The sequence below is a fragment of the Aedes aegypti genome, chromosome 1 (assembly GCF_002204515.2).
Source record: "Aedes aegypti strain LVP_AGWG chromosome 1, AaegL5.0 Primary Assembly, whole genome shotgun sequence".
NCBI classification, from domain to species: Eukaryota; Metazoa; Arthropoda; class Insecta; order Diptera; family Culicidae; genus Aedes; species Aedes aegypti.
In genome coordinates, this window is record NC_035107.1 from 237,249,069 (window position 1) to 237,825,784 (window position 576,716).

At 37.9% G+C, this 576,716-nt stretch overlaps 5 protein-coding genes and 2 long non-coding RNA genes across 8 annotated transcripts in view; 5 read left to right on the forward strand and 2 right to left on the reverse strand.

Annotated features, from left to right (window-relative positions):
* Positions 1-36,892: 36,892 nt before the first annotated feature.
* Positions 36,893-367,258, forward strand: LOC5564678 (alpha-mannosidase 2). Its single transcript, XM_021837318.1, has 9 exons — positions 36,893-36,991; positions 125,673-125,689; positions 206,186-206,241; positions 282,487-282,995; positions 334,784-335,114; positions 360,778-360,870; positions 361,111-361,305; positions 361,363-361,474; positions 361,533-367,258. The coding sequence occupies exons 4-9, from the start codon at positions 282,817-282,819 to the stop codon at positions 364,301-364,303; spliced, it is 3,681 nt and encodes a 1,226-aa protein (XP_021693010.1). The 5' UTR covers positions 36,893-36,991; positions 125,673-125,689; positions 206,186-206,241; positions 282,487-282,816; the 3' UTR covers positions 364,304-367,258.
* LOC110674035 lies at positions 342,407-343,205 on the forward strand. Its single transcript, XR_002498589.1, has 3 exons — positions 342,407-342,454; positions 342,577-342,674; positions 342,747-343,205. It is a non-coding gene; the product is annotated as an uncharacterized LOC110674035 (long non-coding RNA).
* A 6,600-nt stretch (positions 367,259-373,858) lies between the features above and the next one.
* On the forward strand, positions 373,859-392,673 carry LOC5578532 (electron transfer flavoprotein subunit alpha, mitochondrial). Its single transcript, XM_001663874.2, has 3 exons — positions 373,859-374,049; positions 374,329-374,734; positions 391,941-392,673. Exons 1-3 carry the CDS (start codon positions 374,008-374,010, stop codon positions 392,480-392,482), a joined length of 990 nt encoding a protein of 329 aa, XP_001663924.1. The 5' UTR covers positions 373,859-374,007; the 3' UTR covers positions 392,483-392,673.
* On the reverse strand, positions 392,604-394,266 carry LOC110674037 (putative inner dynein arm light chain, axonemal). Its single transcript, XM_021837320.1, has 2 exons — positions 392,978-394,266; positions 392,604-392,751 (listed from the first exon to the last, which is right to left on the reverse strand). Exons 1-2 carry the CDS (start codon positions 393,689-393,691, stop codon positions 392,716-392,718), a joined length of 750 nt encoding a protein of 249 aa, XP_021693012.1. The 5' UTR covers positions 393,692-394,266; the 3' UTR covers positions 392,604-392,715.
* A 12,726-nt stretch (positions 394,267-406,992) lies between these two features.
* Positions 406,993-576,716, reverse strand: part of LOC5578530 (intron-binding protein aquarius) — a 303,684-nt gene continuing 133,960 nt past the window's right edge. Inside the window, exons 3-5 of the mRNA XM_021837321.1 lie at positions 431,140-431,680; positions 430,132-431,080; positions 406,993-409,322 (exon numbers count right to left, since the gene is read on the reverse strand). Coding sequence (XP_021693013.1) covers positions 407,135-409,322; positions 430,132-431,080; positions 431,140-431,680 — 3,678 coding nt within the window. The 3' untranslated portion in view covers positions 406,993-407,134. The remainder of the gene's footprint in view (positions 409,323-430,131; positions 431,081-431,139; positions 431,681-576,716) is intronic.
* LOC5578529 lies at positions 441,423-442,416 on the forward strand. Its single transcript, XR_002498592.1, has 2 exons — positions 441,423-441,884; positions 442,044-442,416. It is a non-coding gene; the product is annotated as an uncharacterized LOC5578529 (long non-coding RNA).
* LOC23687580 (probable G-protein coupled receptor Mth-like 1) lies at positions 461,580-570,523 on the forward strand. Of its 2 annotated transcripts, none has more exons than XM_021837323.1 (9): positions 461,580-461,953; positions 544,078-544,739; positions 544,809-545,110; positions 560,477-560,555; positions 560,978-561,123; positions 568,626-568,770; positions 568,892-568,996; positions 569,855-570,027; positions 570,096-570,523. In XM_021837323.1, exons 2-9 carry the CDS (start codon positions 544,417-544,419, stop codon positions 570,131-570,133), a joined length of 1,311 nt encoding a protein of 436 aa, XP_021693015.1. In that variant the 5' UTR covers positions 461,580-461,953; positions 544,078-544,416; the 3' UTR covers positions 570,134-570,523. The 2 variants fall into 2 exon arrangements, with proteins under 2 accessions (XP_021693015.1, XP_021693016.1); XM_021837324.1 differs by having other exon boundaries at positions 461,580-462,231; positions 570,096-570,485.

Here is a 576,716-nt window from a genome sequence, read left to right on the forward strand (position 1 = left end):
TATTTTTTTCGGGTTCGGGTTCGGGTCGGGTTTGGAGGCTACAAAATTATCGGGTACGGGTCGGGTTCGGGCTTACAAAAAGTCGGGTTTGAGTCGGGTTTAGGACGGGTTTGGTGAGAATTGTGAACAGAGTAACAACCTAAAAGCTTCTCTAAGTATCAGAAACGATGAATTTACCATGATTTCAAACTCGGGTTTTATTCGGGTTTGTCTTACAAAAAAAAATTCGGGTTTCGGGTCGGGTTCGGGTTCACACAGCAAACATTTTTCGGGTTCGGGTCGGGTCCGGGTTTGCTTTTCAATTATTCTCTCGGGTTCGGGTCGGGTCCGGGTTTGAAGAAATAAAATAAGTCGGGTACGGGTCGGGTTCGGGTTTGAAAAATGTGAAACCCGACCATCTCTACATCGTACCCTCCTGCTGTGAGTACACATTTTTTTCTGTTTTCAGTACTACTTTTTATGCCTATTGATCCTTTTACGATCCTTGTTTGGACCCGTGCCTTCAATTTTTCGTTGGACCCGTTTGCGAAAGCTTGCGGTGGTAATCCTTCTTGGACACCGTCTTGGAAAAAAAAACCTCTGAGAACGGCTCGTCTCCTTTCGTTTATTCACTTAATATGTTGCAACTATTAACAAAAGGAAGGGTGAATTTCGTGTCAAGAATGGAAGAATGGACGTTTCTTCGAAATGCGCGCTTTCTTCCAAGAGTGAAATGGATAATGTTGACAATTTCATCGAAATGAACTATCAGTTCGATGCTCTAGACAAACTTTCCGAACACCAAATCAAAGCAGTCTCTAGCCCAGGCTCTTTGATTCAAGTGAGGAAGCGAAAAATGCCGCCAATCGTGGTCAGTTGTTCCGAATTTGGGAGATTTAGGCAGGAGATCTTGAACTCCATTAGGGGAATCAAGGTCTCCTTCCAAATCGTAAAGAAAGGAGACTGTCGCGTTTTGCCGGAAACTCTTAAAGATCGCGAACTTCTTCTCAAACATCTTGAAGAGAAGAAGCACTTATTTTTTTACTTATGACGACAAAACTGAACGTTTGTTCAAAGTCGTCTTAAGGTCTCTCAAGTGACTATAAGTCACCAAGAGAGATTAAAAATGGAAATAATGATTTGCTTGGATTTAACCTAGTCGAAGTAATAATTATGAAAAAGAAGAACCCAAACTGGAATTGTTCGGAAAGGGATTTTTAAAAAATATTATTTAGTTCACTTTAACAAAAAAGATCTAAATAATATTGAAGCTTTCGAAAAAGTTAGACTTATGTTCGATGTCCGTGTGACATGGGAACATTTCCAGAAACCTGGAGGAAATTACAGTCGAAGCTTGTTATAACGACATCGCAAGGGACCGTCGTATTAAGGAAAAGTCGTTATAGAGAATGGTAATAATATTAAAATATTTTTCAAGGAACCGAAAAAAGTCGCTATAGAGAGCATTTGTCGCTATAATAGTTGTCGTTATAACGAGCTTCCACTGTACCAGAACCCCACTCAGTGCCGTCGGTGCCAAAAGCGGGGTCATGGTGCAAAAAATTGCCGCATGGATTTTAAATGCATGATTTGCAGAGGTTCTTCTCACGCTAAGGACGTCTGTCCAGTGAAGGAAGATACCGATAAGTTCTTATGTGCCAATTGCAAGGGCAATCATAAGTCCAATTTTTGGGCTTGCCCTTCGCGAAGGAGAGTCGTTGAGGCTCGTGCCAGGCAGATGAACGATAATGTCCGATACGATAACGGTCGTTCCCAGATTTCTCCTTGTAGAATATCGAACAATGCTCATTTATCAGTTAATTATCGCTTGATTAAGAATCATACCCATCAGGAAGATTATGATCATGCTCATTCACAAACTAATTTTAATCCGTCGGGTAGCCGTTCGAATATTTTAATTTTGAATGTATCTACCCACGGAAAATCCTTTGCCGATATCGTAGCAGGCAATTTGAACTCCTCCCCTTTACATACTACGAGTACCCGTTCTAATTGTTTCATATCAAATGGCCACAGGAGACTTCTACTCCGCCTCTTCGTCTACCGAAAATTCTAACGGGAAATCATCAGATAATGTACCCACTTCAAATGATATGTCTGCCTCTGATTTTAATTTTCTAACTGAACAATTGAATCTAATGATTGATGCAATGATCAAAGCCACCACTATGACTGAAGCAGTCCAAGTTGGTGTAAAGTTTACTAATCAAATTGCTATTGGATTACGTTTTTGAAATGGATCCAATAAATAATAATTTAAATATTTTTAATTGGAATGCTTGTTACATGAATTGCAAAGAGGACGAGCTATTTAATTTTCTTACAGCTAATAACGTGTATATAGTAGTTATTACTGAAACATAATTGAAACATGAATCTAAACTCAAAAGAGATCCTATCTTTTTTGTTTATCGTAATGATCGACTTGATGGGACATGTGGGGGAGTTGCAATCATCATTCATAGGCGTATAAAACATCAACTGTTTTCGTCATTTGAAACTAAAGTTTTTGAAACTTTAGGTGTTTCTGTTGGATCGAAGCTTGGTAAACATTCTGTCATAGCTGCCTACTTGCCTTTTCAATGCTCTGGACAGCAAGTTAATTTGCTCAAAACTGACTTGCGAAAATTGACTCGCAATAAGTCAAAATTTTTTGTGCCGCTGGGAGCACTGGAGCATTATAGCTACTGTTGACAGCGGTCGACAATACGATTGATAGGAGATGAAGGGAAAGAAACAAAAAGGAAAACATCGTTCTTTAGAAGATAGAAAGAATACTTATAACCAGTGTGAATTGATTTCTAATATTGAACCTAGTGTTGCTTATTTAAATTATACTAATTACAGTACCTAGAAGAGGTTAGAACTATGTAAAATCATGCAGTCTAAAATAATGATCGATATTGTTGCGAAGGAGAGTATGGAAGACTTTGGAACTATAAGGATGCACCGAAAGTGTAAGAAACATATTTATAAAATGGAATTGCTTAGATAATAATAAAAATCTTCTTGCAGTTTAAAGCTGCACTAATCAGTGAAACAATTGTTCAACGTGTTGCTCACAACCCGGTGTCCGAATCCTGTATACTTCTTTTCCGCGGCAACAAACATTTAAAACTTTCGCGATTATGGACGATATACGGGCACTGGGGGATAGCGGGAGGCAGCGTCATTCATTCGCGCCCCGAATTACCTCGCGATCCTATATCCCGAAGCAAATTTTCTCGTATTGCCCTACGACTGCAGCAACTGGATGAAATGCGCGCCATTGAGCTGCGCCAGATAGAAGCTGAGAAACGAGCGCTGGTATTAGAGCGTAATGCCATGCAAGCAAAATACACACTGCTTCGAGAACAAAGCAAGAGAAAAACTGTTCTACGCAATAGAGGTGATGTCAATAAACCATCAACTGACCATAGTTCTGTACGAACTGCTGGCTTCCCGATCGCAAAACGGGAGTCAGTGAAACCATCAAAAGAGTGGCAGGCGCCATCGGCTACAGTTGCCGAGCAATCGCGAATATCTGCCGGGATTCAGCAGCGGATCCACAGCGCGTTTCCCAAAATCATTCTAAGAGAGCATAACCTGGAACCGAATAAACATAAATTCCAACCCAAGGCGACACTTACGCCGCTACCAAGTTTCTCCAAAGGATTGGAGTGTAGTGTGACTCGTGAAGTAAAACCGGATGCGAATGCTGAATTGGCAAAAGTGGATGCCGACATTTTTCGTGGATCGTATCATATCATCGACCAGCGGGCACCAATCGTCACACTACTGAGAAATTATCTGCGCGAGGACCGTATGGAATGGACTACCTCGCATAACTTGTTGTTCGAAGAAAATCGAACGATAACCTGCTATAGTGAGGGACGTATGGCGACTTGGGCGCAGCGGGTAATAATGAGCACGCGGAAAACATCGAAGTTCAATGAGGGAGTCCTGTACGAGAATCAATTAGTAATTAGCGATAGTATTCCTTTGGATCCAGACACTGGTCAGAAGATTGATGATTACGGAGGAATTAGTGCCACGCAGTGTAAAACAAAATTCGGCAGGGTTACGTCAAATCGTTCAAGTAAGCTCGTCGAACAAGCTGCACCGAGGTTCGATATGTGTCCAGGGTCTTTAGCAGCATATCAGAACCTAAAGTTGAGATTCGAAACTGGAATCAGCAAATGCACCCAATCCAAGTGGAAAGAAATTACGCCGAAAATTTCCGAGCCGTGTAAAGCCGGTAAACTTCTCATTTTTGTTCCACGGACGATAGTCAATATTGTATTACACGTTTTCGAACATAGCACAAGTGTAAAACTGCAATCGCAAACCAACTTGTCTTGCAGCTTGATGCGCCTATTGTCGGATATCAACCAGCGCTTCGGATTCCATCAGCCGACATCATTGATGCCAGACAGTAACAAGGTTCAAATGACGTGCAGCGATATCTTCAGATGTTTTCTCTTGGGTATTTTCAATAGCGAAAACCTCACAGCAGCGGAACTATACGAAACAGCGTTCGAAGCCAGGATAACCGATCTTATAACTGTGACTGGAACCACAACCATCATCAATTGAGCTTCACATATGGAGCGGATCGTTTGGGATCGTTCATCAATAAACCAACGAATTTGCGAACGCGTGATCATAGAGAACGGGCATTGTTTCGAAACCGCGAGAGGAAGTCCATCTACCAAATGTGGGTGAAAAACCAAAAGGAGCGAGTGCGGACCAACCAGAGGCGAAGTTGGAATAGGCAAGTTAAGGGGTCTTCACATGATGAGCCAAAAATGCTGGCATACGTATGTCGAATTGATGGTCAGTGAATGTGAGAGGAAATAGAATTCAGTCAAGATAGTAAGTATATGGTTGCGACAACTTTGAAAATAATAATTTGGTAAAACTGGTCCGGTGGCCAGTCTTACGGGGGGGAGTATGTTGCCGCTGGGAGCACTGGAGCATTATAGCTACTGTTGACAGCGGTCGACAATACGATTGATAGGAGATGAAGGGAAAGAAACAAAAAGGAAAACATCGTTCTTTAGAAGATAGAAAGAATACTTATAACCAGTGTGAATTGATTTCTAATATTAAACCTAGTGTTGCTTATTTAAATTATACTAATTACAGTACCTAGAAGAGGTTAGAACTATGTAAAATCATGCAGCCTAAAATAATGATCGATATTGTTGCGAAGGAAAGTATGGAAGACTTTGGAACTATAAGGATGCACCGAAAGTGTAAGAAACATATTTATAAAATGGAATTGCTTAGATAATAATAAAAATCTTCTTGCAGTTTAAAGCTGCACTAATCAGTGAAACAATTGTTCAACGTGTTGCTCACAACCCGGTGTCCGAATCCTGTATACTTCTTTTCCGCGGCAACAGTGACTTTAATGCCAAACATCGGTCATGGAATAATTCTCAAAGTAATTCCAACGGCAGAATTTAATTTGATGAGTGCTCTTCAGGATATTACTCAATTCAATACCCTGATAGCCCTACATGTTTTTCCTCTTCTAGAAATCCTTCTACGATTGATTTGGTCTGCACCTACTCTAGTCATCTTTGTAGCCAACTGATTACTCATGCTGATTTTGATTCTGATCATGTCCCTGTTACATTTCAAATATCCCATGAAGCGATTTTCAATCCTATCAGCTCCACTTTCAATTATTATCGAGCCGACTGGAATATATATAAAACGCATATTGACTCTACTCTTGATGTTAACATTTCTTTACAAACAAAACTTGATATTGACAATGCTCTTGAAACTTTAACAAATTCCATTGTTGAAGCCAGGAGCATTGCAATTCCAAAATGTGAAGTAAAATTTTAATCCGTGATTATAGACGATGATCCTAAACTCTTGATCCGTCTTAAAACGTGAGGAGAAGGCAATTTCAACGCACTCGCGATCCTGGTATGAAAATTATATGGCAGGATTTGCAGAAAGAAATCAAGAAACATTTTTCACAATTAAGAAACAACAATTTTGAAAATAATATTTCTCAATTGGACCCTGGCTCTAAGCTCTCTTGGAAGTTATCTAAAATTTAGAAAAAACCTCAGAAACCAATACCGGCATTGAAAGAGGAAAACAAATTATTACTAATTGCGAAAAAGCTCAAAAACTTGCTATGCAGTTTGAAACCGTGCACAATTTTAATTCAGGTCTCTGGACTTGCAAATCAAGTTATTCAGGATTTCGAAAGCGTTCTCAATCAACAGAACCTTTTCGAAAATTCCTGTCAGACTGATTAGAAATAGGTGAGAACTATTATTTAAATACCGTAAAACGGGGTAAATTTGATAATGCGGGTACTTTGATAATTCGAGACTCTCAACATACTAAACGAAATAACAAAGTTCCTGTTAATCTGTTAAGCAAAACGAATGCAAAAGTAAAGAGTATTAGTATGACACTTCATGTTAAAGCTATTTTCGTTGGAATCAAGTACATTTGAGGATTTATATGCATATATGGAAAATTTATAAGATTTTAGCAATTTTGAAATGCTCTCAAACAATCTGTTCTACGATCTCTATTTGATGAAGTCATAATGAATTCGTCACTTATACTTGATAGCCTAGTTATATTAGAACTCGAATTCGGTCTCAAAACTCTTAGCGAATACTATTTTTACAAACTGGGACCATTTTTGTAATCTAAGTCAGATATTTCCATATAGCGTTAAACGCCTAAAGATATGCAACGCCCTACAAATGTTCTGTTATTCATTCAATTTTGTTCGCGTGATGCTCCATTATCAAAGTTACCCCAAAACAGAAAACCGACTTTCGATTATATGAAAAATTATATATCCATTAAGAATAAATCTTTTGGAAATCTATCAACTGGAATTGATAGTTAGGATACCAGTATTTGTTTTGAAAATATGAATTAAAATTCTTTGAAACAGCATGCATAAATATTCAAGTTTTCTTCGAAAAAACTATCAAAGTTACCCCGTTTTACGGTATTCAAAAATACGAAAGCTTCTTGCGATTATGAAATGTTTTACATTTTCATCAATAAACTTTCGTAGAGTAGCTTATCATTCTTGGTTGATATATTGAACAAATGATTTTAGTTGCAATATTATCCTATAAAATGTAAAAAATGCCAAGGTTCTACGAATTTAAAACCGGACTAAAATCCTGCAGAAGCGTAACGTTAAATCCCCCTAGAGCGTTACGTAATTTGTGGTTGCTGCCTAATGAAGTACAGTCAAACCTCCATGAGTCGATATCTGAAGGGACCATCGACTCCTGGAAATATCGAGTCGTGGAAACAAATGCCTTGGAAAGCTGTTTGAGGGGACCATCATAGTAACCATGAAATTTCGCTTTTGGTATGGTTCCATGAATCGATATCGAGTCATGGAATATCGACTCATGGAGGTTTCACTGTATATAAAAGCAATTCTCGCTGAAACCAGGCCGCCATCGGCTTCGATCGTTAGAAGTCCAATTTTATGTCACTGATCGCTAGTATATGCAAAAACTAAAGGGTGATTCTTTCAGTTTTCTCAAATTAGTGAACCCATCGTACGCCAGCTAGCTAAACAGTATGCAACATTTTTTTTTTTTTTTTGATAAATCTTCGGTATTTCTTCATGTGATACGTCTCATATTTCCCTTGGGACACATATCGAACTAAGTGGCATCGTATAGAGGAAGGATATAACTTTAAAAAAAATTTGCGGTTATATTGAATTTCGCCATCTTGAGTTTTGTAAGAAAAATCGGTTTTCACCATTAGCACACCGCTCGCTTAGAATACTGAGGTCACAATCATAAAGCTGAGAGAAAACTGAGCAAGAAAGGCTATAAAAACTCGGTAAAGAATGGTATTTAGCATATGAAATGAATGGTTTTCTAAATTATGTTCTACGATTTTGACGTATATGGCGAGTGCAGTCAATGAAATCATTTTTTGTACAACAGAGAAACAATTTTTCAATCGTTTGCGTTTAATTTGAGTCGAGCAAAAAACTTATTATGCTACTTAAAATCAAGATGGCGTCAAAATCCAAGATGACCGCCAGATTTTTTCACTTAAATTAATACTCTTGTTCTTCACTCGACTCGAAGGAATCACCATTGATTGAAAAATTGTTTCATTGTTGTTCAAAAAAGGATGATTTCATTAATCGCCATATACGTCAAAATTTTGAACATGATTTAGAAAACCGTTCATTTCATAGGGTAAATACCATTGCTTACCTAGTTTTTGTAGCCTATCTCACGCAGTTTTTTCTCAGCTTTCGGATGGTGACATCAGAATTCTAAACGAGCGGTGCTACTTCTTCTTTCTGGCATTACGTCCCCACTGAGACAGAGCCTGCTTCTCAGCAGTGTTCTTATGAGCACTTCCATAGTTATTAACTGAGAGCCTACTATGCCATCGACCATTTTTGCATGTATATATCTCGTGTGGCAGGCACGAAGATACTCTATGCCCTGGGAAGTCGAGAAAATTTCCAACCCGAAAAGATCCTGGGACCGGTGGGATTCGAACCCACAGCTTGGTCTTGCTGAATAGCTGCGCGTTTACCGCTACGGCTATCTGGGCCCCACACGGGTAGAAATCAGAATCCAAAAACAAGATTATGACTCATGATATCATGATTCTAGTGTGTTTTCATCTTATAAAAATACACCATGATTTGGACTCATGATATCATGAGCCAGATTGCCGTAACGCAACACACGCGTTAGGTTTTTGTTGCTGATTGCTCGGAATCATGATTCAAATGCCAAAAATGCTGAGTCGCGCATCCGTTTATGATCGACAAAATAAAAAAAAAGTTAAAAATAGCATACATTGAGATTCGAGCCAAGAACCTTCCGATTGTAAGCCACGTATTCTACCACTCAACCGCTTCGTCATCTTGAATTAGGAGTGATCAATACGAATGAGATGAAGCAAAGTGCGCCGCTTAGTGTTTTCACACTGGATGTTACGCTTATGAGGAATCATGATTATGACTCCAGGAACCATGATTTGTGATCCTGATATTATGACCTAACCAATTTATGAATTTCATGATTTGTAAATCATGGTGTGGGGATCAGATTGTGCAGTGCAGTGCACCAGAGCGGTGCGCTAATGGTGAAAACACGGTTTTCCCAACAAAATTCAAAATGGCCGCCAAAATTCCTTCAGTCTCAAATGAAAGCTATATCTTTCCTCTATACGACGCCACTTAGATTGCTATGTATTCCATGGGAAATACCTAAGATTTATCGAAAAATGGGCTTTTTTTCAAATTGTTTAGCTAGGGGTCCACCTATTTGAGATAACCGAAAGGAGCACCCTTTCGTTTTTGCATATACTAGCGATCAATGACATAAAATTGAAGTTCTAACGATGGGTGCCGACGGCGGCCTAGTTTCAGCGAGAATTGCTCATAAATTAAGTACAATACTGTTATAGGGTGTTCTAGAAAGTATGAGCACGACTTTGACAACGAGAATTAAAGTAATTTTTCAAACAAACTAATATTCATTTATTTTTGTATTTTTCCTTGAGGCATTTTTAATACTGACTGTGAAAATTTTGTTCTATTAAATAACTTGTTACAATGAAATTTTTGATTTAAAAAAAAATCATTTCTTCTCTAGCCAGCACAGACCCTACTTTTGTGTTTTGTTGGAACTTAACAAGTAATAACTGTTTTTATCAAAATCCTTCGATGTAGTGAGTTCAAGTTCATTGTATCCAAGATGTTCCCCAAGAATTTTTGTTTAAAATTTTCTATAGCTTTGCTAGAAAATATTTGATAAAATGCTAGAATTCCAAAATATCGCTCGTTTTTATCTCATCATTGGATAATTTCACGAAATCATAGTTTTTCTAGTATTTCCAATATAAATAAAAATATTTCATTTCAAATTTAATTATGTCAATTATCTATACTTTTGGATAGGCTACAAAAAATTGAGGTTCTTAGATGTTTTAATGAGTTTACAAGGACTTGGTTTTGACCCTTCTAAAAATTGACCACAGCTGAAATAGGTTTTTTTTTGTTTCTATTGAAATTTCATATACTTAAGTTTATAAGGCTAATACAAATATTAATTTTCTTTTTCCCCCCCCCTTCATAAATCCGAAAATTTTGAAGGGGAGAAAAAAACATTCATCATTTTTTTGACATCAATTAGTTTTTTTTATTTTAAAGTAAAAATAAACAAGTAAAATAATGATTCAGAGGACGATTGAAAAAAGTTTCACAACTATCATTAAAAATAAAAATTCGAAGAAATAACTTTTTTTCATTTTTAGTTTTTTGTTCCTTATTTATTTTTATCCCCCCCCCCCCCCTCGTAACACCATCAATAAACAGTAAGCAAAAAAATTGCTCAAAATTCAAATTCTGTTCTTGATAAGTGCGAGAATGAAATGTGTGAAAATCAGATTTTTATCTGCACTAGTCTCGAAATGACAGTATGGTGCCCATACTTTCAGGGACACCCTATAAGCATGTTCAACTGGTTTCAATGACGCAAAGCACTAACATGCCGCAAGAGTTTTACAAAAGTAACTTACGTTTCATAGACTCAAGCGCTATAAGGCATTGCGGAGCCAATTTCATCATGTTACCAAATTAGTTTCTGTTGCACAATATTCTGGATAGTTTGTTAAGTCCATGTACTCACGATTCAAATTTTCTTACATGTAACTCATTGGTACATGTTGTGAATAAAAAAATAAGAATACTCCCAGGCTTGAGTTTTCTGTTATAGGTAGCAATCCGTCATACTTGGTTAAGTTTTTCAGTGTTAGTATTATATGGAAGAAAATTAAATTAACGACGGAGAAAGCAGCGATACAAAATGGAAGAAAATAATGCAAAGTGTAGACCATCTGAAATAATTTTGATTCATTGAATTCCAAATTGTAGCCTTCACAGAGCTGAATTTTATAATGTATGCATTCATCAACTTTGAAAAGTTTGTGATGCTCCCAGCACAGCAGCTGATGAGTTTTGACTTCACAGGCAAAGTTTGTCATGTTATTGTAGACAGACCACCATATAAGACGAATTCCATCCAGAATGAGTCGAAAAAAATAAAAATCGTGCTCGATAGTCTTCGGTTTGGATTAAATTTTGCACATGTTTTTGGTATGCAAGAATAAGTGTTTTCCATAGAAAAATTGATCATTTTGACTCACGTGTAACTTTTGAAAATGGCCTAGAAATTTTTGCATGCAACTTGTTTGAAAAATTCTAACTCCGAAACGGTTGATTTTAGAGAAAAATGTTTTATGAAGAAGTTGTAGTGAACCGTTTGGACTATAAATATGCACTGAAAAAATATTTTATATATTTTCATAAAAAATTCAAAAATAAAACTTAAGTTTTAAATTACACAAAACAGATGTTTGGAACTAAGTTCTAAGCCAAAATGATTACATGAATACTTTCTTTAGAAGTAGCCATTTTCGAATTATATCGAGATTAATGCAAAAATATTGTTTAAATATTAAAATAGGCCATTTTCTTTTTTCTGATATTAACAATTCTGGGGAGCACCGTTTAAAAAGCATTCGACTGTGTTGGGTATGAGGCCAATCCGTCAAATCATACATTTCAGTTCAATTGTCTAAACTTCAAGTCTGAAAGACTTTTTTTAAGAGCTGGTGTTTCTCAAGGCCTTTTAGGACATTATACAATATTTTTACATCTGACTTAACTGAGTTACTTCAGGGATGTCAAAATCTTTGTTTGCGGATAACACAGACCTCTTCGCCATCTGCGTGTCATCTGTAGTAGATTGCAAAAAAGTTTGGATGTATTTTATGCTTTTAAAATGAAAACTTTCTCATAATGCAGCCAAAACTCAACTGATAATATTCCCACATTAACCATCAGCTCTTTAACGGTTGTCCATTCATACACACTTAAATTATTTTACGGATTCCTGTAAAATCTCAACAGCTGAACAGTTCGGTGAAATAAATTAACGGAGTACAGTAATTTTGTACAGTATTCGGTGAAAAAACACCGGAATCCGTCAAATTTCGACGGAATTTTATTTCACCGAAACGTTCAGCTGTTGAGATTACGGTGAAATTCACCGTAAGAGCTTAGTGAGTAACGTAAAACAATTTTGGTAGTTTTTAGACCTCCCTCCCATCGTATTTTTTTATAAAAAAAAAATCCAAAATGATTTGTATGGCGCATAAGAAATCTGAAACTTTTCCGTCATGCACCTTTACGTACTTAAAGGACGACCTTTTATTTGAATCCTTGAAGTAGACATATTTTCACGATGATAGGGGTTCCAATACATTGGTCAGATAAAGTTAAATATCTAATGCTCATGCTAGATAAAAATTTAACTATCGAAAATCACATTGAGGACAGTTAAGCCAGATGTGACAAATTTGTAAAATGTTTTCTTAAGAACAAGCTATTGATCTTCAAACAAATTTTCAGGTCAGCCATGTTGTATGCTGTACCAATATGGACTAGATGTTGTAATACCAGGAAGAAAGCTCTGCAGAGGATTAATAAAAATGTCAAATTGAAAATAAAATAATTAAATATTTTCGACAAAAAATCTTCTATGTATGCCACGATAAATGAGTTATATATTTTGGTTAAGTTAGGATAAGTTAAATGAAAGCGTTTTTAACTCTTATTAACACCTGTAAAAAATCTGAACTGCTACGGCAAATGAAATGTTATTAAAAGTTTAATTTTCTACCAAATAAGGATGGTAGTGTGAATGCCTAGATATAAGAACGAATGTAATGTTTGAAATGATACTGATGAAGAAATAAAAAAAGAAATTCTTATGACATTATTTTTGATTGGAATTTTTTCCAATCCAATCCAATCTGAATTTTTACACCCAATTAGCCACTTTAACAATTCCCTACAAGTGTAATAAATACCCAGACTACTGGCCAATTGAGAGCGAGTAATAACTCAATAGAGTGAAAGATACCTTCCCCGTGCCCCCACTGAGCCAAGACATCTACCAAGACCAATAGATTTGATTAGCGTAGGAAAAAAGAACCAGCACGAACCTACTCCGACAAAGCAGCTGCAATCGACCACGTAAATCTCTGTTTCATGTTATTCATGGTGGAACAATGATGGCTTTCGCTCGTGGCAACGAGCGAAAGGGAAACAAAAGAACCCACTGAGTTCCTCGTCAGGGTGAAACGCATTTCAGTAATTAGCACCTGTTAAGTGGCTGTTAATGTGTTGTGGACTACTGTTGGCTGCTGCCGCCATACAGCCAATTGAGCGGGGAGCTTGTTTGAAGAAAACTAATGAGGCAGAGGCTGCTGTTCTGTTTCGGTGCCGACCGGCTTTTTCAATGGAAATCAAAATTTGTTCGAGTTTCCAATGGATTTTCTCAACATATTTTTCGGCTGCACAGTTATTGGTTTATGCCATGCAAAATGAATGACAGTCAGTTTAATTTATTTCATGGAAACTTTGCACCATTCTTCATAATACGAGCATCTCATCATTCCAAGTAAATGTTTTTGAATTCACTTTTACTTCAGCTTAGATTAGCCAAGATAAATTTCTTTCCACCAGATAAATGTTTTATTCAAAAGATGTTAACAACAGTCAGGTCAATATCGTCCGCAAACTCAAGGATAATATACGAACGTGTGTTGGTATACCTTTTCTGTACGAGCCAGATCTCTAAATATATAGCGCCAACAAGTGCAATGTTGAACAATAAATTCGAAAATGCGTCTCTTTGTTTCATCATTATCAGTATTAACTTCGTCTGCAATCCAAACACCTAATTTTGAACCATCCAACGTTGCTCGTAGCAGTCTAATTTGTACGCCTAATTCACTAGCCGAATCCCTCTGTAATTGACGCACTCCAGTCTGAAACCTTTCTCGAACCGTTTGATTATATACTCGTGGATAAAGTCTCACCAACTGTTGACATCTCCAGAAACGTTGATTCTTCCCACATGCTCGTCTAACCAATGGCGGTACTGTGCAGCTACCCCATCCGTCGGCAAGCGTTGGATATGGAAATGTGTCTTCCATATAGGGGAACTTACGTATTGCAGCTGAACTTTTAAGAGGGCAATTTTACGCAACAATAGAGCACAACGATTAGCAGCAGACACCTTAACTACACTTGAGCACTCTTCATTTGTTAATTATAATACACAAAACTCTATTTTATTCCCTTAATCTTCTATTTTTCCTCACCAAAGTCACGAGGCACTTGTTCTTTTATCGGCAATGCAATTACTATTGTCGGCAACAAAAATGTTCACTTCGGCAATCCAAAACTGCGCTAAAACTAGTTTATGTATTGGTAACATTTCGTATTTGTTGACAAATCCTGAAACTTAACGTCACTCATTATGTTCTACTCGTTGAAAGGGCCAATGCAGAAAAATACAGACTACACTGAGAAAAGAATTGCAGTTATAAAAAGAATAGCAGAGAGTCAAGTTGAATACACAACGCCATTAAATTTTTGCAGACTATGGCACCGTCCACAAATTTCGTAACGCTCTAGGGGGATGGGAAGTAGGCTCAAACGTTGCGGCTCAAACACAAAATTTATTTTTTTCATGCAAAGACCGTTGCGGAGGGGGTTATGGTCGAAAATTGTACATTTTAACGTTATATCATAAATGGACGCTGCCTAATTTCGTTTTCATTTATTTTATCGAATATTTTTTATATTCAATTCAGTGAAGTCACCATAACTCCCGTAATTTCGAACCAATTTTGAAACTTTCAGCACCATTATCTTAAACACTAAATTTATGAAAACTTTGTAGAATATCAAATTTGTGTAAAATCAAAACTAGTTTCAATAAAATTGTTTTCATACTTTTCATAAGCCACATTTAACTAAAAAAATTATTTGACCAAGTTATTCAACAAAAACTGCACAAAACCATGATAACGAAAAACGCCAGTTTTTTTAATTAATTTATGTCAGTTAAACAATATTTTTAAAACTGAAACTGGTTTTCCTCATCTGTTAAACCTTTGAAAGGGACTTGTCAACAATTTTTTAATAATTTTGAAACAATAATATTTTTCCTCATGTTAAAAAATATATGCCCTATTTAACTCGTCATTAAAACAAAATGCGTTATAAACACAAGTTTTATAGGGAAAATGTATTTTTTGGCAAAAAAACATAAATAATCAAAATAAATTCGATTTTTTTTTTCAAAAAATCATGCTTTTGGATAGTTTTTGTTACAAAACTAAGCCAAAACCATTTTTTAGAAAAATGTGTTGTATGAACAGGATGGTAACTTGCTTCAAAAACATGTACATACTAATATTTGAAATAGGTTGAGTATTTATGAAGTTATGGTCAAACAAATATGAATTTTCCAGTAAAATGAAGAAAAATTTCGAGAAAACTACTTTTAACAAATACTTGTTTCGATTTAAGACAAATTTGATGTTGTACAAAGTTTTAATAAAATTAATTTTGAAAATAATGATGCCAAAAGTTTTAAAATTGGTAAGAAATAACCGAAGTTATGGTGACTTCACTGAAGGCCATTTTTTATAACTTGAAAATTCAGCGTCAAGTCGCATGCACCACCCCTAAATTGTTAATAGGATAAGAAATAGACTTTAAGTAAAGTACATAATATTAAGTTTTCAGTCTGTGTGATCTATAGTTAAAGACGGCGAATAAATAAATAAATAAATCTTAATATGTTTGGCTCAAAGTTTGAGGTTTCTCTTCTTATATGATTTGAATTCATAGGAGCACACGAGTTTTAGGTTTTGAGAACTATTGGAAAATAAGCCGCACCCTAGTGTCTATGCGCAAAAAATCGCTAAAAGGTAACGCGAAATTGAAAATCCTACAGGCTATTTTTACATTTTTTTTACGTTCATATTATTTTCAGTGTATGAGAAAATCAGAATAGGCCCTTTGCAAATCATTGCACTTATGACTTGACACAAAAACATCATCCTCTGATTGCCTGTACAACAACAGGAGTGTTGCCAAAATAGTTAACCTATTGAAGGACGTATATTTTATATGTTTCTCAGTATATTGATGATTATGCACTACAATTTTCAAATAAGAAAGTATTAAAAGGCTCAATTGTTACCAATGCATGCTTTGTTGCCAGTTTGCAATAAATTAATTAGTCATGTTCGTTTTTTTTTCTGTCAATTTAAATCGTGAATAATATTGCGCAGTTCCTACCTTATTGGACCCCGCACTTCAGAAGTGCAGGCGGGTTCATAAGTGCGGAAACGTCAAACCCTTTGTTTTCGCCGTTGGCGGGCAAGAAAAGGTAGTGAATCGGTTTCGCGCCAACGAAAATTGTTTACGTTTTAGCAAAAGCATGTGCTCTCAGCAGGGTTGCTATTTTGTTTGTTTTATTTGTTTCACTAAAACTTGCTTGTAAAACATTTGTAAAAGTATGTCAGCCACTTGAAATAGGCTTGTTCGATTATAATCAATTGTGACAATGATGCAGTCAAGTGCAAATCTGCATTTGGATAGAAAAAAACAGTGTAATTTGTCGCGTAAATGTACATTTGAAGAACTTTGGGTATGAATTCATTTGTATGGAAACATATTTGGAACCACTGCTTGGTGACCTTCGAAGTGCGATACACAACTTTCCCAATAATCCATTTATCAAAGCAAAGCACAATAAATATACCGCAATTTATTATGGTTTTCTGGCAACCTGGTCCCGTAATAAAAAGTGATTGCCGAGGAAATCAAAGTGCATTAATTTTAATTTGTGATTTAAAGCATAAAAATTAAGAGCAGCCAAATAATAAATTTTCAATCATTTGTAGCGCAGTAAACAAAAAGCTACATAACATCATGAATAAGGAGTCACCTGTTGGAAGGGCTTCTACCATCCTAACAAACAGTCTGTATTGCTGTTCTCAGTCAATTGAAAATTCCGCAACACTACGCAGTTATCCGAAAAAGAAGTTAACATTGATCATTAATTTCATACGTATATGAACCGTCAAGCAAAACTTTTATTTACCCAAACATATGGTATAAAAAGAATGGAATCCTGAAAACTTCAACCTAAAAACCAAATGCGTTTACTTGTTTTAATTATGAATCGTGGTTTACGGCCAACCAGCCGAGTGGAAGTTTAACAACTACCGAAAAGCTAAACATTACATATAATTTGCAATTGGATTAGATGGACAAATTGATGTGAAGATTTGCGAAAAAGTTACACGTCTTCTCAGTGAGAATCGAACTCACGACTCCCCGATCTCTAGTTGGGGCGCGTTAACCACTACGCCATGAGAGGACTCATGAACGCAGAAGTTAACCTGAATTCGATTTCAGCTCAATAATCACGTGGTCCTCTTTCGCAAAGTGCACCTCTTTCGGAAGAATTAGATGCCCATCCAAACACAACGCTTTCCATATATATCCAATGCCTAGCCCGAGAGCGCATTGTTTTTTAGGTATAGGAATAGCACACTACACTAGCCAGCAACTGCGCTGGCTGAGGTTTCTATTGTGTGGGCTTCCAATGGGTCGCGACGTTCTCAAACGACCGGTTACGGAACATGAGTCCGTTGCTCGATAAATACTTGTTTTAATTATGAATCGTGGTTTACGTTTTTTAATTATGAATCGTTTGTTTAGCTTTTCGGTAGTTGTTAAACTTCCACTCGGCTGGTTGGCCGTAAACCACGATTCATAATTAAAACAAGTATTTATCGAGCAACGGACTCATGTTCCGTAACCGGTCGTTTGAGAACGTCGCGACCCATTGGAAGCCCACACAATAGAAACCTCAGCCAGCGCAGTTGCTGGCTAGTGTAGTGTGCTATTCCTATACCTAAAAAACAATGCGCTCTCGGGCTAGGCATTGGATATATATAGAAAGCGTTGTGTTTGGATGGGCATCTAATTCTTCCGAAAGAGGTGCACTTTGCGAAAGAGGACCACGTGATTATTGAGCTGAAATCGAATTCAGGTTAACTTCTGCGTTCATGAGTCCTCTCATGGCGTAGTGGTTAACGCGCCCCAACTAGAGATCGGGGAGTCGTGAGTTCGATTCTCACTGAGAAGACGTGTAACTTTTTCGCAAATCTTCACATCAATTTGTCCATCTAATCCAATTGCAAATTATATGTAATGTTTAGCTTTTCGGTAGTTGTTAAACTTCCACTCGGCTGGTTGGCCGTAAACCACGATTCATAATTAAAACAAGTATTTATCGAGCAACGGACTCATGTTCCGTAACCGGTCGTTTGAGAACGTCGCGACCCATTGGAAGCCCACACAATAGAAACCTCAGCCAGCGCAGTTGCTGGCTAGTGTAGTGTGCTATTCCTATACCTAAAAAACAATGCGCTCTCGGGCTAGGCATTGGATATATATAGAAAGCGTTGTGTTTGGATGGGCATCTAATTCTTCCGAAAGAGGTGCACTTTGCGAAAGAGGACCACGTGATTATTGAGCTGAAATCGAATTCAGGTTAACTTCTGCGTTCATGAGTCCTCTCATGGCGTAGTGGTTAACGCGCCCCAACTAGAGATCGGGGAGTCGTGAGTTCGATTCTCACTGAGAAGACGTGTAACTTTTTCGCAAATCTTCACATCAATTTGTCCATCTAATCCAATTGCAAATTATATGTAATGTTTAGCTTTTCGGTAGTTGTCAAATGCGTTTGTTTAAAATCGATACACCCTCAAAAACTATAATTTGTTCTTCATTATAATCCCCCATTTATAGGAAATTGATAATTACTCCGATAATAAGCTCATTCATGGCCTCCAAAGCAAATGTTTCACTTATTTATAGCATCCTCTCCACCTGTTCATGATAAATTTCCCTGGAATGAAATCTACACGTGCCTCTAATGCCTCTGCCTCACCAACTCGGAGAGCTGCTGAACTTCCCGAAGCACGATGAACCATGTCCAGAATGCATCCATCCATCCATCCAACCAGCCGCCTCCGCTGGTCCATCCAACGGCAACCGATTGAGAAATTAAATATTGCAGCAATGCGAAAAATTATTCCAACACCTCAGCTTCGGCAAGCATCCTCACCTCACCCACTGAAACCATCTGCAGCATAGAGAGATATAGAGAGGATAGACCCAGGGGACGGTGGCTCATAATGCCAACTTAAGCTAAATCGTATATCAAAGAGATATACCAAAGTTTAACAAGACACTTTCAACACAACACAGTTGTTTGCAAAATTTCAAACAGTTTATTGGACGTAATAGATTGATTTCATTGAATCATTCAGAAACACTACTAGTCCAAAATGTCCAATTTTACCCCACGAGTGCATTTTGAGCCTCCTTCCCCTACACATGAACGAATACCGACCATTCCACAACCCCGGTGCTGCTGCGCTTCCACACTGTTCGATGTTGCAGCTCTTGATGACTAGATGCTATTCAATTAGCATAAACGTTTTGCTGAGCTGCACGAGCCATCCGTCAGAAGATCCAAACGGCTCGTCAGATGTAGCAACATCACCTACACCTACGTGGCGGAGGGATGAGGGAGGGGGGCGGAAGAAGTTTCTCCATCCGGCATTATCATTGGAGCGTACTTTCATCATACATATGTGTCGACCGGCTGCCGGTGTGTGAGTGTTTATCTGAATGGAATTTATTATGCTTTGTCGTGGCTTGGTGTGAGGGGTGGATTGAGGGGGTTGGGTGCCATTTTAAGCGCTTGGTTAGAATTATGTTTCACATCAGTGACGAGACGAATGAACCTTTTGTACTACACTGAAACATCTGTTTACGTAATAGGTTGAAGGTACGTATATAGATTATTACGTAAATTGAATCATTACGTTAAGAGAATTTTCGTGACATAAATAAACTATCGTCCTCGAAATTCCAATCCGCTTTATATATCTGATTATCTTAATTGCAAGGAGCTTATGAGTTCAAAATGTAAATAGTGTTTACGTAAATGAAGGTTTCAGTGTACATACGTATGCTACTTTTCACTTTGCTTGTATGCGAATGAACATAATTACCTTTGGCATTTGAACGAGACATATTTTCCGACACTGGTGAAAAGCAAAACTACGCAGCGCTCTCGCCGTCGACGTTCGGTAGATGTGAGCACAACTGTGTTAGGAAACCCCATTCGGGGAGCCCAAAACTGCGGCCTTGCTGCGGAAAACTTTTACCCGCAGCTTAAACGGATTACCGCGGTGCGCGAAGAAGTAACTATCTACAACCCAATTAGTCTTGTTTCGTGTGACTCGTGTGAGAGAGGGCTGAGACAGGGGGTGAAGAATTACTGTTATTCACACAAACTTGTGTCATTTCGACGAAAGTTCTGTCTGTAGCAATGCCCCAGCATTAGCTGACAAGGCAACAGATACATAAGTTCCGTGACAATAAGGCCGTGTGCCTCTCAACTATTCGGTGCATGATATTCACGCGGCTTGAGGCGTTGTGGTTTCAACAAGGCACGTAGTCTCATCTCAAGAGAAGGTGAATACTTCTGTGTTGTGCTCTTGAGTTGAGTTTTCCAGAGAATACGGAAAGGTGTTATTATTTCTTTCCCCCATTAAAAGGGAACGAACTACACGGGTGAGCGATAAAGCAGTAGTGATAGTGCACATCAGAAACAAGGCGCAATGTCAAGCGAAATGATCTCGGAAGATCTTTTTGACGTTTTACAGTCTTGACAACGAAAGGAAGTAAAGTATGTCATACTCCATTCTGACGAGGCAATTAGTAGATTCATGTGACGTGTTGCTCTTTGCGTTGGATGAGTCGTGTGATAAGGCCTGGTAGTTGAATTACAGTAATTTATGAAACCAACATTTTATCTTAACTGTTGATATCAACATAGACCCTTGATGAAAATGTCTTTTAAATACCGCAGTTCTTTCTTACAATATTCAAATCGTGTTGTTTCGAAGACGTCATTAGAATCAAATGATTAACCATTTTATTCACGTCCTTCCTCTTTCCACATAATTCTACATCCCCATCAAACACTACCTCAGCACCAACACTACTTGCCCTACCTCTATATCTACCTGCATTCCATGTAATTCGTATTGGTAGAATTATCGATCAGACCTTTCCCTGCTGGCTCACTCTATAGAGGCACGAAAGCCTTCTGAGATCGATTCCAATGAGCTCAATGTTGAACCACATACGACCGAGTGATTCTGCATGCTAGATTTCCTAATCGTACCCTCCAGTGCAATATTGAACAGTAAAATCGAAAATACAACTTCCTGGTACAATCCGTATAACGTCACAAACGAGGTTGACATCTCGTCTGCAATTCAAACATCTGATTTCGAACCATCTAGCGTTGCACGGATCAGCCTAATCGGTTTCGCCGGAAAACCATGTTCAGACATTATCTGCTACAGTTTATTTCATTCCAATGAATCGTACGCTACTCGAAAATCAATAAACAGTTAATGTTTCTACTGCAAGTTATACTCCCGCAATCTAAGATTATTTGCAAAGTGTGCTTTTGATCCGTTGTCGCGTGGCTTTTATATAAACCAGCCTGTTGCTCGCCAACGAAATATATTGTTCAGTCTCAGTTTATAAAATAGGATGCGCTACGTAGTTTGTACACTAAATTCAGCATCGTAACTGCTCTGTAATTAGTTAACTTATGTCTGTACTCTTTCATATTGAATGGACTATGAGGCCATCCAACCAACCGGAATACATTTTAACCTTGTTTTTCGCTCTCTTTTTCAACTGATCAAAATTTCTGTAAGTCTTAATTACGTCTCCAATATCTTTTTTTTACAATCAATATGATAAAAATAGAGTTTAGCCAAATACTGGTAATTGTGGTGATGGTTTAAAGGTGACCCAACGATGATTTAAGCTAATACGATAGAAATTTTATGTTGGTACAGATATATCATCATTTACAGACTCATGCTTAACAAATTAGCAAATTGATTTGATCAGTAACCTTTTGAAAAAAGCTTAAACACTTGAACAGTTTTAATAATAAATCTTTTCGATAATGTACGACGCGCGAAGGAACATGACAAAGGGAAAAGAAATGTCATAACAAGGTACCCAGTCAACATTTTGATTGGTATATTTTTTGCTATGCATCATTATATATGAATCAAATCACTCGTATAAAATGCATGAAAACGCTACATACCAAAGTGGAGGCCATATACGCACTTCCCACGACTATTTCAGACTTCCCATGATCAGCAATACGATGTCACAAAATTCCGATAAAAATAAAAATAAAGTTTCGAGCGAGATTCTAATATCGAACCTTTGAATCCCTAACCCGGTACCATACCACTACACTACAGACCGCTTTATGAATGAGGTGTGATTGTTTGCTAATATCAAAGGAAATTTGCTATACAGCACACACGCTTTGTTATTTTTTGAAGACCACCGCCAGATGATACCAACCTCGGGTGGCAAATTTTGCTAAGTTATTGCGATTTCATTTGCTGCTAGTCTTCATTGATATATGATCTGTCAGTTTATACAAATTGACGCGATTCTAGATAATACTATTTACGGCATGGTTTGTTGTTTTTTTTTACAAGGGGGAAATCTGCAAACAAATCCCCAGAGAAGGTAACTCAGGGAATACGGGGATGACGCACCAACGACGACCCGCTAAAACCAGCCTATGCACTGTGCTTGAGCAATTCTTTTAGAATTGCTCAAGTGATGAACAGTGCATCGACATTACCCTTGGCCTCAGACCCTTATCTCCCCGGAACCACCTTACGGTATTTCTTCGGGGAGGGGCCTGTGCATATAGCACAACACGTGTAGCAGAAGTAGCCTAGGCAAACTGCTTCTCCTAGCCGACTTAAACAATGTTACAAGGGACCAGCCTCGGCAGGGCTAATCCTCTTCAGCCAACTCTTGGTCGGCGCGCCATAGGCGCTGCAATTCTAACATAATGTGAGTGACAACCGTAGTTACTGCATTCCAGCACTCGGCATCCGCACACATTCTCTCTATAATATTGTCGGCGGACGTGTCCCCTCCGCATGTATTGAGCATGCGACCTCTCACAACAATGAAACGGGGGCAATCGAACACGACATGCTCCGCTGTTTCCTCCACACCAGCACAATTGGGGCACGAAGGAGATTCTGAGTGCCCGAACCTATGCAGGTACTGTCTATAGCAACCATGTCCTGACAGAAACTGCGTCAGGTGGAAGTTCACTTCCCCATGGTTTCTACCATACCAATCTGACACATTTGGTATTAGCCGATGAGTCCATCTACCCTTAGTGGAGTTATCCCATTCCTGCTGCCAGCTTCTAAGCGTTTCCTCTTTACACGTGTCGCGGACTCCTCTGGTACCCCTTTGGTTGAAGCATTGAACATCTTCCTTGATTATGAGCCCGATGGGCGTCATCCCGGCTATGATGCACACGGCCTCTTTAGATACCGTCCGGTATGCACTTGCTACTCTTAAGCACATTATCCCCCAGCAAACCAGAGATCATATAAGGATGTAAATTTCAAATTGTATAATTGTGCATTTTACGTTGGAGTTGGATATGACGCAAAATTGAATTAATTGAAATTGTTTATGGAGTCAGTAATTTGATCTGATTTAAATTTGCATCTTAACAAATTCCAACTTCATATAACAAAATATGTAACTTCAAATTGCCATTCCCTTGTGATTTCTATTTCACTTGATATGATTCTATTATAATCTTGAATGAGAGATTAGATATGAGTTCATCTGATGTAAATATAAAATCATACTACGGAAGAGTGCAGATCGCTGGATGCATCTCAATAACCAAGCATAAACCGATCAAGCGGTACACATGAATAAATTTATACTGGATATTTAAATATAAATGTTTATCACAAACCCAATGACATCACTTTACATAAGATTTCTGCTTATTTTCTTCCTTAATCACTTCACTATGAGGTGGATGTACTGGGTCAGCGTCTGGGGTCATAAATTGGTCCGCATTTACTCTCCTGACTCACGGTGATATTACAGTTACATACCTACGTTTACTTGATGAAAATCACAAATGAAAAGCTGCTTCAGCGATTTACTGATTAATTATTACTACTTTTAGTGTAAAACTTGAATACCGATGGTCACAATTTTGCAGCATGTCTCAAGATTTTTCATTTATGTTTCTTTGCTATGTTTGTAAAAATCAAATCATACAAAGTGCAATACACTGTCATACGCGTTAGTCATACTAAACGCCAACTCAATTCATTTGGAGTTGTATTGGCCATGATTAATTGCCTAAAATATATGTACCGTAATTTCGGGTGAAATTGATCATTTTTCACGGTTTTTCTAAACTGTTTTTTATAATGTTAACAACGCCAAACAACTAAATGCAGGAAAACAAGTACGAAGGTGAGCCTCATCGACTTATGTAACAAAATTTTCTAACAAATGTCATTTTAGTGTTAACAAATATCTCTAAAACAAAAAATCAGAGGATCTCATTTCGGGGTGAAATTGATCACTTGTCAATGCCATTATTGTTAGTTTTCAAAACAACTCTACATGATAAATTTGAGCACCCTGAATCCGAATATGTTTGTCAAATTCTTAACAATGAAATATTAATATAAATAACGAACAGTTAAATTTCAAAAATAGCGCGGAAAACGCCTAAATGTATGCAATTTCCTAAAGATTTCAATGATATCTAACAGAAATTCAATTATTTCAATCATATGAGCTAATTGGTACAAGTTTTGGTGATGAAATCTGGTTTAGGGTTATATCTCAAAGATCCTCACAAACTTTCAGGTTTATATCATGTTCAAATCCTTGCTTATGAATAGAAGTTCATAGGTGTTTGTCAATACTGCACCGTGCATGATTTTGAAATTTCACATCATTTTCATAGTAATAAACATTCTTTAACGCAAAAAACTTCATAACACACAATTCGACTATAGTTACGACAAGCAACGTTCATTTACTGCAGCTTACATTGATATTTGTGCTCCATTGCGAATAAATAAAATCGTGTGATACGATGATCAATTTCACCCTTCTGATCAATTACACCCGATTTTACGGTACGGTTAAAAAGTGCAATACGCCCCCCTAAGGAGAAAAGTGTTCTATCACAGTAGCAAATACATTACATCTAAAATCTGATATGTTGGGTGTTGTTTATTTAGTTATTGCTCTGCATGCAACTTTTTCGTGCCATGTAGCTACTGAAAAGGGTACAAGATGCTTTTTGTAAACGATTCAAATCATGACGTTTCAAAACAAACCGTGCAGTATACCCCTCCCATAGAAACAAGTTGCACAGCGTTGTAGAAATGTTCTCAAATAGAATTCCACCACCTGCTAAGCTTAAATGAATCCATAAGCAGTCGTCTTCCGGTAAAAGCTTTCTTAAAAATTACAATAATAAAGCATAGAAATCATTCACAATAAGGCTTGCTTATCGGACGGATCATATTTACGTGTAAAAAGCCTCAATCCTGTGGGAATGAAGTTGAGCGTGTTGATCCGTTCGGGCATATTACTCCGAATTACCCTATGCGAATAAAGGCATTTTCAACAATTTGGTGTTACCGAATTGCGAACTCTGTTACGTGAACAAAATTTTTGGCTGGGTGATAATAATAATTACTAATGTATCATTATTGTAGCTAACCGATGTATTTACGATATGTATCGATGAAAACTTCTCTTGAACATGGGTGGCAGTATAAATTGGGTAGACGTACATACCTGCAGATGAGCTACATTATTGGATTTATATTTGCCAGATTTCCGTGTCATTCAACAGTGGCTGAACGGAACAGTGGTAGCCAATATGATTACCGATCTGAAGATCATTGCGTGAAGACTTGCATCTACTCGTTTTGCCTTTTTTATTTTTTGTTTGTTAAAACCAAGTCATATAAAGTGCAAAATACTATTCTATACAAAATTATAGAAAGCACCAAACGAACTCGTCTGAAGTTGTATTTCCCACACTACATTTTCTGGAATGTACGTATATGGCCTCCAATTATGTCCACATAGAGGGAATCTGTGCATTTTAAACAATCTTTTATTTCCGAACAAGCGTTCACTTTACTGATTTGAATCTCAGTTATGTGAACAAATTTGTTGGCTGGGCCTGTACGTGCTTTCCAACCGCTTTAGGTTTCTGTTCGTTCTAAGCACTTTTGACCAGATTGGTCCTCCATACCTTAGTATGGATAGCGCCACGCTTGCCAGTTGCTTGCGTTTGCTGGAAATTACAGCAGAGCTGTTTGACATCATCCTCGAAAGCGCCGCTATAGCCGTAGATGCCCTTTTACAGGCATAATCAACGTGGCTAGCGAAGCTCAGCTTGTCATCGATCATTACCCCAAGATGCCTAAGGGATCGCTTGGACTCTATGGTACAATCACCTACCGAGATAAGCGCCCTTTGCTCGGACTTGCGGTTGTTGACCACCACCACCTCAGTCTTGTGACGGGCCAGTCCTAGTTTCCTAGACTTCATCCATTCCTCAACTAGGGAAATAGAGTGCGCTGCTTTCAACTCTACTTCCTCCATCGATTCACCATAGACCACTAGGGTGATATCGTCGGCGAAGCCAACAATCTTAACACCCGTCGGAAGGGGCAGGCTCAGTACGTCATCGTACATCGCATTCCATAACAGCGGGCCCAGGATTGAACCTTGAGGAACTCCCGCGGTAATTCGAACGCTTTTCTGCCCCTCCTCTGTGTCATACAGTAGAATCCTACCATCAAAATAGCTTTCTAGAAGCTTACACAACTGCACCGGTACCTTGAGGCGGTGAAGCGCGTTTGCTATTGCTTCCCAGCTTGCGCTGTTGAACGCATTCTTCACGTCCAGAGTGACAACCGCGCAGTAACGGATGCCGCTCCTTTTATGCTCGATTGCTACTTCAGCTGTCTGAACGACCGACTGGATGGCGTCCAGTGTAGATTTACCTTTTCTGAATCCAAACTGGTTGTTGGACAGACCGTCCGCACTCTCCGTATACGGTACTAGTCTGTTGAGAATCAACCTCTCCAATAACTTGCCCGTCGTATCCAGTAGACAGATAGGTCTATACGCCGACGGGTCACCTGGTGGTTTCCCCGCCTTTGGTAGTAGCACCAATTTCTGTCGCTTCCATACATCCGGGAAGATTCCTTGATCAAGGCAGCGTTGCATCGTGGTTCTGAACATGTCTGGATCCACGTTCACTGTCGCTTTTAAGGCAACATTCGGGATACCATCGGGTCCCGGTGCCTTGGTTGACGCGAATGATTTCACGACTTCTGCCAGCTCTTCGTTCGTCACTCTCGCCACTTCTTCTCCTTCATCTGCCGCATACGGCGCTGAGGGCCATGGGCTTATGGGATGGTGCGGGAAGAGTACATCGATTATCGATCGCAGCAACTCGGGCGACTTCTCTTGGGGCGCTATGGCTCCTTTAGTCTTAGCCATTACCACTCTGTAGGCGTCACCCCATGGACTAGAATTGGCACTCTCGCATAGACTTTCAAAGCATGCCCGTTTTTGACTCTTGATTTCCTTTTTGAGAGTCAACTTTGCCTCTCTGAATGCTGCACCGCGTCCCTCTCTTTGTGCTTCTGTGCGTGCGCGTTGCATTCTTCGTCTAGCCCGAAGGCAGATTGCTCGAAGATTTGCAATTGATTCGCACCACCAATACACCGGCGGCCTGTTCTCTCTAGGAGGGGCTTTCCTCGGCATGGAAGCATCACACGCTCGTGATATCACAGCAGCTAGTTCTTCACCGTTTAGGTCCAGAGTGTTCCGTTCGCACCTCAGGGCTTCAGTGAATACTTCGCCGTCGAAGCGCGCTGTTTTCCATCTTCGTGCTTGGGTCGAGTTACATCGCGCTGCCTTCCGCCCGCCTGGTATTATACTATAGCTAATCGATTGATGATCGCTATGAGTATAACCGTCATCAACGCGCCAGTTCATGGTACATAAAAGGTTAGGACTACAAAACGTCACGTCGATAATCGGTTCTGCACCATTTCTGCGGAAGGTACTCACTGTACCCACATTTGCCAGCTCTACATTTAATGCGGCCAGCGATTCCAACAATAGCTCTCACTACTGGCCGCCGATTAGCTAGTTCGGCTATCATCCTGTCGACCATGTGGGAAAATTCCTCAATCGACCACCTTGGGAGCGCGTAACAACTGCAATAGAACACGCCGTTGATTTTTGCTATCACAAAACCGTCATTTGAGGTAGAGACTACTTCTTGGATTGGGTATCGTCCTGTCGTCCCTATAGCTGCTAGCTGTTGAGACCTATCCGTCACCCAGTTCCCGTTGTTGGCTGGTATGCGGTATGGGTCCGATAGTAACACCACCTCAGTCTTGGTTTACGAGACTGATTGCCAAAGCAGCTGCTGGGCTGCATCACAGTGGTTTAAATTTAACTGTGTTACTTCCGTTTTGGCTGCTTTGATACTCCGCTTGTGCTCGGACATTTGGGTCCGCCCGTTAAGTGTCCGCTGTCTGCTCTGTCGACACATATTAGGCGATTTGCTTACAATCGCTTACCCTATGGCCTTCAGTGCCGCATTTTCTGCGCATCTTACTTCTGTCGGGACCATTGCAATTCCACGACTTATGGCCCTTCGCGAAACACTTGAAGCAAACTTCAGGAGGCTGTTGTATGCTCAGCCGGCAAACCGACCAGCCTACCTTGAGTATGCCCAAGTTCTTCGCTTTGTTGGCCTCTGCGACCGGCAGCCTGATCGCCGCCACCTGGGTGCCCTGCAGGCCCTTTCTAAGGTGGATGGCCTTAATGGCTACGTCGATGTCACACTGCTCTTTAAGAGCAGCCGAGACTTCCGCTGCGTCGGTGACCTCATCCAGATTTTTACACTGGAGAGTCGCTTCAGCAGTAAGGGATCTTACATCAACCTCGTCGCCAAGTACTTCTAGTGCCAGTTGCTTATAGACTGCACCCTTTTCCTTGGCGTCCTTCTTTAAGACTAGGATCATTTCGCCAATCCTAGTTCGCCTTATGCTCCGCACGTCTGCACCCAATGGCGATAGCTTCTCTGTGCTTCGCATCGCCTTCAGAACCTCGGCGTATTTTGCTTCCTCAGTTTTGATAACGAGGGCTTCGCCTAAATTCCTACGTTTCGCTGTTTTTGGTTTAGCGCTCTCCTTGGGCTCCGTTTTCGGTTTCCTCTGTTTTTTTCTTATTTCCAACTCGTATCCACGGGTTGCTGTTGCCTTGCGCCCGTGGTTCCTGTGGATGCACTGCCTGGTTCGGGTCAACCCGTGGCTCCTTTTTCTTGGCTTTCTTGGCCTTAGGCTTGGTGTTGGCCTCTCCTTTGTTGCCATGTCCTCTTGATCGCGGGGCTTTGCTCGTGCCAGCTTTTCCGCTCTGGAGTACGCCGCGTAGGTCACTTTTCCCTTAGCAACCATACGTCTTTTCGCCACGTATTCATCCCCGGAAGCTTCCCTCTTCCGCATCGCGTATTGAATAATATCATCAGATATATTCGCGTTGCCTGTGAAGGAAAACACTTCGGTCTGACACGACCTAGTGTCTTTTTGGCCTTCTACCTTGCCAAGTTGTTCCTTGGCTTTCTCGTAGTCCTGCTTTGCAGCTAGGACTGATTGTCGCAATTTCAGTAGACTTGTTTTCAAGTCTTTGCTGAATTGCTTTTGCTCTTAACAAACTCGATGATGACATCAAGTTGCTCAGCAGCTACCTGCATTTCAGGGAGGTACTCCCTATTGCGATCCATGGCCTCGATTAGTCCCGGGCCATCGGTCACCTCACATGTTGCACTGGAGCGGCCAGTGCCTGCCGTCGTCACAGTATCTAGGCTTTGCCCACACTGGTTTGTTGTCAACAAAGTTTATCAACAATGAATCGTAGTGGAGAGTTATATACAATTTGTGTTGACATTTATGCGTTTTGATTTGGCATATAGTGCGATTCTGATTTTTGACGTACACTCCCGTGCAAAAGTTTGGGTTCACCCCCTCAAAAACATACAAAAGTGTTCTGTCCATATCTCTGTGATTACAAGTCCAATTCAAACTCTTTAAGCCGCATTCGAAAAGCAAAGAGTTATTCTTACTTCGTATGTATTTTTCCAAAAACATATTCTTAATTTTGTATACTAAATTTATACTTGAAGTTGTAACATTTTTCAAAAAACACACTGAAAAATCATATCTAATTTCCTCAGCATTGGATCGACCAAAATTTTAAATCAAAGTGTCATTAGAATCGTAATCTTATATTCTTTGATGAGACACCACAAAATTTTGGCGGAAAAATCTGGAAAGTATTCAAAATCAATGAAACAATCAGTCAAGTCATCGTGCAAAAGTTTGGGTTCACCCCTCAGTATGATGCAAATCGTGCAAAAGTTTGGGTTCATCTGAGCCACACGCACATCATTTTTGTCAATATCTCTGCCATTTTTCAATCGATTTTAATAGTTCAAAGCTTTTTTGAGCGCAAATAATGGCGCGTACATGATTGGTTTGAGATTTCACAGATTTAAGTAAGTTAAGGTATATTATACAAATATACTCAATTTCATTATCACAAGATTTGAAAATTTTCACACTACCGGCTAAAAAGTTAAGCACCAGGTGAAATCGCTCAAAATATTAGTAGTTTTAATAGTTTAAATATCTGCTGTATTTTGACTTTTTGAATTTTTCTTTACTTATCGTTTCAACCATTTCCACCCAAGCTTTAAATGTATAAACATTTCATTTTTTTACAAAATTGTTGCTGAACAAAAATTTACAAAAGAAAAACTACTATTATTTTGATCGATTTCACCTGATGCTTAACTTTTTAGCCGGTAGTGTGAAAATTTTCAAATCTTGTGATAATGAAATTGAGTATATTTGTAGTTCACTGCCAAAATTTCATGCCGATTGCTCATATGGAAACAAAGTTATAGCATGCGTAAGACTGCGTAACTGAAAAGCATATATGATGTTCCGGGGATTTTTGTAAAGAATTCCTCCTGAGCTTTCCTCGAGAATCCCTTCTTGGGCTCTTGCAAGAATTTCTCCAGCGATCCCTATAAGAACTCATAAAATAATTTCTTGTAAAATCCTTAATTGAATGGTAGAATCTCTGGAATAATTCGTTATAGAATTCCTGGAGCGATCCCTGGAGGAAATCTTAGAAATAAATCCTAGAGGAATCTTGAGAGGACTACCAGCGGAATGTCTGGAGAATTCACTGTGGAAATATTTGAAGTAATCCTTGAAGAAATGTTACTTAGAGAAACCTCTGACATTCTGCAAAAATCTCTGTAGAGATCTTCTTGGAGGAATCCTTAGGGGAATCTCTTATTTTTTATTAGAGGAATGTCAGGAGAAATCGCTTGAAGAATCTTTGGAAGAATCGCTGGAGAAGTGCTTGAAGTAATCTATGCAATAATTCCTGGAAAAGTTCCCTGAGGATGGATTAGTTCCCGGAGAAATCTATCTGGAGTGAATTCTACAGAGTTTTTGTAATTCCCTCACAGGTCTTTTTTTGTTGAATTCTTCTACGATCTGATTTTAAAATTGTTTTCGGTATTTCTCAAGTAATTATTTTTGGATTTGGCGGAATAATAGTCTGATTTTTTTTTCTGAAGGATAATTTTGAATTTTCTCAAGAGGATTTTTTAAAAACACTTCAGAGTACTTTTTAATAATGCGTCCCAATGAAGCTATTTTTGGAATTCCTCCAGCTGTTCTTTCTAGTATTAGTTCATAAAATATTTCCAACATTCGTTCGAGTTAATGTATGAATTCCTCTACGGTCATTTATTCAATTGTTCCAGAAATCTACTGAAGGTCTCCTCGAAGTTCTACATGAGTCTAATTAGATTCTTCTTATCCTTTATTATAGAATTCTACGAGAAATTTGGATTTTTTCATTGGTGTTTGCGAAATTGCTTTTCAAGATAATCTGACGAAGTTTTTCTGAGTTCTTCCTGCCAATATTGTTATCATACAAAACCTTTATGCAAATTCTTGTTGAAATTTCTGCAGAAGCTGATTCTAAAGAAATGTCCAGAAGTTAACGGAGAAGAATGTTTTATGTTGGCGTTACTATCCTGTTAATTGATTAACTCAATTGATTTTACAGTGATACATCCATGAGTCGATGTTCCATTACTCGATATTGACTCATGGGACCATAGTAAAAACAAACATACATGGTTACTATGATGGTCCCTAGAAGCAGTTATCCAAAAGAATGATGTTCCATGACTCGATATTTCCATGAGTCGATGGTCCCTTCAATATCAACTCATGGAGGTTTCACTGTACTATAAACTTTTAATTATCTCAATAATAATATTGAGAATTATCACTATCCGAACACATTCACATCTTTATACTTCAAGTCTTGCTCGCAAATCTACTCACTCTAATTTGCGAAGAATAGTGTAGGTGATTAGATAATCACAACTCAAGCAGAAGATTACGTTCAAATTAAAGTTTATGACGTGCACTTTTTTAAGTGGGGGTAAGAAAATGTAGGAAGTTTCTTATGAAATGTGCTCAAGAGTTTCTTTCGGAATTCTATCTCTTATTTCTTCTAGGGATACGCCACAGATTTTTTTCGGGGACATCCTTATAAATTATTTCCTAGGAGAGACACCCCCAGTACTGCTCAAGGCGTAAGTTTATCAATTTATTTATTTATCCAATGATTTTAAAAATTACTCCTTAAATTACTGTTAAGGTCTTTTTGGAGTTTCTCACGAATTTCTTTCAGCAATTTATTTCTTTGTTTTCATTAAAAATTAGCCAAGTGGTGGTCGAGTTCTAAACTAAATTGTGTCTTATGTGGAAGTCCTTATCCTCCTGAGCAACTTTGCCGACGACAGCATCCTTCTATGTACTCGCAATCTCGTGTTATCGCATAATTAGCCCTTACCGAAAGTCCATATCGATGCTAGTGCCACGCGGTGGTCGAGTTCTGAGCTAAATTGTATCTCATGTGGAAGTCCTTATCCTCCTGAGCAACTTTGCCGAAGACAGCATCTTTCTATGTGTTCGCATTCTTGTATTATCGCACAATTAGCCCCTACCGGAAGGCCACATCAACTTTAGCGTCACGCGGTGGTCGAGTTCTGAACTAAATTGTACCTTATGTGGAAGTGCTTGTCCTCCTGAGCAACTTTGCCGAAGACAGCATCCTTCTATGTGCTCGCAATCTCGAGTTATCGCATAATTAGCCCCTACCGGAGGTTCATATCGACGCTAACGCCATGCAGCGGTCGAGTTCTGAACTAAATTGTGTCTTATGTGGAAGTGCTTGTCCTCCTGAGCAACTTTGCCGAAGACAGCATCCTTCTATGTGCTCGCAATCTCGAGTTATCGCATAATTAGCCCTACCGAAAGTCCATATCGACGCTAGCGCCACGCAGTGGTCGAGTTCTAAACTAAATTGTATCTCATGAGGAAGTGCTTATCCTCCTGAGCAACTTTGCCGAAGACAGCATCCTTCTATGTGTTCGCATTCTCGAGTTATCGCATAATTAGCCTCTACCGGAAGTTCGTATCGACACTAGCGCCACGCGGTGGTCGAGTTCTGAACTAAATTGTATCCCATGTGGAAGTTCTTGGTCCCCGAAGCAAGTTTGCTGAAGACAGTACATTCCTATATGGCCTGCATCTTATACAATTTGGTGATGACTGCAGATTTCTGGACTGAGTGTACTGAAATTCCACGTGGCCAACATGATCCCCTTCGTAGCCGATTCCCGGTGGCCACTGGATCCGGAACCGGTTTTTCAGGTAGTGATTAGAATCTTGAGGAGTATATCTTTCGAATGCGGCATAAATTTCATTATTAGGTTGATATTTCGCTGATTTATAGGGGTATACATTTCTGGGTCATAATGACCCCAGTATCTTATTAAGTTGTTTTTTTGTGGCGCCATCTTAGAATCACATTAAGAAAAAATTTAGTTGGTCTTGCGCTTCGTTTCCACAAAATATTAAAAGTCAGGGAATTTCAGAAAGATCCGTTTGATAACAACAGAGATATTGCAGGTTGAAATTCGATTTTGGGTCATTATGACCCCAGTATCTAACTAAGGTTAATTCACTGCTATCTGCATGGATTTATCTTGAATGCTTTCAAATAATGTTTCAACAATTGCCCTAAGATTGGCAAGTTTGCAAGGCTGTCTTCCAAGATTTTTATTTTTCTATCAACTCGTTCATTGATTTTCAAGTAGATCCTGAAAGACTTCTGGGTTTCAAAAACAATGAGAGGCTATGCATAAACCACGTTATTAAAGTTTTGAGTTTTACGAACCCATTCCCATTTTTAACCATACATTTTGGTCCATACAAACGCGGTCTCCCTAATAGCCATGTGAACTTTGGAATTTCATATCCTACAGTGCGTTAAATTGCACCTGATCTACAAAAAATAAGGTCAAAGAACTCCAGGGAGTAGATACATTTTGAAAATTTTAATTGTTATCCTTCAGCGTGATAAGATATACCTGCTTTACGTAAAACAAGGTAAAAGGTCAAATTACTCCAGGGCGTGGATACAGCTTGGAATTTTCAATTGATATCGAACAGGGCATTAAGATGCAGTTTATTTATATAACACGAGGGCAAATTAATCCTGGATGTTAGTGCAGTTCAGAATTTTCAATTGATGTCCTAGAGGGCGTTAAGATGCACCTGATCTACGTGAGACAATGTCAAATTACTCCAGGAAATTTGTATTGATGTCATACAGAGCATTGAGATGTACCTGATTTACAAAGGATAAAGTCAAAGATAATTTTCGCTTCGGATCCGGGCGGATCAAGTGCGCATCGATTTGGCGAGCGTGGGGCAGAACCGAGGATGGAGAGATGTGGCCACGAACCGGGTATTGTGGCGTGAAATTGTTGATTCAGTGTTAACTGTTTAGATGTAAACAAATAAATAAATGAAACGAAGGTCAAATTACTCTATGGCGTTGATAGAACTAGGAAATTTCGATTGATTTTAACCGGGCGTTATTATGCTCCACATCTCGCAAATGTTAATGTGGATTAAAGTTTAATTTCTTCCTGGTGTTACATAAGCTTGAGATTTTTTTTTTGATGTCCTACAGGGCGTTGCGTATTGTATTGAGATCTTGAAGTAGTACAAGGTGTTGATACGGCTTGAAATTTACAATTGATATCCTACAGGGCGTAAAAATGCATCTGATCGATATAGGATAAGGTCAAATTAATCCTAGGACCCGTGTCGATAAAATTGTTTATTGTAACTTGTTTAGCATTGTTCTGACGCAAAAGTCAGTGTTGCTCAGACTCATTTCCCCGAAAATAACATTTTCCGAACTACTAAGCCACGAACTACTACAACCATGCTCTATCCTCCTAAGATAGAAAAGCAGATGGTTAAGCTTGAGTACTGCACACAAAATCGATCAATTTTGATCCCAGAGAATAGAAACTTGAATTGCGGCCCACCGAGATCGAAACTGTCGGATCCCATGTGCAACACTCAAGCCCAACCACCTCCCCCTCCATCTCAGGAATACAACGCACAGTTATAACAGTTCATGGCTTCACAATGCGAATTTCGGGCAAAAGTATGGAATATCATTTTGATTCAAATGCCAAACACCGTGTTCATTCTGTTTCATATTCCGAACACCTTGATTCAAATTCCGAACAGCACGAATAAATCGTATTCAAATGGAGAATTTCGCAAAACAAAATATCTGAGCTCGTTTTACTGGTCTCGAGCTAGAGAATCATCACTACTCCTAAGGTATAAAATAGATTGGAAGACGTTTAAATTGAATTGCAATTGGCTACCATTCCCTTGTAATTTGATGACATATTTCAGCGAAATATTTCAACTTAATCGCCATACAGAATTTGAGTGTTCGGAATATGAGTCTGTTCGGAATTTGAGACAAAACGGTACAGCTTAGAACTTACAATCGATACAGGGGATTAGTTTTATTCGTAGTCGACTAAGGACTCAGTTTCCATCTGCTGAAAAAATGAACTTTCTGCATTAAAAAAGCAACTTACCAGCTTCTTTGAGTAGAATTTGAATAAGAACTAAAGCATTCAAAGTCTGCATGTATCTACAAAACATAACAGAGGATTACAGCTTAAGCTATGTTACTTCACCAAGCTCAACAAACAAGACCTCAAAGCAATGTTCTCCACTGCAAGAGGAACAACGGTCATTACACGGCTGTCAACTCAACCAAGTCACGAGCCGCCGATTTCCCACGTTCTGTTCATCAAACCCGATGCTATTCACTCACAGTCAGTGGTGAAGTGAGAAACCGTTCTGCTAAATCAACCACCATTCCCACACTGCCCTGCGCTGCGCTGCACTGACAGTGACGATTCTGTTTGGTTTTTAGTAAGTGCTTCATTCGAACGCAGCTACACCAATTACCCCCGTGTTTTGACATCGTTCATAGCATCGTTGTTAAAGCTCTGACACAAGTAAGGGAAGATGGAGTAATATGCGTCCCCTAAGGAAAACAAAGTTATTCAAATTGTTTTTACAGGGAAGTTGCATAAATAAGTTCGCAATTACCATAAACAGTCATTGGAATTGATAGAAAAAACAGGCGTTGAAATTGATCGAAAAATCATATGAAAATATCGAATTCCGTGGCTACAAAGCAAAGCCTTGCTGAAGGTTTCTGGGTTCGATTCCCGGTCGACCCAGAATCTTTTCGTAATGGAAGTTTTCTTGACTTCTGAATTATCTGAATGACTTGAATGTTCATTGAACATTGAGCTGCGAAGCAGGTTCTGTCCCAGTTAGGACGTAATGCCAAGAAGAAGAAGAAGATCATTCATATTTGAGATAATCCAGTAACGCATTTAACTCCTACTTCCCCTATTGATATTCCTTGTTTCGCTTTCATTTCAGACACTACACCGCCTCGCCATTGCATTTTGGACCGTGGAAAGCCGGATCGGGGATCTAATCTTGATGTAGCCGATTACCTCCACACCGTACCCACAAAAAGGTAAGAGTCAAAGACTTTCGCCCCCAGTCAGTAGTGCAGTGCAGGGCAGAGACCGTTCTAAGAACATTTGATTCGTAGAACAAGGGTTCCAACGGGACGACGACGACGACGACCGAGAAAAATGCAAAGTAATAAGATTGTCTGGGAAAAGCGAACCAATGTTGGCGACTTAATAGCGAAGGAAGTCCTTCGGAACGAGACCTTTCCCCCTCCCTTAGCCCACGACCGAATTCTCTAGCAAGTAGGTTGGTACATACTTGACCAGTTGATTACAACAAAATTGTAACAGGTTTTGTTACTCAGTTAACTCAATAATTTTTGGCTTAATTTACTACTATTAACAGAACAGAAAATAATATAAGATTTTCTCTACATTCTACAATCTTAAAACAATATATGTATTTTTTATCTTTATTTTCTTGTAATTGTTTATTAGTATTATTCCAAATATAATATCGATTGTGCGATATTTGCCAGAAAACCATTCGCCAGAAAACTATTCGCCAGAATGACATCTGCCAGAAAACCATTCGCCAGAATGTACCATTTACCAGAAAACCGTTTGCCAGAATGTACCATTCACCAGAAAGTACCATTCCCCAGAATTATTTTTCTTGTCGATTTTGATCAATTAATGCATGGCGAAATATCTCGGAATCCAAAGATGGCCGTCACAATATTCGACATGTGCCACTTTTCACATCTTCAAGAGCACTAAATTGAACTAATAGTACGGTATCAATCTCGTTCTTCTCATTTAAAGCTTTTTGCTAGTGCACAGAGCGGAGACAATATAACACTGTTATTCTTCATCTCTTGCGAAATTTTTTCTTATGAAGTTTTGATACAATATTCTAAGCTGTTTTACCTGGTTTTAACTAAAAAAAGGCATTTTCTCTCACCTCACCGCGAGCTGTTATTTATCAGAATATTGTATTGTACAGAATTTCTCGTACAACTACCTCATATTTTTTACCTTTCAATGGGCAGTTTATTGGGGTTGTACTACTTTTCCCCAATATCGACACCCCGAATGTCTTTTCCAGAACACCAGTTCTGCAAATGCCCTGAATTCCCCGTTCTCTCAAGTGGCCTATTTTCTCGAAAATGTTTTGGCACTTAAAATTATCATAACTTATAATATATTTTAGGGTGATGAACGGTTCATATGATATCCTCCCTTCTTTTTTCATCAGCGGTTCTTTAAAGTTTCTCCGAACTTTATCTACTTCTTTTCTTTATCGTTCTTTCTAGTTCACCACTCTGTATCTGAAGATTGTTTCTTATTCATTTCGAACTGCATTTATTTTGGGGTCGTCCATAAACCTCGTGGATGTTCAAGGAGGGGTAGAAGGGGTGGTTTTATTCTAATACCACGATCCATACAAATTTCGGGTCATTACGGTGAATAGATTGCGGGGAAAAGTGTCATTTAGATAACTGGCGTTCGGGGAAATGATATTTAAGGGAACTACATTCGGGTAAAAATAAACCAAAAGATTTTTTGTGATTGTGGTCACCTAAATTTCAGTACATGAAAAAATATTCAAAAATGAGCATTGCCTATCGCTACTTGATATGGTTTGGGGCAAAAAAGAATTCTCCATTCTTCATATATAGGATGTTCTTATTGATTTTACAATTGTCTTATATGTCTGAAAGCTCATGAAAGTTGATATAGTAAATGTAACTTTGGTTTACAAGTGGAGCCATTAATTACTTCATCAAACATACGGCACAAATAGTTGCAACGTATATAGAAATCTTGTAAATATCCAATGAACTAGCTCTTAAGAAGCAACAAAACTTTAAAGAACAGCTTATGATGAAAAGAAGGGAGAACCACTTGTGAAATATTCCACACAATAATTCCCTGTAAACTTAATAATACAGTAATGTACCGATTTTGTCAGCCCCATGTTGCATTTAGGGTTGACAAAATCGGGATAAATTTTTTCGACTTGTTTCAAGTTTTGTTTTAACTTAAGCACTTAAATTTATGATATTGTTAATATAAACATTGTTCTTTTACTTCCATTTTCTATGTACCGTAATCAAAGGTAACATTGATAAGCTTCTTGGATAATTATTAAGAATTTCAAATTTCAAAAATTCGATCTTTAGATGATTGTATAGACGTCGCCAAGGTCATAATTGACTTTATGCACTCAATATTGCCTATATATACGTATTTAGTCTAATTAAAATAAGTATAAATTTTAGGCTGACAAAATCGGGAAAAAAGGATGCTTAAATCGGGGGTAGACAAAATCGGGTCAAAAAGGGTGCTTAAATCGGGGGTAGAAAAAATCGGGAGCTGACAAAATCGGGCCATTACTGTATAAAAAAAAAAAAAAGAAACTGAAAAATTCAGAAAGAAAAACGTATGAAATTTACTAATTATAAAATAACAAAATCTCATGTTATAACATCTGTATAACAAAAGTAGCAACGTTTATTGAAATCTCGTAAATACTCAATGAAATAGTCCATAAGAAGCAACGAAACATTGAAAAAACAGCTTTTGTTGCAAAGAAGGACGAATCTCTTGTGAAGTGTTCCAAACCAAAATACCATTTTACAGGGACAACATTTATTAAGAAAAAAATCTTACTTTATTATCTGTCATGCTGACATGCTGAATATCAAATCTTTACATCAGTAAGCAGTATCTTTCATACATAGTGGAGTATTTGTTAATGACTGCAATTGTTATTCTATTGTATGTTTTCTTCATTATAGTTCCAAGGTCCCTCAGTCACTAATTCAAATGTGATAGTGTCCAAGAGAATCTTTACTTTTTTGAGTATACTAACAAAAATAATCTCACACATTTTTTTAACGCTCTGGCTCGATTATTTCTGCTACAATAGCAAACTTGATTTATCTTAAAAAAAAAATTTAGGGGAATGGTCCATTCTGGGGAATGGTACATTCTGGCGAAAGGTTTTCTGGCGAATGGTACTTTCTGGCAAATGGTTTTCTGGCGAATGGTACTTTCTGGCGGATGTCATTCTGGCGAATAGTTTTCTGGCGAATGGTTTTCTGGCAAATATCGTACAATCATAATATTTATTTCTTATATCTAGGTGTTCTGAGTTAGCAACACTATCATCCTAATTTGGTTAAACTAAATTAAGCATTTATTAACATTTTGTTAACAACATATTACATTTTATTTGCAGTAGCAGTTCAAAATTTTTACAGTTGATTTGATTTCACTAACTCATACGAAAAAAAAAAACGCTTTTAATTTACTTAACCTAAACATACAACGATTTTTGTCTTAAATTACTAATTATTTTATTTGTCATTTGTTCCAATGTTTCAACATTGGATATTCTATGTTACTCACTAGTACTATACCAGGGAGGAAGCTTCAGAATCATTTTCAAAATTTTATTTTGATTCCTAAGCAGAGCTTTCTTCCTGGTATTAAAGCAGCTACTTCATTTTGGTACATTGCCGGCATGAAACGAAGCTTCGATTTTCTGTTAATAATTGGATACAAACATTTTATAGATTTCTTACATTTGGCTTGAATGCCCCCAAAATAATTTTTGAAAATTGATTTTTTATGTAGCATGAGCCCTAGATACTTAACTTCATTTGACCAACTTATTGGAACCCTTCTCATAGTAACCACATGTCTACTAGAAGGTTTCAAATAAAGTGCTTTTTTATGTAGGAATATAATAAGTTGAGTTTTGGAAGAAAAATATAAAGAAAAATCTTTAATTTTCGCAAACATGAAGAAAAAACATCCATTTTTTTCAATCGTAGAGGCCTGTGCAATGGGCAAACAAAGATTTTTGACAAGGATGGTAAGTCAGGTAAGTCAGAAGTGAAAATATTGTATAATGTTGGTCTCAAAATTCTGTCTTGAGGAACACCAGCTCTTACAGGAAGTCTCTCAGACTTGGAGTTCTGATAATTAATCTGAAGTGTACGATTTGACAGATAACTTTGAATTATTCTAACAATGTATGTTGGAAAATTAAAGTTTTTTTTTTAAATTTTACGATCAAACCTTCATGCCAAACACTGCCGAATGTTTTTTCTATGCCTAGAAGAGCAAGACCAGTACAATAGCCTTCAGATTTGTTGGAACAAGTTAAAATTTCTTTCATCAGCTCAGAGTGTTTCTATCAAAAATAAAACAAAATTTCTAAATTTGGGTTACAATATTGTTGTAATCCACTGGTCGGGCAGTTGTTCACCGGTTGTCATCGTGCTCCGTTGGCATCCGTCGTCTTCGTCGGTTGGTTGCTCGGTTTCGGTGCAGTGCAATTTTAATTTGTTTCTTGGAACGTCCAACAGAATCACCAAATACCTACTTGCCAAGCATGCTTGTTGTCGGGTGCCTGCCGTTCCTCAAAGTATTTGCTCTTTAGGATGTCTCATTCAGGACGTTTTTTTTTCTGTATTGCTTCGGTAGGTCCCTCTTTTTCAGAATGGGTGTTTGAATAAATTTTGCTCCATTTGAGTCGGGTAAAGTGCCTTTCACGGTGGGTTTTGTAAGGATTCAGTGTAATCGTTTTTCTTTTTTGTAGAGGAATTCAAATTGAAGAACAGAGTCATGCTTGACAATACTCGCATATGAATGAGTGCTGTCATTTAGAGGAGACTGGCAATGACTTCAAACCTTCTTGGATTTGGCTCTACATGATAGAAGTAAGTAAGCTCGCTTATGACTTCTAGTTAATACTTACGGTGAAGATGAACTGAAGCCACAATTCAGATTTTCAAAAACACGTATTTGGAAACCAGACAATTGTTTTAACTGAAGATTTTGACAATCTCGTTGAGAGAAGAGCGCATTTTGAAAAACTGATTTTGATTTTTACTTTTGAAACTTAGATGTGTTGTTTTTCTTATCTTAATCAACCTCTTCAAGCAAACTATATGATATGTATCTGAGACATCGTCCTCTAAACAAATATTTGCTGTTTCATTCAACCAAACTTCTTTTGAAATTTGTATAGAAAACAATAGTTGTTGTTTCACCTTTTTTAATTTCCTTGCAATATTTTACTACTAGCAAAAATCCTCTTCTTTCTTGAAAAAAAAAATCTACCTATTTTCAGGAATCCTACTACGCATCATAAAATATAATCTCTCAACAGAGATCAACTTCACCCCATTTTACGTTACCAGGAAACATTAAATTACAAGCAGTTTAAGTACTACAGTTTAAGCTCACTAATCAAACGTAAATGGTCATAGCTCATCCCAGCTCGAAACACACATCGATCAACGATTTTCAAGAAACCTATTCAAGCTTTTACTCTGTTGTTCAGTTTAATATTTTTAAATCCTTCCGAATCCCGACAGACCAATTTCCCTGTTTCCCCATCGACAGTTTCGATCCCTATCAGCTTTACAATGTTGAGTAAGGTAAGCACTCCCACACAATCTCATCTGCATCTCTCAACCGCCAACTCATCCAATTCAAATTCATAACGTTTCTTCCCTCCCCATTCATCCCCATTTACTCCATATCCTGTGCGCCTTTGCCAGTTTCGTGAAATTATATGAATCAGCAATTTCCATACAGATGCAAGGCATGCATACGATCTCGAGAGCTTCATGTTTTACTCCGTAGGCTTGTGCTTGACACATATTACAGTCAGAACTTTTTAGCTAGGTTTGAAATGGATTTACAACGTGTTAAAGAATGATAACTTCACGGCATAATATGTATAATTACCAAGTAAGACTTAAAAAGTCCGAAAATTAAGCCCTTTCGTAAGTTACATAATTTGGAGAATTGACTGTAGCTGCCCATCGAATCGAGTGGGGCTTTGAAGATCAACAGCCAGACCCCAATCTCAACAGCTCAAGTTCTAGACGACGACGGAGGTGGTGGAGATGAAATTTCCCATTTTCCTTATGAGGCGTTGCCTTGCTTTGATGTCGTGGCCACTGGCGAAGGCGTTCAGTTGGTATGACTTGAAATGTTCAATGAACTAGAACCACTTATACAGTTATAAGGCAGGACAGTAGCAGCTGTAGCGTCTTGATGCCCTGACGTGGGTGTAGCCAGGATTATCGTAAGCTTCCGGGAAGAACTCTAAAGATTTCTCTGTACATTCCCCTAAGAGATTTTGGGAGGCATCTTGCAACAAAACCAATCAGAACTTTATCATGATCTCACCGTAGATTCATTAATTATATATATTTTACTAAGTTCTTAGGTTTTTTGCTTTAAATAATGAAATATTAAGGAACAAAACATTGATCAAAAAACCCGCTGTTTAGTTTCTCTTTATATTCTTCAACAAAACTATATGACGGGATTGGTGGTCTCATGGCTACCGCTTTTACTTCATATGCAGAAGGTTATGAGTTCAATCCCAGGCCTGCCCCTTTCATCGTACTTTGTAGTTGTATCTTTCACTTACTTCTATCTGCAACTATCAATCTACTATCACATTCACACTATTCGTTCATAGCAAACGCTAGAACCAGAGACGGACAAGAAACCGGTTCCCTACGCTTCTATTCTTCCATAATTGCCTTTCCTTACGCCTGATAAATAGGTAGTCTGCTAACCAAAGAGCAAAACCTCTCTGCCATACCTTTTCCCCAACCCATACACTCCCGTATGAACTGGCGTAGATGCAGTCGGACTCCACGGTCTACAGTGGGCCAGTATAAATGCAAAATCATTTCCTTCCACTTCCTCATTGGTCTGCATTCTGACGTGGCAGGCGTCATTGTTGCCTAAAAATAGAAGATGAATCGTTTAAGATTATAAAAAATCCTTAGAATGTTTGAATTTGAAATTGAAACTGTTATAGAAATTTTTAGAGTGATTCTTGAAAAAAAGGATAGTTGGATGAAATGTAGACAATTTAGAAGACTTCCCTTCTTTTTTGAGGATTACAAAAAAAAAAGAAATATTAAACAATATTTGTATGTTGAGAAAGTACAATTAAAATCTAATATATATCTTATCTTGTGACAGATAGGCCTATTTCGTCTGCAATTTACTGACTTTTTCAGTGTCCAGAACTTACTAGTGAATTTTAGTATTTTATGTTCGGAAAGTGTAAGAATTTAATCGTTTTTTAGAAGAAATCTTTACACATGAGATTTTCTTAACGGCTTTCAATCGCAACAGCAATCATAAATCAAATATTTCTACTGCGCTCAAAGTTTTGATTGTATTTTCACTCTTTCTCAAGGGTTAGGTAATTAAGAAATATTGAGAATACAATTGAAACGTAAGGCGTAGTCGCTAGAGTTCAGTATTTGGTCTAAAATTTCATAATCGGAAGGTTACAAAATATTCTATCGGTGAAATTTTTCCCATACATTTAGTATTGGCTGAAATGTGTAGGAAAACGTGATTTCCATTGATTTTCATAGTTTGTATAGGAAAAAATAGCTAAAAAGTGGAAAAATTCAAAATTACACCGATGGAATATTTTAAAACCCTCCGATTATGAGAATATAACCCTAAATTACTAAACTCTAGCGAAAAAAATCCGAGGTACATTCGTTTTGCATAATCTGCTGATTTAGACAAAGCGTGCGTAGTAGAAATATTTGAGTTCTGATTGCCGATGAGAATGAAGGCCGCTAAGAAAATCCCCTGTGCAACTTTCAATAGTCGAAAGCATCCAAAGAAATCCTTACAGAAGTTATATTTTCCTGAACAAGAAGATTAGGAGAAATCCATGCAGTATTTTCTTGTGGAATTCTTGAGCTGTCCTGGGATTTCCTGAAATAAATCTTGCAAGAAATTCTTGCAATAATTTTTGAAACAAAACTTGTGGAATTTACGAAAAATATACAAAAAAGTTTCTTCAGAAATTTTATACATACTTATATATTTTTGGATTGATCTTCAGACGTAGTCTTGGATAAATTTCTGTAATAAGTATTGAAGAAGAATACCTGGACCAGTTCATAGGAATGTGCTATAAGTATATTCTTCTTTCTACCCTTACGTCCCCGCAGCTTCTCGGCTTACTGTTTTATAAGCACTCCCATAGTCATTAAACGTCATATGTAAAGTACTGCAAAGCTACTTCAAGAACCGGGTACTGGATTATGACACAAACCTGGGATGGATGTCAACCACGGTGACGGCCGGAGTTCCCCAGGGATATATACTTGATCCAACACTGTGGAGTATCATGTACGATGGAGTGGTAACATTGACACTGTCGAATGTAGTGGAGATCGTCGGCTTCGCAGATGACGTCTTTCTTGCGATAACTGGCGAGTCTGTGGATGCGGTGGAGATGCTGACGGCGGAATCGCTGGACATCATTGAATCGAGGACGGCTGGAGTCAAGTTGCAGTTGGCTCATCATAAAACGGAGGTGGTACTGGTAAGCAACTGCAAGGCGGTTCAGCAGTTTGAGATCAACGTGGGAGGAAAAGCAATCTCATTGAAGAGCTCTCTGAAGCACCTTGGGGTAATGGTCGACCAAAAGCTTCACTTCAACAGCCGCGTAGGCTATTCCTGCGAAAAGACAGCGAAAGCAGCTAACACTGCAGCTGGGATCATGCCCAACATTGGAGGACCAAGCAGCAGTACGATGCGTCTTCTAACGACCGAATCGTCATCCATATTGAACAGCGGAGTTCCGGCTTGTGTTGCAGAAACCGCAAGCGTCCTAAATTTGTACATCATTGTGCAGAATATGTGCTAGCATAAACGCGCTTGGAATATGGTGAACAGAGCGATAACACAGATACAATGCTGGTTATACAGCTAATTTCAGCTGGATAAACTGTTATTCAGCTACCAATGTTACCTGGAGATGGCGTGAAGGCCAGTGAGCTCCGGGCCACGATCAAAGTAGGCTAGAATTTCAGTCGGGGGCAAGACCAAGTAGAGCGGGTGATCCGTAGTATCGGTAAGACGTCGTCGGGGCACCGGCAAACCGAAAGTCATCCTCCAAGTGGGATTGCAGAATCGACCCTGGCACTTGGCCGACTAACGTCGATTCAGAGTAGGCTGTGTCCACCCCCGGGGTCTAGCTGAGTATTTAATTCACGAAACAGCACCGGCAAATGGTCGTTGGAGCGCCGGGAAGCCGGAAACTTCATTCTACCGGAACCACAGGACCAACCTCGGTATCTGCCCGGATAGTATCGGTTCGGGAGAATCATCCACCACCGAGGAAATCTTCGTTGGAGTAGGATAGATCCACTGCCGGGAACTACTCTGAGTACCCGAGCAAAGTCCAACATCAAAATGAAAGCAAGTTGAAAACATATATTGTTTTCAGCATCAAGTTGATATCATAATTTGATATCAATTTATCAATGAAATATTCGATATCATATTTTGTTTTCGTTTTGCTATCATTTTAAATTTTTGTTTATATTTTTTTTTATTTAATTATAAATTTATTCGTGCTTCATGTTTAAATACTATGAGAATATAAAAATAAAGCATTTATCTAGTCGCAGCCACATTTCAATATCAATCAAAAATATGTATATCTCAATGAGTTCTCAATTTGCTCTCAATGATAGCAGAAACTGTTTTCAATTTGCTTTCACTGACAGCAAAAAGAGTTTTCAATTTGATATCATGGGAACATTTTTCTGCTCTCAGTTTTGATATTTTAACCGTTAAAACGACCAAAATGACAACAAACTGAGTTATCAAAATCCGCGACATCACAACATCAAAATTAGTTTTCAATATGATCTCAAGCTTTGCTCGGGTAGTACGTAATGTATCACCACCACAGCATCCATATGGTCAATTTGGAGAGCTCTAAAAGCAGCAGCGGAGAGCAAGTCGTCGTAGAGTAGCAAAATGCTCATGAGCTTCCAGTAGAAGGTGAACAGTGCTCTAACGTGAGGCCAGCCCAAGAGTATATTGGACAAAACAAGTAGTTGCAGAGACACCATAGAAATGATGTAGTGAATAACGTTTTTGTCGACTAGAGACTGAGACTGACGAAGTGCATGAGCACAGTCCTCTTCCCATTGAAGTGTAGTGTAGTTGTAGTCCCAGGGGACATAACATAACTAGGTATCTGAATTATTCAACTTCATTCTTATTTTCCTGTGTATATAGTTTCTGGGGATTCCTGCAATCTTCTTGGATCAATACCAGAAAGAAACATTAGATAAATCACAAGGAGTTATGCTTACAGCTCGTTGGTAATATTTAATTTCAAAATTTGTCAGATAAATTGCAAGGGATTCACTTGTAATGACTAAAATAATTCCTGAAAGAATACCTAGAGTTATTTGTACACAAACACCTGAAAAAAAACTTTCGAACGGATTTCTTTGGGTACTAAGAACAGTTCATTTTATAAAGTGGACACTTTGTTTATGCTATATCTTTTTTATTTATTAATAAAATCGTAATCAGTTTTCTGTGTATCGTTGACCTATTATTCTAAAATGCTATGAAAATATAAAATCTTTGAAAATGCTTTTGGTTGAAGAGCTAAATAGTTTTTCCAAAAAGTCTTAAAAAAAGCTGTCCGTCAATGTTTAACATTATTTTTCGCAAAACAAAAATCCTTATTTTTATGAACAAATTGTATGTTTGTATCCTTTACTATTCTACTAAAGGTATAGCTTTAAAAATATCAATTATATTCCACCATTCTATGACACTAGGTAACTTTAGTGATTTACACATTTATGGTCAAATTTGCTGATACACCATCCTTTCACTCCCAGCAAAAGAGAAAAGTAAAAAGCGTGTTCAAAACTAGTTTGGATTACTAAAGAAACTATATTAGTATAAACGAAAGCTAAATCGTGAGATTAAACTACAGTCTTAAGTATAAATTTTACTGTTTATGGTAGTTTTACTAAAAAGTCTCATACTTTTAAAATCATGTACGCATATTTATCGATCTACAGCAAATTGTAAACAGTTTTCTCCGAATTTTCCAATTGGTATTCTCAGAATAACATATTATGAAAATAATATGTGGAAAATAAAATCGATTTTATTACAGCAGTGTTGCCAATTTTGATGATTGTCAATGTACTTTGATAGGTCTTCTAAGAATAAAAGAATTGTGTTTCTGTTGTGCTTTGAATGTGACGTGGGGACTTACTAAGTAATTCTATGAAGGCGTAAGTTATTTTTCATATTAATACTATATTAGGACTTCCGTCAGGACGTACTTTTACACAAAAAATTCTACTCATATCAATTCCCATCAAATTTAAAAAAATTCTTTAAAAATATACGGGAAAATTGGTTTTATTATATCTGTAAAATTGTTGCTCCAAAAATAACTTGATTTTTTCCATCAGGCTTCTGATTGATGATGCTTTCGAAGAACAAGTCTTTTTTGAAAATAGAAAATATAAATTATCGAATTTTCCAGCCAATTTCTTACAATCATTGATTTTGATAACCTCAAAAAATCGACCGATCTAATCGTTGTTCCATATTCGTGTGAAATTTATTTATTTTGGAGAATTTTTATTATCACAACATTGTACAATACTAGTCGAACGAAGTGCAAAAAACCGATTGAAATTTCATTGATTAATAAGAAAGATACAGCATGCACAAGGTGTCCACTTTATAAAATGAACAGTCCTTATTAGAGATTGCTGAAAAACAAATTCATGAATTACTACAGTCTGAAACAATTCTAGGTAGGTGTTTTCTCAAATAATCTCAAGTTTTTTTTTTCTTAATTCGTTTATTTGGAAGGCTCAGGTGCCGTAGGGCATAACAGAGCCAAAATCTTTTCTTTTTTACATTGTTTACATTTGAAATATTGTATTTATTTTAAAAACTATGTTAGTTTGGGGAAGTTTTAAGGTTAGTGAATACATTATACAACAGGAAAGGAAAGGATTTTTCGGGATTTCTTAAGCTATTAAGATTACTATGTTGATGGGACAGGATATCCAGATCTGTAACGAAATTAAACAGAAACGGTTTGTGGGAGACACGACGAGAAGAGGACAATTTGAAGGGGAAAAAGAAAGACAGGGAACGAACACAATCAAACTCGGATATTGATACGCTTCAAAAACAGATAGATTAAATTCATATACTATAAATCAAGGCCCGCCAACACTTCCCTGACAGGTTTCTGCTGCTTTCCTTGGATCCGGAGAGTTTCAGTCAGTTCAGATCTGATGCCATGATGCTCACCGCATCCCCATACGACATGTTCGATATCCTGGTAAGCCACGCCGCAAACACAGAGATTGCTTTCTGAGAGCCCAAAACGGTGGGTAAGCGCATTTAATGAATAGTGATTGGACATAAGCCGACACATGACACGAATGAAATCACGGCTCATGCCCAACCATGTTTTTTTCGACACCTGTGGAAGTATGGAATGCAGCCATCTACTCATTTCTCCGCCTCTCCATTTCTGTTGCCAGCTGATCAAGGTCTCACGACGGACCAATGCAAAAAAATCATTGAAGGCAATTTGACGCTCGTAAACATCGCCTTCTTAAGCGCCTACTTTAGCCAGAGAGTCCGCTTTCTCATTGCCCGGAATGGAGCAATGGGAAGGGACCCAAGCTAGGGTAATAGTGTAAGAGCGATTTGACAAAGCATTCAAAGCTTGGCGTATTCTATTCAGGAAGTACGCTGAGTGCTTCACCGGCTTCATTGATCGAACAGCCTCTTGAGAGCTTAGACTGTCGGAAAAAATGAAGAAGTGCTCGGGTGGGAGAGAACTGATGTACTCTAAGGTGTAATGTATAGCTGCTAGCTCAGCAACATATACAGAACATGGCTTTTGAAGCATGAAGGAGGCGCTATGAAAAACGTTATAAACACCGAAACCAGTGATATCATCCATTTTTGACCCATCAGTGAAGAACTGTCGGTTCTCGCTGACATGCCCGAATTTACTTGCAAACATGGGAGGGATAAACTTTGAACGAAAGTGATCTGGTATACCATGTATATCTTGCTTCATGGACTAATCAAATACTACAGAGGAAAAGTCGAAATCTAGGAAGTTGTCACGATTGGTGTTAACCGAAGATGGGCTAACCTCCAGCGTCATGTACCAGTAGTACACACTCATGAAACGAGTTTGAGGGTTATGTTCAAGCAGCTTTTCGAAGTTTTCAATAACCAATGGATTGAGAATCTCGCAACGGATGAGGAACCTGAGTGTTAACTCCGCGAAACGATCTGTCAGGGGCTGTACTCCTGCAAGTACCTCTAAACTCATTGTGTGAGTCGACTTCATGCAGCCTAGTGCGATGCGAAGACAGCGGTACTGAATCCGCTGAATCTTCAGCATATGTGTTTTCGCCGCGGATTGAAAACAAAAGCTACCGTACTCTAAGACCGACAAGATGGTTGTTTGGTACAGCTTGATCAGATCTTCCGGATGGGCTCCCCACCATGTTCCGGTTATAGTTCGCATGAAGTTGATTCGTTTTTGGCATTTCTGTGTCAGATACATAATGTGTTTCCCCAGGTGCATTTGGCGTCGAACCAGACCCCGAGATATTTAGAAGACAAACTATGAGTGATTGTCTTACCCATGAGTGTAAGCGGAAACTTGGCAGGGTTGTGTTTCTTTGAAAAGACAAGCATCTCAGTTTTCTCCGCAGAGAATTCGATACCCAGCTTTAAGGCCCAAGTAGACAAATTGTCCAGAGTATCTTGTAAGGGTCCTTGTAGTTCCGCTGCTGTTGGTCCTGTGACAGAAACAACACAGTCGTCTGCAAGCTGTCTTAACGAGCAAATTTCCATGAGACAGTCATCAATGTTTCTCACATAAAAATTATAAAGAAGGGGACTCAGACATGATCCCTGGGGGAGACCCATGTAGCTAAATCGTGAAACTGACAAGTTGCCATGAGTAAAACTCATATGCTTCTCGGACAACAAATTGTACAAAAAATTGTTCAAAATTGATGAAAGGCCACTTGCGTGGAGTTTGTCGGAAAGGACATCAACACAAACTGAGTCCAAAGCACCCTTAATATCCAAAAACACTAAACTCATCTGCTCCTTTTTGGCAAAGGCAAGTTGAATTTCAGAAGAAAGCAGCGCAAGACAGTCGTTCGTTCCTTTGGCTCTGCGAAAACCAAACTGCGTATCTGACAGCAGGCCATTCGATTCAACCCATTTATCCAGTCGAAAGAGAATCATCTTCTCTAACAACTAGCGAATACACGACAACATCGCAATTGGACGGTACGAATTATAGTTCGACACGGGTTTCCCGGGTTTTTGGATGACTATTACTCTCACCTGCCTCCAGTCATCCGAAACAATGTTACACTCCAGAAAGTGATTAAACAAGTTCAATAGGCGCCCCTTTGCGACGCCAGGAAGGCCCTTAAGCAAATTGAACTTGATTCGATCCATTCCTGGAGCGGAATTGTTACATGAAAGGAGAGCAAGTGAGAATTCAACCATCGAAAACGGTCTATCCATGGCGTCCCTATCCAACGGAAATTCTCGACGCACGTGATCAACCGGAACGGAATCCGGACAAACTTTCTTAGCGAAATCGATAATCCACCGAGGAGAGCTCTCTCGATCCTCATTAACTGACGATGTATTACGCATTCTTCTTCCGACGGTCCAAAGCGTTCTCAACGAGGTCTCACGCGATAATCCTTCCACAAAATGACGCCAATAACCGCCTTTCTTCGCTTTAACCAAGCTTTTTAACTTGCGTTCAAGGGAAGAATAGCGCTCATAGTTGTCAATTGAACCACGTTTCCGAAAGTCTTTAAACGCGGCGGATTTCTCGCGATAGAGTTCCTTACACTCGTCATCCCACCATGGATTGGGAGGCTTTTTACAAACCGACGGACCTGGCACAGGACGGCGTTGTGCTTGAAGCGCGCTGTTGAGAATCAACTCGGATAAAAATCGATACTCTTCCAACGCAGGAAGTACTTCTACTACTTGTTCTCCATCAATGATCGCATCCACGTACTTTCCCCAGTCTATGTGCTTTGTGAGGTCGTATGCAAGATCGATGGATGAAGACTGTTGTGTTCCATTGGAAATTGTAACTACGATCGGCAAGTGATCGCTACCATGAGGATCCTGGATTACCCTCCATGAACAATCCAGCGATAACGAGCTTGAACATATTGAGAGGTCTAAACGGCTATCCCTAGGACTTCCATCTTGAGCTGGAGGTGCCACTCGTGTAACTTCCCCAGTGTTGAGAATTGTCATATTGAAGTCGTCGCAGAGGTCATATATAAATAATCTCAAGTTGATTAAAAATCTTCTTACTGTTTAGTGGAGCACCTAGAAGTAAATGAAAACCCGAATTCAGAACTATACCATTTAAGTCCAACTGTAGTTTATAACCTTTGGCAAATACGCATATTTTGACCTCAACTGAACGGCAGTCTTCAGTGTCGTGTACTACACTCGACTCAATATTACCTGATTAGGTTTGAATTCACTTAATGTCAAGTTGCTTACCAGAAGTAGTTTTGAAGAAATATTTCAATAAGGTGCTAAAAATTACCTACGGCCAAAGATGTGTACCTAAATATTGTTTCTAATTCTTTGTTTAGTAATTGAAGTGTTTTCTGAACAATTATTGTTCGCTTTAATATGATGAACCCTAGAAGAATTTCAATGTTGTTTTTGAAATACATACAAAAACTTGTCGATGAATATCTGAAGACATATATGAAAATTCACGGAGGACTTCCCTGGATATTTTCGCTAAAACCTGTGGATATATTAGAATTTCGCTTACAAGATCCTGAGAAACAGAAACCTGGGTAAATTGATAGAGAATTATTATTGGATTCTATCGTGGTGATTTTCCGAACAAACTCTATGGAGAGATCATTGGCAAAAACCTAGAACTTTCTGTGCATACCATGCATTATCGAAATATCTACGCATTTTTCAATATTTCACAGAGGAGGTGCCCTCATAATCCCCTCTGTCCACGACATAAAAATTAACAAGGCAGGCTCTTTAATGATGTAAATATTAAGTTTAATTGTAAACATGTGACGTTACCCGAGCAGAAGAAAATAACTTCTGAATACCAAACTAAGGTATTCCATGCCAGATAATTTTCAATACTTACAACCTGAATGAGGTATGAATGAGCCCTGCATAAGAGGTAAAATACCTCAAATAATATCTCAAGCATATTCTACGAACACCAAACTGATAATTAGATCAGGTATTGTAATACCTCAATAATACTTGATGGATTTTCATATTAAAGTGAAATTTTTCAATAGTAGTTCAATACCTCCAGTAGACCTCAATAGCTGTTTAATACCTCAATGAAGTATTTTTAATTGTTTTGAAGATTTTTTCAATACCATTCTAATACCAAATTGAGGTATTGACAACTGAACAATACCTAATTTTGGTATGATACCAAAATATGGTATGCATAAGTTATTGGAGAGTTATTTGTTCCTACTCTGGTACTCCTATCGTATCATATACCTTCCGGTCCACTAGATCATTTTTTTTTTTTGATAATTTGTTCGAGGTGGATAGGAATGGGGCCCAGATAGCCGTAGCGGTAAACGCGCAGCTATTCAGCATGACCATGCTGAGGGTCGTGGGTTCAAATCCCACTGGTCGAGGATCTTTTCGTAAAGGAAATTTTCTCGATTCCCAGGGCATACAAGTATCTTCGTACCTGCCACACGATATACATATGCAAAAATGGTCAATCGGCAAAGAAAGCTCTCAGTTAATAACTGTGGAAGTGGTCATAAGAACACTAATCTGAGATGCAGGCTATGTCCCAGTTGAGACGTAACGCCAGAAAGAAGAAGAAGAAGAAGGAATGACGTCCTCAAGTAGCCGTCATTTTTGGGAATATATCACCTTCTTAATATAGTATACCGTGCCTTCTGGCTACACCCATGTGCCCTGTTGTAGTGCCACTGTCTTGTCTCCCCACACTGTTGTGGGTGCCGGTAAGACGTTCCATTTGTTCTCAAGTAGGATTCCATTTAGATTATCATGGTAATCATCATCCATGTGTATGGGTGTGCATACGAAGGTATCTAACGCAGTCATGTGTGTCATGTATTTGCAAGGATCTAAGAAGACTCGTTTCCTCGGAAGCCATGTAATATCAAACTCATGAGCAGAAACATATTATCTCGCTTCGGATGAACGGGCGAATGGTTCCCGAAAGAGCAATGTCCTGTTCTTCGATCTGTTCTGCCGAGAATGGATTCCTATGTCTTGGAAATGCGAACTTCTCGCCATCCTAACTCAGAACTCGGCTTTGAGTGGGGTGAGTGGTACAAAATGATATGCAAATTAAGATGTTCGAGCAGAAATGCGAACATGAGAAAATCCAATCCGATCGACACGGACCGTGATGGTCGGGTTTCGTTATGACGGAGAATGTGTTTTTTTTTTTATTTTCGGGTGTGGGATTTGTACTTTGCTGCTGCTGCTACCACACTGATACAACATAAAAGCAATAAAATATGCACCTACCAAAGCGATTAAATTGGAGTGTGGAGTCACGGTTGAGCAGTACGTGTGAACTGCTGCATTCTTATGGTTGAGTAGAAGTTATGTTCGATTTATTTCTTATTGACCTCTACTCAATTGCAATTTGACTTTACTCACGCGAAAATGGACCTATTCAATTGAGATGGTGCACTATTTCAAATGAATTTCATCAATCAAATTATTATGAAAACATAATCTTATTAGGTGATTTCAACACGAACTTAATGAAGAACTGTCAGAGAACAAATCGTTTTAATGATGTGTTAACTAATTTCGGACTTTTTTGCGTTAACAACGAACCCACTCACTTTTATAATGGTGGGAGCTCCTTGATTGATTTGCTGTTAACGAACGATTCCAATTTTGTACTAAACTTCAATCAGGTAGCAGCTCCTGGGTTTTCCCAACATGACATATTTTTCTCATCGCTTAACATTACTCGTACGCCATCCGATAGAACAAGGATGTTTAGAGATTACAACCGAATTGATTATACTTGTCTAAGACAAAGCTTGGAATGTATCGATTGGTCGTTACTCTATAGTATTACTGAGGCCGATACAGCTCTCGATTTCTTCAATAGGATAATAATTGAACTTTACGAAAATGTTGTTCCACTGCGCATATCTAGACCAAAATCAAATGCACCTTGGTTCACCAACGATATTCTTAATGCTATGGTAGTAAGGGATGTAGCATATCGTCAATGGGTCTGCAGTAAGAGTGATGCTGATCGCAATCAGTACAAAAGGCTTCGAAATAGGGTCACTTGCTTGATTAATAAGGCTAAATCTGATTATCTTTCAATAAACATAGAATCATCATCTTCTAACAAGGAAACATGGCGAAGATTAAAGAAGCTAAATGTTACTGCTTCAAATAACGAGGTGGAATTTTGTAATACTAGTGATGAAATCAATTCTTTCTTTAGTGGTAATTTTACACGTGAATCAGATTACCATTCTGTATCCCCAATAAACGTCGATGGATTCAAGTTCACCTCATGTAGTGAGTTAGAAGTTACATCGGCAATCTTTTCTATTTCATCGAATGCAGTTGGATTGGATGGTGTGTCTTTGAGATTCATAAAAATGGTTTTACCTTATGTCGTTACCCCTATCACGTATCTTTTCAACTTGTTTATTTCTACATCAAAGTTTCCTCGAGCATGGAAAGCTGCAAAGGTCTTGCCAATTCGTAAAAAACCAAAGAGTAACAGGTTGGACAATCTTCGTCCAATAAGCATTCTGAGCTCGCTTTCTAAGGCTTTTGAAAAGATTTTAAAAATTCAAATACAAGGCTTTGTTCAACGATTTGAACTTCTTAGTCCGCACCAATCCGGATTTAGAGCAGAGCGAAGCACAACTACCGCACTACTCAAGGTTCATGATGATATTCATCAAACCATTGATAAGAAAGGTGTAGCTTTTTTACTTCTTATTGATTTTTCAAAAGCTTTTGATCGAGTACCACATGTTAAGCTTTTGAATAAGCTGTCGACTCAATTTTACTTTCATCGTAATGCTGTAACATTAATCAAATCATATTTGAATCTACGTACGCAAGTGGTAGATGCTAACGGTGAACTCTCTAATCCAATCACTATTCTTTCAGGTGTACCTCAGGGGTCCGTCTTGGGTCCCTTGCTTTTCTCTTTATTTATTAACGATCTGCCATCCGTTCTGAAGTTCTGTCTAATACACATGTTTGCAGATGATGTGCAACTTTATTTCTGCACGGCTAATACCAATTTAGAAAGCGTAGCAGTACTAATAAATTCTGATCTTAAGCGGGTTCAAGAATGGTCTGAAAAAAATCTTCTTCCAATAAATCCATCAAAGACGAAAGTCATGTTTATTTCTAGGCAACTAAGGGTATGCGATATGGATTTTTTCTATGTCGATACGAAACGAAACGATACGCGGAATATCTTGCTCTGATAATGACGAAACGAAACGAAATTTAAAAATGTTTCGTGTAACTCGATACAAAATCAAATATCTCACGGATTTTTCGAAACGAAACGAAATTTTTGAATTTGTTTCGCGGAATACATGTTTAAGTTTTTTTTTCTTGTCATAAGCTGGAAATTTGACACTAGGCATAAAAAACGTCTTTTTAAACACTCTACCATATGGAAACCTTAGCGTTGCTAAGCGGAATCCTTACATGTTTTGGTAAGACTTTTTTCTGTTTGTTTGAAATCTTCTTAATAACTTTATAAGGTTTCATTTCAATATATCTGACACTCACACAAGGCAATGAGTGGTGTTACAACTAAGAAGAGGGTTGAAAAGCACTTACAAACATTTAAAACAATCTCAAAAATATTGAGAATAGCCCAAAATTAATTTGATTTTTAGAAATTCTTTACAATTTTTTAATCATGTGGATTGGATGTTATGCTAATATATACCATAAAACATGGAATAATGATTTTCATTTTTTTTTGCTGTACTCTATGCTTTGTGGCTTGAATGAATGTGATTGAACCAAACAGCACTCCGCTTTGAAAATTTATCCCATTGCAATGGTTACTACCAGAAAGCAAGTAATTTGATTGATTTTCAACGCGAGCTATTGTCAGATTCTCCAGTCTTGTGCACTTGAAAATTTTAAGTTCGGCTTAGTTTTATAATCACCTTAAGATGTGCGAAAATCGAAAAAAAAATTGTTGCGCTTTTCCATTGTGAAATAACCTAGGTTCCCCACCAAACTTGAATCTAAATCCGGAACCAATTTTGATGTGCATGCAAATTTATAACTGATTTGTGGTTTTTACTAAAACAAATCATCAAAATCGATCGAAAGATGGCGAATCTAGAGAATTTTGTAATGATATATTATCAATATTCGCCTTTTTTTTAATTGGGGGTCGTGAGGAAATTATGTCACGCTATAAGTGGAGAGAGGGAGTTGGTGGTGTGGTACAGCGTGAATAAACCTAGATTCATTTTTCGATATAAAATAATGTGTGCATCTTCTTTGTTTAAGGTGAATATAAATCGAAGGCATACCTCAGAATTTCAATAGCACAAATCTAACGTACCCGACAGCAGTTCAAGCTGAACACTTGATCGATTGGCCATCGAGTAACTAAACGATAGAGTTTTCAGCTTGAATGGACGTCTGGTTCTTTAGATTTGTGCTCTTGAAGATTTGAGGTGTGGCTTTGGATCACCCAAATCAACGCGATTTTTACGGCAACAGCGACAAACAGTCGCTGCGGTTTCGCTGCTGCATGTAGAATTTCATGACACAACAAGGAAATCGCGGAGAGCCTTTACTCATTGATGCGTGCTATTAGTTTTCTCTTCTATTCTCCCGCTGTTCTTATGCAGAGTTAAAAGTGACGTCATAGCGGGAAAGCAAGAGAGAGAACTAATGCGCGCATCAATAATCTGCACCACCTGAGCAAATCCAGATCATCAGGGACTCACGCTCCGCAGCTTTTTTGACATTTGTGTACAAACAATTTTTGCGATATATTAACGGATTTGCTCAAAAGGACACGTAATGTTCCCCGGAGGGAACCGTGGTTTTGCTCTCTTCATTCTTGTGGAAGATAACATTGCGGTAGTTCATCAAACGCAAATGCTCCTTTCCTGGGCTATTCGCCGCGAGGAATTTAGGGCAAATGGGCGTTTTTGGAAACTTTACAACGGCAGTGCAGTTTATCATATCCTGCGGACCAGTCAATACTACAGTCATCCCACAGTTATGAATAGCACACAGATATGGATCAAAGTTGGATTAAACAGAGATTATCTCATCAAATACTTAGAGTAGCAATTACGCAGAACCCATTTTACCTACGCGAACCATAAATCTATACAGCATCGCAATCAACAATAACATGCTTAAGGTGTTTATAGAACGAAGCCACACCTCAAATTTTCAAGAACACAAGATTTGAGAACCGAACAGCGCTCTGCAGTTGAAAATCTATCCCATTGGTCACCACCAGCAAGCAAGCATTTTGATTAATTTTCAAAGGAAACTGTTGTCAGATTTTCTCGTCTTGTGCACTTGAAAATTCGAAGTTTGGCTTCGTTTTATAATCACCTTAAACACATTTGTTCCATTCATAGGAAATTAAATGTCATACATATGCCTAGAAGCGTTGATTCATATTTGTGGGGTATAGAAACCCATACCACAGTTAAGAATCTAAAATAAAAGACGATTCCTAAAGAAACGCCAAAACGTATGCTTTCACTAGCACACCATTCGTTTGCCTCGCAGATAATTTGCTGTTATAGTGTTCTGATCCATGATATGTGTCGATTTGATCCATAATACGGACCCATTTTTGACTGTAGCTAGGAGTAGAAGCGAACGCTTTGCTTTTTTTTCGTTCGAAATTAAACTCGAATTTCGCGAAATTTCGTTTTATTCCATTTGTTTTCAATTTTCCGTGGAAATATTTTAACAATTTGGCGAAACGAAACGAAATAGCAAATACAAATTTCGCCTGTGCGAGTTCCGTGGAATTCCGCGGAATTTCGTTTCGAAGCGTATTTGGCGGAATCTTTCGGTATTTCGCATACCCTTATAGGCAACAGGCTCGTTCACTTTTACCTAATTTGTTGATCAACGATGAAATCATACAATATGCCGAAAAAGCTTCTAACCTAGGAGTGATATTCCAAAATAATCTTGAATGGAATGTCCAAGTGAACTCACAATGCGGGAAAATTTACGCAGGTCTTCGTCACTTAAAACTTACAGCTTCTATGGTTGCCGTTTCTACTAAACTACGATTGTTCAAATCGCTTTTGTTGCCTCATTTTTCGTATGGTTTAGAATTGATTTTAAATTCATCGGCTTCAGATTATGACCGTTTAAGAGTTGCTTTGAACCACTGTGTACGCTGGATATTTAATCTTAACAGATATTCTAGAGTAACGCACTTACAACGACAACTTCTGGGGTGTTCCTTTTACAATTTCTTCAAATTACGTTGCTACACAACATTGTTTAAGATAATAAATCATGGGCCAAAATATCTTGCTGATAAGCTGCAACCTTTCAGAAGCATCCGAGTACGACACTTTGTGTTATTGCAGCATAACTCGTCGCACTACGGTAATACTTTCTTTGTACGTGCAATTATACTATGGAATCAACTTCCTAATGAAATTAAAGTTACGCGTTCAGCAACAAGTTTCCGTCGTAAATGTTTAAGCTGGCTTAATGGGGGAAATTAGAGTGAACGATGCAGCAAGTCAACGAAAAAGAGAAAAGTTAATGTTTGTATTGTTTGAATTTATTGAATTTGTAAAGAATGGAAGTGGTAAATTTGGAGAACAGAGATATTACCGATTGTAGTAAATTTATAAGGGAAATACCCTTACGCTACAAGTATTTTCATTAATAAATAAAATAAATAAATAAATTTATTGCAAAAATAAAATCGAATATAAAAATAATATTCTAAACTTGATGATTGTATTGTACATAAATACGCTTTTTAACAATTGCAAAGGAAATCCCATTAGAGTTTGGGGAGGGAATCCCTTTGAGAATGCTAGAGGGTATCCCTTTCAGGGTTCGAGAAGGAAACCAGATTACAGAATGAATCCTTTTATAATTCAAGAGGAAATTTTTTCCAGGATAGTAGAGAGAATCCTTTACAGGATTCCAGATGGAATGCCTTGTAGGATTATAGAAAGAATCCCTTTCAGATTACGGACCCATCCCTTTCAGGATTTCCAAAGGAATCCCATTAAGGATTTCCGAAGGAATCCCACTCCAAAAAGAATCCCTTTCAGGATTCCAAAAAGAATCCCTTTCAGGATTCCGGAGGGAATCTCTTCCAGTATTCCAAATGAAATCCCTTTCAGGATTTCAAAAGGAATACCTTCCAGGATTCTAAATGAAAAGAAATTCCAGAAAGCATTCCTGGGTGAATCCTTTTCAGTAATTCCTTAGAGAAACGCTTTCAGGATTCCAGAGGGAATCCCTTTAAGGATTGCAGAGAGAATCCCTCTCAAGATTTCGGAGAGAATCTCTCTCATGATTCCAGAGAAAATCCATCTCAGGATTCAAGGGAGAATCCGTTTCAAGATTTCAGAGGGAGTCCGTTTCAGGATTCCAGAGAGAATCCGTTTAAGGATTTCAAAGGAACCGCCTTTGAGGTTTCCAGAGGGAATCTTTCTCAGGATTCCAGAGGGAATCACTATCAGGATCCTAGAAAATCCTATTTTTCCAGGTTTCTAGATGAAATCCTTTTAAGGATCACAGAGTAATTTTTTTTAGGATTCTAGAGGGAAATCCTTTCAGGATTCCACTTTCAGGATTCCAGAGGAAATCCCTTACAGGATTCCAGAGGAAATCCCTTTCAGGATTCCAGAGGAAATCCCTCTCAGGATTCCAGAGGGAATCCCTTTCAGGATTTCAAAAGAAATACCTTCCAGGATTCCAAATAGAATCCCTTTCAGGATTCCAAAATAAATTCCAGAAAGTATTCTTGGGTGAATCCTATTCAGGAATCCTGAGAGAATCGCTTTCAGGGTTCCAGAAGGAATTCCTTTGAGGATTTTAGAGGGAATCCCTATCAGGATTCCAGAGGGAATCCCTTTCAGGATTCTAGAGAGAATCCCTATTAGGATTTCGGAGAGAATCTCTCTCATGATTCCAGAGAAAATCCTTCTCAGGATTCAAGGGAGAATCCGTTTCAAGATTTCAGAGGGAGTCCGTTTCAGGATTCCAGAGGGAATCCGTTTAAGGATTTCAAAGGAACCGCCTTTGAGGTGTCCGGAGGGAATCTCTCTCAGGATTCCAGAGGGAATTACTTTCAGGATTCCAGAAGGAATCACTTTCAGGATCCTATAAGATCCTATTTTTCCAGGTTTCTAGAGGAAAGCCTTTTAAGGATCACAGAGTATTTTTTTTTTTTAGGATTCCAGATGGAAATCCTTTCAGGATTCCAAATGGAATCCCTTTCAGTACTCCAGAGGGAATCTCTTTCAGGATTCCAGAGGGAATCCTTTTCAGGATTCCAGAGAAAATTCTTTCAGGATTCCAACGAGAATCCCTTTCATGATTCCAGAGGGAATTCCTTTCATGATTCTAGAAGGACTCTCTTTCAGGATTCCAGAGGAAATCCCTTTCTGGATTCCAGAAAGGAATCTCTCTTATGGTTCCAGAGGGAATCACTTTCAGGATCCTAGAAGATCCTATTTTTCCAGGTTTGTAGAGGAAATCATTTGAAAAATTACAGAGTGAATCCTTTTCAGGATTCCAGAGGGAAATCCATTCAGGATTCCAGAGGGAATCGCTTACAGGATTCCAGAGGAAATCCCTTTCAAGATTTCAGAGGGAATCCCTTTCAGGATTCCAGAGGGAACCTCTCTCAGGGACTTATGTGGAATTGTCATTGGAGGGAAGGTTGTGCATTTTTAACGTGGTACTCAAATTGTGAAAAAAATGTGGAAATATCAAAGTAAAATCGACGAAAAATACATATCCGAAAGCAGAAAAGAGCAAAGTCGCGAGTGCAAGTTAGATTTCAGCTGGAAAATGGGTTAAAAGTTAATAATTTAGAATTCAAAAAAGTGGAATTGCTGTGAAAAAAAAAAAATGATTGGCGACAGCATGCGCGGGGGAAGCGATTAGTGTATGAGTGAACGCGGTCTCAGTAGTAGTGGTAGTGAAAGGTAGGACGGGTGGATGTGGTGTGGTGAAAGAGGTGAACGTGTGGAGAATTTTCGCTTGCGAGTCTTACCCACACCAACTGATTAAAGTGATCTTTCGGAAGCGGGAAGGAGAAGCGGGTATGAGCAAGATGACGATACGATTAGAAAACTGGGCATGTACAGTGGTGTTCAATTGGATTGTTGCAAATTTAATACAGTGCCCGTTCGATTTTTGGCAACTCTACCGTTTGATCTTCATTTGGAGAAGCCCAGCAAGCGGGTACAGTTTTCGCATAGCAGAAGTGTTTTTTTTTTTTGGCTTTCGGTTCGTCGGAATGAAAGTTTTTTTTTCGGTTTTCGGGCAGTGCAGTTTGAGAAGCCCAACAAGTGGATTTGATTTTCGTATCGCTTTATCGGAAGAGTGGAAGTTTGTTTTTTTTTCTCGGTTTTTGAACAGTTTCGCATAAATGATACTTTATAGCTAACGGTGAAATAGTTCGACGACATCGTTGCGACGACCAGCTTCAAAATACAACAAGGATAAAAAAAACCGGTGAGATCTTTCCATGATGACTTGTGTTATTTGATTATATTTCCAATGTTATATGCATTTTGGGTTGGGTGGGACCATCAGGGCACCCGATTGAAGCGAGATGGATAGGAAGAGTGAAACTGTCAACTTCCTATCGCTAACATTTCGTGGAAAAAGGGCGGGCTCTTCTTCCCATCTATTGGGTCTTTCTGACAAGCAAGGGCTTGATTGTACGACTGTTCGTGTGAACTTACTTTTGGAAGGAGATTCTTTTTCCTTGCGGGTTTCGCGTAAGTGTCTCTGCTTACGGGTCCGCCATTCGTTTTTGGCCCTTCAGACAGGAGTATGATTGAATACGAATAGTCATACAATCTTGAACAAATTGTTTTGTTAGAATAGGCCATTGCTACCGGTGGATACCTTGCTACAATAGATGGCAGCCTATATCATCATCATCATCCAGAGGGAACCTCTCTCAGGATTCCAGAGGGAATTTCTTTCATGATTCCAATGGGAATCTCTCTCAGGATTCCAGAGGCAATTCTTTTCAGAATTCCAGAAAAAATCCCTTTCGAGATTCCAACGAGAATCCCTTTCATGATTCCAGAAGGAATCCTTTTCAGGATTCCAAAGGAAATCCCTTTCAAGATTCCAGAGGGAATCTCTCTCAAGATTCCAGAGGGAATCCCTTTCAGGATCCTAGAGGGATTACCTAACATTATTTCAGAGGTAATCCTTTTCAGGATTTAATAGGAATAACATATCAAGATTCCAAAGGGGATCTCCCTCAGGACTCCGGAGGGAATACATTTCAGGATTCCAGTGGAAATTCCTTTCACATTCAGGATCATAAAAGATCCTATTTTTCTAGGTTTCTAGATGAAATCCTTTTAAGGATCACAGGGTAAATCCTTTTCAGGATTCCCGAGATAAATCATTTCAGGATTCCAGAGGGAATCCCTTTCAGGATTCCAGACGAAATCCCTCTCAGGATTGCAGAGGGAATACTCCCAGCATTTCAGAAGGGGTCCTACCAGGATTCCAGAAGGAATCCTTCCAGAGGCAATCTCTTTCAGAACTGTAAAGGGAGTCCCAGAAATCCTATAAGGATTCCAAAAGACATTCCTCTAAGTATTCCAGATTGAATCGCTTTCAAGATTCCAATAAATTCATGAAAAAGGAAATTTCCATGGAGGGATTCCAAAAAGACCCCTTTCTAAGAATTCCGAAATGGGGTGCTTTCTAAGGATTCTACTAGATAATTAGTCGGTGTTCAGACAGACCGGACTAAATGAAATATTGGCCTTGCAATGACAAGTCAAAGACCACATAAATTTCGATTTATCCGAAATATTCTCTCCTAGAATCCCGTACAGGAAGTCTTTATAAGAATTTTTAAAAGGTTTCGTTTCTACGGCTTCAAAGAATCTTTTATAACGATTCTGACATGTAATCCTTTCGGAAGATTCTGAGCAGAAAGTCTTTCAGAGGATCCTTAAAATTAATCTCTCCAGGAAGATTGTGGAAAGAAGTTTATTCTGTTTTGTTTTTTTTTTTTGTTTATCCGAGGATTCAACAAATAAAATCCTAGCTGTGATTTCAAAAGGGAATCTTTTTTTAGAAATCCAAAAGGGAATCTTTTCTAAGGACTCCGAATGGAAAACCTATTGCAGGATTCCGAAAGACAATTCCTTTTAAGGATTCCAAAAGGAAATTCTTTCTTGGGATTTCAAAAAGGTGCTCTTTTTTAAGGATTCCAAAATGGAATCCTTTTTAAGAATTCAGAAAAAGAATCCTGACGAAATATTTCGGAAGGGAATCCTTTCTTAGGCTTGTAATACTGAATTCTTTCTAAAGATTCCAAAAAGGAATCCTTTCAAAGTGATTCGAAAAATAAATGCTTTCCTAATTCCGAAAGACAAGTCTTTCTCAGGATTCCGAAGAGGAATACATTCTCAGGATTCTGAAAAAGAGTCCTTCCTAAGATTCCAGAAGAGAATCTCTATTAAGAATTCTGGAAGGGGAATCTTACAAAGGATTCCAAAAAGGGATTCATTTTAAGGATCCCGAAAAAGAATTTTATTCAAGGATACTGAAAGGGAATCCTTACTAAGTATTCCAAAATGGGAACTTTATTAAACATTCTGTAAGGGAATTCTGTATGAAGAATCCAGAAGGGAATACTTCCTGTTCCTGTTTAAGGATCCCAAAAGATTCTTTTGAAAGCTATTTTTATTAAGTGGGAAGAGAAATGATTTTAGCATTTCCAAAGATTCTAGAAGGAAATTCGACGATTTTTTTTTCTTCGACTAAGATTCCAAATATCAAACTCTTTCAAGAGTCAAGATTTTCGAAAGAAAATCCTTTTCAGGTTTTCTGAAGGTAATCCTTTTCAAAAATCGTTTCAAAAATTCCGGATGAAAAATTGACCGAATTGCTTGTCACAGTGCTTTTTTCTATGGGTGAAACTGTTCTGTCCTAGTGATGATGAAAACTTCAGTCACACTGCCCCACTAACCCAGCCATCTACAGTTTTATTCAACGTTAATTTCGAAAATTTATTTGCCTCGTAAATTTTGCATTAAATCAAACTACAACAAATTACAACTCTCACCGCAGCATACCCTTGTCGTCAGATTTCCAGCGCAAACCCCCGACGCTGATTAATTATTCATCGTAAAGGCTTTTCGGAAAACATCGACATCGAACAATGTGGCAGCTGTCGCTGATGACTGCTTTTCGTGGCCATAATCCAATTCAATCAATTTCAACGTTTTGTAAATTGTGTCATTAGCTACACGACAAACGCCGCCGTTGATGGCAGGTGGCGCTTCGGGGCGGAGCAAAGTGGGTGATAAAATTTGTTACTTGCATAATTGAATTTCCGGTGGAGTCAAGTTTTTGGGGAAATAGGATTTTATCGATGGAAATATGTTCACGGCGGAGTGGGTTTCCATTTAGATGGAAATAAAATCATCGAAATGGGAAAGTTTCACAGTCAATTAGGTAAACTGCGGAAATATCGCGTGTGGCGACTTGTTAGTGCGGTTTACACTGCAATGACTGAGTGATGAGCGTCACTATACAGTTGTTAACACTTACTGCATGTGGAACACATTGACCAGCAGTGATGGCAGATCTGCGGATATCTCCGCAGCTCTACAGAATCAGATACTTTTTACGGATCTACTAATTCCGTAGATAAAGTCTAGTGCTGTTATAATTCTCATGTGCATCCATGATGCTGATTTAGGGCTTATTATTAATGCTTGCTGCTATAAAGTCTTCGTCGGAACTCCTGAAAAAAATTCAGACATAGTTATTGGAGGACTCCTTGGAAAATCTCTGAGAAAATCTTGGAAAATTTATGGGTGAAATGTTTGAATCTTGATCAATCCTCCGAAGTAATTCAGAATTCATAAACTGGAAATCTGGCATCACTGTTGGTAAGTATTACTTTTGACGGTCGGTCAAACGCCACTGGAAACCCATTCTGTTGGCATTTATTGTTCATCGTCGAAGGCGGTCTATTTGAATCAATTACCTGTCTACAACCTATAGAGAGCCGGCCATGGTGCCGGCCGGTATATAAATTTGGGTTTCGGCAGTTTCGCACCACGGTTTGGATGAATGTGTGCGAGAAGGGTCTTTTCACGCCGACTGGTTTTGATTTATGGTCCGGACCGCATATTCATGAATTGTGAATAATGGCTCATTTTTCGCCAGTTAAATTCGTATAATGGACTCACTTGGGTATAAAGCTATCGGAAAATATGGACACCGACAAGAAGCTTATCAGAGTTGGACATGACGTTAATGGTTGTGCTGATTGCCGAGTCGTTTTCGTTGTCAGCTATTGTTTTGTTACAATTAACTAAATTAAATCAAAGGTTTAAATTTCAGATGTTTTGGTCAAAGCCCACTTTTGGGAATTAAATTGCCACACGAAACACCTATTCATTAATTTCCGAAGGGAATTCCTCCTAGGATCCCTAAGAATATTGCTTTAAGTTCCAAGGTTTCCGAAGAAAATCCCATCATGGTGTTACCGTACGGTAACCTTTTTGTTAACCTTTACGTTACCGGCCTCCGACAAGGCATTTTCAAATGGCTGCCATTTCGTCAATTTCCATTCGATTTTTTTGAAACCACTGTCAGTTTACTTTAAAAAGGTTTCAGTTATTTGTCATAAATGGAGAATGCTGGATTCGGAACCATGCCGGAGATATTCCGGATTGTACTGGGGTCACGAGGGTGCCAAATTCTGGAAATGTGATTATTTTTTTATTTATTTCAGCTACAACACTAAAGTTTTTATGTAAAACGTGAGATAATGGTAGATTGTCATCATTTCAACATAATTTGAATAAGTGGACCGTTCCGGAACATCGTAGCCGGTTCCGCCAGGGCCAGTTTGGGGACATTTCCGTTTTATGTCCAAAACATACCGTGCGACGTCTCAATCTTCATGAATTCGGGAGAACATGTCAATAGAGGAAGAATAAACTAAATTTCAATAGATTTGGCCACTCCAGAGCACCTGACACAGGTTCCGCCAGGGCCTCTTTGAGGACATTTCCGTTTTTTGTCGAAAACATACCGTGCGACGTATCAATCTTCGTGAATTCTAGACAACATGTCAATAAAAGAAGAAAAACTCCGGAAAAAACAGATGTGGCCACTCCAGATCCTGGCACAGGTTCCACGAGGGCCTCTTTGGGGACATTTCCGTTTTATGTCCAAAACATACCGTGCGACGTCTCAATCTTCTTGAATTCAGAAGAACATGTCAATAAAGGAAGAATAAACTAAATATCCATAGATTTGGCTACTCTAGAGCACCTGACACAGGTTCCGCCAGGGCCTCTTTGAGGACATTTCCGTTTTTTGTCGGAAACATACCGTGCGACGTATCAATTTTCGTGAATTCGAGAGAACTTGTCAATAAAAGAAGAAAAAGCTCGGTACGAACAGATGTGGCCACTCCAGACTTCAAGGCACAGGTTCCACGATGGTTTCTTGGGAAACATTTCCATTTTGTATCCAAAAACATACCGTGCGACATCTCAATCTTAATGAATTTTCAAAAACTTGTCAATAAATGAAAAATTACATGGTAATAAAAGATTTGGCCACGCCAGAGCTTCTGGCACAGGTTCCATAAGGTCTTCTTAGGGGATATTTCTACTTTTGTCTCAATCTTTGTCAATTGTAAAAAAACATGTCAATAAAGGAAGAATCAACTTATTAACATGTGATGTGGCCACTCCATAGCTCCAAGCACAGGTTCTACCAGGGCCTCCTTGGAGATATTTCTGTTTTATATACATAACAAACCGTGTGACGTGCCAATCTTCGTGAATTCGAAAGAACATGTCAATTAATGAAGTATGAACTCGGTATCAACTAGTTAGGTCACCCCTAAGCACCTGGTACTGGTTCCGCCAAGGCTTCTTAGGGGACATTTCAGTTTCATGTCCAAAACCTATTGTGCAACGTTTCAATCTTCATGATTTCGACAGAACATGTCAATTAATCAGTGATGGTGTTGCGACTGGGAGGATAATTGTAATTTTATGGCTTTCTCAGTCTAATAAATTAGCCGTTTTAATTTATTAGACTGAGAAAGCCATAAAATTACATGTCAATTAATGAGGAATAGACTCTGTGTTTCCACTCCTGAGCACCACGTAAGGGTTCCAGAAAGGCCTATTTTATGACATTACCGATATTTGAATATGTCAATAAATGAAAAATGCCCTCGCTGCCAACAGATCTGGCTACTCCAAAGCACAAGAAATAGGTTTCGCCGAAAACCTTTTTTGAAAATTTTCCGTTATTTGAACAAAACATGATGTGCCACGGGTAAAGCATAATGAAAATTCTGAAAAGTATTCAAATAAATCTAGGATAAAATACATACAAACTGATGTGGCTTCTCTGTCAGTCTTAGGCAGGATCTTTCTGAACGTATGTTTTCCACGATTTTTGGAAAACCTGTTATGCAGATCTTCATGAATACGCCATGGCAGGAATGCACTGTGCAACTAGATAAAACTCAGCAGAAAGCTGAGAAGAAAACTAACAAGGAATCCACCAGAACTTTGTTTCGAACATCATCAGAATTCCAACAAGAATCCTAAAAAGGTTTTGGCTAGAATGTTACCAAGAATCTATTGTAAACTTCGAAGAAAATTTTCTATTAATTACTCAATAAATTTGTTGATAAAAACTTAAAAGGAATTCGCTTTGAAACTCCTCATGAATACTCTATAAAAACATTCTTATGATTTATGAAATCCCTTTGGCTTACTGACCTTTGGCATATTTACTGCCAATAATTGTTTTGACGGTATAAAAAAGAACAACCCATTGCCCGTTCAAAGAAGTGTGAATTCGACCAAACGTCAGTTCCGTCAATCGTATTGCTTACTAATGCATGGAGGAATTCCACTTGCAACAGAATAAAAATTTTGCTTAGAATATGTTAAGGATTTCATCAGAAATTAAACAATAATCTAGTCAGCAATTATCTAATTTGGAACCCTTTCGAGATTTCATCTATTACCCGCAAAGAGATTTCCTTTTCCTACAGATTAGTGTTCGGTCCATGGATTGTGTCGTTTGCCCCTACGAGGGAGAGCGATGCAATAAAAATCAGACGTGTCACGTTTGCGCAGTGCGACGAAAAAGTGGTGTAATCCAGTCATAAATATTTGGTGCATCGATTGTATTGCTTGCATCCGCTGGAGCGATGGGACCGGCAACACCCACTAACCCAATGTACTTTTCAAGACAATTGTGGAAATGCAGAGGTATATTCTTTGAACTCTCGATTCGTGCTCTTTGAGAATGGTTCGCTAATCCCAAGCCCCATTCATTAAATCTCTGTGCACCTTCGACTGCTCTGGTCAATCACGGAGTGCAACTATGAAGCGGTCATCTATGCTTGAGCTCATGCTCATTAACCGCAAAGGTTTTACTTACAAATTCTTCATGCATTTTTCTTTTTTTCAATTTTTGATGCTTGAAACTTAATAAGCCAGTTTATTCGCCCAAATTCATATTGTAGGTATTGCTCTGGAGTGGACAAATCTTCTTTTATTGACAAGTTCTTTCGAATTCACGAAGATTGATACGTCGCACGGTATGTTTCCGACAACAAACGGAAATGTGCTCAAAGAGGGCCTGGCGGAACCTGTGTCAGGTGCTGTGGAGTGGCCACATCTATGGATATTTAGTTTATTCTTCCTTTATTGACATGTTCTCCCACATTCAAGAAGATTGAGACGTCGCACAGTATGCTTTGTACATAAAACGAAAATGTCCCTAAAGAGGCCCTCGTGGAACCTGTGTCAGGAGATCTGGAGTGGCCACATCTGTTTTTAGCGGGTTTTTTCTTCTTTTATTGACATGTTCTCTTGAATTCAAGAAGATTGAGACGTCGCACGGTATGTTTTCGACAAAAAAACGGAAATGTCCTCAAAGAGGCCCTGGCGGAACCTGTGTCAGGTGCTCTGGAGTGGCCAAATCTATTGAAATTTAGTTTTTTCTTCCTTTATTGACATGTTCTCCCGAATTCATGAAGATTGAGACGTCGCACGGTATGTTTTGGACATGAAACGGAAATGTGCCCAAACTGGCCCTGGCGGAACCGACTACGATGTTCTGGAACGGTCCACTTATTCAAATTATGTTGAATTGATGACAATCTACCATTATCTCACGTTTTACATAAAAACTTTAGTGTTGTAGCTGAAATAAATAAAAAAATAATCACATTTCCCGAATTTGGCACCCTTGTGACCCCAGTACAATCCGGAATATCTCCGGCATGGTTCCGAATTCAGCATTCTCCATTTATGACAAATAACTGAAACCTTTTTAAAGTAAACTGACAGTGGTTTCAAAAAAATCGAATGGGAATTGACGAAATGGCAGCTATTTGAAAATGCCTTGTCAGAGGCCGGTAACGTAAAGGTTAAAATTGATGTGGGTCTGTAGGGTGATAGACGATGTAAAGCTAGTTAACGTGCAAATTGAACGGTTCGGGCGGCTGGCTAGCTAACGCTCCAAACGCAGTTTAACTAATGGGTGGTTGCGTAACAGTGGCTGCACCAACAGAACGGATGGGGGAAAACGCAGCAACAATACGGGGAAAATGTATGTGTTGAGGCTGCTAAGATGCGATAGAGCTGAGAAGTGGCAGTTGAGAGAAGACCCCCACACGGGAAAGACATGCGATTTGGAGAAGTTCTACAGATTTAACTCGTGGCAAGTGATAGCAGCTCGTGGTCGCCAAGCTACTGGGTGAAACTTTGGTCGACCGTATTAAGGTACCGCGGGGCAAGTGGGAACTAAAAAAACGGTAGTTCAATCAAATGGTTCAATACAATTTTCAAATGTTAATATTTTTCAAATCCAACAGCACAATCACATTTTGGCAACATATATTTGCTGGTGTGTGCATGAAACCGATCGAATAATTTCGAAATTGTGGAAACCTTGGAGGAAAGTTTTAGAATGAGCCATTTGACGCAGTTACCTCGCTAAACGGGGCAAGTGGGACACATCCCGTTTCATGCGTCCATCCACATCAGTAAGTCAACCATTACAATAAAAGGATTGATGAATCATATATTTTTAATTTCGAGTACATTTTTGATGTACATAAGGGATCAACCATAAAATACGTAACGCTTTAGGAAGAAAACGTTTATTTAATAGTATGTCACCTCGCATTTAATATTAACTTCAAATACCTCAATAAAAGCGTAAAGAGGAATTAAACATGTTCAAAATATATCATTCATAAGTTATTAATTACAAATTAGCACATAAACCTTCAATAATTGCCGAAATTATAAATATGTTTTGTTATAACTTATATGCATAGTAGAAAACCGCTTAATAGGGTGGAATTGTTTTCCGTCACTACTAAATTCGGTAGAAATAACAAATAAAGTTCAAATAAGATAGAAAAATGATCTTTCTCATGATGCATTTCAAATTTCATCTCTGTGTTTGTTCAATTTTAAAGTCGTATTCCAAAAATAAAAAATCAATAAAAAATATATGGAAGAATTATACATTGCTTCTCCTTTTTATGCAATTAAGTAATTTTAGATTTATCTTTTTTGATAAAAATCATTTGTTTGAATGTTTTAGTGCTACTCTCTAGGAACATGTATGAAACGTCTACGAAAAGTTTTGATTTTGGTTTTTGTTTTGATAGTTCCCACTTACCCCGGGTACAAAGATATTTTGGGGTTATGTTAGATCATCGAAAATTTCATATGAAATGAAAACAAAATACTGATTTATCGTAAGCAGCTTGTAACAATAATTGAAGTTGTAGCTTGCTGATGGAAATTCGATTTATAACACATTTATGTTTTGCGAGACAATGCAAGACGTGAAACGTGTAGCGAATTATCATGCAAGTTGAAAATGGCGCTGAATTGACAACTGTTACATGAACCCTATGGTAATAAAAATAACAATATGTTTTGTACTTAACACAATCCTTCTTCAACTTTCTAGAAGAATACCCCCATGAAAAACTTTTCCTAAGTGAGCTATGACGAAACGTCCCACTTACCCCAGATTCTCACTTGCCCCGGGGTACCTTATATCTGAGTCGCCAACCAGTAAGCAGAACCAAAATCGGGGTTGGTACCCCACACACCATAACCGAGCATATCGCCTAGTGACATCCTGGGAGCACGGTGCTCTAACCCCAGCAGCGGAGTGCCAAGTCCTGTTCTTGAGGCCCATCAATCCAGCACTGCCTCGGAGTCACCACGTTGAACGGTAAACCCACTGCGATCCTCAAGTAATCCTCAGCTGTCGTCAGGCCCGCCGACCGGCCCCTCGTTTTCGGCTACTGTCGACACTCGCCTGGAGATCGGTCGCCGGAGACTGCTTCGCCCTCCTTTAACGAGCACGCTAACCTGTCCGGCAGCGGAGACGATCCCGGGAGTTACCGCATGCAGCCACCCTTTGGCATTAGCCAAACGTGTCGACGATATCCCATCGCGTCAGCATCCCTTCGTGCAGTCCGCCACATAGAGCCCGCCATACTCTGCGTGGAGCAAACGGGGTCACGGTGCTCCAATTACCGTTATTATCAAATAAAATATACCATTCAAACGGCAGTCAGCAGTTGATTCCTGACGTTATTCTGCACCTCTGGGCCGATTTTGAAAAAAATCCTTATTCAGAATTTTGAGTTACGCCCTTTTGAAGTTTATATGATAGAAATCACATAAAATATGCCATTTTTACTTGTTTAAACAAAGAGATTATACAAAAATAAGTAGTTTTGATTTTTTATCTGGTTTTAGATATTGAAAAACACATTTTCCTAAAAATAATCTAGACCGACATTTGAAAAGGGCCAATGCTATGTTTAGTTATTACTTAAATTGTCCAAAGCATTCAAATATGAATGAATAATTCTTGGACAGGATATGCAGATACGCCCTTTTGAAGTGTTTGGAATAATATTGCATGGTGAATTTCGTTTCATCTATAATCAACGGTTAGGTGCATACATAATCATTACACCTTTGCGGTTGTTCTTATTTCACTAAATTTAGCAAGTTGCATAAAATTTACATATACACATATTGTCTAGATTGACATTAGAAAAGGGCCAAAGTATAATTGAAATATATACACATCAATATAGCTGAACATCAAAATTGATTGCAACATTCGAACATAACATATCTGTATCTACATAATTCTATATTCTATATTCCATTCAATTCTATTTAATTCTTTTCTATTCTAATCTGTTCTATTCTATTCAATTCTACTCTACTTAAATTTATTCTATTCTGATCCACCCTACTTGTTCTTATACATATTTTTACAAATACCAATGTTGTAATCAACAACTGCGCGCAAAAGAATTGAACGGTACACTTTCGATGTTTGTTCGACTTTATAGCGCTGACAGGTCTGTGAAACAGCGCTATGCACAGACTCCGACGCCAGCTCATAATGTTAGCCTAGTCTTCGACCAGTCGCATTGCAGAAGCCTTTTACATGAAACTTGGTGATATGATATTTCGAAGATTTTTTCAGACCCTTCTCTTCCCAGATCTCGACAAACTTGTTCAAATTATCATTAAAACAAGGATCCAGCTCAAATGAAAAGCATTTAATACAAAATGCTTAAGTTTCTTAAAATACATAAAAAAACTATCATATATAAGTTGAAACCCTTATTTGGACTTACTGTGAAATAATAATTCAAATCTTTATTAGGAGTCAGAATCTGTGCAGAGCAATTTTTTACAGAGCTGCGAGCGCTAAAAAGCCGTACAAATATCGAAAGTGTATCATTCGAATCTTTTGTGCGCAGTTGTTAATTAATACAGTGTCCATTTGTAAAAATATCTATAAGAACAAGAAGGGTGGATCAGAGTAGAATAAATTTAAGTAGAGCATAATTGAATAGAATAGAACAGATTAGAGTAGGAAATAATTAAATAGATTGGAATAGAATACAGACGTATGATAAAATTACAGATAAGTGATGTTCGAGTGTTTTGGTCAAATTAGAACAATAATTGTTCAGCTATATTGAAATGTGTATATTTCCATTAAACTTTGGTCCTTTTTCAATGTCAGTATAGACAATATGTGTACGTGTAAATTTGGAATCGTTCAAATATTACGTAACGAGGGGGTTCGGTAGTGTTACGGTTCATACATTTTCCATACAAAAGCTGTAACGTGGGGGAGGAAAGGGGGTCTCAAATTGGAAAATTCTGCGTTACATTTTTTCTACGCAACTTGCTAAATTGAATGAAATAAGAATAACCGCAAAAGTGTAATGATTATGTATGCACCTAGCTAACCGTTGATTATAGATGGAGCATAATCCACCATATTCCATATTCCATATTCTTTCCATACATTTCAAAAGGGCGCATCTGCATATCCTATCCAAGAATTTTTCATACAAATTTGAATGCTTTGGACAATTTCCGAAAGTCACTACCAGGCGTTAATTTGAAAGATATCATTGGCATTCATGTATTGGCTTATTAGTAATAACTAAACATAGCATTGGCTCTTTTCAAATGTCGGTCGAGAAAAATTTTAGAAAAATGTTTTTTTTTTTAATATCTAAAACCATATTAAAAATTTAAAGTACAGAAATCAACTGCCGACTGCCGTTTGGATGATATATTTTATTTGATAATTACGGTAATTGGAGCACCGTGGGGGTGAATCCTCGCCGTCGTAGTCGCCGTCCAGCACCGAAAGTGATCAATAAATTGATGTATGTTGAATTCCATTCCATTTCTGTAGGACTCCCACATCCGAAACTCTCCCCTACTGAACACGCCCTGGGACCCGGGAGACAGAAGACGGCCTTTGGTGCCCACCTCGGAAGCGGCCGTTGGCTCAAGACCAGCTGCTTGGGGCTTAGGCCAGTCCTCTTCTGGGACTGAGCATTTCTCCCGGGGTCAACTCGTTTCAATGGTTTTTGAAGAAAGACCCTTCCATGTATTCTTAAGAGAATTCCTTCAAGATTTCCTAAGGGAACATTCCTAAGTATTCTGATTCTTACACTTTTTTTGCAAGGTATAGGGTGCAATTTATGACTAATTAATGTAAATTAATATCTAATGCAGCAATGATGTTCAACATTATATTTGATTTTCCATCAAATATTTCATAATAATTTCATTATAATGGAAAAATCACTGTAGTTGAGATATATTCGGATTTCCTGTTCTGTTTCGAACAGTTTTTTTCCTTTAAGAATTTAGAAGGAGTTTCCAGATTTTTAAGGATTCCCGAGGATATCCCTTTCATGGTTTTCTAACTGAATCCTTTCTAAGTTTAAACAAAAGTGGGCTTCGTGTATGGGTACGATTCCAACTTCAGTTCGGAAAACTTTTCGTCAGAAACGTATTTCGACTGTGTCACTGGGCGTTACATGCTGGTCCGTTGTTTAATGTGGTGCTTCTTTCAAAGGGAAAATAGTCCACTGAAACCATTAACTTGTTGGTGTCTTTTGTTTGTAAAAGGTTTCCAAAAAAGAATCCTCTTCATCATTTTGAAAAAAAATCCCTTTTAGGTGCATGTATAGACAAAAATCAGCAAATACAAAAAACAATCTTTGAAACAGTCACATGTACGTTATTGAGTGTATTAATGAATATTATGGCTTTTCACTATTAACTATCATTTTTACGAAAAACTATTAAAACAATCATGCGATCACTGTCCACATTCTATCGTATATTCCGAACACTTTGGCTCGAATTTTAAACAGCATAAATCATCAGTATTCTAATAGATAATTTCGCAACTCAGACCTCAACTGAAAGAGGCATTACAACTTCCAGTGTCTGAAATAGCTTTAAAGACGGTTAAATTGAGATCCCGAGCAGAAGAAAATAACTACTGAATACCAAATTGAGGTATTCCATACCAGATAATTTCCAATACTACATACCTGAATGAGGTATGAATTAGCTCTGCATAAGAGGTAAAATACCTCAAATAATATCTCAAGCATATTCTACGAACACCAAACTGATAACTAGATCAGGTATTGTAATATCTCAATAATACTTGATGGATTTTCATATAAAAAAGAAATTTTTCAATTGTAGTTCAATACCTCCAGCAGACCTCAATAGCTGTTTAATACCTCAATGAAGTATTTTTAATTGTTTTAAAGATTTTTTTCAATACCATTATAATACCAAATTGAGGTATTGACAACTGAATAATACCTAATTTTGGTATGATACCAAAAAATGGTATGCATAAGCTATTGGGGAGTTATTTGTTCCTCCTCGGGATGCAATTGACGAGTTTACCCGATATACACGGCGTGTGTTTTACGGGTTTTTAATAATTTGAAGGTTAATAGGTCTCCATGAGACATGAAAAAGTGCCCATGGAATATAGAGTAGCAAATCACTGCTAAGTGAGTTATTCATGTTTTAAAGATTGTCTACCTGGTCATCTTTGAAACATTATATCAAATCAAATTTGCGTCATTCATTGAATCTCAGCGAATGAATCGAAAGCTTATCTGTCTTAATTTATTGGACGTGAATTTTGTAGAAAATGATTCAAAGGCTCAAATTACGAAAAGTTTGCAAAAAGTGACGAAAAAAATCAACATTTTTCAAGGTATTTTCATGAAATTTATCAGAATCATCCTGATTAATGTTAAAAAAATTCTTCTACAAAATATGCATTAACTTGTTAGCTATCAAAGTGGCTTTGAGGGCAATAGTGTGTTTTTCGTAGATTCGTCACAATATCACAATGAAAATTGTGCTTCAAACTGCAAAAACAATTAAAAAAAACTGCCGGTTGCACTATTCGTTAGTCCGTTCGTTGGTTGATGCCTCGGCGTGTGAATGAAGTGCACGGTGACGACAGGTGTCGGTCGTGTGGAAGCGGAGGGAAAATTAATTTGCTTGCAGCGTTTGGTTTGCACACAGTCGCGTAAATAGATTTAGTGCGCGCGCCACACTCAACCATCGTAGTAGCGAAAGAGTGTTTATAAAGACTGATCCTTTAAAATTCCTCGCATTCGTAGCTGAGCTATAACGCCGTGCAGGTGGGGATTACGTACATACGCGTGCAACGAGAACTCAATTTATGCTTTTTTCGCTTATGACGTTGCACTTTTGATACATTTTGAAGGGTTTTAGGTCGTCTATGAATTACATAGGGTTGGACAGGGGAGAGTAGAATTTATGACGTGCCATGCACAGCACGAACGAGGCGAATTCAAAAAGCATTCAAAAAGCACGAACGATATGAATCAAAAAGCAGACGTTTTAACAAAACTTGAGATGGCTTAAGACAGTTCAATCAAACCATTTTGTTTTTGTTTTATTCAGCAAAATAATAGAATCACTGCATAAAATGTAGAGTTTTTTTTTTAATTGAGACTTTGGTAGTTAAGTAGGTACCTTGTGCAATCACAACAAATAAAAGCCACAATTTGTGGTCAGTACTTCTTTTGGATAAAATAAACTTGCAATGTTTATAATACAAAATAAAATACTTACAAAAATCAGATAAGAAAAATTTCAACCTTTTTATTTGACTTTTCAAACAATGTATGATAGATTGAACGGAGATGGCACAATTTTATCAAGTAGGTTGATGCGGTTCTTGCGCAATAAAAATACAATTAAAATAAACCTTTTGTTATGCTCTAAACCAAATAGAAATCAGATCAGTTAGGGTGCCGGTGCCATTAGTGGACTACCTAAGCTATAAAAAATCATAACAAAATAACGAAAAGCCTTAGCAGAGATCTTTTGGCGTCAACAGAAAGATTTCAACCTCTACTATATGGGAAAAATATAAAAAGAGTGATAAAACTAATTTTTTAACATAAAATCGCTTGAGCCACTATTGGTACACGTGTTCCAGTAGTTGCGCTAGTGCTCCAGTAGTAGACGTTTGGGAATTATACAAGGAATTTTAAACAAAAAGGCAAATTTTTACACAGGTTTAACATTTTTCCCTTCGAACAGCAACTAATATCTTTCGAATGAAGCATTAAGAACATCTCTGGGACTTTTCTTCATTTTTATACATCCATTTTAAAATCTGCTTCCATCCGTTGATCCACTACTGGAACACGACGGCAACTATTGGTGCAAGGGAGCAAATTTTTTGCGTAAACTTAATTATTTATATGACTTTTTGATGAAATAAAAAGCTGAAATTAGGCAAATCGACTAAACTAGAGGCGATCTATCCACCAAAAATAGCACATGTCGTTTTTATCGAAAAAATGTACGTTTTATTCCATAGTCCAATCTACTGGTACATTACAACCATTGGTACCGGCACCCTACTATTCAAATATTTTTTGTCTAAAATAACAATTTTCTTTTCTCACTGTTAAGTTACTGAGCTTTATTTTTTTAGCTTAGCTTAGCTTAGACTGACTACACATATCAATGGTTGCTATTCCGTGATTGACCGAAATCAGTGAAAATGCACAAAGAATCAACTAGAAGTTCGGCTGGGATTGGCCATAATCTTCTTCAATGTGCATAATTCAGTGCCTCTACTTATACAGGGTCAATAACTGCGCCGGCCACGTCCTTGCAGTCAGGTGGGATTGGGGGAAGGAATGTTAGTGTGTAACCTTTGCTATTTGGAGACCGTGTTTGCCTCTGCATCTCCACAAAGGTTACTGGGAGGGATGTTTGTTAATGGGGAGGATCGTTGGGTCAAAGGATTCACTTTGATAAGCGATTAGACCATGATTAATAATGATTTGTGAGATATATACATGCTTATTTGTAAATATAATATTTCCATTTGATATGAACAATTTCTATGTAGTGGAAAATTATGCCGACACTTGAGGTGACGAACCATTCAAAGTTTGTTGAAGATATACCTAAATGTAACATTCCTACAGCTGTCAGGACGAAAGCATGTGTTATTACATTTTACTTATTTGAAAAGAAACAAAAAAACTCGATTGGTTGGAACATCATAGAACACTCTTATTCTTATGCCGACACTTACAGTGGCGAACTATCCAAAGTTTGTTGAATAAAGTGAACCTTTCGCAAGTCTACACTTGTAGTGTCGAACCATTCAAAGTTTTTTTTTTAATTACAAAAATAAAGGTAAAAAGGGGTGTTCTGAAAATAAAAAAAAATGTGAAACATAAATAATTCATGAATCAGAGTTTGTGTCGACACTCACAGTGACGAACAATTCATAGTTTGTTGAAAATTCTTATTTACGTCCCACAATTGTAACGATTAAATGTGCAGTCATACATATTTTATAGATTAGAAATAATAGCATGAAACGAGCTCACCAATTGATCCTTTATCCTTCACTGTGCAGCCACAATCACTCTCAGCCTCACTCGTTTGCTCGGCTATATAAAAGCACTCAGAAAAAAATAGGCGCGCGACCCGAAAAGGAAAAAAAAACTTGGCTTTCTTGACGTACTGCCCAGCAGCAAGCGTCAAGGTCAAAGGATCAAAAAGAACTAACCGATCACGCCACTTTTTCACTTACTAGACCGACGCGCGACATGTTTGATCCTGCCCTCGTCGCTGGCCCCCGTAGGAGCAAGCGTCAAGGTCGAAAGATCAGACAGAACTCTGTTAAGTTACTGAGCTTTATTTGTTTTATTAAAAACTAAAATTATATTATTTTTTTAACATTTTTCTTGTTAATTTTTCATATTTTAAGTAGTTTCATATTAAAACCATGCTCCAAGAAGGGGAAGGGGGTTATCCCTTAACCACACCCCCTCCCACAGATCACTTGGAAACTAGTGTTTTCTATTTTGTAGATAATATGATCTTAATTTTCTTTCTGGCGTTATGTCCCAACTGAGTCAGAGCCCTGCGCCTCAGCTTAGGGTTCTTATGAGCACATACATAGTTATTAACTGAAAGCTTTTCTCAGCCAAAGTTGCCGTTTGCTGTTAAATTTTAAAAGTTTTATATGGACCCCTCACAGCTCTGAAGTTCTGTGGAAAATTACCATTTAGCTTATTGATAGTCGCAAAGTACCACAATATTAATTCATTTTAAAAGCCTAATTTAGTACTTTGCCATACCGTATCTGTCAAAAGATACAAACTCTAATGGAATTAAATAATTTAGAACTATATTCTGGATTTTCTTTTATTTATAGGTATTCCAATCAACAGCCCTAAGATTTATTACCACAATACTCTTAATTACTGCATACAGATGAATATATTAATATAGAAAATATTCAGGATTATTTCTTGCAATTTCCAAGTCGTTCATTGGTCAATGACCAATTAACTATGCTACGAATTTTAATATGAAAATAACTGATTCCTGGTCCTCTACAACCAAAACTATGGAATAACTTAATCGAGTATAACTTTTCTTTGAAAATCATCCAAGAATGTCTCCACAAATTCCATCAGAAATTCCATTAGGATTTCTTCCAGTTAATGTTCCCAGGAATATCCCAGGGATACCTTCAGACTGAGACCGCTCGAAGAATCTTTTGTTGTCCAATATCAGGCAGTTTTCCTTGAGGGCTGCTCGACAACGATCTGGTAATTACATCTTGCTAATGACCTTAGATAAATCCCTGGTGTATAACCAGAAAACTCACCATCTATTTACTCATTTGTTTAGATTGCAGACGAGGTGTCAATGTTGTTTGTGAAGTTAGATGGAAGCAAGGAGACGCACTTTGGAATTCACTGTTCAACATTGCACTCCAGGGTGCTATTAGGAGATCAGGCGTGCAGAGAAATGACGCTGTCATGACACGGTCACATATGCTCATTGGGCTTGCTGACTATACATATAGGCTTTATTGGAATTCGTTGAGGAATACCTCCAAAAATTCCTTTAGGAATATTTTTAGGGATTCTCCCTGTTAATCCTTTAAGAATTGTTTTATGAAATTTTCCAGGGTCAGAAATTCTTTGGTAAATTCTTGCAAAAGTTTAGTCAGAGATTTCCTCAGAAATAGAAAAGGACTCCTCTAGAAACTCCTTTACAGTTTTTTTTCGGATTTCTCATAGTACACCTTTAATTCTCTTAAGAATTTCATTTGGGATTTTTTTTTCAGATTTTGCTCCAATGATTTTTACAGGATTTCTTGCAGAAGTTTCTCCAAAGATTCAATCAGGAATACCTCCTTGAATGCCTACTGACAGGAATTTCTAAGAATACATCTAGAGCTCCCTTCAAGAATTTCTTAAATTACATTCCTTCAAAATTTTCTCAAGAAAAACCACCAAAACTACCTACAGAAGTTTCTCCAAAGATTCCTCCAAAAATACCTCCAAGGTTTCCTCCATGGATAACACGAGAAATAACTTTAAAAATTCTACTATGAATACCTTCAGGGTTTCCTTAGAAATAATTTCAGGGTTCCTTCCAAGAATACCTCCAGATATATCTCCAGGAAAACTTCAGGCATTCCTAGAAGAGTATCTTCTAGAATTCCTCCATAAATTACTGCTCAGATTCCGCTTAGAATCTTAAGATTCCTCCTGAAATTTCACCATGGGTTCCTCCTGGATAAACTTCAGGATTATTTTATCAATTTCTCCGGTGATTTGTACAGGAGCTGTCCAGGAGCTGTCCAAAAATTTTCCAGTAACTCCTCCAGTGCTTCTTTCGGAGATTCTTGCAGAATTTTCTCCAGAAATACTTTCAGGTTTTCTTCCAGGAATATCTATAGCGATTTTCAGGAATACCATCAGGGTTTTCTCTAGTAATCAATTATGTCTCCATAGATTTTTTCAGGAGTACCACCAGTGTTTTCTCTAGGAATATCTTCAAGGAGTCTGTTATTTATAACCCCATGGATCCCTCCTGGAAAACGTTCAAAGATTTCTTCAGAAATGTCTCTAAAGATACCTCCATGAATATCTCAAAAGATTGCTCCATGTAAACCAAGAAGATTTCCTTCTGGAATTCTGATTAAACTTATTCAGGAATTCTTCGGTAACTCCTCCAGGCATTCCTCTAAGGAGTTTTCCAAGGGTTCCTCCAAGAATTCCTTTAGAGTTTCATACAACAATGTTCATTGGAATCTCGCCAAAGGATTCATCTCGGAGCTCCTCCATTGGCTACTCCAGGAATTCATCCAGAGTTTCTTCCTGTTTTTAAGAATACTTTCCCTTGGAACTTCAAAGATGCCTTCAGGAGACCTTCTTAGAATTATTTTGGGATATTTTTCATGATCTTCTTAAGAATTCTTTTGGAGATTTCTACAGTGATCCCTCCAGGAATTATTCCAAGGAATCTTCCAGAAGTGTCTTCACGAATATTTTCAAAGATTCTTCCCTACATACCCCCAAACAATCCTTCAATAAAATTTCTGAGGTTTTCTTCAATGATAACCAGAAACTTCTCTAGCAATTTTTCGTTGAATTTCTCCAGAAGCTCTCTAGATTTCTCTAGAAACCTAAAATTTCAAAAATATCTCCTCCAAAGATTTCTCTATGAATTTCTCTAACTCTAGATCAAAACTCCTTTAAGCATTTTTTTTTCAAATCCAACGAATTAGTGCTGGTGAATTATTTTCAAGAATTTCTTGAGGAAATTTGCATTGGAGGATTTCAAACATAATGTAATTTTTAGATTTCTGGAAGACAATTCAACCGATTTGTATGATTTTTTTTCAGAGATGCTCATAGCACCTGACATTGTATAGCCCATTTTTTTTTTTTTTTTGATAAATTAACTACAAAGAAAATGGCGGCCAAATTTAGTATGGGAAGTATCGGTCCCTCATGGAATTTCGAATTATCCTTAAAATCAGATAACCATTGGTCAATATCTACAGATTCTAAAAATAGAAGAGTTTTTTAAGAACATGGAGGGTTAAGAGAGCAATTAAGTAAATAGCGGTTCACTGTAGAAATGTACAAAACGCCTCATTTTAGAGAACGGATTCGAATCACTCATGTTAATGAACCGGATCTTTTGAACGGTTCAGTGTCTCAGCGGCTCGCAAATGATCAATTCACTCCCTGTTGTGCGACATGCGTCATACCTTTCGTATCTTTCGCTATCTCATTCGTCATTCCCAGAAACTCACGATATTCGGCTGATTTCCCCTACCCAAACCAAAAGGAAGAAGAAAAATGTTTTTTACCATACAAGTGAGCACTTCTTCTCTCTGGTATGATACACAAATTCTCGAAAACTTATTCAAACAGACTCAAGTCAGAAAATTAAACAAACTTACTTTATCAATCTTATGTGTTTCACAGACGTAATTCTACACGTTCCGCTCTAAACCAACTTGATGTTTCACTTTAAGAACGTTTATTTTCAGGATTTACAAAACGGCGTAAGTAAGATTTTCAACTTTAGCAACCATTACTTTCACCGCCGCTCCATTGCATGGAAAGCAAAAGAGACTTTACCACGATTAAAAACAAAACACTACTTGAGTCGATTTGACACTGGTACAACAACGTCGTAAGTAACTAAACGAAGCGGCTTATCATTTTGTCATACAATTTTTGTGGGAAACGATAGAAACTATCTAGTATTTTAAGGCGAGCTGATTGCATGCAAAATTTTAGCAATGAACACGGCGAAAAAAATCTTGAGAGGGAATTCATTTTAAAACAGTTTTAGAGGACAGGTTGCGATTCTTCTTAATTTATTTTCTCAAAACCGTATAAAAGTTACTAACGTCTATTTGAAAAAGTAATCAAGAAATATGTCACGCTAAATTTCAACACCTCCCCCCTTTGTCACGTTTCTTGTATTAGTCCTTCGCAAATTTTGCAACGCTTGTTTTATGACTAACAATAACAATATAAAATTGGCTCCGTAATGCCTTATATCGCTTGAGCTCATGAAAAATCAGTCAATTGTGAAAGACTTTGACGCCATGTAAGTGCAATGTGCCATTGAAAACATTTAAACATGTTTACCGGTATCAGAATGCCAAATTAATCTATTTGGAATTGGTGATTTTAATAGCTACACTTCAAGAAGGGCGTAACTCAAAATTTCTACGATCTTATTCAAAACTTCGCCCAGAGGTTACAAATACCAAATTTTTATGGTTTATTTCTTATGATAATCACGGCCAATAAAAATCCGTTGAAATATCTCAGATTTCCTTTGAATTTGTGGACTTATACAATCAAAAGGGCGTAACTTCAAAACGGGCTCTACGATTTCTTTGAAATTTTGCCCAGACATGCAGCTTAGCTATAGAAAACGACTGGTGAGCACAGATTTGATGTAGATTTTTGTTTGTATCAAAACAAAAAATAATTTGTATGTATGCGTAAGAAATCTCAGACCCCCCACTCCACCCATAACCCTTAATGAACGGACCCAAAGCTCGTGACAAGCGTTATAAGACATCCGAGAAACAAATGAAGGAGAGTAGGGGAAAAATCCGTTCGTTATTTTTTCGGGTCACTTTTGGTCTGATCCGTGCTGATCAAATGAACCGACTCTTGCAAAACTAGAGCAACGGATCACTCGTTCTTTTGAGTGATCTGGATCTTTCTAACGGTTCCGATTATTTTTACCCATCTCTAGTTCAGTGGTGGTTGAGGCAATAAATATTAGGAAAACCATTCAATTTCGGTTCCAACAAACGGTATGTTTTCAAAATATAACGATTTCGTGTTCCCATTGCTGGGCCGTGACACAACTCGAACATACTGTATTTACAAACAAAGTAAAAAAATATATTGATTGGTAATGGATCACTTGCTAATAGTTCACGGGTCGCCTAGTGCACCGGGGAACACGACCTGAAGGCCACTAGTTTATTTTTTTATTATTTATTAAAGACGCTTTAACCACTCTTGATCATTCTCATCTGCATGTCGAAAGCACTTCCTATTTAGAACATTGTCGTCAAGCTTCAGTAGGACGCACTAAAATTTTCCTTTGCTTTACATATAATGCTATGTTACGGAGCACTGGGTTCGAAACGAGTAAAAGATTCAATAAAGTTTGGCAAAATTTTCATCGAAACTGTACGATATCAAAATTCAAGTATGTGAGTATATTTATGGAACATTCTGGGTTCCAGTTTGGATGAAACACCAGGAAAAAGAAATCACTTGACGCCAGCGCAATTTCCATCCATTTATTTCCACGAAAAACAACGAATTGAAACAACAATCACCCCACGCCCAGTCCACTTTTTTGTTAACTTCATAACGACAGAACGCGATTCCAACGTGACACTTTTGCCAGAATCGACAGTTCGCAAGACTCCACAGTCTGCACACCCATACCGCGCCGCAAACTTAGCACCAAGACACTATCCAACTTCCAAGAACCATATCCCACCACCCATTTCGAAGAAAAGCAGCATCGCTAATGTTTTGTAAATAAGTACGCTGTTCGCATAGGAAAAATTGCGTCCGATAACCGCGGCGACGACGACAGCTAGAAGCAGCAGCAGCAGCGACAGCAAGCCATTGACTTTTTTTTAATGGCCCTGGCGGCGTCCTAGTGCCACCCAACGACCCGCCATTACCGCCCGCCGTCAATGAAGGAAAAATTGTGAAAAGCAAGTTCCACCGCGCCATCTGGCTGCACAAGGTCGGTACCGAAGAAACAATTCTTGTAAGCTAGCCGCTTAACAGACTGGTTCAAAGTTATAAAGTTTTGATTTTTACTCAGCTGATTGGGATGCTATAAAATACTTAACAAAAGTTAAAGTTCCACCAAATTAAACCGGTCTAACGCTCTGTGTTCTATGAGAAAAACATTATTGTAGGGATATTTTATCCGAAACCATGAAAGCGATTTTCATTCGCCGTTACACCGAACGGTGTGTTTGCACCTTCTCACCTTCGTTTTCGTGAAAGTGGCACAAACCCCGAGAACAAAGCCCTCGACGTTCTTTTGGACGTGGCACTTCCATTTTTCTACACCCTTAATCTTTGTGCTGCCACATTTTGTTTCGGTATCAATTTTGAACGGCGACGCCGTAATTGTCACCAGTCTCTTGCTAGCTGGGTGCTGTCTATAAGCTTGCGAAAGCTGAGCTTTTTTCCTCTCTATTCTATGGAAGAAAAACGATGCCTGCATTAATTTACACAACATAGATAGTACTGACAATGGATGTTGTCAAAAAAGATGGTGCACGATAAATTTTCGACGGATACCGGTTGCAGTAACTATTTATTCTAACCCTGCTAATCCATGTAAAATTGATGTTACGGCAGATGACATACACTGAGCTCTCCGTTTATAATTCCATTGGTCCACTTCTCTTTTTTGGATACTTAATGCTTCGATTGTATCGACTCTCATATCCTTACCGCAATACCCTTTCCATGACTACTGTGGAAATGCAGAGGTTTACTCGGTCTTCAGTAACAAAAGTTGTCTAATAGACATTTCTTCCGATTTCTTATACCTAGGTGTTCTGTGTTAATCAACACTATCATCCTAATTTGGTAAAACTAAATTAGGCTTTTATTAATATTTTGTTAACAACATATTACAATTCATTTGCTGTAGCAGTTCAGAATTTCAATAAGTGATTTCACCAGCTTCTCAGTCAACATTTTGGTTGGTATAACTTTTGTTATACATCATTCTATATGAATCAATTCAGTCGTATAGAATGCATGAAAAGGCTATATACATACCAAAGTGGAGGCTATATGCGTACTTGGCACGACTTTTTCAGGCTTTCTGCGATCAGATATACGATGCCATAAAATTTAGATGAAAATAAAAACAAAAGTTTCCAGCGAGCCTCAAACGCGGGATCTCCGGATTAGGAATCGGACTCCTCACCACTGTACCACCAAGGGATACATAACCAATGTGTGATTATTTGCCAATATTAATACATGTTTCATGTACAGCGACACATACTGTGTTGTTCTTTGAGGCCCATCGCCAGCAGATGCCAAATTTGGGTGGCAATTCTTGCTAAGTTATTGCGATTTCATACGATGCTTTCTAGATTGATATATGATCTGTCAGTTTGCACAACTTAACGCGATTCTATGTTGCACTATTTACGACATGTTTTGTTGTCAACACAGATTGTCGTTATTGAATCGTATTGGGGATTTATATACAACTTGTTTTGACATTGGTAACGCTTTATCTGGCATCTTGTGCGATTCTGATTGATGACATACAAATATGTGATTTCGGACTCACATTCTTATACGATACGTGGTTCACTGAGTTATAAGAGAAAAAAAAATTGCTCTCAATTTACATAACCTATCTTAACCCAAAAATATAACGCAACAATCGTGGCATCGGAAGATTGCACCGATTGTTGTCTAAAAATATTAAAAAACACCAATGACAAAAAATTATGACTTATGCGAGTCAATTTTCGCATATCAGTTTGAAGAAAATTAGCTTACCTACTACTCAGTGCCCATAGAAAAAGGCAAATAGGCAGTTATTAAAGTATATTCACCAAGTTATGCTTCAACAGAAACACCTAAAGTTTCAAAAACTTTGGTTTCAAATGACGAAAAAAAGTTGATAATAAATCTTCGAGCTGTTTAGTAGAATACCTATAAGTAGATGAAAAACCGAATTTAGTACTATACCATTTAATTCCACTAGAGTTTGTATCCTTTGACAGATACGCGTATTTCGACCTCAACTGTAAGGCCGTCTTCAGTGTCGTGTACTAGACTCGACTCGGTCAGTCATGGAATAACAACTACGAATTCTTGGCCATCAATAGTCATGCTCAGATCAGTTTACATTAGTACTTTTACTGTTCTGACATGAAATAATTCCGCTGAGAGCACCGTTTTACACCTCACAAAAAAGTGAACAAATTTAACCCACTTAGTCTTGATGATTCTTCTGGGACAATATGTTTCATATTGTTCGCAAATTAAACGGTCGGCACCAGACCAACATCAGCGGCAATTTTTCTTCCCTCAGAAACGAGCCGAGAAAACATAACCTCTCAAACACGACACTCGCAACTTACACTAGTAGCCGTCATGCGAACAGAAAAAAGTACTTAGCAATGGTACCAAGTACCTTTGCTAATTGTTGCTGCTTTCCCTCAGCGGCGCACAATATTGGAACGGCACAGTCAAACAACATCAGTTGTTCATTCTGTGCTCAACTCCTGGCCCAACGTCACTCATTCCCCAACGTCAACGGTGGTGGTTGTCTCATCTTTGTTGTGAACCAATGTGCGAACGAGAGCCACTCCTGTGACTGCAGCATTCTGACTGTCCTCTAGAAATTTTAAACGTTCCTTCGAGGATTTATGCACTTCTGGAGAGATGGCGATTCGGGTGCCAGGCCCACCGGAAAAGGGTTGAATCGAAGACCTTTTTGCGATACGCTTGTGTAAAATTACAAATAAATTTTACAAAACCTGCAATGAGGTCAATTTTACTTTACGGTCAACAACCCTTTCTTTGTTAACAAGTATGTGTGTACACATTTGAAAAAGTAAAATGAAAATATGTGTTAGTGAAAACTTGTAGCTAAATCGAACGTTCCACTGTAATCGCACTATTTGTAACAGTTTGAAAACCATTTAAATTGTGTTGTGCAATATCGATAGACCATAAAACAAAATATTAGAATCATACAGCAAAAGCTTGGCATAGCCCAGTAAAGTTACTATAAAAAAATTATTTTTCCCATGCTGTTTTACAGTATTTGTATGGTGTTCGAACCACTCTATGTAATGTGAATACGTATGTTTTTGAATTGTATTTTTATTACTATTTCTGCTAATCAATAAATGGTACGATAATAATTTCTCATTGTTCTAAGATACATTAACAATACTGTTGGAGTTGTTGAATGACTATTTGCTCTATTATTATACAAAAATAGCTAACCTTTTGAGATAACAAATCGGTGAAACATGTTGTGATTTGAATTAATAGTTTCTTACTGGTGGAATTTTTGTTTAATAGAATATACATAATGCGCCAAAATCTCAAAAATGTCATTTTTGAAATTGAAATAATTTTTACGGAAGCTAGAGTATAGAACGTAACGATGTGCAAGACCCTTCTTTGACAGAGGGTAATGTGTAGTTCAAAAAACGCCTCAATTTTTTTCTCGACTACGTTGTGGTTCCGGTTGTAGATTTTGTACATACTGAATAAAGGGGTGAAGATTTAAACAGTGATGGTCCGTTTGACTGGCGATTTTGCCTTGACCTGTTAGAGGCTCTGAATCAATCAATAAATCAAATCTACAAGAGAGCCCAGTTATTATAGGTCGGTGTGATATGTGATTGTAAAAGAATTTACATTTGCTTCTGGTTGTGTTTATCATGACTTTTTTCTGGAATTATAGTTTTACATATTGGAATAATTTCAGAGATAATGCTTATTTTTATTTCCGAGATCAACTCATGATTTTTCAAGGATATTTGCCATGATTCACTTTTTTATCTTCCTTTTTCTTGTTTACGGAGAATCCAACTTTCGATCGAACCCTATTTTTTCGCATCCATGGCCCATTTGATTTAGCTGGCGTAAACGAGAATGCAAATCGGTTTTCGATCGAAATCGCATTCGAATGTAAAGAAGAATTGCACATTGCATGGTGACGTTATCAGAGAATCGCTCTCTTTCTCTTCTTTGAGAAATCTGTAAACAACGGTGACAGTACCTGTCAAAGTTGACAGCAACTGACACTATTGTTTTCATGTTTTGTTAAAGAGCGATATGAAATGAACTATTGGGGTGTATATTAGAGTGGTTCAAAAAATCGTTTTAACTCCACACCGCTCATTCGATTCAAGATAAAATTCTGAGTGTCCTCCCAAAATTTGAGCTCATTCGGATGAAAATTCAAACTGCACAAGCCCTTCAAAGTTTATATGGGAATTACTATGGGAAAAGCAAGCAAATCATTCAATCGATCATACCGTTTGCCCATGAGCTCTTGCGTATTAGAGCTATGTTGATAATGTAAGATACATTCATCAGCTACTACTTTGCCGAAGACCGCTCTCAAATCGGACGTCTCAGTAATTAGTTATTGATATTTATGTGAGTTGTAAAACTTCGGCTATAATAATTGGGCTGATCTGCGGGCATCACCGGATATATGCAGTAAAACATAGTAGCCATGATTTATGTGTGCTATCTTTCGCGCCAGATGCAGCAATGTTGCCTGTTCAGAAGTTAAATGAGCACTGCTGAAGAATTTGTGACTGGATATAAATCAATAACTAAATACTGAGGCGTCCGATTTGAAAAAGGTTTTCTGCAAAGTTGTAGCTGATGAATGTATCTACCAGTATCAACGTAGCTCTAATCGCCAAGACCACATGGGCAAACAGTATGACCGATTGAATGAATTGCTTGCTTTTCCCATAGTAATTCCCATATAAACTTTAAATGGCTTGTGCAGTAGACTGATGCAAATTTTAAAGTTTTTGCTCTCCTATGCTTAAACGATGTCGATTATGATGAAAACAATCCTCCAAAAATTTGAAGCGATTCGGAAGAAATTTGGTTGTGCACACGCTATTTAAAGTTTATATGGAAACTACTATGGGAAAGGCAAACCTTTTGTATTCAGTCCTCTATCTGCTCGTCATAATAATCTATGGAAAAGTGAACACACTCATCTCATGTGAAAACTTCCCAGCTACAACTTTGCCGAAGATCACATTTTGATAGGACGTAAGGATAATTTGTTATTATTGATAACAAAGTCTAAATCATGCTGAGATGATCATTCAATTACATTCAGAGCAACACTGCTTTTTTTCTGTAGAACATAGTAGCCTGGATTACTTTCCCGCCAGGAGCACCACTGTTGCCTGCCGAATAGTTGGTGGAGCATGCTACATGCAAACCAACTTTATGATGATGAATAACAATTTATCCTGACGTCCAATCAAAAAGTGGTCTTCGGCAAAGTTGTAGCTGGGAGAATTTCACATTAGAAGAATTTGTTCACTTTTCCATAAAATATTATGACGAAGAGATAGAGAGCTGAACACAAAAGATTGGCGTTTTCCATAGTAATCTCCATATAAACTTCAAATGGCGTGTGCACAGTCAAATTTCTCTCGAATCACTTCAAACTTTGGGAGGATGCTATTTACCATAATAAAAATCGTTTAAGCATAGGGAAGCAAACATTTCAAAATTTGCATCACTCTATTGTGCAGTCTCAGCTTTCATCCGAATGAGCTCAAACTTTGGGAGGACACTCAGAATTTGAATTAAAATCGAATGAGCGGTGTGGAGCAAAAACAATTTTTTGAACCACTCTAGTGTATATCCTATGAGTAATTCTTAGGTTCAGGGGTTTTCAGGCATTTCACCTCGTGTAGCACTTTTAAAAATTAAATTGTTGCGTGGAGCTCCAGTCCATTAGGGTTCATTCAAAAAAAAATATAACGTTGAATGGAGTGGATGGGTGTCATCATCGATTCTACCCCATTACCCCGAATCCCATTACCCCGAATTCCAAAACCCCGAACGACTCATCACCCCGAATGACATTACCCCGAATTTCAAAATCATTGGGAAATGTCATCAATATCATCATGTGAAGATAATTGTGAATTCGGGGAAATAGCATTCGGGGTGATGGAATTCGGGGTTATGGTGCATTCGGGGTAATGGAATTCGGGGTGATGGGATTCGGGGAAATGGCATTCGGGGTAATGGGGTAGAATCGTCATCATCATGTTACGGCTCAGAAAAAATGCAGAACAATCACACAAAAACCGTTACGCACCCCTTCGTATCTAAAATGACCATTTTCAGCAATATAAAACATGTGAAAGAATCCTTATCGCGACTGCTTAAGAAATCCGTAATTTTTTACATGTGTGGATTCAACTATTCTAACGAAAATTGAGAAGTAAGTTTTGCGTTAGTTACGACTACGTATCGACCAAATATTTTGAAATAATATAAAACAAATGGCTGTCGTTTAGAAATTTTATGAGCTTAGTTTTCAAATCTTACAACGGATAGAATGATTTGTGATGTGATGTGATATAAAGCCACCACCAGTGCAGGACTTGCCATGTCGTACGGTTCCTCTTAATAGCAAGATCAAGGTGCTGGACTATAAAATACTCTCTAATCGGTTGTATGAAGGGCCAAAATGGAGTGTGGACCCATAAGTACTTAGACCTATGCGCAATCCACTTCAGGGGTAGAGAATCTCCTTCCAACCGACTGATCATATTATATGATTCAGCAACTCGCAATACATATTAAGATTTCTACAACGGATAGAATGATTTGTGACGACAAACTCATAATTTTGCTTGAACTCTCGTGAAACATTATAAGGTACCGTGGGGTAAGTGAATACCGAAAAATCAATAGTTAACTTCATCTTTATGTAAAACTAAGGTGAATAATGATATTGTATCTTTTTTTTTCTGTGGATAACAAATGTGGACTAATGTACTTTAAATCGTCAGCTGTTTCGATTTTCCTGATTATTATGTATTGAGTGTGAGTGGTTTTAAATTTGCGCAAAATGATCCACTTGCCCCACCATGGTAGGGTAAGTGAATCACCAACGAAAAAAAGCTATTCTCAAAACAAATGTGATGTAATAATGTATAGTAAGAATGATATTGCTCTCATTATTATTAGTTATTAGTGTAATGTTACATATTTTGAAAGTTTTAATATAAAAATATACATTTGTCATAATATTATGAATTTTTTTATGCATTAGTTTCGATTCAAACAATTATTACTAATTTTATGATTAGTGATTCGAATAAAAAAAGCATTGTCAAGAGAATATTTTAAAGATATTTCATCCATATAATATACATAAGTTAAACAGATGTATTGTAGGATTATTCCTAATGATGTTTTCGAAAGACACTTATGGGTTAAAAATATTAGATTACGTTTATTTTTGTTGAACAAAGTGAAATGATTTTATTATATTTGTGAATATATTTGTATAATCTGCCTAGAACAATTGATATGGTCAAATAACGTAAGATAATATGCTTTCAATTGGAGAATTTGTATTTTGCTCTTTTGGAATATAGCTCAGATGAACCACGAAGAATTATGAATTATTTTTGCAATATATTTTTTTATATGTTGTACACCAGAGAAAACGTGAAATAGATTCTAGATGGATTAATCAAAATTTTCTCTGGACAGTTTGACAAATATTTGTTAGGGATGGGAGAAAGTTAAGAGAAAAAAAAAAGCATTTGACTATATTCAAATTTATTCAAATTCGCATAAGCAGTCTGCCAATATTCGATAATACTGCTTGATCCACTTACCCTGTCCTATTGAAAAGTAGGGGGAAGTGTACCGTGTCCAATGTACCTGTAATTATTCATGAAATTCACATACTTTTCATTGTGATTTATTAAACTAGAACTAAAACGTTATCCATGTGTTGAAAAAACTACTAGTATTCGATTTAAGGCCGATATAAGATGGATTTTTGATTAACAGAAAACAATTTTGAAATGAATAAATTTTTTGCAGTTAACAAGTTCGATTGTGTTAGTGCACGTGTAGTACCAGTTTTGCAGTCGTATCAGGGTGAACGTGCGAATATAACCTAAAACGAAGCAGTGGCGCAAAAACATTTGAAATATTGATGTATTTATACTTTATATGGAAAAATGATCCAATTACCCCACTGTACCTTACATGGAGCGCTTGTATTTCAAACAACTATCTTCCACAAAAAAAATGACACAATGTTCAAAATCGAAGATGCCTAAACGACTTAAGGCATCCTCATGATTCTATGAGAAAAGCCCACTCAGATACATCGATTGATGAATTGATTTGTAAACTATCTTAAAATATTTGTTTATTCGTCGCTTTAAATATCTAATTAAGTTGTAGTTAACCTCTTAATTCACAAATTAGGCTGTTTTATCATCAACCGTAACATTCTAAAATCAAGTTAAAATGAAACCACCTCTCAAACTTCCAAAAACGGGTTCTAGAGAACTAATCATTTTTCTGAACTTTAAAGTTGATCATTATTAGCGTAGTAACCCATCGATCTATTTTTCAGCTTGAATTTTTGATGTATTTTTAAAATAACTAATAGTTTATTTTCAAACCAAAGTTTAGACATGTAAGAAAATCAATAGATTTTTTTTAAATGCCATTGGGCACAAGCCAGGTTTTTGCGGGACACCAAGTGCTGCAGGGAGCATGATCAGAAAACCACTGCTTTAGATATTGATCGTAATAAGTGACCTGAGATTATGCCATGTATCAGTCCATGAATTTGCCCGCAGAGCCTTTTCCTCAGGAATATCTTAGGAGATCCCTAATGAAATGAATCCAAATATTTATCTAAAAAAAATCATCGGAACTACATCGTATTGACGAACTGAAAACTGTTCGTCCAGACAACCTAGTGTTCATCCTCGCACCATGATCTACTTCAATGGATCAATGCACGAGTTCACTAATTTGACGTTTGAGCGGTGCCGAATTCACTCGTTGTCATGGTCACATAAATAACACGGCACCGCTAAAACGTCAAATAGTGAACCCGTGCATAGGTCCATTGCAATTCGTAAACAAACTGTGCACGATAAACACAGGGTTGCCACATATACAGATTTATCTGTATTTTACAGATTTTCGCGAACATTTTATGACCAAAAACCTGTATATACAGATTACAGATATTTTGTAATAATACAGATATACAGATTCTGTATACACAATTTTGCCAAAATTATACAGATTTATACAGATTTTTGAGCTAATATGAAAATAAATATTATAGAAATCCCTAAAATTCAAGCTGAGTTGTAGTCTGTTGTGACTTTACTGCATTTAAGTTACAAATGATTAGTATTCGCTTAAATTTCTTGGTAAATATCATGATTATATCAATTTTTAGGTACACAGATTTAAAATACAGATATTTTTCTCTAGAATACAGAAGTACAGATATTCCAAGGAAAAAATACAGATTTTAATGTGGCAACCCTGTATAAACAGCAGCTACTAAAATTGACTTTAAAAAGTGATCTGTCATTATGTTATCCGTCTTTTAACATGCAAAATGTTATTTTTATGATTGTCATTGATTATTTGGCGATATGATGATGGAAAAAAATCTAAAAAATATACTGTCGTTCTCAGAAAACGTGAAGTTATCATGTGGAAACAAAATTCGATAACTTTTGGAAATCTTCAAAAACCAAATTCATTCCGAATATGGGCCTGTGCTATCCACACTCAATAGAGACACCAGAAATATAATTCTTTAATACCTCTGATCAGATGTTCACTATTGCGCAGCAGCACTATCACGGGACCCAGATAGCGGTGAATGCAAAGCTATTCAGTAAAATCAAGCTGAGAGTCATTGGTTCTAATTACACCGGTCAAGAATTTTTCCGGGTTTGAAGTTTTCTCAACCTCCCAGGCTCCAGAGCAGTAGGGCTCAAAGCCTAACGATGCGACACTTTTTAAGATGGTTTGAAAATAAGTTTATCATTTTATCAATGTTTTAAATATTGAACCAATACACTTCGAAAAAAATTAATATTACACAAGATGTAAGTTTTATGAATAGCCTAATATTCGAAGTAATAAATGAAGTGTAGCAAAATTAATAGTATTTCTACCTGAGACACATTTTATTTTGTAAAATTTCTTCCAATATAACAGAAAATTTGTGTAATCCAATCAGTATTTATATCAATGTGACGGAAAAGCACATAATTTTTGCCTTCAATTAACGTCATTTTGTGTAACTATACAGTATTTTTTCTAAATATTTATTGATGATATGATGATGATGATATAGGCTGCCATCTATTGTAGCAAGGTATCCACCGGTAGCAATGGCCTATTCTAACAAAACAATTTGTTCAAGATTGTATGACTATTCGTATTCAATCATACTCCTGTCTGAAGGGCCAAAAACGAATGGCGGACCCGTAAGCAGAGACACTTACGCGAAACCCGCAAGGAAAAAGAATCTCCTTCCAAAAGTAAGTTCACACGAACAGTCGTACAATCAAGCCCTTGCTTGTCAGAAAGACCCAATAGATGGGAAGAAGAGCCCGCCCTTTTTCCACGAAATGTTAGCGATAGGAAGTTGACAGTTTCACTCTTCCTATCCATCTCGCTTCAATCGGGTGCCCTGATGGTCCCACCCAACCCAAAATGCATATAACATTGGAAATATAATCAAATAACACAAGTCATCATGGAAAGATCTCACCGGTTTTTTTTATCCTTGTTGTATTTTGAAGCTGGTCGTCGCAACGATGTCGTCGAACTATTTCACCGTTAGCTATAAAGTATCATTTATGCGAAACTGTTCAAAAACCGAGAAAAAAAAACAAACTTCCACTCTTCCGATAAAGCGATACGAAAATCAAATCCACTTGTTGGGCTTCTCAAACTGCACTGCCCGAAAACCGAAAAAAAAAACTTTCATTCCGACGAACCGAAAGCCAAAAAAAAAAACACTTCTGCTATGCGAAAACTGTACCCGCTTGCTGGGCTTCTCCAAATGAAGATCAAACGGTAGAGTTGCCAAAAATCGAACGGGCACTGTATTAAATTTGCAACAATCCAATTGAACACCACTGTACATGCCCAGTTTTCTAATCGTATCGTCATCTTGCTCATACCCGCTTCTCCTTCCCGCTTCCGAAAGATCACTTTAATCAGTTGGTGTGGGTAAGACTCGCAAGCGAAAATTCTCCACACGTTCACCTCTTTCACCACACCACATCCACCCGTCCTACCTTTCACTACCACTACTACTGAGACCGCGTTCACTCATACACTAATCGCTTCCCCCGCGCATGCTGTCGCCAATCAATTTTTTTTTTTCACAGCAATTCCACTTTTTTGAATTCTAAATTATTAACTTTTAACCCATTTTCCAGCTGAAATCTAACTTGCACTCGCGACTTTGCTCTTTTCTGCTTTCGGATATGTATTTTTCGTCGATTTTACTTTGATATTTCCACATTTTTTTCACAATTTGAGTACCACGTTAAAAATGCACAACCTTCCCTCCAATGACAATTCCACATGTATTTTTTCTAAATATTTATTAACCCGTAACCGTGCATCAAATAGAAAAAGATAAATTGCTGGCATTAAAGGATTTTTGTCGATTTGTCTTCGTCTTATTTCTAATGAAATTGTATAGATTTCTAGTTTTTCAAGGGTCTTCAGAATTTTTGGTAATATCCATCGATTCGAAGTTATTCCAGGGTATCACTGGGTCATATCAAGTCAAAATAACCACAACTTCCGTTTTCGTAAACTCGGTAAAAACCTGACTCAATAGAGTAACGACTGTTCACATCGTTCTGAAATGCTAGCAGTTGACGCCAGCAGCGGAAAGTACAAACAACAACCTTTCGAATATTCAGTTTCCAACTCTGACCGCCGTGCCCTGACACTGATGTTTGTATTTCAGTCATTAATCGCGCTATGCTTGGGGATTGTTCAAATATTACGTAACGCAATAGGGGAAGGGAGGGTGCTTAGTGTTATGGTCCATACCTGAGGGGTGCGAACTGGATATCAACAAGCAGCCAGGCTGCTGTCATGCTCAAATTTTCATCAAAATGATCCGAGTATGCCTAGAAGTTTTATACATTTTTGTGAACAAACAATGAACTGTTGGGAAACATTTTACTTGGTCTTATTGATACGTAATATTTTCAAAACTTTTGTGGAATATATTTATACTAACATGCAGTGAGAAACTATCTGTTTCAGTCGATTCATTAGATTTATTCTCCTCATCAAATTGCAGAAGCTTAGTGTGAAGGAAAAATTTTAAGTGTGCACTTTGAAGAGGGTTTCCTGTGATTCAGGCTATCAAACAACGGTTAGCACTGGTGGAAAATTTTTTGTTCAAATTGAATGGCCAACATTTTCGAGCACCCCCCCCCCCCTTAGGTCCATACAAAAATTTTAAATTTTTCATGCAGTACTTGTTACATGGGGGATGAAGGACTTTACGTAATACATGAATCTTTCCTTGGTTCTCATATTTCTCAAACTTCCAACACAAGCGCATAGAAGAATGGTAGTAGAGAACTGTCAAAACATATGGAAAATAATTAAAAACGTTAATAACTTGCCATTCGAAATATGAATCAAAAAAGTAGTGATTAGAAATCGTAATTAGAAGCGTAATGTGAATATATAAATTTTTGTGATTCATCTTCCGTAGTGCTTTCTTTGTTTTACGATTTCTTTTTTTTTTTTTCAATGAAAAACAGTCATTTTTTGTCAATTAAGTTCTGAATATCACCCTATTCAACTTGTTTTTATAGTGTATGCTAAGGATGTCATGAAAGAAGTAAATTCTACAATGGCATAAGTTTTGTCCTTGGGAATTGTCCCGGTTCTTTATGAGACTTGTGTGGAACCAATCAATCCCGAATCCACAAACTACATCCCTGCCCTTAACCAGAAACGATACAGTCAGCAACCGTGTCACGTGAGCCGAAATTCCGATTGTGACGATTCAAGCAAAGGGAAATGCCTCAAATGAAGTTTGGCTGCATCTCTGCTTCTGCTGCTGCTGCATCCAAAGCAGATCGACCGAATGGCCAAAGACAATTCGTTTAAATTAGTGCTCCCATTTGTAGTGCAGTCGCATCGCACATTCGGATCTCTTTCACTCCGTGCCTACCCAACCAATTTGACGAATTAGACGACGCACCCGCAGGGATTGATGGGATGCGATGGGAGTATCTACCCGACTTGAAATGCATAACACTTTTGTATCACAAATTGTGATTTAGATTAACGCTTAATTTATTTTGATATTTAGTGGTCTGGTATGTTGCATCAAAATTATAACATCATATGTTATATTATATTTAGAAAAACTGAATAAATTTTACAAAAGCATTACCAAATTAGTTATAAGGTATATTATATCTAGTTTATAACATTTTTTTATAAATTCTTCCTAAAATGATTTGATTGAATCTCATTTTGATATTATTTCGATAGAAAAGTTATGATTTTTTTTAATCAGAGGAATCAATTGTTAATTTAACTTCTAATTAGCTAATTTTATAACACATTCTGTTATAAATGGCTTTGAGTTAAATACCGCAGGCTGTTATTACTTTACACACTAATGATCGGGCACCGGGACATCAAAGGGAGACCCAAAATTGACAGCTAAATCACCCATGGCTGCCGGATGGATGAAGCTGCCACCGGTTCAAAGTCAATTCGGGGTTGGATTTTGTTGATGCTTCCCGTTCATCTTGGTCGTTTGAAAAATTCACTGCGACAAGTTCGGCTTCTTGGGAAAAATGCGAATGGCATTCGCGCTCGATGACGAAGACAAGTCGGACACCCGTCGAAAGGCCCCGGCCGTGTCTCTTTTTTAATTTAAACATGAAAGCGAAATTTGTCATACGAGGTCGGGTGGAACTTGTGCACGAATGTGGCTTCCTTTGAGACATTTTGATTACTCGCAACATCGATCGGAATTTGGCTTGTTCGCATTTGGGAACGTTGGAAACAGAGTTTAAATGGTACACATTTTGCCGGAGGAATCGATTCTGTGGAAAAGTTCCATTCATTTTTGGACGTGCATTTGGATCATTTGAATTCGAAGCCACTGACTCATAATTGGGCTCCTTTTCAGAGAAGGCCACTTATCGATGTTATAGATTTGTTGCAACCGACAGCATTGAAGTGGTAGCTGTCTAAACTGGGCTCACCTTCAATCTACATCTTCTGATAAATCTGCACATACCTATCGACACTCTAGTTGCTTGAGGATGGTTCTAGTGAAGTGGTCTACATGCTTCGATGTTCGTGATAAGAGGGCACTCGTATCCTTTTTGCTGATGTGAAGCATCCTTGGTGAATGTTGCTCGAGCCATTGGCGCTCCATAAGATGATTTTGCATGGGTAGAATTTAAAATCTCAAAATCATGACATCATATCCAGTGTGTTTTCATCTTATGAAAATGAAGTATAATTTAAAATTATGATATCATTGATTTTAGTTGCTTTAACAGAACATAAGAATTATGTTTTTGTTGCTGATTACTCGGTATTCATATATTTACAAATTGGAAACAAAAAGAAAAATTGCAGAACGTGAATCAGAAATCTTTGAAATAATCAATGGTTTCATGTCTCGATGGCTATCAAACCATAAACTTATAAAGGTTGATTTTCTGAATTGTTCTTTCACTACCATATTTGGAATGTTTTAAGAATTCAGATGGTTTCAAGAACGACAGTGACTAATGTAGGGTAAATGATGGCTTCGGCACCCTGAGGGTATTTTCGGCAACACTAACTTATCGTCCTTGTTAGAATTTATCTACGGAACAAGGGTTACCTTCAATGTACTCAACATGTTCCTTGAACTATAATCTTCCATATAAATCACATTCTTGACGAAAATATTATATAACATGGGTTTTATTATTAAATGAAATAAATGCTTACGAAATCATCGTCATTCGTGAGCTGCCGAACAGAACAACACAAGAACAGCTTAGGAAAAACTCACCACTTCGAAAGGTCCAATTCTCCGCTCCAATGCCAATTTTTTCACAAAATCTACGCACCGATCACTTATGCACAATTAAACTTTTGATTGGTCTATAAAGCACTCGAAAATACTTAATTTTTATGCTTCAAATCACAAGTAAAAATTAATGAACTTTGTTTTCCTCGGCAATCACTTTTTATTACTGCACCAGGTTGCCAGAAAACCATATTCAATTGCGGTGTAATTATTATTCACGATTTAAATTCACGGAAAAGATCGAACACAGCTAATAAATTTATTGGAATTATGCAACAAAGCATGCATGGGTAATAATTGAGTCTTTCAATGCCTTCCTTATCTGAAGATTGTAGCGCATAAACTTCAAAATTCTGAGAAACATATAAAATATACGTCTTTTAATAGGTTAACTATTTTGGCAACACTCCTGTTGTTCTACAGGCAATCAGTGGATGATGTAATTGTGTCAAATCAAAAGTGAGTAGATTTGAAAAGGGTCTATTCTGATTTTCTCATACACTGATAAGAATATGAACCTTAAAAATTACAGGCAAGGTTTGGATTTTGATCCGAATTAGCTGATCGAACCATATTTGGAGAGTGATATCCAAAAACAAAAACAAAAATCCTGGGACATCGCAATCGGATTTTTTTTAATACACCCCAACCTCTTTTTACGACCGTTATCAAGGGGTCGTAAAAAAATCTGGGTAATAATTATGTTTTTGAAAAATGCAACGTCTATATGCGGAAATACTGATTCGGGATATTCGGCAAAGTTGAAGCATGGGTAGAGAACTTTCCAAAATGGCCGTTCAAGTTTTCATATTTTGGTAATAGATGGCAACACTGCTCGATTGTTATCAAAAGAGACAATTTTATGGGGGTGTGATATGCAAATACCAAAAAAATTCAAAGATGACGGTACCGAATGTTGACCAAAGTTGAAGAAAGTGTTGCGTGCTATACAGTCGGCCGAATCACAAATGTTCATGTGGCTGGCTGTTCAAGAAGAATAAAGAAAAGATCAAAACCATAAAACTTGAGCGGAACAGAAAAATAGAATGCTTAGCAACATAGCAATACCCTTTAACTGTAATCCAGTTTTTCATGAAGGGTTCAAAATTTTGTCGTACCGGCGTCACCGGCAGTACAAGTGTGCATGCAACTTTTGTTTTGCGGATATCTCAGGATCCTGACCATTTAGAAAGATGGCGTCTTTGGCAAAGTTGTTCATTAGCTCGAGCGCTATCATTATTAAAGCTATGAGATTCAAAATTTTGCCACCAGGAGGCGCTAGTGAGCGTAGAATTTTTGTTTTGCGGATATCTCAGGATCCTGACCACTTAGAAAGATTGCGTCTTCGGCAAAGTTATTCAGTAGCTCAAGGACTATCATTATTCTGGCCAAGAGATTCGAGATTTGGCCACCAGGCGGCGCTAGTGAGCGTAGAATTTTTGTTTTGCGGATATCTCAGGATCCTGACCACTTAGAAAAATAACGCCTTCGGCGAAGTTGTTCAGAAGCTCAAGCGCTATCATTATAAAAGCTATACGATTCAAAATTTTGCCTCCTGGCGGCGCTAGTGAGCATGAAACTTTTGTTTTGCGGGATCCTGACTACATAGACATGGCGTCTTGGGCAAAGTTGAGCTTCTCAGCAAGTTTATCGAAGACGCCATCTTTCTAGGTAGTCAGGATCCTGATATATCCGCAAAACAAAAGTTTCATGCTCACTTGTGCCGCCTGGTGGCAAAATTATGAATCTCATAGCTTTTATTATGATAGTCCTTGAGCTACTGAACAACATTGCAGAAGGCGCCATATTTCTAAGTGGCCAGGATCCTAAGATAACCGCAAAACAAATGTTTCATGCTCACTAGCATCACCTAGTGGTAGAATTCCGCAATTCAGTGATGGTGGTGCTAGCCCTTGAACTACTGAACAATTTTGCTGAACATCATGATCCTCTATTTTGAATACTTTGTAAGATATTGGTCATTTATAAAAACGGTCGTTAATCTGAATTTCGGTCGTTAAAAAGTGGTCGTAAAACAAACCGTCGGTAAAAAAACGGTCGTAAAAAGAAGTTGGACTGTAATACCATTCATTCTCTCGGTAATAACTTGGTGATAGAGTGTTCAAGAGCAGCAACCTTTACAGACCAAAACCATATCGAACCATTCAGCTTGTCAGTGAATAGTTCAATTCACGGTGAAATTCTTGACATTAAAAAAATGAAAACAACTATGCAAGTACCATCGTTGGGGGTGAGATTTGGCCAAAAAAGCGTAAGTTCTCATTTATTTTTAAATAACTTTCACAATTTGACTTCATATGTTCGGTTAAATATGAGAATACGTTGCAAATGCTGAACAAATAATTGAAATCTGATTATTTTCCTTTCAATAGGAATCATTTGAAAATTGGCCCAAACTCACCCCTTCGAGAAGGTGACATTGGGCCAAACAAACTACACTCAGGAAAACGAACTATCGATAAACATAGGAACCCCATATGAAAATTTTCCACAAGAAATCGGATTGAAATTCATAAATTTACGTCATTGAACCGCAATTTGAAAACAAAAATAGTTTTCGCGGCAACCTGGAATCGAACCAAGGACCTTGCTTAGTTTTGTAACAAAAACTACCCAAAAACATGATTTTTTAAAGAAAAAATCGAATTTCTTTGGATTATTTAAGTTTTTTTTGCCGAATATTACATGTTTCATATAAAACTTATGTTTCTAAAGCATTTTGTTTGAATTACAAGTTGAATAGTGTATTGTTTTAACATGTGCAAATATATCATTGTTTCAAAATTATTTAAAAAATGTTGCCAAGTCCTATTCAAAGGTTTAACAAATAAGGAAAACCAATTCCAGCTTTAAGAATATTGTTTAACTGATAAAAATTAAAATGTTGAATAACTTGGTCAAAACAGTAAAATGCGGTGTATGCAAAGTTTAAACACAATTAAATAAGCTTCAAAACCAAAGACAAATTAAAGACCCCCATGTCCCTTGCAGTCACCCAAAATTTTATGGCACATGGCAAAATCTAGAATGCCGTGAAAAGTGTACTGCGATCTGTCAAACTTGGGTACCTTTTGTACTACCGAGGGACCGAATGCAGTACTAGAAGTGGTACCCAATCTGAAGCCGAGTGTGACGGACCTGTTCAAAACCATACAAAAAGATTTGGAATCGGTTGAGTATTCATGAAGGTATGGTCAAACAAAGATATTTTTTCAGTAAAATAAAAAAAATGGAGTAAACTACTTTTTTTTGAAACTAGTTTTGATTTTACACAAATTTGATGTTCTACAAAGTTTTCAAATAAAATAATTTTTAAGAAAATGGTGCTGAAATTACCGAGGTTATGGTGACTTCACTGAAGGCCATTTTTTGTAACTTGAAAATTCACCTCCAAGACGCTTGCACCTCGAAATTTTAATATTTTTGGCTCAAACTTCGAGGTTTCTGTACTAATATGATTCGAATTCAGAAGAGTACACGAATTTTTGGTTTTGAGAACTTTTGAAAAATAAGCCGCACCCTAAATAGACTGTAGTGCATGTGCGAGTAGCAAATAGGAGCATGCATGTAACTCATTCAAACGCAACTCTGAAATTCAAGTAATCCGATAATCGCGTTCCGTGGATTTTTCTTGCAGAGTACAATATTATGAATCAATTAACCATGACGTCACGCTGCAACTTCTAGGTTGGATTCGCACCTGCTGCAAGTTTATTACCATGACATGGCAATTTTTAAAGCCGAAATGCTGCCATAGTGAGATTGAATACAAAATTTATTCGATAAAATAAATGAAAATGAAATTAGGCAGTGTCCATTTATGACATAACGTTAAAATGTACAATTTTCGACCATTCCCCCTCCGCAACGGTCTTTGCATGAAAAAAAAATTGTGTTTGAGCTGCAACGTTTGAGCCTACTCCCCCTCCCCCTAGAGCGTTACGTCTGCATAAATTTAGTGGCGTTGTGTATTCAATTTGAATCTCCGCTATTTTATTTTTAACTGCAATTCTTTTCTCAGTGTAGTCTGTATTTTTCTGCATTGGCCCTTTCAACGAGTAGAACATAATGAGTGACGTTTAATTTCAGGAATTGTCAACAAATACGAAATGTTACCAATACATAAACTAGTTTTTGCGCAGTTTTGGATTGCCGAAGTGAACATTTTTGTTGCCGACAATAGTAATTGCATTGCCGATAAAAGAACAAGTGCCTCGTGACTTTGGTGAGGAAAAATAGAAGATTAAGAGAACAAAATAGTGTTTAATGTATAACAATCAATAAACGAAGAGTGCTCAAGTGTAGTTCAGGTGTCTCCTGCTAATTGTTGTGCTCCATTGTTGCGTAAAATTGCCTTCTTAAAAGTTCAGCTGCTTAGGCTGCCGACAATACGTAAGTTCCCCTAGTTTGAAAGTCAATTTTTACTCTAAAATATCCACCAGATATGTTATTTTTTTTTAAATCCCAAATATATTTTGGTGTTACTGTATATTTCCATCGCAAACGAAGTTCCACAGTTACGAGATCAAAAATTCATTGGAACAAACCAGAAAGCCACTTAACTTTCAGCTCCGATCCGGAACTGCATGACAACTGCAAATCCCCCGGACTTGCAAGGAGCTTGCAAATCAAATCCAACCGAGGGCTCTGAATCACATTGAAGGATTAAAATTTCCATTTCCCCTTGCATCCCTGCCGCTTCTCCCACCGTGGTGAGGATGTGGTGTAAAGATTCACCTGCTGAGAACCCAAACAGTTGCACAATCCCGATAAACTTGTCCGTTGCCGACACAAACGGTTGTTGTTGGTTTGATCGGTTGGTATAGCTGGTGTGGCACCGTTTGACCAACTTCCGATTCCTTCCTCAAAGTACGTTTCTAACGGCGCACAGTGGTTGCAACTAAAACAAATTTTGGTCGTTCCAACAAATCTGAAGGCTATTCTATTGGTCTTGCTCTTCTAGACATAGAAAAGGCATTCAACAGTGTTTGGCATGAAGGCTGGATTGGAAAATTAAAAACTTTAATTTTCCAACATACATTGGGCGGTATGAATAAAATGTAGTAAAGTTCAGTTTACTACATTCTCGGTAGTAAACGCTACATGTGGAACACGAGTGGAACATGTTTGTGTCATTTCCCTTTTTGACACCTCTCGAACATACTACAAACAACGCGTTGCTATGAATAAAGGCAGCATTTACTACAAAGCTACTGGTAGTTAGCTTCAGAGGCAAGCCTCGTAGGATAAATTTACGACTCGTGCTGTAAAAATCACCATTTTGCAACTTGTTCCGTAAACTACTATTTGAGTAAAAATCATGGGGAAACGATATGAGTTTTGATATTTCGGAAGGTATTTTGAGTTTTGCTTAGGAATTCTGAGATTACGAAAACATTCGCCCCGCCAATTTTGAGATTCTGGTAAGATTACCGGCTGTAGAAATTTGTCATATCCGTGTGAATTCTGGCATTACGATAATTATGTTATTTTCTAGGAATTTTGGGATGTCGGTAGGAATTCAGATATTTATAACGTAATTATGAATTTTACGTGTAAATTCTGACATTTCAGATTCTCAGATTTCCTTTGGAATTCTATAGGGATGTGGGATTTTTAACCCTCTAATACCCAACCCCGCCTTTAGACGGGGTACACTTTGGAATTTTGTGTATATTTTCGTAGCTCGGAAATCAAAATTATTTTATTTTTGGCTTAAATCTTGACTCATAACACGCATATAAGAAAAGTTTTTTATGACTTTTGAAACTTTTTTGTATTTTTAAAAATTGTTTGAAAAATTGTATTCTTATATAATCTATAAATTCCCGGGGTTAATTTAACGTGTAATATAAAAAAATCGTACCTTTTATATTTTTATACGATCGACCTATCACAAAAAAGAGCCAGGAGGTATCAAAATAATTTCAAACCTGTTTTTCCGTTAGTTACACGGAAAATAAAATACGCTCCGAAAAAAAATAAAAATGTAATATTTTTAAAAGTACCACAAAAAGTTAAATTTTTATTATTGCCAAAAATCAACAACCAGAAAAGGCTTCAAGAAAAAATGAAAAAAGTTAGGGATGTTCAAAAATAGAAATTATAAAAACCAAAAACCAAAATTCAAAAATTTGTGAATAACAATAAATAATTGCCCAGAACGTGTTTAGATAATTTTAGATAACGAAAAATAATATTTAAATCGAAAATAAAAAATTGGGTATTAGAGGGTTAATTGCGGAAATATGAGAAATCTGTTAAAAACTCTAGAATTGGGGTGGGAATGGGATTCCGGTTATTAATCTCTTGGAGTTCTGTGGGTATCTTTGAGACGGTAGTTCTGTAAGAATCTATGAGATTTCGGTGGGATTCCTGAGAACTATTGTGTGAATATTTGGAATTCTGAAAATCCAGCCTTGTAATTATTTTAAAAATGTTTAAGATTGGAATTTCAAAGCAAAGCTTCAATATAAACCTTTTAAATGACGGTAAATATTTTCTAGATTTCAATGGGATTTTTTGTGAAATCGATAAGAATTTTAAGAATTTCAAAAGGAACCTCATTGAATTTTAACGACTACCAACGGAGTCACTACAATTACCATAAAAATCTCTACATTCTAAATTCTATAAATTCCAAGGATACTATCAGAAACCCCACCGAAATAACGAGAATATCACAGAAACACTTAGAATTTCCGGAATTCAACATGCTGTTTAGAAAACACACGGGGAGCATCAAAATTCTAACGCAATTTCACCAGAATCTCTGTACTGGTGCTGGGAAATATGTGGTTCCTAATTTGATAGCTTTAATATCAAGATCTCTTCATAGATTTTTAGCAAAAATTAAAAAAAAAATCGTCAATCACTGGCGTTGGCGAAGGCCGAAAACCACCCAGAAAATTCTTTGATCTACCATCATCATAAAATCATACACATAAAGAGAACACCAGACTAATCGCAAAATTACACTACAAATATTGTCAAATTACAGCACCTTCATGATTTTGTGCAAATTGTCGCGTAATATATTCGATTCCATGCATTTTCTTCATATGCATGATTGTATTAATTTTAAGCGCCACTCTGAATAGATTTTTCTTTACATGCAGAATCACTCTGCACTCTGAATGGAATTTTCTCAACGTGCAGCATCAGTCACTGCTCATGTTCGAAAGCAGTAGGTACTACACTCAGAAATAAAAATAGTCACAGAATTACTAAAGTTTATGCATCAATGACTATTTTCTATCGGCCTCTCTTTCATTCTGCTGTGAACTTTCACACTAACTGTCATCAGTTGGATTGACAAATAGGAATAAAATTCCCTGCAGAATGACAGAGAGGCAGATAGAAAATAGTCATAAATTACTAAAATTTAGTCATTCTGTGACTACCCGTGTTTCTGAGTGTACATGTTCGAAAGGATTTTTATTCATACCAAAAGTGTAGTAAACTTTGTGGATTTTGTTTTTAAGAAGATGCTACATGTAGTGAAGTTCAATGCTTTTTATTCATATCTCCCATTGTTAGAATGATCCAAAAATATCTGTCTAATCGTACACTTCAGGTTAATTATCAGAATTCCAAATCTGACCAAGTCAACTCAAATAGCAACTGTGCAACGTGAATTTTGTTCAAGTTTATATTTTTTGCTAATCAATAAAAGCAAAATGAGTTATATGTGCAATTATGTGACATGAATAAGGCATCTGGAAATGTACTCAAAATTGTGAACATTTGTAACTTCAAACTTTGAGCGTTATTTTCCCAATGCCTACTTTTTCCATATGGGACAGTTATGCCTTTATGGGCAGTAGAGAAGGCCCTATATTTTGGAGCCATTTTCTGTATCTCAAAATTCAAAGCGATGACAGTAGGAATCCTCGCTTAAACTACATCAGACATCTCGTCAGATATTCATTCATCAGTTAAGTCCAGGAAATCCTTCAACAATCCATAGATGTTAAAAATCATGCAAGGAAATGCTGTTTGGATTCTTTGAATAATAATGTTTCAAAGAATATGCTTAGTCTGACAAAGAAGCTCCCGTTAAAGTTCCTTTGAGATCCCGTGATAATTTGCTAAGGATTTCGCTGGAAATTTACGAAGAATCATACAAAAAACACAATCAAAGTTGTGAGGAGAAATCTGGTTAAAATCTTTTCTGAAACCCGACAGGTTTTTCAACACGATTCTGAGGGAAATTCAGTAAAAAAAATTAACAGCAATTCATGGAGTGCGAGATTCTCGGCGATCGCGCTCCCCTGGTTGATATTTTTTTAGTTTTAGAGAGATCGAAAGAGCTAAACAAAAAACTCTAAAATTGCAAATTGTACTTTTTGGGAACATCTTCAATTATGGCAGCAATCGTACACACTTTCTCATTTGATATTGCTTTGTGTTCCAAAATATGGCAAAGTAATGAGAGAATCCCTCATTGCAATGCATCAAAATATTGCACACAGATAGGAAATGATTTTATATTCCCATGATTACTACCATCTGTGATGAAACCAATAGTTGGAGTTTCGGAGAGCTCTTTCATTCTGCTAGCAATAGAATTCTGTGGAAATATACCAAAGATGATAGCTTATGTTCTAATACGAGCCTAACTAGAATCATAACAACACCAGAATCGTCAAACATCGACTAAACCTGAAGGTGTTGTGATACGATATGAAACGCATTCCAAACTTTCCATGTTGCTGAAATCGATTTATAAACCACAAAACTCATCATGGATTTCAGGATAGATGCCAATTGAACATTTTTGCTGTTTTTTGGCACTTATTAGGATAGCTTTTGCTTATTCGAAATATCTTTGACATTCCAAGGTATTCGCCAACCAAGAAAAAGCAGGACAAAGCTTGAAATATGAAAAATAAATCAGGACGCCTCAAAAGAATCTCAAAATCAGGACATGTCCTGCTAAATCAGGACGGATGGTAACCCTATTCAAGAGTTGTTTCCAGAAATTTCCTCATGGTTTCCTTAAAATTTGTATTAGGAAACTTCAACAACAATTAAAATGACAAAATTCTTTCAGAGATTGTTTATAGAATTCTTTCAGTGGACACAACGGCACCTAAAATTTATGTCAAAATGGACTGGTTCATATGATATTTAAAAATTCATACGCAATGATACGACGGATCAAATTTCATGATTTTTTATTCAAATGTACAAGAAAATCAAGACGACTAGCAGCTAGATTTAGCCGAAATATTCCGTACTCGGTTCCTGTAGGGTGTGAATATTTTCAAACCATCTTATAATAGAAAAAAAAGACAGCCCAAAATTCTTGATTTTTGTCCAGATCTAAAAAGACGCCATGGCCAATATCACATATAACATTTTTAAAGATTCCTCTAGAGATGCCTACCGGGATTTCTTCAGCAAACTATCGAAATTCCTACAGGAATACTTTTAGAGAAACCTCCAGGAATTCCTCGAGAGATTTTTACAACAACATCTTCAAAAGTTTCTCCAGAGATTACTTTAGAAAAATCTCTACAGAGGATCCTGCAAAAAATGTTCAAATGAATATTTTCAGGAATCCTTCCAAAGAATCCAATTGATTTCCTCAAGAAAAACTTACAGGGATTTGGTATTTTTTTCTGGAAAAATTTCCCTGTATAAAATGGTTGTAATTCCTGTAGTGGTTTCCCTGGAGGTTTCTCAGGGAATTTTCCTGAAATTTACTCTTCTGGAGTCCTTTAAAGAATTCGTAAAGTGATTCCTAGTAGGATACCTAGAAGTAATAAGTATCTTTGGAGGAATCTATAGAGGAATTTCCGGAGAATTCCTCAGACGAGTTCCTTGAAAAATTCTTGGAGACATCTCGGCAAGAATCTATATAGTGGTTTTCCTGGAAGGGACCTTGGAGGAGTTGCTTGAGATTTTCTGAAGCAATCTTTAAAAAAATGCAATAAGAAATTGCTTCACGAATCCCTGAAAGAATCTCTGGAGTAATCCCTTTAGGATTCATTGGATATGTTCCAGGAGGAATCCAAGCAAAAATTTTACTGGAAGCATTTTTATAGGAAATCTTTAAGAAGAAATACCTGGACAAATCCGTGAAAAAGTTCATGGAAGAACTTTGAAGATATTTGATATTTGAAGATATAATCTCATTAAAAATATTACTGAAGGATTCTAATGAGAAAGAACTGGATGTATTATTGTTGTAACTCTTTAAGAAACTCGTTGCGAAATTTCTAAAAAATCCCTGTTGAGATTTTTCTGGAGAAATCACTGGAATATCTTTTGGAGAAATCCCTGGAAGAATCCCTGGAGGAACTCCAGTCAGAATTTCTTGAGGAATTGCTGAAGATACTCTTAGAGCCCTATCTGATCCGATCAAAAAAAATCTGGTTGCGATCTAAACTTCTTCGTGAAGGAATCTCTGACAAAATTGTTGTATAGTCACTGTTATGTTAAAGATTATCTTGGATAAATTTGTGGTAAAATCCATGCAAAATTTCTGACCAGCTTTGGGCCACTGTGCGCCATTGTCATCGTTCGGAAGAGAAGATTTGTATGAGTGGCTTCCGCCGCCTTCACAATCCGTCGTCTTCGTTTGACTGCGATTTGAATTTTGTATTGGATGACGACTGACTACTATGGCGACGGACGGAAGCAGAACCAGAGTGCACTATAACTACAGTCAGTAGGTACACGTGCAAGCACGTGTGTGCACTCGACTGTGTGTGCGCCTACGGATGGGCAAGCACCATTCAAAACGAAATTACAACGTGAGGGATTTGCTGCATGAATTTTCAATGATGGATTTTATTTACCGATCTACAAGTTTGATTGATTAAAATTGCATAGAAACAGGTATGAGCGAACTGCATCAGCCACCGAGAGCCGAGGATTGCAGATTCCCATATACCAACTTTATGAATATGGATCCCGAGCTGCTGACAAAAGGGGGACTAGGGGGTTTGAACAGAAGAAGGATTAAAAATACACACAGGTTTTGAAATGGATGGAACCATGCATAGAAAGTACACCCGGGCACTTCCAGTTGGTTTAGCCTGGATACTAGTGGCTTGTCTGGAACGAAAAGGCGAGAGTGATTTATCTGTACTGCATCGTCAATCATCATTTTTACACGTTCGGTATTTGTAACTTTGGAGAAGAGTGCTTAAATGTGCTGCAGACAAAATATGTACTTTTGAAGTGTTGCATACATGTTTCAGCCCTTTTCTTCTAATTGTCGCTCCGAATGCATAAATAAAACATGATATCCTACTGGAACCGGTTATGATTAGGAATAAGATGGCTTTCAGTTCAATCCAGAGCATAAAGCATATTTGTGCTTCTCTTACGAAATAAAAATGCGAAAACGGTGAACAGAAAAAGACAGCTCTCAACTAAGGGTATGCGAAATACCGAAAGATTCCGTCAAATACGCTTCGAAACGAAATTCCGCGGAATTCCACGGAACTCGCACAGGCGAAATTTGTATTTGCTATTTCGTTTCGTTTCGCCAAATTGTTAAAATATTTCCACGGAAAATTGAAAACAAATGGAATAAAACGAAATTTCGCGAAATTCGAGTTTAATTTCGAACGAAAAAAAAGCAAAGCGTTCGCTTCTACTCCTAGCTACAGTCAAAAATGGGTCCGTATTATGGATCAAATCGACACATATCATGGATCAGAACACTATAACAGCAAATTATCTGCGAGGCAAACGAATGGTGTGCTAGTGAAAGCATACGTTTTGGCGTTTCTTTAGGAATCGTCTTTTATTTTAGATTCTTAACTGTGGTATGGGTTTCTATACCCCACAAATATGAATCAACGCTTCTAGGCATATGTATGACATTTAATTTCCTATGAATGGAACAAATGTGTTTAAGGTGATTATAAAACGAAGCCAAACTTCGAATTTTCAAGTGCACAAGACGAGAAAATCTGACAACAGTTTCCTTTGAAAATTAATCAAAATGCTTGCTTGCTGGTGGTGACCAATGGGATAGATTTTCAACTGCAGAGCGCTGTTCGGTTCTCAAATCTTGTGTTCTTGAAAATTTGAGGTGTGGCTTCGTTCTATAAACACCTTAAGCATGTTATTGTTGATTGCGATGCTGTATAGATTTATGGTTCGCGTAGGTAAAATGGGTTCTGCGTAATTGCTACTCTAAGTATTTGATGAGATAATCTCTGTTTAATCCAACTTTGATCCATATCTGTGTGCTATTCATAACTGTGGGATGACTGTAGTATTGACTGGTCCGCAGGATATGATAAACTGCACTGCCGTTGTAAAGTTTCCAAAAACGCCCATTTGCCCTAAATTCCTCGCGGCGAATAGCCCAGGAAAGGAGCATTTGCGTTTGATGAACTACCGCAATGTTATCTTCCACAAGAATGAAGAGAGCAAAACCACGGTTCCCTCCGGGGAACATTACGTGTCCTTTTGAGCAAATCCGTTAATATATCGCAAAAATTGTTTGTACACAAATGTCAAAAAAGCTGCGGAGCGTGAGTCCCTGATGATCTGGATTTGCTCAGGTGGTGCAGATTATTGATGCGCGCATTAGTTCTCTCTCTTGCTTTCCCGCTATGACGTCACTTTTAACTCTGCATAAGAACAGCGGGAGAATAGAAGAGAAAACTAATAGCACGCATCAATGAGTAAAGGCTCTCCGCGATTTCCTTGTTGTGTCATGAAATTCTACATGCAGCAGCGAAACCGCAGCGACTGTTTGTCGCTGTTGCCGTAAAAATCGCGTTGATTTGGGTGATCCAAAGCCACACCTCAAATCTTCAAGAGCACAAATCTAAAGAACCAGACGTCCATTCAAGCTGAAAACTCTATCGTTTAGTTACTCGATGGCCAATCGATCAAGTGTTCAGCTTGAACTGCTGTCGGGTACGTTAGATTTGTGCTATTGAAATTCTGAGGTATGCCTTCGATTTATATTCACCTTAAACAAAGAAGATGCACACATTATTTTATATCGAAAAATGAATCTAGGTTTATTCACGCTGTACCACACCACCAACTCCCTCTCTCCACTTATAGCGTGACATAATTTCCTCACGACCCCCAATTAAAAAAAAGGCGAATATTGATAATATATCATTACAAAATTCTCTAGATTCGCCATCTTTCGATCGATTTTGATGATTTGTTTTAGTAAAAACCACAAATCAGTTATAAATTTGCATGCACATCAAAATTGGTTCCGGATTTAGATTCAAGTTTGGTGGGGAACCTAGGTTATTTCACAATGGAAAAGCGCAACAATTTTTTTTTCGATTTTCGCACATCTTAAGGTGATTATAAAACTAAGCCGAACTTAAAATTTTCAAGTGCACAAGACTGGAGAATCTGACAATAGCTCGCGTTGAAAATCAATCAAATTACTTGCTTTCTGGTAGTAACCATTGCAATGGGATAAATTTTCAAAGCGGAGTGCTGTTTGGTTCAATCACATTCATTCAAGCCACAAAGCATAGAGTACAGCAAAAAAAAAATGAAAATCATTATTCCATGTTTTATGGTATATATTAGCATAACATCCAATCCACATGATTAAAAAATTGTAAAGAATTTCTAAAAATCAAATTAATTTTGGGCTATTCTCAATATTTTTGAGATTGTTTTAAATGTTTGTAAGTGCTTTTCAACCCTCTTCTTAGTTGTAACACCACTCATTGCCTTGTGTGAGTGTCAGATATATTGAAATGAAACCTTATAAAGTTATTAAGAAGATTTCAAACAAACAGAAAAAAGTCTTACCAAAACATGTAAGGATTCCGCTTAGCAACGCTAAGGTTTCCATATGGTAGAGTGTTTAAAAAGACGTTTTTTATGCCTAGTGTCAAATTTCCAGCTTATGACAAGAAAAAAAAACTTAAACATGTATTCCGCGAAACAAATTCAAAAATTTCGTTTCGTTTCGAAAAATCCGTGAGATATTTGATTTTGTATCGAGTTACACGAAACATTTTTAAATTTCGTTTCGTTTCGTCATTATCAGAGCAAGATATTCCGCGTATCGTTTCGTTTCGTATCGACATAGAAAAAATCCATATCGCATACCCTTACTCTCAACCAAAGATTGTTGAAGTGTGTATGATTATGAGCATGAGCATTGATGATCATACAATGGGTTACATGCATGCCCTGATTCGCTACTCGCCACATAGTAACGCACTTGCGCAACGCGGAAAATATTTGTATAACGAATTATTTCTCAAAATTATAAACTATTTTCGAAAAAATATTTGGTACCGGTTTAGCTCAATAATTATGGCTTTCACGTCTACAATTTTTCGATTGATGCTTTTATTTACGAGATATTTGCTGTTAGATGCCTTTCCCCATACAAAATGAAATGAGAAAACTTCTGCTGATCATCTGTGGACATGAGCAAAGCAGGTAATCTATTCATTGTTGCTATTCCGTGATTGACAAGAATAAACGAAATTGCACAGAATTAACAGACGGATCTTGAGAGTAGCTCACTATCTTCATTGTATTCTAAATATTATGAAGTCAATAACGATGCCGGCCACGCTCTTACGGCCATCGGGTAAGTGTGACAATGTGACATTAATACCTGATTGTTTAAGTATGTATGTATGCATGGTTAGGCCATGGCATACCATTAGTACCTCGCGTACCTGTAGGAATAAAAAAGACCCCTTTGTGTGGTTCTTAGCCTCTTGCCCAGCAACTCTTATCCCTTCATCCTCGTAGCACTGGTCGGGGTACGAGTCCCCTTTGGGAAGATCGGGTAACCAATCCTGGTGGGAACTTTGGTCGTCTGCTGACAGGCCCCCCCCCTTTCTCTTTGCTTTTGCTTCTGCAAACCTGGAGCGGCTCACAACCCCCATGTCAAGGGCGGCTGACCAGAGAAGCTAAACTGCGCACTATAGTCCACCAAACATTTAGGGGGAAAGGTCCTCCGGAAATCTAGGGAGTTGATGTCAGGCCCTGCAAAATTGAACCCTACTAGGCGATGTTGAAAATTTGCGTTCATTGTACAGAACAAGCTAGTTTTAAAGGTACTTGACCAATTGAGCGACAGCCGGTAGTCTAACGATTAACCACCACGCTGATACTGTATACGATAAACGAGGTTTACCCTCTATTGTTGCACATAGTAAAGGAACGTAAGTACTGGAAAGTTTTTTTGTCAATAGTAAGAGTCATGTAAATTGATAGAGAAGATTTTTCTTCACGATAGAAAAATTGTTATGTATATTTATTATAAGCATTAAAAATTCTGGTGGCAGGAGAAGGGGTTCAGGACGATTCTGGAGGGGGACGGCTTCCCTGCCGCCACTGTTCCTACGCCAATAACCGCAGTTCTTTAACATAAACGTGTCCATAAACGACGTGGTCATCCTTTGAATTTTCAGACCCCCTTTCCCCATTGTGAGCTTTTAACAAGCTTGGTGACAAGATTCGAAATATGCAAAGCAAGAAACAAATAGGGTTCCAAATTGATTCAGGTATCGTGCTTTGTTTATCCTACATGATTTTGTGTTATTGTGAGCACAGAGGGATGAAATAAACTAACTAATAATAGTTATCAATCACTAATATTTCTTAAAATTGTCAATACCTGTTCTAAAAAAATTCGGATGTTTTGCATAATTTGATACTTCTGTAATCTCTCTCGTAATATCAACGATTCTATACACACTAACACCATAAAGTATTGTAGAAACTACAGAAACTATTATTGACTCTGTATTTAAATTGAAATCAGATCCAATTGATGAGTTCTACTTTCTCTGCCTTGAGATCGGTGGTATCGGTGCTTTCACCACGATCCCCTAATTTTAAAACCGAAAAATCGAGGCTTATATCTTTGGATCTATTAGGATGAACACTAACCCCAAGAAGATACGGATACGGATAGCGTATCATTAGTACACAACCCGACATCGATTTAAACTCTCTCGCAGCAACGAATAATCATTCTCAAATAGCGCTAAAACCAACTACCCTGTGAACACAAACTTGTATACGATGGCGCATAAGAGTACAATAGTGGAGGTGGAGGCTATATGCAATAGAGCTGCATGCAGAGATTGAATTCCGAAAAAATAAGGGTATCTCTTACTCATCGCTCTCAGTAACAATCATGATCCTCAATACATCAAGAGAGTCTGTATATCGTCTACTGCTACAGCTTTGATTATATCGGAGGGATCACAGTGCATGATAAAACTCATCTGAACAACCTCCAAACGAGTTGGGGGAGCACTATTGCTACAGGATGCTCGGGGAATGTTTATCATGTCAGTAAAGTAAAACACTTACCTCTAATGATGGTAAATATGCGAGAAAATGGGTTTTATTATCGCTCTCTCTTTGGGGCTCTCCTTCGCTGCTGCTATTAATCAAGCTTGTTACAATATGCGAAACATTGCTGATCATGAACTAATACAGAAACCATGTTTTTCTTCGCTTGCTTCGAATTGAGAATGAATTCTGCAATTCTACATGTAAAATGTGCGTATATCTCATTTACCTTAGTAATCTTATATCCTGTCATATACGATCGTGTAATTGTTAGGTACCTTTTTTCTATATTGTTGGATACTGCACTCGAGTGAGTGCCCTGTTAGACGACGAATTAGTAGATGTTTCGAGTAGGTCCATATTAGACATTTTTTGAACACGTTCTGAAGTAAACACATAACAATTGCGCGCAGCTAACACGAAGTTTCCACAGCTTTATTAAGTTTGGAAAAATATCCTCACCCTTTGGTTGTTCTTTTCTTGGCAGTCAGAATCTTTAGGTCGGTACTCGCATCGATCTTACTAGGTATGTCAATAATTGGTAAAACTTTTCACACACGTTCAGAAATATTAATCGAACTGTCACAGCAGAAGTTTCGGTAAAAAAAAATCCCATTGCTTGGAATCAAACAAACACATCAAATTAGCGGTAGACAAAAGGCATTGACTTGGAGGGACTACTATACAAATATCAACATATGTTTCCTAAAAATAAGAATACAGTCAACTCTCCTTACTTGATACTCTGTATCTCGATATTTCCTATAACTTTGATCCCTCTGTAAGTCGAAACCTATCTAACTCGATGTTTGCACAAAACAAAAATATAATAAAATTTTATCAAAGTATGATTTTCATGCCTCATTATGATATAATTATTGTTAGGTAACTTTATCCCAAAAAAATTAAAACATAATATGTAATAGAGCGGTTCCACAGAAAATGACGACTTTTTTCCCAAATTTCATTTTTATATTTTTTGATTTGGATGAAATTTTGCACATGTTTTCTTTATGCCCAAAAATGCCTTTTTACATCATCGGTTCGCCAGTTTGACTCTACCCTTACTTTTGAGAAGGGCCTAAGAAAAAATTCCTTAATAATTAAAAAAAAAATATAACTTAGAAACGGTTTGTCCGATCAGTTTGGTGTCTTCCGCAAAGTTTTAGGTTATTGTTGGGACTATCTGGAAGAAAATAAACACCGTAATTTTTTATATATCGCAAATAAAGCTTAAAAATCAATTTTCTCAAAAACCGTATTTTTGATTTTTTTTTTTTATTTTTTTATATGTTAAAGTAGACAAAAAATGAAGTCTTTTGCACAGTGGGCCAAGATGGAGAAATCATGGACAAAACTTTTTGAAAATGGTAATAATGAACTTTTTAAATGTTTTTCAACTCAATTTTATGAAAGTACGCAAAATTTACAACAAAAAAGGTACACGGGAAAATCAGGCTAACTTTTACCGCTTCAAAGATACAGCGATTTTAATACAAAATTATTATATAATTTTCAATTTTCGATCATTTTCGAATGTTTTTCGAGGCTCATAAGCCTAGAAATTTGTTCGGTGTATGAAAGAGCAGATAATTTTTGACTAAAATGTTTGAAAAAATATTGATTTGGTAATTTTTCATGGTATGAGGCGAAATATAAAATGTGCCCTGTAAAAATTATTTATTTATTTTTTAACGAAACACAACTTCAACATTGTGATATTTTGATATGTAATTATCAAGAAAATATGGAACAAAATGTTAAAAGTTAAGAAATAACAAAATAACGAATATAAAGCAATCAATACGTGAAATGCATTTACAGGGGATAGGCAAAATGATTGAGATAGGCAAAATTTTGCCCAAATTCAAATGCTTATAACTTTATGAAAAATGGATGAAATTTGATGCATCTGGAAGCAGTCGACGGCAAAATTGGTACAGTTTTAAGAACTTTCTTGGTCATGCATCTTGGCCAATGGACACCGGAGATGTTCCGGATTTTCTGAGGTCATGTCCAAATGTCATTTTTTCTGTCGCTTGTATTTTTGTGCGGTGTAAAGTTCGATAGATGTTTGCAATTTTCCTAGAAACTAGAACTAATAGGAAGTTGAATGCCACCGGACGCATTAAGATTGGTTGGAAATCTTCAGAAATATGTCGATTTCCGTAAAACTGGTTCCGGAAAGCATGGTCAGTCATGTTTGTATTTCCAATCATGTAAATATTATCCGGAGCTATATCCAAGTGGACATCAACCTTAAAAATGATGTTTCCTGCAGCGTATTCAGAACCATTAGATGCACAGACCACTCTATAGAAGGTTCCAGGTACCCCGGGGGAAGTGGTCAATTAGGAACATATCCGGAACCATATCAATATGGGCACAAACTTCATGATTTTCAAAGGTTATGCTTTCCGAAGCATTTCCAGCATCACCGGCTGCCATGACCACTTTATAGTAGGTTCCAGGTGCCCCGGGGGATGTGGCCAATTCAAAACATGCCCGAAAACACATCAATATGGGTATAAACATCAAGATTTTTGAAGGTGATGCTAATAGAAGTATTTACAGCGCAACTTATTTATACGACCACTGTATAGTAGGTTCCATGGGCCCTGGGGGATGAGGTCATGTTTCGAATTGGCCACATCTCAAGGAGCCCCTGGAATCTACTATAGAGGGGTTATTACATCTTGTGGTTCTGAAAATGCTCGCCAAATCACATGGATCTTACTGTTTATGATAGAATGTGATTCTAAACAGATGAACGGACATGTTCCGAATTGGCCACATCCCCCGGGGCACATGGAACCTACTATAAAGTGGTCATGGCAGCCGGTGATACTGGAAATGCTTCGGAAAGCATAACCTTTGAAAATCATGAAGTTTGTGCCCATATTGATATGGTTCCGGATATGTTCCTAATTGACCACTTCCCCCGGGGTACCTGGAACCTTCTATAGAGTGGTCTGTGCATCTAATGGTTCTGAATACGCTGCAGGAAACATCATTTTTAAGGTTGATGTCCACTTGGATATAGCTCCGGATAATATTTACATGATTGGAAATACAAACATGACTGACCATGCTTTCCGGAACCAGTTTTACGGAAATGGTCATATTTCTGAAGATTTCCAACCAATCTTAATGCGTCCGGTGGCATTCAACTTCCTATTAGCTCTAGTTTCTAGGAAAATTGCAAACATCTATCGAACTTTACACCGCACAAAAATACAAGCGACAGAAAAAATGACATTTGGACATGACCTCAGAAAATCCGGAACATCTCCGGTGTACATTGGCCAATATGCATGGCCAAGGAGGTTCCTAAAACTGTACCAATTTTGCCGTCGACTGCTTCCAGATGCATCAAATTTCATCCATTTTTCTTAAAGTTATAAGCATTTGAATTTGGGCAAAATTTTGCCTATCGCAATCATTTTGCCTATCCCCTGTATATCGATGTAAGATAATGAAATATTATCATTCGAAAACAAAAGCTTTATGAGTAGAGGAGTAACGTGCCCAGTTGTCTCACACAAATATACCTGATGTTTTCTTAAAGTACAGCACGTTGGTATATTTTTGTGGTCGGACAGAAACGTACCTAATAGTTGATTCAAGTAATCATGTTGGTATAATAAAGAGTTGTTGCAGCAAAGACACAAGCAAGTGATAAACAAGCAAGTGATAATCAAGTGAAAAGTAAAAGATAGCTTAGAACAATGAAGTATAAAATGAACACCATCAACAAAGGTTGTGTAAATGTGTTTTCAAAAAAGTGTTCAAAAAGTTACCGAAATCTCACGGAAAGTAATATTGCCAAATTAGTTGAACTAGGATTTGCAGATGAAAATCAGCTTAATAAACAATTTAAAATTTGCTATTCGTGTCGTTTACAATTCGCCAAAAGAACAGCATTATCAAGCAGTGATGACTTATCAAGTAGTGAAGAGGAAGATGTTTGCATGGAAGAGGAAACAATAGAAGCATCAGCAACTTCAATACAGTCAACAGATTCCAATATGAATATTCCTAGTCAGGAGTCATTGGAAGCAACGTCAGCAACTTCAATAGAATCAACGAACTCCAACTTGAATGTTTCTAGGAGACGTTCACAAAACAGAAGGAGGAGTTTGTTTCCTATTTCATTCAAAAGTTAGAAAAATTGATACCACATGATTTAATTAAAAAGAGCAGTCTACATTTTTGAAATATAAAAAAAAAATAACTTGCAGGAAAGAGAATTTGTAGCTATATGTGATTTTTCAGAAAATTCACTTTTGTACTTCAGGATGAAGTTCAAAGTCATCGCTGGAATGCGCAGCAAGCAACTATTCATCCATTTGCGATTTATTTTAAGGAAAATTGCATGCTCAATCATTTAAGCTTTGTAGTGATTTCCGAATTCTTAACACTTAACACTTAAATTTGAACAAAATTTATTTCATGTCCGATGGAGCTGCATCACAATATAAAAATAGAAAGAACTTTTCTAGTCTTTGCCAATTTAAGAAAAACTATGATATAGATGTTGAATGGCATTTTTTTGCAACATCGCATGGCAAAGGGCCCCGCGATGCATTAGCGGAAACAATAAAACGCATGGCTAGTCTAGCTAAAGAACGTGAACATCCCATCAAAAATGCCAAGGAATTATTTGATTGGGCTCAAAAGCGAAAGGAGGAGCAACTAACACTAATTTTCTTTTCTTATGAAACTACAACAGAGTATGAACATATCAAGGAGACGCTTAATGAACAATATTCGAAAGCAATAACTACTCAGGGAACACAAAAATACCATTCATTTATTCCAGTTTCCGTAGATAAAATAGAAGTTAGGCAATTTCCAAACTGTAATGATAGTAAAAAAAATTGTAAACATTATGAAAAAGTAAGATATCTGTATCAAAATAGGACGCTCCATCATTGTATAAGAACATGAAATAAAATGCTTTCAGAAAAAAAATTCTTTATTTTATCAGCTCGAAAAACATCCGAAAACAACCAAAAGTTGTGAATTTACAGTAAATTTAATTTTAAAATCGCTGTATCTCGAAAACGGTAGCAATTAGCAAAATTTTCTCATATACCTTTTTGTTGCAAATTTTGCGTACTTTCATAAAATCGGGTCGAAAAGCATTCAAAAAGTTCATTTAGACCATACTAAAAAATCAACCTTTTTGTTAAAAATCATAACTTTTTGTCCATGATTTCTCCATCTTGACCCACTGTACAAAAGACTCCATTTTTTGTCTACTTTAAAATATAAAAAAAATCAAAAAAAACGATTTTTGAGGTAATGGATTTTTAAGCTTTTTTTTCGAAATAAAAAACAAATTACAACATTTTTTTTACAGTGTATATTTTTTTCCAGATAATTCCAAAAATAACCTAAAACTTTGCGCAAGACACTAAACCGACCAGACAAATAGTTTCTGAGTTTTAATTTTTTTGAAAATTGTTAAGGATTTTTTTCTAAGGCCCTTCTCAAAAGTAACGCTAGGGTAAAAATGGCGAACCGATGATGCAAATAGGCATTTTTGGGTATAAAGAAAGCATATGCCAAATTTCAGCCAAATCAAAAAATACTAAAGTAAACCGAAATTCGAATTCAAATGGAACCGCTTAATATTGATAAAAATTATTACTATTTGTTTTTTTTAACACATTTTATAATAAAATAAATATTTTGCATTTCAAAAAAATATTCCAAATCCAAATATTCATTTTTTATAGACATACAATTATTTATATGTTTATATGTTTTTTTTAATCCAGATCATTTCAATCAACTTGAATTTTTGACTTTTTTTTAAACAATCCAAGCGGTAACATATTATCTTAATATAATTATTGACTTATTGCAAGTGATTAAAAATTGACTTGTTGCGACATAAGCACAACTTTAAATTGCTTATTTTACATAACAACATATATTTTTCTGTCTATTGCTCTAATAACATAGTTTTCTTAGAATGTTCATATAATTGATCAAATGACTCGTAACTGAATGTATTATCCCGTATACTGGAGGCCAGCAGGCATGGACCGAGTTTATTGGCTTAACATTATGGCGCAGGTAATGTTTTGAAAGACGTAGCGTTATCAAAAGAGAAGAGAAAAGCATTTGTAATGCTAATATGATGCATAAACACATTTCTGTTGCTCATTTAGGGCTATCTTTTCGTGCTTAAGGTTACGATGCATTCGTTCAGTAATTTTAAGTCTCTTAAAGTTGTGCAGATACTTGTCCAAGTGCAACATCTTTCAATAGCTGAAGAGTATGTAACGGATACCAACAGCGTTATGGTGATTAATATCAATCTATTCTATTTCTGGCATCGAAAATTCATTGAAATTGTATCAACCTTCTATTTCCATATTTGTTAGTCAGAGGCATCCTGCTTAGTTCCACTCTCACTCTGCCGATCCAATTCAAACCCGAATCGAACAAACCCGAATCATACATACAAAAGGCACACTGTAGCAAATTTCAAAACCCAAGGCGGCTTTTCACCTTCCATCCGTACGAAATACGCCAACGCCATTACTGACTACTGGCTCCGTGGCATCTCATCCTCTATAGCTACACTGTAAAACATGCGGCCCTTCGAACGAACAAAATTAGTAATAATTTCGGGAAGAACGTGTGTTTTCATGTCATGAAAGTACACTATGACCAAAAGTCATTAAACTGTGCATTGTTTTACGGTAACGCTAGCTGTAGGTTACGTTGTCAATTTTAGTAATGGAAAATGTTATGGATTCATGAAGCATCTATTCTGTAATCATGAGAAAAATAAATAAAAAAGAAATAAGCACTTTTCAAAGATTCAGAAACCTGTAATTTATGATTCCAATTTTGAATGTGGCAATACGGTAATAAAATTATAATACAAATGTCCAGGATCATGAATATAGTTCCTGAAAAGCGGCAAGTTGAGCCATGAAATTATGAAACAAGATCTGGAAGCATGAACACAATTCATGAAAACATATTTATGTGCCATTTGTTTCGATTTGTGTCTTTCCATATTTAAATAATAAATTCATGAACAAGGGTCGTGGTTTCATGACTCGATGCCTTGATTGCATGAAACATAAAGCTTTTGTTCAACTTTTCGTTCATGAATCTGACTACGGATTTTCTTCCGTGCAGAGCAAACCCTCCGATGCGATCCATCATCGCACATCACACAAAGATTGTAGTATGCAAATTTCGGTGCACGGTACTCCAAAGGATACCGAAGGCACCGGATGGTGGTTTCATCGTCATCATCATCATCGCCATCGTCGTCACCATTGCCATTATCGCTCTGTGAAAGCCCTTACCAACGGAATGCAAAGCCTATGGGGAAGAGACTTAGTTGGTGCGATTTTTTCCAGCACAGTCAGCCAATTTAGAGCGAGTGCACAAAACGACCAGATGGATCCCCAAACACTACTGGACTGGCTGGGCGCATCACAACGTGGTAATTAAAAGCGAGTGGTACGATCAGTTCCTCGGCGGAATGAACGTTTTTGCGGAGTTTGGCTTTTTGTGAAGTACTATCGCAAGTAAAACTGTGAATAAAATCGAGTGCCATTAAGGTGCTACAACGTTAAGTTAGTCCTTTCAGGATAAGTTTTTTTTTAAACAGAAGTTTAGCGTTCAGATTTGAGTTATTTCTGTTTAGAGTTATCATAAAAGCTACTGCAAAAGCAAAATATATGTTTAAAAAATGGGATTTCCTAATGTGGAGCCATTCAAAGCTTGTTTAACCCTCTAATATCCAAATTTTTATTTTCAATCTAAATATCATTTTTAGTTATCTAAAATCGTTCTAAACACGTTTTGGATAATGATTTATTTTTATTCACATATCTATGGATTTCGGTTTTTGATTTTTATAATTTTTTTTTTTGAACATCCCTACCCTTTTTCATTTTTTCTTGAAGCCTCTTCCAGTTACTGATTTTTGGCAATAATAAAAATTTAAATTTTTACGCTTATTTTAAAAATATTAAATTTTAAATATTTTTCTGGAAATATTTTTATTTTCCGTGTATTTAACGCAAAAACAGGTTTAAAATTATTTGAATACCACCAAGCTTTTCTTTTGTGATAGGTTGATCGTAGAAAAATATAAAAGGTACGATTTTTTATATCACACGTTAAATGAACCCCGGGTATTTGTAGGTTATATAAGAATACAATTTTTTAAACAATTTTCAAAAATACAAAAAAGTTTCAAAAGTTATAAAAAACTTTTTTTATATGCGTGTTATGAGTCAAGGTTTTAGCCAAAAAGAAAATCATTTTGATTTCCGAGCTACGAAAAAATACACAAAATTTCAAAGTGTACCCCGTCTAAAGGCGGGGTTGGGTATTAGAGGGTTATGTAATGTTATATTTAAAACAGGAGTAAGTTTTTATGTCGATACTTGTGTGACGAACCATTCAAAGTTTGTTTGAAAATTACAAATACGTAACGTTGCCATTATAAACATATGTTATCCTAAGTATGAAACGAGCTCACCTGTTAGCAATCCGTCATCGATTGAACAAAAATATCTTTAGAATTACCCATCGGTCCTCAAAGGGCTATTTTGGAGGAATCGACTTGACAAACTCGGAGGAAGTTGCAGCACATCACGTATAAATGCCACCAGTGGACATTAATTGTATTGCCTTTCGATATTGATTTGCTTTGAATAAGCCGGACCCTATCTAATTATTGTCTCTTTCTCTTGCATTTCAGGATCGCCCGAGTAGAAGGTAGGTGGTTTTCCCGGGAACAATATTGCGCACCGGAGAGTACGATAAATGGGGCTGTAACAAATTGATTTCCAACTCAATCGGTTTACCTTTCTAGAGGAGAATGATGAATAAATTTATGCGGAAAGGGCTTTGAGTGGGCTTGCATTCATTGATGGAAGCCATAATTTGCAATCTCTGTCAATCAATTACCATAACAAAGACAGTTTTATGACTATGATTATTGATACAATGTACTTCAATATGGTTACGCATCGCACGAAGGTCTCTGGTTAATTTGGTGAGCAAGATGTAGAATTGCCTATCCGGAAATGGAATGTTCGATATCCGATGCAGTCTTGGATCTTTTGGCAGGAAAATTAACATAATAGTTGATACACTACATAAGGAAAAGCAATTTTATATTTCAAATCAAAATTTTCAAAACTTTCACATGACAATTTAGGCTTATTTTAGTGAGTATAACCTATTAGTACAAAATCTCTCTCAGCTATACCAGAAATATGTAGTTTCTGGTATCTCTATAAGAAATTTTGTAATTTCTGGAAACATTCGAAAAGATACTCCTGGAAACATATTTAAGAGACATCCTTCAAAAAATCCTATCAATTTACTGCAGAACATTATAGCACAATATATGAGAATATTTTAAGCAAATGCCTGAAAAAAACCTTTGGTGATTATTGGGCCAAATCGAGAAGTACTTTGAAAAATCCCTGACGGTATTTCTTGGGGAAATTTTTGAAGCTTGATACAATTTGAAAGCGTGGTGGGAACCCCTGTAATGGGAAAACCTATAGGGCAGGGGTTACCAACACACTTTTTCAGGGTCGTTCACAATAGTTTTCTCCCGGACAATCTTACCTTTTATACTTGGTGACAAAGCGGACAATACAATAACAAAATGGCGGAAACAAGATTTTCTTTAAACAAAGTAAACTGAAACAATAGTTAGGGTTTAGCAGGCCTTACATTTTATTTAAAAAGAAATTGTTATTTAATATTCGTGCACTAATTTTTCATAATTTTTATTTTCGGAACTTTTACAGATTTATGAGCTCACCGTTGCGGCCGTTTGATGCGATGGTCGACATGCTGGAACCTCGTTGGGGGGGGGTACTCTTCTCCTCGCTGGATCGTCTGCTTCTTTCTTCTACTTGTTCTTGATCTTCTTCTGTTTCAATTCTTCTTGCTTCTGTTCCCACACTTGACAAGGGAATTTTCACTTCACTGACGGTTTGGCCAATGTAACGGAGGCCACAGTTCCGAGTCCGGGGAGTGGTACCAATCGCGCGCGCACTTTACTATGTGGTCTTTATCAAGCGAGCTTGCACCATTTTGAGCAGGACAGTATCAGTCTTTACGTAATACCACTTTCACTATTCCTGTCCGCTCGACCACTATTGTTTCCTGCAGTTAACATTCATTGTCCATTGTCTTTCACCACTTGCTCGCTTGATTTTTTTTTGTTGTACGTTACTGATCAACGTGATTTTAACGCGGTTGAGATTAACGTTTCTAACAGGTGCACATTCCTCAACCGTTCGTGGTGATTTTCACTATTGATCCGCACTAATTTAGCTTTAAGGTATTTTTTAATGTTGTGGTATTTTAGCTGATTTATTTAACACCTTTTTTTCGTGAGTTCTAAATTTTATCCACTGACTCTCACGCGGAACAACTACGGTTAGTTTAATTTGTGAACTAAACCGCGAACCGTCACTGTCTTCACTCCTCCGGACTTTGTTCAATATAAGAGAGCTCACCCTATTTCGAGTGCGCTATTTATAGTTCATGACGATCTTCCATTTCATGGTCAAGGTCTAGACGATCATGATGACGATGACAAACGTGGACACGAAGAAGGACGAACGATGACAGTTGATCGGCAAAAACTTACACTCTAAAAGGGGCTTGGTTGATATCCTATACTAAATTACACACTTACTCCGACAAAACTGGCTGCATGCTTTGCCTTAACAAAATTCAAATTCCCTGCTACTTGTTTCCGCATAATTTAATAATCAAATATATGAATGTAAATAAATATTCTGAATAAATAAATAAATGAATATATTCGTGTAAATAAGCAATCTGAGTAAATGAATAATCTGTGTAAATAAATAATCTGTGTAAATAAATAATCTATGTAAATAATAATGTAAATATATATTCAAAATAATGTAAATAATCTAATTAATGAATGAATAAATAAATAAATAAATAAATAAATAAATAAATAAATAAATAGGTAAATAAATAAATAAATAAATAAATAAATCTAAACTACGATCGGAGTAAGGTAAAAAACAAAAATAAATATTTTTCTGAAAGACATCAACCAAAAGACTACTAAATACGAAATAAACGTCACTCAAACACTAATTGAAGCGGAGACAGACATTTATTTCACATTTAGACATTTAAATTTTTAAGACAGCACAAAACATATATTACATCATATTGTTGCTAAACCTCTAACTTGCCTTCTCACCAAGTATTTTATTGTGACCCGAAATCAACGGTCACAATCTTCCCGGAGTCGGGGTAAAAAAAACAAAGTGTTTTTTTTTTCTCAACCTGGGCTGCCAACCTTCGATGCGACTACTGCTCCATTAGTTCCTGTTACAATTCGTTGAATGATTTTTCATGGAAACCAGAGGAGCTCTTTCCAACTAATTGTAAGAATCTAATGGAGTGAGCCTGTCCATCAGATGCGACTACTGCTCCACCAGTTTCAGTTACAATTCGTTGGATGATTTTTCGTAGTAACCAGAGGAGCTCTTTCCAACGAATTGTAAGAATCTAGTGGAGTGAGCCTGTCCACCTTCTGTTTCGAGCAGTTTCCAGGGAACGGTCAAAGTCGGTGGGATAGTGGATTGCCAAATTTTTCATTGCTAGGATCGTGGAGTTTGCGAATGTTAGATTGTTCATGGTGCGTCAGAATAAACTACATGTATAGGCCATCATTTCAGTTGTTGAGTTCAATTATAGGTTAGAAATTCTCCCCTCAACCGTTTTGTGGTTGATTTTAAATTATCATCTTAGAGACCAAACTATCTGCATCGTCTCTTTCAACTACAACTGTCACAAGATTCGCCTTGGACAACAGAACACTTATTATACTACCACATTCAACCTTTTTCAATCATTCTAACCCATTCATAAACCCCCAAATCATTCACACTCACATTCATTCACTCCATTTTACACGAACATTCTTCTTATCAATGCTAGATCTACGAGCTAAAGTTCATTAATGGTAGGGCGCCCTATAACTAATTTCGTCATATTATCACTCTCCTAGGACAGAGTGACTATGACTTTTAGTTAAAATTAATTGAATAACATCCACTCATTTCGTTATTTCATTGAACTCGCTTGCTTTTGCAAGAGAAAAATTAGAAATCCCGTTGAATGGTGCTATTCTAATTTCCGTGTATCCATTCGGCACTCCGACATGGATGTGGCTGCGTGCTTTAATTTCGCACACCCCTAGTAGGTAGTTGTTTTGGTTTTTTTTATAACTGTCAATGAACTCAACGACTACGATGACGGCACAATATAAACAAGGAACTGATGACGAGACAGTGGTTCTGCTTGGTTTTCAACTATTTCGGGTAAGTATGTTACTAATAATTTTGTTGTTTTCATATAATTTCAGGTGATCTAGGCGGGAATACGATGGACAAATAACAGGCTACCTATTTTGGACGATTTGCTGAGCGACAGACCGGAAAACATATATGCCAATGTCTAATGTTTAAGTGCCGACAATGACGATAGAAAAACCTAAAATAAAGCGACTCAACATGAATGAAGTGATTTTACTAGTGAACCAAAGAAAGACTAATCGTGATGGAACTGTGAATGGCTGACACTGTCTACCCTGGCTTAAGATGTGCAGCTGGCCATACACCGAGGTTTTTTCCACTCATATCCTCCAGCTCATATGACGACGTACCGATTTTCGCTTTGACACGACAAGGAAGGAATTGAGGGCCGTATTTTGCGTTGTAGTTTTCGGCTGCATTGGACAACTTCATGTTTCTTTTGTAGACTAGCTGACCTGCAACAAATGGTTTGGAATACTGTCGATGACGTAGGTTGTAGTGATGAAGAGATTTTTCGTGCGCTTTTTCTAGATTCTTGCTGACAAGCTCATAAATTCGAGAGAACATTATTTTCCTTCGGTCGTTTTGCTCTTCAGCTGTAAGGTTTTCTGCGTGACGTGTAAGTTTGTGATCTGTCCCTGATTCAGAAAGCTCATGCCCGTGAGTTACAAAATACGGCGTGAAACCGGTAGAGGCATGCAAGCTTGTATTGAGAAGCATTTCTATTTCAGCAGTTCGAGTGTCCCAGAGTCTTTGATCCTCCTTGACGTACGTTCGAATGGCAGCACTGATCGTACGGTTGACCCTTTCCACAGGATTGGCCTGGGAATGGTATCTTGAATTGAGCCAATGTGTTATTTGAAACTTGTTCAGCATTTCCTTAAATTCTTTGGACGTAAAACAGCTACCATTATCGGTAATGATCACTTCGGGTGCTGAGTTTCGGAGGAACCATTGCTCTTTCAGGATGGAACAGAGACTCGAACTGCTGATGCTTCGTACTGGTTGAAGTAAAACCCACTTGGAGAAGTAGTCAACTACAACCAGTAGGAATTGGTTTCCTCTGCGACTACGTGGGAGTGGTCCAACGTAGTCGGCTGAAATAATTTGCCATGGACGAGCAGCGATTCTCATATTGCCCATTTCAGGAACTACTGGTCGCGAGGCCGGCTTGACTTCCTTACACGTAGTACATTGCTGAACGTAGTGTCGGATTTCTCCAGCCATTTTCGGCCAGTAGTACCGCTGTCGAATTCGCGAAAGTGTCCTCTCGTAGCCAGGATGAAGGCAGGAATCATGGCATTCATGGAGAATACCGGCAATCTCCGATTTTTGAGGGACAGCTTTCCACTCATAACTCGAGTCCGCTGGGGAATCAGAGGCGGAAATGAACTTGAAAAGACGACCATTTTCCACCCTGAAGTCTACGTACTCATCTGGCTGACTCAATACCTTGCTGACCATAGTGGAATACCAGGAATCTGATGAGTCTACGGCAGCTACCACACTCCTGGATAGAGCGTCGGCGACAACATTATCTTTGCCCTTACGATGGACCACGGTCATATCGAATTGTTGCAAATTTAATGACCATCGACTGCATCTAGATCCTACTTTCCACTTGGTCTTCAAGATATGAGTCAGCGCAGAAGAGTCAGTAACCAGGGTGAAATGGTAACCTTCTATATACCCCCGGAAGGCGTCAATGGCCAGAATAGCAGCCAGCGCTTCCTTCTCTGCAGCGTGATAGTTTTTCTGAGGCGTGGTGAGTTTGTGCGAGAAGTACGCTATCACTCGCTCTCCTTCCTCATGCTGCTGCGTCAAGATACCCGCTACCGCGACGTCACTTGCATCGGTTTGAATTTGAAATTCCCTCGTAAAGTCAGGGCTTCCCAGTATGGGAGAAGAGATTAAAAGCTCTTTGATCCTGTAGAAGGACTCTTCTGCAGAATCATTCCAGTGGATCACCTTGGATTGGGTTTTTAGGAGATCGCTCAACGGAGCAGTCACTCCGCTAAAGTCTGCTATGAATCTCCGGTAATAGTTCACCATTCCTAGGAATCTCCGGAGTTTCGTTATTGTTGTTGGCCGCTCGTATTCTACGATTGGGCGTATTTTATCGGGATTTGTCCGCAGACCGTTTGTGCTCAACAGATATCCTAGGAATGGGACCTCAAAAACTACGAAGCGGGACTTCTCCAGATTGATGCTTAGGTTTGCTTGGCTTAGACGACGCGCAATTTCAGTGAGGAGCTGCACATGATGCTCGAACGTTTCTGTCACCACGACGATGTCGTCGAGGTATACAAAAACGTACGGTTCCAGTACACCATGACCTAAAACAGAATCCATCAGCCGAGCCAGTGTGGCAGGACTGTTTATGAGGCCGAAAGGCATCCTGGTGTACTGGAACAACCCTTTGCCCTGCACACTGAACGCTGTGTACTTCCTCGATTGTGGATCTAGAGGGACTTGCAAGAAAGCCTCTGAAAGGTCGATTGTGGAAAGAAATTTAGCTTTCGGAAGTTGACCTAAGATGCGTCCAGGGTGAGGCAAAGGGTAAGCATCACGCACAGTTCGCTCATTGATTTTGCGCGCGTCTAAGCACAACCTCACCTTATTTGGTTTAATTACTGGAACGCAGTTCAAGGACCAATCCGAGCTACTCCTCTCGATTATCCCCAAGTCCAACAGCCTTTGGAGTTCTATGGCAACCATTTCTTGCGTTTTGGGCGACATACAATACGGAAACTGCCGGACAGGTGGCTGATTCCTCCACTCCTCTTTCAGAATCTTGTGTTCGGCTAAAGGGGTTAGTGTGAGACTACCCTCTCGAGCTGGAAGAAATTTCGTTTTAACCTCCTCAATCAGCCTAATCTGCTCTTCTGTTAAGACGGATTCATTTGACGATTCTTCTAGCGTGGAAACAATTGCCTCTTGCCCATTCGAAAGCATGGTAGGTTGGATATTGAACTTTCGCCAAAAATCCATACCACATAAGCAATCGATGGAGAGGTTTGCCACTACTAGAGTAGGAATTACTCGTACCTTCCCTTGAACAAAGAATGGGAGGTGAGCTTGCCCAAGAATCTTTAATTGGTCCCCGCTAGCAGAACGCAGTGAAATACTTCGTGGAGGTTGATGTAGACGCGTGGAATTCAGTTTTGAGTAGATTTTCGCACTGATTATCGTGTGATTACTCCCACTATCTAGCAGAGCGTGAATGGGAAAGCCATAAATTTTGACTGGTAAATATGGGCGATTGTCATTTTCATAAGGATAGGTAATATGGTACACTTCAGATGAATCTGCGTATAGATTGGATGGAACGAACTCCCAAAAGGGTGGTGGAGTTCGTTGAGAACTAGAAGTAGTTGAGTTTACGCTTGATGGTTTTGCGGACGGCGATTTTCGTTCGCATGTTTCCCGTTTTTTATACAAAAAGGGCAGAAATCAGTGGGAAAACCGTGTAATCCACACGTGCTACAGAATGTTCCACGGGGCTGTCTACACATAACAGTGTGATGCCCAAATCTCCCACAGTTGTAACAGGTGTTGTTAGGGGGAGGAGTGTGATTATTAACCACCTCTTCTAGGGTAAGCGCTGGACGAGATTGACTGCCAGATGGTCCTGCTGCAGACGAATTGTACAACGGATCATTCGACGAAGTCCGTGCCTGCGCATTTGAAGGCTCTGAACGAGAATCTGAACGTTGATTGTTAGGAGGGATTTGTTTGTTGTTCGCATTTTGTGGGGGATTTGGTGAAGTTCGGATATTTCGATTTGGATGGTACTGCGGAGACGACCCTACGCTAGCTGTTTGACTAGATTCATGAGCATCAGACTGGCCACTGGGATTTTTCTGTTTTTTCTTCGCCGTTGGTTCTTTGCTACTAATCGCTTGGACCGTTTTATCCGTTCCAAAGACCTTGTTGTAGGCGGAAAAATTCAAAGCGTCGAGTTTTTGGCCAGCCGCTACTAGTGTTTCCAAATCAGCTATCGGGAGGAAAGTCATTTGGCGCTTGTAATCAAGACGCATGTTTTGTTGGAGAATTTGCATTTTCTCCAGATCTGGGATCTGGGTACTCATGGTACGAAACAACTTCTCCATCTCGAAGAAGAACTCGTGAAACGACTCATACTTTTGTTGACGCCTCTGGTAGATTTTCATTTTTATCAGGGCGTCTAAATCGGGGTGCATGTACGTTCTACGGAGTTCGAAGACAAGGTGCTGCCAATTCATTAACCTGCCAGTCGAACGTTGTGACATGTACCACTTCAACGCCGATCCAGAGAACAAATGCACCGCCGACTCAAATAACTCTCTATCCGAAACATGCTCCGCTTGAGATAATGCCTGAACATGCTCCAGGAACTCATTCAGTTTCAGACCTTGATCATCTCCGCTGTACTTTGCGATATTCCACTTGGAAACAGGCAGAGTATGGCGAGTTTGATAAGGCGCTGCATATTGATTATAAGGGTAAGGATTTGCAAAGGATTGATAAGGCATTTGATTGGGAACAGATTGTTGGATGGGTGGTGTTGGTACGGTTGGATGTTGAGAGAATGGATCTACTACTGGTCTGCTAAAATGTGGATTATTAGAAGTAATAGGGAAAGTCGTATTCAAATTAGGGTTACTATGAATGCTACTGAATCGGTTTTCTAAGGAACCTGTTCCCTGGGATTGTTTGAATGGATTTTGGGATGGGAGAGGATTTTGAGGTTGGGAGTGGGACCAAGGAAAGGTATTGAAGTTATGGTTCGGATTAAAGTAATTTAGTCGGGGTGGTTCCTGGGGCGGAACAATTTCATCAGAAGTTTGAGTGCCCACATCTTTTCCTTTCCTGCGTTGCAACTCAAATTCTAAATCCATTATTCTGTTTTGCAGAGAATGAATCCAATCGAGGTCGTCCTGACTTAAAACAGTCATTCTAGGCGGCGGTGTGACATCCAACTCTACCCGTTCATGATTGACATTTGCTTGGCTTGTTCCTGGCTCATTATTTTCTGGGTTTGCAGTCAAGGATTCATTTAGGGGTGACTTGTTCAGCTCTGGTTCCAAAATACCTACTATATCTACCAACACGTTTTGCAAATTGCTATGGAGATTAGGTGAATCTTTGGCCGAAGTTAAGATCACTATAATACGAGCTCCTAAATGTAGTAGACGAGCACTGTAAAGTTTCCTTTCATCCTCGCTATTTATTAAATCCCACTTAGCCTTGAATTCGGAAAGTTTTTGCAAAGATGTTTGAATTTCGTGTTTTACATCGCCTTTCAAAATACCCTTCAAACTATTAGCAGAACACTGTTTCTCGTTTTTAAGACTATCGCGTAGCCATTTTCTTTTCTGGGATAAACTCAAATTCGCATCTATCACTATCGATCGCGATTCCAGCTCCCAATCTAACTCATCGACTTCGAGAAAATCTACTCTCATGCCATAATACCATTTGATAATGAGCTCACTAGCTTGATCGAATGTTGGACGAGCTAAAGCCATTTTAGCTTTTTATTTAAATAAGAAAAGGAATTTTGCAATAAATATTTACAAAATATGTAAATAAATCTCAGATAAATAAGTAAATAAATATTGTAAATAAATCTATCTAATAAATAAACACATTAAGAGACAATACAAGTAAATAAATCTCTTAATAAGTAAATAAATATTGTAAATAAATCTATCTAATAAACAAATACATTAAGAGACAATACAAATAAATAAATCTCCTAATAAATGAATTATGAATATGCCAAATAGCACACTGTAATAAATAAATAATTAAACACTACAATAAATAAATAAATAAATTACATCTGAATAAATATATCACAGGAAACATAAAAGAAAATAAATAAATAAAGCTATCACAGTTTCCTTGAATAATTTAATTCGAAAAAAAATAAATCTTTCACAATTGTTCACAAGAAATAAGAAAAATAAGCATCCATTGCTAATTGAATACATGCAACATCGAACATTTGAAATTGACGAAGTTTCAGTGTGAGCTCGAAAATAATAAAGTGGTTCGAATTTCAGATTTGTAATTCAATTCAACATCTGAAATGAATGGCATTTATGTAGTGGGTTATCATCACTCGCAACAATCCGCAATTTGCTTTTTCCACAATTTTCACAATAATTAATAAGGGTCCACTATTTCCACTCAACGACCTCGCGATTATTGAAATTAATTTAATTAATTGAAATTCTCCGGGAGACCGATTAAAAAAGGGTTTTACTTCAGGCCGTGAAGTAAAACACTTTTTTTTTATTATTAAAACTTTTACGTTGGGCGCCAATTGATACAATTTGAAAGCGTGGTGGGAACCCCTGTAATGGGGAAACCTATAGGGCAGGGGTTACCAACACACTTTTTCAGGGTCGTTCACAATAGTTTTCTCCCGGACAATCTTACCTTTTATACTTGGTGACAAAGCGGACAATACAATAACAAAATGGCGGAAACAAGATTTTCTTTAAACAAAGTAAACTGAAACAATAGTTAGGGTTTAGCAGGCCTTACATTTTATTTAAAAAGAAATTGTTATTTAATATTCGTGCACTAATTTTTCATAATCTTTATTTTCGGAACTTTTACAGATTTATGAGCTCACCGTTGCGGCCGTTTGATGCGATGGTCGACATGCTGGAACCTCGTTGGGGGGGGGTACTCTTCTCCTCGCTGGATCGTCTGCTTCTTTCTTCTACTTATTCTTGATCTTCTTCTGTTTCAATTCTTCTTGCTTCTGTTCCCACACTTGACAAGGGAATTTTCACTTCACTGACGGTTTGGCCAATGTAACGGAGGCCACAGTTCCGAGTCCGGGGAGTGGTACCAATCGCGCGCGCACTTTACTATGTGGTCTTTATCAAGCGAGCTTGCACCATTTTGAGCAGGACAGTATCAGTCTTTACGTAATACCACTTTCACTATTCCTGTCCGCTCGACCACTATTGTTTCCTGCAGTTAACATTCATTGTCCATTGTCTTTCACCACTTGCTCGCTTGATTTTTTTTTGTTGTACGTTACTGATCAACGTGATTTTAACGCGGTTGAGATTAACGTTTCTAACAGGTGCACATTCCTCAACCGTTCGTGGTGATTTTCACTATTGATCCGCACTAATTTAGCTTTAAGGTATTTTTTAATGTTGTGGTATTTTAGCTGATTTATTTAACACCTTTTTTTCGTGAGTTCTAAATTTTATCCACTGACTCTCACGCGGAACAACTACGGTTAGTTTAATTTGTGAACTAAACCGCGAACCGTCACTGTCTTCACTCCTCCGGACTTTGTTCAATATAAGAGAGCTCACCCTATTTCGAGTGCGCTATTTATAGTTCATGACGATCTTCCATTTCATGGTCAAGGTCTAGACGATCATGATGACGATGACAAACGTGGACACGAAGAAGGACGAACGATGACAGTTGATCGGCAAAAACTTACACTCTAAAAGGGGCTTGGTTGATATCCTATACTAAATTACACACTTACTCCGACAAAACTGGCTGCATGCTTTGCCTTAACAAAATTCAAATTCCCTGCTACTTGTTTCCGCATAATTTAATAATCAAATATATGAATGTAAATAAATATTCTGAATAAATAAATAAATGAATATATTCGTGTAAATAAGCAATCTGAGTAAATGAATAATCTGTGTAAATAAATAATCTGTGTAAATAAATAATCTATGTAAATAATAATGTAAATATATATTCAAAATAATGTAAATAATCTAATTAATGAATGAATAAATAAATAAATAAATAAATAAATAAATAAATAAATAAATAGGTAAATAAATAAATAAATAAATAAATAAATCTAAACTACGATCGGAGTAAGGTAAAAAACAAAAATAAATATTTTTCTGAAAGACATCAACCAAAAGACTACTAAATACGAAATAAACGTCACTCAAACACTAATTGAAGCGGAGACAGACATTTATTTCACATTTAGACATTTAAATTTTTAAGACAGCACAAAACATATATTACATCATATTGTTGCTAAACCTCTAACTTGCCTTCTCACCAAGTATTTTATTGTGACCCGAAATCAACGGTCACAAGCTGTCTTAAACGAATTTCCTGGTCGACACGTTGAATGATTCCTAAAGTAATACGTCAAAAATTACCCTCCATTAGAATTTTACATTCCTTCCCTTCAGGTGAAACATATCGAAAACCAAACATGGCTGTCACAATGCCCAAATATTCATAAATAATGGATGAACGAAGTTGATCTTCTTATGTCAAACTTTCTACTATAGTGCACAAGGCTAATTTAATTTCGTTTCACGAGATTTGTGTATTCAAAATTCTTAAATTCCAAGCTGTTTCACCGACTAGTCTGCACACGCAGCACCGGCAGCACTGACAGACATTATAACCTTGTAGTTAATCGTCAATTCACCGTCCTTACACATCATCTAGTCCTGTACCACGTGCAAAGGCAGACATCAAACTCATCATCATTGCCGTCGTCTTCCCTGTCATCGATCGTGTCGTTTCCGCTATTTTTATCCAAACCATCCCTCACCGCGTGTCTTTACGACCGTCTGTGTCCAAACTGACTAATAGAGTAAAGTGGGGCAAAAGTTGCAATTTAAGATATCTAGCTCAATCCCATATAAATAGTATGAATATAATCCTTTTCGAATTCTTTTAAAATTAGACCCTTACACTTTAAAAATTATGGAAGTCGATTTAAAAATGTAAATATTATGGCTAATTTTCATGATAAATGATAAATTTTAATATTCAATAAAATTTACATCGCATAGAACAAAATAGAAATAAAAAACAATTCGATTTTTATATTAGGACTAGTGGCCCCGGCAAACTTTGTCTTGCCATCAAGTAGGCTGCTGAAAAACGCCATGATACGTCCCGTGCAAAATGACACTCCCGTCCACTCCCTTTTTCCCGACATTCCCGTTCAATATCCTTTGCATTTTATATACACAAACACGTCGGAACACTTCAAGAACAAAACTGTGGAAGAATTTTCATTATCCGATTCCCCGTTCTCAAGCCATTTCGTGACATACAAACCAGGTCCGTCGCACTCGGGCTCAGATTGGGTACCACTTCTAGTACTGCATTTGGTCCCTCGGTAGTGTAAAAGGTACCCAAGTTTGACACATCGCAGTACACTTTTCACGGCATTCTAGATTACCTTATGAGCCATACAATTTTGGGCATTTGCAAGGGACATGAAGGTCTTTAATTTGTCTTTGTACAAACACCATTCAATTTTTATTTATATAGATGAACTTAGGCCTTGCATAAATGAATGAAAACCGTTTTTGACCCAAAGTGCAGAAAAAGTTCGAATCAGTGGGGCAAAAGCTTGAACTATTTGTTATCTAACGGAATAAAATGACAATTACCTCAAAACCAATCTGCCCAACAAATGAATAAAAGTTAAAAGTGCTGCAATATCGGTAACTATTGACGCATTTCCTTAGTTTTATTTCCTGTGATGAATGCATAGTTTTTTTTGCAACATTGGAATATATGGAATTGTCCACCATTGCAATTATTGCGGTAGGTCATTTTGTAAGATTAGATAAAAATGACCCAAATTTTCTTTTTCGTCAACATTCACCCTACTAGTTGGAATAAATCTGCCTCCAATTCAAATGTTTCATAGAACATAATTAGACAATGATACCAGCATTGGTCTTGGATAACTGTACAGTTCTCTGTCGGACCTCCATGGAACTGGTCCAAAATAGGATAAATTTATTGTTCTTATAAACTGTAAAATTTCAGAATCAAACTTCTTCAGTCTTAAAAACCAAAGCAGACCTGATCGAGCAAATCATTTGAAGGGTACTGGCCACCCAGAAACAGAAAAACCAATTGACAATATTCCTTGAATTCAAGGCCTTCCATTAACCACGTGGTCATCTATGGGGGAGGGTTTGGGGGGGTACTTCTGGCAAATGACCACGATCCATACAAATTTTAATGTAGTTTCACGGACAAAAGACCACAATATGAAGGGAGAGGGTTTATGGACAGCCCCTTCGGAATCACTTCAATTTGTAAAAAAACACCTTTGAAGGGCTATTCTTATAGCACCGGCTATTCTTATAGCAGGAGCAAGCTAACCGGGCTGTCAAAAAATATCGTCGGCAACGATATTTGGGACCAATAGGAGTACAGGTCTGGCTCATGGTATGTAAAGATCAGATGTGATGACGACAAGCATGTCAAAAAAATTGTTCGCAGCTAGCCAAACATGACGTCATCTTCGGCTAATTCGTGAATTTTCGGCTTGTCGAAGTTGGCATTGCACAACTACCACTTTACAATTGACGTTATCATAAATACCAATCTGATGCTTCGACCACACCTCTAAATACCCCACATCGATTTGTGTCTCTCCGGTGGCAGGATATTCTTTGTCATGTGTATGTAGTTGTGAGATCTCTGTGCATTACCATGGTAATTGCAATAAAAAGCAGAGGTGAAAGATTTGCTTTTGTTGGTGGAAAAATGAAATCCATCCAAGTAGGGTGCTCTTGAAGGATGTTTCAAGTAGTGATTTTGATTTTTTTTTTTGGGAATCAGGCTTATTCCAGAAGCAAATTTCTAGGCAAATTTTGAATACTTCTATTTAATTTTTGAATATATGTATCACCCGTACTGGAAAATTAGGTTGTTGAAGGATTTCATGAATAAACAGTGAATTGCTTGGATGAATGCTGTAAATTGTTTGACAATATGTAGATGATGTGGAATGTTTTGAAATTAGCTGCGGGGTTATCAATTGTGCCAACCCTTTGGCTTTTGTTCGATCGTCTCGATCTCTGGTAATGCTTTAAAAAAAAAGTGAGAGATTTAAGTACCTCCAGGAGGAAAGTTAAGTTCCTCCGAGTTTCTGTAAGTATTCGTTCAGAAGTAATCTTAAAAATTCCTTAAGGAGTTATCTTAGGAATTCCTCCTGAAATTTCTCGTGAAATTCCTCCAGCAATTTATAAGGAATTCCTCCAGAGATTATTGAAGGATTTTTCCAGTAATTTTTAAAGTAAAACTTCCAAGGATTTCTTTTCATTTCAGGAATTCTTTCAGGAATTCATCCAGGAATTTCTTCAAGAATTCCTCCAAAAGTTCCTTCAAGAATTTCTCCAGTAGTTCCTTCAAGAATTCGTCCAGGAGAGCCCGCAGAAATTCCTCCAAACATTTCCTAAGAGTTCCTTCAGGAATTCCTCCAGGAGTTCTGTAAAGAATTCTTCCAAGGATTCGTCCAGGAATTTTTCCTGGGATTTCTTCAGAATTTTCTCCAGCAATTACTCCAGGAGTTCCTTTATGGATTCCTCCAGGAGATCCTTATGGGATTTCTCGTGGAATTCCTTCAGGAATTATTTCAGGCGTTCCTTCAAAAATACCTCTAGAGATTAATTCCATTGATTCGTCTTAGCATTCTTTCAGAAGTTTCTTCAGGGATTCTTTCAGAAGCCCCTCAGGGACTTCACCAGGGATTCCTCCAGGGATTACTCCAGGAGTTCCTCCTCCAGAGATTTTATCGGGGGCTCCTTTATAGATTTCTCCAAGGAATTTCGCTAGAGATGCTTAAGCAGTTCTTCCAGGAGTTCCTCTGGGATGCCTTCATAAGTTCATCCAGAGATTTTATCAGGGGCTTCTTTATGGATTTCTCCTGGAGTTCTTTCATGGATTCCTTCAGGAGTTCTTCCAGGAGCTCCTTCAGGGATTCCTTCAGAAGTTCCTTTAGGAATTTCGCCTGGAGTTCCTTCAGAAATATCACTAGGAGTTCTTTCAAGGATTTGCCTTAGAATTCTTCCAGCAATTTCTTCAGAGATTGCTCCAGGAGCTCCGTCTGGGATTTCACCAGAATTTCCTCCTGGGATTGCTCCACGAGTTCCTCCAGGGATTTTCTCAAGAGTTTCTCCAGGGATTCCTCCAAGAGTTCCTTAAAGGATTACTCCAGGAGTTCCGTTAAAGATTCCTAAGCAGTTCTTCCAAGAGTTCTTCCTGGTATCTCTTAAAAGTTTCTCCAGGAATTATCTCAAGAGTTCCTTCATGGATTACTTCAGGACTTCTTTTATGGATTCCTCCAGAAGTTCCTTCAGAGATTTCTCGTGGGGTTTCTTCAGGAATTATTCCAATCGTTCATTAAAAAACACCTCCAAGAGTTCTTTCATTGATTTGTCTTAGCATTCTTCCAGAAGTTTCTTCAGGTATTCTCCTTCAGGAACTTCACCAGCATTTCCTCCAGGGGTGCCTCCAGGTATTCCTCCAGGAATTGCTTCAAATATACCTCCAGAAGCTCCTTCTTCACCAAGGAGTTCCTCTAGTAGTTTCTCCAGGAGTTCCACTGGAGATACTTAAGCATTACTTCCAGGAGTTTCTTCTGGGATGCCTTCAAGAATTCCACCAGGGATTTTCTCAGGCGTTCCTTTATGGATTTCTCCAGCGTTCCTTTAAGGATTCTTTCAGGAATTCTTCCAAAAACCTTTTCAGGGATTCCTTCAGAAGTTTCTTTAGGAATATCTCCAGGAGTTCCTTCAGAAATACCTCCAGGAATTCCTTCAGAGATTTCATCAGGAGCTCCTTCAGGGACTTCACCAGGATTTCCTCCTGGGATTCCTCCATGAGTTCCTCCAGAGATTCCTCCACGGATTTTCTCAGGAGTTCCTTCAGGCATTCCCCCAAGAGTTCCTCAAAGGATTACTCCAGAAGTTCCGTTAAAGATTCCTATGCAATTCTCTCAGGAGTTCATCCTGGTATCTCTTAAAAGATTCCTTCGCGAGTTCCTCCAGGGTTTTTTTTTCTCATGGGTTTCTTCATGGATTACTTCATAAGTTTCTTTATGAATTCCCCCAGGTGTTCCTTCAGGGATTTCTAGTGAAGTTTCTTCAGGAATTATTCCAGGCCTTTCTTCAAAAATATCTTCAAGAGTTTTTTCATTGATTCGTCTCAGCATTCTTCCAAAAGTTCCTCCAGAAGATCCTTCATTGACTTCACCGGGATGTCTTTCAGGGTTTCCTCCACGAGTTCCTTCAGAAATTACTCCAGGAGTTTCTCCAGGGATTATTCCAGGAGTTTCTCCTGATATTCACCCACAAATTTCTCCAAATATTCCTCCAAGGATATCTCTAGGAAATCCTCTAGGGAATTTATCCGGAGTACTTCCAGGGATTCTCCAAAGAGTTCCTCCAGAAAATCCTCCAGGAATTTTTCCAGGGATTCCTCCAAGAGTTTTTCGAAGGAATTCCGCTGAAGATTCCTTAAGAGTACTTCTAGGAGTTCCTGCTGGTATACCTTAAGGGATTCCTTCACGTGTTCCTCGAGGGATTTTCTCAGGAGTTCATTTATGGATTACTTCGAGAGTTCCTTCATGAATTGCTCCAAGAGTTCCTTCAGGGATTTCTCGTGGAGTTTCTTCAGGAATTATTCCAGGCGTTCCTTCAAAATACCTCCAGGAGTTTTTTTTTCCAGGAGTCCTCTAGAAGTTTCTCCAGATATTCCTCCAGGAGTTCCGCTAGGGATTATTGAGCAGTTCTTCCAGAAGTTCCTTCTGGGATGCCTTCATGAGTTTCTCCAAGGATTTTCTCAGGAGTTCCTTTATGGATTTCTCCAGGAGTTGCTTCATGGATTCCTTCAGGAGTTCTTCCAGCAGCTCCTTCAGGGATTCCTTCAGAAGTTTCTTTAGGAATTACTCCAGGAGTTCTTTCAGAAATATCTCCTGGAGTTCCTTCAAGGATTCGTCTTATAATTCTTCCAGCAATTCCATCAGACATTTCTTCTACAGTTTCTTCAGGGACTTCACCAAGATTTTCTCCTTGGATTCCTCCCTAAGTTCCTCCAGTGATTCATCCAAGGATTTTCTCAAGAGATTCTCTAGGGATTCCTCCAAGGTTTCCTCAAAGGATTACTCCAGGAATTTCGTTAAAGATTCCTAAGGAGTTCTTCCAGGAGTTCCTCCTGGTTACTCTTAAAGGATTCCTTCACGAGTTCCTTCAGGGATTTTCTCAGGAATTCCTTTATGGATTACTTTGTGAGTTGCTTTACGAATCATCGTGGAGTTTCTTCAGGAATTATTCCAGGCGTTCCTTCAAAAATGCCACTAGGAGTTTTTTCAGGAATTAATCTTAGCATTCTTCCAGAAGTTTCTTCAGAGATTCTTCCAGAAGCTCCTTCACCAGGATGTCCTTCAGGGATTCTTCCAGGATTTTCTCCAGGGTTTACTCCTGTTTTTTATTTTGTATTCATTCAGGAATTTCTCCAAATATTCCTCCAAGGATGCCTCCAGGAGTTCCTCTAGGATTTTTTTAGGAGTACTTTCCCCAAAAAGTTCCTCCAGGAGTTTCTCCAGGGGTTCCTCCAAAAGTTCTTCGAAGGATTCCTTCAGGAGTTTTGCTAAAGATTCCTTAAGAGTTCATCCAGGAGTTCCTCTTGGTATCCCATAAGGCATTTTTTCACGAGTTCCTCCAGTGATTTTCTCAGGAGCTGCTTATAGATTTCTCCAGGTGTTCCTTTATGGATTCCTCCAGGAGTTATTTCCGGAGTTCCTTCAGGAATTCCACCAGAACTTCCTTCAGGGATGGCTCCAGGTGTTCCTCCAAGCGGTTCTCCGAGAAATTCTCCAGATATTTCTCTTGGAATTTCTCTAAGGTATCCTGGAGGATTACTTAATGGAATCCTTGGTAAAAATCATGAAAGACACCCTAACGCAAACTTTTGCATTCTCCGAGGTTAATCTGGAGAAATTTCAGGATGAATCCCTGAAGGAATTGTTCTAGGAATCCCTGTAGGAATGAGTGGAAAAACCCAAAACGAATTACTGAAAAACATTAAAAGGAATTGCTATAGGATCTTCTGAAGGAATCCTTGGAAAAAATTATGAAGGAATCCCTGGAAAGGATTCGGAAAAATACACCTGGACAAACTACTAGAAAAATATCTAGAGCAATTATTGGAAGAATTTCCGTATGAATCCAGTTTGGAGGGATTCCTTGATCCTGGAATGTCTTGGAAGAATCCCTGGAAGAAATCTAGGAGAAATCCCTGGAGAAGGAAATCCTAAAAGTACATGCTACAGGGTTTTGTGTAGGAATTTCTGGAGGAGGAAATCTCTGGAGAATATCCTGAAGGTATCTTTGAAGGAATTTCAATAAGCTTACCTTGGGAAATTACTTAAGTTCTGCGAAAATCCCTGGAATAATTCCTGGAGAATTTTAAGGAGGTACCTCTAGAAACAATCCTTGAAGGAATTCTCTTAGAAATCATTGAATGAATTCCCGTGGTAATCATTGAAGAAATTCTCGTTAAAATTCCTGGAGGAATCCCGGAGGAATACACCAAAAGTTTTCAGAAAATATCCCTGTATGAATTCCTCGATGGACTCCTAGAAGAATACTCAAAGAATTTCCCATTAGAAAATTCTGAACAAATATCTGTAGAAATCAGTTTGGAAATCTCTGAATTGAGTCCCATTATAAATGCTTGAAAGAGTTCTTAAGAAAATATTTAAACTTTCAGAATTGTCTTTGTTTCGAAAAAAAATGTTCAATTTCTTCCAAAATAATCAAATATTTTGACCATGAATTCCTCTTAGTACACATCTACAATTATTCTAAGGATTTAACATGATATTGTGGAAGTATTACGCCAAGTATAATATTTAAATTGCATCCTAGATTACCCAGAATACCACAAGAAATTTCTTCGCGAATGATTTTAAGAATTAGTCGATCATTTTCACCTGATATTTCTCAAGGCATGCATCATAAATATTATGATGATAATATAGTAACAGTAATAATAGTATGAGAGTTTCAATATGCTATTCCATACATACGATGGGCGGAAATATTCTTTCAGTAGGTCATACAAAAAAATAAAGATAATAATAATATATGCCTAAACTCATGTACCTCAAGCATAATTACAAAAGGCCTAAAAACGCCCTTACATTAAAAATAAAATCAGATTGTTTTATGTTCTTTCACACAATAAAAGTTCGACCGAAAATAACAACTTCCACGCCAAAACCAAAAACTAGTCATAACTTTTCCAAACCTCAATCAATTTCTAAAATATTTGGAGTAAATTCCTCTTACTTGGACAGCATTCAAACTACCATGATATTCAAAACGTTTGTCTTGAATTGAGCTAATGTTATCAAAAAGAAAGTTTTGCCCTACTCGATCTTTTGTCCCACTTTACTCCAACGAATGGTTATAATTAAAAATGGGTAAATATTCTGACACAAAGTTTGTTTGGTAAAATTGTAGCCAAACATTTGAAGTTCATTTCTTTACAACTGTATACATTTATCAGAAAATTTTGATCACTTCACTAAGATCGAACTTTTGCCCCACCTTACCCTAGGAGGAAGGCTAATCATTGCGTGCTAGCTCGCTGAAACCTGGCAGACCTTCCTGCACTTTAATCCAACCGCCAGCATTCGGGTTGGTTTCAGCTTAGCCTAAGCGGTCGCCCGATTTACGTCATATCCATTTCGTGGCGATTGGCAACCTGCATAAAGTAGGTTAGCGTCCGCCGTCGACTGGAGCGTCAACAATTTCGGTCCCGGAGAAGGTGTGGGTGGATTCCCCGGTATTAATCGGTTGTTTGTGCTGGTCTGGCATCGATTAGTGCGGGGATCTAATTTGGAGCGTTATAATAATGATGATAATGACAACGCAGTTTCGAGGGGCGCTCGGCTGGGCTGAGGGTGCGATTAGGGAAAGAAACGAACGTAGGGATACATAATGTGATGGATGAGCGATTAATGTTGTACGTGTTTGGAATACTGTTTCTCTGTTGATTTATTGAGCTGGTAAATAGCCTGGAGTTGGTTGCAGTAGGACAATGTTTCTCAATTTTTTTGGGAATATCGCCCCTGGAAAACTTCAAAATCTGAATCTCCTGGTATTTTAATCACCATCTTTTATTTTCGGCGTTACGTCCCAACAAGGACAAATTTATCATGTAAGAGCGTTTCCACTGAGAGCTTTCTTTGCCTACTGACCATTTTTGCATGTGCATATCTTGTTGCAGGTGCGAATATACTCTATGCCCTGTGAATTTGAGAAACTTTTCAACCCGAAAAGAACCGATGGGATTCGAACCCAAGATCCAAAGCTTGCTCTTGCTGAATATCTGCGCGTTTATCGCCACGGCTAACTGGGCCCCTCAGCACATATTCGCGATATCTGCTCAAAAGATCAAGGAAAAATATGTTTTTAATTTAAATGTATTAAAAAGTAATAAGTTATTCAGCACGACCAAGCTGAGGGTCGTGGGTTCGAATCCCACCGGTCGAGGATCTTTTCGGGTTGGAAATTTTCTCGACTTCCCAGGGCATAGAGTATCTTCGTACCTGCCACACGATATACACATGCAAAAATGGTCATTGGCATAGTAAGCTCTCAGTTAATAACTGTGGAAGTGCTCATAAGAACACTAAGCTGAGAAGCAGGCTCTGTCCCAGTGGGGACGTAACGCCAGAAAGAAGAAGAAAAAGTAATAATTTGTCTTTGCTTCTTGACTGTGTCTTTGAATTCTTCAATTTCTAAGAAAAGGCCCAAGGGAGTGATTTCTTCCGCTTTGGAAATCACTGCACTAGAAGGTTGGAGTGAGACAGGGAAATAACGCAGTTCAAATTAACTTTAATACAGGAATCGAACGTTGGCTGGTTCTCCGCACAAATTTTGAACATCCTTCATCAAGAACGGCTAACGACTTTCCTAGTACATCTCGAAGAAAACTTAAATACAAACTCTTTTATCAATGTGTCAATCTTTGTAACCATCAGAAACCCTATTCGCTACACAGAATTCACACTGAAATCCTTCAGTAACTTCACAATAGCTGATTCCAGGTAAAACACTAACCGCTCGTCCGGGGCAAACTGCCATAGATTTCAGCGGCCCTTTCGGGATGCCTATCGGATCGGACGGATTTCGCCCGTCGTCGAACATATCGTCATCAATTTTCGTTATTTTTCAATCTAGAAAAACGTGCTATCGCAAACGAATTGGGTTTTATGCAAACAAGAAAGGCGCGCGCGTCGTCGTCGTCCGGCAAACAGCCCTCTCACTACAGTATGACCCGTAGAAAAATGCGAAAATCGTCGTATCATGTTAATGGTAGTTTTTTTTATGAAAAATGAAACCGTATCATACCTACACTCTGTCTTTCATTTTGGACATAATTCATATGAGATAGGTGAGATTTTTCACATGCATCGTCTCGAACATAACCCCATGTAAAATTATAGAAGGAATTAATATCTGAAGCATTGGAGACATTTACGTTCGTACCATTGTCGCATTTTTAAGGGCCATACTGTACTGCAAGCTAGAAATTCGTGGATGCTGCGACAGGTCCAGGGTCGAGATTCTCCAGAATAGCAAAACAGTTCGCTGCTGCTGCCCTAGGACGGGACATGAAACATGTCGGAATGAATCCTTTGCACTTTTCGTTTTTCTCTCACGTTTGGATTGAATCGGACGTGAGACGATAACAACGACAAAACTAGCTCGAGAAAAGGACAGATGAAGTGTTGCGCTCTGTGGGAGTGACTATGTTTTTAGCAATCGAATCGACTGTAGTAATTTATCCTGCAGTGTTTGCTGGGATTTTGTCAAGGGATCACGTTTTTTGTTGTGTCCCACTACTTTGGAAATAAGAAATTGAATGGGTGACTATTAATGGTCGTTTTTTCTGTTAAAGACGGTTAGAGCCATTATAGAGTTTTATACAACTTTAAACGATTTTTCAACCTCCCATTAGTATAGCTTCTTCTTCCTTTTCTAGGCATTACACCCCCACTGGAACAAAGCCTGCTTCTCAGGTGTTCAATTAGCACTTTCACTGTTATTAACTGAGAGCTATCATTGCCAATTTGCCATGTTCGCATTCGTATATCGTTTTGCAAGTACGATCATACTCTATGCCCAGGGAAGTCAAGGAAATTTCCATTACGAAAAGATCCTGAACTGAGCGGGAATCGAACCCAGACACCTTCTGCATTGCTTTGCTTTGTAGCCGTGGACTCTAACCACTCGGCTAAGGAAGGCCCCTTTGAGTATGGCTCTAAACATCAACCTCCAGATAATAGCCAAGTATGTTACAAACAAACTTTTGTATGTGGAGAAACTCCGATAAATATTATGTAGAGCTTGTCCTCTTGAGATTTTCAGAAGATAAATTTTGGAAGCATTAGAAGAAAAATTTTGATATTCAGCTTTTTTTTGCAGTCTACCACAGATGACACGCTTCTTTTCTTTTTTTGGCACTACGTCCCCACTGAGATGAAGCCTGCGTCTCAGCTCAGTGTTCATTTCCACAGTTCTCAACTGAGAGCTTTCAATGACAAAGTATTAACGTTCTTATTGTTTTATCGTGTGGCTCGCATCATGATACTCTATGCTCCGGAAAGTCAAGGAAATATTTCAGCATGACTTTGATTGTAGCCACAGACTTAATCATCCTTAGCCACCGCATGTTTCCTTCATAGACGAAGAGGTCTTTCGACATCCCTGAGCTAATCAGTAATAGGAATCATATGTGAAAATATTGTATAATATTGGTCTCATAATGTTGCTTTGTGGAACATCAGCGCTTACATGAAATCCTCAAGATTTAGAGCTCAGTTGAATAACCTCAACTGTGCGATTTGAGTGGTAACTCCAAATGATTTTAAAAATGCCAAACACTATTGAGTGCTTTTCCTATATCTTTAAGAACAAGACCTGTTGTATTACCATAGGATTCGTCAGAACGAAGCAAGTTTGTAACTCGTAAAAGTTGATAAGTGGTCGAACAGCCATGATGGAATTCGAGCTGTTCAAGGCCAAAAATGGACCAATGCACGAGTTCATCATTTGATGTTTGCGGTGCCGTGTTATTTATGTGGACATGGTAACAAATGAATATACCACCGCTCAAAAGTCAAACTAGTGAACTCGTGTATTGATCCATTGACGTGTACTATTATTCCGATCAAATGAACTTTAAAATACGCTTTCCACAAATGTTCCCATTTTTTGTACAGCATGGGGGATAGTACACAAATTATGTCAGGCTAAATTTCAACTTTTTTGACCCCCTTCCTTTGTCACACATTTTGTATTAATCTTCCTTTGTCACACATTTTGTATTAATCTTGCACCGACCCCTTTCCTCGCCTCCATGGAGCGTGACATAATTTGTGCATAACCCCTGGAAGGTAAGCAATAATTCTTCAATGTATTATCCAATAAGCATAAGCTACTTTCTGGAAGCTTCTTGATGAGTAAATCAAAAAATCAAATACAAATACAAATATATTTGAATATTTGTAATAGTTATTCTCCTTTCTTCTAAATTCGCCCACAGACATAACTGTAATCTTTATCTTTATTGAGAATGTTTTTGTAGTCCAACCCAGCAAAAACTTAATTGTAATATTAGGATATCTAAAATCCTAGAGCTAGAACTCAGTTTTGATAATTTCTTTTAAAAAAACATAGTTTTTGAATACACATAACATGTTCTTCCATTAGAGGGGCTTGGTGAGCTAAATGCTACCACTTATGCTTGATAAGCAGAAGATCATGGGTTCAATCCAATGCCCCGTCCGTAGGTGGTCTTTTTTATTTTCAGACCCTCCTCTCCCCTCGTGAGAATTTGTCCATACACAAATTTTGGAATTATCAATCATTGGCCAGAATTTGAAGAATAAAAAAAGCAAAAACTGCTTTAAGATGATTATAGAACGAAGCCACACCCAAGCATGAGAAACACTCACTCCATCAAGTTCCCCTCGCTCACTTCCATATGCAGTCAAAAGCGAGGTTACCGATTCTTCAACCAAGCTGAGTGTTTCAACTTCCAAGGCGCTTTCTACTATTTCGCCGAGCGACAAGTTAGGCAAAAACGGCAACAAATAATTCACTAGCGACTCCGTGTGCCGAAAGGCACCCGATTGCAGTAGCGAATGATAAGCTACATTCCCGTTCCGCTCTAATGTCATTCGTGTTTGAGTGCTCACTGACTGGAAATACGCACAACGGAATGATTCAGTGAACGCGAAATGTACGGATGAATGTATTCAGTGTTGCAATGGTGAGCGCATTCTTAATAATCACAATTTTGTGTTACCTGATAGCTGTTTCTAAAATCGGTTTTAATTTTCATTGAGGATAAACGTTCATTTTCAGAGAAAAAATATGTTCTTTTTGTGAACGAGTTGCTGATTGCAAAGAAATTTGCAAACCTTCAGACGTTTAATGTAGTGTTTTGGTACCGGGAGTAACGGTACCGAAAGTACCGTTAATACTGTTTTTTTTTGTACTGAAATGCCGGTACTTAACCCGTAGGCTACGGGGCTGACATACAAAACTCAAATTGCTCGTATTTGAGCATAACTCAATATTTTCCAATTTCAATACACTTGATTTCGAACCATCCAGTGTAGCATGTATCAGCCTGGCACACTTCATTCTATGCCCTTTCTTGTGGGTTGGGCGTATGAGGCCATCCAACCAGCCGGTGGGCAATTCTTCGTCGTCCCATATCTTCAGAAGTACTCGGTGGATCGACAGATAAAGCTGTTCACTTCCTTGCTTGAGAAGCTCGACCGGGATCTCGTCCTTCTCAGCAGCCTTACAGTTCTTCAGCTCGCTGAAGGCCTTTTTAACCTCTCCTATGGTCGGTGGGTCCACAGCTTGATCGTCACAATCAATGTTCATCCTGTTCCTCACTACATTTCCATTTTCACCGTTCAACAATTGCTGAAAGTGCTCCTTCCACATGGCAGCCACCGCCGTTTTATCGGTCAGCAAATTCAGCAAGAGTTTTGAGTGACTGTGGTATGGAGTAGTAGTAATATTCTTGCTCGCGATGCTAATTGCTTGAAATCGTGAAAAACGCTCTAAATATCCTACTAGTGAAGTTAGATACTCACGTCATATTATATACCACAAAGGGAAAGCGGTGCACCTAGCCAAAATTCTTATATCTCTGTGATATTGGCTGGAAAATAATCGTCAGAATCACTGTAGTTATCGTCGACGCCATTACGCTGCTACTTGTTTCGATATCCAACCGAGGAGAACTGCTGAGTTCCAAATGATGTCGAGGAGAGATACAACAGTGTCCAAGCGCGTGGGCAACGTGAAGATTGGTGAGGTGTACAACGACGATACCGACGAAATGACTATCTCCCAATTAGCTAGCTCAATATCGGAGCAGCTAACCAACACCAAGAGAGAAATATCGCAACAACTGTATGATGAGGTTCGTGGTCTTAAAAAAACCATCAAAACTGATTTGGAAGAAATGCGCTCTGCACTGGAGAAATCGGTATCCGAGCTAAGCCGCTGTGTTGATCTAAACAAGGAGAGCATACAACACAATGCCCATGCTATATCACGTTCTCATCTACGAAATGATCTCGTTATCAGCGGAGTACCATTCGTGCAGGGAGAGAACCTTCGCGAGTACTTTGAGAAGTGGTGCCAAGCATTGGGATTTAACAACAATGATCATCCTAGTGTGGATATCCGTCGGCTGTACAAATCAGTTATGGTTCCCGGAAAAAGCTATATGATACTGGTCCAATTTGCGATCACAAACCATCGCAAAGATTTTTACTTCAAGTATTTACAATCAAGATCGTTTACATTGGATCAACTAGGATTCTCTTCGAGGGACAGGATTTTTGTCAACGAAAACCTGACCGTCACTGCTAGATCTATCAAAAGCAAGGCTCTCTTGGCCAAGAAGAATGGGAAGCTGTATTCGGTCATCACGCGAGATGGGATTATCTACGTCAAGAAGACCTCAGAGAGTGAGAGCCGCCGGGTGGAAACCGAAGATGAACTACTGAAGATCACACAAACATGCTAGACCTTTCCTAATAAGCCATCTCTTTCCTTGTTGATACCATCCTTGAATTATCCCATATACCCCTAAAAGTCAAGATTAAATAAAAAACTGCCTTTCCTGCGAAGTGGCCTCTGTCCTTCCAATCCTTCCTGACTATAGTCCATGTATCCACTCCTAAAAGTTGTTGCTGTTGGGTTGGATCGGAAAGGATGACATCATTGCTGTTGCTGCTGCTGCTTTGTGTGCAATTCGTAATATGAAATTTAATGAATGGAAGAACCATACCGTACGTTTGTGCAAAATTATACTCTTGTTGAAAATTGTTTGCATTGTAAATTCACTAGATTAGTTGCATTTCAAGTCTATTGGCATCGCGAAAACGAAAATGGAAATTAATATGTTTAATTTAGTAGACTGTAGTTATATGATTCTTGACCAGTTGATTGCTTTGCATTGCTCATTGAACACAATTATCAGAGATAATGGCTAGTATGATCCTAAACAACGCCTCAACAAATATATGTTTGCCGGGAGCTGTTGTCAAGGCAGCTCTCATTCCCGAAAAGCTCTCTATTTGTTGCTTAAACATGCAGAGTATGTGTGCTAGACAAATGACAAAATTTGAAGAGTTTAGTCAGATTTTGAATATCTCAGAGGTTGACGTTGCATGTGTTTGCGAAACCTGGCTGAATGAAACGAAATCAAGTGACATGATCAAAGTTGAAGGTTATCACACTTTGAGAAGTGATAGAGTGGGGAAAATCGGTGGAGGACTCCTAATTTACGTGAAGAAATCTTTAAAATACAAGCTTTTAGAATGTTCCTTTGTAGAGACCCGCAGGAAAACTATAGAATTCATGTTTGTTGAACTTTCCACCGCAAGTGATAAAATATTATTAGGTCTGTTCTACAACCACCCCGACTTGGACTGTTCCGATCTTATTAGTGACAAAATGATCGAATATGGCACTCACTATAATAATTTGATTCTGATAGGAGATTTCAATACAAATATTATGAAAGCAAGTCTCAAATCAAATCGCTTCAAAGATACCCTTATGTCTCTTTCACTATTTAACGTTGGACTGGAACCTACCTTTTTTCACCCCACTGGTGCTTCCCAACTAGATCTTATGTTAACAGACAACGTAGAAAACGTTCTTAGGTTCAATCAAATCAGTGTTCCCAATATATCCCATCACGATCTTATCTTCGCTTCGCTTGACTTCGATACTACGAAGACCAATAATGATGTTTTTTATAGAGACTATAAGGCACTTGATCCGGAAATTGTTCTCAACAAATTTAACGAATCTGACTGGGAGCGGTTTTATTCAATCACTAATCCTGATGTATTAATTGATATGTTTAACAATACTTTGAATTCAATCCATGAAGAATGTGTTCCTCTACGTAAAGTTAGAAAATCCAGGAATAAGGTTAACCCTTGGTTCAACAGTCAAATCCAAATAGCTTCCATAGATCGAGATCGAGCTTATAAAAAATGGAAGCATTCTGCTGATTCAGATGATTTTGCACGCTATAAAATACTTAGAAATTTATCAAATCGACTAGTGACTCAAGCAAAGCGAAGTTATTATAATGCGCAATTTAGTGGAGAGATGACAACAAAAGACTTCTGGCACAGAATTCGTCATACAGGATTAGGTAAGCCAAATTCCAACATAGAAAGCGATTTTAATGCAGATGAAATTAATGCTTCATTTCAAAGGCATTTTACATCGCAGATACGCACTATTACGCATGATCCCAGAAATAACAATGACAGACGTTTTGCCTTCCAGCCGGTGCGAATTTTCGAGATTATTAATGCAGTACATGAAGTAAAATCAAATGCGATTGGGCTTGATAATGTTCCAATAAAACTGATAAAGAGTCTACTACCATTGTTGTTGGCACCCCTTTCACATATTTTCAATAATATCATTGAATCCTGCGTTTACCCTCAAGTGTGGAAACTAACAAAAATAATCCCATTCAGGAAAAAATCTAACGTTTGTTCATTGAACAACTTACGACCCATAAGTATAATAAGCGCGATATCAAAAGCATTTGAACGAATTCTGAAAAACCAGATATGCTGCTTTATTCACGAAAATAACATGCTATCATCTTTGCAATCTGGTTACCGTAGTGGTCATAGTACCAAAACTGCGATGTTGAAAGTTTGTGACGATATAGGCGTCGTATTAGATAGAGATAGTAAAGTTGTTCTTGTACTTTTAGACTTTTCGAAAGCATTTGATACGATCTCGCACTCTATTATGTGTCACAAATTAGAAAATCTTTTCAACTTTAGCAGAAATGCAGTAATTTTAATACATTCTTATCTCAATAATCGCCAACAAGCTGTTTTCTGTAACAATACTCTTTCCAGTTTCCTTCCCATTTCCTCTGGTGTTCCCCAAGGGTCTGTTCTTGGCCCTATTCTTTTTAGTCTTTATATTAATGATTTGCCAAACGTTGTAAAATATTGCTCTCTTCACCTTTTTGCAGATGACGTTCAATTATATTTAGACTGCACCAAGAAAAGTATTGAAGAAATCACAAGACTGGTAAATTTTGACCTCGAAGCAATTCGATTTTGGTCACTAGAAAATACCCTCAAACTAAACGCGACAAAAACTTATGGTATAATGATCAGTCGAGAAACCAATGTAGAAAAACCTTTACTGAGAATCGACAATGAAAGCATCGAATTCGTAGATTCGGCATACGTTCTAGGGTTCACGATACAGAATAATCTCAAGTGGGATAAATATGTTTTGAAGCAATGTGGTACAATTTACACTTACCTTCGAGTATTGTATGCAAACGGAAATTTGTTAAATCGCTCTACCAAAATAAAACTATTCAAAAGCTTTATCTTGCCTCATTTCATATCGAGCGATTTCTTAATCGGCTCTACCTCTGTTCATGTTCAGAGTAGAATGAGAATAGCTTTGAATTCTTGTATTCGCTTTGTTTTTAATCTCCGTAGATTAGATCCTGTTTCGCACCTGCAACCTATGCTTCTGGGATACTCGTTTCAAAATTTTATAAAAGCTCGCTGCTGCATATTATTGCATAAAATAAGCACAACCAAAATGCCTGGATATCTCTATGATAAACTCCGACCATTTCATAGTCCAAGAGCAAAACAATTTATCATTCCTACGCACTTTTCCTCCGCTTATGGCAAAACATTTTTTGTTAGAGGTGTTGTTCTGTGGAATTCATTACCGAACTACATGAAAAATCAGCAATCTGTGTTCAAAAAGCAATGTCAGGAGTATTTTAATTAGTCAAGAATCAAAATTGTGTATTTTATTGTATTTTTGTTTATGTTCTTTGATGAGATGTTTAAAAATCCATGCCAGTATGCTGTGTAGCATTTAAAAAGACATTAGTCTTAAGCTATCGGAGAAATAAAAATCAAATCAAATCAAATCAAAAATTCCCTTCTCGATTATTGCACACGGCGGTTACTGGTACGGTATTGTGCAGCGCACCATTGAACGTTGCATAGAATCTCCGCATATCATTCTGGTTCATGCTTTCTTGAGCTTCAGCTACCACAATTTCTTCATACTGCCCTTTCTTCCTGCGGTGGATTCGCTTTTCTTCGGCTCTCGCTGCCCTGTACCGCTTTCTGTTTGGTCGGGTACCGGCCACAAGCAAACGGCTTCTGGCGACATTCTTCATGTCTGTCATTCTCTGGCACTCTTCATCTAACCAGTCGTTTCGTCTTCGTCGTTGACCAGTGCCAATCACTTCCCGTGCCGTTGTTGTCACAGCTTCGTGGATAGGGTCCCACAGGCTGTTGACATCTCCAGCAACGTTGATTCTTCCCAACTGCTCGTCAAGCTGCTGGCTGTGCAGCTACCCCATCCGTTGACAAACATTGGATATTGAAGCGCAGCGTTCTGTTTGTCTGGAACTCGTGACGCTGAATAAACGCGCCCGCATTCCAGTTACAACGAGTCGATCCGAGATGATCCGAGTCGATATTGGGGCCTCGGAAGGTCCTGATACCCATGACATCTGAGAAATGTCGCTCATCAATCAGCACGTTGTCTATTTGGGAGCCGGCTATATTTTCGTGCGAAGTAGGTACTGCTGATTGTCATCCCTCTAGCAGCAGCGAAAGTTACTAGCCGCAGGCCATTATCATTTGTAACGTAATGGAGGCTTTCCGTTCCAATGACGGGTCGGAAGAAATCTTCTTTCCCAATCTGCGCATTTGCGTCACCGATGACTATCTTGATATCGTGTTTTGGGTACTCTCCGTAGGCCTTATCCAGGCTCTCATAGAACTCATCCTTCATGTCATCGGGCTTATCGTTCGTTGGCGCATATATGCTGATCAGGCTGTAGTTGAAGAACTTGCCCTTCATTCTCAATACACAGATTCGGTCGCTTACCGGTTTTTACCGAATAATTCGCTTCATCTGCTTCGCAATCACTATGAAGCCAACTCCACGTTCTGCTCTGTCGCCACCGCTTTAGTAGATGTTGTACTTCAATTAAGTGTTGGTGATGGGGTCGACCGCTCGGAATTCACGTTCTCCACTTCTCGACCAGCGTATTTCCTGGATAGCTACCACGTTGACGCCGACATTCCGCAGTTCACGAGCCAGGAGCCCAACACGCGCGGGTTCATTCAAAGTTCTCAAGTTCCAAGATCCAATATTCCAATCGTTGTCCTTTATTTGTTGCCGGGTCTGTTGCCGTAAAATCAATCCCCTTGTTCTAATTTTGCCTTTCTTGGTTGGTGAAGAGTCTTCGATAGGCCACCTAACCAGGTTTGGCCTACCTACATCGTGCTAGAGGGGCTACCTCCTCGGTGCTGACACGATACAGCATTGTCCGCTTTTGATGTTAAATAACCAAAATCATGCACTTGGTTCAGCAAAGCCCCGACTATCTGTTCTACAGCTTTAGGTAGTTTTAAAATCACCCGAGAGCAGAAAGGTTTGTGTACGTACAATGTGAGGGTACGATGCGCACAGCTAATTAATGATAAAGACTTCTTCTATGCATTCAGTAACAATTCCATGGTACTTGAAAGTTATTTGAAAGTACTGCATTCTTTTCGTTATGAAAAACAAAATTCTCACTTCTATTTCATTCAAAGCCATCATGCAAACGCTCACCCGTCCTATGGAAACTAAGACATTTTCCTTGGATGGGTGTAAGAAAAATTTCCTCAACCTTCCTCATTTTCCGTCATTCTACCAAAGAAGGCAGAAACCAATCTAGTAGCATGACTTGTAAGTCTCTCGTTCCACAGCAAAACACCAACATCGTGAGGGTAGGTATGCATGTTCTAGACAGGGCCTCCGTTTGATCAAAGGGCTCACGCACTGCAAGTGAAAGCTCGTCGGAGTTAAGGCTCCCACCGTCGTCTCCAAAGCAAAATGACATCAATGAATGCTTACAGATTTACATCTCGGAAGGAGTCCTCTTTGGTGCCCCCACCTGAAGGAAGCAATCGAAACGACGCGACGCCTCTTCCGAGATTGTTTACCACTGTGGGATTAGAAGTCTCTATGGAAAAGGCAATTGAACTGTGACTAATTTAAATTAGCTTATCTGTCCAATGATGCCTCACTAGTGGCTGGTGTGAGTTTCAGTATCTTTCACCGTCCGTTCTCAAAGGGCCCACTGTGTTGGTTTGTAATAAGAGATACTGTTTGCAAATGAGAATACCCATTTCCTGACGCTTACGTTGCTAAATTCGTAATCTATGTTTTGTCCTTTGGGACATTACTTCCATTCCGAGGGAGGATAAAACTGTTGAAAAGGGGATCTTCAGTTTTACAAAAGCAAACATAACCTCCCCTAGGTTGTCCATTGCACTCTTAAAAACAGGATTCAATGGGAAAATGGAGCAAGAAGGGGGAAGGGGACCGAAATTTGGGTGAAGGACATTAACATTCTGGGCACGTCGTGTCGCTGTCACCGTAGACATGTGGCTGGAGGTGTTGGTTTTTTGGGTTTTCATTTGTTAATCCACACGCCGCATGTAGTATGTCCGCGAACAAGGGGGAATTACGTGGTAGCAGCAAAAAAAAACTGTGGTAGATTAAAACAAACTGTACGACTGTCGGGAAACAGTAATGTGCATTGGTCTCGTGTAAACGTTTGCTTGCATTATTACTTCGGGTAGTTTTTTTTTTAGCAATGAGAATATCACGTTTCTCGACCGTTTTGAATGGATGAGCAACATTTAAACGGTCTATGATATCTTAATTGATGTTGAAGTGCTCAGAAAAAACATACATGAACAAAAAAGAAGAAAACAAAACTACGAATAGAAGACAGCAAAAAACTAAAAAGCGACAGAAGACAAGAAGGCAAGAAGAGACAAGAAGAGACAAGAAGTGACCAGAAGAGACGAGAAAAGACAAGAAGAGACAAGATGAGACAAGATGAGACAAGAGGGGACAAGAAGAGACCAGAAAAGACAAGAAAAGACAAGAAGAGACAAGAAGATACAAGAAGAGACCAGAAGGGACAATAAAAGATAAAACGAGACAAGAAGAGACAAAATGAGACAAGAGGCGACAAGAAGAGACCAGAAGAGACAAGAAGAGACAAGATGAGACAAGAAGAGACCAGAAGAGACCAGAAGAGACAAGAAGAGACCAGAAGAGACAAGGAGACAAAAATGTTTTAGTTACGAAGCTCTAAGATTGTACGAAGAAGCTATTTGAGCTTATGTGAAAATGTTTATAAAACCTGTTTGAAAATATTTTTCAGTTTTTATTAACTGCTTCTTCAAGTATTGTGAAGGAACTATTCAAGTAGAGTAGCTTCTGTGAAGTAGCAAGTGAATCAACTGTCACCCAACAAGCAGCAACAAAGACATTGTCATCTCCTATTCTTGTTGCAACAATTTTATTCCACAACATCAGTTTATCATCACTTGAACAGAATATGTCAATGATCTATCACCACGTACGCTGCGATTTTCTGGGCTTCGCTTTGCAATTTTCGAGAACTTGCTCCGTGTTGGTAAACATTGACACATTATTGAGCAGCATCCATCAAACAAATTTGATTTAGTGTTTAAAATAATTGATCAATCGCGAGTTGAAAAGGTTGTGACAATGTTGCGCCTTATGATTGTCATGACAATTTTGATTTTATCCCTATCTGCGAAAATTAGGACAAACGGTTGTGAGTGAGCTGGTTTTTTTTTTTGTTTGTTTTTCGTCTGTTTCATGACAGTTTGATTCGCTGAAAGTAGCATTTTTTCTGTAATTGAAGAAAAAAATACAGAAAAAGTTTTTGAAAAATGTGTCCTTACTTTTCACTTGCCCCAAAAGTGGGGCAAGTGAAAAGTTTACCGTTTTGAACAATAAATTCAAAAACAAACAGTTATATTCACGATTTATATTCGCTTTAACACTTGTTAAGGCTTCCCAATGAACAATAACATAAGTAACATGTAAACAAAGAAAATGTTATTCTTTTCACTTCAATTTTCTTCTGTTCAGTTATGTTAGTTGAAATGATTCGGCAACATTATAACTGCAACATTTCCAATGTTAGGTCTTATATTATAGGACAGCAATTGCATTTCTGCTCTGTAGAATTTCCACCGCTCGTTATTTGTTTTTGAGAAAGTCGGATATGACGTCGGATAACTCTTCGGGAGAAATCAAACGGAATCCTTCAATAACGTACTAAATACGTATAAATAAATTTTAGGGTCTTTTTTATGTGGATAGACCTATACCCCATTTTTATGTTTTGAACTAGGTTTACATAGACATTCTACGAGATTTCCGTGTGTTCTCTAATATTGCAACTTTTCAGTCAACGTCTTCCTTTTAATTGGCTGCCCGAAGTAGACATATTGATATTGTAATGTTTGGCAACATCTTTTAGAGAATTTCCATGATTTCTAATAGCTTTTAACGCTTGAGTATAGTGTTTCTTGAATTATCAGCACGTTATGTTTTTCTATGATAATTGCGAACCATGTTTACTTATGGCTACTTAAAGAGAAAACACAAATTCAATCTCTAATGATAAACTTTTCACTTGCCCCACCTGATAAGAAAATTGACGGTGTTTAAATTTAATTATTTTTAGGTCTACGTCGAATTAATTCTAAAACTTTTTTTATTGCAGTTTGAAACTGTCACAGAGGACAACTAAGAAGTGGTACAGAAAATTATTTTCCGCAACTTTTTTCCACTGAAAATATTAAAATAAGATTGTACGCCGCTAACTTGTTACGGAGTAGCAGTTAACAGTATTTTTTCGTAGAGCTTTTTTCAAACTTCTGTGGAGAATCTTTCCAAGCTTATGTGCTGAAGTTTTCATTTCTATTTTGACGAGTATAATGAGGCTACTTTGAAGAATTTTCTTTAACTTCAATGAATCATCTTTTCAAGGTGCTGCGAAGAAGCCAGCATGCTACAGGGAAGAAGCTTTAGAGACATTTATACGAATCTGTTTAAATCCTGGAAGCTGCGAAGCTTCCAGGAAAACAAAATAAGCTTTCAAAGTTGTGCTACTTGGATTTGATCGATGTTTTCAATTGAATACGCATCATTATCGACTTTTTTAATCAATGTTAATTGCTTTCCATATTAATTGCTCGATTTTTTAAGCATTCTGCCGATTTTGATGGACATTTTTAAATATTTTCCATTTTTATCGATTTTGATCGATTTTTTCAATATCTGCATATAAATCGATTTAGATACAAATTCGATCGATGTTTTCAATTGAATACGCATTATTTTCGACTTTTTCTTCAATGTAGATCGGTTTTCATGTTGATTGCTCGATATTTTAAGCCTTTCTGTCGATTATGATAGTTTTTTCAATATTTGTCAGTTTTTTTTATTTGATCGTTTATTAACAATTTTTATTACATTGCAGTCGATTTCAACAGAGATTTAATCAATGTTTTAAATCAAATACGCATTTTTATTGACTTTTTCATCAATTTTGATCGACTTTTATGTTAATTCTTCGATATTTTAAAGCTTTCTGTCGGTTTTGATCGACTTTTTTCAATATTTCAGTCAGTTTTATTGAATTTGATCGATAATTTTCAATTTTAATTATATTGCAGTTGACTTCAACGCAAATTTTATCGATGTTTTAAATCAAATACGCATTTTATCGCATTTTAGTCGATTTTGATAGCTTTTCATGTTAATTGCTCGGCTTTTCAAGCTTTCTATCGATTTTGATCGACTTTTTCCAATATTTGTCAGTTTTATCGATTGCTTTGAATTTTAAGTTTTAGTCAATTATAATACAAATCTATTTTTTCAATTGAATACGCATTATTATCGACTTTTTCTTCAATGCTGATCGATTTTCATGTTAAATGCCCAATATTTCTAAACTTTCTGTTTTTAACGACTTTTTTTTCAATATTTGTCAGTTTTATCCATTTTTATCGATTATTTTCAATTTAACTGACATTTAAGTCGATTTCAACTTAAATTTGATCGATGTTTTTATTAATTTTACCTTTTCGCCAATTTTGATCGATTTTAATGTTAATGCTTCGAAATTTTTTTAGCTTTATCTCGATTTCGATCGACTTTTTACAATATTTCAGTCAGTTTTTCGTTTTTGATCGATTATTTTGAATTTTAAGGACTGTTCATTTTATAAAGTGGACACCTTGTGCATGCTGTATCTTTTTAATTTATCAATGAAATTTCAATCGTTTTTTGCACATCGTTCGACTAGTATTGTACAATGTTGTAATAATAAAAAATCTCCAAAATAATGAAATTTCACACGAATATGGAGCAACGATTAAAACGGTCAATTTTTTAAGGTAATCAAAATCAATGATTGTTAGATATTGGCTGGAAAATTTGATAATTTATATTTTTTATTTTCAAAAATAGCTTGTTTTTCGAAAACATCATCAGTCAGAAGCCTGATGGAAAAAAATCAAGTTATTTTGGAGAAAAAATTTTACAGATATATAATCATTTTTCCCGTAAGTTTTTGAAGAAAAATAATTTAAATTTGAAGGAAATTGATATGAGTAGAATTTTTTGGTTAGAAGTACGTCCTGATGAAAGTGCTATTATTGTATTAATATGAAAAATAACTTACGCCTTCATAGAGTTACTTATAAGGTCTTCACGTCATATTTAAAGCACAATAGAAACACAATTGCTTTATTCTTAGAAGACCTATCAAAGTACATTGACTATCATAAAAATTCGCAACACTGCTGTAATAAAATCGATTTTATTTTTCATATATTATTTTCATAATATGTTATTCTGAGATTACCAATTGAAAAATTCGGAAAAAAAAAACCGTCCACAATTTGCTGTAGATCAGTAAATATGCGTACATGATTTTAAAAGTATGAGACTTTTTAGTAAAACTACCATAAACAGTAAAATTTATACTTAAAACTGTGGTTTAAGCTTACGATTTAGCTCTCGTTTATACAAATATAGTTTCTTTAGTAATTCAAACAAGTTTTGAACAGGCTTTTTACATTTCTCTTTTGCTGGGAGTGAAAGGATGGTTTATCAGCAAATTTGGCCATAAATGGATAAATCACTAAAGTTACCTTATGTCAGAGAATGGTGGAAAATAATTGATGTTTTTAAAGCTATACCTTTAGTAGAATAGTAAAGGATACAAACATACAATTTGTTCATAAAAATTAATATTTTTGTTTTGCGAAAAATAATGCTAAACTTTTACGAACAGCTTTTCTTGGGAGTTTTTGGAAAAACTGTTTAGCTCTATAATCAAAATCATTTTCTAAGATCTTACAATTTCATAGCATTGTTGAATAATGGTTGAACGATACACTGTAAACCGATTACGATTTTATCAATAAATAAAAAGATATAGCATAAACAAAGTGTCCACTTTATAAAATAAACAGTCCTTAATTATATTGCAGTCGATTTAACGCAAACTTGATCGATGTTTTAAATGAAATAAGCATTTTTATCGATTTTTCCCTCAATTTTGATCGACTTCTATGTTATTGCTTTAATATTTTTCAAATTTCTGTCGTTTTTGATCGTTTTTTTATAATTGTTAGTTTTATCGATTTCATTGAATAATAACTGCATTCTAGTTGATTTAAGCATAGATGACCGTACAATTCGTAGTTGCTACTCCGTGATTGACCAGAACAATCGAAGTTGCACAGGGAATTAATGAATGGGGCTTGGAATTAGCTTACCATTCTTCAATGTGCACAATTCGAGAGCTCAAATTTAAAAGTCAATAACGGCGCCGGCCACGTCCTTACGGTCATCGGGGAAGGGAAGGAATGTTAGTGTGACTACCGTTGTTACTAGAGACCGAGATCACCTCTGCATCTCCACGGTTGTCATGGAGAGGATATTGGGTTAGTGGGATAAGGTAAAGATCTGGGAGTCACCAATGTTTGGTGATGCGATCCATGATATAATCACACCTAACCGGATTCGCAAAATAATTCGATAATCTTATTAAACGCCGAACAAGTGTTCGTCACTCGCCCACGCAAGAGCAAGCGACGCGATCAATAGATCAAACACTACTAGCGATCCGCGGCGCTTTTTCATTTCTCTGAGCGAACGACGCGCGACAAGTTTGATCCTGCCCCCATCGCCCGCCCCCGCAGGAGCAAGCGTCAAGGTCGAAGGATCAAACACTACTAACGAACCGATCACTTTTTCACCGCTTCACTACCGACGCGCGACATGTTTGATCCTGCCCTCATCACCCGCCCCCGCAGGAGCAAGCGTCAAGGTCGAAGGATCAAACACTACTAACGAATAACTGCATTCTAGTTGATTTAGATACAAATTCGATAAATGTTTCCAATTGAATACGCATTATTATCGAGACTTCAATGCTCATCAATTTTCATGTTAATACTTCGATATATTTAAGCTTTCTGTCGATTTTGTTCGACTTTTTTTCAATATTTGTCAGTTTTACCGATTTTGATCGATTATTTTCAATTTTAATTACATTACAGTCGATTTCAATGCAAATTTGATCGATGTTATCAATTGAATATGCATTATTATCGACTTTTTCTTCAATATTGATCGATTTTTATGTTAATTGCTCGATAATTTTAAGCTTTCTGTCGATTTTATCGACTTTTTTTTTCAATAATTGTCAGTTTTATCGATCTTGGTAGATAATTTTCAATTTTAATTATATTGCAGTCGATTTTAACGCGAATTTGATCGATGTTTTAAATCAAATAAGCATTTTTATCGACTTTTTCGTTAATTTTAATCGACTTTTATGTTAATGCTACGATATTTTTCAGTTTTCTGTCGATTTTAAGGTCGACTTTTTTTCAATATTTGTCAGTTTTATCGAAATGGATCGATTATTTTCAATTTTAATTACATTTCAGTCGATAAGTTTACATATTTCAGAATGGTGGACGAACTGTTCATCTGATATGAACGTTTCTTCATGTTATTGGCGGTTCTTTGAAGTTTCACTTCCTTGGCATTTTTAACTCTGTGTGTATAGTAAAGAATGAGCAAATAATGAGCAAATCATTCGGGGAAGAAGGTCATTCGGTGAACTAGGTTGTCCATTTTACCTCGATTGTAGGTTCTCCAAATGTCCTCGAACACCAGTTCTCAGAATACTCCGTTTCACCGAAAAGTTTTTAGCACTCAATAGTTGGAATTACATAATGTAATAAGGTGGTGAAATAACCGGTCATCTGATATGCATCCTTCTTTATTTGATTGGCGATATTTTTGGTTCACCACCCTCTAACTGAAGACTATTCTGGCAGCATGGGAAATGACATTCGTGGAAACGACATTCGAGAAAAAAATAACACCATCATCGTGAAATCATTATAATTGAATTAACACTCTGATTCGAACCTTCTTTGCACAATCTCTAATAAAGAGAATCGAAAGAGTTTTCAAAATCTCCTTATAATCGAACTGTTAACTCAAAACTTCGAATTCCAATAAGCTATGACAAGGCTGTTTGATCAGGAGTAAGGGACAGAATGTAAAAACAAGTATGGAAGGTATAGAAAGGACTTATACAGAAAGGAGAGAATTAAATGGAAGGACCAAAGGCCGATTTCTTTACCTTCGCTTAGGCCGTAAGCCACGTTTATCCATACGATTGAACCAGGTTTAAGGCCTAAGCAGTGGTGAAGAAACCGCTTATAAATCGACCAAAGCTACAGAAAAAAAAAACAGAGAGGACAGTCAACAAGACAGATGAGAAAGGACATAATGAACAAAAAGCAAAAACGATAGAATCAAATGAAAAGAAAGAAACAACAGACAAAAAATGAGGTAACAAAAAAAACCCAGAATCACAACAACAAACAGCGTCAACAGGAAGGACAGAAAATACAGCAAAGACAAAAAGGAAAGGGCAAGAAGGACAAAAAGAAAAGAAAGGGAGAAATACACTCAGAGAGGACTGAAAGTACAGAGAAGGCAGAACGGACGGACAGGAAAAAAGGCAGAATAGGCAGTAAAAATTTTAAGAAAACGAGATACAGGACTGAAAGAAATGAGAAACATGACAGAAAGAGAAGCGCGGACATAAATGGAGTACAGAATTGATAGACGACACAGAAGAGGTAGTAAGGGCAGAGAAGATAAATGGAAAGAAAGAACAGTATGAAGATAGAGGACTGAAAATATCGAAAGGTTCGAAATGACAAAAAAAAAATCTAAAAAAACATTCAGGGAAGAGTGGACAGTACTATCAGAAAGGACAGAAAAGACACGAGGGACAGAAATGAATGCAGAGAGTATTGATTACGGGAAGGAAAACACAGAAAGAATATAAAAGGCAGAATTAAGAGAAAGAATATGGAGCCCAGAAAAGACAGAGAGAAGACAGAAAGAGACAAGACAAAGGAAGACAAGAAGGACAAAAATGAAAGACATGACAAAAAGGAAAGAAAGGACAGCTAGGATAAAAAGAGCATAAATAAATAAAAGAACAGATAATACAAACAGAACAAATAGCACTGAATGGACATATATAGGGCAAAGGGGCACAATGAACTAAACGAATAGAAGAGACAGAAAATACAGGTAGGGTAGGTTTTTTAAAATATCAGAAGGCCTGAAAAGTAGAAAACCAAACGAGCATCAGAACAACTTAAATCGAAAAGCATTGCAACCAAAAGCAACTATAGGCATCGCCCTAGTTCAAAAGCAATGTAAAGAAAATGAACCTCCTTCCGAGATGGAACTTGTATCAACTCCTACCCACAAACGCCGGTTGACATTAATTTACTTGACACAAATAACACAAACTGAATTATCTTCCAAAGATTTCAAACTTCTGTGAGTTTGCTCTCCCTCCTCTCATGGTTCAAAGTTCACTTCAGTATCAAGCCTTCCGGGAACAACGCAGCACGTGCTTCCAAACGACGATCTACCGTCATCCCGCGTGTAAAGCCTCTAAAAGTAAACTTTCACTCCATCCAGCCGGGTTTGTAAAGAGCGCACATGACAGCCTTATAAACTACGTGTGGGAGTGAGAAAAGGCAGAACTTTAATTGAATTTCTCTTGCCAGCTGTAATTTGTGCGATAGTCGCGCACCAATGGAAACTTTAAATACTTTAGAGGATCCGTTTTTCAACCCATCTAGAATGACACTCCATTTCGAGTGGAATCCCACCTTTAAAAAATCATCAGTTTTTTTTTTCGACTTCTGTCAGGCTCCATTCAAGCAGAAGCCAAACATCGGATCATTCCTCCTGAGAGCAGTCAGTAGAGCAAAAAAAATCACTCCAATGATATCAGCTAACAGCGAGAGCTACGCTGGTAGAGGTCGAAAAACTAAATTGATTTTAATGGCCATCCCCATCCACATGGTGCTTTTATTTGAACCACCCGAGTGGAAAAAAGGAGCAGCAGCAGAAGCCATCAGCCAAAGGTCAGGCCCAGACCCGAGCCATGGCGTGGGCAATAAAAGTCAGCCCAAATTTAGATTTAAACCAATTCGAAAAACTGCAAAATGCATTAATGTCGGTCGGCTTTGCACCGGCATCTGACCTCTCTCTGTGTGTCTCTCTCTTAGTGGAAGAAGGCTCAGGGGATATGGATATCTATTAGGGTGCGGCTTATTTTCCAAAATTTTTTAAAACCAAAAGTTCATGCGCTTTTCTTAATTCGAATCACATAAAATAGAAACCTCAAAGCTAGAGCAAAAAATATTAGGATTAATAAGTGCCACAATTGATTTTTAATTATAATACATCCAGTGAAATTTACATGACTTTGATATTTTCTAGGTACAAATTTTGAATATTTTAACCGGGCATGGAAGAATTCGTTCTCAAGTGATTTCGAAGCACGATCAAAGCAAGCGAAGAAAAACATCGCATCTGTATCGGTACACGATCGACATTGTTTCGCAAACTGCAACAAGCCTCATAGGTAAATAGCACGAAAGAGAGCCCCAAAACAGAGAGCCACGGTGTATTATATTGAGAAGATGATATATTCCGAAAACTGACAGCTACTTGATGACGTGATTCATTTCCATCTTGAACAAATTAAAAAAAAATGAAATAGTGGTTGGATCGTATATGGTACGATAGGATTGACGTTTACAACCAAATTCGATGTTTAAACCAGTAAAGAGCCTGCATTGTTAATTTTTATGCCGTACAGAGAGCGATGATGTAACCATGATGATATAACTAGCATGGAAAACAATTCCCGAACTCATAGACGACAACAATATCAAGCCATTCGAGGGATTTAGGTTTTGCTTAAAACTGGTAACTGGTGGATTAACATGTGTACGATGTTTTCGGTATGATAGAATAAGTATTTTCCATAGATGAATCGATCTTTTTGACTAATATCTCACTACATATTTCCGCTCTCTGCAACACAGTTATGAATCGTGTTTTGGTTATCTTTTCGGAACTAGAATTTTATTCTTGAGTCAAAATGATCGATTTATCTATGGAAAACATTAATTCTACCAGACTGAAAAAATGTATGAAATTTAATCGAAATGGAAGGTTATCGAGCTCGATGTTTAATTTTTTCGACTAATTCTGGATGGAATTCGTTTAGGGCAGTTTGACAAGCTTCTGTGACATTTTTTTCAGCTTATGTGGGAAACCGTTCATGCTACTGTACAGAAACTGTTAAAGTTCCTACTGTAAATAAGTTCTATTTCTCCTATGAGGAAACCTTTCAAACTCCTGTAGAAAAAAATTTCAAACTTACATAATGAAGCTTCTAAAGTTGCATTTAAGTATTTTTGTAAAATCTACATCTGGATATTCTAAAACAAATTATAAAAGCTCTAATCGGGATGTTATTCAAGCTCTTGTGTAGAAGCTTTCACCTATTTTCAAACTTTTTAGTAGAAGGTTGACAAGCTTTTCAATCTTTTATGAATAAGTTTCAAAAACTCCGGAAGAATATTTCACAGTTCAAGAAAAAAGCTTTTCCATTTTTATGGGGACACCTTAGATATTCTGTAAGAAACTTTCCAAGATTTCTGGAAGCAGATTTCCGTGTAAGCTCTCAAGCTTCTAGGGGGAAGTTATTTTAGCATCAACAAAAAAAATCCACATAAGTCAGATAAAGCTTATCAAGACGCCATGAAGAACTTTTCCAACAAATTTGGAGAAGCTTCAAACAAAGAGCTCTTCAAAATTCCTTCAAGAAGCTTTTCAAGCTTCCAGGAACAGGTTTATCGAACCTTTTTAAAAAACCTTCCCAATCTTATATGGAGAAGCTTCCCGAGCTTACAGGAAAAAGCTTTCAAAGCTTCCAGAAGGCAGCTTTTAGATGTGTTTCAAGTTTTCAAAACTACAATTTTCAAGCTTTCAGATATAAGCTTTTGAAACCTCAAGAAAAAAAATGTTTTGCTTCTAGGAAGATTTTTTTATCACTTCCAGGAGGAAGTTTTCAAAACATTGAAAAGAGGATTCGAGCTTCCAGGAAGAAGATTTAAAGATGATGCTTTTAAAGTTTCCAAACAAAAACTTTCCAAGCATCTACCCAGACAACCAGAAGTTGCATAAAAGTTCACGTAATAACTCGTTCATTCATACAAATAACATCAAACCCGCTAAACACGGTGGATAAAGTCATCAGATTGATGAGTTTCCTCGCATAAAACGCTGTTTTTCTGAGTTCATTTGTACATTTTGTTTCGTCACGTACACTCGTACCAATTAAGTCGAATCAATCCGTAGCAGCTGTCAAATCAAAATTTGTTAGAGAAACTTTAAAGTAGATGGAGTACCGTGTACCTTTTAATTCCGCTCCTAAATGCTTATCTTTGACAGATACGCGTATTTCGACTACCACTTGCAGTCTGTATATATATTATATATATATAAATATATATATATATATATATATATATATATATATATATATATATATATATATATATATATGTATATATATATATATATATATATATATATATATATATATATATATATATATATATATATATATATATATATATATATATATATATATATATTTATATTATATTTGAATGGTTTCCCACAGAAAATAAAAATGTCGCAGAAGCTTATCAAGCTTGAAGCTTGAAAAGCTACGTTATATTGGAACCTTTACAGCTTCTTCACAGAAGGTTGAGTGACTTCCCTAGTAAGCATAAGCACTAATAATTAGATTTATATCAGCAACATAGATATATATATATATATATATATATATATATATATATATATATATATATATATATATATATATATATATATATATATATATATATATATATATATATATATATATATATATATATATATATATATATATATATATATATATATATATATATATATATATATATATATATATATATATATGTATACATATATATATATATATATATATGCTGATTTAAATCTAATTATTAGTGCTTATGCTTACTAGGGAAGTCACTCAACCTTCTGTGAAGAAGCTGTAAAGGTTCCAATATAACGTAGCTTTTCAAGCTTCAAGCTTGATAAGCTTCTGCGACATTTTTATTTTCTGTGGGAAACCATTCATGCCAATGTGCAGAAGCTATTTAAGTTTCCGTGGACAGGTTCTATACTTATTCCATGAATAATCTTTTCGGACTACGGAGCTATTGAAGATTATCGACTGGAACTCGAGCTTACTGGCTTCCTCAGTCTAGGGTTTATCAGTAGGGCTGGTTTTAATTACTCAACATTTCGGCCAGATTGATTTGGCCATACGAGAAACGGTAAACTGCTTTTTCAAGATAAAGGCCAAATAAACTGGCCGAAACGTCGGGAAAACCAAATCTAGCCGTTTTGATAACCCTAAACTAAGGAAGCTAATCCGATAGTAAACTTTTCAAACTCCTGTAGAACTTTTCAAACTTTTGTGCGGAAAATTCTCAAGTTTCATTTCAGTTGCCTGTAAAATTTCCACAAGCTTTTGTTGACCAGAGCTGAAAGTTTCTTCGTACCGCCCAGTAGGCTTTGGAGTAAGCCTTGGAGAATCCCTACACAAAATGTAAGCTTTTCGCAAATATTATTCCATACAAACATGTCGCAACTCTAAATTGGTTGGCCCGTTCTAGAGCCAATTCGTGACATACAAACACCATTCCATTTTTATTTATATAGAAGATAGATAGATACAAGCTATTTTCGCGAAGCTTTTCAAGCTTCTGAACAGAAACTTTTCAAACTTTTGTGTAGAAGTTTTGCAAACAACCGTGAAGAAGCTTTTTTATATTCTATGAACGATTTTCTAAAACTTCCCGGAAAAATATTTCAAAATTCAAGAAAGTAGCTTTCATTTTTTTATGGAGACACTTTGTAAAAAACTTCTCAAGCTTTCAACAAAGCTTTCGACAAAGATCTCTTCACACGATCTGAACCAAAGTTCTGATCATCATATCGATATTTTGATGGGCTTGATATACAAGTTGATCTGAAGATAATATCAAATTTTATTCCTGAAACTTCTTAGGAGGAGCTGATATTGGTTAGATCTTACAAAAGCTAAAACTGATATGCAAGTGGTATTCCAGTTCATGAACGTAATCAGAGAAAGCAGGAAGAAGCCTTTAATAAAACTCCCCCCCCCCCCCCCCCCGCTTGGCCGACAGAAAAAAAATATCTTAATGCATATTTTGTTACTTCCAAAAATATTCCATTAGAAATTTCAACTGATAACTCACTTCAGATTCATAAACTCCTTCAAGGATATCTCCCTTTCCCCTTTCCCTAATAATTTCTCTGAAAATCCCAAATAAATACAACTTTCAACTAACCAAAAAAATGTTTATGGTACCTTTTAGAGCTCCTTGAAGAACTCGATCAGATATTCTTACAAACATTTATCTTATTTTTGTTTTCCATTTTTTTTTAAGATTTTACACCATACTTAATCCTTTATGATTATTCTGAGCAGTTCAACTAGAAGCTGTTTAGATTGTCGAAGGATTCCTGCAGGAATTATGCTGAACAGTTTCCAAGGATTCGATAATTTTTTTACAAAATTTTAAACACCGCATGACTTTATCATAATTAGCTTTTATAGGCTTTTATCGGTGAAAGCGATACTACTCAAAGTGGAAGGGGGCAAGGAAAGTAATGAAAGAATATGAGGGATAGAATCGCAAGCGAGCGACGACGCAATTTTCCAGGCCGATGTTCTTTCGGATTCATTAGATGAATACTTGGGAGATGCCTGGAGAAATTCAAAGCTTTTAGAAAAAACCATGCAAGCTTCTAGAGAAAAGTTTTACAAACATCTAGAATGAAGCTATGCAAGCTTCTAAAGAGAAGCTTTTCCAATTTCTAAAGATATGCTTTTTAAGTTTCTAGAGATAAGCTTTACAAGCTTCTAGAGAGTAGCTCTTAAGCTGCTAGGAGGCTGCTCTCCAAGTTTCTGCAAGCCTTCCAAGCGTCATAACTGTTCATAATTTACTAAATACAAGTTTTGCAAGCTTCTAGGAAAAAAGATTCAAGCATCTATAAAAAAACTTTTCAATTTTCTAGAATAAAATTTTGTTTGGCACAAAACAAAGTGTCTCAAGCTTCTAGAACGAAGCTTTTCCAACTAAAAAAAAAACATTGTTGACCTCAAGAGCGCTGTCGAAATTAGTAAAACAAGTTTGCTTTTTAATGTTTCCTTATCTTATGAAAAAAATAATAATTTATATGATTACAACTTCATAAAAACTGAATCGATACCAAAAATTTTAACTGGCTCTTGAGTAAAATTTAATTCATTCTAAACAGCGTGAACAAAACATATAGTAAAAAGAAAAAAATACAAAGACAAAAAAAACATGAAGTTTTGCTCGCCCAGGACATCTTTCTCTACGTAGTGTTTAACTTGACGGACGATGATTCAAACAGACTTTCACTACAGATGATCGATTTATTGCCACCGAGAGGCATCGTGCCTACTCTGTGGGGAAACGTTACAGACTACAAACTTTCATGCTAGTTGGATGCGCCTTATATGGGGCGGTCCATTAATTACGTAAGACAATTTTCGGGATTTTTCAACCCCCCCTCCCCCCATGATAAGATTTTTTGTATGAAAATCCAAAATAAATTGTATGGCACGTAAGAAATCTCAAACCCCCCCCCTCCCCCCATAACCCCTTACCTAATTAATGGACAGTCCCTATAGGCACACAGTACGGACATACAATCATTCACTTAGCGCGCACGCTACGTTCAACAGATTGGCGCGCAATAGGTTTAGCGCCAACTAGAGAAGCTGCACGCTAGATGGTAGTGAATATTGCACTGCTGTGAATGGCACAATAGGTAGCGTTGTCCCTCTCTTCATACACGCTTTAATTTAGCGGCAACCAGCGATGACGCGTCTGAAATGAGCGCGAACATTTTTTTTTGTTTCGAAGAAGTCATTTCTTAAAGGTAAACGTTACAATTAGAGAAGTAGAGGTAATCCTAATCGTTAAACCGTTAAAAATATCTTTACAACGATTTACAGTTATTTTTTCAATAAAACTATTCTTTATTATTACAAAAATATATCATTGTATCAAATCAAACTTTTACCAATCGCATGTTTTAATGTTTAAAGCGGTTAGGTAATCATGAATTAATGGTCAAAGAAAGCTCATTTTTTTCTTGAAATGAGGAAAAATTGGGAGATAATTACTTTTAACTAATACGGAGCAATTCTCGCTGAAACCAGGCCGCCATCGGCACCCATTGTTAGAATTCCAATTTCATGTCACTGATTGCTAGTATATGTTTAAACTAAAGGGTGGTCCTTTCGGTTTTCTCAAATTGGTGGACCCCTCGTATCTAGCTGTCATAAATAGTTTGCGAAATAAACAATTTTTGATAAATCTTAGATATTTCTTCACGTGATATGTCTCATATTTCCCTTGGATTACATAGTAAACTTAGTGGCATCGTATAGAGAAAGGATATAGCTTTCAGCCGAGTCTAAAAAATATCTGGCGGCCATTTTAAATTTGGCCGCCATCTTTAATTATGTTGGAAAACCGTTTTTTACCATTAGCGCACATCAGAAAGCTGATAAAAAACTGAGTAAGATAGGCTACACAAACTGAGTGAGTAATAGTATTTACCCAATGAAATGAACGATTTTCTAGATCATGTTCTACGTTTTTGACGTATATGGCGAGTGCAATCAATAAAAATATTATTTGTTGTACAACAATGAAACAAATTTGGTGTTGGTGTTTCGAGAGAAGAATAAGAGCAATAATTAAGTTAAAAAATCTGTCTCGTTTTAAACAAATTCGATGAGCTTGAGTTTGATTGGCCACCTTTGGTTGCTACTCCACTATCGCCAGATCAGCTACACTTACACATGGAACCAACCAGATGGCTGCTTGGGACTAATCCTCTATTTTTAAGCAACAATGACTTTTGCCACGTCAGAATGCAGAATGCAGAATGCACTTAAAACGGCCCTCAGTATACCGGATATATCCCTGCATATACGCCAGTTTATGATGGAAAACTTTCGAAAAATAAACCGCACCCTAGTATCCTCGAATTGGTGGTCCTTTCGACCGTCGATATCTGTGCTGCGCTTGATCGAGGAAAAAAAATGATTGCACACACGATATGCGAACAGATAGAACTGGAATGGTTCATAAAATCCGTCTTTTCGCTTCACATGATAAAGCGATATTTTTCAATACATAATGGATAATTCATTGGTGGCGAATGCTTTTACAAAACATACAATAAGGATATATGCGATATGATTTTTTTTTTCATGTTGATACAAGACGAAACTTCCGGAATATTCTCAATGGGATACGAAGATGTTAATCAAAGGTTTTTAGAGGTTAACAAAAGATATTCAATAAGGTTTCTGAGGCATCCAAAGGATTAACAAAAGGTCATCAGAAGCTTCCGAAAGACTACCAGGGGTTCTCAAAGTGACCCTCTTTTCATTCTAATAAGGTTCATAGAGGTTCTCAGGGGTTTCCAAAAGGTTCAAGAAAGCTTTCAGGTGTTTCCTAAGAGTTTTAGAAAGATTCTCGAGGATTCTAAAGATTTTCATTATGATAAAAATTAATTTCATTACGATTCCGCGGAATTTTGTTTCAAATGCTATGGAATCATATAATATCGCATACCATCGCATAACATACAGAGTGCTAAAAAAATAGGACCAAAGTGGCAGGAAGCAGCAGTGGTCAGGGAAAACTTTATCTTCGTGCTTCGTCTCACCCTCCAAGTAATATCGAGTGAGCTTTGCAATTCGACACCGAAAACGGCACCATTTTCAACACTCTGACTTTTCCGAATCACTCCACACACCAGTCTTTATCGAAATCGCACAGGTAAATTTCCTGGGGTTGATATTAAAAATTTAAGCTACATCTTATTCGGTACGAGGTCCACGCCTCGAACTCGAATTGGTCCCTCGTTTCGTACCTCATTTGGACTGTTCTAATGGTCTGACGAATCTATCGCCACAATTTAGGCTACGAACTGAAACAGGAAACACGGACTTTCCTGAAACATATGTACATTCCACTCTGCCTCCCCGTTTCAGGGTTCTGTCTTATCGGGGTTGGAATAAAAATCTGATTAATAATGGATGAATATCACGTAACAGTAGAACCAGTGGAAGCAGTGCAAAATCAAAGTTTTACTGCCATACTCGTATGAAAGTGAGTCAAAGATTGTTCTCGTATGTTCGAACGATGCCCGAAGTTGGGAAAAGATAGTTCGTAGAATGTGAAATTTACGATGCGGGTCGAGTTCATGGGAATCTTACTTCATATGTATTGCTCAACGGAGTACGTTATGTTTTGAAGTAACTTTTATGCAACATTAATGTTGCTTAAAATTTTCTGAGAAATTCAATTTTGATTTGTCTTGAATAACACTTTATTTCAAGCTTAATCAATCCTTCAAGCCTTTAAGCCTGAAAAGACATTGAGAACAGAGAAGAAAGAAAATACTGGGAAACACAGAAATGACAGAAAGGACAGAAAAGATAGAAAAGATCGAAAGGAAAGAAAGAACAGAAAGGATAGAAAGGACATAAAGGACAGAAAGGACAGAAAGTACAGAAGGGACTGAAAGGACAGAAAGAGCAGAAAGGACAGAAAGGATCGAAAGGACTGAGAGGACAGAAAGGACAGAAAAGACTGAAAGGGCTGAATGGACAGAGAGGACAGAAAGGATAGAAAGAACTGAAAGAACAGAAACGACAGAAAGGACAGAAATGACAGAAAGGACAGAAAGGACATAAAGGACAGACAGAACAGAAAGAACAGAAAGGAAAGAAAGAACAGAGGGGACTGAAAGGACAGAAAGAACAAAAAAGGACAGAAAGGGCTGAGAGAACAGAAAGGACAGAGAGGGCAGAAAGAACAGAAAGGACAGAAAGAACAGAAAGAAGAGAAAGGTCTGAAAGAACAGAAAGGACAGAAAAGACAGAAATGACAGAAAGGACAGAAAGGGCAGAAATGACAGAAAGGACTGAAAAGACAAAAAGAACAGAAAGGATAGAAAGCACAGAAAGGACAGAAACAACAGAAAAAGCAGTAAGAAAAAAGGCACAGAAAATACAAAAAGGACAGAAAAGACAAAAAGGACTGAAAGAACAGAAATAATAGAAAGGCAGAAAGGACTGAAAGAAAAGAAAGGGCAAAATATGCAGAAAGGACAGAAAGGACAGAAAGTACAGAAAGGGCAGAGAGAATAGAAAATACAGAAAGGACAGAAAATACCAAAAGGACTGAGATCACAGAAAGGACAGAAAGACAGAAAGGAATTAAAGGACATAGATGACAGAAAAGACAGATTAGACAAAAAGAACAGAAAGGATAGAAAGAACATAAAGGACAGAAGCGATAGAAAGGATTGAGAGAAGAGAAAAGGCAAATAGACAGAAACAACAGAAAGAACAGAGAGGACAGAAAGAGTAGAAAGAATAGGAAAGATAGAAATGACAGAAGGGACAGAAAGGACAGAAAGTTTAAAAAGGATAGGAGCAATTCTCGCTGAAACCAGGCCGCCATCGGCACCCATCATTAGAATTCCAATTTTATGTCACTGATCGCTAGTTTTCGATAAAACTTAAGGGTGGTCCTTTCTGTTTTCTCAAATTGGTGGACCCCTCGTACGCCAGCTAGCTGAACAGTTTGCGAAAAAGCCCATTTTTTGATGAATCTTGGGTATTTCTTCACGGGATATGTCTCATATTTCGCTTGGAACACATAGCAAACTGAGTGGCATCGTAAAGAGAAAGGATATAGCTTTCATTTAAACTTGAAAAAAATTTGGCGGCCATCTTGAATTTTGTTTCAAAAATCGATTTTTCACCATTAGCGCACCGCTAGTCTTGAATTCTGAGATCACCATCAGAAAGCTGAGGAAAAATTGCGTAAGATAGGCTACAGAAACTAGGTGAGCAATGGTATTTACCCTATCAATTGAACGATTTTCTAAATCATGTTATATGATTTTGATGTATATGGCGAGTGCAATCAATACAAACATCATTTTTGTACAACAAAGAAACAAGTTTTCAACCTTTGGTGTTTTATTCGAGTCGAGTAAAGAATAAGAATATTATTTTTAGTGAAAAAATCTGGCGGCCATCTTGGACCTTGATAGCACTCAGCATGTCGAATTTAGAGGCTACCAATAAAAAAAGGTTACGTATACTCTTCTCCTTATTATTCTTCATTTACTGACGTTACGTCCCTACTGGAACCGAGCCTGATACTAAGCTTTATTAGTTATAAATCCAGGTTATTAAACAGTAATTTTCTGTTTTAATGCGATTTCTGACAACAGAATAATTCTTCGACATATCCTTGAATTCAGTAATCATGAATAAATAAATTCAATAAATGAAAACCGTCAAAAAACATTGATTGTATTAAACAAACATTTTTTACCCTATGCATTGTTGTTCATTGTATGAAGTTTATAGATTGCGTGTCGGGACATTAGTAAGCCTTGTGGTAATATCTGTAGTTCTAACGTAAAACATTGACAAAAGTGCATTGATTTATAATGAAAGTCTTAAATTTTGAAGCAAAAAACATCCTTGATTTTCTAAGTCATAAAGTATCGTTTTTAGTACCGCCCAACATGCATGTGAAAAATCGCGAAATTGAATTATGAGAAGCAGGTTTTGTTCTAATGTGGACGTAATGCCGAAACGCAGGTGTATAATTTCGAGGTTAGAAAAACTGGCGGCCATCTTGGCTTTCGACGCCATCTTGGTTTTTAGAAGTTGCATGATTTTTTACCATCTCAGTGCTCATCATGTTGAATTATAAGGCCTCCGTTAAAAAAAAACAATCAGATTCTATCTATCTTATCTCAGCTGTTCAACTGATTGTTCATTTGTATCAATGGTTTTAGACCAAATAATAATGACCAAGAAATAATGCTATTTTACAACTCGAAGATATGCAGAAGAATCATTCAGGTAGCAAGATGGCGTCAACATCCAAGATGGCCGCCAGATTTTTTCACTCATATTAATACTCCTATTCTTCATCTGTCTCAAATAATACACCAACGATTGAAAACTTGTTTCTTTGTTGTACAAAAAATATGTTTGAATTGATTGCACTCGCCATATACGTCAAAATAGTAGAACATGATTTAGAAAATCGTTCATATCATAGCCTATCTTACGCAATTTTTCCTCAGCTTTCTGATGGTGATCTCAGAATTCAAAACTAGCGGTGCGCTAATGGTGAAAAATCGATTTTTCTAACAAAATTCAAGATGCCAAATTTTTTTCAAGTTTAAATGAAAGCTATATCCTTTCTCTATACAATGCCTTTCAGTTTGCTATGTGTTCCAAGCGAAATATGAGACATATCCCGTGAAGAAATACCCAAGATTTATCAAAATATGGGCTTTTTCGCAAACTGTTCAGCTAGCTGGCATACGAGGGGTCCACCAATTTGAGAAAACAGAAAGGACCACCCTTAAGTTTTATCGAAAACTAGCGATCAGTGACGTAAGATTGGAATTCTAACGATGGATGCCGATGGCGGCCTGGTTTCAGCGAGAATTGCTCATAGAAAGGACAGAAGGGACAAAGAGGACCTAAAAGACAGAAATAACAGAAACGATAGAAAGGACAGGAAGGACACAAAACATAGAAAGGACAGAAAGGACAGAAATTACAGAAAGAACAGAAAGGACAGAGAGGATCTTCAATCATCTGTCTTTCGACGTTTTGTCCTACCGTCATTTTACGCATTATGTCATAGATCTTCAAGATATAACTGAGTATGATGTGACTTCGTAACTGACAAACGTCTAATGTCCTCTTAAAACTTTGTCTTGTTTCGCATAGCTCATCAAATGTTTTCGCTAAAACGCGTAATAAATCCTGTCTAAAACACCTCACTCCATCTCGCGTCTTGATCTACCCAAAATCAACTTCCCCATGTCTAATACCTACTCGCTTGAACTTGCCTCGATCGACACCCACTCCCCACGTTGGGTCATTAATTTCTTCGCTGACGAAGGCAATAGACGCCGCCGCGCGCCGCCTAGTCGAGAATAGCGACGATGGACATGGACGCTGCCAAAGACGATGGCTAAGACGCCACGGCCGATTGTAACGCACAGTAGACTAGATGAAAACAAATCATGGCAATACTACGACCATAATAAGTGTTGAGGAATAAGCTTTAGAGTTAGATTCACTGACACAATTTTTGGTTTGCATAGAACGAAACATTAACAAACTTTTTGATATTCTACTTTTTTTATCTTCTTTTTATTTGTGAAAAGGTTTAGGCAAACTTAAGCAAAAGGATTATTCGATATTCTAATCGATTTCTTTGATATAAAACAACATTTAAACAAGTTATCTCCGCGAGGAGGAGCCAGGAACGATTTTCATGATACGAAGAAGCTAACCTCTTATTATTTGACATCCTTACAATAATAGATGTTTATTTTAACAAGCTTTTGAATAAAACTGGACCTCCGTGCGCCGAATCTGCCATTAAGTAATAAATCGACTTTTGGCACTCACGTGAGCGCTTCGGGAGTGTATTCCTAAATAAAATATGACAACGTGTTGGTACCATCGCCGTCGACGCTTCGCTCTGTGACGACATTCCATCACCCTGACCGTCATCGCGCGGCACAGTTTTTACACCGTAAATTGACGAAGCAACAAAAAAAAAGCGGAAAACAAACTTTTCCGATTACTACCTACAACTTCATTTCGGGTGGTGGTAGTGCTATACTGTACTGTTACTAGCGTAAACTGCCGGAAATATCCGTTCGACGGATGAGGAGCGAATCAACAGCATTGACGTAGCCAGAAGGGGCAGAGTCCTTATCGTTTAATCCACACATTTGCTTCAAGATTTTTTGCCAACTAGTTCCAAAAAAATCAGATGATAATTAGCAATGGATTCTTCAATAAATCAATCAATATTTTCGGGAATACTGTTATTCCCAAAAACCAAAGATTTCTATAAAAAAATACGTATTTGTCTGTCACAATTGGCTCCTCTGTGTAATGCGTTGCATATTCTTCAGAATATTAAATTGAACTCGCCCAGGAATTATGGTAGAATTTTAACGAGGGATTTATTAAGATTTTCAGAGGAAACCTTTCAAGATAGTTTTCAATTTTTTGAATATTTTTTTAGCATCATTTCTAACATAACTTCATTTTCTTATAACTAAGTGTTGTGTGTAAGGAAATTATATTATCCCGATGAGGTAAACTAAATTTAGCTATTTTAAACAAAAAGTTCTGTAAGTATAAAGAGAATTCATTCATTTTTTCCAAGTATGAAGAAATAATACATACAAACAGGCTCCGTTTTCTACGTTCTTCTTTCTTGTAGAGGAACAACATTTAGAGTTTTGAATTCAGACATATCCTGAAGAGCACTCATCGAAAAAAAAAAAAGATAATAATATCCTTCCGTTGGAATTGTTTTGAGAATTGTTCCACGGGCGGTGTTTGCCATTAAAGCCTTCAATCACAAAAAGTTTAGACACAAAAAAATGTTGCGGATGGCGTCGGAAACTATCTAAACCCTGGCTACGCCCATGCCCAACACCCAACATCGAGCACGAGAGCATTAACACACTCTTGGGGAATTGTTGTTAAATTTTCGATGAAGGAAATAAACATCAACAGCAGCGCGTGCGAGGGGTCGGTAAAAATAACCTGACAGACTTTCGCTTGGTCCCATCCAACCAAACTTGACTTCAGCGTATACCGCATCATACCCAACAGCCACTGCGGTACGATATATGGCACAAGTGTGTGTGTATTTTGTCAGAGGAGGCCATAGTTTACCTCACAGGAGAGTAATTGGAGCTTTCCTGTAAGTGTTGTTTTTACCGACCGGAAGCGTGAACACGTGTTCACGATTCCATGGTGGGTGGAGTGGAGGTGTAGCGACGTGATTGTTCAGCTGGTTGGGATCCCGTCGCTTTTTGACGTTTCCCTGCTAGATTCTTCACGTCTCAATTGATGAATTGACGTGGAAATCGAATCAACGAAAGGATTCTCTGTTCCTTAAACGCTTTTATTGATTTATGATTAATTTTTGAAGCACCAAATTTGTATCGTGGCACGTGAGCTATGAACAATCTTTATCGTATGGTACGATATAGAGAAGAACTTGATCGGTTGAGAACAGAAGACACATAATAAATATATATTTCTTCTTCAAGATCAGGGGTATCCCAAATGTTGCCACAAAAACGGAAATAAACGCAAATTCAAATATGTTCTGAATCGCGATAAAACGCTGCATAGATCATTGAATGATACGGATGTATGGAAGCGACAGAAATTGGTGTAACATCCAAAGACGGGGAAACCACCCATCGGCATAAAGACCTATCTATCTACTAGATACGACGGGTCAGTTGTTGGAGAGGTGGATCCTCAACAGGCTAATACCGTATACGGAGGGTATGGACAGCCTGTCCAACAAACGTTCAATCCTGGGACCATTGTGACCGCTGATACTTCCGACGGGTGTTAAGGCCGCACGGGGCGTCAATATAATCAGAATCTATGGCAAAAGGTCGAAAGACAAAAGGTCGAAAGGACAAAAGATCGAAGAACAAAAAAGAAGGGACAAAAGGTCGAAAATATTTTTTCAAAGAAGTAAAAATCTCTCACCAAGCAAATTATTTTCGACTTTTTGTCCTAACGACCTTTTGTCCTTTCGACCTTTTTTCTTTCGACCTTTTGTCCTTTCGACGTTTTTAATTTCGACCTTTTGTCCATAAACCATATAATCAACCTACCTATTTGAAGAAAAAATCTCAAGTACCACTCCATATATCAATATGAAAAATTTATCATATAATTCTACTACACTACACATGCACAACCCATTAAATTTTCAGTTTTGATGAAAATTGTTAGAGTGAGACAAAAGATAGGGAAAATAACACGGTCTCCCGTGTTGCCTTAAGATTGTTGGCTTCACCGACGACATAATCCTAGTAGTCTCTGCCGAATCAATGGACCGATGCACGAGTTCAATAATTTGACGTTTGAGCGGTGCCGAATTCATTGGTTTCCATGGTCACATAAATAACACGGCACCGCCCAAACGTCAAACAATGAACTCGTGCATTGGTCCATGGAGGAAGTAGAGTTGACAGCAGCGCACTCTGTCTGCATAGTTGAGGAATGGATGAGGTCTAGGAAATTGGTTAGTGATGTTCAACAGCCGCAAGTCTGAGTGATGAGCATTATCTGCCTAGGTGATTGCACCATAGAGTCCAAGCGATACCTTAGACATCTTGGGGTAATGATGCTGCAGTTGTTATTCAACGCTACCAATGGTCCGAGGTAGACAAATTCTTCCACCATCTTGAACTCATCTCCGTTAATCATCACGCGTCTGCCAATGCAAACTCTATCGTGCTCCGTTTCTCCAGTCACCAGATATTTCATCTCTGACGTATTTACCTTCAATGCAGCCAGTTCTGCTTCATGTTTCAGCATGGCATACTGTTCAGCAACCACCTGGAACGTTCTTCCGGCAATGTCCACGTGTTCAGCAATGTTGAAGCCCGCCCATTTCATAACACCTTCTAGCGCAATATTGAACAGAAGGCAGGAAAGACCATCGTTTTGTCAAAGTCCTTTGCGTGTTTCTAACGGGTCCGATAACGCACCCGATATCTTTACACAACACTGCACACTATCCGTCGTTGCCTCGATCAGTCTAGTCAGTTTCCGCTCCAACACCATCCTTCTCAGCTGCTTTGATGTTCTTGAGCTACTTCACATATTGTGGAAGTTGACACGTCTCCCTTATCCGTCGTACTAATGAAGCAATTCCTCCTGCTGCCTAGGTCTTCCTTCTCTGCACCATTCAGGTGTTCATCGTATTGCTGCTTGCATCTTTCAATCGACTTACGTTCGTCCGTCAAGACACCTCCATCCTTATTCCGGCACATTTTGGCTCGCAGCACAAAGCATTTGCGGGATGCATTGCGTTTCTTGAGCACGATACAACTGCTTCATATCTTCACACTCAAAATTTTCCAGGCGGCGCTTTTCATCCCGTAATAGATGGGTTTACTGTCTTCGCTTCTGTTTGTATCGTGCTGGAAGTAGGTACTACGTATGGCCATGCACTTTCAACTACGGTCGCTCCTCGAGCATCATGCGCCAGAGAAAACCATAACCGTCCATGACAAGCGAACGCCATGGATGACCAACGAAATCGAAGAAGCTTTCAAGACCAGAGATTTGGCTTACTTATTGTATGCTATTAATCCTAACAGGAAGAAGGAGGATCCACAGTGAAACGACTATCAGCAGAACTGGCGGAAAGTATTACGATCCCAATCTACCGCACAACTGCTTTAGAATAATCTTCGCCGAGAGGGAGTCCATAACAACAGTCGAATGGTTGCAACAATGGTGATTTAGAGGTGGACGGGATGAATGAGTTCTTCGCCGAAGGGCATCGCCAACTTGGAAACCGCCCCAGGCAGCCGCAACATGAAGTCAATGCTCCGTTCGATTTCCAAGCTATGAGAACGAAGTTATCAGACTGAGTTATTGACGGCTTCAGAAGTATGCGACTATTATCGGCAAACGACAAATGTTCTGTCAGCTTCCCACTGACAAGATTTCCGAGACTGAACCAAAAGGTCATCAAACGTTTTGAAAGCACACTTCATGAAGAAATTTAAAAAAAATAAGTAGCTTCCTAATGATTACACTACAATGTACCTAAAACCGAGTTCATTGTATGTAGTCACGCTCCCTCTGGTTGGATTTACGTGTGTCCAGCGCCCAGCCAAACCATATCGCTGCCTCTATCCTGTCCAGGGCAATCGTGTTCCGATTTCGTGTATTTACCGACCATTCACGTGTCTCAGGTGACCATAAATAACATAACTATCAATTTTCCTACAGCAACTTTCCCGAGTCGATGGCTGCGCTTGGACCCATCCGGGAAAACTTCCGCCCACTTCCAGGCGCGCAGCGAAGGGCCGAGAGAGCCACGAAACCAAAATCAAAGTGGCAACCTTGTGTTCCATCCCGAGCAGGAGAAAATTGCTGCGGAATATCAAATCGATTTTCTCCATATCAAGTAATATTCACTATCTAAATGAGATATTAAAAAGTTCTGTATAAGAGAGGTTTTTGATTGTCTCCAACATTTGTTTTAAATGCCAAAATAATTCCATATGGAAGTTTAGTCAATACCTGAACTGAGTCATACTTGTTAATGGTATAATACCAAAATTTAGTATGCTATAGGTAGGTGTTAGTTATGCGTTCCTACTCGGGATCCTCCCTAGCGTGCAGGAGCGCTAGATTCCGGCAGCTTCTGCTTCGTCGGCAATGGCACATGACGGACGGGAAAGCCAATCCATTTCGACTGTTTTCTGGAGGAACAAGAAAATAAATCAGCGCCTAATTGAGCAAAACGAAACACTATCTGCTTGCAGTCTTTCGCTTGCTTTTTCTCTCTCACATCCTTTTGCCATCGGCATCCGGATAGATCAGTGGTTTCCAATCTTTTTAGAGTTGCGGTTCCTGTGGGAATCTGGAAACGTTCAATGTCAAATTTAAGAAATTGTTGGATATACCTGAATTTGCCTTCCTTTTCCGAGTGGTTAGAGTCCGCGGCTACAAAGCAAAGCCATACTGAAGATGATATATGAATGCGAAAATGGCAACTTTGGCAAAGTAAGCTCTCAGTTAATAACTGTGGAAGTGCTCATAAGACTACTAAGCTGAGAAGCAGGCTCTGTCCCTGTGAGAACGTAATACCAAGAAGAAGAAGAAGAAGACCCGAATTTGTACGGCATGGGATGTGAATGGCACGGGTCAATAGCGAAGGCGAAACAACTCACTGGTTCGATGAAGAGTGCCAAAGAGTGACATACGTGAAGAATGTCGCCAGAAGCCGTATGCGACAGAACAGAGAGTGGTACAGGGTAGCAAGAGCTGAAGAAAAGCGAATCCACCGCACGAAAAAAGTGTGGTAGCTGAAGCTCAAGAAAGCATGAATCGGAGGTTTAAAAGGCCGGTAAAAGGTAAACTGATAGAAATGTAAGGCTGCTGGAAAGGTGGAGATCGTGGTCGAGCTTCTCAAGCATGGAAGTAAGCGGATGTACCAAGGTATTTAAAAGGGAGGTAATCCAATATGCCAGATTTACCATTCCGCCATTTTAAAATACCAATTGACACCTAGCAAGTTTGTTTTGTTCATTAACCCGTATAGGCCTGAGTGAAAGCAAAAATATTGAAGCTCTCACCGCTCAGAGAATTCTTAACGAATTTAAATGATTTTTTGTCAGTTCACTGGCCCTCATATCTAGTTCCGGAATCCGAAAATAGACATAAGTAGGATTAATCAAATGCAAAACTCATAATTATCCAATTCAATCTTTTCTCAAAAGGTTTACACTGATGCAATTTTTTTAAAATTCCGTCATGTAGTGGCTACATTATCGATTCCGGAAGTTATCTGTGACTTGAAATTTGCCTACCTCCAGGGACACAAACGCACAGTACCCTTCTCACCCGATCTGACCCAGTGATCCACCGGAATAACTCTGACCACAGGAATATTTCTGCGTTCCTCTGTTCACTTCTAGAAACTAGATATGTGTGCCAGTATACTGACAAAAAATCATTTGAATCCATAAAGAATTCGCTGAGCGGTGAGGGTTTTAGAATTTTTGCTTTCATCCAGGCCTATACGGGTTAACTATCACTACATAGACCCGCAACTAGCAAACGGATATGAAAATCGCCCTGTATAGAACATTGATACTTCCGGTGGCTCTCTATGGGTTTTCAAAGTTAGATGGCTGATAAATGTGTAAAATGATGTGAACCGATTTTATATAGTATTCAAGATTATTCTAACAGCCATAAATTAATTTGATAAGGGTTAATTTTCATAGCGTTGAGTTACTTTTTGACCATAGAACACTTTTTTCATTTCCAATAATCCATCTCAGATTCCATCGCAATAATAGTGTGTAGTAGTTCCTCGGACCCATGAAAAATCGTCACGGCCTCCTAGGGGTCCGCCAACCGCCGGTTGGAAACCACTGGTACACATCGACTAACAGTTCGAATTCAAGGTGCACTTCTGCACGATTCGATTTGGATATTCTTTAAACGTTTTTCACCCCAGCCGTCCCACCTCGAATACTGCAAAACGGAGCACTTCGTACGATTTGAACGGTGAATCTGTGTCGAACTATAAATCTGGCAACCGGTGTAGTAGCAGTTGATGCCGTCGTCGCCAGGAACCAGGAACATCAATCTATGAATACTTTTCGTCGCATTTATCCAACGAATCGGTCTTTTCGGGAGACTTGTTTGGCCGGAAAATTGATGTGATTTTCAATTTTAATTTTGAGCTTTGATCGAACGTAGGAAGGGTGGTGGAATGTTGGGTCACGAGCTTGACGTGTGGCCTATTTCTGCCGGTTTTTGGTGCGTACGTGTCTGAGACGTATTGTCGTCGTTGTAGGCTGGTGGGGTGAATAATTGCTTGTGATGCCGTTTTATGGGAGTGGGGATTTTGAATGTAGCTTTAGCATACTTAAGCAAGAATGATTACGTTGCTACATGTGGAGGAAAGCCACATTGGTAAGACCCTTAATGTGAAATGGATGTGGAAATCTAGCCTTTTTCGAAGCTTGTACTGAGCAGTGAAAGTTGAATTTAATCTCGTTTTGAAATATTGGAACATTATTGAAATCCAAAAAGCTTTCCATTTTGAGAGATATATTCCATTTTATCAGTTTACGAGTTATATAAATCTTGCATGCTAATCCTATGGAAGTAGATAAATTTATGAAGGGGTTGACCTCCGTCCGTCAAGTAAATGTTATTTAACAATGGTTAGCCAACCGTAACAAAACATGAAGAAAGAGCTCTAATAGAAACCTATGGCTGAAGCAGTCCAAGTTGATGTACTAATAAAATTGCTATTGGATTACGTTTCACCAATAATATCATATACTTTTATAATCATTTTGAATTGGAATGATCGTTCTTCGAATGGTAAAGAAATTGTTGTTATGAGCACGTTCACAGTTATTAACTGAGAGCTTTCTTTGTTAAAGAGATCCTGAAATAACCGGGAATCGAACCCAGACACCTTCATCATGGCTTTGCTTTGTAGTCGCGGACTCTAACCACTTAGCTAAGGAAGGCCTCCAGCATTTCTACCCCTTATACTTTTTATGTATATTAAAGCTCCTTCATGAATCATATTTTCAGTAGATATTTGAATCCACCACATCATCTCATCACTCTCTACCAACTCCCAATTTGGGCACACAACCTTGGCAAACAATATCTCATTCTTCAAACCAGCAGAACTGTTCTCCCTTAGCACACGTAATCTGCCAAGTAACATATTCAATTTCAAAACTTTCGCAGAAAACTTATCACGTAGCTATACCTGTAATCTTCTTCGAGTCAAAACGATATCATTTCCTGTCTGCATTCTATCCTCAGCAAGACGAACATCTATTCTATAGTTCTTGGCTTGGCAACTTCATCTTTCCCACGGAGGAGGAGCTGGATCCATCTTCCCGAAAACCACTCTTCACAGCACACACGCTCTGCTCTATTATAAGGCACATCACATCGTTTACATCACATTAACATCATTTTCATCATCATAACAATCACAATATTCCGACTCCACGCCCCACCCCGTACCATATCAACTCCACCTTCGTGAGAGTCTTCCGTTTTGCCAACACCGAAAAATGCTTACTTCGTCCAAGTCGGAACTCAACGGCGATGATGGTTTTGATGTTGATGATGATGAAGCTTTTCCACGCAAATCCAGAACGGTATGGAAATGTGGAAAAGCTCCATCGCAACGCAACGGAGCAGCAGAGGTACCTCATTTTCTCGTTCGTAGAAGATTGATTCTCGCTCAAATTCGCTACGGGAGCTTTTAAGCAGGGCTCGGCAGGATCCTTGATTTGCATGGATAAAATGGGAAATCGTTCATTCGAGATGAGATTGGAATCTCTATCTGCTTGAAATGAGCTTTTGCTCTTTGTGTTTTGAAAATACTTTGTTGAACACCTCTAGATTCGAACTAAGTAGTTGGAACTTATGGTGGCGTAGTGTAAATAAGCTAGGAAAAGTATGGTGCTTAACATTTCAATATCTCTATCGAAGACGTCTTCACTGGCGTCCTCCCCATAGATTCCATCTCTGGAATAAGGATCCAATGGTCAACAACGTATTTAGCCACACTCAAGGATGTAAACAAGGAAGGGGGACTGATGGCGTTGCTTTTGCCAATGAAAAATATATGAAATCCACTGCCCTGAATAATATAGAAACTATCTAACCCTTTTTTTCAAGACTGATTAAATGCTGTAAAACATGTATGTCATGAGAAAATCCTTGAAGATTTCTTGAAAAATTCTTGGATTTTCCTAAATGTAATGTAAGGGAATCTGGGGTAATATGTACCCCTGATGAAAAACGACCCACGGTGCTTGCGATGTAATTTTCAACATTGTTTCATCAGGGGCTGATAGTAAGGAACCCCAAAATACGATTTGACAAAAAAAAAATCCGTGGAAAATGTATTTTTGACGTAGAAGTACGTCTTTCTTCTCTATACAGGAGTGAAATTGGAATTTCAAAACCAAGAGCGTTACGTTGGCATGAAATATTTTAAACGTTTATAACTTTTCGCTGGCTTAACGAAATTTCTTGATTAGCACCTTAATAGAAAGATAAGACATCAAAGCTTCATGTCGTTTACTTACTGAATCCCACATACCTGTCCAAATAGTTTAATAACTGTTTTAAATGAGAACGTTGATTTCAAGCAAATCTATAAATAGGGGTGGCTAGAGAAAAATTGACGTCATTTACTTTTCACTCTCCGATTGGCTCGCATCTCAGCAGGCGACAGATCGGCTTGCTCTTGCCGGGCGTGCTTCTCAGGCACAGACATTGATAGCGAAGGACGCCCCCGTTTGTCTTGCTTCGCTCAAATCAAACTGTCGAGCGAGCGAGAGAAGATGCCGTCCGAAGCCAAAGTCATCACCGCTGCCGCCGCCTAGAAGAAGAAGAGGAAGCAGTCCACAGGTGAATTTGCGGTCGAACTGTGAACACGGTCGGGCGAGTCATTCTCGCTTTGTGCTTCACCGCTTGTTTGCGTTCACCCAGCCATCGTCATCGCCGCCGCAAATTTCATCGGCCGAGGAGCATAAAATCATCATTGGTGGTCAAGAAGCAATCCCGTTAGGAGCAAATACCAGAAGCCCCCTGAGTTTTGCTGGTCCGAGCAGTGTTATTTATCCGTAACAACATCGAAGCCCAGATAGCCGTAGCGGTAAACGCGCAGCTATTCAGCAAGACCAAGCTGAGGGTCGTGGGTTCGAATCCCACCGGTCGAGGATCTTTTCGGGTTGGAAATTTTCTCGACTTCCCAGGGCATAGAGTATCTTCGTCTGCCACACGATATACACATGCAAAAATGGTCATTGGCAAAGTAAGCTCTCAGTTAATAACTGTGGAAGTACTCATAAGAACACTAAGCTGAGAAGCAGGCTTTGTCCCAGTGGGGACGTAACGCCAGAAAGAAGAAGAACATCGAAGCTAAATAAGCCATCGGTTCTTTTCAGAGCCATCAAATTTGTGGAAAAGAGTTGAAAGAGAAATATTTCCGACTTTATTTATAACTTCTAATATTCCTAAATCAATTTCACGGCTTCATACAAAATTTCATTTGTCATGAATAATTTATGACTCAACCATTTGAGATTGATTTTCGCGGTCGCTGCTGCAGTGCCATCGGGGTGAGTGCTCAACATTTCACAACGATTGTAAAATAGAGTGGAATTCCAACAGTGCCTTTTATGTTCCATATTTTATGGGAACACTTTGATTAGCAAAATTATCCCATGTAACAAAATTGCGACATTTTTAGAATGCTTTTGAAAAGAGATTCTCATTGAACAATTGTAATAATTTTGGCACCCATTGATCAGAAATTTACCGTCATAATAAAGAAAACTATTAATTATCAATAGCTCGTATTGAATATTTAGAGAATGCCAATCATTCCAACAATTCATGTTCGACCAATTTCTCACGTATTAGTATTCTCCGCAATTTTCATGTAATTTCAAGCCCAACACATTATTGGCACATACCCATTTCCCAGATTGGTCGATCAGAAAGCGAAGAGCACAAAAGGGAGGAGCATCATCTGCTATTCCAAGGTTATAAAACATGCTGCCTTCGTTGGATTCAGTTTCATTCCAATTCCGCTTTCGAGCTGGTAAGAGCTCCTCCGAACTTGCTTAGCGAGAAGTACCTCGCTGCTAGAAGCCTGCTGAGCTGTTAATCCAGAATCTGGTTTGTGAAATTTCTCAAGATTTCAAGATTGAGCTACGTTTCCAGATTTCAACTAAATCCCTGTGATCCGCTACCCTGTTGCTGTTGTGCACTCACTTGAACTTATTCACATCTTCTTATTCTTCTTCTTCTTGGTATTAACGTTCTCACTGGGACAGAGCCTGCTTCTCAGCTTAGTGTTCTTATGACACTTCCACAGTTATTAACTGAGAGCTTTCTTTGCCAAAGTTTCCATTTTTGCATTCGTATATCGTGTGGCAGGTACGATTATATTCTATGCCCAGGGAAGTCAAGAAAATTTCCATTACGAAACGATCCTGGACCGACCGGGAATCGAACCCAGACACCTTCAGCATGGCTTTGCTTTTTAGCCGGGGACAAAAACCACTCGGCTAAGGAAGGCCCCAATTTATTCACATGCATTTGCAACTTTTTCGATTTTCCATACAAAATGACCAACTTTGGTAAGTTAGATCTCAGTTATTTATGGAAATATTTTCGAATAAAACATATAAAAAATATTTTCACAGAACATCAGATGTAACTTGACTTTTAACATATATTTTTGAATAATTTTTCCAATCACAAGTTTATAAGTAATAACGGTTTGACTAAACTGTAATTTTCGACGAAATATTCAAAACATTTTATCTTAAAATCTGATGGCCTTACACAAAAACTGTCTTTAGCAAACTTATTTATCTCGTCAAAATCTACAACTTTGCTAAAGATACCATGAACCTATTCCTTCAATATGTTTAGTTATGTCAATTATAAAAAATCGTCAACAAATTCACTTTAGTCAAACCGTTACTGCTTTTCAACGTGCGATTGGAAAAATCACTCAAAAATATATGTTAAAATTTAAGTTATGTCTGATATTCTGTGAAAATTTCATTCCAATCGGTCCATAAATAACTGAGATATAGTTTATCAAAGTTGGTCATTTTGCATGAAAAATCAAAAGAGTTGCAGTTTTTTTTTCTCAGCGACGAATCACACCATCAACGAAAATAGCGCGAAAGCAATAACCAATCGCGTGCGAGTAGCGAACGGAGTGACGAAACAACCAAGCGAGAACCCCACCACCCGCCATCGGTGAAAGAAGCTCGAGCAAATAAAACCACTGGTTTTTCTGCTCCCAGCTCATTCACAAATCGAACGGCATAACGAACGGATCAAGCAGCGGAGCAGCAAAAAAGAGCGCGTGAAAGCCACAGCAGTGTGCGAGTAACGAACGGAACCAGAGAGCAATGAAGCGAAAGCAACAACTGAAAATCATTCAGTAGACGGATTAGTAGTCAGCGCCAACCGGCGACCTGTTGGAAAGTAACGCCAGCGAAATATACACCATCTGCCTCTCCTTACCATTCATATTCTTGTACTTGATGAATTCAATGAAATGGTTTGGTTTGGCGATGGAGCAAAGAGTTATTTAGGATGATTTTACTTAAAAAAGAGTTGTTGATAAATATTCCAATCAATAAGAGTTGTTTTGAAAAAGTTCACTTTAGCAGAATTTTCCTCGGAAAATTTCTGCTTTACCAAAGAGTTGTTAATGAAATTCCTGCAGCAAAGGGTCGAGTTTCTCCCCACGAATATTTCCAGCCAGGACCAGTCATGGCTCCCGCTCCCAAAATTCTCGAGTACGGAAATTGGAAAATGTATTAAAATTGCGACAGATTTTAAATACTGTTCAATAAACTGTTTCTTGACCAATTGTAATGAGCAACTATTGATCTGAATTGATTTTTCTACATGTTGTCTATTGCGTTAATCTGAGAAATAGGCTATATGAAATTGATGTCTTGGCAAGGGATGTACAAGATGAGCACTATGCTGTTATTTCATCCCGACGGCACTGCAGCAGCGTTCTCGGAACATCCTCAAATTGTCGTATTGTCGATTTTTCGTGATAAATCAGATATTGTATGATGCTACGAGATGAATTAAGAGATTATAGCAAGTATGTGGTAAGCACATTAAGAAATATTACTACACACTCAATATGTTCGGTAAAAATAACTGGGTTTTTGAACTACCGAAAAAGTCAGTAAACTAAAAATAAATGTCAGAAATCGAAAAACAGAGATTTTTCACTGAAATTTTGCTGAGAGCATTCTTGATATATCATATATTGATAAAAAATAAAACATGGTGAAATTTGCTTTTCAATTACGCGTGGCGACAGTTTTCACTTTACTGACTTTTTCGGTAGTTCCAAAACCCAGTAAAATTTTACCGACCCCAGTAATTTAATCTAAGTGTGTAGCTATACTGTGTTTATCACGAGAAGTCTTACTAGCTCGAAAGTGTAAATGAAATGAACCGAATCCTGTTGAGGGATTTTAATCCGAAGGTCATTCGTCCCTTAAATGAACCGAATCTGTCGAAGATAGTATGTTTTACATAATTTGAATTGCAGACGATGCTCCTCCCTTTCGTATTCTTCGCCTTCTTCTGATTGACCAATCTAGGATAAGGTACATGAAGTGGATCTCTTGGTTAGGGATTTACATATCTTGGAAAATTCACATGCGCGTTCGTATGGACAGTAAAATTATCAACATTATTTTAATAGCTTACAATAAATTAAAATCACGCATGTTTTGCTTTCGTGCAAATTTTAAATATTTCTGATCAATGTTCAATGTGTTCTGATTTATATACTATGACATTTGCAATAGACTAACATGTAGAAAAATTTCAGATCAACAGTTGCTCATTACAATTGGTCAGGAAACAGTTTATTGAACAGTATTTAAAATCTGTCGCAATTTTAATACATTTTCCAATTTCCATACTCGAGACTTTAGGAAGTGTTCCCCCATTATATGATAAATCAACGATGCTGTTAGAAATACCATACAATGCTGAGTAGTATGATGTTATTGAAGATTAACAGCTCGGCAGATTTCTAGCAGCGAGGTACTTCTCGCTGAGCAAGTTCGGAGGAGCTCTTACCAGCTCGAAAGCGGAATTGGAATGAAACTGAATCCAACGAAGGAAGTATGTTTTATAACCTCAGAATAGCAGATGATGCTCCTCCCTTTTGTGCTCTTCGCTTTCTGATCGACCAATCTGGGAAATGGGTATGTGCCAATAATATGTTGTTCTTAGAATTACTTGAAAATTGCGGAGAATGCTAATGCGTGAGAAATTGGTCGAACATGAATTGCTGGAAGGGTTGACATTAACTAAATATTCAATACGAGCTATTGATAATCAATAGTTTTCTTTATTATGAAGGTAAATTTCTGATCCATGGGTGCCAAAATTATTACAATTGTTCAATGAGAATCTCTTTTCAAAAGCATTCTTAATATGTCGCAATTTTGTTACATGTGATAATTTTGCTAATCAAAGTGTTCCCATAAAATATGGAACATCAAAGACGCTGTTGGAAATGCCACTCTATCTTACAATTGTTGTGGAATGTTGAGCACTCACCCCGACGGCACTGTAGCAGCGTCCGCGATTACAGTCTTAAAATGTTTAGTCATAAATTATTCATGACAAATGAAATTTTGTATGAAGCTGTGAAATTGATTTAGGAATATAAGAAGTCATATATAAAGTCGGAAATATTTCTCTTTTAACTCTTTTAACTCTAACTTCTAATTTGATGGCCCTGAAAAGAACCGATGGCTTTTTTAGCTTCGATGTTGTTACGGATAAATAACACTGCTCGGACCAGCAAAACTCAGGGGGCTTCTGGTATTTGCTCCTAACGGGATTGCTTCTTGACCACCAATGATTATTTTATCACGAGTCGAAATTTTGAAGCGCGGGTCAACAGCTCCTCGGCCGATGAAATTTGCGGCGGCGATGACGATTTCTGGGTGAACGCAAACAAGCGGTGAAGCACAAAGCGAGAATGACTCGCCCGACAGTGTTCACAGTTCGACCGCAAATTTTCCTGTGGACTGCTCTTCTTCTTCTTCTTCTTGGCGGAGGCAGCGGTGATGACTTTGGCTTCGGACGGCATCTTCTCTCGCTCGCTCGACAGTTTGATTTGAGCGAAGGAAGACAAACGGGGAGGTCCTTCGCTATCGATGTCTGTGCCTGAGAAGCACGCCCGGTTAGAGCAAGACGATCTGTTGCCTGCTGAGATGCGATCCTAGCGGAGAATGGAAAGCAAATGACGTCAATTTTTCTCTAGCACCCCTATTTATAAATTTGCTTGAAATCAACGTTCTCTTTTAAAACAGTTATTAAACTATTTGGACAGGTATGTGGGATTCAGTAAGTAAACGACATGACCCTTTGATGTCTTGTCTTTTAATTGAGGTGCCATTCAAGGAATTTCGTCAAACCAGCAAACAGTTATAAGAGTTCAAAATATTTCATGCCAACGTAAGGCTCTTGGTTTTGAAATTCCAATTTCACTCCTGTATAGAGAATTTTTATGTTACTTTCAAACTTTCAAACATAATCAAATGCAAACGCATTCAGTTCCCGATGGTTAGTGCCTGTGCTTTTACTGCTCATAAGTCGCAAGGTGGAACTTTCGTGTACGACTATGACAAAAGCCAGGATCAGCAATTGGTATATGTTGGTTTGTCGCGGGTTACTTCACTGCAAGGACTATTTTTGACAAACTCTTCCAATTTTTTTAAGTTCCTTTATGCCAAAGGCAGCAATTCTCCCAAGAGGGTTGACTTGAGGAATGAGCTGCAGCGCTTAGGCAATCATCGATTTGATACGAACTGCGTGAAATACTGGATCATAGCGGCCAAGCCTGCATATTGTATCAATGTACAGAGCCTAAATGCTCATGTAATGAGACTGCTACAGATCAAAGCACTGGACCGATTCTATCGATTCTCACGATCGAAGCACCCGAGCTATCAAACATCTAATCTACTGGAGGAGTTTGGCGAACTACAGCTGGAGCCAGAAACCGATCACCCAACCAAGCAACACAAGGAAGCAACGACCAAACAAACAAATTCAATCATCTGGCATTATTCCTGGAACACCGAACACTGATTCTCGGAACCACAGAACGACAAATGGTTCTTTTCAGGACTACCAAAATGAGTCCAAAAAGAGTTAACTTCTGAAAACTTCATCCGATCAATAACAACACAAAACTAATACACTTACAAATTCATACACATGACAAATCAAATTATTAATCATCGTAGTTCTACGTCAACCCCGCGGTAATGTAATAGACATTACCCACCCCAAATTTTTTTTTCCAAAATATTCATAGAAACCCCAAAAGGTAGTTTTGCCCCTATTTGTCAAATATCTTACTGGATATCTTTCAAAGGTTTCATCAACAATCCATAATGGAAGCAAAACAACAAGTAATATCAAAATGTAGTCAACTTTCCATAACTCGATATTGAAGGGACCATCCAGCTACGGAGGTGTCTACTTAAAGAACACGAAACAAGTCCAATTGCGATCCAAGGAACCATCGAGTTAACCATGAATACCAACTTTTATTATGATTCTCTAACTCGACATCGAGATACGGATCATTGAGTTAGGATGAGTTAACTGTACAACCACCCAGGAATTCTTCGAAAGGTTTGCCAAGATATATCTCCATAAATTCTTCTAGGAGTTCCACGAAACAATTCTCTTGATATTCCTGCAGTATTCTCCTGCTATTATTCCAAGGTTTTCTCCAGTTAAGGTTTTTGTTCTACAAATTCCCTTAGAAATCCTTAGAAATTCCGCTCTGATTTATGAGCCCCACTGTTTAAATAGAATATTTTCAAAATAAGTCAAAGTCAAAGTTCCTCAAAGGTTCTTCAAGCAATCAATCGAGGAAATCCTGAACAACATACTACAAAAAAAACAAAAAATCTTTCCATAGTTTGTCCAATGTATTGAATCTTTTTTTTTATACATATGAGGACTATTTCAACATATCTTTTAAATATTCGTTAAATAATTCGTCGTCTTCAGAAATTCGTCTACACATTCTTCATTTTTTTGTACATTTATTTTTGACTTTATTTAGACAGTCATTCTCTTAGAAATCATATTCGAATTTTTATATGAATCTTTTCTAAACATTTTTGGAGAATTTTTCACGAAAATCATTGTTTTTGTTCTGATAATATCCTAATAATTGCCCAAGAATTCTTGCTATGATTCCTCTAGAAACATGTTAAGTCACAGTTTCTTCTTCAAATATCGCATCTTGAAGTCTTCTAAGAAATACTTGACCCATTAAGGGATAAGAGTTAAGAATATTTGGAGAATTCAATAAAAATATATCCAGGATTTTATCGAGAGATCATCGCAAAGAGTATTTTCGTATAATAATTCGTCTTATAATAATGTACGTATTCTGTCACAAACTTGCCAGAAATTTTTCAAAAATGTGTTCAATGACTCTTCTGTAATACCTGTTTTTCATGAACATGAACTTTTAATGAACTTGATGGATCCGGATCCCACCGAAATAATTAGAACCTGACATAACTTAAACTAGACCACACAAAACTTGTGAGTTCTTCAAGAGGAAAAAAACGTACAAAATATCTTAACGCAATATTGTGTAGCATTTTACAAGACTTCAAGGGAAAAATATAAGAAAAAATATTTTTCAGCTTTTCGGTCAAGTTCTTCAACTTTTTACAGAAGTCTACTAATAAAATCTTGCACAGTACCATTGACTACCTTATCTGTTACTTTTTCAAGACATTGTCAAAATCACTCAGTTTTTCTATTATTTTAACTTTTTTTTATTGGATTTACGCTTCATTATTGTCCAAATTTTGGATATATGGATAATTTGGTGGACTGATAATTTTACTAAAATAGTAATTATTGTGCTTATTACATGCACTATACCACATCATTCTATGACGTCTGTAATGGCAGCTGGCTTAGCAGGGTCAGATCTTCACGGGCAAGGATGGAAAAAAATCGTCTCCAGCGCTCTTGCAGCAGCATGATTTGAAAACATCACCACGCGCGCATTGTACCGACATAAGGAGCATCCGATGCAATGTTTGTCGTGGGACAAAGGGTTTATCGGATGTTGTTACAAGTAGTGATCAACTTTAATCATGGCGCATTCGCGCTATTATTTTTCGTTAAAACCATGCCCGAATGATTTTAGAATCGCAAACACTATATCCGAATGGAAATCAACAGATAATAATTGAACAATCCTCAGAATGATAAAACTATGGCTCGCGAACACTTAATCGCTAGCCCACACGCAGAACGATGCATTAATCGTGGAACGTAGTTTGTTGTGATATCCTAACGACAAAAGGTTAATCGTTGTTGCTATGATCTCACATTTCCATTCTTGTTCACGGGACCTTTGTTCGATTGAATGAATGGGAAAATTCTGTTCTAAAGACACTTTGCCCATTGTTTTGTTCCAGTGATAAAACCAATTATGTTTTTCTTACATAGTCGCAGATAACTTGCCGATCTGGGAGCCCAGATAGCCGTAGTGGTAAACGCGCAGCTATTCAGCAAGACCAAGCTGAGGGTCGTGGGTTCGAATCCCATCGGTCGAGGATCTTTTCGGGTTGGAAATTTTCTCGACTTCCCAGGGCATAGAGTATCTTCGTACCTGCCACACGATATACACATGCAAAAATGGTCATTGGCATAGTAAGCTCTCAGTTAATAACTGTGAAAGTGCTCATAAGAACACTAAACTGAGAAGCAGGCTCTGTCCCAGTGGGGACGTAACGCCAGAAAGAAGAAGAAGCTTGCCAAATCATCAATTTATAAGTGAATTTCACGGTGCTCCCCTGACCGTTATTTTCAGAAAAAAAATCTCCATCAAATCTGTGCTCACCAGGGCCCGTTTTGAAGTTAGGCCCTTTTGATTGTATCGATCCAAAAATTCAAAGGAAATCTGAGCTATTGGAACGGGTTTTCATTGGCCGTTGTTATCAGAGAAAATACACCGTCAATATTCATATATATTATATATTATTTGATTATTTGTAACTTATGAGTGAAGTATTGGAACGGGTTGTATGAGAAGCATTACAGCATTATTAATATATTTTGCTCGAGTTTAGTTAAACTTCTATGCAGTGCATTGAAATTTCAGCAAACATTACCATAATTTTACACGATTTGCATATGATGACGATCAGCACCGCGCGTGAGCTTCGCTGCAGCTGTCAGCCATGTTTGAAAGTGTGTAGGAAAACAAAAAAAAACAGTTTTGGAAGTGTTTTCTAAATTTATGTTGTATTTTGGTGGTTTTAAATAAAAATTCAATAGTTCAACAGAGTGTGGCAGTGGATTTATCAGCTGAGCATATACGGAGCGCAGGAGACGCATAGGTTCAGTGCGAATGGAGCTGTTATGCATCTGCCTCCCGGATAGCGCATCGGAAACATTTAGTTCCTAAGACATCGATGGTCAATTAAAAGATTCAATGAATAAAATTATGAGTTAAACACGACGTATTTCTGCTTTACTTATGAAAGAATTTCAAAATACGAATGATATGGTTGTCCTCAGGTACGTAACAAATAAGCATCGGCTGTTCCACTTTGTTTTCCCCGTTGGTTGATTGTTTTTCGTTTCGGACATCATAACCCAGACACAATGACACATCGTCATGTAAATTTACACGAAGATTAAAACTCACATTCACAATCAAATCAAAACTTGTAAATTTAAACGTAGGCAGAATTTTATGCTATTCTTGGCATTCCCTTCATGTGCATTAGAAATAGTTGAAATTTACATGCATTTTTAATACTGTGTACGCTTTTTTGGAGGTGTAACCATAAAAAACACTTATTTAAAATAGATTAATTATGTATTCTAAAACAGTCCATGTTTCCAGTTCAGTTCAAAAACTTTCAATGAAACATTAACCACAAAAGTATTTCGCAATTAACAGATTTTCCATAAGCTCAAGCGTCATAAGGCATTACGGAGCCGATTTCATCGTGTAACAAAATTAGTTTTTTTAGCACAATATTTTGTTGAGTTGGTATCGAAAAGTAAGTATACGCCAAAGAATACTTTCAGGCTTGAGTTTTATGTTATAGACTTGGTTAAGTTTGTATTGCATGGAAGAAAATGAAATTAACGACGTAGAATGCAGTGATACAAATCAATAGAAAATAATGCAAAGTATAGAACATTCATATATTTTTTTGTTTAATTGAACTCAAAATTTTAGCACCTACACAGCTTAATTTTACATTTCATTACTTTCATAACAAAAACAGCTTAATTTTAGAATGTTCGTCTTTGTCAGCTTGGAAAAGTTTGTGTAGCTCCTAAAGTATGTTTTTTTTTCGTTTGCCTTCACTGGTAATAGCAGCTAGTGAGTTTTAAATTCATAGGCAAAGTATGTGACCAAATAAAATGAAAGTTTACAGAGAAATCTTCAGTTTGTGTAGGATTCACACCAAGTTATAGTACCATACCATGCCATCTGGTAATTTACAGGACTACAAAACAATTTTCTATTTTCCGGCCACCAAAACTAGAAATTACACATTATCTATGAACAACTCTGTATTTACCATATTTTATAATCCTTTTTAATACTATTCCTTTAACCCAGAATTCCATTACCACTAATACCATAAATTTGATGACCATAACATCGAGTGCTAGTTCCTAGAATGACATGACCTCGAATTCCATTATCACGGGGCAATGTCATTCTATGTAACTATATATTCGAGGCAATAGCAATCAGCGTAATGGTGCGTCCAGGGTGATGGAATTCAGGCCAATGCATTCGGAAAAGGAAATTTGGGGTTATTGGGTAGAATCTTCGTAAGACAGTTTTGATGTGAGTATTGACTTTAAAAATTACATGTAAAACTGACCTCTGCAATTATTATGAAATAAAATAAAAATGGATGTTGCTTACTCTTCTTAGGCACATTCCAAGTATTGAGGGTTCCTCTTCATGAGTTAGCTCGAGATTCATACAATTCTTTCATTATTTTGTTTATCCAGGGCTCTTACGTGTTGGTGTGATCGAAAAGAACGGAAACCCTTAGCTAAATGCAATAATGTATGCTATACAGTAATTGATGTTTAAGTTCTGAGGCAGTACAAAGTTTACTGGAACATCCGAGGAGGCAGCAAGTTATATTATATATAATTATATTTTATAAGGAATAATAATAACAATAATAGTAAAAAATTATCTCCGTAATGCCTTATAGCGCTTGAGCCTATAGAAAATCAGGTAATTGTGAAAGTCTTTTGCAGTATGTAAGTGCAATATTGCATTGAAAACATTTGAACATGGTTAACTGTTTTGGAATGCATAATTAATCCATTTAAAATTAGTGTTTTTATATCGTTACACCTCCAAAAGGGCGTAACTCAAAATTTCATCAATCTTCTCATTCAAAACTCCACTCATAAGCTACAAATAACCAAATAAGCAAACTTTGAATAAAATATTGATGATATATTTCTTCTGATAATCACGGCCAATTAAACCCCGTTTAAATAGCCCAGACATCCAGCATAGCTATAGAAAACGATTGGTGAGCATAGATTTGATGGAGATTTTTTTCTGATAATAACGGTCAGGAGAGCACCGTGCGAATTTATCTTCAAAAACTTATTTAAACTTACACTGTACATCCTCCTGCATGGTAAAATTATTGATTCGGAATTTATCTTATGACCAACCTTCTGACTGTGTCAGATATTCAACGTTATTGTGCACAATTCCGTCATGACTTTCTCGATCAACTTTGATAACTTTTGCAAATATGTATCAATCTTCAAGAAATTTTTACCACTGTTATTCCTGATCCAAAGGCTGTAATAAGTTTCTCGCTATGCCAATTAGAAGCACCACAGTATTTAAAAGGTAGCACCCAAATACTAAGTGGAACAGACAGAATGATCAAAGCGACGTTGTTGCGAGTGATGTGCATAGTTCGAGTATTAGGGACACTCTCAAGCCCGGAATTAATATCAATCGTGTCTGGTTCTCCTAGGTCAAGCATAGATTATCAACAGATGAGCTCATTTCATGCTTATGTTAACACATTTTCATCGTGGTAGCGTTATATAATTTTAAAGAAAAACTTTGGATGGTTTGTCACTAGAGGTGTCGGCACAAACCCTTGTTCTTGTGTTCCTTCCTCCTTCCTTTCTGGCATTACGTCCCCACTGGGACAGAGCCTGCTTCTCAGCTTAGTGTTCTTATGAGCACTTCCACAGTTATTAACTGAGAGCTTACTGTGCCAATGACCATTTTTGCATGCGTATATCGTGTGGCAGGTACGAAGATACTCTATGCCCTGGGAAGTCGAGAAAATTTCCAACCCGAAAAGATCCTCGACCGGTGGGATTCGAACCCACGACCCTCAGCTTGGTCTTGCTGAATAGCTGCGCGTTTACCGCTACGGCTATCTGGGCCCCTTGTTCTTGTGTTATACAATTTCAATAAACACATATCTTGCTTTTTCGTCATCACTCAAAAACCTTTATATCGTTCGATATAATGAATGTCGATTAGTTTTAAGTGAGAGATGTAATTTTCGTCCTTATCCATCGTATCACCGACCAAAGGTGACTTCCAGATCTTTTTCCTTCCTCACTAATTAATACCTTTCCCGTGATAATCGTGTAAACGCAGATGTATTCTCGGTCCCTAGAAGCAACAATCATTCCTTTCCCATCCCAACTAACTGTAAGGACTTTGCCGGCACCGTTATTGATCAATAATATGAGATCTGCTAAGATGTGCGCTCCGAGAATTATCCGTTAATTATTTATTTGGATAAAAGTGCAATTCTTATCTGTTCCGAGCAATCACGAAGTAGCAACCATTGCCATGTACTGTCAGTGTATGCTATGCTCTGCTATGCCAACATGAACTTTTAATGAACTTGATTCATGTCATTGGCTACTTCAAATATATTTTTTTGATTCTAAAGCTAATGGTCAAGAAATTATCTAAAGTGAGCTTCATTTGAATTGACATTTCACTTCAACTGCGTACTGCGATCAAAGAAAAATGCATTTCTTGAGCATTTCTTGCAAGAAATTTCCCACGCATCGAGATAGACGATTACTTATCTGTTGAAGTGTATACTTCGCTTAAATGATTGTCTGATATTATTGTCTGACATTCGCCGTCTCGGTTTTATCACGCTAATTTTTCTTCAAAATCTGTTATCTGGAACTTTCCTACACCTTCCAAATGGAATGCTTTTATATTGTAGCAAGCAAAATGAGACAAAAGATTTTGCGTCGCCTGTTCCGTTACCAGGCTGAAAAAACAGATGGCTTAAGCACCACCTCCGAAGAGGACCGTCTGTCGGTCTTTGTTTTCCCGACAAGTAACCTAACCTCAGAGCGAGTTTATTTTATAAGAGTCTGAATAGCCACACAGGAAACGATATAGAAAACTCAAATGGTATGGTGGATGGAAATTTCTCAGATGCAGGATGATTGAGGGCATATCGCGCCAGCTAATGAAGGAAACGATTTTAGGTGCGAAATACTTTATTATAAACTCTTTTTAAATCATGATCAGAAAGACAAACATGTTTTCCATCAAATAGTAAAAACAGCCATCCATTTTCATTTTTCTTAAGTAACATATCAATTTGCAAAAACAATCATACTAATCGGCATTTTTATTTTTTGCGGGATAACACGAGCCACCTGAAAATCGACGTTAGCTGTGCTGTAAACGTACGCACACATTTGAGGGAATTAATTGTGAATTGAGGTTTTTGCAGAACTATTGGAAATATATTTTGTTTATATTTTTCTGGAACATATTTTATTTTCCGTGTTACTTATGAAAAAGTCGATGTGAAATTATTTTAATTCCACCAGGCTCTTTTTGTGTGATAGGTTGATTGTAGAAAAATACAAAATTTACAATTTTTTGTACAAAACCTTCAATTAGACCCAGGCATTTGTTGGTTATTAAAAACACAATTTTCCAAGCGTTTTTTTAAACACAAAAATGATTCGAATGTCGTTTAAAACTTTCTGAATATATGTGTTATGGCCCAAGGTTTAGGCCAAAAATAAAATCATTTTGATTTCCAAGCTAAGAATAAATACACAAAATTCTAAAAGGTACCCAGTCTAAAGGCGGGATTGGGTATTAGAGGATTAATAGACCTCAAGGTACTTCTTGGCACGAAACAGGAAGCGATAAAACTGAAACGACACTGTACTTTTCAATGCATATCGATTTCAGTTTTAAATACCAAAATTTTCTCTGATTGAATTTTTTTATGTTTATTGGGCCCTGATAAAATTGCGGATTTAATTCTATGACAAAAATATCATTGAAAAATCTTCAGCGACCTGTTAGGGAATTTCTGTAGAAATGCTTTAAAGAACTTTGAGGGAAAGTTGCAAGTCTAAAAAGACTTCCAGGACAAATCTTTGGAAAAGATCAATATATAAACTTGGTTAGAATTTTTTGGGGACTTTCTGGCAAAAAGTAACCCGCTGTTCATATATTTCAAAAGAGTTTCCAAAACTATTAATTAGAAAATTGTAGGATAAATTACTAATGGAATTATGGTGATCTCAACGCGAGGGTTGAATTTTTCATGTAACTCCTGGTGTTTGTTCTGGAAAAAAAAATCAAGAAGCTAACGAGAAAACGCTTAAACAATCCTAATTGGTGTTCTAAGAGATTTAATAATTCTTGTTTTATAATTATTCTTGGATGCATTTCAATAAGATTATTCAATTATAATTCAAAGAAATTCCTCATGAAAAATTTTCAATGAGGATTTATTGGTAGAATACAGTAGATAATTCTTGCTAAAATCCCAGAACAATTATCAGGAATAATGCCTGGGAATCAGTTTGAAGTCGTTCTTCACTCCCCTTATGGAAAACCTGACTTCGCCAATGGTCACACGTACATAGCTTCGTATCTTCATTACATATTCCTTCTGTTCTGTACGACACGCCGTCGTCACAACGTCCTTTACAACATTACGACGTAATGATGAAGATGTCGATGACAACAACTGGACTTGCACGTACATTCCAGCAAGCTACACTGGAAGATAACAGCACCGCATTCCAAATGGGTCATTTGAAAATTTATTATGTGGATTTCAATCAGAATAATTTTAATTCGCCTTCATTACTGATGGAATATGAATGTAAGTGTATCAGAGAAAAAACTAAGTAAGCATTAACATCTTTTCGAAACGGAGTACTTTTTTCTTCCAGTGCATCGGTGGAATAATAAATGCTCGAGAAAATAACATCGTCAAAAGTTTAGAAAACTTATTGCTAAGGCATGCAATCTGCTGGAGAGTCTGCCTCCGTGCCAGTGTCTGTGACTTTCGGTGTGCATGTTTATAGCCATATACCTTCGACGGGTTGTTCAAGGCAGTACCGTAAAGTTTTGTTCTTCTGAAACGATGGGCGGATTAGCAGGAACTGGGCTGAAGTTTTCCGTCTCCAACCGCAGGAGAAATACTTAGTTGTTTCGGTTTACGGACAGAACAACCACAACTTACGTCATGAGTGCCGTCACCGGAGAATGAAGTTTTGCTGCCTGTGTCTAGTAAAGTTTAAATATGGTATGTTGGCATTTATTTGATTGGGACTTTCAATGCCAAGTATATATACTATAATATACGTCATGTTCAATTGTTGCTTTGACATAAAACCGGATACACACCATCGATGCTGGACCGGGGTGAGACATTTCTCATAAGGACATTTGGCATAATGGCATAATGGAAGTTTTTTCCTCTGAATGTGTTTTCTCTCGACTGAATAATGATTATATCCATTCCAAGCCTTCCTGATTCTTAATCCATCTGCCTACGACAGATGCTATAATTCCCAGACCACGAAGCAATTCAAAGGCAGCCAGCTATAATGATATCCTCCGTACTTCACCATTGTAATTGTCACTTCTTAGAACACAATTTTAATGAAACTTCCAACTGTGGCATCACTCTTCCGTTCGCTCTCGTCCCTCAGTTTTCAGACAATAAACCCGTTCAAGCACCTAGATCCAGGGAGATGGATACTACCATTTCAAATCCAGGCGAAATAAAGAAAAACCTCCCAAGAATAATTATCTCCTCGCTGTCGTCTTGACTCAATACAATCTCTAGCTCTAGTTTCTTTCAGAATTGTCCTTGTGACTTGATTATCTCGGAATGTCCGCCACTCCTCACTCCCCCAAAGCCCCATTCGCACCCTGTGTCCCACCAAACCATCGCCAGACATAAACGTAAATTTTCATTTAGGAGATACACTCTCGTGCAAAAGTTGGGTTCACCCCAAAAAATAACATACAAAATTGTTGTCTATATCTCTGGAATTAAACGTCTAATTGAAATTCTTTATGTTTCATCAGAAAGGCAATGAAGTAATCTAACAAGTAAACAAGAAAACATTTTTTTAATTTTGTTTACTTGTTTATTATTTGAAACCGTGAAAAATGACAAAAATGTCGTTCATTTTTCACGATGACCTCAAACTTTTGCACGGCAGTGTACTTTACAGCCGAGAAAATCCTAGCCTAGAGTGCTCAGCCTGACAAAATTAATTCAAATTAACAGCACTCCCATTTCCATTAGAAAACCGTTAAAGAAATAGTCCCACATTGCCATCGCAAGTCTCGGAAAACTAACGCAACCTTTCCGTTTTATCTCCCGTTCTCTATTTTCAGAACACTTGAACGTGGCCAGCAGCAGCAGCTTAGACGTCGCCATCATCTATTCGAAGGTAAATTGCCACCAGCGCCACAATAATTCGCAAAAATAGCACCCAACACTAGAATTCCGTCTCAGGACGGAGATCTCACATTCATTGACGTCACACAATGGTAAATTGCAGCCGCTTGGGATTGCATCCCGCCGCTTTCCTTCCGCCTATCACAACCCAGCTGACCTTTTTTCCGCATAATGATAAATATTGCTCGCATATTCATCAGCCCTACGAGACACAGTGTTTTGGGTCGTTGATTTCACAATCAAAATAGAATAACTTCAAAAGTACTGAATTTGGATATCTGGCGTTTTCGAAGCGTTTTTTTTTTTTGTATAAAGAAGCGCTCATTCGATATGATGAGCTTGATGATCAATCCACTTAAGGGGGCAGGATCCGTCATTGATTTCAAAATTTTCAAAAGCAGTTTTTTCGTTCAAAATTAAGAAAAATTACAGAAAAATGTGTTTACTGTATTCTATTTTCCAACCGAAATAAAGTGAACACATTTCCATGGAATGATTTTTAGTTTTGAACAGAAAAACTGCTTTTGAAGTTTCGATGATGACGATGATTACGATGACGGAGCGTTGAACGTTAAAAGTAGCACGGCATAGCATAGCATAGACTGACTGTACATGTATTGCATTTTGATCCAAATGAATAAGGGATGAAAATTTCCGCTTATTCTCGAAGTGTACATTTTAGCAGAACTCTTACTATTAGCGACGCCGGCCAAGTCCTTGTAGTCAATTAAGATTTGCTTCTAGTAACCGCCGAGAATACCTCTGCATCTCAATAATCATCACAGGAAGGGTATTTAATACTGAGGGATGAAAAAGATCTGGGAATCACCTTTGGTTCGTGATGCGATCCGTGGATAAGGAGAGAAAATACGACTCTTATCTGAAACTAGTTTTGCATTTTCGTCTCGCGGTGAAATGATATTTTAAGAAGATTAAGAAATACGTCGACATTCATAATGTCGAACTTTTCGAAGGTTACTTTTAGTAATTATTAAAGAAAAAAGATATATGTACGTTAAAATTATATAAAACAGGACTAAGGGTTTCTTGACACTTTAAGTAACGAACCATCTATAATATGTTTGAAAATTACAAAAACCTAACGTTGTTACGATATAAATCTGTTATCATGAGCATGGAACGACCTCACCAGTTGGTAATCCATCATCGACTGAACACGAATATCTTTACGTACTCGCACAACGCGAACTGGACACGGTTGATCTCTACTCACTGCCCAGCAAACACGTAAACCGAGATAAATAATCTATTTTTTTTTAAATTTTGAAACAATGAGGCCATTTGGATTGCAACAAAATTGTGTCAGAATTATTTCAAAATTCGTTACAAATAACAAATTTTGGTTCAGTTTTGCTAAAAACAATCTGAGTAGGTGGAAGAAACTACAACACGATTTAAACAAAATCTGTTGCGAGCATGACTATGGATAACCACTTCGTAGTTGCACTCCGTGATTGACCAGTATAATCTAAGTTGCACGGAGATTTGAAGAATGAGGCTTTAAAAGAGCTAACCATTCTCAATGTGCACAAATCGATACGGCGCCGGCCACGCCCAATGCGGTCAGCGGGGAAGGGAAGGAATGTTAGTTTAGACAACCATTGCACACTGGGCCAGAAGCAGAATTTATCCAGACAAAACCTCTAGCGCTTCAAAAGTGCATTTTTTCGGATTGGTGTCAAAGGAGACTTATCTTGAATTTGTTTGTTCTTCAATTTGATGATAAAAGTTAGTAGGAAATTTCGCCGCATAGGTGGCGCTGCGACTCAATTTTTTTTGTTTTGTGTCCTAGAGCTTTCGCGTCTTTGGCAATGTTTTAGAACGTGTAAAAATACGACAAGTTGTCGAAGACATCAATGTGCTAGGACTTCAAATTATAAATTTTCATTTATTCATTTATTTAGTTAACATCTACACAGATAACACTGAACCAACAATTTCACGCCACAATACTTGGTTCGTAGCCGCAACTCACCATCCTCGGTTCTGCCCCACGCTCGCCAAATCGATACGCACTTGATCCGCCCACCTAGCTCGCTGAGCTCCACGCCTTCTTGTTCCAACCGGAACCGAAGCGAATACCATCTTTGCAGGGTTGCTGTCCGGCATTCTTACAACATGCCCTGCCCATCGTATCCTTCCAGCTTTGGCCACCTTTTGGATACTGGGTTCGCCGTAGAGTTGGGCGAGCTCGTGGTTCATCCTTCGCCGCCACACACCGTTCTCCTGCACACCGCCGAAGATCGTCCTAAGCACCCGACGTTCGAAGACTCCAAGTGCTTGCAGGTCCTCCTCGAGCATCGTCCACGTTTCATGCCCGTAGAGGACTACCGGCCTTATGAGCGTTTTGTACATGGTACATTTGGTGCGGGCGTGAATCTTTTTTGACCGCAGCTTCTTCTGGAGGCCACAGTAGGCCCGACTTCCACTGATGATGCGCCTCCGTATTTCACGGCTAACGTTGTTGTCAGCCGTCAGCAAGGATCCAAGGTAGACGAACTCGTCGACCACCTCGAACGTATCCCCGTCTATCGTAACACTGCTACCTAGGCGAGCCCTGTCGCGCTCGGCCCCACCAGCTAGCATGTACTTTGTCTTGGCCGCATTCACCACCAGTCCAACTTTTGCTGCCTCGCGTTTCAGGCGGGTGTACAGGTCTGCCACCTTTTCAAATGTTCGGCCGACGATGTCCATATCATCCGTGAAGCAAACAAATTGACTGGATCTAGTAAAAATCGTACCCCGGCTGTTAAGCCCGGCTCTCCGCATAACACCTTCTAGCGCAATATTGAACAACAGGCACGAAAGTCCATCACCTTGTCGTAGTCCCCGGTGGGATCCAAACGAACTGGAGTGTTCGCCTGAAACCTTCACATAATTTTGCACACCTTCCATCGTCGCTCTTATCAGTCTCGTGAGCTTCCCGGGAAAGCTGTGCTCGTCCATGATTTTCCATAGCTCTACGCGGTCGATACTGTCGTATGCCGCCTTGAAATCGATGAAAAGGTGATGCGTTGGGACCTGGTATTCACGAAATTTTTGGAGGATTTGCCGTACAGTAAAGATCTGGTCCGTTGTCGATAGGCCGTCAACGAAGCCGGCTTAATAACTTCCCACAAACTCGTTTACTACGGGTGAAAAACGACGGAAGATGATCTGGGATAATACTTTGTAGGCCGCATTTAGAATGGTGATCGCTCGAAAGTTCTCGCAATCTAACTTGTCGCCTTTCTTGTATATGGGGCAGATTACCCCTTCCTTCCACTCCTCCGGTAGCTGTTCTGTTTCCCAGATTGTGCCTATCAGCCGGTGCAGACAAATGGCCAGCCTCTCCGGACCCATCTTTATGAGTTCAGCTCCGATACCGTCCTTACCAGCAGCTTTATTGTTCTTGAGCTGGTGAATGGCATCCTTAACCTCGCTCAAATTGGGGGCTGGTTGGTTTCCATCTTCCGCAGTACTGACGAAGGCATTTCCTCCGTTGTCCCGTTCTTCATTGCCTGTGCTCTCACCACCATTCAGGTGCTCGTCGAAGTGCTGCTTCCACCTTTCGATCACCTCACGCTCGTCCGTCAGAATGCTCCCATCCTTATCCCTGCACATCACGGCTCGCGGCACGAAGCCGTTACGGGATGCGTTGAGCTTCTGATAACCCTTACGCGTTTCATGAGACCGGCACAGCTGTTCCATCTCCTCGCACTCCATCTCCTCCAGGCGGCGTTTTTTCTCCCGAAAGAGGCGGGTCTGCTGTTGCCGTTTCCGTTTATAGCGTTCCACGTTCTGCCGGGTCCCTTGCTGCAGCATGACCGCCCGCGCTGCATTCTTCTCCTTCAAAACCTCCTAACACTCCTCGTCGAACCAATCGTTCCGTCGACTCCGTCCCACGTACCCGACGTTGCTCTCAGCTGCATCGTTGATGGCTGCTTTTACTGTTCTCCAGCAGTCCTCAAGAGGGGCTTCGTCCAGCTCACCCTCTTCCGGTAATGCAGCATCGAGTTGCTGCGTGTATGCCGCTGCGACATCCGGTTGCTTGAGCCGCTCTAGGTTATACCGGGGCGGCCGTCGGTACCGTACGTTGTTAACGACGGAGAGTTTTGGGAGCAGTTTGACCATCACCAGATAGTGGTCGGAGTGGATGTTAGCGCCACGATAGGTCCTGACGTCGATAATGTCGGAGAAGTGCCGACCATCAATCAGAACGTGGTCAGTTTGTGATTATGTCTGCTGTGGTGATCTCCAGGTGTATCGGTACGGAAGGCTGTGCTGGAAGTAGGTGCTACGAATGGCCATATTTTTGGAGGCGGCAAAATCAATTAGTCGTAGGCCGTTTTCGTTCGTCAGCCGGTGGGCGCTGAACTTTCCAATCGTCGGTCTGAATTCCTCCTCCTGGCCAACCTGAGCGTTTAGATCTCCTATGATGATTTTGACGTCGTGGCTTGGGCAGCTGTCGTACTCGCGTTCGAGCTGCGCGTAAAAAGCGTCTTTATCATCATCAGTGCTTCCAGAGTGAGGGCTGTGCACGTTTATTATGCTGAAGTTGAAGAAACGGCCTTTGATCCTCAACTTGCACATTCTCTCATTGATCGGCCACCACCCGATCACGCGCCTCTGCATATCACCCATCACTATAAAAGCTGTTCCCAGCTCATGTGTATTGCCGCCGCTCTGGTAGATGGTATGGTTACCTCTAAACGTTCGCACCATTGATCCCTTCCAACACACTTCCTGCAACGCTACGATGCCGAATCCACGGTCCTTCAGCACGTCAGCGAGTATGCGTGTGCTCCCGATGAAGTTGAGAGATTTACAGTTCCACGTACAGAGCTTCCAATCGCTAGTCCCTTTACGTCGCTGTGATCTTCGCCGATTGTCCCGGTTCGTATTCTCTCGTTGATTATTCGTTGCTTGATTTTTTTACGGCTGGCTTGCAGGGTCTGACACCAACCCCCTAGATTTCCGGAGGACCATTCCCCCTAAATGTTCGGAGGACCATAGTGCACAGTTTAGCTTAGAGTCCTTCTCTGGCACTCGGACGATGATCAGCCGCCCCTGACATGGGGAACAGACGCTGTTGTGAGCCGCTCCTAACATGGAGTACAGACGCTCAAGGTTTGCAGAAGCAAAAGCTAACAAATCTTAACTGACGCAATGTGTCAAAAATTTTGTAGTATTATTATTTAAATAAGTGCATTATATTTATATGAAGAGATGGTTATTTTGAATTTAAATATCTCAAATATATCAAAATATACATCTGGCAAACTTTGGCATTTGGTAGATGAAATATAGCGTATTTGGGAACATTAATAAGTTTTGCATAAACTTGCAACTTTTTGAGTAAAGTTATGTTAAAAATTATGATATTTTTACTATAATTTGTTCAAAAATTCAAATATTTATATAAAAATAAGATTTTTTTTCATACTGTGCATGCATGTTATCGAAATTAAGCGATGCATGGTTTTAAAATGAACCATTTTACGATTTTGAAGTACAAAGTAGAAAAAACGTAAAATTTAAGTGATTTACACATATTTTACCATAACTTTGTTATTTGAAGTCCTAGAATTTTGCTGTCTTCAAAAACTTGTCGTATTTTTACACGTTCTAAAACATTGCCGAATATGCGAAAGCTCTAGGACGCAAAACAAAAAGGTTTGCGTCGCAGCGCCCCCTATGCGGCAAAATTTCCAACTAACTTTTGTCATCAAATTGAAGAACAAACAAATTCAAGATAAGTCTCCTTTGACACCAGCCCGAAAAAATGCACTCCTAAAGCGCTAGAAGTTTTGTCTGGCTAAATTCTGCTCCTGGCCCAGTGTGCATTCTATCAATTGTTTTAGCAACGCAACTAATTAGAGATATTGGTCGGAAGCTATTGGATTAACAAGTGTTTTCGCTAGATTTTGAAATCTGAATTATGATAGTCGCTTCCCAAACAGAAGGAATATTCCCACTTTCCCAAATACGATTAAAGGGCTTTAGTAGAACCATTTTTCTATAAAATGAGAGATGTTTTATCATTAGATTCCCAATATTATCGGCTTCAACTGATGTTCCATTCGCGCTTTCTAAAGTTTGCAACAATTCGTGATCAGAAAATTTCTAATCTATCGGGGGTCCATCCGACAAAAATGAAAGGTAGGCTTCTTCTCGTGCTTGCTTTTTTAAAGAAAATCTTCTGGGTATGCTTCCGTAGAACAAGTGCCTGCAAAGTCGCCAAGTAATCCGCTACAACGGCGTCTTTGGATCGTTGTTGTATTCTCCATCAATAGTGAGACCTGGGACTCTACTTCGTCGTTTCCCGGATAACTTGTTGAAACTTTGCCACAATTGTGAGGTGCTGGATTTCTCTGTGAAAATTTCTCGAAAACTAGACCACGACTTCTTTTTTGCTTCTTAGATCAACTTTCTTTCTTCATGTTTAATTGCATTGAAATGTTGCTTCGCTTCTTCTTTATCTGGATCATCATGTTTGAGCCTCCTGAGAAAGTATTCGATATCAGGGTATGAAAATCCTTTATACTCTAAATACAATTGGTCATGATTTTAACGAAAACTTGGGAAGCATTCTCGAAAAAACAAACGATGATCTCAGCCTAGAATACTGCCGCATCCACGACATAAATCTCGCATTGAGTCAGTAACGGCAGAATTTTGGGCAGGATTTTTGTTGAACCTTGAATTCTTCAGACCTTAGAACAGGCTTTGAAAATTAATCTTGACCGAAATTCTGCCGGAATCCTAGAAACAATTCATGCTCTCAAAAATCTTACGCCAGACTATCACAAAGCCCGGGATATGATTGCCAAATAACCCTATAAAGATTTCAAATGACCGCTATGCGTTTTCATAAAAACATTCTTGGTAGTTTTGTTTCATAAAACCTTGCACATGATTCCGAGTAATGATTTTTAAATGAATCCAGAACTGGATTCTAACGTAGTCGTGAGCACAATTCTTACAGAATCCTAAGATAATAACAGAATCCCGGAGAGAAATCTTTCCGGGTAGGCCTTTCGTATGATTTTCATTAAAAATTTGCCTCGGTATCTTGACCCACGGTTCAAAAAGGTTGGGCAGGTCTGCTCTAAAACTTTGCCAAATACTCAAAGTCTCTAATTTCAAATAGATTGATCAACACCATAATACCAAAATGACTAAAGATGCGCCATTTTATATCAAGAAACTTCATCGTAGACACCAAATATCTAAAAACAATTATTTAAATAGCTATTTTATTTAGATCGTGAGAGTGTTGATTTAAAACATTGTGCCAAACGTGCCGGGTCTCATCACCGGTAGCGCGCACGTTCGGGGTGCAGCTAGCGGCGTCTTTGGGCCGATGCCAAATCGAAAATTTGTTGATTCCCTTCGCGGTTGTTCGGTCGGTCGGACGGTTTGCCGCCACAGGCCAGTCGTATCGGTTGGACATCTGCACCCCACACCTGATGGCGGCGGTCGATGTCGGCCACATCGGAGTGTGAACGTGGTCGGTTGCTAGGGCGGGCGGCGCGGTACAAGACAGTTTAACAGATGGATTGTGGTCTGGCCGCCGGCACTGACCACGGATGGCGGCGTTGCGGTATAAGGGAGACACGTCGCGTTGACATCTTCTGCATTTGATGGTCGTAGGACAAACAACAACACAGCGAGACTTTGTGCGGTATGCCGCCAATGGCCGCCAATGACGTCAGAAGATCAATTGCTGATCGCTAAGTGGATTGGCAGTTGGATGTGATGTGGAAATCATCAGGGGAGCATTGGAATTCTAGAGCAACATTTCAAGAACATTGGAGACGATTTCAGAATTAGATCGATGTACCCAGGGCATTCAGAAAATCTAAAATGTGTCCTAAGAACAAGCTTTTGATCTTTAAGGTGCAAGTAAAAATGGAGCAAATGTCAAAACTGAAAAAGCAGTTTTCTCTTTTGATATCGACAAATCAAAGAAAATAAAAACACACAGCCCTTTTATTTGCCAAATATAACAGCTGTGTGTTTTTATTTTCTACGATTTCTTGGTTAAGAAGGAGAAAACTGCTTTTTCAGTTTTGACATTTGCTCCATTTTTACTTGGGCCTTAAGGAATCAACTTTTAATATGGCACTAAAACTTCAAAGGCACCAATCTCGCAACGAAACCATCCCACAACAGTGCACTTTTTATTTTGGCTTTGTGCACTAGCAGAAAGCTTAAAATAAGAAGATCAGGAACGTTTGCCAACTATTTCTCCAGTTTTGTGCCTTTGAAAATGTGAGTAGGGGGAGAAGTCGGCCAATGTGCCGGCCATCTTTTGATTTCGAGATGTTTCACCTTAAACAAATTTTCAGGCCAGCCATGTTGTGTTTAAGCTGTACCAATATCGACTAGCTGTTGTAATACCAGGAAAAAAGCTCTGCAGATGATTCAAATTATAATTTTGAAAATGATTCTGAAGCTCCCTCCCTGGTATAGAACTAATGAGTTACATATAATTTCCAATTTCCTATGCTTCAAATAGGGACAAATGTCGAATAAATTTTTTAATAATTTTAGACAAACATTGTTGCAATCTTCTATTGCCACGATAAATGCGTTATATGTCTAGGTTAAGTCAGGTTAAGATAAATGAAAGCATTATTTTTCTCATCAGCAGGTGAAATCAACCCACCTGTAAAATTTCTGAACTGCTACGGCAAATTAAATATAATATGTTATTAACAAAATGTTAATAAAAGTTTGATTTAGTTTTACCAAATTAGGAGGATAGTAGATTTCAACACAGAAAACATAGATATAAGAAATTAATGTATTGTTTAAAATGATTCTTATTAATAAATAAACAAAAACATTGTCTGTAACCAATTTTTGAACTATCTGAAGTTCAAAAATAGATGTAATCAAAACATTTATGTCAATATGATGAAATTATTCATGAATTGATTGGATTGATAGAAAAAGGACAATAGCAATCATATTTCAAACGAACAGTATCGAAAATAAACCTGGCATATTTCACTATTGTGATTCATGTCACCCAACATTATCGGATATTACCTCAACATCAATGTCATGCACACCTATTTCATTGAATAAATATCCATTTCCAAACAGACATACGCGTTAAAACCATCATTAGTAACCAACATTCAGCTGAATCCTGAACGAATACAAACTATCACCCCAGCAACTTAATGAAACATCTCGCCTAACAACATCAACCCCCGACCCTCCTTCGTAATCCGATGTATAATTGACAGGACTCCCCCAAACCGATGGAGCTGATGAAATATGCAACACCCGGTGACGATTATGCCGGAGCATACGTTTGTTGTACACGCATGGCCACTTGTGAGCTCTCGGAAAATTAGTATATGGATTATCACGAAAAATGATTGGTTCACCAGAAGCCGGGGTCGCACAATCCAATTAATCAACGAGAGCAGCCCCACGGTGTGTCCGAAACCGTTTTTGTCTCTAGTTTTTATGCTACGACAGTTTGCTATGATACAGCGTAACAAAAATTACATTTTTGCATGTCTCAAGGATTCAACTATTTGTCTCTTGTAGATTTAGGGTTGCTGAATCTGATGCCATTCTCAGAAATATTTCAATACGTCGCAATTTTTTACTACAAGTCGCCAAAGTTGTATAAAACAGGGGTTTCATTGATGTTTACATAAAATTTAGAATATGATTTATCAAACTTTTTTGTGATTTAATTCTCCAAGCAACTAGGATTTCTCATGTCCATAATTTAGTTGAAATTGGACGATTTATTTTAAATTTATTTGATTTTTTAACATGCTGCCGTCTCTATACAAAATTCTTCGTTTCTCTTATATGGTAGAGTACAATACTTTTCTAAACCATCAAAAAATAACTTTTGAGTGTCGAAAGTATTACGCACTTTGTTGATAAGTCTTGTTAAACACATGAAGCTTGAATTCTGCGGCAATTTGAGCAAATAAATTGCCATACAATCTGGTGAACTTGGTTGGTGAATATCGAATGTGAAACTGATGATTAGTCTTGGAATTGCAAATGATGCAGCATACTACATTTTTTCAAATATGCAAAAATCTTTGAAAAAGACTCAAATCTTCAAATGTTTATAACTTCAATTTCTCTCAATGAAACATTGTCAAATCCAGAACAGGAAACCATATCTTCCGAATGATAAGTGCAGAATATATGGTCCTTTTTTCAATATTAACGATTTCACACCCACCGTGTACCAGGATTGATCGGCTTTGGCCCGTCTATGCTGGGCCCGGTTGCCCATGCACACAATTTTCGAAGAAGATTAATTACCACTGATCCGCAATGGGTGGGTCGAAACCAGCAAGCATGTTGTCACCACTCACCAGCCTTGTGTTCCCGCTGCCAAAGTTGCTGTAGTGCTGCTAATTGATTAGTGCAAAAGTGTAAATAACTTGAGCTGATGGTTCGACCGGGTTCGACTCGGATGGATGATCTGACGCTCAGATGGGAGCTGCTGCAGCCGGCCGAGCATACAAACGCAAATACCACACGGTTGATTGATTCGCATTAGCGGCCTGCACTTGCCATGCCACTCCGCAAATAGTCCTAGTGGCTACCCAACTGGCACTGCTGCGTTTGCTCGCGAACAAGATAAAATGTATCGGTTGGACGGTCCCATAGTGGTTCAAGGGTGGGAAATACCTCAAACCAGGCGTGTTGGTGGCGAAATGGCCCTGTAAACGATGGATTATGAATTGGTGAGCTCGTTTCATGCTTCCCACTAACAAAAACTCCTTCCTGTGACAACCATGAATATGCAGAGTGACGACTTCCTTCGGAAGGGAAGTAAAGCCGTTGGTCCCGAGATGAACTAGCCCAGGGCTAAAAATCTCGTTAATAAAGATAGAAAAAAAAAAATATGCAGAGGTATACTCGGTCTTTAGGAACAATGGATATCACACTAACATTCCTTCCCTTCCTCCGATGACTGTACCCAGTCAACATTTTGGTTGGTATATTTTTTGCTATACATCATTCTATATGAATTAAATCACTCGTATAAAATGCATGAAAACGCTATATACACACCAAAGTGGAGGCCATATACGCACTTCCCACGACTTTTTCAGACTTTTCATGGTCAGCAATACGATGCCACAAAATTCCAATAAAAAAAAAAAAAGTTTCCATCGAGACTCGATCACCGGACCTTTGGATTCCTAACCTGGTACCATACCACTACACTACAGATCGCTTCATGAATGAGGTGTGATTATTTGCCAATACGAAAGGAAGTTTGCTATACAGTACATACGCTTTGTTGTTCTTTGAAGCCCACCGCCCGAAGATACCAACCTCGGGTCGGGTGGCAAATTTTGCAAAGTTATTGCGATTCCATTTCTTGCTAGTCTGCATTGATATATGATCTGTCAGTTTATATAACTTGACACGATTCTAGATTATACTATTTACGGCATGGTTTGTTGTCAACAAAGTTTGTCGACAATGAATCGTAGTGAAGAATTATACACAATTTGTGTTAACATTTATTCGTTTGGGTTTGGCATATTGTGCGATTCTGATTTTTGACGTATGAATATGAGATTTTTGGCGCACATTCTAATACGATACGTGGTTCACTGGGTAAGGACGTGGCCAGCGTTGTTTATAATGTTTGGAATTCTCGAAAATGTGCTCTGAAGATGATAAGCTCCGTCTATTGGTTTTTAGTACAATTTTGATTATTCTAGTCAATCACGGAGTAGCAACTACGAATTGTACGGTCATCAATGCTCATGCTCAAATACAAAGTATAAAATATATTCATTGAATGTTGAGTTTAATACAAAAACAAAAACAAATTGAGTTAAGTTGAGAGGATTCTTCCAGGACTTCACTAAAGATTTCTTCAGGAATTTCATTTCCAGAGATATCTCCAAAAATTAATGCTGAAATGCTTCCAGGAATTTATCAAAATGATCCTCTTGGAATGATTCATCGAAAACAAATTGCTGTTATTCCTCCAGGAGTTCTTTCAGAGAAGTATCCCGAGATACTATTGCGGATTACTCCAAAACTTACTCCTACGATACCTTCGGGGATTCCACCAAAGATTTCTCCAGGCATTTCTGAAGACCTTCCTCTAGATTTCTTTCCACAGATCTTCTACGGACTCCTCTAGAAAGTTCTCCTAGAATCCCCTACATTTTTACAGGAATTACTTCTGAGATAACTTCAGGAACAAAACTAAAAAAATACGAGTCATCAAAATAAACGTTAGTTTCAAGTACCAATCTCTTGAGGGACGTCCATAAAGTACATCGCATTGTTGGGAGGGAAGGGACATTCGACAAAGCGGAAAAAATAGGCTTCCACATAAAAAATGTGACTTTAGAGTAGAGATGTAATGGGAAATAATCAATGTTTGCAATTTGAATGTACAGTCGACTCTCCATATCTCGATATTCAAGGCACCATCGACTTATAGAATTATTGAGTTATAGAATATAACGACACAAAAATCCCAAAATCTAAGGAACAAATTCCTGTTTTTCCAATTCACTTATGTAAGAAAGCAATATTATTTTGTTGAAAGTATTTTACGTAGTCCCCGGCGGGATCCAAACAAACTGGAATGTTCGTCAGAAATCATCACACAATTTTGCACACCTGCATCGTCGCTCTTATCAGTCTCTTGAACTTATTTGATGTTGTTTAAATGCTCAAAAAATCACGTTATTTTACTGATTTTTTTTTTATTTTCATATTCTTCAACTGTCCCAATGCGGCGTCTAATTTGGGGCCCTTTAAAATAGGAATAATATAAAATTGGCATTTGACTAATCAAGTAACAGATGTCATAATATCTCTTCTACCAACATTGACATTGGCGTAGGAACAGGGGGGGGGGGGGGGGCAGGGGGGCCTGGCCCCCTCCAGAATCATCCAGCCGCCCCCCCCCCCCCCCAGAAAATTTTGATGATAATAAAATTTTAACAAAAACTATTTAACATGAAGCGAAATCTTCTGATTCAATGTACATGACTCTTGTTATTGAGAAAAATCTCTTCTATAGTAACGTTATTTTATGTTGAACATCTATAGTGATGAAACCTCGCTTGTCTTATACAACATCAGCGTGGCGGTTCTGACTTCGGTGAATCGCGCGACAACCGAAATCTTAACCGTCCGGCCGTCGATTGAATGGTTCTTCTTCTTTCTGGCGTTACGTTCCAATTGGGACAAAGCCTGCTTCTCAGATTAGTGTTCTTATGAGCACTTCCACAGTTATTAACTGAGAGCTTTCTTTGCCGCTTGACCATTTATGCATGTGTATATCGTGTGGCAGGTACGAAGATACTCTTATGCCCTGGGAATCGAGAAAATTTCCTTTACGTAAAGATCCTCGACCAGCGGGATTCGAACCCACGACCCTCAGCATGGTCATGCTGAATAGCTGCGCGTTTACCGCTACGGCTATCTGGGCCCCGATTGAATGGTTATTTGTTAGAAATAGCTTCTTGTTGTTTGCGATAAGCGCCATTTTTCGACATTTCCTTTGCAAAAAAAAATCGTGGTACAAAAAAGGCAATAACCGAGAAATTGGATTCCCAAAATTCGTTTTTTTTTTCTGAATAATCCAAATAAATGCTGTTTCAGCAAAAAGCAGCATATTCACTGCATTATAATTTCTCATGTTTTTGGGGGATACCCTGCTCAAGGTAAAATCAAAAAAAAAAATTGGAAAAATATACAAAATTAATAAAGGAATTTCTCAGACAGTACATAGCGGGAATTTTTGTCGAAAAATAAGGCTTGACTTTTAAAAAATGTCGGCACGGCCGAGTTTTCTAAAATATTCCAAAAAACTTCTGGACATTCTTTATGAAATTTAGTATGATGAAATTCTTGAAATATTGAAAGATGGCTTCAGAAATTTTGAAAATCTCTTGAAAATCAGTCGAGTAATATTGTGGAACTTGTTCATACTTTCAAAGCAATTTCCTCCTGATGGACATTCGTTCTATGTCTACTATTTATTAGAAAACTGATTCCGGAATATAATTCCGGATTTACAAAAAAAATGTTACCCAATCTTTAAAAAGTTCAGCATTCCTCTAAAATAAATTGATTCTGTCAAATCTTATACTGAGATATTTCGCTGGAAGTTATATGTATGTCGATATATGTATATCGAAAGCCCTTGAGAAATATTTCTAAAATACATAAAAAAAATTGCGTCAAAAATTCTCTTATGTTTTCCTATTTAGAAATTTTGCTTCAAGTCCCCGGATTATTCAAGAATTGAAAAGAAAATTGTTTTTGGAATATCTCTTGCCTGCGAATCTTCGCAGGAAATTGGTTGAAAAACTCCAGGAAATTTTTGCTTCCAAAATATGCATAGCGGTAAAGAAATCTGTAGAGAACCATGTAGCGAAATAACAGGGAAGGGAGTGAGGATTAATTAAGATATTCATAAAGACATTTGTATTGATCTTCCTTTAAAAAAACTTCTTCAGAAATAATTTTACTATTTTTTGGTAGAATCCATATTTTTGGTTTGCATTTTTCAGCGATACGAGGGATTAGGAGGCTTTTTGGCAGAATTCCAGAAAACCAGAAGTCAAGGAAGGATAGATTTCAAAGACAATTTCCAAAGAAGATTCTGATGGAACTTCTTGAGAAATTTGTTTTATTTGTAAATTCTTTAGAGAGGTTGCAACTATCCTGTAATTTTTCATGTTATAAATAATAAGGACTGTTCATTTTATAAAGAGGACGCTTTGTTTATGCTATATCTTTTTAATTTATTGATAGAATCGAAATCAGTTTTCTGTGCATCGTTCAACTATTATTCTATAATGCTATGAACATAAAAAATTTCTTAGAAAATGCTTTTGGTTGATGAGCTAAATAGTTTTTCCAAAAACTCATGAGAAAAGCTGTTCGTCAAAGTTTAACATTATTATTCGCAAAACAAAAATCCTAATTTGTATGAACACATTGTATGTTTGTATTCTTTACTATCCCACTGAAGGTATAGCTTTAAAAAAATCAATTATATTCCACCATTCTCTGACATTAGGTAACTTTAGTGATTTACCCATTTATGGCCAAATTTGCTGATACACCATCCTTTCACTCCCAGCAAAAGAGAAAAGTAGAAAGCGTGTTCAAAACTAGTTTGGCTTACTAAAGAAACTATATTTGTGCATACGAGAGCTAAATCGTGCGTTTAACCATAGTATTAAGTACAAATTTTACTGTTTATGATAGTTTTACTAAAAAGTATCATACTTTTAAAATCGTGTACGCATATTTATCGATCTACAGCGAATTGTAAATGGTTTTCTACAAATATTTCAATTGGTAATATCAGAATAACATAATATGAAAATAATATGTGCAAAACTAAATCGATTTTTTTACAGCAGTGTTGCCAATTTTGATGATTGTCATTGTAATTTGAAAGGTCTTCTATGAATAAAGCAATTGTGTTTCTAATGTTCTTTAAATGTGACGTAGGGACTAGATAAGTAACTTTATGAAAGCGTAAGTTGTTTTTCATATTAATACTATATTAGGACTTCCATCAGGACATACCTTTAACCAAAAAATTCTACTCATATCGGTTCCCTTCAAATTCTAAATTTTTTTCTCTGAAAAATATAGGAGAAAAATGATTTTATTCTATCTGTAAAATTGTTGTTCCAAAAATAGCTTGATATTTTCCATCAGGTTTCTGATTGATAATACTTTCGAAGAACAAGCCTTTTTTGAAAATAAAAAATATAAATTGTCGATTTTTCCAAACAATCATTAATTTTAATAACCTCCAAAAATCGACCGTTCTAATCGTTGTGCCATATTCGTGTGAAATTCAATTATTTTGGAGAATTTTTATCATCACAACATTGTACAATACTAGTCGAACGATGTGCAGAAAACCGCTTGAAATTCCATTGATAAATTAAAAAGATACAGCATGCACAAGATGTCCACTTTATAAAATGAACAGTCCTTAACTTAATTTCCATTGTACCATTGCCCATATATTGTTCTACCTGCTTCAACAATTTTGAAGTTGTTTCTCCTTCCTTCCCATGACGCTTTAAGGAACTTCGTACAAAAATCTTTCCGCACTGCAAAAACCAACATTTCAAAGAATCTATAAAAAGGTAAATTATGAAAGTTTATAAAATGCAGAATTCTTATACGTATGGTTTTGGATTTCTCAAAACCCATCGGGAATTCCTCAACTAATTTTCAAAGTAATGTAGAGTTTACCCAAAGATTTAAGTTCATTAAAAACTTACATTACGAATTTTACAACAATATGTCTTCCGTAATGTTCTTAAAAAAAATACCGGCAATATTTACGCGTTAAATTTCTACAGTACCACAAAATAATCGATAATACACCCTTTTAAAAAGTTTGCTCGGAATTTCTAAAGTTAGGAAAATGGGCTCAACATTAATATGTTCAACATAGTATCATGAACCTGTCGAGTTCATACAAAATGTTATGTATTCTACAAAACTTCTCACCTATATAACTGCCTATACATATGTAACAAATACTTTCAGTTGAAACTCCATCCATTTTAACACCAATCTTTTTCTGTTATAGAAGACGAAGGAAAAAGAGCAAGAATTGTTGTAGTAAATCCCGCATGGACATTTTTTCTCTGAAATACAATGTCAACAAATTTCAGAAATTCCACGATATATTACTTGAATTTCACGACAGGACGGTAGTAATTTATCGCGAATTATTTTTAAGCTGCAATTATTAAAAAAAATACCAAAAAAGTTCTTTCATTTTTTTTTTGTATGTTTATTTCTTATGGAGTGATTCGTAGGAGGAGTTTGTAAAGCAATCACTGAAAAAAATTAATATGGATAGCGGATACATTTTTAAATGTTATTTATGGAAAAATCCTGAGATTACCATTTGAAAAAAATTGGAGTTATTTCTAGAGCCCAAAGAAATACTTGATGGAACTGTAACTTTGACGAAAACATTCTTTGAAAATTCCCATTTGGTAAAGAAAATGTAAAGAAAAAAATCTCTGGAAAATACTTGGAAGAATCTCTGGTAATTTTTTCGGAAGAATCTGAGGGAAACAATAATATAATTCTTTAAGAAATTCCTGAACTAATTTGAGTATTTTCGCGGAAGAGTGAAAGAACAGTTGAACGTATTCCGCTAGGAACTTCCTAGGAATGTTTGAGTTGAAATTTTTGAAAAAATAAAAAAAAAATATTGAGGGGGTGTGATCTTGAAGACATTTTTGGTTTGACTCCTAGATTTTTTGTACTATTTTTTTGAAAAATTCTAAGTAATTTCTAACAATCCTGAACAAATTATAAATGAACTGCTGGAGGATTCTTCGAACTTACAATTGGAATGTATATGTAATAAGTACGTAGAGGACTTTCAAAGAGAAATCATTAAAAGAATTTCTAATGCATTCTCTGGCGGAATTCTTCAAGAGATTTTTTTAATCCAATTTGTTCGAGAAATTTTCTGGTGAGATCAGAAAGCCTGAAAATGATTTTCAGTGAAAACTATTAAATAAGTTCTTTAAGAAACAACTGAAAACTACGAAAACAATTCATGAACAAATCTACGTAGGAATTCTCAGAGAAATCTCTTCAAAGCACATGTTTAAGTACTTGCGAAATTCGTGGAAGAATCACAAAGGACATACCTTGTAAGTTTTTTTTCTAGAAATCTTGACTGGATTACAAAAAGAATGAATCTTTTCCGTTGTGAAAATTGAAAATAACAAATATCACTTATGTGCCGTGAAATGAAACGAAATATTGCAATTTCGGAGAAAACTTTTCGTTTTACGGTTCAACGGAAAGCTACCGCAGTTGTCACATCACTGATTTGCACTGGTGAATCATCAGTAGGCTTCAATGATACCTTGGATACCGTCTTGATGATTGTTGTTTGTTGGTGTTTTTCATAGCACTTCCTTTTCAAGCATACTATGATTGAATATTGTTTGCTTCAATGATAGAATGATTTCGAAGCCTGCGGTAGAACCTTGACAGCTGCGGTAGAACTCGGCGGCTACCGCAAAACGTAAAATTTTCTTAACAACCGTAATAACAAATAAATAAAAATCCGTTGAAATTACGAAATTTGTGAAAATCCTACTTATTGATGTTGACAGTACTTTTGAAAAACAAGTATTTGCTAGGCCCCCCCCCTAGGCCCCCTCCACAAAAAATCCTAGCTACGCCAATGAACATTGAGATTTGTGATTTAAAATAACGAAACATTTGTTCACCTAATGTTTGTATTGGGAATCAATGGAGGGGATTAATGAATAGCAATCCACCGCTAAGATCACTTCAGGACTGGTAGCGGCTTAGTATGTTAAAATATGTACTCTAGAGTCCTCATGCTTGAAAAACATGATCAAAAACAGACTGAACAGAAACCACGTTTTAGTAAGGATTTCTCAAATAATCTTACCAGATATTTCTCAAAAGTCTTTCTAAAAATTTCTGTTGGAATTTCTCGTGACGTCATGTAACATAAGCATTTAGTATAAATATTTAATGATTTTCTGAGGATGTAATTCAGGTATTTGCATGAAGCTTTCTTAAGTAATTATTTATTAGAAGAATTCTTAAGGAATTCATTTGGGCGATTTTATTCCCAGATTTTCAGGAAACCTCGAAGAAATCATCCAGTTTTTTTTTTTTCTAAGATACCCTCAAAAATTCCTCCAGGGATTTCTCCAATAAATTGTTTCTGGCGGAAGCTTGGAACTCATCCTGCGATTTTTCTATAAAATTCACAACCCAGACAACCAGAAGTCACATAAAAGTTCACGCAATAACTCGTTTATTCATACAAATTACATCAAACCCCCAAAACACGGTAGATGAAATCGTCAGATTGATAAGTTTCCTCGCATAAAACGCGGTTTTTCTGAGTTCATTTGTACATTTTGTTTCGTCCTGTACACTTGCACAAAGTAAATCGAATCAATCCGTAGTAGCTGTCAAATCAACATTTGTTGTCATAAGATAAATCGCATAAGATCACAGGTTAGTTCGGTAGAAAGTTTATACACTCGCATTGTATGCTATTATTCATCACATAATATATGCTCGTATATCGCCTTTCGCGACATCTTATAAGTGAAATTTTGCACATGCAAAGCCTCCAGGTGAATTTGTTATGCACCCGATTCTGTTTTTGCACGGATTTTTTTTACACGGCTGTGCAAATAAAGTTTCCATACATTTTTTTCCGCCAAAACCTTATTTTTGCATGAAACGTCGAGAAATGGTGTTACTTTGTTTACACGGTTTTTGAAATTTTGAACTAAAAACTTTTTTTGCACGGTACGCATCCCCCGTGCAAAAACAGAATCGGGTGTATGTACATTTTGGTTGTCTGGAAAATAACTTTGAAGATCCTTTCAGGGATTTTTTTTTTCAAATATCCTCTTATTTTTGTTCAGAATTTCTATAATATTACAACAAGCGCTTTATTCAAAAATACCTTGGTTTTCCTTTAAGAAGTTCTTCCAAAAAATGTGAAAAAAAATCTCAAACAACTCTACTAGGGTTTCTCTAAGAACATCCTAAAGGAGATTCCAAAGGAAATATTTCAGAAATAATTGCAGGGAATCCCTGAAAAATAAATCTGGGGGATATTTTTATTTTGTAACATTTTAACTTAATTTATTTTAGACAGCTGCTACGGATTGATTTAATTTGCCTTTTTTTTAAATTTCTTTATTAGTATCATTCCAAACATTACATTCATTTCTTATATCTAGGTGTTCTGTGTTATTAGACAACACTATCATCCTAATTTGGTAAAACAAATTTAAGATTTCATTAACATTTTATTAACAACATAATTTGCCTTGTTTTTTTTTGTGTATTTCTTTCACTACTGGACTGCGAAGTGTGGTTTTATAAGTGCGAAAATACGAATAACAGTGCGGGATTGCATCGAATCATGTTGGTGTCTTCAGAGCACTTATTCTTTGGACTGCGATGCATAACCCCGCTGAAGACACCGACTTTTTTTATTAGCGTTTCCGCACTTGTAATTTTTCGCACCGATACACATCTAAGTTTTCATCACAACTGAATTTCTACTGGTATGAGACATTTTCACCATGATTTTGGGCCCCTAAGAACCAAAGGGCCCGGTGCGGACCGCACCCATCGCGCCCCTTAGATACGCTGCTGTTTAAAAGAAATATCGAGTTATGGAAAGAAATTTACCTCTCACGTAGTATTCTACAAAACTTCTTCATCGTTCGTCTCTAGGAATTAGAGATGGGCAAAAGGAATCGGAGCCCTTCAAAATCCGGATCACTCACAAGAACGAGTGATCCGTGGTTCTTTTTTGGCGAGAGTCAGTTTGTTTCATGACCATGGATCAGACAAGTGAACAGGAAAAAAACAAACCAACTCTTATCTCTCTCTTAAAAAACAAACCAACTCTTCATCTGGGAATTCCTACAGCGGTTTTATTCAAAAACAGTAGCAAGCCGTTAGACCAAATGCCGTTTGGCCGAACTTTGTTAGGCCGAATGCCGTTGGGCTGAAATTGTTTTAAGGCCGAAATAACATTTGACCCCTTCACTACAATTCAAATGACTTACACATTCGTCAGTGTTTATTTTTTCGTTCTTTTATAAAAGGCAGTTCTTTCTAATGGGTTCCTAGGTAATTCAAATTATCCTGACCTAACAACTAACACCTCATTCAACCTGAAATTTATTCGGCGATTCCTAGATAACGCAAATTATCCTGCCCTACTCTTGTTAGTTACCCATTTGACCATAAACTCAATTCGGCCTTACGTCCAATAGAACTATCGGTCATTTTTGGCTACATGACCGTTTCAGCCTAACGCAGTGTTTGGATTTCTATCCGAATAAGCCGATCGAACCATATTCAGAAAATGTAACAGTTCATGAACCATAACAGTTCGTGGCACATTGCAATCGGAGAGCCTATGAATGTTTATATTCATTCTCTTGTTTGTTACGTGGCGAGAGAGCCTTCAAGAGCAGACTACAACGGTATCGAGCCTTCCGGGTGACTTATGTTTTGCATAAAATTAGTAATACCTTTTAATATTTCTGGCAATGCAACTTTTCAACAACTTAATTTTATTCTATTGGATCATCGAACACATAGCACACAAAATGGAAAATATTCGCCTCTGTTCCTTGAACAGAATGAGAGTCTGTCAGCGAATATAACACATAGGGACACACATTGATCGGCGCCAAACAGTGGGTGGTGTGTGTCTGTCCTTTTTCCTTTTGTGGCTCGTTATATTCCACGAACGATAAATGTCATGCGTGTTGTGTGAATGCTAGCGGATAAATAAAAATTTAAAATTTAACTCGTTTGTCAATAATCGTTGAATTTCCGAAAGCCTAGCATAACGGCATTTAGCCCAGCGAGATAAAACCATGTCCTAAAACGAGAGTCTTCCGAAAATTCCACCTCAGATCAACCTGGAAATTTACAGTGGTTGCTTCACAAACCTATTGCTCCATAAATGCTTCGAGGAGCTGCTCTAGGGATAGCTAAATTTCTCCGAAGATGTGTGTAGATAATCTTTTAAAGATTTACCCAGCAGATATACTGTCACGGATTTATCCAAGAATTCCTCTAGAAATTCGCCCACGGATTCATCTAGAGATTTCTCCGAGAATTCTGAAAGGAATTCATCCAAAAGCTCCGCCCGATTTTCCTTCCAGAGCCCCTCCAATGATTCCTCCAGGCATTTCGATTTCAACATGATTTTTTTCAGTTATTCCTCTTTGAATTCATCAAAGGACTTCTCCCGTTATTTCGTCTGGTACTTCTTCAGGAAATTTTTCAAAATTTTCATCAGATACTCCTCCATGATCTTTTCTTAATAATTTTCAGGGTTTCCTTTAGAAATTTTTCTGAGATTTCTTCTAGAATTTGTTATTTTTAGGTTTTTACAGTTTGTTTTTTATTCTCTAAATGATTTTTCCATAAATTCTTCTCAGATTGCTATTCCGATGAATTTTCGAAAATTCTTCCATTATTTTTGAATGGTGAAGAAGACGAGCTGTTCAATTTCTAACAGCTAATAACATGCATACAGCAGTTATTACTGAAACTTATTTATGACCTGGATCCAAATTCAAAAGAGATCCTAACTTTTTTGTTTATCGTATTAATCGACTTAATGAGGCATGTGGGGTAGTTGCAATCATCATTAATAGGCTCATAAAACATAAACTTTTTTCGTCATTTGAAACCAAAGTTTTTGAAACTTTGGATGTTTCTGTTGAAATACAGCTTAGTAAATATACTGTCATAGGTGCCTATTCCCCTTTTCAATGCACAGGGCAGCAAGCTAATTTGCTTAAAAATGATCTGCGGAAGTTGGCTAGTAATGACTCAAAAACTTTTGTCATTGATGACTTTAATTCAAAACATCGCTCATGGAATAGTTCACTAAGTAATTCCAACGGAAGAACTTTATATGATGAGTGCTCTTCACGATATTTGTCAATACAATACCCTGAAAGCCATATTTATTTTTCCTCTTCTAGAAACCCATCTATGATTGATTTGGTCTCAACTGACTCCAGTCAGCTTTGTAGCCAACTAGTTACGTACGCTGATTTTGATTCTGATCATGTCCCTGTTACGTTTCAAATATCCCATGAAGCAATTCTCAATCCTATCAGCTCCACTTTCAATTATTTTCAAGCCGACTGAAATACATATGAAACATACATCGATAGTAATCTTGATTTTAACATTTCTTTGCAAACAAAGCATGATATTTACAGCTCTCTCGAAACTTAATCTAATTCGATTGTTGAAACAAGAGGCATTGCAATTCCAAAATGTGAAGTAAAATTCGAATCCATGATTATAGTCAAGAATCCTAAATAATTGATCCGTCTTGAAACGCGAGGATAAGGCAAGTTCAACGTACTCGCGATCCTCCTATGAAAATTATATGGCAGGATCTGTCAAAAGAAATCGAAAACCGGTTTTCTCAATTAAAAAACAAAAAATTAACACTAAAAAAATAAACCCCCAAAATTTGAAAATTCCTAAGAAGCCAATTGAAGCGTTATAAAAAGAAACAAATTATAACTAATTAATTGCGAAAAAGCTCAAAAACGTGCAATGCAGTTTGAAAGCGCGCACATTTTTTATTTAGGACGCACCAGTCCAGTTGAAAATCACATTTTACAGGATTTGGAAAACATTCTCAATCAAGAGAACTTTCGACAATACCTGGGAGATTGATTTGTAAGTAGTGAGAATTATTATAAGAAAAATCAATAATACAAAAGCCCCTAGCGATGATGGATTCTTCTACATCTGCATCAAGAAATTTCCGGAAAATAGCTTATCATTCATTATTATTATTCATTTGTGGTTTTATCTGACATTTACTCCAGATCGAACCACTCTGCATCCGTTGCCAACCAACCAACAAACCAAATATTTGACTTACAGCGCTACTGTTTGATTAAAATGAAAGAATGATCGGAAATCGGACACAGAGGCAGTAGCCCGGAGGTCATAATTTGTTTGCCCGTTTTCAATTGATCCGTTAATTAACGCGTTAAATGATGCGGCTGTATCTTCAATTGTGGAGCAAAACTGTCGGTTTATGAGCGACAGACTGACACACACATGGCCATTGAGTGCGAATGAATTGATTCAACTCAATTGTACCGAGAGTTGTTTATCCGATCCATTACGGTGGGCTTCCTAAAATTGAATGTTGGTGTTATATGGATATAAGCAATTGAGTCTATGTACCTACAGAATGCATAGGCATGAGAATTGAACATATTGCACAATTTTGCTGATTTCACAGCTTTAAAACATAGAATAGTTTATTCAGACAGAACTTGGTAATATGTCCTATATCGCTAAATACTATCGGTTTCTCTTAGCCTTGTAGTTACGTCCGCAAATTTCAAGCATTATGTCTGGGTTCTATTCCTGAGCGGATTAGACTCTTTTTGTAATGGAATGGATTGGAATTTCCTTGACTTTTCTTGATATTTATGATAATGGCAATTTAGACAAAAAAAACAAAAACAAAAGAAAACCTCTCAATAAATAACTGTGGAAGTTTGCTCATAGGTCACTAAGCTCAGAAGCAGAGTGATTTAATTTATAGCTTATGTTTTGTTTAAACTTGGAACTTGGTTTAAACAAATGGAACGATTTAAGCTTCAGTCATTTGTGAATACAACACCGTGCAATTGATAATGAAACTGCAACTGTTCCCATTTTTTAAATGGAAATTCAACAATTAGTTACAGTTTCAATGGATTAATCCTTCTCTACCACTGTCCACCGCATCACATCCCAAACTGCATCCCTTCGGTTCGACAAAAGGCTCCCCTACACGAGCTCTGTTAGAACAAACGATTTTAAATGCGATTACCATTCCATTTGAAATGGGACAACCGCTTCAAATGAAATACATCTCATTCCGATAATTAAAACCCATTTCATTGGTGTCACTTTTTCGATTACCGGTAGAATGAATCCCAGGACGGGGTACAAAACCGACCAGGAAAAACCCTTCGTCAAAGGGATTCTGCTCCGATTCGAAGGCGAACTAATGAAACAGAAACCACCATCGGGGCTCTTAATCGAAGTAATGTGACAGACGCCTAGGTCTGGGGTTGACGTTGAGACAGAGATGCTGGAGAATTTGCAGATGCCTCAATTTAGATAAGAGTCGACTGTTCCGGTATTTTGTTAATTGTCGGAATGAGCTCATTGCTTCGACCACTTCAATCGAAAGAAATCTGATCTGATTTGGAAGTTTTAAAACGTCCGGGGAATCAATTACGATTTAATAGCTCGTAGGCTTGGCGACTGAAATTGACAGCTAGTCACCAGAAGTCGTTTTAACGATCGGTTGCCATCAAGATAATTGCAATCCCTCGTGCCAACGTGAAGCTCACTTTTATGGGCTCCATTTGGATATGATTTATGTGGACTGGGTACGCATTTCGGGAGTAATTTTAATGCTTTAATTAAACACCACGAGATAATTTACGGCATGATATTATGAAAATCGTGATAAGGATGACAGTCGTACGGTTTCCCTATGACGTGAATGTTCTTCTTCTTATTATTATTATTCTTATTTATGACGTTACGTTTGTTATCCATCTTGGGACAGAACCTGCTTCTAAACTAAGTGTTACACGAGCATTTTCTTAGCTATAAAAACTGAAGGCGTTCTTTGCCAAATGATAATTTTATTTAATTTTTTTCCGAATACGATTAGGGTAGAAACACCGGTTTTGGCCATACGCCAGGTTTAGCCATACTGAATTAAACACCGTTTAACATAGCCAATCAGCATGAAACCATTTGTGTTTAGTAGATCACGTTCACAAGATAGAGCAACATTCATTTTTACTCGTACAATTTGATTAAAAACATAAGGAAAACAATTGATTTTCCTTACAATATTAGCTCCCATACACCTAATTTGACCAGAGTACTCCTAATTTGGCCACTCTCATGCGAAATCAATGTGATTGGCCAATTTAGGACCCAAATTTACATATCTGGCCGTAACTGGTTCTGGTGACCTATATTGACCAACGAGATTTTCAAAGCGAAAAAATAGATTTAGCTCAGTTTCGATATTTTACATACATAATAAAGATTGGAAACTTGCATTTGACGTATTTGTAGCAGAAGAGATATTCACGAGTTTGTTTGCTATTATTTAACTTAATATAGGATTAAAGCCCTGCAAACATGTACAAAAATCTCCAACGAAAATATCTTAAAAAGGATTTGTTTCTCCAGCAATATTCTTCATCAAGGTTTGAAGAATGAGTTTTCAATATGGGAAGATAAGTATCTACTTATATTATAGTACTTGCGAAACGTTTCTCAAAATTTCTCCATAGTAATTTCCATATAAACCTACATTGTCTTTGGGCCACCTTCAAATCATCACCTATAAAGCTGAACATTTCACAGAACACTATTTTTATGGTAAGGATGGTAAGGAGCATATGGGAGATTGGGTTTTTTAACATTTTTAAAATTTAAATCGCCCTACTGTATATGCGGCGGATTTGCTGTTTCCGTTTCAGTCTTTATCGTTCCATGTTTTGCCGCGTACCATGCTGCAGCATTGCAACCCGCACTGCATTCTTCTCCTTCAAAACCTCCTAGCACTCCTTAATTAAAGCTTCCCCATCGTACTGAAATCTGATGCATGATCAAAATTATCAAAAAAAAAGGCAAACTTTCTCCATCAAGCAATCAAAGCGCAATAGCACCCCTCGACCATCGGAACTTATTACAGAAACTATCACAATTTGAACCAAAATCATTCGTCAATTCAGTCGGACACCTCCATTTTTCAGCACCCTCTTGTCAATCTCAACATTCAATTCCGTCATTTTCGGAACCACGCTCACGCAACAGTGCTCCCTCACCCATCCGTCATCGACCGATTTATTGATTTAATATAAATTCACCCTTAGGACCCAACAACTGTAAGGACGACAACGACCGCGGCACGAAATGAGATTCTCAAATTGTGCCTCAGCCCACACCTCACCGACAAAGATCCTGTTCACATCGGATCGTAACATGGAGTAGCCAGAGATGGGACAGAGAAGGGTGTTGCCCCTCCCCCCTTTGGCATCATTACTTTATATTCGATTATACGAATTTGTGGACCCCTTGTGGGTCCATGTACCACCGGTTGTGAAGCCCTGCAACCCCTAGAAAATCGAAGATATCTCCGAGAGGTATCCATGAAGAATTATTTTGGAGATTGATCCAGAGACTCCACTATTTTTGTAGTACAGAGTTTCAGAGAAATTTCGATATATTTTCAAAGTATTCCTACAATACTTTTTATAGGATTCAATCAAGATTTTTTTTCTAAGGACACATTCAAAGATTTATCTAGACAAGCCTCAAATAAATTTCATCTTGAAGCGTAATTTTTTTAAAGTATTCTTTCCAAAAGCCACAACAGAAATGTTTCAAAAAAATTGCCTGGATTATTCTTAGGTTTTTATTTTCTTTGGATGTTAATACGAATTTCCATTGAATATTTTTTCAAATTATTGGATTCATTGTACCTAAAAATTCCCATAGTGGATCCTCTAGCAATTTTTCTAGGAGATACTAAACGATTCAAGAGGTCTTTGATCTTTGCTTATTTCTGAAGTTTTCCTAAGAAATCCTTATATGCTCATCAAAAAACTATAACGGTTAATTCAGTAATTTACTTTGATTATTTTTAATCCTCATTTTCTTATTTAAATGCTCCAGGAAACAATTTAGTTATTTATTCAGAAGAACATCTTCTAAGAGTTCTTCAGAGGATATATCAGGAAAATACCTATACATTAAATTCCCAAAAACATTAATATTTGAATTTCATCAATATTTACATCAGAAATTACTATGAAACGTCAAGAAGAAATGGATGATTTTTGAGAAATTTCATGTAGAATTCTCTAATTTAACTTTTGATACAAATTCTGTAGGTATGGCTACCCTTCCAAATGCATTACGAATTTTTCATGATTTTTCATCCATGAAATCAAACATAAAATTCTTCTTCTTAATTCTGACGTTATGTCCCAACCGGGATTTAGTGTGCTTCTCAACCTAGTGTTCTTATCAGAACATCTACAGTTGTTTACTGAGAGCTTCCTTTGCTGATTGACCATTTTTGCATGTGTTTATCGTGCGACAGGTTCGAAGATACTTTATGATCTAGTAAGTCGGAAACATTTCCTATCCAAAATAATTTTCCGTTGGGATTCGAACCCATGACCCTCAGCTTGGTCTTTCAGCTGTGCGTTTACCGATACGGCTATATGGGCCCCCAAGCATTGAATTATCATACTCGAATACCATAACAGTTACGCCCAAATTAGAGAAAAATAATATAAGGAATCGACATCATTCAGCAGGTCATAATTAATGTCTTTTTTTTCATGAATAAGTCAAACGACATTTTATCGTTGAAGAATTATAATTTGGCGCAACTGCCAGATATGCCTTCAATAATTCTTCTCGCAATATCTCCTGAGACTTTTCAAGAGATTTCTCCAGTTCTGATAGGGCTCTAGAAATACCTTAGCAATTCCTCCAGAGATTCGACGAAGAATTCCCTCAAGAATTCTTGCAAGAAAATATCTACAGGCATTCCTTTAAAGATTTCGCAAGGAGTTCCTACAGGAATGTCTGCAGTGTTTTTTCATAGATTGCTCCAGTAAAATATTTACTGGAATTCTTCAAGGATTTTTTCCAATAATTCCTTCAGGATCTGTTTTGAAGATTCTTCCAACAATACACCAAAATTTCTCCGGAAATTTCTCCTGGGATTTTCCAAGCGATTTCTTATGGTATTCTTTTAATGATTTCGCTAGAAAACTTCCATTACTTCTCCAAGGATTCCTCCAGAAAAATCTCTATAAGCATTTTTGCACAGATATCTTCAAGGCTTTCTTCAGGAGTTACACTAGGAAAAGCTCTTCAAGGTTTACTCCAGATATTTCTCCAGAAATTCCTACGAGCCTCCACTACATACAAAGATATCCCCGAGTAGTCCTCTCTTGATTCGTCTAGGAATTATTCCGTAGATTTCTTCCTGGATTCCTCCACGGATCGCATCAGATATTCTACCAGGAATTCTTCCAGCTATTCTTCAAGGAATTTTTCAAGATTTTTCTCCAGAAATTCTCCCAGAGTTACCACCGGGCAAATCGCCACTCCAAGAATTTCTCCACATTATTTTCCAGGGATTCGTTCCTTCAAAAATTGTCTGAGGATTCCTCCAAGATTCTCTCATGAATTCCTGCAGGCATTTAATCAAAAATTATTCTTAGAATTCCTCCAGGGATCACATCAGGAAAATATCTACAAAATTCCTCCAGTAAAATCTCACCATATTTTTTTTTTTTTTTTTGAAAATGTATTTCTCTAGAAATTTCTCCATGGATTCCTCCAATGATTATTCCAGGGATTTCTACAGAAAAATCTCTACAAGGTCATTTTCCAGGGGTTTCTCAACGAATTCTACTAGCTTTTGTAGAAGCATCAAATAAGCTTAAAGCTTCAACGTGTCTAGGACCTGATGGAATTCCCTCCCTGTTTTTGAAGAACTGCATTGACTGCTTACTCGTTCCCCTGCGAACAATTTCAACAAATCTCTATCTTCTGGAGTGTGCTGAAAGCATGCGCCTAAGATCACAAACAGATGTTCTATATTTGGACCTAACTGCAGCATTCGGCAAAATCAATCATGAAATCGCGGTAGCGAAGCTCGAAAGGTTTGGTGTTCACGGTGCACTTTTAAGCTGGTTTAAGTCTTATCTTAATGGGCATCGTTCACAAGTCGTCATTGCACGGGTAAAAATGCGGCACTCTAAAACAGGAGAAAGAGTGATGATTTCGGGAGGAAAGTGTGTTTTCATGTTATGAAAATACACCATGACCAAAAGTCATGAAATCATGAAGCATTTTACCGTAACGCCGGCTGTACGTTACGTTTTCAATTTTTAGCAAAGAAAAATGGCAATTTAAATTCTCAAATCATGAAGCATGTATGCTGGAACCATGAATAAAATTCATGGAAACATAAGCACTATTCGTACCTGCCACACGATATACGCATGCAAAAATGGCCATTGGCATAGTAAGCACTCAGTTAATAACTGTGGAAGTGCTCATAAGAACACTAAGCTGAGAAGCAGGCTCTGTCCCAGTAGGGACGTAACGCCATAAAGAAGAAGAAGAAGAAGAAGATAAGCACTATTCATGGATTTAGTCAACTGTCATTTATTATTCCAATTTTGGTGCTGAAAAGTGGCAAGTTGAGTCATGAAATCATGAAGCAGGAACCCTGAATCATGAACTCAGTTCATGAAAACGAAACATTATACGTCAATTTAGATCCCAGTTTATATTTGCCATTGGTAAACAAATAAAATAAAGATTAAAATTGTTACTGCTTTTGTGCTGATAGTTTCGTAATAAACCGTGAAAACATTCTACAAATGTTAACCTAACGAGTGTGACATCTTTAGCAGGAACGCGAACATTCGGTGGTTAGGTTTGTACCAAAATGTTGTTTTGAGCATCAATTGAATTGGTGAATGGTCCCTGGGCTGGTGGATTGCATGAGTCATAGAACACTCCTTAACAACTTTGCGGATGTAGAAAGTGGAACTGGATAATCCGGCTGCCGAAGGCCTTTGGTGACCTGCTCTTTTATAGGATGTGGGGTAAGCATCACTTCCGAACAGTTAAAATCGCCGACGAGCTTGTCAAGCAAAATCTTCACTCGAAGTCAAACATTGCCCGGTTCTGCAAAATCAGGATTAAGTAAGTACATTGATACATTGAAACAATGTGGGAACTCACCAGAATTTCACCAAGAATGTCCTCGATATGATGACAAGATTCCGAAGAATTTAAACTTTTTCGAAACATTTTTATAATTTCACTAGAAAAGATCACCGATCACCATGATACATGTTGACTAAGGTGAAAAAAGTGACAGTTAGATTTGTGTAACGCCCTGAGCATACGAATTCTTGCATAAAAGTCACGATTTCATGACTTTTAGTCATGATATCATGCAACATAAAATTTTATGAAATCATTACTTTTTGTTCATGAATCCGGCAACGCATTTTTTTCCGTGTGGTGAGTCTAAATCAGCATATTTTCCGATTCCATCTGGTATTCCACAAGGCAGTCATCTTGGACTGTTGATATTCCTGTTGTATTTCAATGACGTCAACACCGTTCTTGATGGACCAAAACTCTCTTTCGCTGATGACTTCAAGCTGTATTTTAAAATCAATTCTGACGCCGATGCCTGGTTTTTGCAACAGCAGTTAGACGCTTTCGCTCAATGGTGTCACAGTAATCGTATGGCCGTAAACTCAGGGAAATGCTCAATTATCACCTTTTCCCGTTTGAAAAACCCGAAATTGTACAACAACACCTTCTCTGGCGTCATTCTGGAAAGAGTTGATCGAATCAAGGATCTTGGAGTGATACTTGACTGTCAGCTGACTTTTAGACATCACTTGTCGTACATGTTGCACAAAGCTTCAGCATCCCTTGGATTTATTTTTCGAGTGACCAAGACGTTCACTGACATGCACTGTTTGAAGGCGCTCTACTGTGCATTGGTTCGTTCAATTTTGGAGTATTGCTCAACTATATGGAGTCCATACTATCAAAATGGAGCTGAAAGGATAGAGTCTGTCCAAAGACGTTTCGTTCGATTCGCTCTTAGCCGGTTGTTGTGGCGCGACCCATTTCACCTCCCGAGCTATGAAAGCCGATGTCGCCTAATTGGCTTAGACACTCTCAGAACACGCAGAGATGTTGCCAAGGCCTTTCTGGTTGCTGACGTTTTGCAGGGCCGAGTCGATTGCTCGGAAATCCTACAGCAGGTTAATTTATACGTACGACCAAGAGCTTTGCGTATCACCTCAATGCTTCGGCCGCAAACCCAACGCACCAATTACGGAGTTAACTGCGCCATAACCGGTCTACAAAGGACGTTCAACAGAGTAGATGCAGAATTCGATTTTAACGTGTCACGTGACGTGCTTCGCGGTAGATTTTTTAATGTTTTCAGATAGTTTTTAAGTGTTGTGACTTTTTAATATTTTTTGTTTGTAATCTGTGTATTATAACCAATTATTAATAACCATCATTGGGGCTCAATAGCCTGTTGATGAAGAAGAAATAAATTAAATTAAATTAAAATTAAATTAAATTAAATTTTGCCTTCTCTATATTCATTCGTTCTGGGATGCCTTCAGGGATTCCAGAGATGCCTTCAGGAGTCCTTCAATCATAAACTTAGATAATCCTTCAGAGATTCCTACAAGAGTTTCTCAAAAGACTACTATAGAGATTTCTCTAGGAAAATCTCTACAGGGATTCTTGCAGATTTCTTCGGATTTTTCAGGAATTTCTTCAAGAATTGCTTCAGAAATTTTTCTGCATAGTTTCCTCTACAAATTGTTCCAGGGATGTGCTGGTAGAGAAACGACTGCATATTTTAATAAAATATGCTTTATGTCTACGCAGTCTATATCAAAAAAAATCCGTTGAATAAATAAAGACTGCGTAGCCAAAAAGCATATTTTATGTTCTAGGGATTTCTTAAGGAATGCTACCAGAGATTTGCTCGACAATTCCTCCATAGGTTCCTGCAAGATTTTCTCCCGGGATCCTGAAAGGAATTCAACCAGGGATTACTCAAGATTTTTCCCCAGAGGCTTCTCCAGGGATTGCTGCAGGAACTTATCCAAGGATAAAAAAAAACTTCCTCAGGAAAGGAATTCCTGGAGAAATCTCTTCAAAAATCGCGGAGGAAACCCTGGAGGAATTCTTATTATTTCCGACGATATCCCTGCAAAAATTCCAAAAGAAACTCTGGGAGGAATCCCCGCAGGATTTGGATTCCAAAAACGCATCTCTGGAAAAAAAAATCAAAAGAAATCCTTGAAGCATTACTTGGAAAAATCATTAGAATAATCCATGTAGCAATTTTTCTGGAGTAATCCCTGGAAGAATTCCTGAAAGAAATTCTTGAAGAATTGCAAAACGAATTAATCTGCAGAAGAGTTCCTAGAGGAAATCTCAGCAATATTTCCGAAAATAATCTCGAGAAGACTACCTGAGGAAATTCTGGAGAAATATCTCAAGTAATCCTTGAAGAAAAATGAAGAATCGTTGGAGAAATTCCTGGAGAATTTCTAGTAAAGATTTTACTGGAGGAATCACTGGAGGCACTCCGGCAGAAACTCCCGGTGAAATCGCTTGAAGAATTCCTGTAGAAATATCCCTGCAAAAATTCATGGAATAATCCTTGGATGAATCCCTGGAAGAGCTCCTGGCCAACTTCCAAATTCAAATTCCTGAATTGCTGAAGAATCGAGCAGGTAGAGGAAAGAGCTGCCGTTGGTCCAATCCATATCCATATAGCCGTAGTCCATTGGGGTGCAGTGGTTCATTTTGTCATGTTTCCGTGTCGTGTGAGGCAACAGCCTACAATGAGGGTCAGTTCATTGTTAGTATTCAAAGCTTTCAATAAAAATCCATTCAAAAAAATTTGAAATCATTTAAGTGATCCGGAAGATGTATCTAGAGAGAGATATTTTGGAAAAAAAATCCTGAAAATAATTAAATTGTAACTATGAAATAACCAGTAGAATGCTGTTCCTGAAGAATTTCAACAAGAGAAACCTAAAATCATCTTTTAAGAGTTACCTAGAAGAGTCATATAAGTGAAAGAATGCTTCACACAGTTTAAAAAATCGAGACAATTCCACAAAGCACTTTTTGAAGAAATCCTCGCTACCATCCCTTAAAGAAATAAATCATTGATTCCCAGCAAAACCTCTGATGAAATACTAATACAAGTTTTGTCTTAGAAGCGTCTTAAATTCCTCAAGGAAATCCTGAAGAAATTCTTGGAGAAGTCCATACAGGAGATTTAAGATTAAATCCTGAAGAATTCCTGACGGATTCCTGGAGGAATCATTCAAAAAATTCTGTGAAGAAAGCCTGTAGAAATTCTGGAGTTATTGTTAGATTGAATGCTGGAGGACTTTTCCTTGGATTGATTTCGAGCCACTGGAAATCCTGGCTACGTCCATGGATAGTAGCCCTTTTGTTCGTGCAAATCGCAATACGGTAACCCAAATTGCGTGCTTCTGACAGTTCTGAACTATTGCTCCCGGTGCCTATAAGCTATTTATTTGTATCCAGCCAGCCAGCCATCCAGTGGACGTGTTGGACGTCGTGCTTCCTCAACGATGACGTCCCAACGTATGCTATTTCAATTCACGTGCTAATTCGTGTCTATCCGGACTGGAATGGAAATGCCTAAACGAGCGTACATTCAGTACACCCGCGCCAGCAATGTTCTATAGTGGGGTGGAAAATTGTCTGGTGAAATTATTTAGACGTCGCTGCTGTCGTCCTTCCCGTTGTGATTGTATAGACTGACAAATTCCCACGTCTGGCAGTGACGAGTTTCATGGCGAAAGTCGCTTTGGGCGCGATGAAGACTTCAGCACAGTCCAATTCAACCTCCTCCTCCTCGGAAGCGATGCGAGAACACACGTTATCATCGGGCCCCTTAGGCACGATTCAATTAAAATTTATAGAAAAATCAATTTTTAAAAACGTGCACTCACTTGACGGGGGAACGGCGGTTGCCATGCTGCAAACAGCACGATAATTGAATGGCTTATTTGCGCTACTTTTCAATTATTGTTTCCGTACTGGTGGATGAGCTTCACAGCACTGACACGCTCTGCGATTGGGTCAGATGCCAATTTGAGCGAGGTCATGTACGATTAGGAATTTGCCATTTGCAGTGTTCATTTAGATTTGGATTGGATTTGGATTGGATTGGATTTGGATTGGATTTGGATTGGATTTGGATTGGATTTGGATTGGATTTGGATTGGATTTGGATTGGATTTGGATTGGATTTGGATTGGATTTGGATTGGATTTGGATTGGATTTGGATTGGATTTGGATTGGATTTGGATTGGATTTGGATTGGATTTGGATTGGATTTGGATTGGATTTGGATTGGATTTGGATTGGATTTGGATTGGATTTGGATTGGATTTGGATTGGATTTGGATTGGATTTGGATTGGATTTGGATTGGATTTGGATTGGATTTGGATTGGATTTGGATTGGATTTGGATTGGATTTGGATTGGATTTGGATTGGATTTGGATTGGATTTGGATTGGATTTGGATTGGATTTGGATTGGATTTGGATTGGATTTGGATTGGATTTGGATTGGATTTGGATTGGATTTGGATTGGATTTGGATTGGATTTGGATTGGATTTGGATTGGATTTGGATTGGATTTGGATTGGATTTGGATTGGATTTGGATTGGATTTGGATTGGATTTGGATTGGATTTGGATTGGATTTGGATTGGATTTGGATTGGATTTGGATTGGATTTGGATTGGATTTGGATTGGATTGGATTTGGATTGGATTTGGATTGGATTTGGATTGGATTTGGATTGGATTTGGATTGGATTTGGATTGGATTTGGATTGGATTTGGATTGGATTTGGATTGGATTTGGATTGGATTTGGATTGGATTTGGATTGGATTTGGATTGGATTTGGATTGGATTTGGATTGGATTTGGATTGGATTTGGATTGGATTTGGATTGGATTTGGATTGGATTTGGATTGGATTTGGATTGGATTTGGATTGGATTTGGATTGGATTTGGATTGGATTTGGATTGGATTTGGATTGGATTTGGATTGGATTTGGATTGGATTTGGATTGGATTTGGATTGGATTTGGATTGGATTTGGATTGGATTTGGATTGGATTGGATTGATTGGATTGGATTGGATTTGGATTGGATTTGGATTGGATTTGGATTGGATTTGGATTGGATTTGGATTGGATTTGGATTGGATTTGGATTGGATTTGGATTGGATTTGGATTGGATTTGGATTGGATTGGATTGGATTGGATTTGGATTGGATTTGGATTGGATTTGGATTGGATTTGGATTGGATTTGGATTGGATTTGGATTGGATTTGGATTGGATTTGGATTGGATTTGGATTGGATTTGGATTGGATTTGGATTGGATTTGGATTGGATTTGGATTGGATTTGGATTGGATTTGGATTGGATTTGGATTGGATTTGGATTGGATTTGGATTGGATTTGGATTGGATTTGGATTGGATTTGGATTGGATTTGGAAAAAAATGAGACATTCGGAATTGTGCTGTTCTGTTTTTTTAAGAAAAAGAGAAGAAGATAGAGCAGTCAAAAAGTAGGATTCAAATCTTGCTCCTAGAAATACATAAACTTCTTGAATTTGATTTTCCCTCTCCACAGTCAACGCTACTCTGAGCCGGAAATCACATTGCGTAAATTATTAGTGAATGCTTTTCGTGAAGATGCCACGACAATGGCTTCGTACTAAAATTGAATATCAACTATACAGAGAAGCAACGTATGCTCATGCCGCCATTAATATGGGAATTGTTACCGTTTCGCGCTAGCAACAAATCCGGATATGCTTCAATCTTCGTTCGAATACTGAATGCTGCTTATTTGCCATTCGCGGACTCAGCGAACCGTGCTTTGGTTATGGCCAATGACGACAATGGCGACACTGAATGTGGCCAAAGTGCCGGTAATTTTCCCAATCGTGCAGAAACGGTCTGACCGCATACAACCGATTGTGTTACTTTTCCCCGAATGTCGGTTCCCCGAATGCCAGTTCCCCGAATGACCCGTTTCCCCGAATGCCATTTCCCGAATGACCCGTTTCCCCGAAAAGTGGAGCAGTTCAAATAGGTGCTGGAATAGTTTTCAGTGGCTAGGTGGTGAATAGAAAGAACGATAAGCAATCAAAAGAAGGAGGTATTTGATCATTTTCGGGGTTATACACATGTTGCCAAAAATGCTGAGGACGGTAAAACTCGTAAGAACCGCCAACCAAATAAAGAAGGCTGCATATTAGATGACCAGTACGTTCACCACCCTGAAATGTATAAATATATGACAATTATGAGTTCCAAAAACTTTTCGGGGAAATGGGTTATTCGGGGAAACGGGATGTTCGGGGAAATGGCATTCGGGGAACTGGCGTTCGGGGAAACGACATTCGGGGAACCGACATTCGGAGAAAAGTAGCACAACCCATACAACCAGTTGGGTAGCCTTCAGAATGCTTGCTTATGGCCGTAGCTTGGTGCCTTCACGTTATTGCTAAATTTATTCATACACTTCAACTGCATTGAAGTTTGTGATAGTTTCAATTTGAACAGGATATAATTTAATTTTTTCTCATATCCAAGGTTTCACGTATAAGATGTCATCAAATGTCTCTATATTCTACTTCATTACCTCGAACGCTGTTACCCCAACACGGTGCTCTACAGACAGTTGCTATCAGAAAAAAATCTCCGTAAAATCTGTGTCCATCTTTCAAAAAGTTGTGTCTAGTTTGGACTCTACTTAGGTCATTGTGAAAGCAAAAAGAAGAGAAGATGTCCTTCGTAGAACTTTTGATTATGGAAATCTTGGCTAGGCTTATGGAAATGCACCTATTTAGTGTGTATGTAAATAGAATGCATCGCACTTAACCTCGATTTCTGACCCTACATGAAATTAACCATAAACATCTCCATTTCGTAAAACATTGTAAGGCAGGTTATCGATCAAATATCTTTTAAGAATATTTCAATATTTTGTTAGCGTTCAGAACTGCTTATCCTAAAATCTTCACAATCATTTAATGATTACAATAAATTCTGCTGATTCCTGATTGGTTGCTGAAAAAAGACTGACGAGTATTCAGTCCATTTTTCTGAATTATAATTGCAAAATTATATCCTTCCCAAGTATACTTCCACATCCCATTCTAAGCTCCGCACCGGGGAAGGACCTTTTCGCCCAACCATTGTCGACATTGCAATTCAACCGCAAAGTAAGTAAACACAGTCAACCGCAATTTCCGCACAGTACGATGACAGACTTCATCCCATCCCAACCCGGGACATCCACCTTCCGACTCGGGGAGTGTATTTCATCTAATTAGCAGACCGATACGGAATGGTAACGGAAGGGATTCGTTTACCGGGGTCTTCAGGCAATTAAAACCTCTTCCAAACCAGAGCCCGATCTCGGCCTACGCTTTTGGTTGGGCTGTTAAGGTTAATGATATTCAAAATTATAGTCATCAGAACCTTTTACCGGGGGACGGAATCGGAGACCGTGTATAAGGAAGGGTTGTTGTTTGTACTTGCCTCGCCTCGTTATGACGGCCGTCACCACATCAGTAGCGAACGACATTCCATTATGGTTGTCTTTCGGTAGCAGTCACCGTAATTGAAGAACAGTTGGGAAAAATAATCTGTACCTTTTTTCGGAATGAACGTACTAAGCATGATGATTTCGTGATCAGATTTGCCGTTTGTGAAATTTTGAGGTGATCTTAGATCTCGTTCAAGGATTTAGATGTCGTCATGTTAGCTATTAAGATGTAGTCCGCGGCTACAAAGCAAAGCCCTGCTGAAGGTGTCTGGGTTCGATTCCCGGTCGGTCCAGGATCTTTTCGTTATCAAAATTTTCTTGACTTCCCTGGGCATAGAGTACCTGCCAAACAATATACGAATGCGAAAATGGCAACTTTGGCAGAGGAAGCTCTCAGTTAATAACTGTGGTAGTGCACATAAGAACACTAATCTGAGAAGCAGGCTCTGCCCCAGTGAGGACGTAATGCCAAGAAGAAGAAGAAGATATTTTCCATAATCGGGATTATAAATTACACATGAAAATTTCATTGGTTATTTTTCTAATTGCTGTTGATTTGTCATATAGGCCACTATCGCGAATCTCTCTCGATTTACTTACTATTTCGATCATTCCAGATCATACACGAAGAAAACGAAAAACCCATATTTGAGTATTTTAAAGTTTTTTTTTATTATTTTCCTCTCCTATTTCATTCGCTACTTCTATTGTTGTCAGAGAGCGAAGAGCAAAACAATCGAACCTTAGTGCGTTACCTCAAATTTGAGAAAGGTTATGTTATTTTATACGATTTGTAGTGTAAATTTGCGATAAATCCGACATTCATTTTATGTGTATGTGAATTCTATAATGATTTGACATTAAAGTTTTTTCTGGGAATTTTGAAATTTTAGCTAGAAATCTGTATTATGTTGTATGATTACAACAACATAAAATTATAGAATTACTAGATATTTTAGATTTCAATACAGAGTCTGATGTAAATTCGAAAAACTCATAGATTCTTACAGAAATACCTTCTCAAAGATACCAAAATATTGTTAAACGATCCATAACCGAACCTATCGCGGCGCAAACATCAATTCGGACCACTACCTTGTGACGGTTAGAGTGCGCCAACGACTCTCCGTTGTGAACAACATTCGGTACCGACGCCCGCCCCGGTACAATCTGGAACGACTCAAGCAACCCGAAGTCACAACTGAATACGCGCAAAGCCTTGAAGCAGCGTTGCCGGAAGAGGCAGAGCTCACCAAAGCCCACCGAAGGACTGCTGGAGTAGTCTCAAAGCAACCATTAACAAACGCAGCGGAAGGTGCCATTGGGTTCGTGGAAGGAAATCGACGGAACGGTTGGTTCGACGAGGAGTGTCAGACAATTTTGGACGAGAAGAATGCATCGCGGGCGATGATGCTGCAGCAAGGCACCCGTCAAAACGTGGAACGATACAAACAGAAGCGAAGACAGCAAACCCATCTATTCCGCATAGCATAGCATAGCATAGACTAGAGACGTTCCGATACTTCCGATATATCGGAATATCGATATTTTGCTTTCGATATTCGATATTTTGGTATCGATATTTCCTTTTCAATATATCGATGATATCGATATTTCTTTCCGATATATCGTAAACCAATATTTGGATAACAATTGTTGGTTTTTTTTTCGAAATACAAATACATTTTAAAACATTGAAAGTAGTTCACATAACAATTTCTATATAAAAGCTACATTAGAGCTGCATGGATTACGTAGTCATTTTTTCGGATTTCCAGAACCTCGCCCCCTTCCCTCTCGTGGTCTTTTGTTTCTACAACTTTCTATGAATCGTGCTATTTGACCAGAACTTTTCTACGTTCTGGCGTTACGTTAACGCTGGGACAGAACACATTTATTAACTGCGAGCTTTATTTGCCAATTGAACATTCTGTATATTTTGTGCCAGGTACGAAGATACTCTACGCCCTGGTAAGTCGACAAAATTTCCAACGAATAGATCATACATCGGCGGGATTCAAACCCATGACCCTCAGCTTGGTCTTGCTGACTTGCTACGTGTTTCCGTTACGTGTTTACTCTCCTCCGCTCATTATCGACCTCCTATGGACTATCTCAGAGAAGATGTTCATGTCACTATCTATTAAGATACCGGTAATATAGAGAATTCTGAGAATTGTTTACGAATCGTAGGAAACTCAACATCCATTTATGAATTTTGCACTCTTCAAAAATATCATATGATATTGCGATATATCGATATTTTGAATCAAAATATCGGTGGTATCGATACTTTGATTCGATAATCATATCGAACAGAATATCGATAATTCGCAATATCGGAACGTCCCTAGCATAGACTGACTGTACATGTCAATGGTTGCTACTCCGTGATTGATCGGAACTGGTAAGAATTGCACTACGATCCAAATGAATAAGGGATGGGAGTTTCCGCTTACTCTCGAAGTGCAATTTTAGCAGATCTAATATTATTGATCAATAACGGCGCCGGCCAAGTCCTTACAGTCAGTTGGGATGGGGAAGGAATGTTAGGGTGTAATGATTGTTGCTTCTAGAGACCGAGAATACCTCTGCATCTCCACAATCACCACGGGAAGGGTGTTTATTAGTGAGGGAGGAAAAGATCTGGGAGTCACCTCTGGTCGGTGATGCGATCCATGGACAAGGGGGAAATATACGACTTGTATTTAAAGCTAGTTTTGTATTTTTGTCTCGAGAAGTTTTTGGAAAAAATACGTCAACAATTCAAAAGACGTTTTTATTAATGACGAAAACTGAAAATTACATGTATATATTTTAACATGAAACAGGAATAATTCCGACACTTGTAGTGACGAACCATACATAGTTTGTTTGAAAATTACATATGAGTATTACTGTGCATTTTGTCTCGATATGGAAGAAGTTTTAGAAAATACGTCAACATTCACAATGTCGAACAATTCAAAAGATAATTTTTAATAATGTCAAAAAGAGAAAAATATATGTATATTCAAATTGTATCAGAAAAAAGCATAATGCCGACACCTATAGTGACAAATCATACAGAGTTTGTTTTAATATTACGTAAAAGTTACGCTTTCAAGAAAATATGTGTTATAATAAGCATGAAACGAACTCACCAGTTGGTAATCCATTCTCGACTGAACACAAAACTGACACTGACAGCAAAACTTCTTGGCGTCCCGAAAATAAACCGTCTTGCTTGGGCCTTCCCAAATACGTACCCAGCAAGACGCTCCAAAACAGGGGGAAAAAAAATCTCCGACGACGAAAACACGCGCGAAACCGTCAGCAAAATCTATCGGACGACGCAAAACCGAACTGTCCTGCTTGGGCTTCACAAAGCACTACCCAGCAAGACGCTCCAAAACAGGGGGGAAAAAAATCTCCGGCAACGAAGACGCGCGAATCCGTCAGCAAAATCAATCGGACGACGCAAAACCGAACTGTCCTGCTTGGGCTTCACGAATCACTACCCAGCAAGACGCTCCAAAACAGGGGAAAAAAAATTCTCCGGCAACGAAAACGCGCGAATCCGTCAGCAAAATCAATCGGACGACGCAAAACCGAACTGTCCTGCTTGGGCTTCACGAAGCACTACCCAGCAAGACGCTCCAAAACAGGGGAAAAAAAATCTCCGGCAACGAAAACGCGCGAATCCGTCAGCAAAATCAATCGGACGACGCAAAACCGAACTGTCCTGCTTGGGCTTCACGAAGCACTACCCAGCAAGACGCTCCAAAACAGGGGGGAAAAAAATCTCCGGCAACGAAGACGCGCGAATCCGTCAGCAAAATCAATCGGACGACGCAAAACCGAACTGTCCTGCTTGGGCTTCACAAAGCACTACCCAGCAAGACGCTCCAAAACAGGGGGGAAAAAAATCTCCGGCAACGAAGACGCGCGAATCCGTCAGCAAAATCAATCGGACGACGCAAAACCGAACTGTCCTGCTTGGGCTTCACGAATCACTACCCAGCAAGACGCTCCAAAACAGGGAAAAAAAAATTCTCCGGCATCGAAAATACGCGCGAATCCGTCAGCAAAATCAATCGGACGACGCAAAACCGAACTGTTCTGCTTGGGCTTCACGAAGCACTACCTGTTCAGAGTCAATTGTGTTTAAGGCAAAAAACTATTTCCCCTTCGATACTTCTAGTTTTCTAGGATTGTTGACCACAAACTGATAGTACACTGTCGATTTGATGAATATACAAGTGATTTTTCTATCAAAACCATAAGAAACTTTACACTTTGTTCGGTAACTCGCGAGTAAATGTTCGCGAACTTTTTTTTCTATCTATCCGAAGACAGCAAACCCATCTATTCCGGGGTAAAAAGCCTGTAAGAGTTGGAGTGCGAAGAGATGGAGCAGCTGTATCGTTCTCAAGAAACACGTAAGTTCTACAAGAAACTCAATGCATCCCGCAAAGGCTTTGTGCCGCGAGCCGAAATGTGCCGGGATAAGGATGGAGGTATCTTGACGGACGAACCTGAGCAGCACTACGATGATCACCTAAACGGCGCAGAGGAGGAAGATAAGGACAGCAGGTGGAATGGCTTCATCAGTACGGCGGATGAGAGAGACGTGCCAACTCCCACAATAGGCGAAGTTAAGGGTGCTATCAAACAGCTCAAGAACAACAAAGCAGCTGGAAAGGATGGTATTGGTGCGGAACTTATTAAAATGGACCCGGACAGGTTGGCCACTTGTCTGCACCGATTGATAGCCAGGATTTGGAATGCAGAACAGCTACCGGAGGAGTGGAAGGAGGGAATAATATACCCAATATACAAAAAGGGTGACAAGTAAGAATGTGAGAACTATCGAGCAATCACCATTCTTAACGCAGCCTATAAAGTGCTTTCCCAGATCATCTTCCGCCGTCTTTTGCCACTGGCAAGCAGATTTGTGGGAAGTTATCAAGCCTGTTTTGTGGACGGGCGATCGACGACAGACCAAATCTTTATGTTGCGGCAGATCCTCCAAAAGTGTCGCGAATATCAAGTCCCTACGCACCACCTATTCATCGATTTCAAAGCGGCCTATGATACCATCGACCGCGAAGAGCTATGGAAGATTATGGACGATAATGGTTTTCCCGGGAAACTGACTAGACTGATCAAAGCAACGATGGATAGTGTACAGTGCTGTGTGAAGATATCGGGTGCTTTATCGGACCCGTTTGAAACACGCAAAGGACTTCGACAAGACGATGGTCTTTCCTGCCTCCTGTTCAATATTGCGCTAGAAGACTTCAACATGCGGGGCACGATCTTCAATAAATCCAGCCAGTTCATCTGCTTTGCTGAGGACGTGAATATTGTCGGAAGAACGTTTCAGGTGGTTTCTGAACAGTATACCAGGCTGAAACGTGAAGCAGATCGGGTTGGATTGAAGGTAAATACGTCGAAGACGAAATATCTGCTGGCTGGAGGAACCGAGCGCGATAGAGCTCGCATTGGCGAACGCGTGATGATCGAAAGGGGATGAGTTCGAGGTGGTGGACGAATTTGTCTACCTCGGATCATTGATAACGTCGGATAACAACTGCAGCAGAGAAATCCGAAGACGTTTCATTGCCGGAAGTCGTGCTTACTACGGACTCCACAAGACCTTGCGGTCTGGTAAACTTCACTTCCGTACTAAGTGTACCATGTACAAGACGCTGATAAGACCGGTAGTCCTCTACGGGCATGAGACGTAGACAATGCTCGAAGAGGACCTGCATGCGCTAGGAGTTTTTGAACGACTTGTGCTTTGGACGATCTTCTGCGGAGTATGTGAGAACGGCGTATGGAGGAGAAGGATAAACCACGAGCTTGCGCAACTCTACGGTGAACCCAGTATCCAGAAAGTCGCCAAAGCTGGAAGGGTACGATGGGCGGGACACGTTGTGAGAATGCCGGACAACAATCCCGCAAAAATGGTGTTCACCTCAAATCCGGCCGGTACAAGACGAAGTGGAGCGCAATGAGCTAGGTGGTTTGACCAAGTGGAGCAGGATCTTGGAAGTGTGGGGCGATCGAGAAATTGGAGGATAGCAGCCATGGACCGAGTTAGTTGGCGTAACATTGTGGCGCAGGTCATGTCTTGAAGGACGTTGAGCCAGCAAAAGTAAAAGTAATAACCGAATCAAATATCTTTTTTTTTTTCAATATATTTACAAGAATGTCTAACGGAATCCCAGAATTTCTTCACATATTCCGAACTTCCATAGGAAACCATAAGTCTCACGTAAAGTTCACTATTACTTTATAAATACCTGAATTCCCACAGTCATCTAAGGATTCCTAAGAAACAACATAATTATCGTAATACCAAAATTCACGCGAAAATTTAAAATTTCTACGGTAATCTTACCGGAATATCAAAATTATTTTTGAAATCTTAATTTTTTTACGGAAATCTCAAAATATCTTTCGAAATATCAAAGCTGAAATTATTTTCCCATGACCTTTATTCAAATTTTAGTTATTCCATTAAATTCAACAATCTCAAAGCTCTCAAAGCCTCTGAAGCTAACTACCAAGAGCTTTGTAGTAAATGCTACTTTTATTCGTACCACCGCGTTATTTGTAGTATATTCGAGAAGTGTAGTGAAGTGAAATGACACAAACATGTTCCATTCATGTTCCTATGCTATTATGCTGTATTTTACTACCGATAATGTAGTCAACTCAACATTTTATTCATACCGCCCAATGTTGTATGTTGTAACACGAACATGACTTCCTCATTGCTAAAAATGTAATATTACATGTTATATAATAAACCACAGTAAAAAAATCTACAACCTTATATCGCAATATTAAAAATGTAAACGTCCTTCATAGGGTGCAGAACCACTTGGGCACTTCCATGATTCACCTTAGCATGGGGGTTGTTCTCGACCGAATTATCTGATACTTTGCAAGAAGAAGCGCTTCAGTACGACGCATGTTGTGGACAAATATGAGCTCTGTAGCTTTCAAAAAACCCCACTGCCGAAGTGAATCAAAAGCGGCAAGAATAGGATCCGGGTCCCCATTTCATTTTTTTTACTCTGTACAAAAAAAACATCGGAATAATTTCAATTGAATTTGATTATTCCACAAGAAAAAGCTCAACACAAATATAACGCATGGTCGTCTGGCTCACGCTTTAACAGCTCTTACTGCATGATTGGCTTACACTTTGACAGCAATGTCAGTTTCCGCGAATCTCTCTTATAAATGATCGCTAGTGTAATTATTCCATACCGGATCATATCCGCGGGAACATGCTTGTTCTATGTACGAGCAGTAGATTATAAAGGACAAGCTGTTCAATTTCAATCAGTTGGTACTTTGAAACCAGGATCAAAAGAGATAAACTTGCTATCATCATTCAATATCAGCTTTTTGTTATTTGGAATCAACCAACGGCTGTCGGTCCCTTAGAAGTACATAGTGAAAAAAAAAATCTTTTGGAGTTTCGCCATTTTTTAAACATTGTGTGTTACTACTACAATACGAATTTTCATAGCTCAAATGTTACATTTCAAATAATCTACGACGGGACTCTCCATCCTATCAGTTCTACTTTCAACAAAAAATGATTGATTGGAATACATTTAAAACATACATCGATATTATTCTTGACATATTTTTGCAAACGAAATTTGACACAAGCAATGATCTTAAAATATTAACAAAGTCAATTGAACGTGGGATTTTTCTACGCTAAAGATCAGTATTCGCTCGGTCAATGTTTCCATCGATCGAAAGGTTTCAAATCATTCAAGTTTTTTTACATTTTTATGAGCAGAAATGGGTCAAAATACGGATTTTCCTTAGATTTTATAATGAATAATAGCCAATAGGTGAAACAATCAAAGCATTATCGATAGAATATTTAAATTTTTCGATTATGAAAATATGGACTGTGTTCTCCAGCAAGAAAATAAAAAATGATTCAATTTTTTGATCTTCAAAGCTGCCTCTCATTATAGAGTACTAATAAAATACCCAGAATAACCAATGATAAAACAACATAACACATTTGGAATAAAATAAGTAATATTTTCATGGAAAAGTCGTTGTAATCATACATTGCCACGATAACAGCTTCAAGTACTGAGGTTATTATAGGTAATGTTTATAAAAAAGCATTTTGTTATAAGTAGTTGTTACGACAAATTAATGTAATACACTCCCGTACAAAAGTTTGGGTTCAGCCCCTTAAATACATACACAAGTTTTTTGTGGCTTATTTTGAAAGCAATGAGTAAACCTTACATTGTAGGTATTTAGACAAAAAACTTTTTTTAAATATTGTATAAAAGTTCTGAGCAATTCAACTGCCATTCGCATAAGGTGATGTTACAAAACACGTGAACAAATTGAAACAGGTGATAGAAACGTGAAAGAGAAGCAAAGCTGAACCTGGAAGAGGGTAGAAAGTGATAGATGGGAGAATGATTTAAAATTTTACCTACAGTATTCCAATATGGGTAGAATCGATCAATTCTTTGAACGTTGGTCGCTTTTGATCGGTTTCCCAGTGCGAATGCGAAACTCCAGAGTGGTAGTGTGAATAATTGTGGTTTCTGCAAGTGAATAGTGAACCGTGAATAATCATTTGATAGTGATCAATGGAATAACCAAGTAAATCATTTGGGGTTAATTAAATGTAATGTGTTTCTATATTGAAGAAGTGCTGACAAATTAGGAAAAAATCATTATTTTTCCGTCCAACCTGGTTATTTTTTTTGTGACTAGCAGTTTAGGTAAGTCAAACGCTTAATCATTTTTTTGGTTAAAAACAATGATGAAGTTGAAAAATTCTTGAATTTATTTTCAAATTTATCTATCTGTTATCTAGTGAGTGGAGCAAAGTGATGAACTATCATAAGAAAATGCTGAATTTTTGAGAGAATTGAAAATTTGTGGAAATAATTATGTAAATTTTCTCTAATAACGGTCAGTGATTGCAGAATTTGCAATCATGTTGATGGCTAGGAATGGTCAAAGCAAGCGAAATGAAAATCCTATCTGTATGGACACGCTAAACTTCATCCGCTCAGAAATGAGTGCCGAGTACACAAAATCGGCCTCTCTTCATGCAGCACAGATTCTATGGAAAGGGGGCTGTACACAGTTTTGTGCAAACGGTGGTAAACAAACCGAATGAGAAAAATGCGCACAGAGGAGGAACGCTTGGAATGCGGAATTTGCTTCCATGTTTGTTTTGCTTCTGAAAACATTAAAAAAACATTCCGATTTTAATTTTTTTCAGAGATTTTTTCATTCGAATAGCCGAAGCGGAAGCAAATGTGTGGGCTGTGGGCTTCGTGGCCGTGCGGTTAGTGTTACCAAGCATTTAGCCGCATCGTGTCAAGGAGTGTGGGTTCGATTCCCGCTTCAGTCCGGAAAACTTTTCGTCAGGAAAGTATTTCGACTGTGCCACTGGGCGTTGCATGCTAGTCCGTTGTCTAGTGTGGTGCTTCCTTCAAAGGGCAAATCGTCCACTGGAAAGCATTAACGTGTCGGTGTCTGTCTTTAAAAAAAAAATGGGGGAAAAACTTTCTCATTTGCGACCATCTTCCGGCTTTTCGCTTGAAAAAATCCCTGAAAACTCCCCATCTTACCAACGGCCAACTGTTTGCTGCCGCGCGGGAGATGACTGACAGTTCCTTTTCCATCGATCCGCGCACAGCCAATGGCCAACACATCGGTTACACATAACATGAGTGCGACTTACACAGAATTTTCACTCAGCCAGAGAGTCCTGCATTGTTTGCCTCATTCTGTGTAGTTTTAACACATGCGCTGCGTTGAGCAGGCTTAGCGTGTTGCTAGTACCGTTTTGTCTCAAATTCCGAACAGACTCATATTCCGAACACTCGGTTTTTGTATGGCGATTTGGTTGAAATGTTTCGCTGAAATATGTCACCAAATAACAAGGAAATGGCAGTCACTTGCAATTCAACTTTAACGTCTCCAATATAATTTATACCGCGGGAGTAGTGATGATTCTCTAGTTTCAGACCAGAAGAACAAGCTTAGTTAAATTAATTTGCGAAATTATTCATTTGAATACGATTTATTCGTGCTGTTCGGAATTTGAATCAAGGTGTTCGGAATATGGGACAGAATGAAAACAGTGTTCGGCATTTGAATCAAAATGTTGTTCCATACTTTAACGTTAAAACAATACTAAAACTAATTAAATCAACATTATTATCTGTACACCCGACAGCTAACAGTTAAGCTTTGCAAGGAAATCAAAATTTACACAAATATCTGCCAATTTATGCCAATCAGATGCATTTGAAGTCACTGTTGGCCTTAAGTGTTCGGAATATGAGTCAAAACGGTATTTTCCTGCAGAGCTGCTCAAACGATATTGTATAAATTACGTCAAATGACAAACTGAATTATGAAATAGTTGTAAGGAAAACCAAAATTCTATTGTTTATCTAATGATACACTTTGTAAACTGCCAAAACAACAAATATACATGCATTGAATTGAATTGAATTTTCTCTCCGTATGTCGATATGACCAATATCGAAGGTTACTAGACTTTGGGGAAATGCAAATTTGGGATTCAAAACAAATTAGGAGCGCAAAATGACGTCTGTTTGTGTATTACTATCTTGGCAACGGAGTGTTTTTCAATCTAATCGAGATGTGGAGAGGCAACTGTATCCTATACCGTGCGAAATCGAAATCCGTACACGTAAGACATAAATCTGAATCCGACCACTTCATACAAAACGCCTATTATAATTGTATGAAATGTACGGATTTTGAGCCTTCATCACTGAAATCTTGTTTTTGGGTAAAAAAATAAAAAAAAAAGATGCACAGTAACCCACGAAAGCTGATAGCAATACTATATCCCCAAGTAAAAAAAATGTTCAGAAAAATTTAATGTGGGTGGTATCAGTCTTTCAATGTGTAGCTAGGATGATAAACAGGCTCTCATAGATCATTTGGATTGTTAAAGCAAAAAATTACAAGTGTTCTCAATTTTACAATTTTCTCCGTTTTTAATCCATAACTTTTAATGTACAGTACACATTAAGGAGGAAAACAACAGAAACATTATTGCATCTAAATCATCATGTCGAAATGCAGCAGACAGCATATATGCATATACAAGATACTCTATAACTTGGGAAGAAATGTTCCTCAATTAAGAATAATTCCAATCCTTAATAAGCCACTCGAAACTTCATTTCATATTTAAAATTCAATCAAACTTCTGGCTTTTAAAATCGAGCACAAAGTATCAACAGTAATTTAGAGATCAATGCATACTGACACATCTGGTTCTCCATCCCATGGATACCACTCCCTAATTGATATTGAATACGACTCATCAGTTCGGAAAACATCGACATTTGCTTCATATTGCGTAGGCCTTTCATCTACACCGGGCTTAAAAATTGCAACCGATATCGTTGCACATTGCATGCGAATCCATTTTAAATCCTGATCCAGCAACAAAAACGATTCGAGCAAATGATTGCCTGCTGTATGGGATTGCCACTGAGCCAGCCGCACTGCAGTTTGTGCTTCCTCTTTTAATGATCCGGCGGCATGCAATCCGTCCACCGGCCGTTAGTTCTGGTTCTATCCTCATTAGGGTGAGAAGTAGTGACTATTTTCTTCAGATCCAGACATTTCTTTCGAAGATATTTGAAGGAATTTTGCAAGAAACTTATAAGATTTTTTCCATAAGCATAATGTGGACAATACCCACTGGACATTCAAATCTTCTTCATATTGTTAAAGTTTTTTATGCTAGCTTACGAGGAACAACATTTTTTTTCAAGAACATTTTTCAAAGATTGCAGCATAAGCTTCTTTGCTAATTTTTCCAGTAATTTTTCAAAATTCCTTCAAATTATTCATAGATTAATCACGAACAAAATTGCTCGCGTCTTAATCAATTTCTTTAAATATTCGTCAAAATATTAATCCCTAAAGAGATTACAGCAAGAATGCTGCTAATTTTTTTAACGGTTCCCGAAAAAGTGTATAAAAGGGTTCCTACAAAAGTTCGTTCGTGGAGTTTGATAAGTATAGTCATAGGCAAGACTTGTTTTTCTTGTTAGTCATATTCAATAAAACGAATTACCCACCCTTATGATCATCCGCACTGAAGTTTTGTGTTCCCATGGAGTCACCCTTTCCTTCTCCCCTCCTCTTCTCTGAAAGAGTGTCCGCATCACATGGAACCCATTTGGCGGCGTGATACAGCAATTATCAATTTGTCAATCGCATCGAAACACTCCAATAAACATGTAACCTCATGTTGTCTGGCTCAAGTGTGGGCCGTGAGACGCAGAGCACGGTTGCAAACACTTCAAGATTCCGAGATTTGCTCGGTTTTGGTTCAGCATCGGTTTGTCACAGACAAACGGAAGTAAAACTGACGGAATTTCCGTCGACCATGCTTTGAACGATAATTTCAAATTTATGATGCTTAATACCTCACAATCAGAGGCGCGCGCATCGATTGCTTTCATCTTTGACGTTTCACACTAGTCTAGTGTCTTCTGCAGGCCTTGTTGCACACAGCGTAAGGTACCGCGGGGCAAGTGGGAACTAAAAAAACGATAGTTCAAACAAATTGTTCAATAAAATTTTCAAATGTCAATATTTTTCAAATCCAACAATACAATCACGTTTTGGCAACATATTTGCTGGTGTGTGCATGAAACTAATCGAATAATTTCGAAATTGTGAAAACCTTGGAAGAAAGTTTTAGAATGAGCCAATGGACGCAGTTACCTCGCTAAGCGGGGCAAGTGGGACACATCCAGTTTCATGCGTCAATCCACATCAGTAAGTCAACCATTACAATAATAGGATTGATAAGTCATAGATTTTTAATTTTAAGTACATATTTGATGTACATAAGAGATCAACCATAAAATACGTTACGTTTTAGGAAGAAACCCTTTATTTAATAGTATGTCACCTCACATTTAATATTAACTGAAAATTCCTCAATAAAAGCGTAAAGAGGAATTAAACATGTTCAAAATATATCATTTATAAGTTGTTAATTAAAATGTAGCGCATAAACAATCAATAATTGACGAAATTATAAATATGTTTTGTTATTATTTATATGCATGGCAGAAAACCACCTTATGGGATGAAATTGTTTTCCATCACTACTTAATTTGGTAGAAATAACAAATAAAGTTCAAATAACATAGAAAAGTAATCGTTCTCATGATGCATTTCAAATTTCAGCTGTGTGTTTGTTCAATTTTGCAGTCGTATTTCAAAAATAAAAAAAATAATTAAAAAATAAAGAATAATAACACTTTTCTTCTCCCTCTTATGCAATTACGTAATTTGAGGTTGATCTTTTTTGATAAAAATCATTTGTTTGCATGTTTTAGTGCTACTCTCTAGCAAAATGTATGAATCGTGTACGAAAAGTTTTGATTCTGGTTTTTGTTTTGATAGGTCGCACTTACCCCAGCTACAAATATATTTTGGGGTAAGATAGACCATCGAAAATTTCATATTAAATGAAAACAAAATACTGGTTTATCGTTAGCAGCTTGTAATAATACTAAAAATTATAGCTTACTGATGGAAATTCGATTTAAAATACAATTATTTTTTGCGAGTCAATGTAAGACGTGAAACGTGTCACAATTTGTCATGCAAGTTGAAAATGGCGCTGAACTGACAACTGTTACATGAACCACATGGTAATAAAAATAACAATATTTTTTGTACTAAATACATTCCTTGTCATTGTATCTTCAACTTTCTAGAAGAATACCCCCATGAAAAACTTTTCCTGGTTGAGCTATGACGAAACGCCCCACTTACCCCGGATTCTCACTTGCCCCGGGTTACCTTAACAAAAATGACATTTTAGCATCAAATATACTATGAACTTTTTTGATAAGTAGTTTTCAACACATAACGTTTGAGTTCTGTGGTAAGTTAAGCAAATGAATTACCATACAAGCTGATAAACTTGCATGCAAGTTGGCTGAAATCGTTAAAAAATTATTATCAACAGCCAAAACTAGACGTGCTAAGGTATTCTTGTAAACGACCAATGGATTCAACAACCCTAAAATAACAAGATTGTTGTGTGAAGTAGGCGAAGAATTTTAAAGGAAATTGTTCTAAGTATTACGTCTGTTTGTATCTGGATGCACTTAGATTTGCGGGCTCCTGCTGCTGCAGTTGGTTTGCGTGATCGGAAGCATTTAAACTTTGAACACCGTGCTCGATTGCAAGCCACCCACATCTATCGGTTTACGGTGGCGTCTGAAACAATCTGGATCGGTAAAAGGGAACAACGATTGAATTGCATGTTGGGGTTATTGTTATTACAATTACCTACATATTATTATAGTAATTATTATTGAAAAGCATTAGTTGATTGTAAGTAAGAGCTTAGTTTTTAGTGATTTATCCCGAAAATAATTTGTATGCGTAGGAAAATTGAATTCAATACCAAAGCTGCAAATTGTATAATATATAAAAATATTAAACAAGCTTATCTGAAAAAAAAACAATATTTCAATTTTATTGTTCACATTTTATTCACATTTTATCATTCACATGAAAAACGAGTTTGAAAACTTCAAAATCCATTTTCTCAATGCCTACTTTTTACAGATGAGACTGACTTGCGATTCACGGCAGTATATACCATAAACATATGTTCTGAAACAAAAGCAACATTGATGAACATTTCTATTATTTCCAATAAACCCGGTGCCCAGGAAAGTTAAGGAAATTTTAATTACGTAAAAATCCTGAACCGGGAATCGAACTCAGAAACCTTTAGCATGCCTTTGTTTGGTAGCTGCAAACGTCACCATTAGTCTAAAAAAGGCCCCTTTCTCTAATGACCTATTGTCCCGTAATTGGTATCTATTGAGGACTATTCATGAAAACACATAATGACAACAGAGAAGGGTACGCCTTAATGGAAGGAAATTGCACTTATGACATGTATACAGTTCTATTGTCAGCTAAATTGATGCTGTCAATTCAGATCAGAAGTTCATCGGAATTTCAGATAAAAGATCCTATTTGCCATTCAAACGGACGTTCACAATTGAACATAAATTGAGCTAAATTAACCTACATACGGCTACCCAGTTTTTAATATCTAATCTTCATCACGACCGAGCTAAACAATATTTTCCAATCATGTTATTGGTGACATTTGCGAAAAATTCGACCAACTCTCGATAAAATGTCATTCTACCCCTTACCAAGCAGAACCAAATTAGTTCCAATTTCCGACCCACACAAGCAGCGATTTGTTACCCATTCTAATGAAAACGACCTACACCAAGGACATCGAACCGAAAATGGAAAACCGATTATGTGTGCTATACTGCAAATGTAGTCTCGCGAAAGGTAAACGTCCCACTTCATAAATGATTATGCATTTTCATGGTTTCCCACACGCAACATTGGAACGTTATGAATATGTCACGTTGCCGACGAAGCCACCCGGTAAACCCCGTATTTTATCGCTCCGCCAAACGGAATAAGACCACGAATGATCCGATGGCTCCGAGCTACTCTATAAATACTTCCGTGCAAAATTTTTGGGACACCGCCTGAAAATATACTTTGCTTGAAAAAAATATTCAGGACTTCCTACAAAAAAAAGATTAAATGATTCTTCCAGGTTCTAAGGATTCTTTCTAATATTCCACAAGATTCAAATCTCAAAATATCTTTCGAAATATCACAGCTGAAATTATTTTCCCATGACCTTTATTCAAATTTTAGTTATTCCATTAAATTCAACAATCTCAAAGCTCTCAAAGCCTCTGAAGCTAACTACCAATAGCTTTGTAGTAAATGCTACTTTTATTCGTACCACCGCGTTATTTGTAGTATATTCGAGAAGTGTAGTGAAGTGAAATGACACAAACATGTTCCATTCATGTTCCTATGCTATTATGCTGTATTTTACTACCGATAATGTAGTCAACTCAACATTTTATTCATACCGCCCAATGTTGTATGTTGTAACACGAACATGACTTCCTCATTGCTAAAAATGTAATATTACATGTTATATAATAAACCACAGTAAAAAAATCTACAACCTTATATCGCAATATTAAAAATGTAAACGTCCTTCATAGGGTGCAGAACCACTTGGGCACTTCCATGATTCACCTTAGCATGGGGGTTGTTCTCGACCGAATTATCTGATACTTTGCAAGAAGAAGCGCTTCAGTACGACGCATGTTGTGGACAAATATGAGCTCTGTAGCTTTCAAAAAACCCCACTGCCGAAGTGAATCAAAAGCGGCAAGAATAGGATCCGGGTCCCCATTTCATTTTTTTTACTCTGTACAAAAAAAACATCGGAATAATTTCAATTGAATTTGATTATTCCACAAGAAAAAGCTCAACACAAATATAACGCATGGTCGTCTGGCTCACGCTTTAACAGCTCTTACTGCATGATTGGCTTACACTTTGACAGCAATGTCAGTTTCCGCGAATCTCTCTTATAAATGATCGCTAGTGTAATTATTCCATACCGGATCATATCCGCGGGAACATGCTTGTTCTATGTACGAGCAGTAGATTATAAAGGACAAGCTGTTCAATTTCAATCAGTTGGTACTTTGAAACCAGGATCAAAAGAGATAAACTTGCTATCATCATTCAATATCAGCTTTTTGTTATTTGGAATCAACCAACGGCTGTCGGTCCCTTAGAAGTACATAGTGAAAAAAAAAATCTTTTGGAGTTTCGCCATTTTTTAAACATTGTGTGTTACTACTACAATACGAATTTTCATAGCTCAAATGTTACATTTCAAATAATCTACGACGGGACTCTCCATCCTATCAGTTCTACTTTCAACAAAAAATGATTGATTGGAATACATTTAAAACATACATCGATATTATTCTTGACATATTTTTGCAAACGAAATTTGACACAAGCAATGATCTTAAAATATTAACAAAGTCAATTGAACGTGGGATTTTTCTACGCTAAAGATCAGTATTCGCTCGGTCAATGTTTCCATCGATCGAAAGGTTTCAAATCATTCAAGTTTTTTTACATTTTTATGAGCAGAAATGGGTCAAAATACGGATTTTCCTTAGATTTTATAATGAATAATAGCCAATAGGTGAAACAATCAAAGCATTATCGATAGAATATTTAAATTTTTCGATTATGAAAATATGGACTGTGTTCTCCAGCAAGAAAATAAAAAATGATTCAATTTTTTGATCTTCAAAGCTGCCTCTCATTATAGAGTACTAATAAAATACCCAGAATAACCAATGATAAAACAACATAACACATTTGGAATAAAATAAGTAATATTTTCATGGAAAAGTCGTTGTAATCATACATTGCCACGATAACAGCTTCAAGTACTGAGGTTATTATAGGTAATGTTTATAAAAAAGCATTTTGTTATAAGTAGTTGTTACGACAAATTAATGTAATACACTCCCGTACAAAAGTTTGGGTTCAGCCCCTTAAATACATACACAAGTTTTTTGTGGCTTATTTTGAAAGCAATGAGTAAACCTTACATTGTAGGTATTTAGACAAAAAACTTTTTTTAAATATTGTATAAAAGTTCTGAGCAATTCAACTGCCATTCGCATAAGGTGATGTTACAAAACACGTGAACAAATTGAAACAGGTGATAGAAACGTGAAAGAGAAGCAAAGCTGAACCTGGAAGAGGGTAGAAAGTGATAGATGGGAGAATGATTTAAAATTTTACCTACAGTATTCCAATATGGGTAGAATCGATCAATTCTTTGAACGTTGGTCGCTTTTGATCGGTTTCCCAGTGCGAATGTGAAACTCCAGAGTGGTAGTGTGAATAATTGTGGTTTCTGCAAGTGAATAGTGAACCGTGAATAATCATTTGATAGTGATCAATGGAATAACCAAGTAAATCATTTGGGGTTAATTAAATGTAATGTGTTTCTATATTGAAGAAGTGCTGACAAATTAGGAAAAAATCATTATTTTTCCGTCCAACCAGGTTATTTTTTTTGTGACTAGCAGTTTAGGTAAGTCAAACGCTTAATCATTTTTTTGGTTAAAAACAATGATGAAGTTGAAAAATTCTTGAATTTATTTTCAAATTTATCTATCTGTTATCTAGTGAGTGGAGCAAAGTGATGAACTATCATAAGAAAATGCTGAATTTTTGAGAGAATTGAAAATTTGTGGAAATAATTATGTAAATTTTCTCTAATAACGGTCAGTGATTGCAGAATTTGCAATCATGTTGATGGCTAGGAATGGTCAAAGCAAGCGAAATGAAAATCCTATCTGTATGGACACGCTAAACTTCATCCGCTCAGAAATGAGTGCCGAGTACACAAAATCGGCCTCTCTTCATGCAGCACAGATTCTATGGAAAGGGGGCTGTACACAGTTTTGTGCAAACGGTGGTAAACAAACCGAATGAGAAAAATGCGCACAGAGGAGGAACGCTTGGAATGCGGAATTTGCTTCCATGTTTGTTTTGCTTCTGAAAACATTAAAAAAACATTCCGATTTTAAATTTTTTCAGAGATTTTTTCATTCGAATAGCCGAAGCGGAAGCAAATGTGTGGGCTGTGGGCTTCGTGGCCGTGCGGTTAGTGTTACCAAGCATTTAGCCGCATCGTGTCAAGGAGTGTGGGTTCGATTCCCGCTTCAGTCCGGAAAACTTTTCGTCAGGAAAGTATTTCGACTGTGCCACTGGGCGTTGCATGCTAGTCCGTTGTCTAGTGTGGTGCTTCCTTCAAAGGGCAAATCGTCCACTGGAAAGCATTAACGTGTCGGTGTCTGTCTTTAAAAAAAAAATGGGGGAAAAACTTTCTCATTTGCGACCATCTTCCGGCTTTTCGCTTGAAAAAATCCCTGAAAACTCCCCATCTTACCAACGGCCAACTGTTTGCTGCCGCGCGGGAGATGACTGACAGTTCCTTTTCCATCGATCCGCGCACAGCCAATGGCCAACACATCGGTTACACATAACATGAGTGCGACTTACACAGAATTTTCACTCAGCCAGAGAGTCCTGCATTGTTTGCCTCATTCTGTGTAGTTTTAACACATGCGCTGCGTTGAGCAGGCTTAGCGTGTTGCTAGTACCGTTTTGTCTCAAATTCCGAACAGACTCATATTCCGAACACTCGGTTTTTGTATGGCGATTTGGTTGAAATGTTTCGCTGAAATATGTCACCAAATAACAAGGAAATGGCAGTCACTTGCAATTCAACTTTAACGTCTCCAATATAATTTATACCGCGGGAGTAGTGATGATTCTCTAGTTTCAGACCAGAAGAACAAGCTTAGTTAAATTAATTTGCGAAATTATTCATTTGAATACGATTTATTCGTGCTGTTCGGAATTTGAATCAAGGTGTTCGGAATATGGGACAGAATGAAAACAGTGTTCGGCATTTGAATCAAAATGTTGTTCCATACTTTAACGTTAAAACAATACTAAAACTAATTAAATCAACATTATTATCTGTACACCCGACAGCTAACAGTTAAGCTTTGCAAGGAAATCAAAATTTACACAAATATCTGCCAATTTATGCCAATCAGATGCATTTGAAGTCACTGTTGGCCTTAAGTGTTCGGAATATGAGTCAAAACGGTATTTTCCTGCAGAGCTGCTCAAACGATATTGTATAAATTACGTCAAATGACAAACTGAATTATGAAATAGTTGTAAGGAAAACCAAAATTCTATTGTTTATCTAATGATACACTTTGTAAACTGCCAAAACAACAAATATACATGCATTGAATTGAATTGAATTTTCTCTCCGTATGTCGATATGACCAATATCGAAGGTTACTAGACTTTGGGGAAATGCAAATTTGGGATTCAAAACAAATTAGGAGCGCAAAATGACGTCTGTTTGTGTATTACTATCTTGGCAACGGAGTGTTTTTCAATCTAATCGAGATGTGGAGAGGCAACTGTATCCTATACCGTGCGAAATCGAAATCCGTACACGTAAGACATAAATCTGAATCCGACCACTTCATACAAAACGCCTATTATAATTGTATGAAATGTACGGATTTTGAGCCTTCATCACTGAAATCTTGTTTTTGGGTAAAAAAATAAAAAAAAAAGATGCACAGTAACCCACGAAAGCTGATAGCAATACTATATCCCCAAGTAAAAAAAATGTTCAGAAAAATTTAATGTGGGTGGTATCAGTCTTTCAATGTGTAGCTAGGATGATAAACAGGCTCTCATAGATCATTTGGATTGTTAAAGCAAAAAATTACAAGTGTTCTCAATTTTACAATTTTCTCCGTTTTTAATCCATAACTTTTAATGTACAGTACACATTAAGGAGGAAAACAACAGAAACATTATTGCATCTAAATCATCATGTCGAAATGCAGCAGACAGCATATATGCATATACAAGATACTCTATAACTTGGGAAGAAATGTTCCTCAATTAAGAATAATTCCAATCCTTAATAAGCCACTCGAAACTTCATTTCATATTTAAAATTCAATCAAACTTCTGGCTTTTAAAATCGAGCACAAAGTATCAACAGTAATTTAGAGATCAATGCATACTGACACATCTGGTTCTCCATCCCATGGATACCACTCCCTAATTGATATTGAATACGACTCATCAGTTCGGAAAACATCGACATTTGCTTCATATTGCGTAGGCCTTTCATCTACACCGGGCTTAAAAATTGCAACCGATATCGTTGCACATTGCATGCGAATCCATTTTAAATCCTGATCCAGCAACAAAAACGATTCGAGCAAATGATTGCCTGCTGTATGGGATTGCCACTGAGCCAGCCGCACTGCAGTTTGTGCTTCCTCTTTTAATGATCCGGCGGCATGCAATCCGTCCACCGGCCGTTAGTTCTGGTTCTATCCTCATTAGGGTGAGAAGTAGTGACTATTTTCTTCAGATCCAGACATTTCTTTCGAAGATATTTGAAGGAATTTTGCAAGAAACTTATAAGATTTTTTCCATAAGCATAATGTGGACAATACCCACTGGACATTCAAATCTTCTTCATATTGTTAAAGTTTTTTATGCTAGCTTACGAGGAACAACATTTTTTTTCAAGAACATTTTTCAAAGATTGCAGCATAAGCTTCTTTGCTAATTTTTCCAGTAATTTTTCAAAATTCCTTCAAATTATTCATAGATTAATCACGAACAAAATTGCTCGCGTCTTAATCAATTTCTTTAAATATTCGTCAAAATATTAATCCCTAAAGAGATTACAGCAAGAATGCTGCTAATTTTTTTAACGGTTCCCGAAAAAGTGTATAAAAGGGTTCCTACAAAAGTTCGTTCGTGGAGTTTGATAAGTATAGTCATAGGCAAGACTTGTTTTTCTTGTTAGTCATATTCAATAAAACGAATTACCCACCCTTATGATCATCCGCACTGAAGTTTTGTGTTCCCATGGAGTCACCCTTTCCTTCTCCCCTCCTCTTCTCTGAAAGAGTGTCCGCATCACATGGAACCCATTTGGCGGCGTGATACAGCAATTATCAATTTGTCAATCGCATCGAAACACTCCAATAAACATGTAACCTCATGTTGTCTGGCTCAAGTGTGGGCCGTGAGACGCAGAGCACGGTTGCAAACACTTCAAGATTCCGAGATTTGCTCGGTTTTGGTTCAGCATCGGTTTGTCACAGACAAACGGAAGTAAAACTGACGGAATTTCCGTCGACCATGCTTTGAACGATAATTTCAAATTTATGATGCTTAATACCTCACAATCAGAGGCGCGCGCATCGATTGCTTTCATCTTTGACGTTTCACACTAGTCTAGTGTCTTCTGCAGGCCTTGTTGCACACAGCGTAAGGTACCGCGGGGCAAGTGGGAACTAAAAAAACGATAGTTCAAACAAATTGTTCAATAAAATTTTCAAATGTCAATATTTTTCAAATCCAACAATACAATCACGTTTTGGCAACATATTTGCTGGTGTGTGCATGAAACTAATCGAATAATTTCGAAATTGTGAAAACCTTGGAAGAAAGTTTTAGAATGAGCCAATGGACGCAGTTACCTCGCTAAGCGGGGCAAGTGGGACACATCCAGTTTCATGCGTCAATCCACATCAGTAAGTCAACCATTACAATAATAGGATTGATAAGTCATAGATTTTTAATTTTAAGTACATATTTGATGTACATAAGAGATCAACCATAAAATACGTTACGTTTTAGGAAGAAACCCTTTATTTAATAGTATGTCACCTCACATTTAATATTAACTGAAAATTCCTCAATAAAAGCGTAAAGAGGAATTAAACATGTTCAAAATATATCATTTATAAGTTGTTAATTAAAATGTAGCGCATAAACAATCAATAATTGACGAAATTATAAATATGTTTTGTTATTATTTATATGCATGGCAGAAAACCACCTTATGGGATGAAATTGTTTTCCATCACTACTTAATTTGGTAGAAATAACAAATAAAGTTCAAATAACATAGAAAAGTAATCGTTCTCATGATGCATTTCAAATTTCAGCTGTGTGTTTGTTCAATTTTGCAGTCGTATTTCAAAAATAAAAAAAATAATTAAAAAATAAAGAATAATAACACTTTTCTTCTCCCTCTTATGCAATTACGTAATTTGAGGTTGATCTTTTTTGATAAAAATCATTTGTTTGCATGTTTTAGTGCTACTCTCTAGCAAAATGTATGAATCGTGTACGAAAAGTTTTGATTCTGGTTTTTGTTTTGATAGGTCGCACTTACCCCAGCTACAAATATATTTTGGGGTAAGATAGACCATCGAAAATTTCATATTAAATGAAAACAAAATACTGGTTTATCGTTAGCAGCTTGTAATAATACTAAAAATTATAGCTTACTGATGGAAATTCGATTTAAAATACAATTATTTTTTGCGAGTCAATGTAAGACGTGAAACGTGTCACAATTTGTCATGCAAGTTGAAAATGGCGCTGAACTGACAACTGTTACATGAACCACATGGTAATAAAAATAACAATATTTTTTGTACTAAATACATTCCTTGTCATTGTATCTTCAACTTTCTAGAAGAATACCCCCATGAAAAACTTTTCCTGGTTGAGCTATGACGAAACGCCCCACTTACCCCGGATTCTCACTTGCCCCGGGTTACCTTAACAAAAATGACATTTTAGCATCAAATATACTATGAACTTTTTTGATAAGTAGTTTTCAACACATAACGTTTGAGTTCTGTGGTAAGTTAAGCAAATGAATTACCATACAAGCTGATAAACTTGCATGCAAGTTGGCTGAAATCGTTAAAAAATTATTATCAACAGCCAAAACTAGACGTGCTAAGGTATTCTTGTAAACGACCAATGGATTCAACAACCCTAAAATAACAAGATTGTTGTGTGAAGTAGGCGAAGAATTTTAAAGGAAATTGTTCTAAGTATTACGTCTGTTTGTATCTGGATGCACTTAGATTTGCGGGCTCCTGCTGCTGCAGTTGGTTTGCGTGATCGGAAGCATTTAAACTTTGAACACCGTGCTCGATTGCAAGCCACCCACATCTATCGGTTTACGGTGGCGTCTGAAACAATCTGGATCGGTAAAAGGGAACAACGATTGAATTGCATGTTGGGGTTATTGTTATTACAATTACCTACATATTATTATAGTAATTATTATTGAAAAGCATTAGTTGATTGTAAGTAAGAGCTTAGTTTTTAGTGATTTATCCCGAAAATAATTTGTATGCGTAGGAAAATTGAATTCAATACCAAAGCTGCAAATTGTATAATATATAAAAATATTAAACAAGCTTATCTGAAAAAAAAAACAATATTTCAATTTTATTGTTCACATTTTATTCACATTTTATCATTCACATGAAAAACGAGTTTGAAAACTTCAAAATCCATTTTCTCAATGCCTACTTTTTACAGATGAGACTGACTTGCGATTCACGGCAGTATATACCATAAACATATGTTCTGAAACAAAAGCAACATTGATGAACATTTCTATTATTTCCAATAAACCCGGTGCCCAGGAAAGTTAAGGAAATTTTAATTACGTAAAAATCCTGAACCGGGAATCGAACTCAGAAACCTTTAGCATGCCTTTGTTTGGTAGCTGCAAACGTCACCATTAGTCTAAAAAAGGCCCCTTTCTCTAATGACCTATTGTCCCGTAATTGGTATCTATTGAGGACTATTCATGAAAACACATAATGACAACAGAGAAGGGTACGCCTTAATGGAAGGAAATTGCACTTATGACATGTATACAGTTCTATTGTCAGCTAAATTGATGCTGTCAATTCAGATCAGAAGTTCATCGGAATTTCAGATAAAAGATCCTATTTGCCATTCAAACGGACGTTCACAATTGAACATAAATTGAGCTAAATTAACCTACATACGGCTACCCAGTTTTTAATATCTAATCTTCATCACGACCGAGCTAAACAATATTTTCCAATCATGTTATTGGTGACATTTGCGAAAAATTCGACCAACTCTCGATAAAATGTCATTCTACCCCTTACCAAGCAGAACCAAATTAGTTCCAATTTCCGACCCACACAAGCAGCGATTTGTTACCCATTCTAATGAAAACGACCTACACCAAGGACATCGAACCGAAAATGGAAAACCGATTATGTGTGCTATACTGCAAATGTAGTCTCGCGAAAGGTAAACGTCCCACTTCATAAATGATTATGCATTTTCATGGTTTCCCACACGCAACATTGGAACGTTATGAATATGTCACGTTGCCGACGAAGCCACCCGGTAAACCCCGTATTTTATCGCTCCGCCAAACGGAATAAGACCACGAATGATCCGATGGCTCCGAGCTACTCTATAAATACTTCCGTGCAAAATTTTTGGGACACCGCCTGAAAATATACTTTGCTTGAAAAAAATATTCAGGACTTCCTACAAAAAAAAGATTAAATGATTCTTCCAGGTTCTAAGGATTCTTTCTAATATTCCACAAGATTTTCACTAGCAATTGAATCCAATGAGGAAAATGATTTAAGCGATTTCTCAGAGATGTTTTGAGTAGATCTTTCTGTCGTTTTTTCACAGAAAAACCTTTAAGTGCTAAAATTCCTCTATAAATCAAAACTTTCTCAAAAATAAATTTCTCAAGAAAATTAGAAATATAAAACATCCCTATTCAATTTCTAGCGGGATACGTTGAACTGTTTTTAAATGTTCTGCCACGAAAATACTCTAAATATTCCCGACCAATTTGTTCAGAGATTTCTTCAAAGAATTATATTATTGTTTCCCCCGGAATGGCGTCCTAGGTATCCTCCGAAAAAATTATAAGATATTATTTTTTCTTTCTCTTCCAGGATTTTTTTCATCAGTTTTACTAAAGGATTTTGCAATTCATTCTTGATTTTCTCGAAAAATGTATCCAAATTCCTTCAGCTATTGTTTTAGGTTTTAGAACACTTTTCTCATTTCCAGGATTCTTCCAATAAAAAAAAAACATTCCGAAATCTTTTCACTCTCCATTTTTTATTCAAAAACTACTCCAGGAATACCTTAACATTTTTTTCTGGGGATTTCTTTATAAATAACACTACAAATCACTTCATATCCATTTTATATCAGATTTCACGAGTAACAGATCAGCCATTCCATGAAAACCCGATCTAGTGGGTCTCCGAATTCCGTGCAAATTTGCTATTTTGTTCCTTATCCGAAATAAGGATACACGGCCTTTTGGATTTTTTGATAAGGGTGACCATTTCCGAAATAGGGTGACCAGAAAAATCGCAATTTTGCAAAATTTTTATTTTTAAAAAAATTATAACTTTTGAACCGTTTGACCGATTTTCAATCTTTTTGGACGAAATGAAAGCTAAAGATTTTGAATTTTCGGGAACAATATAAAATTTCACAAAAATTGTGTTTTCTACATGAAAAAACTCAATAGTTTCCGTTTTTTTCGTGTTTTGAAGGCCTTGGGACCAAAGGAACTATTGCTGCTCTCATTTTTTCTTAAAAGTTCAGAAAATTTTACGTAAACTGTCAAATTTTCAGCGATGTATGTTTTTTAGCTTTTGAGATATATTTTTTTGAAAATAAAAATCAGTCATTTTTCATCGGCACACACTGTAGATCTCAGCGCATTAGATTTGTAATGTTTGAAAAAATCATAACTTTTGAACAGCTCAACTGATTTCCAATCTTTTTTTATGAAATGAGAGCTTAAGGTCTCAACTTTTCAGAAAAAATAGAAAAAAATAGAAAACTTTGAAAAAAAAAATTCACATTAAAATATATGAAAATTTCAAAAAAAAACTAGAATTTTTTATATTTTTTCTCGTTTAAACATATTTTTATCAGATTTTTCAATTTTGTCTGAATAGTTGAAATTTTAAGCTTTTATTCCATACAAAAAGATTGGAAATCGGTTAAGCTGTTCAAAAGTTACGATTCCTTACGATATATCCCACAGCAAAACTCAAGAGATTTTCGTGGAATTTACTACAAACATTACTTCTCCTTTATCTTCGTTTTTGGCGTTAAACGGATGTAATTTTTACTGAAGGTATTTGAATCTAAAATCTTAGAAAATATTCCACATAAACTCCGAAATTTAATGATACTATGGCAAACAGATTGATGTAGAAACTAACTTGCATAAATTTCCAACAAACTTTTTTAAGGGAACTGTTGTTATTGCCGTATTGTGAGATTTTACTAAATTTATGTCTTGGAGGGAATGTTTTGGTTACCATGAATATTTGTTGAGGAATTCCAGATAAATTTTCAGACATCGAGAACCATACGTATGAAACTACTGCACTCCTACCTTTTTCATTAGATTCGTTAAAGTTCTGCTTTTAGGAGTATGAAAAAAAGCTTCTCAAGAAAGCATCAAGCGTAAAATTGAGAAACAACAAAATTTTGAAACACATAGGCATCAAAATATAAGTGATTATAAATCTTTTCTTAGCAGTGAATTGTTACAGGATGATAAAAAAAAACTCTCTAATAAATTAAAAAAAAAAAACAATTTTCTCAAGAAGTTTCATCAGAATCTTCTTTAAAAATTATCCTTGCAATCCTGCAAAATTTCTTTCCCGACTTTCGGATTTCCTAGCATTCTATTAAATAGAACTCTAAAGAATTATTTAAGGAAGATCCCTTCAACTAGCCAGTTATTTTGCTAAATGAATGCTTCTCTACAAATTTCTTTCTTGCTACTTTGATCTCAAAAACAAAAAATGTTCCTGTTGTTTATTTTACAAAATTTTCTTTGAAGATTCATAAATGAGGGACATTTCAATAACATTTTTCGTAGGTAGTTCGTGAATAATCCACAAATTTGAAGCAAAATTTACAGAAAAAATAAACCATTGATGAATCTCTGACTCAATTTGTGATATATTTTGGAAATGTTTCTGAGAGCCTTTTGATGTACTTCGCGAAACAATTTGTAATATTTTGTTATGAAAACTCTTTCTGTGAATTCATAAAAAAAAATACCTAGTAAAACTATCAGCAAAATATCTCAGCATAAGATTTGACAGAATCAATAATTTTTTGGAGGAATTGTTAATGGAAACTTTGAACTATTGAAAGGTTTAGTTAAATTTGTATTGTTGATTATATGAACAAATGTGACAATATGATTTGATTAATCTCAAAAAGATTTGTAGTAAAAGCTTTAGTCACCCTCCGATTCCATGATATATTTGATTGTACTAAATTCTTCAAAGAAAATCAAAGCGTGGCTTCAAAAACTTTGCTACAAATCTGTTGGAAATAAGTCAAATATGTTTTTCATTGGAAAAGTGTTGATTACAATTTACGTAATAACTAATTTTTAAAAATAGGGGAACATGGTCTAATTCGGACCTAATAACAGTTTTTTGACCATATATTTTCAGCACAATGAAAATCATGAAAAGTTTTATGTTTTCGTGAAAGACTGATTCAACGAGCACACTTTTCGCACCGAGAGTTTTGTGATATTTCCTACCAGGACATGACTAAAAATGTTTGAACAAAACTCTCCAGAAGGTCCGAATCGGACCAACGCTGTTCCAATTCGGACTCCTCATGTTCTAATTCGTTTTAAATAATCGTTTTTTGCTATTATAGTAATAGAATATAACTCCGATTGGTTTGGTTTCAAAGCTTATTGAACTTCTTCTGTAAGCGAAAGCTTAAAAAATGAACTCAATACGTTACAAACTTCAATTTAATTGGACTCACAACTAGCTCAAGTAAAATGTGAATTTCATGAGCATGAGCATGAGCATGATTGACCGCCCGCAGTTGCGACTCCGTTATTGCAAGAACAGCTGTACTTACACAGGGAACCAACAGATACTACTCGGGATCAGTAGCATCCTCAATGTATAAGTACTGGTGCTCTCATTATTACAATACCGGCGCCGGCTGCGTCCGAATGCAGGTCAATTTGGGAATGGGAGGGAAATGTTGACGTGTTACTTGTTTTACAGAAGCCGAGGAGTCCTCTGCACTTCCAAAAGAAAACACTGGGAGTTTGGATATAGGAAAGGATTCGTTTTGGTAAACGATATATATATATATATATATATATATATATATATATATATATATATATATATATATATATATATATATATATATATATATATATATATATATATATATATATATATAATTCGAAATGAATACGTGAGCATATACACGAATGACCGACACTGATAGTACGGTTACTACGCAAACCGGACACGATACTGATTTCGTTGCGCGCTCGACAGCAGCATACAACAGGTTCAACGTTTCAAACTCTACTGACGCGTTTTTTTTTTTACTCCGGCGCATTTCGTTTTTTCTCTTCCGCGAAACGCAAACCGGACACAATGGATCCGGATTCCGTCGCTCGCCCACAAGGAGCATGCAACAGATTCAACGGATCCAACACTACTCTCAAGTAAAATGTGAATTTCATTGAAAAAGACTGAGTGAAATCTGATTCTGATTCAAAAATGGGTACAGTCAACTCACCCTAATTCAATTTTGAAAGGATTATAAAGTATAGGAGATATCGAGATAAAACAAAAATTTAGCAGCTTTTTGTTATTTTGAAAAAGTACATTCGTAAAGGTCATTTTAGCATTGAATGTATGTAGCACAATACCAACACATTGAAAGACCGGGTTAAAAAATTCGCATCGCATGCTTGAGAAATTGAAACAGACAGCATTGAGGAATCGGGAAATCAAGTTAGAGAAGTATCGATTTACATATAGGGGTCAAACTATGCTATATTGAAAAGATTGCGCGTTCTTCCGAGCTAGGAAACAAAATATACAGAATATCGGGTAAGGGAAAATTAACTGTATTGTTCTCAGCACTCGTAAACGTTATTTTGAATCGTATTGTCAAACTATTTTGTTTACAGTTTGGTTGTGGTATTGATGGAGATGCTTTTTTTATTCACATATATATTGGTGATCTGCCGCATTTCTTATATTTTTTAGACTTTTCCTTGACCGCAACAAGAAACAAAGGCTCCGTCGAATAATATTACAACTTCTATGACTTCCCACTAACTCGAGAAAACTTTCACGGGCTGGAGCGCTTGGGAAAGACTGAGGCCCGTATTGAACCATATCAAAAGGTCCGGATTGTACTAACACGCATTTTGTAATTTTCGAACTAGTTGAGCACAAACAGTGCATAGGCATATTTAAGCCATATGGTCAGATAAGAGCTTAGGCTTGGGGTATTCGATTAAAAAATAACACAGAAAGATTGGAGAATTATTGTCGTCAACAGAAGCTTGGGAATAATGCCAACCGACTGTACACTAGAGCACTTCAAATCAACAAACTAATATAAAAATCAAACTAAACAACTGAAAAGCGTCAAATTTATTGTGTTAGATCCTAGCCAGAAAATGAGTAGAAAAATGGTACACACGATCTTAACAGCAGCGCTAGTAGTGAGAGATGCTTGATGGTCCGAATTGGACCTGGTTCCCCTAAATTTAAAAAATTGAAGCAATATCAAAGAATATTTTATTGTTGTAATAAAAAACTGTGATCATTTTGTAAAACTTTTTCACACCAGGTTTCTACAAATGTGGGATGAAACTATTCTATTCAAACTTAAATCTTTACAATCCTCTATTGCCAAGATAAATGCTTTACTTAAGGAGTGTATCGAAAAGTAGTCGCAAACATTCAAAACAGTCTCAAAAATATTGGGTTGAACCTACAAACAATTTTTTGATCAGAAATGCTTTACAAAGTAATTTTGTGCAAGATTTTATTTTCTATGCTTTATAAACCTTGTTGTATTTATATTAAGACTGCATATTATTCAATATTTTTTTAGTTGCTTCAATATTTGATTACATGATGAAGATTTGTGTGAAAAAAGCTTTTAAAAAGATGAACTATGCTCTGAGATATACCGTTTTGAATGTTTGCGACTACTTTTCGATACACTCCTTATATATTTTGGTGAAGTTAGGTTAAGTGTATTGGAAAGCGATTAATATTCGTAACTACTGTTCATGAAATTCGTCATTGTTCGGGCTCTAATGATTCCGTAGCGATAATAAATCAAAACGCGCGCAATTTTACTTATTTCCCGTACATTTGGCTCGATCGATTCGTGTGGTATCAAGCGGCAGCGGTTAGATCTCAACTGCCTGATTGTTGTGTGAGCATGCCTATTGCTGTTCCGTTATTCTTTTGTGTTGTGTTTTTGTGGATCGTGTGTTTCCAGTACTTGTGTATGAATCATAAAAATTCATTGTTAAATTACGTAGGGTCGGTGTTCCCTTAGTAGACAGTCCCCTATAGTCGCACTAGTGGCTTTTCACGGCAGTTAGGCTATAAATTGTTGCAAAATATTTTTTGACATGAAGGTCAGCATCTATTTATCTAAGTACCATTGATGCACAGCTCGATTTTGTTCAAAAAATGATCGAAATAAATAGTTTTGCTTAAAATTTTAGCCCCCTTGCACCTATAGTAAACTTATTGTTCCTATAGTAGCACTACTAAAAGAAAGTATTTTTTATTAAACAAAACAGTTGATGAATTAAGAACTTTTTTACATGAAACGAAAGCTCTTGATCCACACTTTAAAGGAAAAATATAAAAGTTTTGTAAAAATATGGTTTTGATTTGTATTTTGACTACGCCGTGAAGCTAGTGCACTTATAGGAACAGAAATTAGAAATAGTGCTACTATAGGCACAAGCGATAATAAATACAAAAATATGGATTATCTAAGTTTTCATATTTTTTCCACAAAGCCAAGATAAAAAGCTTTCAGATGATGTAAAAGTTATGTCGCTAGCTTTATTTTTTGATTTTATACGAATAATTGTTCCTAGCTATGCGGCTAGGAAAATATAATGTGTTGTAAACAAAATGTTAATAATAGCTTATATAAGTGAAATAAAAAAAATATCAATAAATGCATCGCTTTTGACACGATACATACATACATCATACTGAGGGATGACCCCAAGCTTGTTCACGATTACTTGTTTGACTGTTTCATTGATTCAGAGCCCTTCCAAAAATATAAATTACCATTCTAATGCGGTTATTATCGATGAGTAAATTTGAAAAAAAAAACGTCACAATTTCAGATAACTAAAGTTTTAAAGTAAACAAAATAAAGAAAACAAAATTTTTGGTCAAATTTCTATGAAGTAAGATTAACTCATTGTCATTCGAATAAGCCATTACTTGTTTCAATTAGTCGTGTAATTAAAGACATATGGGCAAAACACCTCTGTATGTTTTAAGGGATGACCTTAAACTTTTGTACGGGAGTGTCTATAGGGTCCACGCCATTGTCTAGCACTCTGGAAGTGGGCTGCAGGTTTTGTTTTTATTTTGAGGTTTTCGGTGAAATTTATTATTGCTCACGGATACCTACACTGTAGTAGCTGCCATTGATACCATTGAAATAGAACAAACAACGGCACACCAAGACCACCACCAGCATCGTGTGATAGACCAGAGATGATGGTGGTGTTTTGATTCATGATTGTTGTTCGGTGGCTTCCCGTCCAATATGGGACCCAACCACATTGCCCCAGTCTGGACGGGACCTGGCGTGGTTTGGTTATCATCGGGCGGAAAGTGGAAACCGATAAAAATTGAGTTACTATATTTGTTAGCGGCATCGGTGCCAGAAGCAGACGGCGATATTTATGAGGGGGCTTTATCATGGACCTTTAGAAACGGAAAAAAAGCGGCGAAAATGGAAACAAATCCTGGCCACTTGTTGACTTATGATTTCAGTATCGTGAGACACGATCACTGTGTCAGGAGGTACTTTATTACACGTGAAAATAATGGCGAGGAGAACTGCAAGATAAAATATTATGGAAAAATAGAACACACACTCTTTAATCTTCTTCCTTTAGGCGTCACGCCCCAAAAGGGACAGAGCCCGCTTTTCTGCTTAGTGTTATAATGCACACTCCCACAGTTATTAACTGATAGTTTTTTTTTTTGCCAAACGTCAATTTTTGCATTCGTATATCGTGCAAAAAGCATGAAGATACTCCATACCCTGGAAATCAAGAGATTTTAGTTTAAAAAAGATCCCTGACCGACGTAATTTCAACCCACGGCCCTTAGCTTGGCCTTGTTGAATAGCTGCGCATTTACCGCTACGGCTGTCTGGGCCATGATCCACATATAGGTAGTACAGAGATTAGTTTATGGAAATTTATTGTAAACTGAATACCCTACTATGCAGAATTCTAAGATAGAGATCTGACAGAAATCGTCATGGGACTACTCTAGAAACAGAGACCGTAGTTCAGTAAAATGAGAAAATTATAACTGAACCTCAAAAGTTTTCAATCAAAAGCAGAATGTTTTTTTTTTTTTTTTTTTTTTTTTTTTTTTTTTTTTTTTTTTTTTTTTTTTTTTTTTTTTTAATTTCTTTATTAGTATCATTCCAAACATTACATTCATTATTTCTTATATCTAGGTGTTCTGTGTTATTAGACAACACTATCATCCTAATTTGGTAAAACAAATCTAAGATTTTATTAACATTTTGTTAACAACATATTACATTTCATTTGCCGTTGCAGTTCAGATTTTTACAGGTGAGTTGATTTCACCTGCTTATAAGAGAAAAAAAAAAGTTTTTAATATACTTAACCTAACTTAACCTAAACATATAACGCATTAATCGTGGCAATAGAAGATTGTAACGATTTTTGCCTGAAATTATTGATTATTTTATTTGACATTTGTTCCAATGTTTCAACATTGGATATCCTATGTAACTCATTGGTACTATACCAGGGAGGAAGCCTCAGAATCATTTTCAAAATTTTATTTTGAATTCTCTGCAGAGCTTTCTTCCTGGTATTACAACAGCTAGTCCATATTGGTACAGCATACAACATGGCTGGCCTGAAAATTTGTTTGAATATCAAAAGCTTGTTCTTAAGACAAAGTTTTGATTTTCTATTAATAAGGGGATAGAGACATTTTACATATTTGTTACATTTGGCTTGAATGCCCTCAATGTGATTTTTGAAAGTTAAATTCTTATCTAGCATGAGTCCTAGATACTTAACTTCATCTGACCAATTTATTGGAACCCCTCTCATCGTGACAACATGTCTACTTGAAGGTTTCAAATAAAGAGCTTTTGGTTTATGTGGGAATATTATTAGTTGAGTTTTGGAAGCATTAGGAGAAATCTTCCATTTTTGCAAGTATGAAGAAAAAATATCCAAACTTTTTTGCAATCGACTACAGATGACACGCAGGCTTCGTCCTTTGGCGGAGAGGCCTGTGTCATCCGCAAACAAAGATTTTTGACATCCCTGAGGTAACTCAGGTAAGTCAGATGTGAAAATATTGTATAATATTGGTCCCAAAATGCTGCCTTGGGGAACACCAGCTCTTACAGGAAGTCTTTCAGATCTGGAGATCTGATAATTAACCTGAAGTGTACGATTTGACAGATAACTTTGAATTATTCTAACAATGTATGTTGGAAAATTAAAATTTTTCAATTTTACAATCAAACCTTCATGCCAAACACTGTCGAATGCTTTTTCTATGTCTAGAAGAGCAAGACCAGTAGAGTAGCCTTCAGATTTGTTGGAACGGATCAAATTTGTTACACGTAAAAGTTGATGAGTGGTCGAATGTCCATGGCGGAATCCGAACTGTTCATTGGCAAAAATTGAATTTTCGTTGATGTGGGCCATCATTCTGTTCAAAATAACCTTTTCAAAAAGTTTACTGATAGAGGAAAGCAAACTGATTGGACGATAGCTAGAAGCTTCTGCAGGATTTTTGTCTGGTTTTAAAATTGGAACAACCTTAGCATTTTTCCATTTGTCAGGAAAATATGCTAATTGAAAACATTTGTTAAATATATCAACTAAAAATGATAAGCTACTTTCTGGAAGTTTCTTGATGAGGATGTAGAAAATTCCATCATCGCCAGGAGCTTTCATATTTTTGAATTTTTTAATAATAGTTCTCACTTCTTCCAAATCAGTCTCCCAGGCATTTTCGAAAACGTTCTCTTGATTGAGAATATTTTCGAACTCCTGAGTAACTTCATTTTCAATTGGACTAGTAAGTCCTAAATTAAAATTGTGCGCACTTTCAAACTGCATAGCAAGTTTTTGAGCTTTTTCGCAATTAGTTAGTAATAATTTGTTTACCTCTTTCAATGCCGGTATAGGCTTCTGAGGTTTTTTCAAGATTTTAGATAATTTCCAAAAGGGCTTAGAGCCGGGGTCCAATTGAGAAATTTTATTTTCAAAATTTTTGTTTCTTAAATCTGCAAAACGTTTCTTGATTTCTTTCTGCAAATCCAGCCATATAATTTTCATAGCAGGATCACGAGTGCGTTGAAATTGCCTTCTCCTCACGTTTTTAAGACGGATCAAGAGTTTAAGATCATCGTCTATAATCACGGATTCAAATTTTACTTCACATTTTGGAATTGCAATGTTTCTGGCTTCAACAATGGAATTTGTTAAAGTTTCAAGAGCATTGTCAATATCAAGTTTAGTTTCTAAAGAAATGTTAACATCAAGATTAGAGTCAACATACGTTTCATATATATTCCAGTCGGCTCGTAAATAATTGAAAGTGGAGCTGATAGGATTGAGAATCGCTTCATGCGATATTTGAAATGTAACAGGGACATGATCAGAATCAAAATCAGCATGAGTAAAAAGCAGAATGTTCGGTAAGGTACCGCGGGGCAAGTGGGTAAATGGGGTAAGTGAAAACAATTGATATATTTTACTGAATATGTGAATTAACGTTTTAAACTCATGCGTAAACCTTTGAGGTCATTGAGAACATTACGATAGGTAAGAGATTTCTGAGATTTTTCAGCCATTATTGCATAATAGAGTGAAAAATTGTTAACCTGTCAACTGTTACTCCGTAACAAGTTGGCGGCGTACAATCTTATTTTAATATTTTCAGTGGAAAAAAGTTGCGGAAAATAATTTCCTGTACCACTTCTTAGTTGTCCTCTGTGACAGTTTCAAACCGCAATAAAAAAAGTTTTAGTATTGATTCGATGTAGACCTAAAAATAACTAAATTTAAACACCGTCAATTTTCTTATCAGGTGGGGCAAGTGAAAAGTTTATCATTAGAGATTGAATTTGTGTTTTCTCTTCAAGCAGCCATAAGTAAACATGGTTCGCAATTATCATAGAAAAAAATAACGTGCTGATAATTCAAGAAACACTACAGTGGCCGAAATTCCTATAAGCGCACACGCATTTTTCAACATTTGCGACTAGTTATTACATAAAACATTGACGATCTGTTACTAAAATGATATTTACTATATTTCCACTTGGTTGTATGAAAGACAGTCAAAATTAATAATTTTTCGATTTTGTGAATTAAAAATATCATTTTTTGGCCAGGAAATTCCTATAAGCGCACAGTGTCCAAGCTAACGCCATTTGTGTTTGCTTCACTCACACTACAAAAACTTGTCATTTTCTTTTGCTGCCGATGTAAACGGATGCGTGCGGAAAGTTTTGCGATTCGTGCACAGTGTTGTTTGTTGACAGTTTTCAAGATGCCGAAAGGAAAGTTCTTGGACGAAACGGAGCGAAGATTAATCCTTGAATTGAAGGATGTTGGCCAAAGTAACCGTGCAATCGCCAAGAGGATCGGTAGAGGAGAGACGGTCGTGCGAAATTTCCTGAAGAAAGGTGAGAATTACGGCATCCGGAAGAAAAACAAGGGCAACTCCAAGATCACCAACCGTGAGAGGAACCGAATTATCCAGCTTGGTGAAGCCGGGGAGCTGGATTCATCCGGTATTAAGAAGGAATTGGGTCTTTCCATCACAACAAGGCGAGTATCTCAAATACTACGTGGATCTGGACACATGGTGTACACGAAAAAGGCCAAAAAACCCAACCTTACTCCGAGGCATGTTCAGGCAAGACTGGATTTTGCCAGAAACCATATGTCTTGGAAGCGGGAATGGAACAACGTGATTTTTTCCGACGAGAAGAAGTTTAATCTTGATGGTCCTGACTGCTGCGCGTATTATTGGCACGATCTTCGGAAGGATCCGCAAGTGAAGCTGAGCAGAAATTTCGGTGGAGGAAGTTTGATGGTCTGGGCTGCATTTTCACGTAGAGGTAAAACCCCGATTGCAACAATTACTACCAGAATGAAGTCCGAAAACTATGTTGAGCTTCTGGACAGTGTTTTGATCCCATTTACGGAGGATGTGATGGAAAACGAATTTGTTTTTCAACAAGATAACGCTGCGATCCATGTCAGCAAGGCCTCCAAACAATGGTTTTTGGAGCGGGACATCCCAGTTATGGATTGGCCAGCGCGGAGTCCGGACCTAAACCCAATCGAAAATCTTTGGGGAATCCTCGCAAGACGGGTTTACAGTGGAGGACGGCATATCGGATCAGTTCGAGAGCTGGAAGCAGCTAATAGAGAGGAGTGGCGTAAAATTCCTTTGACAATGCTGCAGAACCTCGTCGATTCAATGCCGAAACGAATTTATGAAACAATTCTGAAAAATGGTAAACAAACCAAGTACTAAAGTTGTTGTGTTCTTGTGATATGATTTTTTATGATCTGAAAATAAAGGTGCGCTTATAAGAATTTCCATACTCAAATCCCGTTTTTTCCTCTTCATTCCAAACTGTTTGAAAGAAAAGTCTTAGTAGTTGGTAGAAATATCATATTATCCGAATACCTAAAAGCAGAGATGATTTATTGAAGTATTGGACTTTCATACTACATGTGCCGGTGAAAAATGGTCATGCGCTTATAGGAATTTCGGGCACTGTATACTCAAGCGTTAAAAGCTATTAGAAATCATGGAAATTCTCTAAAAGATGTTGCCAAACATTACAATATCAATATGTCTACTTCGGGCAGCCAATTAAAAGGAAGACGTTGACTGAAAAGTTGCAATATTAGAGAACACACGGAAATCTCGTGGAATGTCTATGTAAAGCTAGTCAAAACATAAAAATGGGATATAGGTCTATCCACATAAAAAAGACCCTAAATACGTTATTGAAGGATTCCGTTTGATTTCTCCCGAAGAGTTATCCAACGTCATATCCGACTTTCTCAAAAACAAATAACGAGCGGTGGAAATTCTACAAAGCAGAAATGCAATTGCTGTCCTATAATGTAAGAACTAACATTGGAAATGTTGCAGTTATAATGTTGTCGAATCATTTCAACTAACATAACTGAACAGAAGAAAATTGAAGTGATAAGAATAACATTTTCTTTGTTTACATGTTACTTATGTTATTGTTCATTGGGAAGCCTTATCAAGTGTTAAAGCTAATAGGAATCGTGAATATAACTGTTTGTTTTTGAAATTATTGTTCAAAACGGTAAACTTTTCACTTGCCCCACTTTTGGGGCAAGTGAAAAGTAAGGAGACATTTTTCAAAAACTTTTTCTGTATTTTTTTCTTCAATTTTTCATAAAAATCAATTTCAGCATGCTGCTTATATATGGTGGGAGTCAAGCTAAAAAATATACACAACCTCATTTGTTTCAATTTAAAGTCTCTAGAATTGGAAGAATCTCAACTATGCGAATTCCATTACCCACTTGCCCCACGGTACCTTATTTTAAAAAATGGCACAATTCGGACCCAGTATAAAAAAAAATGCCGAACAAGCAAATCGTGATTGAGTGTGTAGGTTTGCAGTTTTATTTTAGAGCCCACAAATGTTCTTAAAATATGCCACTCTCATTCAATAAAAAATGAAGTCACTTATCTTTACCTTTCTATTTTCTCTTCTCTATTTCCAGAACAAAAATCCTAGAAAATGTAATTTTCATTCCACCGGCAAGACCAAAGTGAATTAAACTGAACTCCCCCGGATGTGAAGTCCTGTTTTAGCTTGTTGTGTGAGTGTTTGTGTGTCAGAAGACAGAGGAAAAATCATAAAGTGTCACATTCTACCGTGAGTGAAACGTGAAAGCCGCATCGGCACCCATAAATGAGTGAATATCGCGCGCCGAAAGTTTAGGGTGGAAAATTGCACCGAGTTGGTGGGGTGCTGCTTCCTGTTTATTGCCCCATAATCAAGTGCCGAGGGAGCAGAAGCAGAAAAAAGGTGCCTGCAGCGCCGCAGCATCATGACCGTGAAAATTTTCCGCCGGGGTTCGGCCCGCTGCATAGGGCTCCTGTCGGCTTTCGTAACCATTTTGCTGTGCTTGTACTACATCTCGATGGGACAGCCATCAAACACGCCAACGACGACCGCCACTTCCGGTGGCTCCTCGCTCCACAAGGATGCTGCCCTGCACCAGAAACGGTAAGTAAGAGGATGTTAAAAGTAACTTTCTCATGTTGAACAACGGTGCAACTTTACGACGACGGTCCTTTCCGGATGTGTTGCGCGAAAGAGTGGGAGGGATGCGATGGTTCAGGTCATAACCATATGGTTCGTATTTTACGGAGGTGGATGGCATAGCGCCTTTTATAATGTACTAGTCCGCCGAAACGGCTCATCCGAAATGTACAGACACCCACAGGTTGATCCGTTGGAACTGTCTAAATCTATTCACCTATGAGTAACTCTCACTATTATCAGCACATATCGTTAGAATTCCAATTTTTGTCACTGTTCAGTAGAATATGCTAAAACTAGAGGAGGGTTGTTTTTGTTAACTCAAATTAGCGGACCCTTCGTTAGCCAGCTTGCTGAATAGTTGGCGATAGTCATTTCTTTTATAAATCTCAGGTATTTCTTCACGTGATATGTCTCACATTTCGCTTGTAACACATAGCAAATTTAGAGGCATCGTATAGAGGATGAAGGCGAGAAGTATGGCAATACTTGCCCTAACTGAATATTTGCAGCATTATACAAAAGTATCAATGCCAACACCAAGTGTGCATTTAATTGCAGTATGGGAAGAAATTAATATTTATAAAAATTACCAAGAACACAAAAATGCTTATGTGAGGCTGAATTTTGTTACAGATAATTCGTATATCAGGTGAATGGTCTGAAAATAATTCTGATAGAAATTTCATTGCTATTGTAGTAGCGAAGCTCATTTTTTTATTTATATTATTCCAAACATTACATTCATTTCTAATATCTAAGAGTTCTGTGTTATTGGACAACACTATCATCCTAATTTGGTAAAACAAATTTAAGATTTTATGACCATTTTTTTACCAACATATTACATTTCATTTGCGTAGCAGTTCAGATTTTTTATAGGTGAGTTGATTTTCCCTGCTTAGAAAAAAAAACAGGTTTTCAATTTGCTTAACCTAACTTAACCTTAATATATAACGCATAAATCGTGGCAATAGAAGATTGAAACGATTTTCGCCTGAAATTATTAATTATTTTATTTGACATTTGTTCCAATGTTTCAACATTGGATATTCTATGTAACTCATTGGTACTATACCGTGAAGAAAGCATCAGAATCATTTTCAAAATTTTATTTTAAATTCCCTGCAGAGCTTCCTTTCTGGCATTAAAACAGCTAGTCTATATTAGTACAGCATACAACATGGCTGGCCTTTTTTTTTATAAAATTTATTGTCTAGTGTAAAAACTCAATTACATATTATTACATTGTTTATAGAATTCATAATCATCGACTGTTTTGTTTGCATTATTTTCAGTTAAAGAATTAAACAGAATAGATAAAGTTTTTAGCAAAAATGTTCGAAACGACTTGCTGACATTGTTGAAAACGGGAAACATCCAGCCTTCAAAGCTGAGGCCTCGCAAACGATGGTTCGCTTGTACAAACAGATTTCGTTGATGCACCCAGATGTGATTGTTTTTACTACATGTAAAGATATGATGCACGATCGTTACAGGTTCTGCAAGACAGTTATTGCAAAACGGATCCATGCGCCTGATCCGTCTGAATAGTGTTTCAATGTTTAACACTTTCCCATGTACTATCGCATACCATGTTGACCGATGAGATGATTTCAAGTACTTGGAGTGTACGTTTTTGAAAATTTTTATCCAATAACGGTTAGGGGTTTTCCCGAATTATCTTTGGAGCTTTCATACGACTTAGAAAGAATTGATAAACTTCACTTGGTGTAGAGTTTCTTGATATGTTTCGGGGAGAAAAGCCTTTTCTTGCACTACTGTTTAAACGTGCTCATATCGCCGAGGAACTTGTATGATGTTGGGAGGATTTGCATTACTTTCAAGAAACGACCATAAAAAGGGTAGATCACGAGCAACATGCATCATCCTGTTAACCAGTAACGCTTTAGCCTTGATTGATGGTGAATGCAAGTTGAGACCACCTTTTGGTTTCGGTAGAATGAGAGTTTCAAACGCTATTCTTGCCCATGGCTTACCATACCAAAGAAATGAACCTATTCGTGAAATGAATTTACCAGCAAACTTTTTTGGTAATGGTAAAAAGGATGCAGTATACCACAACTTGGATGATGCGAAGTCGGAATCATCTCTTGCAAGATGTTCAACTGCCGATCGTTGTTCATCCAAAGACATTTCTGAAACCCGTTGAGAACATTGGTCCAATTTTCATGCAGAAGAACATCGAAATCCTCATGAAACGCAATTCCCAAAATTTTTACCGAATTCCTGATCTGCAGCCATTTACAGACTTGCGACTGTCAACGGTGTTACACCTATCATTATTGCACTCATTATTTTCATCGTGTTGAGCATTGCTCCCGATTCAAGTCCGAAAGTATTGAAAGTTTCGATCACTGCAGAAAGTTCTAATTCACTCTCGATGAACATAGAAATGTCGTCTGCATATGCATTCAGTATCGCTCGTTGAAATGTCACCGTAAGTCTATCCAGCAGCGCACAGTGGTTCCATTTGTTCTACGAAGCGGTCATAAATCATTTTACTCAATATCCGGTGGCAAATATCATAAGAAATTGCCAAATTAATTATTTTTGACTGTTTAAACTCCGTCGAGGTTGATGTCGTAATTAATATCACTTCAAAAATTCTGATTAGGATGCGGAGATCATAATGCAAAGGCTCTGTTATATGAATGATTATATGTGCATAAAAACGACTTTGCAATTATCTCTCCTTTCGTGTCTAAAATTAACTAAAGTATTTAATATCTTGAACAAGACCATGAAATCTATACATTGAAAGCAATATATCAGGATTTTTTTTTTCAACTTGAGCAGATTCCCTGCTCAGAGTTACTTCATTTGCTCAAAAGCCTACTCTTTAGTATGTGGATATAAAAAAAAAACTATTGAACACTTTTCTGAGTGCCGGAGATGTATATCTATATAAATAAAAATGGAATGGTGTTTGTATGTCACGAAATGGGTAGAGAACGGTCCAACGGATTGTCACAATTCTTTCACTGTTGCATTCGCCAAGGGTTCCGACGTGTTCGTGCGTAGAAAAAGTTTAGGTAAGTCTTAGAAACGGGAGGAAACTAATGTGCCATTTTTCAACAGATGGCAAGACGAAGTTTGCCGGGACCACTAGTCCAAATAAATACTTGAAATATTTATCAATTAATAAAGCCAATTTCACATCAAATCTCTACCAAAACCAAATAACGAACATGTCACCTAATGTAATTAACCTTATGTTATGTTTTGAATGTCAAATACTTACAACTAAGAAATAATTAATGAATTATTTGTTCATGTTCATGCAGCAACATAATATCTTTTTTTTTATTTTTATTGTCTACTAGTGGTCCCGGCAAACTTCGTCTTGCCATCAAGTAGGCTGTTGAAAACGCCATTGATCATCCCATACAAAAAGACAGTTTCGTTCGCGCTCGTTTTTCAACTTTCCCGGAGAATATCCTGGGATTTTTGATATACACAAACACGTCGGAACCCTTGACGAACAAAATGGAGAAAAAATCATTTAAATCCGTTGACCCGTTCTCGAGCCATTTCGTGACATACAAACACCATTTCATTTTTATTTATATAGATTATTATTTTAAAGATACTGAAATTTTGTTGAAGATCTGGTTTGATATACAGAATAAATAACATTTTCATGTTGTTCCTCCCACGCTTTTTTTTTACCTATTAGAATGGCTGTTGTACCATTACTAATATATTAGGAGTTTATTGTCTCAGCGCCCTCACTAAAACTACTCATTAAATCAAAGTTCAATGTTGCAAGTAATAGTATTGAAAATTTTATTATTTTGTGCATTCATTCCAATTAGCTACAATAATACTGGTATGTAATAAATATTATGAATATTTTTATCATTGCCTTAATTGGTAAAAACTAACGACTTTGAAGGTACCGTCGTTGGGGGTGACAATGGGTCAAAAAAGCATATGTATGATTTGTTTATTGAATAACTATCGCAATTTAGCTCCAATAAACTTCAAATTTGATGTGTATGTATTTTGATGGTATATTAACTACTGTTCAAAAAATTATTGAAAAAAAAAATATTCACAGCAGCACTACAAGTGAATGAAAAATGAACCAATCTCACCCCATAGAGGGGGTAACATTGGGTCACTGGAATTGAAATAACTTGTTTTTGAGAATATTATTGCAAAACCATTCACAGCTGAAAAATATTGATGAAATACGATGCAAACAAGACGAAAAGATATCTAAGATGTTTCACAAGTATGATAAACCCACTTAAAAGAACGATTTTACCAAAAATTTGAAGAGCTATGAGAAAATATATGAGACCCAACATTTATCGTCAAGTTTACATAAATATTCCTGTTTTGTTTCCCTCAAATTATCTTCAAAGTCTCATCCTCATTGCCATAAAGCCTATTCAGCTTTCCCAGAGGTGTACTGAAACAGTGATTATTTTAAACCTTCGCAAATAGTTATATTACGGTGCGACATTACTCGATCAATACATTTCAGGCAGATGTTGACGTCATAATCCCGGTATTCCATCGATCCAACTCATTCGTACTTTCGTGAGATGTTTCTATTATATGAAAACACTAATAAATAATTTAAAAAAAAATCCATTTGATAAAATTTTACGATGGTGTTGCGCACGAAACACAGTTGCTGGTTTGAGAAGTTGTCAAAATGCGTTGCATATTCAATGCACGGAATCCTCAAGTAGACTTGTTTGATGTTCAGAGATGCTGTATTTAGAAAAAATAAACACATCTTAATGAGGAATGAGAACACCCGGCACCGTAAAATTTCAAAAAAGTCGTCTTGCAATTTCATTTACTATCGTTCTTGCTTGACCCAATCTCACCCCCATTGTCAATGTTTTAGACATCGTACCGAAAAAAATGAAATTTTTGTAGAAAAATCAATTTGATTCCGGAAAATACTTGTGAAGTGTAATGAAAGGACTTTCAACCTTCTACTAATACAACTATAGAGGTTAAAGTACATGCGTTATACTTTGCACAGGAGAAATTTAATGTTGTAAATTTTATCTAGTTTCAACATACAAGTTTATTGATATAGTAAACAAAAACTATTAATTCTAAAAATGTATATTGTGATGAATTATGTGTAATAATGTGTTCCCTAACATATGAATGATTAATTCTAGTGATATCAACGTTATTAGCTGAAATATTTCGTAAATCATAATTTTCCGTTTTGACCCAATCTCACCCCCTAGACCCATTGTCACCCCCATCGACGGTACGCTGCTAATTTATTTGCAAATATTCGCAGCTAGAACCTTTACAGGTTCATTTTCCTACTCAAACATGATCATGTGATGGCAGAAGTTTGATTAAATGTGATTAAGAACATATTCAAAAACGTACTTGAAAAAAGTGATGTAGTTACCAAGTGAGTATATTTTTATCCTCATTACTCACATCAATACTGACTCCTAGATGTCACATATCTTTCTAAAATGTATTGGAAGTGACAGATATACATCTGTACTAAGGTTCAGTAATCTGAACTGATTGAAAAATCAATTGATTTTAATTTGCGATGACAATTAAGAAAGTGCTGAAATCGCTCAATTTTCAACGTATTTTTAACGCATGAAAAATACACTCCATCATTCATAGCCCTACTATGAATATTATACAGGAACGCCATTAATGTTTATGTTTTTATAATCTTTAGATCATAATTGATCCAAGAAAAGGTAAAGGAGTGACATACAAGACATTTTGTTTTTTGATTTATGACCTATGGGCGGTACCACTGTGCAGCGGTTGGAGGTATATTACATAAAGCAACATCGATAAGGGATCTCCTTGACGTACAGATTTCTGTATCTTAATTTCTTCTGAGAGTTTTCCATTAATCAAAATTCTTGAATGACTGTGTCTTGAAAACTGCATTAGCAAGTTAATCAATCCTTGATTGAAGTTCATTCTTTCCATTGTTTTTGCGAGAAAGTTGTGCTCGACTCGATGGAATGCATGATCGAAATCGAATGCAATCAGAAGAGAACTGTGGTTGTCGTTTTTCAATTCACAAACTCTATCAATGATCCTGGCTGTTGCCTCAAACATGTTTCGTTTGCCGTTTGAACATTTTTGCTTCTCTGATAGAACAAGCGGTAATAGATCAAGCATTCGAAATAGTTCCAGTTGCATCTTTAAGATTCACTACGCTGTTAAAATCTTCGCCAATCACAACGGTATCGCTGGCGTGATGGTAGTAGGGAGGAAGAGTTTCCTTGTAAAAATTCTCTCGCGCTGTTCTATTTTGTGTACCGTAAACTGGGGGGAAGTTGATCACTTTTGAGCGATTCTGTGCTATAGTTCCTAGCGGGATGCATGTATTATCATCTAAATATTTTTGAAACCTGTACTGGTTGAATGTTTAACGAATTATGCAAACGAAATTTTGACGAATTATTCTCATAATAACGAAAACATTTTTTAGTTATCAAAAAGTGGTGTTTTTGATTCCGGGGTGAAGTTGATCAATTACTGCGATAGGTTTCCTAAAATAAAGAAATATGCTATTCACTAAATTTGGGGTCTCTGAATCTGAATCAAGACTCAAAAATCTTACAACCTATTGATAAATCGGTTAATTTTTTAATTGAAAGTTGTGGATTACAGATTACACCACATTAAACGCCTAAAGGTAGGCAATTTTCTTTGAAATTAGCAACCCTCTTGCAAAAGATCATTTTTTCTCTAAAAAAAGAATTTGTATCCTCAATACAAATTGAAAACTGGGTACACAAAACATATCTGGAATGTATGAAACAGTTTATTAAAATTGTAGCTTTGTATAGTCGTGGGAAGAGTCGATTGTTTGGAGAAGAACCCTTCAACAGTTCATCAAACATTTCTTAAAAAATCTGTTTTTCCATGAAACAATTACCCTGAATGCTAAACCGAATTTATGAAAATCAAGAGTAGCTATCAGGTAATGCCACAACTCAGAAATTGTGATAATTGAAATCGGGTCATAGCTCTTATAACAGTCTATACATGTGGGTACAGGAATGATCAACTTCTCCCCGCTGATCAACTATACCCCGAATTACGGTACCAGGTGTAGAACACACGTTAATGAACCTGACACCATTGATGCTCAAGCTGATGAGGCGTGAATCAGTGCTGCGATCAATCCTATTACAGTTGAAATAGCTTCTAATAGCAACCGCTGTTCCCCTCCGACGTTCATCCACATTGTACTCAATTTTGAATCCTGGCAAATCGATGTTAGTCCGCGCTACTTCCTGCAGAAAGATCAAATCGAGCTCCGCTGAACGGATGAAGGAGGATAGCGTTGGTTTTCGTATCACATTGTACAGCATTAATGTTGATCGTTGCAATTTTGTAGCTTATTAACTCCGCCATGAGGACAAACATATGTATTTGATGGTCTGAAAACATGTTTAAGACGAGACTTAGGTGCGCAGTATCATGTTTCGCTTCGGATAGACATACATATACTAGCTCTGCGTGTATTGCTTACCTTAGAGAAAGGTAGTGGAGATTTCCTGGCGATGATCTTGTAGAAGCGACGAAAAAGCTCGTACGCAAACGTTGCGGTCAGTTGTTGAATTTTCAGTGTTTTTTGTTACGAGATGGCTGCGATCTTGTTTGCCTTTTGTCGGCATTTTTTATGTCGGCTTGAAGAGGAGAACCCGGTCTTTTGACGTGCATTGTGTTGTTGTTTGGGAAGTTGTCGAGTGATGTTTATTTCCGTGATCATCGAACGTACCAGAGAACTGTGAGGAACTGTCCAAGTTTGATCCTGCTGTTGTGCTCGCTGTTTCACCCGGCGTTTTCTGGGATACACCTTGCGTATTCCAAGGCTGGATACTCGACATTCATGTGATCCATCGATGACAGAGATATTTCGCTTTCAGTCAGGGAGATGTTCGACCGATTAGTCAGATGATTCTTCTCTTGGGCATTCAGTAGTGGTTCTTCTTCTTTTTTTTCTTGGTTCGATAAAGTCATTGTTGGTGTCGGTACGTTTAACAACTTCAGCCATGGTCATCCGGGTGTTCACGGATGTTTTGATGGATTTTGCGTATTCAGAACACTTTTGGGCGTAATGGACATTGCGATTACAGTGTTTACATGTGGCAACCTGTCCTTTGTACGTCACCAGCGTCATTTCCGTGTTGACTTGAACATATGACGGAATCAGCTTAACTAGCTTCATCCTCAGTATCCTAACGCCATTTGGAATTCCTGGTAGCTGATCCTTCCAAGTCTCCTCGCGGATCGAGCAAATTTCACCATATTCTCTCATCCGTTGAGCCAGCATCCGATTGGTGGTTCTGGATCGCAGATCATGTACCCTAACCGCAATCGCAGGAGGATGATGCCTCCATCTCCAGCGGGATGTTGTATGTCTTCCCCTCATGTACATACATACTCATGCTTCATGTTGTGCTCCTGCACCATGTCCTGGGCGATTTGTGCGGACTCCGTTCCGACGTAGACTTTGCCGTTGGTTTTCTGCAGGTGTTTTATTCGGGAGAGGTCGAAGCCAAGCTTGTTCGCAATGAATTCGAAGACGTCAGCGTCCTTTAGTTTTCCGGGCAGTGCTCGGAAGTTCAGAACGAAGGAACATTCTGTCAAAGTGTCCATCGTGCGGGGTACTAGTTCCGATTACCGGAAAATGTAGGGTAACGGTCGTATTTTGGACCCCCTAAGGAAGTGATTTTAGTTGTGTGTCCCAATTAATTAATTGCACAGCGTAACCAAGTCAAAGAACATGTCAAAATGTAGAGAAAAACATCCTCTACGAGTTAAAAATGCCCAAACGGTCATGTAGGATCCAAAAAACGTCGAAAATAATTGAATTGTGAAGCACTGTTTTTCATTATTTTGGACACACCAATACATTTTGGACCCTCAAAGTATATATTTTGGACCACCGGCATTTTTTTATCGTTTGGCGACAAAGTCCATGATACTGGATGTATAATATGCTTGCCCATAGTCTAATCAATCGATCGACAATGGAAACCCGAAGAAATTCTACGCTTTTTGTCAAGAAATTTGAAAAAAGTTTTTGTTTACATTTGACAAATTTCTGACGGCTCCAATTTATGTGTGTAACGTGTTGTAACGGTTGCATGGATGCACCGATTAAATTAAATTAATTTCAGATAAAATAAACACATTTTCTTTGTACAAACGGTTGATGCAAGTGCGGAATAGTCCTATCTTTCCAAATGGCATGCACATTGAGTTGGTCTTTCGATTTGAACTGGGAAATCTGCAGGAAAATGGCCAAAGGGGTCCAAAATATATAGGGGTCCAAAATATATTGGTTACCCTATTCGCGACAGAAATGCCGGACTAAGTCCGATAACTTTTTGCGAAATTTTATATTCCAGCGGTTTGTTTTTATATCACATCCATTCACAACAAAAGCTAGATGTCAACTGGTACAGCATACAACATGACTGGCCTGAAAATTTGTTTGAATATCAAAAGCTTGTTCTTAAGACAAAATTTTGATTTTCTAATAATAAGGGGATAGAGACATTTCACATATTTGTTACATTCGGCTTGAATGCCCTCAATGTGATTTTTGAAAGTTAAATTCTTATCTTCAATGAGCCCTAGATACTTAACTTCATCTGACCAATTAATTGGAACCCTTCTCATCGTGACAATATGTCCACTTGATGGTTTCAAATAAAGAGCTTTAGGTTTATGTGGAAATTTAATTATTTGAGTTTTGGAAGCATTAGCAATCTTCCATTTTTGCAAGTATGAAGAAAAGATATCCAAACTTTTTTGCAGTCGACTACTGATGACACGCAGACTTCGTCTTTTGGCGGAGAGGCCTGTGTCATCCGCAAACAAGGATTTTTGACATCCCTGAGGTCACTCAGGTAAGTCAGATGTGAAAATATTGTATAATATTGGTCTCAAAATGCTGCCTTGAGAAACACCAGCTCTTACAGGAAGTCTTTTAGACCTGGAGTTCTGATAATTAACCTGAAATGTACGATTTGACAGATAACTTTGAATTACTCTAACAATGTATATTGGAAAATTAAAGTTTTTTATTACGATCATACCTTCATGCCAAACACTGTTGAATGCTTTTTCTATGTCTAGAGGAGCAAGACCAGAATAGCCTTCAGATTTGTTGGAACGAATCAAATTTGTTAAACGTAAAAGTAGTGGTCGAATGTCCATGGCGGAATCCAAACTGTTCATTGGCAAAAAATGAATTTTCGTTGATGTGGGCCATGATTCTGTTCAAAATGTGTGGCTTCGTAGCCGTGCGGTTAGTGTCACCGAGGTATTTAGCCGCATCGTGCTAAGGAGCGTGGGTTCGATTCCCGCCTCAGGCCGAAAACTTTTCGAGAGGAATGTTTTCTGACTGTGCCACTGGGCGTTGCATGCTAGTCCGTTGTCTAGTGTGGTGCTTCCTTCAAAGGGCAAATAGCCCACTGGAAGCATTAACGTGTAGTGTCTTTAAAAAAAATGACCTTTTTAAAAAGTTAACTGATGGAGGAAAGGAAACTTATTGAACGATAGCTAGAAGCTTCTGCAGGATTTTTACCTGGCCTTAAAATTGGAACAACCTTAGCATTTTTCCATTTGTCAGGAAAATATGCTAATTGAAAACATTTGTTAAATATATCAACTAAGACTGATAAGCTAAGACTGATAAGCTACTTTCTGGAAGTTTGATAAGGATGTAGAAAATTCCATTATCGTCAGGAGCTTTCATATTTTTGAATTTTTTTAATAATAGTTCTCACTTCTTCCAAATCAGTCTCCAGGAGTTTTCGAAAACGTTCTCTTGCTCCCATGGCCCCAACGATATCCCGTCACATTTCAGCTCGCGGCATGAAGCCTTTGTGAGATGCGTTAAGCTTCTGATACAACTTTCGCGTTTCTTGAGAACGGTACAGAAACTTCATCTCTTGACTAAAATCTATGCTGCCGTGAATCGCGAGTCAGTCCCATCTGTAAAAAGTAGGCATAGAGAAAATGGACTGTGAAGTTTCCAAACTCGTTTTCCATACGATTATTCAAAAAATCCCAGAGGATTGAAACCTGGTCAGATCTTAATGAAACTTTCACAATTTGCTTTTCACTTCGATATATTTTCGAGAAAAATATAGAGATGATCAAAGCACGGTTCTTTTTTGTGTTACACGGGGTGGAAATCTGTAGTGGGACTGATATGAGGTTACTTTTTATTATGGGACAATTTGACTTGCTATTTTTTCCTAATTTTTCCGAACAAATAATATTATCTTATGAGTGGAGCCGAAAGAGCATTGGAAAATATGTTGAAAACTGATCTCAACTCAATTTTGACGAAAATGCAGATGGGACTGACTTGCGATTCACGGCAGTATGAAAAGTGTAAATTGGTTACAGCCCGGGACTTCTGGAACCTATTTTATGGCCACCGAATGTCCAACAGGGACCAAGACTACCTCAGGTGATTTTTTCATCAAATGGCTGGGTTCTCCGGAAATTGAAAATTGGCCACATTACCGGGACCTATGGAACCTACTGAACCCATTATATGATACCGAGTGGCCAAAACATGACCCAGGACTGGTTAGATGACCTCAGGTTATATCTATAAAATGCTGCAAATTTAGATATGTCGCATGGCTGGGTTTTACGGAAATTGGAAATTGACCATATTTTCGGGGTCTACAGAGTTTTAATCCGCGAACAGCGGGCAATTATGGCTACCTTGGATATTTAACAGTGGCGTTGGTTTCAGTTCTGATCAGAAGCGGCTACAAATTCAACCATTTTGGAAACCAAAAAATGCATAAAATGTCGCCCATCGTGCAAGGGATGCCCTTCCGAAAATGGCTAAATCTTGAACCGTTTGGCGCCGATTCCATGCCGTCAAACCTTGTCAATCTGAGTTTCCTTATATGTAACTTTTTTTGTGGCGAATGCCTTATATGTAACTTTTTATGTGGCGCCCTTCAGAAACGTCGTATAATTTTGATTTTTTGTCAAAATATATTTTTCATGAAAATAGGAAAAGTCAGAAAATTTTAGATCGCTACACGGAGACGGAATTCAACTCAATTTTGGGTTGTTTCAACGCAATTCCGTAGTTGAGCCCAATAACTCTATTTTGGCTAAATTTCCAAGGTCCCCACTAGGTAGTTTGGCTTTAATTCCATTAGAAAAATATACTCAATTTTGAGTTGATTTAACGCAAAATTGTGTTCTTTCGACCCAAACATAAGAAAAGTTGTATTTACCCAAATTTGGCTTATTGGGCCAAAGTACCCCCATTGGGTAGATGCAGCTCTCTCTATTTTTGACAACATTCGTGTGGGAAAAAGAGAAAACCGAGAGATTTTGGGTTGAAACTTTAATCGATATACTTAATTTTGGGTAAAGTAAACTCAAAAATTAAATAAAAATATTTCTCCGTGTAGGTGTTACCGTTAAAAGCTTACAAATGCTCAAATGTCAGTTTCGGGTCATATTGACCCGAATGCAACAGGAAGGTTAATGACAAAGAATTTTTTTTTTATATGTATGAATTGAGATTGCCGATTAACCATTTTTGTGTTGGCATATCGTGTGGCAAACATGACGATTTTCTATGACCTGGGAAGTCGAGACTCCTCAGCATAGTCTCTCTGAAAAGTTGCTCGTTTACAGCTACGGCTATATGAGCCCCATCTAATCTGCAGCACAAATTTCCCACGAATTTTTCCATTTTTCTTTGGTGAAAGCATAATAAAACCAAACACATTTACGTCGGAAATTTCCCATTCCAACCGAAATTTACCTCTGAATTCGCATTTTTATATCTTTGACCGACCGAACATGCTGGGAACTAAGCAGGACACGTAAAAAAATCATACCCATCCTCGAAAGTAGGTGGGCGGATCCGGACGTAGATACCTTTTTCCGCATTTCCACAAACCGGAACACGATGACGGCCGTTTTGGCTGGGAAATAAAACCCAAGATGAGATCTCTGTTATTTCAGTTTGGGAAATACCTTTTTCCGTTTCACTGTGGCTGGGCGAAGAAAAAAAATATATGGCACTGAATGACCACAAAGCTGTATGGTTGTTTTCCAAAGACCATCCATATCGGAAGTGTTTATCGAAAACAAGAATTCTCATCTCATCACAAATCATCCATGGGAACAGAAAAGTTTTATTCCATGAAAATTTTCGAGAATCGGAAAAGTGAGTGTTGGATGTTTACGAGGAGCGAAGCTCCGTTTATACAAACTGAATCTTGGCCCGCGTAGGAGAAAGTTTCAACGAAATTAACATTAAGCAATTGACGCGTTCGATGGTAATTGTCAACTTTTTGTTGAAAGTTCGCAAGTTGGTACTTGTTGCAGATTGGAGTTCTGAAGTTGGGTTGATGTTTATTGCTTTTTTGGCTATCGATCATCAAGAAAAAAAAACCATTGAATATCTCCATGGAGAAAACGTAGAAGTTTCAGAATGGACTTTCGACTGAATTTATTTGTTATATTCTGAGCCGGATTTGGTGTATGAGGGTCAGATATCTGGAAGGGAGCCCAGGAAACAAAATGAGCCTTAAACAAAGAAATCTTTGATGTTATGTTATGTTAAACTACTTGAAAACTATAGCGAATTCTTGAAGCTCAGAGCGCCCACATAGCAAAAAAAAATATGAAATGTTATTTATTCTGCTAAAATGAATTCTTCAAACAGATGCAATCAATCCAATGAACAGACAATCCATGGCAATGAAGTAATCAAATAAACCAACAACTTAAAATGAAGTGCCTCGCAATTGGATATTTGTTCCAATAAACAGCTCTTCACAGTACCATGAGTATCATTACTTCTTCCGCTGCTGCCAGCACTATAAATGAAAGATTACCATTCAAGTATTCCGAACTTCATCTTCGCCACCATCCGATCCCACCCGTTGACGAATCACTTCAACTGCGATTCCTCCTTTGCGCGCATAATATTTCTATCATCATTCCTCGCTTCCTGTTTTGAGCTATCGCATCGCCAGCCGGAAAGCATAAAATTCCTTAGCATAGCCATGCCAGGTGGGCTTCCTTCCTTTCCCTCTTTGAAGAACGATGCTTCTTCTCGGGTTTCTGCCTGCAATTGGGGACGGCACTCGGTGACCGTCCGGCACTTATTGGAACTTATTGGATGTATTGATTTTCCGCAAGAAAGGAACCGAAGGAGCGCAGAAACTTTGAAATTCAATTTTTTTTTTCTCATCCAATTAGGGAGCCCATGGTGGGTGGAAAAAGGGGACTAGGGATTCAGTTCTTTCACCTGCAATGCCATGCAATAGAAGGAGGGATCTAGTGGACTGTGGCCAATAATGGAAAAGGTTGTGTCGTTTCTTTTAACTTTACCAATGCATTAAGAAAAAGTGACACATTATGCATCATTTTTCCATCACGGATTCCTCCAGGAATTCCATCAGAGATACCTCTAAACATTCCCACAGGGAATTCTTTAGGAATGTCATCAGAGATTCCTCTAATAATTCCATCAGGGATTCCTACAGGAATTCCCCTGGCCATTCCATCAAGGATTTTTCCATGAATTTGATCAGTGATTCCTCCAAAAACTTCATCAGAATTTTAACCAGGAATTCCGTCAGGGATTCCTCAAGGAATTTTTTCATGGATTTCTCTAGGAATGCCATCAGGGACCCCTCCAGGAATTCATCAGGGAAGTCTCCAGTAATTACATCAGGAATTCTTCCAGGAATTCCATCAGGGATTCTTCCAGCAATGATATCAGATATTCCTTTAGGAATTCCACCAGGAATTCCTCCAGAAATTCCTTCAAGGATTCCTCCAGGAATTTTATCAGGGATTCCGCTAGGAATACCAACAGGATTTCCACCTGAAATTTCATGAGGAATTCCTCTAAGAATTTCATCAGGAATTCCTCTAGGAATTCCATCAGGAATTCCTCTACAAATACCATCAGGAATTACATCAGGAATTCCATCAGGAATACCTCAAGAAATTCCATCAAGAATACCTCTAGGATTTCAATCAGGAATTCCTCAAGGAATTATATCAAGAATTCCTCTAGCCATTCCAAATGGAATTCCATTAGGAATTCCTTTTGGAATTCCATAAGGAATTCCTCTTGGAATTCCACAAGGAATTCCTCTAGGAACTTTATTAGGAATTCCATCAGGAATTCCTCTAGGAATTCCATCAGGAATACCTCTAGGAATTTCATCAGGAATTCCTTAAGGAATTCCATCCGGGATTCATCTAGGAATTCCATAAGGAATTCCTCTAGGAATTCCACCAGGAATTTCTCTAGGAATTCCATCAGGAATTCCTCTAGAAATTCCATCAAGAACACCTCTAGGAATGGTACAATCAGAAAATTCCAAAATTTCTGATGCAATTCCTAGAAGAGTTTCTGACCGAATTCCTAGAGGAATTTCTGAAGGAATTCCTAGAGGAGTTTTTGTAGGAAATCCTAGAGGAATCCCTGATAGAACTCTTGGGGGAATCCCTGGTGGAATTGTTGGAAGTGTCCCTGAAGGAATCCATGATGAAATTCCTTGAGGAATCCTTGACGAAATTCCTGGATAAAATTCTGATGAAGTTTTTGGAGGAATCACTGACGAAATTCCTAGAAAAATCCTTGATGGAATGCCCAGGGGAATCCCAAATGGAATTCCTGGAGCAATCCTAGATGTCATTCCTGTAGGAATCCCTGATGGAATTTCTGTAGGACTACCTGATTCTTCTAGGAATTCCATCAGGAATTCCTCTAGGAATTCCATCTGGAATTCCTCTAGGAATTCCATTTGGAATCCCTCTAGGAATTCCATCTGGAATTCCTCTAGGGATTCCATCAGTATTCCTCTAGGAATTTCATCATGAATTCCTCTAAGAATTCCATCAGATGTTCCTCTAGAAATACCATAAGGAATTTCTCTAGAAATTCCATCAGAAAATCCTCTAGGAATTCCATCAGGGATTCCTGTAGAAATTCCATCAGGAATTCCTCTAGGAGTTCCATCAGGAATTTCTCTAGGAATTCCATTCGGATGCCTCCAGGAATTTTATCAGGGATTCCTCCAGAAATTCCATCAGGGATTCCTTCAGGAATTCCATTCCTCCAGATATACTTCCAAAGGATCTTAAAGTGGCTACTATTAAGATCCTTAAAAAATGCGGGCATAAATTCTAGAAATGATTTTTCGTGGTAAATCTTTCAGAGAGTCGTCTAGAAATTCGCCCAGAAATTTCATTTTTTTTTTATCAAAACAAGTTCTAGATTTTCCTCAACAGATTTTTCAGTGTCCCCTTTGGGATTTTTGTCAGAAATTCAACCATAGAATCTTCAAGCCGCTACTTCAGGATTTCGTTCAGAGATGATCCCAAGAGTTCTGCCATTTATTTCTTCCAAAATAGGTTTGACTTTCCTGCTTGGCATTCCTTCAGGAGTTTCCTCCACAGCCATTACCTTTAAGGAAACCTACTTCTATTGATTCCACAATTGCTCCAAGGGATAGCTGTAGATATTCAGCCAGAGATTGCTATCTGATCTTTTTTACATTTGATCAGCATACTGATCATTCCGGCCACCTCGAAACGGCCACACTGTTTCAAGTATCACTGTTGATCTTCTCTCTCGACTCTCTTCAACTTCGGTTGCTTTCGGGTGACGAACACGATGATCTTCGAAACTTCGTTGGATCTCATTCATCACTCGACTCAAATTCGAATGGACTCATTCGACAGACGGCGTACATGATGCAAACGAGAGCGGCGAGTTGGTATGGTGATCAGAGCAGAACTGTGGAAAGAGAGACCCGGTAGAACGAACAGGGACTGGTAAAAGGGTTGGAACGCTAATCACCTGTTAGCTATCCAAACATGCGTTGAGACAGTTTCGGACTGCTCTACCGATCTTTGCAGGTGCTGCTTACGGTTCGGTGGGTTGATGATCGTCTTCGGCTTCAATTTCTGAAATTCTGATGATTTTTTTGGAGGAATCACTAATGAAATTCCTGGAAAAATCCTTGATGGAATGCCCAGGGCAATCCCAGATTCCATCAGGAATTCATCTAGGGATTCCATCAGTATTCCTCTAGGAATTACATCATGAATTCCTCTGAGAATTCCATCAGGTGTTCCTCTAGAAATTCCATCAGGAATTTCTCTAGGAATTCCTCTAAGAATTTTATCAAGTATTCCTCTAGGAATTCCATCAGGAATTCCTCTAGAAATTTCTTCAGGAATTTTTCTAGGATTTCCATCAGAAATTCCTGTAGGAATTCCATCAGGAATTTCCTAGGAATTCCATTCGGAATTCCTCTAGGAATTCCATTCGGATGCCTCCAGGAATTTTATCAGGGATTCCTCCAGATATTCCATCAGGGATTCCTTCAGGAATTCCATTCCTCCAGAAATACGTCCTCTAGAAATTCGCCCAGAAATTTCACAACATTTTTTTTTTTTTTTTTTTCAAAACAAGCTCTACATTTTCCTCAACAGATTCTTTCAGTTTCCCCTTTGGGGTTTTTGTCAGAAATTCAACCATAGAATCTTCAAGCCGCTACTTCAGGATTTCGTTCAGAGATGATCCCAAGAGTTCTGCCATTTATTTCTTCCAAAATAGGTTTGACTTTCCTCCTTGGCATTCCTTCAGGAGTTTCCTCCACAGCCATTACCTTCAGAGAAACCTACTTCTAATGATTCCACAATTGCTCCAAGGGATAGCTGTAGATATTCAGCCAGATATTGCTTCCGGATCATCTTCGGAGTTTCTTCAACAATTCCACCAAAAATTCGTCTAAAAATTCCACCAAAGATTCTTTGAGGGATGCTGAAAGGAATTTCTCCAAAAATCACGCATTCAAAAATTCCTATAAGAAATCCTGCAGGAGTTCTCCCAGGGATTCTCCTACATTTTTTGCTTCTGGCATTTCAACAGGAAATTTTTCAAAATGTCTCCAGTAATTTCTTCAGGGTTTCATTCAGTTAATCTTTTCAGAATTTCTCCGGTAATTCATTTTAAGACTCCGACAAGAACTACTCAAGGGATCCCTTCAACCGATTCTTCTTAGATTTATTACAGAGTCTTCAAGGTTTTCCAATTCCTGCTGGAATCTTTCTGAATTTCTTCACGTGGAGCTCAAGATTGCCGGCCACCGGAGGTTTTTCTAACCGCTATCACTAATAACGGCGCACCAAATCACGGGAGTGAAACATTCACCATCACAGCACTTAATTTATTGGCAAGCTGCGTTATTCCAATGAGGATAGGATTTTCTGGCACTAAGTCTCACTCCAGGTGCACGAAACCTGGTTGCCATAGGATAATATTCGCACGCGATATCTTCTCTTCAAAGGGGTTGATGATTGCCACCGTTGGCTACAGCCGAAGATATATCTCGGGGCGAGAAAGAAATCGATATAATTTGCACTGCTCACTTAACTTTATTGCGCGGAAGAACGGACGAGGCAAAAAAAAAGCTACCGATCGTTTTGGATGTCCATTTGTTTAATTCAAAGAACTTAATTCTAAAACTATTTACAATTAGATATTTACAAATTTACATTTGATCAGCATACTGATCATTCCGGCCACCTTGAAACGGCCACACTGTTTCAACTCTCACTGTTGATCTTCTCTCTCGACTCTCTCCAACTTCGGCTGCTTTCGGGTGACGAACACGATGATCTTCGGGACGTCATCAAATCTCATTCATCAATCGACTCAAATTCGAATGGGCTCATTCAACAGACGGCGTACAGGACGCAAACGAGAGCGGCGAGTTGGTGGTGATGAGAGCAGAACGAGTCTGTGAAAAGAGAGACCCGGTAGAACGAACAGGGGCTGGTAAAAGGGTTTGAACGCTAATCACCTGTTAGTTATCCAAACATGCGTTGAGGCAGTTTCGGACTGCTCTACCGGTGTAGGTGCTGCTTACGGTTCGGTGGATTGATGATCGTCTTTGGCTTGAATTGGTAGGATCCTTGCATGGGTTTAGCTTTGTAATGCGGCCTAAAGGCCATTGCGCCGGCGAAAGGTTTTCCTCCTTAATGTCCGCCCCAGATTCACCGGTGACTTGCATCCTTTGTTGGCACGTGCTTGAAGTTGGGCGAGGTGTTCCGCATCTGGACCAGGTGATGCGCTGAAGCTGTTTGCTTGTACGCTGCCAGTGATCCAAACGGTTGTCAGGCATATTGGCAACATCAGTTTCCGGAACTGCTTGCAGATTCGAGCTAACAAGAAAAAGCCTAGGTTTGAGCGCTTCGAGGTCGGTGGATTCGTTGGGATCGGAATTAGTGGACGAGAATTTAGGCACATTACAATAGGGTCCTAAAATGTTTAATGGATTCTTGTTTTTATTTATTAACACAAAAGAGCATGTTACTGCAACTACGTTAGCAATTTTTCCCGCTCAAATAACGGCTGTATCATGTTTAAACTTAAATTTAAAAATTGGGTCCATAAATGAACCTTGACACTTTTGATCATGTTTGACGTTCGCTTAGTCGACAAAAACACCACAGAGGTTTTAGTTTTAACACTGGGGTTGTTCCTATCTGACATTTCGGAAGGGACACGGAAAACAAAATACACCCAAAATTTGAGTTCAAGCCAAGGGGTGTTTCAAAATTTAAAATAAACATAAAATGTTTTTTTTTTTTTGACTCAAACTCCTGGAAAACATTAAAAAATTGAGTAAACATATGTTCTTGGCCTAAACTTAAGCGTTTGGCACTAAAATTGGGACAGGGCTTTAGGACCCTATTTTTACCAGCAGAGTTGTCATGTCTTCCCAGCTGAGGGCCGTTTGACCGATTTCTCGGAGAAAATTATTGAATGCGGTTCCGTTATCGGAGTGGAGCTTCTGGATACGGCCGCGGCGAGCGATGAAGCGACGTAGAGCGGACAAAAATGCTGGCGTGGACAGGTCGGAAACCAGTTCAATCTGTACTGCTCTCGTGGATAAGCACACAAAAATGGCTATGTAAGCCTTGGTTGGTGGTCGATTTTGCACGGGAGGCTTTAGGTTCATTGGGCAACTGAAATGGAAAACGAGCGCGCCGGTGTGACGCGTAATGTCGGCAAATCTGCAGTGCTTAGCTGAAAGAGGTTCGGCTTTATGCGGAAGCACTTGACGTAACGATGGTAGGTTGAATGCTTGCATCGGGCCAATGCACACTGGTCCAGGAAGCTAATTTAGGCGGACATGAGGTTTTCGTCAAGATTTATTGATTTTAGAGCCATAGTTTATTCTGAGAATATGTTCAGAATTTTCAGTACTACAAAATGTACGGAACAAAATTTTTTTTACGGTGATCGCAAGCGTGACGTATACGCCAACTTTTTTATTTTAACGAATCGAAAGTTGGTATGTTCAGCAAAGTTGTAGCAAATGATCATAAAAACAACTTTGTCGAACAAACTTTTTCTCGGTTTTGCTTCAGAGCTGAGATAATTAAGTATTTTTAATAAAAAATCGTTTTTTACTCTTAAGTGTTTTATTTTTTCGTTTTATTGGCCTACTATGTTCTACAAAGTTTACATACTTATCATTTGCTACAACTTTGCTGAACATACCAAAGTTGTATTTCTTATGGTTTTCATGTTATTTGAGTTTTTCATCTTAAAATTAGCTATTTTGTATGCCTTGTATCTCAACTATGAGCACCTCAAAAAAATATATCTTTCCACCAAATGATTTTGCAGCCTTTCAAGTACCTGTGAGCAAAATTTGGAGAAGATGATATTTTTCTATCTCGTTTAAAATCGATTTTACTAATAGACGTTATGAGATAAATCCATATTTATTGAATATTAATACATGCTCAACTCACAAAAGTCATGGCTACCTAAGCATTTCAAACCAAAGGATACACGTGTATTTATATATAAATATAAAGTACATCGTTTTTCAGTTGTTTTCGATTAACTTGGAAGCTTCTACAAGAAATTCATCGTCTTTTCCTCTACCAGTATTTAATCTATTCCTAAGCAAAATCACCAGGTTGGAAGTCAACATAAGCCGTATAAAGTACATATACAAAATTTACAGTCCGATAGAATTCTGTGGCATGATTTTCCCAGAATCTTCTGATGGATTTATTCCGCATTTTGTATGCTTCTTCGGCGGCATGCCGGACAAAATTACTACATGCGAAAGTAGTTTTTGCACTGCCGGACAACATTACTACATGCGAAAGTAGTTTTTGCACCGTACCAATCGTAGAACTGGCGATACTAACAGTACGTTTCTGACAAAAACTGTTCAAATGCCTCCTCGTTAATCTTCCGATTAAAGTTGACTACTTTTAAAATGATTGAGATCCGCGAAAAGAAGTTATTACAAGTACGGAAACGCTAACAAAAGTGCGCAATTGAATCAAATCGGATAGGTGTCTTCGGGGGACTTATTCTTCGTAAATCGAAGAATAAGTGCTCATTGCTGATTCAATGCAATCCCTCACTTTTATTCACACTTTCGGACTTATGAGGCCGCACTTCGCAGTCCAGTAGTGAAAGTAATACACAATATCTACTTCCCACGGCATGCCGTGTTACGGCCATTTGAGTTCCTACCAGCTGGAAGAGGTTCGTACAATCTCAGCCCTAACCTTCCTTTGAGGGCTTTTCGAGGCGATCCTTTAGAATGCTGTTACTCTTACTGATACGTCTACAACTATTGCACGGAAGTGGTGTTGTCTGGCATGCCGCATTACCAAAGAAAAACATGAAACGTGGAATCCATCAGAAGATTCTGGGAAAATCATGCCACAGAATTCAATCGGACTGTAAATTTTGTATATGTATTTTATATGGCTTATGTTGGCTTCCAACCTGGTGATCTTGCTTAGGAATAGATTAAATACTGGTAGAGGAAAAGACGATGAATTTCTTGCAGAAGCTTCCAAGTTATTCGAAAACAGCTGAAAAACGATGTACTTTATATTTCTATATAAATACACGTGTTACCTTTGGTTTGATATGCTTAGGTAGCCATGACTTTTGTGAGTTGAGCATGTATTAATATTCAATAAATATGGATTTATCTCATATCGTCTATTAGTAAAATCGATTTTAAACGAGATAGAAAAATATCATCTTCTCCAAATTTTGCTCACAAGTACTTGAAAGACTGCAAAATCATTTGGTGGAAAGATATATTTTTTTGAGGTGCTCATAGTTGAGATACAAGGCATACAAAATAGCTAATTTTAAGATGAAAAACTCAAATAACATGAAAACCATAAGAAATACAACTTTGGTATGTTCAGCAAAGTTGTGGCAAATGATAAGTATAAAAACCTTGTAGAACATAGTAGGCCAATAAAACTAAAAAATAAAACACTTAAGAGCAAAAAACGATTTTTTATTAAAAATACTTAATTATCTCAGCTCTGAAGCAAAACCGAGAAAAAGTTTGTTCGGCAAAGTTGTTTCTATGATCATTTGCTACAACTTTGCTGAACATACCAACTTTCGATTCGTTAAAATAAAAAAGTTGGCGTATACGTCACTATTGCGATCACCGTAAAAAAATTTTTGTTCCGTACATTTTGTAGTACTGAAAATTCTGAACATATTCTCAGAATAAACTATGGCTCTAAAATCAATAAATCTTGACGAAAACCTCATGTCCGCCTAAATTAGCTCCCTGGACCAGTGTGCAATGACTGGAAGATTGAGAGTGCCATGCCGGACCGATCCACCATCGAGATTGGTTTGGCAGTTTGGTTGGCATCAGGCCTCGGGATAATTCATCGGCAGGATTGTCTATTCCGGGAACATGTTTCCAGGAATGTCCTTCTGTGTTTGATTGGATCGTCGATACTTGATTTGCCACGAATGTTTTTCAACGATTGAGCCATTGCAGAACGGTGGTTGAATCTGTCCAGAAGAAGACATCAGCTGTTGTGCGTAATGATTGTTCAACTTTGTAGAACAGTCTGGTAAACAGGATGGCTGCGCTGAGCTCAAGACGGCCGATGGAATGCTTGGTGGCGAGAGGTGCGACTTTCGACTTGGACGTGAGCAGTCTCACGGTTATACGATCATCGCCTTCGGAGCGAACGTAGCAACAGGCGCCGTAGGCCAACTTCGACGCATCGGAAAAGAAGTGTAGCTGAATACTGGGTGCACTGGTAAAGGAAACGATTCATAAAGAACTTGTTTTAGGGATCCTGCCAAGAATTCCTCAAAAAAATTCATTTCCGGTTCTATCAAGAATTTTTCTACAGAAAAATTATTAAATTCAATTCAATATTTATTATGGAATTTATCATATGTTCTCTCTTGTTTTTCAGGTATGCCTTTAGAAGCATCTTGAGGAAATTTTTGGATTATTTTAGTTTTTATAGAAATTACTTCAAAAACTGCTTTAAAAATTTCCTCAGGGATGTCTTCCAGGAAATCTTATAAATATTTATTTGGGAATTCTTCAGTTATTTAAAGGATTTCCCAAAGAATGTTTCAAGCATTTCTATGTTTTTTTGTTCAAGAATTTTTGAAAGGATATTTCTAGAAATTCTTCAAATATTAGTTAAATATTTAATACCACTCCAAAATCCTTCAAGAATTTCTTTGGAACCACTGTAGAGATCAAAGGGGCAATGTTAAGAAACCCCTCCGAAATTCTAATGAAATTCCTGGAAGGAATTCTGGTTATTTTCCTAAGCAAACTCGTGGGAGAATTGTTGGATGAGTTAGTAAAGGGAACACTGGAGAAATTTGTGACAAAAAAAACTTGGTTGAATTGTGGGGACTCAATAATGTATGAACGAATCTATTTAGAAATGACTTTAGAATTCCTAGAAATTATGTTAAACGTGGAATCTTTGGAGGATTTCAATGGAGAATTTTGTTGAAGAATTCCTTCAAAAATCCCTGGTTTTTGAGGATTTTTGGAGAATTGCGTGAATAAATCTTGGAAGAAATTTTTAGAGGAATTAGTGTTAAACGTAACACAAATTGATTAACGAAGATAACATGAACAAATCATTGGAAAAATCCAAGTATCGTGAAACTCCTGACAAACTTTCCGGTAAAATCACAAGAGAAATTTGCAAAAAAAATCTTATACAATCTCGGGAAGAACTTTTGGAGTCCCAACGGAACCTTTAGCATACATCTGTCAAGAGTTTTAATTGGTCGAAGGTTTTAGATCTTTTTTTGTATGAATTATTAATTTCAATCTGCGGAATAATATTTTCGTATTACATTACCACATTGTCATAATCAAAAATTTCTAACAAATGAGTAAAGACCAGCCTATCTCAATGTCGACCAACGCCCCTTATAATAAACTTATCGGCGAGTAGTCTCGATGAAAAGGTGGGAAACATTGCAACGGAGCCAACAGAGCCGGGGCGGCATTGTTTGGAATTGGAACTGAACTTTGCAAAGGACATTCCACGAAGTCCCCGACAGAAGATGCGAGAGCCCGGCAAGTGGAGTGAAATTTGTGAAGAACTTATTTCAATTTTATTGTTCGCGCGAGGACAAGGTGTGGAAGGGTGGCAGGGTGACCGGGTGAGTGAGCGTTTCAGACGGGAAAAATATAAGCAGCGCTAGTTTATTCAAAAGCAGCCAATGATATAATCCGAAATGAGAAATAATTCGGAATGAATAAGAAATTAATAATCTCATAACAGCATTCAAGTAATAATCGCTAAAAATAGCATTTAAAAGTCGAACTCAGAGTAAATATTTAAAAACAAATAATTTCTTAAACAAAAGTCAAAAATAGCACTTGAAAGCATTTAAATGTCAATATTTAATTAAACATGACGAAAATATATACAAACTTTTTTGTAATCTACTATAGATGACACGAAGTTTTCACCCTTTGGCGGAGAGACCTGTGGCTGCTTTTTGATAAAACTTTCTCTTTCTTTAAATGTTCGTTAATTTTGCTGCCGTTTGTCGAGTGACTGACTGACTGCTGGAAAGTGCCTACCCTACCTCTCCACAAAAAAAGGCCAGAAAAATGGATTTCCACTTTTTTGTTGTTGTCGTTTGTTTGGAGAGCTAAGGGACTTGGAGCTTTTTGTTTGCCGAAGGGCTTTTTTCCGGTGCAGTGTCGGTGTAGGAGCTGAAGACGGAGAACTCGCGTGCTCTGGAAGATACAAGAGTGAGAATACGAGTTCGCCGGGGTTGATGGAAAAGCTATTCGAAAGCAAGTGTGACAATCCAAAGTGTGGAAGGTGGAAAGAAAATCACAAACAGAGAACGGTGGAAAAACTGGAAGTGATGCCTTTCCGTCAGCTTGAGAGCATGGTGGGGTTGATATTGAACTATTTTTGAAGTAAAGGTTTTTTTTTTAAATAGATTGATTATTGAGAAAAAATGATTTATAGAATGGTCTTATAAATTCAGGATTTTTAATTGGTAAAGAAAATCAAGTCATGAGGAATACTGAACTCTTGAAAAAAAAACCCTTGAAAAATATAAGAACTCCTAGATGTTTTGGATTAATTCATAAAACAAGTCCTAGTATTTTCATAGCAATGCTTTTGATGTTGAGAAATTTCTTCAAAAATGTTTAGAAATAGCATTTACATAGAGAGATAAAGACATAAATAGATTTTTTTAATTCTTTCCTTAGAATCATTTCAAATATTACATTCATTTCTTATATAGAAGGGTCCTATGGTAGGAAACACTATCATCCTAATTTGGTAAAACTAAATTAAGCTTTTTTCAACATTTTGTCACACGATTCGTGCAAAAAGGGCAATTTACAAAGAAAGCGCTCAATTAATAACTGTGGAAGTGCTCATAAGAACATTATGCTGAGAAGCAGGCTCTGTCACAGTAGGGACGTAACGCCTTTTGTGGAGATGGGTGATGACAAACCACCTTACAAAAAGGATTGAAAAGTTCATCCGTTCCGCTTTGCCATCTCTCTCTCGATGTTATAAGAATAGTCCAAACCAAGCGTGTGCCACATAGTGTTGTGACAAACTATGAAGAGGGTCCACTCGTCGTCGTCGTCGTTGGGAAGCTCTTCATCCGTCTATGGTGAGATTCCCTTTCTGAAAGACCTGGAAGTTGCGCTCGCGTGGGCATGTGCGCTTGTCACAACCAACCGCCAAAACACAATGAGGCCGACGAAGGAAACAAACTTGAAAGGGTTTCTTTTCACTTTTTAGACAACGGCAGCTGGCACAATGGGATCCAATCTCGGTCTTTTCATTTGTTTGCGCTTGAGGTCCCTTTGGGGGTGGTGAATTGAAAGGGAAAAGCTACTGTCACTTGGCTGGGTGGTATCTTCTCTATATCAAAATTGTTGTTATTCGCTTGGATTCCCAATTCGATACGGTTGAGACGTGGGGAAGAGGGAGATGAAATTGAGTTCTCTATGATTTAATTCAAAATTTTGGAGAAATGATGAACAGGTTGAAGGACTAGTGGTGTTACCTATCAGCTATCTCTTCAGATTTGCTTCGTGTGAAATTTCCAGTGAAAGTGATAAATTTCACTGTAATCCTTCCTAGGTAAATATTGTTGAATCAATCAAAAATAATTGAGATTGGATACACTAGACAACACTGTAGTATTTTCAAAACATTCCTTATCCCTTCAGATTGCTTAAACATCACTGAAACTACAGCAAAAAGTCCTTTCCTCACCAGTTAACTGAAAGCGCACAATTTACGCCGGCAGTTTTTTTTTAGATTGTTAAAATCGAACCAATTGGTTAACCTCCCAGGATTAACCCAGGGACGAAAATACCGTGATGAATCAAAATCCGGACGGTACCAATATCCGAACACTCTAGTGAAATCCTTTTATTTTAATGTTAAAGATCTGTATGAACGAAAGAATATTGTCCTTCTCCAATCTGTTCATTTTTGTTCCACTCACGACGACTGGAGTGGATTAGGTCCCTCTTAACATAAACTGAAAAAGTTGTACAAAATGATGATGAAATTTCAAAATGAAGACGTCAAACAAACGTACCGCTTCCTGTGATAGCTTTTCTGGTAACAATATCCTTTGAGGATACCGAATTGAACAAAAAGGCATTTTATTTTGAATAAAAGTCCCAAGCGTTGCGTGATTCACATTATAAGCACAGTAAAAATTTAATCGCGGATAAGCATGATAAAGTATAAAATATAATAATTCGGTGAATAATCTTCAATCTTTTCAAAGATTAAGTAAAAGAGCAAAATATTGAAAAAGTAATATTTCGTGCACTAAGTAGTATTTTCGTTTTTCTCCGTTTCGTCCTACCGCGTCAACCATCATCGATAAACTGATCGCTGATTGGTTTATTCAACTCATATTTATTTAATTTGATTTTTACATGGTAACTAATTTACATTTTAAGAGGTTGACCGAGAGGTCCTTCAGCTTTGAGTTTTGGTGCAGCTCTACCAGATTTTTACACCATATTCAATGAAGAATTTGTAAACAGCAAGCTTGTTCTTCATAGACAGTTGGTATAGTGCTTTAAGCAGATGTGATCGTTCAACCTGTTGTCCGAAGAGAAGCTTGCTGCCTAACGTTAAACCAAGGTAGTCGGCCACATCAGACCATTCCACCGTTAATCCACCGAGGGTGATTTTACAATCCTCAGCAGGAACAAGTCTGGGGAATTGGAATAGGGAAAGAGGATGACCTGGGTCTTCGCCACGTTGATACATTTCTTCCAGCTTTTCAAGTAATCTGACAAGACATTCAGGCCTCTCTGGAGTCGAGATATTAACGCTCTCGTGCAAAATACTTCCCTGTGGGACACCTGCGGGAATGTTGAATGGGTCTGAGTTGACACTATGGAAGGAAACCCTGAACGTCATGTCACATAGATAATTTTTGATGATTTTCGCCAAATAGGTGGGAATATTGTATCGGTGCACCAGGCCATCATGCCAGACGTTATCGAATGCTTTTTCAACATCGTAAAACGCCATGACAGATTATTTGGTGAGGGACTTGTTCCACCTGAGGATGTTGGTTACTCGAGTCAGTTGGTGCACGTTTGAACGACCGCGTCGAAAGCCAAACTGTTCCTCGAGTAGGATGTTATTTTTATAGGCCAGTAATTCGCCAGCAGTGATCTTCAACTTCTTCGAGAAGTCGTTGGGAGATCGGCGTAGGTTAGTTGCATGTTCAGAGACAGCAGCTTCGTGTGGGCTTGGAATGTTTAGTCCTAGATTATGTGAGCTAACGAAATGCCAACCTTAGAGTCGGTGTCGTCTAGTGGGATCAACGGTAGAATTGGCCTGGGTTTGGTTTTTAAAATTTTGGCCATCTTCCAGAATGGCCTAGCATAATCTGGGAGAGAGCGGATCTTGATTGAAAAATCTTCGTTTCTAAGGTCCACCATTCTGGCCTTGGTAATCTTCGATATGCGATTAACTTCGCTTTTTAAGGTAGGCAGACCACTGCGTTGGTACTGCCTACATTTAGTATTCTGCAAACGTATGAGATTCTTGGTAACTCGATCGATAGAAAGGATGTTGCTCACCTGACCAGATACATGCTGCTCTCGGGCCACGGAGATGGCCTCTTCGACGCTCTGCAGCTGCCGATCAAAGTCTTCCATGGACGCCAGGGGAGCCACGTATAGGTTTCGACATACCGCTGGAATCGACTCCAGTCGATACGCTGGTAGTTGCGCCGGGTGACTCGATGCCGGCTGACCAAGGAACCAACTTCGACCACCACCGGGTAGTGATCCGAGCTGAAGTCCTGATGAACGATCGGTTGGGAGATGTTGCCGTCCATGTTGATCAGGAAGACATCGATGGTTCTCAGCTTGATAAGGTCTTGTTTTAGGACCGACGATGTTTCGGCGTGGACGGTAGTTAGCTTCGTGCAGTACATCGCGATGATTTTGATTAGGCCGATAGAGGTTTCCACCAGAACACCAACGACCTCGATGACTTGCAGCTGAAAGCTCGAAGCTGAAGTTTATGTTGTTCTGCAAGACAATCGCAACTCCTCCTCGTTTGCAGTCGCACCGGCCCCTTACAAGCCGGGAGTCGGGGTGAAGAAGTTAACTTCCGGCTAGAGGTGCAGCAACTGCTATGGGCCGCTCTGCCCATAACTGCATATTTGTAACATTCGACAAAAGTAGGCATTGAGTAAATTAATACCAAGTGTGCATTTTATGGCAGTATAGGAGGAAACTAAAACTTCAAAAAATTTCCAGGAACTCAAAAGTGCTTATTTGAGGCTGATATGTTGTACAACTCATATCGCATACTAGGTGAATAGTTAGAAAATAATTCTGATAGAAATTTCATTGCTATTACATTACGAGGATCATTTATAATCTCAATGTGACTGTTATGCGGTTATAATTACCAATGTGACAAAACAACTTTGTATTTTTTTCGAATTTTCTAGAACAATCTCACAGATTTCAGTAAGTTGATCGAAAGTATCCATCATTTGATGACTCTCCATGGTATTAACTCCAATTTGTCAAAAATGTCGAGTGTGACTGTTATGCAGTTATGGGCAGCGCTGGTTGCTGGATGTTGGTTGTTGCAACAACGTTCGATGAGTTGCCACACCGATGAGGTGGACAAGCGCGGGAGACAGATTGCAGGGACGCGGATTGGCTTGGCACTACTGTGCACAACGCAAAAACTGATAATCAATTTCAATCGCGGAACTAACACTTCTGAACAGATTGACTGTCTGACGCAGAATGATCATGACCCGTTTTTCGTAAATCCGTAAATTATGCGTTGTTTTTTGTATGATACAAAGCATTTTTTCTCGATCGTTCTGGTATAGTATGTATTACTACAGAGCCGTCGGAAAAGTTGTTTAGAAAGTCATGGAAGGTAAACAGTTAAGTTCTAAATTTTGCCGCCAGTTGGCGCTAGTCGGCATATAAAATGAAGTATTTTAAACTTACTCTATCCTGTGATCAACATGCGATAAAAAGTTGAGAAGTTGTTCAGGAGGTCAAGGGCATCCGGAAGGCAGACAGTTTGGTATGTAATTTTTCCGCAAGGTGGTGCTATTGATCATTTTTGAGTGATACAGTCACCCCACAGTTATGGATCAACTAAGGGTCATTTTTCAGAATAAACTACGATTAATAAACATGATGAAGCTGTACAGAACAAATTTATCTCCCTGGCACTGCGGAATATAGTTGTTTCTGAGAATACACCTCAAAATACCCGGTTATTTACGAAAAAGTGTCGATTTCAATAGAAATTGCAAACGATATCCACCCCACAGATGTGGATCAGTGGGAGAGGAGGATCCGTATTATGGATCAAATCGATTTATATTATGGATCAAAACACTATAACAGCAATTTATCTGCGAGATAAACGAATGGTGTGCTAGTGAAAGCATACGTTTTGGCGTTTGTTTCGGAATCGTCTTATCTTTGATTCATAACTGTGGTAAGAGTTTCAATGCCCCACAGTTATGAATCAACGCATCTGGGAATACGCTTGACATTTATTTTCCTACAGACGGAAAAAAAAATATAATTAAGCATATTACAAATGATTGTGATGCTGTACACATTTATGGTTCACGTAGGTAAAATGTGTTCTGCGTAATTGCAACTCTATTTGATGAGATATTCCCGTTTTAATCCAAATCTGATCCATATCTGTGTGCTGTCCATAACTGTGGGGTGACTGTTATTACTAGTTCTGTCCCATTATTGTTTAAAAGAGAATGTTCAAGTTATTCAGAAGGTCAAAGACATCCGATAGTGAATAACAACTGATTAATATTCTAGTCATTCAGCCACTCGCATCATAGGTTTAGGCAACTAATATCATATTCCATCATAATTCATGCCAGAACCACTTCATATCCAAGTTATTCAGGATTGGTTCGCTTTGTATTGAAATGTTTTAGGTTTGATTAATTTCATGTTTAAGTGATTCAGGGTTGATTCACGCCATATTCAAGTGAATTCAAGTATGTATTAATGTCATTCATCACAATTAACTGTTTAACTCACTTCATATTCAAGTGATTCATGACCGAATCAAGTGATTCAGGAAACATTAATTCCATATTCAAGTGTGTCAGGTCTGACTCACTTTATTTTCAAGTGATTGAGGTCTGAATTATCTTATATTCATGTGATTCAGACCTGCATTATTTCAGATTCAAGTGGTACATCTCAAATTTCGGTATAATTCGCTCCCTTTCTTAGTGATTAGTCGGATTGACTTCATATTCGTGGAATTCAGATCTGATCCACTTCATTTTCAACTAATTAATATCTGATTTTCTTTATATTCAAGTGTTTTGAGATTGGTTAAATTGATTTTCTAGATATTCAGGTCTTATTTGAATCATATTTAAGGAATTCACGACAGTTTTACTTCATTTTGAAGTGGTTCAAGTTTTTTTTTACGTACATCATTTTCAGGTAATTCAGTTATTTTCAAATTTATGATCAAGTAACTCAGGCCTGATGCTTTTAGTTTTCAAATGATTCAGGTTGTATTTTCTTCATATTCGAGATTGGTTCGCTTTATTTGCATGTGTTTCAGGTCTGTTATATTTTACATTCAAGTGAATCAGGTCAGATTCACATCATTTTCAAGTGATTATTGTCTCATTCACTTTATATTCAAGTGCTTCAGGTTCGAATCACTTCATTTTGTAGCGATTCAGGCCTGATTCACTTGACATTCGAAACTGATTCATTTCATCTTTAGCAAATCATCAAAGTGCATGAAAAAAGTTTCGATTTTGTCGCCTAGTGATATAATAACGCTAGGAGCTGATTCAACAACACTATTTAACTAACTGCATCGTTGAAAAGGAAACCGCGTGATGCGGAATACTATTACATCGACCTACAACTATTGGAAACTATTACATCGCAACCAATTGACAGAGCCCGCAAAATGCTTACAAAATCATAATGGAAGAAGAAAAGTGCCAGAACTGTGCATTCGTTGTCGCCGTTGGCACAGAACAGAATAAAGCGTTCATATGTTTTCGCATCATTAAACGTTCATAATAAATATAATGGCTGAAAAACGACAATTCGAAAAACTGTGACAAAAAAAAATCGGAAAGCAACAGAAAACTGCAACCGGGCACTGCGGCAACAAAGTCCCGTTTAAGGGACGCACGGGAGGGGAAAAAATGGGTGGGAAATTCTAGTTGCTCAGCAACACTCTCATTCGACCAATAAACCATAAACTGAATCGTTATGTGTGTTTCGTTTCGTTCTCAATCCCTAAGTTGCAATTCAAGAGAAAGTGGAATTCATCCACCTTTGATGTAGAATTTCCTTTCTAGTTTGCCAGGAAAAATAACTGTGAAGGATTAGTAACTTTGAGGATGTAATTTGTTCAACGTTTTTGAATCATTCTCGCCTGGACACAATCTTTTTCATAAGGATCGCTTGGACTGGGGAAAATCCAAGTAAATCATTTATTCTATTTTTGATCTCTTCAGGTGACCTATAATTATTTGAGAAACCTTTCATGGAGACCTTGAAAAAACGTTCAGTTTGTCGTCATAAGTAAAACAAATGCGCTTCTCTGCTTCAAAATTTGGAAAATAAGTTCGCGATCTTTAAAATTTTCCGGCAAAAGGCGGTATTCTCCTTTCTTTGCGATTTGGAAGTAAACGTTGATTCCTCTAATGGAGTTCAAGATTTCCTTCCTAAGTCCTCCACATTCGGTACAACTGACCACGATTGGCGGCATCCTTTGTTTCCTCACAAGGTTCCAGTCCGATTGGTAATCGTGTAGACGTGCTCGGAAAAATCGTCTATAAAATCAAATGGATTGCTAATGATTTCGTATCAAAACTGAATACAAAATAAGTGGCGAAAAACAGCTCTAAACTTGTAACTACAATACCTTTCGCTGAAACAAACCGAAAGCTTTTGTGGCAAAATAAAATTCTAGCAGTTGACTGTTCCCCGTATGCAATGAATTCTGGCTTTGTTCGAATCGCTGCTGCTTTTTTCCGAAATGGTACTTGATGTGCATTCATGTGAGTCAAAAATACGACACTCTGGTGTACTCTGGACCTTCCTCTTCGCTCCTGTTTCTGCCGGTTCGGTACGAGAACGGTGACCCGAAATCCAATAATATGCAAATCGTCCAAAGTTACTTTTCGATTTGGTGTTGCCGCTCTCTCTCTCTTTCTGTCTCTCTATCTCTGTGTTCTCTGATGCGGTGTCTATCTTTGTGCTCCGGTTGAAGGGACCCGTTTCAGACGATTGCTTTGTTCGAACCCTCAGAACGTTTCAAAGTTCAATAGAACCTGAGTTTGAGGCGGTTTTCATGAATAATATGCAGGACCGGCATTATCGTAATAGAGACGAGCTCTATTAGCTTGTATGCAAAAATCGGATCGAAGGATCTATGTATGCAAACGTGTCGATCGTTTGAGAGATTTTAATATCAGAAAAGTTTCGAAATCTTGAACAAGTTTCTTACGATATGATTAACAGTATGGGAATTGCACTTATAGTAAGCCAAAATTTTATTCCAAGGATTATTGAAGAAATACTGCATATGATTTGTTCAGAAACTATTTCCATTTTTTTTTCAAGAAAACCCGTTCCACAAGTTTTTTTTTTCTTCAAGATACAGTGAAATTTTGTTTTTGGCATGCTCCATTTTCGGCACCCCCCAATTTTGGCAACAAAATGGATTCATTTATCAACATTTTTGAATACAGTTGAAATTCGAATTTCAATGTAAATATTGTAAATATCATCACCTGTTTTGCTTTCTTCGTTTGAACAACAGCTGACCTTCACGCCTATTTTATTCTGGAACCAAACCTTTGTCAATATTCTTCGAAATTCTCTGAATAATTAGGGTATCCTATAAGCACATTTTTATTGCATATTTCACGACATTCACAATTAGTGATGAGCATGGGCGTAGCCAGAAGGGAGCAAGGGAGGGACGTTGGTTTTTGCCAGTTTGTTATCTTGAAATAAAATAGGGGAACTGTGGGTAAAATGAACATGGGTGGGTTAAAATGAACAGGTTAGTGTTTTACGGTAATTATGCTATAAATCTATGTAAAACGTAGCACCTTCCTTAATCCTCAGACTGAGGAACTGTTTTGACTACTTTAACGCGACCTAGAACTGTCAAAAGCTAGAAAAGTAAACAAAAACAAGGTATGTCTATCCGTTTTCTCAGATGATGTAATTTTTGACTTGTGGAATTTAAGGTTTTAATGACTGAAATCATCAAAAATCTACTGAACAGCGTAGCACATCATATCTTTAAAGTATTTATGATAAGTAGACGGAGATTGAAAGTATTTTGATCTTTTAAATTCTTAGAACAAGTGATCTGAAGATGTTGATTCTTCGGGGGTAAAATGAACCATTCGAGTTGGGGGTAATATGAACACCGGGGCAGGGCAAAGGCTACCAGAATTTATTTCAGATTCCGAGAGTTTTCCAGAGAAAATACAAATACAGACGTGGACAGCCATCAAAATGGTCGCGGCTAAACGTTCCATCGATTCCGGAATGTCTGTGAGATATGCATTGATCATGTACCAGATGCCGAGAATCATACCGCATCCCGTTCAATTTCGAATGGTGTTCATTTCACCCCCACTACATGTTCATTTTACCCTCAGCATTTGTTCGTTTTACCCCCAGTATATGTTCATATTTCCCCCATAACATGTTCATTTTACCCCCAAGAATGTGTTCATTTTACCCCCGTTACATGTTCATTTTACCCACACGTTTGGAACATTGACGCTGTGGAAAGAGGTTTTCAAAATTATAATAATGTTGATAAAATTCTATTTTTATCACAATATTTAAACTTTTTACATTGCATAGACATCCTTCTTCAATTCTGAGGTATAAAAGAAGAATCTGACAGATCCATAAGCAAGAAAACATGAAGATTGCTTAGGGTGTTCATTTTACCCCCAGTTCCCCTACAGGAATTCTTCCAAGAATTTACCAAGGAATCCGATAAGAGATTACTCAACACACGGTGTGCCAGAAACCGTTATTAACGTAAAAAAAATGTCCAAGAATTTGGCATCTACCATTCGAAAGATATAGTATTCAGGCATCTTCTTCGTGAATTTGAAAATATTTCAACGAGGGAATCGAAAGTTATCGTGATTTGAATGTTTTGAGCTGTTTTGGAAGGGATTTTTAAATACTTCACAATTTTCCCCACCAGTGCATCATTATTTAAACTAGCCAAGTAACCATCAGCTTTGTATTAAGCATTCAAAACATATGATATCCAAGCATCTTCTCTGAAAATTTGAGACAATTTCTTCGAGAAAATCAGAAGTTACAGTGATTTGTATATTTACCATTATTTCTATGAAGTTTAAATAAGAGCTTGTTTATAGGGCTTTCCTATATTAATACGCATAATTTACACATAAAAATGGCTGTAGGACTGACACTCGGTATTTTAAAGATTTGGTAGAATCTTCGCTGTTAGTTTGAGTAAACTTTATCCAAAGACAACACAACCAGAGTACTTTGAAGGTTTAGACATGTCTTTAAGCTTTGTTTTTTCAATCGTCTAAAATAATGTTCGCCTCACGCATTTTTTCATTGCGATACAAATTTACTTCACAGATTTGTATTGAACTTGTATTGTGTTTGTCTTTGTATTGAACTTGTATTGACTTGTTTTTCATTCAAGGAAGGCAGTGCTTCGTTACAACATAAGCAAATTCATTTTCGGCGTTTTACTGGGCAATGATTCGTTAAGCCCCAAATACGCGTATTGGTTACCCTGAAAAATTTGAAAGTGGTTCCTTGTTGCTCAGTTGAGGATGGATTATCAACTGGTGAGCAAACATGGGAAACATTCACTCGAATATTGCGTTTCTCTCGCTCACTTCTACAAGCGGTCAAGAGCGAGATTGCCGTTTCTCCAACCAAGCTGAGTGTTTCAATTTCCAATGCGCTTTCTTCTTGCTCGCCGAGCGACAAGTTAGACAAAAACGGCAACAGAATGATTCACTACCGACTCCTTGTGCCGAAGGCATCCGATTGCTGTAGCGAATGATTCTTTACATTCCGATTCCGCACGAGTGGCATTCGTGTTTGAGAGCTGAAGAGCGTTCACTGACTGGGAATACACAAGGCGAAATGATTCAGTGAACGCAAAATCTGTACATTACGCAGGAAGCTTTCAGTGATTGAATGGCGAACGCGTTCTAACAAGGGAAGGTCACGATGGTGTTACACGGGGTTTCCAACCGGACTATTTTTGTTAGATGTCGGATGTCGAAATATGAAAAACCCCAAAGCCTTTCGGGTAATGGAGCAGTGGTGTAGCCAGGAGGGGCTCTGAAAGGGGCAATTTTGTACGCATATTATATTATTAAGCTAATTGCAAATTTGACAAAAATATTTTTTTAGTATCTATTGTGATGGTAGAAAACAGAATTGACATTAATGTATGTTTAAAATGTATTTTCCATGCCATTGGCTTAACTAACATGGAATATGGACACCCACACAAATTTGGTTTTATTAGAATAGTATACCAATACTAAACCCATCCTGATTGCGCCTATGGCATGGAAAATACATTTTAAACATACATTAATGTCAATTCTGTTCTCTACCATCACAATAGATACTAAAAAAATATTTTTGTCAAATTTGCAATTAGCTTAATAATATAATATACGTACAAAGTTGCCCCTTTCATAGCCCCTCCTGGCTACATCACAGGTCCATCACCCGAAAGGCTTTGGGGTTTTTCATATTTCGACATGTAGAATCTAACAAAAATAGTCCGGTTGAAAACCCCGTGTAACACCATCGTGACCTTCCCTTGTAAGCAGCAGAAGGCGGTCAATCAGGCTCTTCAATCACATTGAGTAACATATTGACAAGAAATCGTTGGATTCAGCAATAGTAAAGTTGTCTTTTGATAAAGTTTTCTTAACTAGTATCAACTATATCTTCTGAATGCCGAGTGTCAGTCCTACAGATATTTTTATTTGTAAATTATGCGTATTAATATAGGAAAGCCCTATAAATAAGCTCTTATTTAAACTTCATAGAAATAATGGAAAATATACAAATCACTGTAACTTCTGATTTTCTCGAAGAAATTGTCTCAAATTTTCAGAGAAGATGCTTGGATATCATATGTTTTGAATGCTTAATACCGTTTTGATTCGAATCCCGGACAGCTTCAAATTCCGGACACTCTACTTTGTATGGGAAAGATTTCACTCGAAATGTTTCGAAATGGGCCGTCAAAAAGTTTCCAATTTGAAAGATGATTTTTATTAACATGTTACATAGCAATCCATGAAAATTTACAATGTTCAACTAGTTTCGACGTTTTTCTAACGGATTAGTGCATTTAGTTAATGTTTCGACTATTCTAATTGTGTTTTTTATGAGCTGTCTGGAATTCGAATCAATGTGTCCGGAATATGAAGCAAAAGTGTGGTTGTGTCCGGAATAAAAATCATGAAGAAGCCGAACATTTTTATTGATTAAAGTGAATTAAAGCTGTGGAATCCAAATCTTCACCCAGCATTCGAAATGTAAGTGTTTGCAAGGCCTGATTACGCTAAAGTTGTATAGGGAACGATTCAATTTATATATGTTTCGATTAGTTGAAGTTCACTGAAGCCTTAAGTGTCCGTAATATGAATCAAAACGGTACAAAGCTGATGGTTACTTGGCTAGTTTACAAATTAACCCCTCTACCGGCAGCTTCATTTTTTACCGCAAAATTCAAATTCAAATCGTTATAACTTTTTTGTTTTTCATTATTTTTGCACCATTTTTTCAGAAGTTCTCAAAAAACTCTTCTAGTTTTAGGATCTGTGTCGATATTGATCATTGGTCATCTGGTGTTGAAGATATTCCAAAATTCCTTGGGGACCGACCCGTAACTAGAACCCCCCGTTAATTTCTCAGGCTACAGAATTTTAATCGTATTCGGATATTCACTCTTCGGAACAATTCATTAATGAGAGTATGTTGTGAAAAAATGAAGCAATTTGGTGCAGCCGTCTTTAAGTAATGAGCATTTAGGTTTCTGGAACCACGCTGACCAAATTAAGATCTTAAAAACTTCAAAAAACATCATATCGTAATTTTCAGATATCTCCAAGAATACTGAACCGATTTGTATGATTTTTTCAGAGTAGCTTCTTATTACCTGGCGTTATATAGCCCACATTTTATTTTTTTGATAAATTGATCAAAAACAAAATAACCGCCAAAGACATTTTATATTGAAAATGTCGGTCCCCCAAGGAACATCGAAATATCTTTAAAACCAGATCACCAATAATTAATATCGACACGGACTCTTAAACTAGAAGAGTTGTTTGAGAACTTGTGAAAAAATGGTGCAAAAATATTGAAAAACAAAAAAAGTTATAACGATTTGAATATTTATTTTGCGGTAAAAAATGAAGCTGCCGGTAGAGGGGTTAATAATGACGCACTGGTGGGGAAAATTGTGAAGTATTTAAAAATCCCTTCCAAAACAGCTCAAAACCTTCAAATCACGATAACTTTCGATTCCCTCGTTGAAATATTTTCAAATTCACGGAGAAGATGCCTGAATACTATATCTTTCGAATGGTAGATGCCAAATTCTTGGACTTTTTTTACGTTAAAACGGTTTCTGGCACACCGTGAACATATTTGTCAGGAATTCTGTCTGTGATTCCTCTTAGTTTTCAGAACATACTGGCAAGTTTGGAGAGATTCCTCCAATTATTAATCTCAGATCATATCTCCAGGAATTCTTCACCATATTTTAAGAAAATTTCTTCATATATTCCTTCTTGAACCTTATCGGAAATCTCACCCATAATTGCGATTTAAGTAATAGGTGTTTTAATAATCATTTCAAGATTTTTTTTCTTATTTCAAACAATTCGTTCGTTTTTTCTCTTCAGATATTTTAAGTATTCCTTCAAAATAATATTTTAGAGATAGAACTTGATAATTCCTCGGGATTGAATGACTCTATACAGTCTATTTTCTCGGGAAAATCTTGATGAAATACAACCTGTGACTAGGTATTCAAAAAGTTTGTTCTGTGTAACCTGTGAGAATTCCTTTAAGAACTCTTTTGAAAATCCTTCCGAATTGCATTTTTTTTTCTGGAATTAGTACAGAAATCACACCAAACTTGGAATTCAGCATGAAAACATCTTCAACATTGTCATAGGCAGGGACCCTTTGAAAAAGATTCTTCTGAATAGTGTCTTGAGAAGTTCAAAGATTTTATTCGAACAACTTTTACAGCGATGCTGATTGCTCAAAAATCTTTAATTTTATATAGGATCGAATGAGCGGTGTATGCCCCACAAACCATTTTTTAAACCATTTGAATGTATATACAAACATTAATTACCAGTAAAAATAACATGATTTTTCGAGCATTTTGAAAGAAAAATCTTAATTAAAAGTTTTTTTTTTTGTAAATACTATCAACAAAATAATATTGCTTTCTTACAAAAGTGATTATAAACGTATAGGAGTTACAGAAATTTGTCCCTTAATTTTTCTAAATTTTTGTGTCGGTATATTCTATAACACGATAATTCTAAAAGTCGATGGTCCCTTGGGAGGTAGGTCATTTGGCATAAAGCCGTTTGGCTTAAAGTCGTTTGGCATAAAGTCATTTGACATAATAGTCGTTCGGCATAATGTTCATCTGATATCATGGTCGTTTGTCATAATAGTCGTTTGGCATAATGAGTCTGAAACCGTGGATGTCTTAAGGTGATTGTAGAACGAAGCCTCACCTCAAAATTTCAAGAGCACAAGAATTGAGAATCAAACAGCGCTCTGCGTTGAAAATTTATCCCATTAGTCACCACCAGCAAACAAGCAGTTTGATTGATTTTCAACGCGAACTGTTGTCAGATTCTTCAGTCTTGTGCACTTGAAAATTTAAAGTTTGGCTTCGTTTAAGATTACATTCGTTTTAACGTTTCTATTGAATCCCGCTGACGACATCAGGCTTGTTTTGGAGTCAATTGATACAAAAATTGCACTTTATTCAACAATCATATGCTCTTGAATGAATTAAAGCATTAAAGTCATTGCCAATATTATTTTATTATTTATCCAAAAAATACCCTTCTTTCATATATTTATTATTATTATGAGTTTCGCTATTGGAACAAATTTTCGTACTGAAAGTTTTGATACATTAAGCTCCCATTGGATGTTCTTTCGAAATATGATGTAATAATAATTATAGTTAATTTAAAATTTAAATAAATTTCACCTTCTTTTATTATAATTCTTTTATTATATTATAATAAATTTCACCTTTCTCCAAATAACATAGGCTGTTATTTGGAGCTATGTATTTTTGACATTTTATGTTTCCATCTGGCATAATTGACGAAATTTTTGATATCCTTTCGTTTCATGATGCTGCAATAACACAGTGTAACAAAAATGACATTTTTGCGTGTCTCAAGAATTAAATTATGTGTCTCTAGTAGATTTGGGATCGCTGAATCTGATGCCATTCTCAGAAATGTCCCTACACGTCACAATTTTTAGCTACAGGTCGCTAAAGTTGAAAAAAAACCCTGATTTAGTTGATGTATACATGAAATTTAAAGTATGATTTATCAAACTTTTGTGTGATTTTATCCAGCAAGTATGCAAAATAGGACTTCAACTTTTATTTCAAGTGAATTAAATCTAAATGTTATGCATTTTTATATTTTGCTGTTCTTCCACCAGACCCGTCACGAGTTGTATTAAGTTATGCTCTCTAATGTTACAATGTTTTATGGCTTTGCAAATCTCTGGAAAAACACTACGCTTGTTGAGTTCCTACCAAATTTGTTTTGGTATTTGCGTGTTGGTGTTGATCTCGGTAAAAATTTGAAGCTTCTTACATACATTCCTACAAAACATCTCGCATTCTGGATTCAAGGTGTCGTAAGAGCGTGCATTTTGAATACGGTTATTAACAGATGTCGAAAAACTATTTTACATTCGTTAGTTTTCCACTGGTCTATCTGGGCCCCGGTTTTAAATGGAGCTCTTTTCATGTAAATGTACTTACTTACTTATTTGGCTTTACATCAATTATCCTGATAAAGCCTCGCCAACAATATTTCGCCAATTCCCTCGGTTCATGGCCGCTTCTCTCCATCCTCGACTGTGACCCACGCTCGCCAGGTCCTGGTGTACCTGGTCAATCCACCTAGCTCGCTGCGCCCTACGCCTTCTTGTTCCGACCGGATTCGTGGCGAACACCATCTTTACAGGGTCATTGTCCGGCATTCTTGCAACATGCCCTGCCCAGCGTATCCTTCCAGCTTTAGCTACCTTCACGATACTGGGTTCGCCGTAGAGTTGAGCAAGCTCGTGGTTCATCCTTCGCCGCCACACGCCGTTCTCTTGCACGCCGCCGAAGATCGTCCTTAGCACTCGGCGTTCGAAAACCCCAAGAGCTTGCAAGTCCTCCTCGAGTATAGTCCACGCCTCATGCCCATAGAGGACTACCGGTCTTATGAGCGTTTTGTACATCGTGCATTTGGTGCGGGGTGAATCTTTCTTGACCGCAGTTTCTTCTGGAGCCCATAGTAGGCACGACTTCCGCTGAAAACAATTAAAACTACGGAGTTGTTATCGGAACAATTGGAAAAGAATCACATTTTTCAAATTTGGTACCACCGTGACCCCAGCACAACCCGGAATATCTCCGGCATTGTCCATTTATACCAAATGAATTGTATCAGAAAAATCGTCCTGCATTCAAGTTTGATATCATACACCAATGACGTTCAAAATAGTATCGTTTTACCTGAAAGTTTAATATTCTGTGACTTCCTTAAATTGACAAGCTTTTTTCCGATAATTTATCTAGCTTCTATCTATCTATATTATTATTGAAATAAAAATGTAATGGAAAACGGGTCCATGGATTTGAATAATTCTTCTACTATAGATTTCGTTCAGGTCTCCGACGTGTTCGTATGAAGAAAAATGACAGGAAAGTCTCCGGAGTAATCTGAAAAACGGGAGAAAACTGATATGGCATTTTCTATATGAGATTTCATAGGGTTTTTTCAACACACTACTTGATGGTGCAACAAAGCTTGACGGGACCACTAGTGTATCTATCTATCTATCTATCTATGAGCAATTCTCGCTGAAACCAGGCCGCCATCGGCACCCATCGTTAGAATCACGAGCAGTAGAAAATAACTCCTGAATACCAAACTAATTTATTCGATACCAGATAATTTCCAATACTACAACCTGAATGAGGTATGAACGAGCCCTGCATAAGAGGTAAAATACCTCAAATAATACCTTCTGCGTATTCTACAAATACCAAGCTGAAAACTAGATCAGGTATTGTAATACCTAAATAATACTTAATGGATTTTCATATAAAAGTGGAATTTTCCAATAGTAGTTCAATACCTTCAGCAGTCCTCAATAGCTATCGAATACCAAAATGAAGTATTTTTAATTGTTTTAAACATTTTTTTTTTTCAAATACCCTTATAATACCAAAATGAGGTGTTGAACAATACCTAATTATGGTATGATACCAAAATATGGTGTGCATAAGTTATTGCGAGTTATTCTTTCCTCCTCGGGTAGTAGTTCAATACCTCCAGCAGACCTCAATAGCTGTCTAATACCTCGATGAAGTGCTGAATGAAGCTTCGGATCAATTCTTGAGCTTGTGCCTCTTTCCAGATTGTCAGAAACCCATTTCACAACCCAGATCACCAGAACACTGCTTTAACTTTTGACAGTAAGCAACCGTACACCCATTAAGTAATCGTATTAGTAAGTGTGAATAAGCAGCTCACATTAGCGTAAAATTCCGTTCCAATGCCAAAACTCATCCTAACTTCACCGAATCTGCCCCGAACCAGACCGAAAACTATTTCAATCAATTTTGCTCGCTCCAGTTCATTTTCCGCCAACACTCACTCCCGTCGGCAGCGATATCACAAGCCGACCAGTAACACCCTTGTTCTACACGACTGGAAGCAAACGACATTCAGAGACTACTGCCGGTATCAAAGCTCTTGCCAGCTTGCACACAGGATATTAATCCTATATAGGAGACTGCCAGGACAAAACGCTTTCTCCGAACCGAACTGCCGTCGTTCGTCCCATTTGGAACACATGGCGCACAAAAGCATTCTAGTACAGTGAAACCACGTTTTACAGTCTTTTACGTAAAATCAAATAAAGTAACTGTTTACAAAGCTCGAAAATTGAGTTAGGACTATTCAATTGGAAAATTTTGTATTGAAATGATCATTTTCTAGGAAACAATGTGCTTCGTTTGAGGCTTTTGCATTGTAATATATTGCAGACACTTTAAACCTATAATAAAGTAATACTAGGGTTATCATCCATCCTGATTTAGCAGGACATGTCCTGATTTTCAGTTTTTTTCTGCTGAAATTGTTTAACATATCCGGTGAGTTTTGTGCAGTTTTCCAAAGATACATGAAATATCCTGATTTTCTCAACTGATCAAATGGTATCCCTTAATAATACAAATACTTGGTAATACTTTTCCTCAATGCAGTTTGAGATGCAATGAAGTGAACTTCATTGAATCTAGACGAAATTTGATGTTCATGGACAATCTGGGTAATCCAAGAACTTTCTGAAATATAGATCTTGAAATCTATAAGTCCGAATTTTGAATCTATTGAAGAGAAGAATTCTCGCATAATTTATGATCTCGCCCTAAAAGCCATTGGTAACCATGTGTGTAGCTCGTTGTTTTTGAGCATTTGAATGGATTTACACGTAATTTAACAACGCTATGGTGAAGAAAGGACCATTCTCTACCTGCCAGTGGTATTGGTTTGGATGCTTTTTAATTAATATACCCAGAAACAACAAGCTACACACGCGGTTACCAATGGCTTTTAGGGTGTTATCCCAGATTAAGCGAGAATTGATGAATTTCTCACAAACAAACTTCAAAAGACACAACCTCTTGTAACCAAACCCCCGATCTAGTTCGTAAGTTGAGGTTCCAGTGTAATAGTACTCGTCGTCGTCATCATCATCATCGTTTTTGCCTACGACGATGATAGGTTTGCCACCGGCGGCTCCATATCTGCGTTCCATTATTCGCCTTCTTCTCCGTCCAGGACGCCCCAGTATAAGCTCCTACAATCTTATTATCTCTTCATTATGGGCCATCCATATGCACTTCTCCGCAGTCTAGCTATAGCATCCGAAATACGCAGGATAGGTATCAACGCCCGGTTCGGCAGCAGCAGCAGCAGCAGCAGTAGCAGTCACTGCTGGGCGGGTTGGTTCCGGAACTGCTCCATAATAGACTAAGCTGGGTTTTTCGGCACCTAGTTGTTTTTTGTGTTCCTTTCGGTGAAAACGCACAGAACCAGGAATATTCTCGGTGAATGGATTTGTGGAGGATGTTTTAGAGTACAGCGCTCAATTTTTTTCTGTTTTCAACTTAATCTACTGCTGAACGGCATGCAAAAACACAAACTGGAGCATAAGATAAAGCTGAAGAACGTGGTTTTAACATTGTTTCTTCGCGAGTTAACGGATAATGTCCCTATTATCGCGCCATTAGCAACATGTGTTGGTATGCCGGTCTATCCAGAGAGAGGGAGAGAGAAAGCAAGAATGGCTAATGCTAAACTTTTCCAGTTTATAAAGTGCTTCTGGAGCAATTTCCTAGAAGAAAGTTTGTCGTATGAAGACTACATACTCAGCAAGCGGTTACATTTCATTTCAAGAATAGAAATGAAAACTTAGAGAAGAGCAAAAAGTCGGACCGTTAAAGCAATTCGATCCATGGATTCATTTAGATGGCATCTTCTTGTGATGGTTTCAGAAATTACAAAAGGATGTCTATGTCTCCACAGATTTATTCACGAATTCTTAAACATATTTTTCCTGAAACTCATACAGGAGTACTTTTAACGTTGCAAAGTTGCTGTGGATTTCTAAATAATTTTCAATAATAAATTGCTTCGAAATAAATTATAGGTACAAAGATTCCCCTTGAAATTCCTTAAGGAAATAGCTTAGGGGTTCTTTCGGGAATTCCTACAACGGACGAACCAGATTTTTTGCAGCGATTCATGTAAAAAATCTTTAAGGATACACGGATAAAAATCTGATCCCCACACCATGATTTACAAATCATGAAATTCATAAATTGGTTAGGTCATAATATCAGGATCACAAATCATGGTTCCTGGAGTCATAATCATGATTCCTCATAAGCGTAACATCCAGTGTGAAAACACTAAGCGGCGCACTTTGCTTCAACTTATTCGTATCGATCACTCTAAATTCAAGACGACAAAGTGGTTGAGTGGTAGAGCACGAAGCTCGCAATCAGGAGGTTCTTGGCTCGAATCTCAATGTATGCTATTTTTAACTTTTTTTTATTCTTTCGATCATAAACGGATGCGTGACTCAGCATTTTTGGCATTTGAATCATGATTCCGAGCAATCAGCTACAAAAACCTTACGCGTGTGTTGCGTTACGGCAATCTAACTCATGATATCATGAGTCCAAATCATGGTGTATTTTCATAAGACGAAAACACGCTGGAATCATGATATCATGAGTCATAATCTTGTTTTTGGATTCTGATTTCTATCCGTGTATCCTTCGAAAAAAAATTATACTACTCCTATTTGCATAATTGCCTCATTTATATAGCAAATCCCTTGAAACATGGAACAGTAATGCGAATAGGGGCACAGGAATTCTTTCAAAGATTTCTGATAAATAAAATCCGAAGGTTCCTCCAAGAATTCTTCAAGACTTTCAACGTCTACCCATGAAATCCCATGGTTTTCCTCAACAAAATTATCTCAGGATTTCTCTATGAATTTTAAAAATGTATTCGTTCATGAGTTACTTCTACAATTTATCTGAAAATTCCTGAGAAATTTTGAAGGGTCTTATTCCAAAATATGCCTCTGGTATTCTAAAAAAAATCTAGATATTCGCTCAAGAACTTGCTTGCAACATCATCTAGAATTTCTATCAGAGATATCCCAATGTATTTCTTTCTCTTAAAATCCGCCCATAAATGCTACCGTAGTATTGGCAAATCAGCATTACTCGCACAAGGAAGCAACTAGATTACTTCTATCTTAAAATTGAAGGTTTTTAAGAAAGCAGTGAGCTAGTTGCTAGTAGTTGAACAATTTCAAGACGTCATAAATTCTGCAATAAAATCTTTCTGGCATACCCCAGAAATTTCTACAGAGATGACCCTTGAAATTCTTCCGGGGTAAATCCTACCAATCGGTGATGGAAAGTAGCGAACATACCTGCTGAACCGAAATAAAACCATAACAAAACGCTCGCGAGCGTCAGAGTGTGTTGTCGTGCTCGCGAGTAATCGAAGCTCAAGTAATTCATGAACGTGTTCGGCGCTGTTCAGAGTCAATTGCGTTTAAGGCAAAAAACTATTTCCCCTTCGATACTTCTTGCGCAGACTTCTAGTTTTCTAGGATTGTTGACCACAAACTGTCGTTTTGATGAATATACAAGTGCTTTTTTTATCACAACCATAAAAAACTCACACTTTGTTCGGTAACTCGCGAGTTTTTCGCGAACTTTTTTCTATTTCTTTTGGTAGACGAGATGCGAACTTACTCACACCAAGCATTTTCGCGAGTCTTTCGTGTTTGTTTTGTGTTGGTTCGTGATGCGAATATTTTCACCACTGCTACCAATGTGTTTTTGGATTGAAAGGTTCTTTTCAAAACGTTCTCAAAAAAATGATTCATTGATTCTTCCATTAACTTATGGATTATTTGGAGATTTTAGAAAGACCATGCCTGGGATTTCTCCAATATATTTTATTAATACTAGTGGGCTACAATAATAATAAGTATAAGTATACTTGGGGCCTTCCGTAGCCTTGTGACAACGTTAGCAGCTACAACGCAAAGCCATGCTGAAGGTGTCTGCGTTTCATTCCCAGCCGGTTCAGGATCTTTTCGTGACGAAAATTTCCTTATCTTCCATGGGTATCGACACGATATACTGTCAAGTAAGGCAAAGTTTGCTCTCTGTTTATAACTATGGAAGGGCTCATAAGTATACTAATGTGAGAAGCAGTCTTTGTTCCAGTAAATAGAAACTCCTCCTAGGATTTACAGTATTGGGCAAAACATTTGCCACTTTTTCGATTTTCTATACAAAATGCTCAACTTTGGTAGGCTAGATCTCAGTTGTTTATTGACAGATTTGCATGATCACAGCACGTCAGGTATAACTCGAATTTTAACATATATTTTCGAGCGATTTTTCCAATCACGAGTTCGAAAGCAATAACGGTTTGACTAAAGCGATTTCATACAGTGATTTTTCTTCTACAAATACTAAATAACATCAATGTTTCTGTCGCCTTACACACTACACCACAAAACACTAATAAGCCTAAGGTTTAAAGTTCAAGTCTGATAGTTTATGATCGTTTAAAATAGATTGGAGTCCAAAAATAGACGGAAAGATACAGGTCATTCCGATGGAATGATAGCGAATGAGATAGCTATTTAATCGGTTCTCATTCGTAGTTGATGAGTATCGTCGTTTGAAAAGGTCTTAAACGTACTTTTACATATTTCCGTCCACGCAGATATAAAATCAGATCTTATCTGAGGACTTTTTGAACTTCTACTGGGAGAAAAACATGATTGTCCAGCCAATCATATTTGCAGGTAGATCAATCATATTTTACATTGGATTTCATCCAAACATACATTGAAATTGATTAAAAATATCTATGGATGGCTTAATAATTTGGTATGATTGGTTCAACTACACAAAATAATCATAACAAGGGTATTATTGTTGATGTTGTGCTGTCAAAACCGTCACGAATCTTCTTTATCGACCTTCAAAAAATGTAACGAAATGGAAATAAATATGGGAGCAGGAATATATACAAATATCTTGTGAGTGAAAGCCCATTAGCATACATCTACTCCAACTTCGCTTGTTGGTAAACAGTGGTTCTTTGCTGTACAGCTTATAACGTTTCGAGGTAAACACAGACAAACAGACGTAACACTTTGAACAAATTTTAAAATTTAACTTAAAAATCCATCACCCACTTTACACCACCATCATCTGGTGAGCATGTTGCACGAAATATTATTTCGTTCAACAAGACCTGCAGATGGCAGTAGTGTGAAACGTCAAACACGAAGAATGACGATGCGCGCGCCTCTGGTTGTGGGATTTGTAACACAGCGTATTTGAAATAATCATTAAATGAGTGACCGAAGGAAATTTCGTCAGTGTTACGTCTGTTTGTCTGTGGCAACAATGTGCATAAAACTGGTTTAACAATAATATAATTGAAATACTCATGTGATGGAAAAGAGCAACAAAAGCACAAGTCATCCGTCACCGACGCATGTAATCTCTTGCGAGCGACTCAACAGAAAAGTCGCATTTCGTTTGCCCTATTCGGAGTGGTAGCCGCAATGCCACTATCGTCAATGAGCCTCTGTATGCGCTATAAATTATTTTGTTCTTTTGACTTTTAATGTGCGCCGTGTGTTGGTGCTCTCTCGCTCCCTCTCTCAGGCAGCTTAAAAACAGCGAACAGTAAAAGTCAAACGTTTTATAGCATGCGCTAAAACCAGAGATCTACTTTGCCGTCGCATTCTCCATCCGGCCCTTCTGCTTTATTGTCACTTTCATCACCGTCGCTTCTGCTTTGCCGGCGGCATTCGTCGCAGCATTTAAAAGGGTTCGTGAATAACCAAACAAGAAAACTAACCATGCGTATGCGTTAAGACTCCAAACAATTTAACGAGCTCGAAGAGAAGAAAATGTCGATAGAATCAGATTAGAAAATCCGCACACATATTAGGGGAAGGAGGAAGAAGAATGAGAAGAAAAAGAACACACAAACATGAATAAAAACCTAAGTTATAAAATTTTAATGAACTTCCAAGTGCTTTTGCTGATTTTAAACTTTCAGTCGTCGCGCGGTGTGCCACCGTATGAGCCACACTGCTGCCGTTGTAAACAATAGACGAGGTTTTTCAGCGGTGTTCTACAAAATACAACAGCGCGACGACTGAAGTGTTAACTAAATGCATTGTATTTTTGTAATGAGTCAATACTTTCCCTGTAACAGTTTTTTGGTTTTCGAGATAGTGAAGAAATCTTTCCACAGATCTCTCCAGAAATCCTTCCTCCAGGAATCCTTCCAGGGATTCCTCCAGGAATCTTTCCAGGGATTTTTCCAGGAATCCTTCCATGGATTCTTCTTGGAATTTGTCAGTCGTCGTTCCTTTTGGAATTCCTCCAGGGATTCTTGCAGGAATTCTTCCAGTGATTCCTCCAGAAATCTGTCAAAGGATTCCTAAAGGAATCGTTTCAATGATTGATCCACAGGTTCCTCCAGGAATCCTTCCAGTGATTTTTCCAGGAATCCCTTCAGGGATTACTCCAGGAAGCATTTCAGAGATTTTTCCAGGAATCCATCCAAAGATTCCTTCAGGAATTCTTTTAGGAATCCTTCCATGGATTCATACAGGAACCCTTTCAGAGATTCCTCCATGAATTTTTCCAGGGATTCATCCAGGAATCCTTCTACAGATTCATCCAGGAATCCTTCTACAGATTACTCCAGGAATCATTCCACAGATTCCTCCAGGTATCCGTCCAAGTGATTCCTCCAGGTATTTCTCAGGAATCCTTCAACAGATTCCTCCAGGAATCCTTTCACAGAGCCCTCCTGGAATCCTTCCACAGATTCCTCCAGGAATCCTTCCAGGGATTCCTCCAGGAATCTTTCCAGGGATTCATCCAGGCATCCTTCTACAGATTCATTCAGGAATCTTTCTAAAGATTACTCCAGGAATCATTCCACAGATTCCTCCAGGTATCCGTCCAAGTGATTCCTCCAGCTATTTCTCAGAAATCCTTCAACAGATTCCTACAGGAATCCTTCCATAGATTCCTCCAGGAATCCTTTCACAGACTCGTCCTGGAATCCTTCCACAGATTCTTTCAGGAATCCTTCCAGAAAATTCCTTAAGAAATCCTTCCAGGGATTCCTCCAAAAATCCCTCCAGAGATTCCTCCAGGAATCCTTTCAGGCATTCCTCCAGGAATTTACACTCAAATAAAGATTTAAAAAAAAAAAAAAAACATTCCTCCAGGAATCCTTCCACAGATTCCTCCAGGAATCCTACCAAGGATTCTTCCAGGAATCCTTCCAGGGATTTCTCCAGAAATCCTTCCAAAGATTCCTCCAGGAATACTTCCAGGGATTCATCCAAAAATCTTTGCAGGGTTTCCTCCAGGAATCCTTCCACAGATTCCTCCAGGAATCCTTCCATAGATTCCTCCAGGAATCCTTCCAGGTATTCATCCAGGAATCCTTCTACAGATTCCTCCAGGAATCATTTCACAGATTCCTGTAGAAATCCTTCCAGTGATTCCTCCAGGAACCCTTCCATAGATTTTCCCAGGAATCCTTCCACAGATTTCTCCAGAAATCCTTCCACAAATTCCTCCAGGGTTTCCTCCAGGAATCTTTCCATGGATTCTTCATGGAATTCGTCAGTCGTCGTTCCTTTTGGAATTCCTACAGGGATTCTTGTTGGAATTCTATCAGTGATTCCTCCAGAAATCTGTTAAAGGATTCCTCCCGGAATCATTCAAAGGATTCCTAAAGGAATCGTTTCAATGATTGATCCAGTATTGATCCACAGAATCCTCCAGGAATCCTTCCAGGGATTTTTCCAGGAATCCTTCTAAGAATTCCTCCAGGAATCCTTCCAGGAATTCCCCCAGGAATCCTTCCAGGAATTCCTTCCTCTTAGAATTTGTGAGTCGACGTTCCTTTGGAATTCCTCCAGGGATTCTTTCTCAAATTCTTCCAGTGATTCCTCCAGGAATCTTTCAAAGGATTCTTTTAGGAAGCTTTAAAAGAATTCCTATCAAAGTATTCCTCCAGGAATTTTTTAAAGGATTCCTCCAGGAAACTTCCAAAGGATTCCTGAAGGAATCGTTTCAATGATTAATCCAGTATTGATCCACAGATTCCTTCAGGAATCCTTCCAGGGATTACTCCAGGAATCCTTTCAAATTTTTTTCCACGAATCACTCCAAAGATTCCTCCTGGAATCCTCATTCATGAATCCTTTCAGACATTCGTCCAGGAATTGAATGATGGATTCCTCGATTCAGAGATAACTTCAGGCGTCCTTTAATGATTCCTCCGTTTTGGTATGGCCTATTGCAATCTAACACGAAACCTCATACGGGGGAGGGGGTTGGCATTGTGACGATTTTTTTTTTCTATGAGTGATAACACTCTTCCAGCCATAATCCAGGTATTCTTTTGAGGGACATGGTTGATACAAAAAAATCAGCTTGAAGTTTGCCTGGGAAAAAAAAGTCTGGTAAGGGATTTCACAAATCGCAAATGGGTTCCTCAATTTCTTGTCAAGTCGCATAAATAAGGATTGCATTTAATATGAATTACCTTAAGACTCTGCAGAAGTATAGTTTTACACATTTGCATACCATTTTCCATATATAATCCAAGAAAGTTCACCGTTTATCTTCGTCTTGACCTTTCCCATCGCAAGAAAATCGTCTCACAAAACGTTCTTGTAAGAGAAACCCCTCGATTCACAAAATCTGCATTGCATTGACCCACTTTTCCTATACTTCCCCTCATCACGCAACACTAATCTGGGTTCATTTCCCGGTTTCTTCTTCTCCATCTCGTATTTTTGCAGATTAAGCAACCTTCATGCAGATCCGCACCACGGCGCCGGGAGCAATCCGAATGCAAACCAATCCTGGCACAGTTGGCTGCGGAACAATCTCAATTCGATCAACAACGGTGGCAACGGCAAGGATCGACCGCCCGGCCTGGGACCGGAAGTGTCCGACAGTGGAGGCTACCCGGATGGTGATGGGGGTGGAGGTGGTGTCGGGGCTGCTGCTGCAGCAGTGGCCGGAAGTCATCCGCCTCGGTTCAGCGCCAAGTGGGACGAATGTGTCGCACTGGAGGAAACCCCAACCGATATCACCACCGGCGATGAGTATGGAAATTTCGACTTCCAGGTGAGTGAACCTCTAGCATCAGCAGCTACTACAGTCGATAGGTTAAGTGTGATTATGAGCGTTGAGGGTGGGTGATTCAGCTTTTTGGGGAAGATTTCATGTCATGAATACTGGTGCTTCTCAGACCGTTATTATCAAAAAAAATGGCTTAACTGCATGTTTGTACAACATTATAAATAAAAGTCTTGTGGCTGATTTTAAAATTACGCCTTTTGGATGGTATAAGCCCACAATTTCAAATAGAAACGGTTACAGCTAACTCTCCATAGCTCGATATTCCATATCTCGATATAGAGTTGTAGAACCATACTAAATATTGGTTTTCGAAACTACCTCGATTGTCCCTCAAACCGCACTGATTATGCGTTCTATAACTCGATACTCCTTATTCGATGATGCTTTCAATATCGATTTATGGAGAGTTGACTGTATATCAAAAGAAAATATTTACCGTTATTATCAGAAGAAACATACATTTAATTGTATAAATTGTTCAAATTTTTTAAACATTACTGATGTTTTTGTAAGTGATAATTTATCGCAAACTTCAAAGTGTTTCATTATATTTGGGGATTGAAGAATTCATAAAAAGAAAGGTCGAAATTTTATCATGGCCCTTTTCATCCATCTCAACTAGGATTAGAAACTGTTAAAACTTAAACTCAGTTTTGGTTTGGTTTGTAGATAAAAATTCTTTATTTCGTCTGTCAGGTCATTATTGGTAGTCAATGTTCGATAGCGATGTAAATAATCCAATGTTTATAATTCAATATGATTCACATGATAATCCAATAGCATTACTCGCAACACTGAATTCAAGTGAGAATATTTATGAACCTATCTGCAGCAGAACATTTATAGCGCCCGCATACAACCTCGTATGCAAGTTCCCGTTGGATCTCGTTTGGGCATTATTGGAATAACATGACATACGTCATCAATCCTTCAATGCTGGATTGTTATTATTTTGATCGAATCTGATCATCGCGATCTCCTCGCGAATAGTTCCGCGATATTTCAACATTTCCCCTCAATCCGGACATTAAGGATGTTCAGCAGTTTCCTATGTTGAGCAGCTGGAAGTCCTTTGGTGAATGCATCAGCTGGTTGATCCACCGTCGAGATATATTCTATCTTTAGCTTCCTGCTCCTGACGAGTTCCCGGATGAACATGAACTTCAAATCAAGGTGTTTCATTCGTTGGTGACTTCGAGGTTCTTCAGTGAAGTTTATGCATGGAATGTTGTCTTCCATGATTATGAATGGAGAACTTTCTATGCCCAGTTCATTCAGAAGGTTTGTTAACCACAATCCTTCTTTAGCAGCTTGACAGAGTGAAATTAATTCAGCTTCTGTTGACGACAAACTAACCGTTTGTTGTCTTTTGGTTGACCAAGACACAAGATTGCCGGAAACAAGAAACGAATTTCCAGAAATTGATTTTCGATCATCGATGTCGTTGGCAAAATCGGCATCAGCAAAACCCAATAAAACGTTTGAGTGTTCTCTATTGCTGAATACGATTTTTGTGTTCATGGTTCCTCGCAAATAACGCAAAATGCGTTTCAATCCTGTCCAATGTGCATTTGAAGGGGAAGCTTGGTATTTGCTTAGGATATTTACTGCAGCACTGATATCAGGGCGTGATACTAATGCTAGATATTGCAAGCAGCCAAGCAATTCTTTGAATGGATGTGATGTTAATTCATCATCATTTGACTTGACCCATCGTACATTCGGATCTAGTGGAGTGCTAACTGGTTTTGATTCGGACATTCCAAATCTTTTTAGGATTTTCTCTGCATAACCTGCTTGAGATATTTCCATGATTTGGTTCTGATAATCTCGGTATATGTCCATACCCAAAAAGTGTTTCACTTCTTATAAATCTTTCATTTGGAATAGCTTCCCAAGTTCAGATTTTATCCAGTTTAGTTGTGATTCCTGTTTTCCAAGAATGAGTATATCGTCTACATATAAAATCAAAATCAAATCTTTTGCTCGAGACGTATACACACAACAGTCACTCTTTAATGGAATAAAACTCAGCTTTTTAATTTCGTCATCGAATTTCCTGTTCCAAGATCTACTAGCTTGTTTTAAACCGTACAAACTTTTCTGTAGACGTACGATTTGAGAATTACCTATCTCATCGTTTGGAAGCTTCATGAAGATCTTTTCCTCTAAATCTCCATAAAGAAAAGCTGTCTTAACATCCATTTGATGAATCAAAAGTCCATTCTTATTTGCGACTGACAAAATTGTCCTAACGCTTTCCATTCTGGCTACTGGAGCAAAAGTATCCTGGTAATCAAAACCAGGTCTCTGTGAGCAACCTTTTGCAACTAGCCGTGCTTTATAGCGGCCATCGTCTTTCACCGAAAAAACCCATTTCGAATGAATAGCTTTTTGGTTCCTCGGTAAACAGTTGACCACTGTCCAGGTTTTATTTTCATGAAGAGAATTTAATTCTTCATCGATGGCAATTTTCCAATTCTCCCAGTCCTCCCGTTTCTTCAATTCGGCTACTGTTTCTGGAGCATCTTCATCGAATGTTGCAGAAGCTATCTTGGCAGAACTCGGTTGGAATCTTTGGGGAACTTTTCTTTTCCGTGTACCACGTCTTAGCTCTGATTGCTGCTCATCGATGCCCTCATCCTCCTCAGCATCCGCGAAAACCTCATCAGACGTCTCGATTATTACAACTTCTTCTGCTTCCACTTCTTCCTCAGGCTCAGGAAGTCGAATCACCTCTTCTTCATCATCTTTGTTTGTTATGCTCTCATCTTCGTTGCAGATTGAAATTTCTTCCTCCTTATCTTCATTTTCGCAGTGTTTCTGCTCCCTCACAACAATTGGTAGATGAACATCTTCGGTTGTTGTATTACTGCGAACAATTGATTCATCAAAGACAACGTTTCTGGATATTCCAATTACTCGGTTGTTTTTATTCCACAACCGATATCCGTTATTCGCATAACCTACGAATGTCAATCGTTTTGTCTTCGAATCAAGCTTGTGACGTTTCTCTTTCGGAATTTGCTTGTAAGCATGGCTACCAAACATCTTTAGATTACTAAGGTCTGGTTTCCTGCCATTCCACATTTCAAAAGGCGTCTTGAGTTCAACAAGAGCATTTGTCGGAGACCTGTTAGTGACGTAAGCAGCCACATACAATGCTTCTCCCCACATTTCTTTCGAAAGTTCACTTTGATGAAGTAAAGCTCGAACCTTCTCCATTAGCGTTCGATTTATCCTTTCACTTACTCCGTTCTGCTGAGGAGTATAAGGAACGGTAAAAATCATTCTGATACCTTTATTCCTACAGTAGTCTTGGAAATCTTTGCCAAGATATTCTCTACCGTTATCGCAACGCATTTTAGACAACTTTTGACCAAAGTGAGCTGTTGCCATTGCTTCGTATTCTTTAAAACGATCGAATACGTCACTTTTTCTTTTAATGAGATAAACAACAGTGAAATGGGTAAAATCATCGGTAAAGGTGACGAAATACCGATACCCATCGTAGGTGGATTGCTCCATATACCCGCATACATCTGTATGCACTAATTCAAGTGGCCGACTTGATCTGGGTAATTGCATAGAAAGAAACTTCTTGCATGATTGTTTGCCTGCTAAACAACTCTCGCAAACTTCATACTGTTTGACTAAATCATTTGATGAAATATCTATTCCATCAACCATATTGTTTTTGAGCAGTTTTTCAAGCCCCGAAAAACTAAGATGACCGAGCCGTTTATGCCAATCGGTTAGACTTACCTTCCTTTGACTAAACAACGCTGCTAGGTCGACAGTATGCTCCAAAAACATATCAACGCAATACAAACCATTTTTATCTTTCCCCTCAGCGATAACCTCGCCTTTATCTTCAATTCGAACCTCTTTATCCTGAAAAGTGACCCTTTTCCCCATGGAATTAATCTTTCTGACTGAAAGGAGGTTTTCTTCGAGATTGGGAATGAAAAGAACATCGTACAATTCAATACGTTTTATTTTGTTCAAGCCAACAACCGATTTCAATGTTACCTTTCCTTCCTTCACAGCCTGTAGGGTCTCCCCCGACTTTGCTGTGCTGATGGTAACCGGTGTTGCCAGCTTCACCGCTCTCTGTAACAATTTTTCGTCGTTCACCATGTGGCTTGAAGCTCCAGAGTCCACAGCAAACGATACCTTCCGAGATTCCTTCTTCTTTTCTCCTGCTAGCATCGCATGACCTTGGTGATGAACAAACCGCTTCTTCTTCTTCTTTAACGCCGGGCATTTATTTTTGTAGTGTCCTGGCTTTCCACACCCAAAACACTCAATTACTCTTCTGGTCGTTTTTAGCGCCACGTCTGGCACCACTGGCTCATCATCGACCTCCATCGTCTCGCTTTGCTCCGCATCCAACAGCATTCGTTTTATCTCCACTAACGGCTTCTTGCAGAGTTCATCGCACGGCAAAACGGTCAATGCTCCCTTGACGTGCTGATATCGCTTCGGTATGGCTATCATCAGAGCGGCCATCTTCTCCGATTGATCCATTCGAGTACCCATCCGATCTAGCTCCCGGATTATCGTCTCGTACTCGTCGAACAAGGCCGAAATAGAAGTATGTTTTCTATTTTTGATCGAAAACAATCGATCACGCATGGCAATCATAACGCCCGTTCCAACTTTTTGGTAGGTTTTCACCAATAGATCCATAGCCTCCTTTGCGTATGAGACTCCGATTAGCTTGTTAAGGACGTCATTGTTCACCCACATAACAATTTCATCCAGAGCGTTCATGTCGTCGTTGATTCTCTTACGCAGCTTTGCCTTTCTCACTTCCTCTTGAGCTTCCGAATTACCCGCCACGGGAGTGGCGTATTCTTCTTCGTACGGAGTACGAACCAACGTATGGATGAGGTCCATCATAGAGAGGTGGTGCTCCATCCTCCACTTCCATGCCGCAAACATCCTCTCCGACCCATCGAAGATATGGGCACGATCTCGTACAGCAACGGCGGTATACGGCAGCTGCCGTTCGAAGGCTCCTCTCTCGGTCCGATTCTCAACCTCCTGTCGCTGGTTTGCAGGTTGACCACCTGCCTTGACTTCGACATCGTTCACAGACATCTTTCGATTTCTTCAAAAAAACTTGATCGTTGAAGAAAAATAAATCTTGCTCAGTTGACTACTGGGCCCATAACCTGTTAAAACTTAAACTCAGTTTTGGTTTGGTTTGTAGATAAAAATTCTTTATTTCGTCTGTCAGGTCATTATTGGTAGTCAATGTTCGATAGCGATGTAAATAATCCAATGTTTATAATTCAATATGATTCACATGATAATCCAATAGCATTACTCGCAACACTGAATTCAAGTGAGAATATTTATGAACCTATCTGCAGCAGAACATTTATAGCGCCCGCATACAACCTCGTATGCAAGTTCCCGTTGGATCTCGTTTGGGCATTATTGGAATAACATGACATACGTCATCAATCCTTCAATGCTGGATTGTTATTATTTTGATCGAATCTGATCATCGCGATCTCCTCGCGAATAGTTCCGCGATATTTCAACAGAAACCATTACTTCCATGTAGATGCAACCCGACTCAGTCCCATCTACATTGCCAGACAATAGATATCAATTATGAATCAAAATTCACTTTGAACTAAATTGTAACTAGCTCGTTGACAACAAAAGGAACCGTACCGGAAGCCATCGGAAGGCAGCTAAGCTCAGCATGCGGTTAAACTTTACCGTCCAACAGCTTCCAATTCTCGGCAAGTTTATTTGTTAGAAACTCGTCCTTTGGTTCCGTTTGGGCCGCAGTCAGACTCTGGCCACACAGAGGTTCAGTTTTCTAAAAAGCTGACAAAAACCTAATATTTATGCATGGTTTTTAGTTCAAGAATAAAGCCAAACTTTCATCTACATATATCTACTTGGCATCATGTTCAATGAGCACTTCCACAGTTATTAACTAAGAGCTTACTTTGCCAAAGTTGCCATTTTTCGCATTTTTATCTCGTGTGACAGGTACGATGATAACTGCTCGGCTAAGAAAGGCCCATCCTTTTGCCTTATTATTCATTTTGTTTTTAAGTTGAGAGCCTCAAAATGTGAAAAAATGTTTAATAGTCAGATTAATACTTGTAAAATATTAGGAATGCGTAATTTCCGCAATGATTTTTTAAATCTGGACTACTATGGTCCAGTTGGGCTTCTGTTCGGGCTCTGAGGGAAACCACATTTGCATTGTGGTCAGGAGTCAAATGTTCCGTTCCGCGTTGTGCACTCCGTAGCGTGTACATATGTGCCTACAACTTTCCAAATAAATGGGTTAAAACCTAGAGTCTGGGAAAGCGATTGGTGCGTACACTGAAATAAGTTCAATCGTAAAATGAACGACCACTGAGTAGTAAAATGAACAATGGTCAAAAAGTGTCGAAATTACTAGAATATCAGTTAAAATTATCATTATTTCGTTATTTTAACAATCTCTCAGGTCATTATATTATGGTAAATTTAAGAACACAAAGTCTTTGAAAACCTCATACACATTTTGACAATTTATGGCTCAGTCAACTATCTTCATTGTTCACAAGATAATGAAATTCTTAATTTGGCAATATTTACAATGTAAAAATTACCGACATCGAAATGAGTTTTCTCAACCGTTCTTGTTTATACACTGTCCTCCATTTTGTTTTTCATCTGGTTGCGTAAATGTTGCAACGCGGGAAAAGTTTTTTAAATTTTCCTATCTAAAAAGTGTTAAAAAAACATTAAAAACTATGTCAATATAGAGATGGTCGGGTTTCACATTTTTCAAACCCGAACCCGACCCGTACCCGACTTGTTTTATTTCTTCAAACCCGGACCCGACCCGAACCCGAGACAATAATTGAAAAGCAAACCCGGACCCGACCCGAACCCGAAAGTTTTTCGCTGTGTAAACCCGAACCCGACCCGAAACCCGAAATTTTTTTGTAAGAAAACCCCGAATAAAACCCGAGTTTGAAAAGATGGTCAATTTATCGTTTCTGATGCATAGGGAAGCTTTTAGGTTGTTACTCTGTTCACAATTCTCACCAAACCTGACCTAAACCCGACTCAAACCCGACTTTTTGTAAGCCCGAACCCGACCCGTACCCGATAATTTTGTAGCCTTCAAACCCGACCCGAACCCGAACCCGAAAAATTTCAAATTTTCAAACCCGAACCCGACCCGAACCCGTCGGGTTCGGGTTCGGGTCGGGTTTCGGGTTTGAAAACCCGAGACCCGACCATCTCTAGTCAATAAGTAGCGCAGACTGGGAAGAATATACATACAGTGATTGTTGGTAAGTACACATTTCGTAGGACTTGCTTCAATCCTCATTTGTTTGTTGATGTGAACGAATAATGAAGGAAAACAATTTGATTAGTCACAGCTCAGAATACATTTGACGATATTTCTTTACAGCAAATAAAGTTCAGTTCGCTCTTCGATCGTAGCAGAGCAGATAGCAGTTATTATCAACACAAGGTTCGCTGATGAAAAAGATGTATATATAAAAAATGGTAAGGCAATATCCATTCGCATATTGAGAGGAAAACATGGCCTCTCATTTAGTGAAATTGTGATTTTTTCAGTTGTGGATGGATTCGTCACTTCCTCGACAGACGCTAACCATACTTCGAAAAGTGCTTTTACATTTCAGGAGTCCAGAAACCTAATCGAACAAAATCACATCCAGCTTTCAACTGCAGTGCATGCTCATATTCATTTAATATTATGTCATATAACTACAAAAAGTTAAATAAAACTGTTATCTATGTTATATTTGCAAAGAAACAATATAATTATCTCTAAATACCATAACGATTTTACCATGCTACAACACAATCAAGATAACCGTTTTTCTAGTATATTTAACGGATTCATAGTAGATTTATTAGTAGAGGCACCAACCTCGCAAAACCCTTGCCATAATGGTAAAATATACAATTCTTGTTCTCATATCAATAATGAAATCACTTCGGTTGAAAAACGTTGGTGCAAGTCTGTCAATTCTAACCCCGATTGTAGTAATTTCCACCATCAACCTTCTTTCAGTGTATGCTGTTCTTCCGTGCCTACGCAAAGTAGGTACCAGTGCAAAATGGTAATGTCAGGAAAGCGAGTTAATATTTGCAGGGCAGTGGTCGAATTCAACTTGATACTTTCTGCGGTTTTGTTACTTTTGACCATTGACTTTTCCTGTCATTAGATTGGCTTTAGTGGTAAGTCGACGTATCTGTAGGATTGGTATTTCGTTGCATAGACAATTTCGTATAGTTGATTCCTCTCTTGCCAAATTGTGCGCTGCTTGCAGTCACTGGTTTTCAACCTTTTTTTTTGTATACTATGTTTGAGGAAAACTAAACGCTAAATTCAGTGTAGTCTTCAAATCATTATGGCTAACGCATAAAACGATTAAGTTTTATGCGTTAGCCATAACGTTAGCTATTGAAACGAACGAATTTCAAGTCATCGTGCTATATGTTTTGTTGATTTCCATCCTAACGTTCTACTATTATAGATTCTGATAGAATCCTGTACAGGATTCTTATAGAATCTTCCTTAGTATTCTGGTAGAGTCCTTCATAGGATTTCGATAGCATACTTCTTAGGATTCTGAGAGACATTCAATTGAGTTCTTCTCAGGGTTCTGATAGAAACTTTCTTAGGATTCTAAGAAAGTCTTTCTCAGAATTCTGAAAGAATCCTTCTTACGTTGTTCTGGAAGAATGCTTCAAATGATTCTGATAGAATCGTTCTCAGGGTTCTGATAGAATTCTTCTAAAGATTCTGACGGAATCCTTCTCAAGGTTCTGATAAAACATGAGATTCTGATAGAATTCTTCCCAAGATTCACATGTTATCCTTCGTAGAATTTATCTGTTCGTATCCTACTTAGAAATCCAAAACAATCCTTCTCATGACTTTGATAGAATTCCTTTTAGGAATTTATTCTGAAAATTCTGATAGAATCCCTCTCTGGTTTCTGATAGATCGCTTCTCAGGATTCCTTTACGAAATTCTAATAGGATCCATCATAGAATCCTTCTCAGAATTCCGTAGCATCTTTTTGAGGATTTCGACAGAATCACTTCCAGAATTATGATAGAACCTTTCTCAGGATTCTGATAGAATTCTTCTGAGCATTCTGATAGGAAACATCTCAGGCTTCTAAGATAATATTTCTCATGATGCTAATAGAACTCTTCTCAGAATGATGATAGAACTTTCCTCAGTCTCTTAGGTTCCTGATAGAATTTACCAGATCCTTATAGGACCCTTCTAAGAAATATGAATTCTTCTCGGGGATATGATAGAAGCCTTCTCAGGGTTCTGAAAGGATACTTTTCAGGAATCTAATAAAACTTCTTTTCAAGTTCTTCCAAATTCATAGCAGGTTACGTTCTTCAAAATAAACTTCAAAAATCTACCGTCACTCAATCTTTGTGAAATCTTGGAAAACGACTCAGGAATAAATTGTGAAAAATATATGTTCGGTTATTTGCAGCCATCGCACCAGTTCGCATCGTTTTTACGAGGATTTCTCTAGGGAATTATCAACGATTCCACCACAGTTCTTAAGAGTTTTAGAATAGTTTTTTTTTCTGGTTTGAATTTAAAAGCAGATTGAGTATTGTACCTTTTAATTCCGCCCTGATTACATTATCTTTTGACAGATACGCGTATTTCGACTACCCCTTGTAGGTTTTATTAGATTCTCTTCGTAGAGATTCTATTCAGAGGAGTTCAAACACGTAGAAAAGTTTTTCAGATTTTGTTCTTAGTCTCAAATAATTTAATAAATGCTTACAAATGCTGACGTATTTTCAAGTTTGCTTAGTTCCAAAGTTATTTTCAGGTATTTCTTCAGTATTATATCTTAATTTCCTCCCACGATTTACACCATTTTCTTTTCCAATATTTGAGATATCATTTCATTAAGAACTGTCTGGGAAATTCCTCAAAAAATGATTTTGACGATTTTTACATGGAGTTTTCATAGCAGAGCTTCTAAAGGATTATCAGATGTAACATCTTAAGAGTATCAAGATAAGAAAAACTTGCCCAACATTTTGGATAACATTCTTAACAAAAAAATTGATCCTTAAGAGAAGGAATTGGCAGTATTTTAATAATAATGCCTGCAAAGAATTCAAGAGAATCGGAGAGAGCATTAGTAAAAATTTCAATCGAATACTTTGTGAAAATTTTTGAAAAGTTTCTGGATAAATTTCCCAAGTAGTTTGTTGAGAGACCTTTGCTTGAATTCCAAGAAAACTCATAAAGTAATTCCTTGTACTTTTAAACACGATATGCTTTTCTTTACACTGTTAAATACGATGATATATCTTGAAGATTTTCTTCCTTCTAGATGGATTCCTCAAAGGAATTCATTGAAGAACTCCTTCCCAAATATCTTCATAAATTCCAGAGTTACACTCCCGTGCCAAAGTTTGGATTCAACCCCCCAAAAAAACATACAAAATTGTTTTGTCCATATCTCTGTAATTACACGTCCATTGAAAATTTCTATGGGGCATTCGACATTCTTACTTCATAGTTATTTGTTGTATTTTGTTATCTAACCTTTTACTAAATGTGATATTTTTCAAAAATAAAAAAAATTAAAAAAACATGGCATTAGGTCGACTAGAATTTTAAAATGCGTTATTAGAACCAACGGTAATCTTCTATTCGAACAAAAGAATTTATGGAAAATCTGAAAACTGTTTAATACAAATAACTTTTGATTATATCACTGTTTTTCAACCAATTGCAATAGTTGATGGCATATTTATAAATTGGTATGAGATTTCACAGAATTTTCGTGGTTAAGCAGGGGAACTGGGTGTAAAATGCGCCGTTGGGGTAAAACGCGCAACCATCGTTTTTAACGAACGACGTGCTGTGGGACGCTGTTTTCCACCCGAGATCATAGAAAATGTATTACAATGCTTCTCTATATATATTTTTAAGTGTTTTCCTGGCGAAAATCGTGAAAACTCGAGAAAACGTTTTTCGCTGTAATTTTGGTCATTTTTCAGGTCGATAAACAACAAAACTTTTGAAACTATCACCCTGTTTTCCTATGCCTAATATATTGTTCGTCACGTCATCATAGACGCCCCCCTTCCCCTAAAATGCTACGTCATTTATGGACGATCCCTAAGTTGCACTACATTTTGATCTAGATCATCTCTTAGTTATCTAGATCAAATCCAAAGAGGTCAAAATGTAGTACAACTTAGTCCAAAATGCTTTGTTGAAGATTCCAAACCTCAATCATATATACCCAGAGCACTGATATGCCTCGTTAGAGATGCTCAAAATATGTTTTTGCTTCACATGTATTATTTTTCTAGGTAACCAGGGTCATTCGGGTTAGAAAAACCTTAAATCATCGGTTATATTTGACACGATTCTAATTTACTTTCCGACGCTTACTACACTCAAATAGCACTAGCAAACTGTGCAAACAACGCGTTGCTAGGGCAGAAAAAAAACAAAACAAAACACACTGATGCTGCAGCGTACTCGTGACTGTGTACTGTACGGTTGTACCGGTTTCTAAACATCGGATTGAACTTTGTTTCTCCAAACATAAGTTCGGGTTTAGGTACGGTTCGTGAGCTGCTTCGTGGTTTCGGTTTGAACACGAAGACAGGGTTCGAAGCGAGTACGAAAAGAACTATACCCAACGTGTTTGATGTTCGTTTGGGAAGACTGGTAGGGACCATCGAGTGTATAACCAAGTGTATAACAAAAACTGATGAAAAAATTGAAGAAAAACTGGAAGAGCTTTAAAAAGAATCCCAAGTGGGTTTGCAAGAAGAAGCACTTTTGGAATTTTGAAATTAAATTTTAAAATCTAATTCTAACAAAATTGTTATTAGCTTACATTTTTTACTTTAGGCAGATGGGCATTTCAGAGCAATTCCTGGGTGAACACCTAAAGAAATTTATTTAAAAATCTTGAACAAGGTTTTGAATTGATCCTATGAGTTTGCACTAGAATATTTCTGTATTAATTCATTGGATAAAAAAAGTTATTTAAAAGTTTCTTACGTTGGCAAAAAGACCAAGCGGGTCCCGGGCGATCCTTAAAATGTAAATAGACCAGTGAATAAATTGTCACCCAACACGCAGCAACAAAGACAATGTCACCTCCTATTCTTGTTGCAACAATTTTAATCCGCAACATGAGTTTGTCATCACCTGAACAGAATATGACAAAGATCGATCACCACGTGCGCGGCGATTTTCTGGGCTTCGCATTGCAATTTTCGAGAACTTTCTCCGTGTTGGTAAACATTGACACATTATCAAACAGCATCCATAAAACAAATTTGGTTTTGTGTTTAAAATAACTGATTAATTGCGAGTTGAAAAGTTTGCAACAATGTTGCGCTCTGTGATTGTCATGACAATTTTGATTTTGATTGTGTCCTTATCCGCAACAGTTGCGACAAACGGTTGTGAGCGAGCTTGCTTTGTTGTTTGTTTTTCGTCTACTTTGATGATAATTTGATTCACTGAAATAGACCATAAGAACGTAGCATAGTTCCATTGTATAACTTGTCAAAAATATATTTTCTGGAGTTCTCAACATTATTAAAAAAAAAAATCTTTGATTTACTGTGCGACTACCAAACGTATTCTCATTACTAGCAAAACTTCATAAATTCAACTGAACCACGTTTCATACATTTCTTCTGTGGCGCACAAGCACAATGCTTCCTCCAATGGTTATGAAATTATAATTTTCCACCTATCATTTCTCGTCCCATCTCATCGACTTTTCCTTTATGGCTGGCAGCTTAGGTCATAGTTTCCCAAACTGTGGGTCGCGATCCCCAGGGTCGACAAAAGGTTTGGAGTTTTAGCAGAGAGAGGTTCAGACGTTTGTATTTTATTATATATTTTTGACTACTGGTCTTTAGTCTTGACGGATTCCCTTCCGATATGCTGATGAAGTATTTATAACTAAAGCATTGGACCATCTTCTCTTCTTCTTGGTAATTCGTTCCAAACTGGAAAGAGTCTTATTTTCAGCATAGAGTTCTGATTGCTTTTCCCCAGTTATTAACTGAGAGCTTTTTGCTAACGTTGCAATTTTGCACTCGTATGTTATGTGCCAAAGGCACGATGCTACAAAATTTAAAGATGACGCAGACTCTTTCAGCATAGTTTTGTTTTATAGCTGTGAACTAATCTACAATCCACAAATGAATCGATCGAAGTTATTCAAATCTGAATAATTAATGAGATATATAAGGTTATTCATGATAACGAACCAGTCATCAAGGTTAGGCAAAGCTCCTCAATGTGAAATACATATTTCGAATGTTTATCCTTTTTAGTTTTATATAAAGTTCAATTCCTATCGTATTTTTCTGGTCGGTCGTGAAAAATAAGCCGGACCAGGTGGGTCAGACATCCAAAAAGTTTTGGAACCTTTGGCTTGGGTGGTTTCGACGTTCATGGCTTCCGGTAGAGACAATGTCACTTACCGCAACCAACAAGAAGCTGTAGGTCAACTACTTGGTCTGTCTGCACAGGAAAGCGTGGTTGATGGGGAACACGACTAGACAACTGCTCCATAAATACCAACAACGACCCTTTATGATGATGTTAAGGACCATGCAGGGTGCCTATCATCATCGTTAATATTGCATTGTCAATGCTAAAACGGATTCCAAACAGGAGTTATGTCGGTTGGTAATAAAGTTCTATGCTCCAGCAAAAGTGATAGGCTTGTAGGTGGAGTTGGAGGTATTTAAATTAGGGATTCTTTGCAAGCTTCCGATTTCTCTTGAGTGTTGAGTTTTTCGGTCTCATATCTGCATTGCTTTTACCAAACGATTGATCGCCAACCATTTCTTGCAACTCATCTTTCAAATCCAGATAAGAAAACACTTTTCAAACTTCTAATGAAAAATTTTCTTCTACCCTTCCAGTATGAATCCCTTAAATTAACGCGCGCCCATGAAAGTAAAACAATTTTCACCAAATTTCCTCACTCTGCAACACGGATAGCTACATCGTCACCTCCCTTTTTCGCCCGACAAGTGTTACTGAAAGTATCCACAGCAACTTTTCGTCGAGGGTTAAAAATAAAATTTTAATCAAAACTCTGGTCCTGAAGCAAACGGCGGACCATAATATAAACATGCCAAACGCGAGAAGCCAACCGAGGAAGGAGTTTCGTTCGCCCGTTCGCCATCCTAAACGCGAATGGAAAACTTTTTATCGCCAATCAATCTTTCGACAACCAACCAGAGTGAGAAACGGAGAACACGGTTAAACGAAATTACACAAAATTGAGGAAAATTTGCAGCAAATCCTGCTCTTCTGGACCAATACATGATGTGTGTAATTTAAACAAATTCTGAAAAACCATTCCAGGATTGATTTCTTCTTCTTTTTCACAAAAAGTATATGACACATAAAGAAACTTCGTAATACTTAGCATTTCTGTCGGTACCGTGAAATTTGAGAGAATTAAACATAACTCAACACAAAATCGAATTCTCAGGATATATTAAAATTACACCATGGTGAATTTGTGTAACTTTATTTTAGAGAGAATGCACTCTCTCTGCGAAACCTCACTGGCTTGGGTGTAAAATCAAAGATGATGATGATCTTCTTAACTGGCAGCAAGACCATCTTTGGTTGATTCATCAGCGTCCAGTCAAAGTTCTTCGCATTTCAGCATAGAGCTATATGACGCGGTCTGACTTTTATATTGTGATGCTAAAAACTGGAAGAGGTGTCGAACTGCTCATCCAATTTGGTGGTGTAAATTTACGAAGCAATCTATCTATTCATTCGCCACTGTACAGCAGGGTAGTTGGAGGAATCGGTATAAAATGGGCCGTTGGGATAAATGGACATATCAGCAATCTAACTTGTGTTTGAACTTGTGCTTTTAATCAGTTGAAAGATATCAGGCTTGTAACTACCAAATGTCAAAAATCTTTTAGCTTTCCAGAATTTCTAACATGGGGTCCACTTTAACCCAGTCGCCCTCAACTAGTCGTTGAAATCGAATGAAAAACTTTCTTCATTTTTCTGGGTGTTGCGAAGAATGAGTCGTTTTGCAGCTTGTAAAATTTGCAGCTATGTGAGAACGTTCTTTGCAATCGTTATAGATATCAACCACGTTAGTTTTTTTCTTCACATCTATTGGAGCAGTTATTCTACACCACGAATTCCCTATCAAGTGAATACCATAACCGTATAGACAGAGCCGTAACGTTGCCTCATGGCGCCCTTTCCAAGCCCCCATTTGAGCGCCCGCTAGTTAAAGTCAAAACTTATTTTTGTATTTATTTTCATGAAAGTTTTCGTTAAACATACCATAAAAATGGCAATGAATCTTTGAGCTGTTAAGTGGAATACCTATAAATGAATGAAAAACCGGATTTAGTACTATACCATTTAATTCCGCTAGAGTTTGTATTCTTTGACAGATACGCGTATTTCGACCTCAACTGTAATGCCTTCTTCAGTGTCGTGTACTCGAGTCGAGTTTAGTACTAAATTCGGGTTTTCATTAATGTATGCCATAAAAAATATATCATATTTTTTCCGGAATTCTATAAAAATTTCAATCTAAACTCGTCAAATAAATCCTCAAACTTAGGAAGTATATACGTAAAATTGAAATACATTGAACAGTTGGTTAAATTTAGGCAAAAATGTTTGTTGAGAAGAACTGTCTAAGAATACTGTTGTTCAAAAAAATAGAAGAAAAATCCAACATATATGTGTTTATAAGGCATGAAACAAACCTGCTAGAACTAATGTATGCATAAAGCATTAATTTAAATTTTAAATTTTGGTGAAATGCATTGACCAAGATAAAGTGTTCTTTGGAGTACCGTAAAACGGGGTAACTTTGATAGTTTTTTCGAAGAAAACTTGAATATTTTTGCATGCTGTTTCAAAGGTTTACAATTTATATTTTTAAAACAAGTACTGGTATCCTAGCTATCGATTACAGTCGATAAATTGGCAAAAGATTCATTTTGAATGGATATATAATTTTTCATATAATCGAAAGTTGGTTTTCTGTTTTGGGGTACCGTAAAACGGGGTAACTTTGATAATGCGGGTAACTTTGATAGTGCGTAACCCATCGCATACTAAATGAAATATCATAATTTCTGTTAATCTGTTAAGCAAAACGTATGCAAAACTAAAAAATATTAGTATCACACTTCATGTAAGAGCGGTTTTCATTTAAATCATGAACATTTTATGCTTTTTATACGAATTAAAAAATTTACACAATTTTAGCATTTTCAAAACGCTTACAAACAATCTGTTCTACGATCACTATTTGATGTAGTTTTGAATTGTTGGCAACTTATCTTTGATAGCCTAGTTATCATAGAACTTGATTACGGTCTCAAATCTCTTAGCGAAAAGCATATTCACAAACTGGGACTATTTTTGTAATCTAAGTCAGAAATTTCCATATAACGTTAAATGCCTAGAGGTATGCAATGCCCTACAAATGTTCGTTATTCAGTCAATTTTGTTCGAAACATACTCCATTATCAAAGTTACCCCAAAACAGAAAACCAACTTTCGATTATATGAAAAATTATATATCCATTCAAAATGAATCTTTTGCCAATTTATCGACTGTAATCGATAGCTAGGATACCAGTACTTGTTTTAAAAATATAAATTGTAAACCTTTGAAACAGCATGCAAAAATATTCAAGTTTTCTTCGAAAAAACTATCAAAGTTACCCCGTTTTACGGTAACTTTGATAATGGAGTATGTTTCGAACAAAATTGACTGAATAACGAACATTTGTAGGGCATTGCATACCTCTAGGCATTTAACGTTATATGGAAATTTCTGACTTAGATTACAAAAATAGTCCCAGTTTGTGAATATGCTTTTCGCTAAGAGATTTGAGACCGTAATCAAGTTCTATGATAACTAGGCTATCAAAGATAAGTTGCCAACAATTCAAAACTACATCAAATAGTGATCGTAGAACAGATTGTTTGTAAGCGTTTTGAAAATGCTAAAATTGTGTAAATTTTTTAATTCGTATAAAAAGCATAAAATGTTCATGATTTAAATGAAAACCGCTCTTACATGAAGTGTGATACTAATATTTTTTAGTTTTGCATACGTTTTGCTCAACAGATTAACAGAAATTATGATATTTCATTTAGTATGCGATGGGTTACGCACTATCAAAGTTACCCGCATTATCAAAGTTACCCCGTTTTACGGTATTAGTAAATGCACCAGGCATTCCTAAAGAGACTCTTATAGATACTGTTTAGAATTAGTTATTAGTTCATTTTTTGATAGAAAACAACAGATGATCTCGTCAATGAAATTCTCAGCAAAAAAAAAATTATCTCCGAAAAATAAAAGAGTTTAAACATTTTTACCATAAATTTGTAATATGCCAAAGATTTATGGTGAAAATGTTTTATAGAAAAAATGTCTAGGATTTCATCAGAAAATCGGGTAAGATTCCTTGCAACTTGTGCCCAGGACAATATGACAATGAGAACCGGGATTATCACATTATTCTGCTCATGAATCCATGCAAAGTATTCAGACTAGTATTCCGTCCATGTAGTATTCCGATAGATTGACACCAAATATTCAATATTTTTCTTCTTCGTCCACCTTCTTTTTCCGAAACGGCACGGAAGTTCGAACAAATCTTCGTCGCCAATGTAATAATGTGAGAACACAACCTGTTCAGATAAGTACTGGAAAATTAATGACATTTATGGTACGTTTACTTTCTCAGCCTACTGTGACATTCTTCCTCATCTCAGCTAGAGTGCCTGTAAACAAAAGTGACGTCATGTACCAGTTTTGACAGGTCTCCTGCTCGATTGGAACGCGGATTTGTATGGAAATGACAGTTCGCCGCTGTTCCAATTTTGACATTGACGCCACTCTTATCTAAATCCACTCTGATCTCAGCCTACTACAATGTGCTCTTGATATTTGGTTTACTTTGATTTAGGCAATAATTTCTTTTAGCACTAACATTTTCCATTTCTCGAACTTTGTCACAATTGGTATGATGGCGCTTTCTTCGTAACATTCTGAACGAACAACATCTAACGGGGTTTGCAACCGGACTATTTTTGTTAGATTCTTCATGTCGAAATATGAAAAACCCTTTCGGGTGATGGACCAGTGGTGTAGCCTGGAGGAGCTCTAAAACGGGCAATTTTGTATGTCTATAATATTATTGAGCTACCGTAAAACGGGGTAACTTTGATAATGCGGGTAACTTTGATAGTGCGAGACCCACGACATACTAAACGAAATAACAAACTTTCTGTTAATCATTTAAGCAAAACGAATGCAAAAATAAAAAGTATTAGTATGACATTTCACGTCAAAGCTATTTTCGTTGGAATCAAGTACATATCTTCAAATGTCCATATACAAATATTAAAAATTTATAAGATTTTAGCATTTTTTAAAAGCTCAAAAACAATCTGTTCTACGATCACTATTTGATGAAGCCATAATGGATTCGTCACTTATCCTTGACAGCCTAGTTGTAGTGGAACATGAATTCGGTCTCAAATCTCTTAGCGAATACCATTTTTACAAACTGGGACCATTTTTATAATCGAAGTCAGAAATTTCCATATAGCGTTAAACGCCTAGAGGTATGCAACGCCCTATAAATGTTCCGTAATTCATTCAATTTTGTTCGACTTTCAAAGTTACCCCAAAACAGAAAACTGACTCTCGATTATATGAAAAATTATATTTCCATTCATAATAAATATTTTGGAAATCTATCAAATGCAATCGATAGTTAGGATACCAGTAATTGTTTTAAAAATATAAATTATAATTCTTTGAAACAGCATGTATAAATATTCAAGTTTTCTTCGAAAAAAAAACTATCAAAGTTACCCCGTTTACGGTAATTGAAAATTTGACAAAAATATTGTTTCAGTATTTATTGTGATGGTGGAGAACAGAATTGACATTAATGTATGTTTAAGATGATTTTTTTTCCATTCCATAGGCGCAATCGGGGTGGGTTTCTTCTTGGTATACTATTCTAATAAAACCAAACTTGTTTTGGTGTCCATATTCCATGCTAATTACGACTATCGCATAAAAATACATTATAAACATACATTAAAATCAAAAACTATCACAATAAATACTGAGAAAAATCTTTTTGGCAAATTTTCAATTGACTCTATAATATTATACTCGTACAAAATCGACCGTTTCAAAGCCCTTCGGGGGTCTGGTCCATCACCCAAGGCATTTGTGGTTTTTCATATTTCGACATGTAGAATCTAACAAATATAGTCCGGTTTAAAACCCCGTGTAACACCATCGTGACCTTCCCTTGTAAGAATAAAAAACCTTCCTATCCTACATTTATTTTACCCAGATGCAAGATCGAAACAAATCTGACATCTGACTGAATTTACTGCTTTCTGACCAAAAGTTAGTAACTCAAAGAGTTGCTCGATGCGCATAGCCTGCTCAGAGCAAAGCTGTCCATCCCCTAGTACAGTCACCCCACAGTTATGGATAGCACACAGATATGGATCAGATTTGGATTAAAACGGGAATATCTCATCAAATAGAGTTGCAATTACGCAGAACACATTTTACCTACGTGAACCATAAATCTGTACAGCTTGATCACAATCAATTGTAATATGCTTATTCATATTTTTTCCGTCCGTAGGAAATAAAATGTCAAGCGTATTCCCAGATGCGTTGATTCGTAACTGTGGGGCATTGAAACCAGTGGCGCGGGAAGTGGGTAGGACAGGTAGGACATGTACTACGCACAAAAACACATGGGTAGGACAGTCGAAGGATTGTCCTATCCATGTTTCAACAAAAAGCAAAAGTATAAGATATGCGGAAAGCTCGAAAAATAAATTAAACTATTTATTATTGTTCATTATACATACAAGAAACTTCTTTAAAAATAAGAAACACAAACGGAGGAATTTTCTATTGCATTTCTGAATGTATCAATGAGATTCTCAAAAATATCTATAGCTAACTCTTCAAATGTTCTAGGACAAATTGCCATGAGCGTTCCTGGAAGTAAATTATTGAGAAGTTTCTTAAACTTTCATAGTACCGTAAAACGGGGTAACTTTGATAGTTTTTTCGAAGAAAACTTGAATATTTATGCATGCTCTTTCAAAGAATAATAGTTTGTAATTTTAAAACAAGTACTGGCATCCTAGCTATCGATCACAGTTGATAGATTGCCAAAAGATTTATTTTGAATGGATGTATAATTTTTCATACAATTGAAAGTCGGGTTTCTGATTTTGGGTAACTTTGATAGTGGAGTATAAATCGAACAAAATTGAATGAATTACGAACATTTGTAGGGAATTGCATACCTCTAGGCGTTTAACGTTATATGGAAATTTCTGACTTAGATTACAAAAATGGTCCCAGTTTGTAAAAATGCTTTTCGATAAGAGATTTGAGACCACATTCAAGTTCTATGATAACTAGGCTGTCATTGATAAGTGACCAACTATTCAATACTACTTCAAATAGTGATCGTAGAACAGATTGTTTGTAAGTGTTTCGAAAATGCTAAAATCGAATCAATTTTTCATATTCGTATATAAAGCCTCAAATGCTCTCGATTCAAACGAAAACAGCTCTTACATGAAGTTTTATACTAATGTTCTTTAGTTTTGCATTCGTTTCGCTTAACCGATTAACAGAAATTATGATATTTCGTTTAGTATGTGGTGGGTAACGCACTATCAAAGTTACCCGCATTATCAAAGATACCCCGTTTTACGGTAATCTCTTCAAGAATCATTGGATGAAGTAACGGATTAAAATAAAGGTATCTCAAAAATATTTAGAACAGATTATGACGATATTCTTAAAGTTTTTTTTTTGCAGTATGGTTAAAGTTGTTTCAGTGAAGTGTTTGAAAGAGTATCTAGCGATAAAATATTTTTCAAGTATCTTCAGTTTCTTTTGTAAACTTTTTCTATTAGCGTAGAAAAAGAAATACTACACAATTTAAAATAATTTTGGCTGTTCATCAATTTGTTATCTAGAAAATTAAGTAGGTTGTGAAATCAAGCGGTTTGCTTAGTAAAATTGATTTAAAAAGGATTTAAATATAGAAGACATTCATATATTTTAATAAGAATGATAACACAAGTTGATCCATTAAATGATCCTAAAGACAGAGCTGATAGTAGGTTGCATTTTAGAGACTTGGCCCCAATTTTAATTCTCTTTTTTAATAGAAAGTCTCTTAAGTCCAAGTTTTAACCAAAATGATCTCTAAAGTCTCTTTTTCCTAATTCTGCTTGCATTGAAACCTGATGCAAAGTTCCACAGGCTCCAGAGAAACTTCTAGAAACTATAACGGATCCAACAGGCTTTTCAAGATTCCCTGAGGAAAAGTTTCAGGAATTATTAAAATTTTGTTCAGGGTTTTTTTTTCTAAAGATTTCTCTACCAATTCTCTCTGACAGCTTTTTCAAATGATGAAAATGAAATGATTTACTTTAGGATATCGATCAGAACTCCAAAGTTACTACCTCCAGTAATTTCCTCAGGTATACCTTGATTTTGTTTTCCAACACTAACCTACAATTTTAACTTTAACTGAATTCTCTAGTTGTTACTCTAGAAGATCTCCTAAGATTTCTACAGAATTTTTCCTAAGGAGTTCCTTGAAAATTTATTTCAAAGATTTTGAAAAAAAAAATAGCTGAGGGGTCTTTCAAGCAACCCTGCAAGAATTCCTCTGCCTGTTCATGTAGATTCCTTCGAGAATTCGTCCACGATTCCTCTCAGAAATCCAAAATTCCTTAAGGGGCTTCCTAGTTGGCTTTTCGAAAAAATCTATTTTATTTCTAGGAATTTCGCCAGCATTTTATCCTGCAGTATTTTCAAACATTTTTTAAATTTCCTAAAAATTCCCATGAAATCTTTAAAAATTAATTAGAGTTATCCCAACAGCTAATACAACAACAATTTTTCCAATAATTTCTCTGAGCATTCATACACAAACTTCTATAGAGATTCAGTCAAATAATTTTCTGTTTTGAGCAGAGCCTTCGGAAAACCGTGCGAAATACTATCCCGAGATTTGATTGTTTTTTTTTTTAGATTATCTTATCAAATTATCTAGGAAATCTTCTTAAACTTCCTCAATAGTCCAGACGTTATTTCCGAGATCATTGTTCTTTAAGAGTGACTTGAAAACTTCCACTAGTTTTATATGAGATTACTTCAGGATTTTCTTTAGAAGTGCTTCACGGAATCATTTTTCAGAAAAATTAGTTGGTATTTCCCTAAAGACTTTCAACTCTTACATGAGAAAATCTCAAAGTATTACAGGAGGATTTTTTTTGCCGAAAACATAGAGGAGCAATTGCTGAAAGTATTTTTATATGAATCTCTGGTTGAAATCTAATATAAATTGTCAGAAACTGTTTCATAGGAAATTCTTTTTTTTTGCGGCATTTCTGGAGAAATTATTTACTGAATTTTAGAAGATGCTTTGACCGGATATCTTGCAGTATGTCCCAGGGAAATCAATGGATTAATCACTGGATAAAATCTTAGAGGAGTACAAACTTTCTTGAAAAATTTCACAATGATTTTTTTGAGGAATTCTGATGATTCCTGGAACAATCTTTGGAGAAATTACATTTCTGTGGTTATCCTTGAGTAAATCCAGGATGAATTCTTTAGGCAAAATAATTGGAGAAATTCCCTGAGACTATTTTTCACATTTCATAAGAAATTTCCGGAGTGATATCTGAACATTTTATCTGAATAAATTTCAGATGAAATTTCTAGAGATATAGTATCAAGTAATCAAGTAATTCCGAAAAGGCCATAGATCTTTAAATGTTTGTTCTGGTGCTTTTTTGGCAATTACATACTATAAAAATTGTATGATAGTTTTCTAAGAATTATGTGATTTCTTCTGTTGAGTGGAAAAGTCACCTGAAAATTCCGCTAGAATGCATGGAAAAAGTAGAATTTTTTCAACTCAAAACCGTCGAAAATGTCACTTACACCCCTTTGCGTTTGAGCCCCTCAAATATAGTAACTTTAAATTTTCAGTCTAGGATTCCATAGGGTTCAAATTTTCCTTAGCTTTAATTTTTATTTGCCAACGTTTGTCCTACCCATGGTTACGAACATGGACGCGCCTCTGATTGAAACCCTCACCACAGTTATGAATCAAAGACAAGACGATTCCGAAACAAACGCCGAAACGTATGCTTTCACTAGCGCACCATTCGTTTATCTCGCAGATAAATTGCTGTTATAGTGTTTTGATCCATAACTTGAGTCGATTTGATCCATAATATGAGTCGATTTGATCCATAATACGGATCCTTCTCTCCCACTGATCCACATCTGTGGGGTGGGCATCGTTGCAATTTCTATCGAAATCGTCACTTTTACTTAAATAACCGGGTATTTTGAGGTGTATTCTCAAAAACAACTATATTCCGCAGTGTCATGGAGGTAATTTTGTTTTGTACGTGAAGCTGTGTTTTTTAATCGTATTTTATTCTGAAAAATGATCCATAACTGTGGGGTGACTGTATAGCTTTTAAAATTCAGCGAAATTTATAAACCATGATAGAATGACCACAATTTTTGACAGCATTTTTAGTTTTTACTTATTTGTCACAATACCGTAAATTCGAGTCAAATTGGTCACCGTTGTGTACAACTAGAGAACCAATATCTATAAAACATGTTTTTAATAAACGACGTTTGTCCTGACAATAGGATCCTAAAATCTTGTTTTTATTCATAAACACGAAAAAGCATGTTCTTGCAACTAGGTACTTTAGCAATTTTCTCGCACAAATAATGGCGTTATCATATTTAAACTTTAGCTTTAAAAATTAGTTCAAATATGAACCTTTACACTTTAGATCATATTTCGGGTTATTCCTATCTGACATTTCGAAAGGGATACGGAAAACAAAATATACTCAAAATTTTAGTTTAAGCCAAATAGTGTGACAAAATCTCAAAATGTTTAAAAAAATGTTTTTGGACTTGAACCAACGAAAAACATTTAAAAATTGAGTAAACATGCGATTCTGGCTTGAATTTGAGTGTTTGGCACTAAAATTAGGACAGGGCCTTAGCATCCTATTGCCAAATTGTGTGTTGTGATGTTCTTGGTGTGAAAAAAATATTGTTTCTATAAAAATAATGTTCGATGTGAAAATGAGAGACATTCTGAAACATTATGTCCAAAACAAGGATTAAAACATAATGATAGCCTGGAAGTTAATTCATTATTAATATTCGTACCGATTTGCTCATTTTGTTGAAATGATCTAATTCCTGATAGATATTTAGACATTCCTTTCGGAATTGCCACATTTAGAAGTTATACAAATGAAATTTAATTATTCTTGATTTTTATAAATGTTGAATTGGTAAGAATTGAGAAAACATTCAAATTTAGACAACCCAAATTTAATATAACGACATGCGTCGACACATGATCAATTTCACCCCAAAATGGGATCTACCAATTTTTATTTTGGATATATTTTTTAGTATTGAAACATATTTTGATAGGGAATTTCGATATATGAGTCAGTGAGGTTCACCGTCGTACTTGTTTTGGGGCATTACAATCAAATCTGTGTAACTGAACTGTTCGAAAAATATGAATTTTGACTAACCTAAGTTTACTAAAGAAGTTGATAGAATTGATAATATTAATATGGAACAGCTCTTCCGGGGAGGCTCACAAGACGATTAGAGCGACGTTGGATGTTGCAAATTGTGTGAAGATATCAAGCAAATACTCCAGACCGTTCGGAACCCACCAGGGACCACGACAGGTCGAAGCTATAGGGTGTTCGGCCAATATTGCTCTAAAATTTGTTCTGCAGAAAGCGAAGTTCATTAACCAAAGAATGCATTCCAACACGTCCAATCAATTTGTTTGCTTCGCGAATGATACTGACATCGGCGACTGAACTTTTGAAAAGGTCTTAACTGGTGTTGAAGACAAAGTTCATGCTAGTAGAAGGAGCCAGGCTTACTATTGGCGGGAAACGTGCCTCCAGAACCTGACACCTTTTACCATGAGGTTTGGATTTATATATTGACAATTTGAATAATATCTCGTAAAGGGGAAATGTGCATGAGCAGGCATAGATAGTTGGAATCTATAGCTTATTCCACTCAGCAAACATCTCAAATGCTAATATTTCAACAAGTCAAACACAGTTAAACTTGTTGAATGGGATATCCTTTGTTAAATTTCCCAGCATGCTTCCGGAATAAATCAAGCACATCAACCAAAACAAAGGGAAAGAAGAAGCAAACATAACCAACTAAACGAGTGGAAAAGTACTCGCTCGGGAAAACTTTGCCAATTCAAATTATGATGAAAGAACCGGCTACCGGAAAGAGTTAGAAAAAATCCCTGCCTGGTTTTTAATTTAATTTTATCAAAATCTTTCCACGCTCTTTCACATTGTTTTTTCCCATACTCATGTTCCATAAACACTGACCGTTTTCGCAATAGGTTCACCTCCACTTTTCACGTTACTTTCCCTTTCTTGCAGCCCGAATGGATGAAAACAAAGGAATACTGGGACAAGGACTTCGAGAGCCGTTACGAGAAGCTGCAGAAGGATCCGAACCGACCCCCGTTGAAGGTGATTATTTATGCAAATTAATCTCTGCCGTCTCGGTTGGAGTTCACCGCCCACGTTTCGCTCTATGTCTACGCAAACTAAAAAAAATGTGGTGGAGCACTCTGTTGGCTTTCAACTCGAACAATGTGATACTTTCTCATCGGCTATTGTTCAACCGAGATTTAATTATTGTTCTTCTGTCCACTCCGTTAGGGAACTAACTTTCTACGTTGCTTATCTTTTTTTGTTTTGCTCCGTCAGATTGTGGTAGTTCCGCACTCCCATAATGACCCCGGGTGGTTGAAGACCTTCGTCAACTACTTCCAGTCGGATTCGAGGCAGATTCTGAACTTGGCCGTCACTAAGATGCCCGAGTACAACAACATGTCGTTTATATGGAGTGAGATCAGCTTTCTGCAGTTATGGTGGGATCAAGCACATCCCACCAAGCAGAGGGTGAGTTGAACAGATAGGTTTGTTGAACGGAAAGGTTCATTGAAATGTTCATTTCAGATATTGAAAAAGTTGGTGAAATCAGGTCGTTTGGAGATCACTACTGGAGGCTGGGTCATGACGGATGAAGCGAATGCTCATCTTTATGCGATGGTTGATCAGCTTATTGAAGGTAATTGAAGACTGCAGTAATCGACGAACTCAAATAGTAATCCTTAACGACTTTACAGGTCATCAATGGGTCAAAACCAATCTGAACGTAACTCCGAAGAGCGGATGGAGTATAGATCCTTTTGGACATGGTAGTACCGTCCCATACTTGTTAGCAGCAAGTGGTTTTGAAGGAACCATCATCCAACGGATACACTACGCGTGGAAGCAATGGTTCGCCCGTCATCGATACGGAGATTTCCTGTGGAGTCCCTACTGGCGAACACCTTCTAGTGGTCTGGATCGAAAGCACACTCTCCTGACTCATAACATGCCCTTCGACATCTACTCAATCAAACATTCCTGCGGGCCACATCCATTCATCTGCCTTAATTTCGACTTCCGCAAGATTCCTGGCGAGTATACTGAATACTCGATCAAAGCTCAGTTCATCACACCGGAAAACATCGAATCCAAAGCTGACCTTCTCATGGAGCAATACTCGCGTACTGCTTCCCTGTTCCCTCACAATGTGGCACTGATTCCCGTTGGAGACGATTTCCGTTACAACAAGGATAAAGAAATGGAGCAACAGTACACCAACTACAAGAAGCTGATCGACTATATCAACGAGAACCGCAACAAGTACAAGGCGGAAATCAGCTTTGGTACTCCGAAGGACTACTTCAATGCCATCAAGGAACGCTACGATAAATTCCCGACTTTGAAAGGAGACTTTTTCGTCTACGCAGACATCTTCAACGAAGGGCGTCCAGCATACTGGTCTGGATATTTCACCACCCGACCGTATTACAAGATTCTCAGTCGAGAACTCGAACACAACCTTCGTAGCTTGGAAATTCTGTTCACCTTGGCTTTCAACCGAGCCAGGCAAGCTGGTAATTCCAATGCCTTCAAGATCTACGAAAAGAACTACGAGAAGATGATCCTTGCTAGGCGGAACCTAGGCCTTTTCCAACATCACGATGCCATCACCGGAACGTCCAAAGCCAATGTGATGCGAGACTACGCTCTGAGGCTGTTTGAAAGCATCCAAGACTCCGTCAAGCTTCAAGAGAAAACCATAGAACTGCTCGTCCAGAAGAAAGGCACCGAGCACAACTTTCTGATCGGAGAGCTGGAGCGGGATAACTTCAGCAAACTCCCTCGGAAGACTCCTCTGATCGTCACGGAAGCACGGAGTACGGACTTCGTGGTCTACAACGCCCTCGCGCAAGAACGGATAGAAGTCGTTCTGATCAGAACACTGACCCCGCGCGTTAAAATTCTCGATCCGAAAGGTAACCCAATGAACATACAAATCAACCCGGTGTGGAACATCACGGAAACTTCATCTTACGCATCCCGGAAGATCATTCCCTCGGACAAGGAGTACGAAATCATGTTTGTGGCGAAGCTGGCACCTCTTTCGCTAACGACCTTTACGGCCACCTATGACGACGAGTTCAAACCGAAGATGGCAACGCTGTACTGCAACGAGTGCCAAGATGAGAAAAATGAGATATTCGAGATCCGGAACAAACAACCGGGCGACATTCAGCTGGAAAACTTCAAAATGAGGCTGTTGTTTGATGAGCAGAGCGGTTTCTTGAAGTCCGTGACTAAGAAAAACATGGGTAAGCAAATTCAGTGCGCGATCAAGTTTGCCGCGTACAAGAGTGCGCAGTTCCACTCTGGTGCGTATCTGTTCAAGACGGATCCGGAGCAAAGGAATTCAGAGAAAGAGATACTAGAGCAGTATAATGACATGACAATTCTGATAACTTCCGGCCCACTGGCAAGTGACGTTACAGCAATCTACGGACCATTCCTGGCTCACACCGTGCGGATATTCAACTCCAACACGGTGCTGGATAACGGAATCTTCATCGAGAATGACATCGACTTTGAGATGCCTCCAAAGAACAGGGAAACAGAACTGTTTATGCGTTTTGTGACAGACATTGAGAATGGGGCTAGCGAAAACCCTGAATTCTTCTCAGATCTTAATGGATTCCAGTATCAGAAGCGAGTGAAGGTCCCATCGATCGGTATCGAGGGCAACTACTTCCCTATCACCAGCGGGGCATTCATTCAAGATGATAAGATGAGGCTAACTTTGCTCACGACCCACGCTCAAGGCGCTGCCAGCTTGGAACCCGGACAGCTGGAAGTAATGCTCGATAGGCGAACTCTGTACGACGACTATCGTGGTATGGGAGAAGGCGTTGTGGACAGTCGCCTGACCCGACATCGATTCTGGGTTGTTCTAGAGAATATTGAATCCCATTCGCCACCGTTAGCTGAGAACCCTCCGGGGCCAGCTGACGAACCAAAACCCGCCGAATTTCAACTGCCTAGTATATTTGCCAATCAGCTCACCAACGGGCTCAACTATCCGGCCAATCTGTTCATCGTGGAAAAGTACGACGAAAGTAACCAGATAGAGCTGAACCGGGCGGTCCAACTGCTGGCCGCTCCGTTCCCCTGTGATCTCCACATTCTGAATCTCCGAACCCTAACCGAGGGTAACCTGCCCCTGTTTCCGTCGAGCGGAGCTCTGCTGGTTCTACACCGGCAAGGCTACGACTGCCGGATAGGTGGCGAAGAAGTAGTAAATTATTTTTGTAACAATAGTAGTAGTAGCGTAAGTCTTAGTAGTAATAGTAACAATTACAAAAATGTAGATAAGTACAATAGCCGGCTGCAGCTCTTTGGTGGGGTGCAGATCGAACAAATTACCGGCACGTCGTTAACGGGTTTGCACCCGGGGGCACCGGTGCGTTCCGTGGGGGACATTTTCCTTGAACCGATGGAACTGCGGACGTTCAACCTGACGTTCGTCAAGTGAGAAGGGGAGAGCGGTGGCGGTGGCGAAGAGACATCAAGCGAAAGGCTTCCACTGGGTTCCTGGTTTTGGATTGGTTTTAGAAAGTTGTTACAAAGGTGGTCCTTGGATAGTTGGCTGGGAATCAGTTCGGGCTAAAGATTGGATGTCGGTTTTCTGTGGTCACTTTATGGTGCTTGATTTTAAAATACGATTGTAAGATTATCTTTCTTTCATGCCGATACCAGATCCGAGTAGCTGCATTCTTTTAACGTGAAGGGTCGGCTTGACATAATTTATCCAGGCATTTGCCCAGAAGATTATTTTTTATGGTGCTATGACCTGCGCCACAATGTTACGACAACAAACTCGATTGCCTCTAGTTTCTTGATCGTCCCAAACTTCCAAGGTCCTGCTCTACTTGGTCATGCCACCTAAGTCGGAGCGCCCTTCCCCGGCCGGATTCGAGGTGAACTCCATTTTTGGAGGATTTATCACAATTACCCAGCCCATCGTACTCTTTCAGCATTGAAGACTTTCTAGATATATCAAGTTCACCGTAGAGTTGCGCAAGCTATTGGTTCATACGTTTGCTGGCATGAATTTCACTCAAAAGGCTTCGGTGTGATGCAAACGCAATAAATTTTTACTCAGACGTTGTTGCAAGGGTTTGAACGGCTTGCTCATTGGTTGATTCAAACACAGAGTGTAATAAGAAAAACTCAGCAATCACAGAAAAAGAAAACCGTCTTCGTGAGTCTCGTCTCAGTTCTTAAGCGTTTCCTACGCATCGAGATAGGCGATTATTATTCTTGTCAGTAGCAAACCAGCCCTTAAGCCAGATTTGTTGCTGAAAAGGAACCGCTAAAGACGTTAATCGCCGACTTCTTGCCGAAATTTCCTATAGTGAGTTCCGTTTGAACTGACATTTCTTTTCAACTGCGTACTGCGATCAGAAAAAGGGCTTTCTTGATCGATTTGTTACAGGCATTTCCCATAGATATTTAAGCAAATCAGGCTTTAGCCTGTTTTACTGCTATCTGTAACGTTTTTCCGATGGTTCATTTGATGTGGAAATTAGTTTAACGGGTTCAATCGCCCTCGTACCTATCCCTTGGGTTCAATATATGCAAAGAAGTATTAGTGACATGACATGATAGACAGTCATAATCAACGAGGGACGATGTATACATCCTATAGGAATACGAATTGCAGAGATTGTGACGGGAATAAGTGCGGTGATCCTTCATTAAATCCGAAATGCGAAAACTGCAGATATAGTGCGCTTATCGGACTTGTAGTTCAGAACCATTGCATTTGAATTTTTTGCTCTTATTCATTTTACTGTTACTGTGCATAAACTAAAGATGCTACAAATAACAGATATCTAAGTCCAAATTGAAAACTGGCAAGAATGTTAACCACAAACGATGATTTAACGGCCTTTCAAACTGGCAACACGTGTAGCGTCGCTGATATCATGGTGAAAATGAAACATTTCAGGATGTTCTTAATCACTACCAATTAACACAACATGCTGATCCACGTTGATATGTGGGTCAAGTGATATCACCATAGTTGGGTTTGAATGCTTATACAACTTTTGAGAAGGTTTTTGTTCCAACATCGATAACTTTTCCTGTGCTTGAACTTAGATACTAAGACAGCAAATGTCAAAAATATGAGTCACTTGTGGAAATGTCTTCTAAGTCATCGCCATTTGTCTCTCATTGCTTCTACAGAAATTGAATTCGATCATCAAGACCAAGCTATCAAAACCAGATACGGAATCAAACATAAGAAAATACAAACGACATCACTCTCTTCCAAGTCTATCCGATATGTGAATCTCACAAATATTGATCTGAACTAGGGCAACAATTTTTCGAATATGGTTTTAAGTTATTTTATTGAAAACAAAAACAGCAGCTGAATCATTTCACACGACATAGACGAATCTAAGCAGAACCCCTCAATGTAATCATTCCACTTTTTAAGAGAAGAAAAAACAAGAAATCTGGTCCAGTATATATTGTTAGATTTATTATTACTGAACAATGCAAAAAATCCCCACAATTTAATTTTATGTTCGAAACAAAAAGTGCATGTACCATTCAAGTTGGAAAGAAACCTCTTTGCTCTGTATTGTACATACCAAAATCTAGCCCGTAGAATCTCCTTATCTACATACTTTTGTGATTATAGTGTTAGTGATACGTTTCTTCCCTGATTCTTCGATTTCTGTTGAAAACTTCCATTCATTTCCATCCTGGGTCCAATTTAAATACCTCTATCCTTCACAAACGATTTGTTCTTTCAATCACAGCTATGATATTTAAAGTTTTAACCACCGTCCAGCAGGATTAGTTGTTGTCACATAAAATTCCCTACTTTTATTAGTTACTATTTATTAATTAAATCTAGGATACCCCTAAAATAGTGAGCGTGCGGACGAGCAGCTAATCCCAAATGAGCCCCTGATATAAACTTGTTTGATATTATCCTACATAATAACAACTACGATCAAAAGCGATTTTACAAAGAAAAAAAAAGCAAAGCACCTACAAGGTAATGCAAAAGAGCAAAACAAAAAAAACTAGCAAAAGATAGTAAGTAAGCAAATCATCGCGTATGTTTAGAAAAAGGATTAGTTGTTTTATAAAAGGAAATGAACCTACTGCAGCTAGAAATTAAATTTTAAAGGAAATAACGGATCAACCGAGCAGGAATGAACAACCATATTCTTAAACTAGAAGAGAAAGAATTTAACTATTTTATTGTTTATTGTCCCGTCGTTGAATCTCCGTTTATTTTACATTGATGTCTAAAGCGTCTGTCAGAAAATGTGTGACCAGTTGTAGTAAAATTTGTTTTTAACAGTAAATTAACCATTTGTGCAGCTCGGAAGTTTACAGTTGATTTCATTGCAAAAAGTAATCATTACATTTTTTGTTGCAAAATATGTATTGATAGAACAAAGTTGAACAACTCGAGAAGATACTTGTGCTTGCAAGGCATTATATGTTATATCGAATGCAGTTCAATATTCCCGACCGGTTTGATTTTAGTTTTTTATATGCTTATAAAATATGGAACAAAACCAAATGTCTGACCTACAAAATGTAAGTGAAATAAATAATTAAATATTTTAAAAAGTGTTTTACTTCTAGTTTCTGAAAAACAAAAAAAATGAAAATTGTGAAATCACTCTTCCGTTGACCCTATTTTTTTGATACCTATTTTTTAATTTCTCCATTTGTAGGAGGAGACCCCCCTACCGGACACTTAAGTCACTAAATTAATAATTCAAAAAATATTGGTTTTATGTGGTTTGTTACCCATTTATGATAAATATTATCATTTTTGTAGTGTACAAAAAATATACAAATATGAATTTTGACATTCCATTTTGATGATGTACACTCAAAATAATCCAAACGTCATTGCTACGTGAAAAATCATGTAGCTACGTGAAAATTCATGTAACTATTCCGATAATCTATATAAATAAAAATGGAATGGTGTTTGTATGTCACGAAATGGCTCACGAACGGGGCAACGGATTTGGATGATTCTTTTTCCATTTTGTTCGTCAAGGGTTCCGACGTGTTTGTGTGTATAAAAACCTCAATATATTCACCGGTAAAGTCGGAAAAACGAGAATGGACGGAACTGTCATTTTGTATGGGACGATCCATAGCGTTTATCAACAGCCTACTTGATGGCAAGACGAAGTTTGCCGGGATAACTAGTAATCAATCCACGTAAGTGCTTTTAATGGCTGCTTGGGCACGTCAGGAGTTAATCATCAATATTAACCTCTTTTTCCCGAGCAGCCTAGATAGCCGCGTAGTGTCGGTAGCGGTTGTTTCAACTGGCTTAGAATTAACACTACGGACTGCCTGTTCCGGTGGTAAAAGTCCACCTCACAGGTGACCCCTAATTTATGGTGTGATGCGTACCGTGCCTAAGAATGAATGGTTAGGGGGGTCTAAATAAAACCTAACCGCAAACGGAGCCTGTGGGGTACCAGGGCGCCCTCTACAGTATTATGCCCTTCCTGTGCTACCCGGAGCAATGGTGCAGGTGACCTTGTGTTTCTCCGAGATAATCGGCTGCCCTTCTTCAGTCTCTATCTTGAGGCTTAATAAGGGTGGGATTATGAATATGTTGACATTTAATTTAAATTATCACCTATATGGCTTCGCATTATGCGTTTTACACAGTGTATTCTGTGCTCTTTCGCCTTTGGCGACTTTAAATAGATACCGATCTGGTTTTTTCGTTGCTGGTCTTTTTCGTGCTGAGATTGCAAAAAGCTTAATCCTGCCTAGTTTGGGTAGTGGCTACGGTTAGGTTAGCTCAGATCAATCTTCAGCATAAAAGAACAGCAACGATCAATCTTTGCAGACTCATGCAAAATGGTGCAGCCCAAGTGGCGCTAGTTCAAGAACCCTACTTTCGTAGAGGGAACTTCTATCTAATTAACCTTGTGGATCCAGTTTTTGCTACTTTTAACAAGCTTGAAATGGCAAACTCGCGCTCCATGCCCCGCGCATGCGTGCTCGTAAATAAAGCAATCGTTGCTACACTCATTTCTGAGTTGACGACCAGAGATGTATGTGCTGTCACAATTGATGTTTCTGTTGGTGACCTCAACAGGAAATACGTCTATTGTTCGGTATATTTACCACATGATGAACCATCCCCAACGGATGACTTCAAACGAGTTGTCGTACACTGCGTAACAAAAGGCCTTCCGCTGATTGTGGGCAGTGATGCCAATGCTCATCACATCATCTGGGGCAGCTCAGACATCAATTTGAGAGGCTCCAGTCTGATGGAATACTTAAATAGTACAGACCTTGGATTACTTATCATAGGCAATCGCCCAACCTTCATGGTTTCTAATAGAGAAGAAGTGTTAGACATAACGCTCTGCTCGAATAGAATCAGTCACGAGTTGACGAATTGGCATGTATCAGATGAGGAATCATTATCTGATCATCGCTACATCTTCTTTGAACATTCAAATGTAACTGCGCAGACTTTGCGTTTTAGGAATCCCCGGTCAACAAACTGGGAACTCTACATTGAATTGGTTGCGACCAAATTTCATGGATATTCTCCGTCCATTGAAAATCCAAGTGATCTGGATGATGCCGTTGATACTACAACATCCTACATTATGGAAGCTTTTGAAGAAGCATGTCCTCTGCGGTCTGTAAAGACTACAAGAGGGACCCCATGGTGGAATTCCGATCTGACTAGACTCAGGAAACAATGTAGAAGGAGTTGGAACAGACGCCGTTCAGCTGGATCAGAGTCGTTCAAGTCAGCTCGCAAGGCTTACAAGAAGGCTCTTCGTTCTGCTGAACGATCCGGCTGGAAAAACCTTTGTACAAATGTTTCCAGTTTGAGTGAAGTCAGTCGGTTGAACAAAATTCTTGCAAAATCTAAGGATTTTTAAGTGAACGAAATTCGCTTACCTAATGGTGACTTTACTTCTTCCGATGAAGAAGTTTTAGAATGTTTATTCAATACACACTTCCCCGGATGTGTGAACATAGCATCTACGGATGAACCAAATGTCTTTTCATGTAGTTACGAGTCTCTGGCCTCGGCTCGCAGTATCGTAACTACTGAATCGATTCAATGGGCACTTAATAGTTTTGCTCCTTTCAAATCTCCAGGAGCAGATGGGATTTATCCTGTTCTGCTCCAAAAGGGATTTGAGTCTTGAGGATTCTTTCATTAACAAGATTTCATGTCAATGAAGTAATTGAACGCCCTCTGTTAATAAATTTATTTCAAATTCTTTTTTCAGAGTTATCATCGAAGATATCCATTTTTACATTTACACGGACGGACATGACGAGAATGCCAGATTGTAATAAAAGAACATGAAATCTACCAGGAACTTGCAGCCGGAGAAAGAGAATCAGCATCAACGGGAAGATGTGACAAGACCCGGAAAAGATCTTTGAGACCCTTGGAGAATTATCCAAATCAGCAACTATGAGTGCGCCGTTACTTTTGCAACTTAGTGTTTGTTTATTAATACATAAGTGAAAATTATTCTGAATAAAATATTTAATATTGTGCTTTCACATATAGGTGTTATTAGTTTGTTTTCTGATATACTGCTTCGCGACTAAAAATGGGTGAACCAACGTGCGAAGTTCGATTTTTGACCAACTTCGCCGCGTCGCAGCTCGATTCTCAATAGTGCGCATAATGCACATGGCGGAGGGCATAGATGCGCTCTATAGCGAAGCGACTCGCGACGCGGCGAAGTTGGTCAAAAATCGAACTTCGCACGTTGGTTTACCCATTTTTAGTCGCGAAGCTGTATATACCCAAGTAACCACAAGCATTATAACATTGCACGTATTCTACTGCATATCAACAACATTGATGCAACATTGCTTTTATTCAACAAATTTCAAGAGCTGTCAAGCAATAAAGCATTAACCCTACATTACAAATGTATCAATGCACTAACATCACTTTATAAATTGTACTGGTGCATTAATATCACTTTATAAGTTGCTTCATTGCTTCATCGTCCTTCTTGCATTACTTTAACTGTAAAAGTGCCCTTTTCCACTTTTAAACTACTTTAATGGTAGGCTTACGGCAATGCAGCTGCATTATATATGCAATGATATAATGCTCCATGGTTACTTGGGTAATAAATCAAATAATATATTTTATTGTTCCCGATAAAATTAATAAAAAATAGGGGTAAATTTACCCATTTTCATGTTTTTATAGATTCTTAAAATGGGTAAATTTTACTCCTTGTTTTGACGTACAAGCGGCTTACCCATTAAAGAGTACAGGCCATTTACTCTTTTTATGAGTTAAACTAGTTTCTCTCAAAGAGGATACTTTTTTACCCTTTATAGGGTACTTTAGTCTTACAGTGTATGTCTGGAAACGGCGATCGATTAACTGCCTTTGATGCTATTATTTATTACGTTATAGAGATCCCCAAGCAAACTGCCACGAACACCAACGTACAATCAATCTTAAACAAGTCGATTTCCACAGAATGAAAACGTATCGATGTTTGTTCGACGTTATTGAGCTTTCGGTCAACAGCAGGTCAACAAGGAAGTGGTTGTTTTGCTGCAATTCTGTTTATATTTGGATTCTCACAGCAAACAAAAGCAATGTTGTGACAGTTCTCACAGCAAACAAAGAAAATTTTGTCAACATTGCACTACTACGCAGGCAACTGGATTGGTCTATGATACTTATACGCTTAATGTATCATTGTACTTTGAGTTTCTGGAGAGAAAAAACTTACGAACTGTAGCACTAGCTACCAAAATAGCTTTTTTAGCGGCCTGTCTGTTATAGGGGGAGATCCCCCAGTACCGGACACTTAAGCCGCTTAATTAATTATTCAAAAACTATTCATTTTATACAGTCTTGGTGCCCATATATGACAAATATTACCATTTTTGTAGCGTACAAAAATTAACTAGAAAATATAAATATGAATTTTGACATTGCATTTTGATGTGTTTTAGTACCAAATTTACTTATCATAAAAGGTGGCTCCCAATACCGGACACGATCTGGAAATGCCTCGACATTTGTAAATTTGTATATCATTGAACCACAGATAACAGATGTTTAATAAGCGGTTTCTTCACCACCGCTTAGACCTTAAACCTGGTTTAATCGTATGGGTAAACGTGGTTTACGGCTTAAGCGAAGGTGAAGAAATCGGCCCTAAGTCCGATTGTAAAACTGTGTAAGCCAAAATAAGGTGACTTTAAGTGGCAACACAAGTAGCAATATCATGGTGGCGCTGTAATCGCTAAGTTCCTATTGTGATGTATGTGGTGAGTATAAAACATTTCAATATACTTATATTCACCACTGATTGCAGCAATAAGTTGTGTGGCGGCGCTAGTGTTTTCAACGTGTTTTAGTTTGAATATTTACACAAGTTTTTAGAAGATTTTTGTTCTAACATAAACATCTGTTATCTGTGATTAAACGTACCTATTAACTCCATGAAAAGTTTTCCATTGCCAATTCAATGCATTTGCAACATTCACAAGAGTAATTTGAGTTTTACTTATTCTGCAAGTTGGTCATAAAAAAAACTCTTTCATAAACGATGAAAAACATCACATTTTACGTGTTTATCTGAATTTTCATTCTTCTGATTTTGACTGCATCTTTGATACCGTGATCGATGAAATCCATGAAAAATAAATGTATTTTGAGACACTGGTGCGAAAATTAAAAAGATATCTTGTGAACAATCAAGCTGTCCGAAACTGGGGGATAGGACCCAAGAAACATTTTTTGCTTTGAGAAAAGTTTCTCAGAGCTGTTTTATTAAGCTGTTAGTTGCTTAATTATTGACTTAGTTAAAATTAAACTATTATTCAAGCCTTCGCCCAGAAATGGAGAATCTATTCAACAACAACCATTTTACTAAGGTGATTATAAAACGAAGCCAAACTTTGGATTTTCAAGAGCACAAGACTGGAGAATCTGACAACAGTTCGCGTTGATAATCAATCAAATTGCTTGCTTGCTGATGGTGACCAATGGGATAAATTTTCAACGCGGAACGCTGTTTGATTATCAAGACTTGTGCTCTTGAAAATTGGCTTCGTTCTATAATCACCGTGCGTAATCTACACTGTAAACTCGTCATTACCCTTTAAAGAATAAAAAATGCCCATTTTTTGCTGATATATGCAGCTGTCAAAATAATGGGTACTTCAAAAATTTCAAAAAAAAGTAATATTTGCCCATTCTCAAGTTTCATGGGTTTACCCTTTAATGGGTGAAAATTGTATTAGGTAAGATCAGTCACAATCGAAACTTTTCGAAGAAGGTTGTTGTGTGATCTTGATAGCACCAATAATGATTGAAACATTGAAAACAAGTAAGTATAATATATTTTAGTTGTTTTGAAATTGTACCCGAGGGTAACATTGTCATATATTTGTAGGCTTATTAATCAAAAAACCGGGTGCCTGGTTCCCTATCAGCTCGAAAAGTGAAGTTCCAGTATTCTAGGATCCGGACAATGTCGTGAACAATCCCGTTGAGTTTAACCTGTTTTAAGTGTGCTTTATTTATGATTTTTCTATTCAATAAATCTGTTTTACATGTACAGCTACACATCTATTATTTTGATACTTTGAAATCCAATTTTTCATTAAAAAATGCTTTGAAAATCGCCAAGAAATTAAAAAAAAAGGAGTAAATTTTACCCTTTTCCAATTTGGATTCAATTCGGAAAGTGGGTAAAATTCACTCGTTGATTTGACGTACAAGCCGCTTACTCTTTAATGAGTAAAGGCCCTTTACTCTTTTTATGAGTTAAATTAGTTTCTTTCAAAAAGGGTACTTTTTTACTCTTTAAAGGGTACTTTGATCTTACAGTGTAGTACATGTTTATTCAATGACCTTACCTCGGCTCTGAGTAGAAATGTTTTCGGGTGTTCAATCATCAAATGGTATTATCATTATTTGCAATGATGACATTCAAAGTGTTATGCGTAACGCTCTCTGCGTTACGAGTACAAAGTACGACTGTCATCTCCGCTCGGATCGGGTTTCGTATGTGTGTTTTCGTTCCGTTTCAAGTTCAACTTGTGCAACAGTGAGCAGAGCAGCGGTGCGTGATAGAAAAGGTTCAAATTCATTGAATCTAATTGAATTCAATCATCCTTTGTACGTGCAAAATGTTCGCGAGATATTCATCCAACATTGTCCGATCCACCCAGGTAAGAGAGAATCCCATTTAGGAAGTGGCTTTCGAACCTTCAGCCATTACGAAACCAGTTCGGCCTGATCATGACGTCGCACTTGTAAGAGACCATCAGCCAAAAATGCCAATTGGAAATCCGTATCAGGAAGAACGGCTCGCTAAAGTGCGACTACTGATAACGGTGGCTTGTAGCAGCTGCTAGGAGTAAACTGGAATAAGAAGAAGCCGCGCTTAGTTTAGTGGAGGCATCTTTGTGTTCAGTGATTTATTACATAAGACAATTGGTCCTTTGCAGCTTCGCCGGTTCCAAAGTACACTGGTCCTGGCCGAGCACAACAACGAAACCTTGAACCCGATCACGTCCAATGCTGTGACCGCTGCCAAGAAGTTGGGCGGCGATGTGACGGTCCTGGTCGCCGGTACCAAGGTCGGTCCGATTGCCGAGGCCGCGGCCAAACTGGACGGTGTTTCCAAGGTGCTGGTCGCCGAGGGTGATGCCTTTAATGGGCTGGTTGCCGAAGCCGTGACCCCACTGGTGTTGGCCACCCAGAACCAGTACAAGTTCACGCACATTCTGGCGGGAGCTTCGGCCTTCGGTAAGGCTGTGCTGCCGCGTGTCGCCGCCAAGCTGGACGTATCTCCGGTGTCCGAGATTATCGACGTCAAGTCCGCGGATACTTTCGTCAGGACGATCTATGCCGGTGAGTAGGAGATGAAGGAATATCCGGATAGGGTTTGGGATGGAATGTTTCGTCATAATTTCAATCGGTCTTATCTCATTTATTATTACAACAGTGTTTATGACAAAGACTATTTTTAGTAGAGCTTTTTCTAAAAATATATAGAATATGCTGACATGACATTCGAGCAGAGCTGCCAGATGGTTTGATAGAAAATCTGTATCCACGAGGTTAAAAAATCTGTGTCCCATACAAAAAAAACTGTGTCCATACAAAAATTGTTGAAAGAAAATCTGTGTTCCATACAAATTGAATCTGTGTCAGAATAAAAATATCTGTGTAATACAGAGAAATCTGTACATCTGGCAGCCCTGCATTCGAGTCAGCTGTAAAAATGGTTTTCCAAAACAGTTAGCAACATATTTTAGCTACCAGGAAGTAGGGCGGCTTTTTGTATTTTCGGCCGGTTTGTTCTCTGGGTGGTTTATGTGTGGTTTTCTGACAGCTGTTGGGCACAAAATTTGCTTTCAATTGTCAGAAGATTTGGCCGACATTTTTTTTTGTGCTACTTACTTTAAGAGGACAGGATCGGTCATTGATTTCAGAATTTTCAAAAGCAGGTTTTCGTTAAAAATCAAGAAAATTCACAGGAACATCGGTTCTCCTACCGATAATTTTTAGTTTTGAACAGAAAAACTGCTTTTGAAGAATCGATGATGACGATGACGGAGCGTTGAACGTTAAGTCATTCTTATTTATTTTGTACATTCAGATTAGACAGTGAAGCAGAACCTAGTTTTTAGTTTTTTTTTAGTTTATTTAGTATGTTTAAACAGCAAAGCAGAACTTATGATTACCAGGTTGGTAAAGGTAAGTACAGTTCGCAGTTCCAGTTGGGTGTCGTTCATGAACTGATGGAACATGGTTGAGAACATACTATGGGGATGATACACCCCTGGTTGCTATCGTTCAACTTTGTTAGTTCGGAGAAAAGAGAAAAATAAACAGAACAGTTTTGAGAGTAAACGCGTCGAGTCATATATTTTCCCGTTGGTTGATCTCGTCCGAAATATAACCGTAGATCGCCCTTTATTAATTCCTCCGATTCCGCACACCACATTGGTGACCCCGTCTGTGTACTCGATAGTCGGAAATCCAGAATTTCCTCGCGAATTATCCGGTAAAACGGGCTTAATCGGATCGCCGGTCGAATCGAAAAATCTCCGCCATTTTGGTTTTGCTTTTTGTGTTGCGTTAACCATGAACACCGAAGCTACAACATCAACAACGGCAACCACAACTACAGCGACAGCTACTTCGGCATCCGTCGCGGTTAAGTTGCCAGATTTCTGGAAATCTGACCCTGCGATGTGGTTTGCACAAGCCGAGGCCCAGTTTGTCCTGGCTGGTGTGACCCGCGATGAAACCAAGTTTTATCATATTATCGCCAAGGTGGACCAAACAGTCCTGTGCCACATTTCGGATCTCGTAGCAAATCCACCTCAGACGAATAAGTACGATGCTATCAAGGAAAGGCTCCTGAACCGCTTCGAAATGTCACCTCAAGCAAAAATGGAAAAATTACTCAATTCCTGTGATCTTGGTGACATGAAACCAACCCATTTGCTTGCCAAGATGCAGGATCTGGCAGCTGGTTTGAGAGTCGAGGAAAATCTGATGAAAATGCTATTCCTGCAAAGACTTCCACAAAACATTCGATCAGTGCTCGCTATTCATGACGGTACTCTTTCCAAGTTGGCGGAGATGGCCGACAAAATGTTGGAATCAACGTTTCCGAACGTAGCAGCAGCTACAGTACCAACATCAACAGCGGTTCCCAATCAAGAAGAACTAAGCGAACAGATTGCCTTTCTCACAGCCGAGATCCGTAAGCTCAAATCAGCCGGTAGAAGCAGAAGCCGTTCTACTTCGCGTGCTCGCCGTGTGTCTGAGTCTGATCAAGCAGAAACATGTTGGTATCATCGAGTGTACGGTAACCGAGCTCGTCAGTGTCGTTCGCCTTGCAGATTCCAGCTGAAGTCAAAAAACTAGATGATTACCCATCTCGTACGGCGGGGGTGGGTGCGAGTCAAAGCCGTCGCCTGCTGATTCGTGACAATACCAACAACATCCGTTTCCTAATTGACACGGGGTCGGATGTATCAATTGTTCCCGCGACATCGAAGGATAGGAAGAAACCTCCAACAAATTTCGTGCTCCATGCTGCCAACAACACGTCCATCAAGACCTACGATTCTCGTTTTTTGTACGTTGATCTTGGATTGCGAAGAAGGTTTTCATGGAGATTCCTTGTGGCCGACGTTACGACTGCGATTATTGGAGCGGACTTCCTGTCGTTTTTCGCATTGAGTGTGAACCTGAAAAATAGACACATAGTCGACGAAACTACGAAGCTCACTTCAACCGGAGGAATGGTTTCTCCGACTCTGTTCGGGATTACAACAGTTGACTACAACCATCCTTTTCGTGAGTTGCTGGAAAATTATCCGGAAATAACTCGTCCTTGTACGATGCGTATGGAGGTGAGCCACAACGTCACGCACCATATAGTTACGAAAGGACCGCCTGTGGCTAGCAAAGCACGTCGTCTACCACCAGATAAACTGAAAGCGGCTCAACAGGAATTTCAGTTGATGATGGAATTGGGTATCTGCCGTCGATCAAGCAGCAGCTGGGCTAGAATCATGTTACCGCCCCGGATAAGTATCCGGTTCCGCACATACATGATCTACTCAACTCGTTCCATGGTAAGTCAATTTTCAGTACTCTGGATTTAGAAAGAGCTTACCACCAAATTCCTGTTGAACCAGGTGACGTGCATAAAACCGCAGTTATTACCCCGTTCGGCTTATTTGAATTTACCCGCATGCAGTTTGGACTATGCAACGCGGGGCAAACGTTTCAAAGATTTATGCACAAGCTCTTCGGTGACCTCGAATTTGTCGTCGTTTTTATAGACGATATATGTAGCGCCTCCTCTTCTCCCGAAGAGCACGTTGAGCATATGCGCATAGTTTTTGAGCGACTCCGATCGAACGGGCTAGTCATCAATTTACAAAAATGCAAGTTCGCTCAAGAGGAAGTAGAATTTATCGGATACATCGTCAGCAAAGATGGTGTGCGACCCGTGGCAGATCGTGTTGCGGCGGTAATGAAGTTCGAACGTCCGGAAACCGTAAAGGAGTTACGTAGATTTCTGGCCCTCGTTAATGGGTACAAGCGTTTCATTCGACAAACCACCGACATGCAATCAGCGTTAAGAGCACTTATTCCCGGAAACAGAAAAAATGATACCAGGAGGATTGTTTGGAATGATGCAGCTCAAGCTTCGTTCGACGATTGCAAAAATGCGCTTGCAAATGCAACTCTCCTATATTATCCAGATCCAGAGAAACCATTGGGGCTGATGGTGGACGCTTCGAATACTGCTGCTGGGGCAGTTTTGCAACAATTTTCAAATGGATTTTGGCAGCCTCTGGGATTTTATTCGGAAAAGTTCAATTCAGCTCAGCAAAGTTATTCGACATTTGGACGAGAGTTAATGGCAACGAAGATGGCTGTGAAGTATTTTCGATATCTTCTGGAAGGACGGAAATTCACGATTTATACGGACCACAATCCTTTGACGCACGCGCTCTTGTCGAATTCAACTTGTCGTCTCCATCACGAAGAACGAGCTCTGCAGTATATTTCACAGTTTACCACCGATATCCAGCATATTAGCGGAAAGGAAAACACAACCGCCGACGCTTTGTCCAGGATGGCTGCAATCAGATGTCCGTCGTCGGTAGACTACAGTGAAATTGCTATCGATCAGGAAAGCGATGATGAGCTTCTGATGCTACTAAAGTCCAAAACTACTTCTCTACGTTTGGAGCCCAAGGCATTGAATGGATGTTCAAAGCCGCTGTTCTGCGATACTTCAACTAATTTCAATCGACCGTTCGTCCCAAAACAACATCGTAACGCAATAATGGTTCATATGCACGGAATTTCACATCCAGGAATACGTGGAACTCGCAAATTGGTATCCGAACGTTTTGTATGGCCACATATGAATACCGATATTTCGAATTTCGTAAAAACGTGTATCTCATGTCAGATGTCAAAGGTCCATCGTCATACCGTTTCGCCTTTCAGTTCTTTCGAACTACCCAAATCTCGTTTTAATCACATTCACATAGATTTGGTTGGACCCTTGCCGCAATCAAATGGACACTCCTATCTCCTCACGATTGTGGATCGGTTCACGAAATGGCCAGAAGCTGTACCGCTAGTCGACATGACTGCCCATTCCGTGGCAACAGCTTTGTGTTCGCAGTGGATCTCAAGATTTGGTTGTCCAGAATTCATAACATCAGATCAAGGGCGGCAGTTTGAGTCCGAGGTATTCAAAGAACTGTCATCTATACTTGGAGCAACACGCTGTCGAACAACCGCTTATCACCCTCAGGCAAACGGGCTGGTGGAAAGATTTCACAGACAACTTAAAGCAGCAATCACATGCGTTGATTCGAAAAACTGGTACTTCAGATTGCCAATCATATTGCTCGGACTTCGCTCAGCCTATAGAGAAGATATGAAATGTTCCCCTGCTGATCTAGTGTACGGCCAAGGACTGCGAGTACCAGGTGAGTTTTTCGATGCGCCAAAGGAATGCAACGATCGCACAGATTTCTCCAAGATGCTGCATCAGGTCTTCGATAATCTCCGACCTGTTGAAACATCAAATCATTCCAAGAAGAAAGTTTTTGTTAATAAAGAATTGATGAAATGCACACACGTGTTTGTACGAGTCGACGCAGTTAAAAAGCCTCTGCAAAAGCCTTATGAAGGACCCAGAGGCGTCGCGTCCACATGTGCAACATGTGCACTGCACAGGTGGCAAATCGTTCATCATAACTACCTACAATTTCTACTATTATTGAAGTACGATTCTTTAATTCTCTCAATAAAATTTAGCCTATTTCAATTATCTTTATCATTGATCATCGCAATTTTCACCTTTCAAAATATTTGTTGTTATATTTTTGCTATTCAAATTAAATGCAAAAGCTGTTTGGTGCGGCGCGAGATCTGTGCCCTAATTTTCCCTACGCGCTCAGTGCGATGCATGCTACGCAACACTTTGTTCCACGCTACACGTTGCTGCTGTGACGATGAAACCCAACGTGTGCACTCTCATCGGGAGACGCGTTGCCTTTCGTCGTCCACACAATCCTGTGTATGTGGTAGAATGTTTTTTGCACTACAAATGCCAGTGTGTAAGTAGCCAAAGCGTCAACTTTGGCCGGTGCACAGTCTTGCCACATCAATCTGTGCGAGCGTGCGGTGGGAAGACAAGAGACAAAATCAATCCACGAGAGAGATCCATTTTGCTTGCTCTCTTTTTTCCTTCGCGCTTTCAACATCACCACGCTTGTGGTGTGGAGTACTGGCGTGATTTTTTAGACGGCTGACGGTAAGAAGTTTCTGTAAGTTTGAGACTCGAGGCCCGCGCGTTTTTTTTTGTACAATACTGGTTAAGAACCTCGCTTCCAGCATACAGTATTAGCGCGGTGGTACTTGTGATGGTCAATCAGAAGACAATCAGAAAATGAATTCAAAAGCGGTCATGCACCAAGTACACGAAGCGAACGATCTTGTATTACAGTGGGATTCCGTTTTTGGCATGCTCCGTTTTTGGCATGCTCCGATTTTGGCACCCCCCGATTTTGGCAACAAAATGGATCCGTTTTTGGCAACATTTTTCAATACCATTAAAATCTGTAAAATTTTTGAAAATATTATCGTGTTTGTTGCTTTAGTCATTTGAATAGTATGTCAACTCCACACCGATTACATTCCAGAGCTCCATTTTCGTCGATATTTCCCCCAATCTCACCAACTACTAGGACTCGCGTACGCGCTTATTTACTTCAGAATGGTCATTGGTCATACATTGACAACGTTTCATGAGGCCAATAATCTCCACCAGTATCTCAACTAAAGACCAATATCTTTTCTTAGGCATTCATATTGAGTGACCAGCCCACTTGAGTCTGCTGAGGTGATACAATAAAAAACACTGTTCTTTAGATTTGAAACAGCTTGTTTGAACAAAGCACCAGCACCGACATAAGAGCAACAAAATGACTCACACAGAGTTACAATCATAAATTTGGTTTCATCTTGTTGGCTCACTGTCTTTATTATTATGGATTTACATACATTGCGCATGTACACACTGCAATAATAGATGTAAATGTTTACAGCAAAATGTCGTGTATCATAACTTTTAATAAATTTCATTAAATAACATGACAAATGCGGATACAGTCCAAACTACAATTTATTCTCAATAATATCATTGAAGCGCGCGATAAATACGACTGAGAGTGTTTTAACTTTTTGTCTGTGGTATTGGTGTGTATATTGATCTTTCTGCGTCAACTATTTAAAGCTACGTTCCCTCTTTTCTATAGACTCTGTAAGGCGTTAGATTTGTTAAGAGACGATCCAGAATTCTGTAAAAGATTATTAATCAAGGATACGGGTCTCAACACCATCAAAATGTTTCTTACGAGCCGAGTCTATGAGTTCCCTAACTGTACCCTGGAGAATCCTTAAGGGATTCTTGGTCCTTGTGGGATTTTTTTAGAAATTTTAACGAATTCATGAGGATATCTACAGATTCCAAGTGGACATTGAGGGCTTCTTGAGGGATCCTTAGAGAGTATAATTGGTTATGGAGGATTATGTGCAAAATCTGGTGATTCCTAATAAACTCTAGGGTGTCCTGTCAATTTTAAGCGGGATAATGTGAATTTCTAGCAGTATTTTTAATATTTCCGGTGAAAGCTTGGGGATTTTGAAAAGGTTCCCAGAGGAATTTGAGGTGTGCTAGTGGTAGCCTAAAAATAATAAGCTTTTATTTTTTTTCATTGGAGACTTGAGAACTTTCAGCAACATCGTAGCGGAATTCCAAGATGCTAACTTCTAGCCAAATCCTTAGCAAGATCCTGAGAACTCTATGCGAGATCCTACGGATGATTGGCAAGATGCTTCAGAGCACAAGAATTTTTTTTCTGTAGATCTCTTACGAGAACCTGAAGATTCCTATAAGGTTCTTGAGGTTCATAACAGGATCCTGTCAATTTCAGTTGATTTCATAAGGTAGCTGTAAAAATATATCAAGTTTAATTAAAAATTATTTCAATTAAAAATTAAATTCTATAAATTTACAAGTCATGAAATCATCTCATGTTTATGTTTGCCCTCTTGATGCAGTCAACCATTCATTATAAAATGCTTTACTTTATCAGAAACATAAATTGAAGTAGCAATTCTAAACTTACCGAATTTTTCAAATTTTACGCTTAAATCCAAAAGTTAAACTGATTTTAAATGTTCATTTAATTAGAAAAAAAGGTCATGTCGTTTTGCAATTCTCAGCGCTTTTGATTCGTAAATCCATCTTTTGAAGAAAACACATTTTTTTTTCGTTTCCTTTCATAGTTTTAAGAAAATGTCCAGTTCTTCAATAAAAGTCACTTATGCGATTATAGGTTTTACAAGGCCTTCTTATACAAAAAATATACATAAAGCTTCTGAAAAATAATTGAAGACGTTGAGGCGTAAAAACGCCACCAGAAAAACGTTTGCCAGATTTAACATTATGGGCTATAGATTCATAGCATAGTATAACCCTTCGGAAAAAAGCTTAGAAGTGAACCTTTTCGAAGGTTCAACGCCTTATGGTTCCATAAAAATGATGTATTAACATTGTTATGATGTTTTCAAAACCAATAGTTGAAAACTAAAATTTGAAATATGGGTTCCGATTTTGGCACGGTTCCGTTTTTGGCAACGGAAAATTTCAACTTTGTCGCCAAAAACGGAATCCCACTGTAATTCTATGTAAAAATATGTGGGTTATGATCACTAAATCTATATTGCAATATTAGTTAGAATCCAGTGCTTTATAAATCGAAACTGATGACTCGTATAATTTGAATTATTTTCATATGCAATTTTACAATTTCCGCATAATGATGACTAATTGTTAAAATTGAAAAAGTGAAACAATAAAACTAAACAACCCGATTAGCATCTGCAATCATAAATATTTTTAATCAACTGAAAGACTAGAAAAAAATTATATTTGAAAACGAAGGTTAGTAAAGATTGATTATACATTTTATTACCTTAGAAAAAAAAATGAATCCAAGGTGTACCTAATAATAACATATATAAAATAACACTAATGTTGTTTCCGTTTTTAGGAACTGGATCGGTTATCAGCACATAAATAAACCAACGTCAAGCAAATTTTAGTTCGGTAGAACTTGAATCGGGTTGGGGTTGAAACTATGGTTCAGAACAAGTTGCGCCAGTTCCAATCTAGGTTCAAAAACGAATTCGACATAAATTAGAAGTGCACAGGTTGATAATTAGGCCACGCGACGCCTCTGGAAGGACCATACGAAGTTCTACACCGAGAAGAGAAGTTCATGGACGTTTTAATAAAAGGCAAATCGCAACGGGTTTCTATTGACCGATTGAAACCAGCTTATTTGTCTAAAGAGTCTGCATCCGATCAACAAGGCGATCGGAAGGTTTTAGTTACACCATCAGGACACCGTGTGAGATTCATGGTGTAACTAGGAGGGGGGTAGTATGGGGATGATACACCCCTGGTTGCTATCGTTCAACTTTGTTAGTTCGGAGAAAAGAGAAAAATAAACAGAACAGTTTTGAGAGTAAACGCGTCGAGTCATATATTTTCCCGTTGGTTGATCTCGTCCGAAATATAACCGTAGATCGCCCTTTATTAATTCCTCCGATTCCGCACACCACAATACCAAATTTTATTACAATTTTTCCGCTATTCTACAAAAAAGATAAACTTTGTAGGGAACGAGCAAAAATTAACAACAGGTTAGAAAAATAGTATATTTTTCAGGTGAGCAGGTATCTTTTTAGAGTCTTGTTTACTGTTTTAAGGTGATTATAGAACGAAGCCACACCACAAATTTTCAAGAGCACAAGACATGAGAACCAAACAGCGCTCCGCGTTAAAAAATTATCCCATTGGTCACCACCAGCAAGCAAGCAGTTTGATTGATTTTCAACGCGAACTGTTGTCAGATTCTCCAGTCTTGTGCATTTGAAAATTTGTTTGGCTCCGTTTTATAATCACCTTAAGGCAAGTCTCTAAAAAGTCCATTTTTGATGTCAGGTCTCTAACGTCTCTATTTTAATCAAAATGGTCTCTGAAGTCAGTATTTTGCCTTAATCTACTTGTAGTGAATCCTGGGGCAAAATTCTACACGGGAAAAAATTCTGTGGCAAAAATTACTATTTTAGCTGACTACGCCCATTCTTGAAACTACCATGGAATTTCAGACCAATTTACTATAATTACGGTACATCCCACCACATTACTGGTACATTTGACAGAAATAATTTACAACAATCTGATTTCGACTACAGACATGGTAAAATCAAGCGTATTTCTGGTCAGCTGAAAATTGCCGGTGCAAGCGCTTTAGTTAACCCCCAAAATAGTAGTTTTTATCGCACATATTTTTTGCGTGTAGGGGCTCCAAAAAAAAACCTTCACATTCCTGCAGTTCTTAATAATATTTTTTCAAATCCCGAGGCATGGTACAGGAATTTACTGATTTCTCCAGAGATTCCGTCTGGAATACTTTCAGGTACTCCTTCAGAGATGTTACCAGCCATTTCTCAAGGGATGCTCAGAGGAATTTCTTCGGAATTTGGTTCAGAAAATCCTAGAGCACTCAAACGCTACTACCTCTAGTAATTTTCACAGAGATTACTCTGAAAAAATCCTAGCGATTATCCCAGAATTTTTTCACTGATATTTTCACCGATATTTTAGTTGTTTCTTCATTTCGACATTTTTCCAAGAAACATTACAATAATTCCTAAGCCAATTTTCTGATTTATTCAAGTATTATTTTAAAAATTTATCGACGATTACTCTCAGGAATTGTTCCATAAACTTCTTTCAGGCATTATCCGACGAAATCTATTATAATCATTTCCAAGAATTTTTCAATAACTTCCAGGTATTCCTCATTAGGTTTCTCCAGGATTTTCTGTGGGCATTTCTCCAGCATTTCATCAACATATTATTGCTACGATTTTTTTTTTTTTTAAATTTTCAAATCTTTTTGGATTCTTCACAATTTTATAGAAGGTTTCACACCAGTTAATACTGTAGCAATTATTACAGTCCGATCATTCATACAAAAACTTCTTTTTTTATTATAGATACATCAACAGGCTTTGTAGCCCCAATGATGCTGTTAAGACTAAGGACAACATTACATATCTCGCGTTGAGTATCATACTGGCTTATCTACATTGATCGATTTCTCTTCGTCGATTTTCTTTTTGAATCATTACACGAAATTTAATCGATTTTCGTAACATTGTACGGTGCAGTACGATGACTGTCCACTGAGTCATAAAAAATAGTCGAAAACAGTCATCCGGCCAAGTACCTAGTTAACTAAAGAGAAAATCGATGAAGAGATATCGATCACTGTAGTTACGCCCTTATGATACTGAACGCGAGGTATAATAAAATACAAGTTAGTCAACATAATCGTGATCATAGTCTCAAACATAGTCAGGCAATTAAAAAACACGGTAACTAACATATATAGCGGGGCAACGTGGCGTTGTTAGCTACACGTTCGCTTCATAAGCTGATCGTCATGGGTTTGATTCCCAGCCCCCCCACCAACAAAAAACTCTTCGTCAGTCCGCTTGAAAACTACACGAGCTCAACCCGTCCAACACCATGGCCGTCTGAAAGCGGACTGACAACTGTCCCTCTTCTGAGCGGACATGCTCTAATGTACCCGGATAACATTACGATCGACCAACGACAAGGAATGATGGACTTCTCTCTGGACTGATGAAAAAGCAACATCACAGGAAACGTCGGATCAGATCCACAAATAGATTTAATCGATAAAGCAGATAGGAATACGGACAATGTACTAAAAATATAAAAACAACTGTCAATTTGAATTCGCTCTGGTGATGACCAAGCTGGCGAATAAGAGCTCAATGCGTTAAACAAGTGGAGAATAAAACTATATAATCGTTATGGTTCTTATGGTAATCCGCCACCACCAGCAAAAAACGATGAAAATCTCCGACGGGTGAGGTGGAAGTCAAATAGAATAGAAATTCTGTTGAAAACGCGCTTGATACCGATGATTGTCCCATGCATTCCGTACTTTGTTCTTCGTAGTGGCAAGCGTAGCATAGCATTATTCCGGAGTTATCGTGGCTGGACGTGCAAATCAATTTTCTCCAGAATGAAGGCACAATCTATCCTTCCTTGGAGCGTATCTGCAATCGTAAGAGCTCGGCAAATGTCCCTTCTAGTGCGAAGTAGCTCTAGATCGATCAGTTGACATCTGCTTTCATAGCTTGAGTTGAAATGGATTTCTCCAAGGCAATTTTCGAAGCGCAAACCGGATCGAATCCCATCCCCGACATAGTCACTTATGACGTAAAAGCTATAGTGACGACTTCCTTTGGAAAAGAAGTGAAGCTGTTGGTCCCGAGATGGTGCGCACGAGTGAGCAATACAGGGATTTCAAGCAGTAGACATCTGTGAAAGTTCTTCGCAATCCTGAAGATGAATCCTAATGTCTCTGATGCTTTGTCAACGGTTGTGCTACTTTTCCCCGAATGTCGGTTCCCCGAATGTCATTTCCCCGAACGCCAGTTCCCCGAATGCCAGTTCCCCGAATATCCCGTTTCCCCGAATAACCCACTTCCCCGAAAAGTTTTTGGAACTCATAATTGTCATATATTTATACATTTCAGGATGGTGAACGTACTGGTCATCTAATATGCACCCTTCTTTATTTTGTTGGCGGTTCTTACGAGTTTTACCGTCCTCAGCATTTTTGGCAACATGTGTATAGCCCCGAAAATGACCAAATACCTCCTTCTTTCGATTGCTTATCGTTCTTTCTATTCACCACCTTGCCACTGAAAACTATTCCAGCAACTATTTGAACTGCTCCACTTTTCGGGGAAACGGGTCATTCGGGGAAATGGCATTCGGGGAAACGGGTCATTCGGGGAACTGGCATTCGGGGAAACGACATTCGGGGAAATGACATTCGGGGAAAAGTAGCACAATCTTTGTCAACAATGTATGAAACATGTGGCTTGAATGTCAGCTTTGAATCCAGAATCACCCCGAGATCCTTCACTTGATTCACGCGTTCGATGGTAGTTTCCAACAAGCAGTAGTCAAATATTATCGGTTGTTTTTTCCTTGTGAACGTTATGATGGAACATTTATTTGGATTCACTACCATACGGTTCAGGGAACACCAGTCTGCAAAGTGAGTAAGCTGTTGCTGCAAAAACTCGCAGTCAGCAATGGAGCGGAGCTGAAGAAACATTTGAGGTCCTCAGCCGAGGACTTCTGATGGTCGAATGAACGTCATTAAAATAAATTAAGAAGATCAAAGGTCCCAGGTGACTTACCTTGGGGTATGCCGAACGTAGCATAAAAACTGTCGGATCTGCAATCTTCAACTGACGACCGGTTAAGTCTTGAATCAATTTGAGAGATTCCCATATACGCCGAGCCATTCTAGCTTAGCAATCGCAATATCATGGTTCAGCTTGTCGAACGCGGCAGATAGATCGGTGTAAATAACATCCGTTTGTGATCGTTCTGACATGCTGCCTGTTATGAACGTTGTCAGACAGAGCAAATTGGTGGATAGAGCTGCCGGCACTAAACCCGTGTTGGTCAAGACAAAGATGTTGCTTGCAGTTCGACGGAAGTGGTTCCATGTTCACGAGTTCGAAAAACTTCGACACGGCACATAGCGTCGTAATCCCTCTGTAGTTATCAACGTTACGTTTGCTTCCTTTCTTGTGCACCGGAAACATGTTTGCATACTTCGAGTTAAAAGAGAATATGCCGCTCGTGACAAACGAAATAGAAGATGAAGAGGAGTCAGCAAGCTGGCGTTGTGTTTCTTTAGGAGTACGGATGGAACCCCATCAGGGCCAGTGTTATGGACCGATTCACGAGTTCAATATCTGACGTTTGAGCGGCGCCGTGTTATTTACGTGACCATGGCAACGAGTGAATTTGGCACCGCTCAAACGTCAAATTAGTGAACTCGTGCATAGGTCCATTGGATGCTTTCAGTTGCGTTGATGCTTTGGAGATCATCCCAACGTCAATATCGATTGCACCCAATGCTTGATCGTTCAAAGGAACATTTCTAGATGCAAGTGAAATTTCATTGCTGCTTATGGACCTATGCACGGGTTCACTATATGACGTTTTAGCAGTGCCGAATTCACTGGTTGCCATGGTCACATAAATAACACGGCACCGTTAAAACGTCAAATAGTGAACTCGAGCATTGGTCCATTGACGGGGAAGGTTCTGTCAAAATAATCAATGGAGGGTGATGAGCAACATTTTCAACCAGTGGACAAGGGGCCTCCGAAATGAAGGGTGCTCCATCTTGGCTACTGATGAAGCAAAGATCCAAGCTTCGTCCGTTCTCATTGACTACGTGATTTATCTGGGAGAGCATAGCGACACTACTGTAGCTGTCAACCGGAGATTACGGAGCGTTCAGGGTCCGGATAGAAGAAACCATTCAACCACTAATTAATTGAATACTGTTTTTTAGATGTTTCAAACGGGTATTTTTGAGAGTGCCTAAAAGGAAGCGATGGAAGAATCTTTGAAGGAATTCCTAATGAAATCTCTGAGGTGTTTTTTATGGTTCTCCTTCGAAAAATCCATATTGTATTCTTGAGGTTTCTAAAATGAAATTGTAGAGGGAGTTCCTTGGAAAATAATGACTAAAGAACTAATGAAATCTTTGTTTTTTGTTAAAGTGTTTTGAAGCCATTTGAAACCTACTGTTAGAAATGAGTTCAAATTCATTTAAAATTTATAATTCGATAATCATCAGTATTTAAGAGTTTTTCTTGAGCCTGGAATTTTTTGCTAAGACCTGGAAAAAACCTGGAAATATCAGGGAATTTCATTTCAGTAAACAAGTAGACATTCTGAAAATGCGCTAACATGCTAAAAGTAGCGGAATTTGGGGCAAGTGTGCCACCTTAAGCAAATTGTTCTCTAACTTTGTCTAAAGCTCATAAAATCCACCAATTTAGCCTCATGATATTAGTTTCACATCTTTTCATAACCACTGTGTCATTTAAACAGAAAATTATTTCAAAAAGTATAAGTTTTGGAGCTTTTCAAATATCATCCAAAATAACCTATTTTTCGACACTATGGGGTAAGTGTGCCACCCATATGGGGCAAGACGGCTACCGAATGAACATCGCATGTAATTCTACTTGTAATGAAATTTTCTTTATTTCCTCTTAATATTACTTACAAAGCAGATGCTAATCTATAGTTTAAAAAATAATTGTAAGTTTACCGTAATAAGGGGATGCTTTATAACAAGGTTCAATACATGCGTAACTCCCGATTCTATAACATTCCCCAGAAAACCATTCCCCCGAAACCCATTCCCCAGAATTCCATTCCCCAGAATCTCATTCCCCAGAATGTACCATTCCCCAGAATTTCACTCCCCGGAATGGACCATTCCCCAGAAAATTATATACCTACTTTAAAGTTTTGAAGTAATCTATTTAAATAACTTGAAAATTAAACTCCATAAAAAGTTGTTTACAAGTACATGAGAAGATTAGCATTGGTGCTGCTAATTATGAACACTTTACGCATAATTAATGAACTATCACAGTAGTTTCACTTTTATTGGCACTTATAAAAACTGATAGATCAGTCTATGGGGAAACACAATATCCAATATTTATTTAAAAGAATATACAACTCATCACTACTCTGCACATAATAGAGCTACACCCTTCTTTCGGTATAGTAGATTCCAAATGTATAATTTCACATGTATGTCCAATTTTTATCAAATGTAGTGATGTATGCAGCTTTTCATCAATGTTTTAATAAGGTGCATCATCTCTTACTTTTTAGGGCTACACCGATTAGAATAAAGACGTTCGTAATATCATATTATACGTTTCCGATATAATGATTACGTAAACTCGGCAGAATAAAAACTTACTATTCTGCACATTAAAATGATACGCCCTTCTTTGCGTCAAGTCTAAATTACAAATGACTTGTTTAATGTTGCACAAAAAAGTGATACACCCTTCTTTCAGTCTTATCCTGTTGACGATATAGACAAAATTTTCCGTAAGGATACCAAATGGCAAGAAGGCATTTGGCATGATTGATTAAATGATCAAGGACCATTTGGGAGAATGGGCATTTGGCCAATGACCATTTGGCATGGCATGAAGAACATCCTTTTTGAAAAGAAGGAGCATAAGTATGGCTGGATGGCAAATGGCTTTATACCAAATTATTTTATGCCAAGTGACCTTTTGCTATATGGGCTCTCCATCGATATATTTTGCCTATATCATTTATGAGATAATACTGAAAGAAGGGTGCATCACTATATATGCAAAAATAAACATATAGGGTAGGTGTACCAGTTATGGCCATAGTGGTTCCATATTTCGCCATACGTGATAATCTGAATGTCTTCACATTTTGAAAAGTTTTGTGTGTTTTACTAGTAAGATATAGGATATATCTTGATGTTGAAACATTCAAAAAGATTAAAAATGTGAAAGTCATCGAAATTTCACATATGGCCAAATAGGGAACCACTATGGCCATAACTGGTACACTTTCCCAAGTCTGTATATTTTATGGGAATGTATTAAAAAAGGGTCTTCTTCTTCTTTTCTGGCGTTACTTCCCCCTCTGGGACAGAGCCTGCTAATCAGCTAAGTGTTCCTATGTGCACTTCCACATTTATTAACTGAGAGCTTACTATGCCAATGACCATTTTTGCATGCGTATATCGTGTGGCAGGTACGAAGATACTCTATGCCCTGGGAAGTCGAGAAAATTTCCAACCCGAAAAGATCCTCGACCGGTGGGATTCGAACTCACGACCCTCATCTTGGTCTTGCTGAATAGCTGCGCGTTTACCGCTACGGCAATCTGCGCCCCCACATAAGGTGACTCACGCAAAGCAATAATTAAAAAAAAAAAGAAAATGGATATTCATATAGTTTTCTGGGGAATGGTGCATTCTGGGGAATGGAATTCTGGGGAATGTTACATTCTGGGGAATGAGATTCTGGGGAATGGTTCGTTCTGGGGAACGGAATTCTGGGGAATGGTTTTCGGGGGAATGGTTTTCTGGGGAATGTTATAGAATCGTAACTCCCTATTACTCAATTCGAATAATTAAAATGGTTATTTTTGTCCCCATTCAATACAATATATGTATTACCCTTATATTACGGCGAATATGTATAATATTAAACTAGATCAGCACTAAATAACGGTAAAATATTGATGAAGATGTGTTAAACGGTACTTAATAAGCCGGAAAACATGTTATTATTGAATATTTTGAGAAAAAATCACTTTGGGGGGCAACAATGTCAGTTATTCCCCTACTATACTTCAGAAACTACTACTGGTGCCTCATTTTGGTTTATTATTATGATTTTGTTGATGACGTTTACATTTTTATAAATTTCACTCCATCACACTTGTTTACCAAATAGGTGGCACACTTGCCCCCGTAAGTATACATTTCAACCAAACTGGATTTCGTATGTAAAACTAAATATTTTTTTCGTTCAAATGCCACAATAACTTACACATTTGAATAGTTTCACGATGTACAGTACGTTAGAAAAATCTGGTAATAATTTACCTTTCACCATGCTATTTAGAAACAACGAAATCTTATAAAAATTCACTCAAATTTGGTTGTCCTTGCACAATTCGATGTAAATACGCGAAAAATAGAGCAATATTAATCATATTTTGATTATAGTATTGTGAATTATAAGGGAACATATTATTAAGCTCGAAGAGAAAATAAATATCATAGTTTTTATAAAAAGCAGGGGTGGCACACTTGCCCCTATGGCACACTTGCCCCAAAGTCCGCTATTCATGTAAATTTTGAGCAAAACATATTTTAGAAAACCAGACATGACGAAGAGTACAAAGCTTCCATAAATACAGCAAGCCACTCCATTTTTTCATTATCATTTTCACCGAAATGTGCTTATTTCCTCCATCTAGGCAATGCCATCCAAACGGTCAAGGTCAAGGACCCAGTCAAGGTGGTCACCGTCCGTGGAACAAACTTTGAAGCGGCCGGCACCGGTGGAAGCGCCGCTGTAGAAAAGGCCCCCGAAGGCAACTACAAATCCGACCTCACCGAGTTCGTCAGCCAGGAACTGACGAAATCCGACCGGCCATCGCTGACCGCTGCCAAGATTGTCATCTCCGGTGGACGTGGCATGAAGTCCGGTGACAATTTCAAAATGCTGTACGATCTGGCCGACAAGTGGGGAGCAGCCGTGGGTGCCTCGCGTGCCGCCGTCGATGCCGGATTTGTGCCCAACGATCTGCAGATCGGACAAACCGGTAAAATTGTAGCTCCAGAGCTGTATGTTGCCGTTGGAATTTCTGGCGCAATCCAACATCTTGCTGGAATGAAGGACTCGAAGACGATCGTAGCCATCAACAAGGACCCAGAGGCACCGATCTTCCAGGTCGCTGACTACGGTTTGGTTGCCGATCTGTTCAAGGCTATTCCGGAGATCAACGAAAAGTGTTGAGAACCGTTCAAAGCGCAACTAGGTAGGTTTAAACATCCCATAGAAAGATTCTCCGTTCTATTTGCAATAATGGGTACAATTCGGCACGAAACAATCAGGGTTGCGGAATTTTTGTCCGAAGTAAAATCGTTAGAAAGCAAATGCATTTCTCCATGTTATGTAATAAAAGTGAGATTTTTTGTATGACTAAATAATTCTAGATATCTAATTGTATGACGAAAGCCTTAATCTCTTTACTTCTTAGGAGCGATGATTCCTTCCAGTTGAGCCTGCAAAGAGAGCACAATTGTAACTTTTGCATTACACTTAAAGGGCTCTACCCCGTTCGGCATAATATGGCTTAATGGTAATAGATCGGATAATTTAGTGTATGTCATGAGTACATATCCGTTTTCTTCTTATAATTCAAACATTTCAGAACAGATAAAAGCAAAATAAGTGTTACGCCAAACAACTATCATGCCAAACGGGATTGACCCCATCAAACCATCTCACCTTCAGCTGCGAATTGGTCTTCTTTAAGAACGCAATCTCCTCGGCATGCTTTTTCTCCTCCGACGCCTGCAACTCGGCATTCCTTCGTTCGGACTGATCCGCCTTGATCTTCATATCACTGATCGAGTTCTCGAGCGTCTCCTTCTCCTTCTCTAGCAGCTGGATCCGTTCCTGCAGTTTTTCCTTACCCTCCTGGGCTTGCAGTGCCTTCCGTATTCCGAACGATACCGAACTACAGTAAAGCGTCTCGTAAGCTTCCATCGACATGGCAATCTCGTCCCGGACTCTCAACAGCAACAGTCCCCGCTCGGTACAATTTATGGTGACCTGTCGGATCAACTCGTCGAAGCATTGCGTGTAAAGTTCGCGCCTCACCGGACAGATTCCTGTTTCGCGGGCTTGGGTTTGCTGAAGTCTCGTGTCCAGCATCTCCTGTAGATTGATGACATCTTGGCGGGTGGCTGGCGTGCTGGACACCGTCTGTGTCCACAGTTGCCCGTCCTCTTCCCAAGTCTTGGGTGGTAGAATGCAATTAAGGATCTCTTCTGTTTCCCGAGGGCTTTCCACTACGACTGCCCCACCGGATCCGGGACGTCCCGTTTGCTCCTTCGCCACATCCGGAGGGGTTTCCTTCTTTTCTGTGTGTTTAACAACTAACACCGGATTGTTGTAACGGACCAGAGTAGTTTGTAGTTCGATATTTCTTTCCGTCATTTTGCAAAGACGGGAAATTCCTTTATCCTAGAAAATTTTTACACAGTCCAAATTCAAGTAGAAAAATAAACAAAGCTCTTCGATGTTTTATCGCTTGGGCAACGTGGACAGGTGTGTATGGTTGCTAGGATGCTAAATTTGGCGCGTTTGGGAATGTGAGAAGGAATGTGGCACATGTTTGGTAGGCTCGAAGCAACAGGTGGGAACATTGAGCGTCTGATGAAAATAAATTCCACGATATGCTTTGCAGCAAAAGTGTTTGGCCTCGGTGAAAGCGTCATGGTTTGACCTAGTTCTGGACTTCTTAGTTCAGTGAACTTTGAAACTTTCTAGCATGAATACAACGGTAGGGTGGTATCTAATCATGAGGTAAGGATGCGAAAGGATTCCATAATTTTTCATATACAAAACGAATTGACCTGTTTATTAGTGTCATACACTAATAAATAGGAAACATGAAAATTCCTGCAAAATTCTTGAAATTGCATTGCTACTTGGTCACAGTCCCATAGTTTTAACCATATTTTACATGAAAATGCATGTTTACAGTAAAAATAGCCTTTACATGGTGATTACTTTTTCCTGTCGGTGAAATAAATGATCATAGAAAAATTATACATGTATGAGTTATTATTTCATTATTTTTGTACATCTATAACATTTGCAGGGCAGGTAGCGAGCCACTTTTTAGTGACTTGATCACCTTTTGCCACCTGGTCACTAAAAAGTCACTATTTTTATAACAAGAAGTCACTTCTTCAGAAAAATGGCAAAACTGAGAAAGTGACTTTGAGATGGATTTTTTGGCCGAAATGTATAAATAAACTTTGGCGAAAACCTGGACCAATATCTGACAGATCTGCTACTAGTCAACTTTCTGCAGTAGTCTGCTGCTATATAAGGAATCATAAACATGCCTTCTGAAAGAACCTCATCAAAACTTCTCCTTAAGATATGCCAGAGACGGCTAGGAATATAAACCAAAAAAAATCAACGAGTTTGTTAGAAACTCGTACCTGACTTCCAAAGCAGATACAGTGGGATTCCGTTTTTGGCAACAAAGTTTAAATTTTCAGTTGCCAAAAACGAAACCGTACCAAAATCGGAACCCATATTCCAAATTTTATTTTTCAATTATTGGGTTTGAAAACATCATTACAATGTTAATACATCATTTTTATGGAATCATAAGGCTTTGAGACTTCGAGAAGGTTCACTTTGAAGTATTTTTCCGAAGGGTTATACTATGCTATGAATCTACAGCCCCGTAATGTTAAATCTGGCAAACGTTTTTCTGGTGGCGTTTTTACGCCTCAACGTCTTCAATTATATTTAGAAGCTTTATTAATTTTTTGTATAAAAGGGCCTTGTAAAACCAATAATCGCATAAGTGACCTTTATTCAAGAACTAGACATTTTCTTTAAACTATGAAAGAACTCGAAAAAAATATTTTTGTTTTCTTATAAAAACGTATTTACGAATCAAAAGCCCTAGGTATTGCAAAACGGCATTAGCTTTTTTTTTGATTGAATGAACATTTAAAATCAGTTTAACTTTTGGACTTAAGCGTAAAATTTGAAAAATTCGGTAAGTTTAGAATTGCTCTTTCAATTTATGTTTCTGATAATGTAAAGCATTTTATAATGAACGGTTGACTGCAATCAAAAAGGCAAACATAAAGATGAGATGATGCATAATTTCTTCTTTCTGGCGTTACGTCCCCACTGGGACAGAGCCTGCTTCTCAGCTTAGTGTTCTTATGAGCACTTCCACAGTTATTAACTGAGAGCTTACAATGCCAATGACCTTTTTCGCATGCGTATATCGTGTGGCAGGTACGATGATACTTTATGCCCTGGGAAGTCGAGAACATTTCCAACCCGAAAAGATCCTCAACCGGTGGGATTCGAACCCACGATCCTCAGCTTGGTCTTGCTGAATAGCTGCGCGTTCACCGCTACGGCTATCTGGGCCTCCTGCATAAATGTGACTTGTGATTCTGAAGAATTTAATTTTTACTTGAAATAATTTTTCATTGAGCTTGATATATGTTTTACACCTACCTTATGAAATCAACTGAAATTTACAGGATCCTGTTATGAAAGCTCAAGAACCTTATAGGAATCTTCAGGTTCTCATCTATATAAATAAAAATGGAATGGTGTTTGTATGTCACGAAATGGCTCGGGTCAACGGATTTAAATGATTCTTCCTTCGTTTTGTTCTTCAAGGGTTCCGACGTGTTCGTGTGTATAAAAATCCCAGGATATTTACCGGGAAAGTCGGAAAAACGAGCGTGAACGGAACTGTCATTTTGTATGGGACGATCCATGTTGTTTTTCAACAGCCTACTTGATAGCAAGACGAAGTTTGCCGGGACCACTAGTAAGAAATATACAGAAAAATGCTTGAGCTCTGAAGCATCTTGCCAAGCATCCGCAGGATCTTGCATAGAGTTCTCAGGATCTTGCTAAGGATTTTGCTAGGAGTTAATATCTTGGAATTCCGCGGCGATGTTGCTGAAAATTCTCAAGTGTCCGATGAAAAAACATTTTAAGTTTATTATTATTAGGCTACCACTAGCACACCTCAAATTCCTCTGAGAACCTTTTCAAAAACTCCCAAGCTTTCGTCGGAAATATTAAAAATACCACAAGAAATTTTCATTATCCCGCTTAAAAATTACAGGACGCCCTAGTATTTATTAGGAATTACCAGATTTTGGACATAATTCTCCATAACTATTTATACACTCTAAGGATCCCTCAAGAAGCCCTCAGTGTCCACTTGGAATCTACAGATATCCTCATGAATTCGTTAAAATTTCTGGAAAGTCCCACAAGAACCATGAATCCCTTAAGGATTCTCCAGGGTACAGTTAGGAATCTCATAGACTCAGCTCGTAAGGAACATTTTGATGATGTTAAGACACGTATGCTTGATTACAGAATTCTGGATCGTCTCTTAACAAATCCAACGCCTTACAGAGTCTATAGAAAAAAGGAAACGTAGCTTTAAATAGTTGACGCAGAGAGATCAATATACGCACCAATACCACAGACAAATAGTTAAAACACTCTCAGTCGTATTTATCGCACGCTTCAATGATATTATTGAGACTAAATTGTAGTTTGGACTGTATTCGCATTTGTCATGTTATTTAATGAAATTTATTGAAAGTTATGATGCACGACATTTTGCTGTACATATTTGTATATATTATTGCGGTGTGTTTTTACATGTGCTATGTTTGTAAATCCATAATTATAAAGACAGTGAGTCGAAAAGATGAGACAAGATTTATGATTGTAACTCTGTGTGAGTCATAGATTATGCTCTTATGTCGGTGCTGGTGCTTTGTTCAAACAAGCTGTTCCAAATCTGAAGAAAAGTGAGTTTTATTGTTTCACCTACTGGCAGACTCAAGTGGGCTAGACACTCAATATGAATGCCTAAGAAAAGAGTCTTTGGTTGAGATACTGGTGGAGATTATTGGCCTCATGAAACGTTGTCAATGTATGACCAATGACCATTCTGAAGTAAATAAACGCGTACGCGAGTCCTTAGTAGTAGTTTTTTCCTGAAGGCGTCTGATCAACTACCGGTGGTAGAGGTATAGTGTAGTGAATAAAGTGGTTGTAAATTAGAATTAAAGTTTTTTAAAAGTTGAAGAAGTTCCTGCCGAACTTAAGTGGAACAGATTTGGGGAAATATCGACGAAAATGGAGCTCTAGAATGTAATCGGTGTGGAGGTGACATGCTGTTCAAATGATTAAAGCAACAGACACGATAATATTTACAAAAAAATACAAATTTTAATGGTATTGAAAAATGTTGCCAAAATCGGAGCATGCCAAAAACGGAATCCCACTGTACTAATTTTGACAGAAATCACTTCAGAAATTGCATTAGAAATTCCAACAAATAAGTTATACTTTTTTCTACTGATTAAGGTGAAGATGAATCGAAGCCAAAGTTCAAATTTTCAAGGGCACGGATCTGGAGAACCGAACACTCGTTTGAGCTGAAAACCTAATCGATTGGTCACCAGCAGCTAGTGATCAATCGATTAAGTTTTCAGCTCAATCAGATGTTTGGTTCTCCCGATCCGTGCTCTTGAAAATTTGAACTTTGGCTTCCATTCATCTTCACCTTAACTCTTAATACTATTTTTCACACGATTTTGATCATCTATTTCTATACTTTATAAAATAAATGCTTTAATATTGTTAGACAATAATTATTAATTATTAGTGATATCAGTGGCTATTCCAGTGGCACGAGAAGTGGGTACAGGTAAGATATGAACTACGCATGAAATCACCTGGGTCAGAGGATTGTCATAGCCATGATTTGACAAAAACAAAGATCAGTAGAAATGTGCGCATCGTTCTTTCGTGCTGTGCGTACACGAATTCTCTCTGCTCTTGGAAGTTTTCTTAAAAACTACCTAAAGCAATAAAACAGTACTTTTCAGTGCTACACAAACAGTACTTTTCAGTGCTAAAATTAAAAACGGTACTTTTCAGTGCTACTAAAACAGTGCTTTTCAGTACTATTTTTTCTACTATTGATCCCTTTACGATCCTTGTTTGGACCCGTGCCTTCGATTTTTCGTTGGACCCGTTGGCGAAAGCTAGCGGTGGTAATCCTTCTTGGACACCGTCTAGGGAAAAAACCTCTCGAAGGTCACGTCTTTCTCGTTTATTAACTAAACATGGTTGATACCATGGAAGGGTGAATCTCTGAATTCACTACTTCCTTCCAAAAATTGGGTTTTAAAACTGTCACTACACGTGGCAAGAATGGAAGAAAGGACGCTTCCCCGGAATGCGAAGTTTCTTCCAAGGGTGAAATGAATAATTGTATTGAAATGAGCAATCAGTTCGATGCTCTAGACAAATTTTCCGAACACCAAATCGAAGCAGCCTCTAGCCCAGGCTCTTTGATTCAAGTGAGGAAGCAAAGAGTGTCGCCTATCGTGGTCAGTTGTTCCGAATTTGGGGGATTTAGGCAGGAGATCTTGAACTCCATTAGGGGAATCAAGGTTTCCTTCCAAATCGCAAAGAAAGGAGACTGTCGCGTTTTGCCGGAAACTCTTAAAGATCGCGAACTTCTTCTCAGATATCTTGAAGAGAAGAAGCACAAATTTTTTACTTATGACGACAAAACTGAACGTTTGTTCAAAGTCGTCTTGAAAGGTCTCTCAAGTGACTATAAGTCACCTGAAGAGATCAAAAATGGAATAAATGATTTACTTGGATTTTCACCAGTCCAAGTAATCATTATGAAAAAGAGAACCCAATCTGGCATTGTTCGGAAAGGGCTTTCTCAAGAATATTATTTAGTTCACTTTAACAAAAAAGAACTAAATAATATTAAAGCTTTAGAAAAAGCTAAACTTATGTTCGATGTCCGTGTGACGTGGGAACATTTCCAGAAACCTGGAGGAAATTACCAGAACCCCACTCAGTGCCGTCGGTGCCAAAAGTGGGGTCATGGTACAAAAAATTGTCGCATGGATGCTAAATGCATGATTTGCGGAGGTTCTTCTCACGCTAAGGACGACTGTCCTGTGAAAGAAGATACCAGAAAATTTCAATGCGCCAATTGCAAGGGCCTTCACAAAGCTAACTTTTGGGAATGCATTTCACGCAAAAGAGTCGTTGAGGCTCGTGCCAAGCAGATGAAGGATAATATCCGTTACGATAACGGTCGTTTCCGGAATTTGCCTGGTAGAGTATCGAACAATGCTCATTTTTCAGTTAACGATCGCTTGATTAGGAATCATACCCACCAGGAAGATCATAATCATGCTCATTCACAAACTAATTTTAATCCGTCGGGTAGCCGTTCGAATCTTTCTATTTCGAATGTATCTACCCACGGTAAATCCTTTGCCGATATCGTAGCAGGTAATTTGAACTCTTCCCCTGTTCGTTCCATGAGTACCCATTCTACTTGTTTCAAATCAAATGGAAAAAACCCTACCGCCACAGGTAACTCCTACCCCGCTTCTTCGTCTACCGAAAATTCCAATGGGAAATCATCAGATGATATGTCTGCCTCTGATTTTAATTTTCTAACTGAACAATTGAATCTAATGATTGATGCAATGTTCAAAGCCACCACTATGACTGAAGCAGTCCAAGTAGGTGTAAAATTTACAAATCAAATTGTTATTGGATTACGTTTTTCTAATGGATCCAAATAATAATTTAAATATTTTAAATTGGAATGCTCGTTCTCTGAATGGTAAAGAGGACGAGCTGTTTAATTTTCTTACGGTTAATAACGTGCATATAGCAGTTATTACCGAAACGTATTTAAAACCTGGATCTAAACTCAAAAGAGATCCTAACTTTTTTGTTTATCGTAATGATCGACTTGATGGGGCATGTGGGGGAGTTGCAATCATCATTCATAGGCGTATAAAACATCAACTGTTTTCGTCATTTGAAACTAAAGTTTTTGAAACTTTAGGTGTTTCTGTTGAAACACAGTTTGGTAAATATACTTTCATAGCTGCCTATTTGCCTTTTCAATGCTCTGGACAGCAAGTTAATTGGCTTCAAACTGACTTGCGAAAATTGACTCGCAATAAGTCAAAATTTTTTGTCATTGGTGACTTTAATGCCAAACATCGGTCATGGAATAATTCTCAAAGTAATTCCAACGGCAGAATTTTATTTGATGAGTGCTCTTCAGGATATTTCTCAATTCAATACCCTGATAGCCCTACATGTTTTTCCTCTTCTAGAAATCCATCTACGATTGACTTGGTCTTAACCGACTCTAGTCATCTTTGTAGCCAATTAGTTACTCATGCTGATTTTGATTCTGATCATGTCCCTGTTACATTTCAAATATCGCATGAAGCGATTCTCAATCCTATCAGCTCCACTTTCAATTATTTACGAGCCGACTGGAATATATATGAAACGTATGTTGACTCTAATCTTGATGTTAACATTTCTTTAGAAACTAAAATTGATATTGACAATGCTCTTGAAACTTTAACAAATTCCATTGTTGAAGCCAGAAACATTGCAATTCCAAAATGTGAAGTAAAATTTGAATCCGTGATTATAGACGATGATCTTAAACTCTTGATCCGTCTTAAAAACGTGAGGAGAAGGCAATTTCAACGCACTCGTGATCCTGCTATGAAAATTATATGGCAGGATTTGCAGAAAGAAATCAAGAAACGTTTTGCAGATTTAAGAAACAAAAATTTTGAAAATAAAATTTCTCAATTGGACCCCGGCTCTAAGCCCTTTTGGAAATTATCTAAAATCTTGAAAAAACCTCAGAAGCCTATACCGGCATTGAAAGAGGAAAACAAATTATTACTAACTAATTGCGAAAAAGCTCAAAAACTTGCTATGCAGTTTGAAAGTGCGCACAATTTTAATTTAGGACTTACTAGTCCAATTGAAAATGAAGTTACTCAGGAGTTCGAAAATATTCTCAATCAAGAGAACGTTTTCGAAAATGCCTGGGAGACTGATTTGGAAGAAGTGAGAACTATTATTAAAAAAATCAAAAATATGAAAGCTCCTGGCGATGATGGAATTTTCTACATCCTCATCAAGAAACTTCCAGAAAGTAGCTTATCATTTTTAGTTGATATATTTAACAAATGTTTTCAATTAGCATATTTTCCTGACAAATGGAAAAATGCTAAGGTTGTTCCAATTTTAAAACCAGACAAAAATCCTGCAGAAGCTTCTAGCTATCGTCCAATCAGTTTGCTTTCCTCCATCAGTAAACTTTTTGAAAAGGTTATTTTGAACAGAATGATGGCCCACATCAACGAAAATTCAATTTTTGCCAATGAACAGTTCGGATTCCGCCATGGACATTCGACCACTCATCAACTTTTACGTGTAACAAATTTGATCCGTTCCAACAAATCTGAAGGCTACTCTACTGGTCTTGCTCTTCTAGACATAGAAAAAGCATTCGACAGTGTTTGGCATGAAGGTTTGATTGTAAAATTGAAAAAATTTAATTTTCCAACATACATTGTTAGAATAATTCAAAGTTATCTGTCAAATCGTACACTTCAGGTTAATTATCAGAACTCCAGATCTGAAAGACTTCCTGTAAGAGCTGGTGTTCCCCAAGGCAGCATCTTGGGACCAATATTATACAATATTTTCACATCTGACTTACCTGAGTTACCTCAGGGATGTCAAAAATCTTTGTTTGCGGATGACACAGGCCTCTCCGCCAAAGGACGAAGCCTGTGTGTCATCTGTAGTCGATTGCAAAAAAGTTTGGATATTTTTTCTTCATACTTGCAAAAATGGAAGATTTCTCCTAATGCTTCCAAAACTCAACTAATAATATTCCCACATAAACCAAAAGCTCTTTATTTGAAACCTTCAAGTAGACATGTTGTCACGATGAGAGGGGTTCCAATAAATTGGTCAGATGAAGTTAAGTATCTAGGGCTCATGCTAGATAAGAATTTAACTTTCAAAAATCACATTGAGGGCATTCAAGCCAAATGTAACAAATATGTAAAATGTCTCTATCCCCTTATTAATAGAAAATCAAAACTTTGTCTTAAGAACAAGCTTTTGATATTCAAACAAATTTTCAGGCCAGCCATGTTGTATGCTGTACCAATATGGACTAGCTGTTGTAATACCAGGAAGAAAGCTCTGCAGAGAATTCAAAATAAAATTTTGAAAATGATTCTGAGGCTTCCTCCTTGGTATAGTACCAATGAGTTACATAGAATATCCAATGTTGAAACATTGGAACAAATGTCAAATAAAATAATCAATAATTTCAGGCAAAAATCGTTACAATCTTCTATTGCCACGATTAATGCGTTATATGATTAGGTTAAGTTAGGTTAAGTATATTAAAAACTTTTTTTTTTCTCTTATAAGCAGGTGAAATCAACTCACCTGTAAAAAATCTGAACTGCTACGGCAAATGAAATGTAATATGTTGTTAACAAAATGTTAATAAAATCTTAGATTTGTTTTACCAAATTAGGATGATAGTGTTGTCTAATAACACAGAACACCTAGATATAAGAAATAATGAATGATACTAATAAAGAAATTAAAAAAAAAAAAAAAAAAAGATCAGTAGAAACTTCCCTAACAGTTTCAAAAAATTAATGGTGCATTTCTCCATGGCATTTGAAGGAGTTCCTGCTCGATGAAACATTTTTCAAGAATCTTCAGTTTCCTCTGATTTTTTTTGCGATTAGTCGGGTACCTCGGGACAAAAAAAAACTACACATATGCACACAATTTTTGCTGATCACCTAGACATAGATGAGCAAATTTAACAACCTAAGTACCATAAGGACGCTGTCGGGTTAACAATTTTTTGCAGTAGGCTGAATCTTCTTGTAAACTGCGTACTGCGATAAAAAAAAACTGATTTTCGTAAGCATTTTTGGCAAGTAATTTTCCATTCATCGAGATTGGCGATTAGTTTTCTTTAAAACAGCAAACCCGCCCATAACGTGAATATGAATATGAATTTTCGAGATCACAAATCTAGAGAACCTGACAAACGTTAGCGCTGAAAATTTGATCGATTGGTAAATTTTCAGCTCAAACGGTTATTTGGTTCTCTAGATTTGTGCTCTTGAAAATTCAAGATTTGGCTTCGATGCATCTTCACCTGCAAAGCCCTGATAAAGGTGAATGATTGTGATGGCTATGACCGTGGTCATCATGTAAAGAACAAGCGGACAATGCAATGCTGTATCGTGTCAGCACCGAGGAGGCAGCCCCTCTAGCACGATGTAGGTAGCGCAACCCTGTTTAGGTGGCCTATCAAAGACTCTTCACCAACCAAGAAAGGCAAAAGTAGAGCAAACGGATTGATTTTACGGCAACAGATCCGGCAACGAAAAAAAGGACAACGATTGGAAAGTTGGATCTTGGAACGTGAGAACTTTGAATGAAAACCCGCGCGTGTTGGGCTCCTGGCTCGTGAACTGCGGAATGTCGGCGTGAACGTGGCAGCTATCCAGGAAATACGCTGGCCGAGAACCGGAGAACGCGAATTCTGAGCGGTGGATCCCATCGCCAACACTTCATTCAAGTACCACATCTACTACAGCGGTGGCGACAGAGCAGAACGTGGAGTTGGCTTCATAGTGATTGGGAAGCAGATGAAGCGAATTATTCGGTGGACACCGGTAAGCGACCGAATCTGTGTGTTGAGAATGAAGGGCAAGTTCTTCAACTACAGCCTGATCAGCTTATATGCACCAACGAATGATACGCCCGATGACATGAAGGATGAGTTCTATGAGAACCTGGATAAGGCCTACGGCGAGTGCCCAAAACAAGACGTCAAGATAGTCATCGGCGACGCAAATGCGCAGATCGGGAAAGAAGATTTCTTCCGACGCGTCATTGGAACGGAAAGCCTTCATTCCGTTACCAATGATAATGGCATGCGGCTAGTAACCTTCGCTGCTGCTAGAGGGATGGCAATCAGCAGTACCTATTTCGCACGAAAGAATATCCGCAAACACACCTGGCGACCAGTGCTGGAAAAGTTCGCATCACGAAGCAGCTCACGAGTGTATACCAACGCATAACAAACATCACAGACTCGCGAACTGGCTAGGTGTGAGTAAGTCCGCACCCGCCTGCTCGGGAGAACATGTCAAAAGAAGTAGCAACAAGCTCGGGAACGTTTACTCGCGAGTAACCGAGCAAGTTGTGATTTATTATGGTTCTGACAGACAAATTAATTGAATAACCATCAAGCCGGCAGTAAACTTCTAGTTTGTAGTCAAAAGCCCTTGAAAACCATAAATCTCGGAGGGTAAGCAGCTTTTTTTCCCAAAAGCACAATATGACTCTGAGCAGCTCCGAACACGTTCGCGAATCACTTTTAGCTTCAGTTACTCGGGAGTCGACAGATGCGAGTAAGCCAGCGCTCTGACGCTCGGGAGCGTTTGGTTTTGTTTTTGTTCCAGTTCAGATGAAGCGTTCGCCATTTTCCATCAATGCTGGTGACACCCGAGTGGCGATGCCTGCTCCCCAATAGACCACGTGCTGGCTGATGGGCGACATTTCTCAGATGTCATTGATGTCAGGACCTTCCGAGGCCCTAATATCGACTCGGATCATTATCTCGTTGTAGCTAAAATTCGGGCGCGGTTATCCAACGTCACGAGTTCCACAACAAACAGAACGCTGCGCTTCAGTATACAACGCTTGTTGACTGATGGGGTAGCTGCGCAATACCGTCAGCAACTAGACGAGCAGTTGGGAAGAATCAACGTTGTTGGAGACGTCGACAGCCTGTGGAACCCTATCCACGAAGCTGTGACAACAACGGCGCGGGAAGTGATCGGCACTGGTCAACGACGAAGACGAAACAACTGGTTCGATGGAGAGTGCCAGAGAGTGACAGACATGAAGAATGTCGGCAGAAGCCGTATGCGTGTGACCGGTACCCAACAGAACAGAGAGCGGTACAGGGCAGCGAGAGCCGAAGAAAAGCGGATCCACCGCATAAAGAAAAGGCAGCACGAAAAAAGTGTGGTAACTGACGCTCAAGAATGCATGAACCGGAATGATAAGCGGAGATTCTATGCAACGGTGAATGGTGCGCGGCACAATACCGTACCAATGCCCGCCGTGTGCAATGATCGAGAAGGGAATTTGCTGAGCGATAAAACGGCGTTGGCTGCCAGGTGGAAGGAGCACTTTCAGCAATTGTTGAACGGTGGAAATGGAAATGTAGCGAGGAACAGGATGAACATAGATGACGATCAAGCTGTGGATCCAACTACCATAGAAGAGGTTAAAAAGGCTATCAGCGAGACTAACTGTAAGGCTGCTGGGAAGGACGAGATCTCGGTTGAGCTTCTCAAGCACGGAAGTGAGCAGCTTTATCAGTCGATCCACCGAGTACTTCTGAAGGTATGGGAGGACGAAGAATTGCCCACCGGCTGGTTGGATGGCCTCATCCGCCCTATCTACAAGAAAGAGTACAAAATTCTGTCGCGCATCCTGTTTAACAGACTGAGACCGCTCGAGGAGTCCTTCGTCGGCGAATACCAAGCTGGGTTTTGTGAGGGCCGTTCGACAACGGACCAGATGTTCAGCTTGCGAATGATCCTAGACGAATTCCGGGAGTATAACTTGCAGACTCACCATCTGTTTATTGATTTCAAGGCGGCGTACGACTCAATGAAAAGAAATGAGCTTTGGCAGATAATGTCTGAAAATGGTTTTCCGGCGAAACTAATTAGGCTGATACGTTCTACGCTGGATGGATCGAAATCAAGTGTTCGGATCGCAGACGAAGTGTCAACCTCGTTCGTGACGTTAGACGGATTGAAGCACTTTCGAATTTAGTATTCAACATTGCACTCGAGGGTGCTATTAGATCTGGCGTGCAGAGAAATGGCACTATTATCACAAGGTCGCACATGCTCCTTGGCTTTGAGGACGATATAGACCTAATTGGAATCGATTTCAGGTCAGTGGAAAAGGCCTTCGTGCCTTTGAAGAGGTAGACAGCGAGGATAGGCCTGCTCATTAATTCTACCAAAACGAAATACATGGTTGCACTTAGAGATAGAGTCAGGCTTGTTAGTGTAGGTGCTGAGGTAGTGTTTGATGGGGATGTGTTTGAAGTTGTTGAAGAATAGTAAACAACTTGGAACACTTGTGACATGTGAAAACGACGTTTCCCGCGAAGTGAAAAGACGTGTTGCGGCTGCGAATAGGGCCTTTTACGGACTACGTAGCCATCTTAGGTCCAGCAGCTTGCAAACGGAAACAAAGTTCGCCCTGTATAAAACATTGATTTTTCCGGTGGTTCTCTACGGGCACGAAGCGTGGACGTTGAATGAGCCAGACCGGAAAGCTCTCGGTGTTTTCGAGCGTAAAGTGCTGCGGACAATACTCGGTGGGAAACTCGAAAATGGTGTGTGGCGCAGACGCATGAATCACGAGTTGTATCAAGTGTACAAAGATGCAAATATTATCAAGCGTGTAGAATACGGCAGACTTCAGTGGGCTGGTCACTTAGTGCGAATGTCGTAAGAAAGAATTGCGAAAATAATATTCTGCAGGGAACCAGGTGGAGGTCGGCGGCTGTACGCAGTGGAAGAGGACCTGGCGACCCTAAACGTTCGGGGCAACTGGAGAAGTTCGCCCAAGACCGACGAAGATGAAGCTCTACAATACGCCCGGCAATGGCGTGACGCTACGCTGTAGCCATCCAGGTATCAAGGTAGGTAAGCCTTGAATTACTATGCTTTTTCTCTACGGATATACAGAATTTCTACTATATTTTTCTATTGATGGATTTTTTATTTCGTCATGCGAACAAATATGTAATACTTTTATTGAAGCAATGTTTATTTGTTTTAATGTTAAATGTTAGTAATCTTAACGCAATTCTAAATGTTACTTTTCCATTATTAGGATTTATGATTCCTCCTCTTCATTGTTATCATTTTCTTGCTCTTCGGTTGCTTCCGTCTCCATTGTTTCCTGTGCTTGTTCTTGATCACATCCCTTCTCCTCAACATACGTATCCTGAGCGACCATTGTGGCTTTCATTGACTTTTCATCTTCCTCGTCTTCTTCCTTTTCCTCGACAACCTCCACTGCCTTCGCTGGAACCGACTTCGGAATGGTTAAAATAGCGCCACCCTTCTTCTTTGAACGTTTCTTTGAAATCGCCTGCTGATGCATTTGATCAATCATATCCACCTCGTTGCAGATCGGAGTCGGAACAAACTCCTTCGGTTGCTCCTGAGCCTTTTCTGTTGCTGCCTTAGCCGCCGCCGCAGCTGCCTGATCCTCTTTGGGCTGCTTAGCAGCTAGTTCCTTCTGCTGCTGTTCGTACAATTTTTTCATCTCCTCCATTTCGTCGCGAATGACGTTGACCTTCTTCATGTAGAAGTTGTACACGAATTGTGCCATGTCCGTCATGTCATTAACGACGTAAGATTTCTTTTCGAATGCGTCACTGTTCTTTCTAGAACAAGGAACAGTTTCGTCCTTTAGCAAATGCAATTGAAGAGGGCGCTTTGTGAGCAACTTGAAAGCTGGCTGCAACTCAACGCAGTTCTTGAACAAAGAAACTCGTCCGAAAATGTACAAACCAAGACGGGCACGACTCATGGCGACGACCAAACGGCGAACATCTCGGATATGACCGATTGTTTTGGTTCGGACCAGCGACAGTAAGATGTAGTCATTCTGTTGACCTTGATACTTGTCCACCGTTGTAACCTTGTGCGGTTTTCCTATGAGAGGATTATCGGCGCAACGAGCATCAATGACATCACGAATCAGATGCTTTTGGCCATTGTAGGTGGTTAGAATGGAGATCTTCTCCGCTGGGTAGCCGATAAGGCGCATGTACATGAAGACCGCGACGATATATTCGGCCTCGGCCAGATTCTGGTAGAAGTAGGGATTGGGTTCCGATTCTCCAACTCCGTTGAAGTCTTCAACATTGATCAGTTGATAGTCGTAGACAAAGCCTGGATTGCAGTTGATGTACTCAGGCCATTGAGTGACGTGAGCTAGATCACCAAGCTTGGTGTAGCGCCACTTATACAATTCGCAGATGCTGGATCGAGCACGACCTTGCCCATCTAGATCAATCGTTGGAACGCCCAAACGAACCAATCTCGTGAAGAGCGACTGTTCCATGTTCGAATACTTCTGGAACGCCATGTTTTTGATAACAGGTGGAAGCTGATGATGATCTCCGATCATGATCCAACGTTTTAAACGATTGTAGCCATCCATGGGATTCTGCAGCAGTAGCGGAATGAATGTTTCGATCTCTAGAATTTGAGCGGATTCTTCCATCAGGATGTTGTCGTACTTGAAACCCATGTTGACCAGTTCCTTGCGCTTCAAAGCCGCGTGGGTACATGTCATAGCGATCACCTTGGCTTCCTTAACCAAAAGATATTTGGAACGATCTAAGCCACTACGAAGCAGCTCAAAAGCTCTAAACTCTTCCAATTCTGTAAAGATATGAGATATATAACGGTAGCAGCTACGAGCGATCTCCATGTTCTCCTCGAAAGTGCTTCCATGGAACAGTGGCTGTGGAGCGTCATGGAAGAACTTGGTGAATGGAAATTCTTCCTCGAAGGCGGCAGCGTTCTTGTATTCCTTGCTTTCTTCGAACTCGCTGAGGAACTTCTCCCAGCGGGCAATGATCTGATACAAATAGAAGTGTCCAGCCGTTTCGCATGTGTAAGCGACATCTCCAACAACTCCTAGCGAATCCTGAAGTCGCTGAACCTGTCCGAGAAGGTCGATACGCTTCGACAGGACGTAGTTGACTCTACCGTACCGACTGTAATCCTTCTCGGTCTCTAGTGACTCTTCACCGTGACCCAAACGCAACAGATGACGCTCGTCGATGTCCAGGGCCATGATTTTCTCGAACAGTTGATTCAACGCCTGATTGGAGTGGGTCACGATCAGGGTGCGCTGATTCGGATGGTTGTGATACAGATTGGAGATGATTTGCACGGCCACGTCGGTCTTACCGGTACCAGGAGGACCCACCACCAGCGTTAAGCCCGGCTGCATGCCCGCCTTGATGGCTTCCACTTGAGTTGGCGTGAAGCGGATGGTATTTCTGGAAAAGGGAAATAACGTGAGATAAGTAATTGAGTACCTAATGTACATGCGTAATTTGCAGACTATAGACTAGGTACTACGCGCACTTGAAGCAATAAAATAGACCACTTTAATTATTCCTTAGCATCTTGTCCAGTAACTCCTATCTCTATCTCCTCGCGCTACCTGATGGGGTAGGGTGCAGAGCTACTTGGGCACTTCCATGATTCACTTTGGCATGGGGGGTTTTTCTCGGCCGAATCGTTTGAAACTTTGCAATCAGAAGCGCTTCAATACGACGCATATTGTGGTCAAAAATAAACTCAGTAGCTTTCGAAACACCCCACTGCCGAAATGAATCAAAAGTGCCAAGAATAGGATCTGGCTCCCTACTAACACCCTACACGGGAAAAAATTCTGTAGTAAGAACTACTATTTTAGCTGACTACGCCCATTCTTAAAATTAACATGGAATTTCATGCCATTTTACCATGTTTACGGTACATCCCACCACATTACTGGTACATTCGACAGAAATCATTTTCACCAATCTGATTCCGACTACAGACATGGTAAAATCAGGAAGCCCAGATAGCCGTAACGGTAAACGCGCAGCTATTCAGCAAGACTAAGCTGAGGGTCGTGGGTTCGAATCCCACCAGTCGAGAATCTTTTCGGGTTGGAAACTTTTTCGACTCCCAGGGCATAGAGTATCATCGCACCTGCCACACGATATACAAATGCAAAAATGGTCAATTGGCAAAGAAAGCTCTCAGTTAATAACTGTAGAAGTGCTCATAAGAACACTAAGCTGAGAAGCAGGCTTTGTCCCAGTTGGGACGTAACGCCAGAGAGAAGAAGAAACATGGTAAAATCAAGCGCATTTCTGGTCTGCTGAAAATTGCCGGTGTGAGCAGCTAAGTTAACCCCCTAAAATTGTAGTTTTCACCGCACAATCACCCATATTGAGCGGTTCCATTTGAATTCGAATGTCGGTTTACTTTTGTATTTTTTGATTTTGCTGAAATTTGGCATATGCTTTCTTTATACCCAAAAATGCCTATTTGCATCATCGCACAGTGCGTTGCTCCATAGACAAAAATCAAATTTCAAGTTATTTTTTTCGACGATAATAAGTATCCAAAAGTGTTTATAGATAACATCGGCTATTGAAACGTGTATTTATAAGATTCATAAAGCACTAAAACGACTACAACAAGCGTCGAAAGTGACAGTTGTCGGAGTAGCAGAAAAACTTAATTTTGTCGCATGTTTTCAACATTACTTTCAACCAGTACGGAGGGCGTTGAAACCAATATATTCAATCAAAATTTAAAAGAGAACATGTTTGAAGGTTCGTTAAGTATATTTGATGGGATAAGCACACCAATTTTACCTTTGAATATGAGAAATCGGCACGATGAGTTGGCTATGAAATCAAACTTATAAAATACTAACATGTAACTTTGGTTATCGATTCAAAAAAAGTTCCACCGAGTTCCACTCTAAATCACTCACAGACATCTTTTTCAGAGTGTCCTCTAAGAGGTCTGAAAGATACAGCTGCAACTCCCTGCAACTTTTTGAGATTTTCAACTATTTTTCGGTAAACTCCTTAATCAGCACAAGTATGAAAATGAGTTGTTTGTGATAAAAAATCCGAAAATCTCGCAACGCTATGTGGTCAAAGCTGAACCAGACATTACACCAGAGCAAGTTTATGTTTAAAATATTATATTTTAAATGAAGTTTCAAAGATTTTATTCAAATTTTATGGTAAATACTAGAAATTTTTTAAAATGTGCGCATTTTTTGCATAAAAACGTATAAGTCACTTTTGCAGCTACGAGTGTGAAGAGCAGGGATTGAATCCTGAGAAAATTGAGAGAATCTCTCACGTATCGCTCTCTGTAACTATCATAACTATCATGTTCCTTTTCCCGAACAGCCTAGATAGCCGTGTAGTGTCGGTAGCGCAAACGGAGCCTGTGGAGTACCAGGGCGCCCTCTACAGTATTGTGCCCTTCCTGTGCTACCCGGAGCAATGGTGCAGGTGACCTTGTGTTCCTCCGAGACAATCGGCTTCCCTTCTTCAGTCTCAAACCTGAGGCTAAATAAGGGTGGGATTATAAGGATGTTGTAAATTAGTTTAAATTTTTCACCCTTATGGCTTCGCATTATGCGTTTTTTTTTTTTGTTGGGGCAGCAGGGACGACAGTCCAGGGGCTTAACGGACCCCCCCCCCCCATAAAGGACTATGTCAACCCTAGCATGGCCTCCCTGCTTGCATAGATAACCATGGGATTATAAAGGCGACTATTCCAGCGGAGATGGATAGCGGCTCTTAGGGGGACCCATAAGAGATGATCAACCAAAACAAACAACTAGCGGAATGTGAAGGAGAGGCTTCTGGACCTATCAGTAACCGGCTAAGGTTCCCGCCAAGGAAGGAGGCGACCAACTTTATTGAAAACAGTGTGGGCAAAAGCCTAGATACTGTGACGACGGCAGGCACTGGCCGCTCCAGTGCAACATGTGTGGTGACCGATGGCCCGGGACTAATCGAGGCCATGGATCGCAATAGGGAGTACCTCCCTAAAATGCAGGTAGCTGCTGAGCAACTTGATGTCATCATCGAATATGTTAAAAGCAAAACAAATATCAGCAAAGACTTGAAAACAAGTCTACTGAAATTGCGACAATCAGTCCTAGCTGCAAAGCAGGACTACGAGAAAGCCAAGGAACAACTGGGCAAGGTAGAAGGCCAAAAAGACACTAGGTCGTGTCAGACCGAAGTGTTTTCCTTCACAGGCAACGCGAATATATCTGATGATATTATTCGATACGCGATGCGGAAAAGGGAAGCTTCCGGGGATGAATACGTGGCGAAAAGACGTATGGTTGCTAAGGGAAAAGTGACCTACGCGGCCGTCCTCCAAAGCGGAAAAGCTGGCACGAGCCAAGCCCCGCGATCAAGAGGACATGGCAACAAAGGTGAGGCCAACACCAATCCTAAGGCCAAGAAAGCCAAGAAAAAGGAGCCACGGGTTAACCGGAACCAGGCAGTGCATCCACAGGAACCACGGGCGCAAGGCAACAGCAACCCGTGGATACGAGTTGGAAATAAGAAAAAACAGAGGAAACCGAAAACGGAGCCCAAGGAGAGCGCTAAACCGAAAACAGCGAAACCTAGGAATTTAGGCGAAGCCCTCGTTATCAAAACGGAGGAAGCAAAATACGCCGAGGTTCTGAAGGCGATGCGAAGCACAGAGAAGCTATCGCCATTGGGCGCAGACGTGCGAAGCATAAGGCGAACTAGGATTGGTGAAATGATCCTAGTCTTAAAGAAGGACGCCAAGGAAAAGGGTGCAGTCTATAAGCAACTGGCACAAGAAGTACTTGGTGACGAGGTTGATGTAAGATCCCTTACTGCTGAAGCGATTCTCCAGTGTAAAAATCTGGATGAGGTCACCGATGCAGCGGAGGTCTCGGCTGCCCTCAAAGAGCAGTGTGACATCGACGTAGCCAGTAAGGCCATCCACCTTAGAAAGGGCCCGCAGGGCACCCAGGTGGCGGCGATCAGGCTGCCAGTCGCAGAGGCCAACAAAGCGAAGAACTTGGGCATACTCAAGGTAGGCTGGTCGGTTTGCCGGCTGAGCATACAACAGCCTCCTGAAGTTTGCTTGAAGTGTTTCGGGAAGGGCCATAAGTCGTGGAATTGCAATGGTCCCGACAGAAGTAAGATTTGCAGAAAATGCGGCGCTGAAGGCCATAGGGCAAGCGATTGTAAGCAAATCGCTAAGTGCCTAATATGTGTCGACAGAGCAGACAACGGACACTTAACGGGCGGACCCAAATGTCCGGGCACAAGCGGAGTATCAAAGCAGCCAAAACGGAAGTAACACAGTTAAATTTAAACCACTGTGATGCAGCCCAGCAGCTGCTTTGGCAGTCAGTCTCGGAAACCAAGACTGACGTGGTGTTATTATCGGACCCATACCGCATACCAGCCAACAACGGGAACTGGGTGGCGGATAGGTCTCAACAGCTAGCAGCTATAGGGACGACAGGACGATACCCAATCCAAGAAGTAGTCTCTAGCTCAAATGACGGTTTTGCGATAGCAAAAATCAACGGCGTGTTCTATTGCAGTTGTTACGCGTCCCCAAGGTGGTCGATTGAGGAATTTTCCCACATGGTTGACAGGATGATGGCCGAACTAGCTAATCGGCAGCCAGTAGTGATAGCTGGCGACTTTAATGCATGGGCAGTGGAGTGGGGTAGCCGCTGCACCAATCAAAGAGGCCAGCTATTGTTGGAATCCCTGGCCGCATTAAATGTAGAGCTGGCAAATGTGGGTACAGTGAGTACCTTCCGCAGAAATGGTGCAGAATCGATCATCGACGTGACGTTTTGTAGTCCTAACCTTTTAGGTACCATGAACTGGCGCGTTGATGACGGTTATACTCATAGCGATCATCAATCGATTCGCTATAGTATAATACCAGGCGGGCAGAAGGCAGCGCGATGTAACTCGACCCAAGCCCGAGGATGGAAAACAGCGCGCTTCGACGGCGAAGTATTCACTGAAGCCCTGAGGCGCGAACGAAACACTCTGGACCTAAACGGTGAAGAGCTAGTTGCTATGATATCACGAGCGTGTGATGCTTCCATGCCGAGAAAAGCCCCTCCTAGAGAGAACAGGCCGCCAGTGTATTGGTGGTGCGAATCAATTGCAAATCTTCGAGCAATCTGCCTTCGGGCTAGACGAAGAATGCAACGTGCACGCACAGAAGCACAAAGAGAGGAACGCGGTGCAGCATTCAGAGAGGCAAAGTTGGCTCTCAAAAAGGAAATCAAGAGTCGAAAACGGGCATGCTTTGAAAGTCTATGCGAGAGTGCCAATTCTAGTCCATGGGGTGACGCCTACAGAGTGGTAATGGCTAAGACCAAAGGAGCCATAGCGCCCCAAGAGAAATCGCCCGAGTTGCTGCGATCGATAATCGATGTACTCTTCCCGCACCATCCCATAAGCCCATGGCCCCCAGCGCCGTATGCGGCAGATGAAGGAGAAGAAGTGGCGAGAGTGACGAACGAAGAGCTGGCAGAAGTCGTGAAATCATTCGCGTCAAACAAGGCACCGGGACCCGATGGTATCCAGAATGTTGCCTTAAAAGCGGCAGTGAACACGGATCCGGACATGTTCAGAACCACGATGCAACGCTGCATTGATCAAGGAATCTTCCCGGATGTATGGAAGCGACAGAAATTGGTGCTACTACCAAAGGCGGGGAAACCACCAGGTGACCCGTCGGCGTATAGACCTATCTGTCTACTAGATACGACGGGCAAGTTATTGGAGAGGTTGATTCTCAACAGACTAGTACCGTATACGGAGAGTGCGGACGGCCTGTCCAACAATCAGTTTGGATTCAGAAAAGGTAAATCTACTCTGGACGCCATCCAGTCGGTCGTTCAAACAGCTGAGGTGGCAATCGAGCATAAAAGGAGCGGCATCCGTTACTGCGCGGTTGTCACTCTGGATGTGAAGAATGCGTTCAACAGCGCAAGCTGGGAAGCAATAGCACACGCGCTTCACCGTTTCAAGGTACCGGTGCAGTTGTGTAAGCTTCTAGAAAGCTATTTTGATGGTAGGATTCTACTGTATGACACAGAGGAGGGGCAGAAAAGCGTTCGAATTACCGCGGGAGTACCTCAAGGTTCAATCCTGGGCCCGCTGTTATGGAATGCAATGTACGATGACGTACTGAGGCTGCCCCTTCCGACGGGTGTTAAGATTGTTGGCTTCGCCGACGATATCACCCTAGTGGTCTATGGTGAATCGATGGAGGAAGTAGAGTTGACAGCAGCGCACTCTATTTCCCTGGTTGAGGAATGGATGAAGTCTAGGAAACTAGGACTGGCCCGTCACAAGACTGAGGTGGTGGTGGTCAACAACCGCAAGTCCGAGCAACGGGCGCTTATCTCGGTAGGTGATTGCACCATAGAGTCCAAGCGATCCCTTAGGCATCTTGGGGTAATGATCGATGACAAGCTGAGCTTCGCTAGCCACGTTGAATATGCCTGTAAAAGGGCATCTACGGCTATAGCGGCGCTTTTGAGGATGATGTCTAACAGCTCTGCTGTAATTGCCAGCAAACGCAAGCTGCTGGCAAGCGTGGCGCTATCCATACTAAGGTATGGAGGATCAATCTGGTCAAAAGCGCTTAGAACGAACAGAAACCTAAAGCGGTTGGAAAGCACGTACAGGATAATGTGCTTAAGAGTAGCAAGTGCATACCGGACGGTATCTAAAGAGGCCGTGTGCATCATAGCCGGGATGACGCCCATCGGGCTCATCATCAAGGAAGATGTTCAATGCTTCAACCAAAGGGGTACCAGAGGAGTCCGCGACACGTGTAAAGAGGAAACGCTCAGAAGCTGGCAGCAGGAATGGGATAACTCCACTAAGGGTAGATGGACCCATCGACTAATACCAAATGTGTCAGATTGGTATGGTAGAAGCCATGGGGAAGTGAACTTCCACCTGACGCAGTTTCTGTCAGGACATGGTTGCTATAGACAGTACCTGCATAGGTTCGGGCACTCAGAATCTCCTGCGTGCCCCAATTGTGCTGGTGTAGAGGAAACAGCGGAGCATGTCGTGTTCGATTGCCCCCGTTTCATTGTTGTGAGAGGTCGCATGCTCACTACATGCGGAGGGGACACGTCCCCCGACAATATTATAGAGAGAATGTGTGCGGATGCCGAGTGCTGGAATGCAGTAACTACGGCTGTCACTCACATTATGTTAGAATTGCAGCGTCTATGGCGCGCCGACCAAGAGTTGGCTGCAGAGGATTAGCCCTGCCGAGGCTGGTCCCTTGTAACATTGTTTAAGTCGGCTAGGAGAAGCAGTTTGCCTAGGCTGCTTCTGCTATACGTGTTGTGCTATATGCACTGGTCCCTTCCCGAAGAAATACCGTAAGGTGGTTCCGGGGAGATGAGGGTCTGAGTCCAAGGGTCATGTCGATGCACTGTTCACCACTTGAGCAATTCTAAACGAATTGCTCATGCACAGTGCATAGGCTGGTTTTAGCGAGTCGTCGTTGGTGCGTCATCCCCGCATTCCCTGAGTTATCTTCTCAGGGGATCTGTTTGCAGATTTCCCCCTTGTAAAAATAAAAAAAAAACAAAAAAAAAACTATCATAACATGCTGCACATTATGAGAGACTGTTTATCGTATACTGCTACAAGTTTGATCAGATTGGGGGGATAGTAGTGCATGATAAAACCCCTCTAAACATGCTCCAAGCCTGGGGGACACTGTTGTTATTGGAAGATCGTGGATTGTTTATCGTGCCAGTAAAGAAAAACGCCTATCCCAAACGGTAAACAAGCGAGAAAAATGGATTTTATCATCGCTCTCTCGTTGGGGCTCTCGCTCGCTGCTTCCATTTATCAGACTTGTTACACCTTGCGATACAATGACGATCGTGGACCGCAACAGATGAGATGTTTTTCTTTGCTTGCTTTGATCGTGCTTCATTCTCAAATGAGAGCGAATTCTGCAACGCCTGGTGAACAGACATATTTGCAAATAACTTCTTACATCATTATAGGCAATAATAGTACAAATTACAAGGTTTTTGTTGGAAAATATTGGAATTGGCGCTTAGGACAGTTTTGCGATTATGCGTATACTATATGTCATTTATGCAAATTGCAACTCTTTTCACCAGAAAAAAACTTTTCCTTTCATACCAAGGTGCTTAAATGGCTTGATCTTCCAGTTTTGATTTTTGTCCCGCATCTCCATACATTCAACGCACTGTGCCTCGGTTCGCCATTTTTACCCTAGCGTTACTTTTGAGAAGGGCCTAAGAAAAAAAGCCTCAACAATTTTCAAAAAATTAAAACTCAGAAATTATGTGTCCGATCAGTTTGGTGTCTTCCGCAATGTTTTAGGTTATTGTTGGGACTATCTGGAAAAAAATATACACTGTAAAAAAATATGTTGTAATTTTTTATATATCGAAAATAAAGCTTAAAAATCAATTTTCTCAAAAATTGTATTTTTGATTTTTTTTATTTTTTAAAAAATCATAACTTTTTTGTCCATGATTTCTTCATCTTGACCTACTGTGCAAAAGACTTCATTTTTTGTCTACTTTAACATATAAACAATAAAAAAAATCAAAAATACGATTTTTGAGAAAATTGATCTTTAAGCTAAAAAATTACAACAATTTTTTTTACAGTGTATTTTTTTTTCCAGATAGTCCCAACAATAACCTAAAACTTTGTGGAAGACTCCAAACTGATCGGACAAACCGTTTCTAAGTTATATTATAATGACCGAAAATTGAAAATTATATCATAATTTTGTATTAAAATCGCTGTATCTTTAAAACGGTAAAAGTTAGTCTGATTTTTCCGTATACCTTTTTTGTTGTAAATTTTGCGTACTTTCATAAAATCGAGTTTAAAAATATTTAAAAAGTTTATTATGACCATTTTCAAAAATTCACCTTTTTTCAAAAAATCATAACTTTTTTGTCCATGATTTCTCCATCTTGACCCACTGTGCAAAAGACTTCATTTTTTGTCTACTTTAACATATAAGAAAAAAAAATCAAAAATACGATTTTTGAGAAAATTGATTTTTAAGCTTTATTTTCGATATATAAAAAATACAACTTTTTTTTTTACAGTGTATATTTTTTTCCAGATAGTCCCAACAATAACCTAAAACATTGCAGAAGACATCAAACTGATCGGACAAACCGTTTCTAAGTTATAATTTTTTGAAAATTTTAAGGATTTTTTCCTTAGGCCCTTCTCAAAAGTAAGGCTAGAGTCAAAATGGCGAGCCGATGATGCAAAAAGGCATTTTTGGGCATAAAGAAAGCATGTGCAAAATTTCATCCAAATCAAAAAATATAAAAATGAAATTTGGGAAAAAAGTCGTTATTTTCTGTGGAACCGCTCTATTCTTGTTTACGTTCGAATGTGCTTTCGATCGAAAACCATTTGGCATTCCCGTTTACGCCAGCAAAATCAAATGGACCATGGATTCGACCGAATAGGATTCGATCGAAAGTTGGATCCGCCGTATACAAAAATAAGGGTGATTTTTTTTTTTTGCGTGTAGGGGAATATTGGGTAGCCAACCGCGATGAGAACTTTAGGGAAGATTGCTTCTGCAGCTCTAGAGCGTGAGTAAATTTTTTAGCATAAACGGTTGTCTGGTTCTCTAGAATTTTGCTCTTGAGAATGTGTATGTTCTGCGCACGCTACTCTTCCACATTTTCATAAATCATTTCTGGAAAAACATTTGAAAAGGGCCCAAGAGGTCTTAAGCTTTTGGCTACAATTTACTGAGCATATTGGCAAAATGACCGCCAAAGCATTATCAGTACTTGGAATCATACGTCGACATGTTTCCATTTTTACCGACTTATATATATATACTTGAATATGCCTGTAAAAGGGCATCTACGGCTATAGCGGCGCTTTTGAGGATGATGTCTAACAGCTCTGCTGTAATTGCCAGCAAACGCAAGCTGCTGGCAAGCGTGGCGCTATCCATACTAAGGTATGGAGGATCAATCTGGTCAAAAGCGCTTAGAACGAACAGAAACCTAAAGCGGTTGGAAAGCACGTACAGGATAATGTGCTTAAGAGTAGCAAGTGCATACCGGACGGTATCTAAAGAGGCCGTGTGCATCATAGCCGGGATGACGCCCATCGGGCTCATTATCAAGGAAGATGTTCAATGCTTCAACCAAAGGGGTACCAGAGGAGTCCGCGACACGTGTAAAGAGGAAACGCTCAGAAGCTGGCAGCAGGAATGGGATAACTCCACTAAGGGTAGATGGACCCATCGACTAATACCAAATGTGTCAGATTGGTATGGTAGAAGCCATGGGGAAGTGAACTTCCACCTGACGCAGTTTCTGTCAGGACATGGTTGCTATAGACAGTACCTGCATAGGTTCGGGCACTCAGAATCTCCTGCGTGCCCCAATTGTGCTGGTGTAGAGGAAACAGCGGAGCATGTCGTGTTCGATTGCCCCCGTTTCATTGTTGTGAGAGGTCGCATGCTCACTACATGCGGAGGGGACACGTCCTCCGACAATATTATAGAGAGAATGTGTGCGGATGCCGAGTGCTGGAATGCAGTAGCTACGGCTGTCACTCACATTATGTTAGAATTGCAGCGTCTATGGCGCGCCGACCAAGAGTTGGCTGCAGAGGATTAGCCCTGCCGAGGCTGGTCCCTTGTAACATTGTTTAAGTCGGCTAGGAGAAGCAGTTTGCCTAGGCTACTTCTGCTACACGTGTTGTGCTATATGCACTGGTCCCTTCCCGAAGAAATACCGTAAGGTGGTTCCGGGGAGATGAGGGTCTGAGTCCAAGGGTCATGTCGATGCACTGTTCACCACTTGAGCAATTCTAAACGAATTGCTCATGCACAGTGCATAGGCTGGTTTTAGCGGGTCGTCGTTGGTGCGTCATCCCCGCATTCCATGAGTTATCTTCTCAGGGGATCTGTTTGCAGATTTCCCCCTTGTAAAAAACAAAAAAAACACAAAAACCGACTTATACGTTTTGAAGACACTGTATTGCTCTGTAGCCACGTTTCTGTATTTCTGTAGCCCGATTATGTGAAAAGCTCGTTAAAACGAGCAACTTGCAGCGAGCCGTTTTTCAGTGGTTACCAAGGTTGAGAAAAAGTGCTCTACGAATAATTCTAGAATATGCTTCGCCTATTTGGTGCCCCTACCAAATGACGCAAATCGTGTCAATCGAACGTGTCCAGAAAAAAAAAAACTTCGTTTTGCATTGCGTAACCCAGAGTTTCTCAACCGGAAGGTCCGCGGACCCCTAGGGGGCCGTGAAGACATCACAGACGGTCCGTGAAGCCGTTTTTCAATAAGTGTTTTTTGAGTATTGATAAACAAATGAGAGGAATTTCTTACCCCGTTTGTTTTGTAAGAGTTCATAGTCAGTGGAGTTTTATCTTCAATATTAGAAAAACGACTTTTCAATTTACACAAATACTGATAAAATAATTATAGTCCAGTACTGATAAAATAATTACAGTTCATAGGAGGCTTTAAGCCTAGCTTTTAGTGCAAGCCGGAAAACAAAATTAATATCTTTCCTAGCGATATACGTACAAAAATTGTGGCATTTTCAGGGCTAATCTTTGACATATTTCGCCAGTTTCTTGATCTTCGAGAACTTCGAAATGTATCTGGGGTGTTTCTAAGCAAATTACTCGCGGTACTGAAAAAAAAAAGTTTTCACGGTTTTCACTCAAACCATTGGCGAAATCTTCTTGAAATAATCAGCAGGATTTTATGAGATTTTCTAGATATTCATCACACTTTAAAATAATACGGATTACGGTGAAATTTTATCGTAATCTCTACAGCTCAAGGAATTTGTAAAATCGTTGAACAAAATAATAAAGAAAAAAATCAAAAATTGTTCAACCGGGAATTGAGCTCCCAATCTACCGATCAGGAAGCAAGCTTGCTATCACTGAGGCAGCTATCACTGCCTGCTAGTGGATTGCAAAAACAACAAAAGAACCTCATGCCTGCCGATTTCACAGAAAAACGGTGTTTCACAGAAAAGTTCGGTGACAGTAAACCGAACTGCTCATCGGTATTTCAAAGGGTAACAGTAAATTTGTTTGTTTTCACGATTCTTTCCGGTAAAATAGTAGATTTCACGGATTTTGTCGGTAAAATATAAAATTTCACAGGAAAATTTGACATTTTTTTGCTTAAGCCTGATTTGCTACTGAAAAGGAATTGCTAAAGAAATATATCTTGCAGAAATTGTCTATAGCGACTCCTATTTGAACTGACAGTTCTTTTCAACTGCGTACTGCGATCAGAAAAAAGCGCATTCTTGATCGATTCCTTGCAGAAATTTCCCATGCATCAAGATAGGCCGAGAAATTACTTGTCAGCAACGAATCAGGCTTTAAGCTAAGTATGCTGTTCCGCCCAAGAAAAGTAAAAAATTCTGCCCCAGAAATGGTCAAGAAATTTTCTAGAGTGAGCTCCATTTGAAATGGCATTTCTTTTCAACTGCGTACTGCGATCAAAGAAAAATGCTTTTCTTAACCATTTCTTGCAAGAAATTTTCCACGCATCGATATAGCCGATTACTTTTCTGTTGAAGTGCATACTTCGCTTTATAGTTCAAATTTGTTGATTTATATCATAGGATACTACGATTTATTCTAAGTTTGAAAGCAGTGATCGTTGATAAAACTGCGAAGATTCTAAACGAGAATTTTGAAGAGTTATTGGTAATATTTTAAGAGCTGCTGAACAAGAATCGCTAAAGAAACTTGTCTCCGATTCCTTGCAAAAATTTTCTACAGCGACTCCCGTTTGAACTGACATCCCTTTTCAACTGCGTTCTGCGATCAGAAAAAAGCGCTTCCTTGATCGATTCCTTGCAGAAATTTCCCATGCATCAAGATAGGCCAAGAAATTACTTGTCAGCAGCGAATCAGGCTTATGTATGTTAAAAAGACAATTCAATATTAATTAGTATTCATAATACCGTATGAAGGGCCAAAAGGGGGGTTGTAGACCCGTAAGCAGAGACACTCATGCGAAACCCGCGGGAGAAAGAGAATCTCCTTCCAACAGTATAATACAACAATTAATGAGAATTCTCTGGTTTCTAAAAAGCCTAAAGAAAAGTTATTTAGAATATTAAAAGAGGCTTGCAGAGGTTAAATTCTAACATATTTTCCATAAATTTATCTGAGAACTTCGTGAATTCAGTTGCAGCTTTTGGTACGCCAAACAGAAATACAAACCTAGCAAAAAAAACGACGTTTCTCGGATAAATCTTCATTCTAGGTACCCATGGACATATATTTAAAAAAAATCTTAGAGTTGTTTTTGTTGAAAAAATCTTGTGAGATACTTTAGAAGTTTTTTATGGATTTTTGGATAAATGTTTGATAGACTTGCCAGCTTTTAGTCGACTCCGAATGATCTTGGAAGAATGGTGGATTACAGATTACAGATAAAATTACCGGGTATGTTATTATTTTTATTTAGTTGGTGTTACATCAATTAATTTGATAAAACCTCGTTAACGATGTTACGCCAATTTACTCGGTCCATGGCTGTGTCTCTCCAACTTCGATTTTGGCCCACGTTCTCCAGATCTTGTTGCACCTGATCAAGCCACCTCGCTCGCTGTGCTCCTCGCCTTCTTGTGCCAACCGGATTCGACGCGAACACCATCTTTGCAGGATTGTTGTCCGGTAGTCTTGCAACATGTCCTGCCCAGCGCACCCTTCCGGCTTTCGCAACCTTCTGGATACTGGGTTCGCCGTAGAGCCTAGCGAGCTCGTGGTTCATTCTCCGCCGCCACACACCGTTTTCCTGTACTCCGCCAAAGATCGTCCTAAGCACCCTTCGTTCGAACACTCCAAGTGCTTGCAGGTCCTCTTCCAGCATGGTCCATGCTTCATGTCCATAGAGGACCACCGGTCTTATAAGCGTTTTGTACATGGTACATTTGGTGCGAGGGTGAATCTTTCTCGACCGCAGCTTCTTCTGGAGCCCATAGTAGGCGCGACTTCCACTGATGATGCGTCTCCGTATTTCACGACTAACGTTGTTATCAGCCGTTAACAAGGATCCGAGGTAGACGAACTCATCAACCACCTCAAAAGTATCCCCGTCTATCGTAACACTGCTTCCCAGGCGGGCTCTGTCGCGCTCGGTTCCGCCTATCAGCATGTACTTTGTTTTTGACGCATTCACCACCAGGCCGACTTTTTTCGCTTCATGTTTCAGGCGGGTGTACACGTCTGCCACCGTTCCAAATGTTCTGCCGGCAATATCCATATCATCCGCGAAGCAAACAAATTGACTGGATCTTGTGAAAATCGTACCTCGGTTATTGAACCCGCATGACACCTTCTAGCGCGATGTTGAACAGCAGGCACGAAAGTCCATCACCCTGTCGAAGTCCCCGGCGGGATTCGAACGAACTGGAATGTTCGCCCGAAATCTTCACGCTATTCTGCACACCGTCCATCGTTGCTCTTATTAGTCTTGTGAGCTTCCCGGGAAAGCTGTACTCGTCCATGATTTTCCATAAACCGCTTTGAAATCGATGAACAGGTGATGCGTTGGGACTTGGTATTCACGGCATTTCTGGAAGATTTGCCGTACAGTGAAGATTTGGTCCGTTGTCGAGCGGTCGTTGATGAAACCAGCTTGATAACTTCCCACAAACTCATTTGTTATTGGTGATAGACGACGGAAGATAATCTGGGATAGCACTTTGTAGGCGGCATTCAGGATAGTGATCGCACGATAGTTTTCACATTCCAGTTTGTCGCCCTTCTTGTAGATGGGGCATATGACCCCTTGCTTCCACTCCTCCGGCAGCTGTTCCGTTTCCCAGATTCTGACGATCAGCCGGTGCAGACAGGCTGCCAACCTCTCCGGGCCCATTTTGATGAGTTCAGCTCCAATACCATCCTTACCAGCGGCCTTGTTGTTCTTGAGCTGGTTGATGGCATCCTTAACTTCCCTCAATGTGGGGGCAGGTTGGTTTCCTTCATCCGCCGTGCTGACGTAGCCACTTCCTCCGCTGTCGTGACCCTCGGCGCCTGTGCTCTCCGTGCCATTCAGGTGTTCATCGTAGTGCTGCCGGGTATGTATGTCAAGGATATCTGTTGATTTATGAATGATCTTTGAAAAGTGTTCATGAGCTTTTGTTTAGAGATCATCAACTTTAAGGGTCCGCGGAAAGTTTGTAAAACCTGGCGTAACCTATCATGACATGACCCTACAAATTTCCGCGAGCTATTCTGACCGGTGCCAGTTAATTAACTTGGAATCTTTATCGGCAAGGCGTGTGAAGCAGCAACGACTGTTAATCTTCGACCTGCTTAAAAATAACATTGACAGACCTGAACTTCTCGGAAAAATTTTCATCAACATCCCTCGTCGACTTCTCAACGTGGCCCTACTGAGCATCCCATACAATAGAACAAACTACGGATTTAATAGCTCGTTTATCTTACAGCTAATAACGTGCATATGGCAGTTATTACTGAAACGTATTTGAAACCTGGATCCAAAGTTTGGAAAAAAAAATACAACAGGTCGCCTGGTCACAAGACGAAAAATTTAACTCGAGTAATAACGCTTTGTCGTTGACGTTAAATCAACGCTATACGTTAACTTTATCGTTGATCAACGGCTCTTGAAAATCAACGGTAGTTCCGTTAAATCGTTGAAATCAACGTCAACGAATCAACGAAACGGCGTTAATCGTTGATTAACGTTAACAACCCTGATCCAAACTGAAAAGAGATCCCAACTTTTTTGTTTATAGTAATAATCGACTTGATGCTGCATGTGGGAGAGTTGCAATCATCATTCATAGGCGTATAAACATCAACTGTTTTCGTCATTTAAAACTAAAGTTTTTGAACCTTTAGGTGTTTAAGTTGAAACACAGCTTGGTTGATATATTTGCCTTTGTGCAATGCTCTGGACAGCAAGTTAATTTGCTCCAAACTGCAGGGTGACCAGCGCACCGGGAAATCGGGAAAACCGGGAAAAAGCCTGGAATTTAGAATCACCGGGAGAAAACCGGGAAATATACGGGAATTTCAATTAGCACCGGGAAAATTTTGCATACCATGTAATGTTTTAACCAGCACGATCTATACTGTAGTGGATTCTTACAAAAGCTTCTGAATTCGAATCCCAAGTTAGTCAATAAAGTCAAGAACATGTTCTTTATACAAATGTTACCACTTGCTCTAATCCAGTAAATAATTAGCCCTTACCTGGTCTGTCTTTGAAAGTAGAATCAGCATTGAAAGTGTGAAAATTTGTGACAGTCTTCCCACAGCCTACCTGATTGAGAAATACTGAGTTGCTACAACGCATGGATGGCCATGTGATTTTCTTGAAATATCCCCAAAATTACAACTTTACCGGCATTTTTCGTTATTGCAAAAAACTCGATTTTTTCAGCACTCGTCGTATTTATCCAACTCGGCGAGCCTCGTTGGATAAATGTACGACTCGTGCTGAAAAAATCTTTATTTTGCAACTAGTTGCATACATAACAATTTTATGTCTACCAAATCTGTGACCGTTTAAAATTTAAACTATGATTCATTTAAAAATTTACTCGATCCCATCATATAAACAAGGGTCAAACTTTTTTTAACACTGAGCTTTCATAGATCAAACTGGAATTTAGCAGAATCAGAATAAACCCAGGAAATTTGAATGCGCAGCAAAATATCTGATTTCCATCTACCCCTAATGGAAATGCTTTGGTTTATGACTAAAAAACTCGTACTTAAAAGTCGTTTGAAATGACACAAAAATTCGCAATATAGTTTTTAGCATATAATTAAACCGGGAATATTTTTGAAATACCGGGAAAAACCGGGAGAAAACCGGGAATTTGAAATTGACTTTTCACTGGCCACCCTGAAAATGACTTGCGAAGATTGACTCGCAATAAGTCAATTTTTTTGTCATTGGCGACTTCAATGCCAAACATCGGTCATGGAATAATTCTCAAAGTAATTCCAACGGCAGAATTTTATTTGATAAGTGTTTTTCATGATATTTCCTAATTCAATACCCTAATAACCCAACATGTTTTTCCTCTTCTAGAAACCCTTCTACGATTGATTTGGTCTTAACCGACTCTAATCATCTTTGTAGCCAATTAATTACTCATGCTGATTTTGATTCTCAATCCTATCAGCTCCACTTTCAATTATTGTCGAGTCGACTGGAATATGTATGCAACATATATTGACTCTAATCTTGATGTTAACATTTAATTACAAACAAAACTTGATATTGACAATACTCTTGAAACTTTAACAAATTCCAGTTGAAGCCAGGAGCATTGCAATTCCAAAATGTGAAGTAAAATTTGAATCCGTGATTATAGACGATGATCCTAAACTCTTGATCCGTCTTAAAAACGCGAGGAGAAGGCAATTTCAACGCACTCGCGATCCTGCTATGAAAATTATATGGCAGGATTTGCAGAAAGAAATCAAGAAACGTTTTGCTCAATTAAGAAACTAAAATTTTGAAAACAAAATTTCTCAATTACGATACTGGCTCTAAACCCTTTTGGAAATTATCTCACCTGCAAAAAAAAAACTGAACTGCTATGGCAAATGAAATGTAATATGTTGTTGACAAAATCTAAAATAAAATCTTAAATTTGTTTTACCAAATTAGGATGATAGTGTTGTCTAATAACACAGAACACCTAGATAGAAGAAATGAATGTAATGTTTGGAATGATACTAACAAATAAATTAAAAACATAAAAACTTTCCTGTATAGCCGCGAGCTTTATCAGAAGGCTAAGGAAGGGATCACACCATCTCACTACGAGGTGGATTGATAACAAAACTCATTGCACAGTGGGACGGATTGGGGTTTTAGGAGGAAAGATGGAACTCACGCCTTCAATTGTGATTTTACGTAAAAATGATGTTCTACAAAGTTGTTTCTATTATAAAAACAATTTTTTTGGTCGGAACGAAAATTAGGGTGGCCCTTTGTAAAAAAAGATAACCATCAAAACTCTTTTATTTTAAGGAATATTGATATAGTTTGTTAAACAAAGTTGAAGATCGGAAAATTTTAAGCTGATATGACAAAAAAAGTTTTTTCCCAGCTCAAATTTGACCGTTTTAGAGCATTTTTGATGTAGGGTGGCCCTTCAAAAATAGGTTTTTGTATGTTTTTTTAGATTTCTCAGCAAAATTGTCTTCCCTTCATCTTTAGAGCCGATTAAGACTCATGTTTTGAGGTCTGTACAATTTTGTCGGTGTAAAGTTATAAACATTTTTCATAGAAAACAAACGTCAAAAGAGTTCAGCAATAAAAATAAGGAGAAAAGTCTTTTGAAAATATATTCTAAATTTACCACACGGTTGAATTTCCCGGCATGGCTCCTCCCAAACATCCAAATACTTCTGTTTTGGGATTTGTCAGGTTTTTTGGGAAACATTCTGATTGGAAGTTACGAATGCTTAATTGCTGCAAATCCGTTTACAAGTAATTTGTCCACCGTAGGAGATATATCGTATCTGAAACGGTATATTACTAAAGTACGATTCCTGATTATGACGCTGACTTTCAAGCCTAGATTAAGGAGAATAACTAAATGCATTATTTGATCATGTTTAGATCTTCTTCTTTCTGGCATTAACGTCCCCACTGGGACAGAGCCTGCTTCTCAGCTTAGTGTTCTTATGAGCACTTCCACAGTTATTAACTGAGAGCTTACTGTGCCAATGACCATTGTTGCATGTGTATATCGTGTGGCAGGTACGAAGATACTCTTATGCCCTGGGAAGTCGAGAAAATTTCCAATCCGAAAAGATCCTCGACCGGTGGGATTCGAACCCACGACCCTCAGCTTGGTCTTGCTGAATAGCTGCGCGTTTACCGCTACGGCTATCTGGGCCCCATCATCATGTTGCATCATGTTTAGATGTTTTTACTAATTAAGGCTATTAACGGTTATTAACATATGAACCAGTCATATCGTTAGCAAACAGATCCATCGAAGAATAATACGATTTTTATTCACATTTTAAAGCTATCGTCATGTCAACACATTTTTTTCTTGTTTTCCCTAAACCAACATGTAGAATTTTTTTTTTGTTATTGAGAAGTCTTTAATTTTTCATCAGAAAAAAATTGTATCAATATTCTTTTCTTTTGGCATCGCGTCCCCACTGGAACAGATCATACTTCTCAGGTTATTGTTGTTAAGAGCACTTCCACAGTTTTTAACTAAGAGCTTTCTTTGCCATTTTTGTCATTTTGCATTCGTGTATCGTATGTATTAGTATCGATGATACTTTATGTCCAAGGAAGTAAATTAAATTTTCATTACGAAAACACTCTCGTATCTATTTGATTCCATAAGCTATATCTTTTATGTTTGCGTTTCAATTAGCTCGAAAAATGATGGGAAGACAGTTTTGCTGAGAAAATTGAAATAATAAAAATAAAACACAACAACCAATTTTTGATGGGCCACCCTACATCAATAGCGAAAAATGCTCTAAAACGGTCAATTTTTGAGCCAGAAAATTTTTTTTTTGTCAAATCAGCTTAAAATTTTCCGATCTTCAACTTTGTAGAATAAACTATTTCAATATTCCTTAAAACAAAAAAGTTTTGATGGTTATCTTTTTTTACAAAGGGCCACCCTAATTTTCGTTCCGACCAAAAAAATTGTTTTTATAATAGAAACAACTTTGTAGAACATCATTTTTACGTAAAATCACAATTGAAGACGTGAGTTCCATCTTTCCTCCTAAAACCTCAATCCGTCCCACTGTGCATTGCATCAAAATATGCGCTTTAACCTTTTGATGTTCTTTATGGTGGTCATTTTTATACAGAATTTAGCCACCAGGTGGTGCTAGTGGGCATGAAAGTTTTGTTTTGCAAATATCTCAGGAGCCTGACCACCCGGAAATATGGCGTCTTCGGCAGAGTTGTTCCGTTGCACAAAGGCTATTTTTAATTGATGTTTGAAATTCGAGATTGGCTAAGAAAATGAGCCCTTGAGCTACTAAATAATTTTGCTAGAGTTGCCATCTTTCCAAATAGTCTGGATCCTGAAGTATCGACTAAGCAGTTTCATGATCACTAACGCCACCTGGTAGCAAACTCTCCAGTAACTTGGCATAAATCATGATAGCTCTTGCGCTACTGAATAATTTGCTCGAAGGCGCCATTTTCAGGTTTGTCCTACTCGGCTCTAGATTTGGCACTACTTCCAGAACTGCATTTGGTCCCAAGTTTGTAGTATCTCAAATTTCTTGGCTTAAATCATGATAGCCCTTGAGCGTCTGAAAAAGTGTAACGCAGACGCCATCTTTCTAAATGGACAGACTCCTGAGATATCAGCAAAACAAAAAAAAAAAAAAGTTTCATGCCTACTAGCGCCACTTATCGGTCAAATTCCGAAATAAATGAGGTACCATTAGAAAGCGCTCTACCAGAACAACTTTACAGATTGTGAGATATACCGATTTCAAATTGTGGTCTGTTCACGCCATACTAGTGATTCTTGAGGAATACATTTCGGTATGGTGTCGATAGATATCTCGGTTTATTTAGTCTCATCGGATCCTTATTGACGGTTAACAACGTTAATGGTGAAATACGAAGGCGCATCGTTTGTGGAAATCGTTGGCTCTAGAGGAAACTGTGTTCTATGTTCATTGACCAGGTGCAATATGAACTGAAAAGCATGTATCGCAACCAAGGAGTAAAAGAGGTTATAAACCTTATAAACCGAGTCAATTGGCGGAATATTGTTGGTAAAATTTCATCGAAATTTGTGCTATTGAGGTAGAATAAAGCATAAGCATAAGCATAGATGACCGTACAATTCGTAGTTGCTACTCCGTGATTGACCAGAACAATCGAAGTTGCACAGGGAATTAATGAATGGGGCTTGGGATTAGCTTACCATTCTTCAATGTGCACAAATCGAGAGCTCAAATTTAAAAGTCAATAACGGCGCCGGCCACGTCCTTACGGTCATCGGGGAAGGGAAGGAATGTTAGTGTGACTACCGTTGTTACTAGAGACCGAGATCACCTCTGCATCTCCACGGTTGTCATGGAGAGGATATTGGGTTAGTGGGATAAGGTAAATTTGTGCTATTGAGGTAGAATAAAGGCAAAAAACTTTACAATATTATACACAAGCAAACATAAATTTAAACTTACTTCTTCGGTTCGTTGTACTTATAAGGTCCACGTTTTGGGATCGCGTACGGTTCCACCAAGATCCGTTTCGGTAGCTCAACCTTCTTTTCATCCTCCTCCTCGTCGCTACTGTCGACCTGCTCTGGAACATCCTCGAACGTCAACCGGAACGGACGTACCATCTTACTAGCTTCCGTTTCCTTTACCACCGTTTCATAGCCAGGGAAGCTGCCCCTCACGTGGTCAATGTCCAGAAAGGTGTCGTTGAAATCTAAAACCCGGGCCTGATCCGGCATACGACTGTAGTGAGCCGCACCGGGGTCACCGTACCCTAGCAGAATATCGTGCAACCACGGTGGAACTACACACTCCGTATTCATCAAGTGACGGATGGTCTCCAGAACGGCCTTGAAGTTATTCTCCTTCGGCTTACGACGCATGATTATGTTAAATCCTTCATACACGTCATCTCCACCCGTCTGAAGCATATCCATGTCAACTCGATACTGATTGGAATCTAACCAAACTCGGAAGGTTCGTTGCTCGCCGGTCAATTGCGGCCGTTGTTCGATTCCATCTTCGATGACTCGCCCGTTGGCGTCCAACATGCCCTCGATTTCGCATCCTCTTACATGAACTAATCCAACTTGCGGTACAAAATGCTCCTTATAATCGTACTTGGTTCCAATCGGTGTCATCGGTTTCACAGTGATCAGAAAGCACACATCATGCTTCCGTAGATTCTCCCACTCCTCCTGGATCTCCTTGCGAACGTTCAAAGTAACGCTGACATCCGCTCGAACCCGTGAAGGCTTTTTCTCGCCAATGTGCGGTTTGGAAACCTCAACAACCGCAAACGATTGAATCGGAAGAGCCATGCGAGCCCATCCTCCAAACACCACCTCACCTTCCTCCGATTGCCACGGAAGCATACGACTGACGGCGTCCTCGATATCCTGCCGGATTTCATCTGAAATACGTAACGAAACTTAGTATAACGATTTCCTAAAGTGTACAAATCTCACTTACAAGTAGATTCCAACCGGAATAAATTGAAGTTCCGCAGCAAGTAATCGTGAAGCGTCAAGAACTGCAGATTAAGCTTCGGAAGCGCCAGACACCCTTCCCCGGAGTAGTACTCCGTGGGAACAATGTTCTCATTCCAAATGATCTCCTCTGTCGGGTACAGTGGCATCTCGTTCAGTGAATCCAGCTGCGACACTCGGCGTTCATGCCGGGAAATCAACAGTTCCCTCAGGAACGGTTCATCCAGCCGATGCCAATCAAAAGGTGCCACGAGCTCTTCCGGTACCAAGTTCAAGTAGCAGGCGATCTCTTTCAAACTTTTGCCATCCAGGGCACCAAAGTGCTTTTCCAACGATTCGCGGGTGTCCACATTGGCCACGTTGGACAGGGCGAACAGTCGTAGGTCCGGAAACTTGGCAAATGCCGCTTTTTGCAAGGCTTTGATCTTGGAGTAGTGGATCTGGGTCATGTCGTGATCGGTCAACGGGTCGCCGGTTTCATCGTTGATCTCGAAGCGGGCGTAGAACTTCAACATGTCCAAGAGCTGAAACGGAAGAAGCAAAGAAGTAGGAGAAAAATTACTTTATTTATCAGAATTATGAACAAGAGATGAATTAATGGACCAACATGAGGTAATCGAGAAGTAGGAGCAAACTTCTATGAACAACCACGTGGAGCTGAGATCGCAAGCAGTTAAAAATACCTAAGACAACGTAGAAAATTTCGAGACATTTTTGTAGTTCTGCATGTGAACCTTTACCTTTAACATTGCTTTTAAAATTTCTATTTCGGTATTCCTTGAAACAACTTCCGTGCAATTCCTTTCGATTTGATTGACATGTGTCTTGCATTTTTACAAATCTGTCAAAATGTCCTTAAACATAAATTCTTCAAAAATTTCCTTATGAATTCATATTAAAACTAGTTTTTCTAAATATGTTTCAAAATATTTTTTTTTTACTTATCTCGTTTATTTGGCAGGCTCAGGCGCCGTAGGGCATAACAGAGCCGACATCTTTCCTTTGCGTTAGTTTGCGGAAGTTTTAAGGTTAGTTAATACATTTGTAACAGGGAAGGAAAGGATTTATCGGGATTTCTTAAGCTACTTAGACTACTAAGCTTCATCTTGAAGGGACAGGATAATCAGATCTGTAATGAAACTAAACAGAAACTGTTTATGGGAGACACGACGAGAAGAGGACAATTTTAAGGAGAAAAAGAAAGACAGGGAACGAACACAATCAAACTCGGATATTGATACGCTTCAAAAACAGATAGATTAAATTCATATATTCTAAATCAAGGCCAGCCAACACCTCCCTGACAGGCTTCTGCTGCTTTCCTTGGATCCGGAGAGTTTCAGTCAGTTCGGATCTGATGCCACGATGCTCACTGCATCCCCACACAACATGTTCGATATCCTGGTAAGCCACGCCGCAAACACAGAGATTGCTTTCTGAGAACCCAATACGGTGGGTATGCGCGCTTAACAAATAGTGATTGGACATAAGCCGACACATGACACGAATGAAATCACGGCTCATGCCCAACCCCTTAAACCATGGTTTTTTCGACACCTGTGGAAATATGGAATGCAGCCATCTACCCATTTCTCCGTCTCTCCATTTCTGTTGCCAGCTGATCAAGGTCTCCCGACGGGCCAATGCAAAAAATTCATCGAAGGCGATTTGACGCTCGTAAACATCGCCTTCTTTAGCGCCTACCTTAGCCAGAGAGTCCGCTTTCTCATTGCCCGGAATGGAGCAATGGGAAGGGACCCAAGCTAGGGTAATAGTGTAAGAGCGATTTGACAAAGCACTCAATGCTTGGCGTATTTTATTCAGGAAGTACGCTGAGTGCTTCACCGGCTTCATTGACCGAACAGCCTCCAGAGAGCTTCTAAGCTGTCGGAAAAAATGAAGAAGTGCTCGGGTGGGAGAGAACTGATGTACTCTAAGGCGTAATGTATAGCTGCTAGCTCAGCAACATATACAGAACATGGATTTTGAAGCATGAAGAAGACGCTATGAAAAACGTTGTAAACACCGAAACCAGTGATATCATCCATTTTTGACCCATCAGTGAAGAATTGCCGGTTCTCGCTGACATGCCCAAATTTACTTGCAAACATGGGAGGGATAAACTTTGAACGAAAGTGATCTGGTATACCATGGATATCTTGCTTCATGGACAAATCAAATACTACAGAGGAACAGTCGAAGTCTAGGAAGTTATCACGATTGGTGTTAACCGAAGATGGGCTAACCTCCAGCGTCATGTACCAGTAGTACACACTCATGAAACGAGTTTGAGGGTTATGTTCAAGCAGCTTTTCGTAGTTTTCAATAACCAATGGATTGAGAACCTCACAACGGATAAGGAACCTGAGTGTTAACTCCGCGAAACGATCTGTCAGGGGCTGTACTCCTGCAAGTACCTCTAAACTCATTGTGTGAGTCGAGTTCATGCAACCTAGCGCGATGCGAAGACAACGGTACTGAATCCGCTGTATCTTCAGCATATGTGTTTTCGCCGCGGATTGAAAACAAAAGCTACCGTACTCTAAGACCGACAAGATGGTTGTTCCACCAGATCTTCCGGATGGTTGTTGATCAGATCTTCCGGATGGGCTCCCCACCATGTTCCGGTTATAGTTCGCATGAAGTTGATTCGTTTATGGCATTTCTGTGTCAGATACACAATGTGGTTCCCCCAGGTGCATTTGGCGTCGAACCAGACCCCGAGATATTTAGAAGACAAGCTATGAGTGATTGTCTTACCCATGAGTGTAAGCGGAAACTTGGCAGGTTTGTGTTTCTTTGAAAAGACAACCATCTCAGTTTTCTCCGCAGAGAATTCGATACCCAGCTTTAAGGCCCAAGTAGACAAATTGTCCAGAGTATCTTGTAAAGGTCCTTGTAGTTCGGCTGCTGTTGGTCCTGTGACAGAAACAACACAGTCGTCTGCAAGCTGTCTTAACGAGCAATTTTCCATGAGACAGTCATCAATGTCTCTCACATAAAAATTATAAAGAAGGGGACTTAGACATGACCCCTGGGGGAGACCCATGAAACTGACAAGTTGCTAAAACTCATATGCTTCTCGGACAACAAATTGTACAAAAAATTGTTCAAAATTGATGAAAGGCCACTTGCTTGGAGTTTGTCTGAAAGGACATCAACACAAACTGAGTCAAAAGCACCCTTAATATCCAAAAATACTGAACCCGTCTGCTCTTTTTGAACAAAGGCAAGCTGAATTTCTGAAGAAAGTAGCGCAAGACAGTCGTTCGTTCCTTTGCCTCTGCGAAAACCAAACTGCGTATCTGACAGCAAGCCACAGCAGACCCATTTATCCAGTCGAAAGAGAATCATCTTCTCTAACAACTTGCGAATACACGACAACATCGCAATTGGACGGTACGAATTATAGTTCGACGCGGGTTTCCCGGGTTTTTGGATGGCTATTACTCTCACCTGCCTCCAGTCATCCGGAACAATGTTACACTCCAGAAAGTGATTAAACAAGTTCAATAGGCGCCTCTTTGCGACGTCAGGTAGGCCCTTAAGCAAATTGAACTTGATTCGATCCATTCCTGGAGCGGAATTGTTACATGAAAGGAGAGCAAATGAGAATTCAACCATCGAAAATAGTCTATCCATGGCGTCCCTATCCACCGGGATATCTCGTCGCACGCGATCAACAGGAACGGAATCCGGACAAACTTTCTTAGCGAAATCAATAATCCACCGAGGAGAGCTCTCTCGATCTTCATTAACCGACGATGTATTACGCATTCTTCTTCCGACGGTCCAAAGCGTTCTCAACGAGGTCAAGCGTGATAATCCTTCCACAAAATGACGCCAATAACCGCTTTTCTTCGCTTTGACCAAGCTTTTAAACTTGCGTTCAAGGGAAGAATAGCGCTCATAGTTGTCAATTGAACCACGTTTCCGGAAGTCTTTAAACGCGGCGGATTTCTCGCGATAGAGTGCCTTACACTCGTCATCCCACCACGGATTGAGAAGCTTCTTACGAACCGACGGACCAGGCACAGGACGGCATTGTGCTTGAAGAGCGCTGTTGAGAATCAACTCGGATAAAAACCGATACTCTTCCAACGGAGGAAGTACTTTTACCGCTTACTTTCCATCAATGATCGCATCCTCGTACTTTCCCCAGTCTATGTGCTTTGTGAGGTCGTAGGCAAGATCGATGGATGAAGCCTGTTGTGTTCCATTGGAAATTGAAACTACGATCGGCAAGTGATCGCTACCATGGGGATCCTGGATTACCCTCCATGAACAATCCAGCAATAACGAGCTTGAACATATTGAGAGGTCTAGTCGGCTATCCCTAGGACTTCCATCTTGAGCTGGAGGTGCCACTCGTGTAACTTCCCCAGTGTTGAGAATTGTCATATTGAAGTCGTCGCAGAGGTCATATATCGAGATATCGTCGATCTCGGAGGAAGATATATGGAGGCGACACTGAGGCTTTTGCCTCGGATAGTCACCTGACATGCAACGACTTCAATGCCTGACATCGGCGGCAGATCGACTCTGTAGAACGAGTGATGCTTTTTGATCCCCAAAAGCACTCCTCCATATGAGTCGGATCGATCCAGGCGAATAATATTAAAATCATGGAAAGGAAGGGTCACATCAGGTGTTAGCCATGTTTCTGATAACGCAAAAACATCGCACTGTAAATTACTAACTAATTTTCAAAATATTTCTCCGATTATTTTCAATAAAATCTTCAGGTGTAAGTGTGTTACTCTATTGTGTTCCTCCAAAATTATCAACAGAGAATTATCTATAAATTCCTTCAAATATCACTCCATTGTTTCCTGCCATAAACATTCAAATTAATAATTGATCAGTACTTCTAACTGTTCTATTAACATACCATTGGAAATTCTCCCAGAGTTTCTGTAGGATTACGTCCTAGGATTCCTCTGAAAAATTCCACCATGGATTCATCCAAGATTTTTGAGGGGTTTATCTTTAAAACAGATTTACAATCTGGAATTTGTCCAGCTTGGTGGCCTCGTGCCTCTATTTCTGCTACTGAACAGAAGATTATAGGCTTTCGATCTTGCTTTTAGCTTTGCATAGTCCTTCAAAATTGATTCCAAAGCAACCATGGACAGCAAGAGCTATAAAGCCGCTGTAGGAGCTGCTGTTTCTTAGGATTGGAACTCAAAACCCCTTAGCCGCTTGTTCTGTCTCTTATATTTATTAATAATTACCGTAATCCGGGGTAACATTGATCATTTTTCTGAATGTTTCTTCAATATTTCGTTTGAAAATGCAAATGTTGCAAATTTTAAATTTTTAAAACAAGTACTGCCACCAATAGCTGTATACTGTATTTTGTTTATTAAAAGATTTAAGCATGTCGAAAAAAAATGTTTTATGCGGTTTTTTGATTTAGCTGATATGGGGTAACATTGGTCACCTATGTAAACAACGTTCGGTAATATTGAAAACGTCGTTACATACTTAAATCATGGCCCCTGAAGCCGAATATGAAGGCCAAACGCTTACAAGTAATTTACTTTTTAAGTTACTTTTGTAGCAACGAGGTTGTGATCAAGGACAACAATTCAACGTAGGTGGCCCTGGAACAGAGTGAAAAAACAACTTGTCATTGTTAGTCAAACTATTACGCAATAAACATCAAATTTATTTCATCTTATCCAATTCAAACGAAACTGTTGACTGCTGAACTGCTTGAAGTAGCATCTGAGTAGAACTCAAGCCTCGAAACCGTCAGCAAAAACCTACGATTCCCATTGCAATATCCCTGGTTGCGATACTTGGTCCATCTTCCGGTAGGTACGACCCCAAGTTCCCCGCGGCAACATCCCTGGTTGCTGACATTTGGTCCGTCTCCCGGCAGGTACGACCCCAAGTTCCCCGCGGCAACATCCCTGGTTGCTGACAACTTTAAAATTAAAAACACCTCGAACCACGGAATACGCCTGAAGGTAGGCAATTTCCTAAGGCAGTTCTACATTCTTAACAGTGTCATCCTTAACAATTAAAATCATTATTTCGAAAAGTTAACAAAATTTTCGCATAAGGTAAACGCAATTTTCCCAAAAATGTTAACTTTTATTAGCTCTTGAATATGAGAAAAAGAAGCACTATTCATGAGTTGGAAATGTTTCATCAATAAATGATAATAAGAACTTTTGATAAGATGAGTCATTCCGATCAATGTTACCACGCTGATCAATGATACCCCGGATTACGGTACTTTAAATTAATAATTACACTAAGGTAGAAAATGTAATTAGAATCTATTTTTTTCCTTGCACTGTGGTTCGACAGAAGAATTTTATCAGTCAAATGGTAATATTTTTTAACAACTTCCGTATTTTTATTCAAACATAATATTTATTCTTGAAAAAAACGTCAATGAATATTGGAGAAGTGGCCCTAATCAGCCGTACGACGTAACTTAGTCGCGATGCTCTCACAAGAGCGCTGGACGGCACTAACGTCCAACTTCCGGATCCTCGATGTCAACAGCTTCGTACCGTTGGCCCACCATTTATTTTTGTACACTAGGCAGGCCTGGTAGTGAGTTATTTTTAGTGACTTTGTTTATTTTTTCGACCTGGTTACAAAAAAGTCACTATTTGCAACAAAAAGTCACTAAAGTCTTTTTTTTGAGAAAAATTGTCACTAAAGTCATTATTTTTGTGATCCGATGATAAATCAACGATAATCTGGAATAGCTCTTTAAATTAAAAAAGCAAGACAGTAATGTTTTACGTAGGCTGACCATAAGCCAACCAGATGAAAACGGGATAAATAAAAAACAAAAACGGGACAATTTTTAAAAGACATAGATTATGCAATTGGGCTTCTTTCCCCGAACTCCAGTTCCCTGAATGACCCGTTTCTCCGAAGCCATTTCCCCGAATGGCCCGTTCCCTTGTAATGCAATGCAGCTCAAAAAGTGCAATAATAGTCTTTACCCGAGCAGGCGAAAAAAGCTAAGTAATAGCAAATTTTGATATGGACATACAAAAGTGATATTAACTTTGAAGATATAAGAGATAAAAGATCCGAAAATAATATCCAAAATTTACTCCATGCTAATACTATTAGCATATCAAATTCAGCTTTTATAAGATCTCACCAATATCAACGAGCTATTCCTTAGATCTTCCAACATCAAATTTAGATATGGCTCAGAAGTTCCAGGGATAAAATTTTGATATTATATTCAGATCTTTTATCTCTTATGTCAATCAAATCAATATCTCGATTTAATGGTCAGAACTTTGCTACTGCTCGGATAGCGAGATAGTGTTGAATTAGAAAGATCGATAAGCTACCAAAGAAGGAGATATTTGATCATTCTCGACTAAATACATATTGGCAAAAATACATATTGTTCACTACCTTGAAATGCAAAAGGTTATGACAATTATGAGTGTTAGAACTTTTCGGAGAACTGAGCTATTCGGGGAAATGGGGTTTTCGGGGAACTAGCATTCTTAGAACTGGCGTTGGGAGAACGACATTCGGGAAACCGTCATTCGAGGGAAAGTAGCAGAACCAGATTATGCAATCACAAGCTACATGTCTGTATGATTCAATAAAAATCACTTAAGAACCTTGAAGCTCATTCTTTGATTTCCGAAAAGCAGCGTTTTTTTTAAGAATTTTCTAAAAAAAATCGTTACTCTTTTCAATTTTTCAAATTCAAACGTAAATTTTTCTAATATTTCATTACTTTATTGAAATATCCACTTTTTAAACAGTTAATTCAATCAATTACGTATCAGAAGTAAACACATAGTTGTTCTTTTTCATTTTAGGTATTATATGAATAATTAGCTTATGAAGATCCTTATTTTGGAAATCCACCGAAATTTGACATAAATATGAGTAAAAAAACGCAAAAAGTTAAGTAGAAGCATGTACGGATCAAGTTTAACTCTGTTTGAGAAACTAATAACTGCTTGTAAAATAGATGAGTTAGACAATAAACTCTGAAATATTTCTAAAAGCTGTTTGTTATGTTGTTATTTTTTTTTTACTGGTGATGAAAAATATGTGCCAATTCTCCATTTCCAAAAAAAAAAAAACGGGACAATTCGAGCATTTTCCATAAAACGACGGGACAGTCCATCGAGGGATGAAAACGGTACTGTCCCGTTAAATACGGTACATATGGTCAGCCTATTTACGGGGTTGAAGTTTTTTTTTATCAGCATATCAAAGTGTCTAGAGAAGAATCCCATTGACAATCAATGGCGTGCTATCCAAATTGAGTTTGGTTAAGTTTTACGTTCAATGTATTTCGTGCTAAAAGAAGTAAAATTGCATGCTTGTGCAGCTCGTAAAAACAATAACATAATGGAAAGTTGAGAAGTATGTTGAGCATACGACACAAAGACAAAACGTAACTTATGGATCAGATGAACAGATGCAGGTTTAGTTTTATAACAATAATGAACGAAAATATGAGAGAGTGTAACTAGCAATGCAGGCTGAACGAGAAGCAGGAAAACTGGGTGAGAATGTTCCTTTTAATTATTGGCGGGTTATTATATAATATTGCCATCGTATATCTAAATAATCAAGAGGGATCAGGGAGCCAGGAAATACGGAAGAAAACCCTGTTTCCCATCCCAGGAAAAGGAGACAAGGTAACAGTGAAGTGTGCACCAAAATTCTTAGCAACGCCACTTCCAACGATTTTTATTATCCCTTAAAATGAAACGGTTGGTACGGTTGTCCTCGTTTCTTCCTTTGTAAAAGTTTAAAAAAAATTGAGAGATAGTTCATCGAAAACAGATAAAGCTTCAAATAAACCACTCGGCTAAGGAAGGCCACTAGAGATACAAAACACTTGTAGGTCGAAATTCAGTATAGGGTTAGGCGGGGCAAGGTGGGTCACCTAAGGAATGGACCACTGTAACTCTTAGCTTATTTTCTGTAATAAAAACGATCGAAATACCAAACAATTAGAAACCTGCAATAGATGAATATTTTTTAAATTGTCTCAACCATTTAATCAATTGTCATTCAACACGCAGCAATAAAGACATTGTCATCTCTCATTCTTGTTGCAAAAATGTTATTCCGCAACAACAGTTTATCACCACTTGCACAGAATACGACAATAATCGCTCACCACGTGTACAGCGATTTTCTGGGCTTCGCATAGGAATTTTCAAGAACTTTATCCGTGTTGGTAAACAATGCCACATTATCGAACAGCATCCATAAAACAAATTTGGTTTTGTGTTCAACAAAAACTCATTTATTTTATTTTATTTATATTTATATTATTATATATTTGTTTGTTTTTCGTCTGTTTTGATGACAATTTTATTCACTGGACTCAACTCATCCTGCTCCGTATTTTTTGCATGGGAAAACTTGGTTCTTAAATTCTGGCACTAACCTATCTTGCCCCCTGCTAGGTACTCTTCTCAATTCCCACTGTCTTATGATTATGACAACACATTTGCAGGCAAAGAAAACGCACGTTTACTCTGTGCTTTTGTGGAATGTGCCCAGCCCTTCTCGTTTTCCTTATTGGCATTACGTCCCCACTGGGACACTGCCTGCTTTCCAGCTTATTGAGCACTTCCACAGTTATTACCTGAGTGCTTTCATTGTCAAATTTGCTACTTTCGCATTCGCATATCGTGTGGCAGGAACGATGATACTCTATATCCAGAGTAGTCAAGGACAAATTTCCATTACGAAAAGATCCTTAACTGACCGGGAATCGAACCCAGACACCTTCAGCATGGCTTAGCTTTGTAACCGCGGACGATACCACTAGGCTAAGGAAGTATCTGTCCTACGCAATTCTGCTGATGATTGTTGATACTGATTCGAGGCTTGTGGTGAAAACGATTTAGAATGCTAGCAATCAACAACGTCCTGGAATACCCACATATACAGTATTGGACAATACATTTACAACTTTTTAGATGTTTCATACACAACGTTATAGAGGACTAGAATTAAGTGATTTATGAACCGATTTGAATGAAATTTTCACAATTTGCCAGACATAACATAAACTTCATGCTATATTTTTGAGTTATTTCCCAATCTTGACTTTGAAAGCAATAACCGTTTGACTTAAGTTATTTTTTTGACAAAGTTTCATACTCGACATAACTAAGAACAATGAATGGCTTCATGATAGCAAGGTTGTAGATTTAGACGAGAGCTACTCTACCGAAGTTGATCATTTTATATGGAAAATCTAAATAGTAGCAAATGTATTGTCAAACACTGTAGGTACATAAACTGGCACAGGCTAGCTATCTTCTAATAGCCTTTTTGAATGCATGTCAACGCCAGACCCAACGTGCAATGTGGCAAATGAGAATTGTGGTAATATATTGGAGAGGTGGAGGACATTTGTGGGACCTACGGATCCTGCCACATACCACAGACAACATCTGTGTCTGTTGATGTAGGCTCACACATGCTGTTTTGTTCGTCATGTTCAAGTGCGGAAAATCAGCTGACAGTAGTGTAAGAAAGCTCCGGAGATTGTACGTTCACCGCTAGATTAAGAAAAAAAGTTGTTCGGTGGATGTAAGGGAGGTTGCGCTTCCGCAAGCAAATGCCCATGACTTTGTTCGCAGTGTCAGTTGAAATGATCGTATTGTGAAGTAGCTACGGAACGTATTGATGAAAAAATATTCATCAAAGCTCGATAAATTTCATTGTAAAAACACAATAGTTTATGTAGGTACTACAGTTTTTGAAGTAGAAAGGACTGTTGCAGTTTTAACAATGTTTTTTTTTCTGGAATACAGTTGATTGGAAAATGGATAATGTCAATTGATTACATGACAAAACAATATTGTCAAACCTTTTAGAATAATTGAATTATAATTGTTTTAGATGTTCCAAATTAATCATGGCCAAAAATTTCACCGAGCCATCTGCGGTGATGCGTTCGATTGAGATTCATACTGCCAAGATGTGTCGGGTTTGCTTGCAAAGGCACCACTTGGTGGCCATTGCGCGGAATCCTCGACTCGCTTGGTGTTTCTCCAGAATCCTTCCAAGCGATCCCGATCTGCCGCAATTCGTCTGTGCGACCTGCGAACGGATGGTCGACATTCTCTACCAGTTCGATGTGCTAGGAAATTTGACGGCGAATCTGGTTCGGACGTACGTCACCGATGGAGGGAGGTTCCCTCAGACGGGCATGATCGAAGAGGAACTACAGCGGGCCGAGGAGCGTCTGCAGAGAACAGCTTCTTCAAAAAAATCCAAATCACCAGATGAAGATAGGAAACTTGTCGAGAGACCCATTTTGACACCGGTTAGGAAATCGGAAAAGTACATGCGATCCGTGGAACTTCTGTTTGGTGACTCACCAGATGTCAAACAAAAAATCTCTAAGGTTGAGTAGATGACGAACTATTGAAAAACAGTGCTTTTGGAATTAATGTCAATGTTATTTCGAGAATTATCAAGCTGTTCGACAAATTAATTGATGTAGTTCTTAAAACGATAATGATTGAATTCGATAGACAAAATCCTGATACATATTTTATAAACCGATAATATTGATGAATGTGGAAAAAACTAATAAATTTTATGTGAATTATTTTAATTATTTGGATATTTGTTTGTGTACGTGGAAAAACTTGTTAGTTTATTATGAAATATTTTAATTGTTTGATAAAATATACTGTAACACAAACGTTTGTGTAAAATATATAATGTTAGTTTTTTATTGAACCAATCATTCATACATATTATCTTATCACAATGTCCCATACAAACTTCGATATTTTACCTACCTCACCAAAACGGATTGCCGAAAATATGACATCCGAGAATTCGATGAATTTCGATAAAATTTCACACGGACTTTGCATATAATTACCGAGATCGAATGCACCTGTTATTATTCATAATGATCGAAAGTCGATTTTCCGTTTTGGGGTAACTTGGATAATGGGCATGTAAAAACGTGGTGATCCAAAACCAAACTACTGATTGACATTATTGTATTTAGAACCGGATTGGATAATGTTGATAGAGAACGTGGATTAGTTTTCCTGCATTAAGGTACATAATTTATAAACAAAAATCAACTAAAGAAAAGTAGAGGTAAAACAAACATGACAAACACTATTTCGATTCGATAAGAAATTAACGTAAAAAATATTTTATTTTAAAATAATTTACATAAAAAAATTTACGTAACAAATGTTAAAAACCATAATAAAATGTTTTTTGAACTTAAACCAACGAAAATCATTTAAAGAGTAGTGTGTGATCCCTTGACTGCGACTCTTGCTCCTGCGAAGCGGGTGATGCGGTCAGGATCGAACGTGTTACGCGTGGAGTACAGTGAAAAAGTGTATAGTATTTTACGGAAACCCCAGTGCGGCGACGGAGAAAAACTGCTTCACATCCTGGTAAAATCGTTCTTTATTATTGTTTACTTTACTCACTTATTACCAATTCAAACTAAATACGTGCCAGGGTCGAAAATATAATTTTCGATTCGGGAAGTGTAAAAACATTGCATATATCCATTTGATATCTGGATGTTTTTATGCGGGGCTTACTGTGAATGAAAATGACCTCAGAATGTGTGTGTATTTACTGCCATTCTTGAAATGGGTCGTTGGAATTTCAGTAGAGCTATCACCTTTCATCTCCCGGGCTAAAATTGTCTGCAGATATAAAGATATCGAAGGGTATTATTAAATACATGCATACAATTTTCTTCCATAAAAGCACTGCCGGCCAGTGGGAGGTGGATTGTATCACACACACATAAACCAACGAAAATCATTTAAAAATTCGGTAAACATGTGTTTCTGGCCTAAACTTAAGCGTTTGGTACTAAAACTGAGACAGGGCTTTAGGACCCTATTGACGTCAGACATCAATTGGGAGGCTCAAAATGGGAAAAAAAATATTCAGGGTACAAACTTTTGTACGCACAAATAAAATACAAAAAAGCTTTTTAAATTGCAATTTATGTTTTTACTATAAACAGTGACTGTAAATCGAAATACTTTCAGGTGTTATTTTTCAAATAATTCAAAAAATACCAACCAGAAATCACCCAAACTTATTTTCGGGTGACCTTAAATAATTCATCAGGGTATTTCTTTGATAATGTCTCCTGGCAATTTGTATGACATCATGCCATGGATTTTGCCAACATTTTTTTTTTTCAAAAACGTATCCAGAGATTCGTTTAGGATTTCGTTGAAAAAAAACGAGAAAATAATTTCAAGAGTTCATCTTGAAATTCTTTAAGGATTTTTTTTGCAGAAATTCTAACTATATTTTTTTAAAACATGGTATTTTTTCCAACGCTTTCGTGAAGAAACTCTACACAATATTTTAGGTAATGCCAGCAGGGTTTTTTCTAGTATTTAAAAAAACTGCACTATAATATTCCTAGTAATAAACTATCTGGCGTTCCCATACAGGCGTCAATTAATTGATTTTCTAAAAAATTGACAATGAAATTTCGCAAATTTCACATGGATTTTTCAAGAATTCTTCAAAAACTCCTACAGGAATCATTCTAGGATTTTATCAAGGTTTCAACTACTCTGAAGACCACAGAAGGAATTTCTTGACGTACCGTTGGCCAAAAAATCCCGTGGTTTTCCCGAGTATTCCTTTACCAATAATTTTAGGTATACTTCCACGAATTGTTTGACTTATTTCAAATATACTTCTTGAGATTTGTCTGAGGGTTTTCAGTATTTTTCTTAGAAGTTTGAATTCCTCAGATAATTGGAAATCCTTTTAAATAAGTCCTTATTTTTTCCAGAAATTTTCTACAAAGAGGTATATGAATTTCGCTGAGAATTCCCCATAAAATAATATCAATAATAAAATCAAATATTTTATCTTATTTGTACAGAACTGAAATTGAAATTTCTTCTTCTTTTTTGGCATTACGTCCTCACCCCAGAATTAAAATTTGTTGAACTCTTTGAAGACTCGTGGAAATAAATCTTGGAATAATTTATAAGCATAAGCATAAGCATAGATGACCGTACAATTCGTAGTTGCTACACCGTGATTGACCAGAACAATCGAAGTTGCACAGAGATTTAATGAATGGCTCGGGATTAGCTTACCAATGTGCACAAATCGAGAGCTCAAAATTTAAAAGTCAATAACGGCGCCGGCCACGTCCTTACGGTCATCGGGGAAGGGAAGGAATGTTAGTGTGACTACCGTTGTCACTAGAGACCGAGATCACCTCTGGATCTCCACGGTTGTCATGGAAAGGATATTGGGTTAGTGGGATAATCGCCCCCACCAGAGCAAGCGACGCGATCAATAGATCAAACACTACTAACGATCCGCGGCGCTTTTTCATTTCCCTACGCGAACGACGCGTTTGATCCTGCCCTCGTCGCCCGCCCCCGCAGGAGCAAGCAAGTTATCCAAAAATACCCTCAAAGATCCTTTCAACAAAAACTATTTTCTGGCGATAATCCTGGCTACGTCCTAATGTGGGTGAATTTTACCCGGCGATATTTTGCAATCCACCCTGAGCGGGGTCCAACTGCAATTCTCAAAATTAATGATTCTAATGTTAGACGAATTCCATCCAGAACAAATCTAAAAAAAATAAAAATCGTTCTCGATAATCTTTGAATTGGATTACATTTTTCACATGTTTTTGGCATGGTACAATAAGTGTTTTTCATAGAAAAATTACTCATTTTGACTCAAGAATAACTTTTTAAAATGACCTATATGCTTTGGCATGCAATTTATTTGGAAAATTCTAACTCCGAAACTATTGATTTCAGAGAAAAATGTTCTACGAAGATGTTGCAGTAAACCGTTTGGACTAAAGAAAAAGATATACACTGAAAAAATATTTTATGATTTTTCATGAAAAATTAAAAAAAAAATTAAATTTGAAATTACACAAAAACACCATTTTCAATATTTTTGAATTTACGCCATAAAATGGTCTATGCATTTTCAAAAGTTATTCTTGAGTCAAAATGATCATTTTTTCTATGGAAAACACTTATTCTGTCATACTAAAAACAAATTTACTGCAAATCGAAGATGGTCGAGTTCTGTGACTGACCGATTTGACATGGAATTTGTCATTAGTAACACAATATGTTAACGAAACCATTCGGCATTATTCCACGCATGTATCTCTACTTCTTTATTCAATTCTTAGTCGATTAGACAACTAATGACATACTAGAAGCTCATAAATAAATGATTTGAAAACAATTATCTACTTTCATTTTCAATCTAACATTTTTTAGTGCTAAAATCTTCTGGAAGAGTTTATTAAACTTAGATTCAAAATTTCGAATCAAATAAGTTAGAGAAAAGTTCAAACATCATTTCCCCTGACAGTAAAAGGAAAAAAATACGGACTATTGAGAAGAGTGACATATTTTTAAGAAGCGTAGTATAGCATAGTAGAAATTAGATTAGAGATTTATATGTTTAATACATTCCAATAACAATTATTTGTTCAAGCTGACAGATTCAATTACAATATAATCAAACATAAAATCGATACAACTTATTATAGGCGTTTTTGTAAATTTAGACCCCGAAAATGTTAGTTCGACACCATTTTCCCGGTGATCAACTCAAGTTTCCGGATTTTCTCGTTTTTCCCGGTAGATTCATATTCTCGTATTTTACCTGATATTCCCGTTTTCCCGGTTTGGTGGCCACCCAGATTACAGTCGTTGCGTGTTTGGAACATTTTTCAAAATTTCGCCATAGTAAATTCCATATTAACCCTCTAATACCCAACCCCGCCTTTAGACGGGGTACACTTTGGAATTTTGTGTATTTTTTCGTAGCTCGGAAATCAAAATTATTTTATTTTTGGCTTAAACCTTGACTCATAACACGCATGTATGAAAAGTTTTTTATGACTTTTGGAAATTTTTTGTATTTTTGAAAATTGTTTGAAAAATTGTATTCTTATATAACCTATAAATGCCCGGGGTTAATTTAACGTGTAATATAAAAAATCATACCTTTTATATTTTTCTACGACCGACCTATCACAAAAGAAGAGCCTGGTGGTATCAAAATAATTTCAAACCTGTTTTTCCGTTAGTTACACGGAAAATAAAATACGCTCCGAAAAAAAATTGAAAATTTAATATTTTTAAAAGTACTGCAAAAATTTAAATTTTTATTATTGCCAAAAATCAACAACCAGAAAAGGCTTCAAGAAAAAATGAAAAAAGCTAGGGATGTTCAAAAATAAAAATTATAAAAATCATAAACCAAAATTCAAAAATTCACGAATAAAAAAAATAATTGCCCAGAACGTGTTTAGAACGATTTTAGATAACGAAAAATAATATTTAAATCGAAAATAAAAATTTGGGTATTAGAGGGTTAACCTACACCGTCTTTGGGCCACATTTAAATCACTACTGAAAAAGCTGAAAATTTCACAGAACACTATTTTTATCGTAAGGATGGTAAAAAAGATATAGCAGACTGGATTTTCATTTTTTTTAAATTTTGGACCGCCCTTATGTTATAACAATAGACACTATCCAATCCAATGTCATATATAACTAAATACCCCACATCGTATCCAATCATCTACATAAAGTGGGCTGTAGTAGTGTTAACTAAGGCAGGGATGTCATTCTTCTTGAAGATTCACAGTCGGACTCTGCACGGCTTTATTTATAACGAATGACTTATAATATTATCTTACTCAATATATGAGCTTCACATCTTGTTTTAAAGATGCTATTTATACACTGTTAAAAAATGGAACATTACACGTCGTGTGAACTTCATATATGCGATGTAAACATGAAGTAATGTAAATTTAAGCCTGAAATCTGTAAAACTTTGTTATATGTCACGTAATATGGGGGGCCTTAAAACTTTGTGCTATGAATCAAAACGGTACGAGCCTAATATTTTTGAATAATTATTCGACTCACGACATTTGAAAGTATTCGGAGCATTTTTGAAAAATAAGCTTTTCTGAGGATCTGCCCGTTCACTCGAAATTAAATTACCCGAAGTACATAAAATTTGTTTGTTTCTTAAAGAATGAATGAATTTTCTTTATTAACGAGACTTTCAGCCCTTCTTAAAGAAAAGACTTTCAGTTTTTGTCTTTTCTCTATTGATAGGAGATTATTTAAATCACTAACGAAAGAGTTATATCGACTATAACGCATCCTTTGGCTCTTTGTAGTTGGAACATTTTTCCCTTATATTTGGTCGATTTTTTGCATTTAGAATTGACGAATTCAGCTCAAACCTCAACTGAAGCCTCTGAGTGTCCAAATGATCAAAATTGGAGGTGTTATCCAAGAATTTAGTAATTTGATCATTATGGGCCACCCTAGTGTACACATTTCATAACATGACAATGCTCTCATGCGTTTGTATTTGTTAAATAAACGAAACAATAGGGATTGAATGGTCATTGCCCATTTTATAACAAAACCATCTGGATAGGAAGGCAAAATATCCATTTTCGATGTGTACGTTGTTGAACATTCAGTGTTTCCCACAGACTCCAGCAAGAATGGAATCCCAGCTCTGCTCCATGTGCCAACGGGAATGGGCACCAATCGCAAGTTATTCGGAAGAAACCGATGGAATTTTGGAGGAGCTTGCCGAATCGTTCGAAGTGGCACGGAATTCTTTCCGCGGCAATAAATTCTGTGCGGATTGCCACAAACTTCTGACCCTAACCCACCAAATCAGCATCAAAATTCGCAAACGCAAGCAAGCCGAGGAGCAGGGTAAACCCGTACGGAGACCATCGGTTGGACAGAGCGAGGGCAGACTATCGCTGGCCAAGAGGATGCGTTCGGCACAGCAAGCCGCTCGCCATCGGGATCCAGAGCGTGGCGGATGCACCGAGACGAAGGAGAATTTGTGCGTGGATAGGAAAGATGAGACCGTTAGCGAAAGCAAATCCGACGAAGGGAACTATCCTCCAGAAAATGACCACTGCATCAGGTTTTATCGAGAGAGATCTCGATCATTGTAAGGTTAATAGTGTTTTCTCGTGTTGAGTCGGTTTGATTGAATCAGTTGCTTTAAAAACTGGAAACGATTAAAGATTATGAATAATTTGTCTGATATTATGACACTACATTTGATATACAATTTCAAAAATGAGATCAGTCTTGACGATATAAAAACTTATAAATTATGTAAAAACTTGATTTTACCGTTATTTTTACCGAAAAACTCCACAATATGTGGCATAATTCTGTCTAAAGGAGGGTCAAGCCAAGCGTGACAAGCCTTACAAAATTTTCAGAAGACTCATACGAAAAGTGTGACGAAGGGAAGGGATCGAAAAAGTTGAAATTTAGCGTGACATACTTTGTGTACCACCCCTAAGGGGTATGACGATTTGAGAGAGTGTTTGAACATAATGAGATACGAGACTATACTGCCTATATTTGCATGGTCGACGTATCCACCAGCACTATCTTTGCTGGGAAAATGCGTTTTTGTGTTCCCAGCTGTATTCTTGAATCTGTCAAAAAATCTGTGCATTAGCTAAAGATTGAAATTCAAAAGTTGACTGGGGGAGACTTGGTGATTAATTTCTTACTTTTGTCATCTACAAACGTGAGTAATGGATGTAAAGGGGTGACTGAATAAATAAACTCCCATTCCTCTTACGCCTCTTTTAGAATCCTGCATGTCCCCAGGAAAAATACTGTAAACGCCCCTGGAACTCATTTTACCCTCCTACTCGACTTCGAGTCGAGTCTAGTACACGACACTGAAGACGGCAGAATTGAGGCAGAAATACACGTATCTGTTAAACAATACAAACTCTAGTAGAATTAAATGGTATAGTACAAAATTTGGTTTTCATTTATTTATAGATCTTCTACAGCTCGAAGATTCATTTACTAAAACGTCCCCTACGAAAATAACTTATTCTTTAAGTTAAATCAAATGCATCCTGCTATCAATTATAATATAATCACATTCGTATTGCTTGGGCAGCATCCATTTATTACGTAACGCTAAAATTGGAAATTTTTGACCCCGCTTTTTGTATAATATTTTTTTAATTTTTGTATAACCGTAACGCTTATTTGTGGATGCCGCCTTAGAACAAATTCCATTAAAATCCATCGGCCAGTTTACACCATCATCATCTGGTGAGCATGTTGCACGAAACACTGTTTTGTGCAACAAGACCTGCAGATGGCGGTAGTGTAAAACGTCAAACACAAAGAAAAACGATGTGCGCGCCTCTGGGTGTGAGGTTTGAAACATAGCAAATTTGAAAAGATCGTTAAATAAGTGATCGATGAAAAAAAATTTCAGTGTTACGTCTGTTTGTCTGTGATATAATACTCAAAAATCCACTAGAGCTTTTTAGCTTTTTTAAAACTCCACCAAAAATTTTTATTGATCACTTTTCCAATTTTAGATCAAAGCGACTCAGAACACAACTTTATATATGACTTCGTAGAACTTTGATCTTTATGTTTATATCTGTGAGCAGCTGACCTAATAAGGTGTCAAACCCACGGTGTTGCCAATGTTTATGTCTTGTATGCTGAAAAAACCCATTGCAAACTGTTGCCTCGAATTATCTCTTACATTTTTTACAGTCATCGCTAAAATAAAGTGTCCGCTTGTTTGTGTCCATGCAAATTGGCAAAAATCGAATGCTACAACGGAAAATTCTTTCGATAAACTGTTTGTACTTCATAGTTAACATATATTGTTTGTGCATAACAAAAAACAAATTGCTTTAAATTTTGTTTTTCACAAAGACAAAACGAATGTGCCAAAAAAGTGTGTCTTAATTGAGTGCCCACTTGGGGATTCTTTTACTAAACAATACTTTTCTTTTATTTGATCATTTTTTTTTTTGTCAGGTATACTTATTTTAGCTAATCAAGACTTTTGGGAGACAATTTGTGATAATTTCAGCATAGACAAAAGACGTACAAGTTAGAACAATTATCAACCTATCTATATCAGGACTGTGACGAACTAAACTTGGAAAATTCAAAGTCCTGTATCTTTTTTCTTAGTTTTTTTCCACCCTTCACATGTTGTTGAAGTTTGAGTATATGCTTCAAAATTATTGTATCATGAAAGAAAGTTATTTGCACTTACTAAATCATTTTTGACTAAACATCGTACCAACCTCTGCTATAAAATTCTCAAGATGATTTGCATGATTCAATTTGCAACAACAATAAAAGAAAATCTGCCAAACTTTCATCAGCTTTACAATGCGTTTCCTTTCCGTAATCCATGGTTATGTGCAAAAAAAGTGGAATAATAGAGACACTCATGCTACAAGCACAAACTTTATTAACATATAAAAAATATCAAAGTTTCTTCAACAAAAAGTCAAGCCCCGATAACTGTTCAAAAATAACGGTGTACATTTGAATAAATAATGTCTTCTGCTACTTTAAGCCTTTCTTACTTTTGCGTGTTTAGGGTTTTGGAATTGTCGCCTTTGTGGTTCTGTATGATTTTTGACACATTTTTCATAGGGAATTCTGAAAGCTTAGCAATTGCCAAGGGAACCTTTTCCTCAACGCCTGGTATAACTCCAAAATGTAAAAAGATCAAATCTGTAACGCTTCCTGTCATTTCAAATTCCTCTCTAAAACATCGTGGGTGCTTGAAATTGTCTGTCAATTTGGCGAAATATTTTTTTATACTCTTTTTTTTTATTTTCTCACACATAAAATAACACTAAGGAGAGCTTTATTTACACGCTAGACATATTCTTGAGACTATTACTTATCAAATTGAACAAATCTGAAATCTGCATTGGCTTTAAAGTTATCATTGTTTGTATTTTAAAAATTAGGTCCGTCACAGCCTTTATAAATAAAAATAAAATGGTGTTTGTATGTCACGAAATGGCTTCAGAACGGTGTCAACGGATTTGTATAATTCATTCACTGTTGTATCCGAAACGGAATGCGACATGTTTGATTAGAACATTGCACAATGGTCGGGCTCCATATAAAGGGGCGGCCAAAACTACCAAAAACTTTATTGAGATTTTTATGATTTTTTCAATTTTAAAATATACCTCATTTGTTATATTATTATGATCCTTAATTGAAATTGAACTAAAATTTAAATTTCTATCATTTTTATGACGGCAAACAGGCTGAAGTCAAAAAATTGAAAAATGTAACAATAAAATATAGCACAAAATTTATAATTTAGGAATGCAATATTTCCCCAAATTTACCCACTATCTGAAAGCTTATGGTTCAACACTTTTATCGAGCATGAGGATGGAAAAAAATATTTGGTTTAAGTTTTAATACTATTCAATATTACATTTTAGTAATTTTGGTGATTTTGAATATGAAAAACAACTCTTGTCGCGTCATGTCGCCGCCATTTCGAATATTGCACATCAAAAAGCATCCTTAGATCTTACAAAAAACCTTTAAAATTTTTGCAGAAATTTGCTGATTTGCAAGTTAGAGATATTTGAATAATTCAATATTTTACATATATTTTGACGATATTTTTCATACAAAGTTTATTTAAAATTTATTTAACCACTATTCATACACATTTTGATCAAACTCAATCAAATATAAACAAAATTTGTGCTTTCAGCCCGGTTTGATAACAATTTTAAATTAAAAAAATATTTTTTTCAAAGTTACGTAATTTGTGAATAATCCCTTCTGAAACAACAAAAACGCCAAATAACATATTCAGATTACATATTTCATCGATTAAGGCGATAAAAATAGTTTTGGCCAAACTTCACTTTTTTCCGACCATTGTGCATTGGTAAAATCAAAGAGAATAAAACGGAACGACATTTTCTAAAGGATTTTGGCATGGTTTACTTTACAGCCTAATGCTTGGCAATGCAACGTTTGCCGAGACAACTGGCTCAGAATAAAGTCACGCGAACATAAAGGCCCAATGCTAAAACTACTGTGTTTGGCCAACCGGGACCTAGGTGGCGGTAGTGGGTAATCACCAGGCTCGTACAAAAGAGATAAGAGCGCCACGGTTGAGCGTTTTTCTGCTATGCGATGAAATGAATTTGAGTATTACGTCTGTTGGTTTTTTTCGTGGTTTCAGGGTAGGGTCAAAACATGTTCAGTTATACTGTTTTATGGCGTTGATTTATTTTGACAGGTTATACTGACTAAAGCAGTAACTGAAAAAGACTGAATAAGTCATGTTATATAAAGTAACCTAAACACGATCAATATGAGTGTTTCTGGAGACTTTTTGAATGACTTAGGTGAATAAATATTAGTGTTTTCTTGCTTTTTTGTACAGATTAGTTTTTCTAAAACCTTCACAAAAAAAACAACAATTAGTATACATTGTTTTTTAGTATCACATTATATAAGATCTTCCTATCATAACCACACAAAGAACCACAAAGCTTGATCATATTGACAGAGTGATATTATGTTAATAACGTGGGGCCTTCCTAAGCCTAGTGGTAACGTCCACGGATACAAAGCAAAGCCATGCTCAAGGTGTCTGAGTTCGATTCCCGGTTGACCCAGGATCATTTTGTAATGGAAATTTTCTCGACTCTCCTGGGTATAGAGTATCATCGTACCTACTACACGATATACGAAAGCAAAAATGGCAACTTTGGCAAAGAAAGCTCTCAGTAATCAGGAAGTGCTCAATGAACTGAGAAGCAGGCAGTGTCCCAGTAAGGACGTAATGCCCAGAGGAGGAAGAAGAACAATATTGTTTGGTGTATTCTAGCATTATTTTAAACAGCAGGGCTAGTTGCAACTGAGAGAGATGGTGATAGAACGAAGTTACATCTCGAATTTTCAAGAGCACAAGTCTTGAGAACCAAACAGCGCTCCTCGTTGAAAATCAATACATTTGATCACCATCAGCAAACAAGCAATTTGATCGATTTTGAAAGAGAACGGTTGTCAGATTCTCAAAACTTATGCACTTGAAAATTTAGAGTTTGGCTTCGTTCTATAATCACCTTAAAGTAGGAATTTTAGAGAGTAGACGGAGCAGGAACGAAAAGAGCATGAGATTAGAGTTTTAATAAGAATTTTTCTACAGTTTTACCCTTTTAGGATTTACTAGCATTATTAAATACATTTTCTCAAGATTTTGTTCCAGGAATTTTATCACAAGTTAATTTAATTATTTTTTTCTGCAAGAATTCATTTATGGATTGTTTGACGGCGTTCTCAAGGAATTCCTCTATGAATTTTACAGACTAATACCTAAAAAATCAACTTTTTCAAAGGAAACCCCCAGAAATCTCTCCAGCGCCTTTACCATGAATTGCCTCAGGAATTTATCCAAAGATTGTTTCAAAAATTTCTCGAGAAAATCCTCCAGTGTGAATTCGCTGAGATTTCCGTTTAGGACATCTTCAAGAACTCAAGCAATAGGTTCTTCAGAAATACTTCTTCCGATTTATTAATATTTCATCCAGAATTCTAGTTGTTTTTCTACAAAATTTTAACCAAGAAATCACACATCGCTGCTTTCAAAAATAACTTTAGAGATTCCATTTGTTTTTTTCAGGAAGTCCAACAGTAATTCTTAAGAATATTTTCGAAGCATGTTCTCAAAAAAAAAAAAAAAATACATATATATCCATAATTTTTTTCCAGATTCTGATGAACTCTTGCAAACATCTCTTAATAAATTCTTCTGAAGGAAATTTTGCTAGAAAAATTACTCGAGAATTGTTAAGCAGAACTGCATGAGTAATTCGTGGATGACATGTTAGTTAAATTTGGTTAAAATTTAAATGTTTAGTTTTGAGATCACATCATTGCCCCAATGAAGCCTGTTGGTGGTACAAATAAATACAAAGTTTGGTCAAATTCCTAGATACATTTCTGGATAAACTTTACGATAAATTAATTGAGAAATTCTTGGAAGGGTTTGCTACAGAAATGCCAGAAAAAATCAGCGTGACGATTTTTTGAGGAATTTTTGTAGGGATTCCTGGAAAATATCAAATATCAACAAAGAAAAAAAAAACAAATTGAAAATCGGACAGAAAGCTTCTAGCTATCATCCAATCAGCTTGCGTCATATATCACTAAACTTTTGAATAAGTTTTTTAAACAAAATTATGATTTTTTTGCCAATAAACAGGATTTTGACAAGGACATTCAACTACTCATAAACTTCTGAGCAATTCTCGCTGAAACCAGGCCGCCATCGGCACCCATTGTTAGAATTCCAATTTTATGTCACTGATCTCCAGTTTTCGATAAAACTTAAGGGTGGTCCTTTCTGTTTTCTCAAATTGGTGGACCCCTCGTACGCCAGCTAGCTGAACAGTTTGCGAAAAAGCCCATTTTTTGATAAATCTTGGGTATTTCTTCACGGGATATGTCTCATATTTCGCATGGAACACATAGCAAACTTAGTGGCATCGTATAGAGAAAGGATATAGCTTTCATTTAAACTTGAAAAAATTTTGGCGCCCATTTTGAATTTGGCCGCCATCTTGAATTTTGTTAGAAAAATCGATTTTTCACCATTAGCGCACCGCTAGTTTTGAATTCTGAGAGCACCATCAGAAAGCTGAGAAAAAATTGCGTAAGATAGGCTAAAAAAACTAGGTGAGCAAAGGTATTTGCCCTATGATATGAACGATTTTCTAAATCATGTTCTACTATTTTGACGTATATGGCGAGTGCAATCAATGCAAACATAATTTTTTGTACAACAAAGAAACAAGTTTTCAATCGTAAGTGTATTATTTGAGACAGATGAAGAATAGGAGTATAAATTTGAGTGAAAAAATCTGGCGGCCATCTTGGATTTTGACGCCATCTTGGTTTTAAGTAGTAGAATGAGTTTTCACCTTATTAGCACTCAAGCATTATTTCTTTCATTTATTTGGTCTAAAACCATTGATACAAATGAACATTCAGTTGAACAGCTGAGATAAGATAAAAAAAATAGAATCTGATTGTTTTTTTTTTAACGGAGGCCTTATAATTCAACATGATGAGCACTGAGATGGTAAAAAATCATGCAACTGCTAAAAACCAAGATGGCGTCGAAAGCCAAGATGGCCGCCAGTTTTTCTAACCTCGAAATTATACACCTGCCTTTCGGCATTACGTCCACATTAGAACAAAACCTGCTTCTCATCATTCAATTTCGCTATTTTTCACATGCATGTTGGGCGGTACTAAAAACAATACTTTATGACTTAGAAAATCAAGGATGTTTTTTGCTTTAAAATTTAAGACTTTTATTATAAACTAGTGGTCCCGGCAAACTTCGTCTTGCCATCAAGTAGGCTGCTGTATACGCTATGGGTCGTCCCATACAAAATGACAGTTCCGTCCACTCTCGTTTTTTCGACTTTCCCGTTGAATATCCTGGATTTTTTATACGCACAAACACGTCGGAACCCTTGACGAAAGAAACGGAGAAATAATCATTCAAATCCGTTATCCCGTTCGTAAGCCATTTCGTGACATACAAACATCATTCCATTTTTATTTATATAGATTAATGCACTTTTGTCAATGTTTTACGTTAGAACTACAGATACTACCACAAGGCTTACTAATGTCCCGACACGCAATCTATAAACTTCATACAATGAACAATAATGCATAGGGTAAAAAAATGTTTGTTTAAAACAATCAATGTTTTTTGACGGTTTTCATTTATTGAATTTATTTATTCATTATTACTGAATTCGAAGATATGTCGAAAAATTATTCTGTTGTCAGAAATCGTATTAAAAAAGAAAATTCCTGTTTAATAACCTGGATTTATAACTAACTAGTGGTCCCGGCAAACTTCGTCTTGCCATCAAGTAGGCTGATGGAAAATGTCAAGAAATCCCCTATACAAAATGAAACCTTAGTCTTCTCCCGTTTTCCCCATTATTCCGGAGACTTTTCGGAACTTTTTCCTCGCACGAACACGTCGCATCCCTTGTGGAGGGCAACAGTGAAAAATTTGCGTCAATCCGATGACCCGTTCTCGAGCCATTTCGTGACATACAAACACCACTCCATTTTTATTTATATAAAGCTGAGTATCAGACTCGGTTCCGGTAGGGACGTAACGTCAGTAAAATGAAGAATAATAATAAGAAGAGTATATGTAACCTTTTTTTATTGGTAGCCTCTAAATTCGACATGCTGAGTGCTATCAAGGTGAAAAATTAATTCTACTACCTAAAATCAAGATGGCGTCAAAATCCAAGATGGCCGTCAGATTTTATCATCAAAAAAAATATTCTTATTCTTTACTCGACTCGAATAAAACACCAAAGGTTGAAAACTTGTTTCTTTGTTGAACAAAAAACGATGTTTGTATTGATTGCACTTGCCATATACGTCAAAATCGTATAACATGATTTAGAAAATCGTTCATTTGATAGGGTAAATACCATTGCTCCCCTAGTTTCTGTAGCCTATCTTGCGCAATTCTTTCGATTTTTCTAACAAAATTCAAAATGGCGGCCAAATTCAAAATGGTCGCCAAAATTTTTTCAAGTTTAAATGAAAGCTATATCTTTTCTCTATACGATGCCACTAAGTTTGCTATGTGTTCCTAGCGGAATATGAGACATATCCCTTGAAGAAATACCAAAGATTTATCTAAAAATGGGCTTTTTCACAAACTGTTCAGCTAGCTGGTGAACGAGGGGTCCACCGATTTGAGAAAACAGAAAGGACCACCCTTAAGTTTTATCGAAAACTAGCGATTAGTGACATAAAATTGGAATTCTAACGATGGGTGCCGATGGCGGCCTGGTTTCAGCGAGAATTGCTCTTCTACGTACAACCAATATGGTTCGTTCAAATGAATCTGAAGGCAATTCAACTGATCTTGCTCTTCTATACATAAAAAGATACCTTAAGGATATCATCTCATTACTGACGGAAAAACGAGGAATTTGTATAGTTCTATCGCACAATATCAAAAATAGGGATGTTATATAAAGCAGCGACACGAATTCTGACTAAAATAGCTAAATGTTCACATATTTCTATCGCTACCAAAAAAAGAAGCAATTGCACTATGTGGGTAAAATGATTATTTGCTGGTGGTAAAATGAACATCATGCAAATACATGAACGAAACCAATATTTTTGAAAAGTTTCATTACATCACCGATAATATATCTATAAATGATTGTAACCCATTCAAAAATAAGTCAAAAAGTATAAGATTTGACGTCATATTATAACGATATTTACCTCACTGAGAAACCTCAAGATCTCCGAGCTAAAAGTTACGTCAGTTTTGATTTTGAAACGTGGTTTTCTAAAATCTTAGTTTTCATTGATATTTTCACTTCAATTGTCCTCAGATTTATGCTCTAAATCATCTGTGCGCGATAAAAATCATTGACATTTGTTTTTTTTTTCTCGGTAAAATGCACGGTGCTCATGTTTCCACCACTTCCCCTAAGTTGATCCTAAAGAGTTGAGAGTAGAAAATTTATTTGCTGAAGCAGTTTTAACAGTGATCTTCAACTTCTTAGATTCCGCTTACTGTGGTCGATCTAATGTCAATACTTGTATGTTTAATTTTCAATGACTTTTCATACATTTATTTCTATTGTTCTAGTAAAAATATCTCTTTTTGCTTTCTTTTGCATATAAATTCGGTTTTATGGTGAATATATCCTAAAACTATATGAATTCTTTATATCAAACACATTTAGAACTTTCAGTTGTGCACATTTTTGCAAAAGTCGTCAAAGTTTTTTCAAGTTATGGACGTTTTTTGTTTAAAAACATATTATTGTCAAAATTCTGTTTATCTCTTCAAACAAAAAACGGTTCTCACATTTTCTTGACCATGAACAGAGAAAAAGATTTTCTTTCTATTGGCATCAAAAGATTGAAGATCCGTTTGCACCTTTCAGAGATATTAACATTTGAAAACAACCATTTTTTCGAAAAAAAACCTCCTAATAACTCTGCAACCATCTGAGATAGAAAAGTAGTTTCTTTGGCATAAAGTTGCGCAATCAAAATTTTTAAAAGCGCTCGGAAGAAAGTTTTTGCGAGAAATAAACGCATAACAAGTTATCGATAAAAAACTGATTTTTCAGAACAACTTTAACTTATTTGTTAAAAAAACATAACTCGCGAACCATAAGAGATGGAAATTTGGCTTCTTCGGCAAAGTTGCTCCAAATTGATTGTTCTGAAATATTGTAAAACATTGTGCCAGAAAAAAAGTTTATATTCTGCTCTCCTACACCATGTCGGCCACCCGTATTCTACATCACTGAAAAACATGTCTAAAAAATATGGAGAAATGTTCCTGAAGACTCCATATATCTATAACTGACGGATTAGGCGCAAACATTTTTATCTTCCTAGATATGGGATTGGGACCAATGTGCAATGTAAGGAAAAACTTGAGCAATCATGTAAAGCAAAGGATACAAACTCTAGTGGAATTAAATGGTATAGTACTAAATTCGGGTTTTTCATCTACTTATAGGTATTCTATTAAACAGCTTGAAGATTTATTATCATGTAAAGCATTAAAGTTTAGTTTAAGATGTAAAACAACTAAATGCAAGAATATGAAATTGAGTCATATTTAGACATGAATTCAATACTTCTCCATTATTCCAAAAATGAGACTAAATGAAAACAGTTTATGATTTCCGAATAACAGATGACACCATTATTGTGAAGTATTTTAAAGTCGATTTATCATTTGACAGTTTTTTTATAAACTTGATTTGCAAATAGTGTACGAATGTACGAATATGAATTTGAGTCACTGTATATGGGTGCGGGTAGAGACAGAGGCAAGTTTAGCAAGGTTGGTGATGAGCGGTTCCACGCCGTTTCGCAAAACCGATTATTTTTGTATTTTTTGAATCGCTTGAAAATTTGCATACAGATTCTTTATGACCAAAAATGCCATTATGCACTTTCAGACCGCCATTTTGAACCTCGCCTTATTTTTGAGAAGGGCGTATCGGAAAATGCATGACAAATCTTTAAAAAACTGTAACTCGAAAACGGTTTGTCCGATCGATTTGAGATCTTCTACAAAGTTGTAGGTGTTGCTTAGGACTATATGGAGAAAAATATGCACGGTAAAAAAAAGTTACAGATTATTTTTTATTTCAAAAACAAAATTTTAAAATCGATTTTCTCCAGAAACGCAGTTTTGATTTTTTTTATATTTGGATATGTTTTAGGGGACAAGTTATGTGATTTATTGCACAATGTTTCAAAATGGAAGAAAAAAAAAGAAACATTGTGGAATAAATCACATAAGTTGTCCCCTAAAACATATCCAAAAATAAAAAAAATCGAAACTGCGTTTCTGGAGAAAATCGATTTTAAAATTTTGTTTTTGAAATAAAAAATAATCTGTAACTTTTTTTTACCGTGCATATATTTCTCCATATAGTCCTAAGCAACACCTACAACTTTGTAGAAGATCTCAAATCGATCGGACAAACCGTTTTCGAGTTACAGTTTTTTAAAGATTTGTCATGCATTTTCCGATACGCCCTTCTCAAAAATAAGGCGAGGTTCAAAATGGCGGTCTGAAGGTGCAAAATGGCATTTTTGGTCATAAAGAATCTGTATGCAAATTTTCAGGCGATTCAAAAAATACGAAAATTAAATTAAAAAAAAAAACCGTCATGTTCGGTGGAATTGCTCTGATACGGCTTGTAAGTTCCAAAGATGCGGATATCATTAGGTATATGGATTGATACACTATTTCAAGGATGTCGATGAAACTAGCATAAACGGTAAATAGTTTGAAATATTCTTGTATCCCATGAATCATTATTCTAGGATTATACAAAGTGGTCCGATTTTTTCGTGCACAATCTTTATGTTTACTAAACCGGCATGATGTTCGGTCAAAACAACATCAAAACCTCGTGCATCTCTCCTCAGAGAAAACACGTGGTCGTCGAACCATCTTACGGCATACACTCTCGTTCTCTCGCTTCTCCAATAAATGCGCCATTGAAATAGACTCGAGAGAAAATACGAGCTAACGCAGTAACGCCAGCACCCGAAACCGTATAGTTTACGGCAAGCCAGTATACATTCCAGCAGTAGATGCTGCCATGGGCTCGGAACGAATGGTTAGAACCGCGCAATCAGGCGGAACTAAAGGAAGAAGCGCGCCATTGATTGCATCCATTGGCGTTAATATGGTGATAAGAATTTCACGAGGAGTTCAAAACACAATAATTCAAAATAAATTGCAATAACATCGCACTTTGATGATTAGCCTATTGCTCAAAAGTTTGTTAGACTGCGAGGATGAAAACAATGTCTACCAAGAACAATACCGCGCATTTGGATGGCAACTCTCCGCTGTACAATTTCATAACGCAAGTTATGTTTTAACTGCATATCTATCAGCAACGGGAGGGAAGTCTGTTCCTCGTTGAAACCGATTCGAAGCCTCAGTGTGAATTCAACACTTGAACGCTGCACATCGGTTTCACGTTATTTGCTCGTGTCGCGTCGTGGATTTGTTTGGCGCATTTCACGTGATAAATCGGCGGCCAAGCTCTATAGAACCGTGTTATCAACACTACAGTTTCGGGCGGGCGCGTAGATTTCCGTCGTCGACGTGGTAGATAAACAACCTGTGTGTCACAATAACAGATTCCTCGGAGGAGGAGGAGTGACACATTTTATTCTGGGGCGCAGCTGAAAATTGGATTGCAACTTGTTTGGATACCTCGGTTGAAGTGAGGCTTTGGAGGAAGATAGCGCGGTGCCAAGTGTTCAAAAGCAACAGTCAGTGCCTAACAGAAGGGTGGCTTTCGACAAAGTGTACGTTGGTTTTGATATATTTTTCTATTTAACGTAATCTTATCGGAGTTTGTACACGCACACGATTCGATTGGGAAAGTGCTTTGAGTAGAGTGGTTATCAGTGTGGAAATATACCATCTGTTGTAGGCTTTTTTCTGCTGACCCAAGGAAGGCGGTGCATTAGGAAATAATTCGAACGGAGTTTCGTGTACAACTTGATGGATCTATTTTAATGCATATCAGGTTTAAAAATAACAGGATTTTAAGGATCGAGCATTCGTCGGAGAAATTTTACACGTAAGCCATACAGAAGTAAAAATTTGCACAAGTGCAACTTACGGACATAGCGTTTCGTTGAGTGAGTTTATTATTGGGATCAATGTTTCTTGATTTACAACCTGCATATATCTGGCGAGACACACAGCGATAAGATTGTTTGTTTCTGTGAATAAAATTGTAAATATAATTATCCGAAAAATAGTCCATGTGTGTTCTGCAGCAATCCACACATAACTGGAAACCGGAATAATGAAAATCTCAATGAAGAAGAATTCTGCTACACACTCGTTTATTTCAGCTGTAGAATGCAATGTGATGTTTCAAACGAGAACACCGTTGGAATGCTGTCTTAAATGTTGAAGGACTACTTTCCGGAATCTTCGATAAGATGAATGATTGAATGAATTATAAGAGGTTTACATGAATGTTTTCTTCAAGTAAATTGAGTGCTGTAGGATTAGTTGTATCTGTATTTTTGATAGGAATATTTTCCTACGTATGCATTGTTTGATACGTAAATGATTTTGATGATATTTAACTGTGTGAAGGACATATTTTAATTATCGTCGTGCGGCATGACTTAGCACCACTATTTCTATAACAGCCTAATATCAAAATAACGAAAAAGATGAGAAAAACTTTTAGAATACGTTTTAAATAATCACAAAGTTGTTCAAGGTTAATCTCTAGGCCCAATGTGACCCCTCACGGCGTTATTAGATAGAAATACCGTAAATTTAAATTTTATTATCTACTAGTGGTCCCGGCAAACTTCGTCTTGTCATCAAGTAGGCTGTTGCAAAACGTCATGCAAAGAATCCCCCATACGAAATGACACCTGAGTTCTCCCGATTATTCCGGAGGCTTTCCCAAACTTTTTTCCTTGCACGAACACGTCGCATCCCTTGTCGAATGCAACAGTGAAAAACTTACCTCAATCCGTTGATCCGTTCTCAAGTTATTTCGTGACATACATTTTTTATTTATATCTTATATCAATAAAAATGGAATGGTGTTTGTATGTCACGAAATGGCTCAGGAACGGGGCAGCGGGTTCGGATGATTCTTTCTTCATTTTGTTCGTCAAGGGTTCCGACGTGTTAGTGTGTATACAAGTTCGTTCACCGGGATAGTCGGGAAAACGGGACTGAACGGAACTGTCATTTTGTATGGGACGATTCATAGCGGTTTTCAACAGCCTACTTGATGGCAAGACGAAGTTTGCCGGGATCACTAGTAGATAGATAGATATACATAAAAATGGAATGGTGTTGGTATGTCACGAAATGGCTTGAGAACGGACTATCGGATTTTGAAAATTCTTTTCATAGTTTTGTTCATAGAATGCTCCGATGTGTTTGTGTACATAAAAAATACAGAATATTCCGCGGGAAAAACAGGGGTGAACGGAACTGTTATTCGGTACGGGATGGTTCAAAGCCAAGTACCAAGGGTGATTATTATTTACATCCGATTGCATTTCAAGCTAATATTTAAGTAAAGTGATTCACCACGGTAGTTTTCAACTTTTCATTACATACATGATTTCATGAATTGCATTCGTTTGAACTGAAAACTTGATCAATCGATCAAGTTCTCAGCTCAAACGGATGTTCGGTTCTTCAGATTTGTGCTCTTGAAAATTTGAGGTTTGGCTTCGACTCTTCTTCACCTTGAGATTCATAATTAGAAATCATACTTTTTTGGTAATTACAATAATTTATTTAAGATAACAAGATTGTCATGATTTTCTTTAATTTATTTTATAGAAAAAAATTGAACTTCAATCAAGCTTAAAAAAATATGATGGGAAAAGACCAAATTATTCGAACGAAATATCACCGCAAAGGATCGATTTTTACAAAATTCTGTACATTACTTTTACGGAAAACGGAGACAAAATGCCCACAATACCATTAACAGAAATTTCCGGAATCCTTATAATCAAAATTTCACAAAATTATAGGCAGGGTTTCCACATAATCCATGGTGGAATTTCTTTTGCCGAAATCATAACAGGATTCATATACAAAAAAAACTGGACAGATATATGATAATAAATCTTCGAGCTGTTTAGTGGAATACCTATAAGTAGATGAAAAACCGAACTTAGTACTATACCATTTGATTCCACTAGATTTTGTATTTTTTGACAGATACGCGTATTTCGACCTCAACTGTAAGGCCGTCTTCAGTGTCGTGTACTAGACTCCGACTAGATAAATATCTCATAGACTCCAGAACAGGATTTTCAGAATAATGACTCTGAGGGTAGCCTAGAAACGATTCTTACAGAAACCTGCTATGGATATGCGCAAAATGCAACGCATTTTTTTTAAATTATGATGGGTGGAATTGTGACAAATTTCTAAGTAGGATTCTTACAACATCTTTGACATGATTTTGATCAGGGTTAACAATATTTACATTCATCACCGACTGCTGACGAAATAAAAAAAAAATCATCGTCAATGATAATAATAATAACTCTGAAGGTCGTCGTCTCTTAATCAACGGAAGAATCCATGATTAACTTCAGTTTAAAATAGTCCGACGAACAAATTTTTCTTCACTTTTTTGCTTCCCTTTCTGAAAAAAAAGCGTTCATTGTATATTCACTTGCTTCACATCAAACGACGAATGTCATCACAAAATTGCTTGTATTGGCTATTCAATCTACTCTTCTCATGGTTCTACATTAGCTCTGTTGGTAAGCGTGTGAAGTTGACGATTTAGAAATCGTTTGTTCTATGCCTGACGCGTTTTGTTTTTTTTTGTTTTATTTTATTTATTTTCTTAAACGGCTCATAATATGTCGACGACACGATAAACATTTTTAGTCGACTCAAAGCCCCCCGAACGAAGATTCGACCATAACAAAGGAAGATTGTTTTGTTCGTCATGACCCGAAGTCTATGCCTATGACGGATCGCTGCAGCAAATAGTCGTCTGACGTTGGTTGAGTGACGCTGGCGATTCTTTTTCCCTAAACTTGAACACTATTCCTTCACAAGATCATTGTAGAATACTGAGTGGGATTCCTATTAAATCCTAAGTAGGATGATTAAAAACTAATTATCCCGTAAAATTTTCTAAAAGAAATTAGGAGTACCACTCAGGTTGTTTTGTTTTTGCTTGCGAATTAATTCAATCATTTTTGTTGAATTTCCTAGACAATTTCTTGGAAGAATTTCTGTAAATTCTGAGAAATCCCTGTGGAAATTTTCGGAGCATCCCCTATGGAAATTTCCTTAAACATTCTTTGAGAAATCGTTGCAGATATTATTGAGCGGAATCTTTGGAAGAATTCGGGTGAATATTTAGAGGAATTTCCGAAGTCCCTGAAAGTATTAAGCATAGAAGCACGAGCAATTTGTAGTTGCTACTCTCTGGTTGACTAGAACAATCGAAATTACAGAGAGATGAATTGGGCTTAGGATTAGTTTACCATTCACAAATCGAGAGCTCGAAATTTAAAGGTCTATAACGACGCCAGGCACGCCCTTCCAATTATCAGGTGGGCAAGAATTTTATTTAGACATCTATTGCTATTAGAGAACGAGTATATCACTGTATCTCCACAGAAAAGTAGATTAGGTGAGTGGGATAAGGCAAGGATCTGGGAGTCAATTTCAGTTGGTGATAAATGATGGTGATCCTAGTCCTACAAATATAGTACTTTCAAGTGCTACTTTTTTATACCTATTGATCCCTTTTTCGACGGGTACAAACAAGCCCCGTGAAATTTTAGTGCAATCTTAGAAGCTGGTTCCAAACTGTTTCCCCTTTAGATGGCTTAAAACGGATTAAATGGCTCAAAAAAGGCTTCGTTTTGGCAGCAATGATTACAATGCAATGCAAACTCATTCTTGATAGTTTATATTGACTTGAAAAATTATCACTGTACGCGTCAAAATACATGAGGTATGCTGATACTTTTTCAGCTGTGTCAGTGCAAAACCAACTGATTTTCTTTGATTCGAGATATTTAGATGAATTAGCAACAATCATCAACGACGCGTACAAGTTTCAATGACGGCTTTCTTTGCCTTAAAATGGTTCAAAATAGTCAAAAACAACCCGAAAACGGCTTAAAATGGCTTAAAACGAATTAAATGGCTTAAAAAAAGCTTAAAACAGCTTAACATAGCCTAAAACAACCTAAAAGGGCCTAAAATGGCTTAAAGTGGCTGAAAATGGCATAAAATAGCTTAAACTAGATTAAAATGGCTTAATACCCAAGTAACCATGGAACATTTAAAATAGCATACGAACAGCATTATATGCGTTGGCACGGCAAAGCAATAAATGCTTATCAAGCGTATAGCTGTCATTAGTGCTTTCCCGATGCAGGTTTTGGCGAAATAACGGGCTGCTTCAATGCTACACACTTACATTATTTTACGGATTCCTGTAAAATCTCAACAGCTGAACAGTTCGGTGAAATAAATTAACGGAGTACGGTAAATTTTTACAGTATTCCGTGAAAAATCACCGGAATCCGTAAAATGTCGACGGAATTTTGGTGTTTTATTTCACCGAACTGTTCAGCTGTTGAAATTACGGTGAAATTCACCGTATGAGCTTAGTGTGTACACCTTCAAGAACGTTGCATTTAACTATCAAAAAAGTGTAACGCTTTGGTGGTGTGCGAAGAAAAAACAAGGCCACTTCGAAAATTTTGTACAGTCAGTAAATGATCGATATACTGGCATGTATTGAATAAAGTGAAAGAGGAAAGCGAGTGGATTTTGTAATCATCCGTAGTATCTTGTACGAGTTGATTCAACTTATAATATGTTGCTTCCTTTGTAAATGATAACATTTATTCTTAGCGTACACCTTCTGGAAAAATTTGGAGTCTGGGAGGTACAAAATCACACATGAGCTTATTTCTTCCAAAACTCGAGAACCATAATTTAAGCAAGCTCTTTGACAGTTCTTCTATGAAGATGACAGTCCAGTGTTAGCACCGGTCCTCCACCGATGTAAACAAATGCATAGACGGACCTGTCACATGAAAAGGCCTATGCGGGCTCTGAACTGTTATGATTTTGCATGGAATTTTGACGTTTACTGGCCTTTTTGCTACTAATTTCATGGTAAAGTGAAAGAGAGGTTTTGATTTTTGTGCAGAGCCCCATTGTATAGCAAACAAACAAGCACCTCGGTTGCTCAGAACAAAATAAGCTCTTGCAGTAGATATGCTTTTCAAGAACAGATTGATTTTAAATAGCAGTGCTTCTGCTGATTTGAGACGGCTAAGCAAATCAAACTGCTTTGAATATGACAGAAATGTTGTAAGCAGCTGCTTATTCAAATGCTTACACGCTCAAAAAAGAGTTCTGGAAAAACGTGAACTGTCAAGAATACACCATGAACTACCATCATGTTTACGCATAAACATGATCTAGTTCACGTGTATTTTTGTTTGTTGACGAGTCACGCCTGCTGTTCACGGATACGAGAACGGATTTTTTTCTGTATAGTGGTTACCTGGCTTCGAATGGCTGAGAATGACTTTGAAATGGATTGAAATTGCTCAAAACGGCTTGAAATGGCTTAAAATGCCTTAAAATGGCTTCAAAAGGCTTCAATTGGATTTAAATGGCTTAAAAGGCTAAAAAGGCTTGAAATGGCTTAAAATGACTTACAATGGCTTAAAGTGTCTTCAAAATAACTGAACATGGATTAAAATGGTTTGATGTTAAGCCAACGGTGGTAATCCTCCTTGGACACAGTCTTGAAAAAAAAAAACATTCTTAAAGTTCTTCGTCGATTATTCACTAAATATTGTTTGCTACCACCAACCGAAAGGAAAATTGAATCTCCGAATTCACAACTTAATTCTAAAAAAGTGGATTTTAAAACTTTCACGAAATGTTGCGAAAATTGAATAAGGGACTTTTCTTCGGAATGCGCACTTTATTCCAAGGATGAGATGGTTAATGTTATAAATGTTTTGAAATTTTCCGAACACCTGCAGCCTCTAGCCCAGGCTCTTTGATTCAAGTGAGAAAATAAAGGGTGCCACCAGTCGTGGTCAGTTGTTCCGAATTTAGAGGATTTAGGCAGGAGATCTTGAACTCCATAAGAGGAATCAAGGTTTCGTTCTAAATCGTAAAGAAAGCAGACTGACGCGTTTTCCGGGAACTCAAACGTCTTGAAGAGAAGAAGCCCAATTTTAACTTAAAGACGACAAAACTGATCGTTTGTTCAAGGTCGTTCTGGAAGGTTTCCCAAGTGACTATAAGTCACCTGAAGAGATCAAAAATGGGATCAATGATTTACTTGGATTTTACCCCAGTACATGTAGTCATTATGAAAAAGAGAACGGCGAATCGTTGGATCTTGCACTTGCAGATGAATGGCAACGTTTTTCGTAGCCGAAAATTCCCAGGCAGAATCTCCAACAATTATCATTTTTCAGTTAACAATCTCCCAAGTAAATTCCTATGGCAATGTTGTCGCAGGTAATTCAAGCTCCGTCTTCTTTCAAATTTTCTTCCTACGGGTAACCGTTGACATTTTTTCAATTGGAATGGAAATACCGCATAGTTATGCCGCCGAAGGTAACTTCTATTCCGTCTTCATCAAACGAAAATCCCAAAAAGAAAATTAACAGAAAATGCTAGTAACATGTCTTCCTCTGAATTTGATTTTGTAACTGAACAATTGAACCAAATGATTTGATGCAATGTCCAAAACCACCAACTGAAGCAGTCAAATTTGTTGTAAAATTTACTAACAAAAATTGTTATTGGATTACGTATCTCTAATAAATCTCATTTTTTTTAATATATTGAATTGATATGCTCGTTCTTTGACTAACATTCATATAGCAGTTATTAATGAAACTTCTTCGAAAACCTGGAATACGAACTCAAAAGAGATACAAACTTTTTATTCTCGTAATGCTCGACTTGATGGAGCATGTGTGGAGTTGGAGTTGAATCATTTATAGGCGTTCAAACATCAACTTTTTTCGTCATTAAAACTTAATTTTTTTAAACTTTGGGTGGTTCTGTTAAAACACAGCATGGTAAATATACTTTCATAGCTGCCTATTTGCCTTTTCAATGCATTGGCAGCAATTTGCTTCGAACTGACTTGCGGAAATTGACTCGTAACAAGTCATTTTTTGTCATTGGTGACATGGATGCAAAACATTGCTCATGGAAAATTTCGCAAAGAAATTCCAACGGCACAACTTTAGATAAAAAATGCTCTTTAGGATATTTCTCAATTGAGATAGTCCTACTTGTTTTCCTCTTCTAGAAACCCTTCTACTATAGATTTGATCTTTACTGACTCTAGTCGCCTTTGTAGCAAACTGGTTACTCACACTGACTTTGATTCTGATTATGCCTGTTACATTTCAAATATCCCATGAAGCGATTCTCAATCCTATCAGCTCCACTTTCAATTATGTACGAGCCGACTGGAATACATATGAAACATACATCGATAGTTATCTTATAAAGTTGGAGTTTCTCAATGTTAGATTAAGATTTTTTAGGACAATCCTAGAATAGGAAATAATGGATTATAAAATAAATATTTTCTCTCTAATTTATATAATGGTTTTGTTAGGTCGATCAATTCTGAAAGATTCTGCGTAATGGGGTGTACTTTTCAACATATAATAGCGCTTTTGATTTAACAAATTATATTGAATAAACTTCTCAACCCCAACAAATTACCCTACACCCCGCTAATTGAACGGTACTTCATGCAAACCATCGGGGTTCATTTTTAATTTGAATTCTAGTCACCCTACGATCAACAGAAAATCGTACTTCTGGTTACCCTTTTGGCTGTTTTGTTTTGCTTCTGCGTTCCGTTTCGTAGCGTTCCATTTCACTTTACTCGTTCCATGAGCTGAATGACGTTTGAACCATTTTTAATGAACGATGTGCAAATTCGGGGTACAAATTAAAAAGTGTTCAGATTAAATGGGGTCAAACCAACGGGGGTACCCGGTACTTGAAAAATGAGAACCACTGCTTCGAATTACATTTCGTCTACCAATGCTCTCCGATCTTGGCAGCAAAAAGGCTGACTACGTAGGTGTAGTCTCAACAACGATAACGACGACGGACGAACGACGGCGCGTCCAGCGTGAAGAATTCCAGAATAAGCCAGACGTGCCTTTCGCTTCTTTTCCATACTGTCGGCCGCCGCGAGGACCCACAGAATAGCAAGGACATGCGCGATTTATGAGGCATTGTTTTGGCGCTCGAAGATGCTACCTGCCTACCGCTGATGCGGGCGATGGCCTTATTGTGCAAATGTGGTGCTTCTCCTCTGTCAGCGTACGGTTGGATGTTCCATATCCACACGGGGAATGGGAATCCGAATTTGTTTACAAGTTCGGGCATACATAGGTGTCAACATACTGCAAAGAACTTTGTGCTGCAACACTTGGCCCAATACTCATGCTTAGCGATTCTCGAAGATGGATAAACAGAAAGAATGCAAACGTGTGTGATTTGCGGCTGTTTCGAATTGTGCTGCCGAAAGCATTGCTTTTTATTTCCATGACCTAGCGAATGGCGGTGGTAATTCATTCACAGACGGAGTACGAAGTAAACAGAACTGCTGGACGTGAGTAAAATGTTTATAGGGATAATGTGTAAACAACGGAACAATATGCGACGCGGGCAATTATTTGGAGTACACGATGAAACGAGACGGAACACCCTTCTATCGAACGAACTGGTGAGGGCCTTAAAAATTACAGAATACAGGAAGCGAAATATGGTTACCTTGACATTGCCAACCCAATTAATGACCAGTCAGATAATAAATACCGCGCAATTTAACCCAATCAAACAATCACTCGAGAATTATCATTTTGATCAATCTACTACAGATGACACGCAGGCTTCGTCGTTAGCATTGAGGCCTGTTCACCGTAAACAAAGATTTGACACTCTAGGCAAGTCAGGTAATTCAGAGTGAGAATATTGTAGATATTGGTCCAAGAATGCTGCCTCGAACACCAGCTCTACAGGAAGTGCATCAACTTGGAGTTCTGAGATTAACCTGAAGTTACGATGTGACAGATAAACTATGATATCTAACATGTATGTTGAAAATTAAAGTTTCTAATTACAAATCCATGCCAAACCCATCGAAGCTTCCTATGCCTAGAAGAGTAAGACCAGTAGAATAGCTTCAGTCCAGAATCAAATTTTTATAACTAAAAGTTGATCAGTCTCAAGGAATTTTCATAAACGTTCTTCTTGATGAGAATCTCAAAAAACCTGAGAACTTGATTTTCGATTGGATTGATGATGTTTAATTAAATTATACACGCTTCAATCTGCATAGCTAGTTTTTGTGCTTTTGCAGTAGTTAGAAATAATTTGTTTCCTCTTTTAAGGCCTAAATTGGCTCTGAAGTTTTTTTTTTAAATTTTTGATAATTTCCAAAAATGATAGAGCATTGTCCAATGACAAATTTTATTTTCATTTTTTTTTTCTTTATTGAGAAACAAGCTTTTTTAATTATTTTTTGCAGAGCTGCCAATACAATTTTATAGCAGGATCGCGAGTGTTAATAGTTGATCATCATCAATAATCACGGATTCGAATTTCAGTCAACATATCTAGTTAGCTACAAAGCTGATTAGAGCGGAGACAAATATTTTTTATCCCAACAAAGCTAGCATTCTATTGTAAAAGCCAAGATCACCAATGCATTCAACAACTTTTCCTCAATTCATAAATTTAAATCCGATTATCAATTAAATCGTAACACAGCATAGTCACACAAAATAGGTCAATTATAATTAGCTACTAGGTCGAAATCATGCTCGAATTGATTTCCTAGACTGGAAACCATTGCATCCCATGCAACATAATCAATTAATTCAATTTGTGATTCCAATCAGCCGTATGTCCCATCTATACAACGATCGGAACACACAAAATGACCCTATCGATAACACATTAAAATCGTTGTGTTTGCGGGTGAATGAAATTTATCGATTCGAAATGGACAATTGGAACGTTGGTCGGACTCGTTCATACACGGACGTCGGAAAATTGATTGAGATTTGCGTAAATATTGCTGCTACTGAACATTCCATGCCCACCCGATGGCTGACACAGAATGTTACCGTCGTTATCGTTTGGATGCTTTCCCAAGAATCAATCACTGTGGTTTTCTTACGCACTCGTCGGTTCCTGTAATCAGGGCTTGTGGTTGAACAAACAAAAATGCACGACTCAAAACCGTAGAAAGTTGATGATGCAAAGCTTATTTGATTGGAATCACGTACAGCAAATCATGAAATTAGGTGGAATTAATCTAAATTCTCAGTTCAGAAGTATTTGCAATTTTTTTTGTTCGGTCGGAACGCATAAAATGCGATTATCAGGAACAAAGAAAATAATAATATTAATTATTGAATTATTCAGTAACCTAGTATACCATGTTGCATAGTTGACGTAAGCGCCACTATGACCAATATGTTCTTTACTGCAACTTTTAAACTTCAATTTTTACAACTATACAGATTACTTTATGAAATTGATACAGATCAAGATGCAGGCAAATCACAAAAACACTTTACAGTAATAATAAACATGGCAGTATAATAACTACTAAATGTACCATTGCTGCTATTGAATGAGAAATGGTTCAATATAGAAAAACCGGAGACAAAATTAACCATGATCGATTGTCGTTCGACTATTGCTAATTATGAAACAATGCTTCGCGTAAGAATGCAATCATTTCCAAGAAGCTTCCATTGATAACTTATAGCACGAATAAAATCGTGCCGTGTAGATAAGCGCCATCGACTTAGTGTAGTGCTGTTAAATGTTATGAACATCTCGGAACAATATGATTAAATCTTTGTCTTTGATTTTGTGTTTTATTGAATAATCAAATTAGTATAGATCATACATTGGTGTCATATATCGAATGATAGAATATATATAAATCTATTAATAGATATATAGAAATGTGCTATTAACGTTGAAATTTACATTGCAGTACTGATTCACAAATGTCATGCAAAATCGACCATTTTTGACACCTTCTAAAGACCATTGTATGAACATTCATTTTTTTCTACAAAGCATTGTACAAGATTATACGCTCAAGCAATGAAAAAAACATGGAAACCCCTTATGAAAATTCGTTAGAGGAAATTGGTTGAAATTCATAAATTGGCCTAATGAAACCAAAATTGAAAACAAAAAAAGTTTTCGCATAACCTGGAATTGACTAAAAACTTGCGATCGTACAACACGTATTATCAAAGCTTTGATTAGGAGTGTTCTGAAACGATACTCTCGTTTGCACTCTCAAGGGCCATCTCATTACGCGTGCGGCACGGGCCAGGTCCAGAAGTTGTGTTTCACGACGGTGCTTTCGTTCAGTCAACTGCGACCGAGCGGTCTCCGGGTTTTATGATATGCGAGATGCAGGCACACTGAGACAAAACTCGCAAATCGTTCTGTTTTGCAGTAAGCTGCAGGTTGAGATTGATAATCTGGCTTCTGGTATTAATGTCAACGCCATTCCATGAAAACCGATCTAGTGTCACCGATTCAGTGAAATTTGCTATTTCTTCATACCGAAATAAGGAACACGTGTTTTGGATTTTTGATTAGGGTGACGTGAAAAAAATCAAATATTCCGTTTTTTCGTGTTTGAAGGCATCAGACAAAAAGGCTACTATGCTGTTCTTATTTTTAAAGTTTTTCTTTTCAAGAAAAATAAAATTTTACATAAATGGATTTAACAAAAAACATAAAAAAAATCTTTGTTCGTGTTTTGAAGGCACCGGGACAAAAGTGCATTGCTGTTCTCATTTTTACTTGAAGTTCAGAAAATTTCACGTTTACTGTCAAATTTCTGCGATGTAGTTTTTAGTTTTAGATATATTTTTGAAACTAAATACAGTTATTTTTTATCGGCACACACTACAGTCTCAGCGCATTAACATTTTTTATTTAATAAAAAATCATAACATCCGAACAGCTTAATCGATTTCCAATCTTTATTTATTTTTTTCGTAGCTTAAGATTTCAACTTTTCAGAAGAAAATAAAACTCAAAATATTTTTCATGAAAAAATATAAAAATTTCTAACAAACTAAAAAGTTTTATATTTTTTCATGTAAAAAAAATTTAAACGTAAAATTTTCGGAACTTTCAAGTAAAAAGAGAACAGCAATAGCACCTTTCGTCCGATGCTTCAAACACGAAACAAAGGATTTTTTTATTTTTTCATGTAAATCCAATTTTTGTAAAATTTTATATTTTTGAAAAGAAAAAAACTTAAGCTTTCATTCCAAGAAAATCGAAAATCGGTAAAGCGGTTCAAAAGTTATGATTTTTGAAAAACAAAAATAATGCAAAGTCGCGATTTTTCTGGTCACCCTATTTCGCAAATGATCACCCAAATCAAAAAACTAAAACACGTGTATCCTTATCTCATAAAGAACAAAATAGCAAATTTTCACGGAATTCGATGAACACTAGATCGGTTTTTAATGGAATGGCAGTGTTATGTTTATTGCCCATGCAGTATAAGAATCGAATCCTCAATATTAATCGAAAACTCTATTTGTATGGATATTATTGATGATATGAAAATACGGACTCACTGAAATAAGTATTGCAACACTCAGCTGAATAATGAATCACCCCCAAAAAGTTTAGCATCACCTCAAAACAGGTTAATTCACATTGCTATATCTCGAGATCCTTACGACTTGCAAAGAAGCGATCTTCAGCAAAGTTGCTCAGGGATTCAAGAACATCAGAAAAGAGAACAGTTTAGTTCGCAATTTGCCGCTAGTTGGCGCTAGTGAGCATGTAAAACTGAGCATTTTGAACTAGTTCTAGCTTTGATCCATAAGAGATAGAACGTTCGGGTCTTCGGCAAAGTTGCTCAGGGGTTCAAGGACAACCGGAAAGTGAACAGTTTAGTTCGCGATTTTGCCGTTATGTGGCGCTAGTGAGCATGCAAAATTGAGCATTTTAAACTAGTTCTAGCTTGTGATCCATAAGAGATAGAAAATTCGAGTCTTCGGCGAAGTTGTTAAGAAGGCCAAGTACATCCGGAAGACAAACAGTTAGGTTGTAGATTTCGCCGCTAGGTGGCGCTAGTGAGCATGCAAAATTGAGCATTTTGAACTAGTCCTAGCTTGTGATCCTCATGAGATGGAAGTTCGAGTCTTCGGAAAGTTGTTCAGAAGTCAAGGACATCCGGAAGACAGATAGTTTGGTTCAAGATTTTGCCGCTAGGTGGCGCTAGTGAGCATATAAAATTGAGCATTTTGATCTAGTTCTAGCTTGCGATCCAAAGAGATAGAAAGTTCGAGTCTTCGGTAAGTAAAGATCAGAAATAAAGTAAAGGACATCCAAATATCAAATTTTTTAATTCCTAATTTTGCCACTAGGATGCACTAGTACGCATATATAATTAAATATATGAAACAAATTCTATCTTTCGAGCCAGATGAGATAGGAAGTTGAGTCTTCGGCAAAGTTGTTCGGAAAGTCAAGGGCATCCAAGAAACAGTTTACTCTGGAGAGATGACTGTACCTAAACATTATGAATTTGATAAGATAGAATTTCCAGAATGCTGTTAAGAAATCCTTTAACATTTGGAAGTTGAAGTGATTAGGGATGGAATCATATTAAATTAAAGTGATTCAGTCTGATCAAATATATATTCAAGTGTATCATATCTGATTCATATGCTAGTGATTCTGGTATGACTTACTCCATGTGCGAGTGACTCAGTCAGGACTCATTTACAGTGATACCTCCATGAGTCGATGTTCCATTACTCGATATCGACTCATGGAACCATACTAAAAACATATTTTCATGGTTACTATGATGGTCCCTAGAAGCAGCTTTCCAAAGAATTGCTGTTCCATGACTCGATATTTCCATGAGTCGATGGTCCCTTCAATATCGACTCATGGAGGTTTCACTGTACATCATATTCAAATTATTCAAGTCAGAATCTCTTCATGGTTCAAGTTTGATTGACTTCATATCCAAGTAATTTATGTCTTCTTCTCTTTATATTCATGTCTGTCGGGTTTGATTCACTTCACAGTCGACTGTCCAGAACTCGATATTCAAGGGACCATCGACTTATAGAATTATCGAGTTATAGAATATACCAACGCAAAAAATCCCAAAATCGAAGAAACAAATTTCTGTATTTCAATACATACATATATGATTACTTCTGTAAGAAAGCAATAATATTTTCGAGCTTTAAGTCGAGTCTAGTACACGACACTGAAGACGGCCTTACAGTTGAGGTCGAAATACGCGTATCTGTCAAAGGATACAAACTCTAGTGGAATTAAATGGTATAGTACTAAATTCGGTTTTTCATCTACTTAATAATATTTTGTTGATATTATTTTACAAACAAAAATCCCATTTTTTCCTTACATATTTTTTTTTATTTTAATGTTTTTAACATTTATTACAACTTGCAAGTATTTATTCACTTCCAGACAAGAATAGTCCAAGTTTCCCAGTATAAGAAGGATTTTAAAATGGATATCGAGTTATGGAGGGAAATTTTCCTCTCACGTGACATCGACTAATGGAGATATCGAGTTATAGAAATATCGACTTATGGAGAGCACGATATATGGCTGGAACTAGTTTGAAATGCTCACTAGCGCCACCTAGCGGCAAAATCGCGAACTAAACTGTTCGCTTTCCGGATGTCCTTGAACCCCTGAGCAAACTTTGCCGAAGACCCGAACATCCTATCTCTTATGGATCACAAACTAGAACTAGTTCAAAATGCTTAATTTTGCATGCTCACTAGCGCCACCTAGCGGCAAAATTGCGAACTAAACTATTCGCTTTCCGGATGTCCTTGATCCCCTGAACAACTTTGCTTAAGATCGCTTCTTTGTAGGTCGTAAGGATCTCGAGATATAGCAACGTGAAATTACCTGTTTTGAGGTGATGCTAAACTTTTCAGGGTGATTCAATATTCAGCTGAGTGTTGCAATACTTATTTTAGTGAGTCCGTATTTATGACGGGTAGTGTATATAATATCCTAAGCTGAATCAAATTAATGCTTTCAAAATTAAACGATCTGAATCGTTCGAAGAACAGTTTTAAATGATGCATCAAAAAAAAGCCTATATTTTTAATCGGTCTTTCTATCTTCAAAACGAATTTCAAAAACATGAGTTTTTAAGTTCAGAACCACTACAATTTCTTGCAGCAGCTATATCAGTTCATGATGAAGGTAGTTATATGATAGATGTTTAATTTTGAATAAATTGTATACATTTTTGAGAAAAAAAAAACATATACCGCAATAATATCATAATGAAAATAGCTTTTTGCCTATTATTGCGGTATTAAGGCGGTTCAAAACTTCAAAAAATTTGAAAATCCAATCTTTCATACCTTCTTTTCCATCCTTACCATAAAAATAGTGTTATGTGAAATTTTCAGCCTTCTAGGTGGTGATTCAAAGGTGGCCCAAAGACAAAGTATGTTTATAGGAAATTACTATGGAGAAATTTTTAAAAATGTTTCAAACACGTTAGTACTAGAATGTGAGTACATACTCATCATCCCATAGTAAAAACTCTTTCTTCAAACCTTAATAAAGATATTTGTTGAAGAGAGCGATTCTAAACCTAAAAGTGTTGCAACGACTTCATACTTCTTGCCAGGAAAATATTTGAAGTGATCCATAATGAAATTTCTTGAAGTATTCCCGAAGATGTCATATGCATAACTGATGTCTGAGTTTCAAAAACATTATAAATTTCAGGGGAAATTTTGGGAAAAACTCTACAATTATTTCTGAAAAAAAAAATAAAAAACTGTTTTCGAAAAAATGTCTTACAATAATTTGAAGTGGGATTCAACGGCTTATGAGTGTTTTATAGTCATTGTTTGGTTCTACAGGCTCTAAGTGGATGAAATTGTAGAGGAATACCATGAATAATTTATAAATGTATGAATCTTGAAATAATGAAGGCATTTGAGAAAAATCTTTGTAGGAATTTAAGATGCATGACTTGAAAAATATCAGGATGAAAATGATCAACAAACTTAAATTATTTCGCGAAGTAATTTGTTGTGGTAATCCGGTTAATCCAGGACGAAATTAACATAGAATACTCTGCGGAACACTTCAACAATATCATGTGGAATCCCAGAATAATTATAGAAGAGTGCTTTCAGAAATTTATGGTCAAAATTTCTGATTATTTTGAGAGAATATTTTAAACATAAATTCTGAAACAGAGAATTTTTAATAACTTTTTTTGACTATTATAAAATTTCTTGAAAAAGTTCTTCAGGAATTTATAATGGAACTCATTTAAGAGATTTCATAATTGATATCTACAGACATTTCTACGTGAATTCCTTATGGGGAAATTTTATAATTCCATCGATTAATTTATACAGACATCTTTATTATTTTTTTATTAATTCCTCGGGAATTCCAGCGTCAATATCTTCTAAGATTGCTACGGGAATTCCTTCAAGGATTCCTACAAGAATTTGTATACGAAGATTCCTCTGGGAGTTTATCAAGCTATTCCAAATTCCACCTAGGATGCCTCTAGAGTTCCTCCTCAGATTTCTCCTGGTATTCTTTCAAGTATTATTCGGAGAATTTCTCCAGAGATTCCTGGAATACCAACAAGAAATCCTTTTATGAATTCTTCTAGGAGTCCCTTCAGGTATTCTTCAAAGCAGTATTTTCAGAGATTTCTCCAGGAGTTACTCCAGGTATTCCTCCAGAACTACCTCCATGGATTTAATAAGGATACCTTCTGGGAAGTCCTCCTCAGGAAATGCTACAGAGATTCATAGCAGAATTGCGTCGGTGATACCGCCAGAAATGTCTTTAGTGATTCCTTCAGGGATTCGCCTATTAATTCCATCAAGGGTTCCTTCCAGAATTTCTCCTGAAACTTCCAGGAATTACTCCAAGGATTCATCCATGATATCCTTTGGAGGATTCTTCGTGCCATGGAGGCATTTCCTCCAAGGATTTTCCTAGTGATTCCTCCAAAAATAATTAAAAGAGATTTTTTTTCCAGTATTTTTCCATGTTCTTCTAGGGAAAGCCCTTCAGGAATTATTCTAGATATTTTTGCAGTAAACTCAGTAATTTCTCCAGATGTTCTCAGGAGATTTCCTTCTCCAGAAATCCTACAGCATATTATTCAGGGATTTACTCCTCCAAGAATCATCCAATAATTCTTTTCAGAAATTCCTCAGGATATTTCAGGATCAAGGAATTTCCTCCGAGCGCTATTCCACGGAATTCTTACAGAAATTATTCCAGTAATTCCTGCAGGGTTTTTTCTAGTAATATGTCCAGAGGTATTTTTCGAATTCTTTCCAAGGATTCCTTCATAAATGCTTCCAAACATTCCTTCAGGAGTTCCTAAAGAAATTCCTCTTAGGTTTTATCAGTTAATCGTTGGGATTTTGTTTCCACTTATTCCTTCAGAGATTCCTGCAAATATTCCTCCAGGGGTTCTTCCGGAGTTTTCTCCAGATTTTTCTCCGGGAATGCAAGAGTTTTCTTTAGGACATTTCTTTTAAGGATTCCATCAAAAAGTCCTCCAGTATATCTTAAACAAGTTCCTGAAGAAAATATTTAGAGGATTGCTCGAAGAACTACTGGAAGGAATTGCTGAAAGAACTTCCGAAGGAGTTCCTGAAGGAATTTCTGGAGGAAGTCCTGAAAGAGCTCCCGAAGAGTATTCCTGAAGGAACTCTTGGAAGAATTGCTGTAGAAGCTCCTGGAAGAATTCCTGGAGAAATTTCTGGAAGAACTCCTGCAGGAATTGCTCCAGAACTTCTGGAGGCATTCCTGAAGGAACTCCTGGAGGAATATTTGGAGGAAATCCTGGAGGGACCCTTGGAGGTATTACTGAAGGAACTCCTTGATGAATTCCTGAAGGAACTTTTGAAGGAATTCTTGTAGGAATTTCTGATCCTTAAGAAACTCTTGGAGGTATTACTGAAGGAACTCCTGGAGGAATATTTGAAGTTATATTTGGAGAAATATCTGGAGGAACTCCTGGAGGAATTTCCAAAGAAACTTCTGGACGAATTCCTTAACAAACTCCTGGAGGAATTCCTGAAGGATTTTCCTAAAAAAAATTCTGAAAGAATTCCTGGAGGTATTACTGAAGGAATTCCTGAACGAATGATTGGAGATTTTTCTGGAGGAATTCATGTAGGAACTCCTTGGAAAAATTCCTGAAGGAATTCATTTAGGAACTCCTGTGGAATTCCTTGAGGAACTCTTGGAGGTATTACTGGAGGAACTCCTGGAGGAATTCCTGAAGATAAACGGGAATTTGTGAAGTAATTCCTGGAGGAATTCTGGAAGGAATTTCTGAAGCAATTCCTGAAGGAATGCTTGGAAAAATTCCTGAAGGAATGCTTGGAAAAATTCCTGAAGGAACCCCTGGAGGAATTTCTTAAAGAAACTCCTAGAGAAATTCCTGAAGCTACTGCTACCTAAACTTGTTATCAAAACTTGCGATACATCCTGATCAAGTAAAACTAGAAGGATGGTTTTTTTGGGCAAGTTATTCAGATATTTAGAAGCTATTGAGTGGTATAATGCATTCTAAATTCTTACGCTGAATGACAGTAGTATCTTATACACTTTTATACATCAATATTCTGTTAAACTTGAAAGATGGCGTCTTTGGTAAAGTTGATCAGCATGTTTAGAATTACCGAGGCAGTGGAAATTGATTTCTGAAAAGTCGCACTTTCTGCCAACAAGTTTTCTGTATCTGAAGATCCTTATTAACTATAATGGTCATCATTGGTAATAAATTATTTAGAAACATAGGGGCTGCCGAAGAAATAAATACGGAGTTCAACCACTAGGTGGCGATAGTACCAATACAATTTTACAGACGTGCGTATCTAAACATCTTCCTAGAGGTACCACATAATGACCATAGTGATTTTGAAGTCATCTGCTAGTCATCTGTTGTATATCAAGGTCTTCAACAAAGCTATAAAAAGAAGTCATGCCGTAGACGCTAGCAACCATGAAGACTATGAGCAACTATTAAAAAGCAAGTTTCTACCACTAGTCATCAAGATTTACAAGAGATGTCTAGAGAGTCTAGAGAGATCTATGGAATTTCCAAATTAAATTGTAAGAACATGTAAAATCCAATTTTACTTATTTTTAGTGATACAATAGAATAACAAACAGAACCAAAAATGATCAATCTGACAAAACTGCCAACAGGATGAATTTACGTGGAACCACGATTCCCGACGTCAACAAACAGTGATACAGTGATCAAAATAAAACCCGAAGAAGCAACTTTTAAAAGTCAAGTGTGTGTACAATAACAGCAGTACGACTCTCATGACAGCAATCCAGTGAGTGCTGTTTGGCGTTTTTTTTTGTTTTGAAGTCTCAAGTGTTCTACCGTGGCGTAAGCAAGCACTCAGAATACAGAAGAAATCAACAAAAATATCGAAATTGATGCAGCAGAAGAAACACAAAACACACGAATTGTGAGTGTTTTGGCGATCGGAAGACGATAGACTTGATGGATGTGAGTTGTGGCGTGATAGGGGAAAACGGGATTCCCAACTGAAAAAAGATTCAACTCGCCGATTAAGATGGATTTATTGTAGTGGACGCTAATTCACCAGGACGTGTGAGACGTAATATAGTATCGAAAGAAATCCGAAACGGAGAGAGACCAGTATTTATGACTTGACCGACGATGCCCCGTCTTCAAGTACCACATACTGAAAAGCCAATCAAGGCCGTCGTAAATTTTCTGGCGGAGTTGCTAAAAGGCGCAATAATCTTAGCGCTGAAATGAGAGGTTGGCTGTGAATGTGCAAATCATTTCTTTCAGTGCAATAACCTGATTTAGAACGTGGTTTATTGTTGGCGCCGTTGACACGAAAATAGCTTTATCGGAATGTTCATGATACATTCCTGATTCTCCGCAGCTTTATTTCCACACATGAAGTGGATTTATGCATCATCGTCAGCAGAAATGGACTTCTCCTCATTTAGAGGTAGTGGAAATGCGGACTGGTAGCGGTTTGAATGACTTAAAACATGGCAACAGAATAAGGAGACCAAAAAGAAAAACGAACAGGAATTAAAAAGTGACCATGCTGGAACCAACAAGACAAAAATTAACCAAATAGGAATAGCCTTAAAAAAACAATCAGGTGATCCTGTCCAACATTTTTCTAAGGATATTTCGTTTTTTGGTAATGGCTGGGAACATTGTAACAGTATTAATGCTCTGCATATTCTTGGCATTTACGTCCATCACTGGAACATAGCCTGTCTATCAGCTTAGTGTTCTTATGAGATTTCTTTGTCCAAAACTTTTCATTTTCGCATTATGCATGTCGTTTTTTTAGGAATCCACTAGGAGCTCATCCAGTTAAACCTTCCATCGATTTTGCTAGGATTTTGTCCAAGAGTTTCTCTCGTGGACCAATGTCGGAAGGAACTCCATGGAAATATTTTAGAAGGAATCACAAGAGGAGTTCCAGAAGATTTTCCTCGAAAATGTGAGAAGAAATTTCAGGAGATAATCTCGTTAAGAGTCTCTGAAGTTTCTCTTGGAGGCCTTCAGAGTTTTGCACCAGGAGGAAAGGAGAAAATATTGACTTTTCAAATCATTTTGGTTAAAAAGCAACTTTTAGAGACTTTCAATTCAAAATAAAGGCATTTTAGAGACTTATGTTAAAATGGACAGCTGCTACCAGCCCTGGAAATGGAAACAGAACACAATAATGCGCGTAAGACCATAAACTTGCGTGTGTCTTTCCTTTCTTTGGACATTCAGAGGATTTCATTTCCGTTCTCATGCTTCATTGCTTGTCGAAACATTCGGATTGTGAAAAATCCCACTCGATCCGAATGCTAATGGAAGGGATAGTAGTGGTGGCGTCGTAAAGCTTTCCCGGGAATATGTGACGGACGACGGGGGAACGACGGTTCAATGTGACCATTCGAGATTTACGTATCCGGAAAAATTGCACAGTCAATAACACCGCCTGTGTGACAGGGAAATGGGTTTGGGTGACCCAGTATTCTCGGTTGATCGGATTGTGGGGGGCGGTTGAATAAATGAGTGTTCTATTTTTCTTTTGTTGGAATTATATTCGATCGTTTCTGTTGAAATGCGTGGAAATGGATGAATTGGCAGTAATCCTGAGGTCATAATTATACCAAATTCGTATTGAAGGTTCACGACCCTCGACGGAGCTCCTGTAAACAACAGGTAGAAAAGAAATTCCTTTTAACAGTATATTTCTTCATTCCCTGAAACGTTTGAATTCCTCCTTTTTCCAAAATAGTTTGATTCTCTTTCTTCCTCCTAAATCCTATAATTGAATCTCAAGGATTCTCCTTTGAAATTTATTAGAAATTATTGCTTTAAGAACCCTGCAAGGGATTCCTTTGAATATCCTGGAAAAGAGATTACTTTGAATCTCCTGAACGGAGACTAACTTCGAATCCCTTAAAAAAATTTCTTTGAATACCCTAGAAGGGATTTCTTCAAATTCCTTGGGAAGATTTCCTAATAAATAAATTAGATTCCTTTGAATCATCAGAAAGGATTTCTTACAATCACCTGGAAGGGATTGCTTTCAATCCCCCGGAAGGGAATTATTCTTTCTAGAATCCCTGAAAAAAAAAATAGAACGATTTTTTGCAGCGAATCCTGAAAGAAATCTTCTTTGTGAATTTATTGCAGGAATTTCCTCCCGGAAGGAAATCATTATGATATGTTAGAAAAATTTTCAAGAAGAACACTGCCAGTAAACAATGCCGGAATATTTGAAAAACTTTTTTGAAGGTTTCTTGTACGAAATCTAGGAAAAAAGCATGGACTAATTGTTGGAAAATTTCTTGGGAAACTCTTGAGAAGAAACTTCAAGATCCTGCAAAAAATCCTAGCAATAATATTTTAACGGAATCTGTAAAAGCCATTCACTGGCGAATTTATCTAAGAAAATAGTTTATGAATCTTTGACGGAAAATTCAATTACTTTTGAGAAGGAATCCTGGAATGAGTCCTAAGAGTGCTTAGAGAAATCCTTCTTCTTGGCATTAACGTCCCCACTGGGACAGCGCCGGCTTCTAAGCGTAGTGTTCTATGAGCACTTCCACAGTTATTAACTGAGAGCTTTCTTTGCCAAAGTTACCATTTTCGCTTTCGATATATCGTGTTCCAGGTACGATGATACTCTATGCCACAGGGAAGTCAAGGAAATTTCCGTTACGAAAAGATCCTGGACCGACCGGGAATCGAACCCAGACACCTTCAGCATGGCTTTTGCTTTGTAGCCGCGGACTCTAACCACTCCGACTAAGGAAGGCCCCAGGCTTAGAGAAATTCTTGATTGGATTACAGAAGAAATTTTTGAAAGAATCCTTGAAGGAAAGCATAGAGCATGCTTTGGAGGAATTCCTGCAGTAATCCTTGCAGAAATACATGTACAGTCATTAAAAATATTCCTTGGAAAAATCCTTAAAAAAACTGAATATATGACATTTGGTCGAAAGTACATTTGGTCGAACGGATATTTCGTCGAATGGTCATTTGGTCGAAAAGGTTCAGTTGCAACAGGAAATCGAAATCTAAATAGTATGGTAGCAAAGCTTAAGGTTTAGTCTGACTATCGTCGAGAGTAGCATTTTTGGTCGCTAATGCAAGAGTGATTGAAAAAATTGAAAAAGTATCAGTCATTTAATTAAACAATCTCTATGCGATTAGCAAAATTTTGTTATTCAATTTGATGGACGCTCTCCCAACATATTGATCAATCTCTTTTTCGTTCAGGCATGTTCTGCGATTCGAGATAAACTGATCTTAAATGGAAGCAAGCCAACTTTTGTCTCCTCAGCCAGCTCGTCTTCCCTTACCCGATACATAGAATCAGCGCAATTTATTTGCTTGAGGGATTTTATTAAGCTGAAAGTCACAAATAATCCAGCCTAACGTTTTAATTCTAATTTCTGCATAAAAAAAATTACGCCTCGTCCATAAGCTGCAAGACCCGAAATTAAAAGAAAGATCCCGAGCATTCTTCTCCGAATTCTTCCATAAAATGAAAATCAGCAAGCTCATTATGAAAAACTATGACATTTCAAAAGAGTAAATAAATAATGAAAACGTTATGTTCACAACGTTAAGTAAATAAAATAATTTTTGTTTTTAGAAGTTTTTCAAAATAAATGATGATGTTTTCAAAGAATAATAAATTCACTATTGCTAAATATTTCAGTGAATGTAAAAACAAAACAATTTCTAAAAAGTTCATTTGAATAGTAATGAAAAATCCTAGATTTTGTCCGTTTTTGACCGTTTTGATTCATATTAAGGATACTTAAGGCCTCAGGGAAGTATAGCATAGCATAGAGCATTCAAAATAAATTATTATGTATGAATCGTGGGTAAAGAATACGCATCCGCAACTTGAATATTTTAAATAAATCGAAATGTATAGCCTTTTGATGGTCTTATTCCGGACAGTCCTCACTTTTGCCTCATATTCCGGACACTTTGATTCGAATTCCGGACAACTCATAAAAATCATTATTAAAAAAGTCAAACTATCAAATGAAATTGTTAAAACCACTAAAGAGACGTCAAAGGCAGTTGCTGCATTATAAATTTGCATGGAAATTTATCCAAAATAGCTTATTAAAGCCTCGAAATTGTGAACTTTTGAACGGCAAAAATTGAAACATTTCGTGTGAAATGTTTTCCATACAAAGTAGAGTGTCCCGGAATTAAAAGCTGTCCGTAATATGATTCGGAACGGTCCCATTTATCATTCAACAAGTGTTAATGATTCAGATTATTCAAAAGAATACGTTATTTTACCAACTATTTAAACCTAGAAAAACAATTTATTTTACCAAATGGTCTTTCTATAATCCATTTGAAAATAAACTTTCAACCAAATTTTCATTCAATTAAATGTCATTCGACCAAACAAAAGTTACAAAAGCAATTTGACAAATGTCCATCCGACCCAAATATCATTCGACCAAATGTCATTCGACCAAACGTCATTCAACCAAATGCCATTCGACAAAATGTCCTAAAGCCAAAAAAAACTTGAAGAAATTGTACAATAAATAGGTATTTAGAAGACCCAGGCAACCAGAATGTACGTATGACGAAATCATCTTTTGCGTTATGCCGATTAATGTATTGGCAAAGTATCACGTATAAGATGCTACAAAAAGGCCTTACACGTACAAAAGTGGAGAAGATATACGTGCATTATTTATATGATGAAAATTGCATGCAAAGATGAATGTGTAGATTGGTTGAACTAATCTGTACCCTTATACGACCTAATGTATGATAACAGAGTATATTTGACAGCTGACACAAATTGATACGACTTGCTTTGTGTGATATGCAATTTGTGTAAACAAACGGTTTTGTTTGTAAACTATTATGAGATTTCAAGATGTTTTCAGGCATCTATGGAAGAATTAAAGTGAATTTAATTTATTTCTCTTCCCTCATAATTTTTGTAAAAAATGATTAGGAATTCTTTGAGAAATAGATGAATACATTGATAATCGTTTGGAAGAATCCCTGAAGAATCTCTGAAAAAAGGCCTGCAAGCATCAATTGAGAACTTTCTGAAAAAAATCCAGGATGTTTTTCTTTCCCATATAGAAAAGCCTTGAAGAAATTCAACAAAACCTGAAAAAAAAGTTTACCAGCAGGAATATTCGAAAAAATCACCACAGAAAGACCTCGGAGGAGTTTCTAAAGAAATCCTTGGAGGAAACTCTTGAAAAATTGCCATAAAAAACCCTGAGCTGGATAGCTATCTGCAGAATCACTTGTAGGATGATTAAATGAACCCCACGATGGATCTTTGAAGAATTGTTTAATCAGTGCGCATCGTACCTTCGTGCTGTGCGTACACGAATTCTCTCTGCTCTTGGAAGTTTTCTTAAAAACTACCTAAAGCAATAAAACAGTACTTTTCAGTGCTACATAAACAGTACTTTTCAGTGCTACAATTAAAAACGGTACTTTTCAGTGCTACTAAAACAGTACTTTTCAGTACTATTTTTTCTACTATTGATCCCTTTACGATCCTTGTTTGGACCCGTGCCTTCGATTTTCCGTTGGACCCGTTGGCGAAAGCTAGCGGTGGTAATCCTTCTTGGACACCGTCTTGGGAAAAACCTTTCGAAGGTCACGTCTTCTTTCGTTTATTAATTAAACATGGTATCAACAACTAACAAAAGGAAGGGTGAATCTCTGAAGTAGTGAGTTCCTTCCAAAAAAGTGGGTTTTAAAACTGTCACTACACGTGGCAAGAATGGAAGAAAGGACGCTTCCCCGGAATGCGAACTTTCTTCCAAGGGTGAAACGAATAATTGTATCGAAATGAGCAATCAGTTCGATGCTCTAGAAAAATTTTCCGAACACCAAATCGAAGCAGCCTCTAGCCCAGGCTCTTTGATTCAAGTGAGGAAGCAAAGAGTGCCGCCTATCGTGGTCAGTTGTTCCGAATTTGGGGGATTTAGGCAGGAGATCTTGAACTCCATTAGGGGAATCAAGGTTTCCTTCCAAATCGCAAAGAAAGGAGACTGTCGCGTTTTGCCGGAAACTCTTAAAGATCGTGAGCTTCTTCTCAAACATCTGAAGAGAAGAAGCACAAATTTTTTACTTATGACGACAAAACTGAACGTTTGTTCAAAGTTGTCTTGAAAGGCCTCTCAAGTGACTATAAATCACCTGAAGAGATCAAAAATGGAATAAATGATTTACTTGGATTTTCCCCAGTCCAAGTAATCATTATGAAAAAGAGAACCCAATCTGGCATTGTTCGGAAAGGGCTTTCTCAAGAATTTTATTTAGTTCACTTTAAAAAAAAAAGAACTAAATAATATTAAAGCTTTAGAAAAAGCAAAACTTTTGTTTGATGTCCGTGTGACATGGGAAACATTTCCAGAAACCTGGAGGAAATTACCAGAACCCCACTCAGTGCCGTCGGTGCCAAAAGTGGGGTCATGGTACAAAAAATTGTCGCATGGATGCTAAATGCATGATTTGCGGAGCTTCTTCTCACGCCAAAGACGTCTGTCCAGTGAAGGAAGATACCACCAAATTCATATGTTGTAATTGCGGGGCTAACCATAAGTCCAATTTTTGGAATTGTCCTTCACGCAAAAAGGTCATTGAGGCTCGTGCCAGGCAGATGAAAGATAATATCCGTTACGATAACGGTCGTTTCCGGAATTTGCCTGGTAGAGTATCGAACAATGCTCATTTTTCAGTTAACGATCGCTTGATCATGAATCATACCCATCAGTTTGCTCATTCACAAACTAATTTTAATCCGTCGGGTAGCCGTTCGAATCTTTCTATTTCGAATGTATCTCTACCCACGGTAAATCCTTTGCCGATATCGTAGCAGGAAATTCGAACTCCTCCCCTGTTCGATCCATGGGTACCCATTCCAATTGTTTCAAATCAAATGGAAAAAACCCTACCGCCACAGGTAACTCCGCTTCTTCGTCTACCGAAAATTCCAATGGGAAATCATCAGATAATATGTCTGCCTCTGATTTTAATTTTCTAACTGAACAATTGAATCTAATGATTGATGCCATGTTCAAAGCCACCACTATGACTGAAGCAGTCCAAGTAGGTGTAAAATTTACAAATCAAATTGTTATTGGATTACGTTTTTCTAATGGATCCAAATAATAATTTAAATATTTTAAATTGGAATGCTCGTTCTCTGAATGGTAAAGAGGACGAGCTGTTTAATATTCTTACGGTTAATAACGTGCATATAGCAGTTATTACCGAAACGTATTTAAAACCTGGATCTAAACTCAAAAGAGATCCTAACTTTTTGTTTATCGTAATGATCGACTTGATGGGGCATGTGGGGGAGTTGCAATCATCATTCATAGGCGTATAAAACATCAACTGTTTTCATCATTTGAAACTAAAGTTTTTGAAACTTTAGGTGTTTCTGTTGAAACACAGTTTGGTAAATATACTTTCATAGCTGCCTATTTGCCTTTTCAATGCTCTGGGCAGCAAGTTAATTTGCTCCAAACTGACTTGCGTAAATTGACTCGCAATAAGTCATAATTTTTTGTCATTGGTGACTTTAATGCCAAACATCGGTCATGGAATAATTCTCAAAGTAATTCCAACGGCAGAATTTTATTTGATGAGTGCTCTTCAGGATATTTCTCAATTCAATACCCTGATAGCCCTACATGTTTTTCCTCTTCTAGAAATCCATCTACGATTGATTTGGTCTTAACCGACTCTAGTCATCTTTGTAGCCAACTGATTACTCATGCTGATTTTGATTCTGATCATGTCCCTGTTACATTTCAAATATCCCAAGAAGCGATTCTAAATCCTATCAGCTCCACTTTCAATTATTTACGAGCCGACTGGAATATATATAAAACGTATGTTGACTCCAATCTTGATGTTAACATTTCTTTAGAAAATAAACTTGATATTGACAATGCTCTTGAAACTTTAACAAATTCCATTGTTTGAAGCCCGGAGCATTGCAATTCCAAAATGTGAAGTAAAATTTGAATCCGTGATTATAGACGATGATCTTAAACTCTTGATCCGTCTTAAAAACGTGAGGAGAAGGCAATTTCAGCGCACTCGCGATCCTGCTATGAAAATTATATGGCAGGATTTGCAGAAAGAAATCAAGAAACGTTTTGCTCAATTAAGAAACAAAAATTTTGAAAATAAAATTTCTCAATTGGACCCTGGCTCTAAGCCCTTTTGGAAATTATCGAAAATCTTGAAAAAACCTCAGAAGCCAATACCGGCATTGAAAGAGGAAAACAAATTATTACTAACTAATTGCGAAAAAGCTCAAAAACTTGCTGTGCAGTTTGAAAGTGCGCACAATTTTAATTTAGGACTTACTAGTCCAATTGAAAATCAAGTTACTCAGGAGTTCGAAAATATTCTCAATCAAGAGAACGTTTTCGAAAATGCCTGGGGGACTGATTTGGAAGAAGTGAGAACTATTATTAAAAAATTCAAAACCATGACGGCTCCTGGCGATGATGGAATTTTCTACATCCTCATCAAGAAACTTCCAGAAAGTAGCTTATCATTTTTAGTTGATATATTTAACAAATGTTTTCAATTAGCATATTTTCCTGACAAATGGAAAAATGCTAAGGTTGTTCCAATTTTAAAACCAGACAAAAATCCTGCAGAAGCTTCTAGCTATCGTCCAATCAGTTTGCTTTCCTCCATCAGTAAACTTTTTGAAAAGGTTATTTTGAACAGAATGATGGCCCACATCAACGAAAATTCAATTTTTGCCAATGAACAGTTCGGATTCCGCCATGGACATTCGACCACTCATCAACTTTTACGTGTAACAAATTTGATCCGTTCCAACAAATCTGAAGGCTATTCTACTGGTCTTGCTCTTCTAGACATAGAAAAAGCATTCGACAGTGTTTGGCATGAAGGTTTGATTGTAAAATTAAAAAACTTTAATTTTCCAACATACATTGTTAGAATAATTCAAAGTTATCTGTCAAATCGTACACTTCAGGTTAATTATCAGAACTCCAGATCTGAAAGACTTCCTGTAAGAGCTGGTGTTCCTCAAGGCAGCATTTTGGGACCAATATTATACAATATTTTCACATCTGACTTACCTGAGCTACCTCAGGGATGTCAAAAATCTTTGTTTGCGGGATGACACAGGCTTCTCCGCCAAAGGACGAAGCCTGCGTGTCATCTGTAGTCGATTGCAAAAAAGTTTGGATATTTTTTCTTCATACCTGCAAAAATGGAAGATTTCTCCTAATGCTTCCAAAACTCAACTAATAATATTCCCACATAAACCAAAAGCTCTTTATTTGAAACCTTCAAGTAGACATGTTGTCACGATGAGAGGGGTTCCAATAAATTGGTCAGATGAAGTTAAGTATCTAGGGCTCATGCTGGATAGGAATTTAACTTTCAAAAATCCCATTGAGGGCATTCAAGCCAAATGTAATAAATATGTAAAATGTCTCTATCCCCTTATTAATAGAAAATCAAAACTTTGTCTTAAGAACAAGCTGTTGATATTCAAACAAATTTTCAGGCCAGCCATGTTGTATGCTGTACCAATATGGACTAGCTGTTGTAATACCAGGAAGAAAGCTCTGCAGAGAATTCAAAATAAAATTTTGAAAATGATTCTGAGGCTTCCTCCCTGGTATAGTACCAATGAGTTACATAGAATATCCAATGTTGAAACATTGGAACAAATGTCAAATACAATCATTAATAATTTCAGGCAAAAATCGTTACAATCTTCTATTGCCACGATTAATGCGTTATATGTTTAGGTTAAGTTAGGTTAAGTATATTAAAAACGTTTTTTTTTCTATTATAAGCAGGTGAAATCAACTCACCTGTAAAAAAACTGAACTGCTACGGCAAATGAAATGTAATATGCTGTTAACAAAATGTTAATTAAATCTTAAATTTGTTTTACCAAATTAGGATGATAGTGTTGTCAAATAACACAGAACACCTAGATATAAGAAATGAATGTAATGTATGGAATGATACTAATAAAGAAATTAAAAAAAAAAAAAGAATTGTTTAAGAAAAAAAAACTCTAGATTAGCGTATAAAACAATACCTGAAGAAATTTTCAGAATGGTTCTTGGATAATCCTTGCAGAAATTGTTCCAAAAGTTTCCTAAGGAATGGCATGATAGATTTCTATTACAGATTTTTTAAGAGTCCTCGTACTCAGGATTGTTGGGGATTTCTTTGAATTCGGTAGAAGGAATTCACTCGAATACCTTGAGAAGGGATTCTCATAAGTCTCTCGAGAAGGGATTCCCTTGATTCTTCTTGACTAACGAAGGCCAAGATCGTAATAAAAGCTAAAATATTACTGAGACTGGTAGAAATTACCTTGATTCTGAATGATTTTCATTAAATCCTTGGAAAATCTTTAGCCAAATCTACTAGATCTCAACTTAATCCTCTTCTTAGTACGAAAAAATGACAAACAATAAAGATTAACTTTCGCCCGCATGATTTAATCAACTTAAATAATTCAATAATCGTCCACTAATCCGCCGCTTACTGCCAGCAGATGAATTTTTGCAGCCGTTTTGGAAAATCAAATTTCTCCCAAAACCATAATTTATGAACTCATTCCATCTTTCTCCAGGGAGTCCCGATCCGCGCGTCCATTGACCGTTGCCGTCCTCACCACTTTTAGCAAATCTTTATTGGTTCACGCTCGGCTTACGTCTTAGACGTTTCATTCCGGGCTCCTCTGGTGACTACACTGCGTCGCGTGAGAAGAAGACGTGAAGCTGTGCTTGGCTGCTCCCATTCTGTCTTAGTGCAGCACCATTGCCATGACGGATTATGGATGGTACCCGATTTGTTTTCGCTACCCCCCCTCCATTTGGCAGCGACCAGTACAGCATAGTAATTGGGTTACCGAAGCAAAAGAGTTCATGGATTCTGCTGCGGCTACGGGCTCTGACCGAGCAGAACAAGAAAATATGGAAACAAGATGCGAACTGTCAGCTCTTGGATTCATCATCCTGCGTTTCGCCGGATGGATGTAATCTCGTCGCATTTTGTACTTTTTTCTCCTTACGTCGCTACTACATACAACTCCTCCGACTATTACGAAGGCATTTCACGTGGTCACGTTCAAGAGCTATATTCCAAGAGCAATCCGACGCCTTATGAATGTCAAAGCCGAATCAATGTGTGAATGCTCCTTCGTTGACATTCTATCGGAGTGGGGCTTTTGAGCGTGGCAGCACATATGGTCTTGCAAAATTCGACAGTTCAAAAAAGTCAAAAGATTAGAAATTTATGCGCATTTTATTCTGAAGCAGACTCCGACCGCTGGTTGCCACCGGCGGCGTCTCCAAAGTCGATTCACGGAGGATGGAATGTTTATGATGAGAACGACCGATCTGGGGCCCCCGAAAGCAATTCTCCGCTTTACGAAGGCGGCATTCTTATATATTAATCGAGCAGTCGTCAAATCGGAAACCGAAAGTTTGATGCCGTCATGCTCTTGCCACAGTGTTTTGTGATTCCAGGGTTGTTTTGAGGGGCAAAAAGTAATAAATTTATGGATGGAGTTCGTTTTATAGTATGATGGGTGGTAGTGAGGGGTGACCTTTTTTGTAGGGTCGCCTGAATTGTGCTCTCCAACTCCTAGGTTGTCATTTTTCGTTTTATCTCTTTGAGATTGTAATTTCAAATGGAATCATTTGTCAAAAGATAGACGTGAATATGTGCAGGGAGCTTTAAGGGGCAGAGGACAGTTTTAGTTATTTAAAAACATGTTGATCTGTACGACAACTTTATAGGTAATAAAGTGGAATTTATGACGATTTTGCAAATGCGTAATGATAAATTCTAGATTCGGATCACAATTATAACGCTAGCAGTACCATTGAACAAGTCGTAGATGATACAGTCGTTGACCATTCTGATTTCATTGACACCGAAATATTAAGGGACAAACCTGGTGTACTGCCTATATTCGCATAGTCGACGTAAGCGCCAATATGACCAAAATGCATTTTTCCATTGATACACACTCGAACGGAATCGCCGAGAACCCAACAGCTGATATCTCGGTAATGATTTGACGATTCTCGGTAAAACATTTACCGAGATCTTAGTAAACGTTTACCGGATCTTGGTAACGATCGCCGAGATCTCGGCAAACAATTTGGATTGCCGAAATCTCGGTAAAATAAGTACCGAGATTCGGCATTGAAAAGTACCAAAATCTCAGCTGTTGGGTTCTCGGCGAAACGTTTTACTGAGGTCGGTGAAATAATTTAAGTGTGTATGCATTCATTCCTAATAATACACTGGTTGGACATGCGAACAGCGCTTGTTTGTTCTCACATGTTTGAACTATAAGAGAAAAACGGATTGACTTGAGCACTTACACCAACTTATCCGAAGAAACACCCGGTTTGCAGAGTGTTTATTCGGATAGTTTAGTGTATAAACCAGATTTCTATGACAGTGACCTGGTGCTTACGTCAATTCATCTATATAATCGTTCATCAAACTCACTGATTGGGTGGATAAAACGACGTATGCATTTGAAGATGACAAAAGTAAGAAATTAATCAAAAAAATGTCTCTCCCAGTCAACTTTTGAATTTCAATATTTGCTAGAGGATATTTAACCGAAATTGTTGAAGGATTCAAGAATGCAGCTGGAAACATAAATTGTTGATGATTACGTCGACCATGCAGTGTAGTGGTTAGACGACATATCTCTCATGCCGAAGACCAAAGTTCGATTTCCATCCCGAGATAGTCACTTATGACTTAAAAGTCATAGTAATTTCCTTCGGAAGGAGGAAGAAATCCGCCGGTCCCGAGATAAACTAGCCTAGGGCTGAAAATTTCGTTACTAAAGACAACAAAACAGGCAAAAATACTCTTAAAACACTATGCAACGAGCTTCCCAATCTAGCTGACAACAATGATGGTGAACAACATTTCTGAGGTTAGAAACTTGAACGCACAAAACTATTGTATTGTATCGGAAAAAAATCTTCAAATAAAACTCCAGCATGACAAATGACAATTGTTGCCATTACACCCTTTTGTCAAAATTAAAAGTGATTGGCTTAAATCCTCTCAAAGCAATTCACTTGTATGTATCTTCTGGAAGTGGTTTACCTTATTCCTGTCGAAGTAGTTTTCTTGATATTTTTGTAGAGATTCCCTCGAATACTCTGAAAAAGATTCCGTCAAATCCTCTGCATAAGATTATATTGCATCATTTAGAAGAGATTCACTAGAATCTTCTGTAAGTGATTTCTTTAAATATTGTGGAAGATATCTTCTTGAATGGAGGGAAGCCTATTGAATTCTGTACGAGGAATTCCTCTGAATCCTTTGGAAGGGATGTTCTTAAATATTTTAAAAAAGATTCCTTTGAATAAATACTCTGGAAATGATTTTTCAAGAGAGTCCGGTGAACCGGTTAAAACGATTAATTTAAATTATTTGGAGGGGATTGTCGTGAACTTTCTGGAGGGGAATATCTCAAAGCCTCTTGAATCATCTGGAAGGCGTTTCTGGAAGGGCCCTTGAATTCTCTGAAAAAGATTTCCTTGAGTTCTCTAAAGAAGATTCCCTGGAATCCTCTGAAAGGGATTCTTTTGAATCATCTGGAAGGGATTCTCTTGAATCCTCTTGGACGAATTATCTTGAATCCTTAGGAAAGGATTCTCTTAACACCTCTGGCAGAGATTCTCCTGAATTCTCCGGAAGGGGTTCCTGACGAATCCGTTGGAATGAATATTCTTGAATCCGTTGAAAGGAATATGTTTGAATCCTCTGAAAGGGATTTTCTTCCTATGTAAGTAATTCTCTTGAAATCGTTAGAAGAAGTTCTCGTAAATTATGGACATATACACATTTCAATGGCGGTCTACTTTGCATTAACTCCCTACTAGGAATTCTATTGAATCATCTGGAAGGAATTCTCCCGAATCCTCTGGAAGAGATTTCCTTATATCCTTTGAAAGGGGTTTCCTTTAATACTTTGGAAGTGATTCTTTTGAATACTCCGAAGATGGAAAATCGCTGGAATGTATTCTCTTTAATCATCTGGAGAGAGTTGTCTTGATTCCTTTGGAAGGGGTTTTCTCCAAGCCGCTGGAAGGAAGTCTTTTGAATTCTCTTGAACCACTAGGAAGAGATTGTTTTGAATACACTGCAATTGATTCTCCTAAATCCTCCGAAACAAGATATCTTTAATCCTCCGGAATGGATTCTCTTGAACCTTCCGGAAGGGATAACCTTGAATTTTTTTAAAGCGATTCTGTAGAATCCTTTTTGAAAAGGATACTCTTGAAATCTTTGGAAAGAATTCTCTTGAGTCCTTTGGAAGGAATTCTTTTGAATCTTCTGGAAGCGATTTTCTGGAATCTTATGAAATTGATTCTCTGATACCGTTGGAAGGGGTTATCTTGAATCATATAGAAAAAAACTTGTTAGAACGATCTAGAAGAGATTAAGAATTCTTTGGAACGAATTTCGTTGAATCCTCTGGAAGGGGTACTCTTTAATTGCCTGAGAGTGATTCTGCCGAATCGTTAGAAAAGATTCTCTTGAAGCCTCTGGAAGGGATTCTATTGAATATTATGGAGATTAATCTTTCCTCATCATTGGCGTAGCTCGAATTTTATTTATGGAGGGGGCCTAACGTTTGCTGGTTTTAAGGATATAAAATCCGTGGCAGTAAAGATAAATCTCATTATTTCCGGGGATTTTCATTTATTTTATGTGATTTCAGCGGAAATATTATAAATCTAAGAAATATTAAACTTTTGCGAATATTTTTCATTCTTCCATTTAGAGTCCATTTAGAAATTCTGTCAAGAATGGCTTCACTTATTTATGAAAAAAATCTTCCTTGCACTTCTTCAGCTTTTTAAAGAATGCAAGCTCTTCAAAAGTTTATTCAAGAAATATTGCAGGAAATGTCTTAACTTTTAGTTTTTAGGACTGCCATACGAGCTATACGAATTTGCCAGAAACCTACCATTTACTTTTGCAAAATATCTTTACGCAATTTCTCCAAAAATCCATCAGCAATATCCTCAGCGTTTCCTTCGAATATTGCCCAAAAGTTCCTCCACGAATTTTCTCTTATGTTTTTAGCACATCTTTAATAAATTCTCTTAACAGTTCTTAAAGTGGATTACTTAAAAATCTCAAGGAATAGGGATTCCTCAAAATTTTAAGAATTCTCTATGATGATTTTCGAGGATTATCTCTACAGACTTTTAAAGGATTCTATTCTAAAAATCTCCAAAAGGTTTCTTTAGATTGTTTTAGAAAATCCTAAAGATCTTGTTTCCATTGTGTTCCAAAACTATTTTGTCGAATTATTGCTGATTATTGCAAAACTATTTTGGCGGATAATTGCTTCAGAAAATAAACATTCCAGAAAATTCAGCACTCCAAGATTTCTTATGCAAATTCATCAGAAAGTTGGCTTTTATTAATGTAATCAATTATTACCGTATTTTTTTCAGGAACTCAAACATTGCTGAAAGAATAATTCTTGGAATTTATGTATAAATATTTCCAGATATTTGTATAAATATTGTTACAGGGTATAGTCCATGAAATACTTCAAAGTATTATCCAAGCATTTCCTTTCAGGAAAATTTTAAAGACTTTATCCAAGATTCTTAACAAATTTCTTGAGAAATTTCCATAAAAATCATGATCGTATTATGCCAGATGTCCAAACATGTTTTTACTTTGCCAAAATTACATGTGTTGAAGAAATTGGTTTGTTTAAGTCTGGAAGAATTTTTGTCGGAATGCTTGCAGAAAACTTTTAAAACTTTTAAACGATTTTATGGGTATTTACGTAACAAAATTCCAAAGGAAATGTTTTGAGCATTCATTTTATTGCTTGAGCAGTTTCTAACTCAATGAAAATTGTCGTAAGTAACTTTTTAACAACACGGTAGAAATTAAAAAAAAAACATTATGAAATTTCTGGATAATTAACATAACCGGAGGTAGGATAAGGAAGAATGTTGGGCGAAACTCCTACAGATGGGTCTTTGGCAATTTCTGGATTTTTTTTGATCTGATTTCTGTCAGGGCTTAGCATGAAAATTAGAGATTTAGACATTTAGATTTGTACTTTCTTCCGAAAGTTAGAGCTACGCTGCTACTGTTAGATACCCGACTAGGCGGAAGAAACAAGATTATAACAGAATGTGTTTCTCTGATATGATTTTTTTATATCACCAGTTGTTATAAAACATGTACTGTTAGTAGTTAAAATAACAAAAATTCTAACAAAATTCGCCCCAAATAAAACTAAAATAAAACAAACCCTGTTACAATTATATCAAAATTATTACAGAATGTGTTGCAAGGATGTTACAAAATAACAAAATTATTGCAAACTATGTTACTGTTCATGACACCGGATGTTATTTGCAACAAACTTATAGATGAGATGTCAAAAATATAACAAATGTTGTTATAAATGTGTTACTTAAAACAGTGTTGTGAAAAACTCAATTTCTCACAACTCACGCTTGAGATTTTTCATGTGTGAGTTGTCAATCATGCAACTCAGCAGTCAAAAAATCATGGATGAGTTGGCTCACCTTTTTAACTCATTGTCCCGTATTTCCACAGTTTACTGACACACGGCAATAACTTCTTGTTAGTCTGGTAAAATTATGTTAATCCTTTCTAACGTAAACAACAACATTCGGGTTTGCCGGGTTTTGCGACTGAATCATTTTTTAGGGTTTGAGTTGATTGAGTTGATTTTGCATCAAAATCTCAAGCGTGAGATTTGCGAAGCAGATCTCTAATGAGTTTGCTCTCACGGGAGAGCGTATTGATTGAGATTTTGAGTGTGAGTCTATCAACACTGACTAAAAATATAACAAGTTGAGAACAAAGACATCTTGATAACAAAATTTTATCAACTTCTGTTATTTTTAACTACTGCTGATAGGAATGTGTTATAATCTTGTTATGTGGTTCTGGTCGGGTACAGCTACAATTTTGCTAACTCTAACTCTCAAGAGCACATGGGTAAACACTATTACCGTTTGAATGAATTGCTTGCTTTTCCCATAGTAATTTCCATACAACCTTTGAATGGCTGGTGCAGTCTCAGTTTTCATCCAAATGACATCAAATTTTGAGAGGGCACTCAAAATTTGATCTAAAATCGAACGAGCGGTGTGAAGCAAAAGCAAAGCTTTGAACCACTCTAATGGTCACCACAATTAGGCATTTCACGGTGAAGTTCTCTCTCTTTCGCTCTTCAACAAAACTCGAAAACAATGGTGCCAGTACCTGTCAATTTTGACTGGTACTGGCACCGTTGTTTACAGATTTCCCGAAGGAGGGAAAGAGAGCGATTTTCTGATGACGTCACCGTGCAATGGGCAATGGCCGACTTGTACCCCTACTCGACTAGAGGCACATAACAAAAATATAAACAAATTTTAGCAGAATACGATATGCATATCTTATTATTATAAAATTCTGTTAGGCACCTTTATTCAAAGAAAATATTAAAACAAAAATATAACATAATATGTTATATATTTTGAATATATTTCTTTTCAATTTTTGTAATAAAATTAAATACCTACATATCTGTGCATTGCAATAAGCCAGGGTACTCGTGGCAACTCGAGGTTAATGGTCACAATTTTTGGAAGGAAGGACATGGTAAGGATTGGGTTTAGGGTTCTCTGCAGCTCATCGGGGAGGTATATCGTGGTAGCTCGTAGCATGGCGTTGGTACCATTTGTTTTAAATGTGTTTTATCCAGATCATTTCAATCAACTTGAGTTTTAGACTTACACATTAAGCGAAATATTTTTTTTTGTTTGGGAAGTAAGACACACATTTACTGTCAATGTTACTGAACAGCGATCGGAAACATGAAGTATGATGAATTTTCCTAGACATTTACTTACATTTTTACATTATTTAAATTATTTACAGAATCTGCGAATGAACACGAACAACCGTTCGGGTGCTTCAATCGGTCGTGATTCATTTTCGTATCGCTGCAATGGAACTTCTTCGCGAACGATCATCGACGCATCTTCACAATCCAACATTCGTCAAAATTCATTTTTAATTTTGGCATCACGAAGAGCATCGCATAATGCGAACGGAAACAATGCCCAAGAAGCAAAATGAACACACGGAAAAGTTGCTCGCGAAGCCCTTTCGCTCGCAGGATTCATTTATCCACGCGCTGTTCATTCTCGTGATTCATTGCAAGATTACTTCTCGCGCAACGTTTTTAAAGGACCTATCTAACATTGAGAGACTCTGTTTACTTTCTCTTTCAATGATAACTGAGTCACATTAACCTCTTTTGTTGCGTTTTTGTATGAAACGTTAGTCAAGCAAATTGCCTATCAATATATAGTGAACAACTTCCCAAAATCTTTAGTATTCCACTGTTATAATCAAAAGAGAACGAGAGAGAAGAGAATCTCTCATTTGTACATAGGTCCTTCAGTAATGTTCAGCGAGTTCTTCTCGCAAAGCCAAGCAAACACACTGCTGGTCGCATCGTGTTCTGAGTACACGCAACCCGATAGAAGCACGCTTGAAGTACACAACACGAGCGTGGCTGGGTGCTGCTGGCTATGACGCTACCTCTATGTAGCCTATTGCGCAATATTTGTCTGGCAATTCTTAGGTACAATTACAGCATAATATCGAGATCACATATACGAATCGCAAAATGTATTGATTTCAACAATTATCATTAGCAAGATATAAAAGTATAGGGAAGGTGTACCGGTATTCGTCATGTACCAGTTATTCGCCACCCCGGATTATATACCATTTTATGACATATATGGTCACCAATTGTTTAGTGTTCGCTAAATTGCTTTAAGATGATACGGAAACATTCTTGGAACCGCAAAATTTTCTCAGGAAATAATAGAAAAAAATCATTTTCCTTAAAATTTTTGCTCCATTGCACCTATTTTTCGCCACCTGTTCCTGATTCGCCACCCTCCATAAGAAATCAACGTAAGTGGCGAATTCAGGAACCGAAATTAAAATCGTGGCGAATACTGGTGCAAGTGGTCCAGTATTCGCCACCACCATTTTTAATACAAAAACAAAGTTTTCGATTAGTTTTTATATTTTCCCTGCTGAGCATGGATTGAAAGCTTTCGTTTGATGTATTGACTAACCAAAGGTCTTTTGATTTATGTATAAACAATATTTTTCCTTAGGGTAGCCAAAACTGGCACACCTACCATAGCATCGCACTATAAAAACGAAAATAGCTTTTGTAATCTTGTTGTTAAATTAAATTTAAAAAAACATGAGAGGTCTGGGAGATTGCGTAATAACGTCGGCCTAACGTCTTACACTTAACACTGTCAAATGACCATTTTAACCTAATCAATTTGTATGAGTATGCTTCAATCTTGGACCGTCCCAACTTTAAAATTTAAAATTAAACGTCTGACGCTGCTATCCACACAGCCACGAAACCCACATTCGGAGGATTTGTTCTTAAAATAGGACGAGAATGAATATTTTATAATTTGCTTCATTATTCAAATGCATACGTTCAATGTAATTTCCAAGCAAAGCCACCAAATCGGATTTTCAGGGAATCTCTTTGTTAGGGCTATATTGGGCAGTGAAATTAATGTTAATTTCATATTCCAGAGTTACCGCTTCTGCATACTCTCACAGCCAACATACAGTCAACTTCCCCAAAACTGCACCATGCATACGACAGTAATTCCCAGTTTTATTACGAATCCGACACCGTTTCCAACTAAAGTTACATCCCCTTCGCCACATTTCCACTTCCCTTTAATTAAATCCTAACGATCGTAACGTAGTCTAGGAACCCATTTTCCCACGTCCACAAAAGAACAACTTCCCCAGGACAACGAACCAAGATTTATTACGTTCCGCTTCGCAATCACAATCCTTTCATGCGCATTGCATAGCAAGAAACCGTTCAATTCCTCTTCTTCCCGATCCGAATAGCCTCCGGCTACCCAACCGTAATCTCAGCATATAGCATTTCCGTAAATCAACAAGTTTTATCGCACTCAACACACTCGCCCCATTCGAGAACAACGGTTGCACAATCCAACACAGTCCACGCCGGAGTATGTAAGCAAATCTTGGTCGAAAACCCATATTTGGCAGCTCTCTCTACGCTTTCAGTTCCTCTATCACCTAAATATTTATCGAGCCACAAAACAGCAAAAAAGACACTTTGGAGCGGATTGCATCGTTATACGCCACCGCAGCACCGGAAGGGTCAAGGACATCAGACGCCATTGAAAACAGGTCCGTCTGTTCGTCTTCAGACTTCGGCGGGCTCTCTCCGTCGTTGCGCCGCTGATACCTGCTGGAGCCAGCAGCACACTATGGGACAGTAAGCTAGTTTGGTTGGTCAAAATCCCTGGCAATGTGTCGTAATGTAGATTTCCTTGATCATCCATCTCCTGCCACACGATATACGATGGCGAAAATGGAAACTTTTTTAAAGAAAGCTTTCAGTTAATGAGCGTGGAAGTGTTCATTAACACTAAACGGGGAACCAGGTTCGGTCCCAAAATCATGATGAAAGTTTGAACTCGATCAAGAACTCAGCGTACTTCCTGAATAAAATACGACTAGCATTGAGTGATCTATCAATCGCTCATATACTGTTACCCTGACTTGGGTCCCTTCTCATTGCTTCATTCCGGGATATGATAAAGCGGACTCTCTGGTTACGGTAGGCACTAGAGAAGGTGATGTTTACGTCAAAACGCCATCGATGAATTGTTTGCATTGGCCTGAGACGTGATTTCATTCGTGTATGTGGCAATGTTACAATGAGTAACTTTGCACAACATATTTTTTTGCTAGGTTGTTTGTTTCTACAAATAGAACTGATCTAGATAACCTACAAGTTATCTAGATCAAATCGAAGTCCGTCAAAACAAAACTCAAATTCACCAGAGATACTTTTCCGAAAATATCAAACTTCTAGGATGCATCCTTAGAGAACATCAGATTTTGACCAACCAAAGCAGCTTTCTGTCCCATAGTGCAGCAGCAGCATCAGGAAATGCTACTTTTATGCGACAAGCAACGAGGACGACGACGACAACGAGCGCTTCCTTGTAGGGAGAAAGAGTGAAGCTCGTCGAATGCGAAGCAAAACAAACAAATCTCCGCATCCGAAAAAGCTGAACCTCCGGAAGGCGAATGCACTCGACCGTGGGGATTGGATTGGATTGCAAGGGAGCCTCCAGTGTCGAGGACGGTGGTTGAGTTGCGTAAGCGTATTTTATTCGATTTTTCGAAACGAGCAATCGTCGTTCCTGGGAAGGTAAATAGGGCGTCTGTACCAGTGATAGTGGCAATAGTAACGGGTTGAGGAATAAAAAATCGCCAGAAAATAACGGATGCTCGTTTTTCATATCTGAATACGTCATACGAAAGCTTTTCTATTCTATTTTACTTAAAAAATAATATTAGAATGATAAAATCATTGAATCGTTCAAAAAAGCATTCCCTCCATTACTGGAACACGTTCCAGTAATAGTGGTATTTGCTAACGTCTGTTCCTATAATAGTGGTTTACATTGATTTCCCATTGAAACCCACTATTACAGGAACGTCTCACTATTACTGGTGCAAAGGAGCAAAAAAGTTAAGGTTTTTAATTGTTTTCTACTATTTCCTTAATGATATCCAAGATTTTTTTATACACATTCCTATTATTTTAACAAGGGCCATGCTAGAAAAATACACATAAAAATAAAAATTGCCTATAACACGCTTGAACCCGCACTACCACTATTATTGGTACACACACTACCACTGGATCAGCCACCCTATAGGGCAGTTGGATATTCAAATTGATTCCGCGGAGGCATTACGTCTCTGGAGAAAGACTACTTCTTAGCATAGCATATGACCACTATCACAGTTAATAACTGAGAGCTGTCTTTACCAATTGACCATTACTGCATTTCTACGTAGCATCCCGAGCAGAAGAAAATAACTACTGAATACCAAATTGAGGTATTCCATACCAGATAATTTCCAATACTTACAACCTAAATGAGGTATGATTGAGCCCTGCATAAGAGGTAAAATACCTCAAATAATACCTTCTGCATATTCTTCAAATACCAAACTGATAACTAGATCAGGTATTGTAATACCTAAATAATACTTGATGGATTTTCATATAGAAGTGAAATTTTTCAATACCAGTTCAATACCTCCAGCAGTCCTCAATAGCTGTCGAATACCAAAATGAAGTATTTTTAATCATTTTAAACATTTTTTTCAAATACCATTATAATACCAAAATGAGGTATTGATAACTGAACAATACCTAATTGTGGTATGATACCAACTTATGGTATGCATAAGTTATTGGCGAGTTATTCTTTCCTCCTCGGGATGCTATACCAACTAAACTACAGAGCCACTTGGTGGCTCAATAGCTTAGAAGGATGTTTAGAAGGCATTTTGATTTCAAATCCCAACCTTCTTGCTGCTGGTAAAACGCTTGTCTAGCATACAAGAGTCGCGGGTTTGAATCCCACATGAGTAAGCGGTTCAAAAGGCGTCAAATTGTCCATTATGGAGGAACGAGACGTGAAAAAATTATGGCCTTAGTATTGAACCTTTGAAATTCTGTCTGTTTAAACGAATGATATATATAGATTAGGCAACCCACATAATCGGTACACTTTCATAAATTGGGCAGTGCTAGAAACTGTACTATGATTAAAAATATAGAGCAAAAATGGTGCAAGACAAAAACACTTAAGATTCCAAAATATTGCAACACGCAGCAAAAATTTACACTTCAAACAGCGTATTTCTACATAGATTAGTGCCCATTGTTCAACAAGAAGGCGTTAGCTAGACGACGAAATGAAAAAAGTGAGCATCCCACTTGATACCAATAGATTGTTTGATTAACATACTAATTGCATCATAAAGCATGGATGCAGAGAAGAAAGTGCCACAATCTGCCACTTCTCCTCGGCTCCGTGCATTCTATTCGGGCTTTATGATGCAAATATTTCACATGCACGCGCGCGAACTCAAACTATCAAGAGAGAAAGAGAGGAAGAGCTGAGGCGGCACTGCAAGCTCACCCAATTCCATACCCCCTCACACGACACCGCAAGCTCCTTCATCAAAGCTTTGGACAAACAAGAAGCAAATTAGATTTCGGTGCACTTTGAAAAACTTCGACCGTGTTTGGTGGGTATATGTTTACCATTCTATTAGCACTAAAATGCTCGAAGTGCTGGTCGGGTGAAGTTGTTCTACCCAAGAGGTGTAAACTCAGAAGTTGATGGGATACTCTTTGTTGACTTTGGAGTCACACCACTTTGGAGGTTCCTATGGGGAAACATGAGCCGGGCTGAGTTAACATATTTGGTTAACATGTGTAAATTTATATACAATAGTATGTAAAATTAAATTGTGATTGGTGGTTCCATTCATTAATCAAACTGATTTGATCTGGACAGACGTTGGGCTCATAACGTTCCCAACCTAATCATGAAGGCGTAACAGAAGTAACAGAATGAAAAGTGTTCTTGAAGTAAACATTTTATCAGATCTCATATTACTGATCAATAACGGCGCTGGCCAAGTCCTCACAGTCAGTTCGGAAGGAATGTTAGTGTGTAATGATTGTTTTGCTACTAGAGACCAAGAATACCTCTGCATCTCCACAATCATCACGGGGAGTGAGTGAGAGAGGAAAAAGAACTGGGTTGGTGGTCTAATGGCTACCGGTTCTGCTTTATAAGGATAAGGTCATGGGTTCAATCCCAGACCCGTCCCATTCCTCGTACTTTGTAGTTATATCTTTCACTTGCTTCTATCTTCTTATTCTTCTATCTTAATATATCACCAAACCTCTCTGCCATATAATAACTACCCCTACACCTTCCCACATGAACTGGCGTAGATGCAGAGGTATATCCGGTCTACTGAGGGCCAGTTTGAGATGTATCATCAATTCCTCCCCCTTCCCCTCATTGGTCAGCATTCTGACGTGGCAGACACCATTGTTGCCCAAAAATAGAAAATCCCCAACACTTGTACACTGAGGGGTCCGAAATTCATAAGATTTTTCACAGTGCAAATCTTCATGGTTGTAGAGAAAGGATTTACATACAAACGCACACGCACACGGACTACAGCGAACCCCGAAACAGTTCGCGCATCGGACCAACGTACCGCTCGGTGGTGTTAATTGGGTTGTAATTTAATTATTCCACTTCACGTAAAACTATCTGGATAAAACCAGCGTGATTGCAGGCTAGGAGACAAATGCACGCGCCAAATTAGAACAACGAGGCTACAGCAGCGTGACAAAAATGAACCGACGTACGTGTGTAGATTAGGGTGATACAGTTAACAAAAAAATTGTAAATCCTAGCTCCCAAGGCTTCCTTATAATATTTAAGATAAAAATAAAGATCTGCCAAATTTTAAGCCGTTTTGGTGTTGAATATGGAAATTACCAAGGAGTAGCTTCGAAAAATGTTCTAAACACGACAAAACTTTTAAGTATGTACAAGCTTACTTTCTCTAAGTTAAAACTTATTTTTCAAGCCATAGAGAAACAAAGTTTGTGAGGAGAATAATTTATCCTATCGGATATGGGAGGAGATATACTTTAGTTAATAAGCTATTTTTTGTTCTTATGAATGTAAAGTCTAGTAAACTTCTGCAAAAACCCAAAATAAGGTTAGTTCAAAACAAATTTGTTCATTCAACAATTTTTTTCCGTAAAAACAAACATAATAAGGTTTTTGTGATGTATTTTAACATTGACGTGGATAGGATAGTTTTACCTTGAACATCTTTGGGTCACCTTCAAATCCTCACCAAAATGGCTGAACATTCGGAAAAATCCATCAGTGATTCTTCCTGTATGTATGGAAGATAAGATTTTCAAACTTCGATGCTACTTGAACCACCCTAGTGCAGATGTTTTTGAGCACCGACAACATACAAAAGGTGCAAATTATTAACAATGTACCGAGAGCGCTGGAAGTAAACTAGACCCGAGGGATGGTTTTAATTGAAGCACCTGGGGTTCGGTAGGTACGTGTCTGTGCAAGTCGTAGCGACGTCAACCGATAACTTGTCCCGTATAGGCATCGAAATGAACTGCAAACTAGTTTGTTGCGTTGAGAGTGTCTCATCGAAAAGCAATATGAAATGACGCGATGAAATGACTATGGTATGCAATTACGTCTATTGAAATGCTAAACAAATCGATGATGGATGAAACAGAGATTTATTGCATTGCTTGTTTAATGCGCATGCAACATTCAATTGTGAGAAGAGAAATATATTGATCAAAAGTTGTAATATATTTTTTTTAAATTTTGATTGATTGGATAATGCTGAAGACAAAATCTCCATTAGTTTTGGAGTTTTCATGAGAAACCCAAATAACCATAAGCACTAATAATAAGCCCTAAATCAGCATCATAGACGCACACATGCATTATAATAGCACTACAAATGCTAACACGCCTATTAACAGCACTTCTACCGCATAGAAACCCTATTACTGCTTATAAGCTTGATTCATACATGCATTGAAAAAGCACTGTATTGGCTCTGTATTCGCATATCGCATGTTTCAATGCTATTCAGTGTTTTGACAGCTTTACCACGTGCTTAGTGTTTGCATGTAGTGGTAAGAGAGAGCAAAACATAAATCTTCTCACTATCACAATCGCTGATGTTATGACGTGAAAAAGTGATGGTTTAAAATGGTCTCTTTTCTAAGCAATAATTCTGGGAAGTAAATTTCCAAGAAAATTCAAATCAAGCACTATAGAAATCGGCTTTAAGATTCTTAGTCAAAAATGATCTAATAGCGATCGCTTCTGCTTTTTGAGCATGTGTCATGGGTTCAATCCGTATCTTTTAGTTCTATAACACGGCGTAACTAAAATGACATTTTTGCGTGTCTCAGGGATCAAATTATGTGTCTCTAGTAGATTTTGGATCGCTGAAAATAATATCGTTCTCAGAAATATTCCAGCACGTCTTAACTGTTAGCTACAGGTCGCCAAAGTTGTGTAAAACATTGATTTCATTGATGTTTATATCCAATTTAAAGTACGATTTATCATATTTTTTGTGATACAATCCACCAAGGATGCAAAATAGGACTTTAACTTTCATTTCAGAAATAATTTGGTGTAAATTTCACGATCCAATTAAGTTTAATTCGATTATTTCAACATGCTTGCAGTATCCATACAAAATTCTTCGTTTTTCTTATGTGTCAAAATACAATACTTTTTTAAATCATGAAAAGCAAACTTTTAAGCATCGAAAATATTATGAACTTTAACAACTACTACCGAAAAGCTAAACATTACATATAATTTGCAATTGGATTAGATGGACAAATTGATGTGAAGATTTGCGAAAAAGTTACACGTCTTCTCAGTGAGAATCGAACTCACGACTCCCAGATCTCTAGTTGGGGCGCGTTAACCACTACGCCATGAGAGGACTCATGAACGCAGAAGTTAACCTGAATTCGATTTTAGCTCAATAATCACGTGGTCCTTTTTCGCAAAGTGCACCTCTTTCGGAAGAATTAGATGCCCATCCAAACACAACGCTTTCTATATATATCCAATGCCTAGCCCAAGAGCGCATTGTTTTTTAGGTATAGGAATAGCACACTACACTAGCCAGCAACTGCGCAACTGTCATATAACAATATCCAACAATTGCACCTAATATAGCTAGTATAGACGTGTTTAGTCTGATTGAAATAAATATAAATTTTAGGCTGACAAAATCTGCCAAAAAAGAATGTTAAAATCGGGGGTAGATAAAATCAAGTCAAAAATGGTTCTAAAATCGGGTCACTACTGTATCACAATTTGTTGAGGATTTTTCTGGAATTACTGACGATATATCCAAGAAATAGTACAAGAAATTCTTGGAGTCTCACCGAAATTGTCTTCAAGGTCACTAAGCAAGGATTCTTTCCACAAATTCTTCATAGATTGTACTAACAGTTTTACAAAATCGCCTTTGAGATTCTTCCTAAAGTTTCTCTTCAGATTCTTTAGACAAATCTTTCAGAAAAGGATTGCTTGAAAAATTCACAGCAAAAATTATCCAAGACTATATACATAAAAAAAAAAAATGACTGATCCCTCCAGGTTACACTAAGGATTCCTCTTAACATTCCAAAAGATTTTCATAAACAATTTAACAAGATTCAATTGAGGAAATGTTCTTAGCGATTTCTTAGAGGAGTTCTCCACAGATTTATCTGCATTTTTTTCACAAAAATTTCTCTAAGTGTTTCTTTAGATTTATCTAAAGACTTTTCCTTCATAAACTTTTCTGCAAAAATTACTCAAAAATTACCCGAGTAATTTATTCGGAGTTTTCTTCGGAGAATTATATCATTATTCCCCTTGGGATGTCGTTTGCAAGTAATTCTTGAAATTCTCTTGAAGATCTCTAAAAATTTCAATAAATTTCAAATTCAGAAAAATTCAAAAATTTACCGTATAACTTCTGAAAACTTTTGACAAAACTCCTGACGATGTACACAGAAAGAAAAATCCATGTAAATTTCAGCGTAAAATCGTGCACATAAAGGGAATGCCATATTTGTCCCAAAATTTACATGACACATCGTGTAGAATTACATCAACATAGTGTAAACTTATGCCAATTGTCGCGTAATCGGTTAGAGTCACGGTGTATAACGAAACCTTACACGATAGTATTGTAATTTTACATCTGACGTGTAAATTTGCAAGATTTCTGGCATTCCTTTTCATGTGCATAATTTACGCTGAAATTTACATGGATTTTTCTTTCTTTGTACCTCACAGAAAAGCCTAGGTGTTTTTTGTAGAATTTACTACAAAAATTCTTGTTTTTTTATTCGTTCTCTATAATACACAACAACGTTCAAACGGTTGGAATTTTTACTAAAAGTATTTGTATATAACATATTAATTTTTTTTTCGCTTGAACTCCAAAGTTTCAACATATTTTGGAAAACAGATTCCAAACAAATTTTGGAGGAACTTCACCTATTGTGGTAGATTTGTAGAAATTTAACGTGAAAATATTGGCGATATTTTTAAAGAGCATTGCCTAAGATGTCTTGTGATAAATTTTATAATATGAGAATTTACCGAATTTAAATCTTGGAAGAATGCATTCTTCTAAAAATTTGTTGAAGAATTCCAGATGAACTTTCATAAATCAGGATGAGACATAAGGATCCTGCGTATGAAAATCCTGCAACTTTTTGAAACCCCTAAATTGTTTTTCCTTCAGATTCTTTAAAATAATGATTTTTGGAATATGAACAGATTTTTTTAAACAACTGAAGATAGCACAGCGTAACAAAAATGACATTTTTGCGTGTCTCAAGGATCAAATTATGTGTCTCTAGTAGATTTGGGGTTGCTGAATCTTGTGCCATTCTCAGAAATGTTCCAGCACGTCACAATTTTTAGCTACAGGTCGACAAAATTGTATAAACCACTGGTTTTATTAATGTTTACATGAAATTTAAAGCACAATTTATCAAACTTTTTGTAATCTAATCCACCAAACATGCAAAATAGAACTTGAACTTTCATTTCAGACATAATTAGATTGAAATTGCGCGGTTAAATTTCTATTAAAACGATTTGTTCAACATGCTTGCAGTCTTCATACAAAATTCTTCGTTTCATCTATATGGAAAAATACAACAATTCTCTTAACCATCAAAAAATAACTTTTCCGCATTGAAAGTATAACAAACTTTGATGATAATTATTGTTATACACATAAAGTTTGAATTCTGAGGCAAATTAAGCCAATATATTACCTTACAAGCTGGCAAACTCGCATGCAAGTTGTCTGAAATAGTCATTTTTTGCATTTTCAACAGCCAGTATCTCAAAAACTAGACGTGCTATGATATTTCTGAAAACGGTAATGGATTTAGCAACCCTTAATTAAGTGAATAGCGGTATTTTGGTGCTGGAGACAAAAACGTGTTCCGCAGTGTAATCGATTATTCATAATCTTTTCTCTATAGGTGAATGACTACATTGAAACCTCTGTAATGAATAAAACAATAAAAAACAAATTTCTCAAGATGCTCCATCAGAATCTCCTTTAGAAATTATCCTTGAAATCAAATTTGAGTTTCTTCTTTGATTTCTGGATTGCTCAGAATTCTGCCAGAAAGCCTCTAGGAATTTCACCCTGGAATTGCACAAGAATTCAATTCCAGATTACGGATTTTTGGAAGAATTGATGAAACTGTTTCTAAAGAATTGTTTTAAGAAAAATCTTTACAAAGTTCTTTTGTCTTACTCTTCGATATTCCTTGAGAAATTGACCCTCCCCCCTGGCTACCCTTGTTCCTACACCAATGACAATAACTCAAAATTTCGTGTCTGAGGTGTAGTTTGTATCAAGCGAACGTTTAAAAAATTGCTAAAGGGATCTTTGGTGAAAAATTGTGCAGAACTTTTTCTTTCTGGCGTTACATCCCAACTGAGACAGAGCCTGCTTCTCTGCTTAGTGCTCTTATGAGCACTTCCACAGTTCTGGCATTAGATCTATTATATTTTTGTGGAGTCCAGAAGTTCATGACGCAGCTATGAAACTGCTCTAGATAGCTCAGCTTTAATTGAAATTGCAATCTGATGGAAAACTAGCACCATATAAATCAACAACAAGCTCTCTTACAAGTAGTACCACTTCATCATTTCTGTTATGAACGTAGTAAGTATGAAAGTTCTTCTTCCCGCTTCAAATGTCACGTTCCAACGCAAAAAAAAACAAGCGTGAAATGCACTCAATAAAAAACCTAACAAGAATCCCTAAGACTCACCTTAGTCTGAAAACTCACTTCAACATGTTGTGGGTAGCTCCCATTCATGAAACCATCCGGATCCCTACTGGTTGCCATTCATCACCCTGTTGCACGCGCGTATGTGCCAAAGAAGTATCTAATGGTGCTTCAGCTGAACTTTTCCCACTACTGGCTTCTTGTGCTCCTCTCAATTCAATTGGATAGAAACTAAGATTCCAAGTTTGATTTCAAGTTATCTTCCACAGATTCTCGTATCTTGAACGAAATTCGCATCCTGAGAATAGTGTGGCGTAAGAAGTCAGTAAGTCAGACAGCGAACGTAATCGAAGCGAATGAATGATAATATTTTTAGATACGTATCGTAGGGTGGTTGAGTGAAAAACTTTGTATGATAGCGCTGCAATAGGATGAATGGGTACGAAAACGGGGAAAACTATGTTTATCTAGGGACAGATTGAAAGCGATAGCTTGTTAGCTTTTCCGAGTTATAACTTTTCTTGGGTGCTACGGTCTTCTGAATATTGAGGCTCATTTCATATAATTAAAGGTTTCATCATATAACAATATCCAAATCATACCCATTAGGTAAATTATAATCATTATAATAGGTCCACCTCCGATTGATTGATTTTCTAACTGAACAATTGAACCAAGTGATTGATGCAATGTTCAAAACCACCTCTATGGTTAAGCAGTCCAAGTTGGCGTAAGTAATAAAACTGTTATTGGATTACGTTTCTCTAAAGGATCAAAAAAATCATGGAATAATTCGCAAAGCAATTGCATCAGCAGAATTTTATTTGATGGAAGCTCTTCAGGATAGTTCTCATTTTAATACTCTGATAGCCCTAGCTACTTGTTGGAGTGTTACGCCAGAAAGATGAGGATCTAAGGTTCAGCGTTTTATGTACGGATAAAACTACCGCAAAGGGAGTTCTATCGTAACAAATTGCTCAATAAACCGTATCGATTTTAAGTATAGAGAATAGACAATGTTCATAAAAAATCTTAAGTTCTCTACTATTTTTTTTACCGCCGTTTCCAATATAATGCGGAGATTGCGATACTGTATCGAGATAGAGCCAGACGTGCGCGAACGGACAGGAAAAATCCTCTTGGAAAATCTTATCAGGCTTGCAACACACCTCCTCCTAACGGATGTACCGGCCGAACGGAAAGAAAGAGGAAGGATACTACCAGCGAAGAATAACTTTATCGTAGTCCAGTGTGTGGCGTGCGACGAACGTCTTCGGGAAAATTGAAAGATTTAAAGCTTCCCGAGAAAGTTGAACACCATAAGACTCCACGCCGGTCTCTTGAACGAGAAAACCTAATTATGGGTAGGTTCTTGACCTCACTTTTCTGTCGTGTTTTAAACGGAAATCCAACTCATGAGGAAGTTTTTCCAAGCAAAAGCTCAGTGCGTGACGGGAATACCAACGTGTTCAATATTCTGCTGTAACAGATGATAGCCAAAGTGGCACAGGCTATAAAACTGTCTCTGTGGATGATTAAAATTCCTCTGATTCGGTGGGATTGGCTAGTTAGCTTCGGTTTAGTGGAGTTGCAGTAAAATTTATAGACTGGCCACTAAGTTCATGCATAGATTTATGAACATCGATTTTAGACTGGTGTTTCCGAGAAATGAAATATTGATTTTACCCGAACTGACCGAACCGTGTGTCGTTTAACTCGCCCTCATAGGGCCTACAGACAAGCTACACGCGAACAAAGGGCAGTTTTCCGGGCAGATGCATTTTACTCGGATGCTAAGCCACATTGACACAGATATCCGTTCTATAGTCTGGTCCAGGTTTAGCCAACCAACCATGAAGGGTAAATGTAATTAATGAGAAAAAAAAAGGGAAAACCATTACCAACGCCTACCGTCCAGGATATGTGGGTATCCTTCTCGGCGTGCATCACTGAGTACATTGTTGCAGATTTAATGCTGTCTTTTTTGTTTGAATCTAATGGTGTGACTTCCGCCAAATTCAACCGGGATGCACCACATGTGAATGCTACATACAGTATTGGACAATACATTTGCGACGTTTTCGGATTTGCATATAAAATGATCGGATTTGGTGAACTAGATCTCAGTTGAAAATAAGAAAAACTAATCCAAAGCCTTCTTCTGATAGCTTGTTCATATCGTCTAAATATACAGCTTTGCTAAAGATGCTGTCAAGCTGTTTCGTAATTTGTTTTGAGTCATTTAAATGTATCAAACAATCGGTCCAAGATTGAATTTTGAGAAAACTGAAATTAACTCTCACTAATCAATCTCTGCAACAATCATGATCCGCAGCAGATCGTAAGAGTCCATTTATCATTTGCTGCTACAGCTCTGATTAGATCGGAGGGATAACAGTGCATGATACAAACCATCTAAACAAACTCCAAACCTGAGGGCAACTATTGCTATCAGATGATCGGGGACATACTCCCAATTGTTAATAAGCGAGAGAAATAAGTTTTGTCAAGAGAGGGCTTTGGAGCTCTAGTTCGCTGCTGTTATTTATCAAGCTTGTTACAATTTGCGCAACATTGCTGATCATGAACCGACACAGATGTGATCTTTTTCTTCGCTTGCTTTAATCTTGCTTCGAAATCATATAAGAATCTATTAGAAAAAATTCTGCAATGCCTGACTGTTATTGCTTTTGAACACATGAAACGAAAAAGCTGAGTAAATATATGCTAAAATACAAATTACTTATGGAGTACTGTAAAAATTTCGATCCATAAATGACTCAGATCTACCTATTCAAAGTTGACCATTTTGTAAGGAAAATCGAAAATTTTACAAATGTATTGTCCAATGCTGTCTGGTTGATGGGGTGGTTTTCCACTAGTGGGAAAGGGAACAATTAAAATGTCAGTATCAAATAGACGAGCTGTCAATGGTGGGATGGTTTTCCACACGGTGAGCAACGGTTGGCTCTGCTTCCCATAGGAACAGATCAATCTGTCAGTGGTGTAGCGTAAAACGCTGTAAAATTTAAATTAATTTATTGCTAGACTGACGTGGGACTGATATACTTTAATCATGATATTTTATTGGACCTATGTACCTTGCCCAACTATTTTTTTTAAATAACATCATAGTTGATGCTTGATCATAAGAAATATGTATATTTTAGATGAGCGGTCAGAGGGGTTTGCTGTTTCGCATTAAGGAAACATTGGTGAGCTCGTTTAATCGCTATTTTCGAATATGTTTTGTGTACTTGAAAATGCCGTCAAAATTCTGATATAAGTAAAAATTCAGAACAAAAGCAGTTCCACAATGATTCCAACACTGATTCTACCGTATCTGTATTCATATGTGATGAGTAGTAATGTGAACTAGAAATGGACTTAACGATTTTTTTGAGTGAGCGGATCCGATCTGAATCATTTACTTTAGCGAGTCGAATCTTTTGAAAGGTTCAGTGGCTCTGCGGCTCGTGAAGGAAGAGCGAACGGATCCAACTCACGTGCCATGTGTCGTATGCTCTTTTGCTTCATCATTCTTCGTAAATTCTTCCTCAGTGGCCAAAAAATCAATTTAACCGGAAACGAACGCGATATTCGGCCACAGCGCGCTGTGCCGTTAAGGTGGGCTCTTCCTCTCTTTATCTTTCGTTTGCTTGTAATGCAAATGGGCGAGGAAAATTTGTATGTTTATGCTAAGAGAGCTGAGAGCACGGATCAGCAGGGGATTTTTTTTTATTATCGGAAAATTTGGGCCGGAGGTTCTCCGATTTGCATGAAATTTTCACCAGAGGTAGAGCTCGTGGATACATGACCAAAAGTGAAATTCAAAAAAATTATAGTGGCCTATTTTCCCGGAAAACTCTAGATGAATTTTCACGATTTCTCTATATACCTCAAACTTTGAAAATTCATATGTCCTGAACTATGCATCGTAGAACAAAAGTTTTTTAATGAAATCGAAAGGAAATTTTCTCAGCAATCTATTAAAAATATAAAAAGAAAAACATTTCTCGGAAAATTTTTCACCATGGAGAAAATTGTCGGAAATATAGCGAAAAAACTATCGTCTGTATCATGAAAAATTTTCAAAAAAATCCAATCAATCCATACTCTAACTTTCGTCCATAGACGCCAAAGTGGTATCTTTTACCGTTTAGGCGACAGAACTGAAAAACCGATGACCACCCGCACGCTTCCCATAGGAAAATGTGTGCTATTGTGGGCCTCATAACCGTGCGCTAACGGCGGCAGTAATTAATACGCAATGTAAGTGTAACACAGTAAACCATCCTTTCCTTTCCATTCAGAAGAAGCTTTTCGTCAATCGGAGCACTCTCCTTTGGTCTGTTGGTCCTTTATTCGTAACCTTTACAATTGAGACCAACAGTCTTTAATTGAAAACGATCCTAACATTTAATAATATAGGTAATAGGAACTGACCCTCAGCAAGCATGGGAAAATTCACTCACTCACCCGAATGCCACCGATGAAAAAAAGCAAAAAATCTGCTGCTATCGAACTTTCAGTGATAGCTGAACCGTCCTAGGCGGAGTGTAGCATGAAAGCATCGAAACCGATTGTGTAAAAGCGACAGTCGGAAGGAACGCGAAGAGAAGTGAATACCAATACACTTGTATCTGCGAGGCACGAGTTAATGCACTTAGTATCCATTCGCCGAATGCATTGAACTGACTGAGAGGATTCCTACTCACTGAATCATTTCGTGATGTGGACTGCCAGTCAGTGAACGCTCATTAGCACTCAAACCCGAATAGGCCAGGAGAAGTGGTTCACCTAGAGTGAATTTATAGCATAGAAAAAGTAGATTTTGTATGAATTTTGACAGGAAAATGAATGACAAGTTCATCCACTTCTCCTGGCCTATGCCATCCGAACGGAATCAAAATCAATCATTCCTGGACAAACATTTCAAAAGGGCACATCGACATTGGTAAGCATTGACTTTGCAAGCCGCTGTTGAACCCAATTCAACTCGATCACGCTCACTAATACCACTATCAGGAAGAGCTAACACCAATCTTTCTGATAGTGGGGTTAGTTTGCGTGGGCGGGTTAAAAAGGGCTCAACAGCAACGTTTCTGAAAAAAGCTTAAGACCTCTTGGTCTTGGTATTTTGGTATTTTGGTATTGCATTCGACTGATCAGATGCCGTTTTTTGTTTCGCTTAGTGCTCGCCGAAGAAGCAGAATGGGCACTGGAAACTGAAACGTTCGGCTTGGTTAAAAAACGGCTTTCTCGCTCCCGACTGTGCGTGGAAGCGAGTGAGGTAAACACAATAACTGAGTGAGTGTTTCCCATGCTTGACCCTCAGTATCATATAGTTGCCAAGCAAAAAGGATATTTATACATACATAAAGTGCTATTTGCAATTTTCTTGCCTTTTTCAAATTTTGTTCAATTTATCAAATGATTAGATAATTAACTAAAAACGCGCGAATAAATTTTCAGTTTTGTTTTCTATACAAAGTGATATATTTGATATAAATTCTGATTGTTCCTTGGAAGAATATAGTATAGTATTTGCATGTATATAATATCAATCAACTGTATAACACTCAGGAACGCTATCTATTGTTCCATTGATGGCTGCTGTGGAATATTCCACTGCCAGTCAGCATGCAGCCTCTACAGTTGGCGCCAATCCAACAGCGCGCCAAACTGTATTGAGAAGCGTACACGCGTAATGAATAATTATTGTATGTTTTGTCTGGCCGTATCGTGCGCCTATATAAAGCGCACCCATTGAATTTGTAAGAATGTAGTTTCTTTCGTTTCTCCACTGAGTAGGCATGCTGCCTCTCAGTGGTAATAAATCTGTTAAAGTGAAGCCGTTCGCTTGATTTGCTGTCCGTTGTATTGTAAAAGACACAACGTGGCCGAAACAACATATTAACAATATATTCATAAGTTTTCAAAGAAAGTGGATCTTGAGATTTGATCCTTCAAACGTTACCATAATGATTGATTGTAACAAGAACTTCCCGTGCGGCTTTCATAGAGGCTGTTAGCTTTAATACTAAATAACGTTGCTGATGAAGGGCACACAAAACACCCAACTGACCAATGGAGAGTGCTCTGATTGACGAAAAGCTTCTTCTGACTGGAAAGGAAAGGATGGTTTACTGTGTTACACTTACATTGCGTGTTAATTACTGCCGCCGTTAGCGCACGGTTATGAGGCCCACGATAGCACACATTTTCCTATGGGAAGCGTGCGGGTGGTCATCGGTTTTTCAGTTCTGTCGCCTAAACGGTAAAAGATACCACTTTGGCGTCTATGGACGAAAGTTAGGGTATGGATTGATGAAACACAAAATATAACCTTTTGAAAATTTTTCATGATACAGACGATAGTTTTTTCGCTATATTTCCGACAATTTTCTTCATGGTGAAAAATTTTCCGAGAAATGTTTTTCTTTTTATATTTTAAATAGATTGCTGAGAAAATTTCCTTTCGGTTTCATTAAAAAACTTTTGTTCTAGGATGCATAGTTCAGGAGATATGAATTTTCAAAATTTGAGGTATACAGAGAAATCGTGAAAATTCATCTAGAGTTTTCCGGGAAAATAGGCCACTATAATTTTTTTGAATTTCACTTTTGGTCATGTATCCACGAGCTCTACCTCTGGTGAAAATTTCATGCAAATCGGAGAACCTCCGGCCCAAACCTATCCGATAATTTAAAAAAATGCCCAGCAGCAAACTGTGATTGCATGTGTGGCATGGCGCGTAAAGCAAGGTACGTTCCTTGCGCTATAATAAAGCCGAGATACACACGAGAGAGAATAGGAGAAAAGAATAAGTTCGTTCTTTTCACGGGTCACTTTTTATCTCTCGACTCTCGTCAAACAAAAGCCTCGGATCACTCGTTCTATTGAGCGATTCGCTTCTTTTGAACCTGGCTTCTTCCTTGCTCTTGATTTAGCCTCTTTCTCCCCCTTTTAATAATCAACTACAAAAAGACGCGATTTAAGAGAAAAATAACCATCATCATTTTACAAATTTTCAAAACTAGTTTTTGGCTCAAAATCGAAGCAGATAGAAATCGCAATACAATGATAGATTTTCATGAACATTGCTATGATTTTAAGCTAAAAAACTGGTTTTGAAAATTTGTAAAATGATGATGATTATTTTCCTCTTTACCCGCACACAAACTGAGCGTACGTACTCTACGGGATAAAGAATTTTCACGTTTGTGTTTGCTTATTTTCATTCCCACAGTTGTAGAGAGTTTGTTTTGACAACCTCAGTGCTTAAAAAAGAAAGAGATCTTCTTTTGCCTTTCGCAGTTCAGTGGAGAGCATTTTTTCCCATTTCTCAGTTCGGGGAAGTGAATTTCCAGACAGCTCTCCTTGCCTCTTTGCAGCTCTTCGCCTAAAAGATGATAAAGTTTGCTGAGCATCGCTGAAAGCAAGAGCTGTCAAATGGAAGATGTGCACTTGACCAAAATCAACATTTCTCTCCACTCTCTCGATTTCGGATTTTTCAAAGAACATCGAATGCTGACTCATAATTGTTGTGAGTGTGCGAGTTTGTTCCATCTATCAGATCAAGATGAGCAAAATAAAGCTTGTTTTGAACGGCTTTGACCCATGGCATGGCTTTGTTTAAAGACATTTTACACACTGTTAACCCTCTAATACCCAACCCCGCCTTTAAACGGGGTACACTTTGCAATTTTGTGTAATTTTTCATAGCTCGGAAATCAAAATGATTTTATTTTTGGCTTAAACCATTGCTCATAACATGCATATACGATTTTTTTTATTACTTTTGAAACTTTTCTGTATTTTGTTGAAATTTTTTTGAAAAATTGTATTCTTATATAACCTACAAATGCCTGGGGTTAATTTAATGTGTATTATGAAAAATCGTATCTCTATTGTTTTTCTACAATCAACCTATCACAGAAGAAGCGCCTGATGGTATTGAAATAATTTCAAACTTGTTTTTCCGTTAGTTATACGGAAAATAAAATATGCTCCAGAAAAAATAAAAAATAAAAATTTAATATTTTCCAAAAGTACCGTAAAAAATTGGTTTTTTATTATTGCCAAAAATCAGTAATTAGGAGAGGCTTCAAGAAAAAAAGAAAAAGGATAGGGATGTTTGAAACTAAAAATTATAAATATCAAATCCATAAGTTTGCAAATAAAAATAAATCAGTACCAAAAACGTGTTTAGAAAGATTTTAGATAACGAAAAATAATATTTAGATCGAAAACAAAAATGTGGGTATTAGAGGTTTACGATATTGAATATGAAATCGTTTTCGCTACTATTGCATTTTCGGAAAACAAAGGTATGTAAAACTATTGGGAATAGATACATATTCTCTAAAACAAGTTCTTCGTGTAATAGGCAATAAACAAATACTAATGGAGAGAAAGTTCTATAAGAATTCTAAAGAAGGATTTTAAATTGGATTCCTCTGGAAAAAATATTCATAAAAAATAGCTTGAGAATTCTACGGAAATTCTGCCGGAATCGCGGTAAAAGTTTTTAAATAGTATCTCTTGCGATTCGTTGCTAAAGTTATTTGGACTTTTTTCTAATCGAAGTAGAACTTTTGAATGGTTTTTCTTGGAAATATCTAGATGATTTGCAAACCGATGAGTTTTGATCATTTTTTGGAAAAAAAATCTGCCGGTGTGTCTTAAAAATTCTAGAATAATTCAGGAATTTTCTTCTAAGGATGAAATACTGAAGCAAAATCATGAGGTCATGATTGTCTACTGGAGCAATCTTGAGAGACGTAAAGCATCCGTTAAACAATTTTCGGATTTCAATAATTTTTGGAGTTTTTTGTTTTAAGGAATGGCTTGATGAATTATTGAAATTCTTGAGGGAGTTTATGGAAATTTCTAAACAAATATTTAAAAAAATACTGGAATGAATTTTCACTGTTTTCAAGAAAGAATTTCTGTAAGAATGGAATAACTACTAGGAATTCCTAAAGAACCACTGGGGCCTCTAGGATTTGCACCAGAATTCTGTGCTAGAAGTTTCATTTTGATTACTCAGGCATGAATTTACATGGATTATTTTAAAGATTATTTCCAATATTTCCCACAAGTATTTCGTTTAAAATATCTATTTTTAAATATATCGAAAAACTTCTACAGGATTTGGTCCAGATACCTTTGCTAAAAGAATTTACGAGCTAATTTGCCAAAGGACTATTGAAAAACTCGTTCAAATATTGCTTCAAAATTTTCGCTCATAATAGCAGCAAGGATTTCATTAAAAAATCAGAATTTTCAAAACATCCATTCAGGAGTTATAGCAAGAATATCTTCAAACAATTTTCGTAGTTGTCCAGGAGTCCTTCAGTAATTAACTTAGACAATCCTTCAGAGATTTTTCCGACTTTTTCTTCAGGAATTTCTTTAAGGATTGATCCAGAAAAAATCTCTACATAGTTTCCTGTAGAAATTGTTCCAGGAATAAGTTCGCTACAAGCTCTCTACTTAATTGTTTATTTTAATAAAAAACTATTTCACTGAAAAATTTGCGGGGAAAACTCTGGAGGAAATCTTATTCTTTTTGATGAAATTCATGAGTGAATCTTTCCAGGAATTTCTAGATGAATTCTTGGAGGAATCTCCGGAGCATTTTTTGGAGGCCCAGAACGAATGCCTGGAACAACATCCTTCATTAAGGAATGAGTTTTCAATATGGGATGATAAGGTTCTACTTAAATTACAGTACTAGCGTGTTTGGAACAATTCTCAAAACTTCTCCATAGTAATTTCCATATAAACCTACATTGTCTTTGGGCCACCTTTAAATCGCCACCTAGAAAGCTAAAAATTTCACAGTACACTATTTTTGTGGTAAAGATAGTAAAATGTATATGAGAGATTGGCTTTTCAAACATTTTTTAAATTTGAATCGCCTAAATATTCAACACATTTAATTTTATTTTGAAAGATTTAAAACTTCCATGCTAGAAATATTATTATAATTTTGTTGGGCTGTACCAGCTTAGTTCTTTTTCTTCTTATTTTATGGCATTACGTCATCACTGGGACCGGGAATCGAACTCAGACATCTTCAGCATGGTTTTGCATTGTAGTCGCTTTCACTCTTTCACCGCTGTCTGTCTACCTTGAATAAACTAAAAGCTCAAATCGCAAAAACGAGTCAAACATTCGTCAGCAACTCAATCCAATTACAACTTCACAACTTTCGAACTGAGTTCAACCGATGATGCCTGCAATTCATCCAACCAAATTAATCCCAAAAGTGTCAATTTACCTCGAAACGCTGGAACAGTTCGCTTGACATGATTAACCCAAGCCGAAGGTGTCGCTTCCAGCTTAGTAAAATGCTCTCAACTTTTCCGCCGTCACCGTCTGTATAGTCGTTATATGATGGAAGTCAGTGGAAATTTTTCGGGCTTACCTAAAGGGGGAAGGAGAAATGAGAAAAAAAAAATATAATTAGAATGTTTAGTTAAATGATCGAAGTAAAGTTGATTGAATTAAATTAAATTTTCCTATTTTAATCTCTAACAGTAATTAAAAAATGGCGTTTGACCTAAGCGAAATGCAGGTTGGTCGGAAAGCAAAATAGCAGAGAACGGTGAAAACCCCAAACTGAATGTTTTCGAGAATGAGCTTATTTCTTTTTTACTCTATGCATTGCTCTGAATGCAATAAATAGTTGTTTGTTGTCAAAAACTTTGTAGTTGCAGTCTGGTGGAATCTACCAGCAAGCCAGGAAACTGCATTTGAAGAACAGAAATAGAAGCAATTCAAGCAATTGCTGAATGCTTTCTCCAACAAAAGACAAAGTTTAGACTTTGAATTTGGGAATACGAAATAATTAAATGTGAGCGGTTGACTTTGCCGCATGGCATTCTGAAGCTACACAATCTGAATCATCCCAAAGAAGAGTATTCAGTATTTCGAGATTAATCCCAACTTGCAGCATTCAGCAAGTTTTAACCCACCGTAATAAACTTGTAATAAAAAGTTAACCGAGTTAAGAAGCCTGAAGTTTCCATGCAGCTGTCCAACTCCAAAGAATTAACGTAATTCGCTGCCTCCAACTCTCTGATAGTATCTCGAACATCGTGCATCCCATCATTCTCCTGAGAATGAAGCCGCACAAGCTAATAAACGTAATGAAAAATTCATCCTGCCAGCGTAAATATGCATATTTTGGCGTATTCTTCACCGGCAGCCAGACAACTCTCGTCAGGTTGGCTGTTGGTTTTGATGTTACTACTGCTGCTGCTGCTGTCGAGGAAACAACTCGCACGGGTACCCTCAAGGAGCTCTTGTTGAACTAACTATTACTGGGTGGAGGAGTTTTTTTTTTTGCTGTTTCACCGTTTTTAGACATGGTTGGTTGGGGCGAGCAACATTGACAACAGTCGAGATGCAAACGGGTAGGAACAACAGTTCTCTTACAAGGAACAAGTGGCTAGAACAACTGCGAGTTACTAGACAGGGCACGCTGTTGTGCAAGAAGTCAGTCTCCCGCGAGCTATAATGTAATAATGCTTCCAAAGTAGGGCGGATGGTTATTTGCTCAGGGAGAAACAACTTGCCCAGATGATGTTACGTCTCGGGAAGCATACACTGTGAAGTAGGTGGAGGAAATCAAGCAAAGTTCTTATTTGATTTGTGGGATTTCTTTGAGATTAAGTAGGATGGTGAATTTCTTTGCCATACGAAAATGTTTTTTTTTTTGGAAAATTACGCAATCTTTTATGGATTCATGGGAAGATTTCCTATAGAATGCCTTCAAGATCCAGAGATCTTGGAGGCATTCTATGGGGTTTAGCTGTGAGCCAGGTTTTTTTTTAACAATATGGTATATTTCTAACTTTGAGAATATTGCAAACTATTCTTCTATATCTAGGTGGCCAATACCCTTAAAATGTTTTCGTTCGATCGGTCTGAGCTGAATTTTCAAAATGAGAAGATAGGGATTTTCACCCGATCTAACCCAGTGGCCCACCGCCTTAACTTTGAACCGGTAGACATTTTCAAAAATTACAATGATTCTTAAAAAACTAGACATTCATACGATTCTATCCAAGCTAAAACGAAGACAAGCTGTCGAGAATTGTCAAAATTTGAACTTTTTCCTGTTTATCTAGAGAATTGTCCTGGGCCTCAAAATATACCTTCGGGGATCTTTCCAAGAATTCCTCTAGAAATTCTTCCAGAAATTCCATCATGAATTTCTCCAGGAATTTCATCAGAAATAATCCCAAGAATTCTTTCTGGGATTGCTTCAAGTATTTTTCCAGAAAAGAATGTTTCTTTCCCTGAAGCATTTTTCGGAGAATTCCGTAGATAAATTCCTAGAGCAATACTTGGAACAATTCCAGGAGTATGAAGAAATGCCTATAGGATTTTATGGAGGATTCCCTAGAGGAAATTCTGGGAGAATTCTTGGATGAATCTCTGGTTGAATCTTTGGAAAAAAACCGGGAAAATCTGTGAAGGAATTCCTGCAAAAAAAAATCCCTAGAACAACTTCTGGAGGAATCATAAGAAGGGTTTTCTGGAGTAATCTCTGGATAAATTTCTTAAGAAACTGCTGGAAAAATCTCAGAAGGATTACCAGGATAAATTGCCGAAGGAATCCTTGGAGATATATCTAGAGACGTCTTCGAAGAAATCCCTGGAGAAAATGCCTGGAAAAGCCTTGGACCTATTTCTACAACTGTAGAGAACTTTATGGAGAAATATCTGTCTACTTTTTGGAAAAAAAACGCTGGGATAATCCTTGGACGTATTGTAGATTTAATGGAGAAATACCTGGAATGATCTTTGCATTTTTTTTCTGGAGGAATCACCGGAAGAGTCTTTGGAAGAACTTCTTCTTTCTTTTCTTCTTTTCTGGCGTAACATCCTCACTGGGACAGAGCCTGCTTCTCAGCTTAGTGTTCTTATGAGCACTTCCACAGTTATTAACTGAGAGCTTACTATACCAATGATTTTTGCATGCGTATATCGTGTGACAGGTACGAAGATACTCTATGCCCTGGGCAGTCGAGAAAATTTCCAGCCCGAAAAGATCCTCGACCGGTGGTATTCGAACCCACGACCTTCAGCTTGGTCTTGCTGAATAGCTGCGCGTTTACCGCTACGGCTATTTGGGCCCCTCCTTTGGAAGAACTATCTAGATAGATCACTGGAGTAATGGAATGGTGCTTTTGATTGAAAGCTTTTCCTAAGTGAGTTCCCCTTAAGAATTTTTTGAAATAATTTCTTGCATACATCTTTGAACTAAAATCCCTGGAGAAATAGATACTGTAGAGATTTTGAGAATATTATGAATAATAAAACGATCTACTGGGTGGCAATACAACGTTAGCATGATCAACTAGTCAAAAATGAAATCTCGGGAGGTTTTTTTTCCTGAAAGTTCTCAATCAATTTATGGAGAAACATTTGAAGGGATCTGAAAGAGTTCCTGAAAAAAATCTTTGCAGGGATTATTAAGGGATAATTTGGAAGAATTACTGAACAATGCACAATTGGTGTAATCCCAAAACAGTGCCTAAAAAATTTCACTAATATGAAATCAATTAAAACTTGGATGAATTCGTAGAGAAATATCTAAAGGCATATTTTGAATAAAAACTCAATAGATATTTGTAAAGTTTTTGAAAGAAGTTTTCTGCATAATATATTAAGTAAAGATAGAATGCGGACAATTTTTATCAAAAATGTTTCATTGAAGATCTTCAATGAAACATTTTTGATAAACATTGTTCGCATTCTATCTCTACTTAATATATTTTTCAGAAAATGTCGACGTTCCCACAATTTTCAAATATAAAATTATTTGGTAGATTATGATAAGCTGTATTATAAGTTGTCTATATTATTTTTCTTGTTAAAATAAAAACCTGAATTCTTCCAAGAATTTATCACAAGATTCTTTTAAAAATACTTTTAAATATTCCTTTCTAAATTAGTCCAAGATGTTAATTTTTTTTCCTAATTTTCTCTCAAGAATTCCTTCAGGCTTTTTTTCAGATATTCCTTCAGGAATCCATTTCAGAAATTCTCTCTTGTATTCTACCAATAATAGCCAAAATCTGGCAGGTAACTTGAAATTTTCCATGCTTCAGTAATTCCAGCAGTAGTATGTTTAGTAGTTTCTTCCTAATATTCCTCCATGATAAACTTTTAATTGCAATCACCTTTCTTAGACTGGTTCCGATAGGGCTTCAGGAATAGCTTCAGTAATGCATCCAGAAATTCTGCCATAAGTTCCTCCAGGGATTCTACAGGGGTTCCTCTTTCGCAAAAAGGTTCCTAAGGAATTCATATAGGAATGCTTCTTATCATTCCGCCAGTAAAATCTTTGCTAAAATTACTTCTGGAATTTATCCGTAAAATCCTGCAGGGATTAATCCCGAGATTTTCCCAAGGATTCTTAAGCGATCTCTCATGGTATTTTTTTAGAGATTCCTTCAGAAATTCTTCAAGAGACTCCTCCAATGATTCTTCCAAGAAAACCTCTATATAGATTTTTGCCGAGATGTCCCCAAGAATTTCTCCAGGAACTCCTCCAAGGATTACTCCAGATATTTTTCAGAAATTCCTCTATGAATTCCTCCAATGATACTTGCGACATCTAGGGATCCTACTAGAAATTACATTAAGAATTCATCAAAGGAATGGCCAGGAATCCTCTTAGAGAAACATCCAGGGAAATTGCAACAGGAATTACCACTTGATTTATTTTTCCAGGGATTTTTTTTTTTTTCAGAAAAATATACCAAATCCCTGTGAGTTTTCATTAAGGCAGTCAGTTGCAGAACACTTTGGAGAGATTCGTGAAAAAATCCTTTGAAAATTTTTTGGAGGGTCCCATTTCTACGTAGAAGTAATCTCTGAAGAGATTTTTAAAGTTGCAGGAAAAATCTCTGGAGAAATGTTTGGAGGTGTCTCATGAACTATTCCTGTAGGAATTTCGATAAAGTGCTGAAGGAATCCCTGGAGGAATTTCTGGAGCAAAGGAATGGGACCCTATCGGAACTGATATCAAAGTACGTTTGCGATCGAAAGTTTTCTCAATCGAAAGAAGAATCTCTAGAGAAGTTGTTGTAGAAATTCCTGATGATAGTCTTGGAGGAATTTGTGGAGACACTACTGCAGAAAGCTCTGAGCAATTTCAAAATAAATCACTTGAGGGAATCCTGGAAAAAATCACAAAGGAACCCTTGAAGGCATTCCTGGAGGAATCCCAGGAGGTTTTCTTGGAGCCCTATCTGACCTGTTTCCTGAACTGCGGTTGCGGTAGAATTTTCAAAATAATTAGAGATAAAATATATCTTTACTATCAGGTAACATTTTTCAATTTTGATTCACGGAATGATGCCGATTTTTTTATTATCAACATTTACTAAGTTGGCTGTTTCGAAAACAACAATATGAAAATTTTATGTGCGATATTTGCCATAGCGCTATTTAGATCTGGATGAAAAATCACGAATTTTGGGGTGTCGTTTTATTTTAGTATATGATGGATTGAAAATGGTCACACCGTACAGGAACAGGTTCCTGAATAAGGTGGCATGAATCGCATCACTTACCAAGATGAATCCTGATCATGCAGCTATGATGTCTCCCCTCTAACAGAACTTCTTCCCACATAACAATGGAGATGCAGAGGTGATCTCGATCTCTAGTAACAATGGATGTCACACTAACATTCCTTCCCTTTCCCCACGACCGTAAGGACGTGGCCAGCGCCGTTATTAGCTTTTTAGTGTTTGGAGTTCTCAAAAATGTACATTGAAGATGGAAAGCTATTCTTAAGATACATCTCTTGGTTCCTTGTGCAACTTCGATTGTTCTGGTCAATCACGAAGAAGCAACTCTGAATTGTACCCATCTATTTATCAAAGATAATGAAAAAGTCGAAGTGGAAAAATGAGTCAATCAGCATCTGAGGTTGATTTCATTTCATGAGACAAGTACGCTTCTAGTTCAAGTGCTTATCACTCGATAACTAGGAGACAAATGATGAAATAAAACGGCATGCACTATACAAAGGACACGGGTATACATGCGGGTAAACAGCGAATTTTAAGGCTTTTTTTTCTAAAAGTTCCTTCATGACTCATGGAAGATCCGTGATGGATTTTTAGTAAATCACTAACCGGAATTACTAGGAGAAATTTCAAATTGTACGCTTGTAGAATTATTGACAGATTTTGTGGATTGGAGATTATACATTATCTCTGGAGGATTCGTATATTCTCTTCGATCTCCGAAGTTTATTTCGTATAGAAATTTTAGCATACACAATTGGTCTGTGTTCAGACAGACTGAACCAAGTGCTTTTCATGCCTTCAGAAAAACGTGCGCCAGTCAATCGAAGTATCTAATTGTTTGCATTATTTGCTGTAATAATGGAACTTATCTATCCTATCTATTTGATAATGCATCTGTATCAAAATAACATCGGGAAATTCAAAATTGACGTATCTTTAGAACGCCAAAAAATCATCTACTTCGCTCTGTCTGAACACCGACCAATTGTGCTCGAGTGTAAAATTTTGAACAGCAAATTCAAACATGAATCTTCTTGAGTCAATTCGTTTAACTACTCATTTCTATAGTTTGCACTAGCGTAACTACACGACATTCACGAGACGCGACGGATACAAGACATAACACTTATCGTTCTTACAAATCGTCAAAAAGTTTTAAGAATTACCTTTTCGTCGACCGATTTCGGGCGCGATATAGCCCATCTTCGGGACAATGTCCGACTCGTGCAATTCGTTTAACGTTTCAACTCAGGTCAACGCCTCGTCTTCAATTTACATTTTTTGATTCGGAACTATCCAGAAATTCACCCAGCCTAATTAGTTTTGAGCTTGATCGGTCGCCCGTGGTTGCTACTCCCTCCAGCATCGCCAGATTAGCTATATTAACATTAGGAATCAAACAGACGACTGCTTGGGACTAACAGGCATCCTCAATGTGTTTGTGCTGGTGATCTTCTTTTTTTAGGCAATAATGTCACATGCCACGTTACAATGCAGACCAATGAGAGGAAGGGGGAACGAACGAATAGATTAAATATGATAGATTAAAAGCGGAAGATAGAAGCAAGTAATAGATACAACTACAAACTACAAGGAAAAGGGAGAACCTGGAATTGAACCCATGACCTTCTGCATGTCGAGCAGAAGCGATAGCCATTAGACCAAAAACCCATTGAATCAGCCTAATTAGTTTTGCCGAAAACCCATGTTCAGACATTATTTGTCAAAGCTCCTTTCTTTCCACTGAACCGTACGCTGCCTTGAAATCAATAAACAGACGATGACTTTGCAAGTTATCATCCCGGAATTTATCTATGATTAACAATTATTGAAGTTGCACTCAATTTGTAAAACAGGGAACAGTCGTGCCGTTTGTAATAAGTAATGGATCTGAACCTGATACATTCCACCCATAAATAACTGCAACTCTCGCCTGAATGAAGCTGAACAGCTGTGTTCCCTCAGAAAAGAGTGCGATAAAAAGTGAGCAATGATTTACGACTTGTTGTGAGTGCGGAATGCAAATGCGGCGACGCATCGCCACCATTAGTGTGGCTCTATGACTAGGTGACATTCGATTGGATTGTAAATTCTTGGGATGAAATGTGCATGGGGAACGCCAGGGAACTCGGTCTGCTCTCCACGCGAAGGTCGTCACTATGGATGGCGTCTTGGCAATCAACTTTAACCTCAACGCTCAGCGGTGCGGTTCAAGTCCAAGATAGAACTGGATGAGAAATCCCGCTGGCGCTGTAAACGATTAGTTACAAGCTGTCAGTCAACATAACGACTTAATTCTGTTTCTGGTGGAATGTTCGTATGTTCGTCACGTTTCGACCACCTCCGCAGCCAGGCAGACTAGTAGCTGGTAGTAGAAGTGTAAACAAATTTGTGTGTTGTTTATCCGGTTTTGGATTTGGGTTTGCTTCTTGTGGCGTCGGCAGCGGAAAGGGACTTCAGGGAACCAGTAATGGGAATTTGTATATTTGGATTATAAATTACTGACGGAAAGCATTCAAAATTACGATTGGGAGATTGTTTATGTTCTAGATCGTCGTACAGAAGGTCGCGTAGCTGTCTAAGGAAAGTCACACTAAAATGCGAGGGAAACGATCAAGTGAATTTTTATGGCGATTGGAAGTAATGGTGGATCAGAAAGGGGTTTGTTTACTCAGGCGGCGGTCCTCTTGATAATTTATAGCAATAATCGAGAAAGATTCGCTCCAACAGCTTCAACTTCATCATGCACAGTAGAGTGAATTCGAACGTTTCAAAGCCGATGAGCGCATCCAGGCAAATTGCTCTTTGACTACGAACCGTGAATATTGGTAACGCTTTACGGATTATTACCTTGCAACCAACAATGCAGTGCACAATAAGTGCAATGCCAGGGTCATCCGAGCAACCATACTTTATAGTATCGTCTAGCCAATCTCTTGACTAAGCCGACCGGCATGGATGCAGCACAGTCAGTTTCAGCTCTCTTCGGCAGATAAAGTCTGTATCGAGAAGAAATTAGCAACATTTTTAACTGTCCTAGGAAAGTTAGATCGATATTACTAACTTTGTATGGTTCTCATTGCCATTTTCCCATTTGTTGACAAAATATTTGAAAACCTTTCGAAATAATTACCATATGTCTTGAAAAACTTGCACTTACCTCAAAGTGTGAAAAACTTGGCGCCGTCTACAAATTACGTAACGCTCGGACTGGGGATGGGGTAGGCTCAAGCGTTATTTTCATGCAAAAAGCGTTATGAAGAAGGGAGGGAGTCGAAAATTACCAATTTCAGCGTTACGTAATAAATGGATGCTGCATAATGGGTACCGTTAGACGAGGCTACTTTTGGTTCCGGGGACTGGACGTTTAAGTTCAAGTTTAGAATTTTTTGAGGAATAAAAAATCATCTGAGCAATTTTATAACTTTTAACTTATGTATGCTCTACACTGTCCATAAAAGCATAACTGCCCCACATAGAAAAAGTAGGCATTGAGAAAAAAGTGCTTAAAGTTTGAAGTTCTCATACACATCTTCATTATTGTCTAGTGCAGTATTGAATGCCATATTCAATGCCACCACCGCACGGGGTGATGGGGCCCAGATAGCCGTAGCGGTAAACGCGCAGCTATTCAGCAAGACCAAGCTGAGGGTTGTGGGTTCGAATCCCACCGGTCGAGGATCTTTTCGGATTGGAAATTTTCTCGATTTCCCTGGGCATAGAGTATCTTCGTACCTGCCACACGATATACGCATGCAAAAATGGTCATTGGCACAGCAAGCTCTCAGTTAATAACTGTGGAAGTGCTCATAAGAACACTAAGCTGAGAAGCAGGCTTTGTCCCAGTGGTGACGTAATGCCAGAAAGAAGAAGAAGAAGACCGCACGGATTACTCATATTGCTTCTATTGATCAGCTAAAAATATTGGGTTGGAAGTTCATGTAGAGACTATTATACCTTTATTTTTCAATATGGGACTCAACTCGGGACCTTCTTCTTGGAAGTTCAGAAAATTTTACGTTCAAGCCTGATTCGCTGCTGACAATTTCTCGGCCTATCTTGATGCATAGGAAATTTCTGCAAGGAATCGATCAAGAATGCGCTTTTTTCTGATCGCAGTACGCAATTGAAAAGAACTGTCAGTTCAAATGGGAGTCGCTGTAGAAACTTTCTGCAAGGAATCGGGAAATTTCTTTAGCGATTCCTTTTCAGAAGCAAATAAGGCTTTACTGTCAAATTTTCAGTGATTTATGTTTTTTTAGTTTTTGGGATATATTCTTTTTAAATAAAAAATAGTCATTTTTTATTCGCTCCCAAAACGACAATTCGTCCGATGGGGTGTGCTGCTGTCGTCATGATTACGGTTTCCGAGAGCAATGTCAAACCCATTCATGGTTTCAAAACATTTGGAACAAAATATTTTTTTTCTCCGCTTAAGTGAAGTAATGTATGAAATTGAATGAGATACAATGGTAGAAAACTCATTTCTCTATCAAATGGTATTTTTGGAGGCAGCGGAGAATGTTCCGAAACGTGTTTTATTCGCAAAAATCGCGCAGGCGAAAGTTTCAATGAAACTAACCTCACATAGCCTGGTTTTCCAACCTCAAACTAGTGCTTCTACCAGCCGGATCTGATTTTTTATGAAAGTAGTGCAATAATACAAAAAAAAAAACGTATGTAGAACATAGAGAATGGGTATTCCTACCTTTTCCGCCTAACTATAACCGTCTTAAATCAGGAAAATACAACATTTTTTCCACAGCGGAATGTGATGGATGCGTGAAAAATCTTATTTCTCATCCACTGACTAGTTGCACTACCTAACTATATATGGCTAACAGTATGTTGCGTTTCGCGTTTGGAGGCGTATTGGCACAAACTGGTTTCAACGCATTGGATTTTTATTTTTTTAAAATCATGGAAAAAATTATGGAATAAAAGCTTAAGATTTCAACTTTTCAGAAAAAAAAATAAAACTCTGAATACCTGATATTTAAATTTCAAAAAAAAAAATGTCGCGAAAACTAAGCAACATACATTGCTGAAAATTTCAGGGTATACGTAGAATGTTCTAAAGTTTCTGAGAACAGTAATACCCTCTTTGGCCCCAGAACCGAAAAAAAAACAAAAAAACTTTTAAAAAGCCTGAAAAACTAGAAATTTTTAAATTTCTCCATGTATTTTTTTTCCGGAGTTTTATATTTTTCTGAAAAAGTTGAACGGGGACGGACCTGGTGTAGTGGTTAGAACACACGCCTCTCACGCCGAGGACCTGGGATCGAATCCCATCCCTGAGATAGTCACTAAAATTTTCGGTGACGACTTCCTTCGGAAGGGAAGTAAAGCCGTTGGTCCCGAGATGAACTAGCCCAGGGCTAAAAATCTCGTTAATATAGAAAAAAAAAATGAACTTTTTCTTAAGCTTTTATTCCATAAAAAAGATTGGAAATCGGTTGAGCTGTTCAAAAGTTATGATTTTTTAAAAATAAAAAATCTAATGCACTGAGACCTGTAGTGTGTGCCGATAAAAAATGACTGATTTTTTATTTTCAAAAATATATCTCAAAAACTAAAACACATACATCGCTGAAAATGTGACAGTAAAATTTTCTGCATGTTCAAGACAAAATGAGAACAGCAATAGCCCCTTTGGCCTTCAAAACACGAATAAAACGGAATTTTTTGGTTTTTTTTTTCATGTAAAAACCAACAATGTTTGTGAAATATTATATTTTTTTGAAAAGTCTTCCATTTTAGCTTGATTGAAAATCGGTCAAACTTTTCAAAAGTTATGATTTTTTTAAATATTTTTTTCTGGTTACTCTATTCCGGAAATGGTCATAGCCTGGGACACGGTTATATGAAAAATTTAGATTCTCGCTCGAGTCCACTTTTTGGATTGCATATGGGTCCCATAACAACTGTGCAAAATTTCTGTTCGATCGGTGAAACTATAGATTGGCGCCACCAGTTCAAAGTTTGTATGGGATTTACTATGGGAAAACTTACTTTTGCAAAGAAAAATCGCCATTCTGAACACCGACCTCGGTAGGTATTTTTACGATGAACAACATTGTCGAAGACCGCAAAGCAATCCGATGCTTGTGAAAAAAGTTATTCAATGAAAACTTATTGACAACGCGACGTTGATTAACACGTAAAGGAATAACAATAATAAAAAATAGGCAAAATTTCTGAAGTACTATAGATTTTCCAGAAATTTCGGTACAAAAATGAATTCTGAGAAGAATCTTGATTTTTTTTCTTTTTTTGTTTTGCTTTTCGACACAGTCCTTAGCTATATCAGCCACATATGGTTCCACTTTTCATCGACAGTATTGAACCCGATACCGATGATCAAGGTCATTCGACTTATTGGATTACCTCCCAGTTCCTGTAGCTTGTCTATATTATTCTTTATCCCCCGATAAACCTTGACCAAAATTTCAAGCAGCGGCTGTTCGTTCCCCGAAACCGAATCCAATAAATCACTTAAATTTCAATTAGGAATCCGACGACTTTTACTGCCATCCATTCTCTGTGCCTTCCCAGACAAAGTTTCATGCTTCAAGATCACTCGCGCCCAAGTAAGTCAGAATCATCGTTCCAGATAGCTGGCTTCGGTAGCCGAAGCTTGAATTACGACCGTTGATTGAGAGCAGATTTACGCCTCTTTCGCATTATTTATTAAGCAAACAACAGTAAATGTTTGTGTTTCACAGTTCAACGCTACAGTTGTTACAGTTCATCGGAAATATTAAAATCGACAAGCGCTCTAGCGTCAATTAATCACTCCTCACTATAGGAGTCCATATATAGGGCATACCGTACACATTAATCAACCCGTTCCCTGCGAAACCGAATCGCGGGCAAAAGTGCTGTCGCGATTCTACCGATGCACAGTGAGATGAATCTGAAAATAGACGGTTTTTTTTCTTTGAGATATTTTGGCTACAGGTGTCTTCGGGATATTTTTTTCGAAATAGTTCACGCAGACCCTTCGCATAACTCAAATCCACCTATCTCACGTACACACACGCCCGCAGAGCGATTGCAATTTATTTAGTGTTAAAACAGAATTATAGGGATTTCAATTCAAAACTTGTAACTTTCTGAGTGGCTCCGTAGCTCAGTTGGCAAAGCACTCGTCTAGCATACAAGAGCCGTGGGTTCAAATCTCAATTGAGCACGTATTACGCGTAATGCGTTAATTAATTTAAATTTTAAATTTGTACCAGCCTGAGGTATAAAAATGTACTAAGTACGGCTGCCGAAAAGTGCAGATTCATGTGAACGATGCCTAGAAAAATGGTCGAACATTATATAAGTTTTACCAAAAAATTATTATATAAACAAAAACAAGTCAAATATCCAAATTCACCAGTAAAAACAAGTTCGAAAATATCAAGTTTGTTCAGCAAAGTTGTTCAAGAAAAAAACGAAAACAAAAACTATGCTGAAGTAATTAACGTTCTAAATTTTTTTTTTCAAACAAAAATTCCTAAGACACTTATGAGCTAAAATGCCTCTAAGAGATTTTTACCGTCTGTTATTATTTTTATCCCACTGTGGGTGGGCGTCTGACTTGGCGGATGGGCGGCTAAGTCAATCGCGGCAAAGTATACACGCAATTATTTTCCGGTTCTGACGTGGGAAACGCGATTAATGACGATGAGAGTGACATCTGGCCGGTGACGAGGACTGTGTCGACACGAGACGGATTGTTTGTTTGGTTGGTTGTTTACGCTAGGTATTAGCAAGAGAACGCCAATTGCGCCCGGTACGTCACTATTGAGTGGGTAATCCCTGAGTTTGGCAACCACCGTGACTAATTGCACCAGATAAGCTGGTTTTGCGTTTAGATGGTTTATTTTGCCATTAGCAATTCATAGAGTGGCCGAAGATTATGTAGTCTGTCGCAGAGCAGTGAACGCATGAAGGTCAAGGTGAAGAAGTTTCCAAATGGAGGTTAACCCCTCTAATGTTAGCATATTTTTTACTTTAAAAAAATAATTCTAATCGCGATAACTATATGTAGTAAGTGAGAAAACAAAGCCGATTCTCTCATTTTAAACTTTTTCTGCTAGCGTATGGACCTAATTAAAAATTGAACTAACGTCGGTTACATCTTAAGAGGAATTTGTGCCTTTAAAGTTTCGGTACAATGTAGAAATTTAATGCCAATGTGTTTCACCTATAATTATGGTCCACTTAATTGCCCAGCTATCTAGAGTCCAATGAACCCTATTTTTTGCGTAGGTATCCACATTTTTAGAAAGTTCAGGAAAGATGTTCGGATTACCAAAACTTGTCTAGTTAACAACAAATTAGTCTCCGGAAGGGTGCGCTAGAGAGCATTCAATATCCAATGATGTGTCTTAAGCAAAGTTGTTCCAAAGGTCGAAATCTAACTTATAAGTAACAAAAGTTCAAATATCTACCGAGAGGCAGCTCTAGTGTTCATGTAAGTACAGTTTAAGGTTTAAACTGAACAAGGGCACGGGAATATCATCTCATTTGGATTAAACACTGTTCAACAATGAGAATAAAATAAAATCGTTTATAAAATCTATTCATCACACCAATTTGCATTACAGAGAAGTGTTACTAACGTGCTCCTATATTTCTGTTGCTATACATTGCAAGCTTTCCTTTGACGCATTACAGGATTCAAAGGTCATCTCGATGTTATAATTTTTTTTTTCAAAATAGTTTTCCTTAGGGTACCAAATACTGGTGCATTCATCCTATATTATTGGAACTTTGTGAGAGCTTAACAAGTTTTGTAAGGTTATTTGGGTTATCAAGATTTCCAAGGTGTAGATCATTAGGTATCTTGCTCTGTCATATGATATATGGAATAACAAGTGACAATTTCGGCAAAAAAGCTCTCATTAACTGTTTGAATAACTATGGTAGTAATGTTAAAGCACTAAGTTCAGAAGTTGATTCTGAATGTAATGCCGAGAAGAAAAGTAAGATCATCAAAATAGTCTTGGGGTACAGAACCAAAGATCAACCGTAGGAATTATGAATTTAACTTTATCATGTAAAACAATCACTCAAACACTACTTTACTCTAAGTTAGAAGACTATGCAGCAGAGAAGTGCATCGGTTGTAATTACAAGACTCATTACGCTCTCCAAATTGCACAATGCTGCACATGAACAGCACAAATACCTATCAATACTATCGCTTAAAGTTTGTTCCTTTGATAATGATACCCCGACCGCATACCGGATTGAGCGGTTTACTCCAGCCAAACCCAATGCAATGGTGAAAGCCGGCTCCTAAACAATAATATTGCAATTCATGCATTTTCCTGATACAAGAAGACCAGGGCCACTAGACTTCCTAAACTGCACGCTGAGACCCAACATCGTGGTAGCATGTGCCGAAGAAAGTCTTGCAAGGGACAACGGTACAAAAGTGGACAGCAACTTATATTTATATTTATATGCTTCTATACCAGAGAGACTGTAAAAACTTTTGGGTGAATAACAATTTCTATGGTCAGTTTGACAAATTTAAACTATATGAAAGTAAAAAGAAAACAACATTCAGGGATATTCAATCAGTTCAAAGTACCATGTCCAATATATCTGTATTTAGCTATAAAAATATTTTTTTATTGTAATTCGTTCAATTAGAAATAAAATGTTCATCATGAATTGAAAAAAAACTAAAGATTTGATTTTAGGTAGAGCTACAATAGATTTTTGACTGACAGAAAACAAATGAAATTAATTAATTTTTGAAGTTTGTAAGTTTGATTGTGTATAATATGGGCAAATGATCCACTTATCCCGCTGGTACACTTCCCCTACTGTATCTTACCATAGAATAGTAAGAAGAATCGAAGATTCTGTCCTAGTTGGGACGTAACTTCAGAGAAACAGCCAAATTGTTATGTTTTTAAATGACACGAAAGGCCTACATTAACATTTTCGTATGTTCCAAAGATCAAATTTTGTATCACCAGTAATTTTAGAATTGCTAAATCTAATGCTTTTTTGAAAATATTCCAGCATGTCACAAATTTGAGCTATAGCTAGCCAAAGATGTATAGAACACAAATTTTGTTGATTTTGAGTAAAAAAATTTAAAACCCATTTTTTTGGTGATTATATCTACTGAACATGCACAATAAGGACCTAAACTTTCATATGAGGCATGATTTGGTAAAAATACACGATTAAATAGATTTTTTTAGCATGCTAACAGTCTCCATACAGAACTTGTCTGTTTTTTATATGGATAATTACAATACTTTTCACAAAAAACAACAACAATTTCGTTCGAAATACCTTCAAGAATTCCACTCAGATTTTTATAGTGGATGTCTATTCGTTTACCGAAATGAAATTCCCTGATATTTCCAGGTTCACAGCATAATTCCAGGTCCAACAAATACTCTAATTTTATAAGGCTACAACAAAATAATGACGAATTTGATTCAATAGAAATTTATATACTTTTAGACATTTTTTAAAGCATGCTGCAGCTATTCCAAAATGAAGGCGCTAACAATACCAAAGTTTAAGTTCAATTCAAATAAATTTTATTTGCCAATGATGCAGTCTTTTATTCCGTTTGTATGATCTTTGTTCATCTTCGTGAACTGAACGGGACTTTCAAGTGCATCAGTATGCTTCTTCTTAAAAATTTATTTAGTACTGCGTTCTCGTGCAAAAACAAATTTTTCATTTCCATGTATCATTTAGATATCACGGGGCGCAAAAGAAAAAAAAATGTATTTGGATTTGTGACAATATGTTAATATAAAAACAAAGTTTCCCTTTTTTCAAGTAGTCATACAGTTCTTACCTGCAAAAAGCCAAATTCTTTAAAATATCTCAATTTGATTGAATCGTGTTAATGGTTGTTACAAAAGTCATCTGCTATATATTTGATAGAATTGCAGCTAACTTTCTTAAAATCGTCTACTCCGTGATTGACTAAGACAATTGAAATTTCTCAGAGAACCACTGAACGGGGCTTGGGATTAGCTTACCATTCTCAATGTGCCCAAATCGAGAGCTCAGAATATAATAAAGTCAATAACGGCGCCGGCCATGTCCTTGTAGCTCAATTATATCAAGATTTGTTACAAATAACAAATTTTGTTTCATTTTTTGTTAGAAGCACATTGAGTTGATGGAGAAAATTATAACATTATTTAAACAAAATCAGTTCTAATAACAAAGTCTGTTAAAAAATTGTTTCAATTCAAAAAATAATTATAACACAATTTGTTATAAAAATGTGAGATCAATTGCTTATAACAAAATAAGTTATAATTCTGTTATGGAAAATAACAAAATAAGTTATATTTTTGTTTGATTTGAAACACAATGAGTTACAGTTTTGTTTAAATTATAACATATTTTGTTTCAATTTTGTTTAGTGTGGAGGAAATTGTGTTATAGTATTAGTTATTTTAACTACTAACCAGCCAAAATTATAACATGTTATGTTATAAAAAACGCGCCAACTGAGTAACAAAATCTGTTACAACTCTGTTGTAATCCACTTGCCGGGATGTCTTCATAAAAAAAATAATCAGTCGCAGCTGCCAGAGGAAGCTTCGTTCAACTCAGCGTAAGCGATTCGAATCTTGCTTTTCCTGATTTCACGAAGGTATTCCTCAGCTTATCTTTGGATAAAACTGTAAAATTCACTACACTTTTGAATAAAGCACAGGCATTATTGTGAGTTAAATATTAGTCCAAGCATAGCATAGCATAGCATAGACTATTGTGAGTTAAATATTAGTCCAAAGGCAAATACTAATAGGGTTCGGCTATTTTTTTTCTCAAAAACTCGTGTGCTGTTCTGAATTCAAATCACATAAAAAGGGAAACCTCAAATTTTGTTATAATTTTCAGTTGAAAAGTTCACACATTTTGAAAATTTTCAAAAATATTTTTGTTATAAAATTTTTGGATAATGCATTTTGAAGGTTTAACAAATGAGAAAACCGGTTTCAGCCTAAGTATTAGTATTAGTAAGTAAAAACTACTAAATATGCATCAATAGCATGTGAAAAGATTTGAATTCGTTTAAGTAATCAAGAAGGCATGGTGAAACAAGAATGATTTTTTAGTGAAAGAAACAAAAATTGGGCAGGACTAAGACTATTTCTTATTTTAGACAAGTTTGATATTATATAAGCTTTTCTTAAATTTTATTTTGAAAGGAATGATGCAAAGAGCTTCAAAATTGGTTAGAAAATAACAAAGCTATGAAGACTTCACTGGAGGTCATATTCCATAACTTGAGGTTTCCCTTTTTATGTGATTTAAATTCAGAAGAGCACACGAATTCTTAGTTCAGGAAACTTTCGAAAATACGTGCTATCTGCGTAACAAACTCTGTAACAATGCTGTTGTAATCAACTGGTAGGGATAACTACAGAGGTTGCTCCTAAGATTTCTTTGGGAAGTTATCCAATAATTCTAAGGGATTACTTAAGAAAGATTTAAAAAAATCAAGTTTTCTTCCAGGAGGTTTTCATGTGTTCCTCCTAGGAAATGTGAATTAAATTTTTCCAGAAAGCTGAGAAATATATCTACGTATTCCTAAAGCAAATTTTAGGATAACTTCTTTTAAAGCTTGTGTAAGTTCTTAAGTCACCCTAAATGAATAAGGATTTCTAGAAAAACTGACTCTTGAGGAAATTTTTCAATCTTAGAAATAAGATAATGAAAAAAAACAGAAAAAAATCAATTGAATCTCTGGATTATATCCCGCACGGTTTTGTGAAGAAACTCCTGGAAAACTTAGGACGAAATTCCTAAAAAAATGTGTAGGAATAATCGGAGGATTTCTTGAAATGAACTTTTGAATATTCCATGGGGATTTTTCGAGTATTTCATTGAAAAACGTTTGAAAGAACTCCAGTAATCCTTGGATGAAATGCTGGAGAAATTTCTAGAAACAAATCTAGGAAAACTCAACAATAAAACACAGGTTTAATAAAAGGAATTATTTAAAATGTTCTTAATAGCTTCACTCGAAGAACACCTCGAGGAATTTTTGGAGCAATTCTTGCATAATCTGTGATCTTGCCCTAAAAGCCATTGGTAATCGAGTGTGTAGCTTGTTATAAACGAGCAAACGAATGGGTTTACACGTTGTTCAACGATGCTACATTGAAGAGAAGATCCTCTTCTATCTCCCAGTGGTGATAGTTTTCATCCTGGGGCATTCATTTGCTTAGAAACAAACTCACGGTAGCTTTTAGGGTGAGATCACAAGTTATGCGAAAATTTTAAGGAATAATTTAGTAGATATGGCAATTTTTTTGGGTTCTTTGAACGAATTTTACCAAAAACTTTGGAATTAACCTTTGTGGGTTTTCATGAAAGAAATGCTGTGGAAATTTCGGAAGATCTCTTAGAATAACGATTGGAGAATTAGGTTGAAAAGTTAGTGAAAATATCGGGAGGAAGTCCTAGGATAGCTATTGAATTTTTTTTCAATGAGATCCCTGAGAAAATTACTAGAGGTAGTAACGTTGAAGTGCTTTAGGATTTCCTGATTTGAATTCGGTAGAGGAATTTCTGGAGAGAACCCTGTATTAGTTCCTGATAGTATTTTAGATGAAATCCATGGAGATTCCTAAAGCTATTCTTGAGAAATATGAGAAGAAATTTGGCATCATAATTATTTGCAAGCAATATAAGGATAAAAGAGACTTTAGAGACCCTTTTGATTAAAATAGAGACTTGAGAGACCTTTAATCGAAGATAGAGACTTGCATAAAAATAAAGACCAATTCTCTAAAAAGAAACCTGCTACCGGCTATAGAGAAATTGAAAATGTCAATAATGTTTGTTAAGTCGATAAAATCTCATTCTCATATGGATCCTAACTGAACAGCTCAAACAGCGGTTGGATAGCGGCGCAGCCGAATTTTTTCGGTTGATGAGAATTTTCTAACAAATAATGGTTTTCTGGATTTTGACGCAAAAATCCTTTGTCGAGGACATATTCTACTATGAATTACTGTCTCAAAATAATTTCCCTGATTGTGATCGAAATTCCCTGAGAATGCCAGGTTGATTAAAATTCCCTGATAGTTCCAGGTTTTCCAGATAGTAGACACCCTGAGAGGATACCCCATAACTTACTCCACAGAATACACCACCACAGAAATTATTTAGCATCTCCAAAAAATTCTTTTTCATTCAGTTATACATCCATCGATTTCCTACATTTAAACTCATTCAGCAACATTTTGCTGAAAACCAAATTGCTGAAAATCGGTGAAAAATTGCAGAAATTCGACAAATTAATGCTGAAAAATTCTAAAAGGCAAAACTCAGCAAAGTTTTGCTGAATTTGCTGTAAAAATGGTGTGTAATATTTTGTCCAATATTTTCGTTCAGGACATCTAAAAGAATTCCAGCAGTAATTTCTTTAGACTTGCCACCACTGACATATTAAAATTCACCCCAAATTGCCGTTCTGTTTTGTTTCTAAATTTCAACCAGGACTTTCTCTAACGACACCTTTGAAAAAATACTCCAGAAATTTCTCATAAGATTATACCGTTTTGTCTCAAATTCCGAACAGCCTCATATTCCGAACACTCGGTTTTTGTATGGCGATTTGGTTGAAATGTTTCGCTGAAATATGTCATCAAATCACCAGGAAATGGCAGTCAATTGCAATTTAATTTTAACGTCTACTAATCTATTTTATACCTCGGGAGTAGTGATGATTCTCTAGTTCGAAACCAGTAGGACTAGCTCAGATGAATTTATTTGCCAAATTATTCATTTGAATATAATTTATTCGTGCTGTTCGGAATTTGAATCAAGGTGTTCGGAATATGAGTCAGATTGAACACAGTGTTCGGTATTTGAATCAAAATGTTGTTCCACACTAAACAAATTTAAATAAACAATTTCTTCAACAAACCTAACAGCTAACAGTTAGACTTTGTTAAAGAATTAAAATATTCACAAATATCACCTTATTAATGCCTATCAGATGCATTTGAAGTCACGGCTGGTCTTAAGTGTTCGGAATATGAGTCAAAACGGTAACAACTTAAAAGGTTATTTGAGAAATTTTCCATGCAAGTCATCAAAGAATGTAGCCGGGACTGTTTCTTTTATGTCTCCAGATAATTGTCAAAGACATTTTTGGAAATCGGGAATTATTTGAGAAATGTTTGGAAGAGCTAAGTGAAAAAATGCTAGAGCAATCTATGGATGAAATGCTGGAGCAATTCATAGATTTTTTTAGAGGAACTTCATGAGGAATACCCAATTGAATTTATTCAGAAATTCCTGAAAGAGTTGGTAATTGATTTCCTGGAATAACCCTGAATTTTGAACAAGTTTTGAAAAAAAAAACCGATCAAAACAAGTGTGTGCCAGCGATAAAACCACTTAATGTCGAAAACGTATACTGAACATAAACACACATTTGTTCCATGTGAAAAGGAACATTGGACTAACATACGTTTATAATCAGTATATCAGTTTATGAAAAAAGACATGAATAAATTTTTGATAGGCGTCGAATTAGAACGTCCAGAACTTCAGAAAACATCTTAGTCCTCTTGAAATTAAGAAATAATGATATTAAAAAAAGAGTAAATTTAACATATTCTAAAATTGTTGACTTGTTTATCATTTTTTCATAGTTCATGACAAATAATGAATTGATAGTTATTACGGGATTTAATATAAGACAAGCGATTTGAAAAACATATTGGCCTCAGGAGACAAAAGTCGAAGCAGTTTGGAAACCTCTGTGCAACAGTAACAACATGGTTAAATCTATGGAGTAAATACTGCAATAGCCCGTACAAACATTTTCTTAGATTTCATGAATCTAATTCTGAAGAAATTCTTTCAAGCTCGTTCTGATAAAATGCTGAAAACTTTTAGGAGGAATTAACGGAGAAATCTTTAAAAGTATTTCTGGAGAGTTCGATGGAGAAGTTCCTTACAGTATTCCAGAAGAAACTTCTAGAGAAATTACAAGAAGAATTCTTGAAAATTTTCAATAATTATGTGAGAGTGGGGCCCAGATAGCCGTAGCGGTAAACGCGCAGCTATTCAGCAAGACCAAACTGAGGGTCGTGGGTTCGAATCCCACCAGTCGAGGATATTTTCGGATTGGAAATTTTCTCGACTTCCCAGGGCATAGAGTATCTTCGTACCTGCCACACGATATACACATGCAAAAATGGTCATTGGCATAGGAAGCTCTCAGTTAATAAATGTGGAAGTGCTCATAAGAACACTAAGCTGAGAAGCAGGCTCTGTCCCAGTGGGGACGTAAAGCCAGCAAGAAGAAGAAGAAGAAGTGAGAGTTTTCAAAAGCTTGTTCAAAGCCTTCAGAATTTGGTCCCAGATTAACAGCAAGGTGTACAAGAAAATATAGAATATAGAGACTTGCTACCAGCCCTTGAAAACGGAAATGGATTTAGGTATCCTAGTTTAATTCTCGATGCTCGGGGTTGTACTTTGTTTGTGATGGACAAAATCAGTTTTCTGATTATTGATTGATGAACCTTTGAAAACTAACACATCAAAGACATCCGTCCAGAGAAACATTTGCTCAAAAGGTGCAGCACAAAACATAACACAAACCTTATTTGCATTGAGGAAGCACAAGTCCCCATAGCTGAGCTGATCCATTATTCAGCACTTTCCCCTATCGTCCGTCTCAGCCCACACCTTATGCTCCACCCGTCACTAGTGGCCAAACTAATGAATTAATAATGCACCGTACTATCCTCTTTCTTCCAGGTGGCGCTGGCTGTCTGTGTGCACCAGGTGAAACGATACTGCACGGCTAATGAACTCCACATTCTGCTTCTGCCGCCACTACTGCTGGGCTTCTTCGATACGCAACCATTAACAGCCGGCTAGTAGTAAACTACTTACCTTCATACAACAGCAACGAATGCTTCGTGTCTCGGAAGCATGGCGCGGTGAAAGGTGCGAACAGTTATTTTTAGTGTTTTAGCTAGGCATTTCGAAAACGGTTTGTTTTACGGCGAGGGTGGAGTAACGATTGTGCCAAAATCTTAGAAGTATCCATGAGTAGAGAAGCCTTTTAGTGTGTAGTTCTGTAGAAGCATAGACATGACGTACAAGTTTTCCGAAACGATACGGCTGCTGGCCGTGACTGGTTGCGTTCTAGTAGCCGGCTCTCTAGCGACAACAGTTCAACAGTCCTCAAATGGGGACCCAACGGCTCTCACCGTTCAAGCCCAATCCTGCTGCCGGGATACCGACGTATTGTCCACTGTCCACCGAGAATGCTTCAACCACTCGGGTAACAGTTCTTACCCGCTGCAGCTGAACTGCAGCCAGTACTACATCATCTACCAGGAGGTGGAAACGGAGGTGCATGTCGACGCCAAGGGAAAACTGGTGGAAAATGACTACGAAGTCGACTGGGAAAGGTGAGTTTGACACGTGCTGGTAGAGGAATGTTTGTTCTTGTTATTAAACCATGTGCTGTCGTTTCGCAGATACTGTTCGGGAACTCTGGTCGAAGCCACCGAAAATCAGCCTGTGTTTCTCGTGTGCTTCAGCCCGGAAGATCAGCAACCGAACGTGTCGTTGTTCTTCAGCAAAGGCATCATGATGCTGATTTCGGTGTTCTTCCTGGCGGCCACCCTGTACATCTACTTTATAATTCCGGACCTCCGGGAGACGCAGGATAAGGTCACTTCGATAGCGGTGGCCTGTCTGATGGTGTTTATGATACTGCTTAGCATGGTGCAGCTTCAGGCTTCGCTTACCTTCCATCCGGTTCTGTGCATGACGATGGGTAAGTACATAGGGTGTTCCAGAAAATAAATGTGTGAAAAAGTTATCTTGCTCACCCCTTAACCTTTCGGCCGTCACAAGAGTATTTGTAGCGCGAATAGTCTCGCGTTGTACTTTGTACAACACCCTTGGTTTTTCAAGTTTAAAATCTTGCATTTTACATGTATCTGTAAAATCTGTTTTGCTATAAAATCTGTATCGATTTATAGCAAAACGGCTATACAAAGCCACTAGTGCGACTTTAAGGGACTGTCTAATAAATAAGGGTCCATAGCCCTACTTTTTAACACTTTTTTTGCCACACCCTAGTAATACACGTGCATTTGTGGGGGTGCATCTAGCGTGCAGCAAACGTGCCATTTTCCCATTTACCTGTCGTCATCGTTTGGGGTTTAAGCGTTGCAGCAGGTGTAACTTATTGCATCGATGATATGCACATTCCTTGGATAAAACGGTTATGACGACGTCGATGGTGCTAAAATGCCGGTGGCTAGCAGTTCCGCTTTGGCTAGCTATTGTGCTTTGTCAAGTCAGGTAAAAGTTCTCGAGATGCGAGGCTTACGCTTCGTGAGATGCTTTGTGGCCGGGGGAAAAAAAGTGTGTATTCTCTCGGAAGTTAAGCTCGGTGAAAGTTTTGCACCAGTAGTTGTTTTCCGAGTGACTGATTGTGAAGAGGTTCACTATCTTTTGCAAGCTGGTTTGAAGTTTCACTCTGGGGTGGATTTCTTTTGAAATGGCGATGCGCTCTTTCTTAGCTTTTGGGCACTGCGAGCATCTCACAGTTGTTTAAAATAAGGATTTCTTTGCCTCTTTTTTGGCGTTACTTCCCTATAGGGACAGAGCCTGCCTCTCAGCCCTCCTCCCACAAATATAAACTAAAAGCTTTTTTCGAAAATTGAGCATATTATGTGACAAACACAAAGATGATTTACGGAAAACCGAGACAATTTTTTAATATCGTCATGTGCCAGGATTTGAACTCACTACCCTCATTATGTAGGTCCTTCGTTGTCTACTTATGCATTGAGGATTGAACTAGGAAAATTCAAAGATTTATAGATTTGATAAAAGTTCAAGTATTCATAAAATACTAAGCAAACTGTATTCAGATGATTCCAAAGAAGAAAAACGTAAAGGGGATATTGGGTGAGTTTCCATAAAAGTTACAATACGATCTTGGACCTTGTAAGAAGCATAAATGATGTTGCATGACTCAACAAATTTATCAACATCATATGCTGAACCTATCAAGCACTTTTTTAAAACCTACACCACAAGGCTTGCGTCTGTCTCTACCTGCTGTCAGGTACTTCATATTAGTAGATAAATTGGACAATTTCGCTACCATCGCATAGCTGTCATCAGGAAACTGATCTGAGTTATCTTTGAGAATTTCATTAGGATTTTTTTTAAATTGTCATTGATGACCGCTTGATGACCGCTACTCTGTTTTCCGTCAGGATCGATCGCCTTCTAACAGCGATAAGAGTTCTGGCGGGGGTGTACTGCTTGCTGTCCGTTCGAAATTTAAATCACGTAGGCTTGTTCATCCCAATATCGCGTCTGTCGAGCAACTTTGGGTCGCAGTTACCACTACTGATGCAACACTCTATTTGTGCGTTATATACTTCCCACCAGACCGAGTAAACGATAACCTGTTAATCGAGAATCATATTGATTCGCTTAACTGGATTGTTTCACAATTGGGACCAAGGGACAATATAATCGTTTTAGGCGATTTCAACTTGAGCGCAATTTCGTGGCAGCAGGACTCCAATGGTTCCTTTTTCCCGACAACCTCTCGGTCGTCCATTGGCTCGGCCTCTCGGGCCCTGCTTGATTCATACAGCACTGCTGGACTTAAGCAGAAAGTCGGAGTCGTAAACGAAAATAACCGCATGCTTGACCTGTGCTTTGTTAGCGAGGAACTTCAAAATGACTGCAAAATCATGCAAGCTCCATCACCGCTCATCAAAACCTGCAAACACCATCCAGCGTTACTAATGGAAATTGCAGTCAATCCACAATTATGTTTCCGCAACACTCTGGAAGACGTTCGATACGATTTCGGCAAAGCTGACTTCAATGGCATGAACGACTTTCTCACAAGCTTGGACTGGGATGACATTCTCCATAATAGCGATGCCAATCTCGCTGCTTCGACGTTGTCCGGTATCTTGTTGTATGCCATCGGCCAATTTGTCCCTATCAAGCCTAGTTTCAAGCCTCCGAAACCGATATGGTCAAATCCTGAACTTAAGCAACTAAAAAGGGCCAAACAGGCAGCTCTCCGGCGTCACAGCAAATATCGTACGGACTCTACAAGAGAAATGTACGTTCAAGCTAACACCGAATATAAACGGCTCAACGATCATCTGTATAATGCCCATCAGGACAATCTGCAAAGACGGCTCAAGCATAATCCCAAAAGTTTCTGGAATTATGTCAATGATCAACGGAAGGAATCCGGTTTGCCATCAACGATGTCCAACGGAACTTTTGAAGCAGATTCTACCGCGGGTATTGCCGATTTGTTCCGAACTCAATTTAGTAGCGTTTTTACAGACGAACTAGTTGACCCATGTGTAGTAGACGAAGCAACCAGGATTGTACCTCAACTTCCGATTTCCGTTCAGCGGTTCTACGTCACCGATGGAATGGTAAAATCAGCAGGAAAGAAATTGAAATCATCCACCGGAAGTGGGCCGGATGGAATCCCATCGCTTGTTTTAAAACGCTGCGTGGATTCACTAGCCTCACCTATAGCATCGATATTTAACTTATCGTTATCTACTGGTATTTTTCCGAACTGCTGGAAAGAATCATACGTCTTTCCAGTTTTTAAGAAAGGATGCAAGCGATTGGTTTCAAATTATCGTGGCATAGCTGCACTCAGCGCCACCTCGAAACTGTTTGAGTTAATCGTATTGCGCGAGCTGGTTCACAGTTACGCGCATTATATTTCGCCACAACAGCATGGATTTATGGCCAAACGATCGACTACAACTAATTTGGCGTCATTCACCTCGTTCGTAATTCGGCAGATAGAAGATGGCCAACAGGTTGACGCTATATATACTGACCTTTCCGCTGCGTTTGACAAAATGAACCATCAAATCGCACTGGCAAAATTTGACAAGCTTGGAATGGATACTCAAATCCTTAGTTGGCTCCATTCTTATCTGGTCGATCGAAGCATGTCCGTCAAAATTGGAGACCATGTATCGCTACCATTTTCTGTTTGTTCCGGCGTTCCTCAAGGCAGCCATATCGGCCCATTTTTATTCTTGCTGTACATGAACGATGTTAATTTCGTGCTAAATTGCTTAAAACTCTCGTATGCCGATGACCTGAAGCTTTACTATACGATCAAGAAGGCCGAAGATGCCCTTTTCCTACAACAAGAACTGGAAGTTTTTGCTGAGTGGTGCCGCATTAATCGTATGGTACTCAATGTAACTAAATGCTCAGTAATCTCGTTCGGCCGCAAACATGCACTCCATCATTTTGGCTATAATTTGAATGGTGTGCAGCTACAGCGCGAAACAACAATCAAGGATTTGGGTATCCTGATTGATTCCAAATTAACATTTAAAGATCATGTCGCATATGTCGTTAGTAAAGCTTCGTCGCAACTGGGATTCTTGTTCCGATTTGCAAAAAAATTTAAAGACATATATTGCCTCAAAGCTCTTTACTGCTCCATTGTGCGACCCATTCTGGAGTATTCCTCTGCTGTCTGGTCGCCTTACTATCAGAACGAAATTCAACGGATCGAGGCTATCCAGCGCAAATTCATCCGCTTTGCGTTGCGTCATCTCAGATGGAACAATCCGCTCAACTTACCGAGCTACAGGAGCCGTTGCAAGCTGATAAATTTGGATTTACTGGAAGATAGACGCAATGTTGCAAAGTGCTGCTTTATTGGAGACCTCCTGCAAGGCAACATTGATTGTCCAACGCTGCTTAGTCTGGTGAATATCAACATACCCAGCCGCAACCTACGCTCGCACTCGTTTTTGACCATTTCTCCAGCCAGGACGAACTACGGATTGCATGAACCTATGCGTAGCATGTGCCGTGTTTTCAATCAATGTTACCGTGTCTTCGAGTTCAATATGTCCCGCGTAGCAAATAAGTGTAACTTCCGTAGAATTTTGTGTTAATTTTTTTTTTCTCCTGTTCGTAGTTTTATTATTTTACTTTTAATGTCGTGCTAAACTAGTCACTGGGGTAAATATTTTACCTGTTGGCATAAATAAATAAATAAATAAATAAATAAATAAATAAATAAATAAATAAATAAGCAGTTCTAAAGATATTTTTGAAGTTTTTCATTAGGGATAGTTCTATAAACGAGCTCATAATTTAATTTCTGATGATGTTTTTTTTTTCATTCAGAACTTGAAACAGAAAGTCGCCTCGAAGTTCCCTAAGGAATTGTATTAAAAGTTGCTGTTAAATTTTCGATCTTCTCTGGAAATGTTTTCAGGAATTTCTAAAACTTAAAAACAACGTTCTTGCTTATTTTACAATTTTAGAAATTCCTGGAGATGTCCAGGTCCATGGCTGCTAACCTCCAATTCCTCGATCACCCCACACTTCCAAGATCCTGCTCCACTTGGTCAAACCACCTAGCTCGTTGCGCTCCCCTTCGTCTTGTACCGGCCGGATTTGAGTTGAACGCCATTTTTGCGGAATTGTTGTCCAGCATTCTCACAACGTGTCCCGCCCATCGTACCCTTCCAGCTTTGGCGACTTTCGTGATACTGGGTTCACCGTAGAGTTGCGCAAGCTCGTGGTTCATTCTTGTCCTCCATACGCCGTTCTCACATACTCCGCCGAAGATCGTCCTAAGCACACGTCGTTCAAAAACTTCTAGCGCTTGCAGGTCCTCTTCGAGCATTGTCCACGTCTCATGCCCGTAGAGGACTACCGGTCTTATCAGCGTTTTGTACATGGTACACTTAGTACGGAAGTGAAGTTTACCTGACCGCAAGGTCTTGTGGAGTCCATAGTAAGCACGACTTCCGGCGATGATACGTCTTCGAATTTCTCTGCTGCAGTTGTTATCCGACGTTATCAATGATCCGCCACCTCGAACTCATCCCCGTCGATCGTCACGCGTCTGCCTATGCGAGCTCTATCGCGCTCGGTTCTTCCAGCCAGCAGATATTTCGTCTTCGACGTATTTACCTTCAATCCAACCCGATCTGCTTCACGTTTCAGCCTGGTATACTGTTCAGCAACCACCTGAAACGTTCTTCCGACAATGTCCACGTCGTCAGCGAAACAAATGAACTGGCTGGATTTATTAAAGATCGTGCCCCGCATGTTGAAGCCCGCCCGTTTCATAACACCTTCTAGCGCAATATTGAACAGGAGGCAGGAAAGACCATCGCCTTGTCGAAGTCCTTTGCGTGTTTCAAACGGGTCCGATAAAGCACCCGATATCTTCACACAGCACTGTACACTATCCATCGTAGCTTTGATCAGTCTAGTCAGTTTCCCGGAAAAACCGTTCTCGTCCATAATCTTCCATAGCTCTTCGCGGTCGATGGTATCATAGGCCGCTTTGAAATCGATGAATAGGTGGTGCGTAGGGACTTGATATTCGCGACACTTCTGGAGGATCTGCCGCAACATAAAGATTTGGTCTGTCGTGGATCGCCCGTCCACAAATCCGGCTTGATAACTTCCAACAAATCTGCTTGCCAGTGGCGATAGACGGCGGAAGATGATCTGGGAAAGCACTTTATAGGCTGCATTAAGAATGATGATCGCTCGATAGTTCTCACATTCTAACTTGTCACCCTTTTTGTATATTGGGTATATTATTCCCTCCTTCCACTCCTCCGGTAGCTCTTCTGTATCCCAGATCCTGGCTATCAATCGGTGCAGACAAGTGGCCAACCTGTCCGGGCCCATTTTAATAAGTTCCGCTCCAATACCATCCTTTCCAGCTGCTTTGTTGTTCTTGAGCTGTTTGATAGCATCCTTAACTTCACCTATTGTGGGAGTTGGCACGTCTCCCTCATCCGCCGTACTGATGAAGCCATTCCTCCTGCTGTCTTGATCTTCCTCCTCTGCGCCGTTTAGGTGTTCATCGTTTTGCTGCTTCCACCTTTCAATCACCTCACGTTCGTCCGTCAAGATACCTCCATCCTTATCCCGGCACATTTCGGCTCGCGGCACAAAGCCTTTGCGGGATGCATTTAGTTTCTTGTAGAACTTACGTGTTTCTTGAGAACGATACAACTGCTCCATCTCTTCGCACTCCAACTCTTCCAGGCGGCGCTTTTTATCCCGGAATAGATGGGTTTGCTGTCTTCGCTTCTGTTTGTATCGTTCCACGTTTTGACGGGTGCCTTGCTGCAGCATCATCGCCCGCGCTGCATTCTTCTCGTCCAAAATCGTCTGACACTCCTCGTCGAACCAACCGTTCCGTCGATTTGCTTCCACGAACCCAATGGCACCTTCCGCTGCGTTGTTTATGGTTGCTTTGAGACTACTCCAGCAGTCCACAAGAGGGGCTTCGGTGAGCTCTCCCTCTCCCGGCAACGCTGCCTCAAGGCTTTGCGCGTATTCAGTTGCGACTTCGGGTTGCTTGAGTCGCTCCAGATTGTACCGGGCGGGCGTCGGTACCGAATGTTGTTCACAACGGAGAGTCGTTGGCGCACTTTAACCGTCACAAGGTAGTGGTCCGAATCGATGTTTGCGCCGCGATAGGTTCTGACGTCGATAATGTCCGAGAAGTGCCTTCCATCAATCAAAACGTGGTCGATTTGTGATTAAGTCTGTTGGGGTGATCCCCAGGTGTACCGATACGGGAGGCTGTGCTGGAAGTAGGTACTACGTATGGCCATGTTTTTGGAGGCGGCGAAATCAATCAGTCTAAGGCCGTTTTCGTTCGTAAGCTGGTGAGCGCTGAACTTCCTGGAGATGCACGGGAAGCAGAAACTTTAAGAAGAAGAAAAATTTCACGATTCTCAAATACTTATACGATAAATAAATAAATAAAAGCATGAAAATAAAACTTCCAGCTGTTTAGAGGAATAACTATAAGTAAATCAAAACCGATACGATCTGTCGTGAAATTAAATTGTTTTCGTGGTTGAAGCATGTCGAAGTGGAGAACTTTATTTGAAATTCGGCATTAACTACTGTTATTCTTAACACAACTGTATGTGGCATTCCATACGAAGTAAGCTTTGGCGTAGTTACGATAACCTATGTAACATTTTATACCAAAAAAGTACGAACATGTTATCGACCAATTTGAATGGAATTTGATCATTTGACCATGATGAAATGTACAAATTCAGGATTCCCACTTGATTTAATGTCTTGATCGATTATGGTCTTGAGCAGTAAATTTCGGACATTTTCGATTCCAAATTCTTTTAAAATCAAGCTAAATGGTTGGTAGGAACGGTCTTAACGTTGTTGTTTGAACTCACTAGATTTTAATCGTACGATTTCCTATTTCCCGCCTTTATTTCAGAGAGAAAACAGAGAAGAAGCCTTTATTTCAGAGAGAAAACATCGCACAGCAATAACGTCCCGAAGCAATCATTTTGAAATTATTAATAAGCATGTTTGAGATAAATAGGTATTTAATTAATAATATACCGTAAATATATGGGCTTTAATTTTCTTGTTAGCCATAGAATGAATCTCCCATTAAAAAAGCATTTCAAAGCAAAACTAGTCCAAATTTTCCTTATAAAACTCCAAGCAACATTCGAGTTAGAAAAAATACTTAGGTTTCGTTCACAAATTTCATAACCTCAAATATGATCAATTTTGACATATTCTACAAATTTTGTATGAGCGGTAACATTCGAAGGACATTCACCCTCTTCAGCCTTGTCTATAAATCCGGACACCTGATGCAAACGATGTCTTTAAATCCGGACACTTTTGAATCTATATTCGGACGTCGATATTATAGTAGGGATAGTGTACTGCCCATAACTGCATATTTGTAACATTCGACAAAAATAGGCATTGAGTAAATGGAATACCAAGTGTGCATTTTATGGCAGTATGGGAGGAAACTAAAATTTCTAAAAATTACCAGGAACTCAAAAGTGCTTATTTGAGGCTGATATTTTGTACAACTCATATCGCATACTAGGTGAATTATCAGAAAATAATTCTGATAGAAATGTCATTGCTATCACTTTGCGAGGCTCATTTATAATCTCAATGTGACTGTTATGCGGTTGTAATTACCAATGTGACAAAACAACTTGGTATTTTTCTCGAGTTTTCTAGAACAATCTCACAGATTTTAGTAAGTTGATCGAAAGTATTTATCATGTGACTGTTTGCAGTTATGGGCGGTGTACCAGATATGGCTATAGTGGTTCTCTATTTGGCCATATGTGTTTTCTCGAAAACTTTCATATTTTGAATATTGTTGAATGTTTCAACATTAAGATATATGTGATATCAAACTACTTAAACACAAAATTATAAGATAATCAAATTATCATGTATGGCAAAGTAGGGAACAATTATGTTCATAACCAGTACATCTAACCTATGTAGCATGGGGACGGACCTGGTGTAGTGGTTAGAACACACGCCTCTCACGCCGAGGACCTGGGATCGAATCCCATGCCCGAGATAGTCACTAAAAATTTCAGTGACGTCTTCGATCGGAAGGGAAGTAAAGCCGATGGTCCCGAGATGAACTAGCCCAGGGCTAAAAATCTCGTTAATAAAGATAGAAAAAAAACCTATGTAGCATTAGTTGAATCTAAACAAAATCATATAAACATACAATAAAATATAAATGTTCAATAAACTTGATGTCCGCGTTTGCTCTACATTCTACAATGTCAAAAGAAATGGCACGTTTGTAATATAAGTGGTTTGATTACCTTAGCAGAAGTACATGTTGCTGGACCTGCAGTCGATATATCTCGAAAAATTATTATAAAAGTACAAAATTTATTTCACATTTAATTGAATTCTGATAACTCACTATGCTTCCCATAGTTATTTTCTAAGTTTCCTCTTATTTGTCTTTCTAGAAACTCACTTAAACTAGTTAAACATTTGTGGTTTAGACGATGTACGGATCAAAAAAAAAAAAAAAAAAACAATGGCTCATAATCCCGGACAGACTTTTTCCAACTTATTTCATAACAGTGGAGTCACTAAACATTCAAAATATCTCTTTTATAACTTTCTATAAAAAATATAGTTCACAAACTTTTTCTGCAATCAAACGATGTTCACGCGTTCATCGATCGTAAAACTTGAGTTGGAGTTGGAGCGCGAAGGAATGACGTCCAACAAACAAATTTTAATTTAAATTAATTATTTGACGATGGTTACTAGACCGAAAATAAATGTTAAATAAATCATTTATTGTTAATAGTAAAGAGAGTGAATGAGAACCAAACCTATTATCATTTAATTTTAACTCTAATTGATTAATAGCATCAAAGTGTCCGGATATTGATACCGTTCGGATTTTCATTCACCACGGTATCTGTTTCTAATCTCAAATTTAATGTAAATATTAGAATATCATACTTTTTGGGCAGTGCGTCGAGAAAACCCGAACAAGTGTCATTTTTTCCCTCTCGGGTTGCGCGTTCTTTTTGCCGATCAGTGCGTCGAAATGCCCTAGCAGGCGTAATTTTTCATTCTCTCTCGGATTGCGCGTTCTTCTGGCCGGACAGTGCGTCGAGAAAGCCCGAGCAAGCGTCAGTTTTTCTGTCTCTCGGGATGCGCTTTCTTTTTGGCGGGCAGTGTGTCGAGAAAGTCCTAGCCAGCGTCATTTTCCCTCTCTCTCGGGTTGTGCGTTTTTTTGTTGAGTAGTGCGTCGAGGAAGCCCTAGCAAGCGTCATTTTTTTCTCTCTCTTTCGGGTTGCACGTTCTTTTTGTCGTGCAGTGCGTCGAGAAAGCTCGAGCAAGCGTCAATTTTGTCACTCTCTCGGGATGCGCGTTTTTTTGCCGGTCAGTACGTTGAGAAAGCCTGAGCAAGCGTCATTTTCTCTCTCTCTCTCGGGTTGCGCGTACTTTTTGCCGGGTAGTGCATCGAAAAAGCAGTCCCAGTTTTTTCCCTCTAGGGATGCGCGTTCTTTTTGGCCGGGAGAAGTGGATGAACTTGTCATTCATTTTCCTGTCAAATTTCATACAAAATCTACTTTTTCTCTGCTATAAATTCACTCTAGGTGAACCACTACCAATGGCCTATGCGTCGAGAAAGCCCTAGCAAGCGTCAATTTTTTTACTTTTTCGGGCTGCGCGTTCTTTTTGCCGGTCAGTGCGTCGAGAAAGCTCGTGCAAGCGTCATTTTTTCTCTCTCTCGGGTTGCGCGTTCTATTTGCCGGGCAATGCGTCGAGAAAGCCCTAGGCAGCGTCATTTTTTTTCTCTCTCTCGGGTAGCGCGCTCATTTAGCCGGTCTGTGCGTCGAGAAAGCCCTAGCAAGCGCCATTTTATTTTTTCTCTGCGCCGAGAAAGCCCGAGCAAGCGTAATTTTTTTCTTTCTCTCGGGTTGCACGTTCCTTTTGCCGGGCAGTGCGTCGAGAAAGCCCGAACAAGCGTCATTTTTTCTCTCTCTCGGGTTGTGCGTTCTTTTTGCCGGGCAGTGCATCGAAAAAGCCTGAGGCAGTCCCAGTTTGGGTTGCGCGTTCTCTTTTGTTTTTGAGTTCTTTGATGGCCCGAGCAAACGAGTCGGTTTTGTGCCTTGTTGTTGTTTTCTTTCGTTTTTCGGTTTACTCGCGTTTTGCTGGATAGTGGCTTTGTGGAAGCCCAAGTATTTGTGTTTTTGTTTCATCAGAGCGATCTTTTGCATGAAAAAAAGTTTCCATCAAAGGCTTGTCTAAGAATCTAGGATTTTATAAAGATTCAACCTACCAAGGTTCTTGTTATGAATGTAATGTTTGGAATGATACTAATAAAGAAAAAAAAGTAACTAAATAGTAGTTTATTTTGCCATGCGTGCTAATACTATGCCATTATGGAGCTAACATGCCATTTATTAGCCGTATAATAGCCCTATAAGTCCAAAAAGGTGAATTAGCGGGCTAGTAGGTACTTGGGTACTCCAGTATCATCAAATCAGCTATGCTTATTTACATTGTATGTATGTTAAAACAATGTCATTCCAGAATGTAGGTCAATGGGTGGGACGCAAGTCTATCGCAAGTAGAAAGTTCAATAGAATTGCAAAGATGAAAATACTGACAGGCCTAAGGAAACTCGTACTGTTATGAAAGTTTATTGAAAAAACCTCAAAATTCAATGGTTTCGTCCGTTTAGTTATTCCAATGCACATTTAGATGAAGTAGCAAGGCAATAGAAAGATAGCACTAAAAATAAATTAGAGGAAAATTGGTGTTTCGATTGTGAGTTCTTAAAAAAGAGAAGCCGACAATTTACTAACAACAGTATAATCATGTAATTGCAATGTGATGCATTGAAGCAATGCTTAAAATAACGAAATAGAAGCCACTGACACTTGAAAAACAGAACCCCACATCTCTATATACAAAATAGCAAACCACACAGACCCCTTTTCGCATCCCAAAGAGGCAATTTCACGTGTCAAGTGTTCAATTGAGGCCAACGGGAGCGGCCTCTGGATCAATCAATCATCTCTCCTCTATTCGGTGCAAAAGCACTCCACACCTCGCGACGACATCAAAGTCGAACGTTATCGTCACCATCTCATGCCTAGCTAGTTTCTCGCATCAAATGTGAGAAAACAATCCACCAGTCAATGGCATCAGGAAAAAAAAAAGAAGGGGTGATAGCATTTCTCTCGATATCCGGGAAATTGATCCTGCAGCTAGTGTGAACAGAAAAAAAAGTGATATGACGTCATTTTAGATGCACATCAGTTACTTGGCAAATATGATGTACAATTACATATTTTAAACGGAAAAAAAAGTTGACGACTGCTGAAATTCGAGGGCTTGCAATCGATAGAAACGGTTTGCGAAGTTAACAAAAACGATGAAAAATTTTGACCAGGATTTGAACCCTGTGATCTATTGAGTGAGAGTCGCATCTTATACCGCTCGGTCATTTCACCACAGTGACGTCGACAGATATTATTTTATTTTTTGCTGTGAGGTTAGACAGCTGATATATGTTGAGGCCAGTGATTGCAGATCAAATTATAAATAGGACACATATGTTCTTAAAATCAGCTGAAATGCAGCTTTACAAATACGATGTAGATTTTGGCATAAACAAATTTAGCGAAATTTCAATCTTCTTCTCTTTCATTCAAATCTGCTATCACTGATCAAAACCAGTATCAGGCACGTTCCTCGTTTTCCGTGAGTCAATAAGAAAGTGTCGCGAGTTTCTCATCACTTCAACAAGTTTGTTCAAGTGAGTGGAAAAGGTCATGCTGGGTGGTACGGCATTATTGGAACATCTGATAATGTCACCACGTCGGTGGGACTGTGCATTATCATCAATGTCACCCCTCGAAATCGCCACCATTCGATAGGGAAAAGGGACGAAAAGGATCCCCACTCACTCGAGCCACTTCAATCACTGACTCACACTCTTGAATATTGTGCCACAAGAAATGTGTTATAATTACACAGTTTTGTGTTAGAGTTACACATCTTTTTTATTGCTACCTCTATCTCTCGCCCAAAGTTTTTTCACTTATTTTTGTGTTCTAGTGGATCGGGAGCGGGCCATTTGGCATAACGGTCATTTGCAAGAACCAGAACAATATCCCTTCTTTCAAAAGATGCATGCTTTTTATGAAAAATTGTTATGCCATATCACCGTTATGTCAAATATTCTTTATGCCAAACGGCGTTATGCCAAATCACTTTAAGCCTATTGGCTTTATGCCAAATGACACAGACCCTAACGAATCAAAGTTTCAATTTTGCATCCTTGTTTGAAACTTTGGTCCCCCAGTGCATATAAATGAATAAAAAAAACTGTGGGCGTGTGAGAGAGGTGCAATTTCAAACAATATATGTGTAACAATATTTAGGAGTGCATCGGCTGACAGCGCGTCTGAAATGGACGAGGAAAGCCCCAAACGATAATTTATTGCCGGTGGGGTTAGACGCACACGCTCCAATCCACTAGGCGATGGACGGTACCAGCGAAATCGAATTTATTGGTCTCTAGATTCGTAACATTTGGTTTGAGCTATGGACACGCGCCTGAACGGCGAAACGAGTCTATTTCATGCGAACAGAAGTTGTATCAGGTAGGAAGTATCCACTTGAACCCCACTTGATTGATTCGAGTGCAGGAGTTCCCAATTTATGTTGAGAGCCAAACCAAATCTAAACTTCTAAAATCATAAGAATCGTAACATTTATTCAAAACCAAACCAACATAAACCTAGCATCAATTCAACTTCAATACAATTCGAACCCAATCTAAACCCGATCCAAATATAATCCAAATCCAATCCAAATCCAATCCAAATCCAATCCAAATCCAATCCAAATCCAAATCCAATCCAAATCCAATCCAAATCCAATCCAAATCCAATCCAAATCCAATCCAAATCCAATCCAAATCCAATCCCAAATCCAACCCAAACCCAATCCAAATGAAGTCAAAAATCCAATCTAAATCCAATCTAAATCCATCCAAATCCAATCCAAATCCAATCCAAATCCAATCCAAATCCAATCCAAATCCAATCCAAATCCATCCAAAACCAATCCAAATCAATCCAAATCCAATCCAAATCCAATCCAAATCCAATCCAAATCCAATCCAAATCCAATCCAAATCCAATCCAAATCCAATCCAAATCCAATCCAAATCCAATCCAAATCCAATCCAAATCCAATCCAAATCCAATCCAAATCCAATCCAAATCCAATCCAATCCAATCCAAATCCAATCCAAATCCAATCCAAATCCATCCAAATCCAATCCAAATCCAATCCAAATCCAATCCAAATCCAATCCAAATCCAATCCAAATCCAATCCAAATCCATCCAATCCAAATCCAATCCAAATCCAATCCAAATCCAATCCAAATCCAATCCAAATCCAATCCAAATCCAATCCAAATCCAATCCAAATCCAATCCAAATCCAATCCAAATCCAATCCAAATCCAATCCAAATCCAATCCAAATCCAATCCAAATCCAATCCAAATCCAATCCAAATCCAATCCAAATCCAATCCAAATCCAATCCAAATCCAATCCAAATCCAATCCAAATCCAATCCAAATCCAATCCAAATCCAATCCAAATCCAATCCAAATCCAATCCAAATCCAATCCAAATCCAATCCAAATCCAATCCAAATCCAATCCAAATCCAATCCAAATCCAATCCAAATCCAATCCAAATCCAATCCAAATCCAATCCAAATCCAATCCAAATCCAATCCAAATCCAATCCAAATCCAATCCAAATCCAATCCAAATCCAATCCAAATCCAATCCAAATCCAATCCAAATCCAATCCAAATCCAATCCAAATCCAATCCCAAATCCAATCCAAATCCAATCCAAATCCAATCCAAATCCAATCCAAATCCAATCCAAATCCAATCCAAATCCAATCCAAATCCAATCCAAATCCAATCCAATCCAATCCAAATCCAAATCCAATCCAAATCCCAATCCAAATCCAATCCAAATCCAATCCAAATCCAATCCAAATCCAAATCCAATCCAATCCAATCCAAATCCAATCCAAATCCAATCCAAATCCAATCCAAATCCAATCCAAATCCAATTCAAATCCAATCAAATCCAATCCAAATCCAATCCAAATCCAATCCAAATCCAATCCAAATCCAATCCAAATCCAATCCAAATCCAATCCAATCCAATCCAAATCCAATCCAAATCCAATCCAAATCCAATCCAAATCCAATCCAAATCCAATCCAAATCCAATCCAAATCCAATCCAAATCCAATCCAAATCCCATCCAAATCCAATCTAAATCCAATCCAAATCCAATCCAAATCCAATCCAAATCCAATCCAAATCTAATCCAAATCCAATCTAAATCCAATCCAAATCCAATCCAAATCCAATCCAAATCCAATCCAAATCCAATCCAAATCCAATCCAAATCCAATCCAAATCCAAATCCAATTCATTTTCAATCAAACTTCAATTCAACTTCAATTGAGCTTCAATCCTATACCAATTCAACTTCAATTCAATATCAAAGTAACTTCAATACAACTTCAATTAACTTTAATTTAACATCAAAGCAACTTCAATACAACATCAAACCAATTTCAATCGTACAGTCATTAAATTTCAATCCAATATCAACATAACTTGAATCCAACATCAATACAACTTGTACAATTTAAGACCGGTGAGGACCACTGATTCAATAGACTTATCTCTGTTTTTTCCCATTCCAGCCTTCCTGATGTACTTCTTCATGATCAGCTACTTCGCCTGGCTGAACACGGTGATGGCCAACGTCTGGAAGTTGACAGTGTGAGTAATAGTGTTCCCCGATAACCCGTCGATGGGTCTGCTGTGGCTCTCTGCTCTCTGTACCTCCCTGACAGACAATGATGAATGGCTGAGTCAGGTTCCGCTGCGATTGGTCATCATTCAAATGACGTAGGCATGTAGCCTAGATTTTTACATAATTCCCAGCATGACAAACGCGGTGTATGCTCGGATGCACAGTGCGCCACAGCGGATATACCATATTTCCTACGCAAACAGACAAACAGACAAACAGACAGTCAGAAATCCCATCGCTTAGTCAGATTTGGCCAAATCAGAGCGCGTTTAGGTTGATGGGAATCGACCGCTCGTAAATCGCAAATCATTGTCCCCCTCCCCCCTTTCTACCCGTGGACGATTTTCCGCTCCCCAATTCACGTTCTCTTCCCCCCTATCAATTACAGCGCACGGCGGTGGAAAATCCGAGAGAAGGCATGGTACGTCCTGAACCACATCTACGCACACACGGTGGCGCTCACCTTGACGGTCATGGTCTACATCTACCACATGCGGAATCCGACGTTCGGAGAAATATCCTGCTGGTTCCGGAGTAAGTATCTACTCGCTTTTCCTCAGTTTCCACGGATCTGCATACGAGTATACAATTTCCTTGAATGTGTTTATGGATCGAACCGATAAAGTGCGAAATTACCATACTTATAGCGATGGGGTCTCTCGGATGGGGTGGGTTGGTTACTGGAGCATGTGGAGCATCTCAGGGATGGTAGCGAAACAGTGTCTTGCTAGGATAACAGTGTTCATAAAGATTTTCAAGACAGAATCCGATTAGATATTTCTTAGATTCTTTTTGGGAACCCTAATGTACTAATGCTCGTCGGTAATTGAATTCTGAGAGAACTGAAAGTGTCTCTCACGTTTCACTCTCTGTAACAATTATGATTCGCAGCACCGCATGAGACCTTGTTTATCGTGTACTGCTACAGCACTGATTAAATTAGGAGCGTAACGTAAATAAGCGAAAATAATGGGTTTTATCATCGCTCTCTCTTTGGGGCTCTGCTTCTTTGCTGTTATTTATCAAGCTTGTTCTTCTTCTTTCTGGCGTTACGTCCCAACTGCTTATCAACTGAGAGCTTTCTATGCCAATTGACCATTTTTGCATGTGTATATCGTGTGGCAGGTACGAAGGTACTCTATGCCCTGGGAAGTCGAGAAAATTTCCAACCCGAAAAGATCCTCGACCGGTGGGATTAGAACCCACGACCCTCAGCTTGGTCTTGCTGAATAGCTGCGCGTTTACCGCTACGGCTATCTGGGCCCCTAGCTTGTTACAACTTGGGCCCAAGCTTGTTACAACTTGCGAAACATTGCCGATCATGAACCGGTATATATCGAATATTTTACTTCACTTGATTTGATCGTGCTTCAAATTCAAAAGAGAACGAAATCTGCAATGCCTGATGCAAGTATTACTGCATGTTTTTCTATTTCATGATTTTCTCCTAAAAATTCATCAGGTATTTCAGGTATTCCGGCATTTTTTTCAGGAGTTCATTTAGTGATTGTTCACGGGCTTCCTCAGGAGTTCTTCTTAGAATTTCGTTCAGAATACATAAAAATTAACAAAACAATATTACAAAAAATAAAAACATAATCTTATAATGCCAGAAATAATACCAGAGAGGCCATAAGAAAGTCCTCCAAGATTTTTCCGGAAATTACTCGTGAAACTCCCCCAGGAATTTATTCAGTGATTCTTTCATCGATTTCACTAGGATTTATTTCAAGATTTTTGGTTAGTATGGCGATGGACCTGGTATAAAACGGGATCGGCAGAAGGTCATGGGTTCAACCAAAGGCCTGTCTCTTTCCTCATACATGGCAGTTGTATATTTCACTTGCTTCTGTCTTTCACTCTTAATATATTACAGTTGATCTAATACATTTCACAGCATTTGCTAGAACCCGAGACGGACAAAAAAAAACCGTCGCCCTACGCATCATTATAGCACGTCTTTCCTTACGCCTGATACATAGGCAGTCTGCTTACCAACCAGCAAGCCTTTCTGCCTTAAAAATTATACCAGATGTTGGCTCCGAGAAGAACTTGAGGGCTGTGTAGTTGTGAAGATTAGACAAAAAAAAGTTAGGGCCATCTTCAAGAAGAATTTCAACAGGAATTTCTCTAAGGATTCTGATGTTCCGAAGTGACTTCAGTAGTGTCGTCAGGAATTCCTCCAGAGATTTTCCGACAAAATCTTCAAAGAATTTATCCAGAAATTCTTCCAGAGATGCCTCCAACAAATTGTTAAATAAATGAAGAAAATCCTAACATAATATATGTAAAAAAATCTGATAAACTCCTACAAGAAACTCCTTGAAGCTTGAGGAAGCCTTGGAGGATTGTGTAGACTCATTTCTGAGATAACTAGTAAAAAACAGGGTGCAGCTTATTTTTCGAAAGTTCTCAAAACCAAAAATTTCGTGTGCTCTTCTGAATTCAAGTCCCATAAAAGGAGAAAGCTCAAAGTTCGAGCCGAAAGTGTTGTAAGGTTGTAACGTTTAAAAAAATAGAAAATTTACACCGTCTTCAGCCAAAGGCTGCACATACAAAGCAGTCACGAACACTAGGCAATGGACAACACAAAGCACCCAGTAGCCCAATGATGAATTTTCCGTTTGACGAAAAGTTTTCACCGACTGGAGCGGGAATCGAACCCACGCTTCGTGGCATTCACAATACGCCTAAATGGCTGACGCCACAAATCGCACGACCACGAAGCCCACAAAACATGCTCTTAGGCATGAATAGCCTTGAATCAGGCAATTAAAATGTGCAATGGTTTTTCTCAATTTCTAAACCGTTAAAAAAGGTCATAGCAAGCTTTTTTTAATTAAATTTTAAACAAAAATATGTTCGCATTTGATAAAAAACATGCTCTATTTGATTAGAAGGATCAATGATGCTTTATAAATTTCAGTTAAATACTCCAAATGTAATTTTCGGCGAAAAGTTATAAAACAGCCAACTGTTTTTATTTTTATAAAAGATCTTGTTTTTGGGCAGTTTTTGATGAAAAACTTCAAAACATACGTGTTTGGAATAATTATTTCAAGCTTAATAGAATATGTTAGATAGCATTTATTGAGTTTTCATGAAGTTATGGAACAAATAATACTTTTTATCAAAATGAGGGAAAATTTAGCGAAAACTACGTTTAACTAAGACTAGTTTTGGTATTGGACAAATTTTATGCTCTACAAAGATTTCATAAATCGCCTACGTCAACTCTAAATCTTAATATGTTTGCCTCAAACTTTGAGGTTTTTTATGTGATTTGAATTCAGAAAGCTACAGAAATGTTTGGTTTTGAGAACATTCGAGAAGTAAGACGCGAAAATTAGTGTCTATTCTTTTGCAGAAATTAACATGCCTGATATTTCAAGGTTTTTTTTTCAAAAAACTTCGCTTCCGATATCGTTCATAAATAACGATTCCAAACATGTTCCAAAAAACATTTTGAAAATATTGTATTTTTTTTCAAATAGTTCAAGAACTGATTATTAAATTGAAATATAACACTGTACATCTATTAAAATTTTGTGCTAATGGTATAAACGACATAAAACAATGATATTTTTTTTATTTATCAAACAGGAATGCTTAAAACTTACCTGTCAGCATCAGAAATCTCAGAATCTGATCTGAAGAAAATGTAATTTTCAGGAATTCCATTTCATACAATATTGGTGTTCAAACTTGTTCCTTTTATACACTAATATTTGTTCTGGAGGATAATGTGAAATAAAATCTTTTACTATCGCAGACCTTAATTTGAAGTCAAAATTCATTAGTAATTTAAGGTGAATTAACTGTAATTTAAAAAGCAATAGTGTGGAAAGATATTGTCAATTTTATGTTAAATTTGCCAACTTTAACTGGAGTTCTATTGAAAATTTCTGTACATCAACGTACTTATGCATATCATATTTTTTACTCGATTCAAAGCAGGAAATGGCACAAACCTCCCAATTGGATGCGAACATGCCTTTTTTAAAATGTTTCTCTGAAGGCGGTTTGGTATTTTCTCAGATTTTATGTAGGGGAAAAAGTACAGTTCGTATTCGTTCGATTTTTCCCCTTTTCCTACAAATTTTGTCATTGTTGTAGAACAGACAAAACCAAAAGTGTGTTAAAAAAGCCAATACTCAAGCAAAAAAAAAAAACAATTAAAAAAATCTTTAACAATGAACACTAGGTACTTAATAGGGTAACGACTGTTTATTTCATTGCTAAACGCTAACAGTTGGCGCCAGCTACAAAAAGTGCAGACAACAACCTTTCGAACATTCAGTTTCTCTCACTGACCGCCGAGCGGCGACACGGATGTTTGTATTCCACTCACTGGTCGCGCTACGCTGGGTTCTCAAATTTCTCGAAATTCCAACACAAACGCATGGAAGAATGGTAGTCGAGAACTGTCAAAACGTATGGAAAATGATGAAAAACGTAAATTACTTGCAATCGGGAAACTGAAACGAAAAAGTAGTGATTAGAAATCAAGCGTAATGTGAATACATAACTTTTTGAGTTTAGTTCATCTTCCGTGCTTCAGGAATTCGTTTTTACTACTACTGAAAAAAAGGCCGTCTATTGTCTTTTCAGTTTTGAATATCCCCCTATTGTACCACTGTTTTAGGAGATTGTAATGCAATAACCTGCAAAAACAGCCCAACTATTCAAAAAAATAAAAATAAAAAAGGTTGAATCGATTGTTAAATTAACACGAATAACCTAAGCAATTCTGAAATTCGAAGATAATTGAGCTTTTTCTGAATGAAAAACCGCGGATAATTGATTACTACTAGTATACATTTTATTTTATATATATATATTAGACAGTTTCACAAAAATAAAAATTTCTGGGATTCAACCAGTCACCCTCAATTCCTAGTTGCAATACTAAAACAAACTACCAGACAAATTTTCATCCAATTTGGAGAAGATTAGGAGGTGCCTCAAGTCGAATTTGTGTTTTTTAGCTATTTTTTACATTCAAAAAATTCTAACAAGAATTTGGAAAAATGAAAATCAGAATAAATACCACTAGTTGAACGTATTATTAGCACTTTACAACTTTTGAGAACACTGTATGCCGATTAAAGATAGTTTTGACCTAATAAAATTGATTTCTGTTCATTCAAGTACCTGTAAAACATACATTTCTCTACAGGTTTTGTTCTACGAGATTCTAAAACTCATGCCTAATCATAAAAGTTCAATCGTAGTATCATTCCTTTGTCATTTTTGAACATTATTGTAGTACATCATTTTTGTATCCGAATTACAGATAAATTGTAAAAAATCGTCGGAAATACGACATTCCTCATTCCACTGCATTTAGAGCTGCTGCCAAATGGCGCAATGGCTGACATGTTTAAAAATTGAACATAGTAGCTTTGCTTTTTCAATGATGGATGATGATTGAAGAAAACATCTAGCAAATGTCATCAACGCTATTGTGTTTCAAACAACATTCGCATTTGATGCCAAGCATTTACATATGTGATATAGCCCCGAGGTCAAGCTTCTCGACTACTGATCTTGAGGTTCAGAGTTTGATTACGGGAGTTCATTTAGAGTGTTTTTTTTCCAATAGACCAAATGACTTGAGGCCAGCAAATTTCATCACGATTGTTCGATTCAAAAGTGTATCTTGTGGCTGAGTTTTAATCAATAGAACTCACAAAAATCTCCCACTCCTAAGTGAATGAAGAGAAATGCTCAAGTAGTGATTTGCGCCTTTAGTCCTTTTTCAATGCTGCGTATAATGAACATTCGTTTCACTCGAAAAAAAGAATCAAACTCTGATCCTCAAGATCGGTAATCGAGAAGCTTGACTTCGGGGCTATAACACATATGTAATTGCTTGGCATCAAATGAGAATGTTGTTTGAAACACGACTGCGTTGATGACATTTGCTAGATGTTTTCTTCAATCATCATCCATCATTGAAAAAGCAAAGCTACTATTTTCAATTTTTAAACATGTCAGCAATTGCGCCATTTGGCAGCAGCTCTAAATGCAGGGGAATGAGGAATGTCGTATTTTCGACAATTTTTTACAATTTATCTGTAATTCGGAGACAAAAATGATGTACTACAATAATGTTCAAAAATGACAAAGGAATGATACTACGAGTGAACTTTTATGATTAGGCATGAGGTTAAGAATCTCGTAGAACAAAAACTGTAGAGAAATGTATGTTTTACAGTGTTCTCAAAAGTTGTAAAGTACTAATAATACGTTCAACCAGTGGTATTTATTCTGATTTTCGTTTTTCCAAATTCTCAGTAGAATTTTTTGAATGTAAAAATAGCCAAAAACACAATTTCGACTTGAGGCACCTCCTAATCTTCTCCAAATTGGATGAAAATTTGTCTGGTAGTTTGTTTTAGTATTGCAACTAGGACTTGGGGGTGACTGGTTGAATCCCAGAAATTTTTATTTTTGTGAAACTGTCTAATATATATATATATATTTTTTTTTAATTTTTCTGAATAAACATGATTGTTTCGAAATTTATAATTAAATATTGTTTGAATTCCAGATTATTCCTCCAAAGTCCAAATTTGTTTTTCTGAACGAAAAGTCGTACATGTCGAGCTTTTAATTACTTACTGATAAAATTTGATCGTCACTGAACTGGAAATATGAACTAGAAATTTTGGTCTGATCGATAAAAATTTCATGCTCAAAAATGGTTAGCTCTGGAGAGTTTCACTGCTAGTATCCCTGATCATGGAACAATTGTAGTCTGAATTGCTTTAAAATAATTTCCCTGAACATTATCCTTGTTATTTCCAAGATTTCCAGATATTTCCTTCAGGAAGTAGGCACCCCAATAAATCGAATGAGACTTCTGAAGCAATTCTTTGAAAAATATCAGGCGAATCCACACACGATTGAATGATCGAAGGAATTACATAATAAATTGCCGTGGTATTTGCTGGTGTGAAACCGTTAATACACAATAAAGAATCTGTGGAGATCTTACTTGAGAAAGTAAGTAGAAAAAACTGAAGGAGTAATCCCTAAATGAAATACCGCTGAAATTCATGGAGAAATTGCTGAAGGAACTTCAAGTCGAATTGATTGATAAATTCCTGTAACAGTTCTTGATGGATTTCCACGAATAATCCCTGGAGTAGATTTTAGAGCAATTATTGGAAGAAACAGGATGAGTTCTTGAAGGAATGGATGTAAAAACGGTTGGGACAATAACAGGAAAAATTGGCATTGGAACTCCTGGAGCAATTCTAGCAGGTGTTTGTAGGTGTTTTTCTAAAAACACTAGAGTTTTTGTGATTTTCTTGGAAGCACTCCGGTAAGAATCTTTGGAAGAACTTTTAACAGTGGCAACCGAAGAACTCGGTGGTAGAATTGTGAAAAAAAAATCTGAAAAATATCTGAAGGAAATCCCGAAATAGCTTCTGGGAAAAATCCGAGCAATCATCATAGGGAGAGTTTGTGTATCCGCTATTTGTATCATTAGCAGTTTTTGAAGCCTCTAGAATTTTCAGAGTTCACCTTATTTTGATTTAGAAAAGAGGCTTTAAAGACCTCTTACAAAAAATAAGGACTTTTTACAGACTGGCATTAGTATAGTGACAAAGCCTCTAAGCAGAGCCCCGCTACCACCCCTGGAATCCTCGGTCATGGTCATCTGACAGGATATTTCGCGATCCCGTGGATTCGAAAAGCATATCAACGTGGAAAGGGTGTAGTAATGCGGAAATAGTTTCGTCATAATCATAGACGAGCGAGCGATTGAAATCCATCCCTGGATCAACGGTGGGTGGAGTAAAGTCAAAGAGTATTGCCAAGCCAGCGGCGGATGCAGTAGCAATTCAATTTCGCAAAGATATGTGCTACTTCATTCCACCTCGCCTCACCCACCGATTACATCTTGCGCTCATGGCATCCAATTTCGATTTCATTTTCCTATTTATGTCCTATTTCACCGTAGTTGCATAGTTTTTTTTCCCCAAGCCCAACACAATTTTCTAAGTCTTCATTCGTTCTTACAGCGGAACGAGAGCAGTCCTACTTCGTCTATCTGCCATTGAGTGTCATGCTTAGTATCAACATTTTCCTTTTCGTGTGGACCAGCTATCATCTGCATGCCAGCGGCGATGACATTAGCCCGGATCGAAAGAAAGCACTCCGATACAAGTAAGTGCCAGCCTGGCCCAGCCCTGATTCCATTCTAAATTGAACACTGCTTCTTCGGCCAGATAAGTGTCAAAACGACGTGGAGTTCCCTTTTACATTTCATTCTTTTTCGCAATTCCAGATGCATGCTCTACTTGAAGCTATTCCTGCTGGCTGGGCTTATTTGGATTTTCGAAATCATCTCTTTCCACGTGGAAGACGGACGCCTCCATCGGTCCTGGTTCTGGTGAGTGTGTGTTTGGATGTTACACTAGGCGACTAAATTGGATATTATCTAAATTGGATATAATAGATTTTGGCCCGCTGATTTAGGTTCTATTCGCAGATATTCCGAATCACGCATAGTTTTTGAGAAATACGAGATTTTTATTCATATTTTCATGGATATTCAATTCTTTGTTCTACAACAAGTGTTTGCATTTGCTTATCGAAATCCATTCTTAGAACAAGTTTAATTCACTTTATATTTTTTTCCGCGAAAAAAGAGTAATTTTATATTATGCAGTTTTTGTCATATAATTTTATTACAAATCTTTCTAAAGCAAATCGGAAATCGAGTGATAATGGAAACTATACAATTACCATGACATTGACAATTGAGAAGCTATACTAAAAAGAAGCAAGACATAGTGAGGCTATATAAAAATGAGCAGTAATAAAATCAAGAAACTACTGTACTGCTTTTGATGTTGTTTTGGGAAAAATAATTCAAAAATATATATTAGAATTTATGTTATGCTGAATCATACAAGTTATGTATGTATTTTGATAATCATATATTACCAATTATTGTGGAATGTTGTATTTTCAGGAAAATATGAAAACTTGTTTCTTAAAAACTGTACGTGTTACGAAAATTCTGATAACAGATTTGAAGTCAGTGGGACAAAATCGATTTGTGGGTACACAATAAATGCTCAAAGAGCGAGAACCAGTGTTCTTCAATGCTATCTCTGTTGAGTGGGTGCTCTTTAAAAGCACTTTAATGTTCCAGGCGATTACGCTCTCTGAAGAGCCTAATCTTTGTTTCCGTTCTAATTTCCCCGATATCACTCGAATGCCCGTCGTTCGGTTTGGCTTTTAGGTTTTTGATAGATTCCATCAACTGCCTGCACGGGGTGCTGATATTCTTCGTGCTGATCGTGTGGCGGCAACGCATCAAGCGGGAACTATCCGGACGTAAAGTGCTCTGCTTCCGATGTCCGGCCAGTTGGGCACAGCTCAAAGATGACGAACAGGAACAACTGGCGGAAGAAGGTAACTGACCGATGATAATTGAAAATAATGACATTCTAGTATCTAATTCCATTCTCTTCCAATCGTAGGTCGGGACTATGGAAAGTATGACTTGATCATCAAGTGAAGGGAACAATAATACCAGAGGTGGAACCGGATTGAGGTTTCCCCGAAGGCAACGAGTGGCAGCATAACCGTCTAGCAACTAAGCGTAACAACAGAAGATTAACAACAAGCTTAACATGCGAACAGTGACTTACGAGAAGGTACTTCATCAATTTAAGGATTAGTTAGATGTTTAATCAGTACGTAGCAGATACTGTAAGAAAATAGCTGTTAAAAGTTTGTAGGATAGCGATCATTAGCTTCCAAGCTTTACTGTCATATTGTTGATAATCAGCAGAATCGCATTAGGTTAAGTTGAAGTCTAAGAGAATGTTTAATAAACACAGTGAAATCAAATGTTGAACTAACACAAATGCATGGATTTTAATAAACGTAACTGAATTAATTATAATTTTAAACACTTCTTTTATGAGATGACAAATGTTAGGGTATCCCAATTTATTCTTATTATTCCATATGCCGTTATCACTGGGGCAGAGCCTGTTTCTCAGCATAGTGTTCCAAGAGCACTTCAACAGTTATAAAGTGCGAGCTTCCTTCGCCAGAGTTGCAATTTTCGCATTCTTACATCGTGTGGCAGGTACGGAGTCTATGTCCAGTAGGGTGCGGTTTATTTTTCAAAAGTTCTCAAAACTAAAAATTCGTGTGCTCTACTGAATTCAAATCACATTAAAAGAGAAGCCTCTAAATCTGAGCCAAAAATATTAACGTTTAGAGGTGGCGCAAGCGTCTTGAAGGTGAATTTTCAGGTTATAGAAAATGACCTTCAGTGAAGTAAACATAACTTTGTTATTTTTCAGGCGATTTTAAAACTTTTAGCATCCATACCTGCAAAATTAAATTTATGAGAACTTTGTAGAACATAACATCAAATTTGTCTAAAATCAGAAAAGGTTTTAGTCAAAACTAATTTATTCCAAATTTTTCCTCATTCTACTAAAAATTTCAACTTTATTTGGCCATAATGTCATGATTGCTAAACCTATTCCAAATCGTTTTACATGCTTTTGTAGCTATTTCAATTGTTTTCAAACCTTTCATACATCACATTTCACTAAAAAAATGTCTTGACCAAGTTATTAAGCACAAACTGCATAAAAACACGATTTTTAACGCAAAATGCCAGTTTTTTAAATTTTTGCTACTTGAATATTATCTCTTAAGCTTAAAGCTGGTTTTTCTCATTTGTTAAACCTTTGAGAAAGACTTGGCAACATTTTTTTGTTAATAATTTTAAAACAAAATTATGTTTGCATATTTTTAAAAATATATTCACTTTTCAACTATTAATTAGGGCAGGATGCTTTATAAATTTAAGCTTTAAAAAATGCAATTTCCGGCGAAAAAACTTAAATAATCTGAAGAAATTTGATTTCCTCATTAAAAAATCATGTTTTTGGATAGTTTTTGTCGAATAGATTGGTCAAAACAATTTTTAAGAAAAATGTAATGTAAAGAAGGTTTGAAAACAACTAAATTTGCTTCAAAAACATGCAAAAAGATTTGGAATCGATCGAGTATTTAGGAAGTTATGGTCAAACAAAATTAAAATTTTTAGTAGAATGAGGAAAAGTTTGGTTAAAAGTATTTCAAACTAAGACTAGTTTTGATTGTAGACAAATTTGATGTTCAATAATGTTTTCATAAATTTAATTTCAAAGATTTATTATTTATTTAGTTGGTGTTACATCAATTAATTTGATAAAACCTCGTTAACGATGTTACGCCAATTTACTCGGTCCATGGCTGTGCCTCTCCAACCTCGATTTTGGCCCACGTTCTCCAGATCTTGTTGCACCTGATCAAGCCACCTCGCTCGCTGTGCTCCTCGCCTTCTTGTGCCAACCGGATTCGACGCGGTAGTCTTGCAACATGCCCTGCCCAGCGCACCCTTCCGGCTTTCGCAACCTTCTGGATACTGGGTTCGCCGTAGAGCCTAGCGAGCTCGTGGTTCATTCTCCGCCGCCACACACCGTTCTCCTGCACTCCGCCAAAGATCGTCCTAAACACTCTTCGTTTGAACACTCCAAGTGTTTCCAGGTCCTCTTCCAGCATGGTCCATGCTTCATGTCCATAGAGGACCACCGGTCTTATAAGCGTTTTGTACATAGTACATTTGGTGCGGGGTGAATCTTTCTCGACCGCAGCTTCTTCTGGAGCCCATAGTAGGCGCGACTTCCACTGATGATGCGTCTCCGTATTTCACGACTAACGTTGTTATCAGCCGTTAACAAGGATCCGAGGTAGACGAACTCATCAACCACCTCAAAAGTATCCCCGTCTATCGTAACACTGCTTCCCAGGCGGACTCTGTCGCGCTCGGTTCCGTCTATCAGCATGTACTTTGTTTTTGATGCATTCACCACTTTTGTCGCTTCACGTTTCAGGCGGGTGTACAGATCTGCCACCGTTCCAAATGTTCTGCCGACAATATCTATATTTTTTTTCTTCATAAAAATGAAAGCAAATAAGTTTAAGGTAAGTATGATACAAAGCTTAACATGTGTAGCATGTATCTCAACTTACTTATTCAATTTCTGGCCGATTAGATAACTAATGATACATTTGAAGCTCTTATAAATAAAGCATTGTTGTCAAGAATATTCGGATTTACTTATTCATGATTCATTTACTAAACAAAAAATGAGTCCAATATGTTCAAGCGCTTAACCCTCTAATACCCAACCCCGCCTTTAGACGGGGTACACTTTGGAATTTTGTTTATTTTTTCGTAGCTCGGAAATCAAAATGATTTTATTTTTGGCTTAAACCTTGACTCATAACACGCATATAAGAAAAGTTTTTTATGACTGTTGAAACTTTTTTGTATTTTTGAAAATTGTTTGAAAAATTGTATTCTTATATAACCTACAAATACCCGGGGTACATTTAACGTGTAATATAAAAAATCGTACCTTTTATATGTTTCTATGATCAACCTATCACAAAAGAAGAGCTTGGTAGTATTAAAAAAATTTCAAACCTGTTTTTCCGTTAATTGCACGGAAAATAAAAATATTTCCAGAAAAATATGAAAAATTTAATATTGTTAAAAGTACCATAAAAAGTTGAATTTTTATTATTGCCAAAAATCAGTAACTAAAAGAGGCTTCAAGAAAAAATGAAAAAGTTTAGGGATGTTCAAAAATAAAAATTATAAAAATCAAAAACCAAAATTCATAGATTTGCGAATAAAAATAAATCATTGCCCAAAACGTGTTTAGAACGATTTTAGATAACTAAAAATGATATTTAGATCGAAAATAAAAATTTGGGTATTAGAGGGTTAAACTTGCTGCAAGAAGTTTTGAAAATAATTCGAAATTCTATTCAAAACTTTTAGTTTGATAAGTTAGAGAAAAATTCAAGCCCTGACAGAAAGAGAAAAAAAAACATAACATAGGTAGTTCGAAACATTGCCTTCAGGCTTCAAATTTATCCCTATCTTTTACCATTATTTATTTATTTATTCTTCGTCTTCAGTTAACACTGTACAGACTGCTTCTTAAAACTAGTTAACAATAGCAACATTGAATCACAAAATATTTTCACGCTTTTCTACTCAATCCATTGGGTACACTCATTCAAACATCAAATCAACACAGAATAAAACTTCCCTAACACACACATTTGATCCTGCATAATACACCACTACAACTTATTTCATTTACAATACTCAAAAAATAGCACATTGCATAGTGAATATAAAAAACATCAAACATCAATCGGTAATCGAACAACTAAATTAAGCTACTGCATTAAAACAATTCTTTATTTTTATGTTGGTTTCCAAGTAATCCTAGATCGTTTATGAAATTTCCGATACATTATACCCGTAGGCCACGTGCTAGCCTGTAGTGCTTAAATCTTATATTTATCGTGTATCATAACTTTGAATGAAGCATAGTCTCGAATGTCTGTATTCCATTTCGGGACAAGTTTCACGACATTAATCTCATTACATTCATCTACTCCTAACGATTGCGATACCATACAGCTCAACTCTTCCTCTGTCACTTGCACGTCGATGTTAGTTAAAAATAAAGAAAACATTCCCTCATTTTCACACATCCTAGAATTTGTACTTGACATATGCGTACGAGATGACTCTGTTGTGCAGTTGGTAGCATCGATTTTTGAACCCATTTGGAGCTGCGAACAACGAATCGGAGTAGAATGGCTTGGTTGCGGTTCTGACATATGCTGAAGCGGTTTTTCGGAACTACTATCGAGTGCTGGAATCAATTGCATCAGTTCGGCGACATTCGTTGTGATAGCATTTAATCCTGCAGTGATTGATCGAAGGATAGTTTCATCTTGCTGTTCGGGCCCGATTTGCTGATCACGTTGAGAACGGTGAAAGGCAGAGAGGCATTCATCACACAGCCAAATAACGTTCTTCTGCAGGCAACAAACACTCGTCTCCGAAAGGCCAACACACGCAGCGTGAAATGTTCCATAACACCTTCCTTCACACACAACGAATAGATCCGTTTTGCAGTTTACTGGTAGCACACATTTTCTGCAAGACATGATATAGAGCGGGCAAATAAACAATGGTGGAGTTGGACGAACAAAACGAAGCACTGTGACTGCGATGAATATATCAATATCTCGTTGTTGATATAGTTGCAGATTATTTTTTTGGAATGGCAATTAACTTTGCTGCAGTTCTATAAAACTATCAATCCTAAATCACGAATTTCCACTGCGTTTTTGCGAACTTCATCAGCAATAGTCTAAAAAGCTTCGTAGAATACGTCAACAGACAACAACACGCAACACTATCACGTCTATCTTCTGATACTATCACTATGGGTTGTTACAGGGATACTATTCCTTCTTGAAAAACGATGGATAGAAGATAGACTATATTATCTCTATCAATTGATAGACGGATGGAGATACTATCAGCAATTTTTCATTACTGATGGATCAAGCATATGTTTATCGTCTATCTTTGGGGAAAAATATACTTTCAGCAAAATTCTATAGCTATTTCTATCTATCCTATCATTGATATAAAAACCGAAACCAAAATCTTGCGCATATTGTGAAAAGCTAATAGAAATAACTCAATGAGAACATACAACTTTGGTATTTTCGGAACAGGCACGATGAGAGGATGACGAAAATCGATGTCCGACGCCATTTTTTAATCCAAGATGGCGGCCTTCGGTTTGGTAAAATCATTTAAAACCCATGCAAGATAGGTATTTTCGGAACGGGCATGATGAGGGGATGACGAAAATCGAAGTCCAAATCCAAGATGGCGGCCTCCGGTAAAGGAAAATCGTTGAAAACCGGAAAACGGAACGGGCACGATGAGGGAATGATGAAAATCGATGTCCAACGTCCAAGTAAAATCATTGAAAACCCATGCAATATGGATATTTTCGGAACGAAGCGACGAGGGGATAACGAAAATCAATGTCCGACGCCATTTTGAAATGGCATCGAATTTCTACATCCCCTCAGCCCGTTCCGAAAATATAAATATGGATATTTGCTGAACGGGAACGATGACGGAAATCAATGTCCAATGCCATTTTGAAATCCAAGATGGCGGCCTCCGGTTTGGTAAAATTATTTAAAACCCATGCAGCATGGGTATTTTCGGAACGGTCGCGACGAGGGGATGACGAAAATCGATGTCCGATGCCATTTTGAAATGGCATATTGCATAGGTTATCAACGATTTTCATTAACCGGAGGCCGCCATCTTGGATTTAAAAATGGCGTCGGACATCTTTTTTCATTCCCTCATCGTGCCCGTTCTATAAATACCCATATTGCATGGTGTTTCAATGATTTTACTAATCCGAAGGCCGCCATCTTGGATTTCTCGTCATCCCCTCGTCGATAGGGATAGGGATAGGGATACTATCACTCTATCCTCTATCTCTGGTAGAAACCATTATCTCACTGATACTATCAAGAAGTGATTGTATAATCTGGCTGAACTGATAGTATCAGTTGTCTATCAGATAGATGATAGTATCTTCGTCTTTCTGATAATTTTGATGCCTGATTGCCAACCAACGGAAAAGCGAAACATTTCTAGGAAGTATAGCGTAGCAAAGTAGACAATTTCTACAAGAAGTTAGGCCTAATGTATAAAAATTATTTGTCCGAGATTACAAATGCTTAATGCTCTACCAAGGGTCAAAAAAAAGTTAGAAGTGCAACTTAGAACATGCACATCTCTGTGGTTTTCGAAGCGATTTTCAAAAATTTCTCAGCCGTGGAACCGGGCTCTACTAGAGATTGATGTTTATTTTTGGGTGTTTGAAATAGATGCGTCTACCCAAAGTTATTGAGCAAAAGGCACTTCCTAGTTTCTTGAAGAACTTTTTTTTTTTAAATTCGACATTAAATTTTTCGACATGAAATTGATTGTGTAAGTAAAGTGAACATGTTTGGGTTAAAAAATGAATTTCCGATAACACTCAAAATTTATTTTACCCAGAAAACCACACAAGAAACGTAATTGTTGAGCTTTTTGTCTGTAAATCAAAACTGAAGGGTATGATATGTGGTTTTTTCGGCATGAATCTACTTGTACTTGTACTACTACTTGTAAT

What these genes read in the sequence shown, in the direction of transcription:
- LOC110674037 (XM_021837320.1), bottom strand. Translation starts at nt 393,691, where the DNA reads ATGACGGAAAGAAATATCGAACTACAAACTACTCTGGTCCGTTACAAC. An exon ending in AGACCAATTCGCAGCTGAAG is followed by an intron (nt 392,752 to 392,977) that starts GTGAGATGGTTT and finishes CTCTCTTTGCAG; the next exon opens with GCTCAACTGGAAGGAATCAT.
- LOC23687580 (XM_021837323.1), top strand. Translation starts at nt 544,417, where the DNA reads ATGACGTACAAGTTTTCCGAAACGATACGGCTGCTGGCCGTGACTGGT. An exon ending in AATATCCTGCTGGTTCCGGA is followed by an intron (nt 561,124 to 568,625) that starts GTAAGTATCTAC and finishes TCGTTCTTACAG; the next exon opens with CGGAACGAGAGCAGTCCTAC. An exon ending in AAGAAAGCACTCCGATACAA is followed by an intron (nt 568,771 to 568,891) that starts GTAAGTGCCAGC and finishes TCGCAATTCCAG; the next exon opens with ATGCATGCTCTACTTGAAGC.
- LOC5578532 (XM_001663874.2), top strand. Translation starts at nt 374,008, where the DNA reads ATGTTCGCGAGATATTCATCCAACATTGTCCGATCCACCCAG. An exon ending in ACATTGTCCGATCCACCCAG is followed by an intron (nt 374,050 to 374,328) that starts GTAAGAGAGAAT and finishes GGTCCTTTGCAG; the next exon opens with CTTCGCCGGTTCCAAAGTAC. An exon ending in CGTCAGGACGATCTATGCCG is followed by an intron (nt 374,735 to 391,940) that starts GTGAGTAGGAGA and finishes TCCTCCATCTAG; the next exon opens with GCAATGCCATCCAAACGGTC.
- LOC5564678 (XM_021837318.1), top strand. Translation starts at nt 282,817, where the DNA reads ATGACCGTGAAAATTTTCCGCCGGGGTTCGGCCCGCTGCATAGGGCTC. An exon ending in ATGGAAATTTCGACTTCCAG is followed by an intron (nt 335,115 to 360,777) that starts GTGAGTGAACCT and finishes CCTTTCTTGCAG; the next exon opens with CCCGAATGGATGAAAACAAA. An exon ending in CGAACCGACCCCCGTTGAAG is followed by an intron (nt 360,871 to 361,110) that starts GTGATTATTTAT and finishes TTGCTCCGTCAG; the next exon opens with ATTGTGGTAGTTCCGCACTC.